General features: G+C 41.8%; 20 protein-coding genes across 53 annotated transcripts; 8 read left to right on the top strand and 12 right to left on the bottom strand.

Annotated features, from left to right (window-relative positions):
* The first annotated feature begins 8,901 nt into the window (after nucleotides 1–8,901).
* On the top strand, nucleotides 8,902–10,899 carry LOC117778090 (C-C motif chemokine 20-like). The gene is made up of 5 exons (XM_034613343.1): nucleotides 8,902–9,031; nucleotides 9,163–9,262; nucleotides 10,166–10,243; nucleotides 10,361–10,543; nucleotides 10,578–10,899. The coding sequence occupies exons 1-4, from the start codon at nucleotides 8,950–8,952 to the stop codon at nucleotides 10,512–10,514; spliced, it is 414 nt and encodes a 137-aa protein (XP_034469234.1). The 5' UTR covers nucleotides 8,902–8,949; the 3' UTR covers nucleotides 10,515–10,543; nucleotides 10,578–10,899.
* Nucleotides 10,900–17,585: 6,686 nt separating this feature from the next.
* LOC117778091 (C-C motif chemokine 2-like) lies at nucleotides 17,586–18,531 on the top strand. The gene is made up of 3 exons (XM_034613344.1): nucleotides 17,586–17,755; nucleotides 17,874–17,982; nucleotides 18,187–18,531. Exons 1-3 carry the CDS (start codon nucleotides 17,689–17,691, stop codon nucleotides 18,320–18,322), a joined length of 312 nt encoding a protein of 103 aa, XP_034469235.1. The 5' UTR covers nucleotides 17,586–17,688; the 3' UTR covers nucleotides 18,323–18,531.
* Nucleotides 18,532–22,112: 3,581 nt separating this feature from the next.
* LOC117778089 (lymphotactin-like) lies at nucleotides 22,113–23,587 on the bottom strand. Its single transcript, XM_034613342.1, has 4 exons — nucleotides 23,409–23,587; nucleotides 23,195–23,309; nucleotides 22,477–22,809; nucleotides 22,113–22,427 (listed from the first exon to the last, which is right to left on the bottom strand). Exons 1-4 carry the CDS (start codon nucleotides 23,470–23,472, stop codon nucleotides 22,337–22,339), a joined length of 603 nt encoding a protein of 200 aa, XP_034469233.1. The 5' UTR covers nucleotides 23,473–23,587; the 3' UTR covers nucleotides 22,113–22,336.
* Nucleotides 23,588–37,008: 13,421 nt separating this feature from the next.
* Nucleotides 37,009–123,615, top strand: LOC117778088 (ephrin type-A receptor 3-like). The gene is given in 20 exon segments (XM_034613341.1): nucleotides 37,009–37,221; nucleotides 53,243–53,307; nucleotides 59,807–60,007; nucleotides 61,600–61,707; nucleotides 62,149–62,500; nucleotides 80,086–80,241; nucleotides 83,688–84,023; nucleotides 85,068–85,180; nucleotides 86,302–86,464; nucleotides 88,414–88,522; nucleotides 101,972–102,002; nucleotides 102,004–102,040; nucleotides 103,107–103,232; nucleotides 103,499–103,684; nucleotides 111,948–112,009; nucleotides 115,320–115,529; nucleotides 117,528–117,677; nucleotides 117,945–118,138; nucleotides 119,123–119,263; nucleotides 119,482–123,615. Coding segments are annotated over 20 exon segments (2,952 nt in total). The 5' UTR covers nucleotides 37,009–37,109; the 3' UTR covers nucleotides 119,582–123,615.
* A 79,383-nt stretch (nucleotides 123,616–202,998) lies between these two features.
* On the top strand, nucleotides 202,999–273,499 carry dnah9l (dynein, axonemal, heavy polypeptide 9 like). 6 transcript variants are annotated; one of them, XM_034612791.1, is made up of 93 exons: nucleotides 202,999–203,122; nucleotides 204,659–204,854; nucleotides 205,066–205,165; nucleotides 205,507–205,718; nucleotides 205,824–206,057; nucleotides 206,337–206,504; nucleotides 207,019–207,135; nucleotides 207,380–207,517; nucleotides 207,707–207,831; nucleotides 208,247–208,442; nucleotides 209,000–209,104; nucleotides 209,221–209,412; nucleotides 209,630–209,830; nucleotides 209,932–210,267; nucleotides 210,373–210,450; nucleotides 210,529–210,584; nucleotides 210,689–210,809; nucleotides 210,897–211,066; nucleotides 211,244–211,466; nucleotides 211,563–211,679; nucleotides 211,876–211,962; nucleotides 212,099–212,257; nucleotides 212,488–212,571; nucleotides 212,679–212,837; nucleotides 213,086–213,208; nucleotides 213,534–213,656; nucleotides 213,891–214,115; nucleotides 214,212–214,430; nucleotides 214,713–214,880; nucleotides 215,090–215,215; nucleotides 215,300–215,407; nucleotides 215,501–215,632; nucleotides 215,719–215,879; nucleotides 216,614–216,770; nucleotides 216,877–217,022; nucleotides 217,150–217,266; nucleotides 217,367–217,505; nucleotides 217,819–217,911; nucleotides 218,218–218,412; nucleotides 218,962–219,039; nucleotides 219,330–219,462; nucleotides 219,749–219,876; nucleotides 220,021–220,169; nucleotides 220,346–220,496; nucleotides 220,647–220,778; nucleotides 220,866–221,039; nucleotides 221,125–221,329; nucleotides 221,927–222,092; nucleotides 222,227–222,329; nucleotides 222,671–222,808; nucleotides 223,214–223,315; nucleotides 223,402–223,563; nucleotides 223,788–223,871; nucleotides 224,289–224,398; nucleotides 224,530–224,692; nucleotides 224,853–224,976; nucleotides 225,474–225,616; nucleotides 226,071–226,232; nucleotides 226,464–226,523; nucleotides 226,613–226,786; nucleotides 226,878–227,024; nucleotides 227,832–227,945; nucleotides 228,142–228,285; nucleotides 229,524–229,529; nucleotides 229,667–229,768; nucleotides 230,448–230,582; nucleotides 230,741–230,914; nucleotides 231,511–231,643; nucleotides 231,788–231,890; nucleotides 232,062–232,184; nucleotides 232,297–232,501; nucleotides 232,909–233,073; nucleotides 233,232–233,372; nucleotides 233,984–234,154; nucleotides 234,232–234,354; nucleotides 234,441–234,634; nucleotides 234,775–234,923; nucleotides 235,241–235,368; nucleotides 235,615–235,752; nucleotides 235,902–235,991; nucleotides 236,082–236,273; nucleotides 236,422–236,541; nucleotides 237,112–237,171; nucleotides 237,571–237,753; nucleotides 237,917–238,099; nucleotides 238,444–238,559; nucleotides 238,771–238,883; nucleotides 239,121–239,261; nucleotides 239,347–239,617; nucleotides 245,944–245,953; nucleotides 246,941–246,950; nucleotides 261,668–261,682; nucleotides 273,487–273,499. In XM_034612791.1, the coding sequence occupies exons 2-89, from the start codon at nucleotides 204,762–204,764 to the stop codon at nucleotides 239,592–239,594; spliced, it is 12,585 nt and encodes a 4,194-aa protein (XP_034468682.1). In that variant the 5' UTR covers nucleotides 202,999–203,122; nucleotides 204,659–204,761; the 3' UTR covers nucleotides 239,595–239,617; nucleotides 245,944–245,953; nucleotides 246,941–246,950; nucleotides 261,668–261,682; nucleotides 273,487–273,499. The 6 variants fall into 6 exon arrangements, with proteins under 6 accessions (XP_034468682.1, XP_034468681.1, XP_034468683.1 ...); XM_034612790.1 differs by lacking the exon at nucleotides 229,524–229,529 and adding an exon at nucleotides 228,865–229,047; XM_034612792.1 differs by lacking the exon at nucleotides 229,524–229,529.
* Nucleotides 238,699–252,121, bottom strand: LOC117777824 (mitogen-activated protein kinase kinase kinase 21-like). Of its 2 annotated transcripts, XR_004616677.1 has the most exons (12): nucleotides 251,659–251,817; nucleotides 249,505–249,592; nucleotides 247,422–247,523; nucleotides 246,829–246,894; nucleotides 246,678–246,706; nucleotides 245,453–245,590; nucleotides 245,206–245,292; nucleotides 243,588–243,662; nucleotides 243,356–243,462; nucleotides 241,370–241,550; nucleotides 240,186–241,274; nucleotides 238,699–238,765 (listed from the first exon to the last, which is right to left on the bottom strand). XR_004616677.1 is itself a non-coding variant. In XM_034612809.1 (11 exons), the coding sequence occupies exons 1-11, from the start codon at nucleotides 251,815–251,817 to the stop codon at nucleotides 240,237–240,239; spliced, it is 2,070 nt and encodes a 689-aa protein (XP_034468700.1). In that variant the 5' UTR covers nucleotides 251,818–252,121; the 3' UTR covers nucleotides 239,679–240,236. The 2 variants fall into 2 exon arrangements, 1 of the variants encoding a protein (XP_034468700.1); XM_034612809.1 differs by lacking the exon at nucleotides 238,699–238,765 and having other exon boundaries at nucleotides 239,679–241,274; nucleotides 251,659–252,121.
* On the bottom strand, nucleotides 254,725–278,430 carry LOC117777823 (rap guanine nucleotide exchange factor 4-like). Of its 2 annotated transcripts, XM_034612807.1 has the most exons (30): nucleotides 277,989–278,430; nucleotides 273,784–273,926; nucleotides 273,101–273,189; nucleotides 271,963–272,109; nucleotides 267,165–267,237; nucleotides 266,467–266,522; nucleotides 264,987–265,093; nucleotides 264,756–264,877; nucleotides 264,131–264,314; nucleotides 263,473–263,557; nucleotides 262,659–262,719; nucleotides 262,048–262,124; nucleotides 261,399–261,545; nucleotides 260,616–260,710; nucleotides 260,378–260,463; nucleotides 259,891–259,969; nucleotides 258,925–259,075; nucleotides 258,748–258,836; nucleotides 258,612–258,639; nucleotides 258,454–258,529; nucleotides 258,007–258,153; nucleotides 257,777–257,874; nucleotides 257,414–257,539; nucleotides 257,017–257,195; nucleotides 256,799–256,889; nucleotides 256,661–256,711; nucleotides 256,087–256,174; nucleotides 255,912–255,976; nucleotides 255,701–255,755; nucleotides 254,725–255,597 (listed from the first exon to the last, which is right to left on the bottom strand). In XM_034612807.1, exons 1-30 carry the CDS (start codon nucleotides 278,054–278,056, stop codon nucleotides 255,470–255,472), a joined length of 2,991 nt encoding a protein of 996 aa, XP_034468698.1. In that variant the 5' UTR covers nucleotides 278,057–278,430; the 3' UTR covers nucleotides 254,725–255,469. The 2 variants fall into 2 exon arrangements, with proteins under 2 accessions (XP_034468698.1, XP_034468699.1); XM_034612808.1 differs by lacking the exons at nucleotides 271,963–272,109; nucleotides 273,101–273,189; nucleotides 273,784–273,926; nucleotides 277,989–278,430 and adding an exon at nucleotides 268,051–268,718 and having other exon boundaries at nucleotides 255,470–255,597.
* Nucleotides 278,431–282,908: 4,478 nt separating this feature from the next.
* On the top strand, nucleotides 282,909–294,703 carry LOC117777819 (neurabin-2-like). 8 transcript variants are annotated; one of them, XM_034612801.1, is made up of 20 exons: nucleotides 284,100–284,207; nucleotides 284,891–286,623; nucleotides 286,723–286,893; nucleotides 287,524–287,656; nucleotides 288,096–288,216; nucleotides 288,304–288,408; nucleotides 289,291–289,381; nucleotides 289,468–289,632; nucleotides 289,880–289,933; nucleotides 290,391–290,491; nucleotides 290,699–290,827; nucleotides 290,996–291,083; nucleotides 291,174–291,243; nucleotides 291,403–291,539; nucleotides 291,627–291,856; nucleotides 292,063–292,128; nucleotides 292,478–292,679; nucleotides 292,859–292,957; nucleotides 293,107–293,295; nucleotides 294,153–294,703. In XM_034612801.1, the coding sequence occupies exons 2-20, from the start codon at nucleotides 285,151–285,153 to the stop codon at nucleotides 294,384–294,386; spliced, it is 3,858 nt and encodes a 1,285-aa protein (XP_034468692.1). In that variant the 5' UTR covers nucleotides 284,100–284,207; nucleotides 284,891–285,150; the 3' UTR covers nucleotides 294,387–294,703. The 8 variants fall into 8 exon arrangements, with proteins under 8 accessions (XP_034468689.1, XP_034468692.1, XP_034468690.1 ...); XM_034612798.1 differs by lacking the exon at nucleotides 284,100–284,207 and adding an exon at nucleotides 282,909–283,037 and having other exon boundaries at nucleotides 284,891–286,893; XM_034612799.1 differs by having other exon boundaries at nucleotides 284,891–286,893; nucleotides 291,436–291,539.
* A 314-nt stretch (nucleotides 294,704–295,017) lies between these two features.
* itga6b (integrin, alpha 6b) lies at nucleotides 295,018–311,043 on the bottom strand. Of its 3 annotated transcripts, XM_034612804.1 has the most exons (26): nucleotides 310,793–311,043; nucleotides 304,610–304,737; nucleotides 304,438–304,517; nucleotides 303,241–303,502; nucleotides 302,886–303,017; nucleotides 302,564–302,777; nucleotides 302,281–302,474; nucleotides 302,060–302,154; nucleotides 301,604–301,731; nucleotides 301,433–301,522; nucleotides 300,843–300,904; nucleotides 300,526–300,695; nucleotides 300,286–300,426; nucleotides 300,054–300,172; nucleotides 299,413–299,563; nucleotides 299,206–299,289; nucleotides 299,040–299,119; nucleotides 298,788–298,862; nucleotides 298,601–298,703; nucleotides 298,311–298,481; nucleotides 297,920–298,018; nucleotides 297,694–297,804; nucleotides 297,322–297,420; nucleotides 296,531–296,656; nucleotides 296,236–296,319; nucleotides 295,018–295,793 (listed from the first exon to the last, which is right to left on the bottom strand). In XM_034612804.1, exons 1-25 carry the CDS (start codon nucleotides 310,966–310,968, stop codon nucleotides 296,251–296,253), a joined length of 3,159 nt encoding a protein of 1,052 aa, XP_034468695.1. In that variant the 5' UTR covers nucleotides 310,969–311,043; the 3' UTR covers nucleotides 295,018–295,793; nucleotides 296,236–296,250. The 3 variants fall into 3 exon arrangements, with proteins under 3 accessions (XP_034468695.1, XP_034468697.1, XP_034468696.1); XM_034612806.1 differs by lacking the exons at nucleotides 295,018–295,793; nucleotides 296,236–296,319 and adding an exon at nucleotides 296,989–297,001 and having other exon boundaries at nucleotides 296,541–296,656; nucleotides 297,338–297,420; XM_034612805.1 differs by lacking the exons at nucleotides 295,018–295,793; nucleotides 296,236–296,319 and adding an exon at nucleotides 296,989–297,001 and having other exon boundaries at nucleotides 296,548–296,656; nucleotides 297,335–297,420.
* Nucleotides 311,044–321,594: 10,551 nt separating this feature from the next.
* metap1d (methionyl aminopeptidase type 1D (mitochondrial)) lies at nucleotides 321,595–326,536 on the bottom strand. Of its 2 annotated transcripts, none has more exons than XM_034613932.1 (10): nucleotides 326,389–326,517; nucleotides 325,024–325,172; nucleotides 324,275–324,424; nucleotides 324,047–324,195; nucleotides 323,622–323,664; nucleotides 323,349–323,512; nucleotides 323,130–323,227; nucleotides 322,854–322,901; nucleotides 322,689–322,767; nucleotides 321,595–322,294 (listed from the first exon to the last, which is right to left on the bottom strand). In XM_034613932.1, the coding sequence occupies exons 1-10, from the start codon at nucleotides 326,426–326,428 to the stop codon at nucleotides 322,210–322,212; spliced, it is 1,005 nt and encodes a 334-aa protein (XP_034469823.1). In that variant the 5' UTR covers nucleotides 326,429–326,517; the 3' UTR covers nucleotides 321,595–322,209. The 2 variants fall into 2 exon arrangements, with proteins under 2 accessions (XP_034469823.1, XP_034469822.1); XM_034613931.1 differs by having other exon boundaries at nucleotides 321,986–322,294; nucleotides 325,024–325,187; nucleotides 326,389–326,536.
* Nucleotides 326,537–327,989: 1,453 nt separating this feature from the next.
* Nucleotides 327,990–338,235, top strand: LOC117778401 (calcium-binding mitochondrial carrier protein Aralar1-like). The gene is made up of 18 exons (XM_034613917.1): nucleotides 327,990–328,066; nucleotides 328,827–328,880; nucleotides 330,111–330,256; nucleotides 330,794–330,909; nucleotides 331,271–331,410; nucleotides 331,630–331,776; nucleotides 332,564–332,702; nucleotides 332,833–332,926; nucleotides 333,035–333,119; nucleotides 333,305–333,386; nucleotides 333,503–333,661; nucleotides 334,428–334,480; nucleotides 334,786–334,866; nucleotides 335,329–335,469; nucleotides 335,584–335,722; nucleotides 335,928–336,086; nucleotides 336,194–336,284; nucleotides 336,432–338,235. Exons 1-18 carry the CDS (start codon nucleotides 328,055–328,057, stop codon nucleotides 336,643–336,645), a joined length of 2,052 nt encoding a protein of 683 aa, XP_034469808.1. The 5' UTR covers nucleotides 327,990–328,054; the 3' UTR covers nucleotides 336,646–338,235.
* Nucleotides 337,370–347,042, bottom strand: LOC117778402 (cytoplasmic dynein 1 intermediate chain 2-like). Of its 8 annotated transcripts, none has more exons than XM_034613919.1 (17): nucleotides 346,890–347,042; nucleotides 345,022–345,130; nucleotides 344,779–344,905; nucleotides 344,206–344,341; nucleotides 343,771–343,833; nucleotides 343,425–343,552; nucleotides 343,249–343,335; nucleotides 342,875–343,037; nucleotides 342,671–342,770; nucleotides 342,400–342,525; nucleotides 341,765–341,911; nucleotides 341,547–341,660; nucleotides 341,323–341,456; nucleotides 341,008–341,152; nucleotides 340,779–340,919; nucleotides 340,253–340,378; nucleotides 337,370–339,795 (listed from the first exon to the last, which is right to left on the bottom strand). In XM_034613919.1, the coding sequence occupies exons 2-17, from the start codon at nucleotides 345,127–345,129 to the stop codon at nucleotides 339,694–339,696; spliced, it is 1,947 nt and encodes a 648-aa protein (XP_034469810.1). In that variant the 5' UTR covers nucleotide 345,130; nucleotides 346,890–347,042; the 3' UTR covers nucleotides 337,370–339,693. The 8 variants fall into 8 exon arrangements, with proteins under 8 accessions (XP_034469810.1, XP_034469809.1, XP_034469812.1 ...); XM_034613918.1 differs by having other exon boundaries at nucleotides 345,022–345,136; nucleotides 346,889–347,030; XM_034613921.1 differs by having other exon boundaries at nucleotides 344,206–344,290; nucleotides 345,022–345,136; nucleotides 346,889–347,030.
* A 629-nt stretch (nucleotides 347,043–347,671) lies between these two features.
* On the bottom strand, nucleotides 347,672–350,335 carry and3 (actinodin3). Its single transcript, XM_034613933.1, has 5 exons — nucleotides 350,103–350,335; nucleotides 349,539–349,602; nucleotides 349,290–349,334; nucleotides 348,693–348,832; nucleotides 347,672–348,591 (listed from the first exon to the last, which is right to left on the bottom strand). Exons 1-5 carry the CDS (start codon nucleotides 350,112–350,114, stop codon nucleotides 347,917–347,919), a joined length of 936 nt encoding a protein of 311 aa, XP_034469824.1. The 5' UTR covers nucleotides 350,115–350,335; the 3' UTR covers nucleotides 347,672–347,916.
* Nucleotides 350,336–353,768: 3,433 nt separating this feature from the next.
* Nucleotides 353,769–366,881, top strand: pcyt1aa (phosphate cytidylyltransferase 1, choline, alpha a). The gene is made up of 9 exons (XM_034613930.1): nucleotides 353,769–354,140; nucleotides 360,475–360,588; nucleotides 361,381–361,477; nucleotides 361,689–361,805; nucleotides 362,263–362,414; nucleotides 362,571–362,649; nucleotides 363,460–363,602; nucleotides 363,722–363,910; nucleotides 364,349–366,881. Exons 2-9 carry the CDS (start codon nucleotides 360,475–360,477, stop codon nucleotides 364,565–364,567), a joined length of 1,110 nt encoding a protein of 369 aa, XP_034469821.1. The 5' UTR covers nucleotides 353,769–354,140; the 3' UTR covers nucleotides 364,568–366,881.
* A 271-nt stretch (nucleotides 366,882–367,152) lies between these two features.
* On the bottom strand, nucleotides 367,153–379,629 carry LOC117778404 (AP-2 complex subunit mu-A). Of its 2 annotated transcripts, XM_034613928.1 has the most exons (13): nucleotides 379,331–379,629; nucleotides 377,830–377,952; nucleotides 372,489–372,754; nucleotides 371,894–371,976; nucleotides 371,357–371,362; nucleotides 371,084–371,219; nucleotides 370,506–370,650; nucleotides 370,211–370,228; nucleotides 369,603–369,725; nucleotides 369,274–369,409; nucleotides 368,990–369,087; nucleotides 368,669–368,780; nucleotides 367,153–368,295 (listed from the first exon to the last, which is right to left on the bottom strand). In XM_034613928.1, the coding sequence occupies exons 2-13, from the start codon at nucleotides 377,901–377,903 to the stop codon at nucleotides 368,161–368,163; spliced, it is 1,332 nt and encodes a 443-aa protein (XP_034469819.1). In that variant the 5' UTR covers nucleotides 377,904–377,952; nucleotides 379,331–379,629; the 3' UTR covers nucleotides 367,153–368,160. The 2 variants fall into 2 exon arrangements, with proteins under 2 accessions (XP_034469819.1, XP_034469820.1); XM_034613929.1 differs by lacking the exon at nucleotides 370,211–370,228 and having other exon boundaries at nucleotides 379,331–379,622.
* A 550-nt stretch (nucleotides 379,630–380,179) lies between these two features.
* LOC117778400 (segment polarity protein dishevelled homolog DVL-3-like) lies at nucleotides 380,180–395,191 on the bottom strand. The gene is made up of 15 exons (XM_034613916.1): nucleotides 394,571–395,191; nucleotides 392,557–392,626; nucleotides 389,832–389,947; nucleotides 389,030–389,142; nucleotides 388,203–388,338; nucleotides 387,180–387,270; nucleotides 387,005–387,074; nucleotides 386,634–386,773; nucleotides 385,816–385,892; nucleotides 385,608–385,675; nucleotides 385,368–385,517; nucleotides 383,758–383,889; nucleotides 383,178–383,345; nucleotides 382,777–382,980; nucleotides 380,180–381,498 (listed from the first exon to the last, which is right to left on the bottom strand). Exons 1-15 carry the CDS (start codon nucleotides 394,729–394,731, stop codon nucleotides 381,140–381,142), a joined length of 2,055 nt encoding a protein of 684 aa, XP_034469807.1. The 5' UTR covers nucleotides 394,732–395,191; the 3' UTR covers nucleotides 380,180–381,139.
* A 1,191-nt stretch (nucleotides 395,192–396,382) lies between these two features.
* copb2 (COPI coat complex subunit beta 2) lies at nucleotides 396,383–403,166 on the bottom strand. 7 transcript variants are annotated; one of them, XM_034613910.1, is made up of 23 exons: nucleotides 403,026–403,152; nucleotides 402,444–402,581; nucleotides 402,235–402,321; nucleotides 401,855–401,981; nucleotides 401,584–401,732; nucleotides 401,326–401,472; nucleotides 401,081–401,180; nucleotides 400,826–400,968; nucleotides 400,414–400,613; nucleotides 400,176–400,286; nucleotides 399,995–400,083; nucleotides 399,802–399,908; nucleotides 399,541–399,684; nucleotides 399,217–399,347; nucleotides 398,867–399,074; nucleotides 398,592–398,702; nucleotides 398,244–398,458; nucleotides 397,998–398,136; nucleotides 397,692–397,829; nucleotides 397,523–397,594; nucleotides 397,346–397,372; nucleotides 397,145–397,315; nucleotides 396,383–396,850 (listed from the first exon to the last, which is right to left on the bottom strand). In XM_034613910.1, the coding sequence occupies exons 1-23, from the start codon at nucleotides 403,026–403,028 to the stop codon at nucleotides 396,755–396,757; spliced, it is 2,853 nt and encodes a 950-aa protein (XP_034469801.1). In that variant the 5' UTR covers nucleotides 403,029–403,152; the 3' UTR covers nucleotides 396,383–396,754. The 7 variants fall into 7 exon arrangements, with proteins under 7 accessions (XP_034469801.1, XP_034469804.1, XP_034469803.1 ...); XM_034613913.1 differs by having other exon boundaries at nucleotides 397,145–397,308; nucleotides 397,354–397,372; XM_034613912.1 differs by having other exon boundaries at nucleotides 397,346–397,366.
* Nucleotides 403,167–404,524: 1,358 nt separating this feature from the next.
* On the bottom strand, nucleotides 404,525–421,099 carry LOC117778344. The gene is made up of 12 exons (XM_034613846.1): nucleotides 420,984–421,099; nucleotides 419,215–419,360; nucleotides 417,860–418,043; nucleotides 415,099–415,178; nucleotides 413,874–414,280; nucleotides 411,978–412,092; nucleotides 411,280–411,458; nucleotides 410,442–410,543; nucleotides 406,286–406,532; nucleotides 405,718–405,896; nucleotides 404,888–404,989; nucleotides 404,525–404,697 (listed from the first exon to the last, which is right to left on the bottom strand). The coding sequence occupies exons 2-12, from the start codon at nucleotides 419,324–419,326 to the stop codon at nucleotides 404,644–404,646; spliced, it is 1,761 nt and encodes a 586-aa protein (XP_034469737.1). The 5' UTR covers nucleotides 419,327–419,360; nucleotides 420,984–421,099; the 3' UTR covers nucleotides 404,525–404,643.
* rbp1.1 (retinol binding protein 1, cellular, tandem duplicate 1) lies at nucleotides 408,440–412,200 on the bottom strand. Its single transcript, XM_034614348.1, has 4 exons — nucleotides 411,978–412,200; nucleotides 411,280–411,458; nucleotides 410,442–410,543; nucleotides 408,440–408,975 (listed from the first exon to the last, which is right to left on the bottom strand). Exons 1-4 carry the CDS (start codon nucleotides 412,048–412,050, stop codon nucleotides 408,925–408,927), a joined length of 405 nt encoding a protein of 134 aa, XP_034470239.1. The 5' UTR covers nucleotides 412,051–412,200; the 3' UTR covers nucleotides 408,440–408,924.
* Nucleotides 421,100–424,482: 3,383 nt separating the features above from the next.
* Nucleotides 424,483–556,706, top strand: clstn2 (calsyntenin 2). Of its 3 annotated transcripts, none has more exons than XM_034613396.1 (19): nucleotides 424,483–424,714; nucleotides 489,435–489,557; nucleotides 518,540–518,735; nucleotides 520,877–520,988; nucleotides 521,279–521,375; nucleotides 526,814–526,963; nucleotides 530,253–530,438; nucleotides 531,225–531,482; nucleotides 532,375–532,496; nucleotides 543,603–543,765; nucleotides 549,309–549,475; nucleotides 549,760–549,908; nucleotides 553,685–553,890; nucleotides 554,065–554,232; nucleotides 554,363–554,508; nucleotides 554,687–554,807; nucleotides 555,272–555,462; nucleotides 555,642–555,874; nucleotides 555,956–556,706. In XM_034613396.1, exons 1-18 carry the CDS (start codon nucleotides 424,639–424,641, stop codon nucleotides 555,849–555,851), a joined length of 2,841 nt encoding a protein of 946 aa, XP_034469287.1. In that variant the 5' UTR covers nucleotides 424,483–424,638; the 3' UTR covers nucleotides 555,852–555,874; nucleotides 555,956–556,706. The 3 variants fall into 3 exon arrangements, with proteins under 3 accessions (XP_034469287.1, XP_034469286.1, XP_034469285.1); XM_034613395.1 differs by having other exon boundaries at nucleotides 424,530–424,714; nucleotides 555,642–555,852; nucleotides 555,941–556,706; XM_034613394.1 differs by having other exon boundaries at nucleotides 424,530–424,714; nucleotides 555,642–555,852; nucleotides 555,933–556,706.
* The last annotated feature ends 7,471 nt before the right edge of the window (nucleotides 556,707–564,177 follow it).

Raw genomic sequence — 564,177 nt, 5'->3', positions numbered from 1 at the left:
CAAACTTTGAACCCAATGATCCCAGTTAAATAATAGAGGATACACTAATCATTTAACAGTGATGACCAATCGGACGCCACAGCAGGCATGAGGTCATAAACGTCATCACCCTTTTTTCGAATCGCATGGCTGTTGCATGAATTTAAAATCCTGAATGTGTCACAATTTCCTGATAAGATTGTTTGAATTGGGGAGGAAGCCTGTAGGAGGCCCTTTGTCCTGAGGAGCATTTACACTGAGGCGTGTGACTGCAGCGCCATCTGTTGGTGGTTGTGGGGGGAGGAGAAACCCTTAGGAATGATCAGGGATGTATATTCCATTACAGGCTGTTGGATATCTTAAGGATGAGGAGCTTCAATATCCCTCCACCATCTGTCAAGAAGAGTTTTGAATATTTTTATCTCTAAACCCTGGAAGGACACAGGGAGACGCAGGAGTGCGTCCTTGTGTGGAAGCGTGTTGAAGCAAACAAAGAGGAGGCTCATGACCCGTCCTCCTACACGCTCCCTCTCTCTCAAAGACGCTGGTGAACAATCACTCTCGATGGAGCCACAGCTTGAAAAAGCAAATACTTTCATTTCCATTGATCCAGTGGGGTTCTCCCTCTCTAACTATAAAAGTTGAAGCAGAGACGTGCTCCACTTTCAGTTTTTTTTTAGGTTCTGGTAAACCTTTGTTGAAAAAGACCAACAAGGAGCACTAAATATTAAGTGTTTGGCTTGTTGGTTGCTGTATGTGTGTGCGCCTGCATTTGCATGTATGTGCTTGTGTGATTCTCCACCCAGGGCCTGTCTCCATCTCGCTTTGTGTCTTCGCAGTTGCTATGCCGAAACCATCTCGATCCCCTCTAAGGCGCCATAATGGACCCAGGAAGAGCATCTGGCGCTTTGAGACGCCAAAGCGATCTCCCTTGCTTCGACCTGCCACTCTTCCCCCATCCACCATAATACGGTTTTCACGTTTCATTCTCCCCCAGCGCCACGACAGACTGCGCAATCACAAAGACCCAATTAGCCGAGAGGGGATCACGATTTCGCTCGGGGACCGACAGGCCAATCGCGTTGGGTTTCCTGCGGCGAGGACCTATGGGCCAGTAGCACAGGTGGGTGGGACATGGCTGCGGGGCGGAGGTTACGTGGTGACATGGATGAAGAGCGGTCCGTTGTTTCTGGTCATTTGTGTCAGTGAAGTTTTGATTGATGATCTTCGGGATGTTTTTCCCACTCTCCCCTGAGATTCCCAGCTCTCTAGAGGGGGTTTCCACAACGGGCCCCAGGCGTTAAACCCCTACTTTGAGTTTGGCCCTTAGCCCTACGCCACACACACACACTCACTTTTTGTTCGGTTTGGGGCCCCAGATGGCTGCTGCCCACACATCTGTATTGTAAAGCAGGAAAATATCCGGCCTTGCGTGTGTTTTTGTTAACATATGCCCAAACGTGAACCTGTATTCATATAGGAACTGTACCTCCAAGATTCTAATAGTGAGGAGGAAAATAGAAAGTACATACAAAGTAGCCAAATATAAATTCTTGCATGTGTGCGAGAGTGTAAAGATAAACCCCGAGGGACGGTAGGTGTGTGGGCGGCTGAGAGAGATGAACAAAAGAAGCAGAGAAGAGAGATGAGGAGCAGCGCATTGCCAGGGAGGATTGGATTGGGTGGGTGGGTGGTGGTCGTGTAGGGTGGGGGGAGTGTTGGGTGGGGGGAGTGTTGGGTGTTGAAAAAGGATATTCCCTTAAAGCCTCGCTAAGATATTCCTGGAGCGAGTTAGGCTTTCATTTGGCTCGCAGTCCTTGCTTACATCGCAGCAGCAGCTCAAATCTCTTAATATTCATACGACTGGATCGATATTCTTCAGGTTGTGTGACAGATAATAGTCTTATTTGCTAAATCTGTACCGTGTGAGTGTGTGTGGTCGAACTCCTCGGGTCGACAAAGCGTCATTAGCATGTCAGAGGCGTTCGGTTTGGACCCGACTCTCCTCATAACAGCTGCTCGTCTGGCGACTTATTCAATTCGTGTGTGCGTATGCATGTGGACGTGCGTCTGTGTTGATGCACGCATGTGCCCGGTATAAACAAAGGAAGAAGCGAACAGAAGGTTTCATCAATGACACCAAAACACCAAAAGTGTGTGTGTACGTGTGTGTCCTATGTGTGTCACTGATGACTGAAGAAATCTCCATCAACATCTTGCCTGTGTGTGAGTGTGTTTGGTCCAGGTATTTATTATGTTGTGGGGACCTAAGTCTGTTTACACAGACAAAAAACAGGTCCCCATAACGTAAATCAATCAGGTTTTAAGGTGACAACATGTTTGCAGGTTAAGTTTAGGTTTAGTATAAGGTTAGGGTTAGACAAGTTGTAACTGTGGTTAGGTTAGAGTAAGTCTCCAGGGAATCAGTGTTAGTCAATATAATGTCCCCTGAAGCCATGGAAACGTGACTGTGTGTGTGTGTGTGTGTGTGTGTGTGTGTGTGTGTGTGTGTGCCATGTGTGTCACTTTGATGACTGAAGAAATCTCCATCAACATCTTGCCTCGGAGTGTGTATGTGTGTATATATGTGTGTTTGTGTGGTGTGCAACTGCATAAACATGGTGTCGGAGTGTTGAGATGCTCCCTCCATCCATCTGTTCTGCTGGCATTTACACCTTCGCAGGGCTACAATAGAGGAGAGAGGGACGGAGAGAGAGAGAGAGAGAGAGAGGACGAGGAAGACAGAGATAAACAGCCGAGTGATATCGTCGGTTTTGTCCGTCAGACACTTGGAGAAATAAAAACTCTCTCAGGTCACCTGTTGAGCTCCGATGCTCTGTTCTCATGTGATCTTTTAATATTTCCGAGGGTGTCTAAGTATCTGTGAGAGGGTGTGAGCGTGAAGCTGCTGTGTGTCTTCCTGTGGATGTGGTTACGAGTTTCTGAGTCGATGTTTGTGTCTTGGTGGACATACGAGTGTGTGTGTGTGTGTGTGTGTGTGTGTGTGTGTGTGTGTGTGTTAGTGTGTGTGTGTGTGTGTGTTTCAGAGGGCTGTCAGAGAGAGAACTCATTGTTCTCTTCCTCCTTATCTAGCGTCTCGGCAGACAGCCCGTGCTGTTTCCCCCTCAGCGATGTGACCTGGCTGTGATACCGCCCTCGTCTCTGCAGATAACAGACCACCCTAAAAATACTCCTCTTTCTACCACTTTACTATCTTCCCCTCTGTTCTCCTCACCTCTCCTGGCTCACTGTATCCTCCGGAGTCTCCCTGGGCCAGGAGTTAGCTCTGCCAGACTAAAATACCTCTGGGCGCCTTCGAATGTCACAGGGGTCTTTCAATTCTCCATTTCCCCCCTCTCTCTTTTTTTTGTCTTTCAGTTCTCATTGTGTTGGCAGCCGTGGATGTTACTGCGTCGGCTTGAACAGCAGAAGTGCAACTTGGACTGTTACATCACAAGTTTTCTTATGATTTTCCACAATCATTCCTCATCCCCCCCGCAGCTACTTCAGTCACCCACACTCTGGACACACAGGGCAGATGGGATGTAGGAGGATACGGTGAGGACAGAATCTGCCGGGCTCACATAATTGTACATCAAGTAATTCGCCCAAGCTCCTCAATAAAATATTAAAGAGTGCATTGTTTTCTGTGCCTCGTGGGCCTGACAGTCTGGAACGATGCTAATTATGATAAACTAGGTATTATTTTGTAGATCATGCTACAGCCAAGTGCTCTGAGAGCTTTTCCCGTCTCCCTCGCGGCCTGAACCCTCCTCTGCGGTGAAGTGCTCACTGACAAAACCCCTTTCTGAAGTTTGGAGGAAGTTTCTTGCAATTTTAAACCACTTTTATTCCAAGCTTCTCTGCCACGTTTGACATCTGGGGGTCAGAAAGCTGTCGTTTTTATTCTTTTCTTGATGTGCGCGCTTGCATCCTTGCCTATGTCCTAACCCCAAACCCACGCAGATGACCGGAGGGGGCCGCGTGTGTGGGTGGACAACTCAATGGTGACCCCCTCTCTTTACCCTCACCCTCCCTCCCCTCCCCTTCCCTCTTTTCTTGCTCTCTGTCCACCAGTGTGAGTCCAAAAAGGAGTGAAGGGGGGGCACAGGAAGAGAAAAACACCCACTCTTAGCCAAACACACTGACTGAGATTTTGCAGCTGCCAGTACACAAACTCAGTGAGACAATAGAATAGATGAAGAAATAGCTTCTAAAAAGATAATTACATGGATTATCAGTAGAGAGAGAGAGTGCTACGCTGTAAGGGATTGGCCGTTTAACCTGCTCTAATCAAAATGTTATATTAACAATAGCTCAGATGACGCATAATGATGATGCATAATTTTAAACTAGTCATTAGAAGAGAAATAAATTCCCCTCAGCTAGATGGAGCACTTAAGTCTCTTTCAGCTTGTTGTTTTGGTTTAACAAAAGTGAAGCCAAAGCACCTCAATCGCCCCCTGGTGGCTTGCTGCAGTGCATGTCATAAACCCAGCCTCCTCCATGTTATTGGAAGGCACGTGGACCAAATTAATCAGTCAAAGTACATGTCGAACAAACATTTCTCGAACATGGTTTCTGTCTTGTTAGATAGTTCTTATCACACTGATGTTTGTTTATGAGTGTTAATAAGTGATGAGTGTCCAGCGCGAAGCAGCATGACTGACAGCTGAGACTGACTCACGATTGGTTGAGTCTGTCTATCAGCAGGACCTTGATACCGCAGCTCCGCCCCCTGATCGCTACTGCGCACACCTGGCTCCACATGACGTATCGGCACAAGCATCCAGGATGTTTTGTCTTCATTTCAGGGTAATGGGAGAAAAAGGAGACAAATGATTCATCATTACAAACAATCTGTGGTTCAGTGTCTCCACTCTCATCAACTCTGTTTTGGAAGCAGCAGCAGCAGGCAGCTGTTTCCAGTTTTAAAAACTCTGATAAACACATTGTATTCTAGCAGCCCGACACTAAACAGCAATTTAACAAGCGAGGTAGGGAAGTGAATACTGGACTTAAGTTTAATGAGGCTCCATGTTTTCTGGATGTGTAACATGTGAATATGCTGTCCAATCATGATGGATTCATAGAGATGATCTGTCAATGTTGGGTAAACAGTAAAGTAAGCAGTGGTCTAGAGCCAACAAGTATGTTCTCTATTTAAAATCATTGTACACGGACATTGTTTAGACTGAACATTCAGTCGGTTGCAACTGATAATTATATTCATTGCTGATTAATCAGCTTTTTTTCCCCTCAGTAAATCAGTTGATTGATTTATAATGATTTTAAAGCCATTTACCAAAGTTACTAGTGATATGACACAGAGAATATCTGTGAGGCTTCGTATTTGTGAAGCTGAAACAGTTCAAAACAAATAATTGATAGATTATCAAAATAATTTCAGATTTTTTTTATGTTGATATACTATAATAATGATAGTAAAAAAAACATGAATAAAGCAGTATAAGACTGTAACCTCACATGAAGGTGGGAGTCTGTCTCTGTGTCTCTGTGCATCTTTGAAAACTGGACAAGGCTAAGATGGTGTTTTAGATGATGTCTTCAAACCAGATCATTACCTTTGTCTTTATCAGTACAAGCAGTCAGTTACACAAACATGAGCACAAACACACGCAGAGAGGATGAAGCAGAAGCCACCAGTCATCTTATGAAGACATGATCCTTCACTGTGTTTCTGTTTGCTGTGTGGGAGAAGGTTTAGGTGACTGCTACACGGTCGCTGTCAAATCCAAAGGTTCTCTCTCACTGAATGACATTGTGCGTCAGTGTGGAAAACTTATTTCACACGTTGTGATATAAATAGTCTGGTTTGCATTTTACATATGACCGTAGCTGTCCCTATTGTTGAGGCGTCAAAGAATCAGGTTGACGCGGGACATTTGCTTGACGTCCACATCCATACCAACACTGCCCCCCTGAGGGGGAAGGCGGCAACGGCTGCTGTTGGACATCATCAAACGAGGCATGAGTTTGTGTGATGTGCTAAATTGAGTTGTGTGGGCCTGACTGACACGTGGGAGGACAGAGGATCTCTCAAGGACGGGACAAGCTGGGCAAGTCATAACGAGAACATAATGAGTGATGATCTCACACTCTCACAAAATGACAAAGCACCAAAGCGTCAAAACTCATTTAGGCGTGTGGATGAGACAAGGTGATGTTTAGGCTGTGACAGACAGAAACAACACTGACGTGTAACTGTATCAGCTCAATCTCTTGTAGACACAATAGAAATGCTCTACTTTATCAGCACAGAAACGATTTTAACAATTATTACAGGGTTTGTTCCCTTACGACTGTTATTGCCATAGTGAGGCATACAATGACAAAAATAAACAAACTAGCAGCAGTAAGTTGTTATTATTATTTTATTTTATTTTGATTTATTGCATTATTTATTTCCTTCCTAGTTAGTTCTATTTGATTGTAATATAAATAAAGATGCATTAATTTAAAGTTGATTGAGCGTTAAAAGCAAAGACTTTTAATCTGTTTATCTTTCCAGGTTCTTCATTTTCCCTTTTTTAAAATATTTTATCACTTTTAATTCCACTTGCATCCTCACACACTTAATGCATATAATATAATATTTGATCTGATTTATATTGAGCTCTATTTTATTTAACTTCTTTTTCTTTTTCTTTTTCTTTTTCTTTATTTTGTATTTTCTATGACCTTGCTCTTATTGCCCAGCTGACTTGTTCTTGGTCCAACAAAAAAATCTAAAGTGACAACAGAGAGGATGACAGAGAACTCCCATATCAAATACAGACATGGGAAGAGAATAATCAATGGAAACAGATGAGAAAACAACTCACCAGGTGATACACGGTACCGGTTTGGGCCCCTGACAGGAGACACTGTGATCTGCTCATGTATCAATGGACTGACATCAGCTCCAATTCTGTTTAGAGAGACAGTAGTTTCTCCTCCTTCAGTACATAACATAGTAATATCAAATTAACTTACAGACATGATTTATCCATCATCCAAACCATTTTATCATTGTATTTGATATTTCTATTGTGGAAAAACAACTGAAATATTAATAGAGAAGAAATTTATTCAAACTACATATTCTCCCAACACCATAAAAACCTCCCCACAATGAGAAACTTGGCACATTAACCCACGAGCTTTACCCTAAAATGTGTCAAATTAGGTCAAATGATTTCAATTAAATGTCGGGTTGCAGGAAATAAAAAAACACATTTCTGGCAGGTACACACCTGTTGATCATAGCGTCAGTTTATGTGGTGAGACTTTAGAGATTTTCTATAAAGCAGGTTCCAGCAGGACTTCTCACATCTCACCCCTCATAGGACTCAGTTTAAGCTGCTTGACTTCATATATAGAGCCTGCATGTTCAGTCACCTGCACATATCTCTGACCCACTGACCACCTGCACATATCTCTGACCCACTGACAGCACCAGTCGGTCACATGGGTCTTCTGAACAGGGCTCACTGGTTGTCCACTCGTGCCTGACTTAAAAACCCTAGGTGATCTTTCCTATGAAGTTGTGGCTCCACCTCGATGAAACACTCATCCTCCACTTACCATTGTAATGTGAAATATTTGTGATTCTGCTTGTTTTTCATGTCTTTCTGTTGCATTTATCATTATTGTGTTCATGGTTTTATTTAATAATTGTACTTTTGTGAAGCAATTTGAGATTTTGCCATATGAAAGGTTCTGTACTAAACAAACTGTACCTACTGATTTACTCATCAGCCCTGTCCCCAGTCGTCTCCACACTTTGACGACAAGCATCTGTGTCCCTGAGTATCCTTGAGCAAGACACTAAATCCCTATCAGTGGCCCTCATCTGTTGCTGCCCTTCACACTTTCAATTTTCCTCTGAAAAGGGCAAACCGAAAAATAGATTTCTCCTTTGGGGTTTATTTGAGTATCGCTCAGAATGGTGTGTGAAGAAGAGGCACAAGCGGATTCCTCTCCTCTATAACAGAATAATCTGCAACCGTTTAACGTGCTCCATCGCCACTTTGCAAAAATATCAAGCTGCAATCACGCGCCGTATGTAGTGGGCCTGCGGTACCAGGAATCCAACGGTGGCCGTGCAAGCACCATGAATGAGGCAGAAGCTTTCAAAGTACTTCACTCTGCAAGAGGTGTTGATGTTTAAAACTAGCCACTTACATCTTGTGTAGTTTTTGGATATATACATATATCAAATGCTTTACATTTACAATTTAAGCTCATGTGCCTATCTGGGTCAGCTGAGCAACATTTGGAGTTGTCAGCTTTCTGCAGCCTAAGTAGGTCACGCTAACACGGAAGGGGGTTTTGACAAGCCTCTCATACTCCATCAGTTCACACCACAAAACAATCTCAAGACTGCTTATAATGTAGAACACCATGACTACAGCTTTAAGCTACATGACAATGGACATCACAGTGACGTTTGGTCACCGCTGGAAGATATAAAACACCAGATAAATGCAATATTTCGTGTCATTAATTTAATATAAGCATTGTTTTGCAGGAAAATTGCTTTGAGAGCTAAACACACCACAACTCATTGTAGCTCATTGCAGCTGCGGAGAAATCTAAATTACGAATGTGTGACGATTACAATCTGTTGTGCATGTGTAAAGAACTAAACAGTGAGTTTATTAACCAGAAAAGCATAAATATAGCTGAGGGCCCAATGAGATTCTATTAACCAACCGCATCGGTGCACCAGTTTCACAGACGTACTCTCGCTGGCCCACAAAAACAAATCTTCATGTCGAGCCTGGATTTGTAATCACAGTGCAACTTCTGCACCTTTGGTTGCAGTGATGTAACAGTGGGCTTCCTGTCCTCGATTTAGGGGCCACATCTTACAAAACATGGGTAGTGCCATATTGGTGTGTGTGTATATATAAATGTGGGGCTCTGTATTCAATAAGTTCTCTGCTGTGACTCTGCACTGTCAACATGGCTCCCAGAGGAACGATCACCATGACAACTGCTCTGCTCTGCTTCATACTGGGTCTACTCAGTCCAGCTCCAGCTACCTGTGAGTCCATTTCATTACATTTGACCGCAACCAATCAGATTAGAATACAGTATATGTATTTCTGTAGGATGTTTCAGTTGTTAATGATGTGTTGTGTGTTTGTGTGCGGCGGCGATCCCAAATGAACAAAGCCTGTTGTACGAGATACAACAGGAAGCCGGTGCCGTTCCAGCGTATTAAGGGCTACAGAGAACAGACCATCAGGGAAAACTGCAACATGGAGGCAATCATGTAAGACTCGAAACCTTTTCATCTCCAGCCCTGCAAACACCGGAATCTGAGCTAAAGCACTGCACTAAGCTAAAGCCGTCTTCGATGAATTTTGCACCGTAAAAATAAAATAGTTAGACATGATAATCACAAAATTCTACCATCAGAATTGCATAACTCTGAACAGGCAGCCTATAGCTAAATGTTGCCGATCTAAGATTAATAAAATCCAATCACACAATTATTCAATAGGTCTAAGCATCAACCCCTTTTGGGATACTAATCAAAATGTGTCAATATTACCAGCCATTGTCATAATAACACTACACGACATGAATTATTTCTCTCGTGCATTTGAGAAATTTGGCTCACTTAGGTGAACAGAAAATATGATTTTGTAATGACATTTTTTAAAATTCTTCCAAGTAAGTTGATAAAAATTGTTTCTGTGTCTGTATTTTTAACCATTAAAAAAAAGAATTTAGTCGTGTTAATAATAATCTACATAAATTCATAACTTTAAATAGGCAGTTGTTTCAATAAATCCTGTTTACAAATCATTTGTTCCTAATCTGTCTAGTCTCTATCCAACATCGGCAAAATCCAATCACACAATTATTCAATAAGTCGGAGCATCAAACCTGAATACTGAATGTGTCAATATTATCGTCATAATAAGATGTTATTTTTCAAAATGTTATTTTTAGTCATTTTATCGAAATTTTCTTTAAGGCTGCAACCACAAAGTAAATCACTGACTCATTTGAGAAAGTTGGTTTCCTTAGATCGACAGGAAAACACATTTTTTTGTGGTGAAACCTTTGTGGTTTAACTTAAAACGTCTTCTGTGTCTGGATTGAAAGTACAATATAAAGTTCAAAGTACAGCTGTGACGTATAAAAAATCTCTGTCTCTCGGTTGCAGTTTCTACACCATAAAGAAGAATGAGATTTGTGTGACTCGGAGAGACGCGTGGGTGAAGAAAACTCTGGAGTTACTCAGGTATGAGATTCTTATCCACGTCTTCATAACAGCTGCTACAAAGCTTAGACGTCAACCTGAAAACGATGACAAGCTTCTCTGAAGGGTGAGGAGTTTTCTGTTGTTTCTATGTTGCAGCTCCAAACTGAAGAAGATGTCCAAGCCCAACTCAGCTGCAGGTGGAACTCTGAGGAAGAAGAAGAAAAGTGGAAATCCTTCATATAATGACAGAAGTGGCTCTTTCTTCAGTACCACAGAAACATTCCTGAACAACACTGAAAGTTTCTATTAGGACCAACAAAAAAAAAAGATTGTGGCCTCGGAGAATTACAGTAATTAAAGTTATAAAAGGGAGGGGGGTGTTTGAGAGAAATTGAAGCCACTGTAATCAAATCCTGTCGACGATATAATCTCTGAAAAAGAGATGTTAATTACTTTTACTTGGCTGAACATATGCAGGATCAGACATAAAACTTCATTATCGTGACTTGAGAACCTGAGAGGAACATCTTTGAGACGGCTGGTGTAGATTAAGTTCTTCTGCCATTTAATCATGTTGAAGTGAGCCTTTCTTATTGTTTTTTAATTATGCTTTTTCTGAATATTAATTTCCTTCCCCTGATGTGAATCTGCTTAATACTTGTATTCTTATAAACAAATAAACGTTTGTGATAGTTCTCCATTGTCGTCCACATTTGTTTATTCAAACAATGTCTCACTGAAATGTGCCCTGTAACTCTGAATGTCGCCAAAACAGTCTTTTAAAATAGAAACAATTAGATGTTTCAAGCCATCGTATGACATCTTGGCAGAAGACAACTCTTGACATTAGGCCCATGACCGAGTCGACTGCTGCTCTGCATCGTGCGTGTTTCGGTGGCGTGACATGTGCGCCTGGATGCTGCCGGCACGTGTGCTAGAAGGTGTGTGAGAAGTTTTTCCGATGAGCTGTCCTGCCCTCGGAGCCCAACACATGCTAATGCACGACATGACTGACAGGGAGGCAGCATCTTGTGCTATTTCAGATCAGCACCCCTAGGGGTTTGGTGCTCCAGACAAGGTGACCCCCCCCCCCCCCCCCCCCCCTCCCAATGACACTCTCCTTTCAAAGGAGCTGCACTGCAGTACCTCAAAGTCTCCACCAGATGGGAGTGCTGATCTGTGCCTTTCCGAAGGCTACATTATGATGATGAGCACAGTTACTTCTGATTTCCACAATTATCCAAAAATGACACCGTGTGTAGATGGTGAAAAGAAACATTTATTGTGTTTGCAGCAAACAGAAGAAAAGTCTCAGAACTTTTTAGTGTAAAACACAGACTTGATTTGTATCTTTGATTTCTACTAATCCTCGTGCTAACTGAACAGAAAGCACACAAAGATTATAATGAAGAGACATATAAATAATGCTAATTATAAATATTAAATACCATTTGCAGAGTGACACTAGCAAACATTTTTAATATGTTAAATAAATTGTAAATAAATTGTCTATATATAATTCAAATGGTCAGTAGTGCTTTTCTTTGGGCTGGAGGTTGGCGTGGCAGCAGTGGTCTTCTTTGCTCTGCGGGCCTGACTGTAAAACACACAATTAAGAGATAACAGTTAAAAAGCTGTTTGACGTGTTCCACAAACATCAAGATGTGGTTAACATGACTGAGGAGCATTAAGAGTTGATATTGTAGGTGGACTGAGATGTTCGACTCACTCTAGCTCCCTGATCTTCTCAGCCACCCAGTCCTGTTTCCAGTGGCTGCAGATTTCTCCCTCTGTCGTCTCAAATCTGGGAGATGGAACAAGAAATGATTAGTTTCGCTGCTTTAATTCAAGACATTGCATCAACTGTATTAGGTTTTAATAATCACTCTCTGTATGATAAACTGAAGAGGTGGTTCTTACATGACAGCGCGGACGCAGGGCGGGTTCCTCCGCTGGATCCTGAAGCCGATGATGGGAACGGAGACGTTCACAGTACTGACCCTAGTGCAGCACTTGCCAAACTTGATTTGTGCTTTTCAGGAAAAAAAACAAGAACATGTTGAGTCTATACAGTTTGATTTTCATCAGAATAGAAACATTTCATATGTGCATGTAAAAGCATTTTTTTTAAAGTATGATGACCAACAGGGTAGATACGGTGCAGGATCTCTAAAAGTCAACTCACCAGAAACTGTAGTAGCCATGGCCAGAATCCCAACGAGGACGGCCAGGCACGCAAGTCTGTTGTTGCAAAGCTGCATGGTCAATGTGAGACGTTCCTGAGGTTCTTTGCAGGAGCTGCTGTACGATGGATTTAGCAGAAAGAGATTGATCTTCTCAAACTCGTCCTCCAGGTTTTATACCATAAAAAGAGGAACCAAGGCCTGCTAACAGGATGCATTTTCTCTCTGGGCTTTGTGTGTGTGTGTGTGTGTGTGTGTGTGTGTGTGTGTGTGTGTGTGAGTGTGCGTGTGTGTGTGTGTGTGTGCGTGTGTGTGTGTGTGTGTGCGTGTGCGTGTGTGTGTGTGTGTGCGTGTGCGTGTGTGTGTGTGTGCGCGTATCAGGGTGGGGGCATGGAACTCAGTTGGTGGAAAATCTAGTTGTTCATTTCCTTTTTTGCAATTTTATCATGAAATGGATATGAATGGAAAAGAAATGTAACTTAAATTGTGGCTCCAGGACAGACATTTATTTTACTTATTCATTTGGAAAACCTATAAAGCTGTTCAAATAAACAGATTCACATACAAATAACAGCCTGTTGTAAACCCCTAATACAGGTAATAGATTACAGCAGGTATAGACTACTTGCATATGTTTACTGGGATTGTGTTCATATTATCATACTTTACTGGTGACTTGTGAAAGTAGGTTGCCTGTACGGGATAACGTGAGATGATATAATTTAAATCTATCTTATTTTATGTGTTTGACCTGTGAAAGAATACACTGGAGGAATGGGTATATTCTATGCAGTTATGTTAATGTCTTGTTTATTATTACTATTAATGACTTTTTAAACAACTATAATATAATCTATAATCTCAATAGTGGTAAATCATTACATTTAGGTATGAATCCTGCTGATCTCAGCAATAATATAAAGGCCCTAATCATGTGCTAGTCACTCTACCCAGTGTGTCATCGTTCTCCCCTGACATCCCTGATCTTTCTCTGGTGTTGACCTTGATGGTCAGCACAGAAACAAGAAAAGGGGAAGGAAGGAGATCCCAAAGCTTTCCGCCGCAAACCACAAGTTTCTGAGCATCCTCCTCCCAGATTTGGTCATTTGGTCATTTGTCATTTGTCGGAATCACAGAGGAACAAGTCTCAACTTGTTCCTCTGTGATTCAACCAAATCACAAAGATTAAAACGCCTAAAATGATATTGCAAGAAGAACCTTTTCCTTCACACAGCAAATATATGACACATTTCGAATTCGGAGAGGGTGTTTTTTTCACTTACAGCCGAGCTTCAGGTTCATTGCAGTGGTGCATTAGTAAGCAGCCGCCTTCACCCCCCCCCCCCCAAACTGGGATTGAAACACAAGACAGCTTTGCATTTTTCCACATTTTCAATCAATTGTATTACATACAAATACTGTGGTGATGGTTCCCATCTAATTTTTCTGTCACTGTCGTCAAGTGTAGTTAGTTCAAAAAGTTGAGGAGCTAATGCCAAGACTCTGGGGATTGTGTCGCTGAGTCTTTTGCAACCAGGTTGTTAAAAAAACGGAACTTATGATCTCAGTCTCTGTGACCTCTTATGCTCTTGGGAAGATACCAAAGCATGTTTGCTTCATGTCGAGCAGGAGTTAAAGAAGTGGAGAGGGGAAAGAGGAGATGGACATCCCTGCATAGTTTACGTTGTTTTAGTTTTCTCACATATATGTTGACTGCTGCTTATGTTTCTTGATAATAAAGCAGACCTTAATATTAGTTTTACGGGAATAATCCTGTACATTTTACCCATGCTACTAGAGAGACTAGTAACATACTTGAATAGATTCAGTGTAACACAAAAACTGGTTAACACACTAAATATTACGATAAAAAATAGATTTAACATACATGAATATCCTTGAAAGGAAATCGCCGTCATTATCAATGGGAAATCCTTAAATATACAGAATTATGCTATTTAAACAAGAAGGTCTCAGAAACGTGTTCACCTTCATCTTTGTAGTTTATATTGTACTAGATTTTTGTTCCAACATACTGTCAATTTTCATGCAGTAAATACATTTGATGATAATCTAACATTAGATGGAATACAACTTGCATTAAAACAACACATGCCTCCACTAATCAAAAATCCTCAATGACATTATATTCATCTGTTTTCAAATAATATGGAAGACTACATTGTAATATAATCTGTATTAATGCACTTCCAAACAAACAGCTGTTAAACTACCAGCCTCTGTTGCCAGACATGTCGGCTTAGTGAATAGATAGTGGTAGAACACATAGTGAATTACACAGACATGACTTTACTGGTTTTGCTTATTCCTTTCTTTTCTTAATGGAACAAAAAAAATTCCTTGTGAGTAAAAAGCAGAAATGAAAACTTCAAATGAGGAAGGAAGCGCGACCAGTGTGATCAGCTTCACTATGATAATGAAGAATATGACGAGGACATTGCGAAACCTGGTTTACTGTTACGGGATTTGGTCTCTTTGGATGTGTGCTGCTGTCTGGGCGTCACCTCCGGCTCCTTCTCCCCTCGGCAGCCTGACTCCCATCATGGTGCTCACACTTCGGCCAAACTTTGCTTGACTCTATTTGATATTTGAAAGTCTTTATTTTTGTGTCCGTCCGCCTGAACTCTAATCACTGCTTCTGCTCATCCACCTTCGGATCATGTGCACTCCTCAGCCTCCCTTCGCTCTGTGTGGAAACACCGACCTGATCCCTGGACTCTGATTCCCCAACAGCTCGTTTTGAGTTTTCATTGTTATCCGTCAGCCTCCCCCTTTACATTACTTTGTCAAGCACAACAATGTCTGTGCTTTTAATTACTTGTTTAAAGCTTCACTCAGTAGAAACCAATATTCTGATATAAAGACCATAGTCTGAATAAGACACTGCCATCTAAACAGCATTTTCTGATAAATTGAACCTGAATACAGTCATACTCAGAACAAGCAAATTAAGACATGTGTAGTATTTTGACCTTTGTCGCATCATGTAGAAATGTTTAAGTCTCAATCGCATCATAACGTCCTATTGTTGGAGTTTTCACATCGTTTTGCGATATTGACATTCATCAGGTTCCAGTAATAGGACGTGATTTTGATGTGAGACATAAATCAGACAACGCTCTGTATGTAAATGGAATATGAATGGAGTACTCGATAAGCAACTCATGTAAACATCATAATCAGAATAATTGTCTTATTCAAACAGTCAGGATATGACTGTCCATGTCTCTGTCTCTGCAAATCTTCAGTTTACACTTTCTGATCTGTGACATTTTTGATTTTATTTGTTAGTGAGTCAAGTCAGGTTGCTCCCCTGCATCATCATCATCTCTTACAGCATCATCCTGACTTGCTGCAAACTGATGGAACAATAATCCACTAGACTTGGAAGAACAATCCTACCTCAGCACTCTGCGGCACAACTAAGGGATATCAGTGATTTAATCCTGACTCATAATAATGGGCTGTCATTGACATGGGACAGGTTAGAGTCAATTAAACATAATGGACCATCTAAAGAATTCCACTTACACTGTCAGTTTAAAAGCCTCAGAACAACTGTTTTATCAGTGATGGCTATAAGATAACTTCCACAGAGACATGGTGGCTACAGGAGAGTCAATTCCTGCTTGAATTCCACCTTTTACTTAACTTTTCTCTATGTTATGTCATTTCAACATTCAGCTTTGCTAAAGGATTGGTTCTTGTATGTGATGATCCACCCTGTGAACTTCAAATTGCCCCTGATGGCCAATGTGTGAATGGGATTCATAAGTGATAGACAAAGTGTTAGATATAGCATCGCTGTATGTACGTTGTAAATGTCAACTGTACTACACGCACTTTGAGAGTTCATGAAGAGGAGGAGAGTGCTGAATAATTACAGCCCATTTACCACTCATCTGAATAAGAGAGACTCATTCTCACAACCAGCCACCCACTCTTTGTTGGCTCTGTTGGACGCTGATGGAACTACATGACTAGAGCTTCTATAAGGAACAAACAGAGTACAGCTGAAAATAACACAATATCACACGGCTCACTTTTAAACTAATGAAACATTTCAATAATTAGCACATTGTTTGCCATTAAAAAACCCCAGTCTGCATACGAGTCTCTTCTGATCTGCTGCTCCTTACATCACAATAACATCAGTCAATGTGTATTTGCCCTCAAAGAAAGTTACTCATGCAAACTAGTGGCACACAGTAGAGTGCATATCTCCGCCAAGGCAGAGCAGTCACCTCAAGCTCAATCAAGCCGATCAAACCAAATTTCACACACTAATATACAGGGCCGGAGGATTTTGTCAGAATAAACAGGAGATCGCCTCTGAAGACATTCATCGTCCTGCTTCTTCAATCAAATCACAACATGGACATTGCTGAACTCCACAGGTTGCATCTGTTAATATAACTTCTATCTAAGTGTCAAGAAGGTTGACTGCACAACTAGGAAGCCACAAACAAACTTTCTACACGTGGAAATGTCTCTGCTGTCAGCCTCTTCCTCTAAGCAGGTGACCACAAACAATGTGGTTAGTGCAGCAGTTTATGTAGTGCATTTTTTTTGTGTGTGTAACCTTGCATGTGCATGCCTGCAAATGCCATGAGGCCAAAAATGTGGTATGTTTGCGCTGCCTGTATGCTCTGTGTACACAAGTATACACAAGCGTCGGTAGCTCAACCTCAGAAGCACCAGAGAAAGCTTCCATGTTAGAAAGCGAGATTTATTTCATATATTTCTCGAGTGTAAGAAAGCTTAACCTTTGCACAAAAGGTCTTTGAAGATTCATTTGAGATGTTCAAATTGTCAGTGGACAGAACAGTTTCTACTTTAATGAGATCATTGGCTATTTTACTGACAAAACTGGTATGTGGGGGAAAGTGTCACTAAATATAAACTGATCCCTTTAAAATACCGTAAATCTAGTGAGACAGTAATATCAGCATTTCACTGACCATACAGATTAATCATCAAGTCACAGGTTATCGGAAATTACCACATTATTATTTGACTTGTAAATACTAGAGTAGGTGCAAAGCATATTCCCCCATAGTGGAAAATGCAATGACACATACAGACCACCACTTTCGAGTAGAGGGGTTAGGACCACTCCGCTGCAGGAGGAAATATGTTGTCTTCTTTCCAGGCGTGTGCACATCTGTGGGTGCAGCACACTTGAATGATATAAACTGGTGTGTGTACTGCGTCTGTGGGTTTATAAAGGGCTTGCAGAGCAAACTACACACCATATCTTTTCTTAGCCCGACAAACGCAATGACTCTTCTCAACTTTGTCTCACTTGTACTTGTAGCTACCATGGTGTCAACAGCCTCAGCTCAAGGTAAGGCCAATTTGCATGCTTTTATCAATGTGAATCTTTGTGCATTTTTTTCTAATATGGTTCAATGTTCTTTTTAATGTCCGATTATGATGAATTATTTTTTGTGTCATGTCCAAAGGTGGGATCGCAAGTTGTTATCGCAACGTTTCAAGCACTCAAATCCAACGAGACCTTCTGAAGAATTACTATGTACAAGAAAAGCCGGCGTGTGCTCGACAAATAGTTGTGTAAGTCAGCAAATCTATCCAGTGTTGGATTTGTGAGCATAGCTTGTCTTCACACAGTCCAAAAATGTTAAATGTAGAATATTTACATGCAGTTGTCTTTATTTCAGGGTTAGGGTTGAAAACGTTTTGAAACAATCACCTCCTCTCAAGAAATGTTACAACTTGTCACTGACTGGATGTTTTCTGTGATGTGATTTTCAATAGCTTCACCACGCTGAAAGGCAAAAGGATCTGCTCTGACCCCACCAATCTGTGGACACAGATGAGCATGGCCTACCTGGATGGAAAGAATTGGCACAGGCAGAATTTGACCTCACACGGCCGCCGCCGACGCCACTGAACCAGCGTCCACCCTCATGCTGAGGAAAAAGACCACTGAGTTATTGCAAAAAAGTAGTTGAATTAATTTGAATATAATACTATATTTGCTTTTCTATCTAATTTTAAATTCTATGATGTTAATCTGATCTTGATGTAAATATGTAAATAATTTGTGACATTGTTCATTGTACAATGATACTGACAATCATTAAAATAGTCAAAGTGCAATGGCTGTTTCTGTGGTTATGTGATGAAGAATAGATTACTGTGTAAGTGCGTATATGAAATAAATTGCAAAAAAAAAAATATCTCAGCATCTCAAAGCTCATTCTGGTCATCTCTTTATCTCATCTATGTACGTGCTTCATCCCCTTAAAAATAACAAAAACAAAGATAATCACCATGGCTACTCAGAAAAGAGAGAGAGATCCTTTCGTCGGAGAGGATCCAAATAGACTTAAAGGTCCAGTGTGTAAGATTTAGGTGAAAGGGATCTATTGGCAGAAATTGAATATAAAATAATCTTAGTGATGTTTTTTAGTAGTGGGTAATTACCCAAATTGTTGTAATCTTTACCCTAGAATCAGCCCTTTATATTTAAATACTTTATATTTACATCAGGAGCGGGTCGTCTCTACGAAGGCCGCCATGTTTTTTTGACAATAGTCCAAACTGGACAAACTAAACACCATTTTTGGAAAGGGCGGGTGAGGTGAGGGGTATTCAGCTGCAACATGAAACTTCACCACTAGATTTCACTAAATTCTACACACTGAACCTTTAAGTGGGGTTGTATGAAAAGGAGACAAGAGCCAGTGGAAGAAGTATTATGAGGCCTTAGCTAAGTGGGGATACCACACTGAGAAATAATCCTACACTGAAAGGCATCAGTAAAATGAACTTCAATTATTAAAAGTAAAAGTGACCACCAGAGTGTTGCACCATTCTATAATGTGTAATTAGGATTTCACTATGACAAGGAAAAGGTTATTTTAAATGAATTTAAAAGTATTTTGGTGAAGTTTAATGTATAAAAATGCATTGTATCGTATAAGTTCAAGGGGGTTTCTGACAATGGTATTGAATATAAGGGGGTTCTCACAAAATTGCTGTTGCCGCGGACTAAAGTAATCAGCCAGTCCCCATTATATCCCCTATATTCTAAACTTGGTATTGCGACTTTATCAGAGTGTTCTCATCTTAATCTATCTTTGTTCATTATTTCGCAGAATTATGCAAAAACTACTGAATAGAGTACCACAAAACTTGGTGGAAGGATGTGGTATGGGTCAGGGAAGAACCCATTAAATATGTGGCTATGGATCTGTGGGCGGATCCGGGGTTTTTCTTTAACATGGAGAAAGGGCATTTTAAACATTTTCATTGTTTTGTCAGAGAATAATTCATTGAGCTTGATGATAAAATCTGGCATGTTTAGTGTTATATAATTATATTATATTTGTATAATGTGTTGTATAATAGTCTCACCGGATGTGAGGTCACTCACTGCAGAGCTTGTTCTCTAACCGCACACACAACCTTTTAATTCCACCCTCATTAAAGCCACTAAATAGAAACGAAAGGTACACTCTCTAGACCACGGCTGAGTCATTCATAGTGTAGTCAGTTACATGTGTTTCACCTCTGCTAATGGCCTCCATGTTCCACCTCCCCTCACTGCGATGGCGTGAGGGGAGGCATGGTGGGCTCCAGGCTAGAGAGTGGAAGTTTTTGGGGCTTTCAGGTCACATGTTTCCATCATTTGTTGGCGCTAAAAAAAGGTGCTAACATTTTGTGGTTTGACAGTACAGCTTGGTCTCAGTGAGCTACAGCTGGAGAAGGCGTGACGGTGGAGTGTTTGAGGTTGATGCAACGTTTGCTTGAACCACAGTGTAATGGGTTTTCCCCACTGCTTGCCTAGACCTTGGAGGCACACCATTGCTTCTTGTGTGACTGAACTGTACTTTAAGTACTCATGGAATATTTAACAAAAGGTGATTAATATATTAATAGATATTTGTAATTATATAAGAAAAAGATCATTTTATTTTATGTCAGGTTGCCTTGTAAGAACTGGCTAATGACAATAGATACAAATGAGTTTATACAGCCAACTCTGGCTTATTTACAATATTTTGTCTCTTGAATAATGAGCACTGTCTCTCAAATAACTGAGTAAATTGTGTCAAATAAAAGTGTCAAATATTCTGTCAAATAAAGTGTCATGATAGTGACATTGTTTTACCACTATTTTAAAGTACACAATGATGAGTATAGTACATGAACCTACATGAACATGAATAATTCATACAATCCATGGGAAACTTGTGGTGTGGGAGTATGAGGAGTAATCATTACTTTCATTTTGTGTGTGTGTGTGTGTGTGTGTGTGTGTGTGTGTGTGTGTGTGTGTGTGTGCGTATGTGTGTCCCAGTGATATGTTCAGTCAGATGTGTGGAGTTGAGAGAGGGGGGCGTGAGATTTATTGTCCTGAAGCTAAGAGCAGATCTCCAGTGCACACATACATACATCTCCCTACGTGCCACTTCCTGTCTGTAAACATGCAGGTGTATGTCGGACCCTGACGTTGGTTTATTTGTAAGTCACAGTGGCTCCTCTAATTCATTTAATGTTGTAAAATCTTCCTTTAAAAAAGAGTATTTTGACTGTCAATTTCCTCCATTATCATTAGATTCTATTTAGATGAAACGATGCTGCGGAGATTGTTTGCTCATTTGAAAGGGTCAGTTTCATTTCTTTAAGAGCAACAACCTCCATTAATCTTAAAGGTGAGTCTAAAGCAGCACTAATTAATTTCTTGGCAGCATGAGAGCATCCCAACAGGCTGTAAACACAACATTAACATATTATCTCCCAGTTAATATGCCAAAGAGGTGAGCAAAGGGCTTATGATTTAAACATCCACCAGACATGGAGCAACATTAGCATTCATTTGGAGTCATGTTTATGGCCACTTGATGAATGTACGCCTAATGTTAACTCTATTATGGTTCTGTTCTGGTTTCACCCGACTCCTGAGGGAATATGTGGTTCTTTAGCAAATAAAAGCTCCACTATGTTGGAGATACAGACATGAGAGCAGTGAGAGTGATGCAAACTAAAACATTGAGCTAAAAGAAGATAAAACGGTCACTTTATGTTGAAGGGAACTACATAACTACCTTTCGCCAACACATGATATTTTTTTCTGTTCTTTAAATAAATCTATTGATTGTTATGTCAGTAGTCTTATATTGTGCATCACTTGGTTCCCCCACACTCGTATTTGACAGTCCTGTAATGTTACATGGTCAGTGACGCATAACTGAGCGATTTTCTCAGAAGAGAGGACACAGTTCTACTAACTCTCTTCTGCCGAATTAGCCACAAACACACACATGCTGATGCTCGATCAAACACCACAGGATGTGCTGGTGGTACGGCAGATGCTCTGTTTCAGAGAGAACCACACACTGAAACACAGGGGCATTAATATAACACGCACAAAATATCCCACGCATCCCTCAATACATCACTACTCAACTTTGAAAGTGTAATAGATATTTTTTTTGTTTTGGCTGAAAATGTTATCTTCATCTTCCACCAGTAAAAAGTAGATTGATTGATCGAGACGGACAGACGGACGGACGGACGGACAGACGGACGGATAGATAGCAGGGATAGCAGGCCTTTGTGTTAGTTTCTGTTTAGCTGGACATCTTTATGAGTTTCCTTCCTGTACACTAAAAACAATTTGTTCCATATTGACGCCAATTTAGAGTCAGATTATGTTCCATTAACACAACAAACCATTTGCTCAGAAAGACTTTATTGGTAAGTGACAGTGGAAAATACTTTGACGAACATACGCACACGTTTACATAAGGTACGGTCAATACAAACTTAAGATAGGATAAGATAAAACATTATTAATCCACACACCTGGGAAATACAGTGAAATTGGTGTGGGGTTGGCCTCTGGAATCGAACTAGAGACCAGAGTCTTGACATCATAGCTACATATTCTGGATGTTTAATCATGATAACAATACATTTCAGTTCTCTTTGCTGTTAATGTTACAAAGCAGGTTTGAAAGACGCCATCAGACACCTTTCCTCTGCCACCTCCTCACTCTTCTGAACTTTTTCCTCAGCCGCTGCCTCCTCACTCTTCTGAACGTTTTCCTCAGCCGCCGCCTCCTTCCTTTCCTGCCTTTCTTCACAGGTACTTTTTTTGTTGTAGTGGGGACTGTTGATGTGGAGTCACTTGTGGATGCCTGTGTATTCTGTTCCATCTCAAGCAACCCTTTTGCCTCCTCATCCACCTTCACCTTGGCTTTTTTTGTTGTAGTGGGGACTGTTGATGTGGAGTCACTTGTGGATGCCTGTGCATTCTGTTCCATCTCAAGCAACCCTTTTGCCTCCTCATCCACCTTCACCTTGGCTTTTTTTGCCCAATCGCTCTCGGGGTCGGAGCAAATTCTAGTTCCAAGCATCGTCTCGAACCTGCAAATGATTGTGTGAGATGTTAATGCAGTTGTATGGCTTTATTCATGTTGATTTTAATTAAATACTAACTTATAATTTATTTGAAAGTTCAACAAAAAAATATGTTTTCTGTACGCACTCACAGTCCGTGTTGTTCTGGATAATGCACAGTAAGCTGTTTTCGAAGGGACTATTTTCCATTAGAAAGTAGATACAATGAACTGCGGACCATTTTGAGATTATCCAGAAAAACAGGGACACTTTCTAGCAAGTGATGTTGCTATTGCAATTTATAAATATAATCTATCAAATCTGAAAACCTGGAAACTTGGTATGAAAACCAAAACTGACTGCCCACATGTGTGTGTGTGTGTGTGTGTGTGTGTGTGTGTGAGACACTTACACTATAGCTGTGACAGGACAGACACCTTCAGACTGAATTGTGTAATTCTTAATTCTTTTTATATGGACTCTGGTGTTGGACACAAGAGGACAACAGCCGGACACGGGTACATGCACTGAGTGAGACACACATAGAGAAAGAAAGATTAGTTTCCCCCTGACAAACTTTCAGACCATTCACTCAATTACAGTTTAGAACCTTATTCTGTACTCACTTGCATGGACCGAGCTCATCCATGTGATGAAGCTGAGAATCGCCAACACCACGATGAGTCTCATCTTCGAAATGGCCCTGTGGCTTTGTCCTTCAGTGGCTGAGTGTATCGCTCAGCGTAAATATTCACAACCTGAATCACTCACAGAAAACGATGTCTTTGCTCTTATACACCACCAGCCCATCCGCCTCTCTCCCCCACCTCACTTCTAACCCGTCACCACTGAGGAAACTTCACGGTGGCCACACAGTGGGGATGAGTTTCAACTTTCACTATAGCTGAAGGTGAGTAACAGACCATTCAACCACAGTTCTGCCCACAATGCTCACTCAAACGTACAAACCCTCGAGGTGTTAGTAAGCCTATAGACAAACACACAGTAACTTGTCAGTTTCCTCCACACTCACTCTGAAAGCCACAAGCTGCCTCCAAACCTCTGTCTCTGACAGCATACAAGGTTTGGTACCTGAGAGATGAACTGAATTTTAGTAAATGTACATTTGTTCTGGGGAAATGTTTGTGGTTCATGAAGAATGATACATAACATATTCTTATAGACATATTCTTATCAAACATGTTTGTAGGTTTAACGCAAGATAATTCGGTAGCTAGCATATTCCTGATTATCTCACCAGCCACAGGAAACTGTGTTTGACAGTCCTACAAATAAGTTGTTTATTGTTATTTTAATTGAAATTTGCAGATATATATTGTGATGTCAACACTGGGGCGATCCATCTTGGTATTGGTGCTTTCAGAAATGCACTGTACTGCGGACATTTTCCTGAAATTATGTCCAAGTCAGTTGCTCTGGACATTCTATGGCACCTATTCTGCCAGCCCCCCAGGTAAAGTGTCCAGAAAATGTCTGAGTGAGCCCATGTGAGAATACAGCTGGAAAATGTCCAGAGAATTCATAGCGAGTGAGTGGGTGTGATGAAGTTTCTAACATGGGACGGATGCCAAAATGGAAGAATACAAATAGCTAAGGATAAAAAAGAGTTGCCATACACGTAGAAGACACAGACGCAGATCTCAATTTGGAAAAAAGGGATTCAAGGCTCTACCCTCCTCTGAATCGTCAGAACATTTTCCTGTTGTTGTGAACATGTCTGACCAGTGCAATCTCCTACTGCGTTCTTCATTTGTGAAAGGCAAATTCCGCAGAATCTCCGATCCAATTTTCCGGACATTCCCTGTCCCTCCCAAAACATACTATGGGATGTTTTTCTTTCACTGTGTGAACACGACATTAGCAGAGGTGTAATCAGCCAGAATAAGTGAAACCACCCCATGAGGGTGTGTATGACCTTTACTGAAAGAGATGGCAGATTTTGATGGTGATAAGACAGTTTCCGTTTTACACCACACTAGAATTTCCAAGTAAAAAGGATGAAAAAATGTATAATTAGAGTATGTTTACATTAGATTTATACAGTTGGTTAGGGGCACATGCCGAGGAAAGAGGAGCCAAGCATAGGGAATTCAGAAGGTTTAACACTGGACACACAAAGAAGCAGAGAGATAAGCAGAAGCACGATTGAAATGAAATAATTGAGAAAAGACAGACTCAACAGGTGTCGGGCAGTGCGGTGGTTAGCACTGTCAACTAACAGCAAGAGGATTCTCTCTGTAAAGAGTTAGCATTTTCAAGACAAGAGAGAAAGATGCAGGCGAAGGCTCATAATTATGCCAGCTCTACAATGACAGCAAGAAAATAGCACCTGATTGGCAATCCACCTGCTGTCAGTGTGGAAAATAAATGGTATCTTTATGCCCTTGACTCCCTCATTCAACAACAACAAATCCCAGATGTCCAGTCATTAACATCAGTGAAAGCCTGGCTGGTGTATTCCTTCACCAAGTACAAAAAACACACAGATACACAAACTGAAGAACATACACAAACCCTCAAAGGTATGCAGGCACACATATGCAAGCAAGCACACACATGACCTATGCCTGGACTAATGTGCTCGGCACGAACGCACCCACATTTGTCCACACCCAACATCCCAGTCTCATCATTTTCATCCCTGTGGCTTGTCGGAGGAGAAAATACCTCGGTGGATTATTCGTTCCTCTCTTATGCATTAGTTGTTGTCCTGGGCAGCAGCCAGGGCCGCTGGTCCGCTGACAGCGTGGCTGATTGGAATTAGTCTCCTGATAAAGCAAGAGAGTGGAACGTAGCGTCGCAGGAAATTACAATCAATACTGACTCTCATATCCTCATCCGACATTGACTGCAACTGGGAATGAGAAGCACATTGTCCAGCCTCTGCACGTGGACATGAGGACGTGCATAGGGACAGTTTTACGGCACACAGACTTTTACAGAACCCGTCCTCATTATTGCGCACAGAGAAAAGAAATGAGGAGAACCACGGCTGTGCCCCAAACCGCAGCTTTATAACCACGCTGTGTGCATTTACACCCACTCGTGCACAGGCCCTACATCATGCTTGTGCCCTCTGTGTCGTCTGTTACTTTAGAAATGGGGACAGACTGTGGCAGAGACGAGAGCTTCCTAAAACGAAACCCATTGGTGGTTGGTACACGACTCAAAGCAATCACACACACACACATATACACACACGCGCAAGCAAGCAGCCACGCGCGCCGCAATGTGATTGGCATATCACAAATGAGACCAGTAATTAAAGGAATGTCTCATCAGATGAATATATTTGGCCGTCTCTGTTTAATAAAGAATCAGATACAGACAGATCAAGGTTTAATTTAATCCTTTATCCAACACTGAGGAACTGTATTGATTCATTTGGGAAGATAAGGATATGTGATTCTGTCTTCTTCAGTTTTTTTTTGTAGAATTATAACCATCAGACAGTCTGATTAACTTTCTCCCTCTCCTTTCTTTCTGTGTACACATTCTGATAAGTTCATCTCCAATAAGGAAAAACAACTTCTATAAAGGCCAGGTATGCTGTTCAGAGAGCTATGTGTCTGGGCTTTGAGTCTGAAAGACGCTGGTGCCTGAGCGTGACGGGCCGAGCGTCTGTCTGGTGGACGGACTTTTGTAAAGAGCACTGCACTCCGGGGGGTCATTTTTAGAACTGGAGAGGTGTTGGGAAGAGCAGATGTTTTTGATATGTAACAGTGGAGCCATACAGGCCGATCAATACACCGACCTTTCTCAGATAGATTGCATGATGTTCTGCCAGGCCCCCAGCACCATGCACCCACCAGAGGTCCATCCAACATCAACACAGCCGTGTGGGCTGTATGGCCAGCTCTCTTTTACGTTACCTGGGGGCTTTCATTGTGCTGTGCTCGTTTTATCTCTCTCTTTGTGTCACACACGCAGAGACACACTGCTTATGCAAACCTGTGAAAACAGATACGCTTAAATGAATCCAGTGAGAGGTGATCCTCAACAAATGAGGGTCTCTGACCTGTTCCCCAGGGCCTCTATAGATAGATCTTGTATATTTCTGTTCAATACCAGGAGATGAACAGAAATCCCTCTTGGAGTTGAGAAATGTCATTTGCTTTCCAATTAATACTTCAATTAACTAAGTCATTTCCAATTCATTTCCTGAAACCGGTGGAGTTGAAATGAAGCTGACCTCCTGGCCCTGTATCAACCGCTTTGCTATTGACCCCTTCGTAAAAATCCTCAATTGTGGATCAACCGTCCATTTAGGAGAGGCGTCAATAATCGACTTTAAAACGTGGGCCGTATTACCATAGACATTAGCATAGACATTGCTCTCATGGCTCTGGGGTGATTTGAATGTCTGTGAGAGGGAGTGACCCGCCCCGTGCCTCCGGCTCACGGTCCACAGGCCGCAGAAGCGCGTGAAGTCTAATCAATAAGCGCTTTAATTATAGCGGCTCTCCGCCTGCAGTTCTTCACGGTTGGGAGACGCACAGTGCCACAGCTGATCCAGCACGATCATTTCAGATGGAGTTGGTTTTCACCGCCTCAGTAATCTGTCTCTTTTGGCCAATGCTATTATAGACAGCAAATTGTCCACCCCTCTCCTTAGATTTGGTAAAATGGGCTGATTAGTTGGGAGGCGGGGGTCATTTTTTTTCTATTCCGTTACTGCTTTGTGTTGCTCGTGTGGACTGGACTTACTTTCTCAAGCAAAAAGTCCCACAGTCGTAATTGTGAAATCAAGTTCGTCACAGTTCATTTACCTTAAAGTGTATTTCAAAAGCTGAAAATATGAAAAACTGCATATTAAAACCATAGAATTGTGAAGCCTACAATGGCCTGTATCAGAAATGTTAGGCCCCCATCACAAAAATGAGAATGAAAACAGAAACAAAAGAGTCTTTATTGGAGCTGCTCCACTGAAAAGTCTTGAGACAGTCAGACTCCACAATGGTTATGTTCTTTTTTTTATTCCACCAAAGCGTCACTTCTTTTCAATAAATGATTTACACACACTCAAAATCTGCTGCTCCGGACTTTGCGAGCCCTTATGCTGCTCGTGCACTAGATGGCGTACTTCCCCTGTAGTGAGTGAAGGGGGAAGCCTGCGCTTGACAAGCTCTGAGAGAGTCATCCAAATTTAGCCCAGTAGTCTGGAGTGGCAAAAATACAACCACTGCATCCCCCAGGCTATAGCTGACATTATTCTGCTCTTCATGGTAATATAGTAAGTTGTGAGGCTAAAGAGATAAAATGTCAGCTGTCCTTGAATAATTTAGGTTTCCCATTCTAGACACTACATCGCTTGAACGTGGGCTGCTAGTTTGATCTTGTGGGTCTTTTTGAGAGCAAGTGACAGTTTTTTGTCTTTCACTGGCGGTGGAATCTCACACGAGGATGGGCCAGAAGGACATTTTTACGAAGACGTTCAAAGAGGATGTTTCCCTTTTACTCCTCATCTCTCCATCTCTCTTATAATTTGTCTGCTTTGATCATGCAGTCCGTTCAGTCCATCTCACCCTGTTGCTTCTTGTCACATGTCCCATGATTGCCCTTTTCATCCGCACCACTACCCCCACCTCTTTGTCATTAGGCCCACGTAGACCCCCCACTCTTTGAAACTTTCTTCCTTCTCCCCCCTGTGACACCCTGCTTTTCGTTTCTCTACTGGGTTAAGCAGGGTCATATCAAAGCCCTAATCCCTAAATGTGTGTGTTTGAGTGTGTGTGTGTGTGTGTGTGCATGAGAAAAGAATGGCCTCCCCTGCTTGAGCTAGATTATTCAAAGTTCCTGACCTCTGGGTGGTGAGAGGGGCCCGTGTTTGGAAACACAGGCACTTGTCTTTGTCTCCCGAGCCCAGCGGGGGAGCTCGACGAGGGGCCTCTCTTGTCAGGCGAGTCCACGGCTGCACTCGGCCTGCTCTGGGCTTGCGCGTCCGTCCTCTGATCCTCGCCACCACCATCTTAATATTAATATGTCGTGAATAAGCAGACAGCTGGTTGGGCAGGCAAGTGCTCCCTGGATGCACACACTCAAACGCACACATCTACACACACACACACACAAACAAACACACTAGCACAGGATGAGTTTGGCCTGCGAGAAAAAACATTGATTCTGAGCCCCCTCACTGTGAGTCAATCTGCCCCCAATAGACATTCAAGTGTATCTGCTTGATCTGATGTTTCCCGATAAGAGAGATTCCTCCCAGGGTGTGTATATGTGTGTGTGTGAGAGTGTGTGTAAGAGATATTGATTCTAGTCTGACATGGCACGATAGATCCCGGGCAGCTGCTAAGAGTTTAAATGAGGCCTATAACATATCATTAAAGCTCATGATAATGTCAAAGGAGACTTCGGAGAAGCGTCTTTCGACCTAAAGAGTGTGTGTTGCATTGCTGGTTGTTTTCTCTCCTGGCTGCTTGCCCTCTAACTGTAAAAACATCCATATAAAGGTCAGAGGTCGCAGGGCCAGAGGTAAGGAAGCCCTGCTATAATTGAAGACTACCTGATCGATCACCCTCCATTTGATCGGGGTACAGTGGAGTCGACCTTATGGCTGCAGAGGTCCAGCTCTCTCTGAACTCGCCTACATTTAACTACACATCAGCACATGTAAACAGGAGAAACCTGCTGACAAATGAATGGACAGGGGTGAAAACATAACCTCTTTGGCGGACGTAATAAGTGAGACAGAGAGAGGGAGAGAGGATGACACACATACAGATGACCAGTAACCTCAGAAGTTCCATTTGAAAAAAACAACAAGAGAGTCGGTGATTATTATAGCACAGGAAATCTTCTATAACCTTCAGATGCTAGATGATATTTCTCTATTGATGCAGCATGTCAGCACTGAAGAGAATCAACTTAACCTCTCACACACAACTCTATGTGACCATTGGAAATCCAGAGAAAAGATTCAAGGCCACGAAAGTACCGCCACCACTGAGCTGAAAGTCCCATACGGGGCATGATTTTACACACACACACACACGCACACTCACGTACGCACGCACGCACACACACACACAGGTTTGCGCAGCTATCCTTATTAAGATTGCATTGATTGCCTTCATTGAGGGCAGCCTAACCAAAACCTAATCACTAAGCTTAACTTTAACCATGACCAACTTATGCCTAACCCTAACCACAATTCAGACCATACCACTAACCTTAAAGCTGGGGTTGGTAATCCTGGACACGTGAACAAAAGCAAGCTACGCTTCGGAAAAAATGATACAGATGCATTCCACTCCCTCCAATCGTCCCTCTCGTCAAAGCTTCGGCCCCAAAACACATGAACGTGCACTATACCTGACAACTGCTAGAAGCAGACTTTTCCATGACTTGCTCGCTTACTTCTGGCTATCGTTGCTGCTTCAGCAGTGCATGTCTTCTCTGCTGAAGACTTGCCAAGTCATGCACAGTGAGAGCAGGGGCAGCCAATCATTTAATTCTGTCCATATGTGTATTATATTCCTGATGGCTATCGGGATGATTTCAACATATAAATTAAAAAGTGTTTCAGAGACGGCTTACCTACCCTGCCTTTAGTCAGGACCTAAGTAGTGACGTTTTGCCTCATAAGGACCGGGCTTTGGTCCTGACAAGGTTTGGGTTAGGCTGGAAAAAGTCCCAAAGAGGGAACAAAAATGAGTTCACACACACACACGCACACACGCTTCCAGATGGCGGAGGTGTGTGGTTCTGAGCGGCGTTACCACAGGTAATGTGATCACAGCGCAGACGGAATGATGTGTTTATATCATCCAGACTGAGACAGGATGGAGGGAGAGTGGAGAGGAGGAGAAGGAGGTGAAGGCAAACAGGACGTTGGAGGGAGAAGCAGACGAGACGAGGTGAGAGGGTGTAAAAGGATCAGAGAAATGCATACAACAAGGTGGGGGGGACGAGAAAGAGTGAAAATGGATGACAAATGATGGGAAAGAAAGGAGAAGACAGAAGAGGAGGGAGAATGCCTGTCAATCAGATTATGAACCAATCATTTGACAGAGAATTGCTTTGACCTGAAACCTGGCGGATCACATTCGCTGCTGCACACATACACACACACTCGCAGATGCACTCAGCATCGTTTCACAGTTGCATGGAGATAAATGTGTCTCACTGGCATCCAGTCTGGTGTTAAGTGCACGTATTAGGGCCTATCAGCATGTATGTGCTCCTTGTGTGTATGTGTGTGTGTGTGTGTCTGAGAGAGTAAGTAAGTGAATGAGTAATGAGTGAGTGATGGATGGATGATAATGCACATTTACTCTTTCTCACAAGGGCTCGAAGCGCTTAGATGTCTCGCCTGGCTCACATAGACACACTGGCACATACACTCGCACAAAATGATGTTCCATACAACAACTCTTCTCTTATTCACCGTATGAATGAATCTCTTCCTTGCTCCTCTCTCTCTCTTTATGTTTGCATTTCTATATCCCTTATCTACAACCTTTGCTTCTCTCTCCCTCTATCTGTCTCTCTCACCCCCGCTGTGTGTCTCATAGTAATGGAGCTAATTTGTTTAGCACACAAAGAGTGTCCGTCCATTAGCGCGGGCCTGTCCGTGCCGGGAGAGATGGTGACAAATCACACCGACATGCGGATCTGCTCTGTGCAAGTCATTTTGTCTGTGTGCGCGGAGGAAAGGTGGAAGAAGAATACACACTGAGGCTTTTTAAAAATGTTAACTTTGAATCCAATTATGTCATGTGAAAGGGTCTGTGCAGCCTTCAGCCACTTTGAGAGCAGTGTTTTCTCCTCCGCCAGACGCTGACAGACATTCACCGAGTCCACACCTGCCTTTCCCTCCAGTGAATGAAGCTGCCTTTGTGCTACCTGTAAATGGAGTCATTCTGTTTAGCCAACTGCTTTTGCTATTTGAAGCCCTGAAATAGAAAAAAAAATGTGGTTTGGTTTTCTTTTGTCATAGTTTAATTTATTTTACTTTAGAAAATGATTCATTTTGACTGAGCTATAATGTGGGATGAAAGACTTTCTCTCAGCGACAATCTTACTCCTCGACCCACGATGCAAAGTTCTGACCACTATTACACAAAGGATCAACGGTCTGTGAGGCAACAGCGACTGCAGGTCAGGATAAGACTCTCGGATGACAGCAGTAGTGTGCGATCCATATGACAGTGACGCCTAAATCCTTATTCAAATTCTCCTTGATCTGAGCCAGCCCATATAAAGCACTGAACAAGCAGGAAATGATTGAGCTCTGAGCTGGGCATCTCTCCGTCCTCGCTCTGCCAGCAGACTGTCACTGTTTGGGCAAACTCCAGTTACTCATGATGACTCCATTCTTCCCTTCATCCATCTACCCTTCTTTCTTTTAGCACTTTTTGATATGATGTGACATCGGCTGAATAAAATGACATAAATTCCCTGACTTTGCTCCCATTTGTCTCTACTTGCCTCAAGATGATTCATAAAGATATTTTCTTATTGTTGTTCACCTTGCCGCCGGTGAATCTGCATGCCTTCTCGTCATTGGCTATTGGGGAAGCTCCAGCAGGAATGTGATACAGGAAGACAAGGTCAGTTTTCATTGATTGTTAAATCACTCCTCTGTTTGAGAAGGACAGGACAGAGATGGTAAGACACTGACTGCTCTCCCCCAGCAGACTTACAGTAAATATCCTTCCGCTGGGCCCAGCTGTGCCAGACAACATTCACTTTGCCTACGAGTCAGCAGTTTGTCCAAATACATATATATATAGTATATGTGTGTGTGTGTGTGTGTGTTTGTGAGTGTGTTTATATTTTGGTTCCTACAAACCAGATGAGCAGACATTTTGGAACAGTGTGAGCATCTTCCTCTCTCAGCTTTTCTTTCTGTCAGTCTCTCTGTTTGTTTGTTTGTCTGCCTCTCTGTCTGCGTAGCTGGCGTCAGTCTCAAGGAGATCGCCCTTCACTTTCACACTCTTTTCTTTGTAGGTAGTGCTGGCAGACTTTCTTCTTTGAATAGCTGTGTTTATCCTCCCTTCTTCCTCCCTCCCTCCATCCCTCCATCTCCCCGGCTGAATGGTTGTCTGGACTGAGTTAAAGGGTTTTCGGGGGGCTCCAGAGACCTGATGTTGAGATATCTTTGCGAACGCTATCTATGAACTCATTGCATTTTAAGATTGGTGGCCACAGTAGAAAATCGTAGCCTCACTCTTCTTGGCTGCGTTGGCGCCCTGAGCTACACCACAAAATTAACAAGTACACGTGGGAAATCGAAGTATATGTATATGTGTAGAGAGGTCGGTTGTGTTTTTGCAGATGGTGGCCTTGGAGACTACGGGGTGGGGGGATGCTGAAGGGGCTCTCGGCCCGCGTATGCAACCGAGACAGGGAGACAGACGGGGGCAGGGAGGGCTTTGTGCACCAGCCCTTTCCCACACTCCCTTTCACCTTTTTTGTATGGCAGCACCGGGGCTCTCTGACATGACGAATCGCTCTGCCTGCTTAACTGAGACGATGGCAGTAAGGAAAGTGAGAGTGGAGGGGAATGATGTTTGAGTGTGTGTGTGTGTGTGTGTGTGCGTGTGTGCGTGTGCGTGTGCGTGTGTGTGTGTGTGTGTGTGTGTGTGTGTGTGTGTGTGTGTGCGTGCGTGTTTATCTTTTAATCTTCGGGCCTGAAACTGCCTCCGCTCCCGTCCTCTATCCTGCAACTCTGCTCGCCTGTCACCAGTCTGGAGCAGAGCAGTCGAGGCTTCAACACTTCCAGCGCTGGAAGGGCAGATTCCACAGCGGATGAGCCAAACGCAGGCACACACACTAACACACAATCACGCACATGCTCATATACACACTAATGCCTCTGCCCAAATGCCAGCACCAAGCTGTTGCCCATAAAGCCTTCAGCCTGTCACAATAGAGACATTACTACATGAGTGAGTGGCTTTGAATGGGGCTAAGGGTGTGTGTGTGTATTTAGAGTGTGGTGGCTTCGGGGGGTGTTCCTGGCAAGGCAGACGACCCTGTCATCACCTCTGCCCCTCGTCAAACAAGCAAACGGTGCATGTGCGCGACACAAAACACTTGCACACACTCCTGCTGCTCCGCCTGTTGCACTTATCCAAGTTTGTAACTGTCCTCTGTTTTCTCATAGGGAGGAGCTCCGAGTATATATATTCACTGTGGTTGTGTGTTTGTGAGGAAATAAGACAGAGAAGTATACTGTGGCTGGTTAGCAGACCGACACAGAGACTCGCTGACCTAGCCATAGGCCAAGCAGGGTGAGGGTTGGGAATGTAGAGGTCGAAAAGAGGAGGGGGAAGGAATGAAAGGGAGAGTCTTCTTAAAATGAGTGAAAGGCTATAGGAGGAGATCACTTCCAAGTGGAAATACATTTGTAAAGTAAAGTGAAGAGGGTGAACGGCGCAAAAATACAGCGGTAGATGCAGACAAAGTTATGCACACGAGGGCACCAGGAAACACATTTAAAATATTTGTTGTGGGCGACTGTAACTCAGCTCAGTCTTGTCGAGCCTTGAAATGTCTCTATGCAAAAGCAGTGTTTTACACCGACGAAATCACTCCTCCACAAGGCGTGCAGGATGTGTGTGTATGTGGGTTTGTGTGCTGGAGGGAGTGACAAGGGCTTAGGGGGCCATGTCATGCTGTCACTGCTGGAATGCATGACAGCAATGTTTTGTCGCCCGTACGGATGAATGCAGCGTCATGGCAGCAGAAGAAGGAGAGGAAGGGCTGAGGAGGAGGAGAGGAAAACAGACTAGTACTTTTACCCACCCCCCCAACACACACACACTGACACACACTCAATGAGGAAATTAGGTCATCCAAGTAAAGCCATTGCAGGGAACAAATCATCATCATAATTGGACCCTTAACAAATCTGTGGAGGTGGCTGCTTCACACAAATGCAAGAAGGAACACAAAAGCCGATACACACTTCTATCGCTGCACACATGGCCGGGAGGGGGCTAAAACAGAATTTCAGCATAAATCAGAGTCTTTTTGACAGTTTTATGGCTCTTTCAGGAGCTTCATTTGGGACAGAAGTGTGATAGAAGAGCGTTACCCGTGGTAAATATAATTGTGGTCACGATCTTTCCATAAATCATGGCGCGCGTTGCATCACAGTTGCCTGCTGCCTGCGGGGAAATAAAACCCCAGTGCTTCAGGTGACCTCTGGGATCTCTTTATCCCATTCTCTCAGGTGTGCTGGGCATCCACAGCAAGAAAAATACTGATTTAGATCCGAAAATGGGCTCTAATTTTACCCAATTTATATCCGGAACCAGTCAGCAGAATGTATAAGTAGGTGTTAGGATTAAATGAAAGGTTTAACATTATGGGAACGATGCTCATTTGCTTTTTTTCGCTGAAGTTTCCATGAGAAGAATGATACCCCTCTAATGCCTGTACTGCAGGGGATTGGCCACAGGAGCACTGTCCTGTGTGGCTGTGTTTAAGAAGTGAACGATTGAAAGGTTGACCTTGCACACTCACAGCTTTTCCTCACACATTTCACATGACAGGCTGTGCACATTATTTATTCATGTTTAAAGACAAGTCTGCGCGAGACATACCAACAGCCACATTCACATTCCTGACGTCCAAACTGCATTCAAATACATGTAATATAGGCTGAATAAATCTCCATAAAGGGTTTGATTGGGAGCCGTTGTGCATGTCAGCGTTGCCTACTGCCGGTCACATCTGCAGGAACCATATCAACAACTGGGCGAAGACAGAGCGAGGCGAGCTGGAGCTGACACTAATGCTGTAATTGGCTTGTGCCCATGTCGCTTATCAAAATAATTGACAGTCTTTTCTACAGTGAGATGGAAGTGTTTATCCTGGCGCTACCCACTGTTGACTGTGGATCCAAACAGCACGAGAGGCCTGGTTTTGTTGTGGTTTCCAGAGAATGTGGTTCTGAGTTAAACTAAATACAACACAGTGGAATGACTATCTTAACTGCATAGTCTATTGTAAAGGAATTTAATACAGGCCACAGTGAATACAGGTTAAGTGCTGCAGGTGGATGCCATGGTTAGATTTTCAGTGATTACAGTCATGTCAAACAGTGTGTCTGTTCCTTATGGGTTGATGAAAACACAACTACTTCATGCCATTGTTATAAATCCATCTAATGATTCCAGAGATCACTGTTTGTCTGACTGTAGCTCTTGTGCCTTGAGAACTGTTTTAATGGCTTCACACTTGGTTTGTGTATTGTTAAGGAAGTGCAGTGTCACATTTGCTGCGATTTGAACATGTGATACTTTCAATATCAATAGAATTTGAAGAATAGGCAACTAGCACTTTATTGACCATACTTTCCGCATTCTATGTCCACTGAGAGTTGCCTACTCGTTCCAGTCCCACGTACATGCCCACAGTTCCAGTTATACTAAAATGAGGGTCCACGCTGGTCTGGCGTCCCAGGCATGCGTACTTGATCCAACATTCCATTCTGGTCGGTGCATATATTGTACCTGGAACATGCGCAGTCGATACATACAGTTAGCGCAGTTGCAAATTTTGGGCTGCACACGGACGACCGTATAGGAGTTCATGAGAACCTTAGTGGACATGGGTGGATGAGACAGTTACGTCATGAGGACCATAGCGGACCGGCGGACACGGAAACTGTGATTTTACCTTTAGTGATGTTGTGGATAATGATATGCGTTTACAATGACAACCGATTCTCTAGTTCGGGGCAGGTTGAGAACGGCCATGCACTATAACAGATTTTAAAAAGTGAAACTCTTTTTTGCTATATCCGTATTTCTTTTTAAATGAATGGGCTTTACAGAATTACAGAATTAGAATCCTATAATCCCATAAGAGGTTTGATTTTGCTGTGACATATATACTTTATAAATTTGAGGCTCCACTGTGCTTTTAGGATGGCTTTGAAAGAGATTACAGAATTTTCATTGTGTCCTTGAAGCACTGACAATTGAAATTCGCTGTTGTTTTCTAAGTTGTAGGGCAAATTATACTTTCAAACTTAAAATCACTTGTTCAGATGTTTTTTTCTCCCTCTTGTTTTGCAGTGTAACCCGGTGCAAGGAGTCTCCAAAGACCGCTGCTGTACCACCCCACAGCCAGGCGGCTGAATGACAGGACTTGGCTGACTGTGGACCCTCCTTCCCAGCGTCTCCTCCTCCACCTCCTCCTCTCTCTCTCTCTACTTTCCTCACTCTCCCCCTCTCTCTTTCTCTCTCTCCCCACTCTCTCTCCTCAATCGCAGAGCTGCGCTCACCGACTCGACACCGCCGACAGGGATGCAGCGAGGGCGCAGCGCAGCCTGAAAAATGGCACCACCACCACGCGTCCTGTGGATCTATCCATCCCCTCTCCTCCTGTACTCCCTGCTCCTCTTTCTGTCGCCGTGCCGAGCCTTACGGAATTACCCGGAGAATGAAGGTGGGTGTCCTGGACCTGGAAGGTTGTGTGAGTGTGCGTGTGAGCGTGTATACATAGATGACTTTGGGGCTGTTGTGCGCTGCGTTGGCGGACGAGGAGCCCCGGTCCCCGCGGTTCCACTGGCCGGGGAGAGCGCGGAGCGGAGCGGCGCAGAAAGTGCTCGGCTCGGTTATGAATGATGCATAAAGAAAAGCGGAGATGGAGGGAAGCAGAGGAGGGGGGGAGAAACTGTTCGTCACGTTTTTTCTTTCCCGGGAATATTGGAATTAAATTTGCATGACGTATATACACACATGCATCCCTGACATGCTGAGGATGGAGATGGCTGATGTGGACAATTTTACTTTCTGACATCTGGAAAAAGCTCCACATCTGTCTTACTCTTTTTGTTTTTCTTGCATTAAAGCAGCCTAACTTATAATGATTATGCCAAGGCAATATTGACCTCTGTGTCACAATGCTTCTAAATTATAGATATCTTCATTATAACCCACTGATAGATGCTCTTCCCCTCTGCTGCAGTCTACAAATGAGGAGCAGCAATTACATTAAATTTATCACACGCTGCTGCTGAGCTTCTCCTGGTTATTGTATTAACATCGATGCTGGGCCTGAAATTAGCCAATGCATTTACTCACTAACTACTCCTGACTGCCTGCTGGACTGAAACATGGGAGCTGGCTCCAGATGGGAACTTCTAAGTGGAGAAAGGAGCACAGCAGTGCACATTCAAAATAACTGGTTTGAGGAGCACACGGTGGGTCTTTTGTGAGTGTTTGTTTGTTGCTTCTCGTGCTGTCAGGCAGTCTGACTGGAGGTGATACCAGCTGTGACTTGACTGTCATCCTGTGAAGCGTTTTCATTCACAGCTCCGGTCGTGTCCTTTTGTGCGGCTCAACAAGGCTGCATCCCTGTCATGAGCTGCATGGTTGCTACCTTTCTCCTACTTTCACAGTAGATTAAACAGTCAAATGATTTCACATCAACCCCCCGCGCACACGGGACAGCACAGGCCAGGCCACACTCAGGTTTGAGGGGACCTCCTGCGTGTCTCTGGCTGACTCAACTGTGTGTGAGCTGAGTGTATGTCACAGCCCAGAGGAGCTCATAGAGAACAAAAGCTCTGGAGGTTAGGTAGGCAGCGAGCGGAGAAGGAAGAGCAGTGCGCTAACAGCAGGAGACAATGCATGTGAGGGAGACACTAACACACCGATGAAATATTCATTCAAACGAGCATGAATGATGTAACCCCCCCTGGAAGCCAAAGGAAACTCCTGTTGATAGGGATAAACGCACAGGGGGCATCTGTGAGCTGCTGTGCACGTGTGTGTCTGATGTTCAACTGGAGAATTTTTGAGGTGACTGACAGGTCAACAGAGTTTTCAATGTACACTTTTTATATTGGGTGTCTAGTGTCTTTGTCCTTCCCCCTCTGATCATTTCTCTGTCCTGCTGCTTCAGCCCATTGGACTAATTGGCACTTTTTAGCCAAGCCCCTGACTTGTGTATGTGTGTGTATTAGTGTTGTGTGTGTGTGTTTGTGTGGGTGCCCCAGTGGGACAGTAATCCAATGAAGCCATTTTTGTCCGCCGCTCTATGCTCTGCTTTTACCTCTCAGCCTGCCAGTTTTCCTGCTGTGACTGCACGCTTAGCTGAGGGACTGCTTTTCTTTTGTGCCAGTTTGGGTGTGTGTGTGTGTGTGTGTGTGTGTGTGTGTGTGTGTGTGTGTGTGTGCATCTGTACCTTGTGTTAGTCTATGAGTGTGCATATTCTCCACCCACGCATCTCGGCAGTCATGTTATTCCAGGAAATCCTCCCTCTGAGTCTGTCTCGTAGCGAAAAGCACGGCTGTCATAAAACTCTCAAAGCTCAATTAAAAGCACAGTCCCTTTGATACAGCTGATAGTGTTAGCAGCAAAATAGTGTTAAGCTGTCAACAAGCTTAGTTTACTACAAGGGCTTATTGATCTGCTCCGAAATTGTTGGCATTTACAAGAAACCCAGTTATGAGGGTGGGCTGGAACACTGTGCCTTGGCACAACTGAGAGAATTGCTCCAAATTGCTGCTAACTGTGGACTTGGGGAACATGATCTGTGGATGAAATGGGCTCATTCATAAGTTGTTGTGATGAAGAGCATCCTCTGAAGGTCTTTGTTACCAGCAGAACAGGGAGGAGGAGGAGTGGGGTGAGTTTCTGTGAGCCAGCAGAGGGAGCCCAACACACAACGAGTCCCGGCCCTGGGGGCATACTGATGTAACAGCTGGGTGGGTTTCACAGGTTTCTGCTCGGTTCCTTTTTGTCCCGCTGTCTTCATCCCTACTTTACCCTCCTGATAACCCAGTGGAACGACAATTGTCTTCTCTTTCTCTGGGCCTACTTTTTTCCTGCTCCCCCTCTAGTGCAGAATCATGCTGGGGAATAGAGCAGATTACTTCCTTCTATTTATCTGTCTCTAAATATACCTCCTCAAGCCTAGAAAAAACACAGAAGCATGATTGGAGCTCTATGCTTCCTTCAGCTGCAACGGGATGTTGACTATAAGGGATGCAAATTAATGTTTTAATTCCTTCCTCTGCCCAGGGTGAGGGAGGGGGTGAAACAACAGAACAGGGAATATATTTAGGGTTGGGTTTCGTTGGGGTTTTTTCCGATAAGGGTGCTGAAACGGTGACAGATGCAATACTTTTTTCTTTCAAACGCTCTATATAATAAGAACGGCTTTTTTGTTGCTAAGACAAATTGGAAGTTGGGACGTCCACCCAGCCAGCTGAGGGGTCATACAAGCAAACAGACATAAAATCCCTCTGCTTTTGAAAGTATCCCATGTGTCGCCAGGTGCTTCATTCAGTTTGTCGTGTTCCTCCCATTTTTAAACTTTTGCCGCACGTCCCGGTGTCTGTATCTTTTTGGGTGAAATACACCCACACTTTACGTTTAGCTTTAGGATTTTTGTTGTTGTGTCGTCTGTCGTCTTGGGGTAGCTACTAGGTAACTATAGGTTAATGTTACGTGCTTCCAGAGCCGTGTTGCCACCAGTTAAGTGTAATGTTAACTAGGCACATGTGGGGATGTTAATGTTGCCTGTATGGGTTGCAGTACATAGCTCAGGCACCGAAATAAGGCACCGAAATCTGTGTTGTGATTCTGTCTGATAGGTACCGGCAGTGTGGGATTGCGGTACTCTGGCCTATTCAGTTTTATTACAGTTTTGAGATTTAATGTAATCTTGCAACCAGACATGTATTTTTATTGGACTGGCCTCGGGATGCTGGGTGGGAAAAGGCTGCATTGCTTCGTAATGTGAACATGAGGGTGAGCAGTGAGGCAAGCATATGTAAAGCATGCCCTCTACTTACACACACACATACACACACACACACACACTCTCATCACACACGCACATCTTATGATTCACACAAGATCCTGACTGTGGCATAATGTTCGGTTAAAGGTCGCCTCCAGTTTAATTGCTTTAATCTATAATGGTAGCTTGTAGTTATCGGCAGAGCCATATCTCACATAGTGTGTGTGTGTGTGTGTGGGTCCGAGATATTGCTTTGCTCCCATGTAACAACCGTGACCTTGGACAGAAGAGGATATAGATCTCCGCTCTCATCAGAGAGCAGCAGAGAAGACAGCAAGCGCAAGCACCCTCCTGTTTTCTTTACTACCTCCACTACTCCATCTCCAATCCTGCTTTTTTTCCCATTTCTGCCCTTCTCTATTTTCCATCTGCCTCCCTCCCGCCCTCCGTCACTCTCTCCTTGGTTGTTTTCCCTCTTGTCGTCTTCTTTTCTTTCCCTCTCTCTCGCTGGTTCTTCCGCTGATCGCCAACAGTTGGACAGGAGTTGTGAGCTGCTGTGTGTTTTCTGTAATGAGGTTGAGCTCTGATATCTGCTTAACACAGGCCCATGCACAAGCACAAATGGGCATATGAGCACATGCACACGCACAAACGCCCACATACACTGATCCTACTCTAATGCACGGCTGGGGGGCAGTTTGGTGGTCTTGGTCCAGAGAATAGTGTCACGTATTCCCGGGGCTGGCTGATAGATGGGGTTATAAATACAGCTCAGCGACAGAGAATGATTCTGCTGCGAGGGCTTCACCTCACGGATTGATTGCGTGTGTGTGTGAGAGAGAGAGAGACAGAGAGAGAGCGACAGAGACTCAAATGATAAATAAAAGACAAAAAGACAGATCCACCAGAGAGAATCTGTGAGACAAAGTGAGAAAGGAAAATGAGAACAAAGACAGAGAAGCAGATCAAGACAAACTGAATAACCCAACCATCTCTCTGTGCCCTGCTGAACAGGGCACCGATAACAGTGCCCACAGAGCCATTGTGTTGTAGTTGACGGTAGTCAGTGGTTGCTAAATATGGCTTCGTATTTTCTCGTATTTTTGCTTACTTCTTTCTCGCAGAGAGAGATTTTATAAAACTCTCATGTCTGTCTTTTAGGTTGTTCTTATCAAGTGGTCTGTTCAAGTGTTTTCCAGGGTTTGGTTTTAATTAGTCATTTGATGCTATAGAAACGGGCGAACACGTCATAATTGACGCTGTTGCTTTGACTGACTCTCGATTGGTCGAGCACGTGTATTGATGCGACCTCGCTGCTGTGGCTCCTTCCCCCGATCACTACTGAACAGACTCTGGATCCAAATGCGCAAGACGGCGGTGTTCATATCCGAGATATTTTGGCTTTAATTCTGGATAGTGGGAGGAAGTGGAGACATGTTGCCCATCTTCAGATACAGTCTACAGCCACAGGGTGAAGACTTATTCTTACTTATTATCTGTGTTACTTGGTTTTTGTAGTTTACTTAGATTAATGTACAGACCTTTTTTATATTATGTAGTCAGTGTGTACTGTAATTCAATTATCGTCTTTCCACAAGCTGACATGACAGAAAGTATCTAAACACAATATTTTCTGTTCCTTTTGTCAGAGTGAATGTACGTGTGTGTGTGTGTGTGAGTGTGTGTGTGTGTGTGTGTGTGTGTGTGTGTGTGTGTGTGTGTTAACTAGCTTGAATAGAACTTGGAACAGTTTTTAGGCTCGGATGATTCCCGTCAGATGCAGAGCTCATTAATGTCAGAGGAAGTCTTCTCTCAGTGTGTGCTGTCTGAAGTGAAGTTTGGATGTAAGTGGGTTTTCCCCCCACCCACCGCCATGTCTGCTGACCCCTTCCCCCTCTGAACAAGCCCTTAACTGCTGGTCCAGTCACTGATCACTGGGCCTTGGCCACTGTTAAACACACACACACACACGCGCACACACACACACACAAATTCCTCTTTTCCTGGTTTCCTCTCACCCCTGCACCTCCTGACCTTTAATTTGGCTAAATTGAATTTGGTTGTTTCCTTACCTCCCTCCCCTCTCTCCTCCTCTTTCTCTCCCTCGCTTTCTGTTATCCTTTTGTTGTTTGCTCTGCTGGTTTGGCTCGTGTCATGATTGTGAAAGGCTGCATTAGGCAGCTTCACAAACAAACAGCCGAGGATTTGGGTCAGCTGTAGATGTGTTTGCTGACCAGCGCTCCAATAGTTTCTCCACTGTTCATAAAAGGCATTGAAGGTATTACGAGAAAAAAATACCTAAGAATTTTAAGGCTTGGATTTAACTGGAATATTCATGCAGTTAGGCTATCCATTGATTTTAATTTCCAGAATGCTTCAAAGGTTCTCCTGACAAAAGAGCAGAGGTACCTTAATGTTGTAGCACTGCTGCAGTGGGTGGATGGTTGTACAAAGTTTCTGACAGCAGAGACCTCTGTTCACATCTTTTAAACACGACCAAGATCTTTTCCCAAACCTTACTAAAGCAATTGCATAAACTTAACCACTATAGAGTTGGTGGATTAGCATAAAATCATTCTTAAAGATGTAATATGTAACAATTCGTCCTCTTATTCCTTCAAGACCTTTGTTTATAAATGTTTTGGACTTGTGCAATTACATTATCTAAAATGTTTCCATCAATGTTCAAACCCAGAAAAATCCCAGAGTTTATTCAAAGTAACAGGACGTTTCATTTCAGTCGCCTTTTAGCTGCGTCACATCTGCTTTACCTGTGGCTCTGCCCGTCTCACACAGAGACAGCCATTTGGCAGCTTTGTCCTTCCACTGTTTGTATTGATCCCAAATATTCATTGCTGTTCGCTGCGTAACGTGAGTAAAACTTAAATACATTACCTCATTCGTGAACATGATTTGCGTCTGGGTTGTGTGAGGTCGATTTGCATCGACACGCTCCTGGTGTTGAAAACAACTCCCATTATTGTCGTTATTGTTTTTGACTGGGGGACCCCTAGTGGCTGAAGTTACATATTGTATGTTTAACAGTCTAAAGCATTCTGAGTGAGGGTCTTCTTTTTATGGAAAAACAAGAAAATACAGGGATTTTAACTCAAGCCTCTAGAGTTCTAACAGACAAAACTGAAGAGCAGCAAACAAGGCCAAGCTATCAAACATGTGTGTGTTGTTTTGGTGTGTTAGCATAACCCCCCCTGAATTCTCCTGCAGTACATCCTAACCCCCCCCCCCCCCCCCCATCCTTTTACGCTCCCATGTTTTACCAGTTTAACTCGTCTATTTACTACTTGATGCCGTCCACATCAGTGCAAATTGGTTTAAGTTTGATTTTATGGAGGCAGCAGGGCAGTCAGACAAAGTTGATGGACGGGCAATTACTGTAGGTGTGGTATCGACAGGCACTGAGGTGTGTGTGTGTGACTGCCCATATATTATGTGTGTGTATCGACAGTAGCAACCTGCACACCTTTATCTGACATGTGATTTCCTATCTGTCTCCATTGCCATGGCACACTCCAGAGATTCCAGGCCAATTTACCCTCATGTGACCAACCACTGTGTGACAGCCATACGTCTGTGTGTGTGTGTGTGTGTGTGTGTGTGTGTGTGTTCTTGTCCCATCAGAAAGATTGTCTTAAGAACTAACGGAGCACAAAGAAATGGAGAAAAGCCCCAGGACAGAAAAACATACACTTGAGGGGGAAGAATGTAGCTGTTCCTTGTCTTACTGAGAAAAACAAAATCTTTATCTGTCATTGCTCATTAACTCTAATCAGTCCTCACCTTCTATTTTAAGTCAGTTCTTTGGAGCGATGCGTCGCAGTTTAGAGAGTATGTACAGACTGGTAGCAGTGGTTTCATTTCTATCAGGTCATTTCTGAATTCTAATGTGTGTGTACTCGTTTTTTGTTCCTTCTTTAGGACATTTTCCAGTGTAAACACTGACCTTGTCAGGATCAGTAGACCTTGTGGGGACCAATGTGTGTGTGTGTTTTTTGCTTTTTGCCCTTCATGAGTTGTTGGTGTACTGGCGGAAGGAGCTTATTAAAAAAAAAAGTGTCTGGATCTGACTGGATGTCACAGTTCAACACTGTAAGCGTTCAACCAGCATGCACAGACAAACCTACACACACACACATACACACATACATGCATACACGCGCGCATGCACACAAACACTCCGGAGCCTCTTCAAGCGACAAACTAGGGCAGCCCTCCTGTCATAGTCTTCTGTCAGAATGGCATCTTTACTCCTCTGCACGTGTTATATGAAATAGCAGAGTTGGCTTGTACCCTCTGCCACAGTGGAAGGGGGAGGGGGCTGGGGGTCTCATCGAGGTACAGTTCGTCACATATATGAATATTTTCATAAACATTTTCAGGTTCGCGCTCAGTCTGCCTTTTGGGTCGCCACAACTTTTTTTTCAAGGCTGTAGAGAATAAAATTCTCAATAAACCATGGCACATTCTTTAAAAATCCTCTAAAGCAGCAGCATTGCAAAAGTGCGTCTTCACATTTTTATTCCCTCTTGGACAGCAGCAGAGAAGACTGACTTTTTTTTTTTACCTGAAATTGGGTTAGATTTGTCATTTGCCTTATTCATGAAAATCCAGCCTCACATCTCAGACATGTAAATGCAGGAAGAGCATTTGATAAGTAAAAAATGTCTTGGTTAATATGAGTAGTCTCCCTCTAAATAAGTCTATGACTGTAGGTGTGTAAGAGTGTGTTACACAGAAAAAGTAGATACAAACAAGAGTGAACTGATGACAGCTGGTTCTTCTGATACTCGACTTGATCTCGTAAATGTCCATGTCGTAAGTTATCTAGATGATTGATGAACATTATCCAGGTTTTCTGATTGGGTGTTTTTTTTGACTTTCCAGTATTCCCACCACTCTTTGTTATTTCACCAGTTGATGATTTACTCTCTCTGGTTTCTGGTTTCCTGGAGGCTGCTGCATTTATTTCTTTGATCTATTTAAATTTTTCCATCATTATCATACGTAATGAAAGGAAAGCAGCAAATAATAACCAATTTATCTTCTGCATTCATCAAACTCAGCTTGTTGTTGTTTATGAAATTATTCATTCATATTTCAGAGTACATTAATCAATTAAAATGTAATTTTATGAACTTTGGTTTTCAGTCTAAAGACAAATGATTTTGTTTTTTTATATCTTTATTTATTGTTTTATAATTTATTCTGTGTACGTCAGACAACTGATGGTCCAGAGACCTAACTACCACATCACCATGCTTTCTTCATGTGTTTCACAAAACACAACTCATTTAAATCTGTGTAATTTATTCTGGCCTGATGTGTAATTTATGTCGTCTTTGTCAAAGTGTAGAGGATCAATATAATATTTTTCTGTTCAGAATACTTAGTTAAAAACAGGAGCAGTAGAACAGAATCAAAGAATAATTTATATTAAAATTAAATAATCATAGACACATTCAATTTGCAGACAGCGGTCACACTTGAAGAAGAATATTATTTTCACTGTTAAATCCTGCACCTCATCCCACCCAAAAAAACTCACTGTGAGAGGAAATTAAAAACATTGCATATTGAGATTTGCCAACGGCAGGAGAAATACACCCGTCATTCACATACAGAGGAAATAAGTGAATATTTTACATCAACAGTTCCATTAATTAAATTATGACAAAGGATGTATCTCATATTTATGAGGTAAAACAGGCGATGAGGTAGGACAGGAAGGATATACAGCAGCACACAACTTCAATGAAATGAACAGCGGATGAGAGCGCAGATGGAGAGAGAAAACTGGAGGAAAAAAGATGGACTGAGAGCCTCTGGTGGTTTGTGGATGAGTGGAGAGAGGACTGATGGAAAGACAGCATGAGAGAAAATGTAGTGAGTCTTCGTTCGACACCAGTTTGCTTCCAAAGTTCAGAGCTCAACTCTTCTCACTTCTTCATCCTGCTCTCCATCGGCCTGTTTTGTTGCCCTGACAACACTCTCACTCGTTGAACTGCAATCTCAGTGAAGTGGAGGCAGAAGAGGCTGTGTGTGTGTGTGTGTGTGTGTGTGTGTGTGTGTGTGTGTGTGTGTGAGCAGAGTAAGTTATCTTTACTGAAGCCGGCTATTGTTTCTGAAGAGGTGATTTCAGTCTCCGTAGTAATGTCCCTCTGATGAACGTCATACAGTTCAGCCTTTTGGGAAATACACTCATCTTTCTTTCAGCAAATTAGATGAGAAGATCGATACCACTCTTGTGTCTGCGCACTAAATATGAAGCTTTTAACAGGGTACGGTTAGCCGAGCTTAGCATATAGGCAGCAGGGGAGACAGCTAGCCTGGCTCCATCCCAAGGACATAACATTTTTTAACTGCAACTTTAAAGTTTACTAATCCATTACCTAGTTTGTTTAATCCATACAAAAACAGACTAGCTACCCACACTCTCCAGTCTGGAGCTATGTCCCAATTCAGGGACCTCCTCCTTCAGAGGACCCGGTCTACGCAGCTCACGAAGGAGGCGGCCTTTGACCGACGATGTGGTCTACGGCGGATTTCCTATTTGCTTCACCATCTTTGGCATTACATCATTAGCTACTTTAAGCGACTGTTCTTACTGCAGCTCAGCTTCATCGCCATTCATTGCGCAATGAAACCTGGGACAGGTTGAACTAAGAAAGGTCCAACCATTGGAGCCTTGGTTGCTTGGGAATGGAAGGATGTATTTGTCGGCCACAATTGAACGACCCTTCGAAATCTCTATTCCAAAGCGACGCTTCGACACTGCTTTATGCTAAGCTAACTAGCAGTTGGCTGAAGTTTAACTCAGCATACAGATGTGAGAGTAGTATTAACTGTGACGTCCAGCTTTTTAACCCCAGAGTTGAGGTAAAATTTCTCTTATGATGCAAGAAATATTGTGCTAATAGTTTATGGATATTGTTGCACTTTGTATATACGTCCACTTTATAAAAGTGAAGTCCTATTGAATGTGTAGAATTTAAGTCAATCACTGGTTTTACGTTTGAATAGTTATTACAAAAAAGATGAAAATAACAATCTTTACAAACTCACAAATACAAAAATCTGGCTAATCTGAAACATCATCTATAAGATAGTATGATCATCATCTCATCTGCATTTCCCCAATTTTCTCTTCACGGTCTATTACTGGATTACTTTCTGTCACAAGAGGATCACTCAGCTGAATTACTGTAAAGTGCAGTTGTCTGCATTTTTTAAAGCAGGAACACACAGCAAACCTCTTGGTGTGAGGAACATAAAACCTGGGTGAAAATTGGTTTAAGCCGATCTGCACCTATAAGAAAAACCCAGGGCTTGTATTTAAAATCAGTAAGAAAGAAAAACAGTGAGGCTTTTTCATGCAAGATCAGCAAGCCCCACCAAATCTACTGATTTAAATTTAATATTTTCTGCTCTGAGCAGAAAAGATCTTACGAACTCATTATGTAGTCTCATATTGTACTCTATATTGAGTCTGCGTGGTGGTCTTATTGTGCAGCCTTTTCTCTTCGTGGCACTGGCACCATCCTAAATTGTGTGTTTGTCAGTTTTGTGTGCGAGTGCGAGTGTGTGTAAGCATCCCGGTCTCTTTGTGCGCCAGTCTGGTTGTTGGCAGCGGCGTTTGATTCTTGGCAGGTGGATCACAGCTTCTTGCAGCCCAGCTGAAGCAGTGAGAGAGAGAGAGAGAGAGAGAGGGAGCGAGAGAGAGGGGAGAGAGAGAGAGAGACATAAACAGACAGAGAAGGAGAAAGAAAAAAGAGAGGAAGACAGGGAGAGACAGACACCCCAGGGGGAGGAAACAGGAGTGAGAAGAAAAACAGACAGACACAGAGAGGAGATGGAGAGACAAAGAGATTGAGAAAATGTTTTGGGTTTCTTGTATTTGGCTCTGGGCGTAGTAGAAGGTGCCGTTTCAGCATATTGCTGCTTCCGTACAGGAATTTCTTTCATTCTCCGAATGTAAACCTCACAGTTTGGTGCTGAAGATCGATACAACAGCGTGTCCATCAGTAACCAAACATCTCTCGCAGTAATCAGGCCACATGTGCACGTGTATGGATCAGTGCATTGATGTCCCTTGATAGAAGCTTAGGAAATATTATGAGCACGAGGGCCCATGTGTGAATTGCTTTGTGTGAAAGTGTTATTTAAAGATAGAGTGCTGGGGAAAGCTGTGTGTGTCGATAGATTGTCTTTTTGGTTTCCATTGTTGTCCCTAAGTGTTCAATTTTGGAATGTGCTCCACTGTGAGTATGATATATCATTTTTAGCTGCTCATCATTTATGTGTGTGTGTGTGTAAGAGAGAGAGACTTGTCATTACATCGAACATGAGCCAGGCTTGAGTGACTGAATGATGAGCTTGGTGTTTTTGTTCCGGGCCAAAGCAGGCCTGGCCCCGGCTTAGATCTCTCTCTCTCTCTCTCTCTCTCTCTCTCTCTCTCTCTCTCTCTCTCACACATTTCCCCCGAGAAAGCGAAGATAGAGGGTAAGAGCTTTAGATTTAGATGGATGGATGGAAAGATACAACTTTAGCACTAAATAGATAGAAAGACATTCATGTCTGTTTAGGTAAGAAAGCTTTGTATTTTCTTAATGTCAGACACAAACAAACAAACAAACACACACACATGTTTATATATAGCCTATATGCATTCTCGCTGTGTCAGCAGACAGGAAGCTATAGCTAATACATAATGGATGAGTCCAGTCATTGATTAGTGATAGTCAAGTGATAAGTGGTATTGACAGGAGGTGTGAGGAGAAGAGAAAAAGTGTCAACGTGTAGTTTTATGTATGTGTGTGTGTGTTTTCCCAGTGGACTGCAAAATGGTTTGAGAACATGTAATGGCCTCTGTAACACTTTGGCTTACAAGGCAGTTCTGTTAGGCCCGTACATTTCTACACAATGAGAAACTACACAAGCAAAAAAGTCACTGTAGACGTGTCCGGTCCTGCAGACAGGTTTATTTTTATCTGAGAAATCCTTCCCTTGAGATGTTTGCATGACGACAGACTCAACAAGGTGGAAATGTGGTGCTCCGTCCGTTGAGTCCATGAGATATTAAAGAAGATGCAGACACACACACATGGTCAGTGAGTACAAAGGTAACCAAGGTCCAATTAAAAATAACCACAGTGAGGCCTGTGTGTTACCTTGAATCATAATTTCTGTGAAGACAAACAAAATAAAGCTCCAGAAATAATATTTACCTCATTTGTATTCAAATATCCTAAAATCTTCATGGATACAATCAAAACTATCTGGAAGCCTAGATACTAGTGTCATTTGTGTAAACAATAAAATGAAAAAAACGATCAAGCTTGTACTTATCTATTGGCTACTCTGTGAAAAACATGAACATTTATAACAGTAATTGACTCACACAGAAAATAACTGGTATAATTGAGTGTATGTGAAACTGACGATTTGACCTAATACCTGTTGATAAGAAGCTTTTACCGACAAAAATAGGAGTGTGTGTGTGTGTGTGCGCACCTGTCTGTCAGGCCCTGAAATCACATATTATTATACTATTATGCCCAATTTCCGTACGCCACTCCAAATGCACATGAGCTGTGAAAAAAGTGTAAATGGTCTTTAGTTTCTCTGAATACACGCGCGGACTGGAGGCTGCCGCTGACCTTTCCCTGCTCAGCATCTCTCCTCCGCTGTTTCTGTCTCATCCCTCTCATTTAATCTATCGCTCTCTCACCTCGGCTCCGCTACGCAGCCTCTCTCCCTGCTTCATTACACCAAGTGCACTATTTTCTGGCTGTTTTCTCACACAGACGCTGCTGTGTGCGAGCGCGCCAGGACACGAGCAGTTATGTGGGCTGTTACACGCGCATACGCACGTATACACTAATGCAGTATGACATGCCTCCCTGCTGTCATGGTGTGCTGAGCTGAGGAGAATGGCTGGGATTCAGTTAGGGCTGATGAACAGCGTGAGTGCGAGAGGGAAAAGAGGGATAGATAGGAAAAGAGGAGGTTGGACCAATTTTACAGTTCTTTGTTATACCTACAGGCAGTATGGATACACAGAGGGGCTTGTAAACAGCCACTCTCTACCTCTCTCAATTGAGTGATTAGTCTCATTTATATGCAGGAGGGCAAACTGTTTTCTTTTTACTTTGGAGTAGTTTTTTCTAGGGCACTGCTGCATGGTCCCTTATGAAATTGGAGGGAATATGCATGTGTCTAAGTTTAAAACTGATGCCGTCACTTTGCATTGTGTCAGGTCAGTGACTCAGGTGTCTGATCTGTGATCTGTGGATTGAAACCATAGGTTCAAAGATTTCAATGGCGAGAGGATAACCTGGGAGAGCTAGAGTGAGAGAGAGAAGAAAGAGATAAGCAGCAGTCTCTGCAGATGGATACTGATTAAATATTGATGGTCAGCGGTGTTGAAGACTTGATTAGGACCTGACTGAGCCAAGCCTCAACAAGCGCGCAAGCACACACACACACACACACACACACACACACACACTGTGTTGTGTCTCCATAGCTGCTTTTAGACATGAACTGGACTCCGCAGATCCTGTTTTCTCTGGAGGAGGTGCATGTGTGAACGCAAATGTCAGAGTGTGACGCTCCGTAGTGTCTACGGACTTGATCCACCTGACCTCCTAGTATAAAGTCTGTAGAAATCCAGGAGAAGTCGATGTGTGAACACAGCCCGCGAGCGAGTCGGGGGGGTTGATGATGCTTCTAACACGCGACAGACGCAAAAATGAAAAAAACTAAAAGAAAACAAATATCTCCCGGTGAAAAAGCGGTGACACACACGTTGAAGACACAGACGAGGATGTCAAAAGAGTTTGTGGTGATAAGAGCAGACGATGGTCTCAGGGTGCTGGAAACTTGATCACATGAGCTCAGCAGCCGAGTTAATACGTCACTTCCTGCCTCTGTCTGCTGCACCCGGCTGCTCCACCTCTCGTCTGAATAATGCGGAGGATTTTATGCTGTTGTGAACGTATCTGTGCAGAAAACCTCCCGCTGTGTGAAAGGCAAACTGCGAAAAAAAAACTCTGTAGCCAGTTCTCTGGATTTTACCAATAGGTAAAAATTGCTTATGTCTAATAAAGAAAGAGCAGAAAAAAGGTATATAGTTAAATAAGAATGTTACAAGATCATTGTGACGTCAGTAACCCGTGTATCAAAGTTTCACTGACTGTCCCGAGTTGATATTCCAACTTGAGATGGCGTTCATGTGAAATGTCCTGGTTGGGAACTCATTTTTCTGATTATTCCGACACCACACAATTCTACTGCTAACTTTTACCAACCTAAAACTAACCGGAAAATATGTCCTGATGTTATGGGGACATGCTTTTTGTTCCCATAAGGAGACTTTATAAAGTTTAGGTCCCCACAGCGTGTCATACCTAGACCACACACACACACGCAGGCAGGCACGCACATACAAACACACACACTGGTCCTCACAAAGACAGCTGTACAAGATCACACACACGCAGGTGGAGAACCGCACACCAGCATCTGAGCAGGTTTTCATTATGCCTCCCGCTGTTCAACCTGCCACCTTCTTTCTCACTTTTCATTCTCACCTTCCTGCATCCTTCTTCCACTTCCACCTCCTGTCACTCAGGAGATCACACACAGGAAACTGGTGTAATTTGAATCATATGTGCACATACACCCCCACCTCTGCACTTGGTGCTGGATGACAATCTCCCATTTAAGTGAGATTTCAACAAAACCTTTTTCGTAGTTGTAGTAATCCATTTGTAGGTTTGTACATTGTTGTAAAATGTGTGTCGAGAGGGTTACTGTGTGTTTTCTTAGTAACACGCATTGTTACTCACCGATTACGACATGTGGCCTTGGTGATAGTTTTTGTTTTGTGTGCCCAGGTTTTGAGTTTTCAATCAGTGTCTGGATAATCCACACAGTTGGGAGAAGTGTTCACAAAAAGCTCAGTAGATTTTCTGTTTTATAGCCAATGATTGATTAATAAAATGGATCTGACCATTGTAACAGCTTGAAGCGTTCAGTCCAACTCATGTGCCTGCTCATTGGCTCGAAAGGGTGATGAGATTGAGACAAAAGCACTGTTTTAAGCCTTATTGGGGAAAGGAAAGTGATTGTTTTGAAGATATTGAATATATGTGGATGTGGTTTAATAAGTCTCTGATATATTTGATTCATTCTGAGGACATGTCAGCACTGAAATCCATTGTTTTAATATACGTTTTGCCCACAGCCTTCTTTCTCCTTCATGAAAACAATGATTTTTCAGGCTTGTGGAGGACGAGAGGTTGATAGTGAAAAGAGAGAGCGAGGTTTTGGGCGGGTGTCACTTTATGTAAATGTGTGTGAATGCACCTTTAAAATAAACTCTGGCCTTGGTGCCTTGATGCTGCTTCAGCGACTGACTTTGTGTCCCCTTGAACCACAGCAGCTGCAGCACAACCGCAGTAATCTGAAAGCTGCAATTATAGGTTTACCAGTGTTTGTGATTCTGCTGCTGTTGTGCCTCAATGCAACAAAACACACCCTTGTATGAAAGATGGAAACATCTTGGAGTTTTACATGGGAGGTTTACAACCTAATGTTTTATGATGCATTGGAGACAGAAAAGTATTATTGTAATGTATGAGTTTCTTTTCAGTATGTTAACATGCTTGCTCTCTTTCTTCTGTGTGTTTTGCAGTTACGTTGCTGGACTCCATGTCAGCTCTGGCCGACCTGGGCTGGGAGGCTTACCCTAATGAGGGGGTGAGTGTATACTGCACAACACAAACACAAACACACACACACACACAAAAAAAACATCCTCTCTTTATGTTGGAGCTGGCATCAGAAGCATAAATCTGATCACAGCTTGCAGGTTGTGTTGACTCGTTGTATTTTCAGGGAACAGGCAGCGACTCAGAGCTACGGCAGCAGCACTGGAGTGTGTGTTTTAGAGAGCACTGGGTTCTTGAGCGCGCCTTGCTAAATCGGGAGTCTGCAGGGGGAATTTACAAATTATTTCTGCTGCGCTGAGAACGCCGTGGCACCGGAGCCTCCATTTATTACGGGTTGTGATTTTCGGGGATGGAGTGAAGGGACGGGGTGGAAGGGTAGATATTCTTACACAAGAGGACATGACGTGTACATGTTGTGTCGCTTGCATGTGTGTATGCATGTGTGTGTGTGTGTGCGTGAGGGGGGGTGGTTATGTAACTAGCCTTTTGCAGGTATGGGGACCAAGGGAGTGCAGCCAGCATGAATCGGAAAATAAAAACAGAGAAGTGAGAGGAGAGGAAGAGTGGAGAGTGGAGAGTGGAGAGAGGAAGACCGACAAAGTTTATTCAATAAAGAAATAAGAGCGGGATCTGTATGTCACTCTAGCACTAGAGCTGTTGAATGGCACTGAATTAATTCTATTTCCCCTTGAGTCACACTTCCTTCTCCACTATTCAGCGTCAGTGTGTTAAATTGCAGGATGCCACACGCAGTTTCATGGTTGTGCGCAGCAGAGAAGAGGCAGCTGAAGCTAAGCAAGGTTTTGTTTTCTCAAGCAATCAAGGGTATCAAGTTCACCCAATTGAAATGCGCTGATTGTGGAGCCATATTGTGGATGTTTGTGTATGTGCTTCTTTTTCTTCCTCACTGAGGCCCTTATAGACGGCAGAATGTGTTCCATCTGTGGCTAAGCCAAAAGGTTCACTCTAAATTTTGACAAGTGGATTACACAAGTTAGTTTTATAGAAAATATGGTTCAGGTCGGGGTGGATTAATCATGGCTCGGAAAAGGCACATGTGTTGTTAGTTTACCCCTCAAAGATGTGTGTTGGCTAGAAAAGTAAAATATATGAAATGAAGCCCATCCTGTTATATCTTTATTCATGAACTGTTAGCATGGAGGGGATCTGGCGTCTCCTTCCTGAGTGTGTACAGAACCTGAGAAGAGACGCACACGCACACGCACACACACACACACACACACACACACACACCTCGTCTGTTAAATAAACTACACCCGCATCGACTGAGACATAAGAAAAGTGTTTAGTTTTAGTGTCTTTACTTTGGGTTAAGGCTCTATCAGCTGTTTTATCGCACAGAGGAAATTATTTAATTGGTTAAAGCTGTTTTTTTTCTCTATCATGGTTGGTCTCAATTTGTGTGTGCATTATGGAACCCGGAGCTGATGTTATCTTCCGCCAATAAAAATGATCCTACAGCTTTGTTTTTGTCCGTTCACTGCCAGTTTAAAGGAGACAAATGCAGAAGGCTAAATTGTCTGAGATAACCAGCTGCTCCTGTCTCTTCGCTTCACTATGACTTTTCCTGAAAATAAAAAGTTGTGTCACTCAGAAACAGCCAGAAGGCAGACAGGCTTAAAGCAACACCGCCAAATAGGAAAAGATGAACTGAAAGCAATGCAAGAAGATGGTTTTATATGTACCCGAGTTTTATCATCACTAAAACATTTTATCAAAATTAATCGTGTCGTCCTGATACAATTTCTCCAAAATCGGAAGGGGTCGGAAGCCTTCTGGTTTCTGTTTGTAGTTTGAGCAGGCTTTGGTTGCCCACATTTAAACGGTGTAGAGCAAAAGAGGCGGAACACATTGATCGAAATGCATCAGTTAAGCTTTTTAATTTATGTGCATTCAGATGCAGATAGCTGCTAATAGAGATTAGCCAAAATGTCGTCTGGACCCAAAACAACCCATCACAGTTTTTGTTTTGTGTGGAGAAGTTTTCTCTGTGATTAAGAAACTAGTCGGACTGTAAACAGTGAACGTCAAAAAGAAGATGGAGTCTTGGCCAGAATATCTGCCGTCTCCACCAGAAGCCCCCAGATATTGGATTTAGTCGCTATTCATTTAAAAACAGGTCTGTGCAACAAGATCCTATTTGGTCAGAAGTTCAGTTCAGTTTTAAATATTGCAGCGAGAAACAGGAGAAACTATGAGATCATGTTGGCTGAGGATGGCAAGCTCTTACCATTAACTACCTGTATCGGGAAAAAAAGCATTAGAGGATCATTGTAACAAGATGTAGAGTGGATTTGTGAAACTAAAGATGATCCCTCCACTCGTGATTTCTGAACAGACATCCCATCTGTTATCAGCATATAAAACCCTTGTACTTGCTCCTGAAAGGCAAAAAACTAATCAAAATGAAGAATTACAGACTAATTGAGGCCAAACCTGTTGCACGACTTTTTAAGACTGTGATAAATTAAATGGAAGACCGATGTCAAGTGAGACAGATGTAAAGGAATATCAGAATCCCAGAATTACTTACACTCCCCATAGTTGAAGATGAGGTGAAGTAACATAGGTATCCACCGTCTCAGCCAAGCCTAGTGTACGGAGGTTTACATATTCAGTTTATCAAATTTGGCTCTTTTTAGATTTTAAACAACCCCATGGATGCTGTATTGGCACTCGTATTGTTTATTTATCATAAATATATTGATACTGCAAGTCAGGAAATGAACGTGGGAGTGTTCAAATGCTCCTTGGATCAAATGTAAAGTAGAAGAAAAGCGATAAGAAAGTGATGACTGAGAGTTGGAAGGTGCAGAGGCTGTGAGAAGGTCTTATGTTTCATATCAAGGGGATTATCTAGTTGACCTTTGGCTCCTAAACCTGTGGATTGGACCCATTGAGAGGCAATTCCCACCAATCTGAGACCACTGTCTACGTGAATTAGTCGCAAACCCCACTTGACCCTCGAAGGTCACGTTTAATCCACACTGTGCAGGGTCGGATGTGCCTGAGAGTGGAGCGACCCACTTCTGTCACCCGGCAGGGTTTTCCTCATGGGGGACACAAAACAGAACATCTTAATGATCTTTGAAAATGGGAGGCCCCCACAGCATCTCGACTCCCCCAGTGACCGCCCCCACCCCTCTTCCCCTTCTGGTTCTTCACCTTCCATCTCTGTTTACCCCCATCCCCTCGTTCTGTCCACCAGCCTCACCAGGCCAGAGATCGGAGGCCAATTATGTCCTCGTAGGTGTGCCCATCAGATGATTGCAGGAGGAGGGATATTATGTTAAGCTGGTGAATGGTTGAACCTAACCCCAATCTGACGTCTCTGCTTCACTTCAAAGCACTCAAGCCGGCTCCGTGCTGATTGGCTGAGGTGATTGAGGGTTCTGGGAGGAGGGTTTTCATTCTGAATGTTAATTAGCGTTCAGCCTGAACCAACACAGGCAACAGTTTTTTTTGTGTATTTGTGCGTATAAGGAGGAGAGCTTAAACTCCTCAGCCTATCTAAACATCTTCCCACTCCTGTTTTTGGTGGACTTGCTCTCAAGCGGCCGGTGTATCATTTGCAAACAGCGAGGCCAGCAGGTTGTTTTCATGATCATAAACACACCTGTGCTTTATACCAGGCAGAAGTGACAGTGAACAGACCCGCCGACAAGGGAAATAAGTCACTCGCCAGGAAGTGGCAGTAATCCAGCCACTCCAAACTCTGCCTACAAAGAAATAAACAAAGACATCATAAAGCCCTCTTTATCCCTCAATGACTATTCCCATAAATGCTTTAATCACCACTCCCCGGGGACTCAGCTTTGTGTGTCTCTGTGTGTGTGTGCAACGGTCCTGTGATGTCCGACTGGTCCCAGCTCTGCACAGATGGGTCTATTTAGCTGCCAGGCGCGCCTGTAATTTACCAACATTCATTCATCTCTCCCCCCTTCTCTCTCTCTCTTTCTCCCTCCGTCTGGTGTTTTGTTCTTTTAATTGAATCGAGTGTGGTTGATCTAAATGACTCACAGTCGCTGTGTGTGCACAATGTCAAGCAAGACTCTAGTGATATGCCGCGTATATGTAATCTTCAAACTCTGAACTGGCTGTCAGGGACATTTGTGTCAGCTGAGTGCAGCAGCTTAAACAATTTCCCCCTCCGCCTCCTTTTCCTTGTTCTTCTTCGTCTTCCCCTGTTTTTTTTTCCTCTTTCTTGTCTGTGTTTCTGTTTTTGAGGGGCTTTTGGGTCAGAGCTGGCTTTGTTCAAGCTCCAGTTCATACACAGTAGACGTTTCGTCGAAGGTGGTAGAGTTTAAAAGCATCTCAGAGTGCGAGCGAGCTGGAGAAAGCGTGATTCTATGTGAGAAGGTGTGTTTTTTTTATGCGGATCTGTTTTAGTGCTCAGGACTTGGAGTTGAAATGCATCAAGCTTTTGCTGGGTTGTGGAGCCGTCACATCAGATTAACCTTGAGAATCCAACCTTAGCTTGGACTTGTCTGAAAGTTTCTCTTTGCCCTTTTTTCGCTGCTTTCTTTGCATTTTATTAGCCTGTCTTCTCCCTTTTCAGTCTTTTCTTTATTTCTTTCTCTTTGTCTGGTTTCATTTGAATTTTAGGACGCATTAGGGAGGACAGGTAGATTCCTCTGTGGGTCCTTTGCGTGTATCTGGTTTGCGTGTGTGCATGCTTCAATGCATGCAGCTGTGTATGCAGAATGTGTTCATACTATTGGGTAGTATGAACGGGTATTATGTATTTACATGATTTGACTCCTGTCAGATCACATGTGCTCATCACTGGGGAGATTAAAGTTTCAGTATTAAGACGATGACAGGAGCTCAGAACAAAGATGGTGGTCCTCCCGACCCTCACCACAACTTCAACTAGTTTGTTTCTGTGGGTTGTGCATGTGTATGTGTGCGTGTGTGTGTGTGTGTGTGTGTGTGTGTGTGTGTGTGTGTGTGTGTGTGTGAATCCAGTTAGCTTAGATCAGATATCTTGAGACACTGAAACCACATTGGTTTATTTTCCGTTTCTTTAAGGAATAGAAATGTTCTCTTTTTTGTGTGTGTTGATATATGTGTGTGTGGTTTCATATGTGTGTGTATATGTATGTGTGTGTGTGTGTGTGTGTGTGTGTGTGTGTGTGTGTGTGTGTGTGTGTGTGTGTGTGTGTGTGTGTGTGTGTGTGTGAGTGTGGTGTGTGCAGATAGAAATGTTTTCCTGCTCATGCGAGAAGTGTTCTCAATTACTGCCTTAGCCAGAAGTGGAAACAGATGGTAGCAGATGACGGGAGACAAAGTAGCTCTGTCCTACCTACTCCCTTTTTCTGTGTGTGTGTGTGTGTGTGTGTCTGATACACACATATATACACACACACACACACACACACACACACACACACACACACACACACACACACACACACTTAAGCACTAAATCACCCATTCACTTTAGGAAAACATGCTCACTCTATGCACACGTGCAACATAGACAAAGACGGTCCTTCAGTCATCTTGACACAGATCATCACTCATATTCACCCAGACATGAAAACAGAACATGCTGGCTCAGTGTTGGTTTCCACTAAACCACAGTTCAGTGAACTTGGGCCCAGTTTCTCATAAGCAGTACTTGGACTGAGATATCCTTTGTCTATTGACTACCTATGAAGTGAGATGACCTTGCTGCTGAGTGCTGCTGTTGTCAACTTGAATGTCTCTAAAGCTGGAGTTAGACGACAGGAATTTCAGACCAAAAACCAGAAGACAAATCAGGTCTAGAACCATAGTCTGTACCGATGTTTGGTGCAGATTATCTGGTAGCGTGAAGGATTACAGAGCTGAATCATCAGGGCCACCCCGATAATTATCAAAGAAGGAGGTTATGTTTTGTTCTGTGTTTGTTTGTTGTTTAGCAAGATTAGGCAGAAAAACTACTTCACGGATTTCCTTGTACTTTGTGGAGGGGTGGGGCATGACCCATGGGGAGGATCAAGGACTTCCTCTTTCTTTAACATTGCAGATCTCCCAAAAAATTGAATCTAGTGAATATATTTGAGATCAGAGAGAAGAATATCTACAAATATTCTCCTATAGTGTGTGATGCAGCCCGATTTCAAATCTGGTCAGGATTCTTATCCTCCTGGAGGCTGAGCACAGATTTAGTTATTTACTCATATTTTTATCTCTCTCTCTCTTTCTCTCTCCCAGCATTCTCCATTTATATTTATTTTAGAATTACCCTCTGGGGACAAATAAATTCTTTTTGAATTTTGTTTTTATCCTCTTCGTCTTCCACTTTTCTTTCCACCTCCTCCCTTCCTCCTTTTTCTTCATCCCACTCTTCCTCTTTGCACTCCCTCAAAATATAGCATCTGCTCAAAGTGGAGGACTCAGAATCATCATGTTAACAACAGTAAAACAACCATATTAGACCAAACATACTACAAACCTCTGTCTCATCTAATCGACCTGCTTTGCTTGTCTCCCTCTCTCCCTCCACCCGTCACCCTCAGTGGGAGGAGATCAGCGTGATGGACGAGAGGAACACCCCGATGAGGACGTATCAGGTGTGTAACGTCATGGAGGCCAACCAGAACAACTGGCTGAGGACGCGCCACATCAGCCGGGAAGGAGCGCAGCGCGTCTACATCGAGATCAAGTTCACCCTGAGGGACTGTAATAGCCTGCCCGGGGTCCCTGGTACCTGCAAAGAGGTCTGCATCACACACATTGACTTTTCCCTTTACCTCCATGGGTGCTGTTGTGTGGCTGTCTGCTCTCTGAATTCATTCTGAGGGGCAGTAGGTAGCAGTTTTTTCCTATTTATTTCACATCTATAGTAGAGTCGAGTGGAATAAATTCAATATGGAGGAAGACAGTGAAAGTAGAAAGACGACTGAATTCGTCTCATAAAAATCACTTCTCTGACTGTGCAGTTCTCTAAGCCTTTAGAATCAAATTGAGTTGAATAATGCAATCAGTCTTTTCTTCACTTCTCAAATATATAATTTAGGAGATACATATTGTAATTATCATGAAAATTAGAAACTAATTAGATCACAAATTTACAAATTATAACAAATTCATCCTGCAGAACCTGCAATGTCTAAATTTGTTTAGGGTGCTTAGCTAATCAGCTAAACCAGCAAATTATCTTTAATGACAAATCTCTGCTTTTTCAATTAAACCTGCACCATTTTCAATCTGATACAATTACCCTGTATTGTTTGCTTTTGCTGCACCAGAAAATTTCGACACTCAAGAGACAAAAAACAAGAGAAGAAAGCAAATCAACGTTAAATTACTGATGATAAGGGAAAGACAGCATTTTGCAGTTTTTGGTAACATATACTGGAAGGCCCAACATTCCAATATGAAACCACATTTAAATTCAATATAGATGCAGATTTTCATTTGAATTAGAAACAAATTGCAGACACTCATCCATGAATTAGTATTTGAGGAATCAATGAAAATTTGATATACATATATTTATATATATTGTATATAAATGCTTAACATTTTACAATGTCAACGAAAGTGAAAAGAAATCCTGGATTTGCTATTTGATCCAAATCTACACTGACATTTAAATGGTTCTTCCCTGAGCCATAATTTTCATGATAATTCATCCTGTAGTTTGTGTGTAATCCTGATAACAATCAAACAAGCAGGCATAACCTGCTTGGTGGAGTTAATAGGACATAAGGTGGTTGTTGTAATTATTGCTTTATACGATATAAATGCTTGTTAATCCACATTACGACACTGCAAAGCAGCACAACTGCATTTCATATATCTTTTTTACTATTTTATCTATGTCTTTTTCGTACAATCCAGACACTTTGATGGCTGATCAATAGATACGTAAACAAGACGAAAAGAGGGAAAGAACGTCACAAGAGAATAACTGCAGAATGAAACAGACGACACCCCAGAGGCCTCTTTTCTGGCTCCTCACACATTTTAACCGGCGCTATATATTTTTTACAGTTCCCCCATTGTCTCATATCAGCCCACTATCACTGCTCCTCTGTATTCATTTCTCTCTCCTTGCACCCTTTTCACTCTCATTACATCTCCAGAATGAGCAGTGGAGATAATAGGAGACAGTATAGAGCTGCGCTTTCATGAAGCTGCAGACAGTCAGTGTTGCTGACCGGCCATCGAGACACAGAGGGGACTGACATTTCAGATTGGAAGAAAACCTTGTTTGAAGTTTCTCGCCTTTATGTGTCTGTGTTACAGTGTGTTATTGACATTTGTAGATTTCTAAAAGGTGATGGACGTTGTGTTTGTCTTGCAGACATTCAACATGTACTACTATGAGTCCAACAATGCCAACCTGTGGTTCATCAAGGAAAGCCAGTATGTCAAGATTGATACCATTGCTGCAGATGAGAGCTTTACACAGGTATGACCCCACACACACGTACATGTAATGTGTATATGATATGCAAACATACACTCTTACATGCTAACACGTGTACGTTTAATATAGGGCATCACAAAATACATAATAATGAAACTGTGAATTGAGATTGTGGTGTATGTGGTGATATGATCCTAATAACAGAGCTACATTCCAAAAATTAGATATTCATCATTTGCCACAAACCCTTAGAAAATTAATCAGGGTTTGAATGTGGGTTGTATTAAAATTTTGTTATCTTATTCTATTTGCCCGTAAAATTGTCAGGATTTTGAGGACATCATGTGAATACGATCTCTGAGTTTCTAGCAACATTTATCCAACAGCAACTTTTTGGACTGACAATAAATCCAAAAGTAAAAGTGCTAAGGTTGAGTGCTCACATTTACCTAAGGCCTAAGATGTGTACAATTTTGCCTGCAGGTGGATGTTGGTGACCGCGTCATGAAGCTGAACACGGAGGTGCGCGACATCAGCAACCTGAGCAAAAAGGGGTTTTACCTGGCCTTCCAGGACCTGGGCGCCTGCATCGCTCTGGTCTCTGTCAGGGTCTTCTACAAGAAGTGTCCCCTCACTGTGCTCAACTTGGCCCAGTTCCCTGACACAATAACGGGCGGAGACACGGCGCTGGTAGAGGTCCACGGTGTGTGCGTGAATGCCTCTGAGGAGTTCGAGGCTCCTAAGATGTACTGCAGCGCCGACGGAGGCTGGCTGGTTCCCATCGGGAGATGTGTGTGCAAACCGGGCTTTGAGGAGAACAAGGACGTCTGCCAACGTGAGTGGGGTGGGGGTCCCGCGGACATGTGTGGGATGTATTTGGAAGTGTGGGAATGTTTTTGTGTTTGAAGGAGAGGAAGAGAGAAGGACAACATTAGAGGCAAATGTGCACAGTGCTTGTGTGTGTGTTATGTGAGACTCAGTGTGTGTCATCATGGGTGTCATAACTCCAAGTGACTTTTGCACAGCTCCCAACACTGCCAGGACAGTTCTCACAGAGGAAAGGGTAGGAGTTGCTTTGAGGCATCTCCTCTTCTTTTTCCCGTGTGTGTGTGTGTGTGTGTGTGTGTGTGTGTCAGAACAGAATATTTCATTTTCCCTGCTGAGTGGGGGAAAGCGGTGAGTGTGTGTGTGTGTGTGTGTGAGAAAGTGCTCATTGACGTGTGTTAGTGTTGTAGCAGGAGAGGAAAAGGTATGCCTTAGGAAGCAGATTATTGAGTCGTAAAACTCCACAGATGGTGTGCGCTGTGTCTGTGTGTGTGTGTATGCATTTGAGTGAGCAAGCTGTATTAGAATCCCAGTGTCACCTGCCCCTACGGGCTCCCTTCCTTCCCGAAAAGAAAATGGAATCATAGATATTCATCACTGCAAACTTGGAATCGGAGCACATAATGCAATTTCAGTTGTTTTGGAGGAGCAGCAGCCAAGACACCCAGAAAACTTGGCAGTTGGGCCTTGGAGACAAGTGAATAAGAACAAGCTGTACTCTGCAGTTTGCAGACTGGTAATGTGCACAGATTGTGGCAGAACTCCGGCTGCATCTCAATCATGGAGCACAGACTGTGGAGCTACACGTCTGTCTTGTAAAACGACACGCTGCCTTTATATGAGCGGTGATCTCACATGATTCCACGAGTGTGTAGGTCAATGTCACGTTCCCTCTACTGAAACTTTATTTAAAGGGGGTCTGACGCAGCAAAAGCGGTTGACCTCAGTGATCTCCATGACCTCATCAGTCTGCTCCCCGAGTCTTATCACTCCGCGGAGAATGAATACAGCAATGTAAGCGTGTTTCACAAGCCCGCTTTAACTCAATAACACCGTGCTTGTGTGTGTGTGCATGTGTGCCATAGCCGTGTGGAGAAGTAACGATGAAGTCTTATTGTCAGGCTGAGGTCAGGGGTCAGGGAATATATGTGTCCCTTGTCTAACGAGTTATGGCCACTACAGATGTGTGTGTGTGTGTGTGTGTGTGTGTGTGTAAAACTGGTGTCTTCAACACGGGGAGGAAAAGCCAGGATTTGGAATTCACTTCATTTCAAGGCAGATTTTCTGGTGTGGCAATTTACTCTGGAAACAATCAAAAAGCATTTTAATTCCTTTGTGGGGAACTGAAGCTTCTCCGCCGCAGGGTTGTATGCGCCACCTCCTCAATATTAGGAAAAAAACATTTCTGAGGGGTCTTGGGAGGGATTTGCATAGCAATGAGATGGAGAATGTGAAAACATATCTGATATTTGGTTGTTGCGTGTGAAATAATGCCGAACTAACGCCTTTGGAAACCAGCTGTCTTCTGATACCTCCACCAGGGAGGTTGTTTTCGCCCCTGTCCATTTGTTTGTTGGTTGGTTTGTTTAATTGTGAGCAAGATTACGGATTACCACGGAACTTGGTGGAGGGATGTGGTTTGGGTCAGGGAAGAACCCATTCAATTTTGGTGTGGATCGAGGAATTTTCTATCACTTTCTCAGACACTGCGACATTTTCCAACATTTCCACAGATTTTCAGGGGAATCATTTATTCATCTTGATGAAAAAACTATTAAGGGGACAAATTTATATACATGTGTGCTATTTGGTACACCTTGATTGGATTTAAGGGGACTGTTGGGCTCTGCTAGTTAAAACAAACTCCTGCACGTGCCTCTGCTCCCATACTGCTCCCTTCCCTTGTCAAAATTTCACTCAGCCAACTTGAGAAACTGCATCTGTAATCAGCCTGCTGTTAACAAAGACATGAGAGGACACGGAGACGTGCAGCAACCCGGTGCGTTGCGCTTTAATGTGTCCCAGAGAGAACAAGGGCTGGGCTTTTAAAGAGTCTTCTCAGCGCTCTGCGTCGGCTCCAAACAAAAGGTTCCTGCCCTGACACAGGCTGTGGGTCTTCCATAGGGAAAACACACACCGCTAATGCATTTAAATCACCTTCTCCTCTCCTGTTTGCTGTCACACAAAGAGATGAAGGGGTGAGGTGGGGGAGAGAGCTGGAGCAAGGACTGTGGAGGGCATTTGTAATTATTACCATTGTGCAGGTGAACAAGCCTTTCAAGGGATGCCTTGAATTCTCTCTTGTCTCTTGTTCCTTTTGTGCGCGCCTGTTTCCTTCTTTCGTACCGTTTAGCTGCTCTGGCGCTCATTGTTTTCCACGTATAATGTTCTGTGTGAATCTTTTCACTGTGTTTTGGCCTCTCTAGCCTTTTTTTTGTCTCCATGTCGCTCTCCCTCTTTCGTTCCCTCTCTCTCCTCATCTCTCTGTCTCTCTCTCTCTCTCTCTCTCTCTCGGTGTGAGGCGCTAATGGAATCATTACTAGCTCTCTGTGTTAGACAAACACCAGACACCTCCAATTACAGCCTTTTTTCCTCGATCTCTGGCTCGCTCTCCCCTCCTCGCTGCTATTTTCTAACCTTGCTCTTGTGTCTGTTTCTATAATGGGACTGTTCTCCACCTCTCTCCCTCCGCGGGCCCCCCTATTTTGCTCCTCACCCATCTCTTCTGATATTGTCTTCCTTTTTCACCTCACCATTTTTCCTTCTGTCCCCCCCCCCCCCTCCTTCCCGCCGGCACAGCACTCATCTCCTCTGTCCGCTCTCGTTAAACATTTATGGATCACGGGTTCATCTTTCTCTTTTTCTATTTTCCCAATCCCGTGCTTTATTCTTGTCCCCTAAAGTGACGGGCACATTGTGTTTATATATGTGTTGATGTACACAGAGAAAGCAGCAGCAGATGATGTGATGGGAAAAAGTGAACAGGAAACGTGGTTTGATTTTGTGAAAAACGATCAACAACAAACCACTGGTTGTGGTAGAAGCTACCGATTGTTTTGACAGTGATGGCAAGTTGATGTTTTGTTCTTCATTCGAGATAAGGTTGAAGTTACTGTATGTTTCTCTTATTGTCATCATATTACAATTGAGTTCCTGTAAAATTATCCTCAAAGAACTACGTAGATCTGACTGCGTAAATGACACATCCATGTAAATCCTTAAAGGTTCACAAATGAAATTATACAAATATAAAAAAATGCGCAACTATACAATGAAAAAATTAAAATATGCAAAAGTAGTATAAAATAGAGCTCTTCATTAAATTATAAGTTAATGCAAGTCGAGGTAAGAGGAGGTGAAGTGCATACAGTAGCAGTAGAGTGAAGTGACTGATATAGATAAGTATGATAAATAATATCACTAATATGAATAAATAATATGAATTATATGAATATTGCACAGTGTTTTTTAGTGACTCGACAAATACGATAATAATTAAACAGTGTTTTAACATGACATGATGAACATGATTAATAAATATTGCACAAGATACATGTGATAATATTGCACAGTGGACACTTGTCAGTCTTGGCAAACTAAATGGATGTTTATTTCTTTTTATTTAGCATTATTTATAATAAAGTTTATAGTTAAACCCAAAAATTCATATCCATTATAACATGGACACTTGGACTATGTGGCAAAGGACACATACTTGCTTTTTGAATCAACACATTGGCTTTGGTCTTTTCATGGACTTTCTTGAGGTGAGCTCTAAACACACTGCCGCTCCGATGACTGTGACTCTGCTGCTCAATCAAACAAAATCATACTCTGCTTTGTCACTGCTGGAGTTGCGTAATCTCTCCCTCTCCCTCATGGCTATTCAAACACATACTCTCTCTCTCTCTCTGTCACATACATTTGCACACCCTTGTCACTTCTCCTCCATCTCTCTCTTCCCTCCAAGCGGAGGCCTCTGTCTGCGCAGCCAAAGCCCTCCCGCATCGTAAGCTCTTTTGCTTGCTTCCCTCTCTGTGTCTCGGTCTCTTGTGCATTCTGTTTCTGTTCTCCCTCTCTGTCTCCGTCCGCCACCGTTCCTTCTGCCCCCTCCATTTCCACACTGCACTCCCTTGCCCTCTCCCGCTGTCTCTCTGTCTCACAGCTGGTAGAGGATGTAGTGAATTCTTCTCTCAAACCTCTCCTGCTTTAAGCCCCAGAGGTACATGTTGAAGGGCAGGAGTGTGTGTCGGGTGTATGTGAGTGTGTGTGTGTGTATGGCTGTGACTAAGTATGTGGTTGTGTGTGTGTGTGCGTTCTGTCCTTCTCTGTGTGTCTGACAGCACCAATTACTGCCTCAGATGCCGGAGAGATGGAGGAGACGGAGTGGAGAAGGACAGACACCTGTCACCTTAACACAAGTTCTCTTGCTCTCATCTCCTCTCTCTCTCCTTCTCAAGTATATAGGTCAGCATGACATATCTGTCCGTCCGTCCGTCCGCCGGCTCTACCTGTCTAATGGTCTCCTTCTTTCCTTTTCTTCTTATTCATTTGTCTGTTTGATGCTGCCAGTATGAAGCAAGAACTTGTTTTACGAGAGGAACTTTTCAAAGTCAGGCCACACGTTGCTCGAACTGATTCACTTACTCTCCTGCTGCTCTTTTCACTTATCAAATTGAAGTAAAACCAAAGTGTCAATCATTGAGTAGGAAAAACTCCAATGTGCCTCCAATCCGTTGTGAATTGCCTTGTCAGATATGTGTTTATTTACAGACACTACTGGTTACAACTTATAAATACAGTTGTTGAGCATTTGGGGAGCACACATTTGGAGAATCCACTTGGCATTCATCCATTCTCTATACTGATTATCCTTTGAGGGTCGTGAGAGGTTACCAGAAGCCAGCTGTCATTAAGCGAGAGGCAGGATTCACCCTGGACAGGGAGCCAGCAGTCACAGGGCCAACTTTGTTTACTCTCAGACATGAACTGAAGTCTGGATATTCTCCTGAATTTATCCAGACTGTTTGTGAGAGCCCAAATGTCCAAATCTGTTGCTCCCGACAATCTGAGGAGTTTATCCTGCCAACCCCGGGTTAATACTCACAAGAATGTCCAAATGAGCCCATGTGAGAACACAGCAGGAGATTCTCTGGAGGATCGCAAAGTGGGTGCATTCACTGCTTTGATGACATTTCTAGTGGTAAAAAAGGGGAGCCGTACACGTCTACTCAGATAAAGATAGGAAGGATCGACTTGGAAAGACAATGAGATTCGAGAGAGAAAAACTAGTGATTTTTACAGTGGAATTTATACATTATGTTCTGCCTCCTGCAAGCTCTGCCAAGATTACCCCTCACCAGAGTTTTTCCTGTTGTTGTGAACGTGTCTGACCTGGGCCTTCTCCTTCTGCGTTGTTCATATGTGAAAGGAAAACTCCGGGGAAAGTCCAGACCCATTATCCAAATCTGTTCATGTCTGAAAGCGACTGTACAGAGACAAACAACCATTCACACCTTCAGACAATTTACAGTTTCAGAAATATTCTTGCTGTGAAGCGACAGTGCTTATCACTGGATGACTGCCCTCCACTTGAACAGTATTTTTCTCTTTCTGGGAAAGCTTGCCCATTAACCAACTATTCTTGATATTATTAAATCAAGTTATATTATAAAGTAAAACAGATTGCACTTTAAGGGGGGGTTGTGTCAGACTACTTGGCTGGGCACAGTAATGTTTTGGTCTGGTTGCCAGGTTTGGGATCGTTGTGCCTTTGCAGAGATCAAAACCAAATCTGTGCTCATTCTCAAAGCAAGAAGACCTGCCGTCTGCCACAGAATAGCTCCAGTGATGAACTATTTCTTTGAAGCAAAGCCAAGTAACCTTTAAGCCAGGCAAACATCACTTCACACCACTTCACAGAATCGTACCCTCTCCAAACCTTTTGACTACGACTATGAGATCATAACTTTTGGGAGGGATAGATAAAGCCTGTGCGATCTCATTTTAAGAGAGAAAAAAAACTGTAGCTTGATATTAACATAACATTGCTCAACCTGTAAAGGGTTCAGTTCAGCTTTCTGTCTGCCCAGAGACAAACAGCGATCTGAGGCCTCCTGCTCGACCATTCAGCCGATCCAACCTGGCTCTGACCACAGCGCTACGATAAAAACCTTACTTTGCTTTCACTTGTACAGATATGTGCCAGTTAAATGATACATGTACTATAAGGGCTCAAGATCGTAGATATGCACTGATGAATATAATGAAACAAAGAATATGACCACACAAAAGACTGCGTATACACACACACACACCCACCTAGAAACAATACACTTTATATCTCATAAGAGGATTGCAGTCTCTGTTCATAATGAAAGGCTTGAGCTGGAAACAGATGTAGAAAAGGCTAATCTTTGCACCTGTGAAAGAGCTTTACTCATTTACAGTGTGTGTGTGTGTGTGTGTGTGTGTGTGTGTGTGTGTGTGTGTGTGCGATGCTGAAAGCTCAGTAGGGAAGCTGCCTTTCTTTATTGCCTCTCCAACACAGAGCTTGATCTCTGCCTCTATCCTTTCAACAAAGGTGTGTGTGTGTGTGTGTCAGAGTGTGTGTGTTCAGTGGAGGCAGCAGGTAAAGTGAGCATTTTTATGTTGATCACATACAGACTTCTGAAGGTCAAGGGCTCCCTCCTGCATTTAGTATGTTCACTCTCTCTCTCTCGCACACACACACACTTCTCTCATTTCTTTGCTCTTCTCTTGGTGGCAGCTCGGGGAGCTTGAGAGCACAAAGGTGTGGGTAAGAAGGAGTGGGCGGTGAACAGAAGGGTTTAGACAGCAAGTTAAGAGACTTTTGTGTGTATACGGTCCTCACAACATGTGCGTGTATGTGTGTGTGAGTTGGTCGGTCCAATGCTGCAGGCATTAGGGCAGTAAGCTGTGGAAGTGTTAGGCAGCGGGGTGTTATTACTAGACAGATGTTCTTAAAGGACAAACGGATAAATGGGCCAAGTAAAGGCCAGTCATCTGTCCCTCTACCTGTCTGTGTGTGTCTGTCGTTCTGCTGCTCTGCTTGTCTGGCTTCCCTCTTTATTCATTTGGATAATGACAGCCACCTTTGCCTTCATTTCTCCTTTATTCGCCTTTATCTCCACTCTCTCATACTCCATCCATTTCCCTCTCCCTCTTTCTCATCTCCTCTCTTTTGTGTTTGAATAAAGGACACACAAAATCACAAAGGCTTAGGCGCTCTGGCTATATCCTCAGCACACCATAGTCCCCGTCTACATACCCACACAGCGCTGACCCAGATAATGTCTATTCACGCAAAGCCTCCCAGCAGCTCCCCTCTCACTGTGGCCGATCACTCGCCAGACATAACCTGAGTTGCCAAAAGCCACCTTTGGCGTTTGCACCACTGAAGCATTGGCCACCGTGAAACCCACGGACATCAAGACGGTTTGGGAAGACGGGACCTCATGTAGCTCGGTGGAGTCTGGTGCAGTGGGTTGTGCTGTGTGAACAAACCCGCAGAGAAAACGAGGAAAAAGCAGGCCAAGGACTGAGTAACTGTTAACGCATGTTTCAACTCTTCAACATCTTTATTTAGCACTATTCCCCACAGACAGACGCAGGAGAGAGCTAGGAGAGAGGTGGAGAGGGCAGAGTGTGTCTCCTCTGGGTACAGTTGTCATTAATTGGCTGCGTTTCAGATGCTGTTGTGTTCCAGTTAGTGATAAACACGTGTGCACTCCTGGGAAAGTCGGTATAATCTCAACATTTAGTGTTGGATTCGTGTTGAGTTTTTGCTCCATTCAGGATCAGGAGAGGTGAGTGCGTGAGCCGGAGGAGCGGAGGAGGCGTGCAGGCACAGGAACAGGAAAGCAGCCATTGACCCCTTCCCCTCCGGCCCCTCCCTCTCTTTCTTTCTAGTTTATGGATGGCTTCCAGATGTACGATTGGCCTGTCAGACTGATTGGGCCGCTGTTGCATAGTTATTATGTTACTGCTCAGCTACAAACACGATGCACGGATATAGTCACAGTCAAAGTCCACTTTGTTGCTGCTTTCATTTGCCGACCCGCTGCACTATTATTCTAAAGCCAAGGGGAACGTTTCAGAAAATGTGAATAAACGAGGTTACACGGAGCCTGATGAGTGATGCAACAGATTGTTTTTTTTATAAGAATATGTTGATTTAGACCAGTTGCTGCAGTAATTCAGGTATAAATTGAATATTTGTATGAAAGCTGCAGAGACATGAGGCAAAGATGAGATGAAAGAGACAGGAGCAGGTTGGTGCTCTGCACATTACAGGAATTTAGATATTGTATTTTAGCGTGTTTAGTTAGTAAACCACATGATCAACATGGTCAGCAGGTGAAGCTGACTGCAGAAGCAATTACAGCACTTTAGTACCCTTAGCATCCAACTGATTCAATATGTGTAGGAAAAAAAGAAATCCTCCGTCTCACAATCATAAATATTACATTCTGCACACAAACATCCAGCACAGATCTTCACATCCTGTTTGACTTTCAAAAGATATAATTATCTGCAAATTCCTTTAAGAAGAAACACAAATGTCGGTATATAGTGAAATAAATTTAAAATAAATCAGCTTAGAACTCGCGGAAAAAAGATGCTGCTTATAACTCCTGAACTAGCCTGGGATTATTCAAATGTCAAATGAGGACAAAGATAACATGTCGCAGACGACTAACATCATCACTGAGGTCCGTGAGTGTCACTGCCTCTTAAAGCTGCTTCATGAGAACATCTGCCCATAGATCAAATTGTTTGGTCGATATTTATTTGATGAAAAGCTTGTGTGGTCCCAAGCATTTTTATGGAGAGCACTAAAGGAAAACAAAAGGAACGTGCAGTGGCAATTTTCCCAAGAGGGGACTCCTGTATGTGACAACCTTGATTTCCTACGTTGCGCTGAATGGGCGCTGTATCTGTCAGGTGGGAGATGGCACTTGAGGACACCTATTGAGGAATGCGTGCAGATCTGTTTTGACATGACTCTGAGCGGGGCAGCGATCTCCAGCATTCTCTTTCTTAGCGTTTCCTTTGTGCGTTGTGTGTTTGTTCTTTATAAAACTGACTACGACGCGGCTGTGAGCTTCTCCTGCGAACTCACAACACAATGATGAAGTTGATCACTGTACGCTGAGATTAATGACAACGCAAATAGACAAAATCTCTGTGTGTGAGTGTGTGTGTGTGCGTGAGTGACATAGAGAAAAAAGGCATGGGGCTCTCCTATCCAACTCCGCCTGTGAGAATGAATTATTGAGAGTGATGAACTGAAAATAACGTGGCTGAGGAAAGGCGGTGCAGCGCTCCTCCTACACACACTTTGTTGGTCACGGGGCCGGCCGATGCGGGCACGTTTACTGGTGTGTGTGGCACAAAGTGTGTATACGTGTGTGTGTGTGCTGGAGTGTATCTGGGGACAGACACGGATCTGAAGGGAGGGTGATTATAGTGTGTTAAAACTCTGCAGATTGGGTTTTAAGGAAGCTGTTTAAGATATATGTGTCTAGAGAGAGCGACAGTGTGTGTGCACTTATAAAGAAAGATAAAAGCTGTGTGTGTGTGTGTGTATGCTTTTGCTTTGTATTTTGGTGTGGCTGGTTATATTCAAAAGTAGATGGTGGATCTTTGTATTCTTTTGGCCTTTTGTCTTGATGGCAAAATAGACAGAAGAATTAGTCATTCAGTCTGTGCAGCTAACTCCCAACAGACTCCTTCTATAGGCCTGTCATGGTATTTCTCTCTCTCCCTGTCTGTCTTTCTGTCCCTCGCCCATGACCCCGTTCACACAGAACACACACATGCACCTGGTATCTATTTAATCTGTTTTTAGACTGCAGTATAACAACACTGGCTCAAAATTAGTGAGCCATCAACTTGAATTACCACTATAGAGAAGTGTGTGTCTGTGTAGATGTGTATTTGCTTTAATTCCACTGAAATTGAGAAATCTATCCCTGTGACTTTTTTTTTTTTTTTTGGAGGGGTTTGTGTATGTGTGTGTGTGCCTGTCAGCGAGAGAGTAAATATTTGTGCAGGGGCTCTGCAGAAGGTCAGGGTCAATGTATGACAGACAGCCTACTGGGAAATAAGACACACATACAAAGAGAGACTCTCTCTCTCTCTCTCACACACACACACACACACACACACACACACACACACACACACACACACACACACACATAAAGTAGGGATGGTCAGAGAGAGAATGAGAGAGATACACACAGAAAGAGGACAGAGTCAGAAAAATAGAACTAGACAGATGGGGGGGACGGAGACAGACAGCGAGAAAAACAGCAAGACAGAGAAAGACAGAGAAAAGACAGATATGGACAGAATGAGGGGGAGGGGGGGCGTGTCGTCCCATAGTTCTCCTTGGCTGCTCTCAGTAATTGGCTGGTATCCCGAGAACAGAGAGTAGATCAGAGAGCAGCCAGAGTGTACTCATGTGCTTCATGTACTGGACATCACAAACCAATTCATATCCGGTCTGACCGTGTGTGTGTTTGTGTGCGTGCCGGTCAGAGAAGTCATAAGATACCATAAACACAGTGAGGTTCTGTCCTGAGATGTCAATCACGGAGGCCTACGTCTTCCGTGTGGACACAGCTTGTATCTCTCATCCACTCTGCAGCCAAGTGATCCTGCTTCTCACTCTCTACAATAAGGCTCTTTCAGGCAGAAGTCTTTACAGGGTCTGTTTTTACAGAATACATCACAGTTTTTGACACTGTCGAAAATCACTTTTGATTTGAAAGATTGCAAATTTATGGGCTTATCTGAAAAGCTGGTGTTGTAAACTCAACTCTGAAATAACAAGACAGGAGTTCAGCTGTGCAACCGCAAAGTTTTAAAATAAATATCCACTCTTTCAATGCTCTAGTTTCAACATTTCAGAACTTTTTTCCAACTTACGTGCTCCAGTTTTCAAATGACAATTTACAAGGTTTCAAACCTGGGAAACAAACTGAGGCACAGCGGAAGAACAGTGAGAAATTTGAAACGTGTTGGAGAAACATTGCAAAAGCAATGCTGCAGTTTTGAAGAAGAAAAACTCAAGTACAAAATATTGTTTGCAGAGATTTAAAATTATTTTCTTCCTATTAAAACATTAGTTTCAATAATACAAAACCTTGTTTATTATTTCAAGCTTCCAAACGCAGAGTTTCAACCTTTCAAAGCCATTTTTTCAGTTTCAGAATATGATTTGATATTTATCCCATAGATATCACTGTTTCTTGCTTTATCTCGAATATGATGACTAGCAGTCGATGAACTAGGGTAAAATAACCACCAGGCCATGATTCAATCATTTGATAATGTGCAGACACAAACACAAAACAATGTAATTTTAAAAAGCTAGTAATTAAAATTCTTTCAGCTAAATAATAACCACCTTTCATTTGACAATACATGTCATCACTGATAATCATTTCTGGCAGGCTATGTCAACACATGGAACAAATCTGCACAAATATTAATGAAATATTCTGAGCATGTGATATTAACTGTAATAATACAGTTAAATACCTATACATGCCTTTAATTGTTCAGGAGGCAGTGTGGTCCATAGCTTCCTTACCTGGTATAAACTATACTTCACTGCCCTTAAATGACAGAAATGCAATTCTAGTGGAAATAGGGAATCTTTAATTATTTCATCTTTACAGACATTGGAATCAGTTGTTAAATTTAAGTAAGTTGACATTTGGTTGTATTCCACTGAATCTCTTTGGAAGGCAGACGCCCAAAGTGCTGACGTTCTGTACCAGTGAGCACCAACTCAATTGCAGCACTGAAAATCATGAATACTGTTTGTTCCCAGTAAATTGGTGTCTATTATAATCAAATTGCATTTGCAAACTTGCATTTACAACACACAATATGGCAAGAAGCCCTTCAGTGCAATTTAAATGGTTGTTTTAGCAATAATTTTAACATTCACATTTTCTATTTAATTCTAAATACTTTCATTTACATGACTTTGTCATTTGTCTTTGAGTGAAACATCAGTTCAATCCTCTGGGCTATAAGCATTGGGAAATAATTATGTAACAGATATGGTTGGTTGACTTTTATGTCAAGTGTCCCCTAAAAATGTGCTAAAACAAAAGATTGACATGATTTATTTCAGAGTTTTGTTGATGGTTCCAGTTTGTTGTGTATTGGTCGGATGGTTGCAGCATCCTTGCAAACTCGAGAGTTACACACTATTTTTACAGGATAGAAGGTGTGCGTGTGCGTGTGTGTGTGTGTGTGCACGCGCGTCACAGGATTAGTAGTTATGGTGAATATTATGGTGTTAAAGGTTGTTATGAACTCGGATTAGAGGATCTCAGCAGGGGGCTGGAGCCCGGTGCTGACATCTCTATTCCTCACAAACATACGCACGCACACATGCACACACACACACACACACACACACACACACACACACACACACACACACACACACACAAATGCATTTCATACTTTGCTCTCTACAAAAAGATCCTCACCACACACACACACCACCACATTACTTCCACTTATTAAGAAGGGATATTGTTGGCGACACAAACACTCTCAGTTGATAAAGTCTCATGTCCTGTTCACACACCAATATTCAGTAAAGCACCATATAACACACAATGACTTGTTCGTACCTAGATGTGTGTTTTCTTTTTACTTGGCACATACGTTTGTTCAGCATGAAAACATGTCAATTCGACCAAAAGCATGTTTCACGGGCATGTACACACAAGTACAAACACACAACTAAAAACACACACACACATACGTTGTGCGTATGCGACCCCGGTGGCCGTAAAGGACGTCACATTCAATCTCGTCAGATTTCTCCAGTGACGCTTGATGTATCAATTTTTAAGTAGTTGGCCTCAACTAACACTAACACACACACACGCACACACACACACACACACACACGCACGCACGCACGCACGCACGCACGCACGCACGCACACATACTCACACTCAAACAAGCCGCTCTGTGCTCCTGGAGCTGTGGCACTCGAGGGGTACTAGAAGGGTTCCATCTTGAAAGCCTGTTGCCATGGTGACCATTATGGAGCTCATCTCCCCTGGGCCAGCAAGCTTTACACAACTTCCCTCTAAGAAGGACACACGTGCATACACACACAAACTTTCACCCTAACGGTATACCACCCGCACCCATCCACAAACATAAACACAAACACACACACACACACACACACACACACACACACACGAGTTGTCTCCTCTTTCTGCCCTTTATGGTAAAGCCGAAGGGGAGCCAATGTTTGACCTGGACCAAGTGTGGCAGAAAGCAAGAGAACAAAACAATTAGTAGAAGAACCAGAAAGAATGTTTTAAAGACATGTGGAGCAGAAGACAAAGTTCACAGCAAAAGTCCAAGGAAATGTTGGTTTCAGAGAAGTGCAGCTGTTGCAGATGTTGTGTAAGCATGCAGCTGTCTGGCTGAATATATTTAAAACTTCAACTGAGAATGTGATGTTTGTGTTTCTATGTGCGTGCACCCGTGTGAGAATCTGCACAGGCCTTTTCTCATGCAAAGGGAAAATGCATTCCCTGAGCTGAACCCTGTACAGTCAGCAGCTTCTGTCATTTATACAAGCAGCTCCAAAATGTTATTTAGGGGGATGTAACCTTTCAGTCACACGTACACGCAGCTCATCACAGGACATGCTACAGATTTCACAACAGCGTGATTTCGTAGTGTACGCCAATATGAAACATCACACTCTTTTCGTACCATACCTATAGATGACCCCTTATTTGAATTAGCGTAAAGGCTGCATTTGTAAGTAGGTGCCTGCTCGTGTGTGTGTGTGTGTGTGTGTCCATGTGTGTAGGAGACATTGTGTTCCTCCCATTGCAGTTAATTTTGGCCCACTTCTCTGGAGAGGTTTGTTCTAACACATCACATTCATTTCATGCTATGTAATTAATCCTAGCTGATGAAAGAAAGTGAGAAAGAGAAGTGCGTATAACAATCTGTCAGTCATTTCAGAACGTTGGAGGAGTCGACCATAATTTTGATCATCGTCAAACTAATGAAATATGGAAAAAAATTCGGAGTTTCAGAAATGTGACAATATGCGGCTCTTGCTTGTTTTTTGTCCCAGAAATCCTCAGCTTTGCAGTGTTGGTGTATATAATATAACCAGAAGCAGCACTGAGAATAGCAGATGCATATAAACCCAAAAATCTGGTGAAAATTCCTTCTGTGTTCATCAGTACGACGTACCCCTTACATAACATTTGACCCACTGTTAATGTACATATAGGGATTAGTAGTGCTTTAAGCAGATATCCTTGTAGTTTGGGAAATGATTATGGGCTTATTTCATTATTGTGAGTCATTTTATAAATGGTTAAAGAATATAATCAGTTGTTTTGCGACACTGAAAACAACAGAAAAGACTAGAAATAGAGCAGCAGTCAGTCATCTCCGAGTGTACAGCGTTTCCCCATAGGAGACAGTTGGGCTGTTCCCTTCTCAATCAGTGCGTGGTGACTGAGGGTGTGTCTTGAGTAGCAGTACTATATCATATCTAAGAGCTATCGATTGGCATAAATACACTGAGTCTCTCTGGTGACCGGATGAATATTTAATAAGACACTGGATCTGAGGCCACTCTTTGTCTTTAGAAGAAACACATGCACTCACATCTCACACATTCACACACACACCCTACACAGTCAACTGTTACACTGAAGATGATGCAAATTTAGAGTTAGCTCACAATTTTACAACGTACAGGAGCTTTTGCGACTAAACTTTTCCTCTCCTCTGTGAGTGTATGTTTATGTGAGCACTGTCTCACTTCCTCAGCCTTCTTGTCCCTTTTTCATATCTACGGTAAATCATTAATCATAAGGGAACCAAGTCAAGTAACACATTTCCCATGGGGCAGACACTGGGAGTAGCTCGAGAGAGAAAAAAGGGCTAGAAAAGTGGGAGAGAGAGCGAAGGAGAGAAGGGGGAAAGGGGGGACTTTGAGAGAGAAAGAAAAACTGGAGTGAGAACGAGGTGGAAAAGCAGAGTGGAAAACAGAAGAACAAGAGAAGGAAGCTCCACTCGGGGAGGCCAAGCTCCCATTCTTGAACAAAGTTTTTTGATTGGGCAGTTGTTCGGACGCCAGGCCTGGCATGGGGCGTCCTGTCTGTCCTCTCAGCACCGGGGTCCTTTGTGCCTCTGTGGCAGGCCTGCACCCAGAGCCAGGACTCTCCGGATGAAATGTCTCCGGAGAAAAGCTGCTTTTTTTCCACCCTGCTCGCACAAACCCAGCCAAGAGAAACACACACACACACACACACACACACACACACACACACACACACACACACACACACACACACACACACAGGCACCCATTACCTTGGAAGTTGACAGCAAGGAGAAAAGAGAGCACAAACCCTTTGAGAATTACCACTCCCTTTTCTTTCTTTCTTTCTTTCTTTCCTTCCTTTCTTTCTTTCTCTCTATTTCACACCTACACACACACACACACTCATTCCTTTTCCAGTGTTCTCTCAAGTCTTTTGGGGATTGTGCTAGTGGACTTTGCTCCCCGATGATGAATGATTTTCCTAAAAATACTGTCTGTATGCAAGCGAGTGAGCACAGCGTCCAGGTGGAGCAACTTACCTCCACAGTGAGAAATCACACTACTTTTAGGCCACTTTTAAAATTCCTCTACCTGCAGGTTAACCACAGCGTTGAGAAGGCGTGTGTAAGTGTGTGTGTGTGTGTGTGCGAGTGTAATAATTTACAGCCTTTCTGGGACGAGTGACATGTAGCTTGATTAAATCCGTGACCTTCACCACCCGCGCAAGCAATCAGCAAGCAAACACACACACGTTCACTCAAAAACACCCGTTCACTCCGTCACGCACACACACACGCCGCATACTTAACACCTTCTCACACACGGGCGCTCAGCATACCAACATGCAATCAGCACCTGGTGGGTTGTATCGCATCATTGATCCAATCGATTCACAAAATACAGGCGCACACACACACACAAAGCTATCGGATTGTATTTGAGACACCCTCATTTCCCTTACATGGGGTTTGTACACTGGAATACTATTTACCACTGTGGCAGAGAAGGCTTGCGAGGATGGGAATACCAGGCAGCCTATGAATGTAAAAATAAATACTCGCGTAATCTATATTCAGATTACTAAAGGGAAAGTCAGGAATTCCATTTTACTGCCTTGGATTCAAAAGGGAAATCATTCAAGTCCCCAGTCTATTTCCACATGCTGCTGCTTTTGAGCACTTGCACGGTTTTCCCTCCCCAGTTTTATGACTCCACATAATGACTAATATTCAGCCTGTGAAACAGCCATAGCAATACTCATATTATGCTACTGTGACTATTGGTGTGAGTGCAGCTGTGTATTGTTTTGTTCCCCTGGTTGCCCGAAGATCTAAGTCTTATATAACAGAACTGGCAGTTGATCTGCAGTTGCACTTTGTTATTACACGGTACGACCCTGTGGTTATACGGGCCTTCAGCCTGATGTATCTCTAATGTCACGATATATCAAATCAGACTATTTTTTTTCTTCTTCTTTGCCATGGGTGCTGCACGGCACATCTTATGACCTATCAGTATCTGTTGTGTCCTTGTTGTGTCATAACTCCTCGTGTCGTTGTGGTATTTTTGGACATTTTGTACCTTTTTCAAGTTTCTGTTTTCCCTTGTACTCTTCTGAATCCTTTACACTTTTTTTTTTTTTAGCCTTTATCCTTTCTATCAGTTATGACAACATGAAAACATGAAGACAATACTCAAACAGTCAGCTGGGACAAAAAAAACAGACCAGTGAGATGATCAAACTATTATTGAGGACGGTAAACGATAATTAAACCACCTGAGATGTCTGTATGACACAACTACAGGGGTTACGATGTGTAGAAGTTGAAGAAGGAACTCTGTCTGTAACCTGTGATGGCTGTTTTTAACGGGCAGTCTGGGTAATAATTTCCCCGTTTGCCCTCTTTTAGTGAAGTCTGGAAAACCCTGAGCATTTGTTTAAATCCTCTCAGATTATGTGATTTCCTGTGTTTCTTGTCTCCTGACATTGTTTTTGGCAATGTTGCCGGGTTCCAAACACTCAATGATTACTTTGGCAAGTGTAATGTCATGGGAACCAACGTAAATGATGGCCCAAACTACAAAAACAAGAGCCGACTTGTAATAAACTGGAATTATCCCTAAAAGCATTTGTGACCATGTGGGGATTTCTGGCACAACTTCACTTCTCCTCTTATAAGGTGTATAGAGAGGGGGGAAGTATTAAAGAAAACTTTTGCTTTTAGCTTCTGGCCTTCATCATCATCATGAAATATATTACAAAGAACATTTAGATGGTATTTTACATGTGTAACCCTTTAGAGCATTTAGCAGCAGTTTACTCTGTCTGGAACACTTTAAAAACTTTCAAAAGTCTCGTTGATGATTATGACCTGGCACGTGCGGCTGCATTATCGCATCGTCTAACCTCTCGATTGTCTGTCTCCTTGTTCAGCATGCAGACCTGGTACCTACAAAGCATCAGCCACGGACGCCTACTGCACCAAATGCCCTCCTCACAGCTCGTCCCCGCAGGAACAAGCAGTGGAGTGTGTTTGTGAGAAAAGCTTCTACCGCGCTGAGACCGACCCACGCTCGATGGCCTGCACACGTGAGTTGGATGGAATGAGACACACGGGCAATAACTCAAACACATGTAAATCATATTGGACACAAACGCAGTCATTAAAAAAGATGGAGACAGATTTCCGGCCTACATGCTGCATACATAGTTAAATATTTGCATTTGGATGTTTACATTTCATGTTGTACAATGGCTTACAGTTACAATGATTGGATTACATTTCATTTTGATTAGTCTGCGGTGTGTTCCTCGAAGAATTTACATTGCGTGGCTGTTTTTCATTTATTTATTTATAATCCTTCCATGTGCTCCTTCGTCTGCTATTGGATTACTAAGCACTAGATATACAGACATATATATGACACACACACACATCCATGTCTGCCAGTTGTGTGGTTACGGCACACAGATATGTCAGATGAGAAAACTGATATGGGTGATTCTCATTCTCTGTCTTCCTCTCGTGCACACACACACACACACACACACACACACACACACACACACACACACACACACACACACACACACACACACACACACAACACCAATGACTGTATATAAGACTGACATAACATAACAAAACATCTCAATCACCGCTTGTTTGGCTGGCTGCAGTAAATGCCATATAACCTGCTCCCTCCCTGTTCAAATTACATCCCCAGCGCAAAAACAGCAGCGGTTGTACCAAGGATATTTCGCCTGGAGGAAGTAGAGACACATTGCACAACACAAACTTACACAAACAAAGAGCCAGGGGGATCAGAGCACATCCTCACGAACGTAGACGAAGGAGAATAGAAAAGGAGTAGGAGGAAAGATGGAGCGAAAAGGCAGAGGCAGAAAGAGATGGATCTAGGTAGACTGAGAGGGATGTGGGGGGGAAAGGACAGTGACAGGTGGGAGAGAGAGAGAGAGAGAGAGAGAGAGACTGAACTGAAAAAATACAGAAGACCTCTCACACGCACACACACATGCACACACATACCCAAACCCATTATCAGGTTATGGTAGATTACACGCATTAATCAGTGCAGCAGGTGAGATGTGACAGGTATTATCAGCTGGAAATGAGTAAGGGTTTGTTCAAATATGTATGGGCGCACACGCACACACATGCTCTCTTGACTGGTGAAGAGCACTGAGCGGGATGGAGGGGAGAAAATGAGGAGAGCGGGTGAAAGACATGGAGAATGACACTCCAAGACCCCAGTCAGTGAATAGAACAGTGGGGGTAAATAGTGGACTATCGGAGGGATATAATTTAAATGTCATAAAAGGGCCGATCAGTAGAAACGATGATGATGGACAGTTAGGTGTGGCCCAGGGCAGTGGGAGGGTATGGTTAAGAAAAAGACAGAATTAGCAGGCTCAGTCAGCACATCCTTTCAGCTGATTTATGACCGACAGCCTCAATTATCCCCAGCATGGCCTCGATCCCCGATGCCCACGCTCAGCCATCCCCCATCACTACCCGCTCTTCAGAGGCGTTTTGCCGCTGGGAGGGCTAATCAGAAAGGTCTCAGGCCCTGCTGGCAGGCCCCCTGGGGCTCACTGCTTAGCCGAGGCCTGATGAGATGTCAGGCTGAATGGGCAACTATAAGGCCAAATTTCCATATGGTTGAGATGTCTGCACCCTTACTGCCCTGTGAGCAACCACAATCAGCGATTTCCTTGCCTCATACAATAAGAAGGACGTGGTAAACACTTACCTCGATGGTGTGTTGGAGGTTTGTGGTTTGCTCAAGCTGACAATCTTGGTAATATGTAAAACTGATCTGCCAATGAAAAAGCACAGAGAAGACCCAGATGTAGACTTACCAGTGGTTGCACAATCTGTTAAATCTGTGAAACTACAGCACTGTGTAAATTAAAACAGAATAAACACACGCACAGGCCACTAATTCATTTGAACAGGATCTTTGTTGTTGCCAGCGTAGAGGACCCACGGCAAGAAAAACTCAGGGTGATCCTCTTTGATTCATGTTAACACACGCACGCTACCCTGTGATCTGTCCCATTTCATTTTGTCTCGAGTCTTTTATTTGAAATACGCACAATAAAATAACACATACATACATTCACATCCACGAGGGTGAGCACAGGGCTTAGAATTAAGTGTTCACATAAAAGAGTGGTATTCTCAGGTTTATTTGGAGACTAAATACTTCTTCAGTCCTATTTTAAACACTCTAGACTTTTTAAATTTATGTATCAATGTTAACAGACTTCATTTGAATGTCTAATATATGTAAAATAAAAGAACATTTGAGAACTTGCCTGAAAATGATTACTGACACACTTTTTGGTCTCCGACTCTACGCTACACTAATCATTCCAGCGGAGGTTGAGAGCAATATTAACTACTCTAAATCATAAAATGTACCTGACTCATGAGAAAACGACTCAGAGCACTTTCAATAGATCATTGTCCACTCGCTATTTATTGTCTGCAGTGCAGCGCCCAAAGAGTATCAGTTACATTCACATGGTGAAAAAACCCCTGCAGTCTGGAGTCTGCTATTTAACATCACATGAAGTCTCTCTGAAGATGAATTCAAAGTTTGGAATTGTAATATATCGTCATAGTGTCACGTTTACAATCAGCCAGACTCTTCTAATCACTGTCTGTTCCATTAATCGAGCGCTAAGTGTCCACCCTCTGGCTGGAGTCTGTTCATTTATTTCTAATTCAATCAATGTGAATTCTGTTTTAAATAGAAACTGCTATTAAATCGCTAATGAACATGAAGACAATGCACGTTTAGAGAATGTACATTTGGGGGGAAAAAAATAATATCCATCAGTAATTAATTAATGAGTTGGCACTGGTAAGGAGTGGTGCAGTAGCTAAGGTTGTTCCAGATGCATACTGGGACAGCTTTGTTTTAGTGGGCACAGCTCGCCATATGTTCATATCACTTTTCAAAGCACCTGATTTAATTTGCAGCATTAAAGGTACCATGTGGAGTTTTTGACCAGTAGTAGTACTGTTGAGCAATTTAAGGGTGGAAAAAAAATTGTATTAAGTCTTTTATGGCTCCAGGGAAAGCTGCATGGAATCTGACAAATGGCCTGAAGCAATATCGCTTGAGTCAGCATAGATTGGCCTGAAACTGACCTCTTACCAGACCTCTGTGGCCTGCTCTTCATCTCTGCCTCAGGCGAGTGGCTCAAGGCTACAAAACACACCTGACTGTGAGCAAACTGTCAGCACTCGAGCTGCAGGATGTCAAATCAAAAAAAAAAATCGCTGGTTCTCTGATTCTCAGCTTTTATCCTTTTTTAATATCTTTCTTTCTAACGTGAGTCTGAACGTGTTATAGGGCTGAACTGCCAAATCAGTGGAGTACACTTTTTAAATATGTTTATTACAAATATGCACAACAGCTTATTTAGTTAAATAGTTTTATGTAAAAATAACAAAATTACAACTTCAGAGAAATAAACCTTTGTCCTGTTTCTTACCTCAGGTCCCCCGTCTGCTCCAGAGAACCCAATCTCCACGGTGAACGAGACCTGCGTGACTCTGGAGTGGTCGCCGCCCAGAGACACAGGAGGCCGAGGGGACATCACCTACAGCCTGCACTGCAGGAAGTGCTCTGGCGATGGCAAAAAGTGTGCTCCGTGTGGTAGTAGCGTCCATTTTGTCCCCAGGCAGTTTGGTCTCTCCTCAGCCATGGTGCTGGTCACTGACCTGCAGCCGGACTCCAACTACACCTTCACTGTTGAGAGCCAGAATGGAGTGTCAGATTTAAGTCCAACTCCAAGAGGAACAGTCGTCATCAATGTCACCACGTCACAAACAGGTGAGAACATACACACATGTACTGGGGTAATGGCTCTCCCCAAAAAATTACTAAATGTGCAAAAAGACGGAATTCACACAGACTGATGGTTCCTTCATAATATTATTTTCATGTGTTGCAGGGTATTTTCAGATTAGATCGCAGGAATAATATTTTCCTTCAGGACTTCAGTGATATCTGTCTTTAAAGGGCGATAAGAAAATAAAATCCTCTGGGGAAGAACATACTCATCAGCTTGGACTGGGAATTTGGGGGAAAAGGGAATGGTGTATTTTTAAAAAATCGCTTCCTGATTGCAGTGTCCTGACAGATCAGGCTTTTACATGGCAACTGTAAAATTACTGCTGTGCTGCATCACTCTGATAGCACAAAATGACACCTCTGCACCTCTGGCTGCACATATATAATCATATGTGCATCCCTCACAGTATGGAAGTGAGGGAAATTGGTGCAAGAGAAGTGCATATGACAGGGTGGTGGTAGCTAATAGGCCTCTCACTACGAAAGTGTGTGTGTAATAACTAGAAGGGGGGAGGTGAAAGGGGTGTAGGAGGTTGTTAACCTCATTAAGATCCCCAAATGTCAAAAGTGCTGCTCTCCACCACAGCACAACACACACATACATGTACATTTACACAAACACATGAAAGACACACAATTTCATCCCACTCGAGCATGTGCTCTGATGTGGGAGGCTTGGGTAGGAAGTCACAGGGCTTTGGATTTGCGCATTAATAACACGAGCAGATCACACACAAGGCACACGCATGTCACACATACACACATCGTAGAAATACTGTAATCACACATGTATAAAACACCTCGTGAGCGCTCTCATTAGCGGAATGACGCATTTCAAATATGAGCCGTTTGACTCATTATAGCACAGAGGGTATCCATCGCTCCCCTCGCCCTCACAGCCTGTGCTCTCTCGCTCTCTTTCTCTCCCTCTATTCATGCTTTTTCTTTCACATCTCGTTGAACTTTCCGTTCGCTCTTTGTCGCTCATGTTTTCACCCTCTTTTACCTTTTGTTTCCCTTCAGTGAGCGTTGTGCTGAAGGAGAGGCGGAGCAAGGACAGCGTGACTTTGGCCTGGCAGGGGCCAGAGAGGCCCAACGGGGCAATAGTAGAGTATGAGGTCATCTATTACGAGAAAGTGAGAAAGACCCACGCACAGTCACACACACACACACACACACACACACACACACACACACACACACACACACACACACACACACACACACACACACACACACACACACACACACACGTTTAAAGAGGCACTCCAATAATTTCAAGCATGATACGATCAAAGTGAACAGAAAGCCTGCATTACAGACCTGAGGTGAGGAGTGTATGGGTGTTTACCAGGCACGAAGCTGTTACCCTTCGTGACTGGTCGGAAAGATGTTATCAGTTTGGGTTATGGGAATTGTAGGATCCATCATTTCTGCAGCTTGAACTACACATTAAATAAAGGTAATTTGAAGGTTATTTAAAATGCTTTCCTTCTCCTCACCTAGATGTCATATTGGATATTGGTTTAGTCTGAGGGTGTGTCTCTCTCTCTCTCTCTTTTCTCCAATCTCTTTATCTCTCTATCTCCATCACCTTCTCCCTCACATGTCCCCTACTGCTCACACCAAGCCAATTAACCACACATCTGTCGAACCAGCCTCGTAAAACACGGCCAAGGTGATGAAATTAAGCGTGTGTGTGCGTGTGTGTTAGCAGGCATTAGCCGTAAAATAGTGTTAATCCGTGTTGTAGAGTGTCTTCCATTAGGTAGAGTATCAGCCTCTCTGCAGGGGATCAGCTTACTGACAGACACACTTATTCTTTATTCATCCTCCTACCGACACACACATATTTTGTAAGTGCATGCGCACGCACCTACAAGGTAATCGAGGAATGAAGCATAGTGGGACTTGAGTAACTGCATATTGGCCCCAAGTGCAGAGAGGATAAGATTTGGGACTTGGCAGATGCTCATGTGTAAATGCGACCAAATGGTCCAGTGATGAACAAATGAAAACTTGTGAGGTGTATTTGGCCCCGGGAGACATTTAGATTCAACAGTTTGAAGTTTCTATTATTTTCAGACAGCACTGTCTCTGGATACCACAGTCCATTCCTCGTTTTATAACCCTTCAGAGTATATCTATAATCTCAGCCCTTTTTCACCCACGGTCGTTTTATTTCTCAGACACTAAATATTATCTATGAAACTAAGTATTTAATTATCTCCTCCTTTCGCTCTTTTCTCTGCTTCAGAATCAGCGGGAGCAGAACTATACGGTTTTGAAGACTCGCTCCAACATGATGACAGTGGATGGGCTGAAGCCAGGGACCACCTACGTGTTCAGGGTCAGGGCTCGAACCGACGGAGGCTACGGGAGCTACGGTGGAGAGATCGAATTGGAAACCAGCCACGAAGGTAAAGGGATGAACAAAAACATATTTCTCTTTTGTTTGATATATATCTTATTGTTTTGGCGAAGAGTATTACCATGTTACATCAACTGCAGTCAGAGCCTGATTCATCGTCCTGCAATTTAAATCAATCCTCTGCTTGGTTGTGAAATAGCAATAGTATCTGAATGCTGAAAATCCTCCCTGAATACATATCAGGTAAAAGGAGACAACCCAATTTCATAACAAAGGAAAAATAATCTGTCTGCACCCGTCACAAATCATGGTCACAGACATCTGATATATTCTGCTGCCATTTGGTGGATTGGTTTTAACTTGACTGGTTTTCCCGGGCGACTTACATTTTAAGACTATTGCCTACGCTTGCAACTACAATGTAACGCCATGATCTGTGGAGAGCAACATTAGTTTTATTGATGAAGGACACTGGACACCTACATAAAGGAATTTGAGTTTGGATACCCGACCCAAGCCAGGTTGTCAGGACCCGATGAGTCGGGTCAGGTTTGGGCAAATCTTCTTGTTTTTGTTAAACTGCACATGCCTGAAAACCTTGTGCTTGGCTTGGGCTCGGATACAATAAGCAAAATGTCTGTTTTGTATATGGCTCGATCGAGTTTGGACAAAAACAAATTGCGACCTGAGAATGTATTCTGTAATTACTCTTTGGGAAAAGGGGGAAGCAGAGAACAAAAAGAGAAATCCATGCTGAGTTTGATTCAGCCCAGTGGGGACAGACAGCTCCAGGCATGCTGCGTTGTACCGCCGTCATGTTTTCAAGTTCTCTGTCACTCCTCCTTTTACTCCTTTGTTTGCTGTCATCCACTTTCATTATCGCTTCATTATCTGCTCCAGGACTTTCTGCTTTACAGGCCTCATAACGTGCTCTTCAATGTAAGCATTGATTCCCGCACAGGCAGGCGGAGGGGGATAAATCAGTTAATGTATAGCACTGCACTATAGATTGTCTGTGTAGCATACAGCAGGCACACATTAACCTACTAATCATTCAATAATCAATAAAAGTTGGGCTGCGTTTCTATTCCCATCTGGCTACAAGAACGAGGAATGTGACTATGAAACTGAATGGGACTTTGCCCACAACCTGCTGCTTGGAGCTCAGGATCCATGTCGAGTATCATTGTATACAGAGCTGTTGCTGAACCTTCATACAAGAGGGTCACAGTCAAGTTCAGTGCTGTAAAATACAGGATCTGACAGATTCAGCCGACCCCCTGGCAATCATCTCAAGGTTATCTAATCAGATCGATTCCATTGATTGTTATGGAAGGCTTGTGTATGAGTGCACCAGTAAATGTAATAGGAGATCAATGCTTATCTGTGGCTGCCTTGAGGCATTCGTTTACCTCCAACACACACATATTCATATATACAGTGCACTCACACAGACACACACGTACCCACTCATGCTTAGCTAAGCCAGATAAATGGGGTATTTGTTTTGAGTAATGGCTCGATAGGTGTGGCGTAAAAATCGATGCGTCTTTGCAGAAAGTTCTCGGCGGTAGCCTTGTTACATGCAGTGTTAACATATCCATTTGGACAGCGCGGCCGAACGGGAATGGTTTTCACGTCCACTCTCATACCCTCATAGGCAATGCGGCGAGGGAGAGCGCTTTTCATCAAGGACCTTACTTACTATTCCACCCACCCACCTCCCTTGCTCTCTTTTACCCATTTGCCGCTCTCTCTTTTTCCCCCCTCTCCTTCAACCTCCGTCTTTTATCTCCTTTTCTATTGCTATCATATTTCATTTCATTCTCTTTGCCACCGCCACACTCAGCGTCTCCCTTGGTGTCTTTTTTAACTCTCAGCCTCTCTTAGTCTTTTCATCCCTCACTTTACTACTGCACAAAAAACATCCCCAGCTTTTTTTCATGCTCCTTTATGCTGGTTTTAGTAAAACACTATATGCTCTTTGTCCCTGTCTAGATGTTCTGGCTATCGGGGACCCCAACCAGTCCACCATCCTGGCCGTGTCCATCGCTGGAGGAATCATTCTCCTCATCTTCCTGGTGACTTGCTTCATTGTCAGCGGCAGGTAGGGTCAACACTGAAGAGACACTGAGGCCCTCTACACATGATTGAGCTGCACCACAGGATCAGGCAGAGAGCACAGGGTGGAGTGTAGGTTTATATCACCAACATGTCGCAGGCAGCTGTTAAGTCCTGAGAAATTAGAATTTAAAAGAGGCTATTTCAAATTATGTATTTGAAGAAGGTAAAAGTAGAAGGTAAAAAGTATCCTAAATGCGTCTCCTGTGACCACTTGTGATCAGATCTCTCTTCCCGTGCTACATGCAAATAAACATGTCTGTCATTTGTGTTCACAAAGACCAAATTATGATGTTTTTACCCAGTTTGAGTTTACAGATGTGGCCGTTGTGTTTGTGTGTGTGTTGGCTGACAGTGACGGCTGCTGAGTAGATGGTCCTTCTTGTGTGGCTCAGGACGCATTTGAACACACACAGTGAAAATAATGTGGCCACATGCATCCCAGATCATCTCCTAATGTGGTCTGAGTGATCAGATCACAGGACACATGTGGACACATTTGGTTGCATCCAGACCTGTACTTAGCGCTGTCTACTTGTGATTGGATCAACCAGGTCTGAACAGGGTCGTACATTCACAGTCAATCTCTAAAGATTTGTGTTTAAAGTAGGAAACACTGGGATTGGGGCTGACAGTTACAGACAAGCCGGTGAAGCGGAAAGTATTGAGAGACATATTAACGCTTTGTCAGGTTTGGTCTTTTCGTGGGATTTGCTGAAAATAACAAGGCAGCAGAATACTCACAGCTCTGAGCTGGTGTTGGACGGCTTATATACACACTGTGAGCTTTCTTGTCTATTACAGCCAATGCTACTGACAGCTGTAATCAGATAGGGTCACCAAGAAAAATTGTACTTTCTTATTAGTGCTGATAGGTTTGCATCCACACTCTCCCATTAGGAAAACAATAGTTCATGAAGGTGCAAAGCTAATCTGCCACTTATCATATGTAAAAAGGTTTTGTGGGTAATGTTCATTTAGACACAATGGTTAACACACACACACATCCATACACAGGCTGGAGATCCCCCACATGGTCTAGTCCTCCGCCTCCTGCTGAGGGATGTGGGTGTACCAAAGCAGGGCCTTCAACTTTGACATTTATACTGCTGCTGAAGCCCAAGTAAAGGCTACGTTTTTCCGTATAAGAGCAGAGACTCTCTATGATCACTCTCTTTGAAGGTCAGGCTGCTGTTAATGCTCTGTTTCAAAGAAGGCCAAAAAGGAGAGGAAGATGAGAGGGAGAAAGGAAAATCAAAGAATGCCGGTTGGTAAAAGGTGAGGGGATGAAAGAATTGGAGTGAAAAAGCTCTTTGGATCAGTAAAAGAGGAACAATGGAAGAGGAGAGGAGAGGAGAGGAGAGGAGAGGAGAGGAGAGGAGAGGAAGGGATGACAGGCATCTGTGATTTACCGTGACCATAACTAAATGTTTATCCTCTATGAGCTCCGACTAGATTAGCGACATGTTAGGGACGGCACACAAACAAACACACACACACACACACACCATGCACACACTAATGCACACATGCTAAAAACATTAGTATTGATTCAGGTGATTGCTTATCAGGCTGAGTGCTCTATTCACTATTGACTAAGAGGGATGTAATTAGTAGAGACTGTCCTGTGTGGTGTGTGCACGTATGCACAAACACACACACACACACACACACACACACACACACACACACACACACAAGTATGGCAGGTGAACAGGAGCACATCAACATCTTTTTAATCAGAGGGGAATTGTGAGACTAAAAAAAAAACGGTACACTGTGTTATGCACTCACATGATGACAAACACACACTCACACTCGACTTATCAGGTTTCACAGGCTGAAGGGGCGTTAACTAGGTATTACAGAGGGGTCGATGCACCGCCATCAATTTCAGGTCCTCCTCTTCCTCTCTCGCCATCTGTTTCTGTCTTTTTTGAGTTTAGAGGTGGGAACGCTTGGGAGGAAATACTGTTGATTACTGCTTTCTATTAAACAACATATGCACATCAGTCAAACTGTGTGTGTGAGTGTAGCGGCGGAGTGCGTACAGTGTTTGTAACTGAGGGATGAAGCGAGGATGAAAGCCGCATCACTAGAGACACAGGAGAGATGGCAAAAGTGAGAGGGAGAGAACTCTGGGGGGTAAAACATAGGGACAGAAGTGGAGTAAAGGAGAGACACAAGTGGAGGATGAAATAAGAACGTATTAGAAAGGCACTGGGAATGACAGACTTCAGTGAGGAGAGCCGAGGAAGTGCATCTGAAGCATGTTTGCGCCGCTAGAGAGCTACATTTTGAGATGGTGTGAAAGATAGAGAGGGAGAAGAGGACAGCTTGAGAGGGATGGAGAGAGAACAGGGCAGATTGATGGAGGGAGAAGCAGAGCCAGCGGGGGTAAAGAGAGCGGGGCAAGGAGCGAAAGATGAAAAGGTAGATTAGAAGTGCGTTTGAAAGAGGTGGAGTGGGGGGGGGGTGGCAGAAGGGTAGGAGAGATGATGGGTGGGTGATTGCACTGTTGGGTGCAATAGGAGTTTCATGCTTCAGGTCTGAAAATAATGATTGGTCGGCCTCTTCTTGTGTTGTCCATACCTCATGCTTTTTCATCTCTTCCATCTTATCTGTCAATCAGTCCATTTTTCTCTCTCTCTCTCTCTCTCTCTCTCTCTCTCTCTCTCTCTGCTTCTGCTTTTCTCTTCATTTTGCGCGTCTTTTGGCGCAGCAGCTTTCATTTCCTGTCCCGTTCCCCAAATTTACATTCGGATGAAAAAAGCCCCGTCTAATGTATCAAAAATCTGATGTATTTGCTGAGACCAGTTCAATGTGGACAATGATTAAATTGGGATTGAAATTGACACCGGGAGGCAGCCAGGTTGAAATGATTTCCGCCAGACATTTCGTAAGGGCCCTTTTCCCCCCTAAATGCCAGCTGTTTAAATCATTCCCCCAATGTTCACTAGACTGGATAGAAGTGCTGGAGCCTTTTACACCTGGTAGAGCATATTTCGAACAGCCTGATTGAAGGTGTTTTTGAATCACTGAACTATAATATAACAATGTACAGTGCGCCCACACAGTCTCTCTGTCTTCCTCTCTCTAATATACACACACATACACGTTCCCCGCACTTCCTGCAGCCTTCGTTGGCAGCGTACTGAACAGCCATGCCTCATAAACGGGCTGATTTGCAGGCCATTCTGTTCTGTCCTGTTCTCGTTTAATAAAGTGCTGTTATGCTATTGTTACCGCAGGAGGGAAAACATGGGGGGGAAAAAAGCTGAAAGCTCCTCAGACGCGGCACGGCGCTGACAAATCACATCAGTTATTGCTGTGTGCGTGCGATTATTGCTCCGCTGCGCGTATATGCCTGCGTGCGTGTTTGTGTGTGAAGTTGGTGCTTTTTGTCCTCCTGAGGGTGCTTTGGCAGGCTGGCGAGCGATGGGAAGCTATAGCTGTCGACTGGCATGGCCATGGATTCAGCAGATGGCCTTTCACTCAAAAAGCGCTTTCTCCTTTGGTCCTCACTTTTTCTCGCTCCTTGTTAAACATGTTACAGCTTCTGGCTGCCAGCATATACGTATGTAGGCAGGTGTGTGTGTGTGTGTGTGTGTGTGTGTGTGTGTGTGTGTGTGTGTGTGTGTGTGTGTGTGTGTGTCTAATGATTCTCCACACTTATGCCCATGATCTCCTCCTCTGAATTGCTGCAGGCTTTGGTTGATCACCAGATTCCTGTGTGTTTTTCTTGATTTTAATGTGGGAGTTTTGGTGAGCCGTCAACATGAAGTTGTTCCATTTAGGTTTTTTTTTTTCTACCATCATCTGCTGTGTGTGTCTTAAAAAGCTGCGTTCACATAACCAACCCTGAACTCTTTTAGACACTAATCGAGGGAGCTGTAAATGTGAAGGCAAGCGTCTGATTCACTTGAACCAGACACTGGGCAGACTTTACCCTGCCAGCTCGATAGCATAAAGTTTGTACAATGTCCAATTGAGCCCATGTGTGAATAGAGCAGGTTATTGTCTGAATTTGCAGCGAGCGAGGGGGCGAGTGTTGATGACTTTTTTCTATCCTGCCTCATGGACGACACTCTGCGCTGAAACCAAACTGATTATTTCCAGTACGTGGGAACGTGTCTCACATGGACAATCTCTGGTTATGCTCTTCATGTGTTACAAAGTTCATGAGTGAGAACAGCTATAGTCTGCCTTCATGCATTACATCTGCCGCCAGAGCTGGAGATATTCAGCAGGGATTCATCGGCTGCAATCTGTTACAGAAGATGCCTGAAATTTTCCAAATTAGGAGTAATTCATTAGATACTTAGTATAAAATCAGATGTATAATTGACTAAATCCGGCTTTAAATCTTCATTGATTACTCTCCTGCAGGTTTAGTTTTTTATCAGAGATGGAAAAAAGGAGAAAAGAAAAAAACAGAGTTCCCTCAAGTTTGAGAAAAAACAACAATTTCTGAGCGAGTGAAAGGTCGTATGAGAAAGGCACAAAGGAAAGTGAGATGTCATTACGGGGCTGATTCTTACCGAAAGACTCCTTGGTCTCACTAATAGAGAGCGGCAACAGCTCTACCTTCCTAACACAATAGCACGTCCTGTTGTGCATGTTTGTGCGCGTAAGCTCTTTCACCTCCGCAGCATCTGCTGTGCAGCCCAGGGTTATTCTTAAAAACTTAATGACAGAAAAGGGGGGAGAGGAAGCCTGATTGAAAATAAATTAAAAGGGACGGGAAAGCACGCGCTGATGAAAACATTCTGTTGAGAGAGCAGAAAGCGGAGTAAAGAGGTTGTGAGAGAAAGAGGCCGAGGAACACTAATTGAGTGTGAAACAGCTCGAAATGTTCCGAGCGTGCCTGGCTGTTTGGATTTCAAAGAAGACGTGAGAAAACGAAATGAAAAAAACAGCAAAGACTGAAAGTAAGAGGAATTAGAGAGGGTTTTCTTTTTAGTTTGGATGTGAGAAAGAATTAAAAAAATGTTTTGTTTTGAACCACAAAATAACAAAAACAGGATATAGAAAAAAAAAAGGATCAGGAACAAAAGCACAATAATAAAGTCGTGATTCCCAAATATGGTGAATTTGGTGGGGGCAGTAATCAGCTAATGCGATCTCATCCCTGTGGGTGGTGTTGGTCTGTTTGCTTGATAATGGCGCTAATAATGATTTGGCAGCCAAAAGGATTTTGTGTATACCAACCGGATACAGAGCAGGCCAGTGAGCGGAGGTGTGTGTGGGCATATATGCAATGATGATGGTGGTGATTATGTGCGTAATGTCATTAGACAGATTTCTATGTGATGCTTGGATGCCGGTGCTTTCAATTACTGCTGCTATGCTTTCTAACATGTCGCCAAATACAGCTTCGTGTGCAGAACGTCTAGAAAGTGGCTCACAAACAGTGCAGCGATCGCAGCAGGTGCAAAAACTATTTCACAGAGGCTTCATGCAAATGAGCAGAGGTTGCAGCGGAAATTTATCAAATGTCCCACAAATATAAGACAAGGCTGTTTTAGGCTGGAGTTTTCAACTTTATAGAGCATTTAAATCCATTTATAGGATCCACACACACACACAACACTATATGAACATATGTGGAAATGTAATATGATCATGACCTAATCAAGTTGTGTCAGTGTAGTAATATCATTAGGGGAATTAGTTTCACGCTGATCTACACACGGATCTGGATATGCAAATATAAATACACACTTCTCTTAATGATGCAGATGACGTGCACCTCTGCCCCCCCCCTCAACCCCAATTCATCCTCTCTCATTTGACCTTCTCACCAGGTTGTTAAAAAGTCTGCTACATTACATCAATTACTGCAGCCCAGCTCCAGAGCCCCCCCCCCCCCCCCCCCCCCCCCCCCCCCCCCCCCCCCCCCCCCCCCCCCCCCCCCCCCCCCCCCCCCCCCCCCCCCCCCCCCCCCCCACCCTTCTCCTTTCCTTTCCTCTGCTCTGCTCTCCTTACCTTTCCTCTCCTCTCCTTTCCTTTCATTACCACTCTCTTTAATGAGCGGCAGCCGAATGAAATGCTTCCAAACAGGGTGTTAATGAAACATAGACAGATTTATTAGTCATAACTCTTCAGCTAATCATTTCCCCTTCCTAATAATTAGCCCGGGCTGAGTAAATCTTTTTACACTGTGGTCAGAAAGTGCTGAGCCAGAGCCAGACACGGCCGAGATGAGAGAGGGAAAGAGAGCGAGACAGATGGAGAAATCTTACTCACTTGTTTTTTCCTGAACACTCCGTTACATCACACGCACAGTTTGTTTGTTTTTTCATGCCGTTTTGACTCTTAATTAATTATCCGCAATCAGCTTTCATAAACCTCATTGTTATTAGCAACCGCAGCAGCGACTGCATTTGTTTTTTTTTCCACGTTGGAGACCGAGGCTTCATTTTGCTGTGAAATAATGAGTGAAATTAATCTATTGATTTCATTCCCAGTAATTATTTTTTATTTAATAGCTTGATATTAAATGGAATCAGCCATTATCATGAGTAATGATTAGAGCAAGATACCCACAGCAGGGTGCGTGAGGTGGGGAGGACGGGGGGGTGGAGGGGATAGATGTGTCATTTATTGTGTCATGCCGAAGGGGGTGACTAATGATTTACTGATTTCATTTTTCTAGTCATTCTGATTAGCAATGGGGAATATAATGCGGGGAGACGGGAAATGAAAGAGAAGAGGAAAGAAAGGAGTGAAGAGGAAAGGAAATGAGAGGAAAGGAAAGGAAGAGAAAACAGCATACGATTCCCTCTGACTCTTTCTTGTCTCTGAGTGTATCAATTTCCACTTTCGTCTTCAGCCGGCAGCCGGCCTCTAATCCTATAAAAGGCAGCCGCTCATATAAAGCAAACTGGGCGATACCAGCAGCTCAGAACGGCCCACACTTTATTAGCTCCTCCGTGTCTCAGGTCAGCATTAGTCCAAGGTATTCACTTACATGGAGATAAACCATGTCTCTCTCTTTAGCTGCTTTCAGAAATGCCGTAACATTTTTCTAGAGCAGTTGTACTTGAGAACGCAAATGTCTCAGTCAGTTGCTCAGGACATTTTTCAGAACTTTTCCTACCAGCCCCCCAAGTAAAATGTCTGGAATCCGAGTGAGCCCAAGTGAGAATACAGCAGAAAGATGTGAGATCAAAATTCACAGTGAGCAAGCGGACGCGTGGACGAGGTTCTAGCATGCGACTAATGCAAAACTACAAAATAAAGACAACAAGATTCAAGGGCTTTTGAGGACAAGGGCAGACGCCGGTTGTTGATGTGCTGTAAAAAATCAACATGCGATGTCGGTACAAAATTCTGTGTCATGTCCTGCCTCCTGCATGCTCTACCAAGCCCCCCCCCCCCCCTCTCCTGAAAGGCATTTTCCTGTTGGAGTGAACACATCTGACCTGGACGATCTCCTGCTGCCTTCTTCATATGTCAAAGTCAAACTCTGGAAATGATCCAGACTTTTTTTTTGAAAATGGCTGTGTGTCTGTGCCACTTTGTCACCAATACATTAACATCCACTGTGTTTGTCTCTTACCCGATTTAAAGTCTGGGTTCTGTCCCACTTAGTTCCAAGGTTATCCCACCACTCATATTTACCCTACAGCTCTCTCCTCTCCCACCTCCCTCTTCTTTCAGTGCATGATCAAGGTTTTTATTCTGTCCTGCCAAAGCTTCCCTTTGTTTGATCTCCTCTGTAGTCACTGTCGTCTCCCTGCTTTCCTTTTCTCTACTCTTTCACCTTGTCTCTTCCTCTCCGGCTCAGATATAGGGACTCCAGTGGCTCACCTGACATTTCTGATGAGATAACCCTTTTTGTAAGCTTCGGGCTGTTAACAGCTTTTACAACCCTCTGTCTGACAGAGGTCGTTCTCTTAATTACACACCACGCTGTCGAGCTGCAGACACCCCGGCAAACTAAAATAACAGAGGGAACGCTGGTTTTAATTATCAGAGGAAGTACAAATCAGCTCAACTCAGTGCAGTCAATGTTGTCTCCCTCTCTGTAGCCCAGAGTCAGGCTGAAGGGGGAATGGAAGCAGCAATCTTGCCTGAGGCTAATAAGCCAATACATGAAGACTTGGCATAACACTGACAATATCAGGAAAAGTGGAAGGCCTGCTTACTCACACATTTTGTAAAACTTTAAGAAGATTACACAATCAGGATGGATCACAGTGTGTTGTCATACAGGACGCAGACCACCTGCATCACCACCGGGTTGAAGACTTTATTTGTCATGTGCTCATACAGTGTTTGCAGTGAAATGCAGGGTGGCAAATCAAAAAGTGCAGAGTAACAAGATGAATAATAAAATAATAAAGGATAGAAATTAAAGAAGATTTATTTGAAAAATATATGTGAAGTAGGTTTTATAATGAAACAGTGCATATTGAGTAGGTTTGCAGGCAGGTTATTTCTACCTCTGCCAAAAAGGTAATAAACTCCATCAATGACTTTTGTTTTCATCAGCATTTGTTTGATAGTTGTTAGTTAGCAGGGTTACACAAAAACCACTGAACTGATTTACATGAAATGTTGTGGAAGGGTTGGGCACAACCCATGAAAGAACCCATTCAATTTTGGAGTGGATGAATTCTTTTCACTTTCTTTAATGTGGTGAGATAGGGGGTTAGCCTTGGGGGAGGTATATGCTGTCTGACTACCCTTCTAGTGTTTTCTTTGCTGTTTGTCTGACTGTTAGCAGGATTATGCCAAAACTACCTAACCAATTTTATTGGAACTTAGTGGAAGGATGGGGTATGGGCCCAGAAAGGGGGCAGATCTATCTATCAGGGTCAAGTATATAACAATTGATATTCTCGTAGTTGTAAAGCAAGTGCAATTATAAATGCACAGAATTCACAATATTCTAGATAAGGTGGTGGATCTACAGAGGATCGAAAGACAAAGTTCCTCATCAGGAGATATGTTCAGTAAGTTTGTACTGTCCGCCTAAAATGTAGTCAGTAAAGAGGTTGTAGAAGTGATTACATTCCTTCTGAATTGAATATTTTGGCAGCTGTGTCTGTAATGTTTGTGGTCGGAGCTATCACCTGACAGGAAGACAGACTGTAGTTCAGTGTTCAGTATCGAGTGGACTGAATATTCCAAATTGTCTGTTTGGCTGAATTTGAGCGTATTGATCTGTCGTGGGTTAGCTTTGTGATGGACCGCCGACCTGTTGAAGGTGTTTCCTTGGTTTATGGGAATGCAAACTGGGAAAGAATCCAACCTGTGGATACCTTGAGCAGGGATAGAGTAAAAAATAACTATGAATGAATATGCCGTTATTAAGCGATGGAGTAAATGAAGGTGTAAATGCTACTCTTCCTCACCGACTGCCTCTCATCCTCTCAGATTTACTGTTGCCTTGTGGTTTAGTCAAGACCGTGTACACACCATTCTTTTTCTCTGCCACAGCAACACTGTTGACTGACTCTTCTCTTTGTCTATCGAGTCTTCCTTTTCTTACTCTCCTTCAGTTTGAGCTATGTGCTGATCCATGGAGCCAGTATTCAACATTTCCATCCTTCCTTCTTTTACACAGATTTTTTACGTAGAGCTCCTTCTTATTCCATCACTGCTTTATCTTTAGCTTCTGTTGTCGCAGCACAAACACACTCTGACCCCTTTTCTGTCAACCATTCTGTACATCAACCTTCGAGTTTCCATCCCTATACTTCCCTTCTCTCCCCCCACTCCCCCTCCATCTGATTGCTTGTTAGTTGGTATGCAGGCTTGGACCCCCATTGTGTGTTCTTGCCTGTCAGCACTCTCTTTTTCCATCTCCCTCTCCCTCTCCCGCTCTCCGTTTCTTTACTTCTCTCTCCAGTGCCTGATGTCCATTCCCTCTTTCAAAAAAAGAAGAGCTAAGACAAAGAGTGGAAGACGGGGCCTGTTGGGGGATGGATAAATGGATGGAAACAGCAGGAAGAAAAAAAAGAAAAGAGGATATGTGGGTTATTTGATAAGGGAATGTTTTCACTAAAAGGAAGAATTAAGAAAAGAATAAACCACCCCCGAGATAAAGGGCAGCGAGGGAGAGGAAGAGAGGGGGAAACTGGGGGAGGGGCTACGGCGATAATAATATATGGATGGAGTTCTGTGAAGGTGGAAGCTTGCTAGCAGAATGACAAATGGGTCTCGAGTGACAGAGCATTATATTAAAAAGTAAATTGATATGCAAATGTAGAGTGTGTGGCTTTGGAGGACAGGGATAGCCTGTTGTCCTCAGTGAGGTGGAACAGAGAGAGAAGTGTGAGGCCGGGTGTGATACTGATACCGCACTCCATTAACGTGTGTGTTTTTGCATGATTGGTGCATGTGTGTGTGCTTTAAATCTGCATGAGCGTGAATCTGTGTGGGTGGGATGTGTATATTCACTGTATGAACCAGCAGCAGTGCATAGTGCAGCTGGATGGCTGCTAAATGGAACAATGGTTTCCCCCTGCAGTGACGGAGAGAGTGCTAACTCCACACTGAAGTCGAGCAGGATAAAGAAGCAGCGAGTGGCGAATGTCTCTTTACAAAACCTGTTCCGGCTCAAGGACCTATGAATGTTCATACCGTAAAGTAAATACCTGTGGAATACAAATCCATATCAGAGAGCTAAACACTCACCAAGACTGTTTTACAGAACCATCTTATCTGCAGCTGCCCTAAAGCCTGAAAGGGAAAAGCTTTACGGAACATGCCATGGCTGCAACCTTGTCACCAGCAAAAGACATTTACCATTTTTCCATGACAAACAAAGGACACAACCAGGGGTTCTCACTCTGCGACTCATTTGATGTTATAGGTTAAAGCTACTTTGGCGTTTTTAATTAAAGTAAAAAAATGTCGATCCAACCCATGTTGCTCTTCCAATCATTGACTTTGCGAATACTTAACCACAACTGTTAACAAGAAAATCTCCCCATAACCTTCAGCTTTCAATCATATCACACAATCGTCCTCGTCAGATGGAGTTTTAGAACTTGTCATAGAATCCTTTCATTTTTCTGACCTCTCCCAACTCTCACCCATTCTGAATAAAAAATTCCTTTTTGTTTCATGAACCTGTGAAACCGTCAGCACAATCTTTTCATTAACCTTTGAAACCCTTTAACGTTGCCTCAACATAAACACAAAAACATAATTCACATTTTAGATGCCAAGAGTAAAGAGGATTTTGCATGGCATTGACAAGTTTGCAGATTAATTCAATGATAATAATAATTTGGTCAACGTAACTTTTCCTAAGCACTATTTTCTGTTTCAAATATATTGAACATTAATGTAATTTCCATTTACATCATGGGAACACTGAAGATCTTATTGTGGGATGGGACAAATATGGGATTGGCCCCCCCGCAGTCCTGAATTATTGAAAAGTTTTTGAAATATACATTTCATACACACACACACACACACACACACACACACACACACACACACACACACATACACACATACACACACACACAGCCGACGCAGCTGGCGAGGGGAAACAAAAGCCACAGCCATGTCAGGTTTTGCACCATGCTTAAGACTGCAGCGCTAATGATTCATGACACTTCTAACTGGAGAGGAGAAATGAGTCGCTCTGTAATTACTATGGAAATGTGTTCATCTCCCATCAGACACACACACACACAAACACACACACACACACACACAGCAGTGACGGGGAAGTGTTTCAAACATCGGTCTTGATGTTTCGCAGAGGTGCAAGTGTGTGTGCATGTGCATGTGTGTGATTGTGTGTGTCCATCCCCACAGGATTATCACACATGGAGCAGAGGTGTGACCCATGTCCCCATTCCCCATATGCTCTAAACACATGCCCCAAAGCATTGTGTGTCAAGGGGGTTATGATGGTCCCTTGGTGTTTGACTGGCTTCAGCCCAGCTGATAACCAGGTGGGGCCCAGCTCCCCTTTCATTAGAATATTATGCCCCCTCCTCTTTATCCCCAAACACCAGCAATGAGTCTACCCCATGTGTGTATTCCCAAAACAGCCTATTGATGTCTGGGTTATACCATGCATTCAGCTGTGTAAAATCAACAGAAGGATTAAACACCAAACTACTGAGATTTACTGAGCCTGCCGAGGCCCCCACCTTTTCTCCTTTTCTGTCCCTCTCTTATTCTTGGCCATAAGATGTTTTTCTGTATCTGGTCTCACTATTCTTCTCTTCTACTATTTTTTTGTCTTTGTTTCATGTCTCCTCGCCCTTTTCTTTATCTTTCTTTCAGTCTCCTTTTCTATCCTTTCCTGCTCTGTGGTGCTTCCCCAAATCAGATTCCCAGTTACTCCTGGCTCTTAGCCCAAATCAATTTGTCTTCATAATGGACAGACATACTGACTGGTTAGTGCTTTACCTGTGCAGCAGTCAAGAAGGAGAGGAGAGGAGGCCATAGTATTAATGTCATGTTTAGTACCTTATAATATAAAACACACGTTACATTTTATGTTTTTTGGCCTAAAATTTTTCTTCCAAATTTAAGAGAGCTGTAAATCTCAGAGACAGAGTTAGCCGCGGGTGATTAGAGCTGTTAAACACTGTTTAAGGCTGGAGCACAACAAAGTGGAGAGAAAATACACTGACACAAACATAGGGCACCACAGCATCCAGCAAGACACACACATACACACAAACACACACACTGGCAGCAACCCCCCTGTGAGGTCTGTAAAACAGAATAAGTCTAACACTTCCTCGCGGCTGGACGCCAGGATTGAATTGATCAATTCGTCAATATTCTGCTGTGGCTGTTGAACTGACCCGCGCTGCAGGGTGTGTGCACAAGGGGGTTGGGAGAGGGCATAAAAGGCTGTGTTTGTGACCCATGATAATGTTAGAGGCATTGGTTAAAGGCCAGAGGGGAGATTAAAAAAAAGAGAGGGGGGTTTTAATGCAGAGGTCTGCCTCTATGGGGACATCTGTGACGCGCGCACACACACACACACACACACACACACACACACACACACACACACACACACACACACACACACACACACACACACACACACACACACACACACACACACACCACACACATTTATTCACTCAATAACTCACTCACTCATCCTCAGGCATAACAGCTCAGAGGGAAGTGTGGAATCGACAGAGGAAAAAGAGGAATAGTTTGTTTTTGTTTTTGTCTCCTCCAGGCTTGTCTTAGATAGAGGAGTGGGGGCGTGCGGAGAAGAGGGAACTATCTAGTTGTTCATACAAACCACTGTCGGCTGTGCACGGAGTAGTTTGGGACTTTCCTGGAAATGTTACACAGTAGCTTTTTAATATAGAAAACACATGCAACCAAGATTATGTGATCCTTCATACGGGAGGGAAATATTGTTGTGCAGTATGTGTGCTTGAAGAATAGGATAATCTTCCACCTTTGCATTTCTTTTCAGGCACTGTGGATATATCAAAGCCAAGCAGGACCCCCGATGAGGAGAAGATGCAGTTCCAGCACGGCCGAGGTGAAGACACATGCATTTATACAAATGGAAACACAAGCATTCACGCCTACACACACATGGTCCAATACAAGGTTCTTGTCTTTGTATCAGTTTTCACATTTAATCCCATTGGTTTTGGTTTCCCATAGCAATTAGGGGAGAGCACTAAAGACTTTTCATGACATACGTGGTTTGTAGAGAGACGTGCATCGGACGTGGCTCAACTTCCTGCAATTGGGCCGAAGGTCTGATCAAACAAACAAAACCATGGTTCAATTTGATACAGACCAGACCACCTCTTTTAGTCAGACTGTAGGTGTGAAAGCATCATTAAATACTGTCATTTCCTTCAGCAAATTGAAGTTGTATTTTCAGTGTTTCAAACTTTTTCTTATTTTTAAATTTAAGTTTATGCTTAAGCAAGCACCCCCCCCCACACTCACATAACATGTCTTTAGCCAAACCTCACACTGCACTGAATCACAGCACTGACTGTATTTATGGCCGTAAACAACAGACACAAGGATGAATATTTTATCATTTTGAACTCAGCTGAACCATTCAGGAGCAAAAGCACTCTGAAATGGCAGCACTCTTAAAAATGACTGTTCACATACAACACCTATACTTCGTTTACACACCTTCATATGTATCATAGGTAATTACACAGTTGCGGCGTATATAACATAGCACGGTTCTCTATCTCTGTATCACTGTGGTTAAACCACATTGTTTCACACTTTCATGCACAAATGTTTGCTGGCAGAGTGAAGCTCCTTATGGGCTCCTGTTAAAATTATGAGTCATTTTAACACCATTGCTAACATAGTAGTTATGTGTTTTATTATGTAATAATTTGTAATGTCACTCAAACACAGCGCCCACACTCAAGCTCACATTTCAACAGGCGCAAACATAAAGGAGGAATTAGTGTCAGCTCCTGGAGAATACTAACTATTTATCTTTATTCTTTAGTATTATGTATTCACTTTTTTATTCTTTAATTATTAAATACTGAGTCAAAGCTGAATATGATATAATTCATTTAGCATTAACCTGTCATCTCCTGATTTCTCCACTCCTGAAGTTAAGCTTCCAGGCAGCAGGACCTACATCCATCCTCACACCTACGAAGACCCCAACCAGGCTGTAAGAGACTTTGCCAAAGAGATCGATGCTTCCAATATCCGCATAGAGAGAGTCATTGGAGCTGGTGAGTTGGCAGTGAAACAGCAGTGGGCTGTATTAATAACTCAAAAGAGTATTAAAAATTGAACTTGTGAATTCAAAGAACTTAAACTGTGGTTCATTTCAGGGATTCCTTTCAGTCGTATTTACATGCTCGGACAGTCTACCTTATTTCTGGAAACTGATAAATAAATATCTAAGAAGCACCTTTAAAATTAAACTATTTTGGTCATGTAAAATAATTTCTCATAAATACAAGCTTGTATCTTCTCCCTGTGTGTGTGTGTGTAGGAGAGTTTGGGGAGGTGTGCAGTGGTCGGCTGCGTGTGCAGGGAAAGAGGGAGATCTACGTGGCCATCAAGAGTCTGAAGGCGGGCTACTCTGACAAACAGAGGAGGGACTTCCTGTCCGAGGCGTCCATCATGGGACAGTTTGACCATCCGAACATCATCAGGCTGGAGGGCGTCGTGACGAGATGTGAGTCTTATAAAACCACATCGTCCTGCATGGGTGGGTGGGTGATTGAAGGAGGTGTGTGGTCTGTGTACTTTCCCTTTTCTCTTCTCTGTATGTGTGGTGTAATAATGGTGTGCGAGTGTGTGTGTGTTTCACACATGCATGTGTGAGACACAGCAGAGCTGATGGCGATGTTGGCGGTGATCCTTGATCAGATAAAAGAGCCATTACCATGGTAACAAACTGATGACGCATGGCAGTGTACATGTGAATGGCGTCCATCCGCAACCCAAACAGCCACTTGTGTACTTCACATGATTGTGTAAGGCAATTAGAGCGGGTTTTTGTTCATGTAGGTGAGATAGACATCCTGGTTCAACAAAAGAGCTGATTTGTTATCGTTGGGTCTCGCTCTCTCGATCTCTCAGACACACGCACACTCACACGCACGCACACGCACGCACACACACACACACACACACACACACACACACTATCCTGCTCTCCTCTAATGTCCCTATCTCACTCTCCTCTCTCTCTCTCAGTCAGTGTCCATCTAATCTCCTTGTTCTTCTCTTCTCTACCTCTATTGCTTTCACTAAATCTCAGAGTACATCAACACTAAGCCACATAAACACGTCCTTTTCACCTTTTGGATTTCATCTCACATCCGCACTAACAAAGCACACACAGCTCGCTCTGCTTGTTTTGACCACTTTTGTTGATCCAATCTCCAAGAACACCGGAGCTTTTACAAAATTGAACAAAGAAATACGGAGGAAAGCTGAATCCTTGCTCTATCTAGACATCCCTACGTTCAGGACCAAACAATAGACAGTCACTATGAAACCAAAATGCAAAGCTTGGTTTGTTATTAGTTGACATATAGCAGCAGAGATAGATTTTGGAGGGAACAGATTGAAAAAAAAACATGTTGCATTATAATCATCATCATCAACCTTGATTTAAGTTTTCACTATGAAAAACAATTGGCATCACCCACTTCTTAGGTAATCCACACTGAAAGAATCTACTTCCATGTGATTTAGTTCCATAACAGTTGGATGGTTGGTGATCTTTTGCTTTTACCGCTAGAAATCGAGTTGTGACTGATAATAACCAAACGTGTCAGCATCCTCATTTCCAAATGTCTCAGTTTTTACTCAGGCATATTATCGCGCAGCCCTGGACATTTCAAACCAAAACTGGCCCAGCAGTGCTTCCAAACTTCTCAATTTTTGCCTTTGTGTCTAGACAATGTGGTTTGATTCAGCCTCCATTGGAATAAATTACTTTTTGTCACTGTTGATCTAACAATGCCTGGTATTTAGCATGTGGCGCAAGTCTGGATTATTCCCTTTTTGAAAATAGTATATCCATTAAGAGTCACGGGCTGTGTGGCGATTCATTTAAGTAATTCATTCTTCCATCCCTAATTTTAAGTGTCAAAACAAGGGATCGCTTAGAACAGGTGTTGTCACCACAGCTGTATGTTCAGCGCAGTAGCACCTCGTTAACACGTGTTTAACATTTAATACCTGCGATCAAAGCCCTGCTTCCTGCTCATTCTGACACCAGAGACGCCTGTGTGGACATGTAACCTTTTCACGCATAAAATGTGTTTTCACATCAGCTGGCCTCCCTCTTCCCTCGTATTCAGCTTCCTCACTGCCACTGGTCTGACACCTTGTTATGCACTTGTTTGTCAGGAGATCTACAGGTGAGCAAAAAGCACAGAGAGAGTTTGTACAAAGAAATAGAAATGTAAACATGCAGGTAGACCAATAAACCTCTGCCTCCCTGCTTTCTCCCTCTGTCACACGTGCACGCACACACACGCGCACGCACACACATACACGCAAAGATTTTTAGTCCATCACACAGTGGTTCTCAGTGGCACTTAGGCCAACAACAAAAGAGCAAATGCATATGCATGGGCTTTTATCATGAATATTAATAATTCATAAAGTTAATTGGATGTGTTTTTTAGCCTCATGAATATTCAGCAGCAGGCATATTAACAATGAGACCCCTCTGCATTTCTTATTCATTTCCTTTCCTCCGTCATCCTCTCTCTCTCACTCTCACTCTCTCTCTCATTGTCGAAAGGATGCTTGATGCTTAATGACTGTGACCTTTGGTTCGCAGGATTCAGGCAGTTTGCAAAAGTAATGCAGCAACAAACAAATGGGTTTCTTTTATTCTGACAGGCCAACACGTAATTATGGCACTTTCTTTTCTCCTTTTTTTGGCACACTCTATTCTGATTCAAAATACCCCAATACATTTACAAATTGCTGCCTAATACTGTACATTTTCTGACAAGGGACAATAGCACAGCTAAACTGCAGAACCCTGGCTTGACAAGCAAATTTCTTCCATAAAACAAGGAGCTCTTAACTTCTCTGTTTTCTGTGATTAAAAAAGATGTGTGTCCATGTTGTGTTTATGGCGTATGCATGCAATGAGTGTCTGTGTCTACTTCTACATGCGTTTCTTTCTGTGCCTCTCCTCTCACCTGTCTTCACGGCACATTGAGAAGCTGATAGAGCTCCTCAGAAACAAATCTCACTAGCGGAGCAGTAATTTCACAGGTCACAGCCCAGGGTGTGTATGTGCGAGCGAGGGGGTGAGAGTTGAGATGGGTCAATAATTCCTTCAGGCTTTTTTTTTTTCTCCTCTCTAGCACCAGCTGGTCCCTTCACACCGCCCTCAGTCTAATCAGGCAGACTGACCCTGACTGCTCTGGGCTCAGGTGTTGGACTGGTTTGTGCGAGTGGGAGCAGCAGTAAGATCAGCAATGGCAGAAATAACTCTTGTAGTAAAATCAGCCCTAGTAGTAGTAGTAGTAGTGTTTTGTGTGATGATTAATCCAAAACCTAAAGATGATTAGTTGAGTAACACTTAAGTAGAGATGTTCTCATACAGATACTGTAAAATGCCGGGTCGGACAGAGAGAGCTAAGTGATTCTATTGATCTAAAACCACATCTTTAAAGTATATTAGTTTCACCCAGATAAAACTGCAATTTTCTTTTCCCGGAAATCACTATTGCTCTGCTGCTACAAAAAAGCTGTTGCAGCAGTGGTTGGTCGTGTCGCCTTAGCCAGAGATAGATAAAATATTTTATGCTGGAAAGTCCTACACTTGAAACTGTGTTGTGTACCGTATGCAAGACTTCACCAGGGGTGGCAGTAGTGTGGCCAATTACAACACTAGCAATAAGCATTTGAAGAAACATCACATGAGAGATCACTAGGAGTTCACCTGAGCCAGGACAACGATGATAGAAATCATCACTTCCATACAGGGTTAGTACAGGAAAACACAAAACACTACCAAAACAGTGACCACTCCTGAGTACAGTTCTGAATGCCAAGTTGCAAACTGAATCCGTGTAAGAACTCGTTCATCCCATCTTCCATCAGTACCACTGTCTCATAGCTTTTAGTTGTCCGCAACTGTATGATGTATTTATATGATGTGCACTATTTTGCTGTATGTTGTATAATGCAGCAGCTTGGAGCCCAAGACAAGTTTATCTTTGGGACAATAAAATTTACCTTAAGTAAAATAAAGTAAGATAAAAGATTAAAGGAGCAAGAAATGACATACAACAACAGTACAACAACATAACAGCAGTTCAAAAAGATTGCCTTATCTTGCAAGGACATATTCGGATTAGTAAAAACTAAAGTCTGTGGCATGAAAAGGTCCAAATGGTCTGTGGGGTTTCCTGCAGATTCCCCAGTGAGATCTGACTGTTTTCAAGCTGTGCAATTATCCAAACAGTCAATTAATTAGAATAATCACTTAAGCTCTGAAGCAGAACAGTGCAGGAAGCAGTAATGCTAGTTGATAGTTGTAGTTCTTGTTCTTGTTGATGTGAGAGAAAAAGTAGTAAAAGTAACACTGTCAGCATTGTAGTATTTATAGTAGCAATAAAAGTACAAATGGTTGTATTGGCATGAATTACTTTTGGATGGGCTTCAATGTTAATACAAACTTACCCATCAGGACTCATGACACTGTGGGGACAGAAATTGAGGTCCCAACAAGTCTAGACAGTTTTTTAGGGGAAAGACTCGGCTTCTGGTGTTAGGGTTTAATTGTGATAGTTAAGGTTAGTAAGTAGTTAGTGAGTGAGTGAGTGAGTGAGTGAGCGAGCGAGCGAGCGAGCAAGCGTTCTAAACCTCATAAGCCTCAAGCACCCGCCATGTGCCACTCTAATAACCTACTCCGTTGTCTGTCACCTGATTGTTGCTATTGTCATGCTAATTAGAGTGCCACATGCAGAAAAGGAGGGGAGAAAAAATAGATCTCTTTTCTTTATCTGTCTCTCTACACATCAGGAGAGTGCAGCAATCTGCCCCTTTTTTCCTCCCACCCTCCCCTTTCCCCTCCTCCATCCCCTTATCTTCCCTTCATCTCCCCCTTCCCTCATTTTATCCATCCGTCCTTTATGTGTTTTACAATCACTGCAACAATCGGCTCGTTTGGAAAACCCTCAATTACCAAGCTCCATCTCATCTGCCCACACTGCACACACACGCGCACACGCACACACACACACAGAGTCACACATATACCCAACGATTCCGATTTTGAATATGTATGCAGATCTTGAGACAAATGAGGAAGAGGAGTAACAGGAGGGGAAAGTGGAGAAAAGGTGACGATGGTAGCGGGATGTAGGGGGGCCAGGGGGGAGATGGATGGATGAGATAGGATACAAGAGTGAGGAAATGATAGAAGATGAGGCTTGAGAACAAATGAGGGCGAGAGGGGGGAAAGATGTGTGCGAAGATTTGAGGAAAAGAGGGGCGGATGGATGAGGGGAGAGACGGCGAAGAGACAAACGTGAGGAAATGAGCGGAGAAGAAGAAGCGAGGGGGGTGGAGTGTGCGGTGGTGCCCAGGATAAGGTTATTGAGTTTCTGTCTTCCTGTTTCTACGCACCCCTGCATCCTTACATGGCACTTCCCAGAACAGAGATCTGTACTGTGTTAAAAGCATTGTATCATTTAGTTCAGACCCTTAACATTAATCAATACAGCAGTTATTTCATTTTCTCGTTTGTACCTTGGGTTGCCTCATTCAATAATGTGGTAATGTGGCCCACCGGTGCGCTCGCACACACACACACACGCACGCACGCACGCACGCACCCACGCAGTGATAGCCACTAGATGTAATTGTCAAGATGTATATACAGAATCTACGACTTTTGTATACATCCACACCAACACACAACCAAACAGCCTCTCATAATGAAATGTCCCAGATATACTAGAAGTGTTTGATATCACTTTCATGCACATACACAGTAATTGACACACACGTTTGTACTTCTATCTTAGGGAGGACACTCATTGACATAATACAATCCGTAGCCCCTTACCCTAACCATCCACATTAAATGCCTAGCCCAAACCTAAACCTAATTCTAACCCTAAAACCAAGTCTTAACCCACAAACAGCTCATAGAAAAAGTGAGGACCAGTCAAAATGTCCTCACTCTCCAAAAAGGTCTTCAGGGTCTATGCTTGAAATGGTCCTCACAAAGACATAAGTACAGGAACACACACCCACAGGAGGCCGAAATGATCTGAGCTTTATCCTGGATAAAGCAGAGGCATCACTTTCTACCTTCACTTAATGAAGAGCTGTAAAAGGGAGCAAACTCCTCTCTGATCCATTCCATAACACACTCCACCTGGCAGAACATCAATACCCAATCTGCGGGCACACACACACAGAGTTGGTGGTGGTTTTAGCGGCTGTGTGTTATTCCTGAAGGCGATGAGAGGCAATACATTGCAATGAATGTGAATGTGATTAGTTAATTATGTGCTTTCAGGAGGAAATTGAGGAGCGCTCTTCTGAATGTTTGAGCTCCACGATGAGCCAGAGAGGCTTCGTCTTGCCAGTGAGTGTGTGTCTGGAGTGTGGGTAACGTGTGAAGAAGTCCTAACAAGGAGTAAAAGGGGTTCATTGTATTGTTGAGTGTGTGTTTGTGTTTGCACTGGCACCTGACATCGAGACAGAATGGGCTAATATACAGCATGAGTGCATGTGGTCTGGTATATTGGTAACTTCTGTTATCTTTCACAGTTGCAGGGATAATCTTGTATGGCAGGTGTCTAGATGGTGGCTGGTGATAGTCTGTGTGTGTGTGTGTGTGTGTGTGTGTGTGTGTGTGTGTGTGTGTGTGTGTGTGTGTGTGTGTGTGTGTGTGTGTGTGTGTGTGTGACTACATGCCAGGCTCACATGCTCCTCTAAGCCAAGACAACAGGATGAATGTGTTTCATCATTGTGTTTCTCTCTCGACTGCATGCAACACTGAAGGTAATATTCTTTGTCCTTGATAACATACATAGGCATACATACACATGTAGCACACACACATACACACTCACACACATAATTGGTTTTCTGAGGTATTTTTTTTTATACCTCTTTTCCATATCATGGTTGTCTACTTTGTAAAATATGACATTTATGCCTGGCTGTTCTGTATAGATACACACAGACACACATAGAACCACATACATGTATACAACGTTCATGGGGTCTACAAGCTGAGACACATATACACAGACACACACACTCTCTCTCTCTCTCTTTCCTATAGGTGGAAAGAGGCTGTGAAGACTCAGCCCTCCTTTCACTCAGGCCTGACAGCTGTTAAATCTGCTGTGACAAACACACACACACACAAAGCATACATGTGTTCTCCATCTCTGATCAGAGCTGAAATCAGGCAGTTATCATTCCCTCTCCACTTGCAATGCCCTGAAACCAGCCGTCTCTCTATCACACACAAGCACACACACAGACACACAACACAGGCCCCTTGTGGAGATAAATGTGACCGGCAGTCTTCACCCCTAGCAGAGGAAAATCTAATTCTCTTTCACTTTTATCCCTGAGACTAATGTTACTGTCATAGAAGACACCGCCACCAGAGACCAGCCGACTCTGTTTGTGTGTGTGTGTGTGTGTGTGTGTGTGTGTGTGTATGCGTGCGTGCTGCAGTGAGATAGTGAATTCATTTAAGGTGATGTATTGCTGTCTTTACCTACAATTTCACTGTAGGCCTTGGTGGTGTTGTTCCTGCCTTTCCGTGACAAGCTTTTGACCTTTCCTCCTGTTCTCTGATCAGAATTTCTTTGTCCACCCTCATCTCACAACCCCTCGGCTTATCTTATGTAAATACACATGTACACTATTTATTTATATTTATGTTCCTATCACTTCTTTATGTATATATAACTTTGCCTTCATGTGTCCCTTTCTTTTTCTGTCTTAACTAAATAAAGCTGAATGGTGTTTTATATAATACATATTAAATACAAAGGGTACTCCACAAAGAAAGAAAGAAAGAAAGACAGAAAGAAAGAATGAAAGCGTCTTATTTTATAGAAAGCTGCTGAATAAGGAGACTTTGAATTAAAGTACGATTTCCAGTCTCTCTTCCCCTCTTGTGTGCGCTGCCTTTATCTCTCCCCCAAGTTTTTTCCCAGGATCTCTGAGGTCTGATTGGGGAAATGTGACCTATTCATCACAGCTGACATAGACTGTGTGTTTACAAGCCACAGCCACAGCCACACACGTACACACACACACACACACACACACACACACATAACATGTAGCCTGTTGGTTTGTTATTGGTAAAGCTCAGCTGTAGGGGGTGGTACTTATAAGAAGCCTGTAAACTAGGGATAACTGCTGTTTTGTGTGTGTGTGTGTGTGTGTGTGTGTGTATGTGTGTGTGTGTGTGTGTGTTTGTATGTTTGATTGCAGGTACTTTGTTAATCATTTGTAAGCCCCACCAGATGCCATGCAGGGGACCATAGTGCACAGGGCCCGTCAGTCAAACACCCCTTCATCGCACACGTGCACACACACACACACACACTCATGCAGGTGCACTGCGATCTGACCACAACCCCCTTCCCCTTGAGGCTGATTAGTATTCATGAGATCTCAGGAGGCCCCCTCATACACACGCACACACCAACTCACCCACACACATATTCCAGTGGATTGGTCCATTCTAATTATCTCCTGGCATTTATGGAGAGGGCTGATTAGAAGCTGTCAGTGTGACTGATGACGACATGCCATGTAATCCCCCAGAGAGACGCAGGGAGACAGAGAGGAAGGCTGGTCACAGCTGTGGACTCCACTTCTTCTCTTGTCCTCTTCTCTTAGTTTTGTGTCTCTTTTCCTTGTAATTACGCTCCAACTAACAGCCGCCCTGCTCTGTGTCTCTGTAGGTAAACCAGTGATGATCATAACAGAGTTCATGGAAAACGGATCTCTGGACACTTTCCTCAAGGTGAGTCACCGCTCAGATGGAAGGAAAACAGCGCTCTGATCTGCCCCCAAGTTCAGGGCCGCGAGTCTTCACTCAAGCCCTGTGGAAAATTATGCCACAGCTGTAAAGTGTTTAAAATAGTTGAGTTAATTCCCCCAAATTGCTGTACTCACTGACACATTCTTTTGAGAATATATAAAAACACCTGATGAAAAATCTCTTTCATCCCTCAGATCTGGAGAATTTAATCTATAAAGTCCACCAAGGCCTTAAGTTCAGTCTTTCAAGGACTTAATTTAACAAGTATTATTTCAAATAAACCACACTATTACAGCTGATGGGGGATTTTGAGCTGGTTAAATAAAATTTTTATAAGTATTCATCACATAAAGAGAGTAAAAGATTTCATTGCTGACGCGTGATTATTGCTTAAAAGATAAAATGTGTGCAGCTGGGAACAACAGGTCAGACTGTTTTCGTATTATAAAAAAAAATACAGCACATCTTCATTAGATGGAACAACAAAAGTAGTAGACTAAAGATGCATTTCCATCAAGGAACTAGGAACCTTTGGTTAAATTAAGCTCCTGGTAAATTATTTACACCCCGTAAAGTCCCTGCATGCAGCCCTGAGGATTCCTGATTTGTTGAGTGTTCCAGCGTTTTATTTCAGATGGTCAATCTCCGCAATAGCCCATAATATTTATTTAAGTCAAGCATTTCACGTGTTTTGAATACGCTTAGTTTTTTGTACTTATCTCTTTTCCTATTGACAGCAGCGCTATTAGAATCTCCTTCATGTTTATTGTTGCTGCAGTGGAAACAGAGCTTCCAGGTACTTTTGAAGCTTGAATCAGGAATATGGACCTAGTTTCTGGAACCATGCCAATATTATCCACTACAAGGAGTCATTCACAATCGCACACACTACACTTTTCCTTTTGTTAGTTTGGACTGAGGGGAGGTGAGAAACATTCAGTCAGATGCATATCCTCCAAACACTCGGACCACATGCTGTTTGATACCAGGTAACCCAGAGCACAAAACAGCAGCAGCAGACTGCTGTCAAACAGGCTATTAAACAAAGAAAGTGTATTGCTTTGTGTGCGATATATGCACCGTCAGGGGACCTTGAAATTAACAGTTCAATTCAAATGAAATTTAATACCTCTGCAGTCATATTGTTAAGTGTCAAGGTAGAAAATGAAATAAATGAGATTCAAAATATATCAACACTATCTTGAATGAACAGAGAAATATAGTCAGCAGGGATATTCCTGTAGTGACACTTTCATACAGTCTGAATACAGAGAGACTGGTTGACATAAATGTTTTGAAGAGCAGGTTATGGAACATAGTTTAAATTCTGTAAAGAGTTTTACAAAATTAAGTCAGAAAAAGTAGCTTTTGCTCAAGGTTATTGCTGAAACTCGTGTCAGTGAATAGATTTAAGAAAGTCTGTAGAGGTTCTGCTTTGTTATTGTAGACAACATCATAGAAGAGGCTGTCACTTCATGCGTCATTATCATGAGTTGATGTTTTTAAAGAATTACTTCATCTTAAAAATATTCTCTCAAATTTGACAGAAGGTTTTCAAGCATCTCTTAAAATGTGAATTTTGTACACACAAGAATGACTCATTCATTTAATGAGAGCTGCATCAAAACAAGGATACGACACTGTGGAATGTGACAAAAGTGTGATTTATGATGCTCGAACACAACACGTAGCACAAGTGACAATAACTCTGTGAATTGAGATCTGCACACACCTGGATGAGTAGATGGTTACAGCCCTTGCGTGCATCATGTTTAAAGTTCCCCTGATTCATATTCACAGTTGTTATCAGCCACTAAAAATCACTGCAGCGCTCCAAAGCTGTTAAACCTGCGATGATAGGCCCATCGCTAAATAGACGCGAATCCCATCAGCAACACCGAAGCAAAATTAAATTAAACCTGACAAATGAAAAATGGCTAAAGCGTGTCTTGAAACACACACACACACACACACACACACACACACACACACACACACACACACACACACACACACACACACACACACACACACACACACAAACAACCCTCGTATACAGACACATGCATGTTATGTATTACAGTATGCATTATAATAAGGGTCATAGAGAGCGTCCGTAGTGGCTCAATACAATTATAGACTCACTTTTATGGGTTTTACAGCTCATCCGTGCTTCTGGCATCCATATGTCTTTAATTAGGCCGTCCATTTATCAAGCAGCTCTCCCTTAGAAATAACAAAACCACTGCTCCGTCAGGGAGAATCTTCTCTTAGTCTCCCTGTCACTGTCTTTATCTAACCTTTCTATCTTTTCCACCTCAGTTTTGAGGGAATAAGTTTGCTAATATGCCAAAAATTTGCCAAAAAAAATCCTAATTTTCTCATTTGTCTATATCAAACCTCTCTGCCCCACATTTGTCTCTTCCCCTGGCCTGCCCACCCTCTCTCCTTCTTCCTGGCAAGGCGGTGTGGTGGGCAGATTGATAGAGGAAGTCTGTAGGTTTGTTAGACAGTCCAATCAATCAGCATCTCACAAAACCACCGGCTAATTAACTTACTCCACAGCTGCCGAGGGAGAGACAGCAAAAGAACGATAGAGGAAGGGGAGTGCAGGGGCCGAAGATGCATCCACAGATGCAGAAAGATGAAGGGAGATAGATAGATAGATGGAGAGTGAATCAAAGTAATACAGAGTTCTCTCTGTCTGAGACAGAGATTGAGGAGAGAGATGGAGAGAACAAAGAGACAGAGAGAAGGAGAGATGATATAAAGAAGAGAAGGTGAGTGATAACATTTCAATGGGGACCATTGGCCCAGGGCAGAAATAATTGGCAGGAGAAGGTGAGTTGGACTACCATCGATCAACAGGCCCTGCTCTTTGCCAAAGACAGCTCAAATCTGAAATCCAGTGAGCGCTGCTTGGGCACATGGTCAGAGTTAGAGAGGAGAGTTCTGTCTCTGTCACATACAATCCTCTGCTAGCAGGATTTTTTTGTGATCCGCGATTGATCCCTAGAAGGACAAATTCATCTTTTGCTCGCCACCCTCCAGAGAGAGGTCAAAGTGCAGAGTTAGCAGGGGCTGGAAGGGATTCAGACTCCTGCTCAGGGAGTCTTAAGAGGCATGGACTCCTGCCATCGCAGGCACTTGAGTCCTGGCTTGAACTTTCCCCTCCAGCTGCGGTTGCTGAAGGACCTGGCACTAATCACCGTGCCACCCATACTGCAGCTTCATGTCAGCATTTACACTGTGCACTCTGTATTAATTCATCTTTCTCCTTGTCTCTCTACAGAAACATGACGGCCAGTTCACGGTGATCCAGCTGGTCGGCATGCTGCGCGGTATCGCCTCCGGTATGAAGTACCTGTCAGACATGAGCTACGTTCACAGAGACCTGGCAGCTCGGAACATCCTGGTCAACAGCAACCTGGTGTGTAAGGTGTCGGACTTTGGCCTGAGTCGGGTTCTGGAGGACGACCCAGAGGCTGCCTACACTACAAGGGTAAGACACTTTGTCACAGGCTGCTTCTGTCGCATTGTCTCTGATTACAGATACCAAATTGACCTCTACATTACTGTGCCTGAACCCGAATGAAAACCATATGTGCATAAATTAAGTTCTTTAAATTAAGAGACCCAGTCCAATGGGGGCTCGAAAACAGCCAGTAGCAGTAAAAGAAATATACCTATGAAAATTGGTGTCATATTAGTCATGCAGTGTTTCCTGCAGAATAGATTCCATCTGTGGAGGTAAAGCAGGTGCACAAGCACGCAGTTGCAGTTTGACCTGTACACAGTCTAGAGAGCGAAATAGGTTCTCGTTTGTTGGAGTTTATTCAGGTGAAAAACTAACCATCTAGATATTTAAATATATTGTTGATTTACTACTATAATGCTTATGGAGGATCCACTTGCCACTCGGTTATACCAACCTGTCATGTTGGCCCGACCCCTGAGATGACAGCTGATCATCATCCATGCTCATTTCGACATTAAATCGAACAATTCATGTTGTACTACAACACTGTCTCTGTTATGACAGTCCATTTCAATAAAAAAATAATATATACACATGGATAAATAATGGTAATAGTGTATGGTAATAAATGACGGAATAAAAACTCTGCATATTGTAAATACCTACAATAGCAGTAAGGATGTCATCGGCGTATAGAACAAAGTTAGTTAGTTAAGTCAGTTAAGTGGATCACTGAGTTAAGGTCATTTAAAGATACAGTATGTCAAAGTGCAACTACCAGAGGAAGCCTGACATTCATTCAACTTGTCAAGTTTCAACTACAACAGATATGAACCCAAGATATGAACGCCCTATTTGTATAAGTAGAAAATGTTTCATTAATGACTCGACAAAGGTATAAGGTAGTTTTTTACAGTTGTGTGTCTGTGCAGTATAGTCGTACCGAAGAAGTCTTTGATAGCATCACCATCCTCTCACAGAGTTCCGAGAGAATGAACAAATTCAAACGTCAGTGACTTAAACCACTGCGGAGTAACTCATCTAAAATGCCCACAAGGAGATGGCATTATTCATATTCATAGGAAGTGTCGGGATGTTATTTTTAATATGGCATTAGCATTGCCCTGGGAGGAGTGTATCAGCCGCTGACTGCTCTATTGCAATCGCACACAGCCTCCGACTGATGTCAGGAGACCTAGATGGAGAGCTGCAGGCAAGGAGGAGGAGGGGGGAGAGAAAAGGGAGAGGCCGAGGTGGAGATGAGGAAGAGACGAGGAGAAAGGAGTGGATATCAAATAAGACTGAGATCTAGGGAGGCTGAGAGCGAGAGAGAGAATAAGGGAGGGTAGGGTAAGGATCCAGAGAGAGCAGTTAAGAGAAAAGAGAAGATGGTGTAGGGGTGGACAGGGGGCGGCGGAAACAAAAGTACAGTGCTGAGTGACTTGGCAGCTTTGTCTTTTATTTGACTTTGACCGAGCAGAGATGGGGAATGCTAGGTGGTGCAGAGGCAGCTGCCGCATGTTAAAAAGCTGAAGCGGGCCCTATAGAGGTACAGCCTGTGAGTAGACAAGAGAGAGAGAGAGAGAGAGAGAGAGAGAGAGCGGCGGTACTGCACTGCCCATTGTGTCTATACAGTGGGCTTTATGGAATCCTTTTGATCTGTGCATCAACAACAAAGGCAGAAGCTGCGTGGAAGAAAAAAAAGGAGATTGACGTCAAAAGAAATTCAAGTGTGCGAAAATAAACACAGGAGGCAAAAGTCACCTTATGTTGTGGGTACATCAGAGAGGAGTGCTGTTGTCAAGGTGGTGTATAATCTCACCTTCTCGGTTATGGCACCAGGCGTCCTGGTGGGCACAATCTTGTAATCTGCTTTGTCAGATCTAACTAACTAACACTTGGCGAGAAAAATAGCAATATAAAACAACCTTTAAATATTTACACTATTACCAACAGGGTAAAACATCAAGTTCGTAATCAGCATGCCAACAATGTGCCAACTGTGATGTGAACCATTTACAGGGAGGGAAGATCCCCATCAGATGGACGGCTCCAGAGGCTATAGCGTACAGGAAGTTCACCTCGGCCAGCGATGTGTGGAGTTACGGTATCGTCATGTGGGAGGTGATCTCATATGGAGAGAGACCCTACTGGGAGATGTCCAACCAGGATGTGAGTCACAAACACATGCCTCATGTCTCAGCTTCAGCATTAACAACGTATTTTCCCTCATACCTCAACTGTTGGCTTTCTCTCTGTATATTATTGTTAGATCTCGATCATACTACGTGAACGGCCTTGAGACCATACATGTTATAATCTGACGTTACAAATACAACTAAATTCAATTAAAATATGATAATCAATTTTCCTGGACATTTTTATTTCTCATTCATTTATTGTTTACAGACCTTAATATCCGCCTCTATCTCCCAATAGGTTATCAAAGCAATAGATGAGGGCTACCGTCTTCCCGCTCCAATGGATTGTCCTGTGGTGCTGCACCAGCTCATGTTGGACTGCTGGGAGAAGGGACGGAGCGACAGGCCAAAGTTTGGACAGATTGTCACAATCCTCGACAAGCTCATCAGAAACCCTGCCAGCCTCAGGGAGCTGGCCAACAGCTCAGAATGGTCAGTGGGAGAAAGCTATAAATCTGAAAGCTGACACATGCATATAGGCTTGAGATGGACTGGTTAGACTGTAGGATGAGACATGCATTGAAGACGAGATCACTGCCTTACATCTACACTGTAAATCTTCTTTGTCGGTTGCAATTTTTTAGGTAAAATCACATTGTTATCTTTTTTTTGTCAGTGAAAAGATATAAATATAGGTTTGTGGCTTGGCATATCCAAAGTCTAACATTCAGTTTCGACACCGTGCCTCCCAAGCTGTATTACTGTTTTACATCCAGACTATCATTATTTTCACATTTACATTTTACATTCCAGGCCGAGGTCCTAAAACAGACCAGAAAACAGAAGATATTTCTGTCAGCTTAAGAGGCGACTGAAGACACTTTAAACAGGAAACCTATCAGCAGAATTAATAATGTGATAAGGAAGAAGATTCTCATACACAAGACTTGTAGACATATAGGGCTCTAAATAAAGCACAAACAACACTGTATGTAAGAGCATATTTCATATAATGCAGATGTACTTAGTTCTGTGTATGCACAGAACTAAGTTTCAGCGTGAAAATGAATAAACACAGAGATCATTTATAACAATTTCTAACAAAAGGAAGCAAGCAAAAGGGGGGACGTGGGAGAGGTCATTAATCATACTTACCCACTAATGGGTAGGTTTAAAGTTTAGGGTTTATTCTTTTTTTTTTTTTGGTGGTTTTGAGTCTGTCATGCTGCGGCTGTAGGAGAATTCAAACCATTCTGTCCAAATCCACAACCAGCAGCATGAATAAGTATTAACCGTCTACTCAAGTTTTTTCCTGACAATTCATGTTTTTTTATTATTGTGAAAACTCGAACAACACTCAGATTTAATAACAGTTCCAAGGACAAATGACTGACATCAGCACAAGTCGGAAGCTGTTATTCAGCCTCTCAACAGGCTGAAACGTGATTGAGACGTGAGTGTGGCTTTGTATTCCAGCAGGGAGGACCTGTCCACCCCCGAGTTCAGCGTAAACACAGTGGATGAGTGGTTGGAGGCCATCAAGATGGGCCAGTATAAGGAGAACTTTTCCAGTGCTGGATACGTCAGCTTGGACTCAATCCTCTACATCAGTGTCAGGTACAGGCGGCTTGAGTCTCATCCTTGTTAAATCAAACACTGAAAAGGTCAAGATTGCCAGTAAAAGATGTTATTATATTCCACTTGAGTGTCATTTAGAATTGAAGGATTTGCACAAGTATCTTAGACAAAAAAATTGTACTGCCTTTGAAGGACATTGTAGAGGAATTTCGCTAAGAATATATAAAGAAACTCTTTTTTTTGTGTCTTCCTCGTAGTGAATTGGCTAAGATGGGCGTGACTCTGGCTGGCCACCAGAAGAAGATTTTATCCACTGTCCAGAGTCTGCAGACCCAGGGGGCGCACGTCCAAGTATAACAGTGTCCACATAAACACAATGAGACAGAGCCAAAATGGATGCTCCTGTGACGAGTTTCACACCCCCTGAAATGGAGTTGCAATGGATACTCTGTGCTTGGGCCTCCATTGATTTTGAGACACACCAAGATGGAGACAACATGGACGCTTGACTCCATCACCTTCTCGCAGTTTTCACCATTCTTCCCATCCTCGATGGGCACTACCAGCTTTAGCACTCAAGAGTCCCAGCAACACAGCCACCATTATGGAGCAACTGAGAGACACGACAACATGTAGAGCATCCCAGATCATTTCACATCATAAAAGCTCAAGAAAAGTTAAAAAAACAAGATTTTTAACAAAAGAAATGACAAAAACAAATTAGAATATAATTATCACTGTCTGTGAGGTGTACAGTTGTTTTTTACTGTCATTTTGTTTGTTTTGAGTTTTCACCATGAAGAGTTTAAACTGGGTCAGAAGATATGTATATGTGTAGATATATGTTTATATGGGCTGTGTGTCCCACAACCGTAGAGATGGACCTAACGTTTGTATTGGTGGTGAGGTTTATATCACTCAACCTTAATAGGAGTTATTACCTGGTATATGTATGGCCCCTTCCAATGCTCTCTGTACATAGAACGCCAGTGAATGAACCGAGATTCTGAATGGCATGAATGTGTGAGGGGGTGAGGGGGACGAAAAAAGGACCTTTAGAGATAGAGAGAGATGTAGATTTTGCTAGTTCATGTAGGATGGAAGTATTAAAGTATTTGACCAGGACAAGGGCTTCCCTGGCGACTGCTCTCAGACTCACTTCCATAGCAAGTAGACCCAGAGCACGTTTGCTTGTCTCCTTGCACTTATGATGTAACTCAGTGCAAAGTCAGAGCAGGAACCGCTTAAGGTGAAGATAGCACAGAGAACATTTTTTTCCCACTCTTCCATAACTGTCTATTCCAAACAACATTGTCTGTTCAGTCCGCACAGTATGATGTTGCTCGGGATATTTCAGCCTAAGAGTTTGCCTTCCCATGTTTCAGGTGTGTGAAGGAATATATGGTGTTTTGTGGAGAGCAAAGGTGACACAAAGGTCATGATAGAGTTGACACTGTTAAGAACGTGTAACTTGTTTTTCCAGTGTTGTGCCATGTACAGTAAAGTAACATTGAGATGTCCATCTGGGCAACATACCAACATTCTCCCTATTCTCTTTCCTTTACAACAGCTCCAATGGCTCGATGGTTGCACCAATCACAAGACCAATCACGATTTACAGTATTTTGTCCCAAGTAGTTTGACAGATAAAAAAGAGCACTGAAACATTTTAAGCAAGATGGAATATATACAGTAATAATTTTCAGTGGAGCCACTATAGAGGGTAAAACTTACTTTTAAAAAATCTCGATTTGTGTGTCTTGTATCATCTCAAATTCTTGTTATCAGTCAGGTCAACCTATTTAAAGCATCCCTTGTTTCAAACCAACACCCTTAAGTCAATTTTACAAATCACAATGTTTACAGCAAAAAAGGAAATAAATTGGTTTGATGTTTTTTCCCTTGCAGAAGGAAGCAGCTACTTATCACGTTAATTACAAGGTTAGATATGATGGGACCCGTTTTGTCTTCACTGCATTAATGGCACTGAACCTGCTTTGAGTGTAATCCCAAACCCATTTTTAATATATGTGGTACTCTATAGGACCAACAGTGACATAAAAGTACAGTATATATGATTGTATCATAGTGTAAAATATGTACAGTGTTGATTTCCAATGTTAGAATGTTTGTAATGATAACGATGATGATGATGATGATGATGAACTATGATGTACTTTTATTGTGAAAAAGAGATTTCTGAAGTACTTGTTCAGCGGCAGGTTGTACGGGAGAAAAGCGAAGGGAGGTTATTTGTTGGTCTGAACAAAGGAATGTAGCATGGTGCGAAGCTTCAGCTTTGATTGACAGGTGACAGTGACTGCAGTTTATTCCATAGCGTTAGAATGAGTAGAATGTACTCTTTTTATTGATACACTGGCATACCCCACCTCAAACAGTAATAACATGTACATTTCCTTCGCATACAGCATAATGTTTGAAAATGCTTGGTTGGGTGAGGAGGAAAGGGGCGGAGTGAGGTTGAGATAAATCCTCAGATGAGATTTCGACACAAATTGAATATTCATGAAACCCCCTCCCCCAAAACAGTGATTTGATTAACTTTAGTTTAAGAACTGTACCCAACCTAGGCATAGCAGACCTGTCAAGCTTTGCATTACTTTACAAGCGGAAGTGGTGTGAATGGAGTTGTGGTCAGAGTACAAGCATTTTAAAAGACTTCATTTTTAGCCTTTCCCAAAATATATAGGAAATCAATTTAACTGTATGTTTTTCTTACATAACCTACAATTGTCGGCTGTTTGGCTAACTGGCTGACTATCTACAGTAGTACCCAAGCAATACTCCCAAGGTCAAGAAGCAGCAACCTTGTAGGTCTACAATAGTTTATGGGGTTATACATTATGTAAAAAAGAAGAACGTAGCACGTCTACTATGTTCTATTTCTGCACTTGGTTGGATCCAGTTCTGGATGAGAGAGGGTTAGCAGGAGAGAAACCCATTATTAGAATAAGTAATTACACCGTACTTCAAGTACAATGCAGTTTTTATTTCCATTTTCTCTATGTGGATTGTCAGTTGGTGAGGATATTAACATATTTCCAAGGACATGCAGCTTTAGTCTCAATCTTTCAGTAAAATATCCTGTATAAAACCAACCATCAAGTGCATATTTAAGTTGGAAATATGAATGAAAGGATAGCTGAGCTTAAGTAGTTAGGTCAAATGTGCTAGCAACAGTCATTTCAGTTGAAAATGAGCTGTTATCGTCTAAAATTGTTATGGTAAATCTGTCACCATAATCAGTGTTTATTTCATGTGTTGTGTGAGAATGGAAAGCTTGACAGGCCAAGCAAATGCAACTAAGGGCAGAGGCCTATCAAGAGAGAGAAAAATGGACAAAACTTTCACCTCTACTAGCATGGAAAATGTGTTTGAATATAAAAAGCGATACATTTACAGCTAAAATCACCTAATTCAAAGATCAAAATCTTCCTGCCAAACCTCTTTGCTGTTTTGTATCATAAATCACAGACAAATGTACAATCCAGACCGTCTGAAACTGTTCATTCTACTCTTGCTAACTCTATGATTCCACTCTAGCGGGCTACCCTTGACCGCTGGCCTTTTAGATGCCTTATTTACTGAGCTATTCTTCTTTTCAGTTGCCCTATAGAGGCGATATTAAGAGTAAAGTGTATGTCCAGGTAGTATTTATCTGTGTTCTTAAGATGACCTCACATCAACACCCTGGTTTCGTAACATCCCATAACCCCCCATTGAGACACCCTCCAACTGCACCTTCACTCTCTACGCAGATGAAAGTCATTTTGTACTGAAATATAATAAATCTAAAAGCTGTTCACCAGTCAAGTTGAAAGAGAAAATGGCAATATTGTCCTTATTTATTTGAATAACAATATAATCAGTGATAATTGTGATTGGCTTACATTTCTTTAATTTGCTTAATTGTGTTGATGTACAAAATTCCTCATACAAAGTCAAGGTTAGAAAGAGATAAAGTATCCGCAAAGAAAATCAGTTAATCGTGTTTTCTTTTTTTCAAGCTTGTTCAACACTTCCCATTCAGAAAAATTGAGAATACAAAAGTCAGACCCACACACTCAAAATCCCAGGTTTGTGCCACTGTTCACCCTATAAATATGTGGGTTGTTTTGCTTGATCTGCAATACGACATGTGTCCTCCATTTGCCCACCAGGCCTGTAGTGTCAATGTTCATGAGTGATTCTCATTTGGGACTCTCGGCTCTCTGTCTCTTTCTCTACTGCCCTCTCTCTTTCTTTGGCCACCGTACAGTGCTTACTTGTCCCCATGCCAGTCTCCTCTGCGTTGCTTGTTGTAAAGGGTGTAGGCATTCTAATGTCTTTCATGTCGCTGTAATAAATATGCTAATATTTCTAATTTCTCACCTGACGCCTGCAGTGTCCTTTTCTCCTCACACATTCTCTGCGCCTCTTTCTTTCGATCTCTCTCACACACATACACATAAGAAGTAAATGTATTTCCCTGCATAATTCCAAAGTAGAATTACGCTGGGACTTGGGTTAGAATATTATGTTTTAAAATTAAAAGCGCACTTTTTTTAATGCCGCCTGTAACAAAGCCTGAAGTCAGCTATTTTTGTTTTGGTGAGCATCTGACCAGTGTTGCAGAAAACCAGTGACTGATTGGAAAATTCAAGCATAGTCTCATTTGTCCTCAGCTCGGCCTCGATGCTGGCTGGTGGTGGGGAAATTCCTATCATGACATTCTTGAATGGCAAAATATGGCCAGCCTGAAACCACATTTTCATCATTAGTGTGTGTGTATGTGTGTGTGTGTGTGTGTGTGTGTGTGTGTGTGTGTGTGTGTGTATATGTTCCTTACCAAGAGATAATTCTGTCTCTGGGGAGAGGGAAGGTCAATGACTCCTGGCCTTGGTTAACCCCTTAATGCACTGGCCCAGTTGCTGTCACTCTATGTTACTGCCATTACACCTCATTTAGCCCATCATATTAGGTTCCATATTCCCCTATCGCTCTCTACCGCTCCCTCCGTTTCTTTCTTTCTCACACACAAACACACACACAACTCAGGGCTGTTCTCCATTTCCACAGTATCTATCTCCTCCCACCGGCTTCCTCTTTATCTTTCTGCTGGCCTTGTGCACCCCCATTTTTTTTTTTCTTCTCCCCTTTTCTATCAATCCTGTGCAGACAGACGTTGTGGCTAGTCCTCTGACCTCGAATACCCCATTATCTCCCTCTTTCTAATTTCCCCTACCTCCATCCATCCATCCATCCATCCATCCATCCATCCGAAGATTTTCTCCACATGCAGCACTCATTTTGAGGTCCATTGCCTCTTTCTGTCCCACTGCTACCACCACTGGGTCTCGCTTCACTATTAAAGGCCAATCCATAACTTTGGGCTTTTGTCTCCAGGTGTCTCAACAGGGAGAATGTCATCTCACGTATTTCCTCTTGATAACATGGAGGCGACAGAGAGCCAAAGGCTTAGGCGATTGATTCATCATGCAGCTGCTATTGGCATCACGTGAAAAGGTCAGGAGTCCCTATGGAGAACACTTTAAAAGGCCATTGGTGACTGATGAGCCTGTCATGTTTGTATCACATACATGCACAAGCACTCTCTCACTCTTTCTCCGACGTTCCCTCTGTTCCTCTGCTCTCCGCTCTCTCTCTGTCACACACACACATTCACACTCCCGTGGGATTGGTAATTGGGCCCCTCCGTCATGCTGTCAGGTGTGGGTTTGAGTGTCCCCTCATGTGCAACAGCAGACATTAAAATAACACAAGAGAGCAAACTGCCACCGTGACCTCTGCAGGGGTTAGCCATGTGTGTACATGTGTGTGTGTGTTTAAGTGTGTTTGCTCACAGATGTGTGACTGTTACTTCCGTGTGTATGTAATGCTTGTGGGAGCCAAACTGATGCTCATGGGTAAGTGAGTGAGCAGTGCGAGTATTAAATAGGAGACAAACGGAGAGAAGTCGATAAAATCTCAACCAGAGGTAAAATTTCATCAGTCATTGGTTAAATTTGCTGGAGTTCCTGCTTTGTCGCTCTTGATTGCATTGCGTGTCCTTGCTAATCAAATATGGCCAAGTCCAGACAGGCTCAGTGTTTCCGAGTCCGCACACACTTACACATGCACATCAGTCCTCTTCTGTCTCATGAGGTTTTAGTTTGCTATCAAAGCGATTTCCTGTCTCAAATTTTCATCAGTAATCAAAGTTCCTGATTGAATTTGAAAAGTGAGCCAGTCTCTATAAATCACATTACATGCCTCACTCCCATCATGCCTGCTCTCATCAGCCACAGGAATGAGACGCCACCCTTGGTGTACGGCTGGGTCTATCTGTGTGTGTGTTTGTGTGTGTGTGTGTGTGTGTGTGTGTGTATGTTGTGTTTGCTGTGGATCTGGAAAATGGATGTTTGCAGAGGTGTGATTTGATCCATGCAGCTTTTTTATAGGGGCAGATGATAGATAAATGGTAGAGGAATGGTAAAATAACAGTAGAGATAAAACATCTGGGTCAGATTGTGGGTGGAAAGAGTTTGTAATTTATTTTACTATCAAGCGGATATAAATATTTTGGAGTTTTTATTTGATCTGTACGACTCAAGTCAGGGTGAATTTCTTGAAATAAACTGTTGGATGCCTTTTGTTGTATAGATGAAATAATAAATTGACCTAACGGTTGCAGGTCCGATGTACAAAAGGATCAGGGACCAGATCCAATCCAACATTTCCTTTTTCCAATTTTTTTGCTTTACTGTTGCAAATGTGAAATAAACTGGCACTTTATATCCCAATTTATATCCCATATTGTTTGTTTGAAACAGTGTTGATCACACTGCATCGTGATAAGGTGGAATCATATTGTGTAGTATTAGCAGTCGCTTCATCTGTATATTTAATGTATGAGATCATTGGAAATGCATTTAGACGTTTATCACATTGGCTTCAGTGGTGGAGATGCACATCCCTACTCTCATTATAATACATTAGTGCACTCTGCGCTGTACTTATTCCAAAAATCAAGTTGGAACGAATTTGACAAGCGACGCAATTTGTTCAAATGTATTCTTACTTTACTGATCGGTCAAGAAGACATGCAATAGATCAAGCTGATAGTGAGCGCCCTCTGTTGGATTGTGAGGCAAACTATGGAGATAGAGACTAAGAATTAAGTCTAAGAATTAAGAATTAATTAATTAAAAATTAAGAATTCAAACAGTCCCCCCCCCCCTCCCAAGTTTGAATTTGAAATAAAAGTGACACTGCAGTTACTGAAGGAATGAGAAATAAATCTAACAAGATAATGACTGATAACCGGCTGTGTCCAGGGGCCCATTGTCTCATAATCCATTCATAATTTTGGGCACCAGTGGAGCTAAAAAAAGTAATATTTCTAAATGTTGTCGTCCTAAGTCAAATATGTAACCAGGCAAAGTGAAAAAGCACAGACACTGCCTGTAATGGACAGCAGTCACCAGCTAGAATCAGTAATACATTTGAAAATGGAGCAGAGAGTGACGAGAGTATGAACAGACAGAGAGAGAGAGAGAGGAGAACAAATAGTGTTTTGGGACTGGGGGGAAAAAAAGGTGAAGAAAAAGTTTAGGAGGGACTGAGATAATATTGACCACATAATCCCTTACAGATGTGGAAATCACAGTTTAATGCTTGGCAGACATGACATGCTGAACTGCTATTGCATGACTCAAGAGGGACTCTGACCAAAGACAAACTCACTCTCAGTCAAGTCTGCTATTGATGGAGAAAAATTTTGAGCAATCGTAGGATAGCCACATCTGCTGGACTATAAATTACACACAGAGAAACACACTGGCTGAACAGCTTCACAAGGCTCAGTGAGTCATATGAAGAGATAGTTTGAATAGAAGCCTTTTCTTTACTGTGTTAAAGAGTAATAATTTAGCTAATGTCTTCCTATGCAATTATATACAGGACCCATTTTGAACCCGGTGTGACAGCTGATTGCAGAAGATTGCATGATTTGCCGTCGCCTGTAGCCTGTGTGTGTACATGTGTACATGCTGTAAGATGGAGAGACATGAGTGTTCCTTTGTACGTGCTATGTGTTTATGTGTGTCTTCTTTCCTGTGTAATCAAACCCAGCTCTTCAAGTGCCATCAATCAAGCTTTGATGTTTCAGGGGAGAGTCAAGGAACCACAGCAGCCCCCTCCATGCGCCGAGGCCAGGCGGCTCTAGTGCCGCTGGAAACATGGGAAATGCTTTCTAAACCAAGAGTAGGTGCCTGCGACTAACCATGTACATTATGTAGCTCATCAGAAATGTGCTCTGTAATGTCTCGGGTTGGGGAAAATAGATGTTTCTGTGGTTCTCATCTGCACAGTTTTCTGCAACATCAAAGCATCTAAACAATATGGTTGTATTCTACGCATCGCTTTCCATACTCACACTCCTTTCATCATCCTGTTCTTTCTCTTCTTCATTTGCCACAGTACTTAACTATTGCTTTATTTCTCCTCTAAGGAGGACACAAAGCCACAGGGTTGCATTCACAACACCAACGTACGTGTGGGAGTGTTGGGTATATAAATACATACGCAGTCTATAAAATACAATATGCTTTTGTTAGACAGTAGAATAACTGTTTTATTATAATAACTAAGACAGATATTTTTGTATTTATATAGTTTTTAGAAATATGCCTCCCACTACCAGCCACACACACACACACACATACCGATCTTGGTGAGAACACTCATTGGCATAATGCATTCCCTAACCCCCCAGCCTAACCCTAACCATGAGTCCATAACAACTTAATGCACATGCACCAGCACTTATGTTTATAGTACTTATATATAAAAATGCACTTGTGTTGTTTGTGTTCTTTAATAATTTGTGTGTTCTTTAATATTCACAAGCACTTCATCCCTAAGATCTTTACTCACCCATAGTGTGAGCGATTGTGATTGTGTGCGTGTGTGATTAACACTTATCTTAAATATACCTCTCCTGTTAGGAAATTTGTGTTACTATTATTATTGCTGTTATTTATTATAAATATTCATATTAACATGCCTCAACATTTTTAATTTAACAGCTGGGGAGAGTCCTTGGAGGTATGGAGAGTATTTATAAGAAGTGAAGCTCCCGTTGTCTCACCTGTGGCTGTGGTCTTTTGAACCTTCTCTTATTTAATTATCTTATTTAGCTTTTTATTGATTCCTTCCTTCTATGGTGGGATTTTAACCAAAAAGGGACGTTCAGTGTTTAACATTCACATTCCCTGCATACCTGTGCCCCTTAAAACACTCATTCAGACCTTCTAAAAATGTCCTCCCTCCATAAAGTCTATTCTCAAAATGTCCTCATATAAGCACAAGTACACACTCAAACACTACGACAACAGTGTTAAAATCTGTTCCTGAGACAGAGCCAAAAAACTAAAGTGTGTGATTGGCGATGTAAAAATATCAGTGGGAATTATTTGTTTTTTAATTAACTTACAACATCATAAAAATGTATCCGTAGCAAAAAAAATCTAAAAACTTCACCACCTATTTGTACTCCATGTTTAAAACAAAATAAAAGGATACCCATTAGAATTTCTTCGCCAAAAACCATATGAACCATTATTATCTTTGAGAGAAAGCCCCATTTCTTTATCAAAGCTATGAAACCTCAGGAGAAAAGGTTTGGCAGGACACTATCACACCATATTCCAAAGATAATGGCTGATGTTTTTTCCAGGGTTTTGAATGGAAAGCACAGAACATTTTAGTGGTGGGTTGGAGTGACATGAAAAAGGACGGTCTCACTAGAGCATCATTATACTGAGAGAAACTCAGTATAACTGTGGGTTAAAAACTTGAAGATCATCCATATTGTGGTTTTATTCTGGCTATGTCTGGAACTTAGATTGTTGAAAGAAATGAGGGACTGAGATGATCCTCGAATTGCATAACAGGCACATGCTGGATTTCTTCGAACGATTAAAAGACCACCTTTACTCTACTCTAATGCCCTTCGGGGAGCCACGCCTCCGCTTCCTCCAGGCAGTTTGTCATTTACGCAATGGCTGCCATTGACAGGTGGGCATGTCTGCAGTAAAAAACCCTCACATAAGAACAAGTAGCCATCACTGACTTTCCTGTGACTAACAAAAGATTTACGAGGACGACAAAAAAAGGAGAATCGACAGACTGGTCAATGAGTTGAGGTTGATGACACTTTCTTTTCTATTTCTATTTTGTGGTCAAGGGTCAAGATCCTATCGAAGACATAAGGTTCTTCACATGCATTTCTAGAAAAGACCATCTGAGGCACTTGTCAATATTTATTCTTTGATTTATGACTAAACACCTGCAAAACTAATGTTTTATGTATTTAGCACTAAGAATTTATAAAAACCCAAACATTATGCAGAGCAAAAATATGCACAAACACAGTATTTAAGACCTCTCGGGGAGAACTCAATAAAATAAACACTGAGAGGAGACTGGGAAAACCGGCAGGACGAACAGATTATAAGTTAAAGTGAAAAAACAGTTGGTTGGTTTTAGTAGTGTAAAACCACAATAACGTGGTTTGTAAGATTTCATGGAAAAGTAACAGCAACTTTGAAGGCACACCAACACAAGCACACATGTGCATGCACACACAGACACACACTATCCATAACCACATGTGAGCACCCACACACACTGATGGCTGTTGTTTGACCACACAAGATGTTACTAAAACCGTGTGTGCCAGTGCTGATTTAAACTCTACTTGTGGTTTAATCACATAAAAATGGAAGAAAAACAAAAATTGGATTATATCTTTACGTCACCTCTTAACGTCATATGTGTGATATGAATGAGTGTTAATTGAGCATTTTGTTTGTGCACGTGTATGGCTATGTGCCCACGTACAGTGTAAAGTACAGACACAGAGCTGAGGGGAGGCAGTAGAGGCTCTACATCAGAGACACATGCTTACTAACAGAGGTTTGACCCAAATAACAGTGTAATTTATGAAGGCTTTTAGGCTCCCAGGCAGCCATGGAAGTAGAACAGAGAATAATGTGAGTCTGACCGTGCCCATTCACTTCAGTTTATGTCCCAGTCTTTTACTAGGACACATGTCTGGAGTTTTTAATGATACAGAGACAGTAAACACAACGTTAATGGACACTGAGTTTACAGAGATATGCTCAGCTGCAAATACACGGCCGTGGGCACAATTACGGGCGTGCGCACAATCAAGAATACTAAACCAGTGCAGGTACTGACGGGCGTGGTTAAAAAAGAGTTCCAATAAAAAAACGGAGAGGGTTGTGCAATAACTGAGGTAGATATAGGGATTGGGGACGGAACGATAAGGAGAGACAGACTGAAGCACAGAGATCATTAGTACTCTGCTGTAAGGCGCTGGCCCCAGGCAGGGTTAGAGGCTGAAATGGACAGTTAGCGGCTTCTGGAGGAGATGACATCCCAGGCCAACCCAAAGGACGAGTTAAGACATCCCAAGCACAGATATAACTGTGTGTGTGTGTGTGTGTGTGTGTGTGTGTGTGTGTGTGTGTGTGTGTGTGTGTGTGTGTGTGTGTGTGTGCGTGTGTGTGTAAGTGGGTGTCTGTCTGCAAGCATCTAATCCCGTGTGCTACCCTCCCGTACTGTAGCGGGTCATTTGCCTCAGTGTTTGAAGTGGAGATGCGGCTCTGAGGATCAGCCTTGTGTAATGGCTCCACAGATCAGAGCACAGAGCGATGGGATGCCATGAGAGAGGAGGAGAGGGCAGAGACAGACAAATGAGATGACAGAGGACTTTCTCCACACAAGGTTCTTTTCCTCGCCATCTCGTTTTCCGGATTATGTCCACAAATTCAAACTGGAAAACAAAACATCCACATAAGCACTTTCAAGTCCTTTTTGCCAATGATCTCATGTCCTCTCTAAATGACAAGACAACAGCTGAGCCCCTACTACAGTTGGCAAACTACACTGTGCATCACAGCCAACATCTGGTGAGGACCAGGACAAACACAGTCTTGAGTCTGGGCTGTTACTTATATTCAATGTTTTAACACAACCAATCCTCGCAAATAATCATCATTAGTGATTGATGCAAACAGTGAAAGGAAAAAACAGCCGACTTTATAACTGTTTCCTTCATCATACATCCTTCGCCCCAGAAGTTATTGCAGAAACGGGCAACGCTACAGCTAAAGTGCATATGATGTAATTATAAAAGGCAACCAAAATTACCATTACCTTGGATAAAATTGTGGATTTCCCTCGGTTTCAATATTCTCTGAAACATTTTGTCTTTAAGAGTTAGTTGGAGGTAAACAGCCACTGACTCTGTCTGAGCAGACTCACATCATTTCTCTCTCAAAGCTCTGTTTGTCTCCACACTTAAATGCAAGGTCATTTATCTCTCTAAGAAAATGTACCCAGTACCGTCTGTGGGCCAAAATGGAGGGGAAAAAATGTGTATTTTTATCATACACTGACAGAGGCAAACCAGTGCAAATCAGTACAAGAGTCATTCCTCTCCTTTTCTCACACAGCCAGAAAACTAAGAGTCCATTGAGGGTGAGCCATGAGAATCCCAGAAATGAGCAGTGCATCAGACATGGCATTACGCTTTTCTTCATCTGATACACAGTCAGATGATTTGCTTAATGCCGTCCGTAGACTCATGACCGACAGATACTGAGAGGGGGAAGAGAGGACGGGAAAAGAGGGGAAAAAACACATGAGGGATGAAAAGACAGAGAGACAATTTGTGCGTTCACGTTTTTATCAGACTTATCATCGCGCAAATTAGGTCCTGCTTTCTGCTGATAAGGTCAGCTGTCAGTCTAGTCGTGTTTTAAAAAATGGATATGCACAAACAGACACATGCGATGCTGTATGCACAAACTGATTATTAAGCTGATTGAGCATCATCACAGCACATAAAAACAAACTAAAACCCATTTTTGTGTCTTAAACATTTGCATTTTGTTTAATGTGATGACAGCATAGCTACTCATACTTTCAGGAAAGCACTGTGTTAAAAGAGATTCACCTCTTTTCTCTCGTTCTGCTTTGGATTGACATCATAGTCGACGTGTATTCTAAAAATCCGCCTCTTGTAATCTACCAGTCATAAGCTCATGAGTCATAAACTGTTTATTCAATTGCACGTTGCAATTCAGCCCTATTGGGATCAGCCGTCTGAATTGTTGCAGTGCAACAATAACGCTAACAGTGGGGGGGCTTTCAGTGGAGAAATGTTCCTGTATGCAGGTGCCAGGCGCTGTCATTCTGACATATTCATTCTGACTATGGCAAAGAGGGTGCATAAAAGGCATTGCCAAAAGCTGAGTGTTTGTTAAATGAAGATGAATGTGATGGTTTGGAATGAAGGTGATATTTTATTTAGGATCAGACGCTCTCTGTTTGGTAATGCAACAGCCACTCTCACAACAACATGACAGCTGCGGGAAATGGATATTGATTAGAAAAGGTTGATGCTTTTTTTTCCTCCCCCTCACTTCTTTTTTTTTTCTTCTTCCCCCCCCTCCCCCATGCTGTTTTTAATACTCTGCCTCCCTCCTGGGCTCCCTCAGAATATCCCTCCTTCTCTCCGTCTCTCTCTGTTCGTTGTAAGGGGCATTATGTGTGATGCACGATAAAGTATGATGGATGGCGAGGGCCGATTTTAGAGCCCCGCACCTGATCAGGTATCAGTCATGTTTGTGTAATTTTTTGTGTATGTGTGCGAGGCAGAGAGGGATTTGTCTGGCTGTATGAGAACAAAGAGCCTTGCAGGAGCAAAGCCTTAAGATGAAATGGTTCTCACCCAAGATATTCCAATACAGGAACAGAAGCCTATTAATATCAGCTGGAGACCATGTGAATTAGATAAAACTGATAAAACTACAAGAATACCAGCTATGTTATTTTACACTAAGGAATTAAATCATTTTTCAGCCTATAAGATTAATTCCTTTTAAGACAGCAAGAGACCGTTTCGTTGTTTTTGTTGCCTCAATCAATAACTAATGGTAAAATGACTGAGAAATCAATGTGTGTACACGTTTTGCTCTGCGTATACTGTTTTGTACTTGAATGCAGTCAATATGTCTCTCGTCGAAAGGGTAAAACTCCAGCTGTTCAGCAGATGTGGGATACTATCATACTGTATGGTCCTAGACACTCATATAGGTGTATATGTTTATTCCCATAAATCTTCACTGACATTAACCATAGCCGTTCCAGACAGAATCCCTACTCTTGTGCGAACCTTGAACTAATTCTAACCGAAAAAATTATGCTTTACTAAGCAGCTAGTAACCAAATTTGTCTGTGTACCCTTGGTGGCGTGTGGGTGGCGTCCTGTAGCCAGCGACTGTGTACAAAAGGGTGACGCGGCCCCATTTCCACCCATTATCCAGCAATGAAGCAAAAATATCCTGGATACCAGTCAGTTTCATCAGTCATTCATGACATCCTGTTTTATAGTATCAAATAAATAACTAAATAAAAAAATAAGCACTTGGTCAGTGTGGCAAGAAATACTGTGAGAGACACTTTTTTGGGAGCTATTGTGTCATCCATCCATATATACAATCCATGTTTTTTGCCGAAGCAGCTACTGCTGCAGGAAACAACAGTGAAGAGACTGATGAAAATGTATCAAACTGTGAAGTCACATTTTAAAGAATGAACTTAAAGAAGCCAAACCACTCAGTAGAGCTGGGGGTGGCTGCAGAGTTTGGATTTCTTCAGTGCAAGCGATGCCTTTCATATACAAGTTCTCATGTGGTGCACACTATATAAAAGTATTGATTATACAGTCACAAGTAAAGACCTAATGATAAGTTATGTAATGGTTTATCTCATGGAGACCATTTGATCCGATTTGTGCAACCACATTGTGATTAATACACATGAGTACACACGTGCTCAGAAAATAGAAAAATGAAAAATGAGAAAGGAAATGTATTTAGAAGACGTATTGTGTTTGTGAACAATAGTGTACTCTGCAGTAGGTGGTGACATCATTAACATTCCAAACACACACACACACAAAACCACATGACCCTCTTCCTCACACACACACACACACACACACACACACACACACACACACACACACACACACACACACACACACACACACACACACACAGGTATTATCTTTTGTGACCATACACCCTCATTAACATTCAGCTCTGATCCCTGATGATAACCTCTCCTGGGCAGACACAGCACCACAGTGACTGGGATTATGGCTTTTGACAAGTCTAATTAATACAGACCTAACAAGAGCAATCAATATCATTGATTAAACATGCTATAGGGAAATTAATAATTGCCTGGAGGTGAAAGGTTAATAGACTTATACAAAACCCTGATAGACCATTAAATTCATTTGAAGTTCGTAAAGCTCTCTCTTTTGTCTCTTCAAGGGACATTTGACCCTGAACACAGCACCTGCAATCAGAGCCGGGCTCGTGGTTTGAGGCAGCGTTAGTGGTCACCTAGAATGCAGATTATCAGGGGACGCCGCTAGAATGCCGCCAACATATTTTTTTTGCTTGACATTTTATTAAGCATGGTTACTCCAACAACAGTATCGACAAAAAAATATATTTTTAATTTACCCTGCAAACCCTACGAGACTCACACGTATGGGTTGAGATCACGCTTGGTGTCAGTGCAATTCTACATAACGACAATTTCATGCTTGGGACACACAACACAGCTGGCTTTCATGTTAACGTGCCATGCTAGCTATCTATACAATGCTAAAAGTGAATGGGGGAAAGAAATCCACAACCAGACCAGCTGCTTCTGCCTCCTCTTTCACATTAATGCGATTTGACTGGCTAGCGCCTGCACTTGAGTTCTGAACTTTAATCTTCTGCTGACAAAATAGATGCACAATGCAGTTCTACAACACATGACATTACCCCATTCAAAGTAAATGAGCAGCGATTCGGTTAAAGCCTCCAATGGATACGTGTGAGTCCTGTGTTAACCAGTGAATGAGAACCTGACTGAAATTCAATACTTTTTCTCTAGTTGAGGTTAACAGGTACATTCATGAAGTAAGAACTATGTCCTGAAATAATTCTTTACATTTTTGTGAACGCATTTTTATATATAGGACAACCTACAGTTTTTTAATCTTAGCTTAAGAAATAAATAATGTTATATATTATAAACATTATAAATATTATGATATATTAGTGCCATTAAGTTTATGCTTTCATTGTCTTACGATGGTTGTTAAAACCCTGAAGAAGCTTGATTCATTTCTACGCGCGCTTGCTACTTCAACACAGGAATTCATCTTTTGTTCATAGTTTCAGACTCCGAGGAAAAATACAGAAAATTTAAACAGTTGTTTCTTTACAACCCTCTGGTAAGTTTTTTCTCCGACGTCTAAATCTTTAGTTAAACCACAGTCTGCCGCAAGTTCGCTCTCAGCAAAATTTTCCCTCCACAGCTGTCTTGTCTTCTGTACTCTGCTCTGGGCATCCGCTTCACCGCAGAGATGAACAAGATGGAAGGTAAGAAGCAGACTACAGTAAGGGCATGGTGCCCAGCAGCCAGGCTTTGATCAACTCTCTGAGTCAAATACACTTAACTCCCCTGAGTAACCAGGGGGTGTCAGCTCAGGTGTACAGCGCCTTCTCTCAACTTACTCCTATCAGGAAAAAAGACGGCTGCAATGTGAACAATGCTGAAAGGAAAATAAAATGGTGAAAATAATAATAAAATCTTGTTTATCTGAGATTTTATCTTTAGATCTGCTCTACTCTCTACTTCAGGGCCACTATCTGACTCGCGCAAAAACAATATCTTCCATTTATGCATTTCATTAATTTTGAAAAGAAATGTTGGTGTAATTAGTTTGCATAAATTGAACAAATTGAGATGTGGATTTATCCTTTTAAGTGCTTATTAAATACACAAATTCTTTTATATATTCACCACCTTATTAAAGCGATTCCCCTGCACCTTTATTAACATATCAAAACCTGTAACCAGAACGTTAAAAAAACAAATGTGTTTTTTATCTACTGCTAATATTTCACAGCCTCACAGTAAGAGCCGCTCTCTTCTTCTTCTTCCCCCGCTCCACATGAGGATCAGAGAACAGGACCTGTTATTTCCTGCTGAGGCTGTGGGAGGTTTTTTTCTGCGTTGTCGCTGCCAGTCTAACATCACAGTAGTGCCATTTTCATTTACTGTTATCAGACCGTGGGCATTGTTGTAAAGCTCTCTGAGTGGTTGGAGTATAGTGAGGAAAAGTTACTGTATATTGAACTTTCCTGACTGTCCATCATTCCTTCCTTTTGTCCTTAAGTTGGGAATTTTGTGGTGGTTTTGAATTCAGTCCAAACATGTAAGGTATGTGTGGAAATGGCAACACCCACATTACAATGTGTGAGCTTGTTAAACTGAAAGAGCAATTACCTATTCATATCCATACAGCACCCATCCTGCTAAAAAGCCTCTAACTTATTACCTCATCCCCATGCAGTATGTAAATGTGCTCTATGTTGTTCAAGAGATGGCAATCAAAGTGGAATGGAGTGCATCTAAATCACGCTGCACATCTATGCGTCGCAACTAATGGAGGTACAATAGCTACTGCTCCGATCTTAAATGCATCTGTGAGGCTATGATACAACATTTGTGTGAATAGCTGCAGTGTTTCATAGTGAATCATGTGCTTGTTTGGATCATAACATTGTCACATGTGCCGTAATGCAGAGCTTCTAACTGATTGGTAGGATTCAAAAGAGTGAGAGAGCGTGTTCTGCATACCCTTTTTAAATATTAGTAAATGCACAGTATATACAGTGCAGAACCAGGAGCACAATCTTATCAGGTGTCATCTCATATAATGTGTGATGTTTTTGACAACATTTTTGTGTGTGTGTTTGTGTGCATCGGTGTGCACATTGTGTAGTGCAGTGTGCATGTGTGAGTGTGTCTGTGTGACTGTAATCACCAGGGTTCCTTGTCAGAGAAAGGGCATAGAGGGTCCCAGAGGTGTTACAGGGGACAGCAGGAAGCAGACAGAGGTGATGCAGGGAGAGGACTCTGGTGACATTTGCACAGTGGGAACCGGCCATCACAGCATAACAATGAACAAGGTCTGCTTTTACTAAAACAAGCCGGATGTGAGCAGAGAGCCACTCTGACATCTGCATGCTCACACTCAATCGATACGTGCTTAAATTCAAGGGTACACACTTTTTTGTCCATGACATACAGTCCCATTGACTGTCTAATTCAAATTTGACGGATAATGGATTCATTCATTGTTTATGATATATCAACAATACACACACCTTTTTTTTTGGCAACAAAAACACAACAACACACAATTAAACCTTAACCAATTCAAAAGCCCTCTGGTCAAACAAAGCTCTAATTCTCTGTGTGTCGACACACACTTGACCAATGGCTGCTGTGAAGCAGTGGAGCATAGTCCTGGTTCAGGCAGTCTCTCTGCATCTCAATAACAGATGTCCCAGGGCTGTCGATGACTCACACTTGCTGATCAGGAATTAATGAAAAGTGTGTGCGTCTGTGTGTGTGTGTGTGCGTGTGCGTGCGTGTGTGTGTGTGTGTCTGTCTGTTTATATAAATTCATCAGTGTGAGGGTCATCTTTCTGCATCTTTGTAGTAGAGTGAAAGACAAGTCCTTGTGCCTGGTTTGTTGTTTCTCTTTGCTGGTTTGCTGAACAGTTTGTGTTCACAACAAGCTGCTTTCACAAGACAATGATGAGGCTAGTTTTGCAGTGAACAAGCTAATAGCCAAGAGGCTGAAACCTCATTCAGAAAGATATTGAAATAAATCCGAGAGACTTAGGAGATTTCTAGTTGTTATAGCCTGAGATGACACAACAGACAAATATCAGCCATTTTTGTGTCTGCAATTACTGTCGGGTTTGATTTAAGGTAAGAGTTGATTTGGCTAAAACTAGCAGTGAGTAGCATCGTCGCGATCACTGCCATCTGACATCAGACGCAATAGAAACAGTTCCAGTCATACATCAAGAGGTTGACGATATATACGACATGTGCTCAGTAATTAAAGATACTATAAAAATTGAAACGGCTCTTGATGGATACAAGTTTCCCCATATCTACCATGCCAATAACTCATAGGCAGCAACAACCTTGACAACAACACATTGATTGATTGACAAACATACAGCTAATCAGTGTTGAATTCAGACGTTGGTCATGCTTTGATATGTAGTTTGGTGATAAGGAGTGGGAGAGAACATGCTGTAGGTCTAAATAAAAACTGAAAACTCTGAGTAAATTATAATGGGCATATTCTTAACTGAGGGCAACTTAGTGTTTTACAGATATCTGTCATGACATCCAACTGGGACGGGGCTCGCTCGCAATTCACAACCAAGGCTCATCCCACATCATCAGATTGAGCTAATGTGAGCTTGAATAAATCTAACCTCAGCAGAGGGCAGTTGTGGGATAATTGTTTTTTCACATGTTCACCTTGCCTTGGACTTACGGGGACAATTTCACACCCAGTTTGCCCACTCAGAGAGAGGGGGGTGATCTGGTGGCAGGAGCAGAGGATGAGGGAGAGCAGCAGCATCAATAGCTGAGCTTAAGAAAAGACTGCAGGAATATCGGAGACAGAGGATGACTTTAACACAGGTTTATAGCCAACCTAAGTCGAACACTTCTTCATCCTCTCATATTGAACTAAGGGCACACTGACTCACTATCTCCTCTTGAGGTATAAAGTTGTATTACAAGATGAGACAGGCCAGGGCTAGCGAGTCAGCATGCTAAGTCCGCTGATGCAAAATACATAGTCGTCTTTAAAATAATGTCAAGACTGTTATTTCTTCACATTGTTTCATTAATTTTAGTTATTTTTAATGTTTTAAACGAGAATATTTACATATTGCTCCTTAAAAAAGTCCATTGAGTTAACTGAGTTTCAGTAGTGTATCAGGCCAGGAAAAAAAACAACGGACAAAGAAATTCTTCGAGGAAAAACCTTAACCAGTACCAGATGTTCAGCAAAGCAAATATAAAAGGTTTCTTAATTTGGGTATAGATGAAATCCCTATGTGTTTTGCTATTGTTATATCAAATTGCAATAGAAAGTAGCAGAACTGGTATTTTTTTGTAATGGAAATGGAAACATGGCAGATTGCTCTGATTTGGCAGATGTCTACTTTGTTGGAAAAATTTATCAAAAAAAGCAAAGGTGGTGTAGATGTTGAGGGAGTCTGGGACAGCAAAGACTGTTGGATAGGCTTTTTGAGTGGGTTTCAAGTGCAGGGAAAAGCAACAGACAGGCAGACAGACAGCAGTGTAGGGCTGCATGAGGAGCCAGTGGCTACAGGCTGTACAGGACTCAGGCCAGAGAGGAGAGCTGGGTATTGATCTATATAGTTTTAGTTTCTATGTGAAACAGGATCTGAGAACACCAGTGAGAGCCTTATTTAAAAGTCTCCCTATTCACATCCATATCTATTGATTCATGCACACTTTCATCCTGCTTTAAGTAACTCTCTGGTTGCTTACTTTCTTTTTTCTGCATCTCCTCGTCTCATCCTTTATTTTCTCCTCAGTCTGTTGCGCCTTTCCAGGCCTAAAGTGTCCCTTATTTTCCCTCTCTCAGTCTCGTATTTCTTTTCATCCATCTCCCTTGGCACCCTTTTAGGAATTAGGTGAACTTTTAAGAGCATACAGTATTTCCTGATCACGTTTCCATGCACTTCATCTCTGAGTGATTGAAACCGGTACTTTTATGGGTGTTTATTTTTCTTATGTGTTTCCCATAAAAGTCTCTCTCCTTATCCTCAGAATCCCTTATCTCTGACAGCAATAAATTGAGTGGATCACCTCAATGTAGCACAATCGCATTTTCAGTGACAAGCAGTTTTCAACGCCCAATCGCACGGGGCAGACTCGTGCGCGCATACACACACACACACACACACAGAGTAGAAGATAGCAACTTTTGTTCTGTGGTGGATTTGATTGGCTGCGGATGCTGTTGTCAGGCCACAGGAGTAAAAATATGGCTGTCGTTATTGTGCGCTGTCATAACTGGGCCTGTAAATCTCTCCCTGAGAGGAGAGGAGGGACAAGAGAATTGATTCTCTTGTTGTACTTCATCTTTAACCTCTCCGCTCTTGGTGCCGAGCCAGGGGGCCTCAGAAGCCATCTTCATTATGTGTCAATCTACAGGATGAGCCGATGTTAGTGGCCCCTTCATCTGATCTCCTTTTAATTACCCTGCACTCATATCTAGCATGCCTCTCCTTCGTTTTCCGTTTAATTCCTCACTTTACTTCCCTGTCTTCATGTTTCAAACCTTTCACAGAATCCATTTTCCCTTCTTTCTTTTTTTTACTTCTATCAGCTTGCTCCTTGCCTCCATCTCCTCAGTCCCCTCCCTTCCATCTGACTCCTACCCAGCAGCAGTTCTGAGCAGACCTCCACTGTAAAGCGGGATACAACTGATAACGTCAACCATGCTGTCTGTGACTGACAGCTGGGTAAAATGGCTGTGGCAGCACACAGAGGCATAGCGAATCCGTTTTCAGGCTGCACCAGACTGTCCTCGCGCCCATCTGTCAGATGAAAAACAGGAGCGCAGGCTATCAGTCACAGCTGACCCCAAGTCAGCCTCGTAAGGGACTAGTTGGGAGGGGAAAGGCTCAAAGCAACACAAACACGCATGAAGATCAACAGATGGCTCTCTGTCAATCATCATCTTAATTTTTTCTGTTTCTTCTCTCAATTCCACACCTTCATTTACTCGTTCTCTTCTTACCCAGACAATCCAATATATTGTTATAAATCTTGTATCGCTCCGACCAAATCGTTATCTTCTCCTCTATCTCTCCATTTGTCCCCGGGTGGTAGAGCAGCAAATGTGACACGAGCTCAGTCAGGTGTTCCACTGCTCTCCCCCACGCGGCTTAGATTGCGGTCATTAGACTCACTCTGGGCTATTTCACTCCCAACATAATTGGAGGTGCTGTGAATGAAAGTAGGGTCCTTGATTTCATACTTTGAAGACAGTGATAGCTGTGTGCTTGCCAAGGGGAGGTGTGTGTGTGTGCGTGTGTGTGTGTGGGGGTGTGTGTGTGTGTGTGCGGTGGTGGGGGTTATGTTGAATCTGTAATAATAAAAAGAAAAGAGTGAAGACAGGTGGACTCGCGAAGTAAAGTGACTCGCGAAGTAAAGTGCTGCAAATATTTGGATAATTACTTCCAAGACAATTTTCATTTATACCGAGACTCTCTGGCTTGTTTCAGAGAGTGATAGTGAGGCTGTGACACTGCATGGCCTCTCTTCTCTCAGCCCCTTATTACACAGGACAGGGTACAATGTCTAACAACTTGTTAATGAGCTCCAAGCTGAACCCCAGAGACATGAGTGGATACAAGTGCTGCAGGACACAGAAAGACCATCTTCTCCTTTATGCTCGCGGATAAATTCATCTACATGTAAAACCATAATTCTGCTGAAAAAGGACATAAATGTACTTTTAGTGAGGAGAGAAAAAATCACTGTGGTAGTATAATTTAGTGTAGAGTGAACACTTCTACATATTACTGTACAAGATGCAAATGAGATTTCTCCCCTTGAATAATCATCTGTCTAAAAGGCTGAACCTCGCTGGGAGGTAATTACACTGCTCTGATCATTAAATAACCCCTGTTCTCTCTCTCAGACACTTTCTCTCTCCTGCTTCCATCTCTCTTTGAAAACGCCCAACACTTTCCCACTGTGCACGCTGAAATTACACCACCGGTTCGCACACGCGCTGCAGCCCACACAGACCCCAATGTACGATGGCACGTGATTCACACACCTCCACAACTTCTGAAATTTTAACAGACTCGGTGTCAGCCACACTTCTTTTTATACACTACTTTTTACACATACTCCCCCCCGTTGATAATCCTTCCATTGCTAATAGCGAGGCCCAGTGAACCAACAAGGCTTTAGTTTCTCTTTTATAGACCACAACCACCCGGTGTATCAGGGGAATACTCCATGTATACATGACAGTTCATTTTTTATTTTTCATTAATTGTGTGCATATTACAAAGTACGTTCACTGCATATGTAAAAATAAGTGTTCATTTAATCAGTGGAGGTCTAGCATGAATAGGCGATGGGAAAAAAACGACTTCTTCTTCACCAGCATCTTTTCCCTACTTGTTGTTCAGATATGGATTTAGCTTGTGAATCTGTGGCACTAATAAGCATCAACTTGGAGGGACACACCAATGTAAATCCTACATTTAAGCCATTTTCAGACATCTGAGAATTGGGTCCCGGACATTTTCCAGAGGTTTCCTTTCACTCATGAAGCGCTCCAGGAGGTTTTCCACATCAGCCATGTTTACAACAGAAAAATGTTGGGAACATTCATGTGGGCTGTAGGTAAAGAATGATGGAGGCAGGACAAAACAAATCAATTTTGCAGCGGAAATCAATAATGGCTTTGGTCCTTATCAGCAAAAGCTCTCGAATATCTTTGTCTTTCCAGCATCTTCATCTGCTGTATGGTACCTCTTTTTCATCCTAGGATAGTTGTGTTCTTTTTTTCTCTTCCAATTTTATATCCGTCACTTGTTAGAAACGTCGTCGACAGACCCACTTAAACACTATTATTGGATATTTTCCAGACATTTTACTAGGAGGCTTACAGGAAAAGCTCTGGAAAATGTCCAGAGAAAAAGACTTTTGCATTATAACATAAACAGGAACATTTCTGGAGTCTCTATAATAAAGCAGGTTTACACACAACACATATTTAGACAAAATATTTTATCCTTTTTTCCTGGAGAGCTGAAGGTATATTATTACTTAATTCATTGCAATATTCCAACAGGCTGTGGCAGGCTTCACCTGTCGTAACACTAACAAACATCTCAGTCTGTCAGAGCTCAGATTAAAAGAATCCCCACAATGCAGTGACAAGTGTTGTGTTTTGTCAAAGCACAGCTGTTTAGTATGAGTACAGATGGATTCAGAGTGAGAGTCAGGAAAACATAAGTAATCGCTCCCTTTACAACTTGACAGACAGATTGGCACCGTTTCTGATTCAATAAATATAGGTCAGAAGGAAGTGGTACACATTATGTTGTTCACCTGCCTGCTGCTGCTTTTTTTGTTTGTAAGTCATGAGTGGTACTTAGCACCTACACAAAAAATACCCCACTGTAAAAAAAAAAAAGAATAAAGAAAAGGGAGCAGGGACTTGATTTGAAGCAAGGTGTGAAGTTTCTGATTCAAGACTGTCTTAGAATGGTGGCACAGTGGTTTGGTGGTTAGCACTGTCTTTCTGTGTGGAGTTTGCATGTTCTCTCCGTGTCTAGGTGGGTTTCCTTCTGCTTCCTCCCTCAGTCCAAAGACATGCAGACTGAGGTTAGGTGGAGTGTAGATATTACATTTATTGCAGGTGTGAATGTGAGAGTGAATGGTTGTTTGTCTCTGTATGTTGGCTCTGCGATACGCTTGGATTGATGGATGATGGATGGATGGACGGACAGACAGATGGCCTGTTACAGATGAATTTGGTTGTATAGTTGACCTCTGGACCACATACAGCTGCACAATAGAATGTTTTCCTGGACTGTCTCTGCTTGAAACCCAAAATACAGCGTCTTCAATGTATAGAAATCAAAGTAGAGCCTAAATAGCAACCTTGCTCATTCATGGAAGACGCTGCTATTCCAAAACTCATTATGCTAGTTGTCAGGAGAAGGTCAGCGGTTTGACACAGACCTCCAAGCTGCCTGGAGGAATTTAGTATGGATCACCTTCTGCAACACGCAGAGCTCAATTTCAGCTGTCATCAGGCTGGAGGAGGCAGAAATGCATTACCAGCCACGATAATATGCTTTATTATATAGCTTATATGCCAGCTCACGCTGCCTCCAGGCAATGAGAGGAGCAATTACAAGGACAGGGATGTGCAGTGTGTGTGTGTGTGAGCACACGCACGCAAACATACCTGCCAGCATTTACCTCTCAAAGCCAATAAACTCCTAATGGGTTATTTTCAAAGTCGCATCAATGTTTAAAATGTTATCAGCCGTCGGACATGCACCACTGCTTACCGATGATCTCCAGTACCAGGACATAATCCTCATCCATCCAGTGTAATCCAAACACTCGAACACACACATAGAACAATGCTTTCCTCCACACACAGTAAAGTAGTTGTCATTTCTTTAATGTGTTTTTTGGATTACTTAAAATGTTTTACTCATTTACTGTGAAATTCAAACAAGAATGTGGTTGTTTGGAGGATTCAGCGTTAAGTGAGTCAAACAGACAAAAAGGCTTTCTTCCATTCAAAAGGGAACAAAAGCACCAACTTAAATCTTTGTCAGATGAAAATAAATTTCACCCTGATACCACCAGACTCTCCTGTGGCACAGTAACATTAAGAATTGCTTGCTGTTATGTTCAATCTCGTAATAATCCTTTGCACCTGCGTTGAACCCCAGCTCTGCGTGTTCTTTACGCACCAATATAACGGCATTATGTGTTTTCAGATAAAAAAAACATCACAATAGGCTGAATCAAATATTCATCCGGTGTTACCGGCTGATCAGTAATCTCCTGTTTTCATTTTAGCGGCATCGCTTTCTCTAACCCCTATTCCCCTGCTCTCTTGCTCCCCAGTTTCATCTGCACGCTCTTTCCGATGTAATCTTTTTGTGGATATGGAATGAGAAAGAGAAATGATGATACCTTAACAACGACACAAAGCTATTTGCTATACTGATCATGTTCATCTCCCAATGTTTGCTGGTGAATATGAGCTTGTGTGTGTACTTGTGTATGTATGAGCATGTGAATGCAGGACTATATGTGCCTGAAATGAGCATCATCACTTTGCAAGAAACATTAAATCAATTCTTTCCTTTATCTATTTCATTTGAATCAGTTCAGATTTGGATGCTGTGCTTCAGGATGAAAAGGACGTGTTCAGGCAGACAAAAGAAATAACAATGACCATAAATGATTTTCTAAAGGCTGCTGGGAGATCACCACAGCCTTGTACTTGTTAGTGCCATCTGAAGCATGTGTGTTTGTGTCTGGCCTCTGCTCTTGGCGAGCATGTCTCCTGTTTATTGGATCACCACACACACAGACACACACAAACACACACAAGCAGATAATGGCTGAGCTGCTCTGCTGCTAACAGCTTAACAACTTATGGGACAGACTGCAGATCTTTAAATTGACTCAGGCTGAATATGGCACAAAAATAATGATAAGCAGCATCTAACATAGAACCATAGACCTTTGGTATATTTATGCCCTGTCCATACTAAATATTTTGCAAACAAAACGTTTCTCCCTGCGTTTGAGACTCTTTTCCCAACACAAACAGCGTTCTTTCACCGCAACGTCAAAGAAGAATAGACCGACTGAGAATGCTCACAATGTTCTTCCCTGGTGATGGATGGATGGTTGATGTAAACTTTATCGCGACCAAATTGAGCATTGTTTGTTGTAGTTTTTGTGTACTCGTTTGGATGGAGACATTTTATAAAATGAAGATCCTTTTAAAATGGATGGGAAAATATCCATTCCAAAAAGATCCGCAGTAGTATAGACAAGGCCCTTTGACATGGCTATGAATTATTATTTTTCTTTTTTTACGCAATGTCCTGGGTGAAGGTATCATTTTACAGATTTCATATTAGGTAAATGTCAAAGGTGTATTTGCTCACATATTATTGCTTTCTCTTTGTCGGTTTTTCTGACAGTTTCCTCTCTTTCTCTCCCATCGTCACTGTCAGTGTTCCCTGAGGTAATTACAAGCAGTTTCAGACAATGCTTCAGGAGACCTGGGATTCTCCACCAACCATTATTCTCCAGATCAATTGCTGTGGACTAAACTGAACACACACACTCTCAGAAGCACAGAACAATTAAAAGTCAACACAGGGGAAAACCCTGCACACACTCACATGGACACATAGGCACGTGCATGCACAAACACACACAAATAAACTTGGAATAGCACACTAACATGCATATGCTCGTGCACAGAAATGAACATGTGCTTACACACGTGTCAGATTACACGGATGGAAATATTCAGCAGACATGCATGACCAAACACACACACATTCAAGGGCAGATTCAAGGTGAAACCATACAAACATCATGGACTGGAAGAGGATTCAACTGAGCTTAAAGCCAGTGTGGCGCTAAAGGAAGTTAGCACACGAGAAATCTTTTTCGATAACGGCTTCAAAACAGCTTACGACTGCGAGGGCCCCATGGAGCCGAGTCGAGCGACAGCACCAAACAAACCTCTGCTCCAAGCATAACAAACGTTTTCATGTTTTCTCTTCAAAAGGATCACACGCTAATACACTCCCCAGTCTGCCTGATCAAAGCTCTCAGACTGTGCGTGTACACAGAAGTCAGTACTGTATGTGTGTAGCATGTGAATATAGCATGTACACATGCTATATTTATATCTAGGCTTCCTGAGCCTCACGTACAGTATATACATTAATCAAACACACGTTCTTGAACATAAGAAGGGAAGCAGCCAAGTAGAGAGGCAAACAAAAAAAAATCATGTTCATAAAGCATAAAGGAGAGATACTTTCAGTCTGTCTTTCCTCTATTGAGTTATTTAGCTTTCTTCGTGTATGTAATAGATCTGCCGCAGTAAAGGGGGGTGAAAGTCAGCGGTGAAGGGAGCTCCTCTTCCCCACAGAAAACACTGCTCCGGAAGCTTCTGAAACGTCTCATCAGTAGTACAGCCAATACTTCCGGGGCATTGTGATGGTCTGTGACATCACAAGCAGCTACTGTGGCTCGCCCTCTGACAAAGTCAGGTAAAGCAAGAGAGAAGTCTGACATTTCCTTCAAGCACCGGAAGTAGATGACCAATCGCAACAGAGTGGCCCAACTGACCAATCACAGCAGACTGGGCTTTAGTGGGAGGGTTGCCTGAAAGAGACAGGAGCTAAAACAAAGTGTTTCAGACAGAAGCTGAAGAAAGGAGCTGCAGCAATGGACAGAACATTAGAGCATGTGAACATGTTCAAGTATAGACTTTAATTAAAATGATCAAACCTGAATCTCAGCATTATGTGTCTCCTTTAATGAAGGACGTTTTGTGAACCACACTAAACACCGATCTCATGTGGAAAAAGAAGCTGAAGAGATTCAACAGTAAAAACACAGAAAACGGTTGTTTAAAAGCTGATGTTACTTCAAAACATGTATGTAAACACAGGCCCATATAAAAAGTGCTACAGGGCTATATAGTCGACTACTAGCAATTGAATGCCTGAGAGACTGTTATGCCTTGCTGAGCCCTGTGGATGCACAGTTGGATGCTGGGAACAGTCTCTTATATGGATCTAAATATAGGAACTCGCTATGTGAGGACGCTCACTTAGTCTCTCTTTTTCTGTCTCACCGACTTGAACACACACTAACAAACACACACACACACACACACCTCAATAAGGACTATCACAACTTTTGTCTCACACAAACTTGTGCATCTAGAGTGTGTGCAAGTGTCTCGTGAGGACTCTGGTGAAGTAGGGCAGGCTGTATGAAAGTGGGGCGACCGGGGCGGGAAGCGAGCCCAGTCAGAATATCAATAATGGATAAACATGTTGCCATCAGGAGGGACTGAGGGAGATGTGGAGAGAGAGGGAGAGATGACCTGAGTGAAAGGGTAAAGAGTGAGAATAAAGGACAAGAGAAGAGAAAGACAGAGGATTGAAAGTAGATGCATCAAGAGCTTCGGCTTTTAAAGGATCAGTTTACCAAAATCAGGAAAACATATTTTTTTACTAATCTCACGTGATGGCTGACCATGAAAAAAGTTGATCTGCCCAGGAGCTGTTTTCTGGTCCAGGAATCCAGATTTTCAGGACTCGTGATGCAGACTTGAGCACTGATGACTCCAACTTGGTCTCGGACTTTGGCAATGCATTTGCGGCATTTGGACTCAGAATTTGGAGACAATGACTTCTTGTTTTATTCTAATAGGCCATTCTAATTTGGTATAAAATATCAACATCTATTTTTATACTTGAAATTAATAGGGACAGACACGTGTTCTCTGCCTATGTGCAGATTTTGCACCAAATAATCTGATTTGCATTCCTGGATTTTACATCAAATACAATTTAGATGAATGATTTGAACTCTTAATCCAGAAGATCTCTCTCTCTCTCTTAGATTTCTCAAGCCACTCTAACAGTGCTTTCAAACCTGCATTTTTTTCCCCCACAGGAATCTGACTGTGGTTTCCCCCTTTGGTATGATTCATTTGGGCAGATCTGAAAACAGTAATTAACTAGGTGCAGAACAAAAAAAATACCACTAGAAGTGAACTGAAACCAGTCACAAGCTAATTCTTGAGCTATTTCTTTTTGAAGGCAATGTGATTCACTTTTGATCAACCTCAACAACAAGGGGAACTCTGCACAGCTACGATACAGCTGCAGAATTAATCTACTGCTCAAACTGGATTTTGAGGATCATATTTCAAACCTGAAGCACCCCACCAAACACTGTTATTGCTCGGAATTGTTGCTAATACAAAAGAGGTAAAAAGTTTTTAGTTTGTGATGTTCACAGATTTAAAAATCAACAGTAACTTGTTTTTATTCCCCCAAAACAATGTTCCTTTCCATTTAGATGTAATCCACAGACCTCACTTCTAACAACTTCCATATGGATTTCAACAGGGAAGAAACTCAGACTGAAAGTGATCGCAGTGAAGTCCAACAGGAGGAATCCAGTCACTGACTCTCAAAGGCCCAACACCATAGAGTTTGTTTTTCTTTTCAGTCATTTTTAGAAAGCTGTGGCCAAAATAAATGAAATTAAACTCACATCCAGTGTATTGTGGTGAAGGCATCAATCTCAGAAGCACATATTTCAACATTTGGGAAAATAAAACACTAGAAAGCACAATAGGACCAAGTGAGACCAACACTCTAACATTGTGTGACCATGAAACAAATACTTTTTTTTCGTAACCATTTTTAGAAAAAGTAAACACTTGCATGACAACCACCGGCATCAGAGTGAAAGCATACTATTGTAGTGATAGTAACTATGCAGTTTTCAGTCATAGAGTCTCTAGTAGTGAGTAGATGCTAGTGAGAGAATGGGGAAAAAATAGGTAAGAGAAGGTAAGGTCGGATTTGGAACTGTACCATTTTTCACATTTAAGTAGGAAAACCAGTGTGAAAGGTGAGCCATCCTACAGTGTTCCAAATCCATTTAGCCTTAGGTAAATGATGAAAATAGGATGCACAGGGCTCCACTCTGCACGCCATTGTCACCCTTGATTCATATTTATGCAGCCTCTAGCATAAAATCAGGTGTATGTACGTGCATGAGTGTGTGTGTGATGTTCCGTTTTTCTGTACCATGTGTGTCTGAGAGGGATTACGAGAAAAAGAGGAGAAAAAAAAAAAGAGAGGATGGTGTTCAGAGGTTTTTTGCTACCGGGCATTCAACCACTTACTTTCTTATAAATTTTGGCTCTTGCAATCGCAGCTCATGTGTGTGTGTATTCATGTGTATTTTTGTGCAAGCGTGAATGTGTGTGTTACAACAAATTACTGATTGGCTTCTTGGTTCCTTGGTTCCCAACAATCCACTCAAGGCATTTTTTTTGCCATTTGAGTAATTCCGGGTTACCTTGAGGAGCTTGTTGCTCATGGCAACTCAGCTGTGTCCACTTTTGTCTTCTCCTTTCCTCGTTTAAAAGACGAGATCACAGACAAAGAGCAAAAAGGAAGCGTTGTTGTGCTCCAGGTAATATGTTCAGCGGTGAAATATTGATTTACACCATTAAAACCTCAACAAATTCACATACTATTGTTTCATGAGGACATCAATGACCGAAAAGTTTGTGTTTTAGTTCCTAAAGGAGGCGTACGTGTGTATGTGTGTGTGTGTGTGTGTGTGTGTGTGTGTAAACACATTGACAGCTTTCCTCAGTTATTGTCCCTATGTACAAGCCTTTCTATTATTCCTTCCTTAATGACGCTAATTAGACTGTTCCCTTTAATTAATCTGTCCTTGATTGAGCGTGTGTTTTTCCTTGTGTGTGCTTTGTGTGTGTGTGTCCGCGCCAATGAGGCATGATAATCAAACTGCTAATCCCACTGATCCTGATGCACTCTGAGTAAGTGATAGAAAACAAAACGTCAGGCTGAGTTTCACGCAGCATGAGGAGCTCCTTGAATTCTACATCTTCACTGACCTCAAAAACAGGGCAAACCTATGCATCTACAATTATCAAGGAGATGAGAGTGCAAGTGGAATTCATTACACTCTCCTAATTACTTGCAAAGGTTGCAATTAGTGAAATAGTGCACTGGGCTTGCAAAAGGAAATATGAGAGGGGGGAAAAGAAAATCACAGGAGAATTTGGAGTTGCACCAGCGCTTCTCTTTCTCTAATAAATATGATCAGGCCTTTTCTGTTTCCTCTCAACTGTTTCTTGTTTTGGGTTGCCTCAAGCCTCATGCAAAACGCAGTCCACCAAAGCAGAGAAAATTAGACTGTTTCTGCCAATTTACGTTATGTTTCATTCCATAATTGTTGCCATGAAGCATAATTAAACTTCATTGTTCATTCCTTCACCCTTTGTCTGTCTTTTTGCCGCTCTCTCTCTCTCACGCCGCTCTTCGTGTGTAAGAAAGTAATTATATCTCAGTGTGCCTGCGAGACGCCACACTCCTGATCTACTGATGAGAGGAGGCTGCGAGGTTGAATGTAATGAAATAGAATACATAACAGGATGCCGGAGCACCATAGGCCTGGCCTTCCAGAGCCCCGCGACATCACATGTCGAGAGCTTTGTGCCAAATTCTGCTGCCATTACAGGATAGATTTAATTTTTTTATTAAAATCTATTCTTTTAGGGCAGAGTTACTACCTCACATGAGTCTGTGATGTGACTGTTGATGTTGTGCTGCTCCCAGAATAAATACTGAGGAAAAAAATTCCACTCTTGCAGGTTTGTTTCATCTTCTGCCAGATACAGAAAATGATCCAGAACCTAAGGTAATTAAAAGCAACGCATGTGAACAGAGCACATACAGAGTGACATTCTTCTCTAAATTTGCATTTAGCTCCTTGGAATTTTACTTTCATGTACAGAGAGATGGGAGATCCTGGAAACCTCAACAACACTGAAACAATGTCACCCCACAACTGCAGAAATCCCCAGAGAGGGTGAACTGTGAGTTGTTTGTTTTGTTCATCTGACTAACACATGGAATTCCCTGCTTATTTGTAGCAGTCATATTAATGAAAACAGTAATACTACACACGGTACATGGCTACCTCCGAAAGCCCAACTAAAGCGAGATTCTTGCAGCTGTTACTCATATTTGAGATCTACAAAATATAATAATGATATTTTGTCTGATTTGTTCAAACATTGGCACCAAGCATGAGCAAACAAGAGGTTGAAGGGTATATGCACAGTATCTATGTGATACGATGATTTAGTCACTGTGGGAAATGGTCAATATTTTAGGGCTTCCGATGTCGACAGCAGTTATACAGGCCAAGAATCTGTCCTATTGGTACACTGTTTACAGTTTCTTTTATCACGCAAGTCAAATTCTCAGTGATACTTTGTGTAGGTGTCTTACATTTTGACTAATCTCTGTAAACAGATATCTGCATATGAAGGCAGATAAATTAAAAAGCTAATAGCCAATGCATTTCGATCATTGTGTTCCGCCTCTTTTGCTCTCTCTCTCTCGCGTCGACAGATTCTGCTTATTAACAATCTTGTATAGATTACCCCATAAGTGAAGCCAGAGCATCTCGGGTGCCCCTCGGTGGCTGGCTGCAGAAAAGGTCATAAATCAGGCCTCCTCCACGTTAGCTAATTGGATACGATCCAAACTAAAAAGTCCCAGAACGCATTGAGTACATTTTTCTCAAAGATGGGAAAAATGCAATCATTGCAATACAATAGAATGAAAATGTGGTAAAATATCACTGCTGCTTCATTCGCTGATTGCTACTGCGCAGACTTCGACTCCAAAATAACGTCAACGGCATCATTCTTATCTGGGATATATTGGCTTCATGTCTGGATAGTGGGAGTGGGCTATCACTGTAGCAAGGTGGAGATTAGCACAACTCAGTTATTGGTCATGCCAATGATGCAGAGTTTGTTTTTTTAGCAAGAATAAGGATTCTGTATAATATTTTAAATTGATTCATTTTGTAGAGAATACAATCAACCAAAATAAAGTAAATAAATAAAGGACGCTCCGAGATAAGCATTACCAATCATCTGTTATCAGGGTCCTACATAACAAATAAGACAACCATAATGGGTAGAGGTCTGCATTAACAGGACACTTGTATGATGGACAGGGTAGGTGCAGCATGGGTCAAAGGTCAAGTGCAAAAGTTGTCTCTCATGTAAACCAGCTCTGTGAGCAGCCAGCTATAACTGTGGATGTGTGTGTGCGCTGCTTCCAAGAAGAGGGAGGCTGAAATACCATCTGCCTGTGCTTGGCTATCGTAACCATAAGGGAGATGAGTCAGACACACACACATACACAGATAGACATTGGGAAAGGGTGTGTTGGGGGGTTTCAAGCGTTAAAATTTACAGAGGGAGAGTGAGGGAGAAAGAGCCCAAAAAAGAAAATGAATGAGAAAAATATTAGATAGCTTAGGGAGGTGGGACCTCTGCAGCCACTTCTCTGTCACAGAGCAAAGGAGCCGGCATCATAGCATCAGCATACAAACACCTCGGTAATGAAGCTCCAGCAGTCCTGGGCTCTAACCACACGGACCTATCCATCTCCCCCATGCATTATTCACCGCGCACAGCCATTTTACCGCCCAGCGCACGCGGCAAAGATTGGTTCCACTTCTTATTTATCTGTTTTCCATCCCCTCCCTCCTTTCCCTCCTCCTTCCTTTCCACAGCTTTTCAATTAAATTAAGGCAAGCACGACACTAAATCCATGCGGCAAAGGCTGCCCACATGACAATTAGACTGTCAACCAGATAGAGAAAAAGGGGAAGACGAGATAGTGAACACAGCCCAGGTAAGTTGGCAGTGCTGAAATTCGCATTTCGGGCAGTAAACCAAATCCCGCACAATATGCCAGAGCCAGTGCTTTGTAGTTCTTTGAGACCACATCCTGCTCCGATTACCAGCAAACTCTCATTTAAGGCCAAAATTTTAATAATCACATCTCAGTCTAACCAGGGTTTTCCCAACCACTATAATATTGGGGTGCAGCTCCCAAGGATAACCTGCTCATATTCACGTTAATCATTTTAATTTGAGCTATTACATGAAAAAGGTTTACATGCTCTAATCACTTTTCTAATACGGTCCATTGCTGAAGCTCCTCTTTCCAGCCTATGTCTGAAACGCTTGGTTTAAGCTCCTGTCTGTCTAAGGCCCCACCCCCCGCCCTATAAAGCCCAGTCTGCTTTCAGAGTGTGTAGAAAACATCCACTCTCCACGTGGCTTTGTTAGGAGGCATGCCAGACTAGCCGCTATATGCATTATACAAATGTGAGCCATTGTGAGCATCACAGACGTATCAGTCGAAGTAGTGACGAGGTATTTGAGGAGATTCAGTAGCAGTTTTCTGAGAGAGGAGCTCCCTTTACTGAGGACTTTGGGCTTTTTAACTTTGCAGAACTTTTACATGCACACAAAACCTATATAACACACCAGGGGGAAGAGAAATCTTTTAAAAGCACAATACAGCTCTTTAAAGGAGACAGTGTAACCATGGTCTTTTAGGAGTTTCTGAAGGCTGCTGTAACATGTTCAGCTGCCACAGAGGAAATAAATTCATGATGAGTGCAAAAGAGTTCGTAACGTCTCTACTGAAGAATTAATCAGGGAGAAAATCTGTCTAAGAGCCCAGAATTATGGCTTTCACAGACGACGACCTCAAAAACACTGAAGTATGAAAAATGTTGACAGTCAGAGAAAATATTTAGAGTGAGACTCGCTGCAGTAATTTAGTCGGCTGATGAATGACCGCTGGGAAAGTCTACAGTCTGCAGATGTCCAAACAAAGGAAGATTTTGGAAAGCAGACCAATGCTGTTACGATGTCAGATGGCTATGTGAGGATGAGGAAATTGCAGTTCAAATCCAGAGTCTTTTCTTGTTTTACCAGTGTTATTTTGTAGTGTGCACAGTGCGAATGTGCACACAAATATGAAGGATTACTCTAAAGCGCTCACATCAGTGATCATATTTGTTCTGCTTCATTTCTTGCTAATGCCGGAATGTGCTGTGGCAAACAACCGTTGTTGTGTTTTTATCAATTTTGTAACAATAATGGTCCAAAGTGATGTTCATAATTTCAGGATGCAGTGACCAGACCCTCACCCCTAAGTCAACACAGCAGCTAATGCTGGCCCCACACTAGTGAATAACCGGGCCAATTTCAGGAACTATTCAGCCCTCCCAATAATTGTGGAGGCATTGCCGATCCGAAGCTGATTAAACAGATTATCTATTTTAATGTCATCAACTGGATCAGAGTCTCCCCAACTTTGAATCCTAACAGTTGTGTCATATAAAAAGAACAACGATTGGGTAAGTGAGCAGAAACTTGCAATAGGCAAATAGAGCATGGTGATCGGGAAGCGACCCCAACCAGATGTTGCGCAGTTGTGTTTAGAAGCCAAACATGGCTGCCTACTGTGTAAATATGACTTTTGTCTCCTGTGCCAGTTGGACAGTAGAAAAAGAGGACAAACTTGTGGAATTGCGACAAAAGTTCTGTCTGCGATGCTGGTAGTCCACCTGATGTTTGCTTTTATTCTGCTGTTATGATTGAATATGCGAGTTTCTGAGAGTTCCCAAGTCTCTGGAATTGCCACTCAGAAATAGTTAATCAATCTTTAAAGTGTGTGTTCCAACATGTCACCACCTGATTGTGCGGCAGGCATAAGCCGTCCAGACACCGCGGGTATAGACCCTGCAACAACTAAGCAAGACATCTCACAATGTCTCAATAGAGTAAGACATTTCCTGCATGAGAGAATAATAAAGACATAAAATAATGTTGGTTAAAACTAGGTTACATTTTTCCATGTGTAATTAATGCTCATAATCTCAGATGACGCTCATGATCAGCTGGAAACATTATACCGCCTCTCAGTGGGTGTGCTGCTGCTTAAACATTGGTGCAGAGCCAATGATCAGGAGGCAGCATGCTACAGGTGCAGCTAACAGGGTTAATAAAGGGCCAGCTGATTAGTGACCGTCTGCTGTGTGGGCTCAGACAGAGGAGTGATACTTTTAGGCTCACTTTATAAAAAGACAACAGGAACAAGGGGGCAGTTACCTATTGAAGCTGAAGCCAACAGGCCATACACAATTGAGCAGAGATAAGGTTGGGCAGGATTCAGACATTACAAAATAATGAATGAAGGAGCACAGAAGATATTTTAGAATGAATTAAACTAAATCTGATTGAACTGACAATTTGACTTGCTCCCCATCAGCAGTCTCTCTGTCATTCTTGCAATATCTCATGGCCTTGATCTTCCTAGTTTCTTTCTTGATGCATCACAGCAGCTGTCGAGGAGATTACTTCTTTTCCTCTGAGCATTAGTTGGATTATGTGTCCCCTCATTTCCTTCCACCAAAAGGGCAAGATTCAGCAGAACACCAACCCAAATATTTCAAGCCATGTTAATATTTCAATGGTTTAATTGACAAATTAGGCTGTACATGTGGGTTTCCAAAGTCCTTTACACACTGACCAAACAGGAAAGAGCTCCAAATATGCAGCTGTTAAACGATGGCTGTATTTTTTATTTAATTCGTGCAGCCAAAATTTGTTGAACTTGAATTTGTGCATGTATGTTTACATCCAGAATTTCTATTAAGAACCTTTCATGTTGTATCATGAAAAGAGCATAGACGGGGTGACAATGACTGTTATCAGGTTAAGTTTATTCATGGCTACATGTATGCATCTGAATAAGTAATTGAATATTCAAATCCAATTCTGTGATTTCCTTTTCATTCATTGACTGCACTACATTTCAGAGGAAAGTTAACTTTTTCCTCTATTACTTTTATTTGAAAGGTGCTGTTCATATTTTAAGGTTTAGTTTTTTTTAAAGACAACATATTGCCACAGTTTAAATTAATAAATTCAATTTCTATATCCACTTATGTAGTTTGTTTCTGTTTTGTTGTTTAGTTAAATGACTCATTTAAATGAACTTATAGCTAAATTTTAGTATTATACTTGCTGGCTGAGGAGCATAAGTGATTAAATGACACAAATTGGCCATTTGTTCAGCCCCGCCCTCCATAGACAATGTTGCTGTTGTCCGTTAACATTAGCGTTCCGGCACTGCACGTACACTACTTCAAACCCCCACAAATTTTGTAAACATTGGTTCTTGATTTCATTGACATTTCCATCCAGCTTCACTGAGGCTGGTTGATGGTAGGCGAGCCATTTCCTCATGTTTCCACTTCTTATGCTAAGCTATCTGGCGGCAGGCAGTAGTTACATAAATTGCGTACAGCCATGTGAGAAATATTCATCTTCCCTCTGCAATAAGTGGTATTTCCCAGATTGTAAAATTGCACCTGTGGTTCTCATGAGAGGTCCTCAGGAAATGAACCACCACTGTTCAATTCCTCTGATTGGGATCAGTTTATCTTCTCATAGCTGTTTCTTATCAAAGATCTAACTGACCATGTATGAGAAGTCCATGTTTAAGTGAGGTGACTCAGAGACAAGCGGCGTATGACGTATCAAAGCACGAAGGTTTCATAAACATGTTACTGCACTGAGAATGTCTCTGACCAAAAGGACAGAGAGGCGACATTAGTCCCTGCAGACGCACCACTGTTCTGTGCGGCGTTTACTTCCACCTGACCTTGAGTGACATTTAAGGACAAATTGCATGACTTTCCAGTCTCCTTGGCAATGGCTGATACACATGTATGTGTCTTGGCACCTATGCTTAAATGTGTGCATTTTCAAAATGTGGGTCTGTAGGTTGTCAGCGGCGACAGGTAAAGCGAGGTTTTGCCAGAGACAATTGGGAGTCAGCAGTTATTTCAGGGAGACTGCTGTTCCTGAAATGAGCACAGACAGAACCCAAACCAAGCAATTAAGGAGAAGGTCAGGCTGGATAGATGGTCTCCCATTTCATGGAGGAGAAGCGCGCACACACACACACACACACACACACACACACACACACACACACACACACACACACACACACACACACACACACACACACACACACACACACACACACACACACGGAGTAAGTGATATTACTTGCATTATATTTTTGTGAGCTTGGTCCTCATAACAAAGACACACACATATGTAGATGCAGAACAACAGATAGTGTGGCAGCGTAGATTCAGCGACACACTCACACACACACTTACTTGCACAAAGATGCACATCACATTTCTACATTTGAAAGCCAGTGCCCCTTGTCGAAGGGTAGTTAAGAGGGTGACATTTCACCAGAAGGTCTTTTAATGAGACGTGAATGGTGTAACTGAAGCAGAGAGGGGGATCCTGCTGCATGCTGTGGCATCAGTTAACAACAGAGAAAGGGGCTTGGGGGGGGTTGGCAGGCTGCACAAGGTGAAACATGCTACAAGAATTCAGGCTCTGCACTACGGGGATCTACCAGCATGCATTGCACCCTTAGTTTAAAATGTTGCATGCTTTTCATTTAATTGTGAGTGGAGAGTGGAAACGACTGAACCTGTGCAGGTCTGCCACATTTTGTCAGCCTGTGCAGCCGCACCTTTGGTCACAGCTGGATAACTTCAATCTACTTGGTTTTGGTGACTGTCCAAATATCGTTTCATGGATATTCAGAAATGGTTGGGGAGGCCATAGCCAGACTCCAGCAGCAAAGATGAGAACATGAAAGCAATCAATCAGTATTGTGTAAGGAGAGATGTATGAGAGATGTGAATAGGATGGAGATTTCCACTCTTCAATCATTGCAGAACACCTTATGAAAAAACTCATAATTGTCAGCTGCTGTCATCTCTACTGAATTTATTTGTTAAACCAGCTGCCTCTCTGAGGATCGGTTGATTTGTTGGGTTCAGAACAGACAAACAATACTATCGAACTGTCAATAATCAATCAGAAATTTCAAGTCATTCTTTAATTTGGATTATTTGGTTCAAAGAATTATTAAAAAGACATTATTTTGCCATTACCAGAGATCAACATAATGTTATTTGTGTTTGCACGTTATGAATGTTTCTCCCAGATGAGAGCAGCTGTAGATGAATATAAAGTGGGTGATAATCGTTTTTTAGAGAACGATAACAGTTTTGGGTAGAGAGGTTCTTTTTCTGACACTGATTCCTATACATGGACTATGCATAACACAAATAAATACATCTAGGACTACACAACAATTACTTCCTTTACATAGCTGTTTATAAAAAATAAAATAAACTTTTACGTTTAAACAGTACAGTACTAGTATAAAAATGCAACAGCAACTTCAAAAAAATAGCAATTCCTTAAAAAAAACTATTAAAGTATAGCCACATATTAGAAACAATTAAATACTTTTTCCTGTATCTTTCACAGTAATAGGAGAAAACAATTGTGCAACATCTACTTCAAGATTTGGCAAACTGTACTGTGGCTCAACATGTTCTAGTAAGCAGCCAAGTCCCAGAATTTCAACACTCAACAGATGTTGATCATCCAGAACAACTCAAACTCGATAAGTATGTAAGTTATCTTTCTTTCTTTGGAGCTGTCTTTGGTGAAATGTATCACCTCATTTTAATGTTGCTTCTAAAATGTGCTGCTGCACTGGCCAACACTACACTACAGGAAATCACTTCTTAGCCGCTCAAAACACGGTACTTGCCAGTGGCAGTAAAGCACAACAGCTGTTTTAGAGTGGCGAGGAAGAAGTGATTTCCAGAAAAGGAAAATTGCCGTTTTATCTGGTGGAAACTAATATACTTTAAAGATGTGGTATCGGATCAGTACATACCTTCTTGAACTTGCTGATGCCAAACTCTGCATTTTAGACAGCATCAGAGGCATTTTCAACATCTCAACTTTTAGGTGTCTGCACTAGAGGATCTCCACAAATTTCAGATGCACCCAAAGTCATAATTTTTTTCTGGGAGTGGGCCTGCACAAATTATGATAAATACACGAGAGAGATCCAGACACTATAAAGAATAAAGTGGTGTAGTCAGTCATATAGGAGGAATAAGAAAATGAGAGTCATTGAGAGAAAAAAGAAGGGGAGGGAGGGTGAAAGACAGCGGGAAAGCTGGAGAGACACTCAGCTGAGCAAGAACATCGAAAAGTCATAACCCAGATTCAATTAACGTCTGATTGCTGTTCTATTGCTGTAATATTACACATCTGAGAGCAGTTTCATATTTCAAACAAAGGCCAAGCGTCAGCCTCATTTATGGTCTTGCTCACACATACACTTGCTCTCACACTTACACACACTTACAGACATTCAGAGACAGAAAACTGTCTGCTCTTGCTCTATCCGGAGGAAGGACAGACAAAATAGAAAAAAAAAGAAGTGATGACATCAACAAAATGTGCGCGTCGGTAAGAGATGGCACTGAACAGGAGTTTGGAGGGCTGAGTGACAGCCCATTTGTTCGGGATGATGAAGATATTTCCATCCAGGCAGCCATTTGTAGCGTTAGTGCCTGGGACAGCCTGTCAAATCTGCTTTAGTTCTCCGTCCTCTCTGCACACCGCTGCCGTCACGCACACATCAACACACAACGCTGACTTCTCTCAGACCACAACAGGTGTGTGTTTTTCTGAAGGAAAGAGAAAAGCAGCTTGCTCTCGGGGGCACCATTACCAGCACATCACACCCTCGCTGAATTATTTAAGGCTCAACACACACATATGTGCACATGTAGTAAATGCATTGTCCTCACTTCTTCTGTGTGTCTGTACCACCCCACCCTCAGAACTACCCAGTGGCAAAACATTAAATGAACACTAGAAGAGAAAGTGTGAGATTTCTATGTAGTTAGCAGTTTGAATGCTGTTTTAGTAGCACGGGTAATGTGGTTTGTCACCACATATCCCTCACCTGTGTAATAGCGGGAAATAGAGCTGAAATCATAATGTCACAGCGGGCTATAAAACAGATGCTCAGGGGCAACAACATCACAGAACCCCCAGTCATCAGAGACCGGACATCTGTCATAAATGCACACGAGCACATTTGGGCGAGGCATAAAAACATGTGAACACGCATACACACACTAATTGTCTCTCTCTTTCTACACAGTCATAACTTTCTGAGCACATAAGTGGCTTTTGGGGAGACTCAAGGCGCAGAACTGAAGACACACACACACACACACACACACACACACACACACAGTATCTCTCTCTCTCTCTTTTCCCCAACACACATTAAGTGGCATAGGGGAGACTGTGAACTCTGGTTGAACTCGGGGTAAAAGCGAGGTGAGAGGCAGTGCTACTCACATGCACAGATGGATACATACATACACACAAACTAGTATCATAACAGTGGGACCTGCAGCAAAGGTATATAGTTTGCTCAAAAACAATTTACAGATGGTGTTTGACAATTTATCCTTAAAGAATATGATCCTGACTTTAACATCTAACAAGACCGGAAAATACACTTGATTCGATCCTGTGTGCGTGTGCGTGTGTGTACACATGTGATGTCAGTGCTCACAGTCAGGATCTCTTTTAGAACTGCCTCCTTAGATACAGTTTGACTGACAGTAGTGTTTCTGAAATCTTCTTTAAATTATTGAGCAAACCAGGGCACCACAAATGTATCCTTATACATCAGAAACATAAGGGTTGGTCAACTCCCAAATGTAATAGTAAAAAATTTTAATAAAATATAATTTTATGTATTTATTACTTGAACAATTATATTATTTTGTATTCCTATATGTGATTAAGATGAATGATGCTGTGGGCAGTTGTTATATTGGGATACTTTGGTCATGGTGGTGGTGGTGGTGGTGGTAGTGGTAATGGCGGCGGGTTTCCCTCTAAAAGATTAATGTGTAACTTTGTGTGACCCTGGCTCACTGCCTCACCACGTCTCTTTGGCAACCTTGGCCTGAAGTGTTCACCAAGAGCCGTTAGCCATGGCTCATCACACACAAGCATGCATGCGCACACACAGACACACACACAGACACACACACACACACACACACACACAGAAGTGGACTCACAAAAGATGCACATCTTCAAGCACACATACCACAGACAAGTGCACACACACACAAGAAGGCATCTGCACTCACACGTGCACAGAGGCACACATTCACAGATGCCTATACACATGCACTAACACACACACGCACATGCACGCTCACATATATTGGCTAACTGGTGGTTGATCAAGCCAATCTAAATGCTAAACAAGAATCTGTCTCAGGAGTAAACTACTGGCTGGCTGCAGACTGTCTCTTCTCTAGAGGCACTCAACAAGGGGACATAAAATGAATGTGCATGTTTGTGTGTGTGTGTGTGTGTGTGTGTGTGTGTGTGTGTGTGTGTGAATACATGTTTTTGTTGCCTCTTTGGGACCTTATCAGATATAAACACTAACCTCATCAGAACACGTAGTCCTAATGGGTTCAAATCCCTGTTCTAATAGAACAAAATGTAATTTCTGAGGTCCTAGTTAAGATTGGGGAAAGGGGAAACGAGCTGAGCAAAATCTCTTCTCATTTTCATGACCCCAACCCCTCAGTCAGACTGAAAAAGGGACTAGTCAGAATTATTTTTTTTTTCTCCATCGGTAATTGCTAGGTAGAGAAGAGAAAAATAATGCTCGTTTCAAACAAGCACACAAAGGGCTGGGGTGGGAAGGATGTTTTGCTGCAGCTAACACAGCCACAACACGATGCATGTATAATCATACAGGCATTAAAATCAGCGCCCTGATTCAACAATAAGCCTATGCAATGGTGGTTTTTGTAGGCAGATAACAGGGGTGAATAAGTGTAAACATGCATATGCCCTTACTTGATATTCTGCATGGCAGCTTTACCTTCCCACAGGCCCAATGCAGATAAGTAAGCCTGCAACCACAACTTAACAATGGGTTTCAGGGACAAGACAGCAAGCTCTACATTAGCATATTATCTATTATATTATCTAGTGTAACTGCATAAGCCTCCACAGTTGGTTCCTTTTTTTTTCTCACAGCATTCAGACCGTAATAGTGGCCATTTTCTCATCTATTTCCATATCTACTGTTCCCTCTGGATCTAATCAAAAGGTAAAGCAAAGTCATTAACAGACAGTGAGTAAAGATTTGCCTTGAAGACTCTGTTGAAATACAGGCAGGATGCAGGCGGCATACACCTGTTTAAGTGTGTGTTTGCGTGTGTGCACAAGACACAATGCATGTTTGAGTCAATGAGAGCACACAGAGGACACCATGATGAAGATTGACTTGTTGAGTAATGAAAACCCACTGCAACCCCGCCCCGGAGAGACAGAGCAAAGAAGGGGGACGAGAGAGTGAAGTAATGAAGGAGCAAACGGCTACGAGGCTCGCACTTTGGCGAGAGGGGCGTCTCTCGGGGGTAGAGTTCCCTCTGTGAAGGGGTTGAGACAGGGAGGTAAAGAAAGAGAGGAGGAACTACAGAAAGAGGGGAGATTTTGGCTTAGAGAGCAGTGGGGGCTGGGTGGAAACTGTGGTAAGACAGAAGCCATGATGGATAGAAAGACATTTGCATGCATTACACATTCATGACGAAGCAGGAGGGCAGGGTACCTGAAGATTCGCAGGAAAGCAATATCTTGTTTGGACGGCGAGGGAGGTCTCCATTTGAGCAGTTTGTTGTGGAACAGGTTTTTTCAAAGTTGTTTTCTGCTTGTTTCAAAATTGAGAAGTGGGCTCAGGTGTGTGACTGGGAGACTCTTCGGCCTTTATCATAAATCCCAAGGCAACCCTGATCTATAATTCATACCGACAAATGGAGGTGACACACGAGAAGGAACACAAAAATCACGTCTACACACACACACACACACACACACACTTTGATAAAGCTTTGAAAATCCACTGCCACACACACAATCTCATTCTTTCAGGCAATCTGTGGAATGACTGTGTCTCTTGGGGTGTAGGCTAAACACCCATTGCTATGGTGATGGAGCTTGGGCTCTATCCAAAGAGACAGATGATCTATACAGAGGTTCATCCTTCACGGATGGCCATGAGGAGAAAACAGCAGCCAAATAACACCCATGCCTGAAGGGCCTCTGGGCCTTTCAATTTGGGGGAAATTGTTGCTCACGGCAGCCTACGAGGATATTTTTCACGTCACCAGACGATCCAGAGCAACAGATCACTATCGATTGGACGGTTTGGGTTTTATGTGACACGGCTCGAGGTGTTGCTGTGAGAATGTCAGCTCAAATATGTGTGTGAGGAGAAACTGAAGTAAATTAACCTACATGCTGATGATGCTCTTTCATAACTGTCAACATTGTCTGCTTCCATTCCCTGATACAGATATGCAAAGTCAGAAGGGGCGCTGATCCAGCTTGTGCAATTTGTGTGTGTATGTGGATGTGTAACTCGTATGTGTGCAATTGTTTGTGTGTATGCATGTGTTAAGCAGGTTGGACTGTGCAATTAGAGTCCTATCTTGAATCAGAGTAGCAAAAGTGTCAGTAGGTATTAGGTTCTCTGAAGTCTCAGAGATGCTGGATTACCATCCAGCATCTTTTATTCCATCCTTCTCTTCGGGGTGAGAGAAAAGCCAAGGATGGGTGAGGAGGGGTAAAGGAGGAGGAGGGGCGGAATATGATTTATCCCTCACGCGACTTGATGAATCTGCTCTGGGTGGCTAAACTATTTATGAGCCTCATAGCTAAATTCCTCCATGCGTCTCTTCCCTTTCTCGCCTCGGAACCCAAATCTAATTCAGCCTGGTGAAATACACACATACATGTGCATATCCGTACGCATACACATACTTAACACAAAGTCACCGGAATTTACACACACAAGACACACTTACAGAGTTGCACGATGATTAGCATTTGTTCCCGCCTGTACACAAATCCATATTTCATGAGGGGGAAAATGCAGACGTGTTTAATGCAGCAGGTTTGGCTCTCGTGGAAACCAAAGACCAGCACAGAGATGAGCAGAGATCCTATTATCTTATCCTTACAGGGCCTCTCATCTGGGTGATTTCCATCTCTCCTTACGAGATAGTGGCTGACTTGGAACGGCTTTGTTTACTGAAGAAAGCGAGTTTGGAAAACATTGGAAAGTGTGCTCTTTCATGTGTGCGAAAACCTTAAACGGCACTTCGTACTGTGTGAAATTAAAATCATTGACAGTGCGGAATAGTTATGAGCCTCCTGCACCAAAATGTGGGTATATTCACTGCCATAAAGCTTGTATATGAAAGTTTTTTGGTAGGTAGCTAAGCAAGAATCTTGGCACCAAGAAATAGAAACGTAAAACAAGAATTAGAATTGTGTTTGTCGATATGACTTATGAACGACTTTAAAAAGTTGAGCAGCTGCTTCTTGAATGGTTTTTCTTGGCAACACTGGAAATCAGAATATATAGAAGGTAGATTAAAGTGAACAGTGTGCATACTTGACCTGTCGGCACCTGTCAAGCTGGGTTTGGGCAAACATTTTAAATGATATTCGGGTTTGGTCATGTTGACTGCGCTGTACTTGATTTTTTATAGTGAATATGTCTGTAATTGGGCTTGGGTCAAGTTCTGACACTTAAAACAGAATTCCCCTCATGTTCACGTCAGGCTTGATTAGTTTTATCTCTGAACTGTGGCGGGCTTCAAAAAAAAAAAATGTGGCCCAAGCTGCTTTGTCATGCACATGCAGTTGCACATATAAATACATCAAGGTGATTACAAATTATACAAGGAGAAGCTTTGAGTAAGTGTTACGACATTACTTAAATGTATACTGTGCACCACTCGGAGAAGCAATGGTACTGTGAGACCACTCCATTCTAACTGTAAGTCAGCTGGAGGTTCCCACGCCCTTAGCTTTGTAGATAAGCGCAGGCTCTAATGCAGCATGCAGCCAGCATCACAGATCAATGTGTAACAATAATACATACCAAAGAGCTTCAACATCCATTTCATAATCTCCTAATCAGCTCAAAATCAAAAGCATGCTGTGAAAATCCAGTGGGAGTATGGAATATGCTTGTGATCAGGATTATTTTGCTTATCGTGTAGAAATAAATTGACAAAGCTGTTTTATTCCTAAAAGAGATCTGGGAGCTGAGGTTCAGTCACAGTTGTGCAACCCAGAATTGTAATTGTTTCAACAATGGGGGCTGAGCTGTTGGTTCCTGGCTGAGCACTGGTAGAACACTGTTGCATTGTCCAAGAATCCTTATGAATGAGTCCAAATAAATACTAGGTTTTCTTGATTTTATGTATCTGGGTTGGTGTGCTGTGGGATAATAGAAAACCTGAGTAAATCCGATAGTTAACAATGGTCACTCTCTCTGCTCTCTTTCCTACAAAGCAGTGGCTTTTTGTTTGCCATGACTGTATGTGTACACATGTGCACATTCATACAAAAGTCGTATGAAAGTCTATTCCTGCCACTGTCAGATAGTCGTTATAATGTAATACAGTCTACGCACAAAAGTGCTGCAATAAACAAATAAACAACCCACACCTTAAAGGAATATTTTGAATTTTGTGATACAAGTAAATCAAACAATTTCTTTCAGGGTTATAGGTAAGATATCCATTGCCACTATGTTGCATGTTTAGCAGCATCTAGGACCAAAACAAATGCTCCGTCAATGCATTCAGTTGCTCTCATCTTCACTCCATCAGTGTCTTGAGTAACGTCCATAGTTGAGGGCTGCTTTGAGTTAACTAGCTAATAGCTGCTCTTTTCCCAGCTACTACCTGGTTGGTTTGGAGCAGTCGTGTGATTCTACATTTCTGCAAATGTAATTTTTGTATGTGGATTAAATGTAGTTCTACATAAAGAGGGTCCAGCTCCACCCCCAAGACTAAGACATCTGAATCAGTTTGTTGAGTCTGTTGATGCCGGCCCAGCATAACCTCACAAACATCCACAGCATGGGGCTATACAGAGGTTGAACGGCCATCATCCCGGATTTCTGACCTTCCCCTTTACTGCAGCCAGGCACTAGGAGGCGATGAAGATGCTTTGGCTTCACTTTTCAAGAGCCATCATACATACAGTCTATGGTGTAGACCAAACCAGGCATCTAATAGTTCAATTTCCTTCCCATTGCTGACAAACAAAGATTTGATGTGGCCCACTGAGAAAAAGAAGAGGCAGGAGGCTCGCAGAAGTTAAGAAAATGATAAAGGGAAATGGAAAGGGAGAAAGAGACATAGAGTGGTTGCACAGTGACTAGATTTAGAGAAAATGGGAGTGACTTAGAAGTTGCAGACACAGAGAAAGAGAGGGCAAGGAGAAGGGCAATGGCTATTCTAGGAGGTGCATTGATCATGTGGAGAAGTCATTATGGCCAAAGGAGACAAACATAAAGGCTGGAGACGTACAGGGGAACAGACAAGCAGACAAAATGGCCGGTATCTCTCCTCATTTTCTCTGTTTCCTTTATCACTCTCTCTGTGTGTCTTCATCTGCACTCCACTCTGAACAAGGTTTTCAGGAACACTTGACAGGTTGTGAAACATGGTGCTGCATTTCAATCAGCGCTGCCTCGGTTAATACACAAGAACTGTCGGTAAAGACGGAATAAATCATTCAAACAGAATTCAATTTCTGCGGCTCATGCCTAGTTTGTACATAATCACAGCTCTGAAGGTTAAAAAAAAGCTTTAAAAAAAAAAAACAGATGAGTGTGTAGAAGAAAGTGAAGACGGTCACAGCAGAGACAGAGAATGGATTTAGACGGGGGGAGAGGGAGACAGAGAGGAGAAAATTATGGAAGATTGATAGAAGAATAATTTGTCAAAGTAGTGGGTTTGAGAAGATGAACGAGCAGTAAAAGGAAAAGAGCAGGAGCCGTTGAAGGGTGAGGAGGGGATGAAATGCAGAGAGAGAAGAGTAAAGCATCACACACTGGCATTCCCTGCCATCAAACAACCATTTGATACTAAGGGAAGCTTTCAACTCTTTCCTCCTCTCACTATTTCTCTGATCCTGTCTTCCTCATCATCACCATCACACTGTCTTTATGTCTGTTTGTTTCTCATCTCGTCTTATCATGTTTCTGTTTTACCCTTGCTGTCTTTTGCTCTCACCCTCTCTCTCTGTCTCTCTGTCTCTCTCTCTCTCTCAATCTCTCCCTCTATCTCCCACCGGAGTATTTGTTTGTTTGCATCTTGAATATTCTAAACGAAAGGGTGTTGTTTTATTCGACAGGTCGGAATTGCTTGCAGGCATACTGTGTGCATAAACTGTGTGTGTGTGTGTGTGTGTGCGTGTGTGTGCTAGCATTCATGTGGGACACAGTGGTGCATGGCAAAGAGGTAATGAATTCCTTTGCGAACCAGCGACACACAACAGCTTGCAGATCAATTTTTAATAAGAGCTCTGCAGTTCACAAGCAGCACAAAGTGTGTGCGCATGTGTGCGTGTTTGATAAGAGCGCTGCAGTTGGCTCCCAGAGTAATAAACATATTGTAATCAGTGGTTTCTGACCGAAAAAAACTAATCCCAGTGTTTGAATGTGTACTAGTGCACCTACTGGGAGAGAGGGATCAGCTAGCCGCTTGAGCCCTTCATGCAACATGACCAGTTTTTTTTTAAAAACAGAACCAGTTGATTGCCCAAAAGCCGATAGTGAGAATGCGGTATAGTGAGAATGATCTGTAAACCAAGAGCACAGAAGAAGTTTCAATTAGTCAGAACCTTGGGGTCATTTTGGTTCCTAACACAATCTTACTTGTTGCTTGTGAGTTGTGATACTTTTGTAGACCTCTTTCTCTCCATCTGTCTCAACTGATCTGATCACAAGCAAACAGATCTAAGTACAGGTGTAAAGGGATTCAAGATGCACTGATTATGTGTATGGGATGTAATCGCTCAGACCGCAGGTGAACGCTGATGACACTATTAACGCCCGACAGACGCAAAAATGAAAAAAAAAAAATGTCCCGGTGAAAAAGCGGTGTCACACAGATAAGAACTGATAACGGTGTCAGGGTGCTGTAAACAAAATCACGTGACCTCGGCAGCGGAGTCACTTCCTGTCTCTGTCTGCTTCACCCGGCTGCTTCACCTCCCGTCTGAATAATGCGTGATGCTGTTGTGAGGTTTGCAGAGAACCTCCCGCTGTGTTGTGCCTGCGTGAAAGGCAGACTGCGGGGAAACTCCGTAGCCAATTCCCCTGATTTTACCCGGAGGTCATGTCTGAAAACGGCTTTACTCTGGCTTGCTACAGTTTACAATAATTTCCCATGAAATATCTATTTGTGGAAACCTGGCACATTTATCAACACAGACGACAATAATGATTATTTTGTCATTATTTCAAATGAGTAAAATCTTATTTCATTGTAGAGCTGTGCACAACATATTGATTCACTCAGCCCCTCCCTGCCCTTTGTGTTTTCTCTCTGCACAGGTTTGTGCTTCTTCTCTCTGTTCTCTGTCCCTCTGTCCTCATTCTGCAGGGATCTGTGACTCCAGAGCTGCAGGATCCAGATCTTACATTACTAACACTAGTCATCATCAATACTGATTATTATTTCTATAATTATTGGTGCTGCTTCCAGTGCTGTCGTTGTTACTAATAACATTATTACACCTATGACTGTTGTTATTAACATTAAAACAACCAGTCTGAATACAACAATATATAGAGTTGCTCATGGCTGCTCCCTTTCCTCCTTCCCTACTTTTCTTTCCTCATATTCCTTCCAATCTGATGCCTGCCCACTCTGAGTCTGGTCCTGTTTAAGGTTTATTCCTTACAGTTGGGTTTCTCTCTATTATATTATAAGATTACTTTAATCTGTAAAGTGCCTTGCGATAATACGTTATGGATTGGTTCTATATAGATAAAAGGGAATTTAAAATATAATAAAAAATATGTCACAGGGGCCACTTTTCTGTAGAACAACTAACAGCACCTGGCAGTAGTCATCCTCAGCAAGTGACCTATAATAACTTATCAGGGTCCATGTAATGGGCTCCTACTAGAAAAAGGGAGTTAACATTCAGAGCACATCTCTGAGGTGTAAGTATGAGCCTGTGATCAAGCCAGGTGACTGCAGGGGAGGCCATTCATATTCAAGCATAACACGGCCTCTCTGTTCTTATCCATTATTCATGAGAGTCTTCCTCTGGCCTGCCTCATAGCCTGGCCTCCTGGTCTAGCCTTCTCCGCCTCCTTCACTGTATCACACCTGAACTTCCCGTTGAAGCTGTTATTCACTGGACATTAGAGGGATTGGATGTGGGCTAATGCGACAGGCGAAGGAGAAAAGGAGAGTTGTTCAAGGTTATTAAATGTGGAACCCCCGATTTGAGGTGTTTGACTCATGAATCACCCCGAGCAAATGGAGTAAATGAGGGATGACCCTGATTCGTTTGTCTATTTTTCTACAATTCCTCCTCCTGTTACTCTGTCTTTGAATAACAGCAGCAATTCTTACACACTAGCTTTTTTCACACATCCATACATAAACTTTTAAACGCCCTTCTGCATAAAAAAAACTACATTTGTGATTACAAAGATAAAGCACTACTGGCATCCCATTACATTTAGGTACAATGACAACCAGGTTATTGTGCGAAACCACAATAAGACTTTGCTGCAAATTCTCTATCATCTATTCCACTAGGTATAATATCAGGGATCCATTCATTTTTACTTTAAAATGTACAGTATGTAGAATCGTTCATGATCTATTACCTGAAATGTAATATGGTTTCCATAATATGTTTTCATTAGTGTATATTCACCTGTAACTATGGACCAGTTTGTATGTAAGAATGAGCCAATAAGAGCCAATAGGAGTACTGTTTGATTACCCTAATGATCAGCATTGATAAGCAGTATGAGTTCAATTGGAGATAACGTCTCATATTGAGCCTACAGTATTTCCAAAGGTCACTGGAAAACTCTCGAGTAGTATGGACGACAGGCGTATACGTAGCAAAAGCGGTGCGTTTTAGAACTAAATTGCATTAGTGTGGATGTAACCTCTGAATAAGGCATCAGAGATTACTCTTATCAGCATTCAGGCATTAACACCAAAACCACAGACACTTCATCAAGCAGGCAGAAAAACACAGTAAAGCTCCTTCATCATGTCCCAGAGGAACATGAGAAACACTGATGATCATTTTATGCCGACACAGTTCAGTATAAAACAGAAAAGCACATTGCATAAAGAAACACAGAGGAGGCATGCAGATACGCAGCTAATCACTTAGAGCAGCAACAATAATTGGTCGACATTGATTGTGCTTATCTGGCCCTCCATAAACCCAGCTACAAAGTGTATTGTGTATATGTGTGTGTGTTGGTGTGTGCGTGCATGTGTGCATGTGTGTGTGTGTTATGAGTTTTCAGTCTGTTTGCAAGATTAATCTGTTCAATGGTAAGGCAAAAGGTCAAAACAATAGGAAGGCATTTTCAATTTAATTCTCAATTTGCTTCTCTCAATCCCATACTTAATATAGTACGAAATTAAACTTTATGGAAAATTCCAAATCTTTTCAACAAAAGTCATTTTTTCAGAGTTTAGACCATCATTTTTATCAGTAATAATAACCCCCTACTCACCAAATTAACTGCTGGGAACTGAAGAAATAAGAATACAGCATCCAGGGTGAGATACATGAGCAGTCAGATGATCAAAGTAATGTAATAAATCTTAATAGTCTTTTCTTGAAATATTTAATCAGTGAGATATTATTTAAATCAAATCAAGTTTTGGACGAATTTTGGTTGGAATTTTCCAGAATTGTGTATTTACATTCACTAAAAAGATTGGCCCTCAGTAGAGCACAACCCTTTGTCAAGGCACAACAGTTCACTTATTTTCAATCAAGCTGCACCACATCACACACACTGGATATCAGTCCCCTTAATATGCCTGATTTCTTTCATCAAGATTGTTTCCAGGGAAACTGGTGAAAATGTCGTAACAGAATTCAGATGTTTAAGAGAGCAAGTGCACATAAGTTATTGGATGAGTCCTGTAATTATTATAATTCAATGGGCTCCTCCCTGATTCATACCACATTCTTGCGTTGTTTTGTTTTGTGGAAATCAGTCCAGTAGTTTTCGTGTATTACTGCAAACCAAGAGACAAACAAACAAAACAAACGCAGATGAAAAATTAACCTTTGCGAAGGTAATTATTTTACTATATAGTCATTTTATGTGTTAGTGGCAGGGTCTGTCATTCCTGTACTGGTTTCAATTTGCCTTCACATGCATCAAGGATTTTTAGTAAACCAGCTAGTCATGTAATCCAGCTTGAGTGATCAATCTGTTTACTGTTTACTGTTGTATCAGTGCTGCAGTGTGACTCACCAAAACACATGGTTTTAATCCTATAGGTCTACCCAACATGTCGAATGCATTTTCTTTTCTTGAAAAAAATTTGTAAAGCAGATTTGTTTCAGTATTCATATCCACGTTTACTAGCTTGCACTCATGTTCTTCCCTGCCATCGCAAGATTATATTGCAGCAAGTCTTTGCATAAAATCACCACCTGTTGATAAGTGGAATAGTGTGACACAGTGTGATTAGGAGGACTTGTCTATTGTGTATTTTTTTTAAACAGCTCCATAGCGCTACCAGAGATCTAAAAGGAACCTTTGAGTTACTGTAAATACAAACTGAACATTTTCTATTCCTGTTAATTCAGATTAGAAGAATTAAACAAGTAAAAAACAAGGCGACTTGTGCAGTAGTCATAGACATAATGGATTTTGTATTCAAGTTAGTGAGAACAGCAGTCATCAAATTTGATACTAAATGTGAAAAACCTGCCTGTTGTAGGTCTTTAATACAAGCAGGTAAACTTTGGAGAATGAATAATGGCTGCAGACTGCCTGCAGGCATGCGTACACACCTTACAGTTTGATATTATCTGACAGTCAAGTAAACTGAAAACACAAAATACCAAAATGCAAATCTCGAGGATTTTGTGGCTTGTGTTTACTCCCAAAAAAATGACATGGGACATTTTTAGAAGCAGTGTAGTGGGGGGGGGGGGGGGGGGGTGAAGTGGGTTTGGCAGAAGTGGGTTTGTGGAGTTGGCAAAAGAGCAGCGGAGCCTCATGACTTAAACATGAAGTAAGTGTGTGTGCATTTCGGTGTGCATGTGTGTAAGTCTAATGCGGCACTTGTCATTATGAGCTGAGAAAGGAACCATGTTAAACCCATAACAACAAACAGTGTACCCGTAAGAGTTTTCTCTCTCTCTCGCTCTCTCTCTCTCTATATATATATATATATATAACTGGGTCAGTAGTAGACAACACTTTTCTCAATTTCCGGGTCCAAGTGAAAACACAGAGACAACAAACACAGACCTCCATGGAAGTTCTGTTCACAAGCTAACAACCACCTGGGTAATTCTCTGCCTCAGTATAGTGGTTATAGAGGGGGGATGCTCCAGGGCTGCCCCTATCGCTGGCTCAACTCTGTGCCAGTCCAACAGAGCCCCTGCTGAGGCTGAGTTCGACTAAAATACCACTGACTTACAAAACAAATCAAGAGGCTGCGTTGGCGGCCGCAGGTTGCCACTGATCCAGGAGTTCCTGTTTGAGTAAATGTTAATAATACATTGAAGCAGCATTTGTAAAAACAAGCAGGAGGTCCAAAACTATCTACAATAAATCTGTTCCAGAAAAAATACTGCAGTCCCCATTCAAAATGTGCTTGTCAGTAGGGGCTGATTGCTTTGCCTGTGTTGTGCCAGCATGCAAAAATACCCCTTGCAGAAATATACAAAATGTACATAAGTACAGGGCTCTGCTGGGTATGTCTGGGTTCTGAGATCGTCTGGGTTCTGAGAATTACCTGGTAAACCTCCCATCGAACATTAAATAAATGATCATCTGCATGGTGTCTTCTTTACCCATGCAATATTAGTGCTGTAAATGACCATTCACATGTAATCACAGGTAATCACTTAATATTTATATTTTAATAGTGATATTGACAATGTGTGTTATATAAAATAAAATACGAAATCACTATGAAGATAATACATGTACAGCTGACTTCAGACCAGGTTAAGTTGGTCAAAAGCAAAAAAAATGCTTTCCACTGCTTCAAGAGAGCAATGTGCCAACAATGCGCCATGACCATTCTGATAATTGGCATTTGGATGTGCAATAAAAACTTTTCCTTTTGAAACAATGTGTGCGCTACATGGGAAAAAAAGAGAACTGCATCAGTCTGAAACTCGCAGAGACACTTGTAAGCCAGTAGTATTTCAATTTTAGCAGCAGGCAATTTTTTATGCATCTTAAAATAGCAACATAACATGAAAGAGTTGAAAGTATAACTGGAAAATACTACAAACTAAGAAAAACCTAGAACTGAAAGTTTTCTGACATCAAAAAGCCTGATTCATTTCAAATCTAGACAGGAAACAAACCATGTGCTGTGCAAGAAAGCATCATGAATCATAAGCACCTGCTCTAACCTCTGCTGCTCTCCTGTGCCCTCAGCATGTAGAAGCTTGACAACAACAAGGTGAGGGTTATAATTACACCAGCATGTCCTGTCCAAGATATTTAATGCAACATACAGTAAGTGCCTAGAGACAGCAGGTCAAGAGCCCTCAGTGGGACCACTTAATGTAGATGAGGTTACGTGGGTTAGTCGCTGTACGCAATCCACATGCATTTGGATATGTGGATATATGTGATAATGTACATGTGCAGAGACCCAAACTCAGCATTTCCAATAGACATGTGCACACACATAAACCCTGAGGTAATTAGCCAGAGGTTAGCATGTTGATTTAGCTGTAACCAGCTATAAATAAATAACAGCTGCAAGCCCAGTCTTGAACCGCTGATCTAAACTTTGCACGTGTCTTGATTTTATAAAAACAGGAAGGTCTGGGAGCAAGGACATACACTCACACACTCAGACATGCATGCATATCTAACAAGACATATTTCATTTCGCAATATGTGTTGCAACAGCTAGAATTAACCAAAAATATGCATGAATACTGTAGACACGCTTCAGATTTATTTGTCATCGGAAGTCAGTGACCGTGCGTTGACCCTGAGCACCATGGGAATCTTTGGCTCCATGCAGAAAGGGCAACATGGATCTGTTTGTTAAACACACAGACAGACACAAATACTGCTCTGTGCACATTGCCATCGTTCTCTCCTCTCTCTTTCAGGCGCCTCCCAACCGAGAGCACAAATTGCAAAATCCTTCATCCTACATGTGCATTTCTAATACGGCCTCATTGAAGATAAGAGCAGAATAGCTTAATAGGGCCTCTGCCTCCACTCCCTTCATCTTGGTACAATTATCATCTAATGTGACAGGTGACATTTTCTACCATGCTGGGCCAGCCTCTTGTTGAGAACTCAAAAGCATGATAATGGAGTGTAACTGAAAAAGACCACTTCTGTGCTGCTGCACACAAAGACACTTCACATGTGGGCATCTTTTCAGGGCCTTGGAGAATGTCATGTCGTGTTTGTGTGTTAACAAAAAGAGGGGATGATGGAGAGCAGGGTTATGATGCAAAATGGTTTCACATGGGTTAGAATGAGGAAGTCGACTCGGAGGAAAATATGTCGCTGTAATGGTCCTTGTGTTGGAAATGAGACCAGAGCCCTCACGGAGAACATCTTTTGCTACTTTTCTCTCGGTTTGAGGATTATTTGAAGCAAAGAAATTCTCTCAGTCACTCTCCTGCGTGTTTTTACATCAAGTACAGCAACTTCTCATCTCCAGAAATGTCAGTGCTATAAGCAAAAACAGCCCATTAAAATCTGGATTTACAAATGTATGTAAGTTCATTACAGCAAACTAGGTTTCTTTCCAACTTTTTCAAGTTGTAACTGGACTCTCTTCTGTTTGTCTGCGTGTGTGTTTTCAGAAATTGTGTAACCATGTCCTGACAAAGCCGGAGGAGACACCAAGTTGAAACACACAGGTTTCGTTATCCCAATGCTTACACTAACACACGCGTCACCTCTGGCCCAAACACAAACACAAACACACACACACACACACACACACACAAAACTGCATCCACTCCTATTAATGAAACAGGAGGTATAAAGAGGGAGGGGACAGCATGAGAGAGTGACGATGTGTGAGAGCAAAGAAGAGAGAAAAGCAAATGCGAGAGCAAAAGAAAGCGAGGTTAGGAAGGTCCGCCTGTACAAGCAAGACACCCTCATTACCACATAATCTCTGAAAGGAGGTGAAAAGAGAAAGACGGCCAAGAAATGAGAGGGACGGGGAGTTTGAGGAGATTCAATTTGCATTGACGAGGTGACAGGCAGCGCTGGCGGCTAGTTGTTTAAACCTGCATTTGGGGGCTGGTGGGCGAAGGGGGGGGGGGGGGAGGAGTTAGGGGAAGGGCAGGAGGCTGAGGAAAAGATTAGAGGTGAGAGGGACAGAAAAGGGGAGAGACAAACAAGAATGAAGAGAAAGAGGGCAAGAGGTCTCGAAAACAGTGGTCATTAGCAGGCAGAACACACACACACACACACACACACACACACACACACACACACACACACACACACACACACACACACACACACACACACACACAGCTTCTCAGTAAGCTAAGCACATACCCTTGATAGTGCATTGTAATTAATATTTCATAGGCTGTCTCTTGCAGGTAAAGGGAAATGAGGACGAGACGAAGAGACTCGTAGAGAAAAAGATTGAAGTAGAGCAAAAGAAACAATTCTTAGCATGTGCTTATTCGTTTGTGCTCACTACGTGCAACTATAGTCTTTACATACAGAATGTGCATCTCTGTCTCCATGCATGGGTGTATATGAAGATATGAATAATCTGCAGGTTAAACTAGAAATCAATATTAAAACATCTTGTATATTCATTATAGAAAGGACTTGTGCAAAAACTATCGTTGAGAATTAGGGCCATAGTGAAGTCAAAATATTATGAGTATAAAAGTTGTTATTTAGAGAGAAAAGTCATAATATTACGAGCATACAGAAAAGAATGTTGGAAATAAACAGCAAAGAAAACCCCTGCTTGCCCCTAGTTCCACCCCTTCTTTCTTCTAGATTCTAAATCTCGATGACTAATCTCATAGTTTCTGAGGAAACTATGAAACCCCTCTGAATATCTTACAGTTAACCACTACCAAACATTATTTCCTCCATAAAAAAGAGGAAACTTCCTCCATGTATGGTTCTTTCTTCTAAATAGACAGTTCCTTGCACAATCAAAGTCCAGTGAAATTTCCCCTTTCAGTGGCCCTCATATTCCGACATACAAAACCATTAAGATAAAGCAAATAACATTACTCTGTTTGTAGCTTGTTTGAAGCTTCTTCACAGTAACGCTTGAAAAATGTCCAGAAATCGATTGATATTTGCAAATCATTTCATGATGAGGACAACAACAGAACCACAGCATTTTTTCCACCTATCATATTCAGCAACATGTTTAGCCGCGGGTGTTTTGTGTCAATCAGCCATCCATGTGAGGAACAGGAGTGTAAATAAGCGTATAATGAGAAACAAGTTGGCAATGCAGCCACACCAGGGCCTGGCCATTGCACCGGTGGCTCCACCATGTTTCCAGCCCTTTGTTTTAAGCATATTGTCTGTAACAGTTCCCAAACGGCCACTTTCCTTCAGCAGCATTCATGAAAGATTGACACGGTAGAAACTGGCTGAGTGGCATGAGGTCTCTGGAGCCGCTTAGATCAATGGACGTCCTCTGAGCTTTCCCCCATTTCGAGAGGCACAGGGACCACAGAGGGAGGGGAAGCCAGATTACCGTAGCATTAATAAAACAAAGTGTAATCTGAAACAAGAGCAAAAACAAAAGGCTGCATCCGTGTTTTCCCCCCAGGCACAGTCTGTGAGACTGTGCACGCACAGTCTCTGTGTGTGACATACACACAAGCACACAACGATAGACAAACACACATGCACATGCATGGTGGGATGCATCCATGCTTGTAATGGCATTGTTCCTCAGAAAGGTTAATTCATCCCAGTTCAGCATGCTGTCATGGAGGGAGCGGGAGAGGAGGAGAAGAAAAATAAGACGTTTTCCGACGTGACCTGCGGGTAAAATCCGGAGAATTGGCTATGGAGTTTACCCGCAGTCTGCCTTTCACACATGCACAACACAGCAGGAGGTTCTCTGCACAGACCGTTCACAACAGTAACAAATCCTCTGCATTATTCAGGAGAGAGGTGGAGCAGCAGACAGAGGCAGGAAGTGACGTATTAACTTCCCTGCAGAGATCACGCGATTTTCTTGACAACACACGAACAGTGGTGTCAGCTCTTAACACCACAAACTGTCTTGACATCTTCATTGGTACGTGTATAGCAACGATTTTCACCAGGAGATATTTGGCTTCTTTTTGTTTTTTAAATTTTTGCGTCTGTCGCATGTTAGCAGCGTCATCAACCCCCCTACTAGCTTGGGGTGAATCCAGCAGGGGGAGCCCTGCTGGATTCACAAATCAACTTCTCCTGGATTTGTATGGACATTATACCAGGATATGTATATTCTATACAAGTCAGAAGAAACTGGGGAGCGTCCCATTCAGACATTTACATTCACACATGCACCTCCTCTGGAGAAAATACAGAGGAACTGCGAGTTCAATGCATGTCTGAAAAGAAACCAGAAGAAGGCAGTACAGTAATACACGAGGTGGGAAGGACGTGAAGGCAAGGAGAGATTGAGAGATAAGGGAGGCACATAGTCAATGAGTCAATAGAGGGATGGCAATAAAAATACAGAATGGACGGATGGATGGATGGATGGATGGATGGATGGATGGATAGTACTTTATTGATCCCAAATTGGGAAATTATTGAAGAGGGAATACATTATCAGAGAGTGTATTGTCAGTTATAGGCAATCAAATCAGTGTTCAATCAATGATTCTCTAGATTTAAAGCAATTTTATCTTGTGTTGCACTGATTCTAGAAACTGATATATTGATAAGAGATACTTGACAAACTTCATAGAATCTCAAAGATTTTTTTTTCCATTCTAAGATCTCAGCAGGCCTCCACGTTATCCCAAAAAATAGGCTACAAGAGTTTTGTTCCAATGCATCCGCCTTCATCACAATATATTTCTAACTGCTATTTGAGAGGGTGGTAGACATGTGATCGTGAAAAGATTTATCTCGCTCTACTTTTTGATCACATTTTCTTTCTTTCTTGTGTGTATTTCCGTCTCTATAGTGCAGAAAATGTGTAATTTGAACATGATCAAAGAAAGTCTTGATAAAGTGTTTAGCTGTAATGCTCCTTCCAAAGAAAGGTTTACCTACCAACTTTTAAGAATAAACCTGTGATTTAGTTAGCAGCATTTACTCTGGCATGCTAGCCTACACACAAATTATCTATCTGCACATGCAGTACTCTTTCAGGGGATGGTAGGCAGGTTGTCAAGGGGAATGGAATTTTGGTTATTTTGATTTCAAGGGGATGGCATATTCCCTCACCAACCTACAAACGGCCCACTGGTTGTAATTAATTTGGTTTTACAAAGACATTCTTCTCACATTCCAAGATCCCACTCCATGACAGTAGAATACGATTGCATTAATAAAACAAAGTATAATAGCATTAGAAACAAATCTGGATCAACCCTGAGGAAGAAATTGCAGTGAGTACAACTCGTAGTCTTTTTTTCTTCGTCTTCTTCCAATTTGGTCCACAACAGTCGAGTCACCAAAATTTGAAAATAACACAGATAAAGAAAAGTGTTGCTCCGCCTCAGGAAAATGTTACTTTGTCAGCACAAAGCTGCGTCTTGCACGAGACGCTGGAAGAAAAATAGAGCCTGCAAGACAGAAAGAGGAAGAGACAGACCCCTCGTGTGGTCCAGTGGATCGAGTGCAGATAGCTAATTATTCTGGGCTGTGGTTGTTTTTTGGTGTTTTTTGGGGTCCTCTGCTGTGACAAGAGCATATGGCCCGCCTTAATCAAGCAAATGATTCCCTCCACCCTTCTTGTTAAACCATAACTAATGGAGTCTTCCTTCACATAAATATACTAGCAAATACAAGCATATTAATATTCAGCCGATCAATCCAAACACAAAACCAGTGACTCGGTGCCATTTACTTAACTAACCTAGCTGGTATTTACACCCATCACACAGGGGACTGGTGGAAGATGAGGCAGATGGTGCATCTAATTGTCTGAGCTGGATTCCTTTTCTAAGCCGTCTCTGATTTAATTCTTATTTAAGAATCACGTGTAACAGTTAGAAGTGAGACTTCCACGAGAATAAGCATATGACAGAGATGAAAAGCTATTCCATAGAAACTCTAAAAAACAAGAAAATTATAGAAGCTCGAGCCACTGTGGTTGTACTGGCTTTTGCAGAAGTCCATTTGCAGGTGATTCCCATTATAAAGAAGTAGACAAAGACATAATTGGTTGCTACAAACAACCACTACCTCCCCCTTTCAATCTTTCTCTCCAATTTCAGGTTTTTTCTTACTCCGTTACTCTCTGAGGATGAGAAGAGTGTCTAGCAGCTTCTACTAGACTCGGAATGAAAACACATCTAAGTCAGGCATAGCTACCTCTTAGGAGATATAAACAAGGGGAAAAAAATGTGTACAGTATTGGCTTTTCCTTGCATTGTAAGACACGAAGGGGGAAAAGGAACATAAAAAGATGCGGCCCTACGACAGAGAAATGCTTTGGCCAGGGTGGTGAAGGCAGGAGGCAGAGATCTGAAGGAGGGAGCGAGGTCGACCATTTGGAACGAGGGGAAAATTAATTTAGCCAGGAGTGGGCTGTCAAAGGTGGTGATAATAGCAGGAGGTGAGATGATGATAGCCTTGATGTGGGAATGCTTACTGTGGGCTGCTATGGCATGCTCCTGTGCACACATTATACACACACACACACGGGTGCACACACTCATGCAAACGCGGGCACAAGTTATCTTTGGATTGGTGTACATGAATATGATAAAGTACTTTCAAAGTCACTCACACAAGCACGTGAACACGCACACTTGAATGTCTTTGCTGTATCAGTTCTCACAGATAAGTGAGCCCTTGCTGGGATGTCTTTTTGAAAATGGGATTTTTCCCAATTTCCCCAATTTCACAGATGTTGCATCTACTGACAGGGAAGAGCAACTTTAAAGACAGGCCTAACTGATAGCAAGCTAACTCTTCCTACTCCCTTGTAGCTCACAAAGCCTTTCTGGGAGACACCTGTGTGAGACATACTGTATCTATCTACCAATTCTAGAGATCTCTGTCTGTGGCTCGCATGTCTCAAGAACTTTTCATTTTATCGGGTTCACACTTGTGTATTGTATTGTTAAGGGCCCAAGGAAGTGCAGTGTCGAATTTGGTGCAATTTGGCAAATATGACACATTCAATATAAATACAGGTGACCAGTGCTCTGTAAAGGGCGGCGGTTGGGACTCATCACAGTGGGTGCATTATCGATCAGTCGGTGACGTTCAGCGTGCGGAGTCAAGCTTCACCAAACCTTGAATTAACAGGTGAACGGCTCTTTGTGCATGAGCCAGGACGCAGCTTCAGGGTTCTGCAGACTGACTACAGCAGCTGGTCTTTACTTGGCACGGCACAATTACTGTGTGTCACTTTCCAAAGACCATTACAAACAGCCAGGTTTAGAACACAGCATGAACTCTGCCCTTCAGCAAACATATGGCAGGAGGAAATCCTTTAAGACTGAATGTATGGATCACTTAAATACTAAAATATTAGTTGGTTTTCTGCCTTTCATTCTCTTCTTGTGTGTGTGAGTGCTTGGAACACACACAAGAAGAGAATGAAAGACCCCAGAACATCTAAACAAAACACTTCTCGCTTCTTCCGTCTTTTCCTGCCAGGATTCGGTGAGTGAAAGATGGCAAGTGAAGAGATGGTATCTAGTTTTCCAGGTCATTAGTACCCGGCATGGTGTGGTGTAATGTTGCGTCTCTAATGCCCACAGCCAGTCATGTTCACTAATGATGTTGAATCACCACCACGGGGTGCCTGCTCCTCACTCTGATGATGGTGGTGTCAGTGGTGATGATGTTTGTCATGGGCACATTTAAGGAGCAACACTTAGTTGATAATTATTGCACTGGAACACCAACGCCATCGAGGAGCTACAGCGGCTCTGGAGACTGCACTGTCAACCAGCACTCTGTAACCAGCACTCTGTAACCACCAAATTTCTCTCATATTCTACCGTCTCTCATCTTCATGAGTGTCCCTCTCTCAGTTTTTCAACCTCTCAGTTATTTTTTGTTGTATCTGCTCCTGCTCAGTGAGGATTAACAAGTCAACTACCCTGTCTTCTCTCCATGAATTCTCTCGCTACATCTTCTCTGTGTGTACGTTCTTAGCTCTTTTTTCCAGTTTGTCCACTCTCTCCAGGACTAAGGTCTTCTACAGTTCAGGTGCCCTGGAGTCCTCGAATCCTATCATTAATTTCTCTGTGTATCTTTTACCCCCCAATCCATCTGGAGTTTTTTTCTCCTTGTCTCCTGGTTTCAGGGCCTTTATCGTCCCAGGTTCCAATCTCATATCATTCCATATTTATTCCTCTCTTACAAGGAACCACTTCTAAGGCTGGAGAGACAAAAGTGGGTCTCGGATGGCTTTGAAGTGACAATGGTCTAGATGGTGAAAGCGCTATTCCTAAAGGATATTCCAAAATACCGCTGTTCACAGTGGGATTTTCATTCTAGCTGAGTAGAGGGCACCTTTTAACTTACAGCCAGTGAAGCTCTCATAATTTTGTGTCTCTCAAATCCCCCATTTCCTCTTTTAGCAGACAGAAAAAAAGTTGGAAATGAGGCTTTGAAGGATTCTATAAGTCAGTGGATAGCATTTCAAGGGTTAACTTTTACAAAATGCATCAGCTTCCACTCTTAATAGGAACAGTGCACATTACAGCATACAGGAGATTGACTATATGTGATTGAAATATTTAAGAGCTAAAAGTGAATGGACACAGAGAGGGATACAAAAACCTGCAGTTTACACTTTGATTCCTTTTAAAAGCCATTTCCAAATAACTTGCTCTGTGTTTTTGATGGGGAAACATGCTTTTATTGTTTGGGGTTATTGTTTTCAATAAAAGGGGTCTGTCTTCCTTTCAGAATCTCTGAGTCTTTATTAGTTTTTAAAAGTGGCAATTACCCTTTAAAGGTCAAACAGCCAATCAGGCCACTTCCCTAGACTGGCAGTTTTTAATGACCTTACTGTGGCATGCATTAATGACCTGGGTATGCAAGATGTTTAATGCTGCATTTACATTCAACCTTTGTTTCCACACTCGCTGTATGCCCTATACATTTTTCTGTTATAAGTCATGTCTACACAGGTTCAGGTATTTACCTATAGGTATTACATAAGGTAATTTCCTTAAGCCTATGCTGTAGTTTGCTGCAATGCATTTCTGCAGTACAAGTGACAAATAAAACCATTATGGCAATCACTTGGTAATCTGTCAAAATCAAGATTTTTCATGCTGCATGAGCAACACATGTACAGTCATTAAACAGCAAAACAATCCATTTATAATTCATGGCGTAATACTGGTGTGAAAGACTTGTTTAAACAGAAAACCAGACATCACAGTGCAAGTGTTGTCGATCTGCTATTCCCAGAGGTTGCTTTCATAAGAACGAAAGCTTTACTCCACTCCTCTTTCCTCTCGTCTTGCAGAGTGCCAGCATTCATTCACACTGCAATCAGAGTAGGGGATGGGTGCACCGATACCTAAGTGCCCAGATGGCTAAACACACAAGCATTAGACCCAAGGGAAGCATCCACGCAAGGAAGGGAATCACATGAGGGCACACACCCACCCACCCACATTCATGCCAATACGCAAGCTTGTCGGATGCAAGGAATGACAGCTCTGTAATCAGCAGGTACTGATCGGACCCCCATAGAGAGGAGAGGAGAGAGGGAGAAGGAGAGGAGAGAGGGAGAAGGAGAGGTGAGGAGAGGGAGAGGAGGACGAGAGGAGAGAAGGACAAGAGTAGAGGAGAGGAAATGAGCTGTCACAAGGCCCTTCAAAGAAGCATAGGGGGTCTGAATCGGAATTGGATCGCAGTTTTAATGAGAGCCTGTCAGCACCAGGTGCCTGCTGAATGCTGCCCCCACCCCACCTCATGAGTGTGCACACACACACCCCCAACCACACACACATCCTCACTTTGCACTCACTCACACAACCTGGCCCGTGCCATCCACGCTCAGTGGGGTCTCTCCATTTCCCTCCTCATGAGGAAGAGGCAGATTTACAGTTCATCAGGCTGTTTTTCACTCACATGTGATGAAGATCCATCTACACTGAAATCCCCAAGTGATTGGAGCGAGGGCCCACGCTGAGTGCACTCACAGACCAATATAGATATGCATAGGCATCATCTACAATTATCTACAATTGACTACAGGAAACATGAAATGTGGTAATCATAAAATCAGAGGCGAGATGCTGCAGCTGCCTTGCCACATATACTCGCACACTCACAGAAACAAACACTGAATTTAAATGTTAACTCAAGATTGATCAGTGTGTGCTGAAGCCTGAACACATTTGCACAAATTTTTATTGTCAATATAATGCACAAAGAAGGAATTAGTTTGATAAAACTGGATTTAATGTTCATCAAAAAAAGAGATTAAATACACTGATAAAATACATGTGCGCAATAATGATCACATGGAGGATTCATTTGAAATGTGTTAGTATCACAAACAGCCACCAATGGGCAAATTTACACTGGTTGAAAATACAGTACTTCCAGTAACATTAACTGGCCACATTGATCCAATGCGTCAGAATAGATCTCCTCTCCCCCCAACTGGTGGAGGCCACCAGTTTCTAGAGGTTTCTTCCAGTCAATGAGGGAGTTTTAGTCTCTCCACAGTCGCCAAAGTGTTTGCTCATTGTGGGAACTGTTGGGTTTCTCTATAATTTTGAAGGTGTCGTCCTTTTATGTAAAGTGCCTTGAGATGATGTATATTATGATTTGGCGCTATACAAATAAAATGTAATTGAATGTGTTATATACTGCTTTTATTGGTTATAACCATTAAAATGAAATAGATGTGTTATGGTTATGAACAACAAATTTATACTGTTCTATGTTCGTAGAACCAGATTTCCCTTCAACTGTGTGTGTATCTGTGTATGAGTATATGTGTGTGTGTGTGTCTCTACTGCAGGTGAAGTATTGCTCACTCAGCACTGTCCTGCCCCTTGGGCACCACCACACGCCTGCCTGCCTGCCTCCTGTCCAGCCACAATCAATTGCACAGTCCCGCAGAGTCCCCCCCCCCCCCCCACACACACACACACACACACACACCTAAACTTTGTCACACACACCCTGACCATTAAGATTTTCTCTCGTCATCCAGCCCATTGATCTGAGGCAGGAGCAGAGAGAGAGAGAAGAGAGGAAGAGGTGAGAGAGAGAGTCTGAGAGAAATATTGAAAGAAAGAGACAGAGAGGTGTTGGCATGACGATTAACCTTGAAGGAACAGTGTCAATGTTAGATTAAGAGGGTGAAGTCACCTCAGGCTTGGTCGGATATATCTGTTTGTATGCCCTGCTTAAGAACTAATTATGTGAAAATTACATATGCAGGAATACCCTTAATGTGTTGAAACCACCACTCATCAAATTCAACGCATAAATTATTGAATTACAAAACACAATGTACAGGTATTCCCCTTTGAATGCTTGTGATATGATGTAATGGAATTCTTATATCTCATACGACATGAAGCCTTTAGCTGGGACAAAGACCTTCACATTTTAACATCATGTCTACATTGTTAGACATGCTGAAAACCTCTCAGACTGTGCACAGACTGCTTTGTGTATGACTCTCCGTGTGTGTGTGTGTGTGTGTGTGTGTGTGTGTGTGTGTGTGTGTGTGTGTGTGTGTGTGTGTGTGTGTGTGTGTGTGTGTGTGTGTGTAGAAGCGCTTGGAGAGCTGATTCTTTTAACTAACTCAATTCTTTTCAGACTGTCCAGCAGTATTGAATCAATTCAGGTACTTTTGATTCACCTTTCCAAAAATGTCAATTTAGTTTCCAAGAAAATAAGAAATGAAAAGCAGCAGCATCACAAAACAAGAGAAACGCTGCAGACTCCACAAGATCTTATTTGAAAAGGGCACAGGTCCAGCCGCTATTAATCTAATCCAAGTGAAGCTGGTTTAACTTTCTCAAGTTCCAAGTTACATACTGTTCATGTGCAGTATTTTAAATAATGGTGAATGTGAATTCATTCTGCAGCTAACCTGTTCTCACTGGTTGTCAAGGCATTTCAACAAGCACTTTGTCCATAAAGACATATTTCACCGGGTTTTGATTAGAGCCCAATCAATTAGGATTTTTGGAGGCACATGCCCATATTAGGGAGTAATGTTGAGGCTTGATATGTCACAGTTTAATCATATAAGTTTTTATAAATAACTTTAAATTGAAATGTCTACAACCATACATTTGTTGGACTGATCAATAGGGACAACAGAGAATCAAAACCCGGTGCAGCTGAAATTTTGGTTTGCATTTAAAATAAAACTGAGGTGGGGCGCCCGCTCTATCAGTGGAGCTAGCAGGCGGAGGCAAATGCGGAGGCTGGAGCCCTCTTGCAGTGGCTGCAGGTTTGTTTCCTTCCCGGCCCTTTGCTGCATGTCTTCTCCACTATTTCTGCCTATATCACACTTGTGCTGTCCTATCAAAAATGCCAGAAAATAGCTTAGAAATAAATAAAATAAATAAAACTGGAGTTGCAAAAGTTGAAGGCAAATGTTTCTAACCATCCACTGTTCCACAATCACAACACAAACTTCCCCTGTCATTGTTTCAATGTCAAACTGTAGCCTGTTTATAGTCGCGTCACCTTCCTGTAATACTTTCAAGGAGGAGGGAAAAAGTATTTCTCTCACTTTTTTTGTATGAAGTACATATTTGCATTTTAGGACATTGTGCTCGTTTCACAAAATCTCAGGAGGCTCAGCCGTAAAGTGGAGTGACAGATTGTCCTTTTCTGTCTCGCGGATCACTTTGGCAAAGGTAGCGTGCTGACAAGAAACACTCTCAGCAATAATAATTACAATGAAAGAAGTATTGATAGTTATTTATGGGACAGGACTCACATTAAACAGTCTCATAGATTAGGCGTAAATGCATCAAGTCTAAATGGCGTAATATAGCGTTCCTGGAATATTGCTTTTTCACAGACTTGCTTCAACCCATAAGGGCTAATAATTCATGGGGAGTGAAAGAGAGGGAGGAAGTCTGGCTATTGCTGCTTTGTTAAGTAGTTGAGCTTTTTTTTAAATAAACGTCACATGCATCTTCCTTTAATGAACAACAGGGGTTAAATCCAGAGCGCGCGCGCACACACACACACACACACACACACACACACACACACACACACACACACACACACACACACACACACACACACAAGCAAACAAACACCAACGCATTCACACAGAAATTCTTTCAGAAAAACACAGACTGATGCACTCCATCAATATACAAAGAAAACACAAGAGAAGAAATGTGCAGGAAAAGAAAATCGCAAGAACTGTTGTAAGAATGTAAGTCTGTGCTCGAGCTTTGAGGGAAGAAAAAGAGTCAACAAGTGCTCTATTGTTGCTTTTGTTTGTTCCCACGAAGGTTTAACAAGAGAGTCTAATACTCTTATTGTTCTCTCCCAACGCCACACAGCACGATGAACTTCACAGTATTTAACTCCTGACAGTAAGGCACCCAGTCAAACTACAGCGTGCACGTCTACACACACAGACCCACACACCCGCAGAATAAACTACCTCCATGTTATGATACATTATAAAAGAAAAGCAACAGACTTTGGGTGTAAAGATTTAACTAATGAATCAATATGCTAAGTGAGCACCGGTTTCGCAATAAAGCCCGGGGAAAGCGTTTTAATGTGACACTGCTGACGCATATCAAGAAAATTACTAGTTCCTCGCAAACACGCATTATGGGCAAGAATGAGGCACCAAGTTAATTAAGTAGATTAAAACTCTCCAGGCCTGGGCCACGCCTTGCGAATATTGAGGGATCTGCAATAACAATCTCGGAAAAACAAGAGCAAACACGGAAAGAAGAGGGAGGAGCGCGACAGGAGATATGATGAAATGGGGTAATAAAGAAGAAAATCCAAGGACGCAGGATGCCTGCAAACCTGAGAGTGGAGTCAAAGGAGACAAATGGGACACAAATGGATGCAGATGAGATGCAAAGAAGAATGACATCAGAGAAAGCAATGAGGCCGAGATGGAGAGACAAAGGCATCAAAGGCTGAGTAATGCTAAATTTATTCCTGTCCGCGTCTACTCCATCTAACTCCTCTCCATTTCCTCAGAGTGCAAACAGCTCTCCATCAACGTGAATCATCTTTCTCTGTTGGACACACACACACGGTCTGTTTTACAGGGTCATTCACACATCCCTCTTTCTCACTCTCATAATCCCAGAGTATCTGTCTGTGTTCAGATGTGGGCTCGTTGACATTGATAGGAATTCTTTACTTAACGGTACTCCTCTCCTCCCTTCAGCGGAAACAGGATTACTAGACATCCACTCCGGAGCCCTGCCGACCAGATATGAGGACAGAAAGCAGCGACAAGAAAAGAAGACATAACTTTCATTCTCCTTATTCCTCACACAGAAAAATGTCTTCGCATGGTTGATTTTCTTCAACTCAACCTGATGCCTAATCATCGCATTTAAAAATCACATCTGACAGAGAGCATTGTAAAGATTTGTGCGTGAACAAGCTTTGCACTCGTTTGAGCTCAAGTGTTATTTTTCTTATTAACGACAGAATGACGTGTCAATTGTGTCTTTTTGTCAGAGGCATTCATCAAACCAGCTTACACTTGACAAACACAACTATTACCATTATAAAAGCGCTTGGTTTGAAATCATTGCCTCTTTCTGCCTCCGCTCTTTATTGTGAGCAGCACCGTACCTATCACTCTATCTGTCAAACAGGGTTTCAACAAAAAAAAATTCAAGAGAATACACTGTCATCTTCTCCTTCGAAAAACAAGATCTGCACTTGACAGAGAGAAAAGGTGAGAGATGAAAGAAAGGGGGAAAATAGCAGAAAAGACAAATCACGAGAAGAAAAGACATGTGGCAATTAGAAGGAAGGGAGAGAGAGAGGAAGGCAGGATGTCAGCACAGAATCTGTAACATAGTTCATTTATCTGGTATATCGTTTATGTCCATTCACAAATCATAGGATCATTAGAATGTTCATGTCATTTTTACCAAAAGACAACCAAGATGAATTCACACCGGAGAGTTGTGAAATTTCAGTGTTCAACAAATTTACAACCATGTTTATAAAAGCAGTGTATGTACTTGCAGAGTTTTAGATTAAAATCTGACCTTTATAACCTCAGCATAGCCTTTAAAACTTTCTGACAGTCCCCTTCTGAAGCCATGTTTAAATTCAGAGTATTTTTCATCAAGAGCCATGAATTATACACAAATGAAAATGTTGAAAAACGCTAAATGTCAACAGAAGTGAAATAAAAAAAATCCTAAGTGCACCCCCTGATATGGATCCACAGTTTAATGGGTGCGTCTCTGACTCGTACCACATCCTTCGACCAAGTTTCATGGTAATCAAGCAAGTAGTTTTCACAAAATCCTGTTTCCTGACATACAGACAAACACACGCAGACAAAAACATGACTATCTAAAAACTCACTTCCTAATCTGTCACTTTAGGTAAAAAAAACATGGGGCCCGATCTTACACCCGACACAAAACAATGCGAAGCAGGAAGCGGCAAGTGCAATGTGTCTTCCAGATAGACAGTTATCATATTTCCGTCCAGTGCCCATTTGATTTAAATAGCAAATGTACTTGCACAAATGAGGTGTGGTCCGGCACATTGTTGATACATTGTTAAATTTAGGTAGTGGAAAGTAATTCTGCTTTCCACTATATGTTCTTGCACAGACAGTTGGATATTGCACCTGCACTCTGCTTGTTACACACAGAGATGATCTGCTGCTGCACAAAAGGAAACCGTTTCATGTGCAGAAAAATGTTCTTTCTTACCTTTTTCTGCAAATCCACCATTATAATAGCAATCTGCCAAGGTGCTAGCACTCCTGGCTCTTAGAGTGAATGCGAGACGGCACGGTGATTGGTGTATTGCATGTTATGTTCAAAACATCCATGATCAATCAAGAGATAACCTCTTTGAACCATGCACCTGGCGCAGTGACCCTATTTCCCACCGCTGAACTCACACAAGTGGATTTGGACACACACCATAATATCATTAAAATCAAGTCTCCAACCATCTGAGCCATGTGATGAATATTGTGTATTTTGGACAAATAGTGACATAAATGAAAAAACAATTCTCAGGGTCCTTTGTAAAGTTGACACCAGCATATTAAATTGATAGAGCTTTCATGAATGACTGTACATACAGTGTGTGTCTGAAAGAGGTTTAAGATAGAGGGACAGGTTGATGTAGGAGAGAGAGTGAGAGCACCATGCTCCATCAGTAAATCAGGCCTGACGGAATGACCTTTGATAACCCCAGACAGAAAAGGTTACATGAACGGCAGAGAAAATGGGTGTATCTGTCACTTACTAGCTAGCTATAAATGATGAGTGGTATGTGTGTGTGTGTGTGTGTGTGTGTGTGTGTGTGTGTGTGTGTGTGTGTGTGTGTCTGATCGAACAAAGAAAATCTTTCATTCACCCACAAAACATTAACAATATACTGTAAAAATCACTTCATATATTTTCTCCTTCTCTGTTAACTGAAGGATACAGAGAATATTTTCTGTGGTGCTGCACATTAACACAGGTAGATCTGTTATATGGACTGTAACACACTGTTCACCACATTTAAAAACAAACGATTCTCTTTTCAATGGAGAATAAAATAAACACACTGTATATAACATGGTGGTTGAAATGCCAACATACATCAATTCCAAATAAGTATTTTACTATACGTCTGTGTGCCTCTAAATAATACAACACCATCGCAGTGCAACCTTTAGCCAATTCATCAATGTCTTTGTTGCATTTGCTGCTTTAACCATCCAGTGTCCTGTAGGTCTGTTGCACTTTTGTCTAGGAAAGATCACTTTGCAAAGTATTTTGTTCAGAATTAAATGGTAGCACCTACAAAGTGCTCCATTGATAAGATATGCAATGAAAAGACATTCCACTGTTGGTGAGCCTGTTTGTTTGCTCTCTGAGAGCTGCAGCATGACTGCAGTGACCACAGCCAAGAATAAAGAGAACAGCTTCAAAGCTGCAGCTTAAAAATTTAGTTTTCAGGTGGTTCAAATCCCGGTTACACATAATTATATTCGCAGTCATCAGCACCTCTAAGGCACTTTAATAATAAATGCTTTGGTGAAGCGCATGATGGCTGTGCTCAACAGCTTCCTTATTATAGCTCGCAACACTAATTTATATCCCAAGCTAACACCAGTTGTCCAAGCCCCTGATACCCGCTGAAGTCCCCTATGCCCCCGTGGAGCCAAATGTGCTAAATTAAGCTTACGGTATTTTACAAACCTCAGCGACCTGTGCTATCTAATAAACTACTAATGGAGGGAAACACAGGCATCTCATTAGAGGGTTGCCAAAAGACACACACACACACACACACACACACACACACACACACACACACACACACACACACACACACACACACACACACACACACACACACACACACACACACACACACACACACACACACACACACACACACACGAGTTGAAGCAACTTTCTTCTGGCTCTGAGCCGGACATTAATGATGTTCCAACTGGTTTTAACAACTATTTATTTATGGAGGGAGTAATTTTGCAGCGTAGTGAACCTGATAAAGGTGTTTAGGGAATTCTTATGTATTAATCAACCTGCAGTGTCTGTCTTTTTCTGGAGGAGAGGAAAGGAGAGGAGAGGATGTACACACACACGCACACACACGCACACATTTCATTTGTAAACAGAGGGGAGACAGCTATTTAAATAGCAACTTGGTGACAATGGGCTGTGATTGACAGCAGAAGGAGGGGTTTGATGGGAGGATTCTGTCAGCGACTGATAACAGCTGTCGGCTTCACTCACCAGAGAGACAGAGACAGAAAGCCAAAGAGAGAGAGGGGGAGAGAGAGAGAACGAGAGAGAAAGAGACGCGCACACACACCTAAAAAGATGCACAGTAATGCACCCCTGCATATATTTCCAATTTAAGTTCTTGCTTGCGTCATTCCTAAGTTACATAATGCATATGGAAATCGGTAGATTACAGAGTCCATCATGTAAATTTCTGTCCTCACAAACAATCCATCGCAGCCTCACACTGCTCTGTAGCCCAGATGACAAACAGAGATGCAAAGTCTCTCTCACTCACACACACACACACACACACACACACACACACACACACACACACACACACACACACACACACACAGACTTATTTAACATTCATCGGAGTGAGGATGGGGTAATGAACGGGAGTCAACAATGAATTATGGATCATATTCTAATGGTTGACTTACCCTTCTCATTACTGGCATGCTAATGTGATTGGGAAACAAATGATTATCAGCTTTATTAGAATGGGAAAAAAGCTAAAGTGAGGGCATAGGGCTCATGATCCTCAGGACTCAATGACTGTTTCACCTGAAGAGAGGAGACTTGACACAGACGGTAAAAGGGAATCATTATACACTATCCAAAGTCTTAAAATTGTTACTTTATCTTTTCTTTGTATTAATAACATTATTCGGACACATCTTTGAATCTAACAAGACACACGTTTAACCTGTATGCAGTTATGGTTTGTCTTAAAAGTTTTTTCTTCCAGCAAATGTGTTCAAAGTTTGGAGTATCACATGATTAATTCCTCCCTGCAACAAAATACATTCACTAACACTGGTTTCTGCACCAATCTGCACAAAACCTACAGCTCCAAACTGATGTAATACATTGGAGTGCATGCATACGCTCCCTCGGGCATTTATCACAGCACTGGTCAAAGTGGAGACATCTCCAACAATCCATCTTTCAGCTTATTGGCACCAAAAGACTTGCTTTTATGCTTTGCGCAGAGATTTATGAGCAACTACAGCCGAGTGTGGCTGCGTGTGTGTACGTGCATGAATGCATACATTAGCAGCATGCGCACACCTCGCAGTCTGGGAGGGATCGGGTTGATGTGCTTATTGACACCTCACTTCCCTGTGTCCCATCTCCCCTCCCTCCATCCATCTACCCCTCAATCCATCACCTTCCTTTAAAAGCCTGTTAGGAAACCCAATACCTTTCATTAGCACAAAAAGATTAGCCTTTTAGCATAAATGAAGTGTGTGTGTGTGTGTGTGTGTGTGTGTGTGTGTGTGTGTGTGTGTGTGTGTGTGTGTGTGTGTGTGTGTGTGTGTGTGTGTGTGTGCATGCATGTGAGAGAGAGAGAGAGAAAGAGAAGGTGCAGGAGGGATAAATAAAGATAATCAAAGATGGCTGTGCCAGACAACCACTTAGCTTAACCCACAATAATCTGAGCGCGTACAAACACAATCACACAGTTACACACATAGTTACAGGATATTACACAGCTCACAGCGCTGATATTGACGGGTTTGGAACAATTTTAAGAGTTTCATCCCATAATAAGACACCCACCATTAGAGAAATCTGACAGATGACTTGATGTCTGGCAGGAAAGTAAAGCCGATTATGGATTATTAAAGTCATTGAGTCATCTTAATATCTTTGCTTGCAAAATAGTTGGGGCTTTGATGATACAATGAAATGTTGAAACGTTAACTGACAGATTTCAGATGGAATGGAAAATGGATAAAATAACATAAAAGATGTCAAGAAGGATTTTGCACTAAATATCCTCACAGCAATAATTTTGGTGAATTTACTATGAGAAAAGACATCTGATCATCAATATACCTTCACATACATAAGCTCCTATTGACCTCCAGCCTCACTTAAGAAACAGCTATACCATATTCTGCTGATAAAGGCAAGTGGATTACAGAAAAAAAACCCTTATATGTTTCAATGAGATTTGTGTTGATTTTTTAAGTGTGTGATTGTTTCACACCAGGGAACATGGCTGTGTTAGGTCATTGAACTGTAAACTGAAAAAAAATCACACAAGGTAGGTGTGAAAGCACCCATTGGCTGCAAAGGATTTGCCATAAAATATTAAATATGATGACTTGTTTGACTTCATTAATATCTGTCCTTTTACTTTAAAACTATGGGCACAGTATGTAACTGCTCCACAGAGTCCTTTATATATTCATGTATATGTATATCATGTATATAATCAAATTAAAGTTGAGAATTGGCCTTTAAATGTGCTGAAGCTTGAAGATCAAAATATGTGACCTTCCAAATGCCGGACTGTATGTGACTTGGCTTATTAGACAATATATAATGTAGGTGACTAACTGCTTTTCCTGCACTTGACCATAAATATTAGCAGTTATGGACTGATCATTTGCATTTCTGTTATAAGGTGCTTTTAATAAGTTTAATGGTTTAATCAACACTGGGTTTTTACAATTGCAAATTTAGGTCAGAGTATGTCTGCTCCAGTATGTGTTTGCAATGTTTTAACGGCCGACTGTGCGCAGCCATTACTCCTGGGAGCAATAAATATTTGTATTCATTCATAACAAAGTATGATGTACGTACACACACACACACACACACACACACACACACACACAAATTTACACACAAAAACTCATAGGCATCAGAATATGAATCCTGTCCTGTTTATCACACAGACACACACTCATTAGGCCCATCTTTAGTAAGCTTGATGGACATTCCATCAGTAAAAACAATACCAATGCATTTCCCTTGGGATAAGACGCCCGCCTGTTAATCTATCAGCCAAACACACCTCACAGCACATACACACAAACAGAAAACACAGTTATTTAACCCACTATTTCCCTGGAGAGAGGGTCTTTAACATTAACAAAGCAGCGTCCAATCACTTACATGCTTTTCCCTGGTGCCACACAAAACAATCTGGAGACGAGATTACACCCATACACACACACAAACATAAAAGTACACAATCAGTCAAATACACACACATGCCTTCACCTAATACCCATCAGCTTTTGGGACAGAGGAAAATCTATATTTCATCTGAGAAGCTGAGGTGTTTGTGCGCACGCTGAGTCTGTTTGTCATTAGGCCTAACCCCTGTGGCTCACCTAATCAGGTTGCTGTGTATGTGTGTGTGTGTGTTTAATTCTGTCTGTGAAGGTTTGAGAAAGGAGAGAATATGACTCTGTGTGTCTGTGTGTGTGTGGTTGACAGTGGAGAGTGTAGAGGAGTGGGAGTTGGGGGACATGGAATCGTGCAAGCACACACTTGAGGCACAATTAAAGTTATCGATCACAGCATGCTCTCACACAGAGATCAAGGCTTAACCCTGATCAATGGCTAATCTGTTTGTCTGTGTGTGTGCACTGGTTTTATGCATCATTTCAATTTTCATTTTTCCAGCCGTATTAATATTCTTAGACTTAATATATCTTTTACAACCAGGTTCTAACTTCATCATCAAACTTTGATGCTGTGCTAGCAAGCCTATGAGACTCTACTCAGGCACCACAGTGTTTGAGGCTATTTCTAGAATTAGCATGATGTAATGGCCTCACATGCCCACAATGCTGACACCACGATAGGCATTTATAATGTTGACCATGTTTCCTAAGATTTGCTCATTTGTGGTCAAAAACTTGAATTTTGACTTGAGGACACCTCCTCTCATGATAAAAAATCTAAATCACCAAATCTTTCTTTTGCAATTTTCATGGCAATCCATTAAATATCAGTCAGGATATTTAATTCAAAAACAGGAATATGAACCTCGTTTCCACTTGAGAAAAACTCAAGGGATCACCAACTCATCTTCTGTCTACCCAAAATTATTAAGAATATTTAGTCTGCACCAAACTAGTGGCCCAACTGATCAAGACTAAGTGTGATGGGCGGTGAACAAAAAGAGCAACTTAAAACCGGAGGGGATCGTGGCTTTTATTATGACAAGCCTTCTTCCTATACTGAAGTGTCCATGAGCAAGATTCTGTTGGCTGTGAGAATTAATTTTCCGGTTCGCAAACATCTCAAAAAAGATTGAGATTAAAAGAAATTCTAAATAAACAAGCTAATACATTTAATATGATGCATATTTGTCAGTCAATAAAAATAATGAAATGACTAATAAACTCATTATATAGTTCAATAGTACATGAAGTTGGTTACATTAAAACTGTGCTGAGATGTGGAGGATCTCACAGGCAATGCTGAGCTTTCTTATCAGGTCAGCATATTACGCCATTCCAAGTCCTGGAAATGTACATCTCTGTTATCACTCAGAAGAGAACTGTTACCTCTGTGATGCCCCGAACCCCAGCTTGCAGCACAATCTGTCATGCTGCAAGGCAACGTTGATATTGTTGCAGACAGACATTGTTCTGTGGTCCTCTGATCACAGTGTGGAAGAAATCCTCGAGAGGAAGAAGAACAGTGAGCTGCCTGTGGCAGGAACTGAAGCAGGTTGGAAGGCATCTACCTGCCCAGTAGAAGTTGGCTGCAGATGCTTGGATGGGAATTCCACTGAGTGATTCCTAAAGGCACTCCTGGGTCCAGGCAGAAGAAGGCACTCCAAGAAGAGCCTGAGGAAGCTGTGTGAAGAGTTTCTGGCTGTGGCTCAGATGGAAAGTAGCAAAGTTGGACAGACGAGAATCTTGGGGTCAGCTGCAGGGACCAGCAGGGAGACATCCCTACTGACAACTCTGCAGCTGACCTGGTGGCACCATCAGAGGTGTGAGAGGCAGCACTGCACAGCGGGGAGAGACTACCTGCACTTCCAACTGTAAATACGAATGGATGGAAATCTTACATGATACATTCATCTTATATATTATGCCAATTTTTTTTTTAAGCATCTGGAAGCCCAGCTTGATACTCTGCCATCATGACCAGCCAACCTTGACTGAAGCCTCAACTCTGCACTCAGCAAACAATTACTCAGTCTCCCACAGCATTTCAGTGGAAATCTGTCCACTCTCCTTAAAGTAACATTGGAAGAACAAGTGCCTTTTTGTTAATAAGGACATCAGACAGCACCAGAGTTAACCTATATGCAACATTAAACAAATTGCTGGTCACTGCAATAATTGCCAATGAATGCCCCCAAAATGACGGACAATCAGTCTCTGTGCCCTGCCATTTTATTCATCAGAGAGAAACCTCAGTCTATCATTTCCCCTCTGTCTACCTTCATTAGCACATCTTTGCCGTGTAATGGCCAAGCACTGGCAGCCAATCAGAGTAGTGTAGTCATTTAAAAGGGGGATGGTGGTACAGTTGGTGTGTCAGTGTAATTCCCCGCTTTGTTCTCAGACATATTTTAATGGAACCATGGAAAAGCTTGGTTGCTTTCACCTCATTTGGTTAAACCACTGAGCATGAAAAACATATGGGGTACAGTGTGGTATTACTCTTTAGATAATCACATGATAGTGGAGGTTAAAAGGGAAGGCCCCCGAGGTGAGACAACTCTGCTTAAGAGCTTTACTTTTGTCACTTCTCATGAAAGTGAGAAATGTTCATTTTGATCCTCTTTTTTTACAATAACCTCTAAAACGCTGAACTCACTTACAATGCTATCCACTGCTGGAGATGGTGGGGTTTGTATAATTTGTATTTGTTCAGAGGCTACCCAGGTGGATTTCACTCCTCTTTTATTGTTTTATCGTCTTAATATCTCTGAGGTGAGCAGATGATGATAAATCAATAGAAACAATACTTTTTCTCTGTGTCAAAGACCAAGGGAACACTCAGTGTGAGTCTGTGCAAACATTCTTCTATTGTTTTGTGTGTGCTAGTATCTATGTGAATACCTATAGTAAGATGTTTACCATAGGCTTGCAGTGAAGTTTGCAAGATCCAATTCAACTATTGACAAGACGCACATAAAATAACCCATCTCTCCAGAGCATATATGGAATTTATAAGCAACAAGAGGATGGAAGAGGCATGGGTAAAAAAATTGAATTAGACGATCCAGGGGAGCCTGATAGAGAAACAGCCCCATCTACAGGACCACAGCATGGGTGTAAACAAATTCACAACCCCTCCTTAAACAGGGTGGGTTGTGTACCATACTTTAAATTCCTGTATGTCTCTTTGTCTCAGCAAAGCTTAATGAGCCTCCTGAGAACACGCCCAGGTGAACTTGCTGTAAGAGGAAACTACCTGTGTCGACCACAGCACAGAACAATGCAGAAACAGAAAATACTGTATCTGCAGATTTTAGAGGAGACACTGCAGCACTTTGCCAGTGAAATGAGGGTGTTCTCTTACGCAGAGTGTTACCTTAGTGAACAATATCCTGGAAGTGGTCAGCATGGACTCAGCATTTCTCGACTCAAGTTGCTGGGGTCTCATCAACGAGTAGGCACAAACAGACACATTTGCACAAACACACACACACAATATACTCAGAAGAGAGCAAGCTCAGGACTTAAATGCACAAACACACACTTCCTGGGAGATCGGCCATGCTCTCTAACCCCTTCCTGTGCGCAGAGACCTGCCTCTCAAATATCACTGAGTCCAGACAGAGGAGAAAGACCTTTGCAGAACAAAGGGAAGGTCTGATAAGGAAGAGCTTGCTTGTGACTCCCTGCCTTTTCTCTTAACTACAAAGAGACTGTCTGCCCCTGGTGGGTCGTCCGAACTGTCCCCCTCTCTTGACTCATCTCTGGTGGGAGACAAAAAAAACCAAAGACATAGCAAAAGAAAAAATGGAAGGACAGGAGTGGGTTAGATTGGTGTGATGATTGAGAGATGAAGTCAGAGGTGTGTCTCTTTTTGTAGGTACCAAAGGTGTCAACCGGCTGCTTTAATTTTACATATTTACTTCCCCCAATAAAATAAAATAAAATACAAAGCTGTGCGACATATTGGCATCAGATAAAACGCACATTAAAGTGTGGTTTGCTTGTTCTCACCAACTCCACAGATCTCGGCCAACTGTGCTTTTCCATGTGTGTGTACGTGTGTTTTTTTGTGTGTGAGCACGTTTCCAAATGAGCTGGCAGCCATGCAGAGGTATGAGACAGATGTGTGTGTCGGTCATTACTGTAATCGCTCCATTTACTTCATCTGCCCTGGGAGGTTCGGCTGGTCAGCACCATCTGGACACACACACACACACACACACACACACACACACACACACACACACACACACACACACACACACACACACACACACACACACACACACACACACACACACACACACACACACACACACACACACACACACACACACACACACACACACACCCAATCGCCAGCCATGGCAGGGTTTCATGGGTAGTCGGCCAGCAACAAGAGGGAAGCTTTGAACTGATCATTACGGGTGTGTGTGTGTTTGTGACAGTGTGTATGCATTTCCCATCTTTATCACTGTCTCAATTTCTCCCTTCCCCTGGTGACATTTTTTCTCCCTGCTTTTCTCTTCTTGCTTTTTTTCTCCCCATGTCTCTATCCTCCTTTTTCATCCATTTTTGTGCTTCCCCTGAGTCCAGCTGCTGCAGAAATACATGAATCTGTCGTTTTTCCCTGGAGACTACAAGACAAAATGAAAAAGGCCATGGTGAGTGATACAAAAGTGCAGTTCGAAACACCCAGTGCCTGTGGAGATGATGGTCACCATGGTGTGTGTGTGTGCGTGCGTGCGTGCGTGCGTGCGTGCGTGCGTCTGCAGTTGAAAGATAGAGACCTCGAGCTCATCTACATGTAATTCCCTCCCCTGACTGAGGACGAGGAAAGGGTGATGAGGAAAGAAGTAGACGAGTGCTTTCGGAGAGAGACAGACAGAGTCAGGCTGAGACGCCGGACTCAAGAGCGGTAGCCTCATCGTCAAGTAACACGTAGTCATGGCAACAGCAAATGGAGAGAGTGAGGTAGAGAAGAAGAGGAAAAAAGAGGAAGAAAAGAAAAGAAAAGAGAGGGAGATGCTTTAGGTTGAACTACATTGCTGAGTTTAACAAAAGAGTTTTGCTACAATGGAGCAGAGTATTACATCAACCTACAGGTGATATTTCTGTTACAGTCAAGTGCTGAGAGTTTAAATATTTCCCGGGGATATTTTTTTCCATTTGGCCTCTTACTCATGTTTACATTACTCAGCAATGACTGTTGAGAACAACACTTGAATATTTATCACCAGTAGCCAGCCAAGAATATATCTCTATTCTGCTGTTGCTCCTCTGCTCCTTCATCACACTATTCTCCGTCTCATTTGTATTCTGTATGCTCGCCGCCCTTCCTCATTCTTCACCCTAGCATACACCCTCTCTTTTCTCCCCCCTTTGTCTCTCCATTGGCTCCCTCTCCCGTTCCTCTTGTTCCCCCATTGTCCTAAGATCTCTTTTTCTGGCCTCCATCCCGACACCCGACATCCCTGCAGAGTAGAGCTGACATTGGGCATGAGGTCAGAGAGATGGGCAGTCATGCTCCTGCTGTCAGCGGGCTCAAATAGGCTTAGATGCAGCGCATGTGAAGACACCCAAGGGATACCCTCCGCCAGCCTTAGGCTCCAGACAGCCATACGCACATAAATCCCACACATCCAATCTCAAACTTTTGTTGGCATATAATAACACACACATTCGCAAGTTAACACCAACAAAAACGGCACCCTTACATTTGATATAAAGGGCAATCATTGGAGCTGCCCGACACACATACACAAAATGATTATGTGTGTGTAGCAAACATACACATACACACATACAGGCATTCACTTATTCAGAGTGAGGCATGGAATTACAGATTTCTGAAAGGACAAATTCCCTTGGAGAGCTGCCATGGATTATTGGCTGGTATAGCCAGTGTTGTGAACAATGGAAATATTCACTGTCGATAAATGCTGAGCACTTGCTTAAAAGAAAATTAAGAAATAAACCTCTATAGGTCATTTACATCCATTAAGCACCTATATGTCATGTGAAGCGAAAAAACACTTCCATCCATTGTGCCCACAGGATTGAAGTGATTTCAAAAGTGAACTTTGGGTCAAAGGGAAGTGATTACAGAAAATACAGTGGCTGTTTGAACAAGGAAATCTTCTATAATGTAATGGGGAACAGTTAAACTACATTTATACACTATGTGGGATGTTTTACACGTGTTAAATTGTATTGTTTTGACAAGCCTTCTACTGGTTTATGGATCAAATAAATGACCACTACACTCAAATGTTAGAAATCTACTCTCTCCAGTCAGCCCATTTCAAATTGGGATATCATTACATCCATTTATTAAGGTTTAAGTCAGTAAGTTCAGGATCTTTGAAAAGGGTAATCATTGCTGCTGTATTATAAGTAACACAGTTACAGAAATGTCCCATTTCTTCATGTTTTTACATAAATGGCATAACATGTGTAATAGGATGTCACGGCTAAGGTCACTTTGGATTACATTTGCAGGATGATGTCAGAAGCATTGTGCCACACTGCCTCCATGTGGTGGTTAAATACACTGCATATATTAGTCAGAGAGGATCCGTTTATCTGGGTGACTTTGACTTGAAATAACTTCTCTCTGATTAGTATTAAACATTTTAAAACCTTTTAAAACCTTTTAAAAGCTGAACCTACTGGTCTTACCATCTGACACACTCTTAGAATCAGAAATTACTCAAATTGTTTAAAGTTACAAACCAAATAATAAATCTTTTCCTTATGCCACATGTTTGAAAACCTTATATGTATATTAAAAGTTTTAATATTTTTACCTTTCCTGGAGGTGTCACTGTAGTGAAAAGATCTCCCCTAAAGACTCAGGTTACAGGATAGAGTTACAGGCCCCACAGACCGTAGCCTGCACCAGCGCTGGATAGTGAGGTTACGTTGTGCTGTCACAGTGACAAGTTAAACTGTCCATCAAGGAGTGTATCAGTTCTCCCAGGTGATCGCCCTGAGAGCTGTAGAAGAGAGAGGGACGGAGAAGAAACATGAGGTTGGGATGATAGAAGGAGTTCATCAGTGTTACGTTTGGCCCAGTTTATAGCTTCTGATCTTGACAAGAAAGATTGAGGTGGGTTTGTACCTTTTATCACACACTGCGAGGTTCTCTTTTCTGGCTTCACAATCCCCATCACCAGCTGAGTCTCCATGGCCGAGTCCCCCAGGAGCAGCAGCAGTACCAGGAGTGGTTTAGGCAGCGGAAGTGCCAGAGGAGTGCGTGTTCCCCAGGAGCACTCTCTCAAAGCCGGGGTGGTGTTGTCAGATGAGAGGGTGGACTTCCTTCGCGAGCAGGCCTTTTGTATCCTGCGAGTGAAGACGGATAAGTGGAACCGTTTCATTGGAGCGGAAGAGAACCAGAAGATTATATTGGATTTCCTGGACCACATTTGGACCAACAGGCTGCTGCTCTTCACCGGACCTGGAGGGACACTGCATGCAGGGGATGCTCAGGTAAGAAAAACATACACAGAGGCATAAATACACAGATATGCGAGTAAATTTAATTAGGGTTAAAGCATTGAAGTATTTAATTATGTACTCCATCTGTTGTTTCTTCTATGAATTTGCATATCAGAAATTCTAATTCCAAAAATCCCTGAAGTAAAGATACTATGGAATTGTGTCATGCACATACACGCGTGCAAAGTGGAAGAATTTATTTGCCTCGGTGGCATGAAGTTCACACCCCATTTAACATACACACCTTTTGAAATAAGTCACTACTTATTTCTGGTGCTTTCAATGCGGTTGAAAGCGTTCCTACTGTTTTTGCCCCTGTGAAGACGGCCCCGCCATGGAAGACCAAAGTGCTGTGTGTGCTGAAGAAGGGCGTAAAGAGGATCAGCCGGCAGGATTTCAGACACCAACTCCAGCTGGGAGAGGTGCCTGGATATCCCATGGAGCACCTTCCTGTTGTTATCTCAGAGGTGGGCCAGTGTGTGTGTGTGTGTGTGTGTGAGAGAGAGAGAGTATCCATCTCACACAATGATGCAGGTGGCATCAAAAAAAGTCTGAGGAAGGAGGATTGAAATGCGGTGAGATTTCATATTGTGCAGAATTAAACACATCCGATCATTATTACTCATACCAAAGTTGTTATGTACTGTTTATTAGTGACAAGCCGAACAAACACTACAGAGTAATTTGTACAGTTGACTCTATTACTTGTAGAAAAATAAATGATGAAAGGGACATCATGACTCGAGAGGGGACGGGGGCCACAGAGGCTCCTCTTGTGCTTGTAACCACTGTGTCCACACTACCGCCTGTGTGACCTCTGCGCGCTCAGGTGCTGGTGTCGGTGCTGTCCAGCGGCCTGAACCACGAGGCCTGGCCTCAGGTGGTGTGCGAGGACATCCACCGGCACCTGGAGAGGCTGAGGAGCCGGGTGGTGACCCTGAGAGGCCGCGCCGAGGGACACACGCTGCTGCCGCTGCCTCTGAGCGTGGAGCGGGCTCGACCCCACGACATTGCCCTCAGGTGCGTGTGTGTATTGTGCGTGTGTCGGTGTGTGACTGGACGTGTCGGGAACAGAAGTGGAATGAAACAAGTCTTGGCTAACAGCTGAGTAACTGCTAGCTTAACTTCTCTCTTTATGGCGCATTTCTGACGGTGAAAACCAGAAACATTTTGTTCTCTTCGTTATTTTTCCGTCAACTTTTACAAAAAAATATATTATTCTCTTTGTTTATTTCCTGATAAAACGTTACTTACCACATGTCCATGGTAAAATACTCGTTTTAACCGGTGCGAAGTGAACACCTGTCGCCGCTGCTGTTGTCATGTGCTCCGTAGTTAGTTTGTGGATACTCGGTCACACCAGCCGCACTTTAAAAATTGATTGGCGTCTATACGTGTTCTTACGGTAAATGTCCTTGGAGCGGAAACAAGGGCGAAGACAAACGTTAAAAATGTAATGACACTTATTACGGAAGACATAACAAGTCTAATGAAATTTAATATTATATAAATATATATATTTTTTAACAAAACTTAAAGGGAAAGTTGGCTACTTTTTCATTATAGCACTCACAACTAGCTCATATTAAATATAAAAAGAAAGATCCTTGAGAGGTGACACAGGTGTTTCACCTCCCTCTTCTTCATGGTGACCCCCACTGTCTGTATGTCATGGTTCAGAAGATTCTACTGTAGAATGTCTGAGAAAATTAAAGGCAATGTTGCTCACGTTTTCATTATGGAACTCATAACTTTCTCATATTAAAAAATATTATTTTTTAAATCCTTGAGAGGTGACACAGGTATTTCACCTCACTCTAGTTCATGGTGACCCCCACTGTCTGTATGTCAAGTTGAACAAGAGTTCAGAAGAGTGAGGTGAAAGTTGTTCTTTGTCTCCTCAAGGAATTTTTTTAATAATATTTCTAAGAGCAAGTTATGATTGCCATAATGAAAATGAATCCAACATTCCCTTTAATTTCCTCAAATATTCTTCAGTAAAATCTTCTGAAGCTTGACATGCAGACAGTGGAGGTCATCATGAACAAGGGTGAGGTGTAAATTCTTTAATTTTAATAATATTTAATAGTGGCACATCATGAGTGCTATAATGACAATTGAGCTGACTTTCCCTTTTTCTTAAAAGCCTATATATCATATTCCATTTCATAATACTTGTTAATTCCGTGTGTGGAAAAGCAAATCAAATGTCCATAATAAGTGACATTATACTTTCAACTCTTATTTTCTGCCTTTGTTCCGCTCCAAGCACCTGTAACACAACACCCGAAATAGACGCACATCAATTTTCAAGCTGCGGCTTGTTTGCCCGGGGCCCCAAGCTGAGAGCCCCCCTTGAGAATGGCTGATTTACAGCTCCAATAATTTCGTGAGAACACCCTTAAATGTCTCTAATGTCTTGTTACAGTCAATGTCGATTGTGTCTAACTGTTTTACAACTGATTTAAAAGTAAAATAATACTTTTGTCCTATTCCTCATTTGCTGACTACACATGCCACTGCCCATATTGTCATATCTATCTCTGTCTCTCACAGCCCCACTGGTTGGCCACTGGACCATGGATTGTTATACTCTATAGAAACAATAATAGTTCAGTGGTCTGGGCAGATATGGAACGTCCTGAAGAAAGACTCTGGTATGATGCTGCTTCGTGGAGACCACCCGGGCCCCAACGTCGAGCTCCAGTTTTGGGCCACTCAGAGAGAAAACCTGCTGGGCATCCAATCGCAAGTAAGAGATTGGTTCTGTGGAAGTTGTGCAATCAGTTCAAAATGTGAACTGGTGTGGCAGTTCCCATAGTGGTGTTTTAGTTTACAGAATGTATTAATGCAATGTCAGATATTGATATTAAGAGATGTTTGGTCCACAGTTTGCCTTAGGGCACTCTGAACATGTTGCATGACAGGTTATCTACATCCTACTATCATTTCTTTCTTCTCAGATCCAGAGCCCCAAAGTGGAGCGGATCATGGAGATCCTGAGGAGAGTCAAAAGTAGTTATTACTCCTCCTTTAATGATGTCTGCCTCGAAGTCAATGAAGGTAGATCAGCATTACTAATCTTTTATTAGGGATAATTCATTTTCTCCTTTAGTTTTCCTTAATGTAATTCTTCAAATATATAAGCAGCTTCTGTTTTTGTACAAAATTGATTCATATCTAATCAGATAACTTCTTCTGGATTTTATATTTATACTCGAGTGCTGCTTTCCTTGTCTTTTTGTGTCATCATGCTCATTCAGTAATGATGGGCAACAAGCAATCACATTTGCTTAAAATCTAAAAACACAGCTATTAGTCCCCTGATTGATTTTATTTCAGTTAAATTGCCACCGCATTACGGACATGTTATATATTAGTATATCTGTATATGATCATTATAGCTGTGCTGGAAGCAGAGGACATAGATCTGTATTTACGCCCTCTGAGGAGATTGATCAGCAGCTTAGAGGAGAGGACCTTCCCTCAAGTCGACGTTCTGCTGCCTCCTCTCTTCCACACTCTCTGTCTCATCTGGAGCCATTCCCAGTACTACTGCATTCCAAAACGTATGGTGGTTCTCCTGCAGGAATTCTGTAACCTGGTCATTGAAAAGGTACACTCATTGATCTTTACATTTATGTGAAAGAAATTGAAAGAAAGGCTGAAAAACTAGGTGACTTGAATAACTGTTCAACCAACTTATTGTGTTTTTCCTCAGGCCGTTGCCTACCTCATCCCAGAGGAACTGTTTAAGATGGAGCTTGAAGAGGGGCTGGAGAGGGTCCAGATAACCATCTCAGTTCTACGCACCTTCAGGCAATTGTTTCACACTCACCGCCAACGGATCCCTGAGTACTACAGACACAGCCACAATGTAAAACTGTGGGACTTTCCTGCTACACTTGTGTTCCAGCGCTCAGACCGCATCATTGAAAGGCTGCTCATGATTGAGGTACATAGGTTGACAAGCATAACTCTTGTCAATTGTACAGTATGTTTGTGTGTGTGTGTGTTTTTTGGTTGGTTTTATTGTTATTAAAAAAATAAGATGCTTAAACAATTAATCTTGTGATTATTTTAAACACATTTTGCATCAATTAAACTGCTGAATATTCATTTTAAACACATATTTTAATTTATTGTAGTAGAAAAACTGCCACCACACAAAAAGTGTTTTTAACTATCTTTCCCCCACCCTTACCCATCAGTAGCTTTTTTCTCTCTCATACAGGAACTTTTTACATCAGCGCTGGACTTTCTGAAGCTGGAGAAGGTTGAGCTGGGTGGATCCAGAGGGAAAGTCTTCAGTGAGATGGTCTTTAGCATGAGCGAGGAGTTTCATGAGCGCTGGCGGGCTCTCAGAGAGGGCAAATACGACCCCCTGGACTACACCAGCGATGTGAGACCTAAATGGAGATTGTAGAGTTGTCTTTGATATCACACTGCTATTTAATTAATAAGCCCCAGAGGGGTGTGATTCACAGCCATTTAAGTGGAATTGACAGGCACAACCAAATAATAAAAAAAATAATTAGATGTTATTTTTTGCCCAGCAGTAGAGTAATTGAAAAGTAAGAAACCAAAGTGGTTGCTGAGCAACACACAAGAACCAGTGACAGCGGTCATAATTTGTCAGTGCATCAATATTTAATTTACTAGATATTTTACAGCTATTTTACAACATCTGCGACTGTGACTCAGCTAATCTGAACTGGAACTCAATCAGAAATTGATCTGTGATATCATATAATTTTTTGTAAGTGTGTTATTCCAGCAAATTTGGATCAACTGCTGATATTTTTGCTCTAAAAATTATATAATAAAAATTGCCTTACAATAAAAGAGGACTGAAAGTTTTATATTTCAGAAAGAGGCTGAAAATATCAATCTGTCTAATCCCATTTTGTGTCCAGGATTTTGTGCGACACTACAGGTACTTCATGGAGCAGAACAGAGATTTTGACCAGAGGCTTGGGACTGTCCTCAATCTGGCTTTCCACCACTCCAAAAATCTAAAGTCAACCTTTAAGGTATGTCTGTTACACCTGAAGTTCCCAAACGATTCCATACTTTACAAATGCACGTTCAGACCATCAAGGCACATCACGTGAAGAGCACTGAACATGGTAACAAACTACACTCACATGCAGCATTCTGTTCTTATTGGGAATTTCAACTTGTTGGTGTTTAATATGAAAAGTCAGGAAATCTCATATTCATTCCCATGTATGGTCTAAAATGTGCTCTTAAAATGATGTTTTTTGTCCCATCTAGTTGTTAAAGATTTTTGGCACCCTTCTCGAGAGACCCGGGATCCACCAGCTGTTCTCTCCGAACTACAACATGTTGTTGACCATGTTCAACCAGGAAATAGACCAATGTCAGTTTATACTTGATCAACACAGAGAAGCGGTAAGAGGGGTAGAACAGGAATAATTATTCTAAATGGCCAATAACCTCATTAAATTATGTTATAATTGGAAAGTCTCCATAAGCTCATTATGAGACACATGGCTCACATACTTGGCGAAACATGTGTGGTTAGAGATTAATTAATATGTCTCAGTCATGAACCAAATATATGAGGCCTTTGTTTTTCAGCTGCGCTCAGGCTGTGCCGTCCTGGGAAAAAATATGCCGCCAGTGGCTGGAAACCTCAAATTGTCACAGGAGCTTCGGAGTCGCATCCTCACCAACAGGAGTAACCTCTGCCAGCTGGCCTATATGTGAGCACTCTCCCTACTCACACACACACACAGTTACTCCACTCCAGTGTGATTTGAGATCCAGCAGATCTGTTGTCCTGATAACCATAAAATGATTGATAGAAACACAAGTAGAACTCATCAAAACTCTCAGACAGTCACTTTAAAACGTATAAATTTAACTCTTGTCTATATTCCAATGCAAAAACATTCGGAAATCTTCGTCTCACTTGCAATGTTTACTGTAATTATCTATTTTTTTCTTTAAAAAATGTAATTCTTCATATCAGCTTAATATCAGTATTTATTCGAGGAGGTATCAGTTTTTTTTTAAACAATGTTAATCAAATCCTGGAATAAAATTGCCAAAATGTGATTTTCTGGTCAAAACACACAAGCTATGTACAAGAGGCCTCTTTCCCTCTCTCCCCTCCAGGCCTCTGGGTTGTGCTGAAGCAGACGCTGTCCTCAAGAAGTGTGAGCGTGTTCTGGAGGTTCTGGACCAGCATGATGAGGAGATGTTCTCAAAGTGGACAGAGGGTCTGGAGGAAATCTGTCAAACCCACCTTAAGGAGCCGCTCCTCACCCTGGACACCGACACAGGCCTGTTCCAGGTCAACTTCAGTCCCGCTGTAAGCACAAAGACGATGCACCACCAAGAAACACATTAAACATTTTTAATGGAGCTAAAATAAAATGTACGTGTTTTTATTTGATGTGGAATTGGTGCATAAGTGTGCCAACAGTCATACCTGCTCACAGATAAGATAAGGGATACACACATAGAACTACTATATATCATTTATTGTCCAAAACATTCTATTTGGTAAGTTGAAGTAATACCATAAATAAAATGCAGAATCATCTAGATATAGTACCAAATGTGGTTTGCTTTGAATAAACAGTCAGAAAAACAAGATGATGTTTTCTGTATGTGTCAAGGTGTCAACCTAATCTGATGTATTGTACACAGTTCTTCTTATGTACCGTTTAATGTCAATTTTAACTAAGTTTCAAAGATGACTTACCTACATATATATCTACCTCACAACTATTCATTAGCCTTAACAAGCACCTCCATTTTATGATGCTAATCCTATCAAATCAGATGTATTCCCACAGAGGTAAAAGGAAAAAGAAACAACATTAACTTTAGTTTAACTTCATTTTCCCCTCCGCTCTCTCCTAGTTGACATCAGTGCTGAGAGAGGTGAAGTATCTGAGTATGTTGAAGAACCAAAACATTCCTGAAGCCGCTCTCCATCTCTACTCCAAACGGGAGAGACTCTACATGGTGCGTCCACTGGACATTGGGTCGGGGAGCTGGCTGTATATATGTTGAGCTGGGTTTGTCGACCTGTAAAATATGTCAGAACCCATCATGTGAAACACTCATTTTGTATGATGCAGCACACACAGACGCTGACCTTGGTGACCCAGTGGTACAACCGGCTCCAGAGCACCATCCTGGCTGTGGAGGTGGGATTGGTGAAAGATGCGATGGACGAGGCAAAACTTCAGCTAGAACCGACCCTCCATGAGCTTACGTGGGCTCAGGATGACCTGTGGGACTACATTCAGAGCACACGGGACATGGTCAAGGTACTGAACATTCAATGCCTACACATGTTAATGCTCATTAAAGCTCATCTCAGATGCATGTTGAGAATATATTAAACAAACTCGTGGTTCATCTTAGAGTTTGTTTAATAGTATGTGTTGCGTACAAATGTAGCATGAAACCTGTTATTCTCCTTATGTGGTACCTCATTTGTAGAAAACTGGTTGTTACGGTTGTTCTCTTTTTTGCCATCGCTAGAGCATCTCCAGCCGTGTCCAGAGGAGCAAAGCTAATGTGGAAGCTATCCAGGCTCTTATGGGTAAATTCAGCCACCGGGCCTTCATCACCAGAAAGAGCTGTGGTTCTACCCTCCTCCTCTTCTCTGACATTGAAGAGAGTGTTTCCAAACAGCATGCTCTCATCACCAGTACAGGGGAGCAGATACACAAACTATTGCAGGTGCAGTATATTCACACGCCTCATTTGTGATTCCAAAGAAAAGGACACTTCCCGACAGTGTAGAGGTTAACATCTTCCTTATCTCCCTCACTGCACTCCAGGAGAACCAGTCTCTGCTGGGCGTGACAGACCTGGACAGCAGTGAGTGGAGGGGCTACACAGACTATGTGGATCGTATGATCCTGACAGGCTTCTCCACTGCAGTACGCTGCTCCCTGCAGTACCTCATGGACAACACAGATGCAGCCCAGCGTATCACACCACTGTTTGAAGTGCAGCTGGTACTCAACAGCAATGAGATGACCTTTGACCCCTCACTGGACTTAAACCACAGTCGTAACTTCTATGAGATTGTGGATAAGACGGTGACTAACATCACAAACGTGGCGTCCTTCATTCCCAGAGTGGCAAATCATAAAGGGCTGGATAACTATCAGGTGTTGTGCAGATTAAATTATTGGCTTGTACCCTGTGCAGCCATTCGTCAATATAAACGGCTTTAACACTGCCACATCACGCTGTCTTGTTTCCTCATCTTGTAGGGCGACATAAACGAGATGGAGGATTTGACGGAAATGTGCCATGTAATCCGCTCTCGGGCACGTGCCGCTATCACTAAGGTAAATGTTGGTTTCTGTCCACACACTCATTTACTGTACTTACATGCTTCTAATTGGACAGACCGCTTTGATTTTCAGGCCAGGGAATACCAGGGATCGTTTGCTAGCTACCGTTACCTCTGGACTGATGATAGGTCAGATGTGGCTTTCTGTTGTTCTGTGTAATTACATGAAAGAATATAAATATCATTTGGAGAAAAAAAAAGCAAGGCCAAAGTCTTTTTCTTACATTTCACAGGTCTGAATTCATGAGGCAGTTTCTGCTCTATGGCCATGTGTTAAGTACAGAAGAAGCTGAGCTGTACGCCGACTATGAACTAAAGAAGAACCCACCCACCCTGGATAACTTCAAAGAGCAGGTGGGCTTCACCAACCTTCAATATGCCTGTATTTAACCACAATTTATTATTTGTATAGACCTTTTATTATATCTGTCTTCATTCCAGATCAACCTATTTGAGTCTCTGTATGTCCGAGTGAGCAAGATGGAGGACAGGAGGGTGTTCTGTGGCTGGTTGCAGCTCGACATCAGACCCTTCAAGCTCACGCTGATGAACGTCATCAAGAGGTGGAGCTGGATGTTCAAGGAGCACCTGCTGAACCATGTGAACCAGAGGTGAGACACAAGCACACACAAATAACAAGAACTAAAAGTATTATGCTGTAAAAGAATTAGTCAATTGTAAAATTAACAGTCTCTTTTTAATTTCGACTATCGTTCAGGACACTTCTTCCTTTTCCTCTCCCTTGACTCTGAAACCTAATATCATCCTTTGTCCTCTCCATCTCGCAGCGTGAGGGAATTATCCTCTTTTGTCCAGAACACAGCCCACGGTCTCTCTAATGAGGTGTCAGATGGCGACTATGCAGGTCTTGTGGACATCATGGGACACCTCATGGCCATACGAGACAGACAGATCAGCAATGAACAGCACTTCAAACCTCTCAAGTCTACTGCTGAACTCCTCAAGACCTACGGACAGCAGCTGCCTGAGAGCGTCTACTCGCAACTAGAAGTGTGTCCCATTGCAAAGATGCATACAATGGATGGTAGCAGAATATGTTTATTTATTGGTACATTACATTCCTTTCTATATCACTACAAAACACAGGATCTGCCAGAGAAGTGGAAGAGTCTGAGGAAAATTGCCTTCGCAGTCAAACATGAAGTGGCACCTCTACAGTCAAATGAAGTTTCAGTGATTCGCAGGAAATGTGTGCGGTTTGAGGTGAGGCTGTGTGTGAGTGGGATAGGATGTCAATGAGGCGGCCCCTAACAAAGAGCTCAATATCTGACATATAAACCTGCTGATCACTTTCTGTCCTGCATTATACATGACTGACACCCCACACAAGGTGAAAGCAGACATAAAACCTGGAGCATCTATAAATCCTGAATGTCCTGGTTTTCCCCCCATATTTTAGGTGAAACAACAGCAGTTCAGAGAAGAGTTTCGTACTGAATCCATCTTCAAGATCGCTGTGGAGGAGCCGTATAAACTGATTGATAAAGTGAGATAAGAAGTTTATTCAAAACTAATACTCATTGCTGGTCACACCCTGTAGTATACAGTTAAAAAGAATATAATAATTCCATTGTTTAAATAAAAAAACAATTCACAGCATTTCAAAATGTCCTTGTCTCCAGTCTAATCGAGCAGTAGCATTGATGGAGGCAGAGATGAAGAAGCTGCAGGACACAGCTGATCTATTTGAGGTCAGTTTCCCAGACTACAAGCAGCTGCGCCGGTGCCGCTCCGACATCATACTGGTCAAAGCAGTCTGGGACATGGTCATCTTCGTCAAGGTACAAAATAACAATAGTTTGGCATTTGATTTTTTTTGTGACCTCCATAGATTAACCATTTAAATAATGCGGACATTGCAACATAGTGAGGATAGTCAGGATTTGACAGCGTGTTTTTGTAGTTGACACTGCTTAGACTTCCTTTTAGGCTATAGGAGAAACTACATTTTCATCTGTAAATATCACCAGAGAATCTCAGATTGAATATTTCATTCTCCTCTCCATGGCAGACCAGTATAGAGGATTGGACCAAGACTCCATGGAAAGAGATCAACGTTGAGCAGATGGACATGGAGCTCAGACGATTCGCCAAAGTACGACAAGCTCCCATTGACAGACGGACATAATCTTAAATTCTTTGCGAGGGTTGAAGCCAACTGTAAAACTGTCTGTCTGACTATCTGTCTGTTGCACACTAAAGGAGATGAAGATGTTGGATAAGGAGGTGCGTGTGTGGGACGTCTACATGGGTCTGGAGTCGACTGTGAAGAACCTGTTGACGTCTCTGAGAGCCATCAACGAGCTGCAAAACTCTGCAGTCAGAGAGAGACACTGGCAACAGCTCATGAACACCACAGGGGTATGAGACTCTGATGCTTCTCAATGCCTCATACCACTTCATTCAATATTATTTCATTACGGATCACATTCTGCACTGTACATGTGTCACTATTGATCTAAGTTCTGGTCCTCTTTAATAGCCCTCATGTACTGTACCATCATTGAACTATCCCCTCCAGGCCTGAAATGACCAGCACAGTTGAGGGAACCCAATTATCCTGCTCTGAAACATGATCCCACTCATGGCTGCCATGTCTTGTTTGTCAGGTCCGGTTTGTCATGGGGGAGGGCACCACCCTGGGGGACCTTTTGGAATTACAGCTTCACCGGGTGGAGGACGAGGTCAAAAACATAGTGGATAAGGCCGTGAAAGAAATGGCCATAGAGAAGGTAAGAAGACAGTGACTAGTAACAGTATACTGGCTTGTATATTAATGTAGTAGTCAGCTGACAACAATGCAATTTTGAAATATTTGCAAAAACTAAAACAGACTACACTACCATCCACACATTTGACCATTAATAAACTCCAATTATATTCTTGAATCAGGAGAATATGATATATGATAGGATTCCTTCACCTGTGGTAGACTAATAAATAACAAGGTGAAACCTGAGATCAGGATGTGTATGTGTGATGAACAATAAACTTTATCCTTATCCTACAGCTCATTTTTTAAGATAGTTCAAATGAAAATGTTCTGCTTATGCTTAGGTTTTGGCAGAGATAACCCAGACATGGAGTGTGATGTCATTGTCCTATGAGACTCATACCAGCACAGGAACCCCTCTTCTCAAAGCTGATGAGAATCTGATTGAGACACTGGAGGACAACCAGGTGAGTGTGTGTTACTGTGCTGCTTCTCTCAAGTGTGTGATATGCACCTTCTTGTAGTAGTTCAATGGGTATGTCGTGACCTGATATTTCCTAATATACATCATCACACTGGCAGGTAGCTGAGCAAAAACCGGAACGGTATAAATTCATAGTGAATGGTTAATGCAGAATATTTTTCATTTGTGGCTGCGATCTTACAGATAACTGTAACACTGCGGTTGTATTACTCTTCAGGTGCAGCTGCAGAACATCCTGATGAGTAAGTATGTTGAGTATTTCCAGGCAGAGGTGAGTGGATGGCAGAAGAAGCTGATGGTGGCCGACCTGGTCATCTCCTCCTGGATGTCTGTCCAGAGGACCTGGGCCCACCTTAACGCCATCTTCACCAACAGCCACGACATCCGCTGCCAGCTGGCCAGCGACGCGGAGCGCTTTCAGGGAATCCATACTGACTTCCAGGTACCATATACGGACCACCAAGGACCAACAACCATATAATCACACTGTATTTCCTCTCCATTTTTATTCGTTTTAATTTTCTCTTCCCTAACCCAGGGCTTGATGACTGGGGTGGTGCAGAACAGTAATGTAGTGGAGGTGACCAACCACACCGGCTTCCTGGAGAACCTGGAGACTCTGCAGCGGAGGCTGTCCGTGTGTGAGAAGGCCCTGGCCGAGTACCTGGAGACCAAGAGGCTCACGTTCCCCAGGTTTTATTTTGTGTCGGCCTCAGATCTTCTGGAGATTGTATCTAAGGGAACACAGCCCAAACAGGTAATAGATTACAATTTAATGATGGGTTCCAAGGGAAAATGGGAAAGGAAAACATAAAGAGACCCATTTGTAGTTATCAGTTCAATATATTCTGCAGACTGTGTCTCAGTATTACAGAGCGGAGAATGTTATTAAAGATAAACAATGAAAGACAAAGTGGAAATTTGACATGATCTCATTTGTTTCATATTTTTTTCATTTCCTTACATTTCAGTCAAGAGATTACGGTTTGTAAACCAAATAAATAGTGTTTGTGTGGTTGTGTTTTTTTGTTTTTTCAAGGTGACCAGGCATTTGCTGAAGCTGTTTGACAACATCGCAGATCTTCGCTTCAAGGACTCTGACAGAAATGCAGGGGAGGAGGAGGATGAGGAGGCAGTTGCTATCGGGATGTACAGCCGAGAGGGAGAATATGTTCCCTTCTCTGAGCCGTGCCTCTGTCAAGGACAGGTACTGAAAAACAAAATTTGAGTTCCGTGCGTGCAGGTACAAGGACACTGTCCACCAACCAGTTTTGTTTATAATAAGAACTGTACAGCACAGCATACATGTGTATGTACATCCATTTTCCATTTGTAAAAATCTTCATGCCTTTTCAAACTTTACACAGCCTGATTTTATATTTATTCATATATTATACATTGTGTGTCTTTCTGCAGGCAGAGTGTTGGTTAGGTGCCTTGGAGAGCACCATGCGCTGCACGGTTCGGAGGGAGATCCAGGAGGCCGTAGCTGCCTATGAAGACAAACCACGAGACCAGTGGATCTTCGACTACCCCGCACAGGTATGATGATGTATAATCAGCAGAATTAACACTTTGACTTAAAAAACAGGGAAACAAGCTGTTGTCTGCTGCGTCTGTTCGCAGGTAGGGTTGACTGGTAGTCAGGTGTGGTGGGCCACAGATGTGGGCATTGCCTTTGAGAGGGTGGAGGAGGGATTTGAGACGGCCCTCAAGGACTACAACAGAAAACAGGTAGAGCGAACACACTAGAGAAAGACATTTTTACCATGAAGGTTGAACGTGTTTGTTTGTCCATTGATGATAAATACATTTCTGGTTTTCTAGATTATACAGCTGAACTCACTGATCCACATGCTGCTCGGGGATCTAACTCCTGGAGACAGACAGAAAATTATGACAGTCTGTACCATTGATGTCCACGCTCGAGATGTGGTCGCCAATCTCATAGCTCAGAAGGTAAAGTTAATGTTGCATCGAAAAAAAAGAATTTGGCTGAATGAGTTTTATCCGAACAATTAGACCTTTCTTTTGGTGTCTCTTAGGTGACAACAGGACAGGCGTTTGCATGGCTGTCCCAGCTTCGTCATCGCTGGAATGATGAAACCAGACACTGTTGCGTTAACATCTGTGACGCCCAGTTCCAGTTCAGCTATGAGTACCTGGGGAACACTAACAGACTGGTCATCACTCCACTCACTGACAGGTACACATACATACAGAACATTATGTTAATACACATGCCGACAGAGTGTTTTATTTAAGATGTGTTCTTTAAGGAGAGAGCTGGCATGTCACCTCTGTTTGTACAGGGTGAAGCAACAAGGTCAATCAAGGTCACTATGAGCACTTAACATTTAAGCAACACTATTTAACTTTTACTGAGCAGTAGCGCCCTCGACAGCCACAGGTTTTTCCAAGTCAATTTACCATCCATCCATTTATCTATACACTCAGTCTTTGAGGTTCACAGGGTAAGGTGGGGTAGACCCTGGACAGGTCGCCAGCGTATCTGAAATACAGACACCACACTCACATTCATACTTAACCTAAAACTAATCTTTGGACTAGTTAGAGTACAGAGGGAGAACATGCAAACTCCACACAAAAGGGCCCTGGTCTATCTTGGATTCGAACCTAGGACCTTCTTGCTGTGAGTTGAGCTAAACAATGTTGCTTTAAGTTCTCCAGTGAAGCTCTGCAGTGGTTGAAAGCCGGTAGCTCCCATGCAAATAAGTATAAATGTGAGTCTAATAATGGAAACAAGTGTATTTTGTTACACAAACACTGAAGTTTAGTATAAAACCACATTCAACATCATTAACCAGTAAATACATACATATTTTTTATTAATAGCCAGGTCAACTGAACCCAAAGTTATTTAATTGATTCCTCATGTCTTAGCTTAAATGTTTTGTGTCTCAACCTCTCTTCTGTTAGGTGTTACATAACCCTGACCCAGTCTCTCCATCTGACTATGAGTGGCGCCCCCTCAGGCCCAGCTGGCACTGGTAAGACTGAGACTACTAAAGATCTTGGACGCTCCCTGGGCATCATGGTGTATGTGTTCAACTGCTCAGAACAGATGGACTACAAGGTAGCGTGGACTGTGCAGATGCTTTCTGTAGTTTCATGTGTGTCACGTTTACTTAATTTATAGTGATTTCAACTTTACTCTTTGTGTCTCCGTCACATGTCCTCAGTCCATAGGTAACATTTATAAAGGTCTGGCTCAGACAGGAGTGTGGGGATGCTTTGATGAGTTCAACAGGATCTCAGTGGAAGTGCTGTCTGTGGTAGCTGTTCAGGTTAAAACTATACAGGATGCAGTACGGAACAAGAAGCAAAGGTATGTGTGGAAATAAAGACTTGTATTGTAAACTATATGTATATTTATTCACCATTGTGTCGGCTAATCTATTCTATGATCTATATGTATCCATTTTAGTAAGCAGTAGTTGTTCCTGTGTGTATAGGTTCCATTTCCTGGGAGAGGAGATCGAGCTGCGGCCATCAGTGGGAATCTTCATCACTCTGAATCCTGGTTACGCCGGCAGGGCTGAACTCCCGGAGAACCTCAAGGCTTTGTTCAGGTCTAATATAAACAGAGAGACTGAGAAGATGTTAAATGGAATAGTTAACTAATAGTAAAAGTGACTAATTAAAACCAACGATGCTTTGATAACTGTTCAGGCCCTGTGCCATGGTGATCCCAGACTTTGCGCTGATCTGTGAGATCATGTTGGTGGCAGAAGGATTCATAGACGCCCGTCTGCTGGCGCGTAAATTCATCAGCCTCTACACTCTCTGTAAAGAGCTGCTGTCCAAACAGGTATGTCCATCAAACCAATGTGTCAAGACACAGAAGGAAACTCATCTTTAGGATTAGAACACACATTTTAAAATGAAAAAATCTCATTTAGATTATCATGCGGAGGAAGATCTTTGATTGAATTAGGTTCAGAACGATCTCACAGGGATCAGCAGTGACTTGTGCATCTAACTTCAAAATATGCAGCAACATTATTCCTACATTTCAGTTCAACTTTTAGCTCTCTGTTTGGAAAGCATAAAAATTATAGTTGGCATCATATATTATTTCGCTTGTTTGACAGCTTGCATAACTTTATTCCTTCATCTGTCAGGATCATTATGATTGGGGTTTAAGAGCGATCAAATCGGTGCTGGTTGTGGCAGGATCTCTAAAACGAGAGGATCGCATCAGACCTGAAGAGCAGGTATGCATGGATCTCTGCCTGATGTGCGGTGTCATTCACACTGAATCTTCTCATATCTAGTTGCTGACTTTTGGAAATGATGACAAAGTTTACCACTTCCTCTTTGTTATTGGTCCCAACTCGACTACAAGTGGTGATTGCAAAGCATCGCTAACACTCCTTCTCGTCGGTCCAAGCAAAGAAATCCTTGATCTTATTTTTTGCCATTGCTCTTTCTTGTTCCCAGTATTTTCTTCAACAGAACATTGAACTGAAGTTTATTAGTAAATTTGCATTACAACATAAATCCTATGCTTTTCTCTCCAGGTGCTGATGCGTGCGCTGAGGGACTTCAACCTGCCTAAGATAGTGACCAGTGACGTGCCCATATTCCTGGGGCTGATCAGTGACCTGTTTCCTCAGCTGGACGTTCCCAGGAAGAGAGACCCTGAGCTGGAGAACGCTGTTCGCCAGTCAGTCAGTGAACTGCACCTACAGCCTGAGGAGAACTTCATACTTAAGGTGTCTCATTTCAACATTATATTCAAATAAAGCTCATCCTCTGTTCTGTGAAAATTTTAAATGAAATCTAAAATAGATGTTTTTATGGTACCAAGGGGAGTTTGTATGTTTAAATGCAGCAAAAAAAAAAATAGGAAGAAAAAAAAGCTGTATGTGCTTCACAGGTCGACGTGCAGGAAGTTTCACAGAACTTAATTCCCTTGCGGACTTGTTGAAGACGATATTGGGTCTGTGTGTGTTTGTGTAGTTATTAGTAATTATATGATCAGAAAGGTATGTTGCTGACCTTCTGGTTAGAGTGTTCGTCCTCTAACCAGAAGGTCGGTTTGATCCCTGTCTCCTGCAGGATCTTGCCCAAGGACACTTGGGCAAGATCCTGAACCCCCGAATTGCTGCTTCTCATAGGGAAAGTGCTGCACATAGATGCACTGTATGAATCTGTGTGTGAATGGGTTAATGGCAAAAATTGTACTGTAGAGTGCTGTGAGTGGTCATCAGGACAAGAAAAGCTATTTAAATACAGACAATTTATCATTTTTGTGTGTGCAGGTCACCCAGCTGGAGGAGCTGCTGGCGGTCAGGCACTCTGTGTTTGTAGTAGGTGGACCAGGATCTGGAAAGAGCCAGGTTAACTTTGTTGTAACTATTGTATCATGAAACCACATACATAATAAAATTTGTCCATTCATTTTCAAATCCACCTCATAGATTATTGTCCTCACACCCTATATACATACATTTTTAGCTTGAAACTGCTTTAAAATCTGTGATCATTCAAACATAGAGGAGGTATCTCTACAGTCTTGCTTTGAGGCTGCGTTGCTGCTGAGTATTGCTACAATAATAGACCACAGCTAAAGTCAAGGAAGAGTTACATTTCACTGTTCACTATTGTGTTTATTTTTTTTTATCATCAGATCTTGAAGACTCTCCATAGAACCTACGCAAACATGAAGATGAAGACTGTATGGAACGATATAAACCCTAAAGCTGTCACCACAGATGAGCTGTTTGGATACCTGCACCCTGCAACCAGAGAGTGGAAAGATGGTGAGGATTGACCATTATCAGTGATCAAAGATGATCAGGGGAACCATTGTTTCTTTCAAATGTCTGTTTTATTCAAAGTAAGACCATAAAAAGTCTATTCTCAGAATTAATTATAATAAATTTAAAAAGTCTCTTTTTAGTTCAGAGTTAGCTCTCGTTTGAATAGTTTCGAGTAATTTTGCAGTGAGGGTCTGATACCAGAGGAATCTAAAGATGATTAAATTGATGAAGAGTTGGCACTTTGTTGAAAATACAGCACATCCTGTATGATTTATTTTTACTCTAGGTCTGTTCTCCTCCACCATGAGAGAGTTGACCTCAGTGACTCATGATGGACCCAAATGGATTGTTCTGGATGGAGACATTGACCCCATGTGGATTGAGTCACTCAACACAGTTATGGACGACAACAAGGTGAAAGAACATTATTAGTCTCTGACATTTTTTCCATTCATTCTAATGCTGGAATTTCTTCTTTATGTTTCGTTGCGACTGTTTATGTTTGACCACATGCTGCTGTAACTCCACCTGTTTTAATTTTCCCTCTCCTCTGTTCAGGTCCTGACTCTTGCGAGTAACGAGAGGATCAGTTTATCTTCCTCCATGCGTCTCCTGTTTGAGATCTCTCATCTGAAAGCTGCTACTCCAGCTACTGTGTCCAGAGCAGGGATACTCTACGTCAACCCACAGGACCTCGGCTGGAGCTCGTAAGATGCACACACACAAACACACACACACACACACACACACACACACACACACACACACACACACACACACACACACACACACACACACACACACACACACACACTCCTAGACTTATATTTCTTAACTTTTCTGAAATCGTATCTTAGTAAAGCAGCCTTAATTGTTTCCTCAGTTATGTGACGAGCTGGATAGACACCCGAAAGGCCCAATCAGAGCGAGCCAACCTCACCATACTCTTTGATAAGTATGTGCCATACTGCCTGGAGCAAGTGCGGTGCAACCTGAAAACCATCACCCCCATACCAGAAAGCAGCATGGTGCAGGTGATAACACACAATATGAGTCTTAATCACTGTGTCACAAACGTTTACAGTCTTTCATCTCATTGTTATTCAACCAGTTGTTGCATATTATCAAACTGTGTTACTGTTTATTGTTTAATCAGGTGTTGTGTTTCTGTTTGGCTCAATCAGACACTGTGCTCCTTGTTGGATTGCCTGCTGACTGAGGACAACACTCCAGCGGACTCTCCCCGAGAACTCTATGAAATCTACTTTGTCTTCGCCTCTGTCTGGGCCTTTGGCGGGGCTCTCTTCCAGGATCATGTGTGTTTACTTGAAGAACTTCCTTGTGTCACCATCATCTCCCTATAATTAGATAATCCATGTTTTTATGTATATTACTTGTTTCAGCTGAATGACCACCGTGCTGAATTCAGCCGTTGGTGGTCTAAAGAGATGCGAGCAGTGAAGTTTCCGTCCCAGGGCACCGTCTTTGACTATTTCATAGACTCTGAGACGAAGAAGTTTACGCCCTGGAGCGAGAAGATGCTGCAGTTTGAGCTGGAACCTGATGTACCTTTACAGGTGGGTACTTATGAGCTGTGTATTTGTGTGCAATAACCAGATTCTAGAGCAGCCCTATAGTCAGGTCATGTGATGTCTGTTTCAGACGGTGCTCGTCCACACCCCAGAGACAATTTGTCTGACCTACTTTATGGACCTGCTCCTCCAGAGAGGTAAACCCATCATGTTAGTGGGGAACGCAGGAGTGGGTAAGACCATTCTGGTTTCGGATAAAGTCGCCAAGCTGAAGGAGGACTACATGGTGGCTAAAGTCCCCTTCAACTACTACACCACATCAGCAATGCTGCAACGTAAGGATCACAGGAATGAGAACAAATATTCATGGGATGTCAGTTCAATGTGTAGAATTTAGTGATATCTAGTGGTGGAGTTGCATGTTGCAGCTGAATACCCTGCAACTCACCCTCCCCTTCCAAACATTAAAGAAAACCTGTAGTAGCCTTCAGTTGTTATAAAAACTGAAAAGGTGTTTAGTTTGTCCAGTTTGGACGACTGTAAAAAACATGGCGGCCTCGTAGAGAGGACCTGCTCCCAATGTAAATATAAAGTATTAAGATATAAAGGGCCCATTCTAGGGTCACGTAAACAACGATTCGTATAATTTAAATGAAACACACTAGTGAAAACATCACTAGGATTATTTTGTTTTCAATTTCTGCCAATAGATCCCTTTTACCTAAATCTTACACACTGAACATTTAAATAAATACTCATTCTCGAAATGTTGTGATAGTTATGAATTATATTATAAGTTAATTATATTATTTTCTTGATGTCCAAATTGTCATGGAGGTTGTTCTACAGTCGCTGTTGTTTCTTCTACATTATTAGATATGTTTCATTTATTCATTTTCTATTTTCTCTGTTGTTCATTGTATGGACCTCAGGTATCCTAGAGAAGCCCCTGGAAAAGAAAGCAGGACGTAAATTTGCTCCTCCCACTGCGAAGAGACTTATCTACTTCATAGACGACCTCAACATGCCCGAGGTGGATGTTTATGGGACCGTCCAGCCGCACACACTCATACGCCAGCACCTCGACTACAACCACTGGTAAGACTGTGACACGCTTTATAATCTACAACAATACAGCTCCATTCTGTGTGTTAAATCATCAGTGTACACAAAATACAGGTTTTACAGAATTTGCTTCTTCAGTGGAATTTTAACAATGTGAAACTTTTCAGGTATGACAGACAACGGCTGATACTGAAGGAAATACATAACTGCCAGTATATCACCTGTATGAACCCAACAGCTGGAAGCTTCTCCATCAACCCCAGACTACAGGTACTTACCTGAATGCACACAGGTACATACATTGTACCTGTGACACAATATGATCACCAGTAAAATAACTTTCCATCGTCATGACTTTCATTCTAATGGTAACTTGATTAGATTTCTGAACAAACTCAGTTCCAAAATAAAAAGTTCAGAAATGGAAAAAGGGGAGGGAAACACTGAAGTGAAACCAAATTTTTATTATCCTTAGAAAAAACACATTAAATTCATGAAATCACCTCATTAAAAGTCCGATTTCAGAGGCAGTTCTTTTATTAATGAAGTGAGTCTCAGCCGCAGACTCCAGATGGTTAATAATTATTAAAATCTCTGTGTTTTCCTTCCAGAGACATTTCTCAGTGTTTGCTGTTCATTTCCCTGGTGCTGATGCATTAGCAACCATCTTCTCCAGCATCCTGTCAGCTCACTTCCTTCAAGGAGGATTCAGCTACGGCGTCTCTCGCTCAGTTGGAACTCTCATACAGGTCCATCTACACTATACACTGTCACATTAAATTAGGCTTTTTCCTTTTTTTTGTTTCCTCTAGTGTGTGTTATGTAGGTTTTTTGTGTACGTTAAAGTTTTGAAAAGTTAAAAAGACCAAAATCTACAGTAAAGGGACAGAGTGTTTCAGATGATGGACACTTTCAGGGAAGTGATGTCTTTTCTGAACATGTGAATCTTTTCAAGCAATAACCCAAATTATAAACCTGAATATGACCATAATACATCTTCTTTGAAACCTGATTACACTTATTGAGCCTATGCATGCAACACTGGTCTCTCAATTTATCAACCACACATCCATGACATTGCACATCTGCTTGTCTGTGCCAGTATCTTTCCAACCTTTTCTGCACCTCTCCCTCTTTGGTCTTTGCTCATCCAGGCAGCTATTTGCCTGCACCAGAAAATCAGTCAGAACTTCATGCCTACAGCCATACGCTTCCACTACATTTTTAACCTGCGAGACCTCTCCAACATCTTCCAGGTAAAACATGCATGGTCATTATATATCAATATGGGTTGTCTATAACCTCATCACATGATATTTACTGTATGTGACCCGGTGTGTAGGGCATCCTGTTTGCCCTGCCGGAGAGCATCCGTTACCCCATGGACCTGGTTCACCTGTGGCTCCATGAGAGCTCCAGGGTCTACTCTGACAAACTGATGGAGGAAAAGGACGTGGAGCTCTTCAATAAAATCCTGCTGGACACCGGCAAGAGATATTTTGAGGTAAAGTACACTCACATCGTAATCCTTTAAATGTTTAACAGTTGGTTGGCAATGTCCTTTTATGTCCAAATAAATCATAGGTCCTTTTTAGTTTTGTGGCAGATCCTAGGATATAAAAAATATGAATGATATTTCTAGGTCATGTCGAGAGCTTGTCATAGATCAGCTCAGAATAGATGATCTTAACTGTGGCATGTTCAAGATTTCCTGGCTTTTATTTCCAGGGAATCGATGAGTCCTTCTTTATCCACCAGCCTTTGGTTTACTGTCACTTTGCCCAGGGAGTGGGAGAACCTCGCTATCACCAGGTACACACATTCATTCACACACAAGCCAGTCAAGGCCTTTTCAGTTTGTACTTCATGTTGATTCTTTTCAAGCATCAGTTTATTCCTTAATAACTGTGCTAATAAGAAAATGGGTGAGTTTAATTGTTTTTGACTTTAATCAATTTATCATGTGGATTATCTGTAGCTCACGCATTCAAATACTGTATGGCACAAATTCAGCTGTCATATCTAATCTGCCGGGAAATAAATGAGGATGAATGCGCCGTCATTGGCAAACTAATTACCTTTCGTTTCTTTACAGGGTTTGAATTAAAAGTTAATTGACTCAAGTCTTGATAAGAAACTAATTGTATTATGTATCTGGAAGTAACTGCATAGTGACTTGGACCCTGCTGCTGAAAGTCGAGTTCATTTGTTTATTTCTCATCCTGTCAGGCTTCAGACTGGGAGAAACTCCAGAAGACACTGGCTGATGCTCTGGAGCATTACAATGAGCTGCACGCTGTCATGGACCTGGTTCTGTTTGAAGAAGCTATCCAGCATGTGTAAGACACATAAAGACACATGTATGCAGTTAAACATGCTGAAATGCACAAGGGTGGATTTACACTGATGAGGGCATATATAAAAAACCACAGGCCACACGCACGCTGTTAACTCTGGTGAATGTGTCCAGGTGTCGTATCAGTCGTATCCTGGAGGCCCCCTATGGTAACGCCCTGCTGGTGGGGGTGGGGGGCAGCGGGAAGCAGAGTCTGTGTCGGCTGGCCGCCTTCCTCAGCATGCTGGAAGTTTTCCAGATCACTCTGCGTAAAGGCTACGGCATCAATGACCTTAAGGTAAATTTACATTTTCACACACATGTACGACAGATACAAAATGTCATTCCACTCTTCAGTATAGCTGTAGCATTGTTCTACTTTGTAATTTCACTTTTGCTTCATTTATTTGGTGGCATATTTATGTCTTTGTCTCTTTTCTGCAACCCCTCACATCCAGAGTGATATCGCAGCGTTGTATATGAAGGTGGGGGTGAAGAATATAGGGACAGTGTTCCTTCACACAGATGCCCAGATTCCAGATGAACGCTTCCTGGTGCTCATCAACGACATGCTGGCCTCAGGTTTGGCTGCACTGACCTAGAATTAGTCTCTTATCTCTCTATAAATAAAGGATTTCTGCTTTTGTGTGAAAAAGAAGCAGAACACTTTGTTCTAGGAAAAAATCCAAGACCCTTTGTGTGTGAATTTATGTCAAAGCCTCTCTGAACATGAATTCAGCAACAGTTCAAAGAGTGAAAATTTCATCAGCCAAGTTTAATTTCTGTTATCTATTTGAATGGAGAGCAGGGAAGATCTGTTTCTTACAGACTGATGACATGGACGAGGAGCTGGTGAAACATCAGACTCAGGCTCTTGCAATGAATAATATTATAGTTCATCGATAAGATGGAGTTGGAAACTGATTTTAATACAAGTGTGTTGTGTATGATCATTTTTAGTATTAGCAGCAACAGTAATGGATTTAAATGCCATTAACAAGGGAAAGGAGGGATTATTACTGCATTATATAAATAGGAAGTAACACATATCTGAGTCTGCATTGTTTGTGTTATTTCAGGAGATATTCCAGACCTGTTTAGTGATGAAGATGTTGATGTTATTGTAACATCCATCCGTATGGAGCTCAGAGGACTGGGACTCATAGACTCAAGAGATAACTGCTGGAGCTTCTTTATTGAGAGGATACGAAGACAGCTCAAGGTCTAAAACATAATTTTGTTTATTTGTTATATCATAACTGTACTATTAGGTATATATGTGCAGTGGTTGGCACCTTCACAGACAGAAGGTTCTTGGTTCGAATCCTGGTTCAGCCGGGGTCTTTATTTGTGGAGTTTGCATGTTCTCCCTGTGTCTGCGTGGGTTTTCACTGTGTACTCCGGTACACTCCAAAGACATGCAGGTTGGGGTTAAATTATTGGAGATGCTAAATTGACTGTAGCTCTGAATGTGAGCGTAAGGGTTGGTTGTCTTTGTATGTTGGGATTCGGTGATGACCTGTCCAGGTTATATTCTGCTTCTTACCCAATGTCTGATGGAATTGCTTTAGTCCACAGCGACCATTAAGTATCAAATTATAATATACTGGATTTATTTTAACATATTTTACCACATCATCAGTTATGAATCTGCCGTCAATGTCTCTGTCCTCCAGGTCGTCCTGTGTTTCTCTCCGGTCGGATTCACGTTGCGAACACGTGCACGAAAGTTTCCAGCTCTGGTGAATTGTACAGCGATAGACTGGTTCCACCCATGGCCTCAACACGCTCTGCAGTCTGTCAGCTCTACTTTCATAGAGAAGATACCTGGACTAGAGGTAACAACACATTTACACACACACTTTCTATTCAACTGCTTCCTCTCCTCTTATACAAAGTTGTATTTCAAATAGTGGAAACATAATGTGGAAAATGATGCCAGGTACATCCATAAATATGAGCAAATATTTATATGGCACAGGTAATATAACAAGATGTGTCAATGTGACTTTAGCCAGTGGCTGCCAGCATTATAAACCCATGAATCTTTGTGTGTTCATCCAACGCAGCCAAATGTGAGGGCCTCTATCGGTGAGTTCATCTCTTATGCCCACACCAGTGTCAATGAGGTGAGTTATTGCGAAGCGCCCGAGGTGATAACCACGTGATGACCTCTCTGACATCATCTCTCAGTGTCTTGTTTAACTGCGCCATCCAGGTGAGTGTCAAATACCAGCAGAACGAGAAGCACTTCAACTACACCACCCCGAAGAGTTTCCTGGAGTTTATGAAGCTGTACGGCAATCTGCTGGGGAAGAAACGCACAGAGCTGACGCAGAAGATGGAGAGATTAGAGAACGGCCTACAGAAACTGCAGTCTACTGCCTCACAGGTCAGAGTATATATACTGTGGTGCCTGAAAGCATCCAGAGTTAGTGTTAGTTAGCCCACCCTACAAAGGCTTTTTCTCATCCTTGTTGCAGGTGGAGGATTTGAAAGCCAAGTTAGCGGTGCAGGAGGTGGAGCTGTGGCAGAGGAACGCGGATATCGAAGCTCTCATTGCTAAGATAGGACAACAGACAGATAAGCTGAACCAAGAGAGGGCTGTGGCTGATGCTGAGGAGCAAAGGGTGAGGATGAGTGTTTTTTAGGCATCTAGAGCAGCAAATGAATAGACAAAAGGGATGTTATTTTCAAAATTACAGCACAATTTGGGGTTAATTTCTTATGATTTCCTCCAGGAGAGGCATGACGGGCTATGTTGAAGAAATAAATTCAGAGGATATATTAGGAGAATGAAGTCTTAAAACTATGAGAAATATGGTTTATTATATTTTATGAGAACATCGACAAAGACATTTATTAGAAATAAGCAGCAAGGAGAACCTGTTCCACTCCTGGATCCAAAACCTTAAACCAAATTTATCGTGAAACTATGAAATCTTTTTAAATATCACACAGATATAACCAATGATAACCTCGCAGCCGACCATGACCTAACGTTTCCTCCTCCACTAAAGAGGCAATTTCCTCCGAGTGTTTGGTTCTTCCTTTGGAATAGAGTGTTTCTTACAGAATCTTTTCAAAGTCCTTATACTGAAGCTGTGATACTGATGTGCCAAAAGATTAAATATATTTATTTTATTTATGAGACCTATGCTAAAGTATAACCTAACAAGATGTTCCACATTCCTCATTTTAACTCAGGCGGTTAGGTGATCTTCTTATATTCCCCCTCTAACACGCAGCCCAAAATTATGACTGAGTAATATTACGACTTTTTTCTTAAAATCTCAGAATTTGAGTTCTTATTCAACATAGCCCTAGTTCTCCATCTTACCGAGGACATATGGTTGAAGGGTAATAACCAAAAAATATGAAACCAAACTTGTGACAATTCATTCAAAGTACATATATGAGTTTTTGTGATTGTTCAGGTGGCAGCGATTCAAGCTAAAGTGACCAAACAGCAGCAGGAGACGGAGGAGGACCTGATCAAGGCAGAACCTGCCCTACAGGCAGCTAATGCTGCCCTTAATACACTAAACAGGGTAAAGCACTTTAACAAAACATAATCACATGGACCCCAATCCTTTCAACACAATTGATTTGTTTTATTAGATTCAATCCATTTTGTATGAGCCCATTGCAAACAGTGCAAATAAACAGAGAAAATCATGTTACATGGTCCATTCTAGTCCCCCAAATTAAATTGTGTGTGTGTACTTGTGTATGTGTGTCTTTCAGTTAAATCTGACAGAGCTGAGGACGTTCCCCAACCCTCCAGGTATTGTCACCAATGTCTCGGCAGCTGTTCTGGTGCTCATGTCTCCCCAGGGCAAAATCCCCAAAGATCGCAGCTGGAAGGCGTCCAAGGTGGTTATGAGCAAGGTGATATTTTACTGCGACGTCTCGGAGTGTTTCTCAGATTAATGGCCCACTACCGCGAAGCCAAAAAGTCCATCACAAATAAATTCCCTGAACTGCAGGTTGCACATTTAAAATAATTTATTGGCTATTCCTCATCTCTTGTCTGCGCTAAAAATTCAATATCTATGTTTATTGTGTTTTCATAGATATATTGTAGTGGTGCTTCTCTTTTCATAATTTACCTATTTTACAATCAGTCTGAGTTATAGGTTTTATGTTTTTTATGTTTTGAGTGCTGCTGCTTTCTGGGCCCAGACAAATTAAAAAGGATCTCTAATGCCTGTGAAGCACTTTCCTGGTTAAAGAGGGTTCATATAAAGTTTAGAGTTTTCATTTGCACAGCTGCATACCGTATTGGCAACTGTCATATATTTTTATGTATATATGACAGTTGCATTATGGTGTGCAGCTGTATATTCTTATTTCTTCTTAATTCCCACTTTTGATTTTTAATCCAAAAACCTTGTACAAACATTATACACAGAAACTGTGATATGACACTTGTAATCCACACGCACACCTCTGCACACAAATATCCAGGTGGACGACTTCCTGCAGGCTCTGGTGAACTTTGACAAAGAGCACATCCCCGAGGCCACGGTGAAGTGTGTCAGAGACGACTACCTCAGTGACCCGGAGTTCAACCCCGAGTTTGTCCGACAGAAATCCTCAGCTGCCGCGGGCCTCTGTGCCTGGGTGATCAACATCGCACGCTTCCATGAGGTACTCACATTTACACCAGCTGTCACACACATTCAGTGTCACCCAGTGTTTCCCACAGAATTAGATTCAACTTGTGGTGGTAGCTGACCCAGGGTATATATCCCCCGCATCTTCTAACATAATAGCAGAGAACGTCTCTCCCTCTCTCTCTCTTGCTCTTTCTCTCTCACCCTCTCACTCTCTCTCTGTCTTGTTAGTCCACCCTTCTCCCAGGAGGGGTAGAGCAAATTGTGCACCAGGTAATCAATCGCAGATTGCGTTGTTCTCTTGGATGAAAATATCAACAGAATCAATAAAAAATAATAAAAGGATACATATTATATATATTTTGGCGGTCGATAATATACTTGGGCAAACTATCCAAGTAAAGTCTATGTGTGGGAAACACAATCACCCAAGTGCTGTGGGATTTTACTGCTTTATGTTGTTTCATTTGTTATTTTCTGTTTCCCAAACTATCATGCTCCCCTGGATAGATTTTTGTAAGTACAACTTTTCTCTGCTGTCTTTGTTGTAGAATTTCCCAGAAAAAGTGTTTTTATTATATCATATATTATTATATTTTACAAATGTGTCTTACAGAGGCGTGTGTGTGTGTGTATGTGTGTTGTGTCTTCAGGTCTTCTGTGAGGTAGAGATGAAGAGGATGTGTTTGTCTCAGGCCAACACTGATCTGGCAGAGGCTGCTGAGAAATTACAGGCCATCAGAAAGAAACTGGCTGTAAGTCTCCTCACATCATTCTTCTTTTCTTTGTCTTTAAATCGTTCTTTTCTTTCTTCATTTCCGTCTTTGCATTCTTGATCGTCTTGTTGTAGTGGGCCCATTGATTACCTACACACAGCCACCATCTACACAGCACTTTCTCGACAACTCCAATTCCACCTGTGAGTTTTAATAGCATCCTGAACAACCAGTAGTTTGATTGGTTGATTCCCTTCCCATGTTGATTCAAAGCAAATAGTGATTTCACATATGAATTCTGGAAAATGTCAGCATATTCATGTCAAGTCGCCCTTTGAGACTTGCACACAGGCACAGAAAGCGTGAGACACGTTCTTGCCTACTGGAAATTCAGTTGTTTGGTTAAGGCGAGGAGTGGCGTGCAGGAGACTAGCGCCATTCAGTGGTGCTGCAGGGGAGAGGATAGAAATGTCAACATGAATCCGTGAAATGACTTGTTCTATTCCCACATCGCCTCAGACATCACACAGACCTTTAGACATCTGTTTAATGTCCAATTCAACTGATTCTGACACGCGCATTCATTCAAACAGCTCCTCCTGCTAATCTCTTGACATTTTCAGGTCTGCAGTGCACGTGTGAAAGCATCTAAAGGTTGTAATAAGTAGAGCATCAAATGCCTCAAGTCTTCATATGTTGATGTTCCTCCGTCTCTCAGGAGCTGGACAGCAGCCTGGAAATTCTGACAACAGCATTTGAGAAAGCCACGTCAGAGAAACTGCGCTTTCAGGAGGAGGTCAACCACACCAACAAGACAATAGAGCTCGCCAATCGTCTGGTCAAAGGGCTGGAGGTGAGAGCAGCAGTGACCATTAGGAGATCACATTTGATTTCTGATATTTAGGTTATATTGTGCACTGTTTTTTACTATATTTCTTTTTCTTATGCTTTACAATATTGAAGTATATTGGCAATAAACGGGTGCTCCCTGTGTGTGTCTGTGTGTTTCAGAGTGAGAATGTGCGCTGGGCCCACTCAGTGGCTCAGTACCATGAACAGGAAGAAACACTGTGTGGGGACGTCCTCCTCACTGCAGCTTTCATCTCTTATGCCGGCTCTTTCTCCAAGAAGTACAGACTAGAGCTGCTGGACAACCTGTGGATGCCGTTTCTGCGCTGCCAGAAGGTCACGATCGACGAAACACTTATAAAAAATATATATAAATAAGATTTATGATAATAATCTTACATTTGGTTACTAATTTGTTTTCCCACCACTTTTCCCTCTATCCGTTTACCCTCAGTTGACTGTCCCTAAAATCATAAACCCTGTTCAGACATGGTATTAACATCCATCCTAAGTGATATGATCACAAGTGGTCAGTTTTAAGTTCAGGTCTGAATCCACCCAAATGTGTCCTGAATGCGTCCTGAGATCCGATCAAAAGAACAACATTGGGAGGTGGTCTGGGACACATGTAGCCCCATTCTTTTTGCTCTGTGAAAGCAAATCCATTCTGGGCCTTGGACACATCTGTAATCTCAGACTTGTTAAAAACAACATAATTTAGTTGTTAAAAACACAAATAACGTGCATGTTTATTTGCATATAGAGCGGGGAAGTGAAATTTGATCACAAGTCGTCACCGGAGACAAAATTCAGGACACATTTTAATATAGGTTGTGTAGAACAGACGGATCTCTCAGGACTCATGATAATTCCAGGTGTGAATAGGGCCATAGATTCTTATTTTGCTCATGTCTCTGTCCTCTCTCCATCAGATGCCCATCCCCATGACAGATGGATTAGATCCAGTGTCAATGCTGACTGATGATGCAACAGTGGCCCAGTGGAACAATGAAGGCTTACCAGGAGACAAGATGTCCACTCAGAACGCGACCATCCTCACCAACTGTGAGAAGTGGCACTCAACACACTACTGTATTTGGCATCACTATGGTCCCCCCCAGTCCCCCACAGGCAATACAAACAGTGCAGAGCTGCGTTTTCTTTAATACACGTGTAAATCTTGTTTGGCTCGTGTGTGTGTTGCCTCAGGCGAGCGCTGGCCTCTCCTCATCGACCCTCAGCTGCAGGGCATCAAGTGGATCAAGAGTCGCTATGGCAGCAGCCTCAAGGTCGTCAGCCTCGGGCAGAGAGGGTGAGTGTTTTCTCTTTGTGTGACCAGGCTCAGGTGGTCATCAGGGCTTTCAACATGGACCTCCTCAATATCTGAAGTGCTGCTGTACTCTACTCAAAACCCATTTGGTTTTCTTAGTGCTGTGTGTGAGAGCTGACATTAATATTCATATGTTCATTTTGAATGATGCAGTTACGTAGATGTGATAGAACAGGCCGTCGTGGCAGGTGACACCGTCCTCATCGAGAACCTAGAGGAGACAGTTGACCCTGTTATTGACCCTCTGCTGGGACGACACACAATCAAGAAGGGCAGGTAAAACACTGACACGTGAGCATCTATAACACAACCATGCGTTCCTCTTACATCTCTGTATTTTTCTTCCCTGCTCTATCTCCACTTCCTTTCCTTTCCCTCTCCCTCACAGTTGTATAAAGGTCGGGGACAAGGAGTGCTTCTTCCACCCAGGCTTCAGACTGATCCTGCACACTAAACTGGCCAATCCTCACTACAAGCCAGAGATCCAAGCCCAAACTACCCTTATTAATTTTACTGTGACCAGGGATGGACTGGAAGACCAGCTCCTGGCCCAGGTTGTGAATCAAGAGAGACCTGACCTCGAGCACCTCAAGGTGGGATAAAGTGGGCTCCTCTTTCCCTTCATTTTATGGAACACCTGGTTTACTTTTTCGGGTGGCAGTTCAGTCAAGGCCCTTTCTGTGTGAAGTTTGCATGTTCTCTCTGTGTTTCCAGGAGTTCCGGCTTCCTCCTGGCATTAGATTGATTAGAGACTCTAAATTGATCTTTGGTGTGAATGTGAGAATGAATGTTTGAATTGTTGAATTGTTTGTCTACATATGCTGGTGACCTGTTCATGGTGTTCACCTTTCTTAAAACCTAATGCCCTTTAACTTGCATACTAGTGATTATCATTGTTTTCTTATTGAACTGTATAATAAGGGCAGTGATAAATAGATTAAGATAGATAGATACATTTAAGTTGTTTTTGTAATGATATGATTGTACAATCTTTCTGTAGAGTGAACTGACCAAGCAGCAGAACATGTTTAAGATTGAGCTGAAGCTTCTGGAGGATGAGCTGCTGACAAGGTTATCTGCTGCAGAGAGTCACTTCCTGGGCGACAACGTCCTGGTGGAGAAGCTCGAGACGACCAAGCACACTGCTGCTGAGATTGAGATGAAGGTAACAGAGGGTGGAGGTATCAATATGTGTGTTACAGTTAATACGGCATGGATTGAATATCAGAGTAACTTTTTTTATACTCCAACATGTTCCTTCCTCACTTTTGTTTAATCTCTTCTCATTCATTCCTTTATTTCCTGTTCATCCCTTGTTCTCAGGTCCTGGAGGCTAAAGTGAATGAGGTGAAGATAAATGAAGCTCGAGAGCACTACCGTCCTGTTGCTGTCAGAGCGTCTCTTCTCTACTTTATCATGAACGATCTCAACAAGATAAACCCCATGTACCAGTTCAGCCTCAAGGTAATCAGAAGAGAAAGTTCAGAGCTGGCAGGTTGGATTAGAAAGATTATTCAATCTCTGCAGTTTAACACTGCAAAGATATCACGGCTGTGTTAATGCCTCTGTGCAGATGACAGTCAGTGCCCTGAGGCATCATGTTGTCAGATTGTTCATCCGTCTCATTCTTCTGAACACGATATCTCAAGAATGGCTTGAGGAAATTTCTTCAAATTTAGCACAGATGCTCAGTCTGACTGAAGCATGAACTGATTAGATTTTGCTTATCAAATTCCAAAAGTCAAGCTTGCTGTGACCTCACAAAGCACATGTTTGCCTTGTGAACAAGATATCTCAGGAAGGCCTTGAAGGAATCAAACATTCACCTGGACTCACAAATTAACTGATTTGATGGTCAAATGTTCGAAAGTCACGGTGAACTCAGTAAAGTATGTCAGAGGCATAAAACCACAGGGCGGTAATTCCAGTTCACTTGTTATGTCACTTAATACATCATTAGGATCACATAATGATGAGAAACGTTTAACTTGGCATGAAATCTGTGATGTGGTATTCTTGCAGGGATCATAATCATCTACTTCATGAACAGACTTCATCATTTGTTTTCTTCTCAGGCCTTTAACGTGGTTTTCCACAAAGCGGTTGAGATGGCGGAGGCCTGTGTGGATGTGAAGAGCAGAGTCCACACACTCATCGACTGTGTAACCTACTCCACCTTCAATTACATCAGCAGGGGACTGTTTGAGAGAGACAAGCTGACATTCAGCGCACAGCTAGCCTTCCAGGTGAGAGTGTGTGTTTGAATGTGTCAGTTTTGGAGAGAGTGTGTGTTTTGTCCTTGACAGTGTACTCCCTCTTTCAGTTGCTCCTGATGAGCAAGGAGATAGACGTGCGAGAGCTCGACTTCCTGCTACGTTTTAACATCGACCACAATTACAACAGCCCACTGGACTTTCTGTCCAACACTGCATGGAGCGCCATCAAGGTGCAAGCGCACACAGGTTATTTTAATTGGCTCACAGAAATAAATTACACCATAAATCACTGTTTGCTTTTGTTGCCGTTGCCCAGGTGATGAGTTTCTCTGATGAGTTCCGTGGTCTGGACCGGGACATCGAAGGCTCTCCCAAGCGCTGGAAGAAAATGGTGGAGTCGGAGTGTCCAGAGAAAGAGAAGTTCCCTCAGGAGTGGAAGGGGAAAAGCTCCCTGCAGAAACTCATCATGATGAGAGCTCTGAGACCTGACCGTATGACCTATGCTCTCAGGTGCAGAGGATTGATTTCTTTCCCCACCCACAACGGATACAATTTGTATTAGTAGTCTGTTTATTGTCTTTTACTTCCACTTTTCTATCACCCTTCTGTAACCCCAGGCTGTTTCTACTCTTTTTGTCGTCAAACTCTAGGAACTTTGTGGAGGAGAAGCTCAGTGTTAAATACACAGAGGGCAGAAAGACAGAGTTCGCAAAGTCCTTCAGAGAAAGTGGTCCAGCGTCACCTGTGTTCTTCATCCTCTCTCCTGGAGTAGACCCACTGAAAGATGTGGAATCACTGGGTACAAAACATGCACAGACTGCATGCACCAAATACTCCACATACACTCACTAATCATTGCTATACAATGCAGGGACAGTAGCAGTGTAAATTGTCACTAAATAAATGCTTATATCATAAAATGTTGAAAAATGCATAAAAAAGAAAATTAAGATTTAAAGCGATAGAGCATATTGTAAAAAGTGAGTATTATTTGGAAAGATAAAAGATATTTTTCACAGGAAATATTATCACAACAGAGCAAGTACTTGTTTCTCGAGGTTAGTGTGTTTTTTGTCCGTGTCATGATTTAAAAAAATCAGTTTTGTGTGTTGTCAGGAAGGAAGCTGGGTTTCACTATCGACCTTGGGAAACTTCACAACGTGTCCTTGGGTCAGGGCCAGGAAGCTGTGGCAGAGGTTGCCATGGAGAAGGCTGCCAAAGAGGGCCATTGGGTTATACTGCAGGTTGGGATGCAAGAAAGATGGATTTACTTGTAATATCTTGATACAAATTATATTTTATCAAAGGACAGAAATGCCAATACTTTCAGTAATGAATAAACAATTAAAAATTATAATAAAATAGTTCATAAATTAAATATAAACATGTTTAGATGACATTGGCTGTTTCACCCACTCTGTCTCTTTCCATGCATGTTGTAGATACTATAATGAATTTTTATCTTGGGTTTCCACCCCATTCGCTTGCAGAACATCCACCTGGTCGGTCGCTGGCTGGGTTCACTTGAGAAGCTCCTGGAGCGCTGCTGTGCGGACAGTCATCCTGACTACAGAGTGTTTATGAGCGCAGAGCCAGCACCAATACCTCAGGAACACATTATCCCGCAGGTAGAGATACAGTGCACATGCACTCTAACCCTAATAATGTTATCACATAATGAAGGTGCGCCCCCTGGTGTCGTTCCTGCTACAATGATGATTACAGGTCTGCACCTTTACAGTGGCACTAAATACAGATCTTTCATGCTTTTTCTCAGGGCATTCTGGAAAACGCAATCAAGATCACCAATGAACCTCCGACGGGCATGCATGCCAATTTGCATTCTGCTCTGGATAACTTTGACCAGGTCAGCTGTTAGTGTCTGCTCCTAGTCAACAGTTTAAAAAATATATATTTATGCATTTATTCTCTGATTAATTTATTGGCCCCTCTCTAGGACATCCTGGACCAGTGCAGCCGTGAGCAGGAGTTTAAGACCATCCTCTTCTCTCTGTGCTACTTTCATGCCTGTGTGGCAGAGAGGAGGAAGTTTGGCCCTCAGGGCTGGAACAGAAAGTATCCGTTCAACACTGGAGACCTGACGATATCAGTAAACGTCCTCTACAACTACCTGGAGGCAAATGCTCAGGTAGGCAACTTGTTGGGTTGAGATGGTGCTTAAGTAGGTGACGGAGAGAGGAACATGTCAGTGTAAGTTTAGGGTGTGCAGTGAATAGTGTGCCACAACAAGATTAGATGATTCTACTGACAGTGATTCATACTGACTGTTGATGCAGGTGCCATGGGAGGACCTGAGGTATCTGTTTGGGGAGATCATGTACGGAGGACACATCACTGATGACTGGGACAGACGTCTGTGCAGAACATACCTGGAAGAATACATGCAGCCCAACCAGGTCTGTACAAAGGTTCGAGTTTGTGTTCTAGCACAAGGGCGGCTGTGGCTGAGGGGCAGAGTGGTCGTCCGCAGTTCGATCCCAGTCTTCCCCATCTGCATGCTGAAGTGTCCTTGGGCAAGATGCTGAGCCCCTCATAGAAATTGCCCCTCATAGAAAAAAAAAGTGCTGCTAATAGATGCACTGTATGAATGTGTGTGTAAACGGGTGAATGGCAAACTGTACTGTAAAGAGCTTTGAGTGGTAATCAAGACTAGAAAAGCGCTTTATAAATATAAACCATTTACAAGACAACCGACTTGGCTCTGCTGCAAATATGGCCACTTGCCCTAACAGTGTGGACAATTTGAGTTGAGAATCCGCTCCAGTTAACAGCAGTTCTGCCAGTTTCTGAGCCAGAGACTGCACATACAAGCTGAGGAGGGTCTGGCAACCAGACGTGCCAGATTTAGACCACTGTTGGACCAAGCAATTTTGGCTGCCCGGGTTTGGAGTATTTCATGTTTCGTACTGTGTTAGAGATCTGATGCTAAGAATTCTTCTTTATGATTTTTTTCTTCCCTCTTCCAGTTTGATCGGAAGCTTGCTTTGGGTCCTGGGTTTGTCGTCCCCTCCAACCTGGACTATCAGGTAAAGCCTCAGGAAACAGACAGAGAAAACACATAACTGGTGTGAAGTGAGCTCAGTCACTGTCCCTGGATAGATAAAGGTTAAAAGTTGAGTTTCCACAAGGGCAGCGCATACACCACATATCTCTGGCACTTCAGATGGAATTCTGGTGTTTTTCAACCTGGAACCTATGTTTATACATGTGGGCGTGTAAATTAATGGTACGTACACAACCTTTGGATTGTGACTTCGCGTTGAGCGAGACGCGTGTAATGTTGTGTTGATAAAAGTGTGTCAGTGTCTTTAAATAAATGTACCACCTGACTTACATCATCCTTTATTATCAATACATTCCAAAAATGAATCAGTGGAATTCACCACCCCCCCCCCCCCCCCCCCACCACCCCATCTCATTTCCAGGGCTACCATAATTTCATAGATGAGATGCTGCCCCACGAGAGCCCGGTGCATTATGGGTTGCACCCCAACGCGGAAATTGAGTTCCTGACAGTGACATCAGATAGTCTCTTTCACACTCTGCTGGAGCTGCAGTCTCCTGATGCTGTGATGGGGGAGGGAGCCTCCCAGACCCTGGAGGAGAAGGTTGGATTAGATTAGTTTTTTTCTTAACTGTAATTATGTTTTATCAGATGACTCTGCCTCTTATTAAGCCCAGTAAACACATACAGACACTGGTATATGTTTATTACTTCGCAGTAGATTTCAATTTTATACCAGCAAATCTAACAACTTCACCCGCCTTTAGGTGAAAACTATTTTAGACGAGGTTCTGGAAAAGTTGCCAGAAGAGTACAACATGTCCGACATCACCTCTAAGACTGCTGAGCGCTCCCCGTACATCCTGGTCTGCTTCCAGGAGTGTGAGCGCATGAACATGCTCATCTCTGAGATACGACGCTCACTCAAGGAGCTCGACCTCGGACTCAAGGTTTGTCTACACAGTATTTATATGTATCTCCCATAACTCCCGTTATCCGATCCACAGGGATTTCAAGAATTCCTAAAACCAAAAGCTTTGTGTGCACTTTTATATCATCATTTTCCCTCATATGATTACATGCAGCCACACAAAAGCAGCAGGACATTTACTGTGTTTTTTATTCTTGGAATTCCATTCAATGCGGATACAGTCACATCACATAGTGTCACAAATTGTATGTGGTTAACTGATTAATGATGATTAATAGATGTTTCGATTCATTGCTGCAGTACATGTAGCACTTGCTGGGTGTGTTTTCATGATGATAGAACAGTGACATGTGTCTGTCAAAGGGTGAACTGGCGATCTCCTCTGAGATGGAGAAGCTGCAGGCGGCCTTGTTCTTTGACGATGTCCCCGATACCTGGACCAAGCTTGCTTACCCATCCATCTACAGCCTTGCTATATGGTGTGTCTACGTGTGTGTGTAAATATTGTTTTGAGTTATATATTGGTAATACTGCTGAGGATGTAATTTATTGTTGTAATGTTTTGTGCCTAAGGAATTCATTCCATGGTGTCCAGCCATGCATACTAATGCATCTAAGTGTGTGTGTGTGTGTGTGTGTGTGTGTGTGTGTGTGTGTGTGTGTGTGTGTGTGTGTGTGTGTGTGTGTCAGGTACAATGACGTGTTGCAGCGTTGTAAAGAGCTGGACACTTGGACTCAGGATCTGTCTCTGCCCAGTGTCGTCTGGTTGTCTGGACTTTTCAACCCTCAGTCTTTTCTCACAGGTAAACACATATTTGTGCACACAGACACAGATCAGAAAGAAAAAGAAAGCATGTACTAATACTGAACTTGTATGCAGATGCACCTGAGTAAATGTACCTGCATTGTTCAGTTCTTCTATATTTCAACAAACAAACAATCTCAAGGTTTTTTCCTTCATATCACAGTTTTAGATCTTTTATTTCTTGAAGATGGAGCTCAGTAATCCTCTGTCCTCTCGTCCTTTTCGTGCTCTTCAGCGGTGATGCAGTCTCTGGCGCGTAAGAACGAGTGGCCCCTGGATAAAGTGAACCTAACAGTGGACGTGACCAAGAAGTTTAAGGAGGAGTTTAACCAGCCAGCCAGAGAGGGTGCATACGTGTACGGACTTTACATGGAAGGTAGAACACTGTCTTTCATTTCCCTTTATTTTGAAGGAGCGTGGAGCGGCCCTGTCCTCTCCTCTTAACCCACGTGTTTCCACAGGTGCAAGATGGGACATTCAGTCTGGGGTGATCACTGAGGCGCGTCTGAAGGAACTGACCCCTTCCATGCCTGTCATCTCAGTGCGAGCTGTGCCCAATGACCGCCACGAGACCAGGAACATCTACGCATGTCCCCTCTACAAGACCAAGATCAGAGGGCCCACGTATGTGTGGACTTTCAGCCTCAAAACCAAGGAGCGACCCGCCAAGTGGGTCCTGGCCGGAGTGGCTCTGCTACTCAGTGTGTGAGACGTCAGGAGGCAGAACTGACAATATAAACTTTTTACTAGAGGAGGCAAACTCTATCAGAGCAAAAATCACAGGAACCGAATCTCTTTCTTTTCTTTTTATTGAAAAATGATAAAATATACAGAGAAATGCCAACAAAAATCACGCGCTAGATCACAGTTAGAACTGATAAAAGTCAAAGCATGTTTTGAACAAATCAAATCTACAAACTACAAGATTCTCTACAAGCAGAAGGGAAAAACATATCTGACAGTGCTGCCTCATTAGAGCGGCGTTCAAGTGTGTTATTCAGTAACACTTGTACCTCTTACAGTATGTTATGCATCAGTTCTAATAGCACATTCAATTACACAGGTGAAATCATTCCGTCAACTTTACAAGACAACGTTGAATTGTCTTTTTGCTCCTTCACACTTCACAGTACACATGGGTGTAGTATTCATCCATTCAATAAAAAAATCTAACAATAGAAATGTGTGTGTACCAGCTCGTTTTCAACTGGAGATTCTAGTGCACATACTGTAGCTCAGATACTGTATGTGCTGACAAGTCAAAATCATTCTAGTTTGGCCTCCGTGTGTGTTTGTGTATGTGTGTGTGTGTGTGTGTGTGTGTGTGTGTGTGCGTGTGTGTGTGTGTTTCCTAGTCACTGTCAGACCAGTCGAGCTCCATCATGTCCATGGCAGCAGTAGCCATGTTAATCTTGGTTCCGTGCCGCACGCTGCAGCTCTTCACAGAGTTCTGATTGGACGAAGCCCGCATGCTCACCTGCACCCCCGAGTGGCCGAGGACACCCACCTCGCCCCTGATCTTTTGGCTGATGGACTCGCTGAGGTCCCCCCTCCTGACGCCCTGGACTACGACTCCCATGTCACTCCTGCGACCCCTGACCCCCAGCTCACTCCTGACTCCTTGACCCACCACCTTCACCCCCAGGTCACCCATGTTCATGTTCATGTCCATGTCCCCCAGTCTCTCCATGTCCCCCATGTCATCCATGTCTAAGGTGAGCATGTCCCCCAAGCCCCCCAGACTCCCGTGGAGACCCTTGAACATAGTTGGGAGCCGTCCTCCTTCAATCTTCAACTCTCCCTCCATCCCTCTCTCATTGAGTTGTTCTATCTCCCACACTCCCTCCTTCTCCTTCTCTGTCTCCTTCTCCCTCTCCCTCTCCCTCTCCCCTTCTGCCTCTCCAAACCCACCAGAGTATCCTCGGACTATGGTCGTCACCCTGCTCCTCTGCATGCCCCCTCTCTCCCTGTCCCCCTCCTCCCATGTCCTCTCCTCCCTCTCCACCAGGCCACCGGGGAAGCTGCGGAGCGTCACCTGCACTCTTCCTCCTTCCAAACTCTCACTATCGTGTCTCTCCCTCTGCCCCCAGCCTTTCTCCTCCAGAGTCCCTTCCTCTTCCTCGTCCACCTCCTCTCCGAACCTCCCCTGTAACCCCCTGAGCATGGCGTGTAGCCTCCCACTGTCAATTGAGCCCATCCCCCTCTCCAGCCCCGTGCTGCTCCCCCTCTCTGTGTCTCCGTTGCTGAGGGTTCGGAGGAGGCTGCTGACCCCGGCACTGCTGACCCCGGCACTGCTGACGCCGGCACTGCTGACCCCTGTATTGTTGGAGTCCTGAGAGTGCGAGCGGAAGAAAGAACCAGAGGAGCCGATGGACATGGGGGTGAAGAACTGTTAGTCAGGTGAAGAAGGAGAAGGAGAGGACGGTCAAGATCATAAAAAGCTATTGGATGACTCTACATATGCTTCATTCCCGATTTACTCACTGGTGAGATGTTGGAGCGCTCCATGAGTAAGGAGTTGGGACTGGGCGTCATGTTGGACCTCTCCATCAGCCGCTCCTCCCACAGTCGGAGCCTCCTCTCCCGCTCCTCCAGCTCCTTCTCTTTGGAGTAAAGTTCCCTCTCCAGCTTGCGAAGGCGCTCCAAGGTCGACTCAATTTCACACCTGTGGTATTTGCAGGTAGAGCACAGACAGAACGTCAAAGAGCTGCTGGGTGCATGTTCTGCCTAACCGCAACTTCACTGCAGCCACAAAATGACAAACAACAGATTCAGTTTCAAAAAGCTACTTGTACCAAAGAAACTTAAGCTAAAATATATTATTTATTTATGTTATTATCGAAATGCTTACACTGGCTGCCCAATTTCAAATTCATTTTAAGATAATTGTTTTCGCATATAGAGCACTGCATGGTTAGGTCCCTGCTTACATCGCTGACCTGCTCCATCAGTACAGAGACAGCAGGTCACTCAGGTCTGACCAGAGCTCACGTCCCTGATTAAAAACTAAAAGTGACCGTGCTTTCATTCTTGTGACTTCAAAACAATGGAATATTCTCCCTACAGATTCACTTACTTACTTACTTACTTACTTACTTACTTACTTACTTACTTACTTACTTACTTACTTACTTACTTACTTCCTTCCTTCCTTCCTTCCTTCCTTCCTTCCTTCCTTACTTCATTCCTTTCTTACTTCCTCACTTAGTTCCTTAGCTCCTTACTTCATTCCTTCCTTACTTCCTATTCATTCTGTCCTTACTTCCTAACTTCCTTACTTACTTCCTTGCTTCATTCCCTCTTACCTTAAGTTCTTCCTTATTAATTATTTAATTTCTTCATTTACTGTATCCAGATAAACCTCTTTTTCAAACCCACTCTAATGATAACTGAATCCACTATGGGGCGACATTTATTATTATTTAACAACAAAACTGCATAAGAAATTTGTGACCTTTGAAAATCCAACACATGCTGTGTCCAGTGAGATAAGTGTGACATAATTACTTTACTTTTCCTGCAGAATACAGTATTATGTGTTCAAAAAGTTATGCATGGCACCAGGTGATTAATATTTGACTGCAGTGCTGTCTATTGCCACAGGAGGTCAGTGGTGGAGTCAGTGCGCTTGTGTAAGCGCTTGCATTCACAAACACAATCAGCTCTCACACGGCAACTAAATATAGATGAGAGATCGGACACAGCCATACCTCCTCCTATGTTCCAGCCATCCCTCCCTCCCTCTTCATTCATCCCGCCCCTTCACCTCCCTCACTGTCCCACACCCCCCCCCCCCCCCCCTCCTCCTCATCAGCTCCTCCTCCCCCTCTCCTTGTCCAAGCTTTTCCACCCGTACCCAAAACTTCACTGAGAATTGATTGCCTCGCTGTACTCATGCTAAATATGCACAGAATCTCGCACCTCCTCTCCTCTGCTCCATCCACCGCCCCTCTCTCTCTCTCTCTCTCTCTCTCTCTCTCTCTCTCTCTCTCTCTCTCTCTCTCTCTCTCTCTCTCCCCTGTCATTTGTCCACTCTTGTTTCCCCCCCTCTATTCTCCGTGTTTTAGATTTCACACAGACCCAATACATTTCTGTTCCTCCCTGAACCCTCTCTCCTCTTTTTGGGTTCACACTCCGTTTGTCCTCTGCCTCTCTCTCTCTCCCCCCCCACCCCCCCTCTGTCGCCTGTCGTTCTCCCTGTGGCGGAGCGAGGGCAGAGTGGAGTAGAGGAATCTCTTTCATGGACACTTTCCAGAGAGCTTATTATAGACTGAAGTAGAGCACAGGGTCACACATTCAGCTTCTCCCCTGAGCTTTAGAGTCCACGGAGCTGTCTATAAGTGTGTGTATGCATGCAGGGATTCTATTGAACTTGGAAATTAGAGATGATGCCTCATTCTCATACACAATCACTGCTTCATTTTGTATGTCTGCAAACCTGTGTGTGTGTGTGTGTTTGTTTTTGTGTACCTCCACTGGTCCTTGTTATGTAAAAAGGAATTACACTGGTCCGGTAATCTGCTGTCGTTGGCCATGGCCTCCAGGGTTACCAGCAACTGCTTAAACTGCGGACGGTCCTGCAGGTATAAGCATGCACACAGGTCAAAATAACTTCACATTATCCTAGTTTTTAATATCTTTATACAAGCGAGCTATACTTTAATTTTCTGTAAGATAATCTTTGTATCCTCCTTTATCTCACCTTTGGATCTGCTTGCCAACATTTCCTCATCAGCTCAGCAAAACTTGCAGGACAGCAGGTGGGGATGGTCAGTCTCTGGATATGCAGACACACAAACACAAGAAGCAGGAAACTTCCCTCTTTATACATATCTGACCAACTTCTTTTATATCAAAATAAACAGACTTTTAAAGCCTGTGTTTACTTAAAGTATTTATTTAAACTAAAACAAATAAATAAGTCCTGACACTTTGTGCTAAATCAGCAGGCTGCATGAGGATCTGCACCAGATTTCATGGTAACTTAAAATAGTGCTGAAGGCTGCTAGTGTGGTTAAAACGAAAAAATCAAGCTGCACCACATTTCACACACTCATACTGTAGATTTAAGTTCCCTAAATGTGCCAGAGTTTAGATCCATGAATCACGGTGGAAAAACTGTGGACCCCTTATCCTGCAATGTTAAAGATGTTGCTAAATTTGGTGCTGAGAGGAAACTCAATGTGCCCCACACACTTCAAACCAATGATAAGAGCATAGTTTTAAAAGAGTACATGTACAGAAACGTCTAATATAGAATAATCTTGACTTTTCTAAGCTTGTCAGGAAAAGATTTTTTCATGTAGAAACAAATGTTTTCACTATTCCGGGGACAACAACAACGACAACAACAACAACAACAACAAAACATAAGACTTGGAGACTGTTACAAACATGTTAAATGCGTTTTTATCATTAAATTGTGTTTTACGTTGATCAGTTTTTGAATTTAAAATGTGTACTCTTCTCAGTTTGACATAAAATAGGAGACTATAAAAGTTTCTCATCTTTCTGTAAAATTGTAAACTTCAGCAACAGGCCACTGAGATCCTGTCCCTGCACTGAGATCCCATGACTATCGCTACAGGTCTGAATGAGGCCAGACAGCCCCGCAGTGCAAATGGAAACAGTTTTCTGTGGGGATTAATCCTAAAATATCACAGGCTGCGAGTGGAGAGAGGGCAAGTCGGAGGGTCAGGAAGAGGTATCGCAGCGAAGGGGAAAATCAGAGGGAGACTGGGAGAGGGAAAGAGAGGGTGGGAGACAGTGAGTTATTTAGGGAGAGTATTTTGGAGATTAGCCAGCAGCTACGCAGGATTCATGTTCTCAGAGTTGTTTGTTGGACCCGCGATGTGAGGGTGTGTGTGGCTGTCGGAGGGGATTCGGGCGCGTCAATAACTGAAACACAGGCAATGTATAAACCATCATCCCCCAACAGCCATAACCCTTGTGAATCAAGCCTCCTATGGCTGCAGCCTTTCTTCTTCCACCACTCTCTCCCTCGCTCTCTCTCTCTCTCGTAAAGGCTTTAGCCGGGGGGGGGGGGGGGTCTGGCCGAGCTCCACTGCTGTGTATCCAGGCCTTACAAGAGCAGAGAACTGACATCAGGCCTAAAAATATCCAGCCTCAGCCTCACCAGCCTCACAGTGGAAACCATGAGAGCATCGCATTGTTCCCCCGGCCTTCACCAGCTCTGGTGGGTCTACACGCTCGCAGGGTTTTCAGAAAGGTGTGCTCCCTTTGTGTGTTTGTGTTCGTCTGTCTGCCTTGTCTGTGAGACTCTGTGTGTGTGTGAGAGAGACTGTGTGTGTGTGTGTTACCTCTTGTTTTTCCACCACCAGCCATGCAACCTGCAGCCCTTCAAAGCCTTTGAAAGGAACCTCCCGAGTCAGCATCTCCCACAGCACCTGATCACAGAGCAGACTGTGTTGGTTCATTCAAACACACACGAGCACTTTGAGCCACATTTAGGGTTTGTTTGTTTGTTTCCTTTAATCGTTTTGATGACGTGTGAGTAGAGAAGTTTGATTTCCGGCCTTACAAAACAAACATTTAAGGAGCACTCACCACGCCGTAGGAGTAGGTGTCGCAGGTCTCGGACACAGGCAGGCTCTGAATGACTTCAGGAGCCATCCAGGGGAACGTGCCCACCACGGTCATATGGGTGGTGTGGGAGAGGAACTTAGAGGCCCCGAAATCACAAATCTGAAATTCCAACAGAGAGGACGAGACACTTAGGACAAATAAGAATGAGAGCTGAAACTGAATGAATCACATTCAGAACCAGATTTACTGCCAAGTAGATTTTCAACATCCAAGGAATTTGCTTTGTTGTTTCTATTCTTAATAGACTAGAATTACCACGCTGCAGTTGTATGCCTCTGCCAAACAGTGCAGTTTCCGTGTACATATTTCTACATACTTTTTCCCCCAGATTCATATAAGGGTACTGTGACCTTTGACCTTTAACCACTGAAACGTTGTCACTTTATCTTTGAGTCCAAGTGAGAACCGATTAAACGTCGAAGAAATTCCGTCATGCAGTCTTGAGATATCACATTCAAGAGGCCAAAAACATCAACGAAACCAACAAAATCAAATCAGTTAATCAGTGAGTCCAAGTGAATTGTACCAGATGCAATGAAACTCCCTACAGGCACTCCTGATATATTGTGTTCAAAACAACGCAAGGTCACATGACCAAAATCGAAACAGTTAATCTTTGAGTCCAAGTGAACGTTTGTACCATATTTGAAGAGCTTCCCTCAAGCTGATCGTAAGATATGTTCAAGAAAAACATAAAGGTACATCGTGAGGCCACTGTGACCTTTGGCTAACAAAAGACTTTCCTCAAGGCGCTCCAGAGATATAACAAAACATGCTTTGTGAGGTCACAGTAAACTTTGACCACCAAAATCTTATCAGTTCCTCCTTCAGTCCAAGTGAATTTTTGTACCAAATTTGAAGGAAATCCCTCAAGGCATTCTTGAGATATCGTGTTCACGGGAATGGGACGGACGGACAACCCAAAAAACATAATGCCTCCGGCCGCTGGCTTTCACCGGCACTGATGCATAAAACCAGAGGGAAAGATATGGACAGAAACCTTAAGTATACGAGCAATAAGTGAAAAGGCAATATACAAATATACAATAAAATGTAATATATAAAAGTAAATAAATTATTAAATGATGCTCAATATTAAAATCTGTGCAATAAGTTAAAGGTTGTGCAGAACATTACTGATATGTGGTGATAAGTGTCCATAAATAAAAGAATCATTGTTACAAACCTTCAGCACCTTGTCTGCTGTCATCACCACTGTAAAGAGAGAATCCAGTCAAATCCACGGGACATTAAATATTATTGTGCTACAACAGACAGATGACACAATGATCTCATGTTTAGAGGTTCAAAAGAAAAGGAAGTGTCGTAAATGTTACCGTTCCGTGACTTGAGGTCTCTGTGAATGACTTTGACTGGAGCTTCTGCGTGGAGGTAATGTATCCCTGAAGGAAAGACAGAGTTTACTTGGTTAGGGGGTTCATATTGTAACATTTATTTTGTGGTGATAAGATTTGGCAGTAGTTTGATTGTAAAATGTCAAACTTGCATATTTTGGGCTCAGCTTTCAAGTTGCTTTTTGTCAATCAAATCCAACTGTTAAAGTTACAGATGCTGTTTGTGACTTTCATCTGTTCAATGACCTTAAAACTCATCACAGAGAACAACTGAAAATATCTATCTGCTAACTTAATCGGCACAGGTGTCATTTGCAAACTTATCTATTTATATATTTTACTTAAGTGTGAAAATCTTATTTCTAAGAGGCCAAAGCACATACACTTGCTGAAATACTTTGGGTTTGTCATTTATTTATTATTTAGCTTGTTGCAGTGAATGACAAAATGTAGAGACACTTATTATAAATAAAGTTAAAAGCTGAGTAATAACCTCTAAGCCGCTGGACTTTTGACACCAGGAGATAAAAGCCTGACATAAGGACATTTTCTTTGTCTTATTCCCTCAGCTGTACCTTTGGCTATCTGTATGGCCCATGTCATGATCTGCTCCATGTCCATCTCCTCGCTCTGCTCACTGGAGAGGTACTCGTACAGAGACCCCCCGCTGGCATATTCTGTAAGCACACACAGAAACACAGGTTTTTATCAGAGAACAGTTATTGAAAGTGTTTCCATTCACAAACACACTTTCATGGGCGGCTGTGGTTTAGGAGGAAGAGCGGGTCGTCCACTCACAAGGTGGGATCCTCTGGTCCTTGTGCACGACACTGAACCCTAAACTGTTCTGTCAGTGTAAATGATGTGTGATGGAAAAGTGCATTTAGATAAGTATGAATGTGTGTGAATAAGTTAATCTGATGTATAATGTAAAGTGCTTTGAGTCATACAGTCACTTTGCCTTTTCTATACAATCAGTAGATTACATAGTGGACTTTATTTCACCTGCGACACTTGTTTACAGTCTTGAAACACTGACTATTGAAAGAATAAATGAATTAACAATGATGCAGCACCAGCAGATATCACAGCTTCGGTGCTTCTCTTTTACGTGTTGGGCCATTTTTCTGCAGTGCAGAATATATTATACTCAGGATATTATAATGCATGAGAAACCATAAATATAAAGATACATTTTTAATTTTGTTGAATTATTTGCTTTGTTAGTTAATGTGAAAGAGGAGCATATTATAGAAGATTAATGTTCTTTCTGTTTCTTTTTCATTCAAGATTTGAGATTTTGTGTTTGCATTTTAATTGTTTTGTCTGGTCGATAAATGTAATAAACATATAAATAAATAAATGGACGACATGACGGCCCCCCCAAAAGTGAAGCTACTGCAGTATATTGTAAATCCTGCCGCCTCCACGTTAGCGGATGGGACATGGAGGAAACTAAAAAGTCAAAGTACACATCGAATACGTTTTTTTTTACGTTTTCAGTCATTTCAGGTCGTTCATATCCAACTGATGTTTCACCAACTGTTCAGTTTCCAGAAAGTTTGGTTTTAATTGGTTATTAGATGCTATAAAAACAGAGTGAAACGTCACGATTGACAGGTGAGAACTGACTCGAGATTGGTGGAGCACATTTATCTGTGGGATCTCGCTACGACTGATTGCTACTGCACAGACTCTGGTGCCCAATGTGTAAGATGGCAGCGTTTGTATCTGGGATATTTGGTTTCATTTTGGGATCGTGGGAGGAAGTGGAGAAGCATCGTCATACTTTATAAACAGTTTATGCTGTATACGTAGATTATTTTGGAGAGGAAACAGTCCAATCCCACAGGATACAGTCCAGTGAAAGGCCTGTGTCGTCCAGTGAGTAGAAAAGGAAAAATCTTACTTTTAAATGACTTAATGTCACAATTTACAATTTCACTGGGACCAAAATCCACCTCCTGTCATTTATATTGACTGTACTTTTGTATATTTAGCTAGCTTTGTATTTTCTAAGCTTTGTACTTCACGTTCAACTGCATCAACACCTAGACGGGTCTGCAGCTGTGTGTCGGTCCTGTGTCGTGACCATATGACTCTGTCCAGGCTTACTACCACATCCAAACATGCTGGTCTCAGTTACAAATGTCCTGCCAGGAGACACAGCACCAACCAGCCATTAGAGTATACACCCATACTTCAAAACACACACATAAACACTGCTCGGCCATCTGAGCATGTGCTAACGTGTGTGTGTAAGTGGCACGTCAAGGATCAAATACAAACTAATATAGTTATACACACACACACACACACACACACACACACACACACACACACACACACACACACACACACAAACCCCTAACCCCAACCCTAGTTTTATAGGAAAGAACAATCTGGCCTAAACCTAACCCGACCTAATGTTGCTTATTTACGTTAGCCCTCCTTAACAGATAATAATTTGAGAAGATAACCTCTGTCCTGAATGAAGACAGAGATTTAACAACCATATGTTCAGATTGTACGTCCTTGTGAGAACATTTGAAAGGATGTATGGGACACACACACACACACACACACACACACACACACACACACACACACACACACACACACACACACACACACACACACACACACGCGGGTTCTGACCTGTGACAATGCCATAGTTGGGAGATTCCAGCACAGCTCCATAAAACTGAATGATGTTCTTATGACTCAGGACACTGAGAATCTCGGCCTGGACGAGGAGACAGGAGAAAGAGAAGCAGAGGCATATTCACAACTTTATTAGCAGACAACTTCAGTTTCCTAATATCTGACACTGGCAATGAAACACGACCTTGACGAGAATAATCACCCCTGATTGGCTGGGAACCTAAACGTGTAAACTAGATTCTGAAAGCGTCTGTGGGACGTCTAGCTGTTGTCTGAGCCTCTGTCATACAACAGGTCGAGTCTCCAAACAAAGAGCTTTCACGCTGCCGCGTCAAACATCTGAGCGACAAATACTCCGGGTCATAACCTTCGGATATGTGGAATATGCAAAGTGCTGCTTAACATAACATCAATTCTATGTCACATTGAGACAACGATAATAGTTTCTGAATAAATTGTTTTTCTTCCAAAGAGCAATTTTGTTTAATTACCATTTCTTCCACGTGTATTTTATCAGTGTGTACAAACATCAGTTTTATATGTGTTAATGCAGTAGTGGAAAGTAACCTTGAAGCACAAATACTATTTTAAGGTATTTTAAACCTATATACATTTCATATATATATAGTAAACTATACCTGTCAATATATTTTTATCAGTCCATGGATATATACATACGTACATACATATCAGTTAAATCAGTGCACTTATAAATATACTGAGTCATACAAAGCTCATTGTGCAACCATCCTGTGCCACTGCACTTTTATTTGGTCCATAATATTCTGACTGTAGTGGAGGGTCTACTTTATGTACTTACTGTATCTCTATGTTTTATTGCCTGTTTTTATTCTATTTTATACTTTCACTTGTTCTTTTAACTATCTGCTGCTTTAACTAGTGAATATCCTCAGCATGGAATCATCCTGATCTTATCTTACATTTAAAGCTACTTTATTCTTCTGCTCCACAACATTTCAGAGTTCAGAATTTACACTTTATATCTGGCTACATACTTTTCAGATTAAGAGTTAAAAACATGATCATTTATAAACTGATTATGTTTTTGTGTTATTGTTTAAAATACTGTACCTCAAATGAGATGAATAAGATATTTCTTATTATAATAGATCCTTATTAATAATCCAATAATATAACACAGATGTCATTCTGCATAATGTGCACTTTTACATTTTGATACTTCTGCACTGAAGTAAACATTTAACTTACATTTTAATAGAGTAAATATTGTGCTGTGTATCTATTCTAACTTAAATAAATACATGAATACTTCTTCCACTGCTGTTTGTGTCAATAAATCAGACGAAACATGTAATGTGAGTGTTTTTAAAACCAGTGTGGCATCGAACAGACATTTTCTCCCCTGATCCATCAGTCTGTATTTACATTAAAAGTGCACACACACAGTTTAACACGCCTGCCCCCCCCCCTGCATGTGTTTGTGTGAGAATGTGAGTGAGAGAGAAATAAATCAGACGAGAAACAAAACGTTATGTCGTCCCTCAATGTGCGACACACAGATATATATATACAAGTGCATGTATTCAATAATTAGCATTAGTTTGTGTGTTTTCTGAATCCTTTCTGAAACCTGCTGCCACAAGAGTAACTGTAACATGATCGATTCACCCACAGGTCGCCCTTAATCCTCCTGACACCGGCCTGTGAACTTGCTCCACCACTCCACCAGCACCTCAGTATTAATAACATGGAAGGAAATTATGTTTGGATCACCATCGAGGGGCTCGCACTCCACAGAGAATCACCCCGCCCGGCCCGGCCCGGCCCGGCCCGGCCTGCAGGGTATTCAAGCCCCCCCAGGTGACCACACACCTCGCCCTCGCATAAATAAAAGTGCTCCATCCACAAAAGAGCAGGAGGAGGTGGGGTGAGACAAAGAGTGGTATGTTTAAGATAAACACATGTTCAATGGCAGACAGGCAGGGGAGGAGGAAGAGGAGGAGGAGGCCTGTGGGTGTACGAGTTCAAAGAGAACCTGGGAAATTGTGGAAACTGATTCATGTTAAGAGCAGTGATGTGGATATTCATATTGTGTGTGTGTGTGTGTGTGTGTGTGTGTGTGTGTGTGTGTGTGTGTGTGTGTGTGTGTGTGTGTGTGTCCCTCACCTCTTTGTCAATCTTCAGGAGCTTCTTCACGGCCACCTCCTTGTCCTGGGAAATCCACAGGGCTCTGTAAACGCTCCCAAAGCTGCCTCCTCCACAGTTCTCATAGAAAAGCAGGTCCTCATGCTTTATCTGCACAAACGACGAGCCAGGGGACGACATGGCATACTGACTCACACACACATGCACACACACATACACACGCACACACACACAGAGAGAGCCCAGAAACTCAAGCCCTCAGCCGCTGCTGCTCCAAAAGTATATAAATATATATACAATTCACGGATCAGTATGGAGAGAGTGGAAGGTTGATGAATAAAGAGAAGTGGAGTAGTTTCCTCGGCAGGGTCGGAGTGGATGTTGTCAGTCAGCACAAGAGATTGTCAGAGGGAAGAAAGCAGAAAGTGCTGGAAAAGAGAGAGAGAGAAGTTTGCTCCCCGTGAGTCAGGAAAAGTCGAAGCCCCTCTGTCACTACTAGACAAGGTATTACATTGCCTGGTAGTGGTGGTCCAGTGGAACTACAGTACAGAGCAGGAACACACACACACACACACACACACACACACACACACACACACACACACACACACACACACACACACACACACACACACACACACACACACACACACACACACACACACACACACACACACACACACACACACACACAGCGTGAGGATGAAGGGGAGGTGAGTGTGTGTAAGTTACGGTTTGCAGTCAGTGCAGTCGGCCTGGAGCAGACACTGTTCAAATATGGTCACTGGCATGCAGGGCATTCCTCCTTCCTGGATAACTGTGGCTATATTAAGATCCCCCATACACTACATACACACACACACACACAGAGAAAGATACAGATATACTGCTCTAACCTGTGGCCTCAGACATAGTAAATCATTCAGAAACAAGGACTGCCACATAAACCTAAATCCATCCCTCTCTCTCTCACACACACACCAGTGCAGCCAGACTGGGACAGTGTGTGTTACTCAACCCAACAGGAATGACCCTGTGACCTCATCACGCAGGACGGCCACGGTGACATCACTGCGTGGGGGGACAGGTGAGATCAGCTCCGGGAAGTTATGACGACTTTCTGTTTGTTGACAGTAATCAAATACAAAAGTAGACTCCATCATGATTCACTGAGTAAATACATGAAGCGTGACTAAAAGGCTGAAGGCTTGCTAGTAGCTAGTAGCTAGTAGAAGTGTTGCACCTCAGAGGATAGAAGCGTTTGATGGAGTAGAAAAACATGAATCGATCAATTTAAGAGTCTTGCTGCTTGGAATGCAAACAAAAGGATGACACCACGCCACTACAGACGGTTGTAGTGATCCCACATTTGAGTTTTTTTGCTCTGGGAGGCATAAATGTGCACGGTAAGTGTGTAAAGTTTGGCCAAAAGCAGAAAGGTGGAGAGATAAATCCTTAACAGACAAATTTACCAGGGCTACGTCCTCTGAGAACCATGGGTTTCCACAGCACCTCCAACTATTAGATACTGTACCTCTGCCAAGGAGGTTGTGTTTTCACCCCTGTCCGTTTGTTTGTTTGTTTGTTTGTTTGTTTGTTTGTCAGCAGGATTACACAAGCACTACTAAACAGATTTCAGTGAAACCTTGTGGAAGGTTCATTACTTTCTCTTTGTTGTGAACATTGTGTAGTGGTGTTTTTTTTTGACATTTTCACTGGTTTTCCAGGTAATAAGTCATGGATCTTGATTTAAAAAAATCTGCAAATGGAAATTAGGATTTAATGATCTGCATTGTTTTGTTGGCTTAACTATAAGGTGTGATTGAATTTAAGTGGACTGTTGGGCCTATTCATTCTACTGAGAGCCATTCTAGTTCTCTAGTGCTCTAAGAGAATGACTTGAGCCGTGTATGGTGCAGCAGCGAAGATCATGTCGTGACCTCAAGAGACCCACAGAGATCATGTGACAGTCAGTGTTATAGTGCAGCGTTATTCACTCAGATCTAATGGACCATAGAGGAATTACTTTCCCATCTCTAATCCTCATATTGCAAAACAAAAGGTATAAGTTTGTGGCAAAGTCTCTTGCTACCCAAGCCACAAAGTTCCATTTACAGAAAAATATTTCCCCATATTTTACATCAAGTTAGTCATGAATAGCTTGACTATTTAAGAGAGAAATTCCAGTGGTATACAAAAGATGCATCAGAGGCTAAGATATCCAAACTTTTAGACCATAGTTTGAATCAAGCTCATAGGTCGAGCCGCAAAACCCCTAGCTCCTCCTACATTTCCCATGATTTACCTGGATTTAGACCCTCACTGTGTGGTAAATGCCGATGTCCTTCAAACTCTACAACAACTCTTTTAAACACAGGTCTTCCATTAAAAAAAGAGAAATAGTGTCCTCTAAGTGATGCCACTTGACGATGACTTGACTCATTACCTCCAGAGCAACAGAATATATTATAAACGTATCTCACAGACTGTGCGGCATGTAAAATAGATGATGAAGTAGCTGTGTGTGTATTAAAGATTATTGTTAGACAGGTTGGACGTGTTGGTGCAACCTTAACTCTGCGCCTTCCGTTCAGGAAGTGATGAAAACATAATTTAGCTCCGCAGCAGATGTCTCCAGTAGCTGAGATCTATTCTCGCTGGATCCAAGTGTTGAACAGACGACTGGCATCACCAAACTTCGGCACCACTTTGGGCAGGACACACTTTTTGAAGAAGGTGATCGGAGCATTTTCACTGTTAAATTAGCTATTTTTTTTTATTTACAAGGCAGACCACACAAACAGTACAGTTACAGGCTGCTCTGGGGGAGGGGGGAGAGGGGGGGGGGGGGGGGGGGGGGGGGCAGTTCTCGACTGACACACCATCACATCAAAAGCTCCTGAGTTCAAAGGAAAACTAATGACACGTCGATGTCAAGAACACACTCAAATTCTACACCCACGGATACAAAAATAAAATTACTGAACACGGACTGAACACAAACCGGGAGATGACGAGATTTCCCCTCAGAGTGCGGGAGGCTCTCTACCGTTTATATTCGTCACAGTCGCATGGTGACAAATTTGAACACTTTTTGCGATATCATTGGGGCTTTAATCTGACTAATACTCTGTTAAGTAGCTTTGGAATTCTATATGACTAGTTAAGGGACATCGATATTCACCTAAAGGACATTAAATCCTAAAGAAACGCTTGTGTAGGTTATGGAGTAAATAAGTGTGATGTTCATCTGTATATTCCACAGGGGAAGTCTTCACTACAGTCTGTGGGGTCCTCTGTGTTTTCTGTCTCTGAGTCGGGCCGTCACGAGAATGGTTTTGCTTGACAGGCAGCTACAGTAATATATTGTAAACAAGGCTCATCCGGGGGGGGGGGGGGGGGGGGTTGTAGCACAACATCACAGGACACTCCGATAGAAATCCACTGTATAGAACGCAAAGCCTATGAAGTTCAGTCATGCAGGATATTGATTCAAGTTCTATACATTACAGTTCTATCTAACAGGTCCCAAACAGCGACAGCTAATAAACCATCAGTCTGGGGGGGGGGGGGGGGGGGGGCTGAGACACGGCGACGGGAGAGCAGCTGAACAGTTTGTCTGTCCAGGAAGAAGAGGCGTTTAATGGCACAGTATAAGTCCTGGATCCACAAGAGTCCATGACAGTGCTTAAGTCATTTACTGTTGTGATTTGCTACTGATAATTCAAGTTGTATTATTTCTATCCAGGTAACACGTGTGTTTTGTCTTTGTTGTTGTTGTTTTCGAATGCTAACGTCACAGAGAAGGCGATGGCGGTGGGAGGTCTGGAGCTCATGTCCGCCGAGGCTCCAGCCTGTAGGAGAGCTGCGTCAGCGCCCTCTGGTTGTCAATCACGCAGAACTTCCTGACGTAACCCCGCACCTCTGCTTGGTTTTTGTTTGGTTGGCAAATGTCGGGATCTGACACAGCGACAGGAAGAAGTGGAGAGGAAGAAGAAAACGTGTATTGAAGGATCTACTATCAAACGCAGTAGACAAATGGGATAAATAATGTAGCACTCACTGAAAGGTTGACTTCTACAATGCTTCACTTGCCGAATCGTGTTAGCTATAATACGCTGAGGAAATAAAGAGATACAAATATTGGTTGAGTGCAAGTGAGGAAAAATATGACACTGTTAAGATACTGATTATAATTAGTACAAATTATTAATGTCGTTGTTATTATCCTAAAGAAAACTCATTTTTCCTTTTCTTTGCGCACAGAAACTCACCATTTTCTCAAAATTGACCATGTTGTCAATAAATGTCTTGTTGCCCTCGTGTGTGAATGTCATATCTGAAAAGAAATACTGAGAATGAATGGCGGCCATGTTTGTCCCACAATGTTTCTCAGGAGACACAGATACAGATGTACTCGGACGCGTCGACATTCACAGTGACTGATACCTTTGAGAAGGAGGGGCATGAAGGGGATGATTGGCGGCTCCAGTTTGGTGACAGTGAGTCGGTAGGACCGGTGGTTTCTGGATGGGTCCTGTTAACAAACAAAGTGACAGAGTTAATACCTAATACATGTAGAGGTTGGTTCACCATGATGATGAAAAACACTACTTGCTTTTCTTTCTCAGCACTGATGATATCGGGTCAGGCAGTAAGATTTTACCTCTGAGATAATGTTTAAAACAACTTTACAGATTTCCATGAAACTTGGTGTAATGATGGGACATGGGCCAAGAAAGAACCCATTAAATTCTGGTGCAGATCCAGGAATTTTTTATCACTAGCTTCAACATTGCGAGATAAGGTTGTCAAGACATTTTTACTAATCTTAATGAATAAATCAGACAGATTTTTATAAGTGTGTGCAATTTGGTGCACATCCAAATGATTATCTGGATCTAGCGGATTTGAAAGTGGTTGCAAATAGGGATTCAAACCCTGTAACTACCACCAGTGTGTAGTGAAGCTGAACTGACCCATTACAGACATAATCAAAAGCCACTTTTGTTTGGGAGCTTACCATCATGCTCTCAAACTCGGCATAGAACTTCTTAAACTTGGAGGGGAGTTTCTGCCAATAAACAGAGAAGTGAGTTTAGCAACAAGAGAATGTAAAGGAGGTTTGAGATCGATGCGTTTCTGGAGGAAGACGTTTTACCTCCCACGTCTGGGTCAGTCGGCTGACAGCTGGGTTGCTCATCCCCATAATAATGGCAAAGAACGAATTCAGGTTTTTGAACTCTCGACAGCTGCAGACAAATAAACAATCAAGCGAGAAATGAAGCGAAGAAATAAAGGAACTCCTCCTCTAAGTGCATGTGTGCTACAACGACGTGCATGTGAAGCACGTGACAGTCGGCAGCAGGTCCAACTCACTGCGCAGCTATCTTGATGAACTTCTTCAGGAGCTGGACTCTCTTGCTGAGCTGTCCGCAGAGGCACACCTCAGTGACCACCCACAGTTGAACCTGGTTGAACCTCCGCAGGAACAAGTCCAAATTCGCCGTGGTTCTCCTGAAGCTCTGCCGGCCGAACGTGTGGTAGAGCAGCTCGTGCTGAGGGGAGACGGGAGGAGACGGGAGGAGACGGGAGGAGGAGGAGGAGGTTTAGAGTTCATCTAGTGGACAGGTCCTGTAAAAGCCAACTTTGAGTGCAAGGTTACATATGTATGATCCAAACTGTTATCCGACTATAAGACTGTGCTTGTAACATATTGTAATCTGGTCACCACTGGCCTGAGGTTGTTCTCAGTGTGTATGTGCACGTGTGATACCTCATGTACACAGCTGAACAGCTCCCAGTCATACATGGTCATCTGGTAAGCCAGGTCCTTAGAGCTCATCAGCTCAAAGGTTGACATGGATCCTGCAGTGGGGCCCTCCTGCTCCGGATGAGGAGTCTGAGACACACACAAAGAACAAGAGCACATATAAATTCACAAGCAAAACAAATATATAAATAGTGAGCCCAGGTTCACACACACATCGGGACACATTTACACATGTGGTTTTGTCCAAGTTTACAGTTATCACATTTCCAACTCCACTTGTTTTTGATATGTTGTTTCTTTGACCAGTATGCTTTCAAATATTTGTCTTTAGTGCTATAAACCAGTTCAATCAAAATGTCTTCTTACCAGACTGCTGAGCTGTCCACGAGAACAGGCAAATAATCGTCCGTTGAGGCTCACAGTCGAAAACACTGACACGTCACTTGGCTTCAACATTAGTTTTTCTGTAACACGAAAGGGAAATCGCTCAGCTGCAGGACCCAGATATATCCCAACATTTACACACAGACACCTCGAACATCCTGGATCAGTTTTTAAGGTACATTCATGTACAATAAGCAGCTGAGTGTTCTTACCACCGGCAGAGCTCAGGTGGACCAACACCAGCTCATCTGTGATGCAGAGTTTGTCGGCCACAGCAGCAATCACTTCTCTTCCCGTTGCTGCCACGGCAACCCGGATGGTTGTGTATGTGTGATCGCTGCAGTAGACCTTTAGTAGGACTACACACGCACACAGACACACACACACACACACACACACACACACACACACACACACACACACACACACACACACACACACACACACACACACACACACACACACACACACACACACACACACACACACAAAAACAAAAAATATCCTGAAATACAATTACATGGTATGTGATCACATCTGGTGAATTGATCAAATGTCCAAGATGAAGATTCATTCACACGGAACAAACGAAACAGGAATACAAGTCCTACATTAGATACAATGAGATCATACTGAAGATTTGAATTTTCTGTACTTACTGTCGTCCTGATTCCTAATGGGTTGTTTCTTTTGCAGCCTTTCCTCTCCGTCGCTGAATTGTCGTAATAGGGTTTTCTGTCAAAGTTACAAAGAGCAACATGTGAGTATCTCCATCACTGTGATGCAGCATTTTCTAAAAACACTGGTCTGAACGTACCTTTTTTGTTGCTTTGGCTTCTTCTGAACTACAAAGTAAAAGAAGTGTAGACATAAAGATGCAATGAACACATTTAACTGGGGTTGGAACATAAAACACGGAGAGAAAGTTGAATGCGTGGGAGCTGAAAACCTACTGTAATTTGATGATTTTCTCCAGGTCAGGCACTAAGTCTTTCAGAGCTCTCAGCATCCGAGAGTCATTTGATAGACTTCCGTACAGCTCCTGCACAAAGAGACGGAGAGAAGGAAGCACAGTCATCACATGTGCAAGTGGTGTGATTTACTACTTTTGAAACTTTGCTTGGGTTTACCTCCAGGAAAGCGAGTGCGGCCGGTTCCTCCTGCAGCAGGTATGAGTGTGTGTTGGCCCAGCGCAGGGTGATAACCAGGGCCCTCCTCTTACTGTTCAGTGCATACTCCAACCTCTCCTGCTCAGAGCCGGGTGGAGATACCGCATGGTAGGTGCACACGAGGTTAAAGATGAATACAAAGATAGATAGATTGTGGATGGGGCTTTGACCAATAGTCAAAGTGGAAATCATTTAATTTTTTCTCAAAGATGGTTTCTCTCATTTAAGGTAGTTCTTCACCTAAAGAAATTTCTGGCAAGATTGGTTTTAATTAGTTATTTGATGCTATTAGAATGGAGTGAAACGTCATGATTGACAGGTGAGACTGACTTGATCAAGCACGTGTGTCGGTGAGACCTTGCTACTGCGACTCCATCCCAGATACTACTGTGAAGACTCTGCCTCCTAAGATGGCAGCGTTTGTATTCTGGTATATTTTGGCTTCATTTCCAGAGAGTGGGAAGAAGTGGAGACATGTCGTCCATCATTAGAAACAGCCTGTGGCTGTAATAAATTCACTTCACTGCATCCCTCAATAAAAATGAAGGCAGTGTTTATTGTTTATATTGTGTAATCATGGTTGCAGCCGCTGTAAAACACAAGTAGCTGAGCACTTGCACTTCAATGACTAAGACAACAAGAAAAGACCTTCTCGTCTGGGATTACAACTTGTTACTATGGTGTGAGGAGGTGAGGACTCAGTCAGCAGCTCATTAGTGCTGGATGGCAAACTGCTGCTTCAGCGCTTCCACAAGCAGAGCTGCAACTGGCACCGCTGACATGCTGTCAACATAACATGTTGGCTACTGTTCTGATATGTCAGTGCACTTGATAAGTGGGTATCACAGATATAATATGAGTTTTAAAAGGAAAATGCCGAAGTACCAGGGCAGAAAGAGCAAGAGAGCGTGAAGGCAGAAAGGATATTGTGCCATGAGCAGAGGACAGAGCTGGCTGTTGGCCATGAAGACACACTGCATGAGGACAAAATCGTCCACTGCTGGGTCTGACAGGAGAGGAAGAGAGGGAAGAGAGTCAGAGGGGAAACAAAGGAAATGAAGTGCAAGAGAATTAGGAGGCTAAAAAAAGATTGTGAAAAAGCCATTCCTCTTATTTATCTAATCTTCCATCTTTAACTGTAATGCATTTGATTTCGGGCCTGCACAACCTCTGATATGTATAACAACATCAGTGTTTTGGGGATTAAGTAAAGGATTAATTGGATGGTAAACAAAAACATAACTCACAGTGTGCAAATTTCATTAAATAAATCCATGGCCTACAACATCATATCACAATAAACTACCTGGGCTCAACAGAAATTTGATGTTTCAGAGGAAAAATATTATAGTTGAACAATATGAGGAGCTCTCAATATACAATTATATGCAATCCGTCCTTTTCTTCTGGCTACCTGGATCATTGTGATGTATGTCCATCCTCATGGTCTCCAGGAAGTGCTCAAGAATCTTCTCTGGCATTCCTGATATCACAGTGTACCTTCAACAGTGTTGCAATAAAAACAAATCAACACTTTAAAGCAAAACTGAAAGAGGGATTGGCACATATGTTTTTTTGTTTACTTCTAGCTAAGTCAGTATGTGCATTTGTTGGTTCTACATGCGGACATGTGCTTCTAAACACACACATACTTGATGCTTCCCTGGGTGGAGGCTCGGGGACTCTTCTCTAACACCAGCACGGCTTGTTCGTGTTCTTTCAAACGCACCGTGTTGGCCTCCACATCCTGCAGGAACAACAACACACAACACACAACACAGGGTCACTGCACGTCAAATAGGAAGCTAACCCTGTCTGCGATCACGCCGGTGTGATCAAATCATGTGATGTGTGTTGTGTGTTCTGTGCCAAGTAGAAAAACTTGTTTGTCATATAGGCAATGTTGTGCTGAAAGACAGATGTCAAACCTTGGCAAAGGGAAACATTGTTTTGATGTGGTGTATGAAGGCTTAATCGAAATCTTATATTTAACATGTGATTTGTATTTAGGGTTATTCTGCATTATATTTTAACCCTATGTTATGTGTCTTTGAGCATTGTTAAAAGCACCATAGAAATTAAATGTATTATTCTTCTTATCCTTCTTATTATTATTATTATTAAAGCATGCAAAAACAGCCAGATTAGCCCGGGATTCTAAAAGGTTAAATGTAATACACCTTATATACCAGTGGGGGGAGACAACCATTGTACAGCAGTACCAGACAGTGCAGCATAAAGCTTTGACAGACTGAATAATATAAATTATGGGATTTCCTTTCATTTACAAGGAGTACAGTGGATTACATCTACATTTTGACTTGCAGGTTGACACAGTTGATTCAGTACTGACTCTGTGAACACTTTGGAGTAATTGGATGCTTGTGTAACTCAGTGTGTGTCCCATCAGAGTCAGGACAGAGTCCAGCTCTCACCCTGAGTATCCTGTTGAAGTCCTCCTTGTCCACACGCAGGAAGTGGCAGTTGTCCTCTCTCAGGACAATGGAGGCAGCTCGAGGTGAATCTGTGACCAGGGCCAACTTCCCAAAGTCGTCGCCCTCGTGGAGTGTGCACACAACACCCTGAGGCACACACACACACACAGACAGACACATAACAAGATATAAACAGAGCTCAAACACAAACAGGTCACTAGTTATCTTAAGGCCTGAGGAAAAATCAGAAAGGAGCAGGAGCACTTTAGACTGGGATGAATCATGTGTGTGTCTACCTATGTGTATATGTATGTGTGCAGAATACCTTTGTGTATGTACTTTTAAAGTGTGATCAACGTGCGCACACATGAACACGAACAGTGCATGTGCCTGTCTAGTGGTTGTGTGGTGTGAATTTGTGTATGCGGACAATCCCTGAAGCCATTTAATCACAGTGATGAGTCACGAGCAGATTCTACTGGTGGTTCCCGGCCTCACAGGGAAACACCAGCAAACTGCTGCTCGGATCCAAACAGACACAATGAGCAGCAAATCTTAAACATGTAGGTGGGTGAATGCATTCAAGCACATGCACACATGCGCACACGCACACACACACACACACACACACACACACACACACACACACCTTGCCATAGATCACCACATTGACTGAGCCCTTCTGGATGATGTACCATGATGTGCCCTCCTCTCCTTGGTTAAACACTGGAAGATAAAGAGGGCATGTACACACGTGACTAAACCTCTTATTCATCCTGAACACCAGAGCATTTCAAACCGCAGGCGCTCTCTCCCCCGGGGGGAGGAGAGGAATATCTAAACACACAGACATGATACACATATTTTTAGATATTTTGGAATCTGACTAAAAGTTCCTCAGGACATCATTATCTCCAATGTCCATCGCAAGCAAGTGTCTATAAATAAGTTGTGACATCAAAGGATAGAGATGCTCATCATACCTCATGTGTGTAACAGTATAACAGTAAATAATAAAAACAGGAAATGCTTATTGCTAATTCAGCATGCTTTAATCCCAAAGTGTAGAAATATCAACATATCTTGGGAGTGTTTATTTAGCAGGTCGGCGTTCTTTATTCTTAAAATTCATTTAGCTTCTCAGCCCACGGATCTGAAATCATGTTGTTGTGTGTACACAGAGAAAAGAAAAATAGCTCAAATTGGAGCCTACAGCAAAACTGCTACACAAACAAAAATGCATTCAAAGTGAAAACTCACACACGGTTCCAGCTTTTGCATGCGACTCGAAAATCACAACGCTTGCCAGTTCCCTCTTCACCTGCAAAGCACAAAACACAGTTTCCAAATGAAGGTTATATATTGTTTTTTAGCAGATCACAATATTTTTCAATGACAAGATCATAATGAAAGTACAATGACAAAGTTCCTTGTACATTTTTTTTATCGTGCTGTAATTTCTATATATAAGCACTGTATTCAGAAAATGAATGGTGGTCAGTGGGACTAAAAACTAGTAAACCCTGGAATAGAAAGGGTCTGCATTGGTTTTTACTGGGATGTCATTTCTTAAATGTTAAATATTTGACATCACTTAACTCTGTACAACCTAAGCTAAAAGGTTATGCAAGTCAATTAACTGTAATAAATGATAAAAGTACTACAAATGTTTTAGGACAGGATTTCTCACCATACTTTGCTAAATTAACACATAAAATATACTGATCCAAAGGATTTATTTATAAAAACGTTGCTGACTTATTATGTCCTAATTGGTTAAATGTAAGCCCTGTGGTTATGAATGTGCTTCCTGTGATTTGCAATGCTGTAAGAACATCGCGTCGCTGCTCATGTTCATAATCTAGCAGGAAAATCACTTCTTGAGCCTGTGAAGATTCAAGACCTCCTCCACGTGGCGAATGCTTTACCCTTTACACTGGTAAGAGGATCGCCTGTGACACCAACTTCTCCCTCAACTCTTAAACTCACAAAAAAAACCTGTGCCATGTGGTTCTGGTGAGTTGAACCAGTGCGGTGCCTTTAAAAAGAGAAGTGGAGCCTCTGGCTGACTCACAGTGTTGGAGAGGTGAGCTAAGGCCTTGATGTGAAGCAGCTCATCGTAGATGATCTCAAGGTCATCTCCTGTCCTCTGACCAGGCCTAGGGAGAGACACACACACACACACACACACACACACACACACACACACACACACACACACACACACACACACACACACACACACACACACACACACACACACACACACACACACACACACACACACACACACACACACACACGCAGGGGTTAGTCAGAATGAACTCACCAACATCTCATGCATGCACTCCACCACTCATCATGCTGAGGATATTGCAGATGACACATCTTAATGCTAAAGTGGTTTGAAGAATACTCACTATGATAATACTGTATATAACATTCAGTTTATCATAAATGTAGCATACGGTATTATCATCATGTGAAATGATGAAGCTATATAATGGTTTTACATTTGATTTGGTTCTCTACAGTTTAAATGAAAAACAGATAATATTGCCATAGAGGAGTAAATTACATATAAAAAGCAGCAGGAAGTAGGGTTGGTGAAATGAGCTTCCTTAATTTACATGAATATATGATATGTATATACATATCATATATATAATGATATCAACTCGTAATGTGTTGCTAGTGTAATGTAAATGCTGCACTATAATCGGCTGACTAACGATTTCTTGAGGATCATGCGCAGCAGGGCATCGGGGCCAATCTGAGCGACGAAGAGGATGGTCTCCGGCAGCTCCTCCTCACTCTCCCTCTTCTCATCCTCACTAGGCAACGGCGTGTCCTCCTCGTCATCATCAAGAAAACGGTAGAACAGGTACTTGTCCTGGAAGCCAAGCTCCTGGTCCACTGAAGTGCGAGACGACAAGAACACACGTGTCAAAGGACACATGTAAACATTCAAAGAGAGTTCTGTCTTGATTGTTTTTTATCATCTCAAAACATCATTTCAGAAATCATCTTTGAAGTGTGTGAATCTAATCAAGACTAAATCTTTATATTATATCAATGCTTTAAAACTTGTAGTTAATTTTCCCTCTGGAATTCATTCTAACATTCACTGTGAATGATGTTCAGATTCAAAACCCTCAAATTTAGCCTCCATTTTTTACTCTGAAAAGCACTAAAATCGAATTTATGCATTAAACGATATGCATAGTAATAACCAGCTGTTTTGTGGCAGAGGTTTGGGAAGTCCCTGCAGTACATCATGACAACTATGTGATGTAAGTAACTTAGCAGCATGCACCATGATGAGAAAGTCATAAAAACACCCAAAGTGTTAGCTACCGTGGTTTAGCACCCCTTCCTCCAGCAGTGCCTGCCACATCCCGACAGCATGGGACCGTGTGAGCACACATGCACTCTGCAGCACCAGCCAGTCAACCAGCTCCGTGCCAACACAGCACTGTCTGCAATACACAGGAAAACACACAGTTACACAAATAGTAAACTGCAGAGACATTAATAGTAAAATTCTGTAAAAATACACACAGTCTGTTTGGTTGTAGACAATCCTACCTGTAAGTCTTGAGGTGATACTTCCTGTCTCGAATCATGTGCGGGGCTCTGGACAGGATGGCGTTACGTAGAACCTTCCCGGCTCTCTGCAGTTTCTCTGAGGGAATCTGCCGAACACCAGGGAGGCAGAGTGAAGGGGTGTTAATTGGAATCCAAGAGGCAACACTTACAATCCTTTATTCTTCCTCTGTGCTGCAACATTTATGTAAAACCAATCTTAATCCACATCTAAAAGACTGGAATTACCGCCACGCTCTTTTATACAGCCGCCAACCAGTGCAGTTTCAATCCAGAGACATTTTTTTCCAGATTCATATGACCTTTAACCGCTGAAATAGGATGAATTAATCTTTGAGTCCAAGTGACGAGGCAGACTTTAGACATCATGTTCAAGAGGCCGAAAACCTTTAGTGATGCTGCTGTGACTTTGACCTTTGAAAATCCAAATCTAATCAGTTCATCTGCGAGTCCATATTTGAAAGGATTCTCTTGAGGCGTTTGCAAGGACGTGTGGACGCAGCGGCCCCGGGCTGTCCCACCAACACTGTGTGTTTTAATGTTTGTACGTATATGTCTACATGTCCGTCCCATGTATAGTCGCCAGGTGGTGCTTGACTTTGACCTTTGACCTCCAACTTCTAATCAGGTCATCCAACGTTTGTGCCAGATAAAGCAATTTACCAAGTTAAATATCTTCATCTGACAGACTATGTTTTGGAGAAAGTGTCAGTAATAACATAAAATTGACCTTGATTTTGATCGCTGCAAGTGATATATATGGAGCACTCATAACAGGAAACACTGCACACATAGCAAACACCCTGCAGATCACACCTGCATCTCAGACAGAGGAAACCAGCAGATGTGTACACACACACATACACACACACACACACGCACACAACTGCTATTGAAAACAACAAAGAAAGGCATGCTAATTGAGCAGATGGGATCTTTCTTCTATGTGCATGCATTAGTTAGCATTAGCATAAGTACAGAGGATCACAGCTGTGAGTCCTCACTTGTCTCTTCACAGAGAAAACACACACACCTTTCAAAAATCCATTCTGACATTCTGATTGGTTCACAAACATGTGCGTACGCAGCGGTGCTCGCTTTTATGACACTGTGCTCCCGTTACACTAGGTTCATTATCATGCTCTTCGTAACATACATACAACATACAACATACAACATACGTACTAATCAAGTTTCTTCACACATCACTAATCTACTGGGCTATATAATTACATATTTTCGTGCAGAGCTGTCAACACAGATATTCTGACACAAGTAGAGAGGCCTCGAGGAATCAAAGACAAACTGAGGCTGCCCAGCCACGGTGGTTTGGTTCATTCATGCTTTGTGTTTGCCGAGAGGAAAGACCCAGTTCTCAAAAACCAGAGCTTATTTCAAGGATACGGTTATCTTTACTTCCTACACAAGCCCAAGACAACTGTGAGGCAGAGTGGGTGGTTACCTTGTTGTGAGCTTTGTTTGCCGAGTCGGAGTTAATGTTTTCTCTGTCTGTGAGTCCTGAGGAGCAAAAACGAGCATGAGCATGGTGCATTTGAAGTCTTCTGCAGAATACACAAACCATTTATTAAATCGCTTATTTGCTAAATGCTAAAGCATGCAGGGAAACAACCTGCACGAGGATTCCTGATTAGGTGGGAAACAGGTATAGAGGATCGTAAAAAAAAGACGACGGAGCACTTGACACACTCTATTCATTAAATAAAACATGAAGAACTCCTTTTTCCTTTTCCAGTAATAAGAGTCATTAAAGCACATTATGCTTTTTTCCGTATCAGCCACATTTACAGTGTTTCTTTTATTTCAGTGTTTGTGTTCATGTTAAATGGACTGAATATATTTAGTGCTTTTACACTCTTACAACCACTCAAAGGATGTTAAAGTAAAAGCCGCGATTCACCCATTCACAGACACATTTATACAGCTGTTTTATACGCAGCGTTTTCTCTATCACAACCATTCACCCACTGTCGGTGCAGCCGTCAGGGGCAATGTGGGGTTCAGTATCTTGCCCAAGGACAGCTGATGCAAAGTGGAAGAGCAGGGGATCAATTCACCAACCTTCTGGTTAGTGAACGACCCTCTCGACCTCCTGAGTCGCAATGTGTGAGTATGTGTGTGTGTGTGTGTGTGCGTGCTCACTGTCATTGTTAGATCCACTCTCCATCGCTCCATAAGGAGGGGCCAACAGTCCAGCCAGGCTCTGACGATGCTTCTAAAAGACAAAAAGACACACGGGCACTTTCAGCCAGTGTCAGATTTTAAAACATTTTACACCTCAACTGTTGCGATGGGTCAACTCTACCACATCGTCTTCTATAAATGTCAAAGTCATTACATATCGACACACACACACAGACACACACACCCACAGCAAATACCCCTCAAAACAAAGCCCTTTGTACAACCAAGATCATTTACATGCAGAACAACTAACATTATATAACACACAAACACACACACACACACACACACACACACACACACACACACACACACACACACACACACACACACACACACACACACACACACACACACACACAGAGCAGCATTTAAACCGGGGTTAATGAGAACTACCAATGCTGCTGTGTGTGCAGATGTTTCTCTTACAGCTGTTATAATTAATAAACTGTGTTTTCATTTCTACAGCAGAGACATTAAATCCACACAGCAGGTAATTATGAGCCTGAATGTGCCACTGGTCATCTGCAAGGTCATTACCAAGCAACCCATGCCCTCTGAGGACAGACAGACACACACACACACACACAGAGAGAGAGAGGGAGACAGAGTGGACGTCTGTTTGACACAAACACCACTTCTCTGTAACCAAGAGGACAATCAGATGATTGACCAGAGCCCAATATTACAGTCAAATCTATCTCAGGAGGTTTCAATAACAAATATATATAAAAAAAAACAACAACAATGTAAATTTACATAAAGTATGACAACTGAGAGTGAAGGACTATGTTCCCCACATGCACAGTCCATACGACACAGACAGTGGAGGAGCAGGACTCACCTGAGGGAACACACTCAGCTGCCTAGAACCCCAGAGAGCTGCCCTCTGCTCCGCTCCAACTCACACACATGCCACAGGACAGCATCCTGCTCAAAACAAGCTACTCTCTCTATTTCTCTCTCCTCCTGTCACACAGTCGCCTCAGTGTCTCTCTCCGTCTCCCGCTCTCCCTCTCTCGCCAAGAACCAAACCACTCTACCCCTGGCAGGTTACCACGGTGATCTCAGTCGCCGTATGACTGGGCTGCTCCGGCGGTGGAAGAGAAAGAGGGAGGGAGAGACGGAGAAAGCAACCAGAGGAAGTGAATGAAAGGAGTAGTGAGGAGGGAGGGAGCGATGAAAAAGGAAGGAAGCTGGGGAAAAATACATTGTTATGGAAATGTTATTCTCTTTTACTTCGTATACCTCTCTAGACCAGGATGACAGTAGAAAGGAGGTCTGAGGAAGACTATCTTTAAAGTCACCACAAATTTGTGTTATAATAACAATAGCACAGATGTCCTGTACAACAAGGGCCAAGTCTTCTCCTTCATACTGAACACGGCTTGACTTTTTACAACACTGTGGGATTTGCAGTCGTGGTCGGCTGGGGGTGTGGAAGCAGGACCAGACCAGACAAATGGGTTGAGAGGGCCAGGTTAGTCTTGACCTGCCCTCTGGACTTCATTATATATACACAGTATATCCTACTATACTATAATATACTATATAGTATACTACTGGGAAATGATATATGCATAAATAGACTTAGTCTGCGTCTGTCTGTCTGTTTGTTCACTAGCAGGATTACGCACAAACTACAGGGTGGATTACCACTAAACAGTAATGGTCAGGAAACAGCCCAATTCACTGATGGTATTATTGTAAAATCAGTTGGACACATGTATCTGCAAGATTAATTTATTATGGCCATTTCTAGATTTTGCAGTAATTACATTCAAAATATAGAGGACGATGTAACTTTACAGTTGAATTAAATTGCAAGGTACTTCTCATACAATCAAATGTTTCAGCTGTAATATTTATATTAATTAAACCCTCAAGTAATACAAAATAGTGTTTGTTTATTTGTGTAGCCTGTGCCATCATAAACTTTATTGTAATGTAGTCATCATCAGCTCAATATTTATTGCCCAAAACTACCAGAATTAATTACGTGTGCATTTTAAAATTACTTCCCCAGCGCATTTAGAAACCTAAAGGTAAATCTTGATCTTACTTTTTGAATGATTTACCACAGACAGTTTGTGTTCTCATCACTTTACAACCGTATACAACTCTCCAGGATGACTAGGATCTCCAGCTTGACCTGGGACACGTCCAAGAGGGATGAGTGTGTGCGTAAACCAGCCAGGCGACACATCAGCAGACTGACACACTGTTTATTTGCACATATCCATCAGAAAGAACAAGCTGTTGTACATCTACACCCTGTTTATTCACCTCACTGCCACTTAGTGTTAGAATTATGGAGCAGCGCTTTTTTCTTTCATCCTTTCATCAAACACATGACTACATTCATCCTGAGGCTTTATAGCACTCGCCACACACACGCACACAAATTAACCCAAGCACTTACACACACACACACACATGCACACAAACATCCTTTTACTATGAGCTGAATGAAATCCAAAGCAGGACAACCCTGGGCTATGTTTTCTGCTTCATGTCTACTGTCCTAAAATAGAAAACACAGTGAGAGACCGAGTGCACTTAGGCGACAAACAAAACACTACAAGATGGCTGGCGCCCACGCTTTAATGATCACTTGTTGTCTTATCTTGCTTCTAACATTTCCTGTGGAATTAAATGAAATTTTTTTCCCCTGTTAATTCATCTAGTAATAATAATATTGAAGAGGTCATTATTTTTATCATAAATTATACAAATAAATTGAATGTGTTTAATACTAAATATGTAGGATGTTTAACAGTTTGTTGCTTTTTGTATTTTTTATTTATTCTCTGTTTTAAATTTATAAATATTTGTTCAATTTTATATTTTTTAGCATGTTCTGCACTTTTGTCAATGGTGTTTTTTTTTTATTTTAATTAATTTAATTAAAATATACCATAGATTATCAGAGCAGTAACTCAAGCCACATATACATCATTTCGTGCTTTTTTTTTTTTTTAAACTTAGGGAATAAGAATAAAGTTGTCCAACTGCTTTAAAGTCAATGATGTGCTTAGTAAAAGTATCCGGGTAGATTTGGAGTCTGATTTTGAGGTGCAGATGTGTCAGAGGAGGACACAAAAAATCAATGTTTTGCCTATAATAAGAAATAAAATGTCCTCTTGCAACTGTATTATATTATGTTGTCACACTAAGTTTAAAGGAATGATGTGTAGGTGGAAAAACTAAATTAGGTTTCAATCTAAAAGAAAATAGAACCTTTCAGATCTGACAATGTAAAATAACAGATTGAATAAAGCGCAGAGCAGAGGGTCTGGGTGCTGAGTGGGAAGCAACAGTGGACTGACCCACCGCTCTGCCAGGACTTCCTCTCCAAGTGAGACCCTGTGAATGAGATGGTGACCTCAACCAGGAGGCCCACAGAGAGGCAGGGACCACACTGCCAACTCCTAAAGATGACGCCAGAGTCCATGTTACTGAGTACTTTTTATTCTACCAGGAGAGGGTATGATAGTATCTGTTTGCAATACCTGAACTGCTCATCATGAATTAATTTATCTAATATACAAATGCATTTAAAAGTGTTTTAATGATTTAAGTTATATCTGTAATATACCAATAGGACTATCAATAGTACAGATTTTAATGTCTCTCTTTGAGCGCAAAATGAAAGATCATTGTTTTTGCATTTTTACATCTATTTCTTACCCTTTAAATAAAAAAGTATCGAGTGGGCATCAGTTGGGTCATGTCCTCTTAAAAAGCATTTTGGTCATGAATGTGTCATTAGTTTCTGAAGAATTGGATCCTATTGACTTTTGTAGCAGTAAAAGTACATATGTAGGAACTAATGTTAATTACTAGAATGGAAGAAGCCCAGAGAGGTTACATTTTACATTTGTTTGTCAGCAGGATTATAGAAAAACTGCTGAACAGATTTCCACAACATCTAAAGATGGAAGTGCGTTCAGATAAAGGTGCGGATGCAGGAGTTCTTTATCCCTTTGAGCATTGTGAGAGCATTTTTGGACATTTTTATCAATTTCCCAGGGAATAGTTCATGGATCTTGATGAAAGAAATCTGACATATCTGGGGGGACTATAATTATTACTGATATTTATGAGCGTGTGCAATTAGGTGCAGATCCAAATAAAACATTTGGATCCAGTGAATTTAAATGTGGTTTCATAAGGGGACTGTTGGGAGCTGGTGGAGGTTTGTGCTCTTTTGAGAAACATTCTTGTTACACTGGATTTTTGTGCAGTGACCTCACAATATCTGCCATGAGAAAAGCCAGGATTTGACATTTTAACTGCGACCACTCAGGATACTCAGCAGATTATGAACAAATAAACAGTCTATTTATTGAAATAGTCATCTACGCTGGCTCAACGACATTTCAAAAGATCACCTCAGGCTCCTGTGTAACTGCTTCTCATTCCAACACAGTAAAATAGGCTCATATCAGTTCATAGATACCTGAGCCACACATCATTATTAGTTTGGTGCATAATGATGCCATAACAATCCAGAGCCACACACACAATGTATTTACACCATCCCTTCTCTCTCTGTACCTTACACAACTCAATGCTGCATGTCACCTGAGGTGTGTATCCAATAAGGGGAACAAAAAGCAAAGTTGTGGTGGGCAGCCCTCTTGTGGTTAAAAGCACAATTGCAATGCGTGTTTGTCTCGAAAGGAGAGTTAATGTTGAATCATGAAGTTCCAAACTCTTTTTAACACACTCTCTCTCTCCCTCTCCCTCTCACCTCCCAGAGGCTCTTGAACTCCCTCTGCTCGATGCGCAGCAGCTCGCTGGTCTCTCTGCTGACAATGGTAGCGTGGCGTGGTGTGTTGTCCAGGATCGACTCCCCGAACGCCGTCCCAATCCCCAGTGAACAAATAGTGACTGCATCCTGCACGCAAACAAAACATATTTGTTCATCTGTCAGTGATATGGTCCTGTTTTATACCAGTATAAACTCACTGAGACACTAGAGCAGTAATAATCATCAATACGTCTAAGGTTTGCTTAACGATCATGGACAGACACGGTGAACAGACGGATTAATATGTGGAAATGAATGCAAATGAATTCAAATATGAGGGATTGGTAAACAGAGGCTACTGTAAAGAAAATATCTCTAGGTGCTGGAACTAATTGGACAGGCTAGAGAAATGTAAACACACACACACACACGACACAACACACATAGTATATCCACGCTGTACATTGATTTAGACAAATACTCTGCATGCTATGGAAACCTTTTTTCAGCTGTCCAAACTGTCATTTCATATATAGCCACAGGAACTAGGCCAGTGGTGGCACTTTAGGGCGACATACAGTGCATGAAAGGGACATTTCACAATGGGGAGGCTCCTTATCTCTGTCTTTCCCTAAGAAACAAATCCTCTCTCGCTCTCTCCCTTCGCCCACATGTCCTTCTCCTCCTCTATATATACATTATAACCCTATTTCCAGACTCTCACATTCGGGGTATAAAGCCAGGCCCAGAGCACGATTCTCAACGGACTTGTTTTCTGCGCCATGGCAGATTTGCTGCGGCGTATTTAAGCAGCTGAGAAACATAAACTACTGTAGTAAAACAAAGTCGGCAATGAAGGGAGTCGTGCAGGACCAGCTCTCTAACATCACGTAGAGCAGCCTGGCGCTTGACAGGGAGGGTTATGGTAGAATATAGTACAAGGGGGAATAGGTAAATGGCAGCCGTGAGGAATGTATTTTCGAAACAAATGCGTCCATTAGTGTCCATGAACCAAGATTCATTTGAAATGAATCACAGGATAAACGCAGAACTGACACACAACAGGAACAGAAAGTGAGCAGGTTATTGTGTCTGTAGCTCCAGTCTGAGCAGTAGGAATTGAATTTGATGATGTTACCTGGTGGTTGGCTGTTTCTGACACTTTAACATCCAGGGAACCCGAGAGCACGGCGTACCAGCTGGTGCCGATGTCTCCCTGTCGGAACACTGCAAACAGTGGAGTAACAGCATGTCAGAATACATTCAATACAGTAAACCAGGTAAAACATGTGTGTTTGCATTATACAGAAAAAACAATGCAGAAAAGATATCAATTCATGTTTACATTTTCCAAAATATATTTATTTTCTGTATTATTCTTCAAATTCTACATATTTTATTGTATTTGTGTTTTGTTTTTATTGAGATATTTGTCATTAAACTGTTTCAAATGGTTTCATGACGACATCTGGAGTCATTGCCATTTCTTTATGACACACAGATCAGCTGATATACTGGTATCAGAAATGTTTTACTACCTAATATCAGTAGCGGATCCACATTGGCCTGGCTCTACAATACAGAAACCCACAGAGTTCACATCCTCTCACATTTGCATGGTTCATGTGCACACGTGAATCAGCCTGAACACAGTGCTTTGCATTCCAAAGCATCCCACTAAAAGCTCTTAGAAGAAGACATCAAAGATCTCCTGCAGCCTGACTTTCATTCATTTCAACAGAAGAGTATAATTCTCTGTAGCGTAGCAATATCTCCTAATCCAACTGTAGCGTGTTTTTGTGTGTGTGACTGTGTACGTACACGTGATGCCTTTCTCCAGGCATTCATAGAAGGCAGAAGCGCAGATCTGCACCAAAAGGGGCGACGGGAACCTCCGAAACGCTTTGACCTCTCTCAGTCTGGTCAGGATAATGTCCACGTCCTCTCCTGAGCGCTCCGAGGGCCTGGGCACAAACACCATTAGCTCTTATATTAAGGGGTGAAATAGATACATCAGTGGTGTTTAACTGCATGATGGAACTTGCTCACTGTGAAGGAGGATAGGAAATCAATCAAAAACCTGTAGTGTGCTGCGGAATGGGCTTTGTATTAATGTTAAATATTTGCAATTACCAGTAAATATGTTAAAACATGAAAAATCAGTGGTGTACTATTGCTATCTATGCATTTGTGTGAGTGTGTGTGTGTGTGTGTGTGTGTGTGTGTGTGTGTGTGTGTGTGTGTGTGTGTGTGTGTGTACGTGTGGTTCATTGTTCAGTCTGGTGCCTCAGCGATAACAGTAGAGAGCTGCAGGCGTTACTTCGCTTGGCTCAGACCCCCCACAGGGGTGTTGATGCAAGATCTCATTTGTACGGCAGCTATTTCTAATACGCTTAAATCTGAGCACACACGAGCGCGTCACTGCTGGAAATCTGGGCGAGCGCACACAGACACGAGAGAGCACACGGAAGTTTCATCTGAGAGCTTAAACGTTCGGCTCTGCAATGTGGTGGAGGAGAACTACAGAGCGGGGGGGGGGGAACTAAATCGTATGAGAGTAACACACGCTGCAGTTAGCCCCATTCATTCACTTATTTTCCCTCTGCTCGTGACTCAGCCTTGCATGTGTGTGTGTGTGTGTGTGTTCATACAGAATAACTAATGCAGCGTGGGCTCTTTCCTTCACAGACAGGAGGCAGTCTATCCCCAATCCTCCCTCAGCTCCTTCCTTTCCCCGTCGCTCCCAGCTTTCTTCTTCTTCCTCTTTTTCTTCTGCCTCCACTAAATATTTCTCTGATCTCCATCTCCATCCAGACTTGCAAGTTTTTCTCAGGATGAAGGAAACGAACAAATGTCTCCCTATTTTCTCCTCTCCATTACTGGCACAAACTGCGTGTGCCCCCTCCCATCCATATCCTCAGATATATATCATGCAATTACTATCCCAGTATTTATGTTTTGCAAGCTCACAGGCAGCGGCGACTCCCTCTTTACCCACATGCACATGTGCATACAGAGATAGACACACATATATTTGTGTTCCAAAGCAGCAGATTGTCCTCAGTAGCTGGGACGGTACTCCCAGATAAACAGACTGTGCTTAAAGGGCTGCACTGCCAAACATGTCTCCCAGTCCCACAACATCTGCCATTACAAACAGGTCTTTTTCTTTCTCTTCCTGTGTTTCTCTCCCTTTTTTCTTGTCTCTGACTCATCCTCCCATCACCCACCTACTGCCTCGGTAACTCCAACAGAGCGTCGTATCCCACAGTGCGCTGGGTTAATGGTTTCGACAGGGGGATTCCCACTCTGTAATAGGGACAAACACGGAGGTTGACTCTGCAGGGTTAAAAGGACAGCACCAGCACCACCCCTTCACCTCTCCGTCTACAGTGAAACGGCTAAGATCTGTCAGTTCCAATTTTCTGCTCAAAGCCTCGTTGTTTTGTTCTTTCTCTTTTCGTTTGTCATGCATGCGCTCGCTCGCTTCCTGCCTGTCTGGTGGAATCTGCCTCGCCCGTTGGTGTACAACGAATGTGACCTGAGAGCTGTTCACCTTATCTCCCTCTCCCTCCCTCCATCGCCCTTCTCTCTCCTCCTTGACTTCTCCTCTACTCCACCGCCCTCCCCCAGTGCCCATGTCAGCAAAGATCTCAGCTTTCAACCACAAATTATGGCTAAACACACACACACACACACACACACACACACACACACACACACACACACACACACACACACACACACACACACTCAAAGGATTCACGAATAGACCACACACTGCACAGGAAAACGGAGAGACACCAGAAGGTTCTCCAGAATATTTTAGGAAACCTCCATCTGGGGAAGTAAAACAAAAATAAATCAGTGTTTCCAGACAAATAAATCATTGGCTGACCAAAATGTCAACACAAACATGTTTCCTGTTGTGGCAGATTAAAATGTTACTGTAGCAGAGTTCTTTCAGCACCAATCTGCATCACCACTAACAACCTGGGATCCTGTTAAAACACTGAATATTCATCACTATATACACTCTTCAATTTACTCTTTTAAAAACAAGTCATCAAATTACTCATCCAGCCCTTGACATCTTTGCAAATTAACCTACATGTTCCATGGAGGAAACATTAGTTTTAACTTAGAAGCCCAATGGGTTTATCCTGGTATGTCGTCAGAAAGTGTGAGAACTGCCAACAGTGTGTGTGTGTGTGTGTGTGTGTGTGTGTGTGTGTGTGTGTGTGTGTGTGTGTGTGTGTGTGTGTGTGTGTGTGTGTGTGTGTGTGTGTGTGAGTGTGTGTGGGGCTGTGAATGTGTTGACTGGGCTGTCTTTTACCTTGCTGGGGCGGCACTGAACAAAACAAATCAGATCTTATCTCACATACTTCACACTCACTTGCAATAAATGTCTTCGGACAGATATATCAGTATCTTAACCTCGTGTCTCCCACCTTACTCTCCCCCCCTCCCTGCCTCTAATTCCTCACTCGCTCACATCAACAGATACTGTAGATGAAAGCTCCCAAACACACACACACAAACACACACACATAGACCGCTGGATATTGATTGAATAAGAGGCGCATATAGCTGAGGAGCAGCCGGTGCTCGATAATAACATCCTGTCCGGGCTCCTCTTCTGACTTAACCTGCTCTTACTGACACCCACTGCTTATGGGCTGCATTTGATTTAAGATATATTTATATATTGTTCAGTGTTTGGCGGATGCTGTCATCTAAAACTCCAGATTTGTCGACATAGCATAATAAGACACACCCATCACACAATAATATTGTGTTCATTATATTTTACAGAAATCTAAAGCTGAAAAAGATTATTTCGACTGATCATTTACTCAATCGACAGAAAACTTATTGGTTTTAATGTTTATTTTAAGTCTTTACAGACATCAAAACTGCCCACGGTTTTAGAGGGTTCAGCTTCTCAAATGTGAATATTCAGTGATTTTATAATACTAAAGTGAACTGAGAGGTGTTTGGAGATGCCACCTTCTCCTTGTGCTTTTTCAAACTTGCGGATTAATCAAAAATAATGTGAATCTTTAGCTGCAACTACTTTTTATGAATGACAAAATAGAAGTGCATGCACCCACTCTTATTCCAGGTGAGGATGAGCAGACAAGATGGTAGCTTCTGGTTGCCAGGGGTAACACGAGGATGTGTCACAGTGAGGTGTGTTCAGAATGTGTGGGTGTGTGAGCAGTGGGGTGTATGTCTTAGATCATTGATTTGTCTTTAGGTGTGAGATGTATCACCTGCCCACTTGGTGCACAGTTGCCTTTTCATTTAGTCATTGAAAGCCAGGCATCTCTCCTGGATACGAGGCATAAACCCTTTGTGTCAACAGAGGCTCAAATCCTACAGCAACCATTAGAGGTTGATCATCATCCTGTAAAATGATTGGTTCAGGTACTGCTACCTGTTCTGTTCAGTCGGAGCAGACAAACTGGGAAATGTGGGGTTAACTGTGCTTCCCTGATCCTTATTTCCATGTGATGACTAACGCACACGCCCCAGTGGTGTATTCTTTTCAGTGAAGCTGTTTGATTTAAGCACACAGACATAAACCATGTGCGCCTCATCAGCCATCTTCCACAGCACAGACGTGTCAGTGAACCTCGAAGCCACCAACGCCTTTTTGACCGAGGAGATCGAAAAGCAGGGATTTCATACAAAGGTGTAAGATGATGTTGCTCTGCAGCTTTTGCCATTAGTCGATGAGGAGTGTGCATCCGCTGAGAACCACAGGAGGGTTCGACATGACACGATATTACGCTATTACTGCGCGCACACACACACACACACACACACACACACACACACACACACACACACACACACACACACACACACACACACACACACACACACACACACACACACACACACACACACACACACGCACGCAGCAATCGCCGGTTCCCGATGAATCACGTTGACGCGGATGAATGAAGGAGAAAACAGTGTGATCGTGTGTGTGGAGCTGCACCGCGGAGCCGACTCACCTTTTGTCCAGGCAGCAGATCCACTCCGCCGCAGGAGCCGAGGTGGGGGACGTCTGCACCGCGACCATCTTCCCTGGTTGGTGTGTGCTGATGCTACCGGAGGAGGCTCTCCCGGTTTGTCGGTGGTCGTTACTGGATGTGAGCTCCCCGCCCCTCCGCTGCTGCTGCTGCTGCTGATGATGCTGATGATGCTGGCGATGATGATGATGATGATGATGATGCCTTTACCCAGGCATGCAGATGACTTGTGTCAGTCTGCCTGAGTGGGCTTTGTGAGGGCAACTGGAGGGCTCACACACACACACACACAGCAGCACAACACACTGACACACACACACACTGTGGTGCATGCATCAGGGAGCTACTAGACATGTTACTGTCTATACGGCCAAGAGAATGCAACATGTCAGCAGTTGCAGGAAAGTCTTTGTTACTATCTGTGCACAAGAACAATTTGGTCTATTGTGTGTGAGCAATGACAACTGGAGAAAATCTAATACAGAAAACATGTTTTCCGACACTTATCGCATTTATAAACATTTATCGCAGTATGTTCATCTTGCCTTCTGAGTCACACAGGTGTTGTTAGTAACACCAACATGTCATTGGTCTTGTTATGACCATGAGTCTGGATCTACAGGTTTCTTCCAGTTAATGAGGGAGTTTTTCTCTTTTTTCGTGCCTTGAGATCATCGATATTGTGATTTGGCGCTATACAAATAAAATTGAAAATTTTATTCAAATCAATAGAGAACATTTTGAGATGACACATTCACCGGTATGCGCTACAAACTAGAATGGCACTCAGTAGAGCACGTACCACTGCCAAGAACCAACAGTTCTCTTTATGGAACCAAGCTGCACCAAATTGCACAGAATCAAAGATATCTCTGCTCTTAATATACCAGATTATTTTTAAAAATTAAGATCAATTCATTATTTCATGGGAAATTTGTTTAAATGTCAAAAGAACACCAATGTCGCAATGTTGAAGAAAGTGAAAATACATTTTTTTGTCCAGATCTGCTCCAAGGTTTAATGGGTTCTTTCTTGACCCATCCTTCCACCAGGTTTCACGGAACTATGTGCAGTAATCCTGCTGATAAACAAAGGGGCAGGGGTGACAGCATAGCCTCCTTGGCGGAGGTAATATTTATAAATCAGTAATGAATTCCTTGGCTCACTCTCAGACGCTTGAGTGCAACAGAGCCTATTCTCAGTGTTATTAGTAACACCAGTGCTTTTTCTTGCAGCGACAGTGAAAATGTCTACACTTAAAAAGGCCTATTGGATGGACATTGTTGTTCATAAGTCATTTGGGGATAATAAAAAAACTATTTAGAAAGGAAGCTGTGATATCCATCTCGTTCACTCCCTGAACCTTATGGTAAAAACCCATCCAGTGAGATCCACCCCAACAAGATGCCATTCCTATTCAGTTTACTCTCAGTGGTGGTCAAGTTGTAGAGAACTGGCCTACGATGGGAGAGAAGTGTACCCTTTATATTATTTTTATTTGAGGGCTATGATGTGCAACCAGTACACCAGCAAATCAGAAAACACAACAACAAACTATAAAACACAATTTATCTCTTGTCATTGTGTTTTGTGATTTGTTGCTGTGTTTTACACCTCAAGGCCACTGTAAACAGTCCCCCAGCAAGGAATCAGACTGTGGGCATTACGGTTAAATGCTATTCACCAAAGCTGTATAGGAACAGTAACATACTTAAATAAGAAACTTGTGTCAGTTAATGTTTGCAGACTTAAATAATAAAGACAATTATTTATTGAAATATCATATTATTACAATGATCATGATTCCAGATGTGATGATACTCCTTTGATACATACTGGTACATAACCCACCATATTTTTAGACTCTTGACCAGTGAATCATAATGATAAATGGGATTTGGTTGGACTCATGTCTCCTGACGAAAAGGAGAAAAGCAGCCAAACATGTGCATTGTCCGTATTAAGCTGACCATATAAGGCAGCTGTATATGAGCACTGGTTCTGTAGAGGCGCTGACGTAAATAAGCATCAGTGCAAGATGCTGCTGCCGCGGCCTTGAAGGATTCCATACATGAGATGTTGTGTGAACAGCAACAAAGCAGCGGTATAGTTTCACTTGTTATGTTTCAACACGAGAGACGGCAGCAGCAGAGACGCAGCCTGTCACCAGGGTGTCCGCAGCCAACGCAGCAAATGGAGGAAGGAAGGGAGGAGGGGAAGGAGACGGAGAGGGAGCAGCTGATGAGAGGCAGGGATGTTTGAAGCATTGATCCCTGCATAAAACAACCGGCTAACTTATGTCCCATGCATTTGAAAAATAGTGGGAGGGAACAACAGAGAGAACAACAGTTGTAAAGAGGAATTTGGGGATGTGTTCATATCCTGTTCAGGGGAAAGCACAGCAGGCCAGACAGTAAGAAGAAGACAAGAGGTGTCTGTAACATGATGAATGAGACACAATGGAGGCTGGAGGAATACTATTGAAATTCAGGCTCTTTTTCCTTCTCCTCCCGCTGCACATTGATGTTGTTAAAGCAGTTAGTTCTGCTGCATCAGGTGAATTGTCATGTGAGAATGAACCTGTTGAGATGATGTGCATGTGGACGTTCACACCTGCCTTAGTGGCACTTCTGCACGCATGCATGTCTGTAATACTGACGGGTGATTGAGCAGGTTTTCGCCATACTGTTAAAAATGAGGTGTAGTTGTGTGTCACAATAAGAAAAGAACATAAGAGCATAGAATGAAATAATGGTTTTAAACAAATAAGTATTCATGTACATCTGAGGTTTATACAGGTCAGAAATGTCTTGGCTGAGCCTCTTTCTTAAGCACATACATGGATTTCAGTTTTGGATTTCATTAGGGTTGAACCCTGGAAGGGATTGAATCCATAACTCTGTGATGCCACGCTCTACATATTTATCTTGACAGGATTACCTCACTATCACTGGTGGTGTTAAATAGTAAATGTGCAGTTCACACATCCAGACACAAAGAGGCAGTATCAATGTTTATGGATTTATAGATGCAACAATAAAAACTCGCATTTAAAAAGGGACACAGTCTAGTTCACAGCACTGTAGAAACTAACTGTGCAGAGCTCATTTAAACTGCTGACTTTGTGTGTGTGTGTGTGTATATATTTAAATGTTCAGAGGATTGTTTCACAATTCCCTCGTGAAGCTGGGGAACTCTAGATATGGTTGACTGAACAGATAACCATATGGGGCATGACTGTCTGCATGACTGACACACACTGACACACACACACACACACACACACACACACACACACACACACACACACACACACACACACACACACACACACACACACACACACACACACACACACACACACACACACACACACACACACACACGATATCAGCTGTCAGACAGTATCTCTGTTTAAAGATGGCATCAGTCCTTTCCCCCCTATTTGACTATTTAAAATCAACAGAGTAAATGAAGCTGCTCATTAAAGTTAGAATTACAAATCACAATGATGCTTTTGAGGCAAATATAAAAAAAGATCACTTAATGCTATAGCAGTTATTTGTTCATATAAGCTCAATACATTGCATTAACATTTTTTACAATGATCCATTGAATCCTTGTCTGATATAATAGCGACACAGATAAGTACTGAGTAGTATGGTATTATAGTTCAAAGACAGATGAAGATATAGTTGTCAGTGCTCCCTGGTGGACAGACTCTGTAATGTCGACATTAATCTATACTATCTGTAAGGCATTCTTGTTGCACCTGACATGTACCCAATACAGATATAAAGTGTTTATGATAAGCTCAGATCAGAAAATACATCTGTCCGTTTAACAGAATAAATGGAGACAGAAAGCAAATGTGCTCATGAACCTGTGTCTTCTATTCTTTGTGTAACATAGATTATTTAGCTCTCAATACAATATGTGCTTAGCCAAACATGATACACGTTCATCCATCCACCTGCAACTGACACATGCAGCTCAACACTACAACTGTGCACAGACTCAACCGTGACTTTGTGTGTCTCTGTGTACGTGTGCATGTGAAGACACGACTGTCATATGGACGAAATTGAACTAAAAATCCCTACGTGAGCCTGAGGAGGGAGCAAAACAAACTTCTGCAGAAGTCAAGGTGACCTGCTTCTGGAGAGAGAAATGGGAGTTGAGGATTATGACGGCACACACACAGATCTTTGGATTTCTCATCCTGCTCGCCTAAACAACACCACTGCGGCTGTAAACAGAATTGATTTGCCTTTATTCCACAGCACTTATCATACCTGTAATGTGCTGTTTTCTCCACCTGCACCTCTCAATTCATACGACTACCACGCCCCGAATATTTCTCTCTTTAACAAATCCAGGTTAGATTTCTCTCTTTCCTCTTTGTCTCCATCTACTCCCCTCCCTCACTCACTATCTTACAATCACTCTATACTTTGCCAACCACCCTGACATCACTCCCTCATTTACCGTCTCTGCTTCAAATTCACTCTCCCCTCCCTCCCCATCCTCTCATGGTTAGCCTCATTCAGGAGCGGGCTTTTGTGATTGGCCAGTATTTATATCAACTAGGTCCCAGTGCCACCTGGGACAATGGTCTCCAGTCAGATCCAGGTCACAGCAAGCAGAACCATTCTTTGGCACCGCACGGATCGGTCCAGTCCAGTGAAGTCTGGTCCAGTCCATCTGCCACGCGAGCCAGCTTCACAGACAGAGACAGGTACTGCACCGACTCACCCACTGGTATCACACACACACACACACACACACACACACACACACACAGGTAGGCACACACATACACACACATCAGCAGGTGCTGCATCACTGCTCTCGTCTGCCTCACAGTAGATGGATAGTGGGTTATCTCGCTGACTGTACTAACCTGCATCATGCTCACAGGTGAATAGTCGCACAGAGCTTACCTCTGAGCCCAGGGGAGCCTCTGTCACTGTGGTATCGGCTCTCACAGCAGATGGCGGCGCTGGCACTGATGCTGAAAGACAGGTAAAGGTAAGTGAATGCAACCTGCATGTTGTTATAGTGTTAGGTGCAGCTAGAGTATATGTATACGTCGAGCTGGGTGATAAAGCTATATCAATAATCATCATGATCACTGGCAATAGAGAAAAAGCTCAATATATATGGATGTAAGGATAATGCATTGTGTAAGCAGTGATGAGGTATAACACATAATAGAACTACCTCAGAATTGCTGTCACGGCAATTATAATCAAATTTATAAAGCACATGTTAAAACCAACTGCAGTTGACCAAAGTGCTCTAGAATAAAGGAAAACAATGCAAAATGCAAGAAAGGGTAAAATAAAATTAACTACTTTACATTAAAAACTACTATGATGTGGATAAAAACAACTTAAAGTAATTTAAAAGTCTGATAACATGGAGGTCTTCAGTGTTGTATTAAATGTGTCAAGAGAAGGGGATTTTAAAGTGCTTGTCATTCTCTGAAATTAAAAGAGTTCAAACCCACAACCTTCACTCTGGAGGGAAAATCAGTAATAATAATAATAATAATAATAATAATAATAATAATAATAATAATAATCCATTAGTCGTGATAATTATAAATATCGACTGATATGGAGAGAAAAGGATCTTGGTATCATTACTGTTCAGATCACCCAGAATCTAATGTAGAGTTTATGATGCCAAAATATCTATTAAAGAAAATGCACAGGACTTAAACACTATATATTTCCATTCTTACTCAAATTATTAAAATTACTTTACAATAGAAGAGGCTGACGTAAGTAGTATATTGTTAAGATTCATGATGTAACTAAACCCTCCACATGTAGACTAACTTGCCCCGGGGCTGGTGCCTATACTCACCCGCCGGCCTCCCTCTGATAGTGGGGTAGTTTACACAGGATTACCGGCGGATCATCCACTTAGAGTATTTAGAGACATGAGTCGCCATCTGTCTGTATTTATCGCAGCGACGGAGGGAGCCGCCGGCTGCCTGCAAACAAACAACACCTACGGTAGGAGAGGCAGTCGGGAGAGGAGCAGGGAAACACTGCGATTCTGATACTACAGTTAACTAGTCAAATATCCGGGGGGTTTCACGCCTAAACCTGCTTTTTACCGAAGGTCCGTGAACGAGGCAGCGACCTGACGACTGTAGCGACCTTTAAACTGCGCGCGCTCTCCACACAGGTTAGTGAGACGTGTTGCCTTTCAAGCCGTCGTAAACTCCAGCTTCCACTCTTATGCGTTCCTTTTTTATTTATATATTCATTTTAGCTACAAAGCTAATGCACCACAAATATTGCTGTTATACTTTAAGGGTGCACAAAGCTAACATTGAGGTGTTCTGCATGTGTATTGCAATGATTCAGACAAACGTAATAAGCTTAGCGCCTAGAACGACTGCTCCAAACGCCACATTTAGCTCTTTACATGACAAACAGCGGCAACACTTTAAGAGCTAAACTAGCTAAACACTAATGACTATCCTAAAATTTGTATAGTAGTGGGTAGTAGTGTGCACATGCATTGCTACGTACCTGCACACTCCATTCTCTTCCATTTCCGACTGCACTTTAAAGCAGCGCGCAGAGGATTCATTACAGGTAAATCATAAATACCTGTGTCGATTATCTCACTGAACTGAACGTATTCACGCTAGTTTTACTGTTGTGGTGGAGCTGCTCTTCCAATAGATCTGTGAGTATGAGTACACGGGGACAGAACATGTTGGTTTTTAATCACTTCATGAGAAAGCCACTTAGATAGTTTGTAGTTTGATTTCATTTATAATATACCCCCCACTGTGTTGTGCTGTTTCACCTGTTCAGAGAGTCAAAACTTTACCTTCCCTCAAACTTTTGCATTTCCAGGAGACGTTTGCAGTGGAGAAACCGAACCTGAAGACCATGAAGTTTCCAGAGCCTGCCATTGTCACCTGCTGCCATCCAACAAAGGCAGTAACCTCTTAAATCACCAGCAGCCCCATTATCCTGCACATTTCTGGCCTCATTGCTGCCATTCTGCTGTACCAGCACATCTTCAAATATAAAAATATCTACCTGCTCAACATTTGCCCCGTTGAAAAGCCTCCTCTTCAGCTCCTTCACAAAAACAAAGCCTCCATTGTCAAATGATGCGGACGGACAACAAAGGCCGAAGTGCCTCCCCTCATAGGATAACCTACAAGTCTGACTTCCATGCCATCAAGTGTTCATTTGACGCCGGGTCCAGCCTACAGCAAGGGACCAAAACCGCTGCCGCTCGGTGCTCGTCTGTGCATACAAACAGGCTGCCCTCCAGCCTGTCAGACCCCATCATGTCCCACGCCACCAGCAGCAGCCCGGGCAGCAGAGGGAGGGTCAACAGCAACAGGGGGACCAAGATCAGAGAAAACATCTTCCTCCAAATGGACAGCCATCAGCTGAGACAAGATGGTGGTGCTGTGGTTCTGAGTTCTGGCTCCACGCCCCTCGTCTCTCCTAGCCCGCAGCCCCAAACCTCGCCTTTTCCATCCGGACGTTCACTCATGAGTTCCTCATGTGTCCTGAGCACCGTGGCCAACATTTCCACCCCAGAATCCTCTCTGCAGGACAGACCTTCCCTGTCAGATGAGATAAGGGATATCGACAGAGCCGCCCTGGCTCAGAAGTTCTCTGTTACCCGGAGGTTGTTTGAGACCAAGGTGATGGAGATCGGAGGACCGTCGAAACATGTGACTGTTAGGGGAAGCAAGGGGGTGGCAGATGGGAAGGTAGAAGGAGAGGATGGGGGAGGAGGAGGAGGCAAACAGGTGGAAAAAGAAGAAGATGCGAGTAGGAAGAGGGAGGATGGCTCTGATGAAGACGAATCCATAAACCTAGCTGTCATAAATATCTCCTCGCAGAAGCCCCCTGCTCCCACGTCACCGACAGGGCACCGTAACTCTCCTGGCCCTGTGGAAGCATCCAACAAATCTCCCTCCTATCATCTCAAACACGGTGAAACCACAGGAACATGGGCAGAGGAAGAACGACCAGCAAGCACTGATCTTGACCTCTGCTTGACCCCTGAGGAGCCAGTGAGGGCAGAACTTGTCGATGTAAATGCAGATTCGTCAGAAAGCGACGGGAGCGAAGAGGAGAAGGAGCGAAAAAAGATCAGAGTATGGTTTAAAGTGGAGGAGGAAATGTATGTGAACGCAATCGCCAGGAGTAGTGTGGAGGCCTTGGAGGATGATGTGTTTGAGGAGTCAGGAGGAGGAGCAGCAGGAGGAGGAAGGCCAGTTGTTCCTTCAGAAGAACACCATAGGCAGGAAAGTGTAAGAAACAAGTATCAGCAGGTGGATGAACCACGGGAGGGTGAAAGGGAGGAGCAGAACGGAGAGTTCACTGCACGAGAAGAGGAGAAGTCAACAGAAAAGGGGGACAACACAGAGAAAATGACAGATACAGGAGTGGGAGAAGGGGCTGGAAGGAAAGAGAGGGAAGTTGACGAGGAAGTTGAGAGGAAGGGGAATGATGAACGTGTGCAAAGTCAACAGGAGGAGACGTCTGAAAATGAGGAGAAAAGGCAGAGAGGAGAAGGTACAATGTCTGAGCACGCCGAAGAGGAGGTGAAACATGTGGTGTGTGGAGGAGGCAGTGATGGAAACGATGACAAAGAGGACAGGACAGGATCTGCGGTAATCTGTGGGATTGAGAACAAGGCTTTTGTGTGTGATCGTGAATCCAAATGTCCTCCAGAACATTTAACATCACCGGGACGGGACTTTGGAAACGCTGAGGATCAGCGTATATCACAATATGAGGAAATTCCTGGTGTTCCTGATCAGGTTGATGAGGATTCATCAGACGCGGTGAAGAGAAAGGTCAGGTTCTCCTCAGCACCAATCAAGGTAAGGAAATCTTTAAGAAAACCACACAAATGAAGGCTTTCAGCATCTGATATTTAGTGAATTGACGGCTGCAGGGTCACTTGTCTCTAAAGCAATGCATTTATGGAGCCTCTTCGTTGCAGATTTGTGCGACTGTCAGTTCCAGCTGCTGCTTAAGTCCATATAAGACAGGTTTTAGCCCAGAGCCATGTTTCTGATCCATTAAGGGAGGGGGAGTAGGCAAGATCCCACATGCTTCATTCTGTCAGCACTTAGCTCAGAGCTGCCTTGATACAAAAACACACTGCAGCCTGGCCCTGTTCATTGCAAACTATTGCAGCAGCAGTGGTTAGTGTGTAGTATCAGCAACTCGCACATGGGAGTTATGTTTGCACACTGTGATTTTTTTTTATTTTTTTTTTCACTCATATCTTTGCACTTTGTGAATTTCTCACTCTGATTCTCTCGCACTCGCTGACAGATTTGCCAACATAAACAGTGTCTTGTTGTGTCAATAGCTGCAGATGGTTCTCTTTACAGTCTGCTCCACGTGTATTTGCTATCAATGCATAAAACAGTATTTGCACTAGGCCGGAGTTTTGCATCAGTGTTGATGTATTTTTTAAGTGTATATTGACTGCTGTGTTCCAGGTGTACAGCACCTACTCTAACGCAGACTACGACAGACACAATGAGGATATTGACCCAGTGTCCGCCTCGGCCGAGTATGAGCTGGAGAAGAGAGTGGACAGGATGGACGTCTTTCCAGTGGAGATAGAGAAAGGTTTTGTATCCCTCTGTTTTTCTTCTGTGTGTTATGTTGTCCATTTGCATGTCAGGGCTCACATGTGAAGCCAGAAAGAAAAATAAATCATGTAACAGGTCACATTTAGTGACATATTTATGATACAGCAGTATTTTTTTCCAACTTTTTAATGCGTAATCCGTTATGTCACTACAGTCATTTGCTGCAACTGTTGAAGGTAGAGCCTTTATACTCAAACCAAACAACCTAGTTGGGCTGTATGTCAAAAATAATACAAGACTGATGTAATGAAATAGGTGAAACATAGAGATATTCCCACCTTATTTTAAGCACCAAGTTTCTCTTGATGTGTTCCCCCTCTTTTCATTTCAGATCCTATGCCTCTTTATTACGTAGCAGACTCTACCATGACTAATGTTGATATGAGGATAAATTCCTAATCTCTGTTCCTTTTCAGGAGATGATGGTCTGGGTATCAGTATCATAGGAATGGGTGTAGGTGCCGACCAGGGACTGGAAAAACTTGGAATCTTTGTCAAGACAGTAACTGAAAGAGGAGCAACGCAGAAGGACGGAAGGTGCATTTCAGCATCAGTCTCTAGTTAACTGGGGATTCAGTCTGGCTCTTCTGATGTGACTCTATCCCGTGTGTGTGTGTGTGTTAGGATTCAAGTGAATGACCAGATCGTGCAGGTGGATGGGGTGAGTTTGGTCGGAGTCTCCCAGCTGTTTGCAGCCACAGTCCTCAAAAACACATCAGGCCTCGTCAAGTGAGTTACCATGTCACAGTGTGGTGTTCCTGTGCATTGTTTGTATTCTTATGCTTTGTCTGAACACGTGTAGCAGACCGTCTCTTGTACTGCCCTGCCTTACTTCCATAAATTCCTTCCACTGGGGAGAAAGACTGAGAATATGCTCACTGCTGATTTAGATGCTATGTATCAGAACAAATTTTGGTCTGGTGTTTGATATGTCCCTTTTTAAAACAGGAAGTGAAGTTATTTAAAGATGAAACAAGGAAAGTGAGATAAATATAACTTTTCTTTTTTTACTGGCCACTGGATCAGCTACACACAGTATAATGTGTACTTTATGTTAATGCCATCCATTTTCCAAACCATACCATAGTGTTGATGTTAAGTTAAAACACTGGTGGCAATTTCCAGAATGCTTTACACCTGATATCTGAGGATTAAATCCCAGTCAGTAAAACTTTGTAATACCAGTGTTGGGGTTGGTGACCTCATCACGATTTTAATGCCATTTTCATGAGGTTTTTTCGTCTGATGAAGATTTTCTTCAAACTTATTACAACAAAATGTTAAATATTGGAGTGTCTTTAAACGCATCACCACTGTTGTGTTCAACACAGTCTACGCTTTCGTCTGTATTAATGTGATGTGGAAATATATTGCAACAACCTATTTTGATATTTTCACAGTAGAAAAAGCACAGGTGTAAATAAAATATAAATAAAATTGCTGCTGGCTGAATTATTTTGCTTCTTCACTTCCATGTTGTCAATGTTGTAGGTGAAGTCTGTGCTTCAGCTACTAGGACGAGCTAAAATGTCCCAGAATGCAATCTACAAGTGCATTATGGGAAGTGTCGAGTGCTTGCAGCTGTAACTTATTCGCCTTTTCCGGCTGCAGGTTTGTGATTGGTCGTGAGAGAGAAGGCGTGCAGAGTGAGGTCGCACGACTCATCAATGAAAGCCTGGAAATGGATAAAACGTCCAGAAAGGTGTGTTTTCTAAATGAAGAGTTTCTGGGTTGTGAAGAATTCCATATGTTTCCTTGCACTGTTTACTGTGTGTTTTATATATGAAGCGGGAACGGGCAGGCGGAGACGAGGATGATGATGATGATGCCAGCGTGTCAGAGAAGGACTGGGTGGCTGAAGAAGAAGAAGAAGAGGAGGAAGATGATGAAGAGGAGGATGTGTCTTTTCTTTCCAGTCTGGACAACTACCAGCTCTGCCTCAAATATCAGCAGGTATTCAACCACGACTCACTGACATGCATTTAAACCCACTAAGGGAGGCCTTTAGAATTGAAGACAAAGCAATTATATTTGCATTAATTTCATTGAAGTTGTATAATGTTGAGCAATAGATATTAGTCTGTATTATCCCTTCCTTATAATGTGAAATGGGTAATAGTTTCTCTTTCCATATGAAAATATCCTAAAGGATCCATTATAATTCAAAGCCCTCTTCTTTTCTTTTTTTTTATCTCTGTAGCTACAGTCAAATCTACGAAGCAAAACGACCAAACTTCACCACGCTAGAGAAAAGGTAGGTCACTCATTTGAGATTGAAGTCTCTCTCACTCACACACACACACACACACACACACACACACACACACACACACACACACACACACACACAATAAGTGTACTCACTTTAATACACGTTTGCATCCACTCTTAGAACAGTCTGACCCATTTAACTGTGCGCGAGGTGGCTCGGCGTTATTAGGACACGGGCCACGTTCCAACAATGTTCCTCTTCAGCCTCGCTCTTCTGCCTTTTTCTTGAAGTAATCACCACTGTGACATAACTGGGTTGCCTTTCAGTCCGAAATCTGGCTTTCCTCCATCCAACTGATCAGTGAATACCTAATTTGTTGTGTCGAAACTGGCAAAGAGGATCGAAGACGTATACTGAATATTCTCTTGGGCCTTTCTTGAAACCCTATTAATTGTAGACGTGCATCAAGACATGCGTAATATGTTGCTGTGTTTTGCAGTTAAAGGCATGGGAGGAGCGGCAGGCGTGTTGGGAGAGTCAGAAGGCTGAGCTGGAGCAGAGGGCAGAGGATGGAGAGGAGAAGGCTGAAAAGCTAGAGAAGTACGATGCTGTAGAGGCGATGCTTTATTTTTATTTGTGTAAAGTATTGTGTATGTGTATAGTGTTTTGCCATGGTAGATGTGATTTCAGGTTTAAAAGTACACAGAGTGGGGGCTTGGAGCTTGAAGCCTGCAAAATGTGGAGTAACATTATGCAGATAATTTTTGTTTTTAAGAGCGTATTAATGGACTGTCCCTCTGTTATCAGGTATTGGCAGGAGGCCCAGACACTGTGCAGGGTTGTGAGCCAGCGACTGGCCGATGCCCAGAGCCAATCAGAAAGCCTGGAGATCAAATACAGCAAAGCCAAGAGACTGGTCAGAGAATACCAGCACAGGTATTTATAAAAATCTGTCAGTGTGTCATCCATAACATTTTACAACATTACTCCAAAACTACTGAAGTGTATTTGGTAAGATAATAAAATTGTGTGACGCTTTTATTTAATTGATTTTTTCTTTTTTCCATAGATTAGGAATTTAACTTTTCAAACAATGTGTTTCAGAGAGAAGGAGAGTGAGGAGGATTTGAGGGGAGAAATGGAGGCGAGAGAAGAGCAACACAGAGACACTGTTGAAAGGCTGCAAATCCAGGTGAGAGGGGACTTCTCAATCCTGAATGGATTTACTTCACTGAGGCTGCCATTCCTGCTTTCACACCGTCTGTCACTCTGTTTGTCACAGATAGCGCAGCTAGAGAAGAAAGAGCCTGGAGCTGAAAGAAAGAACAACTCTGAGGACTCTTCACTCTTAGGTACGTGGCTGTGTTACTGAGTATACCGTTTATTTCATTTTTTTTTTTTTTTTAAATGACGTAATGCCAATGAAGAGGGAAAAATGAAACTTGTTTTTTTTTTAGAAACCTAGCAACAAAATGTGCTTCTAACCAAACAAAAGGAACCGTTTGTCTCAGGTCCACACTGGTATATTCCTGTCCCCGATACAGTGCGTCTAGACTCCAGTGCTCAGATAGCCAGAGCTCAGCTGGCCCAGAAATCCAAGCGCCACCCGCCCTCACGAGACAAACTACGAGAGAGCTTTAGAAAACCGGTAAGTGGACAGACGTGGCATTAAATTTGCTGTTTCAAAAACTGTCAAACCTAAACTCGTCCCGACGCCCGTCTCGTTGCTTTTTAGGAGGATGAAGTCCAGAAACGACTCAAGAGACAGTCATTGTCTGCTCCCACAGTGGGACAAAGGAGCAGCAGAAGTGACATGTCCAGTACGTCCTCGTTCTCGACCCTCAGTCCTCTTCCTCCCACCAGCTCCGTCTTCACCCCTCCCATCTACATCACAGACCCTGTCACTCCTTCGCCATGCAAGTCCTCCGCTTCGAGAAAGTCGAAAAGGAAATTTCCAGACTTCAGGTGTGGGGTCTCTGTCTCTCTCTCTCCTGTCGTAGATTTAAAATTTGAACATTTTGTCCCATATGAGTTTAAAGCCACATTAGTTCATAGATTCCCCTTCAGCCACAACAAAGTTCTGACACCCAACAGCTCAGTCGCTTGTTGTCCAAAATCCTTGATAAATTTGAGAGATTTTTTTCAATGACTGTAATCTGTTTTGTTTTCAGCGGCCTTCGCAAGTCTCTCAGCAAAAGGAGGAGTGAAAAACGCAGCAGGAGGTCCATGATCAACAGGTGTGATAACGTCACACATGCACAAAATGAAACTTGTCTATCTCGTACAAAAATAAGCGCATTGATGTTGAATATCCTGACTTGTCATTTGACATGGGTATAAATAAAAGCCATTTAAAACTGATGATCCAAAATATCTATTTCAGTTTCCCACTGCTTTTCCATTTTAATTTATGCACAACACCCCTCAGAAAAAGATGTGGAGCTATATTAAAGCTTGATGGGAACTGACAGTTTCTTCTATATCCATGACCTGTCTTGCATCCTTCCACTCAAAATAAAAAATGTTCCTAATATTTTTAGAATTTGCTTAAAATATGTGAATTTAAACGTAGTCATTGCCTTCTAGGGGGTCACGTGGTGACCTGGTGGATGAGCCCCCTGAAGTGTCTCCGTCTGGTTCAATCACCTCCATGCCCTCCTGCTTGCCCTTTCCCTGGTTTGGTGAGAGAGGGAGGGAGAAGGGGGAGGAGGGGAGAGGCAGGGAGAGGCTTCGGTCTGTGTCCAGCAGCAGTTTGCCGTACCTGACCACCACAGGACGAAGAGATCAGGTAAAGCAGTGTTTAGTACTCCCACGCTCCTCTGCATGACATCCTCTCCCCTCTCTTTCCACTTCCTGATGTAGATTCTTCTTTAGATCGATCTTTTTAAAATAAACACCACGTGCATGGGTAAGAATGCTGTAGATGGGACATGTGCTAGCAGCCCAGGTTTGTTTTCTCGGTTCCAGAGTATTGGCTCTCCAGTGGGCAGCTCCAGCTTGGTGGGTCATGCTTCTGATCACTCCCTCTCTGGACACTCTTACACTTTCACCTTTTCCTCCACCGAGGTGAGACTATCCCTCCCTTCCTTTCCCTTTTGCTTACTTCCTTCCCTACAGCGCACTCCTTGTCCTTTTTATATTCTCCCAAGCTACTCTCCTCTTTAGCTACAGTTTCCTCTCATTTGACTCTGTCCTCGTCTCTGGTGTCCTGTCAGACGTTGGACGATGACCCAGTTCCCACCAACAACAACAATCAGTGGCAAAGTCAACCCCTCTTGGAGTGGAACAACCAGCAGGTCTGTCTGTGGTTAATCGCCATGAACATGGATCAGCACGTGTCCGAGTTCGCCACCAGAGGAGTGAACGGCTCACAGCTGCTCAATATGGACGCTGAGAAACTCAAGGTGAGCCGTAAATGACCATGTTGAATATATATAGATATATCTAGATATATCTATATATATCTCTCTCTGATTATTATTTTCCTTCTTTATTTCCTTCCACATTTTATTCTGTTTTTATATCTTTTTGAATTTATGCTCAAAATGCAGCTAATTATTTGTCTGGAAATGTAATTAAGTTTGAAAATAGCTGCTAGTAAAAAAAGTGACTGGATCCACTGTATTTGAGGCCACGTCAATATATAAAGAGTTTAAAAGTCTGATTTAAATAGGAGTTGGCTGAATTAACAAATAAGGATCCTTTTTAAACCTTAAAATTGTTACTAAGATATGTACTGAGCTTTGCTCTCTGGACAAAATACAGGAAACTGAAGCAGCAGTTGCAGCAGCAAGTCCTCTTCGAAACACTCGATGTAGAAAACGCATCGCTCCAGTCCCAGCTGAACTACACCGATCTCCCCTCATTCACTGAAGAATTTCAGATTCTGTTGATCACTTTTTAAATCACCACCTGGTCTGGCTCCACTTTGTATTTCAGAACTTTTAACTGCTTACTTTGCTCCGACACCAATGCGATCAGACAACCAAATGTTGTTTAAAGTCCCACGATCCAGGTTTAAAACAAAGGGGATCGTGCATTCACTTTGTACCTATCAGTCGGGACACAGTACTCTGTGTAGCAATGCTGAAGGGCATCCTTGTACATCAGCATGTCTTAACTGGTAGTAAATAGTCTACTTAAGTGGGCTTGAACCATGTTTGTTGCCAAATGTGATCATACGAATCAGTTGCAGTGGAAAATTTTAATCTGAACCCGCTAACGTCTACTTACACGTCCACTCTCTTCTCACTGTCGTCAGGCTCTGGGCGTGTGCAGTCGAAGTGACCGGTCCGCAATGTTGAAAAAGCTCAAGGAGATGAAGAAAAGGGAGGAGAAGGAACAGAGGAAAGAAGATAAGAGGCTGAAGGAAAAAAGGGAGAAGGAGAAGAATGCAGTTTTGGAAAAGGAGAGCGTGAGCACAACAATGGAGGAGAAGTGTGTAAAGGACGTCGGGCGCAGTGGTAAAACTGTACGAACTGAGTCCCTCTTATAAAGAAGGTGACGTTGGATACACCACCAGCATGAGGGAGCGTTCGCAGTCTGACTCACAGAAATGCAATTTTCTGTTAGGTTTTCATTTAGGGAACAAAGATCTTCAGACTTTGACTCCGGCACCAAAGTTTCCTCTCACAGCAGTTATTGATCTTTTTAATGTCACTTGTAAAGTGTGTGTGTTTGTGATAATTTTAGTGTTTTTTTTTTTCATGAACTTTAAGTTATCGTGTCTTTTAATATTTAACAATGTGCTTATTTAAAACACTCGGGTATTTGCTGTAAATGCTTTTTTATGTTCTAATAAATAATTCTTTTAACATCCTGCACTTGTGTTAAACTCACAGGTAACATCTACATTCATTTTAGTTCTAAAACTTGTCTTTTTTGGAGTTTTCAAGCCCCTAAAACAGACTTTTGAAAACACCGCCGGCCTGATGCTTTGTTTTCATTGTGTCTGTCCATAGAATTACTCAATCTACCAAACCACATTTTGTGGATGGATGGGGCATGACCCGAGGAAGAGTTAATTAAATCCTCTTTCTTTAAAATGGCATGATGGGGTGTTACCCTTGGTGGAGGTATGCGCTCTCTCTCGTTCAATTTGACCTTGAACAATAACACAGAACAAATGGATATGAAAAAAGGTTTTATTTTGCTCTCACCTCCTTCCTGTTATAGAGCCAGTAAGTTCTGCAGAGGGTTGGATGCAACTTTACAAACCGAGTATTTGACAACTGTGGATGAATTGTAGTTTTATAATGAACAACCTGAGGCAGCTTAAGCACAACATACAAAAAACTGATCCGACACCAAGAGGCTCTGTAGAGATGAGTTAAAAATTGCGTGAGGGGGATGCAATGTAGTTGACAGTCACCAGTGTAAGCATCGAATGACTCTTTGGCCAGAAGAGCACGTAACAAAGTACTCACAAAGAATAAATACACACAATTCTGCAAAACATTTTAAAAAAATGTACAAAAACTGTAGAAACGCTCCCACTGCAGGACCATCTCAAAAACTGCCACACTCCGTCCAGTGACTCATACAAACTATCTAAAGCAGAATGTTTGATCAAATATTTAGTTTTTAAAGTTTTTTTGTTTTTGTTTAAAAAAAAAAAGGATCTTTCTTTATTTACAGTCCGAGCTGTACAAAGACAGGGGAAAAAATCAGTGGAATCTGTATTTCAACTGTAAGCATCGGAGGATCCGCGTGATCTGAGTCAAAATGTCATTGGCTGTTAAGAATAATGTTTGCTGTCATGCCAGGTCGTCATCCATGGCTTCTTCTCCAGGTTCTCCCATTTACCATTTCCAGCATTTATGGCTCTCTCCTCCCGTTTGATCCGAACCGCGTTGTAACTGGGGACCTTGTCTTCATATTTGGCACGATTAAAAAAGCCGCACTGCAGGCAAGAGGGGAAAAAGTCAATGTTTTGTTTGAGAAAAGGCTATTTAAAAAAAAAAGAAAGCACAGAAGGCAAAAGAGGTTGGTGAGATATTTAAGATGCTGCAAAGGTTTAAGAGGTGCAGAACGCCGCCTGCACTCCTCTTAAAGAAGACATATTTTGTGATGCCCCTGGTTTTAAATGGAGAGAGAAAGAAACCTTCAGGAAGAGAGAAAATCAAATAGATGCAGAGCAGCCCCCAATTCCTCAGAACATCAGATCAGCCATCACCTCCCCTGGCCATGCAGGTAAACTGTAACGATCCACACATACAATACATAGCATTCCTGCCACAGTTAGGGTTGCCCACTTCCCAATACCAGAGTAGAAGTGCTTTTGTAGCAAAAAAAGGAGCAAGAAAAGACGTTTCACTCATTCATGGCAGGCCATGTTATTTTACCCTCTCTCTCTGTTTTTATGCATTTGACGTCAGTGTCTCTTTTTCTGGTGGCTCCTCTTTATTCTTTTTTCCAAAGACTCCACACTGAGGAGAGGAACATTGTTAGAAGTTGTGTGAAATTGCTGTGATGTATACTTATTGTTTTGTAAATTTTGCTTTACAGACTTGACTATTAGTAAAAAATCGTATACACATTGGACGTGAAGTTAAAATAATGAGAAAGTAGGTGTACTGTCAGTGTGTTCAGTAGCTTGAGGCAGTGGGTGTGTCCTGGTGCTGTATCCTTGAGTCTTACCTTCCAGAGGAGGAAAGCCAAGAGGCCCAGCAGCAGCAGGCCGAGGAGGATGGACAGCAATATGATCCACCATGGCACTGATCCATGTTGAGCTGCACGCATCTCTGGGAACACCGTCAGTTTCACCTGGGAAACAGTGTAGTGGCAGAGCGTCGCTGATTAAGATCACATTCTCATCAACGTTTCAAAACGTCTCTTTATTCTCTATACATCATCCACCAGCTGAAGTCTTTGTGTCCATGCACAACAATGACACCTGCACTTAAGACCTGTTGTATAAACCTGCATCTGATGCAGTAAATAATCACGTCCCCTTCTTGGTCCAGGACAGTCACATATTATAAAGCTAGAATTACTACCCTGCAGGTTGGATGCATCCGCCAACCAGTGCAGTTTCAGTCTACATACATTTTTAGTAGGTTAGGACCTTTGACCACTGAAATCACATCAGATAATCTTTGAGTCTAAGTGACCATTTGAACCAAATTTGAAAGGATTCTCTCAACGCGTTCTTGAGATAACACGTTCACAATGCAAAAAATACATTTGTGAGGTCATAGTGACCTTGATCTTTTGACGTCCTAATTCTAATCAGGTCTGGTGCCTGAGTGTTATATTCAGTTCATATGTAAGTTCAAGTGAATGTTTGTATAAATTCCCTCAAGGCGTTCTTGAGATATGGTCACAAGAATGGGATGGACGGATGGATGGACAAAAGTAAAACCTAAAGCCTTTGGCCACTGGCTGTCACCCACACAGAGGCACAATAACCTGTGTTTGTGTTTATTTACCTCAGCATTAGCATTTTGCAGAAATGTGTTCTTCTTTGTGCTGTCAATGTCCAGAGAGGCCGTCACTGTCACCTCCACATGATGTAACTTGGAATAATGCTGTACACAGAAAATAGGATCAAATTTAGATGGGAAGAATAAAAGAACAGAGTGAACTGAACATTGATCATCGCGTGTGTCTGTTGCAAACTTCATTCTGCTCTACTATGAACTGGTTATATTCACATTCAATTATTAAGATTCCTTTAACACAAATACTTCTATAATTATTAGAATTATATAAATATATATTCCCCACAGGACAGTGAACCTGATTGTCACAGTTTCATAGAGTTGTAACATAATAGGATATTTGAGTAAAAACACAGTTACCTTGATGAAGGTGCTGTTCCAAAGGCGAGAGTGGATAGTGATGAGTGCATTACTGTCCAGGCCCTGCAGGGGGCACCTTATGTTCACACAATCAGCCCCGCTGTCACAGGACTATCAACAAAGAAGGGAAGACAGTGTCACCACTGGACTCCTCTACTAGTGGCTGCAAATGCACATAAAATATATTATAAAACAAAAGAATAGAACTTTGTTGTGTGTGTGTTACCAGAGATATTGATTTCTTTTGTTCCAAACGGGAAATAACGCCTTCATCACTTCCCTGGGAGTTTTCTGCTGATCTTCTTCTCCTGTTGCTACTTGATTCCTTAAAGCAAATGTACATTCAACTGTTACTAACAAAAACACGTGATCCCTGCGTTGGAATTCAACGTCATGTCCTGCCTCCTGCATGCTTTACTCAGATGCCCCCCCTCGCCTGAATGTTTCAATGGCGTTTTCCTTTTGTTATGAACAAACCATCTCCTGCTGTGTTCTTCATATATGAAAGGCAAACTTTCATGTCAGGAAACAGTCTACTTCTTCCACCACATGCCAAGAAACATCACATATTCTCTCTCCGAGTGACCAACAAATAAGAATGTGATGCTCTCACTGACCAGTCTCAGACTGTTGATCTCCTCTTTAGGAGTGCACTCTAAATTCTCCACTCCTGTGGAGCTGATCCTCATCAGGTAGAGCAGCCTCTTGCCCGGCTCCACCTGCTTTGGCCACCTGATGTTGAGGGTGGCGCTGTCAATACCTGTCAAGCGTTTTCCCAAGTTGATTATCTGTAAAACAAGTCAAGAGCAAGTGTCCTGCCTCAGTAGATGAAAGATCAATTATCAACGTAAAGCACATGTCGAGTGCTTTAGAGGACAATTCTGATCAGGTGGATATCTTTGCTCACTCTGAACTGATGTTTGATGGCAGGGCCTGCGTCACTTTCAGTCTTCATGGCCGTCTCATCTTTGACCTTTCCTGTATAGTAGACCTGAGACGGCTGGATTTGTCTGGGAGGACAGAAATGCAATTAGGCATGAGACTGTGCATACTTGTGTGTTTTTTGTGTGTGTGCATGCGTGTGTCTGTTTTACCCTGAAAGCGACAGCTGCAACATGATGGCCACCTTTGCCTTTGCTTTGACAGATTCTATTTGCTGTTTGCTTGTGCTATTGGATCAAAGGTTACACACAGGTTACACACAGGCAACGCAAATGTCAACACATAATTAAATAAAGTGCATTAGTGCCTGAGTGTCTGGGGATAAATCACCTAACTACCCAAGAAGTGTAATCCATGTTATTCTGCCGTTTGTGCCGCAGGATTACAAGCTTACATATACTTACGTATTTAACTGAAGATCAATCTCCAGTTCAGTATTGTTGGTAGAGATGCGGGATGTACCCAAAGTAATGTAGATGGTCGTCTATATGCACAACAAAAACATATGCGATTTTGTGTTAACAATGTGTTAACAATGACAATTGTGCAAAGGAGGAAAACAGGACTCACCTGTGAGTCACGTTTGAAAGGGTTTCCAAGGTCACAATCCAAATTGGAACCCTCGTTATTGGCTCTGCAGGTGATTTGCGGATCCTGAAAGTGAGAACAGGTCCTAGTCAGTGTGTGTGTGTGTGTGTGTGTGTGTGTGTGTGTGTGTGTGTGTGTGTGTGTGTGTGTGTGTGTGTTTGTGAGATTGTCAGAGAAAGAGAGGCTCACCTTAACACGGTAAGCTGAGTAGGTCAGGGAGCGCGGGAAGGAGGCCACCAAACGTGCTTCATGTGCGTCATCTCCTTTGAGATTGGTCACGTTGACCTCCAAGGTGATGTCCTTCTGGTTGCTGAGCAAGATTAGGGGCACGCCGTTCTCCCTTTCAACACACATATACAACATACATGTATGAATCTTCACATAGTATGTATATGTATGTATTTCGATACCGCTGCCAGAAAAAAATACTTTTATCTTAACAAGAAGCAAAAAACAACGGCCGATTAAAGAAAAGCATTTTTATCTTTTAACTTGAAATTTAATAAAATATCTGTTGAAAGTTAACAGTTTAAAGTATATTTTACTTAAATATACAAATACAATTGGACAACAATTTCTGTCGGGGGAAAAGTACTTTAGCACGACACCTGCTGATGTGGTTTCGCAAACAGTTCGAGTTAAGTGTCTTGATAACTAGGCACATGCGGTAATGTTCATGTTGCCTGTAAGCAGGGCAACTACCAAAAGTACAAAACACAAAAATGAGGCACCAAAATCGGCGTTGTGATTCGGTCTGGTAGTTGTGATTTGGTCCGGTAGTTACTAGGAACCGGTGCCTATCGGTACCCAACCCAGGTGTGTGTGCCTACCCCTTTTTTAATGGAATGAAGGGGTCCTTGTCACTCGCCATGTTGCCGTATTGACATTGCACCTGCAGCTTGCTCTCGCAAACATTGTTACTGCCACAACCCTCCTTCAGAAAATTCACCTATAAACACATTAAAGGTAACACAGGGTCAGAGGGAACATCTGCCACAATAAAATGTCAACGATATCTATCAATAATTCAGTTCATACACACAGTGTCATGCGTACACCCACCTCTGATCGAGTTACCATCTCCTCTAGAGCGTCTAGAATGGGGGGCGGAAGATCTGAGCTCTGCCTGCGTTTACGTTTGGCGTTCTGGATGTCCACAGTCACTTCGATGGGGATCCCGTGCAGCTTGTCTCGAATTTTGTCCTGTGGGATGGCAGACAACACCACATGCAGCATTACTACCCACAATGCCACAGTACTCAGGAGTGAATGGATACTTTGGTGATTGGAGAGAGTGAGTACCTGAATGGCAAGCTGACGTTTAAAGCACTGTTTTGCTCCTTTGCTGTTCATGGTGATGGTCCCCTTGGATTCATACGGTTTGACAGAGTCGGAGATCTCGGCGAAGGTCGCCCTAGAACTGAGACCTCTGTTCCTGTGGTCAACGTCCGCCTGCAGAGTGTACACCACCGCTAGATGGAACAGAATAAGTGAGTTAGCTTGAGAGAGGAGTTCGAGCAATGAGCGATGGAAAAAGACAATTTTAAGTATTGTTTTTTCACTGAAACACTATAAAGATAAAATTGTGCTTTAATGAAGAAGAATGTGGCTCAGCTTACTCAGTTTGGGAGTGTAGCTCTCGGGCTTGGCAGTGTAAGTGAAGCAGACCTCAACTTCCAAGCTGGAAACACAGTGATTATCAATCAGGCACATCAGTACTAAAATACAGTTTCCACATTATTTTGTCCATAAATTTGCAGGGTCAGTCTACATACATTTTTATTCCAGACTCAAATGAGGTCATTGTGACTTTTGACCAATGAAATCCAATCCGTTTATCTTTGAGTCCAAGAGACAACTGGCCAAAAAAAGGTCATGTGAGCCCATCGTAACCTTTGACCACCCAAATCGAATCTGTTCATCCATGAGTGTATGTCAACATTTGTGCCAAATTGAAATGGATTCCCTGTAGGTGTTCTTGAGATATTGCATTCACAAGGCAAAACCTCACAGTGACCTTTGACCACCAAAATCTGATCAGTTCATCTTTGAGACACACTAAATGCTTGTCACATATTTAATGAAATTCCCTCTAGGTGTCTGGGAAAAAAAGATTGAGTTAAACAAATAATGGTTCCACTTTTTCACGATTAGACATTAAACATCACATTTAAAAGAATGAATATGTTAAAAAACAGCGTACACTTACCAAAAGCCACTGGCACAGTTCTTCTTGGTGAGGTCGATTTCCTTCGGTGTGAACTTGATTACTTTGTCGATGTTAATAACTGGCCGTGATCTGGGAGGACCAAAACTCAGTGAGCATCTCAGTGAACACTTTGAGCAACACACGACCAGATTAACACATCAGTTGACTCACTTGAACACAAAGACAGAGTCGGAGAGGGTTCCGACAGCCAGGTCGGGGTAGGAGTTCTCATCCAGGTCCATGTTGCCTGCCAAAGAGTAGCCAAACAGCCTTACACTTACAGCCTTGCCCGACAGCACCTACAGCAAGAGAAACACATATTCGTGTGTGAGAACAAAAGTACAAACCAATATTACCCTGGAAAGATTTTTTACCATAACTATTGTTGTATGAGGCTTTTAAGGTTTGATACAACGAGTACGATCATTAAGGCCACTCAAGAAAAAAAGTGAGATTTTGAGAATAAAGGCACAGGTTTTCCTTGCTGCTCATTTCGAAAAAAAATGTATTTATTCTCCTAATATTACAATTTTCTTCTCTGTTACAACTTAACTCTTGTAATACTACATTATTCTCAAAATCTAGAATTTCTTGGATACAAAAAAAGAGCGAAAATGCCTTACATACCTGAGCTTTTTTAGAGCTGAGTCCTGTAGCGGATCCAATGTAGATGTAAACGTTCCCTGACCCTTCATTGTCATAAGGAGCTCCCACTGCAAAATCTGTCACAAAGACACAACAGTACTTTTCAGTGTTGTTCTAAAGGTACAAGTATTTCACTCACACAGAAACGTCATGAAAGGCCTGCAGGCCAGTAGGATGCATATGTACAGGTGCTGCAGCCTCACCCTGGTAACCATCCTTATTGATGTCTCCCAGGTTTTCCACAGCGATGCCAAACATGGAGTCTTTAGGTCCGTCTATTCTGGTCGGTTTGACTCCGTTCCATCTTCCTGCTTCGTTGACGTAGACGTAAACGGCTCCACCAATTTCTCGATCCTTCTCGAAGTACTGAGGTGCTCCCACCACTATGTCCTGCCAGCTAATTCACAACAGCAATACATGTCTGTGAGGATACAGTGAAAATGGCAATTTCAAAGCCGCGTACACGTATCGCCCTCCGTCTCTCACCCGTCCCCGTTGAGATCCAGCACAGCCAGATCATAGCCGAAAGACGACGCAAGCCCCTCCCCTTTCAGGGTGTACTCTTCCAGCAAGATGTTGCTCGCGGCCGGGCCTGCCTTCAGCAGCACCACCGCCCCGCTGTGGTTCGCCCGAGGAGCTCCCGCCACCACTGTCAGCTGACGTTTCTTGGTCAAACTCATGCCCGAGTCCAGAGAAAATCCTTAAAGACAAAGGAACGCTTGCTTAAATAAAAGGAAAAACAGGTGCTTGAATATGCTTCTTTGTGAAAATACAACAACTGGAGCCTTGTGAGAATTGAGCGTTTTACCCAGGTAGCTGTTGACCGGGGCAGGGACCAGGTCGGGGTTCTTTTCTCTCTCGTCGCCCGCCTCAAATGGACCATCGTCATAGATGCCCTGTTCTACTAGGGTGTCATTTTTTTGTTCCAAGCGTACCACGCCTTAAAGAGAAGAGCAGAGACAACACAAAATAAGATAGGATGGATTTGATTTGGGATGGATTTTGACACACACACACACACACACACACACACACACACACACACACACACACACACACACACACACACACACACACACACACACACACACACACACACACACACACACACACACACACACACACACACACACACACACACACACACACACACACTGGACTACCTTTCCAGTTGTATGCTCCTGGAGCCCCAAAGATGAGGTAGTGGTACTCCTTGTCGAACGTGGCAGAGAGGCCCTGCTGGCAGGATCCAAAACTCTCGTGGCCTCTGGGCCGGCCCTCACAAAAGTGCCAGACACCTCCATCTTCCCTCGCTTGAGGATCGATTTCCAAGTTCTGACTCAGGACGTAGCAGCGACCAATAATGTCACGTGATTCGATGGCTGTATTCACATTGGTCCGGCGCTGGTAGCGATGGGCACAGGTCTACCAGGGAAACAGAGACACATAGTTTATATGATGTGATAAGATTAAGTTGTGGTGTTCAGTGGAACAAAAAAAGTTTGAGGTCTTAGAACAGATAGTGTCACTGAAAGAAGTAGAACTAACATATTTAAGGATAGGATAAATTAGTTTATGAGTTATTACAAAATGTAACAAACTTTTGCTGCCACTAGCATGTCAGACATTAGGAGTCTCTGCGTCTCTCTATTTTATATCATTGTAAATTGATCATTTTTGGTCAAAACAAGACATAAGGAGACATTTTCATGTCATGTTCTTTGTCCAAACAGATATAGAAATATTCCTATTCCTATAGGATTAAATATAAATGGCTATAGCTGATGTTCCTGATGTTCTTGGATATTGTTATGTACCTATTCAGACATTTCACAGGCTAATAAACAATCAACCAGTCCACAGCTGAGGCTTTAATGGTCGGTATCCGTTATCACATCCATTATTCAACAGATCTGTTTAAATCCAAGATAAACTTTAATGGCTGCAGCTTTTCATTAAATCAAACAATGTAAATGTTTATGCAACATTTTGTTGTAGAGTCAATTTAACTCTTAAATAACTTTTAAATAATAAAACTTTTGAATCAAGGGAACTCAATAATGATGTCCATAATATAACAGATGTGTGTTCATGAGTATTTTAGATAGATTTTTTGGAATAGTGTAAAAACCACAGTCACGTAAAACTACTAAACTACTTAGTAGACCTTTATCTGTATTTTTTTTTATTTTTATGTTTAATCCATATTTTACTTTTTAATCTCACTTTCTTATTTAATCTTGTGTCAACGGAGGACGAGCAAAGTTAAAAAAATTAATTTGTGGTGCCACGCCCATTTCTTGAATCTGTTGTTGTTGTTGTTGTTGTTCATGGTGCGATACAAAGACAAACAGCCATACCACAATCTTCCCTCCTGGCCCCTGACTGTTGACTGTCACTCCCATCCACTGGTTCTCTTTGCTCTCTTTGGTTAGATCCTCTTCAAATACAAAGAAGACACAGAGAAGATACTGTGAGTCAAATCATGGCAAGAAATAAACCGTCTCAAATCACCAAAACAGATCAACTCACCGTCATTATCAAAGTTAATTCTGATGCAGCCAGTTGAGCTGGAGCTCATGTCACAGCTGTACAGTCCTCCTGTCACTTTGGATTTTTGACCTTTTATGGCTTTCGCTCTCGGGGCGCCAACCAGCAGACTGCGAGACACACACACACACACACGAATCCATTAAGCCACACGCCATATGCAGCTCAATCGAATGCACATTGTAACACTCTTCTGTCATCTGGGATTCAGAACGAGGAGCGCTCTGGCATTTCTTCCTCTCGAACATTAGTATTATAATAAATTCCAGTCTACTGTGTGACACAGCACCATATTCACACACTCACAAACACACACATCCGCCGCCAAACTGATGTTCCGTGTCCTCATGGTCCAGCTGAGTCAAAGACCCCATTCAGACGCCTGCTGGGCCTGATTGAAGCAGGCTTTCTATCTCTTTCTATGTGCACACACACACACACACACACACACACACACACACACACACACACACACACACACACACACACACACACACACACACACACACACACACACACACACAGGCTGCCTTTGTGGACCAAGGACAAGGGCAAATGCCACACCCAAGCCTTGGTGATGGGCATTCAGTTCCCAGTGTTTCCTACAGAGTAAATCAAACAAGTCGAGGATATCATCCTTTAAAATTATGCTTTGTGGAGGTATACAGTGGAGAGTTGGCCTCTCACACACACACACACACACACACACACACACACACACACACACACACACACACACACACACACACACACACACACACACACACACACACCATCTGTGGGGGACTCCACATACACATACTGACTGTACAGTCACAGAAAAGAGCCGTGGCCACAATGCGATCAGCATGTTTTCACTGCAGACCTCCACAGTCAACACCGCAAAACACTGAGTGCACATGGGAGGAGGTTTCAAACTATAGAGATGACTTTTTGCGACAGCGTAAATCAACATGAACACTGACTTCAGCAGGCAGGATGGGGATTAGCAGAGGACAATAAATCTGTTCATGTGACATACAAAAAATATGACTTTAACGGAGTTATCCGCAGAATTCTGCTGAGATGAGATGAATTTATTTGTGTTTTGCAGGAAACAGAGAGAAAATGTGATGTAACTTTCTTTACTTTTTCTACAATACACTGCAGTAAAAGAAGTCATCACAATAGAAGCACATTCCTGCTGCGTGATGGACAAATATACACTGTTTATCCTGCTTTAACCACTGGACTGGTTTTGGCCTGGTTTCAAAAACCAGAACACCATCATTCTCCTGTTTTTTTTACAAGGGGAGGGAAAGACACTTGACACTTATAATCTGAACTCTACGTGCACGCACAACATGTTTTCACACCAGGAGAAACTGTTAGGGCATGTGCTTGTCTGTCAATCAGATGAGTCCGTTTCTAATAAGTCAACACCTCGAACAAAGGATTTCTGACAAACAGTGAATGCCGGAGGGGCACATCTCCACTTCAGGGACACATGAAGTTTGGGGAATAGAAGGAAAGAGCTCTGACAAAAGGGATCACTCAAGCCCCAGGGGGTCCGTGAAATATCGATCCATTAGAATCATCATGATCTATGGGTGTTCTGTGTTGACATGGGGACAATATAGTTGAATACATGTCAAATACCTTTGTAAGACTTTACACTTGTTTTGCTCCTACATAACTAAGTAAAAGTGTCAAAAAAGAAGTAGGCTGTGTCAAATTATAAGGGATTTACATGAGGGGGTCCCTGGAACATTCTATCTTGTAGCTTGGATGAGAAATAAATAGAGAGCGTCCGTCCGAGTGTGTCTGCTGCATTAACAGAGGATGATAATGCATGGGGCCTACTTGTACTGGTCATCAAGGCCAAACAGCCCCCTTGTGAAACCACATTTCAATTCACCACATCTGGATTTCTAGTTGGATCTGGACCAAATTGCACACACTCTGATTATTACCCATGAATATTTCCTTTTTATCAACAAAAATGAAAACACCCTATCTTGAAAGACCCTGATCTGGACACACCAACATTTGATGGGTTCTTTCCTGACCTAAACCGTATCCTTCCACCAAGTTTCATGGTAATCTGTGCACTAGTTTTTGCATAATCCTGCTAGTTAACAAAAAAATACATAACCTCCTTGGGGAAGGTGATAATGTGACGGTGAAATAATGCATTATATTAAAATTGTATTTATCATTGAAACAGCAGAAACTTACAGAAGCTGCTTACGTATTATTACATATCACATTTAATAATTTATTATTATTTAACTCGTAATAAGACCTATTTAAGAATCTTATTTGGCAGCTTAGCCCGGTGGACAAGCTTCTTCTTTAATACTGTACTCACCATTGCTATTATTGTTTCTGACACCACAGACATGATGTGTCAGTGTCCCTGTGATAAGGTTGACCTGTTGCTCCACTGACAGTGACTCAGCTGTTCATCTAATTATTCACCACCAGGGGAGGAAGCCCCGACACACAGGCTTAGTCTACAGGAAGGACTAAGACAAACAGGGAGAGAGTGTGTGTTTGTATGTTTGGGTGTGTGTGCAATGACACACACATAGTGGCGGTGGCACTCGCTCACACTGGCAGGCTCCCCCAGCTCCCAGGGACCATAACAGAGGAATCCCACTGAGAGAGGTGTGTTTTTTTAGCCCATTGCTTAGCTCCAGCCGGTAGCACCCTATCAACTTCCAACTCCAAATGGGTTGCAGATCCCGAGGTTCATGCCATGTGTTACCTCTCTCTCCATCAGTCTGCCAGGCTGATTGAATAATTTTGAGTGCCCAGATGTAAAACTGATTTATGTGCCTCTCAGCATTCTTTCAGCCTTCACCTGTTTTTTCATCTTCAGCTCCTTCTCACTCTTTCTCTCTTTGATGCTGGATAACCTCAACTAACCTGAAGCTCTACACAGAGTCTGTACGGACCATATTTAATCACACAGATGGAGCATTTCTTCTGCATTCTATCATTTCTGTAATCTAGATACAGCATGACATTGGCATTAGTTTTCTAACATGCAGACATGTCTTTGTATTCTTTACTGTTCTTACCACACACACACACACACACACACACACACACACACACACACACACACACACACACACACACACACACACACACACTGTCTCCCAATCGGTCCAAGCTCTTTAACTTCTCTGAACTCTCACCCGGTTACCTCACATTTTGCACTTTTTGATTTTATTATAGACAGCTCCATCTGGCAACTATGACAGACTGTGGAATGCTACACACACACACACACACACACACACACACACACACACACACACACACACACACACACACACACACACACACACACACACACACACACACACACACACACACACACACACACACACACACACACACACACATGCATATACATGATCCCATCAGCTCCTGCCCTCTCCTGCAGGTACATGTACCCCTCCTACCTGTAGGGCAAAGAAGACGGCTGAAGATTTTTTTCAATACTTTTGAATAAAAGTTGGCATACATGGCTGGAGAGGGATAGTGACTCACGCACACCCAGCAGAGCAAAGACACACAAACACTAGCACTTACATCAATACAGAATTTTATCTATCTATCTATCTATCTATCTATCTATCTATCTATCTATCTATCTATCTATCTATCTATCTATCTATCTATATTTCTATTTCTGCCTCAGGTTGGGAATATATTAAGCAGCACAGTGAGCTCTCTGACACTCTTCCAAATAACTGACAACCGGGCAACGCCTCACTGCTCAGCCACAGCATGCATCAGCACCATTAAAACACACAAAATGGGCACACACACACACACACACACACACACACACACACACACACACACACACACACACACACACACACACACACACACACACACACACACACACACACACACAAATACGGGCAGCACATGAACGCATGTGCATACACACCAATGCGTACTCCACAGTGAGAGCACATTCCTCTTGTTATGGCAGTAACTTGCAAAACCAACATGGCTCCCTGCTAAGACATGCACACACACATTCAAATAATAATGTTTATATTATAATATAATATATAAATATAATAATGTAACGCACACATTATCCATTTCTATACTGATTAAATATAATATTGCCAAAACTCGTTTAAATATGTGGAATTGCAATCTGGAATATTTTTGTATTTGATAAACAGCTCTGTGTGATCATACAACTCACAATAAAAACAATTAGAGCAGCAAATTTCATTAGCAATTAAACTATTGATTAGTTTCTCCATTAACAGATTAACTAAATAGTTTGATCAATAAAACGCTATGAAATAGTGGCAAATGCCCATCACAATACCTCAATGCCACAGCTGCAATAATAAAATACCTATATTTCTTTGTTGATCACACAACACCTGGAAAACAGCATAAATTAACATTTGAAAAGCTGGGACTGGCAAATGAGTCAATGAGCAAATGAGTCAATGTTTCACATCCAAATAGCAAAAGCGTTTCTGTTGATCTACAAATCGAAGTCAATCTACTTTATCTGTACTGGCATTTGTCATCACAACATCCAGGAGTGTTGTGTTTTCTCAGATTTAACTTTACAACCTGAAGAAGGGCGACTTCATGGTTGCCACGTGCTGATCACCATGTGTCTTTCATTTAGTCTAAAACCAGGACACAAACTGCCACTGTGTGTGTAAATGTGTTGTAGCAGGAGAACAAAGTGTGAATAAACGTTAAAAACAGTGTGACGAAATACTGGGGGATGGTTAATGACTCTGAGCCGTCATAGTCCAGAATATCTTGCTGTGGGCAAACACACCGTCTGTGACCTCTAGCTGCTAGTTAGACAAATACTGTTCAAACAGCTACTTGGTTTCACCTCATCCACTTGACTAATTACGAGACAGAAAACCTGTGTCTCGATATATTTTGAGTAAAAATGTTGGTTAATAGCAGCACAACTAACTGATCATTACCAGGAGGAAGCCATTTGTCCTGTTGGTACTGTAAGATCATTTAAATTACATAATCTAAGAAATAACATTCTGCGCTTTTCTATGGACAGTGGTGAAATATAGTACATTTACTCAAGTACTGCACTTAATTACATATTTGAGGTGTTTGTACGTGACCTGAGTCTTTGATTTCCTACTACCACTACTAAAGATAGATATTTTACCTTTTACTCTGATACGTACTGTACTTAATTCAATCATGATTTTACATATGGAATATATGAAGAACTTGTAGCACATATCAAATTGTCCAACCCAGCTTTAGGACACAGAAAGCAGTTGAACTCCTTCTCTACCATCTATAAGATTTAAAATCCAGATTACACACTAAGGCATCTGCGTTTGCTTTGTCAACCTTTGATATCCTTAGTGCATTTGATAGTGTTGTATTTACATTGGTAATATTTGTAAATGTATGACTTTTTACAGGGTACTTTTAAAGTACCGGCATACTTCCTCCACCAGTGATTATGGAGTCACAGAACTATCTGTACATGCAAACACACACCTATTTCTGGCTGGTTGATTTGGCAGCTTCCCAGTTGAAAGAATGTGGGTCCTTTGATCTCAGGTCAGTTAATATTGATGCTTTTTCAAACCAGTGACCACTTGATGGCACCGGGCCTTTATGCAGCAGGACAAGTCCCTGTGAATCAGTGCCCATAAAAATGCCAACAATGATTCAGGGAGGTGTTTTGGACACAAATGCCACGACTGGATCTCACTTATAAACACTTCGGAGAAAAAGGAGACATTGTGCTCCTGTGGGAAAAAAAACGCTATTGTGATGGTCCAATAAAAATCACAAATAAGTAACCTGGGAGGAAAGAGTTGAAATATATTAACAAGGTTAAGTCCTATGACTGAACTCAAAGCTGGTTTTGTGAGAATAACAGTTTCTGCTTTCACCTGTGACACACCTGGACCCTTTTTTCTTGCGCTCTTGCTTCTAAAAAGTGTTTAAGTTGATTATTCTCCTCATGTTGCAGCTCTAACAGCCCATAACAAACTTTTACAGTCATCTACCCGCTGTGACATTTTAATTACACGCTCACTGAAGTTATTTTAAAGACATTAGAGGCGTGTCTCCCAGGCTTGGGAAGACGCACAAGCAGACAAATGGTCTGAATTCCTGGTGTCTTACAATCTCTTATCCTGCGGTTTGAGCTGCTGGTGCAGGGCCATGGAGAAGCCGAACAGGCTGCCCCGATCCCCGTTCTTCCGCTGGACGTTGTCGGTGTCCAGGTTGAAAGCCCACAGTCGCCCGCATCCCACGAGGAGGACGGGCAGCCACAGTCCACAGGTGATCCTGCCCACCATGACGCACAGGTAAAAGAAATATAAACTCCGCTGGAAGTGGTGAAAGGTGAGTCCTTACAGGAGGAGGTGCAGAGTGCGACTGAGCTTTCCACAGAGTTCAGTGTGGTCCACTCCACTTATACCCGCCCCTTCCACACACACACACACACACACACGCACGCGCACACACACACACACACACACACACACACACACACACACACACACACACACACACACACATCTCTAGCTCATTTTCCCAACATGTATTTACATTGAAAACAATTACAGTTTATTCCAATTACTAAAAAGCTTTGGTCAGCACTGAGGTCTGCATTACACGCACAAAAAACAGTGAGTATATGTATTTCAATGACATATTCAATTTCCATGTCACTTTATTACGTAAGTTCAATGGAGAGGGTCATATTTAAAGAGAATTCTATCACGTTGAGTTGGTGTGCATTAACCATATCACTTGAGAGTGATTTTATTAAATAAAGTCAAATGTATGCATAAATATACACATTAATCACAAGTTGTATGTGTAAGTTTAACTATAATGTTTAACTTATACATAAATATATAAATGAACACAACTTCCATGTATAAGTTTAAGGTTACTTAAACAAAAGTATACATAAATATATGCATTCAACACAAGTTTTCTGTACAAGTTTAACTATAAAGTTAAACTTAACATGTATACTTCATCTTAAGTTATACATAAATATGCATCTCTAAAATGAAGTGAAATTTAATAATAGTCCCAGCCTCCCTGCCAGTAAGGGAGCTGCAGGCCCTTATCCCAGCGTCCTCGTTCAGCCGTAACACAGGCAGCAATTCTCACTGAGAAAGCCTCCATTGTCCAACACACTGACTTCAAACACGATAACAACATAGGTAGCATCAAATAAATCATGAACGTTTATCTTTTTACGATTTTTCACATAAATCAGGGTTAAATTACGGAATAAGATGAACACATTTTTACTTTATTGACTCTGCTTGAGTTTATTTAACAAGAATGAATCAGAAATTGCTTTAGCATACCTTCATCTTTTTACATCCTTGCATATGCCTGTGAATAAAACAGTAAAAGGTTGAAAGGTCTTCCTCTCCTTTGTCCTCCATGCATTCTTACTCTCTCTCTCCCTGCCTCTCTTCTTTACCCACCATCCTGTCTTCAACAAGATCCTTCTGAAGCCATCAGATTGTGTTGGTTTGGTAATGAGAGTAAAAACACCTGAAGCTGCAATCAGCTGTGTGCGGAATGATTATTATCGATTCATATTTTATTGTGAATATTCTGCTACAGTTATCTATATCTAGAAATGTATGTAATTTGTCATCATTTTGATTTGAATCTGTTTTGATAACAGTGATATGAATGAGAAAAGAGCTCGTGGATTTTTGTATGTGAAAGCAATGAAAAGATGTTTCTGTTGGGTCCACATAGAATTCTGTTTCACTTGCTGTGTGACTTCACTTTTTACCGATGCATGTTAGCAATCGAAATAAATACTGTAATACCTCCTTAGTCTGTTGTTAGTTTGCAGCAGATCAATGTCTGCAGATCAATGCAAGGTCAATGAGGCCTGAGGTTGCGTCAAAACAGATTTGCAGAACTAAAAAAATTGGTGCTTGAGGCTACACTGGCATGTAAATCTGTGATAAAGCCTTCAGTTGAACTCCTCTGAGTACACAAAACATATCCCAAGTCCCACAAGAGGGGGAATATTTGCACAAGTGACATCCACGCTCTTACAGTAAACTGTGTTTGCTGACATTAAACATCCTTGTAGTTAGTTAAAAGGGAGACGTAGGGGGAAGGAGGAGATGCTGGAACAGCTCGTCAATACAGTGTTTTTGTCAGAAACACCAGTATTCCCTCTCGGCACATGGCTTTTTAATCCAGACAACAATAGCAACGCAATGATCGTGACAGATGGGAAGACAATGAGATAACGATTTAAATTTGTACCAAAGGAATAGAAGGAACGGAAAAATAGCAACTGCTGTGTTTGTTGTACATCAGCTGGCGGATGTACTGAGAAATTAGAAAGACAATCCATCATGCGTTCTCGCTCTGATCGCAACATGCCATCACCACAGGGCCTGTTGTCCTGTAACGACTCATTAGATGAGTCACAAGAGCCATACGGGGAGTCAGAGAGCGGCCTGGGCACAGCAGACTCACACAATTAACACACTCTCTCACTAGATGGGTTTCAAGGCATTCCATGAGACACTGACCCAAAGCTTGTCCCCTGCAACACAGCATTTCAGCAGACAATGCAGGCTTTGTCTGCACGCAGAGAAAGAGGGCAGACGAGAGAGGGAGAGGGGAACTGCCCACATACAGAAGGGAAGGCGCAAATAATGGCTGCAAGAGAGGGGAGTGCAAAAAAGGAAAAGGGCACAGGGAAGAATGTGATGCGTTATCTACTTAGAGTCTTCATGAGCAGGCTCTGGAAATATATTTTGCTTTTGTCCTGGTCAGTCACATGTTTGGCCTTTATACTGATAATATTACTCTATCTGATAAAAATCTCTTTCTAGAAAAGTAGCGGCATCCCTAAATCATGTGACCGCCCGCCTGCCGAATCTATTTTTGCATGTGTGTTTCTTTCCCCTGTCCAGTTTGGCTTGTTCCTGATGTTGTTCCGGTTCCAGGTACGAGCAGCAGTCAGCTGAAGGCACAGCAGTGATTTATGGCTCTGTCGCAGTCGGTCAGAAACAGGAATCAGCTCTATCGCTGATAAGAACAGCAGCGTGAGGTGTGTTAGCTTAGCTTGCCCTTGGCTTGTGCATTGCTTTATGTGTGTGTGTGGGTGTGTGTGTGTGATGACACATGGCACTTGCTCTCTCTGACTTCCAGTCACAGGTCTCCCTCTGTTTCTGGTGTTTGCTCTGTCAGCCTTATCAGCTCTCATTCATCCCTCCATGGCAGTTGATCATTTTTATGAAAACCATATTCTGATGGTGTTAATCATCACAACTAACATCAACCAACATCATATATACATATTTATCAATATCCATTTGTCCCTTTTTAAGCGTGACTACACAAAATCTACAAGACAGATTTCCATGAAACTTGGTGGAAGGATGCTGAATGGGTCAGGGAAGATCCCAGGAAATTATTTAGAAAATATTTCATGTATTTCGATGAGAAAAATCAGGCAGAAATGTCTGTTTATCAAGTGAAATTAAACGTGCTTTCATAAGAGGACTATTGTCGGAGGTATACACTCTACTGAGTGTCATTCTATTGTTTTTATGCTACTATTTATCTGTCCCATTTTCTTCGCCTCCTCCACTATCAACATGGGAAATAAAAGTCCCATCTGGTTCAGACTGAAACCCCCTGCAGCCATTAAGCATCAATCTATGGACTTTCAGTCACGATTTTAGGGTGACACTAAACTCCCGTAATTACTACAGAACAAAATCTAGAACTAACTGCAAATCAACAAAAAGTAAACAAGCAGCTTCTGAATCTTAAAAAGTTACGATATAATTGGCTTATAAAATACTCCGTTTATTAAATGAACCAGATTAGTCAGAGTATTATCACTGCCTGAAGATTGCCTCAGTATTAATCATATTACGGTAAAATATACTTTATTTTCCCATTGGGAAATTGTCCTCAATATAAAAACACAATCAAAAAACATTTACATACTTCCAACACATGTTCATATGGTTAGATAAAATGTACATGTAGCACAATATAAAACAATGGTCAACGAATAAAACAATACATACATATATTCCAGTTAAAGCAGGGCTTTGATGGACGGTGGGAGTGTCTGAGACAGTGGTGCCTGCTGAGAGGAGCTGGTACGTGAGTGGGGTCTGACATGATTTTCTTGGGCCTGTCTGATTATGATTAAGCTACGTCTAAGTCATTGATAAATCATTAATGAAATTTTACTGAATCTTTAACAAAATATGAGTAAAATGTCCCAATAAAATATCAAACAGGCATGTTTACACTGTAACTGATATAAATGAGCTCTATACATAATTAAGAAATGAGTTGTCTATCTGCTCTATGTACAACATGTACAGTGTTACAACATTAGGGGAGAAAAAAACAGTGTAAGCAATTTTCTCTGACACACATGCATGACGAAAAATGCAGTGCCCGGACTCGCCCGAGCCACAGCCCTGTGTTTGTTCTCAAAGCCAAATCTGCAGGTACACACAGGGAAAGAAACACACACTCACCTGAGGGTGTGGCACAGCTGACGGGCAGGGAGTGTCTTTATGACTCTGTAGAATCATGTAGCCTTAGGATACTCATAGACAAACACTCAGTTGCACAATCAGTTTCACAATCGTATTGAACTCCACACCCAAGAGGATCCACAACACATCAGTGCGTCGCACTTTCCCTGAGCGCTATAGATTCCATCAGCCTGCAAATATGTTGACAGCAGCTCAGCTCAGAATTAATTCACGGCTGATTGTGATTCAGATCAGACAAACTGATTCAAGATTCAAGATGTCACACCGTTTAACCTTTAGAAGTGCAATAGTGTGGAAGCTCCATTTAATAAATAAGTTAAGTAATAAATACTGAACAATAACAGTAACAAGACAAAATGTATGGTGATAGAATAAAATGTGTATTTAAAGCGTGATCAGCTGAAAACCTAGAATAGCTTGAACAACTCGAATGGCACTCAGAGACTGCAAACCTCCATCGAGGCCCAATAGTCTCCACATTTAAATTCACCAGATCCAGATTTTTACATGGATCTGCACCAATTTTCACTCATAAATATCAGTCCCCTCAACATGCCTGTTTTTTTCACCAAGATACATGAATTATTGTCTGGGAATTTAGAGAAAATGTCAACAAACACTGATGAAAACATAACCTCCTTGGTGGTAGTTAATTAAGTAGCTAGGTTGAAAAAAAGACACGAGAGAGACTAAATGAACAGTAATAGACTGAAATGTGTATTCAAAGAGGGACCGGCTGAAACCTATAGGGTATGTTGAACAACAGCACAGTGCAGGAGGAGGATTAATGAGAGCTGCTGGGCGAGCTCCTCTCAGGTTACAGTCGGCCTTCTCAGTTTGAATACAAAGGAGCAGGCTGACATTTTGGAAAGTAGTGCTTTCCCATAGCTGAGATCAAAGTGATAATGGCAAAACATTTGAATGCATTCTTAACAGCGGGTGAAAGTGTAATCATGATTTTAATGCTGTTGTTCCGGAGGTGCTGGGATTCATGAGATATCCCTGACGTGAATATGAAGAATAAACTGAACGAGGCTGGTGAGGCTGTTGTGTTTATCATGTACTGTAAAACAGAGAGTTAGCATCAGATGACATTGTGGGGACAAACGTCTAATTTACATTCCCTTATGTAGTATCTCCCATTCACTGTATTGTGTGTGTGTGTGTGTGTCTCCCAGCCCTGGCCAGAGGATGTAATATGAGATGGCAGCAGTAAAGGGAGGGGCCGCAGTGTTATGTGTGGGTCCAGGTGTGCTTCAGAAAGATGTGAACTAACCTCAAGTTCACTTTCAGTTCTGCTCAGTTTCTTTTTCTTCCTGACAGATTCAGGTCGGAGACAAATGTTTGTCTCGGCGTATAAAAGAGCAAAAGCTGCAAAGTTGACCAGAATAACAACATCAGTTGAGGAAACAGTCTCTGGACGGGCTGAGAAAACACGTGCAGGGAAGTATATATAACTTTCCCAATTCTTTGTGAAAGGTAACAATGTCCAAATTGCCCCAGTAAAGCAACTAAAAGAAAAGTAAGTAAAAGTAAAAGAACACTGTGACTTTTCTGTTCAGCTCCCACATGTGAAGGTGCAGCAGCCGGACGACAAAACAAGGACATGATGAAACAACATGTAAATTATCATCTCGTATCTCCATTACGTAAATAATTTTTCCCTTTAGGATGAATTGAAATCACTTAGGGGATCCCTTAACTTTCCATCTTGAACCATCACCAGTTCACATTTTGAATATGTCCAGTATTGTGGATTATTAACAAAGATCGAATGACACAGCCTCAGCTGTACTTGGTGTTTAATGCTAATGAAATATGCTGCTATAAATATGCGTACTAGCTAAACTAATATGGTGAACATGGTAAACAACATAAATGCTGAACCCCTGTATGTAAAAATTCTCTGTTGCATGTCAGACATTTAGTTGCCTGCGTGCCTGAGTTCACAGAGCTGCCAATTTAGTGCTAATTTAAAGGGTAACACATATATAGTCTTTTTATCAAAACCTTATTGTTACTAATGTTTTTTTGTTTTTTTTTAAGGAGGGGATTTACACATCTAAAGTAAGAATATCATATCTTAATCCCTGAAGTCTTCAAGTATATATAGTCAAATATATATATAGTATATATATAGTCAACAGCAAAAATAGTTTGTTATTTTGAGACCATTGATGGAATCTAAAGCAAAATATCCAAAATTTGACCATTAAATTATAGCAGAATAATCATTTTCTGTTCAATGATGCATAGTGTGACATGGTAAGAAAGTGCCTCCAAAACATTAACAAGTTTTAATGGCATTCTGAGGGGAACCTTTCGAACTTGAAAGGGTCGTTAGTGAAATTCCTCCACTCTTCCTCTAATGAACCACAGTGACTCTAATCATACATTAGTTTTGTATAGCATGGGAACAATGATGTCAGTATTTGTCAGTCCTTTGTTTTGGTGAAACCTTTTTTGAAATCGATAAAAAAAAACAGGAAACATAATGAAAAGGAAACATGATCATTCCTCTTTCAAGCTCCTAGTGAGGCCTGCACACACACACACGCACACACGCACACACACACACACACACACACACACACACACACACACACACACACACACACACACACACACACACACACACAGAGCTAAATGGGTTTTGCTTCTGTATAACCAGTTTTTCTCAGGTCCAAACACACTGCGAGAGCTCAGCGTGCAGGGCTGTGAACTCCACTGTGTGTTTATGTGAATGTGTGACAGTGTGAGTCTGAATCTCAGACAACAGACACAGACAAACACCATTTATCTGAGACCTTTTATAGCTGCCTCCGGCGATACATACCTCCCACACACACAAAGTGCACCCTCGCTCTTATTGTGGCAATCTGCTTTGTTTGTTTAGACGCAGGAAGGGTGAGAGAGAGAGATGCACCCAGGAATCGGTGGATGCATGGAGAGCTTTGCTTATCTGTGACTTGACGGTGGCAGATCGCCCCACCAAAATATTTCCACTGTTGTAAAAACAGCAAAAGGAATGAAAGAGTCAAGAGGTTAGCGGAGAGAAAGGTTTTCCATCTTGTAAGTGTCAATCAAGAGGGAACCCTCCCTTGCGCCAGTCTGGTGACTCCAGTTTACAGATGCTCCACTCGCGCACGCACACACACACACACACACACACACACACATTCAATGCATTCTTGCCAATTAACTGTAACTTGTGACACACATATAAGCCGTGACCTAATTATACTGCAAAACATGCCTCGCGTAAATGTGCTTAGACTCATTAAGGATTGATTCCAGTAATCAGTGTCATCTGTTCTGCAAATTTCATGGTATGAAAAAATGATCTGTTTGTCAAAAGATGAATCGAATCTCTCTCTCGACACGATCACATTTTCATGCTCTCTCTCTCTCAAGCTGCTGAGAGAGATGACGACGCCGTTCCTTAGCTTGGTCAGTTGATGTCCGTCCACCACTTGGGTCCAGACCAAAATATCTCAACAGCTACTGAATATATTGCCGCAAGGTTTCATACAGATATTCATGGTGCCCAGAGGATAAATCCTGTGGACTTTCGTGGTCTGGTGACTTCTCCCATAGCACTACAAGCAGTTAACCTGTAAAATATTTCAATATCTATTAGATTTAAGTATTTTTTACACACATTGATGGTTCCCTGAGGGGTTAATCTTAGTAACATTGGACATCCCATTTCCCTTCTGTGCACCATGATGATGGATGGTTTGCCAAGTGTCTGGTACAGATGTTCATGCCTCTCTCTCCCTATCCACACAATGTAGAATGGAGAAACTCCATCCGCCAAGGAGGTTAAGTTTTCATCTGCGTTTCTTTGTTTATTACTTAACAGGATTACAAAAAAAAACTACCAGGAGTATTACCATGAAACTTGGTGGAAGGATGAGGTATGGGCCAGGAAAGAACCCATTACATTTTGGAATCAGGGTGCAGATACAAGAATTAGTTTTCAACATTTTTGTAAATTTCTCAAGCCTTTCTCAAGAGATGCCTGTGTGTTTACTCTCTCTCCATCGGCCTGTAGCCACACGTCCTGTTAAAGTGAACGCTCCGTTTCAGGTAACAAGATTTTTCTGTGTTGGCCTTCAGGGGTTTGGACACAGAGGGTTACTCTGGTTCAGAACATGCCATCTGTGCTTGTGTGTGTGTGAGAGACAGATCTGCTTCCACAAGTCTGTAAAGGATGCATCACTTTGTTCGAGTCATAACTCCTCAGGTAGCCTAGGAACCGGGAATTCCTGTGGTGCTCCTCAGTCAAGTCCCAGGTATGTGTGATATATCACAGTTTCCTTAGCACACACACACTCACACACACACACGCACGCACACAGATCTACACACCTGGAACGCAAAAATGTTGGAGAAACATAACGTATTAATCTGCGAGTTATGTTTTTGTCTGCACTTGTTGCGTTTGTTGGTGAGCAGAATTATGCGAAAACTAGAGGACGGATTACCACGTTGGTTGAGGGATGTGGGAGAAGGGAACTATGAGAGGAGCGGAGCAGCGAATGAGTCCCAACATGCAGGAAAAAAATGACATGCATAGAGAGGGAATTCAACAATTCAACAATTCAGCACCTCACCCCGCCACTCCCAGCTCCTCCCTGCTCCTCCCTAAAATCCTACCCTCTAACCCACCTCCACTCCCCCCCCAAATATCTGCCCTCTGCTCTACACCTTCACTTTCTCTCCGCCCTCTTCATAAACCTCATATATCTTTCCTTCCAATTTTTGGGGTCGTGTTTGAATTTGAATTGCTCGTGTGCAGGCCCGTTAGGACTGGGTTACATCTATAGTCAGATTTCCAACACAAATTGCAAGAGCAGTAATGCTTTTACAAAAAAAATCTACAAGTGCTGTTCAGTTCAATATCTTTGTGCCTGCTCATTATTTGTCATGCATCAAACAACCTTTATGACTTGTGAATCATTTCCTGGCTGGTCATTATCAGATTGTAGATTAGCTGGCTCACCTTTATTCGTCAAATCCTTCCTGCCTCACCCACAAACTAGCACTGACACGAAACACACATGCGCGCACACACACACACACACACACACACAAGCTTAGACTCATGCTTACACTCAAGAGTACATTGGCAGGAAGTGAAAACACACCCTGTAGCAGGCTGGAATCCAATTTTTCTCTGAAGCATCTTCACTTCCTTAGTCTTTGTAAAAATATAAAAAATATCAAACATTACAGTGTCCTCACACCACTGTAGCCAGACTGACAGTTTGAGAACTTGATGAAGTTCTGTAGCAGAAGTGTTTAAATCAATCACATGCATATTCTGCACTCTGCAAACCAACTTCTATATAAATCCAAAGACCTGTAATTAGCACTTAAATGAAATGTGAGTTAAGCGCCTTGTTGATGTGGTCTCTTGTGCTAATTATAAGTTTTCTTTATTAAATCCTCCTGCAGACTAAAGACGGTAGAGAGGAATTGGAGAAACATCTGATGTTAGGCCTGGAATTTATAACCCTACGCAGCACTGTTGGTCTCGAGCTTCTACAGATTTTATTATAAACGTGTTCGTTTTTAAAAAATTGTTTTAATGGTATTGAACCAATATTTCAAAGTAAGATGTCACATGGTCCTGTTAGTGGATTTTCAACAGCCATTACTTACTCTCAGTTTAGATTAATCTAACAAGGGGCCTTGACATCAAGTGACAGACTTGAACATGCTAAGATTTACAGTTCCCCTCCTCTCTCCTCATGATTGTGGAGCACAAACTAATTGTTTATGGTCAGATGCAGCTTCCTCCTATTCGTTCCACCAGAGGGAATGAATGTGACAGTATGGAGGTTCAATTTTATAAAGCATGTGCTGCCATCTACTGGTTTATATATGACTTACAGTGTGTAATTTGACTGAGAGACATGGTTCCACTATCCTAATCAAAATGTGTATTAGATATCAATTAGAGTTTGCATCACATTGTTTTGAAGGCTGCACAAAATGTCTTAAAACCCCATGAACCTAATCTCTGCTGACTTTGTTTTCAGGGCAGCAGCTACCAATGAGGAATCTGAAGTCACGCCTTCTGTAATATTCTTGGGTATTTTAAGGGATTCATGGTGTACAGTAGAAGTATTATTACACAGAGTATACTAATATAAAGAATTGGCATCTTAAGTTACACAACTATTACACCTGAGCCTTTTTCGGTATGAACCAAGAATTATATACGCGAGGCTAAATGTGATCAAATCTGATTGTGATGAGGCAAAAACGTAAATCATATAAAATTGTATTCTGTAAGAAAAATAAGTTGCAGTGTAGAAAGAGCATTTTAATTTGTACAGACAATTTAATTGAATGGTAACATGAACAAATGACAAGTGGTCTTATTTTAGTGATTTTATTTTAAAACCAGTGTTATTTCTATAGTTTTGCTTGATAGCAAGCTAAATACTCATGGCCTCCATGTTTCCTGGGCAATACCCTGCTGATGTGAATTTCACCCTTTAACAGTTACAGTACAAGTGCTCCTTGATTGTCAAAGGTCACATTAAACTATCATGGGATCTACTGAACTGTCACAAAGGATTGAACACATCCCAGTGCTGGTCTAAAACAGAAAGACCTCGACCAAGTCCTGAAGGGCCAAAAAAAGAGAGGATGGGGATCTCTTATACTGAACATGTAAACACTCAGACATGCAGAGATGTCAACTTGAGTCATTGAATGTAGCAACAGACAATTGATTTCTGTTTGTGCTCCAATCAAGATTGAAGTTTTACATTTTAGTCTAAATGAATACATAAATACTGTGTGTACTGTGATACTGTATGTAATCCCCAGTTAATAATAACTTAATTTTAACTTAAACACCATAGAGAAGGTGTGGGAGTGGTTTTAAATATGTCCAGGTGAAGCACCGTTCAGGTTCTTGTAACTGTGATTCTACCAAATGTTTCTAGCAGCCAATCTCAAGGTCAGCAGTTCGATTCCTTTATGTCATAGGTTGCTTTCTTCTGGCAGTTTGGTGAGAATATCCACCCCGTCAGATGTGATGACCACCGTGTGTTCGAACTGAGCCGACCTGCATGAACGTCAACGTGAAAAGACACACATCATTCAAAAGGAAACATTTGGCAAATGCTACTACAGTTATTGTCGTTTTTAGACATTTTGAAAATGAGAAGATTAATGCTACTCTCCTGCCTGTGTATGTTACTATGGATCTGGAGATTAAAAGCAAAAAGATTAGCTTAGCATAAAGACTAGAATCAGCTCGCCTGGCTCTCCCACAGTCGAAAAACAAGTTAACAAGCACCTCTAAAGTTCACTAATTCATGAACTGTATCTCATTTGGTTAAAATCCAAACACATAGACAATGACAAAAAAACAGTAATGTAAAAGTTCAGCTGGGATATTTTTTAGAAGGGCTCTGCTACATGATGACTACAGGCACACAGCCGAGACGTCTTTTTACCTTTTATCATCTGCAGACACTGCAGTCCACTTGTCCTTCAGGATTCTGAACTCTGAAGACCCCTCCATCAGTATGGGCTCTATAAATTAACATATGATATCAGCTCCACACTCGCACACAGCAGCACCTGTATGTGCATATAAAGATGATAAAATTGTATCTCACCTATCGTGAAAGCCATCCCTTCATCCAGGGTCATGTCATTGTCATTAGCTAAAAATAAAGAATGAAAAAGAGCTTTAGGCAACATGTCCTTTATTTTAATATTAATTTCAGTTTTCAATATCACTGTCTCACAAATTAAAGATGTCTTGAGAGTCTCTTCTAAAAGTCATCTGGCTCACAAGTCAAACTATATCCTGGAATTAATTAGAGATTTACAGTTCAATAACAATTGACAAAAGAGTTTGTCTCATCATCGGACCACAGACCCAAACTTACCGTGGTGCCAGATTTCAGGATGACAGTGAAAGTAGGAGCCTATTCCATGTCCAATGAAGTAAGGACACACTTGGAAGCCGTTGGTGCGAGCTATTTCACTGCCAGCAGTGCAAAAAATATCAGTTGTCAAAAAGAGAAAAATCAGTGTGATTATATTGTAAATATACATTTTAATGTGTGTATTCGTTTTTTGTATATTTTCTGTGTGCGTGTTTGTACCTAATAGTGTTTCCTATAACACAGAGCTGTGCACCCGGCTTGCAGGTAGCGATGGCCTCGTCTCGGCAAAGCCTGGCAGTTTCCACCAACCGCTGCCCAGCCTCATCCACCTGGCCAATTAAGAAGGTTTCTGACGTGTCACCATGGTAACCATCACAATACACCTGGCAGGAACAGGAAGAAGTCAGGGACAGGAACGGTGATTCTCTGACTGATCGTGTGTGTCTATGAGTTTGTTGGATTGTTTGTGTGTCTGTTAAGGCTTCCACTTACCGTCACATCAATGTTGATGATATCTCCATCTAGAAGTTGCCGGCTGCAGGACACATCCATTTAAAAAGATAACTGATGAATACAGAGAATCTTGCAGTTTTCATTATTTACCACAGTTGCTTTATAATAATCAATACTGGATCAAATACCGTCATCAAATATATACACGGTCAGAAATGTATAGACTGTATCTATATTTATCTGGGGGGGTTTTCCCCCAATAATGCACTCTGTTCCAAAATGATACAGATATGTTGTGGTAATAAGAAAAAATATATATATATTCATGATGATACACAACCCAAATTTCTACATAAAATCCAACTTAAAACATAATTTCAATGTAGTAGGCAGAATCTTATATTGCAAGGAAATAAATTAAATCGATAAAAGTATGCAACTGCTGTGAGCATATGACCAGTTACCTGTCAGGTATCCCATGACAGACCACGTTGTTCACAGACGTACAGACAGACTTGGGGAAACCGCCGTATCTGAGAGGGGATGGGTAGGCGTTGTGTTTGATTGTCTCCTGGTGCACGATGAAGTCTATTTCATCTGTTGTCATGCCAACCTAGAAGCCACAGGTCATAATTGATTTTTTAATGGTACTTTTTAAGTACTAATACTCAGTGTGGTAGTTCGGTACTGACCTTCAAACTGCCTGCAGCGAGTAACAGTACATGTCTGGCGAGCTGACACGCTCGGGCCAGGCCACTGATTTGCTCTTGGTCTTTGATCTCTATGTAATCCGGCCACTCCGGGACCAGTCCAGTCCCGACATAGTCAGGTCGCACGATGTGCTGCAGTCCGGAAAGACAGGATATGAAGGGTCATACAGTTGTCCCAAGGTTCCATATAAAAATAGAGACCATAGAGACCAAACCATGTTAGAAAATGAGACATAGCAGAGTTTCTGTACGAAAGTGTTAATCAATTCAACTGCCTCTGTTTTGTTTAGTGAGGAGAATTTAGTTGATTCAGCTTCCACTGAGTAAATTAGTAAAGAAATGAAGAAATGAGTCACTCTGCAACAATTTAAAGTTTTCCTTCAACATTATAAGTATTGTTCTAATGGGAGAGATTTAACGTGAAGAGGGCCATTAATTGAAATCGAAATATCGATCCTGATGATGGTTTGTAATCACATCAGAATTTGATATGTGGTCATTTTAACCTCACTGCAAATCCTCTGAAAATGCTTCAGCCAAGTGATTTCAGATCTTAATGTACTGCTCCTTCCAAACCTTCTGCATCTCTACTGATGCTATTAATGGAGACGATGGACCCCTTCAAATGAAGAACATTTGAATGTAATCTGAGCATCGTTTCAAGCAGGGTTCCATCATAAGCAAGCTCCTCAATTAGTTCTGTGGCAAAAAGGGAACATTGGGCCCTGTACCTTGGGCACTGCATATGCAGGCCTGACAGCAGCTGGGCGAACTACATTGTGAGAGTTTTTCCACTTCCTCCAGAAGAAGCGGCGGTGTTGCTGACACAGTGGGGCTGAGGGAAGACCGCAACAAACTCTCTGCAGGAAACTGCCCAATCCTGGAGAAAAGGAAAGCAGCACAATAAAGAGTGCTCTCTCTGACAATACTCATCTGCTTAGAATAAATGGCAGAAAGAACTATTGACAACAATGTGTGTTTTCTAAAATATTGTGTGAACTGTGTCACAAACCACAGATTTTTTTTAAACAATTGCCTAAACATACAAGCTATGCTGCCACCAAGAACAGTTTAGATGAGAGGTTTAGCTGTCAGTAGCAGTATCATCACAGCCGTAGGTCTGTGTTACATTAACACACATTACATTGCACATTCTCATTGCACTCCTGTTTTGCATTTTGCATTTTACTTTATTTTTTTTCTATATATATCTTTTATATCTTTTTATTTTATATTAGTTTTTTTCATGTGTGTAGTACTTATTGTGTTTTTATGTTTTATGTTCCTTGTATGCACCTATATACCAAGGCAAATTCCAGGTAGGTGTAAACCTACTTGGCAATAAATACTTCTGATTCTGATTCTGATTCATTGTGGTCACTGTATGATTAATATGGTAAAGGCTGGGTTTTCATCTGTGTGGAACTGACACTTGACACTTGATTTATGATAATTGGATAAATGATAAATGATTTCTTGTGATATTGGGTTTGGCTTCACTTGTGCAGTAAAGTTATGTACAGTCATGTGCATCTATAGATATTGAATCGGACTGTGTAATATGTGTAAGAGTGTTGTGTGTGATGTGGGTAGGTAATATAAGCTCAGCTTTTTGTAAATATGGTATGCACAAACCTACTTTGCCAAATATCTATCTATCACATATATCCAGTGATCACTTCGTTAGACACATACATGTACAATCTAATAGAACAGTTCTAAGTCTGCTTGTATTGTGCCTATAATGTCCCACAGTATTGACACTGTCATAGAAACGTTGCCTGACCTATGTTTCAGTATAGAGGTCATAGTTAGTGAGAGTTGTGAACTGAACTGCATCACATTCATTATTATGTGTTTTTAATCACTCTGCGTCCTCGTGTATGTAAACGATGACACCTCAGTGTAACTTCTAGTATCTATCAGTACCGGAGTTAGCAAGAAACACCGCCGTCTGATGTGGAGATATCGGAGCTGCTGTCTTTTGTTTCAATGTGTTTGTTGATCGAGCACATTGCTTTGACTTGGGCGGGGAGAGAAGCCACTAAACTTAGCTGCTGACTCGGGTATAAAAAGGATTTTAGCTCGGTTTCTACCTGATCTTGTGAACAGCGCTGTGGAGCAGTGCGCCGCCATGGGTTGTTATTGGAGGTCACATGGTACGGAAGTCACCACCTCCGGAAGTCACGTGACGCACGACTCAATGACTGAAGATCATAGACCGTCTATAAATAGGTGAAGATGCAGAGTTTAATCGGGTTTAATTCATATATATATATGAGTTTAAACTTTGTTTTATAATGTGACATGTTTTATTTTGTCAAAACCACTGCAAGACAACATTAATGTATTTGTTTTAATCATAAACCTATTGATCCCTTTGGCATTTTCTGGCCATAAATGTAACTTTATGTTTATCAAACCTAATTTTGTAATTTTCTTTAAAGACGTTGATGAACAATATACATCTGATTTCTAAATGTTACAACAAAAAGGATTATTAAAACCCACAACATTTGTATGTGTATGAAGTAAAACATTAAATACAAAATATATATATCAAGGTAAGAACAGTATTATTGTGTTTACTATGGGTGTGCACACACATCTTACCAGTAGTCATGTGCAACACACCCATATTTGAAGTCTACTTCTGTTTTAATGTTTTAATGTTGTATTTTATGTTTTTATGTTTTTATTTTGTATGATTTGTTGCATTCTTTTTGCACTTTGGTCGAAACGTCATCTCACTCAGTCATATACTTTGTATGAGGATGAATGACAATAAAAGTTAACATAAACTTGTATTCTTGACTCTACAGTTATGAAATAATGTGAAAAAATATACAGAGTGAGTGTTGATTACACAAAGCAAGGTGGTCATCCATCATGTTGTCAACTGTAGGGAGAAATGTATGGGCAGCCTATTGGAGGTCTCCAACACCTATTTATAGAACATTATCTCTTACGGATGATTGTTAAACAATTACGTAACCGCAGTGCAATAGGGGGAGATACTGTAGTAGGTCACTGCTTTATCACTAAAAACAAATACCATCGAACATGTCAACCTCACCAAGGTCACTGAGATAAGTGCTCATCGTAAATAAAGCAGAAAAAAGTGAAAACATTCCTGAGCACAGTCTGTTGCTACATCTCCTGGATGCTGAAAGTAGTTACAATGAAAAGATGCTATAAATCCCATAGAGAACAATAGGCCTTTTTCACATAGGACATTTTACCATAGTGGCAAAACTACACTATTACTGATGGCTTTGTTCATTCTCATTAATGATTAATAAGTCGTAATAAATATTAGTGAATATCATATAGTTTTAAATATGATGATATGGTCCAGGTCAGAAATGATCAATGAAAGTCAGAATGGGATTTAAACCGCCACACTCTCTGTATGCCTTTCCTTCCTGCTTTGTTTTTTATCTCTATCGTTTTTACAGCCTTCTCCAAATCATCCCCACTGACTTCTGCTTCAGGCAACATTTTAGGCCCCCACTCATCTTTCATTCATATTTGAAATTCATATTATTAGTAGTAGTAGTTGTAGTAGTAGTGGTAGTAGTATTATAGAAGCTGCTTCCATACGAAAGCGTGTGAATCTAAGTCACATCATTGCATTCTCGTACATCCTCTACAGTGTGTGTATGTGTGTGTGTATGTGTGTGCGTGCTTGCGTGCGTGTGGACCTGCTGCAGCTGCTGTGAACGCGCTCTGCGCCTGCACTGTGCGTGACGTCAAACCAGCATGGCGGTCAAGGTGACTTCGGCATCGCTCCCTCAGCGGTGTTTCAACCTCTGCTTTTTCATACTTTCATGTCTTGTGTCGCTTTTTCCTCCGTCGGAACGATGGACGCTGCTGTGTGAACCGGGGGCCGGGGGCGGGGGCCGTGTCGGCAGCGGTGAACCCAGAGAGGCTCTAGCATCCCCGGTGCTAGCCGCCGCCGCCCCGCGGTAGCTCACTGGCCTTGAGACATCCACAACCTCGGGAGTTAGCGGCGTGATGCTAGGCGGCTACCGCACCTAGACCCACCGCGATAAGGACGCTCACCTCAACTGAACTCGCGTCTTTTCACCGCCGCCGCCGCTTCCTCGGTCGTCGTCTCGCAAGTTTCCATTTTAAAGCGTTGACGTGTCCTGACAGCAGCGGTGTGTGTGTGTGTCCTCGTCCTGTGACAGCGGCTCTTGCTAGCTGGCTACACAGTTGCCAGTGGGAGCTTGTGGACACTCGTTCACTAACATTACGGGTCAGTTCTTTAAGGAACTGAATCGTGATGTTTGTGCACCAGGGCGCAGTCGTTTGTCCTTCGTGTGCGTGTATTTCATGTCGGGTTGCTTCCCCTTCCCCGCAGTGGACGTGTCAAGGAGACATTCACCCAACCTCTGCCTCTTGTTTTGCTCCAGTTCGCCGCAGAAAACGAGCTTTAACCGGCAGCTTCTTTCGTCTCAATACAAAAACATTCGCTTTCACTTTGTCCCACAGTGTCCTGATTTTTTGTTGTTGTATTGTGTTGTTTTAGGTGCAATCTACTAAACGTGGGGACCCGAGTGAGCTGAAATCAATCTTCCAGAGGGTAAGATGGGACACAAATCTGTGTTTAATCCCTCTCTCCGTGTCGGGCTATGTTTACCTCGCATATATGTATTCACGTCTGTACATGTCCCGTATTTGTGGAACAGCCACATCTGTACAAAACATCTGGTCCCAAGACTTCACTCGGAGAAGGATCTTGTGGGATTGTGTCATGGGGTTTAAATTAAAGCATTAGCCACAGTTAGAGGTCCAGCACAGACTGATGGGGTTACATTAACCTCACAGTCAACCGGAGGTGAAGAGGTTTTTCAGTTGTTACATTTTTCTTTCTAATACAAGTTGAAGTTTATACACAATTGTGGGTCCGACGTGTCAAGTCAGCTGTTTTGAACGCAGTGGTTGTTTTGTCATGACTCGCTGAGGTTGAAATGGGGCTGTCAGAGAATGTCAGTGCAGCTTAGACCTCTAATCTGAAGGCCCAGTGCTCAGGGACAGTGTGTCAGGTTTCGCTCCAGCACAGCACCAGCAAGGACGTGCTTGCTCTTGCACCTGAAGGATCAGGGATCACCCTGTCACTCTGGTGTGTAGACAACTGTGCGGTCGCAGTGAAGCTTACTGCATGACCGTGAAGTGTCATGTGTAACTGCCATAAGAGGAGTGTTGTTTAATCTTCACCTTTCTCCGAATGTCCTCTGCGTTGCGAGGGAGTGACCAGCCTTCATGGTGTAGTGTGGGCCAGCAGTTGTCGGTCAGCTGCTAAACACACACAGGTTAAATTGCTTTTACCAAAACATTGGCACACGTGTGCCTGCTCGTGCACGTAACGCCACAACTGTGAGATCGATGACCTTGATTTTTCCGGTTGCAGCATGAATCACCAGCCCAGTGAGGGAAAAGACCAATGACAGTCCCAAACCTCGAAATAATGATGTTTATAGCCAAGACATTTTGACACAAAAGCTAATAACTTGACAGTAATTATCAAGTGTATGAATTGAAACTTGCACATTAATGTTTGTGTAATGTTCACAGCCTGTCACACCAGCTTTAAACAAGTAACAAAGAGCCTTCAGTATACAGAGAACTGCTGACCTCACTCAAACCCATGTTCTCTACACAGGCCTCTGAACCAGCTCGGACGCTGTGAGGGTTAACTAAGCTATCGTCAAATCATGCTTTTGAGATGGATTAACTCTTGGTCATGTTAGCGTTAGCATCAGTGAAGTGTCATGTATCCATGTTAATGTTCTTTTTCTGTCTCTCCCCTCAGTATGCCAGTGTCGCGGACAATGAGGGGGAGAGGTTCATGACCCCGGGAGACTTTGTCCAGAGATATCTAGGACTACACACACAGATCCACCACAACCCCAAAACTGTGCAGCTCATCGCTGCAGTGGCTGACACCACAAAGGACGGGTGCGTACACACACACACACACACACACACACACACACACACACACACACACACACACACACACACACACACACACACACACACACACACACACACACACACACACACACACACACACGGCTCATCAACACCAATTTACACTTTATTGAGCCATATCTGATTAGTATTTACCATTATCAGCCCTTGGAGATAAGATAAAACTCCCATTGAGTCCTATTCTCCTGACTGTTATTTTATTCATGCACAGAACCCTCAGTGAAAAGTAGACGTTTTATTCAGAAATTACACAGTTTTTATAAATCAGATGTAGGTAATCTTATTTGCTGTCTGGCCTTTCAGTTCACACACAAACGTTTAATAACGGTTTGCATTTTGTACTGTTGTAAATGTTTCAGTCTTTTGTGAGTTCAGTGAACTGGTTTCTCAACCAACCCTGTTTTACCTGATCTTGGCTTCTTTCCAGGTTCTGTGGTGTGTTTGTGTTAAACCATGTTTCTTTTTCTTCCTCCCGTCTCGTGCACCGCCCCCTACCGGCAGGCTGATCTCATTCCAGGAGTTTCTTGCTTTTGAGTCGGTGTTGTGTGCGCCTGACGCTCTCTTCATCGTAGCCTACCAGCTGTTTGACAAGAATGGATCTGGATCTGTTTCCTTCGGTATGAGCCGTGGCTTTTTATGGGTTTTTGCACGACCTTTAATTTGCTGTTGATGTCAGTGAGCACATGAAAAGGACAGTTTAATTATAGCACTGTATTTTGGGTTAAATATGTTTGCAGCGCCCTTTTTCTATTTCCTGCAGTGCAGTGTGAGGAATGAATTTCCTAATGTGACATTGTGAACCAGATTACTCCTCAGTCTAAGTCATAGACTTATATAATCACTCTCATGCACTGGGTCTACTTACTTTCTTATGTCACTCACAAAGCCTCAGGGCATTAAAATGATTTAACACAATTATTGTATAAGAAATTTGTCTTGAAAATTAATTATTCTTTTGAACGTGTATTTTTGCTGCAGAAAATGTACGTGACATTTTCAGCCAGACCACCGTGCACCACCATATTCCCTTCAACTGGGAATGTGAGTTTATCCGTCTGCACTTTGGGCACGACCGCAAGAAATTCCTCAGCTACCTTGAGTTCACCCAGTTCCTGCAGGTACACACACACACACACACACACACACACACACACACACACACACACACACACACACACACACACACACACACACACACACACACACACACACCCCAATCAGTATTGCTGCACTCTCTTCCTCTTTCACTTGGTCTCTCTTTCTCACACACTGAATGTTACTTTGACTACACCCAAGTTACTTTACACCCAAGTCCTGTGGTGTCATATTTTGTTTAGGAGCTACAGTTGGAGCATGCACGCCAGGCATTTGCCCAGAAGGACAAAGGGAAGAATGGCGTCATCTCTTCCATGGACTTCAGTGACATTATGGCCACCATCAGACACCACGTGCTCACACCCTTTGTGGAGGAGAACCTTGTCTCAGTGAGTGTTTGTGTCAGTGAGCGGCTTACTGACAGTTTTTGTAATGTCACACTATGGCCACAGTGAATATCCATCTTTGATTGACAGGAGTGTTTTCAGTGGGCTACAGTATCTCCCATATTTTTGAGCAGCAAATTTATGTTTTTAATCAAAGGTTAACGGTGACAAAAATTATTTCCCTCTAATATGAAAAACAATCCTTGTGTTTTGATCACTGACAAGTAGAAGAATAATCCACTCTGATATGTTGGGTTATAAAAATGTTCACACTCAGTTAAGGTAAATCCTCCGACACTTCCTATTTGGGGTTCTAAGCCCTAAAGGACAATACTATATATTTTTAAAGTGATGCATTTATAATTTCAGTGTTTCTTTAAGCTTTGCTCAGGGCTCAGTGTCCAGTGCTCTTCTGTGTTTCCATTATTCCGTGACAGTATTATCTCTTATCTTATCTAGGATTATTGTCATATTAAGGTAAAGATCCTGCAGAGATTTGCTCAGTAGGAATAAGCTTGTGTCGTTGATTTATTCAATTCAATCTTTAGTGTCAAGAGATAAATTATGAAGGACCAAGATCAGGCAACAATCAAAAATATCTCAGTAAAATAGGGGAGTTAAAATTATGGAGTGAAGTTTCTCCTTAGCCATTGCAATACAGGAAAGAAATTAAAGTAATTTTTGAATTGATGATATTTGCAACTGCACATCTTTGCTTTCTCGTTTGGGGATTAAATAATAAAACCTTTTGTGTAAAGTACCTGATGTTTTACTTTCCTTCTCCTACCAGGCCGCAGGTGGAAGCACCTCTCACATGGTCAGCTTTTCATACTTCAATGCCTTCAACTCCCTCCTGAACAACATGGAGCTGATCCGTAAAATTTACAGCACTCTGGCTGGCACGCGGAAGGACACGCTCGCGACCAAAGGTGCACACATCGTTATGTTACAGGGATTTTGTGTCTTTGCTTTTCAGCTGATATGTTCTCATGGGTGTCAGGAATATTCATGTTATTCATGTGGAGGGTAATTTCCTCTCATCTCCCTTTCTCCCTGCAGAAGAGTTTGTTCATGCTGCCAACAAGTTTGGCCAAGTCACTCCCATGGAAATTGACATTCTGTACCAGTTGTCAGGCCTGCACTCCCCCTCTGGGTAAATGTTTACTGATCAGTTTTAACAGATATTTACTGTTCACTACATGCAAACATGTCAGTAATGTCAGTAATGTTAATAACAGGGGAATAAATAACTGTGTCTCAGGCGCCTGAACCTCGCTGACATTGAGAGGATAACTCCATTAGAGGAAGGATGTCTGCCACACCACCTGGTTGAAAGTCAGAAACAGGTAGGATGCTTGTAACTCCTGATTCATAATTATGTTACTGTCTCTTAAATGTCCTTAAAAAGCTGATCTATTGGCTCTTTATGACACGTTCTTTTATTCACATCCCAAATGCAGGATTCCGTCTTGTCTTACCATCGTCTGAATTATGTATAATTGTGTTCTCTTGTTCTTTTGTATTTCATCAGACCCATGGGGACGGCTCCAGGCCTGTATATCTTCAGGTTGCAGAGTCAGCCTACAGGTTCACTCTGGGCGCCATCGCTGGAGGTGAGTTGCACCATGAGCCTGAGACAAGCCACTGTCTGATGAGCACACAGCAGCATCCAGTAAGTGAATTTTGATGAATTAAATTCAGTCTGAGTTGTGTGTGTGTGTCTGCATAGCCACGGGAGCGACGGCGGTGTACCCCATCGACTTGGTGAAGACTCGTATGCAGAACCAGAGGTCCACAGGATCCTTTGTCGGGGAGCTGATGTACAAGAACAGCTTTGACTGCGCTAAGAAGGTGCTCCGCTACGAGGGTTTCTTTGGCTTCTACAGAGGTAGGACATGTTAGGAGACTGCACTTGTGTTATTCACACCACCAGTTATTGGGGTTCGAGGCTCCTGTCTTTTATTTATTCATTCAGCTCAGCTGTGTATCATTTTTCTAAACATTTGAGTTAATATTCCTCGCCATTTCATTCAATTCTTAAACACATATCAGCTGAAAAAGCCTTTATCATTATATTTTAAAATGTATGGTGTGTCCCTGTTGTAAACTATACATTTTCTCAGCTAAAGCATTTTTTCAGGTGCTTGGCTCCTTTTTACCACCGATGCACACTTCAAATATGAGCCAAATATATATATGTGTATTTTAACATTAATATTTGTTTTGTTTGTTGTGGAAGTGATGCAGTGCCTTTCTTTGTCTAATAATTGCAGCGTTTTGTTTCTGCATTACGCAAAAATATTATTCTATCACAATAGCTTTTCTATAGCCGCAAATGTTCAGAGGAAATGAGGGACACAAATCTCTTAAAAATAGAGAACAGAAGAGCTCTGCTAGTGACAGAAATCATCTCTAAAGATGATTCTATCAGTGAATTGGGTCGAGTAACTAGAGGACTGTGAGACAGCAAATGAGTCTCTTGGCTCCCAGGTCATGGTGTCAAACTCTCCTCCTCGCACACACTCCTGTTTTTGACATCGTCTGACATTCCATGTTATCATTTCCTTTCGATTGCGCATTTCTTGTTCCTGTCTGTTCAGTATTACCATTGAAATGAGATTCTCATGTCACCTGTTCCCCTCGATGCCCCACAGGTCTGGTCCCTCAGCTTATAGGTGTGGCACCTGAGAAGGCCATCAAACTCACTGTGAGTACAACCCTGCACAATAATGATCCCCCTCCACTCACTTTGCATACACACTTGCTATGTTACGTCAGTTTTAATTATAGCACTTTTTACAAAAATGTTTTCTGTTCGTCTCATCTGTACATTTATGCTTCTTTTATTTCTGTAAAGCACATTGAATGACCTGTGTATGATAATGCTGTATACAAATTGATTTGCCTTGAATCATTAGAATTGTATTATTATGAAAGTCATTGCAAATTTACAGAAGCCAAAGTGAACCTCAAGTCTTTGGTCTGATGCTTGTTTTGGTTTGTGTCTCACAGGTGAATGACTTTGTAAGAGACAAGTTCACTGACAAAAGCAACGGCATTGCTTTCGTGGCTGAGGTCCTGGCAGGTGGCTGTGTAAGTACCAGGCTCCACACTGTTTTTGTTTGTAAATGCATAAATTAACCGTAGATGAGATAAAAATGTAACTTTGTGTGTCGTAACTCGTGCATGAAACCTCCACGTGTTTTATTAACTTGCTTGCAGAGTTCCAAATAATGTCACTAACATCGGACTGAAATATTAAACTGTTCCCAGAGTGATGGTCTCACTGTCAATGCAAAATGTTTTTTGTTTCTTGTTTTTGTTTTCGATAGCGTTGTTCATCCTTACACACATTGGCCCAGCACTGCTTACCATCCGAGGAAATGGAAAAGTAAATGAGTGATCAGGATTTTAATTTTGTACTTTTGATACTTGTCTTGAGCAAGACTTGACTCCCATACCTCAGCTGCGTATATGTGACATGCAGGAGAAGTGATGTGCGTCGTTTTTTTAATGAAGTCGGTGAATAAGCTGCTCTTCTCCTCGTGTTTTCAGGCTGGAGGCTCTCAGGTGATCTTTACCAACCCTCTGGAGATCGTGAAGATTCGCCTGCAGGTGGCAGGTGAGATCACCACCGGACCTCGAGTCAGTGCACTCAGCGTGGTCCGTGACCTTGGGTTCTTCGGCCTTTACAAGGTACTGGACCCTGCTTTAATTCACTGTGTGTTGATGTACACTCTTCTCTTCGCCTCAGTCTTTCAGTCTTACACAGTCCACTACATATGTCTTTTATTTTGTTTGTGTGTCCAGGGTGCTAAAGCGTGTTTCCTGAGAGACATCCCGTTCTCAGCCATCTACTTCCCCGCGTACGCACACCTCAAGTCCATGTTCGCCGATGACCAGGGCAGGCTGGGGGCTCTGCAGCTTCTCACAGCCGGAGCGATTGCAGGTAATTTTAGATTGTGACCCAGAACAGAAGCCATCACTGAGAACGTGATCCAGTGAATCATCGGCATGTAATCTTGTCAAATACTGCATGAAAAAGTCAGTTGAAACCCCAGCTGCTAGCAGAAACAAGAAATGCTAATCAACAAGCTATCAAAGGTTTGAAGACGTAGCATCTCATCCTTTTCCTTTTTAACTTCATTTCCCAGGTATCCCTGCTGCCTCCCTTGTGACGCCCGCTGATGTTGTCAAGACCCGTCTGCAAGTGGCAGCCAGGGCAGGACAGACGTCTTACTCCGGAGTCATCGACTGCTTCACGAAGATCATGAAAGAGGAGGGTTTCAGGGCATTGTGGAAGGGAGCTGGAGGTGTGTGTCTGTTTGTGTGTTCTCCTGCAGGCAGTAACACAATGTATCTCAGAATATTGTTGCATTGAAACCACGCTGACTTGTGTGTCTGCTTTCCTCTTGTCCAGCTCGTATGTGCCGGTCCTCTCCTCAGTTTGGTGTGACTCTGGTGACTTATGAGCTTTTGCAGCGGTGGTTCTATGTCGACTTCGGAGGACAGTAAGTTGATACACAGACAGGAAATATTACTCTCAAATTTTAACTGCCGTTTTGTTTCTTTTTAAATTTGCTGAAAAAAAACTTAAATTTTTATATCATTTATTTATAAATGCTTAAAGTCATATTGTCCTCCTCTCCTCCCCGCAGTCGTCCGGCAGGATCTGAGCCCACACCCAAGTCTCGCATCTCCGAGCTTCCTCCCATCAACGCAGACCACGTGGGAGGCTACCGCCTGGCTGCAGCCACCTTCGCAGGGGTGGAGAACAAATTTGGCCTCCACCTCCCCAAGTTCAAGTCCTCCGGCGTGGTGTCCATACATCACCCAGAGCCCGTCGCTGCCACGCCAGCTCAGGCCCCATAGAGGCCCCAGCATCTCCATATCATTCTGCTATTTCTCACCTCCTCTACCAGGAGCCAGAAACTTAGATACACAAACAAAACAAACAACAGTTAACAGGCACTCCCCAAATAGGGGCCATAAAGTTAGGAAAAAACAACAGCAGCCCGTCTACTCTCTCCAGGGTGAAGGTGTGATCCACTGGTCCCACAGTCGCCAGTTATAGAGGCAGACAGACGGGACCAGAGCGCTGACTGTGTTGTATCTTGAGTGCCTGCTCGCTCCTGGCCTCTTCATCCTTTGTGTTCCTTCTCTCCAGCATTTGTATAAAATTGACTCTTGCACTCCTCTCTCTCTCATGAGTAGCTGATATGATTTATATTTTGTTTTCTGTCTCATACTCAGTTTGAGTAGCGCTTCTCATTTTGGACAGCGGGCATAGAAGTGATTAGATTGGTCGGCACGGTGTTTGGGCGTCGCTCTCGATCCAGTCCTCACACAGGAGGTTACGTACTGTACATATTGTATAACTGCAACAAAGATAATGTTACGAGACAGAGCTCCAGTCGTAACATTCAGTTGGAATCATTATACAGTAACTGTAATGTTAATGGCAACGTGGGGCCTTTGGTCCTGGTCTCTTGAGAATCGCTCTTACTGATGTACAAAGGTTTTCCGATTGTGTTTTCTTGGCGAAACAAGAATGGCGAGCAGAGAAATAGGAATTAATAAATTAAATGTATCTCAATTCAGTCATTGTATTTTATTGAAATAAATCATCCATATGGGTTTAATTTTACCGCTAAGTCTCGAGTTTTATTCCAATGGAAAAGTGAATCATCTGTAACAGGGAAGAACACGGTACAATTATTCTCTGCAGAATACTGACAATTCTGTCTTGTTGTAACAAACATGGTGGCTACGGTGCAATTTTCTCATTTTATATATTGAAGCAAAATTAGTTTTTCCAGCCTGGTGACGTTGGACTTCTGCATCATGAAGAAAAATTGGATGGAGAAAAAGTATGAATTATTTTCCAGCCTCATCTTTCCAACTTAATGCAGATCTTAATTTAGTTTATTTAAACCCTCTCAATGAGTACATGTCAGGAAACACTTTTTACTACTTGGACAGGTACAGAGTAGAAAACAACCTTTGGTACAGGAAAAAACACTTTAACTGTACTAGTGTCAATAAATTCAAGGCAAGTATAGTTATGGACCTTAATTGGTAAAAGCTTGTGCCGATTTTAGGAATGTACTACTCAAGCCTTTAGTACAAAGCAGCATTTTTAAACAAAACACAATTTAAATAAGTGCCACCATTGGAATAAATAATAAATATTGTAGTGGTTAAAATGTAAGAGTGACACACTTCCGCACAGGCCACAAAAGTGTCTGTTTAAGCACATGATCCGGTTTTAGTCATCAAATTAAAGTGCTGCTGAGGATACAGAGGAAATGATACTGATATGTCAGCGGTTTCTTTTTCTTTTGCTCCCCTGAAAACACTCCCAACGCCGACCGTGTGCACAAGTGTGTCCAGAAAATATTAAAACATGTCAAAACACTACAATGGTACTAAAAAGGTGCAAGTACAAAGGTTTGCATATTTTAAAAAAAGGACTGAGTTGGTTGAGGCTTCAGGACAGGAGCAGATTCTGGAGCACCGAGGATGAAATCAAAGCTAGAAGTGTAGAGAGTGGACAGCCACGTCCATCCTGGTTCTCACTTCCCTGTGTTCTTCTCAATCACCTGACTTACTGTACTACCACTGCTACATGTGACATTCATCGTATCTACAAATGTTCTCTTAAAGACATTTAAAAACATGTTTAAAACTGTCTTTTCTATCCGTTCTAGCTCTGCACCTCTCCTCAGGCCAGTTCATGTAGTAGTGGGTGGAAAAGGTGAAAGCCACAGAGGAGAGAGCAGCTCCTCTTGGCAGTGTGTGCCAGAAGTTGATAATGTACCGGGGCGGTCGCACCAGCTGGTGTGAAGCTAAGTCGCCGTTCAGAGTTTAACCTCATAGTTACACCAGTTGCACTATCTAGATTTTAAATCTTCTCCTCATCAGGACCTGTTGCAAATATTATGCCTGGTCAGGAGCAGTCAAAATCTAAACCAGCAGACGATGAAGAAGCAGTAGTGAAGTAGTCGGCTTCTCAGTGAGCTGAGCCAGACTCATTCTCCTGCTCTCCCACAGAGCTGGTGGGTGGTGTGTAAAAACATCTGTTTACAGTTTACAGCGCCCTCTCTCTCTCTCTCTCTCTCTCATTGACTGTCCCCTTGTTTCCCTGAGTGACTGAAACAAGGTTTACGATTGTGTATTTTTTAAAGTTAACCGTCTCAGAAACCAACATGTTCTGTGAAGAGGTCTATGATCTCTGCTCCATTCCATTACATTTGCTCCATTAAAAGGTTCAGTGTGTAAGATTTAGGTGAAAGGGATCTATTGGCAGAAATTTTATATAAAATAATTCTAGTGATATTTTCATTAGTGTGTTTCATTAAATTGTACAAGTTGTCATTTACTTTACCCTAGAATGGGCCTTTTATATTTAAATACTTTATATTTACATCGGGCGCGGGTCTTCTCTACGGAGGCCGCCTTTTTTTTTTTTTTTTACAGTCGTCCAAACTGGACAAACTAAACACCTTTGAGTTTTTATGACAATTGAAGGTTACCACAGGTTCTCCTTTATGTTTGGAAGGGGAATGTGAGACTTCACCACTAGATGTCACTAGATTCTACACACTGAACCTTTGAATTCATTTTATATTAGTAAGCTACTGCTAATAATGATAGCAACAACTGTTTGATATCTAAATGTGAAACAAGCCAGTTGGGCTGTCAGCGTTAATGGTCTGTAAAAGTGCGCTTTTACATGACTGTGCATTGCTAAGACCGGGCGTAGTTAAGACTAAGTCTTATGTTCAGTTGGTGCAACTGAACTTAAGTCCATTACAAAGACTGGTCTTAAAAAAGACTGACTTAACAAAGAACCAATTGGTGCAACAGGCCCCTGAAGAGGAATTATGAGCAGTTGTTAGTGAGGTGGGGTGTACATTATCAGACATTGGCCAGTTCCTCAGCTTCATCTCGGTTCTCATTGATCTCAGCCAGCGTCCTGACGAAGCGTGTCCACTCGTCAGCCTTTGGCACGCAGATTTGCTGCAGAAACACAAGGACAAGGCACCAGCAGTGTGTCAAAGAGAGAACGTGGAAACAAAAGGTGATTTCACTGGATTTAGTTTGAGCACGGAGGATAAATACAGAGATGAAAACTTTTATTTACCAGAACAAACAGTGAAGATGTGCATTTATGTTCACATTTTACGTTAAAAAAAAATATGATGGCATATTTGGCTGTATTTGGATTTTCTTTTTATTTACAGTTATTTCTAAGTTATAATTTGATAAGTTAATGCTTAAACTGTAAAATATCAAGCCTCAATTACAGCCATGTTTTTCAAAATATACTTATTATCTCAATAGGGCATCAGAATTGTTTACACCACTATCAGTATCTGCATTGGCCTCCAAAACTCCATATTGTTCGAGCTTTAGCTTGTGTAGCAATGGCTGAAATTACAAAAAAACTAATAGTAAAAAAGCCACGACGTCTCACCTCTCCTACGTCGTAGACCTGCACCTGTCCGTCTGAGTCCCCAGTGGCGATCTCTTTTCCAGTGTGAGCCCATCTCACACGGTTCAGTGCTGGAGACCCCTCCACACACACACTGGCGGTGGGAACCTAGAAAACACACATCAACTTATAAGAAAGAAGATTCATGGAAGGTCCCGAGTGATTCCATTCTACGATAAAACTGTGCTTTCAAAAAGCTTATGAAACAATCTTAGCAGAAAATTGTATGATTCCTAAAAGACATTTTGGAAGTACGGTAATTCACTTTCTTGCCCAGTTAGTTGAAAAAACTGAAATTACTCTAATATGGTGCCAGAAAATAAATATATCATACTTTTACAGTCTATTTTTTAAAGATAAGACTAAATTTAATTTAAATTTCTCTCTCTCTCTCGCTTCAGTAGTGCTAGTCCAGGTATTATATTGCCAGGGTGACTGTTTATACATGCCTCCAGTCTTTAAGGGGGAAATTAAGGTCTTGAGTTTCAGTGTGTGTGTGTTTGCATACTTCAGTGTCATTGTTGAGGTTCCACAGGTCCAGACGTCCGGCGAGGTCCACGCACGCAAACAGAGCAGGGTGTGTCGGAGACCACATCGCATCATAGACGTAGTCACAGCTGTCCTCGAATGAGTACAGTGGACGGGTACTCTGTAAGGAGGAGGAGAGGGAGAAATGGATTCAAGTAAAGGAGCGTAGCTAATGGGGCCTCTAATAGAAGTGTGTGAGTGTGTCTCACCTTGGTGCTCCAGAGTTTGACGGTCCAATCAAAAGAGGAGGAGATGAAGAGATGAGAGAAGTCAACTGGTCCACCAGCGCTGTGACAGCTCAGCCCAGTCACTGGACCATGGTGGCCTTCAAACACCTCAGTGATACCTGCCTTACTGTTACACACATATAAGACACAGAAGATTACTGTAACACACATTTCAGATGTCTGTGACGAACACTACTAATTACTGTCTTTCCCAAAAAGGCTTTCCCGTTACTTTTAGGAGGTCTAAGTGTTTATTCAACATGCTAACAGGAATCTGATATTAGAAAGAACTCTCACCTCCCGTGTCGACAGGCGGTGTAGACGGAGCCGTCCTCGCTACCCACCACAAAGTTGTTGACGTCTCCCAGAGGGAAGGCCATGGAGGTAACAGCCACTGCCTTGCTCTGTTTGAACACCAGCTCCAGACTGTCCTGCAGGGAGAGAAAAGAAAATCACACAACCTCAGACTCCCTGTCATTTAACAACAGTGTCTGTACATCATCCACGCACAGTCATCATACCTGCGGCTGTGAGAGCATGTCAAGGCTCCAAGAGCACATCTTTCCATCAGTGGAAATGCTGATCAGGTTGTTGGCGTTCTGGGTTCCCACCACGTTCACACAGTAGACTGGGTGCTGAACACAGGACAGAGCACAGCAACATAAACATCATCCAGAAAGAACAACTGACAAAATACTGGCTGAAAAACCAAAAAGGTGCGTGAGCTCCGATGCTTTACTGTATGAGCAGCTGCAGACAGGGGGGTTCTCTGGACAGGGGTGCGCTTGTTGCTCCTGTTGTCCCACAGGACAATCTGTCCCGAATACGTCCCACCCACCACCAGGTTGGGGTGAAACTTTGCAAATCCAGCTGACATCACCTCTGACTGCAGAATGGAAAAAATATAATTAAAATATTTTGCTTCTGTCTTAATGTTTGGTTTTCTAAAGCATAAAATAAACTATTCAAAGATCCACTGTGTAGGATTTATGGGAATCTATTGGCAGAAATTTAATATAATAGTCATAATTATGTTTTTATTACCTTAGAATGAGCTCTCTATATCTACATCAGAAGCGGGTCCTCTACCAGAGTCCGTCATGTTGCATGTTTCTACAGTAGCCCTAAGTGGACAAACCAAATACTGGCTCCCCAGATGGCCTTTACTGTTTTTACATTACCCGAAGGCTGCCCTAGCCTCTCCAACATGACTGGGAGTAGAGGGTCAGGTGAGGGGATTGTTGTAATATTCAGCTTCACTACTAGATATCACTAAGTCCTACATACTCACACTCTCATACTAAGGAATAAATAAAAAACCTTCAAAGAAAATGAGTTGCTTGCAGAGCAACAGCATGTGAGTTCTGCCCTCACCTGGCAGTGGAAGATGTACTCAGGTGTACCCTTCTTGTACTTCATGTTCCAGACCAGTGCCACTCCGTCAGGCTCATGAGGAGCATCCTCATTGTTGTTGTATGAGGCCAGGAGCAGTTCTGGGTACTGGGAGGAATATAGCAGCCAATATTAGAAGCAGTGGAGCAAAGTAAAAATCTTTAAAGGGATTTAAAAATCTAAAATGAATTAATACAGACTTTTCTTAAAAGCTAGAATTTCTCTGTGGGCATCAATGACAAACACCTCATACCTGAGGGGACCAGTCAAGACAGGTGACCACTCTGTTTTTAGTCCAGCGCTCATCTGCAAACTGTCTGTTCAGAACCAGCTTTGCACCTGCCTGCAGGTCACTGAAAAAGACGGAGAAAAATGAGTACTTACACCACCTATCCATCTGTCCATCACCTTTTCTCTAGTTACAGCATTTACACTAAGGTTTGTTAATTTGCCTCACCCCTCCTTATCCTCCAGATCTCTGCCGCTGTAGTCGAAGCAGACGTCCACGTGCTCAGCCAGAGCTCTCTCAACAATTCTGCTGCCTCGCTCGAAAAACGACAAGAACTCCTCGGAGTGCATGACCTGAAGCTTCTCTTCTTCAGTCAGCTCCTTGGGAGTATCTATACAAAGATTATTCAGTATTCAAGAGGAAAAAATGTTAAAAAAAGATCTTCACTTTTCTTATGATACTGAACTGAATTTAGTGGATAGAAATTAACTCAAAAGTTGGATAATGTAAGCTGAAACTACTCTTTCCAGTAATCAGCATTATTAAAAAGTATTTCCTGTCACTGTTATTGTTATTTACATGTTACAAACTTAGGTCCTTACCCTCATCCTGCTGTTCACCCTGTTCATCTTTTTCTTCGTTGTCTTCTACTGGAGGAGCAGCAGTTATCTCCTCATCCTCTTCCTCATCTGGAACACACACAACCACACATTCAATTTCGTTTTCACAAAACAGGTTGGAGAAGAGGTAAAGTTGGTATGTGTCTGTGTTTTTTTACCTGCTTTTTGATCAGCGTGTGACAATGCATCGGTGGGTGTCTGCGTTTCTTTGCAGTAAGACACCATTTCCTTCGGGACAAAGTCCACCTGGGTCAATTTGGACATGCCCAGCCTCACAGCTCCACGTCTGCACATACACACACACACACACATAAAACCACAGTGGACATAAGCTAACACATACACAGGATTGAGATACAGTGGAACTGAATGCAACGTTTACATGAAGTAACAGAAATAGTGATGCACAGAGATAATATTAACACATTTGGACAAATCTAAGATGAAACCACAAAAACTGATTAAGGCTGGAAGACAAGCTAAAGGAGAGAGGAGGAGCAGTACCCCATCAGCTCAGAGTCGGAGTGCAGTTGCAGAGTAGAGGGGTCAGGATCCCAATGCAATGTCCTTATACAGCCAAACCACCACATGGTATTAATAAGAAGAAAGACGGGACAGAGAAAAAGAAAGAGGAAAACAAGAGGATGAAACCAAATGCAGAAAACGGGCAAAAGGTGAGCCACATCAGAAATGTTAGAGATTGGAAAGACAGAAAAGAGGAAGAGAAAGGAGGACAGGGAGAGAAGAAGTAGAACGGAGTGCATGTTAATAAAGACACATCAGCGTGCTGGTGAAAAGGCAAAGAGGAGACACGTCAGAATTCATCAAGTGTATTTACAATGTTAACACACACACTTAGCATGCAAGTACGACTCTAAATCACAGAAAAATGAGCTAAAACGACCCATCCCCAGCTCTCTCTGTCACAAACACACAAACCTTGGTCCTGCGTTTCCGTCCCCAGAATCTTGGCTTCCTGCGTCACTGCCCACTGATTTGTTGGAGGGAGACATGGGGGCAGGGACTAGGTAGTGAAACAGACATGTATCTTCTGTTACTACCCTCAGGGGCTGAGCTGTGAGTGCGTGTGTGTTTGTGAGTGCGTGAGTCGATGAATGGGTGGGTGGGTGAGTGAGTGAGTGAGTGAGGGAGGGAGTGAGGTATGAAAAGAGTGTGTGGACGAGTGAGTGAGTGAATGAGGTTGCATGCAGTAAGGAGGACAAAACACAAAAGGACAGAAAAAGGGGAGAGAAGAGAGAATGAAAATAAATGGCGAGCAGGTTTTAGGTGTCATGCCGAAAAACAGTTGTGAAGAATGTTGAGATATGTTGGGAAGACAGGGGGGAAAAAGCAGAGTGGATGTAATCAAGCCAGACCACAAAGTTAGAGGTGACATTTATAAACGCTGCAACTCCATCAAGCACATAACCAGAAAATGATGGGAGATAAGTGGGGTGAGGGACAAAAATAGAGGCAGGCTGGCAGTGTGTGTGTGTGTGTGTGTGTGTTTACCATGGGGTATGTCAGGAGTGATGCCAACACTCTGCAGGAGCGCCTCCGCCTCCCTCCTCTTCCTCTCCAGGTCAGAGTCTTCGTGGCTGCCCGAGGAACCACCTTCCGCTCCGCGCTTTGCATCTCCCTACAGGGTACAGAACGTGGTCAACCTCACCTCAGCTTGAAAACACATCAGACATTTCACAGTAACTGAACACTGTCAAGCTGAACCAAATTAAAAGGAGTTGAAAGGAAACATACATCCTTCTTTTTCTTCTCCTCTTCTTTTCTCTTTTTCTCCTCTCGAATCTGGGCGATCCGTTGTTTCTTCCTCTCCAGCTCAGCCTTCAGCTCACTCTTGTCGGACATACTGCGGGAGAATTCAAACGGGCCGGTGAAAAAAACCTAAAAGCTAGCTAACCTAAAAGCTACCCTCGGCAAAAATTAATTTTAAGTAAAAAATACTAAACAGTCTGTTCTCAGCTTCTCCAATGTGAGGATTTGAATCTTGCTACTTCCCCTTGTCTTATACATTAGTGAACTAACTCTCTTTGGGTTTTGGACTGTTGCTTTTTAGATTTCGTTATAGTTTTATTTATTTCCAAAATAAATAAAAAAGACGTGATACATAAATTCTGAGGGAACGTGAAGGAGAATTGCCTAAAAACCCTCCAGGGGCTTGAAAAGTGACATTCTCCAAGCTGAAAACTACAGGAAATAGGTAAACAACTTTTATTATGCCAGTTATCTGTCTCAATAGCTACATTTAACACAAAGTAAAAGCATAAACACAGTTTTACACATTAGCTACAGTTAATCCCATAAAACCCGATCCATTAAATAATTATACTAACTCCCACGCACATGAAAAACACATCACTAATTCATGCAAGTGTACACAGACTCATTAGCAGAATAGGAACACACACTCACGATTTGGACAAGGACAACACACTATACACACACTATATATAAATATATATATATATATATATATATTTATTTATTTATAGGACAAAGTAAAAAATTGATTGGACCAATCTTTTATAGACAGTCCACATGGAAATTATTGGTTGGACAGAGGGAGGAATATTAAAAAGTAATGTTGGAATAGGGGGAAATTATAATATGGAATTCTTCCCTATTTATTTATAGTTTATAGTCTTAATCTATTTGTTGCTGTTTTATATGAAACATCTAGAAACTAGAGTAAAAACTAAATGCACTGTTAACCAATGGCATGAGATTTGTTCATTCATTTCGACCTGCTTTATTTCAGAGCATCTGCAAGATGCATCACTAAACATTAACAAACAGCCCCAGAAAAGGTCCTTTGGACAGGAAAGTTGTGCTCCTATTAAAAACAAAATCATCTTTTCCAGTGTGCAGACTTCACATGAGAGAGATAAGAGCAACCCACACTGCAGCAGCAGCCCTGGGCCGGTCACACTGGAAACATGTGAACTACAAATCAGCTGTTCACAACAATGATCTCTTTATCTGCTCTCTCCATAGTGTCAGGGCCTTGAACCACTGAGCTGGTGTGTTAGGTAAAAACATCCAAACTAAACAAAGATGAATGCCTCAATGATGCTTTTATCCTAAATGATATAAACTTTAGATTGTTGTATGGACTCTTCATGCCTTTATATTAGAAGTCAGAGCTCACAGTGTCATTAAGGATAGTGCAGACATGACAACAGATACACCCTGGTTATATTCATGTGCTAATCCTATCTGGGTGGCGAGTGTCCACAACACTGAGACAACTGAGACACTCAACATCTCCACCCACTGTCAGAACTGTAGGGAAACACAGAAAGGAGCCTTAGCGTCTGTCGCGCCTCACATCTCCTCTGTTGGCTCTACCTCGGCTTCATGTTGTCAATTGTTTACACCCAGTCTGGGATCTGTCAAACGTTGGTTATAATCTAATTACTCCACTGTCGGCTAAATGCTAAACTGGCTAGCTGTGTTAGCATGCTAATCTCCATGGCAGGAGGAGGCCCGTCTCCTACAATGAGCGGACATAACGGAAACATCGCGGAGCAACGCCCGAGTTTTTTCTGTCCCGCCGTCCCCGGGTATGTGTGAAGGCCACGCGGCTGTGGAGGTGAAGAGGTAAATACCTGGTGCCGGGTGTCTGACGGAAGAGGACGAGAGGACGACAGCTTATAGAGCGAGACAGGGATGATGGAGGGGAACAGTGATGATGCTGGAAGAGAGGGAGCCGCTGCAGTGCTCTTCTTCAGCGCTCAGCCCGAACACCAGCAGGAGTATTACCGAGTATTACCGACCTCTGCCGGCACAAACTGGAAACTACATAGATCCATTATTATTATTAGTAGTAGTAGTAGTGTTATTAGTATTATTAGTATTATTTGTACTGCACTGTGCTCATTATTCATATTTTTATTATAAAAATTACATATCCTCCTATAGTCTGAATCATATCGCTGCACTGTTTAGCATATAACATTATATCACAGCGTTTTCCCTACTGTATACACGATCATACCTGATTCATTGTTACTACGTTGATCATTATCATTATCATGTACTGACTGTGTTAATGTTTGTGTACTGCTATAATAGTGTTTTGTGTCGAATTGTTCTAATATGGAACAAATATTTTATTTTATTCTTTTCTTTTTACCTGTATATATTCTGTACTTCAGTTGTACTTATTATGATTATTATGATTATTATTATTATGATTATTATCATTATCTTATTATTATTAGTAGTAGTAGTAGGAGTGGATAGCATATTGGCCCATAGTTAAGTCAAAACTATCTATCCCCTCTAGCTGTCAAATAAAAAAAAATGGTAGCAGGGAAAGAGACACATTTCCTATTTCAAACCCATGCAATGACAAATGAAATATAAAATCACACACTTGTTTTTTGTCGATACATTTTTTATTGTTTTTTTCTTTTTATCCCACACAACATTTTATTGTGTATCACAATATGAGCACTCATACATACATACTGTACAGGTATAGTGTGGAAAACCATGAGGAAAAAAAGCTTTGTTTACATGTCTGCCTTGTTAGACATGATGACCTGCATGAGTTTTACTTTTAGTTTGTGGATTTGCTCACAGTCCTGTCATGATTTAGTTACTTATGATTTCTTAAGCACTGTGTTTTTTTTACTCTTCTGGAGCTGGATTGGCATATTTAAAGGGGTCATAAAGGTCACGTTTGAAATCATAAGGGTCAAAGTGAGGGTAGGGGTTTCCCTCTATGTCTGGTTCTGCAGGGGCACTCTCCTCAGCTTTTGCTTCTTCCTCTATTACCACTTTCTCCTCAGCTGGTGCCTCTGGTGCAGATGTTTCCTGGATAGGGCGGGGAGGGTGGTCAATGAGGCAGTCAGGATCCCAGTAAGGGTCGCAGTCATACTCCATACCTTTGGCAGCGATAACAGGAGGTGGAGGAAGAGAGGGAGGAGGGGCAGACTTTTGGGGAGGAGGGGGAGGTGGAGGAGGAGCTGCAGCCTTAATCTCCTCCTCTGTTTTGGGCCTGCAGGCCGGGTTGCGTCGTGGGTCACACAGCACTGGAACAGCCCCCGTAGGCAGGTAGACGATCTGAGGTTTGCACAGCGGGTCTCTGGGGTTGCACAGGTAGATCCTCTGAGCGTTCTCCAGGGGGTCTGGTGTTGGAGCAGGGGTGGTGGGAGGTGGAGGAGGCAGGGTAGTTGTAGCTGGTGCAGCGGTAGTCGTCTGAACACCTAACATGTTTTGGTAACTGGAGGCGTCTGGGCCGTAGGTCAACTCCAAGTGACGCATCTGCTGGTAGAGTATCCTGATCCTGTCAATCTCATAGATCTGACAGAGAAAAAGAATGTGCTCAGAGAGGACACAGAACATTTTGAGCTGAATAGATCCACATTTGTTCACGTAAATATTTCCACTCATTCTCATCTTACGCCCTCCATGTGTCCAATGCTGTTGTAGTAGCGGTAGTAGGACTGAAAGTCAGGAGTCCCTCTGTGCCACTTTGGGTCGACATTCCTCGTTGGTCGAGAATTAGTCAAGAAATCATGAGCCTGAGCTGAGTCAATGTTCACTGGGTTCAATGTGGAAGAACATGGAAACAGGAATTATAAGAATACACATTCTCATATCATTTGAAACACAATTTGAGAAGCAATCTGTTTTAAACTACTGACAAATTTGGAAAATAGAGTAATTACATCCTAAAATGTGCCATAAGCTATTATATATAAATATAACAGGTATAATATATATTTTATTAAATATAATGATATATATAGAAGTTGTAAAGTAACATATTAAATGTGCTTATGGCAAGTAACTTTAAAATAGTTAGTTCCAGCTGTAAATGTACCTTAAAACCAGCAGGTCAAAAAATGGCTGCACTTTAATTTACTATGACATTTTACATGAAATACAGACTTTTAAGAAAATCTCAGCCTTTAAACGATAATCTAAATCGTTTTTAATCTGTTTATACTTTGAATCTAACCAGATTACAATCTGCAATAACATGAAAGATCAATTACCTCCAGGATTCTTTACTTTCATAAGAGATGTTGCTTCTAGCAAACCTGGAGAGAAGCACAGAAAATCTTAGACACACATACATACAAAATAATAGTGCTTAACATTATATATAAAGCATGAAAGTATATGGCCAAGATTGTAAAGACTTTCCGCTCATGACCTTGAATCCAGATTTAAGTTATTGTCCCACAGCTGTAACTCTTAAATTAAACTAAAATGACAAAAACAATTTAATGCATTTTACAAACCTGACATAAACAGCAGACAGCATAGCGCCCTCCACAGGAACTCGTCAAACATCATCCTTGATGTCTGAAATTACAATATTAAGCAATACACCAGTTATTGCAATTTGCCTTTTATGGCCACTGTTATTCACAAAACAATATTAGATTAATGCACACATGACACAGCACATAACAAAAGGGTACAAAAATATGCAGGGACACTCAAACGTGTCACATCACATGATAATTACAACCAGATGTAATTCATCTGCCTTCAAGAAAAAAGATACCAGGATAACAAAAAATTACCCAACATGAAAAATCCTCTAAAATCCCAGTGGGTACTTAAAGTGTATCTGTGCCACTTCATAGTGATGTATTTCCCTGTGAAGCTACTACTGCACTTTGCAATTTGGTCAGTTACAGAACTCTCTGATATTTATTTGCACAATGGCAGACAATCATGGTGCAGAAAATGGTCCAAACATGGTGCAAATATGAAATGTAAATATTTGAAAGGCTCTGCTTTAAACCTGACACGGCTACTGCAGAAAAAAAATACATGGTTTAACTGAACGTGCTCACCTGGTGTTGCATCTCCCCCGTCCTGGACTAATGTGCTGCACAACATATGTGTTCATAAATACTGCTGATAATCCCGAGGCGTTTCCATTGGCCACTGACCTGCTGGCAGGCCTGACTCCACCCCTCGTGCATTTTCTGTATAGACGTGGAAGAGCTCATTAGCACGTTGAGCATGAACCAGCAGTAAAAGGTGAACTTCAAACAAAATGTGAAACCTTGTAAAGTCACAGGAAACAACCAGGTGACTGCAGGGCACCCACTGGGTGCGCAGGCAGTCCAGTTACTTACATGTACCAAAGGGATTATAATCCTGGGTGAAGCCATGAGTGGAGGCAGAATTCATGCATGCATTTTTCCAAAATCTATATCTGCAAAACACTGATTCCTCAATCTGTTTTATGCTCCACATTTGCAAAATATGGTGACATGCACCATGTTACTGTAGAGTAATTCTTGACAAAACATGCCTGGCAGGTAAAAATTAACCCTCTGTGCCCAAAACAGCTGGATGTGTCCTTTTAACTTTGGTCCTGGCCAATCAAGAAATAGAGGGGGAGATGAGTCAACTGCTGTTTAAGTCCCCAAGAAATATGCAGGAGTTATGGGCCTGCTTGTCGCAACACCAAGAATCTGTAACACAGACCTGGGAATTGTTGTTCAGACACTTCAATACATATTTCTCAATCTTTGGATAGCACAAGTAGACACATATGTTCGTTTAAAATAAAATCTGGTTAAAAGTTAAGTACAAATTTTTTTTTAAATCACCAGAACCTCATTTACTTGTATAAGACACTCTGTGTCTTCCTGTTTCAATTGGAGACAAAAACATTGGGAAACAGATAAATGAAATGAAATAAGTTTCAAGTGACAAACTATTGAGTGATTCAGAAAATGTTGTTTCAAATGAACCACCACATGTTATGGACATGCTGCAATATGTATTAGTGATAAAAAGCTTTTTGTCATTGGCTGGACTGTATAACTGGGATCCTTCAAGTATCTGTGAAATAGCAGTGTAACCCATACGATTCTAAAGGGGGATGTGCATGTGTTGTAGTGTTGGTTGCCCCACTCACTGACACATATTTCATTATCAGCAGTTGCCCCATGTGCAGAGGTTTGAGTTCTCTGCAGCGGCTGCCAGTTTGGTTTTGATCTGGCGCCTTTGCTGCATGTCTTCCCTGCTGTCTTCAAAAGATCTTAAATCCAAAAAAGAAATATGAAATAAGAACAAGCAATTCCTATGCTCTGGCTAAACTCTGGACAAATGTCAACCATGGCTCAGTCAGGTAATATATCAGTTTTTTTATCTGATTTGTACGTACTTCATTACATTCTCAGGTCTTCTTTTGACCCATTTTGACTTTCTTGCTTTCCATCTTGCTCAGTGACTGTCCACCCATCCGCTGTTTGACATTTCAACAGTGAAGCAAATTCTATCCTTCAAACCAGGAGGTGAGGCTGCGATCAAAGAGCACAAGAAGGAGACAGGCAGTCTGAAGGAGTCCTGCCAGGTGGCTAATGGTGAACATCGTACTGTAATTGCTCTGTGCACATGACAAAAATGGAAGGGTACGGGCACCTATTACTCTTAAATGATATACATTTATTCCACCTGTATACTGGGACAAACAGCTGCAGTACAAACTCAACTATTTTCAGAGAGTGTAAGTGGGAGAAGAAAAACATTATTTTCCATTTTTTTCCATGTGGCAGTTTGACAGTGAACTGAAGAGATAAACTTTCTGAATGGATGAAAGATCATGCTACTATATCTTTAGAAAATAAAAAACAACATCGATAAAAAAGGGTTTATCATGTTAAACGAGATTGTAAATTATATCTCCATTGTTTTGTGATGGAAAAAGTAAAATATGACCTCTTGTACCCAGCTATTGGTTAAACTATGGCACAACACTTTTTAAGTAGATGCTTACTTGTGGTGTGAAATCTCTCCTGGGCGACATTACACACCTCATAATCATTTTAATGCTCTTTTTATGTATGTATGTTGGAGACCATGTCGTGGTTGCATTACTGTGGCGTATGGCTCTCGTTGCACAACTTTAACACTTCACCTTCAGGGTATCAATTATCATAACATGTGCCCCTCTGATCCTCAAGTCAAATTACACCTTGTCATGGAGCTCTCTGCAGGAAACGAGAGGATCAGCTCCAGAGAAATGTCTTCAGGTCATTCCAAAGCGACGCTTCCTCTGTGCTCTTTGCTCAGCCACTACAGCCTCTATATACACTGAAAGCAAGTCGGTTCTGACTCTGATCACCATGCTGGAAATGTGGGCCTGGATAGTTGGCTGGAGCAGACTTTTGTTTTGTTTGTAGGTCCAGACAAGGTTCAGCACTGACTAGATGTTTAAGCCTCAACTAAACCTAAGCCAAACCACACTTTTCAAACTTAGTCCAGGCTTAAGTTGCCTCAAAAAAGTGGTTTAAGGCTATAAGAATTGATAACTTCCTGATTTAACACCCTCTTCATCATGCAGTAAGATAGAAGCCCCCTCTCCCAGTGCTGATTGGTAATCTGTAAACAGAAATACCACTTTAGACGATTAAGTTTGAAACTGATACACCGTCATGACTCCATGGGCTACATTCATGTCATGGAGCCATTGTTAACATCATTAGTGTAATTAGTAACACAAGTAGGTTTGTGACAAGTCAAGAAGTCTGGGGTGAAAAAAGACAGTGGTCAAATGTAAAAAATAAATAAATAATGGTCTACATTTACTCAAGAACTAGATGTAAGAAATATCGTATGCATATTTTTATTTCATACATCTACTCCAATCGATTTACTAACAATGCTTCTGTCATTTACTAAATTAAGATTTTGACTCCACAACAAGAACACTGTTTGTAATATAATACTTTTTTGTATTTTAAATTATGATTTTGCTACTTTTACTTAAGTATGAGTTCTTTTTACTTCTCCCACCTCTGGAAAATGTCCATTCAGTGAATGACACAAATAGAGGTGGAATTTGTGAGCTCAAGAAAAGATAAGATAAGATACGATAAGATGAGATAAAACTGTATTGATCCACACACAGGGGGAATACAGTTGTTACAGCAGCAGGCAGGTCAGAATGTAAAAAAAGCCGTAGAGGCCATAGAATAAAAAATAAAAAATATAAATAAAAAATGTTGAGTATGTACATAATATACACCATTCACTGTAGTGGTTTGTATAGAAATAGTATAAGTAATGTGTAAGTAAAGTACAGGGGCAGAGGATGATTGCACGAGCAAGTAGAAAACCAGTTTGTACATAAATTGTGATGTGCAGATGACCCAAAGTGCAAAAGGTTATTTTCTGTTAGAAATAGTGCAAGTAGAGTAGAATAGTATGAGTAGAGGTGACATGAGAAAAATAACAGTGCAGGATTATATTTTTCATTTTGGGTGGTTTGGGAGTCTGACAGCAGAGGAAATAACTGTGATTAAAAAAAATTATGCATAGTATTGGATAAGTGAGGAATGAATGGACGCACAAAGTAGGTCAATGTACTAAATGCAACATAAACACCTCCGTAAGAATAGTGTTACAAAACGCAGGCCATCTTGTGGAGGCTTCCCTGCTGCCACGTGCATTACCTCCACTAGGTGGCAGCACAATAAAACAGCGGAAGTGCTGTTGTGGCTGTCGTGTCGTCATTTCCCTTAAGGAAGTCGAAGTTTTGTAGTTCCTGTGCAGTTGACCTGTCAGCGTTGTAGTACAAGCTGTCACTGCCGCTAATTTATTTGTCCTTCTGGAGGTTACAGTCTCCCAGCGGCAGCGACACCAGGGCTTCTCACGCTCAGGACTGTTTGTTCTCACTGTCGCTGCTGCTGTCAGCTAATCGGCGAGCTAACGGCTAAAGTTAGCTAACGAGCCCACCAACTTGACAGCTAGCTTGCTGGCTAGCTAGCGCTCGACGGTAGCTAACGTTAGCTATCCAGGCTGCTGCTCGTAGGAGGGGAGGAAACCGCCCACTCCTGCTAAACTACCAGCCATTCCGGACAAAAGAGTGAACGGTAAGTGAATACAAGCCGAAAGCAACGAGCTACCGTTACCTGGCTTTACTTTACGGGATAGTTAGCACCATGGTTCCAGGGGTTCAGTGTGTAGTCCTCGGGGGTTTGACAGTGGAGCTGCGGTGTAACCAGTTCAACTCCTCGGTCATCTGCTTCACTCTCTGGGTTAACTTCACTGCCATGAGTCCAGCTGGGGGGCAGTGTGCGGACTCAAGCTAACCTTTGGCGTATTTATTTCTGTTTGTGACGCCATATGTTAAAATAAGCGATAAAACCGATGTAGGGAACATTGTGTGACATGCAGATGAAGCCTGTGGTGCTCAAAGTTGGGTTCAGGGACCAATAGGAGGCCGGGACAGGATCCCAGTAAACTAAACTGACCTACTGATTTCTCTACATGAACTTTTCTGTAAGATCAATCACAGGAGACCACACTGACTTATTTAGGGACCTCCATAGTTGTAACCCAAACCACAGTATTCAACACTAATAATAAGTATGGTGAATAAAAGTATGTTAGCATTGTGCTATGCACATCAAGCACACATAAATACTGTAGACAGTGGTGGACTGCACATAGGGAACACTGGAACATTTCCTGGTGGCCTGATGGTAGTTCTGGTCTGTCCAGGGGTGGACTGGGACAATAATTCAGGCTGGGAATTTGCTAAGAACCAGGCACAGCCAGAGCGCATGGAGCTGGGGCAGACACCCGGGGACCCTGGACTGCTCCACTGGCCCAGCCACAGAGCGCACAGCCCGGGCACAGTGCCACCAAGCCTGGGGGTCACCCCCCAGGTCAAGCCAGAGAGCACGGAGCCACAGGCAGAGTCGTTGCTAAGCTTCTTCTTCTTCTTTGTTCGGTTTATTGGCAGGTGGCACCAACATCAAGGTGCAATACCGCCATCTATTGTCTTCATCTTCATCTTCTTGTTCAAACTTCTCCAGAATGCTCCGCCTAACAGTTGCTAAGCAACATCCAATCAACATTCTAAATTATTACATATTGCTTTAATCTTCATCATTAATAAATGTTTTTAAATAATTCTAGAATTCCAAGTGCCTGCCTTCTCATGAACAGTATCTCTGAGGCTTCTCAATCACTCCCTCACCCAACTACTCACACACACCACAGTAAAGTAACCTAGGAAGCCATGCACAGCTCTACTGGCTCAGCCAGAGTGTGCACAGCCCGGCCACAGCAGCACCAAGCCAAACTGGTAATTGTCTCATTAAATGGGTTCACACGTTCTGTCATGAATCTCTGTTGCAACACATCTGGTTAAACAGGACCTGGCACTGTCCTTTTGTTGTTTTCTTATTATAGCAGCCAATCCAGCTATGATGACATGTAGTCCATCTGTAAATCTCCTGTCAGTGTTTAGTGGGAGCCCTGGACGGCTTCTCACGCAGCTGCTGCAGAGAGAAGAAAGCGGCCAGGTGCTTTTGCAAGCGTTTGGATTTGTGGGATCAAATAGCTGGCACCACCAGCAATATGTAGTGCCACGTCAGTCACTCATTATACTTAGTCACGCATGCATAACTGACACAGCAGCAGTGGTCCGGACTGGCATTTTTCAGAATTAAATGCATGTTCAATTTAAATAAGGAGGTAATGACCCCTCCCTTTAATGACCTGTGGCTTTATTTTTGGTGGCTTGATGGAATGTGTGGAATGGGGCAGAGTCTTAACCCATAACACAGAAGCCCTCTGTTATGGGACCTCAGCACTACTTTCTATTGTCTCTGTAATCCGACAGATATGTCTGGAGTCACATTGTCCTTGTAGATGGGATCTTAAAAGGTGTTTCAAACTCTGTTTAGGGAATGTGGTGTTAAATTCCAGTCCTGTTCTGAAAGGATACACAGGACAATTTCAGGCTCGCACTAATCACTGAACTTAGACTTCTTGGTTTATTTCGATTTGTGTAGTCATTTAATTGACAAAAAAAATCAATATGCAACTATTTTGATTATTGATTAATCATTTAAGCAATTTTAAGTGAATACTTGATGGTGCCCATCGTGGCAGATGTCTCTCTCCTGAAAGCTGTGTGTTTTTGTTTATTTTCATTGTTTTGCCACTGCTGGCCGTGAACAAGGTTGACACACTGATAACCTACGACTGGCAGACATTACTGGACATTGGCAGGTAACATTTCGAACAGTATGAACCTGCTTTAATCCCAAATTGTATTGTCCGACCGGAACGCTGGCCTACACCGCAGAGACGCGCACCGCCACCCCCCGAGAGGAGCAGCAGCCAGGGGAGACAGGGGGACAAGCGTCGCCAGGGGAAGCAAGGGGGCCTCCACCTTAGGCTAAAAGCCCGGGCTAACCGACCACCACTGCCCAGCCTGCTGCTCACTAACATGCGCTCACTGGAGAACAAGATGGACGAACTGGCTCGATCACGCTGTGTTCCAGCCAGGCTACGAACACATCGTGAAACCAGGGACTGCTGCGCTTTGATATTCAAGGAGACTTAGCTGTCATCCAACTGCCCCGACTCCGCGTTACAGCTGCAGACCCACTCCATCTACAGAGGTGGTCGCACAGCTGACTCCGGTAAGAACAAGGGAGGAGGAATGTGTGTTTTTGTCAACAACTCGTGGTGTGTGGATGTACAGACTGTGTCCAAACACTGCTCAGCAGACGTGGAAATGCTGATGCTGAAGTGCCGGCCCTTCTATTTACCACGTGAATTCAGCGCTGTTTTCCTGGTGTGTGTTCACGCCAACTCAGCAGCAGCTCTGACACTGCTCCATGACGCCATCAGCATGCAGGACACTGCACACCCTGACGCAGCATTCGTAATAGCGGGAGATTTTAACCACTGCAACCTACTGTTCTGCCTAAATACTACCAGCATGTCAAGATACCGACAAGGGGGAAAAACACACTGGATCACGTGTATAGCAATATACGTGATGCCTACAAAGCCTCACCCAGACCCCATTTTGGATTATCAGATCACATCTCTTTATTCCTGTATCCAGCCTACAGACAGCGCCTCAAACAAGACAATCAAGGTATGGTCCCCTGAAACTGAGCTCATATTACATGACTGTTTTGCTAGTACTGATTGGGACATTTTTAAAGCTGCATCCACATATGAGGACTCAGACACAAACATAGAGTATGCGTAACATGTGTAACAGACAGTACCTGCATTGAACGTGTCGTGCTTACTGTACAGATCTGTGCATATCAAAAGCCTAGGATAAATAACCAGGTAAGACACATGCTGCATGCTCGCTCCACCGCTTTTAAATCAGGCAATGAAGAGGAATACAGGCTGGCAAAATACAGACTCCGGAAGAGCATCATCAGGCCAAAAGACTGTACCAACAAAAGCTGGAAGGTTTCTACTCGGCAGCTGATGCCAGGCAGATGTGACAGAGCCTGAAACCCATCACAGACTATGGTGGCACTAACTCAGGAATAACAAACTATAACACCTCCTTACCGGATGAGCTGAACACATTCTACGCTCGCTTCGAACAAGCCCATCAGCCACAGAAGTCCTTAGAATATGGAACACACAACCTACTGCTCACTGTGTCAGCAGCTGACATATGCAGAACCCTGAGGAAAATCAATGACCGCAAGGCCATGGGCTCAGACAACATCCCGGAATGGGCCCTCAAGGTATGTGCTGCAGAGCTCACTGATGTCTTCACCACCATTTTTAACCTGTCCCTCACACAGGCCACAGTTCCGTCCTGCTTTAAAAAAATACCATTATCCCTATCCCCAAGAAAAACCCAGTAACCTGCTTGAATGATTACAGACCAGTTGCACTTACACCCATTATTATGAAGTGCTTCAAGCGGGTCATACTGGGTCACATCAAATCCACCATTCCCTCCACACTGGACCTCCTGCAGTTTGCATACCGGTCCAACAGATCTACTGAGGATGCAGTTTGTACTGCCCTGCACACTGCCTTCTCCCATCTAGAAAACAATCAGTATGCTTTTCATTGACTACAGCTCAGCATTCAACACAGTCATCCCTGCCAAACTAACAAAGAAAGTGTTCAGCCTAGGACTGAACCCCTAACTCTGTGACTGGGTCTCAGACTTCCGGTCGATCACAATCTGTCAGGATTGGAAACATCACTTCCGGGACATTATTCATGAACACTGGCACTCCTCAAGGATGTGTACTCAGTCCCATACTGTACACACTCTACACACACAACTGTGCAGCCTCACATCAAAACACCACAATCCTGAAATTTAGTGATGACACAACAGTCCTGGGTCTCATCAGTTACAACAATGAATCAGCCTATCGCAGGGAGGTGGAGGACCTGGTGCTGTGGTGTCAAGACAATAACCTGTCGCTCAATTCCAGCAAAACAAAGGAGGTGATAGCTGACCTGAGGAAAGGGAGGAGTCAACACACACCATTACACATTGGTGAGACTGAGGTGGAAAGGGTCGACACCTTCAAGTTCCTCGGCGTCCACATCAGTGAGGACTTCACCTTGACCCACCACATCACTCAGCTGATCAGGAAGGCTGTACTTCCTGTGGAGGCTCAGGAAATTCAAGTTGCCATCAGGACTCCTCTGCAACTTCTACTGGTGCACCATTGAGTCCATTCTGACAGGCAGCATTACAGTGGTCGAATCAGCCCAGTACATCACTGGAACGACCCTCCCATCTCTGCAGGACATCAATCAGCAGAGGGTCCTCAGAAAAGCCCGGAACACCATCAGAGATCCCACACACCCCCAGCACCACCTCTTCACTACCCCCAAGCCATAAGACTGACTAACATCTCCAAGCCACTGCCCTTATTTCTGCATATGACAATAAAGCCTTTGAACCTCTGAACCTTTCTTCTTCTTTGTTCGGTTTATTGGCAACCAATGCCAAGGTCCATTATCGCCATCTATTGTGTCTTCTTCTTTGGTCTGCCCACCTGGAATCTCCCTATTCCAAAAATCAATTTAAATGCGACTCAATGAAGTTACAATGCGCTTATGCTATGAATACTTGATGGCTACAGCTTCTTCATATTCTTTGCTTGGTTTATTGGCGAGTGGCAACCAAAACCAATGTGCATTACCGCCATCTAATGTGTCTTCTTCTTTGGTCTGCCCACCGTCCCTGGAGATACTGCAATACCAGGTCTATGCGTGAAGTGGACAGAGCAAGCGCCTATTCCATCTCCCTGTTCCAAAAATCTATTTAAATGCAACGTAGTCTCAATGACGTTACAATGCACTTATGCTATGAATAATTGATGGCTACAGCTTCTTCTTCTTTCTTTGTTCAGTTTATTGGCAAGTGGCAACCAACATCAAGGTGCATCACCACTCCCCCCTGGCTGGAGTGTGAATCAGTGCAATCCAGGTCATATTCAATACTTTTGTCCAATCCTGTCTCTTTCAGATAATGGAGCATACTCCCTATTCCAATGGTAAATTTTATTTACAGGCTCAGTTCTTCCACTCCATGCTTTCCAATTTCTAACAAGGTTTAGAGAACGAGAAACTTGAAAGGTTGGGTACCGTTCACATTTGCACCGATACCGGCTACTATCAAATAATTTCGTATATCTTAGTTTAGTTTCCAATAGTCTGCTAGTAAAGTATTTTGGAATTTCCTTCTACCCTTTAATTTACACCTTCACGGCCAGGCGCAAAACTAAGGGGTTAGGGCCAAGTGGTAGGGGTGAATTTGGAGAGGCCATTAAAGTATTGTGTAGGTCGCATTCAAAGAAGAAGTAAGTGGAGTAAGGGAGTGATTTTGGGGGTGCCAGTTTGCGGCAATGTCTGATGAAAAGAAGGCACAGATGATAGCAAAATTAGTTCTTCCACTTCAAAGCATGAAGTGGAAGAACTAAACTTGGAAATTGTATTTACCATTGGAATAGGGAGTATGCTCTATTATCTGAAAGAGACAGGATTGGACAAAAGAATTGAATATGACCTCGATAACTGATTCACACTCCAACACAGTAGGTGGCAATGCACCTTGACGTTGGTTGCCACCCGCCAATAAACCCCCAAATTTGTTTTAAGTTGAAACAGATTGCATTAGCTTACTTCACTTCATTTCTTTTATGTTTTTTTAAATCCAATGCGTCCTGGTGGTTCACTGAGCTGAGGCACATACTGTCATCTTTCTATTACTGACTCAATGCCGACTCAGGATATGTCATATCCCATAACCTCAGACCTTTCTAGATTTACAGTCTGTCTGTACAGTATACTATGTAATGCATACTGTTATGTATCGTAGAGGTCATATCCAGAGGTCATATATGTTATATTGGAGACAGTATTTTTATTGTTTTTCTTTGGCTTTTGACCCAGATGGAAGCCGAAAGCTCCAGTGAGATGCTGCTGACCAGGAAGAGAAGAAGAGAGAGCTCCAATGGGGACAAAGATGAGGGCGAGAGGCATGTGAAATTCCCCAGATGCACTGTGGTGAGCCAGCTGTCACTAAGCAGCATATTTGTCCAACACTTTTCATAGGTTTTGTGTGTGTGCGCCACACAGACATGTATAATATGTGGATGCATACCTACAATTTAAGCATAGATTTATGGTGAATGTTAAAAGGATACAAATTTTAAACTTCAAGTCCCACAGCATACATAATTAACATATTACGTTTTTTACCTTCTCTTTCGAGGTCTGAATCTATTTTTTATCTTTTGTATGTATTGCCATTTATACAAGTCAAATTGTTTCATATTCTGTGTATATTGCACATGATTGCAAGGACAGCTAAGCCCAAGTTTAACACAAAGAACACTGAGCAATAGAGATTTTAAATATTTCACATGTTGGTTAATGTCATTTGTTTATACAATTGTAAAGGGACTACATTTATATCAGGCTGGACACCACAGGTCTCATTCACCCTTTCACACACATTCAAACAGCATTTTTAACAAGCTTCTCTATCACACATCCCATTCGAACAGTGTTGGCACAGTCGCCAGTTGGAAATTGGACACTTTGAACTGCAGACTGGAGGAGCAGGGGATCGAACCACTGACCTTCTCATTAGTGGTCCTCCTGAGCCACAGCTGCCTAAAATGTCACCACCTGTTTTAAACCAACAGCGACCTGCTAGTTATTAACATCAGCCTTGTTTTGTCCAGGAGATAATGTTATATAAACCGCGGGAATCAGTACAGTGTAAAGCAATGATTTCTGTGTGACACAGTAAAAAACTCATAGCCTTTCATTCTGTTGGTTCGGGTCTTTTAGGGACTGAAGCACCCTGCACCTTTCGCAGATGAGCTGGAGCCAGCTGATAAACCCTATCAGAGGGTCAACATGGAGACGGCCAAGAGGGGAACACCACGTGAGTCTGATTCTCTCTTTAAGCTCATGGCTCTCGACCTCATTGCACTTTTCTTATTCCCGTTTTTCCTCGTATTTCTTATACACATTCTCCTTTTGTTTTTCTACCAATATTAGGACATTTCCTCTGTCTTCAGTACAGCTATACGAATACAATCTTGGCTTCACTTTTAATCTTTGGTCTCTCTTTTGTCTTGTCTCTCTCCGTCCAGCTGACAGACCAGTGCGGGTGTATGCAGATGGCATCTTTGATGTTTTCCACTCGGGTCACGCCAGAGCTCTCATGCAGGCTAAATGCCTCTTCCCAAATACACACCTCATCGTTGGAGGTAACTATGACTCTTCTGTGTGTCTGTGTGTGTGTGTGTGTCCATATTTCACAGCAGCTGACTTCTATCAGCTGCTTCTTTCATAACTGTGAAACTGTACACACTGAAACACTATCGAGATAACATTACCAGTCTGATGAATTTAGACTGAAATGAATCTGGTCAAAGTTAGAATACTGAGAGTGAAACGTGCAAGATAAGGAAAGATAACTGTGGTATTTGCTAGATGTTCTTAGGTTTATCATCTTCAGCTTATGAGTGTCCACCACATTTCACATTTTGATGCTTCTGATCAGTGCTTTTTATCAAGTTGTATTTTTCAGTGCCCATTGCTTCTCTTTCCTTTTTCATCAGTTAATGACTTTGTTTCCGTGGGAACCAGATCGTGCTTTAATGTTTTTCTTTTCGTAATGTTCTGTAAATATTAACTTCTGTAAATATCTCTAACTGTCCACAGTGTGCAGTGATGACCTGACCCACACATACAAGGGCTTCACAGTGATGAATGAGGATGAGCGCTATGATGCCATCAGACACTGCCGCTACGTGGACGAAGTGGTACGAAACGCCCCCTGGACGTTAACGCCAGAATTCCTCGCAAAACATCGCGTGAGTGGATTCAAACATTTTAAACACACAGTTTAAGAATGATGTGTTCAGACAGTTAAGAATCTTTAGGTGAGAAACCAGAAAGAAAAAATGTTTGTACTCAAAGAACTACTTTTGAATCCACTGTGTTGATGTCTGTTGTATTGACCTCTCCAGATTGACTTTGTGGCCCATGACGACATCCCATACTCCTCAGCGGGCAGTGATGACGTGTACAAGCACATTAAAGAAGCTGGTGAGTGTCATAGTAACCATAAGGTTGTGTGATGACAAATAATTACACAATACAGTTCAGTGTTTACAACTCTTGCACATTTGAGACTTGATACCATGTTGGATTTAAATATGGACATGTGTTTTCTTCAGAAATGTTTTCAACTGAACTGCTAGGAAAGTTAGAGAATATATAACTCATTTTAAATATCATATTTTTCTATTCATACACCATAGACACCCTTGGGATAAAAGCAGTTTGGTTAAACATAGTATTCAAAGTCTACAGTGACACTGACCTGAGCTGCATTTGATACCAGGAAATAGATACTAGATAACATGTTCCTCCTTTATCGGTCTGTTCACATTCTTTCTCTGTGAGAACCTCTGTGGCTGCAGTCGGAGCGATGCGGGTCTGATATTCATCTTAAGGGATTTCTCTTGACTCAACATTTGTTGGGGATGACGACTACAAATTAAAAACTGTCCATTGTGATACTAATCCCAAAGTATTTTAGATAAATGGAGATTTTTTTTTCAGACTAAACAATGTCAGCTCACTAATGACACTGAGACTCTTGAATATACATATAATAGTAATGATAATAACTTTATTTGTATAGCACTTATCTAAACGAGGTTACAAAGTGCTTATAATATGCTAAAATAATTACACTTCTGACCACCCAAACATTGAACCTCTATTTACAAATGGGGAGAAGGAAAAAAAGGTCCACCTTCACTAAATTAATTTGAGTAATAAAACCCTGATTATATTTGTAAATATGTGACATCTGGAGTCTACTCTGACCTTTGACCCCGTGTTTCTCAGGTATGTTTGCTCCGACCCTGCGGACAGAGGGCATCTCCACCTCTGACATCATCACACGCATCGTCCGTGACTACGATTTGTACGTGAGACGTAACCTACAGAGAGGATACACAGCCAAGGAGCTCAACGTCAGCTTTATCAACGTAGGAGACTCTCTGCTTTGGTTTAGTCACGGGAACAAAAAGAGTTTTGTTGGCACAATGTGTATTTATATATGTGTTTTGAAGTGATTCATGGCCTTTGCTGTCCTCACTCTCGACAGGAGAAGAAATACCACCTGCAGGAGCGCGTAGATAAGGTGAAGAAGAAGGTGCGTGACGTGGAGGAGAAGAGCAAGGAGTTTGTGCAGAAGGTGGAGGAGAAGAGCATCGACCTCATTCAGAAATGGGAGGAGAAATCCAGGGAGTTCATCGGCAACTTCCTGCAGATGTTTGGACCTGAGGGAGCTCTGGTGAGGATGTCACATCCGTAGTCCCACTGTTGGTTGCCCAGGGAGCTTCTAAGTGTTAAGCTCAGTGACGCATGGTATAATATACCAACATGCCTTGATTTATTTAATAGTAATTATTAAATGTTTTGGTTACATTCAAGTAGTCTCAGTCTTCTCTGACTCTTAGCAAGAAAGTGAATGAATATTTGTCTGAAAGTGTAGCATGTTGTTACATTGTTATATGAAGTTAAGATTGTAATATTAAGCACATTGCAGTGTTTCCTCTGGGATGTTTTTTTACCAGGGGGAGACTCTGCTGATCTGCTCTTCACGAATCATTCACACGTAGAACTGATCTTTATAGTAACCTGATTTACCAGGGTTTATTCCGCCACTCGCCCAACGTCTTCTAACATTTCACTGATTGTTATTTAACTCTACATGGCTCTGCCTCCACAGAAACACATGCTGAAGGAAGGAAAAGGCCGCATGCTGCAGGCCATCAGCCCCAGGCAAAGCCCCAACAGCAGCCCCACCCGCGAGGAGCGCTCGCCGTCTCCCACTTTCCGTCTCCCCTTCTTCACCAAGACCTCCCCTCCACCCTCACCTCCGCCCCACCACAGCGGCGCCCGCGGATACCTCATCAGCGAGGACGACGACGAAGACGACGAAAACTGAATCGTCAGCTTTGTCGATCCACGGCCAGAGTGCTACCAGTTAGCTGAGCTGTCGAGTAGCGTGGTTCCTGCTTCCTGCTTCCATCTTACGTTCTTTTCATTTTATTTTGATGTTTAGCACCTTAGTGTCACGTTAACTTTAACAACCAGTTTCTCCACAGCTCTTGTTTTTAAACAGCCAATTATGTCCCTGTGTAACGGTCAGTAAAAGTTACCACTAGTCACTTGAGTTCTTTGAAAATTCGTCTCATTAATCTCAGTCACTTTTGATGTTGATTTTTATTAGACAATGCCACTTAGGAATATCTGCACGTGTCACACTCTGTGTCGCACTGTGTCACACTCCGTGCACACTTCCATCTCTAACGGTGTTCTTCAGCTTTGCATTGTAGGAGTTTGTGGTTTTGTTCTTGTCATGACTTTAGCGGGAGGGGCTCGCAGGGGTTTCGGTCACTTGTTGGAACAGCACATGTTGCCTTGGTGTGCGAGAGGTGACGCTGTTGAATTTATCCTGGAGTAGGTCAGAAAACTGAAGGTTTTAATGATCTGCTCATTTAATGGGGCAGTTTGCTAACATGAAATCAACCCGGCTTTTTATTAACTACCAGGGGAAACAATCAAACCAGAGCTGAATCTGAGAGTAACGGTGTTAATCGTCCACTGAACAGCAGGTTTTTTCTGAAGTTTGTCGCCTGCTTTGGGGCTGCGTGCGGCTGTGTGTATGTGCATGTGGTGTTTTTTGCGTACAAGCTCTAAAATAACATTGGCATGTTTGAATTGTCTCCTGTCAACATTCTCCATCTGTTGACAGTTCTGGGTTCAGCTTGACTTTACTGCATTTAGTAACAAATTTGCTCACACGTTTGTTTTTGTTTTTGTCTGCGGAAGGAAATAGGTCTTTGAAAGAGACGTATCAAACTGGACGCCTTTTTAAATGTGGCAGAAGATAATTCTCGTAAGGATGGCAGGGAGAACCCCTTGAAATGTTGATGCAGAAACTTATTTTTGTAGATTTCGTCTTTCCTTTCTTTATCCTCTGTACAGATGTGATCTTAATCATCCCCCTTGTAGAAGCACTTTTTCATGCTGAGCCAAGAATCAACGTGAGAAAGGCTGGACTTCTTTCCTTTTTTGTGATGCAGATCTGGGCCATTGGGGAGTCAGCATTTTCCCTCTGATACACATGTGATGCTAAGGGAGAGTTTGAGGTTTTAGAGAACAGTCTCTATTTGTAAGAAATCCCGTCTTTTGTTTAGTTGGAATTATGAGCACAGCAGGTTTCTTTAATGTGTTCCCCTCATTGGTCACACACAAATACACACAGAAATACACACATGGATCTGGGGTTTTAGAAACCAGGCACTAATCAGGACTTTAATTGAAAAGAGTCTGTGCTGCAGTCTGTGCTGCAGTCTGTGTCTGCGTAGAGCTGCGTGTTTGTGGCCTGGACTGAGTTTCACATGTGGGTTTGGGTTTATGTATCGGTGAAAGTCCAGTTTTTTTTTTTGTAGCTACCTCCTTCTTCCCTAAACTGATTCTCTTTTCTTTAGATGAGCACAAGGTGTGAGCGTTATAATTTTTCCTTTCTGAACAGAGCCATTGTTACAGCACTGAACCAATGTGACTGGTTAAATATTTGATTTTCAGGCCTCGGTGTGTGTTTGTGTGTGCGCGCGAGTGTGTATTCATCCTGCATCTCCAGTGACAATAAAGCATGTGTTGTCTCCTATATAACCGATAATGAACCATCACAGGTGACCTGAAGATGTAATGCAATACTGTTAAGACGACTCCAATATAAATGTTGACGGATCAATCTGTTCTAGGCTTGGTTTCTCAAAAGCACCTGTGGTTTAAAATCTGTCTTTGCTGCAGCGATAGAAACTGGCTCGAATCTCGTGTGTTGTATGTCCGATTTTAAGATTTGCGGAGGAGGGGGTAACGGTAAAGAATTCCCAGTTATAAATGTTCTACTTTTGATCTTTAAAAGTACAAAACTCGACTAATCTGCTGAGGAAATCCAGCCTAGATTTTGGTGCTAAGCTACTTTTGGGAAGCCTTGCCTTGATTCTTGTGGAATCTGTTCTTTTTAAAAATCAGTGTGAAACTTCTCAGAGCATGTTGTCCATGTCGGTAAAAGACTTGAGGGGCGAGTCAGTGACAGCCACTGCTGCAAAGATTAACTAAATGTAAATGTTTTAACAGCAAGTGTTTTAATCAAGTGTTATTTTACTGTTTGGGGTTCATTTTGTTTTACGTCCTGGATGTAGAGGAAGAAGACAGGAAAAATGTATTAAACAATGTCGGCCAAAGCATTTCCTGTCGAGTCGTTTTCCTTCTGCTGGGTTTTATATTTCAATAATCACAATCAGGGACTTTATTCCTTGACTTTCTATTTGAACTTCTGTTGGTCAGTTTTCAGGCCAAAGCCACATCACAACCAATATTACCCAAGATTCATCTACAGCTCCCCCCCACCCTCATTTCAAACAATGTCAAGAGGAAACAGTGAGACAATGGAATTTAAACAAGCTAAAATGACATCAGTCAAATGAAAATAAGGAATGAGAGTGGGGGGGGGGGGTATTTGGTTACATAGTCAGATTTTATTGGATAGAACGGTCACCAGGGCTACACACACAAAGAAGCAGATAGCGACGAGGCAAACACCAGGGGGAGACCTCACCTCACTGCAAACACACACACACACACACACACACATACTTCCAGGGCCTGATTTTTGAATCAAGATAGTGTGACGAAAGTTGATTTTAGTGCTTAAGAAACATGGAGGAAATGGAGACCTAACAAGGATGATGGTCGAACTTCTAAACTGTCTGGAATGTTCTTTTATGTTCTGACTTTACTTGCTGGTAAAAAAAAAAAAAAGAAATAGTGGAAACGGGAAAGAAATGACATAACAAAAAAAAACCTAAAGAGCTCAGTCATTTTAAATCCTCCTCTTTCCACCGACAAGAGATCCAGAGTGACAGTTCCCAATAAACACAGATCAAACATCAGTCAGTGTGCAACACAAGGATCAGACGACGCAGCTCGATTTGACTCTACTGAGACAGAAGCTCATGTACAGGGACTAGATCGGGATTCATTGTAAACCACAACAGCTACACATCATCATAGCGGGGATTACTCTACGACACGTGGGACTTCTAAAGGAAGTGGATCGTCGGACAATAACACTGAATTAACACAACAGAGCAACCCTGACGGACACCACGCGGTGCCCCCAGACCTCTCCCCCTGGTCCCCCCCTGCATCACTTGTCTTCTCCTTTCGGACACCAGTTGGTTTACAGGTTTACTCATCACTACAAGATATATACGATACAATGGTTCACATTTTGCATATATCTGTGCATTATACCATATTTTTTTTTTTTTTTTTTATGATGTAAATTCAATCTCCGACACCTAATTAGAAGGGGCGAGGGAGGTGGGGGGGATGAGAAGCTATAAGGAGTTTGAGGGGGAAGGAAGAGAAGAGACAAAGTAGGAAGAGGAAGAAGAAAAAAATCTTTAACAGGACAGGATGGGAGGGGGAAGTGGTCAGCTCGCTGCACGGCAGGGGTCGACTTCAGCAGCGCGTTTCGTAGATGCCGGAGCGGCCGATGTACCGCACCCATTTGATGACGTCGTGGTCACTGTAGTTGAGCTTGGACTCAAACACCTTCAAGTAGCGCACCTTCAGACCAGACGGCGCGAAAGGAACCTGCGGAGACGAGAGGGGGGTCAGGGCGTGTCGGGGCTTGCTGGGAAATGTAGGCCACACGGGCTACTGGATGTTGTGGTGGGCGAGACAAATAATGAAGGCAGCTCTGAGCAGGATGTGTGCGTATGAGGAAACATATGATATGATTTGCATGATTGATAGTGAGGAACACATTCTGTTTGTCTGGCTGCCAACTCTGTGCATACGGTTAGTTCAAGCTATATTTAATCAGACAACTTTCTTTGTCTAAATTACAATAATTCAAAAAAAACTTTCCACATTAGTGTGATGGGTTTAAAACTATTCAACGACACTGAATCGGAAATCTTGGAAAGTGAGTGAGAGAGACTGTAGTCTATTAATGTATTCTGACCTCAAAGTTCATAGAGATGGGAGGCCTGGCCCATTTCTTCTTATCGTTGGTGGGCAGCAGCTCGATCTCTGCGCTGATCTGAGACTCTTTCATCCCGGCCATGCGTTTGATCCTACACACAGACAGAGACACAAACAACCTTTTAAAATGTGTCGCAAAAAAAAACAAGGACCAAGGACAAAAAGGTGGGCTACAAAAAGAGGACGGTTTGTGTAACAGGGAGGTTAAACAACCAGGTTAAAGAGAAGAGGATGTTAATGATTACTTTTACGCAGCAAAACAGTTTGCATACATCTTGTGAGCAGAGCTCCAACAACTCACTTCCACACGATGGCGTTCTCACTGGCCTTGTACTTGGCTTTTCCCTTCATACAGATCACCTGCACTCCGCTGGTGTTGAGGGGTGTTGGGATACGCACCTGTGACATTGACAATAAGCCTTTTAATGTTAAAGCCGCTAAGATTCAGACACATATTTGCATCAAGGGTTTACAATTGTCATGTTGTCATGTGTGGAAAATAGTTCTAAAAACCAGGATGTGTGCGCGTGTGCCGCTTTGTGGTCGTTTGCATTTATCACCAGCTTAACTGGGATGAGACCTCACCTCGATCTTCTGAGCCAGCAGCGAGGGTTTGAAGTTGGACTTGATGACCACCTTAACCTCCAGTTTAGTGCGGCCCACCTCCCGCACCAGAGGGATGACCCTGAACGGCAGGATGATGTCCTTAGTGGTGCGATACCTGCAAGAAAAATGTTGATTTAACACAAGACTTCCTTCGTGTTCACCCAAACCCTTCGCTGTCATATCTCACAACATTTATTTTATGAGAAATTGGTCCTGGCAAAAACAAAGTACTGTTAATAACATTCTTCTGCCTCATGTCCCGCAACCTCCCGCCCTTTTCTGTCATATTCAAACATCCATCTACTGACCTCATGAGCTCATATTCTCCATCGGGGGGGATGAAGCTGATGCTACGCTCCGAGTCAAACTTACTGAGGCGCACACACTGGTGGAAAGTGCAGTCGTCGATGGCGATGGACTGCTTCCCACTGCTGGGAGAGGAAACACATGAGAGACACAGGACAAAAAAAGTATTAGTCCTCTTCTATATTACTAATCAAATATTGAAAATTATGATTCTCACATCTCCAAAAGACAAAACTACTACTACTATCCCTCGACTATTGTCCATGATCAAAAAAGGAACATCAAACACATGAGGACAGAACTGTTAGTAGCAAGACATGAGCCCTTTTGAGGTTAATGTTTAAAAAGAAAAGAAAGACTATCTGTTAGGTGAGTTGGTAAAGGGTTAAAGTCAAGCAGGGAGATGTGGGGAAATGAAACAAACGAACCATTCTACTAAAAACAGGAAACAACCACCGGGATGATTTGTATAGAGTGTGGGAGACAGTGCATGACATGTTCATTTGCTCAAGGGCTTGGACAAGACAAGTGTGTTGGTAGAATGTGCATGAGTGTGTGTGTGTATGTTTGTGTTGAGTTGACAAAGGGTGGACACTTGTCAGTACAGTACCTTCCTCCCCCTAAATCACTGAGGTACAGCACATAGAAAAGAAAGAGAGGGAAAGAAAGGAGAGATGCATCCAAAGAAAAGGAAAAAATATAAATAAATTGTAAAGCCAGTGTTTTAAAGTAGACAACACTCAAACAGACAGGGGGCTAACACACAATCAATTCTCTTATATAAAGCCAGGATATAAAGCAGCAGGTTAAATACAAAAACTTAAAATGCAGATTATATACATGACAGATATATCACAGTTTAAATATAATTGACTTTCTACTGAAGCTGATTTGTGGTCTCTCACCTCTTCCCTGCGTCATCCGATGCTCCTCCCTTGCCCTGTTTGTCAATAACAATCTTGTCGTTCATGCCAAATTTACACTCAGGCATTCCACTCAGGTAGCTCTTCATCACCACTCGGCCCGACACGTGAGCGCTGAGGACCTGGCCTGAGGGGAAACAAAATACAGTCAAATAATAATAACCATTAGATTTTTCCCTTTTCTTTGTGTTGTGCAGCTTTTTCCTCTCAACACTCTCAGCTCTGTTTAAAAATTAAATCCAAAGTCTACATGTAAACTTAAGTACGAGTAATGGGGCCATACAAAAAAATATCTGATGTGTATAATGGCGTAATAGAATAATGGCCAGCATAAAAATGTATAATCTAATAAGAAAAGAATCATACTATTAGGAGAATAAAGTTGTAATTAAATGAGGAATTTACGACTTACGAGGCCCTAGTACTCCTTTGTACTTAACAGTATTGTTGCAATTTTTTGAAATCGCAACGATACAGATTTTGTTGTAAGACTAGCTACAAAAAAATCAGTTTTCGGTAGTAATCTTTTAAAATAACATTCTGAATGATTGATCTTGGACCTTGTGGCGACATCAGCAGGTTGACGCTCTCCAGTACGTCCAGGAAGAGTTCATTGCGGCGATACTTGATGCCCTCGCGACGCCAGCCGATCTGCCCCGTCACCTGGCTGGTGATCTGAGACTGCTCCTCCTTTGTCTGGGAGACAGGGGGAGAAACTGTGTCACTAATGCAAAAGGGGAGGGCTGACGAGACTGACAAAAGAAAGGCGACGATGAAAGGGGATCATTAGCGCTACAGGGACATGAAGGAGAAACTTGAGTGTGTTGTCTCACCTGGTGCTGAAATATGACGTGTCCAAGATGAAGAGCACAGTTTGGGGAGAGAATAAGAGGAAAACAGCTAAATGTTAATTCAAAGCTAATTTTGGTTCATCACACAATAACATGTTTCATACATACTTATGAGGTATTGTTTGCTCCCAGTCTGTCATATTTTATATTTGTTATTCTTGTATATAGATTGTTTTCCTGCATGATGAATGATGCACACTCAGGCTACACGAAATACTTTGTGTTTACTGTTATATATCATATCCATACAGAGAGAGCCATTACCTGGGTATCGCTAATAGTATATAATACAAAAAAGCAATCACCAACTAGTGCCTCCAAAGTGGTTGAATTAAAAGGTTTCAACTAAACATTCTATTCTTTATAAAAGTAAGATTTATTGCAGGAATTGTTCATTAGACTGTTATTTTTAGTAAGTTGTACCCAATGAACTGGCAGCTGGAGTGTACAGTCTATCCTCATTCTATCAGCCTAACTTGTCATTATCATCTGATGGGAGTCTACATCGGTCTCACTGACCTGTCCCTTAATGCCCTGCTGGGTTATGAAGGTCTTCAGAGCTCCAGTCTCTGAGTTCTGGGGGTAGCCAAAGTCCAGGATCTCTGTGTGAACAAACAGATAACAGTTGGTATGAGATAAGATGGTAAGAGGAGGCACAATAGTCATGTAGCGACGGAGAGAACCAACTCGCACGTAGGGAGACATTATATTTGTACTAATTTCAAACATCAACCTGCATGTGACCAATTCATATGTGACTGCTGTTGCAGGTTATGACCTGGTCCCTGCCATTCACTCTACACCTGTGACTTTTTGGAAAAAGATTGGCCAAAATTAGATTTTCAGACACATGAGTATCTGCATTTGGTTGCAGATATGTGTCGGAATAAAAACTTTCATTTTTCAGAATTAACAATACACAAAAGCTGTGCATTCGAGTAAAAAATTGTATTTCTTAATTTAAGTTCTTGGTTGTATTTGTGTTTCCATCGTATTTATAGTATTTTTTTCAACTTTGAGGTTTGTTAAGGTATTATTTAGGCTCTCAATGTATCTACTACACAAATATACAATTCTCTTGATTCCTTCTACCCGAGAGGCCGTTGTCTCGTACCATCCAGCAGCTCGTAGATGAGCACAAAGTTGTTCTTGATGTTCTCCTCGCTGATCTTGCCAAAATAGGCCGTCATGACGTCGCACATCTTGTAGAGGAACTCGAACACCATGGCAGCGTTGACATTCTGCTTGGTGACCGCCGCCAACCAGATGTTGGAGCGCTTGACATGGAAGAAGCTGGTGCGGGCGATGTTGGTCACCGGGGATCGGACCTGCTGCCGGGCGTGAATCACGTTCACACGGAATGCGTCTACAGCGTTACGCCTGGGATGCGAGGAAGGTGGAGAGGGACAGAGATGGGGGCGAAAAAGAAAATGGAGGATTTGAGATAATTGTTTCAGGTTTTTAATCAAACAATTAGAGTGTTGTCTCACACTAACCCACCCTGTGAGATCATGTGAGATCCAGGGCTCAAAATAAATAATCTCTTCAAACCTCAATGACATTTCCACCCATTTCAAGTAATAAGCAATCATCAAAACATTATCTAACGACTGGAAGAGGACACATTGAGCTGCTGCTTTTAGAGGAAGAAAAGGAGGACTGTTGTGTAAATGGTGATAATTACCAGGAGGGAGAGAGAGACGCTCAGAGAGCTTACCTTGACACCCAGAAATAAAGAATCATAACTGACTCTGGACTCACCAGGAACTAAAGATGTTCAACCATGTTTTTAATCCTGATATTTATTTGGTTTTATTTAATTTTTCAATGGCAAAGGCCATTTGAATTAGATTTAAATTCAGTTCTACTGAAGACAGGCAGGCCACCGTAGCTTATTGCAACAATGCTTTGGGAAATCTCAGCCCTGATTACTGTGGATATAGAAATAACAGGGCTTAGTGCAGAGGATGCAGCACGTTCTGACAAGTAAACCAAATCCTACTGAGAGACGCCTGAGAACATCTTTTGGTCTAATTCCAGTTACAAACTGCAAAGTTACCAAAAATCGAAGCAACTCCATCTACTTCTTAAGATAAATAACTCTGGTTAACGACTCAGTGTAAGGAAAATGTACCAAGACCTATTATATTTTATCTTCAAAACTCCATGTAAACTTTTCAAATCACTGATATTGAAATTGTACTTTTCCCTTTTTTGAATGGCACCATGAGGAAAAAACGAAGCAGACACAAACAGCCTCCTTTGTTGAGGTTACATGTTGAAAGATGCAAGTTTAGAAATTCAAGATGGTGATAACGCAAAGCCTATTAGCACAAGGGTAAAGCACATCAGTCTAGGAGGCTGTCGTGATGTCTGCCTCACCCATAAAGCTAAGCTGTTGGGTATGAGCATGATCTATACCAAGAAATCCTAAAACATTTAATATGCCTAAACATTACATAATAAATTAAACATGAAATGGTATTAAACTGAATTGAGCAAAATCCCTGTTGACTGAAAGCTCATACAATTAACCTTGAATAATCTAAAACATTTCTGAATTTCTATGTGAAAAATCACAGTAGAAACAAAACATGAGGACTTAATCAGTCATATTCATGCTCAGACTACATGCTTAGGCATTGGGTGGAGTTGGTAGAGAGCAACAGTATTAACTAAGGACTGTAGAAGTGGCTGGTTTCTTTGGCTTTGATTGATTGATTTTTGTATTTCAGTAGCTTGGGGCTTTATTTATCATGACAGGTGACTCATGCTTAGAGGAAGATTCAGCACGTTGACTGTGGCGTCAGTGGGCATGCAGTTTAGGGTTTCGGGGAAGGGGAGAGGGGGGGTCATTGATCGGTGGCCACGAGAGGGAGGGGTCATGCTCGATACACTGGAGCGATTCTTACCTATTCCTACAGGGGGCCAAGATGGACAGATGGAGGAAAATGGTGATACAGAGGGTAGAGAGGAAACACGGATGAAGTAACGGAGGGAGGACAGAGACAAAAATGCACAAGAGACATTTTCGTGCATCATGTACAAAGACAGAGTGAGTAACATGGTGTTTGTGATGATGCTATCGTTGTAATCGAATGTGCTGAGGGAAGGTTTGCAACATTATATTGCTCCCTGTTGTGTGTTATATTCACAACAGCTCATCAGGTGCATATTAATTGATCTATACCGCTCAATAACAACATAATTTACATCTCTATTTAACTTGTGATGAAAAGCCCCCACTGTGTGTACCACAGCTGTCCACCCAACATAATAGCACATACACTGCAGACGTTAGAGCAACATAATGTGCCTGTTTGACTCTGCAATGCTGCAGCACCGGGGAGGATATCCAAAAGCAACCGATACTGGTGATGTGAACGGAAATTATCACCATTAAAATGTGTCGAGAACATAAAATGCATGGATTTCTGTTTTCTGCTGAATATTTCTAAGGGTTAAGGGTTTAACAGACCAGATTGATCCGTTTGGCCACAGTTTGGAACGCATGTGAATGTGGAATAATTGCGCGTCGATTAAGTCACATGCATGGGGGCATTTCGGCTTCCTGGTAAAATAGAACTAATGACCGTAGAAGGGTGGCGGACAACACCATTGCATTTGTAGGCATTGTGCCATGAGAAACCCATATGAATATGGCAATACATTTAGCATGACCACAAATATGAAGCGACATCACCCTAATTTGTCTGAAGCAGGACCTGAACATAAGATTTGTGTTTTTCCGCAGAACTGATTCAGTCTGTGGCGGTAGCGTGTGTGCACCTGCTTGAGCACACAGTTAGCTCTGATGCCAGCAGGGCCCAAGTATGAGAGAACGGGACTGAATGTCAATCGCGGGCACCCACACAGCTTTAGCTGATACTGAGGTCTGGCTGTCTCCACTGATGGTTAAAACTTTATGGACGATAGCAAGACCAAGCAAGCATGAGGCAAATAGTGCTCTACAAGGAATCAATGGAGCAAAACACCAACTTATTGATATCCTGTTATTATTAGAATACATATTTTTGGGTGCCTTATAAAACTGCTGATCCGAAAGATTATTTCTAAACCATGATCTGATCCAAACCATGAGATTACTGATCTGTTGCACCCTAATAAGAGTCTTAAAGAATGGTAGTGGGAATGCAAAGCACAACACTATCCTAATGTTGCACCTTTCAATGAGAAATGAAAAAATCCGCTGTAGTGATAAAGGTCATCACTAAATTCTAGCCTTCTCTTAGTACTTTAAGTCTGTGCTGCTCTTAGTACTTATTGTACTGTCTGAGGAGACAGGGGCAAGCACATGAACTGTGTTTGTGCTCCTGTTAGACAAGGGCGGAGCAATAATTAAAAATTTGGCGACCACAATTACATCTTGCTGCCTAGAAACAATACAAAGTGGGAGGGAAGTTTTCATGTCATTTAGATATTAAAACAAACATGCAGACCCTATATAAATCTAATTGAAATAGACTTTTTAATGGGGTCTCTGCAGACACAACCTGTCACATTAAGCAGTTCTGACATTACTCCGACAAGCAACACAAATCTTTGTGGGTCTGCACAAGAAATTATCTGCAGACCCTGTATTGGTTCTGTGTTAGGACATCCATTTCTACCCCTGTGCCCTCTCTGTACCTTGCCGGCCCTCACTGTGTAACTCTAAAGACAACATGAAAGAAACGTCCTACTCTGACCTCAATCCAAACACTGGATGTCACAGAGTTTACACAAAAAAGAGGCGGGTCGTTGGGTCTACACATGGAGACCTGGTAATTCCACATCACAGCTACAGTGTGTCACAAAGAAGTTAGTATAAGAGAAGGAACACAGACCCCATTAAAGTCAGATTTTCAGAATATACATTAAATTCTAAAGGAAAGAGGTGACATGAGTGCTACTGGTGCCCCTCAAACCACTGGTGCTCATGGAAGGGAATACATGGCATGAAGAATCCAGGTCCAGGCACTCAAAGTGGTTTGAAAAATTGTAAGAAGCCTTTATTTAAATGGAATTTGAGCTTTAAAATACACCAACGCATATCTGCTAGTGCCTTCATAAGGGGTCTACTGACAGATAGAGACAAAGAGTAATTAATTGTGATCACTACATGTGTGCAGGGTGAAAACATGCCGCTTCTAGCCGATACGCGTTGGTGTAGTTTTGTTTGTCTGCAACATACCAATGATTCAGTGTGGATTATCCTTTAACCAGACACATGTCATCTTTTACAACATGGCTACCACACAGTCGACACTGGATATGACTCAGCCGTGGTTTTAATCCTCCATTTTACGCAAAAGGGACATTTTCCTTCACACAGGATCTTCAGGAGCTTTGCATAGACTCCTACCTCAGCTGTTTAGTTGCTTAAAGTCTCTTCAAGCAACAGCCACATTTAAAACAGGGGATCATTACAACCTACTGATATTTTAACACATTATTTCCTACCTACCTACTAAGTTATAGATTCCACACCCCCCCATGTCAAAGCTAGAAAATATATATATTTGACATTATTTATGTATTTCTATTTATTTATTTTTTCAAATACCCTACCCATTAACCCATTAATGATATTTTCAAGCTCCAATTGTGTATTAGAGGTTGTAATGATGGAGGACGTGTGTTCATGGTCTATGATTTATTTTTAAAGAAGCTGCAATATCTATTTCTTACGTGCCTTTATATCTTTATATCCCGCCTCACTATAAACGTTAGGTGAAGACACTGTTTGGAATTATACTGAATATCAACCTGCTCAGGCACTGCTGATGTTCAGATTTGACAAACAATTTAAATGTGTGTTTTGAAATGATGAGGCAGGTTATACCAAACATACACCGTTTGACTGAAGGTAATTATGATCAAGTATTTCAAAGTACAGCCAAGCCACTGCACTATCCAGAACTGAAAAGATGTTGCTGCCAGTGATGAGAACAACAAGGTTTCAGTGCCTCTTCTGCATGTATCGGCAATAGTTAATGTCTTATATCAACACTGATGTCAGCTCTGAGGAACTTTCCAAACAGCTGCACTTAGTCTTTTAAATGGAAGGTGTGGTTTGATAAGCACCAATGAACTGAATACATTACATCAAACAACATGGGAAACAGTAGATGAGCAATAACTGCATGTTAATTACATTCAATTGTATTTTGTTGTTCATTTACTGACAGAATATCTGAAAAAAATGGTTTAGACCAAATTATGTTTTGTCTAAGAATAAGTAATATTGTATTATATTGTTCTTTTTTTCTAAACATATTTTAGAGAAGATAACGCAACAAGACAAATGTGAAGTTCCTTGCAAGTAAGGAGGACATAATCCTTTCTCATCCCTTCAGGATCAATACCCAACCTGTCGACCCACACCGGATCAGGGCGTCCTCGCCGACCTATGTCACCCACCAAAATGTAACTTCACCACTTGAGATACGTACCCTATGTCATCTCGGTAGACCCGGGAGATGAGGACCTCCCCCTTGTGGTTGTATATGAACAATCCTCCAATCATTGTGGCTGCTTCTCAGTCCCAACAGGCCATGGTGAAACCAAAACCCCGCCTGGGAAGAGATAGAAATGGAGCAAGAGATTGCAGGAAGGAAATTGGGGGAGAAAAGGGAAAAAAGTGGGTGACAGAAGTGAAAGCAGTGAAAAGTGAGGGAGTGACCAACAGTACACAGGGTGTCGTTTGTCCTTCACATCCTCTTACACACATCACTCTCTATGGCCAGTTGAAGATGCCCTGCAGCTGGCCTACTGTGGTGACTCATTTGTGTTCATATGCACATACACACATGAAGGATCATATAGGCTAGAAAGACTCAAATAGCTCTACTCTCACCACAGCCAATTCCACGTTTTCAACTAAAGGCAGATTAACAGCAGATTAGCAGCCACCAGTTTGAAGCAGGATGCCACCAGGTAGCCTGCTGGAAAATATGCTGCTTTTACTGGGTTAGATTTGACATCAATTGCTGCCTGGATCTAAATAGACTAAGCAGGGGGATCAACACATACAGACAATAATTTCAATCCACATGCAGTGCAGTTATCACACAGCAGATTTTTCTAAATGGTTTGGATCCACACATCTTAGGAATTTGCCTCCATTCAAGAAGGACGCTTCTGGAAACCAGGAGATGAAGGACAAGCTCGAAATTCCTCGCAGACCGAGGGCTGACATGTTGAACACACAGATCTCCGTGGGATTACACAAAACAAATGTGAGCCCTGGATTAGACAAATGTTTCCCCAATAAGACATCGTCGAGTCGTGACCGAGTTTAAAACGCAATCGCCCTTTTATTTGGTCGATGTCAAGATGTCTGCTCTCTCGGTCCATTTCCCCAACGTTCATACATTTTTCATGGTTTCTCGTTTGAGACTCGATTGACGTGGGAAATGTTTGCTTTGAATGACTCCAGCACAGATGGATGCCTGACCTTCAGCTATGTTCAAAGTGATGGGAAATAGACCGAGTGAGAGATCGCTAGCTAATTTAGCTCACGCTAGCAGGCTAGCTGGCAGATATGTGCAGCGAACCAGCGACTAGCTGTGCGCAAATTTAACTTGACTTCCGGTAGAAAGAAATTCAGTCCGTTCACAACCCTTTCCCAGATTCCATTATTATTTATACATGTTGGTATAATCAACTTAAAAATCCACAATATCGAATAGAAGCAATACTTGTCCACAATGGGGTAAACTCGATTTGAAAACGAACAAGATGACACGCTATGCGCTTTTATTATGAAAGAACTAAGCCACCTCGTTTCCGGTTTCTTGCTAGCTTTACGTTAGCTAGCGGAGGCTAACTATGCTACCGTTAGCAACTCCCGCGAATGAAACCGTTCCACCGGCTTTTCCGCAGCGGTCACCGCGCTACATTTACACCGGTTTAACCACAAACTCTCGACCATCTCGACCGAGGTGAACTTACCCGACTTCACACGCTAGCGCCACCGGTTTTCACCCCCCCTTGTCGGCCTCGGAGACAGCCTCAGTGACGGGCTCTGGCAGTGCAGCTCCCAGTTCGCACACCCGCTAATTCCGCTCCTTCCTCCCGGTCCTCTGATGGCTGTCAGCTGACCCGCCGTCCTTACGCACAGGCGTTCCGCTGAGACAGGAAAAGGCGCGGCTGGAGCGATGTGTAAACCGCACCCAGGCCCTGTTGTGATAAGCTACAAAGGCTGCAGCTCAATTACTATTAGTTTCATGGCGGTTCATTAACGATTTATGGATGTAATAGCTGCACGGAGGAGTTACACGACGAGCTGGCACCGCCCTCCCCCTCTTTAAGACGGACCCTGGAGCCCGGCAGCCTGTGTCCAGCTTGTTTCAAATGTTCTTGAGTAACGGGAATTCACGAAAAGCTCCAGAGGTGGATCTGGACCACTGACTTCAGTGGATGGGATGGAAGCCAGAAAAAAAAAACACTTGTCATCTTACTTTATCTTATGGTTGTGTGGGTGCTCTCTGTCCCGCAGAGTCCATCTGATTCAACTTTAAACTGTTTTTTATTTATTTAACTGAATCACTTTTCTACAGAAGGTATTCCCCCCTAGAAACACACAACTTTCTGCATAAGGTCATTCACTTCTGAGGCAAATGCACCCACACAAACATCTGTGCACCAGATTGCCTGACCTTCACATTCCAGCTCGTGGACAGTCTGGAATCTGCTGCTTTTAAACGCAAATATGACCTGATGTAACATATAGGGACAAATTTTAAAAAAGACTAGGTTTAAAAAAACACACACACACAAAAACAACGCAGAGCAGCACAGTTAAGTCATAAAACTATATTTATAAATAAAAAGACATTTTTTTTCCTTAATAAAAGAGTAGTGTGAAAGACATGGTAGGATTTTTTTTCCACTATACATTATCACAAGACAGAGTCAGAAAATGCTCTGGTTAACAGATGAAAATGCAGCAGTGTAGTGTAAAAATGACTCTGGAAGCTGGATGCTCATGTTAAGCATTAGAGAATGAAACTAGTTGTGACCAACTACGTATATATAATTAAACAAATGCATTCTTACAGTAAGAAGGACTGCGATTCTCTTGCACTACATACAATTATTTCCATTTCTTTCTCTCTTTTTAAGTCAAGCAAACATTTAAAAAGTCTGAATAAGGTCAACAGTTAGTGTTCGTTTCAGCTTTGTTACAGTTTTTTTTTCTCTCTCATCTTGTTAGGGGTCAGCAAGTGGGAATTGTAAGATTGGAAGGGGTGAAGAGGCTTCTTTTTTTTTTTTCTCTCTTTCAGTTTTGACGTGGACAGGGGTGGGGGAGGACAGAGAATGCAAGATAAGGAAGGCAAAGAGGAGGGAAGAGTGAAGAGAAGAACAAATGAAAAACATCCATGTAGAAAACCGCTGACTCATCCTCCCCTGCCGTCCGTTTCCACCGCCTCCCTCCCTCTTTCTCTCTCTTGCTTTTTGTCCTCACACAAACTCTTCCCCACCAAGGAGCGTAAAAAGGAAAAAGGCTGCTTTGGTTCAATCTTGACTGAGGGGGCTTCTTCACTGAAGAAAGTATGGCCACTACTATAAGGAAAAAAGCAAAAGAGAGGGGGAGCGTTTTCTCTTCGCACACACAGCAGGATTGGTTCCATTCAGGAAAGTGGAATCACAGCGTTGGGGTTACAGGACCTCCCGTCCTGTCACGCTGTCCTTCTCAGTCTCACAACGTCATGAGAAAGCCCAATCTGCTACTTTAATCGGCCTAAAACCTGCATTACATCACATCACATCAACGAAGAATTCTCCGGCGTTGCCCACCGCCATGCGCAGAGACTGGCGTGATCCAGTGAGCTCGGGGGGTGCAGAGGCGAGCTCTCGGCCCGGTGGGGCGCCAGGCGCAGCTGTAGACAAGTGTGGGGGCTGGGGGGGCAGGCCAGGGGGGCCGTAAACGAGGCCAGGCCCGTAGGCTATGGAGTGAGAGTTGGCGCTGCGGTGGCTGACAGAGCTGCGGACGCTCCGCTCACTGGGGGGAGCGACCGAGCGCTCGCTAGGAGCTCGGTGGCTCCTGATCTCAGGCTCGCTGCCACTGCCGCCGGACTTCCGACCCTCGTTTTTGCTGCAGTTTGAACCACTGCTTCCTGTGGACAGAGGAGAAGACGAGGTACTTATTATCCAAGTGTGACATTAAAATTTTAAAAACATTACCCTTTTTTTTATTAAATCTGTATGACCTACATGAGCCTCTCCCTCCCACCTGGGTGCCAGTGAAGTGATGCAGTCAGTGCTGACCCAGTTAGTGGGAGACACTCAGGAGAGCTTCATGACTAACTCAGACATGGTCACAGAGAATTCTCTGCCTTCACCGGCCAAACATCTCAGCCATTACCAGAGGCAATTACATTCATTTCATTTTGAGCCTGTTTGCTTTTCCAGCAAGTTCTTCAGAATGATGAATGAAACCCTAACAGTGGATATGAATAAAAATGACTATAGTGCTAGAGATGCATGTTCCATGATATGATATTAAATCCACAGAGATTAAAATAATTTGTATGAGTTCACTTGAGAGACAGAGGTGTGGTATGTTAGTTTAACTCAGCACAAACATTTCAAGCAGGCAAAACCTGAAAAGTAATGAAACAAACTGTTATTTTCATGTTGTATCTTGTTAGCTAAGATATTCACCAGCAAATTCAAATTGCAGTAGTGTGCATGCATTAAATCAGGACAGAACACATGAGATGTTGTGTGCAGTCAGTGGGTCCAGCTGTTGTTGGTCAGTAAACATTTCAATTGCGTAAGCAGACTGCTCCTAAAACCACAATGTCTGGTTTTCTATTTCTACACACTTTCAATACACAAAATGCATCATGAAAATAAGGCAGCTTTGGAGCAGCTGGAAGAAATATTTTTCACTCTCAACAGAGCCAGACTGTGTCCTGTAAGTCTTTGAAGTATTATAACTCAAACAAGCACTGGACAAGTCACTGTATGGAGACATTTGTGTTGATATTCTCATCTGGGTCTATGTTGAATTCCTCTCCCTCCTGAGGCACAAGTCCCTCTGTCCCTCATAAGAAATGAGAGAATGCCATTCTAATTTAAATATGTTTTGGAAAAACCTTGAGTGTTTGCAGACAGACAGATTGATTAATATAAAAAAAAAAGTAAAATCCAACTATTTGAAAGGTTTCAATAAACATTTTGATAAATATTTATTTGTGAAGACACATAACTCTTCACAGGTCAAGTAAATACCCAAAAGATTGATTTTGGATGGCCTATTGCTTTTCCAGTATTGAACATTGTATCAAAATAGTTTCAAACAAACACAATACTTCCCCCTTCTCTTGAGATTGTTTTGAATATAACTATACTGTTGATGTGATGAAATTTCCTGTTCGCACTGCACTCACCACTGTGCTGGCTTCCTGCACTGCCAGCGCCTGGTCCACCGTGGAAGGGCTGTGGCAGGTCGTAAGGATGAGGGATGGGGAACTGGTAGGGCAGGGGCATCGGCCAGGGAGCTGCCCCGGGGTGGGGGAGAGGGGGCAGGGTGTCCTGATCTGAGGCACCCCCGCTGGAACCATCGTGATCATGGAGAGACAGGTGGGTCATATCTAAGAGGAAGAGGAAGAAACAAGGATGTAGACTACCGCAGTAACCACCCACTTCTATTATGTATTTGTCCTACTTTACAACAGTGCATTCAAAAGAGGTGGCAGGAAATACAACCTAACAACAAACGGTATAGATAATTTTACTGCTCACACTCCAGGCAGATCTTAGCAAAATGAAGGCTGCAATTTGCACTTACTGCCACAAAGGTCTCCAAAGACGTAGTAGCACTGCTCAGAGAAAGTAATCTTGTTCACAGTGTGTCGGATGTAGCCGGCCTTCAGCAGGTTGCTGGCATATTTGCGGGCTTCGCGGCGATCCGAGAAGCCTTCCACGTGATGGAAGAGCCAGTCAACCACATCAGAACCTGAAGACACAGAGACACATGTTCATAAAATGTGAATTCTGCAGTTTAGCTTATTTTTTTGCCCGTTTTGGCCAGCAACAACACACAATTATCCTTGACAAGTACATATACATCTTCTGTGTAACTGAGCAATGAACCAGGAGATCTGCCAACTTCTCAACAGGCAAAATAAATTCATGGCTTATTAGCATAACTGTCATTAAACGGTTGTTGCCATGAAAACTGGTGATGGTGCTGCTTCATTAAGACAAAGAATAATTCTAAACTGAAGTAAGAAGCTTTATGTCGTCACTTTAGAATTCACAGAGCCAGTCTACAAACTGAATGGAGAGAATAAAAGAAAAGATGTGAATGCATACTGATGAAGGAAATTACAAATGCGAGTCCATGCCCTCTGCTCTGACAGACGTACCGATAAAGGCATTAGCGATGGTGATCTTGAGCCACATCCTGTCCCGCACCTCCAGGCCTGACTCTGGGCAGGCCATGGCCTTAGCAACTGTTGCCATGTCGCTGTGGATGGAGAGGTGGAAGTCATCGAATCCTGGGAAATATCACAGAACACGCGTTCAAGTAAACACAGCAGCTGAACCACATTCTCCTCACAGAGCTGAAATACTCTGGTTCTCCGTCTCATATCAAACATATTTACCACTGAACCTGTTTGGAAAAAATATATTATTTTCCTACATGTATAAAAACAGTTGAGCCGCTTTCTGTTTTCACCCCCTAAAACTTAAAATGAAAAAACTGCTGAGTGCTGTTATCAGGACAACTACAAAAATGTAAGTCTGTTTAGGAATAGGATTTGGTTTCCTGTGGTCTGGAGTGTAGTTTGTGTCCCTTTCTGCCTTGACGCAAATCAGACGAGATCAGGTTTGATCTTTGTTTGAACTGGACCACGACCGAGCAGGTCTTGACAAAACTCCAACAAAAGCCTGTTCATAGTGAATTAAAAGTCCTCCCTAGAACATTATTATATCTTACGTTTCATCTAACTGGGGATTATTGCAGTCAAATATTGTGCTGTAATTCACTTTTAAAAGTTCTGACTTCCTCTCTCACTGCCTCATTTACCTCCCGTTCAACCATGATTTTGTAATCTTTTCCAGAATTCCTTGTTACTGTAATAAAACAATAAAAAGGTTGCAAACATTTTCTGAGTGTTGCACACGTTTTTCAGCATTCTATAAGTCAAGGAAAGTAGATGTTTTCATTGAAGATTAACAATGCTAGGTTTCATTGCTTTTTTGTAGCGCTTTTTTCCATAAAAAAGGAACCCACACCAAAGCCTAACTCTCTTTTTAAACTTTACTGTAGCTACACTTTTTACCCTCCTAGCCAATTATCTACAGCACACGAAAAATGTGCCATTAAATTTGAAAAATGGTGACAGAACCAGCCAAGCCTCTCTTTTTAAGTGTTGGAAGATCGCAGATATTTACCCAAAGCATGTGATCAAGTGAAATTAATGTTCTTTCTGAGAGGGAAAATCCCTAAAACTTGATCAGAAAGTGTGTTACAAGTGGAGGTATTTCTTCAGAAAGAAAGGAGAAAAAAAACATCACTGTCCTTCCAAAGATTACAGGGAGGATGAAAGTTGTGAGTTATGAGCTTAGTTTTGACAAGAGTTACTGAGCAGATGGAAGCTGTGGGGCTGAGCAGAGTAAAAAGCTGGAACGGAGAGAGGTTGCAGGAATGCAGTGAAAGGGCAGGGCCACAGTTAACAGAGATTTACTAACACGCCAGAGGAAGATAGTGATATTAGCGCAGTTTTGGAGGTTGGAGGGTTTGTGTTTGTTTAAAAAAATGTATATCCTGGAATATCAACAATCCTGTAGGACTTCTATACCTCAGAAGAACAGAAAATATAAAAGATCTTGTTCAGGATAGATACTGACTAAATAAAAGTGAATGGAAAACCACGACTAAGAGCTAAAATACAATATGTTATGTTGCTTTGAACAAAAGGTCCTTTATTAAGGGCCACAACATGCAGCCTCAGTGGGCGAAAGGACTCACGTTCAGTCTCAGGGATAGAGCTGCTGATGGAGGAGCTGGTGGAGGTGACCGTGCTCATGGAAGGGCTCATGCCATACGGAGGGTACACCCCAGTCATGGCCGCTGTGTGGGACACCCATGCAGCTGGGTCAATGGGCCGGATTGGCTCGCCTGTTGAAATGAAAGGCGGGGAAGTCATTTGGGAGTTGGTGACCTTATTCGAGCCAGAGTAACACGACGGAAGAAGAAACAAATACTCACTCCTTGGCAGAGCAAAGCAGCCCCGTGGATTTGGGTCCCAGCACTTGGCCACGGTGAGAGTAATGGGGCTGGTAAAAAAACACGAGAGAGTTTACACTCACACTGATCTAAAAACAAACTGAAGTGTCTCAGCTGCACCTTTACAAGAATTAATTTATGTTCTGTTTAACAACTGTGGTTGGAGTTTGTGCTAATTTGTGCTGCTCACCCTGGCTTGTGCACGATGTCCCTCAGCACTCGGACTGCATCGTCATTGCTCATGTTCTCAAAGTTGATGTCATTCACCTACAGGGATAAAAATAAAACAAAAAAAATCTCTCAGGCTGTACACATAAGCTGGAAAAAACAGATCAAATCTGATTCTCAAATGACGACAAACCTCACACTTCATTGTTCCCTGTTTAAGGGAGGTATAACATTTTCACAGCCAGTCCATTAAATCCAGCTGCACAGAGCAATTAGCAAGACTGGCATTGTTTCAACATGAGGTGCCACATTAGAATAATAATGGAAAGTGAGGCACAAACTGGGTTTCTTTACCATGCAATACAGCACTTTTACTAATATTATGTGAGTGAGCGTTGAAATGTAAACAAGCATGAGATAGAGGAATAGATAAAAAGAAAAAGGTTTGTAGAAATCTTTAATCACATGTGGTGTAGTGACATAATGCTAAAAGCATTTGTGGCATTGATTAGAAAAAATGTTTATTGCTCACACATTACTAAGTCTTTCCACTTCAGTGCAGATGCTGGCACTTAACAAAAACACAACATGCAGCCACCTACACTAGAGACGCTCGGATCAGCTCTGACGACATCTGAATCCGCAAATATGCTTGACTCACAACAACCGTTTAATGAAGGTTGTTTTGCCTGTTGAGAAGTTTTACCCAGGTAACTACCTACACACATTATTCATTCTCTATGTGTGTCTACTCTCTCTCTGTCTCAACCCCCCCCCCCCCCCCCGACACACGCACGCACGCACACACACACACACACACACAAAGACAAAGACACACACCTGCAACAGCATGTCCCCAGGCTCTATGCGTCCATCTGCAGCCACAGCTCCTCCCTTCATGATGGAGCCAATGTAGATTCCTCCATCTCCTCTCTCATTACTCTGACCCACAATGCTGATGCCCAGGAAGTTGTACTTCTCTGTGAGGTGGAGGGGAACAAGCGAAGCAGCAGGGATGTAATTAAGAATTAAAGTAGAACAAATTGTTAACATTTGTGTATCTTCCGATCTAGTGACAGGACTTTTTGAAATCTGGCTCAATGGATGACAACACAAGGAAGCTTTATTAAGGAAAAAAGACAGACTACATATTTATTCATTCAAATGCAACCATGTTCTGTGTACATCTTCCGAATAGTTAAGTCACTTACCCATGTTGAGGGTGACGGTGATGATGTTCAGAGACATGGTGGAGTCTGTGATGCTGCTGAATGACGACGACTGGAGGGAAGAATGAAATGGGAGGAAAGCAAAGAAATACATTTTCTTAAAGAAATTTAGGTATGATTTGCAGTCCTGTACTTCCAAGTGTGTGCGTGGTCTCACCCTGTCAATATTGGAGGCCTTTGGTTTCCGTCGGCGACGGCGGTGTCGTCGCATTAGACGAGAGGAGCTCTGTTCGGTGGAGCTGCTAAACCTGAATACGAGAAGATATTTAGCATTTGGAATATACTACACACATGGAAATGCTGTAACACAACACACTCTAATGTTTGATCTAATCATGACTAACTATGTGATGATGTGATTATGCTAACTTTAGTACAAAGCAAAGACGAGATAGATATAGAAGCAAAAGAAGAGTTAATGCTGGTGTTGCTCTTCACTGCTGGAGAAAGCTCTTGGCAAGTAAAGAAATCACGTTTGATATAGAACTTGTAATGTTTCTGCTAAATTGCTAAGTAAACAGCTGTTAATTATAATGTTGGCTATGCAGCAACAGCAAAACTTAAATATAGCTCCTTTAAATAAGAAATTATACCATATAATTTCAGTTATCTTTTCTACCTAAATCAAGTTTACAATCCAGGACATAATCTAAATGAAAATACTTGTGCCGAACCATAATCAAATTGTCTTCATGTAACTTGTGTAAATATTGTATGTAAACCTCCCTGTTCCGCACATAATAACTTTTATTATATTTCCATAATAAAAGTTATGCTGGCCAGGAGTCAGGATAGCTTTAACCGTTTCTGCGACAGCATCCAGTTAACTTAATTTAGAAGTTATGTCCTGACAAAGCCTGAGTTGGCACCAGTATCAAGACATTTTGTTGAGGCGAAAAAATCCATTTCATTCTGCAGCGGAAAGAAACGGTAAATCAGGTCTATTAGAGCTGCCACAACAGGAAAAGTCATCCTGGGAGATGCCTAAAGGCTGAGAACAGCAGAGGCTTTAACGTGGGTTGCAGATATTTCTACGAGCCCTGGAGGAGAACCAGGGGGTGACCCCAAAACCGCTAGACAATTAGTCTGTGCTAATCTCTGCCAAAAGCCATCATCTGTAAATGTAGATGCTTTCCTCCAGCCAGATAGCTTTTCTGAGTGAACAAGCTAAACGTCTGACCTGCTGGTTGCGTCGTCATCCTCCGAATCAAAGCAGGAAGTGGACTCTAACTCGCTGCTCATGAAGGACGAGCAGCTGTCGTACTCTGCTCCTCCGCGACCCATTGCCCGCGATGAGAGGCCATTCTGCCTCCCACCTGCAGCAAGACGACATCATGATCAGAATGCATGTGACACATGGAAATGAAGAAGTTGTGTTAAAAAACCAAGGATGTAACTAACATTTCTCAGCAAAGACAGCGAGACAGGTTTTAATTTGTGCCAATTTGGGAGAATCATTCTGAAAAGGTAATCAAGTCCTTAAACACAATTCCTAAAACATTAAGTAAAACGAGAAACATAAAAACACAAAAGCTGTTTTCAGACATGCACTGAACAAAACTTTTCTGGAGATTTTCTGGAGCTGAATGTGAGGAACCAATAGTCCCAATCAGATAATCTCGACATTTCTCTGAACTTTCAGTGCCATGTCTGGAAAATGTCTGAGTGAGCCCACTTGAGAATACAGCAGAAAAATGTCTGGAAAATGGAAACTGGAAAAGTGAGCAAGTTGACAACATTTCTAACATGCGCCAGAAGCAAAGCAGAAAAAACAAAAAAATACATAAGTCTCAGGATGGGGAAAAGTCGTCAGATACTGTACGTAGAAGAAAACACAGACAAAGATGTCAACTTGTTTACTGATGCAAACTAAAACATTTTCCTGTTGTGACCGGGCATGACCCTAACAATCTCCCACTGCGTTCTTCCCATATGAAAGTCCAGAGAATGCCCAGACCCAATGGAGGAGTTCATGTCTGAAAACAGCTTAAGTTACAGTTTTCTGACCGTGGTCGTTAGTGTGTTTCCGTCTTGGCCGCTCCTTCTCTCTCCTTTGCGACACAATGGAGCCGGTCTCTGTGTCGTTGTCCAAACTGTCTCGAGCGCTCGCTGCTTTCCCACTTTAGACAGAGCGAGAGAACAGGGGAGAGGGTGGGCATTAAAAAAGAGAAATACAATCGATCAACATCAGTGTAGCAGTTAAGTTCATTTCAAGTTTATATAAAGTACTACTTTTTAAAATCACATCATAAACTGTATCAAATGTAAAAGCTCTGGCTCAGTGTGGTTGAGGATTCACTCTGGGGCTAAAAGAAATTGAAGTTGTTGTGTTGGTTGACTTTTTTAAGTCAGTTGAAGATTTCTGTTCTATTACGATCATGTGTCTTTTACACACTTTACACAGATTTACTTGAAGATAAACGTAAAAGCTTTTAACAAATACATTAAAGAACTAAAAGACTCGTAAGAGGGAAGCATGACTGAGAGAAATCCGTGATCTACTTTACCAAATCAAAAGTTTCAAAAGATTTATTTCCAGCATGAAGATAACTTGTTTGATAAGTGGGTGGAAGAAAAATTATTTTTCCTCCTCAGCAGTCACACTTTTTCTATTCAATTAGCTGTTTCCTGTGTAACTGAGGTTATTACAAAACACAGATGTGTTCATTCAAGACACATACGCAGAGCCCAACAAAGTACACGTGGCATCTCTCGCTCTTTCACACACCCACAGAATCAAGCGTTACACAAACTCGCTCTTTTGCACATTAGACAAATATGCAACAAGTCTTCTCTTGAGTGTACTGACTGATAGGAAGGTGGTCTAGAATCTCCGATGCCCCCGGTCCTCTCCAAAGGGGGTGTCGGTTCTATACTATCTGCAACTGAGCCGGTGTCTGTGTGGGCCCCGTCTCCCGAGACCAACTGTTAACAAAGAGAACAGAGAATCAGGTCAGTCTGAGGGGTGAGACAAAGACAGAGAGGGAAGAGAACACATGAAGACATAGAATAAGTGGGCGGCAGGCACACGTCAGGGCACTACTATATTTACACTACACCATATTCAGGATATCTTGTTGTACTATCACAGCCTACAGCCTGAACAGCATTTATAGGCGGTACGTAAACTATTACTACAAAATAAAACAGCTAATAGCTACAAATGTGCTCTTACTTTGGGGAATAAAAAAGCTTCCACAAATACTAAAAACTTATTTGCCTTCTCCTAATTTCCCGCTGACAGAGCAAAGCTGTCCAGAGGCAGCTATGGATTAAAGAAAGAAAGAGAAAGAAAACACAGAGTCAAGAGTTGTGGTTTGTCTACCTGACAGCGTTGCCTGAGTTACCACAGTGTGGGAAAAAGTGGGCTCCAATGGGCCGTGAGCGCTCAGAGGAAATTATTTCACCAGCACATTTTAATATTAGCACATTCAGCTGTTTACATTTCCATCTCTTTTTAACTTCCAACACATTTCAGGGAACATTTTTTAAACCCTGTCTAATGTGGTTCTTAAGTTCTGTAGCATCTTGGCTGTTGTCCATTGCTGCATTTGCTTTTGCATGCAAAAACTAACTTAAAATCTAACAGGAGATCTGTGTGAAGCTATCTGCTCTATTAGCAGCTTGAAGGGGGTTAAAAGATCAAATTTGGTAGGAGCTGATGTAATAGCTGAGCTATATACATTTCAGTATAAACTGTATGTTGTGTAAAATAATAAATACAAAATAAAGAACCGCAGCTGTTTACTAGATTCCAGGGCAAAGAATCATGTTCTGTTTTTTCAGAACACCAGGTTCATTTTCACGTCACGTGTCTAGAGTCATATCTCATGTTATCATCACCACACCCATCAAGTCTATCTCACATTATCTCCATAGTGCTTAGTTGTACCATTCCTGAAACCAAACTAAATTAAATTAACTTTCTTTACCCATCACAATTTCCCCACAACCCCAGGTGATCAACAAGATGTGTTATTTCTGTCGACCCAAAAGTCCAAAACACAAAGATGTTCAGATTATGAGACTGAATGTCAAGAAGAAGCATTAAATTTCCACCATTGAGAAACCAGACACTTAAAATATTTGGCTTTTGTGCACCTTAATTGATTTTTACTATGAAAGCTTTGCAAGGGAAGAAAATGGGGGCTGTCCAATAACAAATGAAAAAAATAGCAGATTAATTGTATCATACTGCAACTGGGCAACTTGTCTTAAATGAGATAGATTACGGCAAGGATTTTAAAATGAATGACCAGTTCAGAAATAATACAGCAAACCATTGTTTCATTAAAGACAGTAATTAAATAAGAGTAATTATTGTTGTAATGATGTGCCGTACAACTAATCATGTTAACCCTTTCTCAGTTATATCTATATATAGTGTGTATGTGTACTATCACATTTGGAGTCTACTTCAGTACATTTCATTTTTACAGCAGGACAGTTGTAGCGCACTAAGGTGTAAAGATTTAAATAGGCAATATACCTTTGTGAGCTGACAATAAAATAAACATGGCAGACCCAGGGTGCTGGCCCATTGTGATGATGTGGTGTGATGCTAGCGAGCCAGGCCCCTGGACCCCAGAGAGCAATCAATCAAGCCAACAGATGAACGGTGGAGACAAACAAATGGACACAACGTAACAGGAATAACAGCTCATTGTACACGGAACATTTCAACAACCCCCAAGAGATAAACATGTTCACTCACTCACACACACGAAGAGGGGAACTGGCTTTGAATTACAGCAAACCAAACCTCTGCGCACAGTCTAATGAAAATGACCGCAAGAGAGGGTAACACTGGAATGAGCACACTGGATAACGCACACCAACATGAAGCGATAACACTGTTTTGATGTCCCTCAAATAGGATCTAATATAAGCACACTGTACGAAATTAACCAAATGCATAACCCTTTCACAACACGACATTCTTTCTCTCAACTTTGTTCTCTCCTTTCGCTAAGATTCAATCTTCTTGTTAGATTGAAATGCAGTGAAGCTCTTTGTTATGGGTGTTTTCCTCCTATCCTGTGATTTCACTTGTTCTTAATCCAATTTCAACGTCGACAAGAGAGGAAGGCCGACTGTGCACCAACACCAGATGTCTCTAATTTTGTGGAGATGGGAGGATTATTGCTTAGAGCCTCTAAATCAAACACTACATAACGTAAGCACGTGTATGTATGTGGTGCAAGTGGTGACTAGCATATCAAATTAATAATAAAAAAACAAACAAACTTTGAAACACAGAAAAAAGGTGCTTAAAAACACAATAGGAAAAAAAGATCACGCTGTTCATGTGTGTGTTGCTCCTCGGGTCATTATGTGATAATGATATTATCACGCAGATGCATGGAGCCCCTCCCTAGAGATGGAGTATGGTTGTCACTGGCCGACAGATGGGAATCTCTGATATACATGAACGCACGCAGTTGCCACACAGACATGGTGAACACAGACAGAAGCACACCAACGAACAAATAAACAAACCAGAAAAATGGCTCCCGGATGTACGTTAAACCTACCCATGACACCACACGTCCATTAAAACAGGGCAGCTTAGCGTTGTCATCGGATATCTCCTCCTTTACCACCCTGTAAAGAGAACAAAGCTTTGTTTCAGTGAACCTTTACCAACACAAAAGCTCTCGGGGCAATAAAACATGTGGCTGCATTTAGATGCAATGGAGATGGGCGAAACTTCAGCAAGGGCAGACACTGACAACTGGGACAACCAATGCTGATTTAATAGTGCACTTACTACACTACTATTACACTGCCAGAAAAACAAGATATACTGCTTACACAAAGTGCCTATAGAAAATGTCAGAGCGAAGTATTGTGTAGTGACAGAGGGAAAACAATTGAAATGTCCTCAATGCAGAGATAAAACTGTTCCCTGATACTTTGTAGATGGTAACATGAAACTATGGTGAAGAAAAGAAACAATTAAGTTAGGAGAAACTATTCAGCATGCTGCCCTGTATTACAAGTGGATGTGGAAAATGAACCAGAGAAAATTGGCTTACTTAACATGCATGATCTGTCAATTAAGATTTGAAAGGCTTACAAATTAACACAATTTAGCACTGTTCAAAAGAGAATATCAACAGAATATCAAGGTGAAACCGGACATCATTATGTTTTAGAAGCTACAAGCACAGACTTGGAAAACCAGTCAAAAGAAGCCATCTTGGTCAGGCATAATATAAACGCAATGCCTGTGGTCAAATGGTACTAAAAAGGGAAATGCTTGGGTCTGAAATTACAAACAGTCTGAGGAACATAAAGATTTCCAGGATAAACATGATTCCTCTCACATGTTTCAACCAAATAATAAAAACAAATAAATGTTTTGATTGATCAATCTACAACGGGCTAAGGATCACCCTGTTTGAGTGCTAAGAACAGACGATGTTGCACCTTGTACAGATTGTTAAACCATATGAGGCAGATTGTGATTACGGGCTGTAAAGATAACATTTGATTGAGGTGTCAAATGGTTCCTATCCACCACCTTGTCACTTCAAGCAAACAAACCAGGCACAAATGTAGCAGTTGCCTCAAGGCTACAGGTCGGGACAGGAATGGTTGTGCATCTTGGTCAGTGGGAGTTTCTGTCAGGATCTCCAATCTCTGTTCCAGTCAGACGGGTTGCTCGATCTAAACCAACACAGGTTGGAGTAAAGGTTTCACTATCTAATTTACAGGATATCCAGACCACTCTTCCCAACATGGACAAGGTGGGCCCCTCTCAAAACATTTCTTCCCCACTTGCCAACGTCCAGGAGTTGTTGCCCCACCCTGGAGTTTGGAATTAGCCAAAAACAACTTGGGAAACCTGGCTGAGCTGTTTAAAAATAGTACATTTGCCCGTTTCTCTGCTGAGCAGAAGTCCCTGTCTGGAGGCACATAAAACGTCTACTTCTCCAGCCTTGTTTAAACACAAAGGGACGTGCTCATAAAGCTGCCACGGTGATGAACAGGGCATTCCTGTGTTCAACTCCGCATTCCTCGGGCTAACAGACAACAACAGCGGGGGCCTGCTGGACTCACTGAAACTGGCCGTGTACATTCTGACATTAGCATGTTAGCACATTAGCCTGGTGGTGACTGTAGTAACTGGTTATTATCAGTTCAGTCAAATACTACCATGTTCCCCACTTTACCTAAAATGGGTCACAATGCCAGCCAGGGTTTTCTCTGGGGTCCGTTAACCTGACAAACACCAGGCTCGGTGTGACAAAGTCAAGGCACCCGAGTCGCGTAAGCTAGCCGCACCAGCAATGTAAACAAACGGGGTCAGGACGCTGAGCAGAGCTGCTAACGCTGCGAGCCCCGTCGCTAGCAGCTAACAAAGGAACTGCAAGGCATTGAGCTAGCTAATGATCGGCAGCCAGGTAACGTTAACACTGATGACAGGCCGGCTGAATGAGGTAGTAACCAAGTTAGTGTTAATCTAGCTGCTGTAGCGTGAGGAAAACCCCGGAGCCCAATGCCGACTCCATGTTAAACACGATAAACCCATTGGACAGTTACCCGAAGTCATCATCCATAGATTTGAAGAAGAATTTGTAGTTCGGCTTCTTCAGGACGTTTTTGAAGTCTGCAAGGGTGCATTTGTCCGCCGGCACGGACACTTTCACCAGATACGGTGTCTCCTGGTCGTCGAGGTGGTAGATAATCTTGGTCTCCCCCATCTCGGACTGCGGCTGAGGCGAGGCAGGCAGGGTGCATCAAGCCGAGGGCCCGGCAGGCTCCCTCTGGGGCCCCGACTCCCCGTGGCGCTGGCGGCGGCTGTGCCGTGGTCTTCCCGGCTCTCCCCGGCTGACCGACTCGCTGCGTAGCCCTGGTTCTCTTCTTCTCTACGCCAGCTCGCCGACGCTACGCCAGCCTTTTAAATTCGAAGAAGCACCTTGCTCCGCCGCAAAGCGTCCGAGCCCCGTCCGACGATTTAACTGCGTCAGTTCCCGTTTGTATCAAACTCCCGACAGCGCAGTGGAGGCTGAGAAACGAGTGGAAAACAGAGAGAAAAGCCAGGAACGAGAATCGGTATCTGGAGGTTCTGGTTTCTCCGCTCGCCAGCTGCAGGCTCCTACTTTGTTGCACACGAAACTGCACACAACCGTCCGAGCCTCTCTCAGAAGTGCGCCACCTACAGGAGAGGAGGAGAGTGGCAGCTGCGCGAGGCCTGCTGCAGTGCATACAATCAACAGAGGCGGTCCTACAGAGCGGGGCATTGGGGGGGGGGGGGGGGGGGGGGGACCCACGCTGCAGGTATAAGGTTATATGAGCAACATACCGTGGACCGGAAGTGCAAATTACAACAGCAAAACACAACGACGAATCCCCCAAAAAAAAAACCTTTACATAACACAACGACAAATCTCAAAACACAACAGGAGAAAACACAAATCCCACAGCAAATCACAAAATATAATAAATCACCAAAAAAATCAAAAATATTCCTGTTAAAACATGGACAGTATTTCCATCCAATCAGTGACTAGCCGTGTCAAAAGCAGTTACCGTTCTTTTCTTTTAGATGTTAATGCCTTTGTGTTTTGCTGTTGCGATTACAGATTAGTTGTTGTTTTATTATGTACCATTCCCCTCTTGTCATTTTGTTTTCTTATTTGCTGTTGTGTCTTGCACCTCAGGACCACCATGGTGTACAGATCAAAATGGAAATAAGTGCTCTTGATAAGGAAAACCTTTAGGATGATCTGGGGTAATGTTTGAACACCCGTTAAATCTGCACCCACTCATTATCATAACACACTTTAGCATTTCATGTGCAGGAGGTGGAAAAAAGGTTCATCTCATAGGACTTGTATTGTCAAGTCCCAGAATGTTTCAAAAAACAACAACAAATGTTTTCCAAAGTGCTTTACAAAGACATGACATTCAGATAGGTACAGTAGATGGATAGAAAGATAGAATGAAACAGCCTTCAGGTTTTTACATTGTCCAGTGTTAACTTATATCTCATCACTCATCTCCTCGAACATTAAGACTGTGTTGTCACAAAGACAAACACAAGACATTCCATTACAATGGTTGTGTTGCATTTAGTGTATGTATGACTATGAAAGACACTGGCAGACCTGAATAGGACAGTCGTCCACAGCTTCATCAGCTGGCCTTGTATTATTTTGTGGCGTGGAATAGATGTAACCTGTATCTGTTATCCTTCACATTCAGAAACTGGCAATTTTTTAAACATTTACAATTTATCGTCCTGACGTAGAATGTTTTGAAGTTTTCGGGAGATAATTGTGAAACCTTGATATGAAACTGGAGCATCACTTCTTGTTCAACCCCAAGTATGAAATACTACAAAGTCAAATGTCAATATTTACAGAATTTGCAGTTTATTGGACTGAATGGAGTTTGATTTGTCATTACAGACAACACAAAGGCGAAGAGTAAATATAACATATCACTCAATGAATAGTCAGTGAAAGTGTCTGGAACAATCAATGAATGGGGTAGAAAATGGTGTTCCAGAAATAGACATTAGGATCTGTCTACTTTTCATCCGAGAATAAAATATGACTGATATCTTCATCATCATCATTGTTGTCATCATCTACTGAAATCCTGTCAATTCAGTATAATAATATTACATACAAATACAAAAAAGTGGGGAGAGGGGGTTTGGTCTCTTTCTTTTTTTAAATAAACTCTCAAGTGTGCTGAGGAGCAGAGTGGTAGCCGGTCTTAATCATCTAGGAAGTCATCATCAAGGTTAACGTCTGTGGTGTCGATGTCATCCAGCTCCATGTTGTCAAGGTCCACGTCCAGCTCGTCCAGAGTCTTTGTTGAAAAAGGTGCACAAAAGGACAATTATTACCATCTTAAGTGTCCCAATTATCAAATTTTATGTGAAAATATAACTTCAAGAATAACTTCACTCCACAACCACCAATTCATTAACTTCAACATAAAGGGAAAAAACATAAGATAAAAAAAAAATGTCAGGTCCTTTACACAATTGTAATAACCATTTAGCTCCAAAATAAAATTTAAAGTACAATTTAAAAAAAACAGGTGAGCAAGTGGCACTGAGCACCCAGCAGACAAATGTCTTAAGAAAAGATAAAAACCAACCTTATCTTTGAGTGAAAATTCTGGTATTTCCTCCTCCTGTTCCTCCACTGCTGTGGGATCAGCAGGTTCAGGTTGTAAAGTGGCCTCAGGTGCTGCTGCTGCTGCAGCAACAGAAAATTCTGCCATTGAGGATAATAATTTCTCCTCTTCCTCTTCCTCCTCCTCATCCTCCTCCTTCTTCTTCTCCTCTTTCTCCTCCTCCTTCTTCTTCTTCTCAGGATCCTGTGTTTGACAGAATCAGGCAGCTAATGAATGTATGAATTTCTTCCTATAAATTCTATTCCACCATATGACCTATACACCATGTTAAGCTTGTGAGAAGCCACTGGCGGAAACTGAAATGTGAGTCAACAGAAATGTTGAATACAGTCAACAAACCTTTGTAGGAATGAAGGTTCCTTTGGGCTCGTATCCTACAGCCTCCTCAAGAATGTTCCTGTCTTCATTGGGCTGAAAAACATATGGAAGAGACGATTGACAAACTATAGAAATATTGTTTGCATACAACACAACACCTTTTTGTCACTTTTTAAGTCATACAACTCACTGTGACAAGAGGATAGTCCGTTGCAGGCCTGGAGGTGCCCAAGCAGGTCTCTCTCAGATAATACTCGGCTGCAAAGGCTTCTTTCAATCCGGGGAACAGATTCTCATACTCTGTAGGGTCTGCTAAGGATTCAGCCGCCTGCAACGAAGATTTAGTACAATGTGTCATGGTCAAGAATAATATGCACAAATAACTCTCCAGCATCTACACTGATGCAAATAGTTTTCCTTGATTTTTCTTCAGGAAACAACTCCTGCTGCAGCAATATTGTTTCTGGTAAACTATGACCGCAACAACAGGACTGACCTTCTGGTTGACCTTCGCCAGGTTCTCCCTCCACAATTTCACCACACGGGACACCTGGCTGGGCAGGTAGGTGCGAGCCAGGAAGGCAGCCTCAGGTAGTCGGTTGGTCCTGATCAGAAGCTCCAAACACTGATCCAGTCTGAGAAAAGAAGATAGAGAAAAGTTAACAGTCATCATGACTGATCCCTTTCCCTAATTTTGTTCGCTAGTGTCACCACCTTTAAGTCTCCCACATTCTATACTCACTTCCCCTGCAAGAAGTAGGTCATGAAGGCCACATTGTTTTTCCCGTCCCTCTCTGCCCCCTCAGCCAGCTTGCCAACCATTGTGGCGTTACCAGAGGCTGTGGCAAGGAGGAGCAGGCCACCGTAATCCTGGGCGTGGTGCAGACATTCCTGGGCCAGGCTGAATTGACACTTGCTGATAGCAAGCTCTGCTAGCTGCTTCCATTTCTGCTCCGACTGCAGAAGAAAGGACAAATATGAGAATTGTGTGTAACACAGAAAATCTTTGAGAGCTTTTGTGAATTTTATGGCAATGTTTCTAAATGATGAAACATGTGATTTGAAAAAAACCCAGCTAGTATGCTCTTACCTCCGCCTCCACAGCCAGCTGATAAGCAATCTTCAACTCTCCCAGCTGCAAGGCCAGCTCAAACCTGTGCTCTGGGTCTGTGGACACAGCCAGTGCCTGCTGCTTGAAACCCTGCAAAGACACAGATTATAGTCATTATCATAATGTATTATCAGATAAAATATAAAAAATATTCAATCTTTTTGCTGAGTTGATTACAAAAAATACTGCATCTTTGCTGAATTAAACTTATAGAAAAATTCAATGACAAAGAAAAGCGCTACTGTTTTCCTAACCTGTTTCTCCAGGAAATGGGCCACCCTGGTCCGCTGCTCTTTTGGAATTGTGGGCAACACCTTGTCAGCCATCCCAAAGTCCCTCCTCATTACAGCAGTCTGGTACTCCAGGACGGAGACCAGCAGGGAGTAACTGACAATATTGAGCTCCTTGTCTCCGAGGTACAGACGATCATCTTTGGGTATGTAACCCAGTAAGTACATGGTTCTGCAGGGAGAGAGGGCAGCAGGTTTAATAGATACACAGCAATCAAGATGACATTTAGAAGATAGCAGGATTTTTTCAGGCTTTGCGAGAAACAATCAAGAGCTTAAATTCAAATTCAAGATAAATCTCTCTGTTTAATTACCTGTCCAGATGAGCAATTGTGACAATCTCTCCTCCAACATAGTAGTTTAGTCTGTTCACAGAGCTGGTGTAGATGAAGCAGTCTCCGACCCAGAGACCAGTCTTCACAATCTCCTGGATCTCTCCCTGGACCTGGAAAGAGACAACAGGGACAAAAAGATTAAAAATCAATTAAAAAGGTAAGTATGGAAAGTAAAGTGAAGAAAACATTCCATCTTTCTAAATAAATAGCACCTAACTGACTATGCTAGATAACTGAATATTTTAGCACACAAATACAGAAACATACTCCTAATAAGGGATGTGCACACATCCAAACACCCACCTCAAAGGCATCTTCAATACCATCCTCAGTCACTCCTTCATTGTTCTCATGAGAGGAAGCTACTTTATCAGCCAAATAACGCAGGATGAAGAAGGACTCCTCTGTAGCAATGCAAACCAGCTCCCCAGAGTCTGACCAGAAGATCTGAATGAATTATGAAAAAGACGAAAGGTTAGTAGAGAAGATGTGAATCAGACAAAGTAAAAAAGCCAGTAAAGAAAAACAATGATGGACATTTATCATTTGGTAAGCCTATCTTACGTGTTTAGGCTGGATCTCAATGCGGCGGACCAGCTCCGTGTTCTCCCAGTCGTAAAACGCCAGGCCATTCACTGACCTCACCCCAAGCAAGAAGCCTCCATAGATCCCTGAAGTAAACATATGAACACATCTGGTGAGGAAAACCGTCGACTTCCAAAACCCCAATCCCACCACTCATCAGTGTTCTCATTACCTTCCGCTCCAAAGTCAGGCTTAAAAGATTTTTTGTCCTTGAAATTTTTGAAGAGTTTGACGACACTGTTGCTTTCTCTGATGGCATACCTGTAATTAAAAAAGATGTTGCAGTTAGCTCTCAACTCTCTGGCACAAAGATAAAGAGCAGGTAGGTATCTCTTTTCAAACTGCGTACTTACTCAGAGGAGTCATGAGCCCAGGCAAACTCCTGAGCTGAACCGAAGCTCTTGTTCCTCAAAGCCATGGCAGTGTAAATGATGTACTCTCCATCTCCGCAAACCACAACGAACCTGGTTTACACAAAAGTTGATAAATGAGTGACCTCTGATAGAAATCTTATTGTATATCCATCGTTTATCTGGCTGCCGAGGACAAACATTTGGAGGCTTGTGTCTGTGTATTTCTGTGTCTGTGTACCTTCCATTAGGGTTATGCTGGATGGTTTGAGGGTAAATCTCACAACTGCCCATGTCTTTGACAGCTAGTGGCAGCCTTTCTCCATCCTTGATTTCAGCCTCACCCATGGCCTTCAGATTTGCCTGCTGTATTTCACTGTGTTTGGCCCAGATGATTTTGCCATTTGTGTCCATAGACATGGCTGGTTCCTCACGACCCACCTGCAAAGCAGAAGAATAACATTGTATGTATTTGATTATACTATATATAGTTGAATTGTGTACAAAACCTAAATGTATTTTTCCTCCATATTTAGGATTTTGAATGTAAAAAGTTTAAGTAGAGCTCCTTTATTTTGATTACACACTTCTCAGTGCGTTTAATAATTGAAAATCAAATGGGCTTCTTAAAAATGACTCCTTCCTCTGCTCACCTTAATAATGATGCTGCCTTCGTCGTAGCCCAGCGCCACATTGTTGGAGCCCCTGAGGCCACTTACACACCACACTCTCTCCATGCCGTAGTTCAGTGTACTCTCCAGACGGTAAGTGCTCGAGTGCCAGATACGCACCGTACCTACAGAGTGAAGAGGTAACGTTACATACAGCAAATATCAGTAAGATCAAGAAAGAGATGAAGTGGGGTGATGTTTGTGTGCAGAGTAAGAACAAGTGGAATTCCTCCTCACCATCCTCTGATCCAGTGATGATGATGGGCAGCTCTGGGTGGAAGCTGACACAGGAGACGTTCTGGGCGTGGCCCTCCAGAGTTTGAACACAGGTCTTGTTCTACCACACACAGAGGAAGACAGTTGAAACTTTAATATGAGGGCACAATGCTAAGGCTCTATGATCAGTGTTCTGTAGGCTACTGACCTTTCCAGAGAAAGAAGTAAATAAAAAACACTAGGGGGGAATCATAACGTTTTCTAACCTGGTAGTCCCAGATCTTGACTTGGCGATCATCAGCCCCTGAGATGAGGTAGGGCTTGTCTCCTCCACTGTAGTAATCAATACAATTGACTCCTTTCTCATGGCCCTCCAAAGTGAAATTAGGAGATGAAGAACCAAGCTGCCACACCTGAAATAATCCAGTGGACATGACAGAGAATCACTGAATGTGTTTCAGAGACTGTTTCTGAAGAAGTTGCAGCACTGTACATTAAAATTAACAAAAGCAAGTGGTTGCTACCTTAATCGTCCTGTCCAGGGAGGCACTGGCAAACTGATTATTATCCTTGGGGTTAATAACAATCTGCATGACATAGTGAGTGTGACCCTCAAACACCTGACTGCAGGACCACTTCTTCTCCCAGTCCCACAGCTTGATCAACATGTCATCTGTGCAAACACAGAAAGGCATTCATGCATTAGTGATTAACTCTATGTACATTTGACAAACAAGGTAAAAGAGGAAAGTTCAGTGCGCCACCAATTATGTCATCACAAATTCACTTGCTTACCACTGCTGGTAAGGATGTATGGCTGGGTCGGATGGACAGCGATGCAACGGATGTAGTCAGAGTGGGCCTCAAACATGTGGACCCGCTCCAAGGTGTTGTAGTTGAACACACGGATCTGCATGTCATCCTGTGTGAGGAAGAAAAAAAATTCAATACCAACTGAAAATGAAATGTAAATTATCTTGATAAACACAAAGATATACAAAAGATTTAAAAAAGAAACTTGATCAGATGTCAAGTTGAAGCATAAACGATGTGATGGGAAACCATAGCTCAATATTTTACTACCACACCAAATCAAACAAGTTCAAAATCGTACTCTCTCAGTTTATTCAAGTAGACTACTGTCATGAACCCACAGATTCATGGACATAACTCACCGCTCCTGTGATGACCCAGTTCTTCCTTGCCACAAACTTAGAAGCTCTGACAGGAAGGTCACACACTTCGAAAGTCTTCACGAGAGTCTGGTGGGGGAAAAAAATGTCAGACTTCATCTCTGACTGTATCAAATATTCAATCAATGACTTTTAAACATCATTCTCCCCATATTACCCAGAATAAGAGGGCCAGTGACTGGTGATCATACCTGTGTTTCGTGGTTCCACACACAGACGCTGCCGTTGTAGAGGCTGGCCAGCATCCATGGCTCAGTGGGGTGGAGGTCCACACTCTTCACCCGGTCTGACCTGGCTGTCAGCCGCCGCTTAATGTCCAGCCTCAGAGGCTGAAAACACGGAGGACGTCAGTGTCTCTTCGTACATTGTTCGTATTCTCGACAAAAGTGTAGCTAAGTATTTGATGATTTGTTGGAATAAAGACACCCTGACGTCCACGTAAATACCAGGAATAAAGCAATGGTAGCTGCTAGCGACCGATTACAGGGCCGGATACATTTAATCTCTCTAACAATTCCATAATTGTAACTCGTACAATTGAAACATTAGACAGCGGACTCAAAACAAATGTCAAGGCAGGAATTCAAGTCTGCAAACAGCAAAGTTTAGACATGTTAATACCCGTTAGCCACAAGCTAACTAGCCGATAAGCTATTAACGACAGTGTATTATTATTTGACAATGTTTCACAGTCATTTTAGAATAAACCAGGAGACTCACAAGACTCTTACGGAAACAATAGAAGATATGAAGTGATTTTAAAGGTGTCCTACCATATTTTATCCCCGCGTTGTCGCTATAAAATCAGATAAATGTAGCGGTCGGTCTCTTAATGTTGCGATTTCAGTGAACAGGGACACTGACGTGGAACTTCCTGAAACGTAATCTCGCGTGAGTTGCTCCGAGGAAGTGGTGACGTGACATGAAGCTGTTGTTTGTCTTTGAGCTGCTGCATCGACGAATCAAAAGTCTGATCAGTTTGTGTCTGTCATTGATGGACAACCGAACAGGCCTGTTGGAGTCAGGCTCAGGGGCCCATAGAGTCAGGGGCCCATAGAGTCAGGGGCCCAAAGAGTCAGGGGCCCAAAGAGTCAGGGCCCCCCCTCAGCTCCACCTGAAAGAGACACATGGCTGCTGACTGCAAGTCAAACACAAAGATACACACAGAGAAACTTGACGCAACAACAAACCCAAACTGGGAAAGCAGCTTAATGTTGCTGTGCATCAAAGGTTTGGAACAAACTCCCACCACACATCAGACAAGCTACCTCTTCTTTCTTTTTTTAACACAATTGTCTTTATTTCTTATTTCTTTTTATACCTTTTGCTAGTTTTATGCTTTTATCCAAAGTCTTTATTTTATTGCCAACATGTTCTTACTGATCTATCTTATTTCATTTCTTTGATTTTATTGTAAAGCATTTTGAGCTGCATTTTATGTTATAAAGGTGCTGTATAAATCACATTTATTATACTATTATTATCATTGTAAAATAAAGACACCAAAAGATGCAAAATTAGAAGAAATATAACAACAGGGACACAAAACAACTGCACAGAGTAGACTGCGGACCCCCATCATGAAGATGACACCATCAAAACAGAACTGGTTTGAATACAACATCTCTCATTCCTTACGTTGTACACATTCAGGAGTGCAGTCAGTTTTCCAAACACACAGTATCACCTCAGAGTTTCCCACATCTTCATGGAATTAAGAAAAGACAAACTATCACTTTGCACTTAGTATTAAGCACATGTTATATATCAACATAGGATTGTTCTATTTTAAATCCTTCAGTTTGTTTATTAGTGACAATGTAGGAGGAGTAGCGTCAATCAATCATGTCAACTTTTGCAGACATAACACATAACTTCATTCGCTATTGAGTCTGGTCTATTTTCAACTAACATTTAGTATCAGGCCAGATGTTTCATTTTCAAGGTTAAGATCCATTGGTGTCATTGTTTTTTTTTTTTTTTTTTAAATCAGAGCTCAACACAACTCACCTCACTTCCAGGATAGTACCATTTTTTGTCCAGCAGATGGCGAATATGATCCTCTCATGAAGAAGAAGGGTAAACCATGTAAATGACAAGTGATTTCAAATATAGTGGTGTGATCTTTGACTTCCTTGCAGCCTCATTGTGCCTGGATACACTAGTCAAAAAGTCCCTTTGCTTTTCCTGATGGTGAACACCTGAAGTTAAAGTGGATTCACAGTAGTAACAGGTGTTTCCCCCCCCCCCCCCATTCACACACAACACAGCATGTTGTCTAAAAACTGCCTTTATTCATTTTGTTCAAATGTGGGAAACATGTCACTGAGGAGCAAGCAAAGACATAGTTAACCAAGCAAATCAAAACAAAAACAGATATTTGCACATATTTTATTCTTTTCTCTTGAACACCTGAAGACAAAGTACATCTTCACACGTCAGCTCCTGTCAGCAGAGAGGGAAATGAATCTGTTAATGGGATGCAGCAGAGGGATTCGTAGAATAAATTGCATTGAAAGTGTTAAAAAATCATATTCTGCTGTACAACACACACTAGTAATCCAATACATTATTATTGTTCTTTATCAATTCCATGTTCTGGTTGTAATTACCAGGACCGACACTGTCAACCCACCAGGTAAAGTTTGTCTCCCTCTATCCAGTGCTTCCAGCCTCGATTTGCTTTCTCTCCTTTCTGGCTGCACACCAGCTTGTCACCGTCCCAGTTTACCAGACACTACAAGACAACATGAATCTGTATGAATGGGTTTTTGATTTAACATGTTCATAAGTACACCTGTGACTAAAACCGCCTGATTCACCGTCACTGATAACGTTGATCCACTCACAATATACTAAACGTGTCAGTGTGGAGTCTCACAGGTCTGTAGTAGTTGAATTTACACCTTCAGTGAATAACAATGTCATACATTGAATTGAATTTTTTAAGGAATGTAAAAACACAGCGCTTACATTTTCCCCACTACCTCCAATGTCATTAATCCATTTCTTTACCCAGCAATGGGTGACTCAGGAGCTAGAGCGGGTCGTCAGCAAACCAGAAGGTTGGTGGTTCGAGCCTCAGGTGTCGTAGTGTCCTTGGGCAAGACACTGTACCCCAAATTGTCCCTAACGGCAAGTGTATGAGTGAAGTGTAATAGAGAAAGTGCTGCACATAGATGTATGAGTGCGTGGATGCCAAAACTTTAGTGTAAAGATCCAGTGTCACCTCACCTCCTTGTTAATCACTGTTCATTTATCATTACACATTGACGTTTTTTATCTCGGATGTCACACATACGCCACAGAAACATCGCTCCCTGGACACACTTAGATAGCACTGCTGTTGTTAACACATAAACAACAAGGGTGCGAATTCTGAATAATAGATACACTATCACCGTCTCTTGACACGTCAAGGTCTCCTGACACGTCAAGGTCTCCTGACATGCAGGGTCTGCCCACCTTGATGTTCCTGTTGTCGAGTCCCTTGGTGCACTCGTCAAACTCCACCCCCACAGTGAAGGCCAGCTCATAATTCCTGAAGGTGCTCAGTGTTTTGAAGTCAAACTTGTCTCCGTCCTGGGCGACCACTTTGGTCTGAGACAGGGAGATGGCGATTTTCCTTGTGGCAAAGTCGATGTCTGGGGTCAGAGGGGAGAGACGTGGTTATTCAGAACAGACACATCACTCCGCATGAAATTCAATTCTGAGCTTTTCACTGACGTCTGTGTTCAGTGTTAAGTAGAGGACACTTTTTCTTGGTTTATGTCCATGATGAAATAGTTGAATAGTTGAATAATACAACAGTTGAACTCGACACAAATCTGTAGTGAAAGTGCATTAACTCCAGGGTAGATTGGAACAGGAGAACAGAAACACTGCAGAAAGATTGAGAGAGCATGAAATTGGATGACTTTGTTACTCGTGCAGCTTGTTCAACCTCTCTCATCACCCTGGAACTTCCCGTCACCGCATAACACAGACGACAGAATCTCAAATGAAACCTGTTACAATTAAAAAAGTTTCTTACTTAGTGCTTTCAAATACTCCTCAAATTTCTCACTGGTTTCCAGTATCCATTTCCCATTGAAGTCTGCTGGCATGGTGGCAGCTGGTGACACCGCTGTGTGTGTGTGTGTAGACTTTAGACAGTGCAAAGAGAGGGAAGGTGCACGTTGTCCTGCTTTTATGCAAGATAGACTCGGGGGGGGGGGGGGGGAGGTCAGAGGACTATTGATAAGTGAGTTTATAGCTTGAAGAAGATTGGCGGGGGTTATTATTTATTATTAGGTGAGGGAGGGGGTAGGAGTCACCATTTTTCTTTGGGTCATTGGGGAGGTTACTAGGCTCATATGTCTGGGTGCCCACACACCCACAGACCCACATGCGCCCACCAGCGCTCTGTCTCTCACATGTACCCGTGCAGATGTAACTGTGGTGGTCCGTGTGCAATGTACAGATGCTGTGTTGTAACGTCTGCCAACAGTGAGTGCTCTCTATTTGATCACTTTCTGAGGCAAACTCAACCGCTAAACAAGAGGAGCTGAACTTTGAGCGTGGGGGGTTAATAAAGTTCAGTCTTGCAGTGAAGACAAAATTAATTTCAGACAACATTTGAATACATATTTAAATCTGAAATAAATATCTGAGTAAGTTTGTACCCAGGATAGCTCCCAGGCAAATAAAATATATGTTTTTGAACGATAATTTAATTAAATTTGGTTTGAGAACAGTTTCTACCATCAGGTCATCAGGTTCATAAACTTGCAGTCAACACATGACTAACAACCCTCTGCGCATCTGTTTTCCTGCCTATTTGCACTTAATTTGGAAAAATGTGAAATAACTATTCACACACACTCCATACAGTTAAAGTTGTTACTTCATTTGCAACGAATGTCGCACTGCACCTTTAAATGTATATAGTTTTAGTTTTGTATTGTATTGTATTTGACTTTTTAATAGTAGGCTCTTTCTACCTTGCTTTTATTTCAATTTAACTATTGCACCGCTTAGCTGACTGGTTTCTTCTTGTCCGACACCTTTCATTGTACTGCCGACCCTGTGTTAACTTATATGACAAATAAAACTTGAAGCTTTATCACAAAAAGTTAAACCAACTAGTTTCGTATTTTGAGATTGTCTATATATACTCTTTCTCCCCTATTGAAAAATCCACGTTTTAGTTTCAGTAGTTAAATAATAATTCTTAACAAATTAATTATATCAAATCCCATTTTTAATACTGCTCATGGCTGCTATTTATTCTGCTATACCCGGTTAAATCTGGTAAGGCTCCACCATTTGCACTCTGGATCATATGGAATCCAGAAAACATTCACATGAATCTACAAATGCTGCTGCTTCACACATCTTTCCATCGTCCAGTGATTGATAACAACTTGAACTTCAGGACACAAAATGGCTCCTGCTTCACCCAAACCCACAAAATCCATTAGAAATGTTTTATTGAGAATAAATGTAAATGTAGTTTTTTTTTACTCTCCTGGCATCAGACTTTGTTTGGACTCCTCCCTGACAGCATAATCTTTTGAACCAGCCAAAGCAAGAGCTGGGGAGAGATCAATAACCCCCCCTGGGAACCATAAATAAACAGAGCCTGCAGGTAAAGAGGCCCGGGTAGCGGCGGGGTGTGAATGCACAAGAAGCAGCAGGAAGCAGGAGCAGAAGAAGTAAAGAATGAGTTGGACAGCTTATATAAACTGCCCGGTTGGTAATGGCAAGAGTGAGCTGACAGATTAGCTGATTCAGAGCACAGTTGTGTGGCTGAAGCTCCGAAGGCTGCACTTCAGCTCACTTCTGAAATCTTCAAGTTGAGGCCCTCGGATTCTTCACGCACATCCCGAAAAGGCTTTTCGGATAGAAGAGGCTCCAAGCTCCAAACTTAGGTGAATAAGAACATTTCATTTAAACGGTTTGTGTGGTTGTATAACAGGAAGTGGATCTGCCAACCAAAACAATTGATTCCATCCATCCATCATCTATACTGCTTATTCTCTAAGGGTTGCGAAGAGAAAATGTAAACTCAAGAAAAGCACAACCTGGAACGAAACAGGATTCGAACCAAGAACCTCTTTTGCTGTGAGGCAACAGTGAAAACCACTTCAACACCAAATAAAGATCTCACAAAAGGTACTCAGAAAAAGGACAAATTAAATTGTTGAGAACTGAATAATTTATTGATTGATTCATTTATACTATCAATTGCACAGTCCTACAGGATCATGGAGGGATATATACACACACATCGGATCTGATATCCATTCTGCAGAGACTAAGCTTCAGTCACCAAGAAACTTTAACCTCAACCAAACTCAGATCATTGTATTCCAGTCCAACTAAAAAGAGTTCAACCCTCTTATTATTAACCTGTTATTTCACTGCTCTCCACCTTGAGACCGATATGGACAGATAATGTTACATGATACACACACTGACATGCACTGTATAAGAAACTGGCTATTGCAGAGTAAGGCAACAGGTTTGATGTGATCTAACTCTGTCGCCAGCAGAAATAGCATTTACAGCAAACTAATACACATGACATGGGTAGATGGATCTATGGAGAGATGCTGAAATGGCCCAAATGGAAGTTGGGGGTGTGTGTTCGAGGCCTGGGACGTGTCTGGTGTGTTTGTCGGAGGCAGCTTAGGTCTTCTTGAACACCTGCTTGCTAACAACTCCCCCGGCTCTCAGCTCCTGTAGAAAACAAAGGAGATAAAAAATAGGTAAGAAATGGAAAAATTGGATGAATCACTTAAAGTTTTGACCAATCAAGATGTCCTCTTTTCCATTCAACCTGAAAACTGCTTTTGAGTGAAAGTTAACATACTAAAAGTAATTATAGGCTGGGATAAGGATGGGTTAATGTTAATACAGGATTTGTCACAGACATTAAGACATTGTTTTTAATTATTTCCTCCATCTGTGTTAGAGTTTTTCCTTGTTTGCTAGTTGGTTGTGGAGGGAAGGGACATGACCTAAGGAGGAACCCATCACACTTTGGTGCAGTTCCGGATCATACAGGAATGTTCCCTCCTGCATCTTGCGTTTTTCAACATTATCATTGATTTCTCAGAGAATAATTCTTGGATCTTGGTGAATAAATCAGCCATGTCCAATGAACTGATATTTACGCATGTGTAATTTGGTGCAGATCCAAATAAAAGGGGACTTTTGAGGTATTTGCCCTTATCTGTATCTACATTTTGACAGAGATGATGACATGTGTTTCACAGTGAAAAGAAGCAGTTAAAAGCCACAAAGTTACAGTAGATTTACAAGAAATATCACTAATTCATGGTTTCCCTTGACAGTGACAATGATCTAATCGAAACTGTCACGCTTCCACCCGGTAATGTCATTTCTGCCACCAGAGGTCACTGTTGCTCCACATTCAAACCCTCCTCCAGCTCTTGGGAACTTTTCACTAACAACTAATTTCATGGCAGCTGATTGAAAACATTAGTTGGCACCACTTTAACCAAATAATTTGGCTGGTAATTTTTTTTCTTAGCCTTGATAGCAGTAATCATACAGAGGTAAATCTGATAATGCAGAGCTAATGAAAATGGTAATGCACCAGTCATTACATTAAATTCTTTTCAGATGCAAATGCTTTTCATTACGCGGCCACACTGGGGCCACACTATGAATAATTTCACAGAGGAGTTGTTTGGGAAAAAAATGCTACTCAAGTCCTTCTAACAGAAATTAGTTTTGCAGAGTCAAGATAATAATACGACAGAAGTTGGTGTTGGCGCATGCTGGATCACTGGAGCTCATGAAGAAACAAGACATTTTAATCTTATATTATTCAGCATCAATCTTTTTGTTTGACCAGGAGGGAAAAGTTTGAGTTGAGAATGTGTGAAACTATATTTTTTCCCTTGAAACAATATCCTCAGATGTGATTTCCTACGCAGAAATGTGATTTATATGGCAGTAAATGAGCCGCACACTTGTAACCTTGATAATCTTCATCTCCTGTGTTTATGCACCTCACACAGTATAATGTTGCTGGAGCTGGTGGGCAAATTCATACTGGAGTCACACAGAAAAAAAATATGCACCGCACATACAGCGCTGAGAGGCATTTTAGATTTGAATTTAAGTGACCAAACTGCAAACATTAATATTCATGGAAGGAACCGATGTTTTCTCACCAAATGAAGCTCATCTCCTTCCACCCAGTGGCTCCAGCCTCTTCCCTCGATCTCCCCCTTCTGCACACAGACCAGCTTGTCTCCATCCCAAGTGATGGTGGTCTGGGGGGGGGTCAAAGGTCAGGGTGAGACACGAGGTGCGTCAGTGGGGGATTTATTTAAACTTGACAGTGAAGATTCATGGTTTAAACATATGTTATATGCAGAGCGAGAGGCCCAGTCCCCTCCTCCACACACACACACACGCATGCACGCACAAACACACACACACACACGCACACGCGCGCACACACACACACACACACACACACACACACACACACACACACACACACACACACACACGTGACCCCTCTCTCTCTTTGGCACCCAGCCTAACAGCTTATAGCTTGTCTATAATCAGCCTATCAGAATAAAAAAAAGGTTTTTCAAGGGGGACCTCAGATAATCTTTACGCCCGTTCAGTATTCACTGACTCTGATCAAATAAGAGTGAATCTTGACTTATTTCTCGGCCTCTTCCACTTCTTGCCCTGCAGTGTCTGACATCGCTCTCCATTACGTCAATCCGCTGACAAGCGTCTGAGGAGTTTGCGAAGTTTTAAAAATGCAGGTGGAAAAGTTGCGTGCGGCTCATTACAGTCCAGCCATGTGCCACCGAGAAGAGTCAGTGTATCCATCTGCAGGGTTTGCACCACATGTGTCAGAGCCACAGGTCGCCACACCTGCAGCAGTGTGAGTTAACTTGTGATGTCAAAGTGGCGGCTGAGCAGCTTTGCCCAAATGCACCGTGTGTACCTTCATTAAAATGTATTGAGTGCCCCTTGGAGCACACTCACCATGCATTTCCTGTCATCCACTCCAGACAGATCCTCCTCAAACTCTTTGCCCACGTGAAAGTCCATGTTGTAGTTTTTGAAGGTGCTGAGGGTCTTGATGACGATGTGGTCGCCATCCTGGCTGATTTCCTTGTCAGGCTTCAGCAAGGTTGCGATTTTCCTGATGGCGACATTCACATCTGTGGAAGTGGAAAAGGAATAAGAAACAAGAGGAGGGAGGTGAGCAGCAGGGTATTTCAGTGCAGTTATACAACTTCAGGAATAAGATGATTAGTTTTGAAAAGTGAGAGTGAGAGGATATTATATTTTGCAATCTAGCTAAAGTAGAACACTTCCGTTAAAAAGAACATTATCTATTAGCTGTTAATAATTATAGTTTCTCCATAAAAGTAACTGGAGGACATTACATATCAGAGCAAATTTGCATTTCCTTTATTCTGGTAATAATATGAGATTTGAGAGAAAAAAAACTTATCTCATATACTCAAATCTTATTCTCCTTATGAACACTGCAGGATTGTTGGAAAACTTATATATATATTTATATACCTAATATACTAAATACCTGCTGACCGACATTTAAATTTGAGTCTGTTCTGATATTAATATTCTATCCCAGAGGATGAGGGGAGGCAGGTTCCTCTACAACCAACAGGACGGCCTTTCACCTACTTCCACAAAAGTTTCAACAAACTCACCGAGAGCCTTCAGGTACTCCTCGAAGTTATCATTGGAAATCATTTTCCAATATCCATTCAGATCAAAAGGCATGTTGGCTGTGTTTCTGCGGGCGAGGAGGTCTGCTGTGGTCGACTGTTTGTGATGGAATGCAGAACGCTGCTGTCAAAAGCCTCAATTTGAACCAAATTCACTTTAATCCGATTAACCTGTTCCTCACACCTCCCACCACCGGCACCACATAACCCCACAATCCCTAACACGCTTCCCCTGCATGTATAACAGGAACATGGGGCATGCATACATAATGTAGAGTACACTTGTGTGCTTTATGTTGGGAGAGTGCTTACTCTGCCTGGGTGGGATTAGGATGAACACACTTCCTTTATTAATTGACCCAGGCGCACTTGTGTGTGTGTGTGTGTTTGTGTGTGTAATTCCGCGTGTGGTAGATTTGCCTTCTGTTGTATAAGATGAGGCCTGTTTCAATTGTGTTAAGATTACTGAGCCATCAACAATCAGTCTAATGGAATCAAATCACACAAAAATCAATTTAAACATTGATCGTCCTGTGCTTCGGCTGAATGGAGCGCACGTTGTGGATGAAATGCACAGCACAAAAGCGGAATCACCTGAGCTTAAAATGATCCAACTGCAACAATTAAATTGAGCACAAAAGGCCTGTCACATCTTTTGTCTCGCCTAAATAACTCAATTAATTTGATAATCTCTCTTTTGGGCCCGCTGCAGCCAAACCACTGTCTAAATCCTTTAGTGACTACAACACAAAGACACACACACACTTCTTTCAAAGGATGCCAGTGTGTATCAGTGGCACAGTGCTGCTTTCAGCCATTGGCCTCAGTGAGATATCACCTCCTGTAGCTGAGCAACTGTCAGGATTACTTTAAATCCTGTGGTGGAAGAAAGAAACTACAGGCCTGCAGACACACAGTGTGTGGACGATAATGGGAAAAACTGCACGGATACACAATGAATGAAAAATCCTCAAATGAGAAGAAATTCTGAATGGGGCAACAACTGAAATGTTAACATGGTGGCTGGTAGCATGGTGATTTAAAACTATGAACCACAGCAAAACAAACTATCTTATAGTCAACAACTTCCTGAGCACATAGAGGATTGAGAAATTCCAACAGAACAAGGATTTTAGTTTTGTGGACTGGACGAGTTAGGAGGTTTTCAATAAACTATATCTAATCTATGTGATTAGATCTTGCTTTGTGTCTACTTTGATAAAGCTTAGTGGTCTTTGTAAACACCAGTGATCTATGTAAATGTAAAGACTTAATTGTTCTATGCCTGAAAAAGTCTGTCATGTTGTATTTGTATAAAAACCTAAGAATGATCTCAATTAACAAAACCAAACCTGTGTGATTTAGATATTTCAAAAACTTTCATAAGTGATATTTGGGTTGGGTTGTTAAGGGGCTTTATGATCTTTTTATATTTTTACTGCCTAGCTAAAGATTTTATACCTTTAAATAGATATGATTAATAATAAAAAAAACACCAGTCAGACAAGAAATACTTCACATAGATGAGTTTATATCGGTTTAATGAACTGCAATGATGTGCGATGTGAAAAACTACAAAAGATAGAAAACTGTGAGCAGACAAATGTTCTTTTAGACAATGGAACAAGGATTCGTGACACTTCATGAGAGTGAATCAGCAGACGTCACAGGACTGTGCACGAACACAAGTGATGCCTGGAAAACAAATTTAGACCAAACATGATGTTTTTTTGTGCAGACATTTGCAAACCTCTTCCACTGTGCAGTCCAGTGGAAACAAAGAGAGCTTCCAGTCCCTGAAGTGAAGCACTGATCTGTGAGTAAATCCACTCTTCAAGGACTCTCATGCTCAGCCATGACGCATGGGTCCGTCTCTCAGTCATCCAGACTGTTCACTGGCTCTTGTACGTGCTTGGTGAGTGGCCTCAGCACCGTGCCCTTATTCCTCCTCTCGCTGTCCTCTGTGTAAAGCTTGTGCTGGTGAATATATTCTATCACTGAGTCTGGGATCAGGTACTTCACGCTCTGACCCCGCCTCAGAGCCCGCCGCACCTCCGTGGCGCTCGTCTCATTCCTCATCCACTCCCTCACCAGGAAAACGTTTTGCTGGTGGCGGGAGAGCATGTCCGACTCGTGCACAGTCTGCTCGGGCTGCAGCCTGCCACGGCTGACAGAGACGAGGCCGAAACGCCCGACCACCTCCGCCACGTCCTCGTCCTGCCACAAGCCGGGGATCTTGAAGGTGTCGAGGAAATCGGCTCCACAGAGGAGCTTCAGCTGGGGTCCTGAGGAGGAAGACAACTCAAACAATACAGGCTACATGTATGGAAGTTGTGAGGCAGTGAAAAGGCTAGAGCTACTACCTGATATGATTCTATTTATTCTGAATATAAAACATAACATCTATGATAATAAAAAGATTAAGGTCTAAGGTTTTTGTAATCGCTATGTCTATTCTGTATGTGATTACGCAGAATCTGTAGAGGAGGGAAACGATTTTGGGGCCAAAAGTCGTTTCTCTACAATCAGGTAAAAAAACTGGAAACCAATAAAGTGTCTCCAAAACAAGCACTGATATGAGGAGCAAAGCTGAAAACCAGGAGGGGTTGGTTTGGACCAGACAAAGAAAAAGTACAACATGACTAAAACTAATAGGTCGAAAAATTACACAACTTGCTGGAGGCTAAAGTTAATCACAAAAACTCAAAGTGAACTGTGTGAACTTATGTTTACTTAACTCTCCGTAAAATATACTAAAAGACGAACACAATAGCAAATAATCATCGCCATCACGAACAAAATACATATTTTATCTGCTTTCTCTCTGATGAGCTTTCAGGGCTTTTCCTGTACATGATATTATTTGTATTAAGTGCAGCAAACACACACACACAAACACACACTTAAAAAGTATCACTAATACTCTTTAAACACTATTGTTCAGAAGCACACTGCACAGGCACATTGTGTGGGATTAACAGTCCTCTGTTACAGGGAATGTTAAAGATGTGATGAAGTAATGTGCTGGAAATAAGCTTTCAAGTTTTCAGTGTTTTAATACTTTTACTGAACTAATGCCATGTTTCAAACGAGCAGTTCTCACCTGCGAGTGTAGTGGTGTTACTGTTATTGTGCTTTCCTGCTCTTCCCTCATACTCCTTCAGAATACGTCCATAATGATACCTGCACATAAACCAACAGAAAAGGTATGAGAGAGAATTTGGTATGGTAATGACATAGACTGTAAATAGAGATGGATGACATGACAGTTACCAGAAAATGAAGCCAGAGCGTCTCGATCGCCACCTGGTGGCTGGCTGCGGTATCTGTCTTAAACCCGCCTCCTCCATGTTAGTGGATAGGACATGGACCAAACTAACTGTGCATCACTAGTGTGCAGACTTGCACTCGCTTCAAATGCGCAAAATGGCAGTGTTCGTATCCAGGATATTTTCACGTCATTTCTGGATAGTGGGAGGAAGTGGAGACGCGTCGTCCATTTTTAGATGCAGTCTATGGGTAATACACAGAATCCTCTGTCTTTGTTTTTTCCAATATGCAGAGTTGTAATTTACATCCATGTGCAGCTTATTATTACTTTAATGTGTATTCAATTATTATTTCACTTTCTCTGTTTATGCGTTTGTTTAAACATGACTTTTCCAGTATAATTCTGCCAATAAAGCTTTATGAAAACTCAAGTGTATGAGAAAGACAGAGTGACAGAGGAACCTTTCAAAAAGATGAATGAAAAACTTCACTGTTTTCAAGTAAAGCTTCTTAAAGAGGTCATCACACATTTGCGCTTGTGTGTGTTCGGGAGAGATGACGTGTGACGTGGCCTCGGACAACAGGCCCCTTATGCCTTGATCTGCACCTGTGTTGCGAAAACCCAGCTTATGGAGGAATAAGTGCGGGCAGGGGGGGGGTCACTAATAAGGGGATTTGTAAGAAGCAGGAAACAGGGAAAAGTGAGAAAAACTTCTAAAATTAGCCCAAATATGCACCTATAAGCAAATGCAACTTACTAAATTTCCATTTTTATCATTAGATGCTGATTCATTCCCTCGGGCGACACACTTGATAAGGCCCAGTTACACAAATAGCATATTTCTGCCTCTGTAATACAAAGTGGGACAACACCCAGACTTTCCTTATTCACATCTTCTCATTACGAATGCAGCAGCTCTGTCTGACTCTCTTCACCCATATTCATATCGCAGGCAGCTTTTCTTTTTTTCCTTACAACTGCACCAGTCCCACTTGTCCCATGAATTTAACAGCCCGCGCCTCTGATTTCACCCCGTGAAAACCCAGACCTGCCACAGCTCCAGTCTCGTCTGGCGTTCCTCAAGAGACTACCACCTATAATTTAGGCTCGAATATCGGGCGACACTCTCGTCACATATTCGGCTGAAGCTGGCTTTAAGAAGGGCTGACAGAGGGGCAGAGAAGGAGAGTACGTCCCTGAGAACTCTGCCGGTGCTACGGTTAAACTAGGACGTGTCAGAAAGGAGGAAATATTTGTCTTGTGTCCCAAAGAAGGTCTAACAGGAGACAGTAAAAGCTAATGGAAACATAAAGCAGGGAGTGAGTAACATGCTGGTGGTGGAGTCGAATGTCCTTGACCCTGTCGTGAAATAGGTTTATCCTCTAGTGCGTTAAAAACCCTTCAATGACTCGACATGCCATTAAAGAAAAGGGCTTTTGATACAGTAATTCAACTCAATATAAACCTTAGTAGGTAGCTAGAGGTGAAACGGTGTGAAAATTCCACATCAAGATTATAGAGACCAAAGTTTGAATGGTTATCGGTATTATCGCAGCATTGTTCAAATATCCTGAAAATGTTCAAAAAGAACTGATGCACAAACCTAAGTAAATTCAAGTATTGCATTTTAATAACATATTCATTATTAGTGACAATAATATAGCCAACATCATGTCAAATGTGCAACATTAACATTAAAGGAAGAAGGCTTTAGTTTGAACACTTCTCGTAATGCAGGTTTAAATGAACACAACCTTAAGTCAGTAAATCCAATTCGCAAAAGTCTTGGTATTAATATCAGCTAATTTGTAAGTCATTTCAGAATTTCATGATAATGCTGAATGTTTCATTTCAGCTCAGTGTGAGACTCTCAACTGCATTTAAGTCATTCACAGTTGAGTTTCTTTGCGAAGGAGACAGGTTAACAAGTTGTTATGTTAAGTGCAGACGTCGACCACCAACGTGTCAGCGTCAGGACCAAATATACATGTTTGCTCAACACACACAATTTCCGCAGCAGTGGATGCTAGCAGAGCTCTAGCAGCTCTCCTGCTGTCACTGCCTAGCGCTCCCTCCAGCATGTTTTTACTACACATAACAAATCCACGTCACTTGCTGCGCCTGAGAGCTTTCGAACTTGAAATGGTGCCACTTATTGAACTCTACCAAAACACACCATGATACCAGGAACTGTTTCATCCTTTCGTCTAGTACACTGTTACTTTAATTGGAGTAATCAGGGTCCATATAGGTTGATTCAGAAAAAAGAGATTAGAGTATGAGAGTGCTGGTACTTACACTTAATATAATCTCATAATATCTGTTCAGCCAAAGTAATGGAATTTGGTCTGTACTCAACACAAAGGACATTTTTCTAGAGTGATTAACCACTGAAGCGCTCTGAATTGAACAGTGAATGGCAATAAACTGACAGAATTTACTGACTGCTGTTATTAGAAGCAACTTTAGATAGAATAATCAAAGGCTGGCATTACCCGAGAAACTCTTGTCCTCCGACTTCGACTCCCTGGAAACCTTCCCTTGTTAAATGAAGCAGTTTCAACTGCGATGTCGCAGTAAACTTGTTTTATACCTCATAGTTACCACCGTCTCCGTCCAGTCTGGCTGCTGGCTCTCCCATTCATCAACCGTGACCCAGTTGGAGCTCTGCAGCGCCAGCTTCGCCATCGCAATGCGGTGCTTAGCCAGTACCAGGCCTTGCTTTCCATAGCTGTCGCTCACTGGAGACACGATGCCACCCACCACCTGGTACTGGCCTGAGGGGAGAGATGATTAATACAGTTTTTCTGGGTCAGGACAGCAGATACAGAAATGGAATGTAAATCAGCAGATCAAGTCGTCTCTATAAGATAGTGATGTTAAAAGTATGAGCGTTTTGTCAGATCTCACATTTGAGGACAAAGGCTTGATCTTTTTTAAATGAAATGAAGATACACATAATCAATTTAATTGGCTACTCTATAAGGTCTGAAAGTCTGAACTTGTGCTTATTTTTGTGTTAAACAACACTTCATGTGTTTGCATCACTCAGCAAAAGAATAACAGCAGCTCCTGTATGCAGCTTACACTCATTCTGATTGTTACCCGCACACCAGTCAGCTGATGTCCTTTAGGTTTAGGGTCAAAGGGAACCTGTAAGAGCATTATTTATGTCCCTGCCCACAGAAACGCTGCACAGATTCATAAAGCATCTTAGACTGAGAGAGAGAGCTGACTCAGGACCAGCGTAACTCTAACAATGATGTCGTTACGACCATGTGATCAGGCCAGTGCATGCATTCAGAGCTGCTTCTAAAATATTCATGGTGAAAGGTTTACAATAGGGGACTGGGTCTGCTGACACGGGTGCAGCAGGGGACTGATCTTTTTATTCATGCATGAAGAGAGCATCAGAGAGTTTGCACATGGTTATCATTGTGTGTGGGTTTGTCAACAATCAATGAAACAAAAGTTTCCTTTGATTTGATGCTTTTTTGGAACAATAATTATAATATAATATAACTTGAATGATATATTTAAGGCTGGATTTAAGAATATTTTGGCCACGGGGGGGGGGGTTGAACAACTCTAAAACAAGCATAAAACAAAGCCCTGTTACCATCTTATAAAGTTTTCATATTAGCAATTACCCAACTTTCACGTTAAGGAGAAATAAAGCAATGTTTAGCCTTTATCGGGTTTTGTCTTTCTCACAAACAAAATCCAATATTCACTCTCCTTTATTGCTTTCTGAAAATTCCTGAGACACACATATGAGAGGTTTTACAGGGACCGCTCTGACCCCGAGGGTTATCCAGGAAATAAGATGAAACAAACAAACAGCCAGCACAGCAAAAAATGATGATGTATGTTCTGTAGGATATCAACTTCTGGTTGACATGCAGCTCTAGTCCTTATTTCACAGTGTCTGGGATGATCAGATCTGACCTGTGCTGTGCATATGGTCCCTGGCCAGCTCAAACAGCCTCATGTGCTGGTTAGTGATGGGATTAAAGGAGCCGCAGGCTAACAGGACTAGTGGAACACGCCGGTTAGCCATGTTGGTTAATCCCCTCACACCATGGCCAAAGAACCTTGGAGGAAAGCAGAAGGAAAGAGTTATAAACATTGTGTGGGAGACGGACGATGGGACACAAAGGTGACGGAGCTGAAGGAATCAAACAACTAGAGAGTGGGTCGTCCGCTAGAATGTTCCACAGGTCGTGATAAGTCATTCTGCACTTCTAATAATCATGATGTAGCTTTTTGAAGAGCTTAGCCTGAGTTGCATTAACCTTAAAAACTAATTTGTCATTTGGTGGGAGTTTTTATCCCATGAGGACAGAATTAGAGTAGGCGGCGTCTGTGGAAGACAACCCCAAGCTGCTCCCATTCTCTGAGCATTTATCATCAGGACACCCAATGTACTTAGAAAAAAAAGTGGAAGTAATTTACCCGAGTAAGACACCGGAGGAGGGGACCGGCTGTACTGGCATTTTGTTTTAACGTCTACATTGGTGTAATTAAGGAGCCGAGGGGGAAATAAACACCGGCCACTGTTCAGCAGATGGTAAACTTTAAGTGAAGAGCCTGTTTATTCAAACAGTCAATCTAGCAGGTATCCAGCCAAGTATCTATATTTATTACGGAGGCGGCTGTGGCTCAGGAGGTAGAGAGGGTTATCAAATAACCAAAAGGTTGTGGTTCGATCCCCAGCAACTTCAGTCTGCATTCCGAAGTGACCTCGGGGAAGATACTGAACCTCTAATTGCATCTGACGGCTGTGCTGCTCAGACAGTGTATGAACGGTTTGTGACAAAATAAAAAAGCATATAGTAGCGCTGAATGAATATGTGCATGAATGGGTGAATGCGACTGGAAAAGCACAATATAAATACAGTTTACCATGACTTGAAACATGTCATTTTGGTTGGGGCTGATTCTTGGTTAACTTTCTGTACCCTGTATGATGCTTGTCAGCTTTGTAAGAGTCCTCCAGCTTTACATTTTCCCTATTAACACATTTTTATTGCATTACCTTCCCGTCTAACCTCTACAAGTCAAGTCAAAGGTTACAAGAATATAGCACATTTAAAACAAACGCATTTGAAGGTGCTGAACAGGCTTACAATACAAAAATAAAAGCATATTTATATATATATATAACCAGAGAATAAATAGAAAATACAGAAAGAAATAAAACATTAAACATCAGAATTATTTGAGAATCAAAACATTGCACGATAGCTGACACTACATATATTGCTACATGAATGTGGCCTATAAATGTATTTGCAATTCTTGTTGATCTGAATTTGCTTGGTTGCATGTTGTTTGGTCTGATTTTGATCTTTTAGTACATAACAGATCCTGGATGATGTGTTGGTGCAGGGTTGTGTTAATCAGGTGCACACTCCACACTGTGTACAACCGAACAGACACACACGTTGTCTTTCCCACATTTTTAAAGAAATCAAACACAAACTGTTACTGTGGTTTATATAGTTGCCACAGTATAATGTAAATCAGAGGACAACCTCCCAACAACACTGAAAAACTCAGCCTTGACATTGAACGAGCGGCTAACTATGGTTAGCTCAGACATGCTACATCAACCCTTTTGAATGTACGTAGAGCTGAAGCTGTTAAACACATTAAACCCGTCACAGTACAAACACACGAGGTGTCACAGGAGCAATGAGGATTACTTCCATTACCTTCTCTACACGGGTCGGTCAGTGTGTCACACTCTCTGTGTTCCCTGGATCTGAGGAGCTGCCTGTCGATGGTTCCGCAGAGAATCCCTGACTGAAGTGCGACCCCTGCTGGCAGAGGCTGAGTCTGAGCGGACGGAGCTCTCCGTGGTGCTGGAATACACAGCACAGCCCAATCAGTGAGGGGCTCCACATTCTTCCCATGCATCACACTAGTTTAAGAACTGTGTCATAATATTACTGCGAGTTTTAGCTGAATGTGTTCTTGTGTGGGTGAGGACACCATCTTCCTTCATAGGAATCTGACCTTTACAGCGATGCAGCATCAAACACCTACATGCTGCAGGTAACCTTTCGCTCCATTGTTGTTAGCTGCTTGTCAGATGGAAGGCGGAAACTTTGTCGAACACTAAATGACTGTCTGTACTGCGGCCGGAAACTGATTTCTAGATGATCGTACAGCAAATGGTTTTTCCAATGACTTTGGAATTTGGCATTTCATAGACTTGATAGAGACGAAATAGAGTCAAGTCCTCCCAGTGAGGACAGTTACAGTCATAGGGATGCACATACAAGCTGGAACTGCATGCATAAACAAGCTTACTTAATTCAAAATGTCCTCTTTTTTTTAGTATAGTAAATATTGTAAAGGTCAGAGTTAAATTGTGAATTACTGAGGCCTCATGCATGCATCATATTTCTGCCATTAATACTAAGTGTGGAGGAGATTGTCTCAGGGGTGAGCTGAACACCAGTGTCTTAGTCATCACCGGTATGGTAGTGTGCCATGACATGGATTGTGCAATACAGTCATCACTGTGATAAATCAACAGCCTAATTTTATGAAAACTAAAACATAATCACTCTGGCAGCGACTGCCTTCATGCAAGGTGCATGCTAACAAGGGCGCAAACCAGCCGATCGGTTGGAGCGTCAAAACATCTTAGCACAAATTGATTTGAATTAGATAAAGTAATACCGTAATATAATATCATCACCTTCCAAAAACAGAAAAATAGAGTGATACTAATTTTCATATCGCCTACCCCTAGTTTGTTTCAGCCAATAATCCATGAAGCCACATCAGAGTCGGTCGAGATAAGTGGAAAAAGAGCTCCTAGATCCATTTTCTGAGTATGGATGAACATATTGTTTGGAACTTTTGGAATAAATAACCCACTATGGTGCCTAGAAGTTAATCTGGCGAACCCTAACCCAGGTGGACATGACAATAGGTCTAGATAGTGCGTCCTTATGGCATCGCTGGCTCAAAGGTTTATTTGTATGGAAACGATAACAAGAATCATTCTCATTTGTAAGTTGTGTGCTGTTTAAGACAAAATAAAATACCTTATCACAAGGAGGGTCCAGTAACTTAATGAATTAATTTATTAACAAGATGAATAATTTAGCAGTCATAAACTTTTTGGGCTGTGTCAATACCTTAACGATCCGAGAGTAAATGACTCTTTCCCCCGTCTTAAACGGTTGTTTACCTCAGAGCTTGAGCTGAAGGAAGAGGGACAAACAGCTCATCACACTTTGCTCCGTCGCTGCGCCGCTGTAACTTAGGTGCTGCCCATGGAAACAGCCAATTGGGAATAGATGTGACTGCGTGTGCATATAAATGTGGTGGTGCATGTGTGTCTCCATATGCATGTGTGTGTGAGTGTGTGCACGCTCTATCTTTGTTATCCTCTTAACTCACTTGAGGTCTGCCCCCTCTCTCTAATCCCCTGCACGCACACCCACACCCAAAAGAAGAAGGAACATGGGGGAATAATTGAAGAACACACGGCCTTTAGAGGAAAAAAACAGTGATTCCGCCACAGGGTGAAAACTGAAAGACTCAAAATCTGTGAGGGGGAGTATGGCTGTGCTGCTCGGGCTCTGGTTAGGAGGATACAGATGGAAACACAGCGTAACAGCTGCCTCATTCAATTATGAACAGTGAGGACATTCAAAAATCCACAGCTCGTGTCATTCCTTAATTTAGTTTTTACATTTCCCAAAGTAGTCTGACTTACACAGACAGTTAACAGCTAAATAAACCACCTCAAGGACGCACATAAGCTGCAAATGAATCTTAAATGACAAGGAGGTGGAGATCACCAAAGCGAGGCAACTGATCTAATATGATATCAGCAAGTGTCAAGAAAATGTTAGTATGAAGCTTTTTAGAGCAGTGGTTCCCAACCTGGGGTGGTGGGGGGTCTCAGGTGGGACCACGAGATAAATACAAGGGTTCTAAGGATCATTGATTTAGAAGCAGTTTCATGTGTCGAGCTTGAATCCTTCTGCGCTCGTAGCACTGTGCTCCCACAGCTCCCATAATAAATGTCATTGCCTCATTTCGGTGGATGTGGTAAACTCGTGGTGCCCTATCGCACCACAGCTTGGGGATTTTTGATTTAATAGTTCTTCTGGTGGGAATGCAGCCCGTCCTGGGGGTGTCGACCCCCCCCCCCCCCTTATAATAACACCACACCACCAACACATTTCACTCTCATCTCCCACAGATCCCCCTCTATCTCCCCTGCTGTCCATCAATCGCTGCTTCTCTCTTTTTTACATGAAGCTCACCAAAACCATTGCCTCAAAAGCAAACTGTGATTCTTCAAAGCGTACAATTTGTCTGACTTGTTGTACAATAGTTCTGGAGGGCCTATAATTACTACAGTGTCATAACATACACGTTGAAGTATAAAAAGTCACATAAAGTCATAAGAGTATACATGCAATTTTGGTTTTCTACTTTTACACAATTAAACAATAGTGTTAAATTCTGTTTTATTTTGAAAAGAAACAAGCGGCTATGTGGTTTTATTGATGCTGTTTGAACGTCTCTCTCTCTCTCTGCTCATATTACTCAGTGAATCTCTCTCCTCACAATACTTAGTGACTATCTCTCTCTCCTCACAATAATTAGTGACTCTCTCTCTCCCCTCACAATACTCAGTGACTAGCTCTCTCTCTCTCTCTCTCTCACTCCTCACAATACTCAGTGACTCTCTCTCTCTCTCACCTCACAATACTCAAAGACTAGCTCTCTCTCTCTCTCCTCACAATACTCAGAGACTCACTATCTCTCACTCCTCACAATACTCAGACTAGCTTTCTCTCTCTCTCACTCCTCACAATACTCAGAGACTCTATCTCTCACTCCTCACAATACTCAGAGACTCTATCTCTCTCTCCTCACAATACTCAGAGACTCACTATCTCTCACTCCTCACAATACTCAGACTAGCTTTCTCTCTCTCTCACTCCTCACAATACTCAGAGACTATCTCTCTCTCCTCAAAATACTCAAGGACTCTTTCTCTCTCTCACAACAGTAGGTGATTCTCTCTCTCCTAACGATAGTCAGTGGGTCCCTCTCTCTCTCTCTCTCTCTCCTCACAATAGTCAGTGAGTTCCTCACTCTCTCTCTCCTAATGATAGTCGGTGAGTCTCTCTCTCTCTCTCTCTCTAGATTCTCTCTCTCTGTCGTCAGTGAGTGTCTCTCGACCCACGCCGTCTCTCCTCCCTCCTCGCTCTAGCAGCAGCAGAGGAAGCTCTTCTCGCTCAGGAGGAGCAGATCCAGGATCAGAGGAGAGGAGGAGGAGGACGGAGCAGACATCACCCACACACACACAGCAGCAGCGGCTCCACCACCATGCACACACCCGGGCTCTCCTCCGTTTGGCTCTTCTTCTTTATCTGGGGCTCCTCCCGGACTCTCGGCGGAAAAGGTAGGCACGTGAGAAAAGAAAAGAAAGAGGGAAATCAACTTAGCTTCGACATGTTTGTTGCTTTTTCCGCATTTGAGTTGCAACGGTTTGTACGACAACTTCGTAGCCATTTGTGTTGTACTTTTCTTAGGCTGTTTGACGCTAAGTTCTTGCGGAATAGTCCGTAAATTACCGTGTTTTCTACTTGTGAATTGTTCGCTAACCGGAGGTTCACGTGATGGCGGACAGGTGTGACTATCAGGACAGGTGTTCAGGGGCAGTGGGAAGTTCCAGCTTTGTTGTTGTTTACTGTGGTGGGGTAAATAAAAAGCTGGGTGATATGTGACTGTTGTATAGACATCAGGGCTGCTTTCATCATTCATTTGACCTATGATCAAAAATAAGGAAAAACACCCATTTCAATGTCCTAAAACCCTGTATTGTGTTGAAATAAACCAAAAATATATTCAATTCATATATAAAATTAGTCAACTAAAGCAGCAAAACCAGACAAATTAGGAACTAAAACCAAGATTTTTTTGTTTACTGAGCTGTAAAAATGACAAAATGATTATTTGATTACCAAATTTGTTTTCTCAATTCTCTAAGTGAGTAACTGACCATTGATTGATTGATAATTTATCATTTCTGCTCTGATGGTAGAAATAATTTAACCCTTTTACTTATTTAACACACTAAGAATCCATATACAAGTATTTATGTCTCTAAAGGGTAGAGACCCCATAATATTATAGAGAAACCCAACAATTCCCACAAATGGCAAGCAGCGGCGACTGTGGAGAGAGAACCTATCTTTCAAACAGTGTTTCTGGGAAACTCTTCTCAGATGAATCCTTACATGGCCCCAGTTGCTTTTGAAATGATTAACACCATTAACTCAACATTAATCGAGGGCGTCAGCGGTTAGTTGCTGGTCATGATTGGCCGGTTGGCCAGCGATCTGAAGATGATTTCTAGTTATGATAATCGATTAGTGCTCAGGGAGGGCAGCCATTGTCAGGGTGTTGTATTCAATCATGTCCTCACCCCGTGATATCTTCACATATCTCTCTCTCTCTCACCCTCTCGAAGATATTTCTGTCACTTTAGGTAGTTCTTATCACACTGATGTTTGTTCAAGTGTTTATTTTACTGATAAGTTTGGTTTTAATTACGTGATGCCATTAAAAAAACGGGGTGAACTGTCATGATTGATGTCTGACTCACAGTTGGATTGGCGCGACCTTCCTACCGCTGCCTCATTCCCCGATTACTACTGCGCAGAATGGCTTCGAGTGCCCAAAATGGCGGCATTCGTATCCTGGATATTTTGGCTTTATGAAGAATCGGAGACGTGTCGTCCATTTTCATATACGATCTATGGTGGTTTCCTGTGATATTCATTGGGTTTTTGCAGTCAAAGTGCTGAACCGACCTACTGTCTAGATTCAACCGAATATAATTATCTGTCTGTTGATAAAAGACCTCCATGTGGCCAGGAGCCAGAAGCAAGGCCACTGTAGCTGGGTTTGGATTAACTGTATAGAAGAGTCTTTTCTATAGGCTTCAATAACTCACTCAGTTTTCAAAGGTGAATGTAAAGCGTGGACTCAGCTTTGATTGACATATACAATATATGTACAGAATGTCTACATCTGTTATTGGCTACGCAGTGCAGAGGACCACAATCTGGTCATATTATGAAATGGCTAGATTGGCTTCAACCCAGTCAAAAGAAAAAAATCAATATCGCTTCTTTAGAACCGAGATGACCTGGTATTGTTATGTAAAAGCCATTTCCTCTTAATGTTAGAGAACGATACGATCAAGGCCTCGGTGCTGACTGGATGTCAGATAGACCCAGAGAGCGATTTATTTGTGTGTGTGGAGGTTTTCCATTTTGTGCGCTCCACAAGCTCAGCAGAATACAGTATATACATGAGACAAAGGCTTTACCGCTGAATACCTTTACATAAGAAGTCGGGGAAATGGACCAGAGCAGATGATTGCCAGAGAACACAGACTGAGAGGATATGAGGGGCGTTGAAAGAGAAAGAACAGGAGAAGGAAAAAAAAAATCGAAAACAAGATCAGATTTATGGTTGTCTTTTCAACAGAGCCGTCTAGCTGCATTATCCTCGCCGGAACATAAATCGTGAAAGCAATGTGGAACTCTGAAGCATAACTCAGGCTTTCCTCTTCTGTGCAATGACTGGTGAAACAATGTCTGCCGGGAACTGCTCTCCCCCGTCCTCTTGTGCTTTTTCCTTTTTCCCCCCCGTCTTTACTGTCATTCATGCCGTCCTATTCTCTTTCTTTCCTCTGCTTTCTCACTTGTGTTTTTTCTGTCTTTCTTGCTTCGACTCAGCATCACTCTCTGCTGCTCCGCTCTGGTGAGCTGATGCCATTCAGAGGCCAAATGTCACAGGGAGAGAAGTGTTTCGTCACTCTCCCTCTTTTCACTCCGTTTTTCTTCGAGCCTGAACACATCTCAGTCTGATTTCCAGAGCTCTCTCCTTCTCTCTTCATAGCTGTCGATTCAATTCCAGAGTTTTATGGGCTTAAGTGAGACGTATAAACGGTGAGACAGTCTTCGTCTGTCTTACTTTGCCTTTTCTCATCTGGAGTGTCACATTCTTACTCTATCCTGGATTCCTCTAGTACCGACTCTATTCTTCATCCCAGTTATGTTCCCTCCCTCCCAGTTTTTGTCTGCCTCTTACCCCTGCTCTCACAGAAGCCCATTGATGAAAATAACAACCACAAAAGCCACGACACAACAGCAAAAGCTACAACACAACGGCAAAAGCGCCATGACGGAAACACAACCACAACGGAAGGGAGCGTCAGCAGATGTTGACAATGAACCAGGAGTTACTTGCTGCGGTCAAGTGAGCCGTGTTGTGAAAACCCAGAAATCCAGTTGCCTTGTCTGTTTGAGGTGTTTCAGTAAAAGTAAAAACGTAGGTGTTTTTCACAAATGTTTCAGTAAACATCCGTTGATGCTCGGTTCTGTTGTGATTATGTTTCCATTGTGTCACTGTTTTAGTTGTGTTGTCCCTTTTGCATTTGTTTCATGGCTTTTGCGTTTGTGTTTTCTGTTAATGCACTCGTGTGAGATGTCTCTGCCATTGGACATGATGGTTTGCAAAGGAGAAGATATGCAGCATGTTCACTGTTTGTGAAACCCATGTGTGCATGAGCTGTGTATCGAGGAAGACTGATTGTTACCCTTGTGCTTGGCATTTAGTCGTCTGTGGAGGAATGTCAGGTCCGTGTGCTGCGAGAAGTGTATGCAAATGAGGGCAGATATGCAAATGAATGTCCTAATTTGGATGTTAATTACTCAGCACAGCTAATTATAATATGTCTGATGAGGCGTAAGGTGGAGGAGAGGACTGAAAATGGAAGGACTGCCATCGGATGATGTATGTGTGGTGAGGAGAGAATTAGCGTGTGTGTGTGTGTTGTGAGTGTGAGTGTGAGAGAGAGAGGTGTTTATGTTTAGAGCTGTGTCTGTGCCACTATCACACCAGCTGGTCCAATGGGCCCGATGGGGCTCTCTGGTCAGCGCTGCTCAATATGTGGTGGATAAACATTGCATGCAGTGCTCACCTCTGAGAGACACTATTCTCTCACTAAAGCGTGCACCCACATTCACAGACACTTGAACACTCCCATGCTGTAAAACTACCCCTTTAAACACTTATTTCTTTATAAAGACACACACATCTTCCCCTTGAAGCTCTGCCAGGTGGCGGCTCATCGGTAAATGAGCAGGGTGGTGCTGTAGAGGAGATGGAGACAGAGAGAGAGGAGACAAGGTAATGCGAGAGGTAGAGAGGCATGAAAGGAGACGTACACTTTTTTTTTTTAATAAAGTGCATGTGGATTCGGTATAGTAAGTACACCATCACCCTTTTACTTTCCTTTTCTTTTATTGTCTGGTTTTTTCTCATCATGAGATTTACAAACACAGAGAGTTGGACAGGAGGAAATGGATGTAGACACGCTTTCCCCAAACCCTGTCTGTCCCTGCAGCATCACAACACTGGTGCATGGGTTAGTCAGTTACACTTAAGAATACATCTGGATCCCACTATAATTCAGTTAAGTGTCAACTGCAACAACAGATGTGTTGCAGTTCAGTTCTGTCAAAGCTTTACTATGTGGGGACTCTGCATTAGTCTAGAGTCTAATGAGCATTGTGATTGACCAGTAAGCCCAGTCCTGGAATAAGGACTGCACACACTCTCATAATGCGGACAAATTTCAGTGAGGTGCCGCAGTACACCACTGCATTGTCTATTTGTCGTTACAATGAATTCACAAAGAACCAAGATCTTAATATAGATAGAAAACCGTTGAAAACATTCACCATAGTGTCAGTGACCTACTGGCTAAGTAGGGCGCGCTAGGGGAAAATCCAGGACAATTAATAGCTGATTTACTGTTACATTTCCTTTTTAACATCATTGGACAAACTTCAACCATAAAACTACAGTTATAGACTTCAGTGTATGTTTCAGAAAGGTAATATATCATTATTATAGTTGTTGTAAAATGCAGTCTGTGAACAAAGTGGGTTGGTTCTTTTCGGCTCTGTATCCATTCAATTGTATTCCATTGTATTCCATCCAATTCACAGCAAATTACTGCCATGTACTAAAATATCAAAGGGATAACATGACATGAGATGAACAACCTTAGCAGCAACCTATTAGTTCATCCATGCTTGCTAACCTGACAGTAGAAACACAGCTGCTCAAAACAGAAAGAATTGATTCCCCCACACTCATGATGCTACATGAATTATGTGCAAACTCACATAAAAAGACTACAAAGAAACGACAGGCAGCAACAACTTCTAACAAATCAGATATATTTCACATATCTGAGGTAGATCAATTATGTGTTATAGCTGCTCACTGTGCTTTTCTCTTAAACTGCTTAAAGAACACTGAAGTGATATGATGGTAGGTTAGTGATTTAAAAAGTTAATAATTGAATTCGCTGCATTGAGACGCTATCTTTCAAGAGAGACTTGACAGGAGGAGGAGGATCAATGCCTTCTCTTCGGAGGTTTTGTTTAAAATTTTCTCTTGAAATGGGATATCATTTTCTTTAGTCTTCATAAAAGTATGGTCCCAGTTTTTAACATGGTTCGAGTTTGGCTGAATAGCTGTTCAACAGCGTCTTACAGACTGAGCTGAGGCGCTGTGCTTCAGCTGTGTCCCATGAGCTGGTGTCATTGAAGTGTTATCTTTTGTCTCTATGCACACAGGCCTGGCAATCCTTTATTAAACAATAGGGCGCATTCTGTTGTGACTCATGATAAAGCCTCCAGTTATGAAGTCATGCACCACTGAGCGCTATTTTAATTATAAGTCCAATACAAACTTATTAGCTTGCTGTGTATTTGTGCACCTAATAAAATGTGTTAACATTGAAGTGTGTGTTCAACTTCGACCAAATGTAATATAGGACACACACACACACACACACACACACACACACACACACACACACACGCACACAAAGCTCTTTCCATGTTAGCCCGAACTGGATTGAGTCATCTCCTTCATCTTCCTTTCAAGTTGTCCTGTGTGGGTCTCTTGCATAATCAGTCGAAAGCCTCACTTTAAGCTTTGAAGTGGCTTTATATTAGATTTTTTCATTGCTTCTGATTCTCCCCCGTAGAAACTATGAAAGAGCCATGTATTTCCCATCGTGAAATATGATTCCGGAGATGTTTTACAACCACATGTTTAGGTAAATATTGGAGAGGTGGGCTACAAAGTGAAACTACATAGTGTAACATCACAGGTGCTGCGGCAAGTCATGCCAAAGGAAATTCTTTCAACCCTTTAATACTTTGCCTACAAGGCGACTCGAACAGTGACTGAAAAATAAATTATTTTGAAGACAACAAAAGAAAACCTTGACAGGAGACTGAGCTGTGTGTGTGTGGAGCAAATGATAAAGTCAGTTTGTGTGGTTTGCAGTCATATCTGTGTGGTATATAGAACATCTCTGTTTATTTACCCACTCACTTGTAGCTACACATATGTTATTTTGTCTATAGTATATGTTCTTTATTTAGTAGCGTGACAGAAACCCAGATGTGGGTGTACAAGCCATCCACGCCCTACAGTCTTCAGTTTGCAGTTACACCCAGAGAATAAGCCACTGAAGCAAAATCACTGTTCATTATCTTTTATTCACCTTCGTTTTTTATTAGCTCTCTCCACTTAGTTGGCTATGTTTTCACCTTTGTTTGTTTGTTAGTTAGCAGGATTACCCCCAAACTACTGAACCGATTTCCATAAAAGTTTTGTGGAGCAATGGGACATGACCCAATTTAGGTTTTGATCCAGGAATTATTTTCCCTTTCTGTAACATTAGGCGAGAGGACGTTTTGCATCATTTTCATTGATTTCTCAGAGAATAATTCATGGATCTTGATGATAATCAGACATGTTTAGGGGACTGATATTTATGATTATGTGCAATTTGGTGCAGATCCAAATAAAAATCTGTATCTAGTGAATTTTAATGTGGATTCAGAAGGAGACTGTTGGGCCTTGGCGGAGGTTTGGGCTCTAATGATTTTGTTAGTTTAATTGTTAGCAGCAAGTTTGGCTTTAGGGGTGGAGTCTTGGCCAGTAAAGAATGTAAATCTTTATACGGATTAAGGAATTGATCCATGAACTATAAAATTAATCATTTAGGTTATCAGGCATTTCCTTTTTTATTTTATATATTTATTTTATAAGAACTGGAATGTTTGGCCTTGGTAAAGGTATGGGCTCCCCTGAGTGCCAGTCTAGTTGTAGATGTAACTGTTATGATTGATGACGTAGCTGAATTGTATTGTACTTTGGAAGATTAAGCTAAACTAGCACATATACAGTTAATGTCAGTTGTTGCCATAGTAATGGTAAATATTCACATATTGGTTAGTGAAAATTAAAATGCAGGATCAAGTTACATTGTAAAGATGTGCATTTTATTCAGCATGAGTTTATTAGTTAAACCTTTTAAAATATGTTTAATTTGTAACACATACCTTTAAATTTGTTTGTAATGGATTTATTGTTACGTACAAAATATACACAAAAATGCAGATTAGAGAGTGAGTTTTAATACCTTTCTGTTTGGTTAGAATTAACAATGCCTATTACTTTATTATATAAGCCAATTTTATAGCTTATGTAATTCTGATGAATGGTTTTAATGTGATTATTTAGAGGCTGTGTTTTGGGGATACTGTGATTTTGATACAATACTATTGTTGTTGGCAGCTACACGCAGAGAATAACAGTGCAGCCAAATCACTGTTCATTTTCCTTTATTCCCTCACAGTAATACCTGCCCTCCTTTTTCTTAAAATATCTTCATCCTGATGTGATTCATGGGTGCAACATCTGCATGCATGTAGAGACTCGTGCACCTGCTGTACCTGAAATTGCATTGGCTGCTCGGGAAGAAAGACGTCTCAGCGGGGAGGGAAAAAGCAAGAAGAAAGGTTTTAATTTTCATGAGTCATCAGTCGGTGGAGTTATCGCTGTTTCTCTCCGTCAGTCTTTCTGTTTCTTCTTATGAGTCTTTCTTTATCACCCTACCTGTCTCTGTCTGCGCCTTTTGACTCGGTCTTTCTATTCTTCGCCCCTCGTGGCAGCAGCACTTTAGATTTGTGTGTGTGTGTGTGTGTGTGTGTGTGTGTGTGTGTGTGTGTGTGTGTGTGTGTGTGTGTGTGTGTGTGTGTGTGTGTGTGTGTGTGTGTGTGTGTGTGTGTGTGTGTGTGTCTGTTTCACCTCTCAGATCACTTCTATATTTTCGTCTTCTACTTCCTTTGTAAAGCTGCCAGTTTTGAGCCTCACCTCACTACAGAGAGCATGTCTTCATCTCTGTCATTGCCCCCTTCATCTCTCCCCTCCCCCCCTTCTTCTGCTCTCTATCCCTTTGCCTTCCTTACTCTGTCTCCTCTTCTGGTGCATTAATAAATCATTTAAATTATGTAGTTACAAAGTACAACTGTGTTGTGAAGCTACTTTGCTCCATCCAACTGTTGTGTTTGTCTGTTTCACATTTGTATGTTGTTTTGTGAGCAAAATCCATCTTGGCAGTTTATGTACCAACACATTCACCTGCTAATTAGTTTCAGCTTCATGCTTCTCAGGCTTAGATTACATTTATAATGTGATGTTGAAAAGTAATTTTTTTATTGGTAGCAAATGAACAGTAGATTAGATTTTCTTTGCCGAAGAAGAAAGCAGATCTGTCTCCAAAAAATCTTCCCGATAAACAAACCTTGATGGCGTAGTAAAAAAAATACACATTAAATCTCTTAAAGCACAAAAACATGGGTCTGATATGCTTAATGAATCCACACTGAAATGGGCTAATAATTAAAGTTATTAAATAAATGCTGTAACGAGAAAAGTGCAGTTATCTGTAACACATGGGATTTTCATGTGAAAACATCTGCTGTGAAAAAGGCCTCTACTCCAAGACTCAATCTCATTTATCTTCTCTGTACTGAGCAAATCAAAACCTGCTGTGGTTTTACACCAGCGCAAATATTGACTTCTCCGAGTTACCAGTTACTTTAACAGGAAGTGTGATGGGCACTTAACTGGACTGAAGAAAGTCAATGAATCACCTTATTTTTTTCATACATTCAAAGTATAATTTCTTGTGTGTTTCAACAGAAGCTGACCCGGTGCCATCAGGCTTATGAGGCCATTTACATTTTTGTTCCATGTGAAGCAAATTCACGTGATTGTGAGTCGTCTAGTCCACTGCCTGATTCCCTGATCCATAAATTTAAATGCGTCTAAGCGGAAGCTCTATTTCCGTTTTGTAATTTACTCTCCTGCTTCCCCATCGGCACTGTTTTTGATGAATGGTTTGTTGCCCTCTAAGTCCTTTGCTCCTCCTCCTCTATACATTCTTACTATATGCTCATACGATCTTTCACTCAAAACTCTTTTCTCCACAAAGAGCTGTTTAACTCGCTCTCTCTTCTCCTTCTCCTTCTCTTTATTTTCTGGCCCTAAGGAACGAGCAGTATTTTACCACCCACCACTCTCGTGTCAGCACAACAACCTTTCCCATCAAGTCCAAGTCACAACAGATGATTTTTAATTTTTACTTACTCGGGCGTAATGAATTTTCTTTTTGTTTATTTTATTCTCAGTCCGCAGCTTTTTTGCTATTATTGCTCGGTTCTTTGTCAGCAAAAAGAAAAATCCTATTCCTCTTTCTGCAGGTTCAGCATTGTGTTTGTGGTCTGATAATGGTGCTTACCCAGGTTTTTTTTTTTCCTCAGGTCATTATCATTAATCGATTGACATCCATCATTACAAACGCAAAATGGAAAATCCCTTTGTATCCTCGGCAGCTCCTCCGGGCCTTTGTGCATTGTGATGTATAAAATCTCACAATAGTTTTTTTACACTTGTGTGACAATGGCTTTGTTGACTGAGGTGATATTTCCTCTTAGAAGGTGGCTGGAAAAGTGAGAAGATTGTGTTATGTGCAGATAACAGCAGATACTGTTCACATGTTTTTGTATAGTATTTGGGCATAGAGTATGTGTTTGTGCGGTTTTGTAGTAACTGATCTAAGTAAAACTTTATTCATGAAAAGATACTTGGTCTTTAGCCATTTCTTACATTTGGCTCAAGTAAGACTGTCTCTGCCTTGTTATTGATTATGTGAGATACTGGTGTGCTGTGTTAGATGGTACGTTGTCACAGGCTCTCCTAATTACTCTTTTTATGTATATATATATATATACACACACACACTGATGTTCACATAGACTCATAGATTACCTGATTAGATTTGGGTGGTCAAAGGTCAAGGTCATGATAGTCTCATAAAACATGTTGTTAACCTCTTGAACATGATATCTCAAGTCTACCTTTTAGGGAATTTCTTCATTCGTCACCTGGACTCAAAGATTTACTGATTTAGATTTTGGTGGTCAAAGTCTGAGTGAGTCCGGAAAACTAATGTACGTAGACTGACACTGCCCTGGTTGGGGGAGGCATACAACGGCAGGGTAGATATTCTATCTTGTAGAGGCTAGATGTAGAGAAATGACCATTATTTACTGAATCTCTCTGTTTTGCTCGACAGGGGGAGAGGACAAATATATTTTGTACATGTTTTTGTGTGAGACAGTAAAATGACTCCCCCTCTGAGTTAAATACACTTTGCTGCATTGTTTTTAAAGTGATGACGGCAGTCGCATGAAAGAAATTGCAAACAAAAAGCCTGGTAAGTATCTAAAGTAAAGACGTGCTCTTCACTTTATACCGTCACAATTAACCCACCATTGAACTGCTTAATTTCTATTGAAAAGCCAAGGATTTGTGTGTAGATTTCTCACTCCTCACATCTCTGTGGCACCTTTCCTTTGTAATTACATTCACAAGCAGACAATACATTTAGTGTGTGGAGTTGAAAAGACAGCGACACCACACAAGGCACATCAAGAGAGGTGTGTAAAATTTAATTTGGATAGTTGAAACCGTCAGCCTCCTTGTTCCTGCAACATACTTCACATCCGCCTTTACTAAAACCAGAATACTATCGTCAGGAATGTGTTTTTCCACTCCAGATTATTGTAAGAGTAAATTCTACCATGCCGTCAATAAAAGGTTTCATTTTACCGTTTATGCGATCCACTGGCAACATCGTCTGAAATATGTCAGACATTTACAAAGCAATGGGTCGAACAGCAGCACATTACAATGATACATGTGTGTCATTTATACACCTGTTACACTTTGCCGAATATCAGTTATTACTCACCATGATATGTTTGGATTATAGTGGGTTTGAACCGAGAATTTCACTTCATTTCCTGTCACGGGAAACAGGTGTTTTGTCTGAGGAAACCAAAACGTTTTTATTTGAAAAACTTCACATCCCTAGAGGCAGTTGAGAGAGAGAGAGAGAGAGAGAGAGAGAAAAGAGGGTAAGAGGATCACAGATGAAATAACATGAATGGAAGTGTGTGGAAGTGACTAAGACAGCTCTGATAACCCTGCTGATGTATTGGTTTGGGATGTATTAGCATTAAAAGACACCATCAGTCCTCTCCCCTCCGCTCCTTCCTCCGTGTGACCACTCTCCCATTATATGTTATTAGTAGTTGGCCGGAAAATGTTTCTCAGCCGTCATCAGAAAGAAGAGTGCTCCTGTTAGCAGCCATGACGGCCCCCGAGCTATGCAAGTTAAGCATGTAGTGACTGTTTTGGAAAACGAGCCTGTTGTTTCTCTGCCTCCTTCATACCTCGTCTCCCACAGCTGCCCTTTCCCCCATGGCCCTTGCACTTACCTCCCTCTTTCCTTCCCTCATGCACAATTAAACAGACACACGCGTACACTTTCACTTAGCGTCTCCTCAGCCTCTGTAACAAGGCAGCTGTCCTCCTCAGTAATGGGGATCAGCTGTGAGCGGAGTGGTCCAAGATGGCAGCTCCACGAGCGAGCAGACAGACGCTTGCAGATGAGACAAATCAGGGGGAGGATGTCCAGCTTATTCGTCTTGTTAACCCCTGACCTTTGTCTCTCCTCCCTCTGTCTTCCCACATGGACGACTGTTACCATACGACTGCTCACATCGGCAGCAACTAGGCCGAGACACCATCAAATATTAAAGAGCTACACTGTTTACCTCACAAGGTGCTGTTAGCCTCTCAAGCATCATTTCTTTATAAAGACAGTAGCCTGCAGGGGCAAAGTGAAGGGGAACTCCGGTAATTGCTTGGGAATCGGTGACAGCGGATCACCGTCTCGGACTTTACCAGCTTTTATAGCTTTTATACTCTCCTCCTTTTAGTTCGGCATTACTTTGAGGAATGAGGTGATTTAAAAAAATATGAGGCGCTGATGCTACCCTCTTTGTTATTGCAGAATATGTAATTCATCCCTGTTGTCAGGTATTGATTTTCTGAGAAAAGTGATGATAAACAATGTTTTCTTTGCCACCCCGATCCCCGTGGTAGATTAAAACAAAGTGCCGAGAGTAATATGGCTTGGCTTTAGTATTAAATTCTGAAAATGCCCTCCACAGTCTTCTAACTTATGATACTGTGGAAGTACTATATATCTATAATACCCCACATATATCAATCCCCCCCGCCCCTGTGGTGACCTTGACCCCCACATTCTTTATGTGGTGAGATGATGTAGAAAAGAAAATGTTTTGAAGAAAACATTAACAACTCTATGAAATTCCACATAAATGTTTTCTCTGAATTATAGTTTTTCTGTAGTGTAGTGTTTCCTACACAACAGAATGAATATGGTTTAACAAACTTTGTCATGGCTTTCGCATTGCAGCCGGCATTATCTGCCATCTAACTGATATCCTATCCACATACAGTCTATTTGGTGAAATCATCAATTGCGGAGTGGTGGTTAGTACGGTTACCTCACAGCAAGATGGTTCCCGGTTATTGGCCGCAGTCTTTTTGTGTGGAGTTTCCTCCAGGTACTCTGGCTCCCTACCACAGTCCAAAATCATGTACATTGGGTTTAGGTAGGTTCGACACTTTAAATTGATTGTAGGTGTAGATGGTTGTTTGTCTCTGTATGTTGGGCCTGTGATGGAGTAGCGTCCAGTCCAGGGTGTACGCCGCTCCTCGTCCAATGTCAGCTGGGTTTGGCTCCAGTCCCCACCGCGACCCTCAATGGATAAGCTTTATAGATAATGGATGGATTGATCGATCGTCACGATTCCTTCTCTAAAAACGTTTCATAGCTCCTGCCTGGAAGAGCGTGAATAAACCAAGTATTGGGCAATGGATTAGGGAGATGTCCGTGTCTAACAATGGAAAAGATACTGTAACATATAGGCTAAAAGGGTAAACAAGACAAATTAAAAAAAGTTTGGGGACCATTTTGAATAGTGATGTGGGTGACTCGCTGGCTAATGACACTGTATCTTATCTGAAACATGTGTGAAACTTGTCCTTTTCAATTGAATCAAACTACTGTGAAATATTTCTATTTGTTTTTGGCCAATGTAGCTATTTTTTTGTCTTTTATTTTTGGTTTGTTTGTTGTGCATTTCTATGAATTGGTTAAGTGGTTATTGCCATTGGTTTGTAGTATGCACTTGTTATATTTACATACATATTTTCTACAGTTTTTGTTAAAGGGATTTTTATTTTAAATATCATCAGGTTAAGTGTTATTATACTCTCTGTCCTATGCATGCACAAGTCACCTCTAGTGTCCTTCGATGTATTGAACCTTCAGCTGTCTTTCTTTCTCTCTCTGGTGCTGGCCCCACTTGAAGTTGAAAGAAGGCATAGAGGACAGAGATGCATTGGAAATTACAAAAGAGAGAGAAAAGAATCAGGCTAGGCAACAGGAGGAGGGCTAGAAAAGAGGGCGGTGTGGAGAGCCAGAGCAGAAGGAAAAAGAACGAGAGCACGGTGACAGAAAGCGAAGGAAGATAAAGGGGACGAGAGAGGCTGCGTGGTGTGGTGATGTTTGCCGTTGCCACTCATTGTTTGGCGGTGTGAGCGGTCGGCGGTCGGCGGCAAGCCCCGGAGCGATTCATCATGATTATGTGGTGGTAGGCAGGTAATGTCACAGCAGGCAGGGGCGGGCGTACCTGAGGCTGAGGCTGCTGCTGATTCTGGGTATCTGTCTCTGCCAGCCAGGATCTAGTCGGTGACATCAGCTTACATTGTGTCTCTGCTGTTCCCTCAGGATGTCGCTCTGCGCCCCCCCCCCCCCCCCCTCATTTTGTAGTTTCTTTGTTTTCTGTTGATATGACTACCATGTGGATAGAGCTGCAGGGCCGCATGATGCGTTACTTGTCAATTTACATGTGTGATTTAGCCTCTCTATGTTGATGTTGTTATCTATACTCCCCCGCTCTCATCTGCTGTGACACACGAAGCTTCTGTGACTAATTACACATGTTTTAAATGTCAAATGTCAATTTCTATCTCCATCTGTTCTGCTCTCACCTCCTTCTCTCCCTCTCTCACCTTCTCCTCCCTCTCACCCTTTTCCTGTTTTCTTATTCTTACCCTTCTGGTGTCTCTGACTTCTGTGGCATTTGCTGTCATCTCTAACCTTAATCATTTACATCTGTTTTGTGTCTCTTCGTTCGGAGTCAGCCACCTTTCGCTCCTTCTAGAACGACTCACACTCGGCTGTGATCAACCCCTGCGCTTGTTTGTCCAAATGTCAACTGCTAACTATATAAACCTGATGTTGTCTTGTATGTGTGTGGGTGTGTGCTTTTGTGTAAAAAGTCCCTTGTGTGTAAAAGTTTTTGTGTTGGTGTATACGTGCATCACACAGTTGTGGGTGGATGCTTTTTTTGAGTACACACACACACACACACACACACACACACACACACACACACACACACACACACACACACACAGTTTAATGCCATGTGCACTTCCTGTACACCACGTCTCTAATGCACAGTGTGGTAGTAGAGAAGTCTAAATAATTAATGAACGCCTCTGTGGTGTGTCTGCCAAGACTGCAGCTAAAACCAGTGTCGTTCTCTCCTACTGCTGTCACTCCATGAATATTGTATAGATTATGGACCTGCTTGCCTCAAAAAGTAAGTTCACTTTTGTCCTTCCCCCACCAGTTGGTCATGTTTTAATCCAGCTAATTGTCTTCGACAGTCCCTACTGCCAATTTATGTACTGAAGTACTATCCCCAGCTTCACCCCTGTAATTGAAGCTGTTTAAACTCACTGGCCATAAAGTTCTTTATTTGTAGTGGACAGATTAGTGGAGTCTTTCATTTTTCACTTCCAGCAGCTTCAAGAACAAGTATTTGGAAAATACTTGGATGAATGGCAATAAACATTGTGGACCAGTGAAAGGATAAGGCTGCAGATATTTAGCATTTTTCTTATTGTCAACAGATTCAGTGAACAGACCTAAACCAACAATGATTTCATCCTACGTCTACTAAGTATTACCGGTGTGGTCACAGCCTGAAACAACTTAATTTATGAATCTTCCTTAGTGTCCCAGAATATTAAAAACACTAGTGAGGGACACAATTACACTGTGACACATTTATTCATACTGTCTAATACTGTTAATACACATTAACCAACCAAATTTCTATTCTAATTTCTGCAGCTGAAAAAAAAATGCCTCACAGAAAATATTTAAACAACATACATAACATTTACACTTAGGTTACTTGTTCTAAAATTCTAGTTTCTTTTAATTTTATTAAAAAAATTAAAAGTACTATACATATTTTACAAAATGTCCTTGGGGCATAGTGTATACATTATATGGGACTAGCTGCAACAACATCAGATTCTTCCAAGTCTTGGGGCTCATGTGAGACAGATAAAAATAAATAAATAATGGTTTCAATCTAGAGGACAGATAGGATTGGGTCAGGCTGCAGAAACCCTGACTTCTACACTTCTCACAATGCAACTTCATGGCATCTTTCATTATTTCACGGAGCTTCTCTGCCTCCTTGAATGCCCACTTTTGCCAAACTTTGTTAAAAACTGGAGTCTCAGAAAATTAAACTCACATAATCCTCAATGACATCATGAGTCATTTACTTAGACTCTCTCATGGAACTGCCCACAGAGCTTTAGAAGGCATAATGCAACAGTCTTCCATCTGTGACTGGTTAACTGAACCTAAAATCTGTGGAATGGCCCTTTAGAGACCATTCACACTTAAAGATGTCACAGTACTCGATATGTTGTTAGATGATAAATACTTTTAAAATGCACTGTACGTACTTCACAGCAATGAGCATTTAGCAGTGAAAAGGGGAAAGGTGAGAGAGATGCAAGAGATAACCACTTCATGTTGACGACATCTATTAAAGCATGTGCTTAACTGCAGAGGTAGTGTCAGAGTAATCATCTGGTATAATCACTACGTCGACAGTCGATATTATTGAAAAGGATTAGGGCGTTAGTCTGCTGCTGTGTGCCCTTAGGTGCTCTGGAATATGATTACCTGTCTGCAGTTTTGCTCTGTCAGCGCAATCTCCAAGGCAAACAGAGCAGAACATAATTTAGATTTCTTTTCTATCCTGACAGACTGTCGGGATCCAGCTGTTTAGGAACCTGTTTATACTGTATGTTATGCAGAAATATTGCTTTGTGTATGTATGGGAGTTTTGTATGGGCCTTTGCGTTCTCTGTGTTGCAAAATCCCCTCTAATATCCTTCTCTTTCAAACTAATGGTGTTCACTGTAAGCTGCTTCTGTTTTTAATTGCATTGCTCGTACAGATACCAAATGCAATCAACACCTCCTCACCCAGCACTGTACTTTCATTATCACCTAGAGCGCTCTATAGGATATCTCTGGATAACACTCGAGATAATGAATAAGTCTGGATCCCATCCAACCCTAACATACATCACACGGCTCAACTGGAGGTGAGAGTGCTGCGTGGCAAGTTCTTCTCATGAACCCTCATGTCGCCGTCGAGGTTTGGGTTCCGCTTCTGAAAATGATTAAGTGTCCTAGTTAGAGCCTATGTTATATGTAACTCGTGAAAAGTTTTGTTTATTTCTGTAACTAGGTTGTCTGTGATGTTATTTATAGCATCTTATTTTCTACAGAGATGGTTTCCTACAATATTTTTCTGTCTCCCGGTTTAGGTAAACAGGACTTTTCCTTGAGGTTGTGTCGCACAGTATTTTTGGATAGTTTGTTTGATTAGAATTGCTTAAATTAGCTAATTACCTCCACCAAGGAGGTTTGTTTAATTGCCGTTTGTCTGTTTGTAAACAGGATTGCGGAAAAACTACTGAACCCATTTTCTTGAAACTACAGTAGTTGGAAGGGGCCAAGGAACGACCTATAAAACTCTGTAGAAGATTTAATTAAGGGGGCAGATCCTCCATTTTTTCTTTCACTTTCTTCTACATTGCGAAATAGGGCATTTGCCTCGGTGAAGGTATGATCTCTCTTAGTGCCCTTCTAGTTAAAGAGCTGTGACCAGAATTATATATTTGACAAATACAGTTTCTATTAGACAAACTATATATTGTCAGCATTTTACATTGTTGTTCTTGTATATTTAGCTAATTATGATCAGGAACTACACTGAAAAAAGAAAATTGTTAATAATAATAATAACTCATTCCATGTAGCACCTTCCAAAAGCTGTTACAAAGTGCTTCACAAAGAGGAACAATTAAAACAAGAAGCAAATGAATACAATATCCTTTGAAATCAAAGACAGTCAATGATATAATCCACAATCTAAAATCAAAGACAGCAGATACAAATTATGCATCATTTAAAAGTAATGGAAAAAGAAAAGGATAAAAGAAACAAACGGGAAAAAAGCAAGGAATCCGGGAAAAAACAGTTTTGAGAGAAAACATTTGGACCAACTTAAGGTTTTTTAAATTCAAGTTTTTATGTCATATTATCACTGTTGCTAACTTTAATTTGAAAAAGCTTGATACATTTCTGTGTTACCATTTGAAGTAATGTTCTTAAAATTGGTAAACAATTTACCTTTTTCAGTTGAACATCCTGTGCCATTATCAGAGCTCTGCTTTATAAAATGTCATAAAAAACAGCCATCATGACTTAATGATGGGCTCTGCAATGAAACCAGGGATGGTGTTTAAACTAAATTATGACTAATATAATTTAAATGCTTTGTGAAATCCTCCCTTGACTTCCAATTCACCACCTCTCAGAGTGTTTGGAAGTCAGCCACAGCTTTCTCTTGGAGCTGTGACCATGAAAAGGTCTACGCTTATCAGAGTTTTTAATAGATGAAGCACATTTGCCTTAAGTGTCTAAATACTGATTAGCTATTCATCGTGCTTCACCCCTGTTTAGGCTTCAAACGCCGAGCTGCGTTCCACCGATGCAAAGCAGCGTGAGAGAGAGAGAGAGAGCTGGTGAAGCTGTGCTAAAAACTGCGACAACTTTGAAGTCATAATTTGAGCAGATGCTGACTTAAAAAACAATGTCGCACCACTGCTATAATTTCCATAAACACAGTAAATGCCGTGAACACCAATGCCATCATTTCATTTCAGGTGGTTAATCAGATGTGATTACCTTCATCACAGTCAATTCACTGAACACCATCAGATTTTTCCCCGAGAGTGTCCGCTCAACAAGAAGCATTAATAAAGCCTGTTTCCTCTAATGCCCAGGTGAAGGGGGGCGACAGCTTCCAAATAAATGGCTCATAATAAATAAATAATGTTCCCTCCTCAAATGCTGCTGCTCAAGTTATGACCGGGGAGGTACACACAGTGTCTGTAAGTTACAATTGATTCAGTTTGACGCTCAACATTTACTACTGACCTCCAGAGGCTGTGCTGTTCTTCTCACATAGTCGAATGATGAAAGAGAAACTGCACACACGCTTTTTTGAGCAGTAAAAAATGACGACTGTTATTTGATTGAATACATTGATGCTGGTTTTGATATCACATTTAGGCCCAAATTTATATAAGAAATCTATGTTTATGGGTTGATCATGGTTAATAACACCACCTACTGTTTCCAACCATCTTGGACCTTGCAGGACCAATGCTTATGTAAAGTCAACCTTTTGGGACGTCTCTATGTCATGACATTTATATCTATTTGAAAAGGGTAACAGCGTCTAATCAAAGGTGGGCAGCCCACCGCCGACAGTGACCTCGTGAGTGGGAATCTGGAAAGCTGGGCTCATTTTCAAATCCATGCTGAAACTAAAACCCAAAACCACCACACCATTTACCATTCAGAGACGTCACCCATCCTCTCCTGCCCCTCGGCTGTTTCTGTCACACACACACCGTTTGAACCTCTGGCTAAGACAACTGCCTGTGTCAGCAGTTCGTATGGTTCAGGACCACCAGGCTCCTCAGATAAGGTTTAGCCCCGGCTGTCTTGATACTGGCTGCCCGTGCCAGATGTTCAAACAGCTTGGTGCCAACGTGGTCTTGTTTGCCAGGAAACCCGGGAAGCGAGATGCCTTCTACTTCATACAACATTTCTGTTTCGCAAAAGTGTTTGGCTAGACAACCTAGATAACTAAACTTTAGAAAGCTAATTGGTACGTTGTGTGTTTACGATGAATTTGAATCGTAAGGAACATTAGCCAAAACCTAGGGGTGAAGTTAATTAAAAAAAAAAAAATGAAGATAGACATTATACTCAAACTGAGCAGCAATTTATGTTAATATGAATAAATGCAACTATTTTGATGACATCTCTTAGATGAAAAATCACCACCATTCTTTTCCTTTTTTCTCCCAATCTATCTCTTTTAGATTCTCATTCACTCCTTCAAGGCCATTTATATATTTCCACTCAACAGTGCACTTCTTAATACACTGAAAGTTAAAACTCTAATCTCACTTTCTTTTCACTCCTAATCTTTAGTCCTTCAATGGGCTTTTGAGGTGATATTAATTTTTTAATTAATTAAAAATCAATTATAAGTTGTCTTGCGTATCAGTTAACACTCTTCTCTGTGTTACAGACGGCATGTGACTCTGAAAAGACTGAAGCTAAAAGTCAAACTCTGAAATGAAAATCACCTTCCTAATAACACGATCAATGTTAGTTTCAAATTAAAAAACCATTAACTCAACCGAAAGAAGAAAATCTTTTCTTTTTGACAGACAAAATTAAACATTCCTCTTTTATATTAGAATTGGTGATTTGTAAAGTAATTACTGACAACAAAGACATTATTAGCTGCTTTAATTGTTGTGTTGTCCAGTGCTCGTTCTTAATGTTAGATTTAATATCTGGACAATTTCCTGCACAGATTGTTGACCTTATAATTGTGTTGTTGCAGCATTTTTCCTCTCCCTCCTTCCTGTTAGATTACAGTGCCGTCCTGCTGTATTAAATCAAACATCGATAGGTAGCGGCAGAGGAAATTGACATTGAGCTTTCAGAAATCCTCCCTGGAGCGATTCTGTTTGGTGACAATAACTGATGGGTTTGAGGGTGTCTGTGCTATTACTGCAAACATTGCAAAGTTTCACAGTCGCCTCATCACGGAAACTGTGCAAACTGTGCACATATATGCATGCACATGCACAAACTAGGCTACAAAGAAACATGCAGGACAGCAGGTGGTAGGAAGAACGACAGCAGCAAACTGCAAAAGAAGGGAAGAGGGCAGCCAGTGTTTCATTTTCTAACTGTTAGAAGGACGCAGAAACGTGCAGATGAAAAGTTGCTCACGACAACAAAATACACAGAAACACAAGATCAACATACTTAAAGGAAAATGATTCCCTTTAGAGAGATTTGGGGGCAGTAACAGCTTTCAGCAGACAAGGATAATGAAAAATATAATTAATTGCTGCAGTCTGTTTGTGGGAGACGGGCATTAATCTTGATTTTCTTTTTGATCCAGTAACAAAAAAAAAAAGGTGGCAATCCTTTTTTTTTTTCTGCCAGAAAAATGAAACAGCTCTTGAGCAAATAAAGTCATAAAGAACATTCTTCTTTCAAAATCTCTGTGGTCTTTCTTTTATTTTTTATACCCACCGAAACATTATAGCAATATTCAATAACCTTGAATATTACTTTCGTTTACTTATTACTATATTAAATTGCCTTAATAAACCATTTTCCAGTCAAAGTGAATCCCACCCAGGAGTGTGGTGTGTCAGCCTCCCCCTCTGGTTTGAGGTTGCCCTTGTCACCTGCAGTCGCCTCCATGATGGATGGGGCTGCTGGTTCTTCTGAGGCCATAGTGTTGCTGAAAAGAAAATAAGAGCCCGGCTTGCCTTGTTCTCATTGATTGTCGATCAATGACTATGAATTAAAGGCACAATATATAAATTTTGGGTCTCTCAATGTTAATAATAAAAAAAAAAAACTAATCCAAAGATGTTGTGAAGCAGCATGGGTTCATGGGCGTTGTTGACTTCACCCCCATTGTCCCATAATCTTCTTGGGTCGCTTAGTTCCCTTATGCGATTGCACTTTAATGAAAGAGCTTCTGCAACTTAATGTGCAGCAAATTGCAATGAGCTATTGTGATCTATTACGAGTGACAAATACAAACAGTGGAAGGAAAAAACAGCTGAGTAGCTGACTGGCTAGCAGTTTGTTTTTCTTTCGTTACAACACTATAGATTCTAGTCATTTTAGACAGTTCCATGGAGAATTATTGCAAAACCTATCTTTAAAGACGTAAAAAGATACAAATACAGATAGTGAATTTGATGCAGTATTATGAAGGAGAACGCTACCCACAGCCTGGATATTTGTAAAATGCTGAGATTAATATAAGTTGTCTGAACAGGCAGCCCTCAGGCTTTCTAACTTATCTCTGCCCCTTTCGTCTTTTCCTGCCATGTGTTCTTCCTGTGCTCGGACACAAGATAAGGGTAAAATACATTATTGGATAACTGAGTGATTTCTGATTTGATTTCACTTCCTGGAAGAATGAGTTAGGCCGCTCAAAACAGCTCGGGAGAGAAAAAAAAAGGAATATCCTTCTCTCCTCCTCTTATTTCTCTCCCTTCTTCCTAAACTCCTGTCTTCTTCCCTTTGTCTCCCTTTGTTCCTTCACCCTGAACAACTTTTGTAGCTGAGCAGTGGGGGCGGGCTGTCACATTTTGTTTTTTCTGTGATGAATGTCTTTCTTTTGTGGAATCCACAGATGCTCTGTTTTTCTCTGCTCATCATTCAAGTTAAATATTCTGAAAAGTGAAACAGAAATCGTATTTTTTTTCTCTCTCAGCAGGCTGCCACTGTCTCTACGCTATGCAAACTTAGCCCTTAAATATTGTATTATTACTGCCGATCGCTCTCTCCACCATCCGCAACAGGTCCCGAGTTTCGTGCGCTCGGGCCCGTTCAGTGCTACAACGTACCCCTAGTTACTCCTTTTAAAATCTATTGTTATTGCATCTGGTGAGAAACTCTAAAGAAAGTGTTTTTAAGTGACACTATGAAGTATAAACAAGGTGAATTGTTAGTTTAGGTCTGAGCTATAAGTATAGATAATGATCTTGAAGAAAGTTTCTTGATTCTTGTTGTTCTGGGTTTGTACCCTCATGGTTGAATGCACTTATTGTAAGTCGCTTTGGATAAAAGCGTCAGCTAAATGAAATGTAATGTAATGTAATAATGGAAAGGGTAGAGGATTTTTTTCAAACCACGATATATGCTCATCCCAGCTGCATGAAAACTTTACCCAATACCCTGCCTGACAACTTGAAATGTAGTTGGCAATGGCAAGTTTTTACTGTCTATGAGGTGTTAGCAAATGTCTCCATTGTGGGACTATAGGATTATCCTATGTTTCCATTCTTGGTTAAGAGGGGATGGGGAACAATTGTATTTTTAACTTGCTGTCATGTTTTACTTGATGGTTGTATTTCGGCCTTCATACGTTATGTTCTATAGTCAGATGTGAAGTGGAGGGAGGTCCACACTCAACCTTAACTCAGGAGTAAATGGTTGGACTTCTAAACCACCATAGTGGTAGACATTTCTGTTGCAAAGTCGATGCACTCTTTTTTTGCACAGTGTGATCATTGCCTTTGGTCATCATGTTTGACAAAGAACAGGCAGATACTTCTCTCTGTCTTGCATCCGGCATCTGTTCAGTTTCTCTTCTCTCGTAAATGAATCTCCACTCTTACTGATGCTCCACCTCTCTCACTTAAAACTTCGATTTGTGCCACATTTATCATCTGCTTTGTATCTCCAATACATACTCTACATTCTTTTCATTAGTCTGCAAATTGTTTTGCAATTCCCCCGGCAGTGGGAGATCATTTCAGAACTCATGCTGGGAGACGGAGTATGCCCCACTTGCCTTGCAGCGGCAGTACTTGTAAACATGGCGGTGAAGCGTGTGCGTTTATGCATGAACATCTGTGACTGACACTGCGCAGTGCGTGCCCTTGTTGAAATGGGTGGTTGAAATTTTGAATAGGTGAAATTGGAAAAATCTGCATATGTTATGTGAGAAAATGCATGTCGTGATGGAAATGAACAAGAGTCACTCTCAGCTAACGTTGCACTGAGACACAGTTCTGTTGCAGTCTGCTTCACACAGACAGATTTCAATGTGACAAAACGTGGGCACTGGAAGAGAAATTCATCCAAATTCTCCTGTGGACACTTTTTTAATCTCGGTTTTTCATTTAATTTGTATTTAATTCTAGCCAAGTTAAATATGCACCACTTTCTCTGCATTTTACTTTTTATAGTGTTTAAATATGAATCTCATAATTTAACTATAATTCAGTTTTAGGGTATCTGCTGAGATTGCAGTACATTATTCTTTACTGCCTGAAATATCACACTGTTTCCCATTTCAGATAATGCAATGTTTCAATTTGGCCGTATAATTTTACCAAAGTCTCTTTTGGGCAGTAAAACACAAAATATGATATCTACACAGTAGATATTACACTGATAGATAGATAGATATATAATTGACCATGTTAATACAGTTTTGAGATGAAGTAATAAAGTTCCAAACCATTTTATCCACATAGCTCTAGGGTGACAGATATGACTATACTAACTACAGATTTTTCTTTCTATCCATCCAGTCCATCCATTATCTATCCAGCTTATCCTTTAACACCGGGCAAGAGAAGGGGGGGGGGGGGGGCACCCTGGTCCTAAAGAGAACAACCATTTACACATTATCAATTTAAAGTCTCCAATTATCCCAACATCAGTCTGCATGTCTTTGGGGTGTGGGAGGAGTATACCTGGAGAAAACCTATGCAGACACAGGAGGGACAGACAAGGTACATGTCTTTAAATAAAGAAATAATATTCAAATTACTTTTTTGTAAAGGCCAGAGTCTCCAGATTGAGATTTGGTCAGCGTGCTGCAAAGCTATTTCTGTGGGTACATACCCTTTACTCTGGTTCAGTATGTCCGATATAACACTGGGATACATTTTTTTCATTTTAGAAAAGGTTCAAATACATAAATTGATTCTACAAATATTCTTGAAAGAAAAAGATCACATTCTTTGTTCAGTTGATTCAAATTGGTTAAAAGATAAAAGAAAAAAGGTGAATTCAGATTGAAAATGGTTATGGCAATTTTATCCCTAATTTTCCATTATTATGATATTCTATCAAATCAGATCACCACTCTCAAAACACACATAATAGTAATTTATTTACTCACTAATTTGCATGCTGTAATAACTATATTCTGTGTTGTTAGTTCCAGTTATTTATATAAATCCTCTGTGGCCTAGTTTAACGTGTTCCGAGTTGTCAGACATTCTGTTCTGGGAAAGTTAATTTGACCCTTTGATTGAATCTATTTAACATTCTGCTTCCACCCAGGTGTATGAGTCACCCTGATAAAGCCCCCTCTCGTCCTCTCTCTCCAGGATAAGTTTAGTTTAAAATGCCAGGTTCGTCTAATTGGGACCCTTCCAAAATCAGAGGTAGTGAAAGGTTGAGGGGAGAGCAGGAAAATGAATAACACAAACCGCAGCAGTGTAAAGCAGGGCCATTGATCATTTCAGACATTTTACTGGATAAAAAAAAACACTCTTTCCTTTACATGAATAAATGATCAACAATGGAAATACAACATTTACAGAGTTGATGTAATTACTTGTCTTGAGATATAAGACGTTCTCCTGTTGTGAGTGATTTCAGACTAAATCTGTTTATTTTTACTTTATTTCCTCTTTCACCTCTCTCTCTCTCTCTCACACACACACACACACACACACACACACACACACACACACACACACACACACACACACACACACTCTTTGAATATAAGGATATTACCTTCACAAAACAATAGTTGCAAGGAAAGAAATCCTTGTAGAATCCTGCCTGTTATACCTACAGGTACTCGATTGTACGTCATCAAAAACAAAGTTTTGCCAGATTAATACAACCTCTCAAGGCCAATAGGATTAATGTTGGGTGACAAACTCAATGGTTTGTGACTATACCCTTCGATATCTCCAAGGTCATTGCTGGAGCAGAATGCAGCAGCGTTAGAGAGGTGTAGGATATATAACCGTGTTTATGACACCTTTCATCTAAATGATTCAATTCCTTCTGCCCCCCACTGAGTATTTTGAGTGGCCAAGGATCAGCTTTCATGTTCAACCCAGAATTCTGCCTGCCTTCTGTAGGATGGTAAAAACTTTATGGACTATTTAAAAGTCCATCAGGTCACTGATTTCTCCCAGTGCTCCTGATGGCCCGTCCAATCATTATAGGCAGTTCTTTTGGCAGCGTGTTTATATGAGAGAGAAAACAACAGCAGGACATAGAGTGCAGCACACACTCTATACTGTTGCAAAACACCACGATGTATTTCTTGTATGGGGTGACACTTCAACTCTATAAAGTTACTGCAGCCAGAACTATTTTTCTCTTGAGGCTGCATTCCTCGGTCACATGGCCCTGATCCCATGAATGTCGGAGAATCTTGGCTGGACTTGAGTGGTATTAAGGACTTAGTAAAACAGTGTCCCTGGATGCCCTGGAAGACTATCTGACAATCTGTCCACTTTACCTCCTCTCCTCTCTTTTTCTGTAGTGATAATACCATCAGCCAGATTAGTGTTCTCATACCTTTTGCCAATCACATGGTGAGAATAATTAATCAAAGAAACAGGGTGCAGTCCCCTATGAAAGTACTATTGCTCTCAAGAACATTCTTAAGCTATGTCCGAGTAGGACACTCGTGATGGTAAGAGCCCGATGTAAAGTCCAGGTTTTACACGGAGGTCATGTCTGAAAAAGGCTAACACAGGCATTTGGCATCACATTTATGCCCCGTCCAGCCATATTACATTATATTGCAGCAGCACAGACAGAATTATCAATCTTGAATGCAGCAAGACCTCCGATTAGCAGTGCCACCTGTGCATGAGACATCCATCTTTTTGTGCCTTTACTTCAACCTTCGCACCATGTGAAGGTCAGAGTTTCACATCGTAGCACAGGCAGCAACGTTTACACTGTAGAATGATTTTTTTTTATGGCTGTGGTATCCTGATAAACAGACAGACTTGGCGTTTAGTTTTACATAATTTGTTCAGCTGTTTAGCAAATGAAATAGCCCTCTTGCCAATCTTTTTTATTTTTTTACTCATAAAGAATGAGTATACAGACTTTGGAGCTGTTTTTTGTATTGGGTTGATGTCATCCATGCTGGGTACGTTTTTTTCCTTGACGCAGGCTTTCTTAGTCACTCCAATGGGAGAACAGTCTTCCAATAGGCTCAACACTATCTACATCTATTTTTAATGATTGAATGCATCACTGAACCACAAGAGTCCAAGCCTCTGACTCTGACACATGTTGTGTTGTTTTTCTTTATTCTCCAAGACATTTGAAATGGAAACTATAGTCCTCATTATACATCATCCTCCAGTTTCACCAAACCAAGCATTAAGTATATGAATAGTGGAACTGCTGCGTCAAGGTCCTGTGACACATGCTCGACCAATTATGAGTCAGTCTCAGCTGTCAATCAAAGGGTTTTATTTGTCATATACAGTCCTGTACATGAAATTCTTACTTTGCCTTCCGCTACAGGTATCGTGCTTTAAGAGTTTTAAAATATATATATATTTTTAAAAAAGGTACAAAAAGTACAAAATATATATATCAACGTAAGAAAAGTATAAACATGTGCAGCCCAGCTGGGTGGTGTTTAGTGTCCAGGTGAGGTCATCACTGATATAGATGCCCAGGAATTTGAAGCTGAGATTGTTCTCTTCACACCATGTCACCAGACCTCACTTCTATAAGCTGTTTCGACGCCGCCAGTAATAAGTCCAATGACTGTGGTGTCGTCAGCAAATTTCAGGATGGTGTTGTCCTTGTGAGAGGCAACGCTGTCGTGCGTGAACAGTGTGGAGAGCACGGGGCTGAGGACACATTCTTGCGGGGTATCAGTGTTTATCACAAGGCTGTTTGATGTTGTGTTTCCAATTCTGACAGACACATGCCAGTGAGGAAATCTGACAGTCTATCACTTTTTTTGTAGCATTAAATAACTAATTTAAGCGAAACCTTCCAGACACATGAACATTTGAACAGTGAAATAAGAAAGACAGAAAATGACAAAAAACATCTTTGATAAAAAGAGATTGGTGTCTACTTTGACTTTTTAATTTGCTTCATGGCCAATCTGTTAGCTCGGAGGAGGTGGGGTTAATAACCCTACACTGCCACCCACCAGGGGGCGTTTGTGCTGTTAATGCTTGACCTTTGGGCAGCCGTCATGTCATGTTGTCCATCTTTGTATACAGTCTGTGAACAGTGCCAACAAAAAGATTAGAGGAAACAAGCTTAAGAGAGATATCAAACTCAGCCAGACTCAAAGAACGAGGGATGTGCTGTTTCAGGATTAGGATCTTAACGTCTAAGCCTTAGGACTGCCGTACTTATCCTGATTTCTGAACATTCTGATTTTTCATCTGTACTGGCATCGACATGTATGGACTGTAATATCAACTTTTATTTGCATTCCTTCATGCTTATACTCTCCAGGCTGCCTTCGTGCTGGTCTACTGACAACAAATGATATAGATGAATGTTTATTTGAACTTTCCCATCAAAATCAAATCTCCCCAACATAAACATGCCCAAAACATAATTTCTGTCTGATTTTCATTTAAAAAAACATGTATCCACTGTAGTACTATTGGGCTCATGTTGTTTTTCAAAGGATTTTTGTATTCATCTGAGTATTTTTCTAATAGCAAGGCAAGCTTTTACAAGATATAGGCAATGGCTTCAAACCTTCAGTTTAACTGGAGAACAAAGAAAATAAACATTAAATAATTACATTGTCTTTACTATTTCTATTTTAACTTGCCTCTGTAAATCCACTGAAAATCTGTGACCGGGCCGAGTACTGAAGAGGTGGGTTAAACATGTTTTGCAGCTACACAGAGTCATTGCTCATTAGAGTGTAAAGTTTCTGTCTTCATTAAAATTTAAACAATTTTCCCCCAGAAACCAGTGTTCCATTTTTACTTTTCACTGAGCTATGCATCTTAGACTGCGCACACCTTCACTATCTAGGCCAATGCACCCCCCGGCCATGGAGTCACTGTATCTGCCATATAACAAGAAAACAACAGCTCAAATACATGCACACAGACCCATATACATGCATACGCATACACACATTTGTTCTATATTCGTGAGGCCCCTCCCTGACTTGATGTCCTTCCTAGCTCCTAATCCTTACACTTAGCAAAACCTGCATCTAACCTTAATCGTAAAACCAAGTCTTCCAATTAATCCTCTGAGAACCTTTTGAAGACGTGAGGAGTCCTAATTTCCAAAGATGCCCACGCTCTCGAGGCTTAAAACACACACGCACACACAACCTGCAGTGTCAGCTGTGCTGCTGGTAGTGCTAGCCAGACATGGCCAACTGCTCTGTCTGGCTGAATGTCCAGGAATAGATGTGTGTGTGTGTGTGTGTATGTGTGTGTGTGTGTGTGTGTGTGTGTGTGTGTATACGCACGTGTGCCTGTGTATTTGTGTTTTTGCAAATGTATGAGTGTGTTGTCCAAGTAGAAACAGAATGTGTTCCTATCCAGGAATAGATCACTGCTGGATGCAGAAGCTTTATCATCTGCAGGATGTTTACTCAGAGTCGCCCATACACTCCATTAGTCTACCAGAACCCCCAATACATCACAGCGGACTATAACAACACACAATAAAAATGAATGCAGTGCAGCATGTGTGACACACCAATATTTTAATAACCACCTGGGTTTGGCTTTGTGATATATTCCTGCATATACATTAGTCTATATAGTATTTTTTCCTCTAAGGGTATTAACTGTTTTGACCGATTCATATTATAACCTGTGCATATATTCCTTCATATGCACAAGTTCACTGGAGTTTCTTTATCAAAATTGTGAGACTTGGAAACAAACTTTACTCTTTGCTGGAGTGGTAATCAGTAGGGAAAGGAAACATCCTGTTGGGCAGGTATAATTTTGTAGTTGATTACTGCACTGATAAAACTGTGGACAATGACAGGGCACACTGCACTTGCAGGCTCTACAATTGTATGCAGGCAGTACTTAATGTTCTCTACAGTTTCTACATTCAGGTTGGTTATGTACTGTGCATTGAAATAGGCTCAAGAGTTTAAGCTTAAGATGGACATCGTAAAAATGTTTTATTAAGCTCAGAACTGAACAATCCTTGGATGAACCAAGGAGCGGGACATAAAGTGCAGTCAAATGCACACTGTGCAGAGGAAGTGGTGGTGCACTTTAGGTATATTTGTGGATGCAGGGAAGCGGTGCACATAGACTCCAGATAGAGACGAGGTGGAATGAGAAATAATATTATCTTTTATGGTCAGCAAGTATGTAAGGGACAATGCAAAAGATATCTATCTTGACATCAGAAGCAGAGGGTGTAATTTAAGTATCGCTTCCTCTAAACTGAGCTTTTCTTCCCACATGAAGAGCCACTCAAATACAGGTGCAGGCTGGTGATGCATGTTGTAAGTTACAAATTGCAGTGCATCTACACTTGGACCATTTTGGTCTGATGTTGGGGAAATCAAAATGTTGTGTCATTGTGATTCTCGGATTCCATTTCACATTATACTTGGTCTACTGACTGGTTGAGGACTTAGTTATTGCTATTAGTTATTACTTTTTATATATATATATATAGAGATGGTTTTTAATGAATTCATCCTGTTCAACTGCAACCATATCAGGAAAGATTTTCGTTTAGTATCCACCTTCCACACAAAACTTCATAAGTGTGCAGTTGAGATGAAAATGAGGGCTGAATTCAATGAAGGGTGTGGTTCGAACCACCAAGTACTCATGTAATATTGTAGTAATGACAACCGAGTACCCATGGCTCAGAATGTCAAGACGGTAACAGCTGGTGCGATCCCGTCGCAACATGGTCTCCAGTTGAACGTGATTCCCTCAGTTCAAAGATGAGCATGGAGGCACTGCTAAAGTATGGGATAGAAACTGAACAGGAAATAGAAATATGTCAAAGCAGCTGAACAGCAGTCTGTACTTGTATTTCAATGAAAATAAACAACTTCATGCAATGTTAATTGACTTTTTCTTTCTCCTACCCAACCTTTTAAATTAATGCAGTTGGTTTTCCGGAGTGAGATGTAGTCAGGGAGATTAAGTTTTTCTTTTTCATGCCCCCAGCTGTTAGATTGCAGTTTCTGAGCTGTATATCACTGCTCATATACATGTAAGAATGTTTTTTAAAGTGGACAGAAATGATGCCCATTAATTAGCCTGTGTCATATTTCAGTGTTAACTCTGTTTTGTGCATGAAAACACCTGCAGGTGGCAACTATAATATTATTGTTTACACATGCCTTTATTTAAGCTTAATAGCTGGATGCAATAAAGATTGTGTGTCAACTATGATTAGTAATTATATAAACTTGAGTTATTAAATGTTCTATATTGTATTAACACAAGCAGTTTTATTGCTTTCCCTATTAACTGATCTAAAAACTGCCACAAATTGAATTTGAGGATGTTTAAAAACGGATCAACCAAATTAACCGCACAACGATTGTTACTAACTAAAACTTGTCCTCTCACACACACACACACACACACACACACACACACACACACACACACACACACACACAAAGTTACCCGCTCAGACAGCCAAAGAGCAGAATTTGATATGGCAGCTTTTAAGATAATGTCCTGGAACATTAGCCTTTACAAGAAACATCACTGCCTGACAGAGGGGCCACAAAGGCAGGTAGAGAGAAACTCTTGTAAAAAATCATCATGCTCCATGAAAACTGCTGCTGGAGTTTTCTTTTCCACTGTTTTTATCCCAACAATAAATCTGAAAAACTCACTCTACTGCTCCGGCTCTGCAGTATATAGTCTAAAATAAGTTTAATATCGATAATGGTGATGATGATGATAGTATTAAACATTAAGGGCTAGAAAGAAGAAGCTTTTCTTTATAAAATGGGCTTTCTGTTCATTAAAAATATTTAACTGATATATATATCGGTGCAGATTAATTTGCATCCAAATGGTGATTATCAAACTTACTTTATTTAGCTGTCAGATTGCAGTCCATTAAGCTTTTTCTGTCACTCGTTAGCACCTGGTTGTGACTGATGGGGCTGTTAGTTTGTACCTTGTAGAAACTCATATAGTTTTCTTTTTCACCCTACACTGTGACTCATTAATTGCTGCTAATGATCAATTATTTAATCGCCTGCTGAGCTGAATGAGACAGATCCTTATTCCTCTAATTTCATCATAACTCTGTATAAACACTCAATAAACACCTGGTCTTTGTGATGTGATGTAGAATTTCTGCTTGTTTTTCTCGAAGCTCAATCAGTAAAATTGATAAAAATGTACTTTTTTCTTCTGGCAGTCTCTGAATTGCTCTTCACTTAAAAGTGAAGGTGAAGCGATGCCTCCACTCTAAATTGCTGCTGCAACCCTTGATCCATCAAACCGTTTGCTAACGCTTATCTGGGTCCAAGTAAGTGTGGCAGTATGCTTAGTAAGGCAGCCATTTCCCCCTGCACTTATTTGGAGATCCCTGTGAGATCCACCTCGTGGTGAGAAGGATTTGATGCCCCCGTGACCCTGGGAGCTGTTGTTGTCAGGAGCAACAACTCTTGTCAGGATCGTCTGAGGTAAATTGGTCCCAGGAGGGAGCGATTTCAAGACCCCTAAATAACCGCAACCTGCGAAAAAGATTAACCTCACCTGGAGGGGCCCTCTGCCGGAGTGACTCACCAATGGCAATGAAACTTTAAAGCTACTTTGAACCTTTGATGAGATGCAAGGAAGCGTGAGTGCAATAATCTTTTGACAAATATCATATGTGAAATACTGTGATTAGATGCAGTATTAAATTTGACTGTGATCCTGCTCAAATTTGGATTACTTTAACAATTTTAATTAACTTATGAACACTTAAAATAAAAAATATCTGCTCTGATGTTTTAGCTTCCTAATTAAACCTGGACGAGCCTCAACATCTGTTTGCAGCTTAAATATAGAAGATACAAATTATACACACACATATCTACTTTTTCATATTTGCTCTTTGAAATGTCACTGAGATGAAAAGACTGGATTTAACAAACTAAAATATTGTGAGACTAAGAAGAATGTTTTTTGTTTTATGCTAGATGAATCACATTGGCACAGCAAATTTAGACAGATATCATCCAGTAACTGTCCTTTTAACTGAGGAGTGTCCCACAGTGTTTTTCGAATTTAATCTATTTCCTATTTTTCTAATGACCTTAGGTCAAAAAAAGTATAGGAAAATATTTTTTGTACTTTTAATAATAATAATAAGGAAACAAGTATTTCTCATTTTCTTTCTTGTTTGTATGTAAACGTCTGCTCAATAGCGTTATTTGTACGTACATGGCCATTAAAAAATTTACGTCCTCAAAAGCCGAGTAAGAAATAGACAGAATTGAGGTCATTAGCTAGCAAGTTATGTTGAATGTGGATATCAAAGAGTCTATTGTTTACTTAGACTCATTGTTGCATTTCTCTTTTCTCTAGTGTTCACTGAGAACCCCTTTACTCAGCTTGTATGGTCTATATGTGACTGAGGGTGGGACAATAATTCATCACACAAGGGAAAATTTCCTCGCACACAATGAGATCCTCTTTCTCTCACACTCTGCGTCGGAAAGGTCAGAGGATGAGAGCCTTTTTTTCAGAGCAATGGGCTTTGCAGCACTCTGCCTCTTGCTATTTCCATCCAGACTTATGAATCCATTCTTTATCATCTCTAATAAAATTTGCCGGCTCTTCCTATTGCATTACTTTCCGTTCCCCTGCCCGCTTCTGTAAGACGACTCGAGGCGGATAGGGCATTATCAGACCACAGCTAAGCCTGGGACAATTATTCAGCCATTAGAGCGAGCAGGAAGTCTGATTAACTCCATGGTCAGACATCTGACATACCACCTGCAACCTGAGGTCTAAATAACCTCCGCTATAGAAATGTTATGTCTAAGAGAGGAACCCTCTGTGTATTATTGCAAAAATTCTCTGTATTTATGAAAGTATTCAAAATATATATAATAATTTTTCAGTTTGCTTAGGTTGATTTAAAGGTATTTATGATATCATGTATTTTCTGGAAATGAATGGGATTTTTGGCATTGGGTGTAAATTAAGGATTATAATTCAATAAATTCATTGTTGTTTCATATATTTCTTAAAGAAAGAAAACAAAGATTAACTCCTGGACATACTCTTGGTAATTATCTGTCATATTTATATAACTTAAACAAACGTATCCCTTTCATGAATGCAGTTAGAGTTGCATAAAGCGAGGCTGCTGGATATCCTCATTTGATTAATTCAGAAACTTGCGTCACACTTTCCACTATTCATGGAGCTGCTGCTGTCTGCCTGTCAGGCCCAATATTGCAGCTTGTCTTTGTAAAGATGAAGTCAGTCATTGACTTCATTTTAGTATGTATTTATTTTTCTTTTATGAAAAATATTCAAGAAAATCACAAAATGATAGTCTAAAGGTCTTATTGGGTGTACTTTGACTGATAAGGCATTTCAGTTAAAATAAATTGAAGCACTTTGTCCTTGTTGGCTGATGCAGATATGTAGGATATGATTTAACGTTCAGCTTCAGAGAGAATACTTCGCAAAAGGGTAAAATGCAGTGCACACATTCTATCATTTAATAAAGACTATTTGTTTGTAGGACAGATGAGCTAACTAGCGTCACAACACCAATTAGGAATTCAGCTGCCTGAGCAGTTTTACAGAAGCTACTCATCTTCCCTGGAAATGGCCTGCTTGGTTGACAGCAATGTATCTGCACCACATGTGCTTGGGAATGTGCTCACAGTCTCATCTATTCCCATGACTATCAAGCTGACTGACTGGCTCACAGGCCAAATGTTTGATCAGTTCATTAGAGTCAGCTTTTCCAACAGACGATAAACACAACCTGTTATGATGAGACCATACTGAGACCCTGCATTTCTATAATTAACCAGCAAATTTGCAGGCAGCAAACAGGGAAGGAGGGTAAAGAGGACAGATGGTTGCCATCCATGCTGATGCTGTACGAGTGCGAGGGACTGAAAATAGACAGATCAATATACAGACTGAAGGATGAAGAGGACAAAAAGGGGATAATGAGGAGAACGAACGCTAAGTAAGGCCATGGACACAGTAGACATGCAGCTATGTAAGATCTAAATGGTAACAGACACTGTAGTGAAGTCCTGTTAAGTATGGTATGCACAGTGTATAGACGCCCTTATCCAAACCTCAACTTAACCCTGACCACTGACCCGAAAATCTGTTTTTGTCCATTGCTGCAACACAGCTTGGGTTCTAAGTTGGACAAGCTGTCGCCAATTAACTGTTTTTAGTCTGAAATTTGTCCCCAAAGATAGCCCCATGACACACACACACACACACACACACACACACACACACACACACACACACACACACACACACACACACACACACACACACACACACACACACACTGGCATTAGCATTGTGGCTGTGACCTTTCCTGATAACAGTGTGATGGCTATCTTCTAACCTTGCTGTGTGAACAGTTTGTCCGCTACCTTCTTTCTGTTCTTTCTTTTAGCCCTCATTTAATTGATCTGCTAATGTGATGGTTTTTAAAGTGGAAATAGAAAAGAGAGATATAACACCAGAGTGATAATACAGTACATGGGTGAGAAGAAAAGAAAAAGAAAAACATGCACAGAATGAGATGCGCTCTGACTGAGAGATGACACTTTTAACTGCATCTTGAAAGTTAATACTATTTTTAAGTTCACTCTCAGAAAAAACCCCCTAAAAATAAAGCATGGAGCTGTCGGCAATTCTCTGGGTAATTTAACATCACAAGTACTGCAATTGACAGAAGCCCTGCACTCACCAGTAAGGTGGGGTCATTACTCAACTCTTTTCCCAATCCAAAGGCACAGGAGCGTTTTTAACTATAGGTTTCCAGAGTTGAGGTTTTATGTCCCATAACGTATTTAAAGTGCCTAATATGAAGGTATTAGTATTCAAGGCTTGCCCATCGGCGTACAGCCTCTGTTTTGTAAGGCCTGCACATACACACACTTGAACATGTCCACGCACCCACGCTCAAATACAAGGCCTATATGATTAGGTCACAACCTTGCAGCACTCTTTAAAAAAAACTCATGACCTCACTGACCTCTTATCACTTCGCAGGAAGCGCACAGATTAATATCAGGTAAGATCCTCAGCCCTGATTGGATGAGACTTGATTAATGTCGGGACCTATTGATGGTGAATCTAACAATGTCAGGCAGCTGATTTTGTTTTTAAAATGTTGTAGTTGTAGAGGCTTCTTTGTCATCGGTATATAGTTGTTACTGAAACCTGAAAAGCAACTGGAAACATCACAGACAAAAAGGATATTAGCCTGCCCGGTCACACAGTGTGTGGCGGTTTTACAAATTGTTCCTATTGTTCAGGCATTTCACTGGATGAGGATGTTTCAGGCCTTGTCTACGCGTCTGCAAATATTTTTCTGAACAGATATTCATCCTCTGTTTTTAAAATATATCTCCGTCCACACAACCTTTGTTTTGTAAAATATCTTTGTCCAGACAAGAACACAAAAAGACAAACATTCAAACAAGCATGCTGGGCCAGCAGGCAGCGATAAAATCTTCATCAGCGATCTGTTAAATGCCATAGAAGAACTATGTGGTCCAAGAAATATTGGGCGATACATATGCCTGTGATTGCCATTAATGTTGAGCAGTGATGCTTAATTTAGCTGCAAACTTGTAGTGAGACTTAGCAGTTCAAACAAAACGTAGAGAAACCAGTATTAGCCACTATTGTTGTTGTTGTCTCTGGTGCGTGCTCAGTACACAAAGCAACAGTGGGGTGAGCTGTGACGCCATTGTTTCCCAAACTTTAGTTTCCACTTTGGAAGGCGTTTGTGAAAAGAGTTTGTGTGTGAACGAGAGGCCAAAACATAGGGATGCAAACAAATATCTGCCAGTGTGGACAGGGTGTTAAATGTGTTACATGTGTTGTTTTCACGTAAAAGGCAATGTAAGATTTCCAGCTTTGTGTAGATAGCACATGTTTTCAACGCTACCCCCCCCCCGAATAGTTCTCAGGTGTTAAAAGATTTGCTCCTTCAATTGAACTCCGTTAATGTATGTTTTCATTTTCACAAAGCAGCTACTTTGTATTGACCTGCCAAATTGTTGTTTGGCGTTCACAGCACTTCACATATATAAAACACACTCTCCATGTTTAGAATTAAAATATTTAAATTACAAATAATCACCACACAACTCAAAACCAGTTTCTCAGTATCAAGCCTACTCCAAATATTCCACTCCTGTTTTTGGATTTTGTTAGGGGGCAACAAGGAGAGGATGATGTAAACACAAGAAAGATTGGAAGTATGTAAAACGGCAACCGCAATAAGTAGGAGCATTTTTACACAGCCCACCTCAGGGGAAATATTTCATTTCAGTTCTCTGCCTTGGGAAATTACCTACAGATGAGTAGTGTCTATTGTATTTATGAAGGCTGTAGATGCAAAAAAGATTTGAAACCACCCATATGAAAATGAAAATGTCAGATGACACACAGCATCAGGGTGCTCAGTTTGGGGTTGATGGAAGCCACAGACAGCCCCGACTGATATCCTGTAATAACAGAGCAAACATGGAAATGGAGGGAGCTTTGTGTACAAGTGGATGCAGGAGAAAGGCAACTTGGGAGACGAGGAGTAGGAAATTCAATTTGATTGTAATCTGATGAACAAATTCTACTGTTTGTGAGTTAAATTAGATTTTAGATTTGTTTTCTCTGTCCCTCCCCTCTACCCCTTACAGTATTAGAGAGGGAGACCTATCTGGAAAGATCTATGGTTCTGTCTGATTGAAGAATCATGCTGTGGGAATAGTGGGCAGATGATAATCTATCAAACAGACAATACAATGTCTTATTTCTTGTTCTGTTGCCAAGGCACTTAAGAACAAACATCTTGTTTCAAATACAATTATCGAAAGCTTTGCTTTATTCTCCGTGTAAGTAACGAAACAACTGTTACTTACAAGTTCTTAGTTTTTAAAATGCAGAACAGTTCAATATGCATTATTTCTGCCTCTCTGAATATGTCTGTATTTCTGCATTTTTCAGCATCATGAGATTAACCAAAACATTATTGAAAATACTAATAGCCCCAGTGTCATATTTACCGCTTCAAAATATATTTCTCTAGTAATCTTGGCTAAAGTTTCTTATTCAGTGCATTCCAGCCAGAAGTGTTGTGCTAGTTGCAGGACTACTGACGAGGCATTTCAGGAAACTCTGTAGAGTAGAGAGAGGAGCTCCCTTTGCCCCTGTATTAACTTTGCAGACCTTTTACATAAACAAAAAACCTATATACACTAGTTGATAGTGTAGATAGGCGACTAGTTGATAACGTAGCTTTCCAACAGAAAATTCAAGCTTATGGATAGATGCAGAGTTAGGGTATCGTTTGTAGCCCAGTGACCCCTCTGTATAACCCACCTATACACACACACACAAAAATGCAATTTCCAGAGACAACATTGATATTGGACAACTCTCTAAAGCTTGGATCATTTTCATTACATTTTCAATGTTCATTTAATGCTGACTTTTTTCTTATAATAGCACATGGCAGCCAAAACCTCCATCACTCTGATGGACACTATAAAGGACGAACCGACCAAGGCTTTGCTACATTAGTGGCAGCATTTTTCATGCATTACCACTGAATGTTAGCTGTCATATCTGCTGTACAGATCTCTGCAAAATTAGCTGTATTAAATATTGAAGGTCATTTTTTTTCACTTTGTAAACAGAAGACATAGAGAGCTGACTGGAAATGGGGTCGGAGAAGGGGGTTGACATACAATCAGAGGTGCTTTTCAGACCAGAGATGTTGTGATCCTAGTCAGCAGCTCAAACCCTTAGCTCACCTGGACGCACAAACCACACCTCCATTTGACTCTCTTTCTTTTCCGCCTGCTGCTTGGTCTGTCTGCAAAAGTCCCCTTGGCTGCTGACTCCAAGGGTAGCGAGGACAAATCACCTGCTGTAAACCTCAGCCGTGCCGTGCACTTGACTCACTGTTCCCTGTCTAAATTCAAATCAAGAGCCAAAAGCCGGGGAAAATGCGATGGGCCGGTGTGCAGGTGGGGTAAGAATGAGTAGGGGGTGGGGGTGGGGGGGTGGGGGGTGGCAAGAGGAAATTCATGTGGAAAAATTAAAATGACCTGTTTTATCTTTTCACACTCCAGCGTTTTCTCCTCCTTCTCACTGCTTATGCATTCCAATTGTAATTTTTTTCTGTTCCCCCCCCTCTTCGTTCTCTCTATTTGGCACACACGTTTCACCACCTAAATTGTTTGCCTTTTAAGCACACTGTTGGATTCATTTTCACCCACCATGGTTGAAGGCTTCATTTCAAATGAATTTCTTGCGTGGTATTTGGCCCGGAGTCACTCGTTCAGCTTCCTCGACATGGCAATCGTTTTTTAATCATTCAAACTGCTTTTCCTTTTAACCAAAAGGGTGCTGCCATCTTGTTAATAGGCACAAATTGGATGTTTCTGACACATACAGCTTAAGGGGAATAACCTTATTTTTTCATTATTCTTTTATCGTCCAAAGATATTATATTCAAACAAAAACCTGTTTACCTGCAAAAGATGGGCAGGGAATGATGTAATGTCACGCAATGAGTGGTCTTACCTCATCTCGCCCCTGAAATTCTCTTTCAACATAAATTCAGCGTCTTATCTGGCTCTAGCCTTTACACAGCAGCTCAGTTAGCATAAATTGTAGCCAGACAGAGATAGATTTAAAGAGCTCTGTGCTGTGAGACGAAAACATACATAGATGTCAGACTTGAAAACTTGATTCACAGGCAGTATTGGAATAAGTGAGCGGGTGTTGAATAACTGCACCTCCGCACTTATTTTTAGGATGCAGTTCCCCATTGAGGGAATCGTCTTATAGAAGACCTGAACTGACCTCATATCTCTGCACCATACACAGTTATACTCAACAAATTCCAAATCCTATCTGTAACCATGCTAACAGTGGCTGGTCGTGACATAACACGACATTAGGATAGAAATGTGAGGCATCTGTTTTTATATTTAGCTTCAGCAGACTACAAGGACAGATAGCATCAATGTCCAGCAGCACCACAACATCTGGTCGATGGAAAAACTCCAGCTTCATTTGTTCTATTTTGCATTCAGGCCCTGATGCCTTTATCAGGTGGCTGTGAAGCAGTTGCCGCGCAGTGATGCTGTGTAGTATCTACCAGCACAAAGGCCTAATGACTACCTTACAACCAATGTGCTGCGGTGTCAGGAGCGCAGAATGGAGCAGCAGGCCAAGCACAATAATAAAAAGTTCCAAAGGTAGTAGCAGCATGAACGGCAGCTAAATGATCTTTTTTGAGTCACGTCATTGTTCCATTTTCAGTTCCCGTGTAGTTGTAGCCAATTAAATCGCCCAGAATGTGTAGAGCAGAGAAATCTTTGACAGTTATGTTTTCCTCTGCTCTGCTGCATATTGTGCACACACAACTACCTCATCTCACTACAGTTTAAATGGCCAAATACATTATGTATGCTAGGAAAGTATTTGGCTGCAGCTTCATAGATTTTAGTAAGTGGTTTTTGGACAAGAAAGTTGTGTGAAGGTGAATGACTGTTAATTAAAATCACTCAGTTGTTGTTGTTGAGGTCATTGGTCTTTCAAGATATTTTTGAGCATTTTGCCTTTATTGATAGGGTAGTAAACAGGAAATGGGGAGAGAGAGCAGGAAAAGCATGCTGCAAAGGGCTTGGTCGAGACCGAACCTACGGCTGTTACATGAGACCTCAAGCCTCCGCATGCAGGCACATGCGCTACCAAGTGATCTTCCAGGCATAAAACTTCAACTTAACTTCCCTAGTTTCCTGCAAAAAGATTGACCAATTCAGTCCCCATTTGGTCCTTAGATTAGTGGTATGATTAACATTATTAAATGATGTATGAATTGTTTTATTCTATCACCTTAGCAGTTTAATGTAAATAATAAAAAAATATGGCTAGCTGTCATATTATCATGACAGTCTATATTGGTATAGAAAAATTTGTTGGCTACATATTGTAGTTGGACAGGTATACAGTAACAGTGATGCTAAGTAACTAGCTGCTTAAGCCTATGTTGCTTTAATGGGAGATTCAGAGATTTGTCTCTCTGTCTGGAGCTGACATGAACCGATAATGGAGAATGTCTATGTAGACAGACTTGACTCCTTTGGCCCATTATGAACTTGTAGTGGTTTGTCTTCTGCAAAACCAAATGTGGCCAAGTGATGATGAACCAACGCTGGCATGGAGACGGTGCTTAACAGCCAAGATTTCTCTTTTGTTCTTTTGCCAACCCACAAAGATTAATTATCTAAAACTCAATACGGGATAACAATTGCCATAACTGCTGAAATCAGGGACCATCGGAAATGCTACCCTCTGCTAGCTTAGCCACTTCCTGTGGACCTTTATGAATTTAACATTTGTACATGTTAAATTCATTTCCCGCTTTTCCAATGTACTGTATATGGTAATAAATATGACCCAAACTACACCTGATGAAGTGTTAGTCTGTTGGGGCATTTGTTTGTGCAGTGATCAGTACTCAGATTAGCAAAAGTTTTACCTTGGACAAGAGACTTTCCTGTTCATTGACCACTGAATAGCTGAGTACGCTCTCACCGACCTCTTTGCTCCTACATCTCTATATAAGCTTTATTCCCTCTCAGGGTCTGTCAGAGCATGCAGGGAAGTGAATAGAATTTGATGGGAAAGATCGGAGGGAGAGTCAGTGACCAGTAGCTGCAAGCTGAGAGCTGGCTAATGCCACAATGTGAACTGAGAATCCGCTGTGCCAAAGAGAATAGAAATGACCTCAGAACACTTGTTCCCCACAGTGCAGTAACATCTCCGGAAGAAGCACTCTCTGGTGATGAACCCCACGCCAGTGGGACCAGCTCAGTCGTCACTGACTTCTCTTGCCTGCCTACTGCTTATCGAATTATTGACTGGTCTTCATACTGGGCTGTGGCTCCTTATTGCTCACACATACTGTACCAAAGCTGTAACTACCACTGAGGACACCAAGGACACGTCCACTGACTTTTCACGCACATCCATTTTCATTTTTCAATCAATAATGAATTTATTTCAAACGAAATACTTTTTCCCAGCTTAAACCTAATGTATTTTTCTACACTGTTGTAAAAGGTAACTGCCACCTCACAGCTGCAGGACAACTCATTTTCTAAAATGGAAGACACACAGTCAGATGGAAATTATGGATGTTTTTTTCTTCTTTGGTAGGTTTTATTGAGATGGAATAAGAGGGAAAAAGGAGACCCTAGTGTTAAGATGTGAGAGGAGGTGTGGGCCAAATTGGACCTGGACTGGGCCAGTTGTAAATTCAAACAACTATTATCAAAGTATCAGCAAAATATGCAGCAACCAGCAGCTCTATTTGTTCTTTTATAGATTTCACTATTTTAAGTTTCATTAAGTTTCAATAACTCCAACTCCAACATGATCAGTCATCATAAAAGGATTAGATTACTTTTTTTTTGTTATTCTAGCAGTGACAGTGGCCTTAACAGTATCCTTAGAGAGAATGTAATCAGACATGTTGCATTTTTATTACAGGAGGCTATACTCACTTTCTCCACCATCACATAACAAATGCAGGATCCATGAGGTTGTTCAAAGTCTTGGAAATGTAATAATTACAGTTAAGTTGGAGTAGACAGGCCATTATGGGTAAACAAATTAACTTGCAACACTACACTGAAAACGTTATTTCAAAATGTCCACAAAAGCAATCATTACAGACTCACAGTTTACTATAACTGTATGTGGATGGATTATTCCGTGTGTCTCCAGCCACACTTGTGTTGGAGTAGGGAAAGGAGTGGGAGCGTATGTGTGATCCAAGGGTTTCACAAGCTGTTGTAATGTTTGCTAAGTAGGGCTGAGAAGCAATCAATGGTCCCATCAGCCCAACTTTAAGCTTGTTAACACGCAATTGTCAAAATCTCCTTCTATTACTGCTGCTGATTAAATGTTAAAATGGTGGTGGGTTTGGAGTTGGAGAAGAGTCGGTGGGAGGAGTAGAATAGAAGAGTTGGTTAAGAGGAGGAAGAGAGGGGCAACATAAAAAATAAGCCCTCTAGCTTTACTGTAGTGTCATGTCATACCCGTGAATTTTTGAAACTATTTTTGAAACTATGGTAAAACAAACAGAAAGAATGTGTGTTTGTGTGTCCAGTGACGTTATTTTGAATCAAATATTTCACGTTTATGAGTAAACAAATGCCAACACTTCCTACATTTTCTGTGGTGGAAGTTGCAGCAACACTATCAAATATGTATCAGCGGACTTTGAATTCTTCACATGAGATTTTGGTGATGTAAATTGAACTGTGTTGTTTGCGAAGTATGATAGGTTTGCTAGTGCTTACACTGGGATATCTCTTTAAATTTCAGTTATTGAAATAAAAATAAATCACACTTATGTATGTTATGTTATTTTTGTATTTACTCAATTTTTCTTACTACATGAAACCTAAAATGTTTATCAGCGGGAGTATTGTCAGGAAGTATCTAATAGACGTTTTAAGTTGACATAATCAATATTTTTGAAATTGACCAATGCAGCTTTAACTGCAGCGATCAAGTTTCATCAAGTTAGTGTCAGTAACAAGTTGTTAACCAATAGAAATCCCCATGATTTCAACCGTGTTTAAAGTCAAATATGTCATTTGACATTTCAGTGTCCGTCTCTTATCTTATCAAGGAAAACATGAGCTTCTTTGTGGTAAAAGGGGAAGTCTTGCTGCTGAGGAATCAGTGTGCTTTATCTGGCTGTAATGTAATTGGCTGGCTGGAACACAGCTACAGGTGCACCCAGGTCAGTGGGCTTTGTGCCAGGTCAGCATATTTTTTTTTTTTTTTGTCTTTCAGGAAAACATCATGTCCTCACCTCTGAGAACACGTTGTGGTGGGAAAGCAAGCCTGAGGGGCGGAGTTTGAAAAAACACAGCTCTTACTTCAAGTTTTATACCAGGATGGATATGCACTGGAGGGTGTGTGTGTGTTTGTGTTTGTGTGCATGGGAGTGAGACAAAGTCAGACCTTTTACAAACAATAACAGAGCTGGATCTGCGTGTGTTTACGATTGTATAAGCTTGCAAATATTTCACTTTGTTTGAGTGAGTTGGAATTGCCAATTAGAAGCAACTAATTTAACTGTTAGGACTTTGTATCTGCTTGATTTAAGGGTTGTTTTACCTTATATCATAATAGAGCAGACAAACACAGTAAACAGATAAGTCTTAGTTGTGTGAATGTAGTGTACACACATATAAATAAGTTGGCTCATTAGAGAATTGATCCAAAGTAAATGTGAAACATTTCCTTTGGATGTATTTTAATTTTTAATTAAAACATTTTGTTCACAAATGTGTTTGTTTGTATATCGACAATATGGACAAACTAACAAATGCAGAAAAAAAAATGTATGTTGTGAAAAGCTAACAGGGGAACACAAAAAACAAACTCATAAGTGAAGAGAAGTTAAATCATTACAATAGAAAATAAAGCAGAGAGTGTGATCTGTTTGGGTGCAGTTCACCTCATATTAACATAAATGCATCCACGAGCCTCAGAAAGTCAATTTAAACATCCTGCAATGTCATCAAATTGACATGAATACATATACACCTTACACCACTTTGACTAATGGTTAGTGAAGACAAAAATAAAGTGTTTTTTCCCTTTCTGGAAAAAAAACAAATTCCATCAAAAGATTGCATCAGCGTGACGATTGTGCTTCACTAACAAACAGTTTTATGGTACAATTATTTTTAGACCTGCTCGCCTGCATATAGCCACATTTAAGCCTGTCTTTAAGCCAGTAAAGCCCATTCATACGACATGAGAATTTTCAGGTAGCAATCTTTTGAGCTTTGAAGCAACCAAAAGAATTTCCCGGACTGAGTTTAATTTGCAGCCCTGACCCAGGCATTTCTGTGGCACAATAGAAACCTTTGTGTTGAGCCTAGAGGGAAACATGATGTAAGACTGCATAAATGTTTCTCACTGTTACTGCAGGCTGTTTTCATGTGCTGTTTGACATTAGTTCAGCTGAGATTATTCAGCCTCTCAATACTTATTATGTGAACCTCGTGTTTCACATAATAGAAACCCCCTAATTAACTCTGCTTATTTCTGCTCCTTCCGCTCTTTGTCTGTGTTTTCTTTTCACTTTTTTTTTTTTTCGGCATTTCATTTCTTGAAGTTTTCTTTCTGTTGGCAATTTCGTCCTCTCTCCCTCGCTCCCAACGCAGCTAAACAACTTCTGAAAAATGAGAGTGAAATCACAGTGGAAGGTGTGGGGATGTGGCGTGTGCCCATGATAAGAAAAGACTGTAGACGATGTCAGCCATTGCTAATATTAATTCTTGTTTTGGCACCGTAAGCTCAGGTCTTTAGATTTTGAGTCCTTAGAATTAGAGTTGGGTACCGAAAAACATAATTACTTCAATACAACTGAGCACCGATTCATGTTAAATTAAGGAAAACAAGGCTGACTGAGAGAAATTAAAAATGGATCATAAAGATTTTTTAAATCATGCCAACCACAGTAAATATGTCCATTATGTCCTGTGCATGTCACAAGTCATGGTCTTTCGGGTCCAGAACCCTTCCTTTGTTTTGTAACAGGCTGAATAAAAATGCTGCGTACAACTCACAATGTCTTGTACTATTTACTGTTGTTGTTTTTGCAAGAGTGTTTGAACAGAAGGACCTGACATATTTTGACAGCGCTGTCAGATTATACGTTTTTTCAGTCTCTGATATCATATTTTTTTTACAATATGTAACTTTCTGTGGGGAGAGGAAGCCTTGAGGCAGTGAAGTGTATTGTTATACAGCAGGTCAGCTTCCTCCAGCACGTTGCCTATCACGATGTGCTGCCTGGCCTCAGATACACGTGTAGCCTAAGGGAGAGATAACATGGCAACTGTAAAGCCACTGCAGTTGTCGAAGAAAGAGGGCCGGCTTTTGTCTGCTGCAAGTTCAGCCTCTTCATTTTTTTGTTGTCATTGCATTGCCTGTATTGGGGCTTCATCTCTCCCTCTGTGAAGACGTGCAGCAAATGGCACAGCCTTGAAAGGCTACTGTCAGACGCACAAATGAGTAAATAATGTGAAGTAAACTTGACTTTGGTTTATAGAGGCACAGCACGCAGTGGGTTTATCTCACACTGCTTTTAGGACACGTGTTTTCAGTGTGAGCTCCCAATGTGTGACAATTCAATGGAACAATGTTAGGATGGTAAGCAAGGGGAAGGCTTTTCTCCTCCTTTCCGCCCAACTGAATCCAGTATTAGAGGGCTGCCATTGGATTGAAGTCATTTATCTTTCCCATGTGTATATGGCATTATGAGTAATGGTACTTTCACGCTTTTCAGCTCCCTTGATTACTTTGGCCCCGGCTCCTCCTCCCTCATGCCTTTTTATTCCAATGACATATTCTTTCAAATGTAATGCAGACAACTTTGACAAAGTCAGATTGGACCTGCAGAGGATTGAAAGTGAACGGGAGGCTGGCAGAGGTTTTGAAACAGCAGAGCAACAATGAAAAGGGTTCAGATGCTATTAGCGTGGCATTGCTGAGGCACTGATGGCTGCATTTTCTCGAATTCTTTACCCTTAAACTCCGTCAGTGTACATATTTCATACCGCTCACATGGTATTCCTTTGTGGTTTTCTTACAATGTTGTCTCATTCTCCATTCATCATGTTGTTGTTGAAAATGTATGGTACACCTTCACACAGTCTTAGCGATGCCTGTCTGCTCATATTTCTGGGTTTGTCTTTTTAATAGATGCTTCTTCACCAGTCGGCATTGGTGAAGACCACAATGCAAACAGCGTTTTCAAGCCGACAGTTTTACAAACGTGAAAAGCATAGCTAAGATGACAACAAAAGTTGGAATCTGTTGATGCTCAATGTGACAGGTCATTCCTTTTAAAAGTATCTGCCTTGCCCCATTGTTATCACTAAGCAGCTGAAGCGGTGCTGTAGCCATGGCAGCCTGTGGTTAGTAGGCTGGCTGGCTGCTGGTCAGTGCCCAGTTCTTGGTGCTGCTCCAGAGATGAATACTGCTGGGCAAAGCCTGATTAGTGTTAGTGACTGCACATAGATCTTAGCTGGCTCACCCTCGGCTCTGCCTCCTTGCCTCTTCTTTGTATATCAGACTGTCTCACACACACGCACATGTGAGGCCAATGCATTCAGGTTCATTAAAATTAAAATTAAAATCCATAAATATTAGGTCACAAAAGTTAGTTAGCTATTCAGTGGCTTACATTGAAGTCTACGAGGTGCTTCAATAAAATAAATCTTCTGGAGCTTTTTGCCTCATCTCACTCGTCTTCTTCATCACATTTGAAGAAAGTCATGGTGTGTAAGTGAAGAGTGACATGCAATCTTTTCGTCTCGGTTGTTGTTTCTGAGGTCAAAATGAACTTTCACACACCGTCATAAAGTATTATTTTGAATGTTTCACACCTAAGCTGTTGGGTGACGTTAATTCCAAGGCTGCTGGCTCTGAAGAGGATCTATGTCGTCGCTCTTCTTGTGGTAGTTAGACTGGATATTTTGAACTATAAACCAAACAAATTATCCTTGATCATTGAAAACGGGGCTTAAGGAGTTGTGTGTCAGTTATTCAAAGAAAACCTCTTCTATTAGCCAGAAACACTTGTATATGAGTCACAGTCGATGTCCTAGAGCAATACTGCTGAGCTGTGCAAGAGCCAGCCTCTCCAGATAACTGGACAAGGCTCTACAGGAAAAGTGTGTAGTTACTTTAGTTTCTTCTTCTTCATCATCTTCTTTGTCTACTTCAAAGTCTTCTTCACTGTCTTTGTCTTCTTCATCATCTTCTTCTGCTTCTCTTTCTCAGATGCACTCTCAGCTCAATTTAATGTAAATGCTGTGGTTACATTTTATCCTTTTAGTATTTCTCAATGCCTCATTTACACATTTTCATTTAAAAAGTTTGGTATTACACATGTACAACAACATGAATCATTAAATGTGCTGTAGATTCGCTGCAATCACCTCGAGAGGTGATTGCAGCCTTCAGTACACAAGATTATTCAGATGTCAATGACCAAACATGCTAAGAAAGGGGACAGAAATTACATCTGGTATAAAGACATTTCAGTCATTTAGCTGACACTTTTCTCCAAAGCGACTCACAATTCATTCAACATCTCTGAGGGGCTTAAGCATCTTGCCCAAGGACATTTCGGCATGAGCTGGGATTCGAGCCGCCAGCCTTCTGGTTGGAGGCTACCACTCTACCCCCTCAGCCACAGCCGCCTACATACAGCACAGCACAGCACTGCACTCCAACAAAGCAGGATGCATTTATCTGTCGGTAAAGATTTTCTCCTGTCTCCTGTTTCCTGTTTGTGTATGTGTGTATGTGTGTTTGTCAGGGTAGCAACAATATCAGTGTTTCATGGTATGATAACTGCCTCAGAAAATGTCATTGTTTCATGGCATCACAATATTTCATGGTTCATTATTTGGCTTGTTTGGACGTGGGATCTAACTTGAATGTGTGACACTTGGTTGAGATGGATCAGGAAGTGTCTTTGCAGCAAGACCATGAATTAACGGGATCAAAATAACAAATAACATGATGAAATAAAATGGCAACATTGTAACTGAAACATAAATCATGTTAATGTTTGCACCATTTTGGGAGGAAGTAGTCACAATAATCCAACACTGTAAAACAACTGATATTGTGACAATGATGCAAAAGGAACAAAGAGCCCAAATGCAGTCACCCAGGCAGAACATCAGAGATTTGCTAAACAAAAATATGAACAAAGTCGTACAGAGCGGTCAGACAGGTAAGACTCCAACCTGGTAGAGCAGTCCCAACAGGAAAAGAAAGAGGAAGGGAGCAGGCGGAAATCCAAAATCCAAAAAGAAACGGTGAAATTGTCCAAACACAGGCAAGTCGTGGAGAATAAAACATGGAGAACGAAGACAAGAAGTACATAGTAAACAAACATTATGTTCCGGCAACTAAAAAGAGGGGAACACAAGGTTATAGAGACACTGGGAACTAATTAACTAAAGTCCTGCATTCAAATAAATGCTGAGTAAAACTAAGTAGGCTTAATCTGTAAATATAACTCAAAGTAGTTCAAGTTTTTAAAGTAAAAGTAGTCAATGCAGAAACACTGTTATATATTATATCATTTTATAAACAAATTGGGATTTTACTGTTGTAGTTGGTGGAAGTGAATCACTTTGGAACTATTTTGTGTAGGAGAGCAGCTAATGATTATTTTCATTATCATTTAATCTGCTTATTATTTTTGCCATTAATTCATTGATTGATAGGTTTGATTGGAAATGCTGTCACAAGTGCACTAAACCATTATGACGATATTTTATTTTATATGTTTAGGTGTGCAACAGTGCAGCCAGACTCACACACAGACACACTTTTTTATTTCAGACCCCTGAGCTGGGAAAGTGTGTGTGTGTGTTTCTGTATCTGTTTGTAAGTCAGAGGTTACAGAGCGGCCAGACAGTGCCAGGAGCTGGGATTTGTAAAATAATTTTTGTGCATCTGCTCTACTTGGTTTCCTTGCCTTAAACTGTGAAGGAGGACCCCCTGATGCTTGACAATGTAATATACCTGGATCAGTTGCAGTTTCAGGCCATAGGGGCAGTGGTGCTTCCCATGTTCATTTTTTGTACTGGAAATATAGTTTTAATCACCTCTTTTGAATTAATTCCAAAAACATGAGGGACACTCCCATCCTCCTCGGGTGACCTGCTGCCCCGTGTTTGTGTTCTTTTATCTACTGCTGTACCTCTTGGTCCATAACCTATCCCTGATATTTACCCCCCCCCCCCATCTTTCTGTCTCATTTTGATTTTTCTGTCCCTTTCTTTCTTTGTCTCTCTCGCACTTACTCGCTGAGCTCCCATCTAGTCACATTATCACTGAAACACACATGCATGCGCACTTTGGTAACTTGTACACACCTCTACCCCCTTAGTGTCTTGGTGGGCGTAACACACACACACACACACACACACACACACACACACACACACACACACACACACACACACACACACACACACACACACACATCACCTTATCCCCCTAAAACCCACACCTAGTCAACTTTTATGCAGAGTGGACCATGTGTTCTATCTGCCACGTTGTGCTTATGACGCAATGGTGGCTGTTGGTCCAGTTTTATCTTCACCTGTCAGACATCCTCCCAGTCAGGCTCAAAGGCTTCTGGGGATTCTATCAGTCAGCAGCAAAGACACAAAACACACAATCCCTGACACACAAGAACACAAACATACACAGTGAGCAGGAGCAGGTTGCCCAAGGCCGTTGCTGGAACGACTGGCTAACCACCAGGAGTTACATGGACTGCTTAAAGTCGATCAGTCAATAGTCCATCACCCCTGGTCCTCTCTACCATGGTGGTTTGGATATAGCCTCAGGCTGTGTGTGAGTGCGTGTGTGTGTTTGTGATTCTGGAAGAATAAAATGAATAGGTATTAAAAAGAAAGACAGACACAAGGATATGGAGTGACTGAAACACTATTAACAGTTGAAGAATGAATAGTTTGCCAATAGTCTAAAATAACATTCCAGTCCTGATGGATCCACGCAGTCCTGACGTCACAAGTCGTCTTCAACCCGTTGTGAAATGGGCTATTTAGAAAACAAGCAGAGTCAAAGTGAACATTAAGCATTTGCAGTGTTGAAACATAACAAGTTCTCTCTTGGTCACTGATTATTGAACAAAAAAGACAACGTCATGGAATATGATTGATGTCTTTAGCTCTACAGGTGATTTGATGGCTAAACACAGATTCTGATGTTTGATCAACTTCTCATACTTCTATCCTCCGTGAGTAATCCCAGGGAAGATGGGGAAATGTGAGGGTATCCACTTGTTTTTACTTCTTATTATGAAGAAAATGAAATTTAATCAGTGACATGGCATTGGTTAGAAATACATCTGTCATTTAATGATCCTGTATGGCGCTGAGCAATTAATTGAGAATGTCTGTGATATTTCTGGATTATCAGAGAGGATTTTAGTGTGTGATACTACTTTAAGTACTTTCCTGTTCTATTTTAGTGATCCAGATTTAATCGTCTCGAATGCCAAGTCAACCCAGACTGTGACTGTTTACTTCTTTTTTTATTTTGCCCCAAATAGTCAATAAACATTGAAATGTACCCATTGAAAATGCTATATAACCTCAGAATAAGCAGAAATGTTTAACTCAGGTTCATCCATTTTAAACCCTTATGGATGCATCTTTGCCCATTTGTCACTGCCAAGGCAAATTTTCATCCACCCACATCTTTGCAATCCCTTTCTCTCTGCAATCACACAGCCTCAAAAAGGCTTTTCATATTTTGGTCAGAACACACCTTTAGGCTATCACGAAATGAGGAGCATGTGTCGGAAGACTTTGATCGTAAACAAAGCAGAATGAGTCAATCTCCAGACAACATAATATAGAGGAATTTAAATTGAGTTAATGTTTTTTGTAGGCCGTGCAAAATATCAGACTTTTCCAGCCGATCTGTTCTCTTTAATGTGCTGACGTTTTGTTTTAGCCATTTATTCTGAGCATTGCTTAAACTTTGTGTTTTATTCACTGTAGTGATTATACAAGTAAAAAGGGAAAGACATGCTCATGATGATTTTAATTATGGATATGAATTCCAGACACAAGCATTATGCTAAATGACATAATGTGTTTTGTTAATCAATCTTTCCAGTGAAGTATAGTCTAAAGGTATTGTTATTGTGCCCAGTTTTATTCAAGGTAATGGAACGTTTCATTTTGGTCTCATTTTAATTGCATCATAGCCACTTTATCCGGGGCTTTGCTGCGTGAAGTGAATAAAACACGATTAGTGCCTGGTAGTGTCACGTCAGGTAGATTTTCCTCTGCAATGGTGGTGAAGACAACAATTCCCATGATCCCGCTCTGCCTCATAAGTCAAACTTGGTGTTTTGTTGTTGTTTTGATTAAGAGACTGTGATGGAAATTCATCTTGAGATTTGAAATAATGAAATTCTCAGACTGAAGTTGCCTTTGAGTCTTTATAATAGTAAGCTCTGCAGAGGTTACACAACAAGCACGGGTGCTCAAAATGGAACTGGCCGCAAGTTCACAAAAGCCAGAACTTATACAAAGAGGCGTTTCATAAAACATAATATGAAAAAAGACATGAGACATGAGATCATCATCTGTGCCTGTCTGTCCGCTGTAGCAGTTGGAAGAAAAACATCACCAAATAAGGGCATGCACCCTGTTTATCAAGGTTATAGCAGTGAGACACCACCAAATAAGGGTTCCATCCTGTCAGGTAGACAGTATCACAGCAGTTAGACACCTGGTCAGGGGGATTTCCAATACCTTAGACACTGGTCAGTTGAATTTTCAACTACAAGACCTAGTTGCATACTGTACTTTTAAGACCCTAATTCCATAAATGTTGAATACACATACTCTTAAAAAATGGTGCAGTCTTATACTACATCATCTAACTTTGCTCTTTACTGGTTTCATGACTGCTATAGGTCGCCTAACACTAAAATGTAACTACGGGTGGCAATAAGCTGTTGTTGTTGTAATTTGACATTTTACACATCAGTTTAGTTTGAGCCTTGGTGTTCATGTAAGCCACACACTGGTTGTGACCAGTAGCCTTCTAAGAAAAAGTACTAAAACGGTTCTTAAAAGCTCCAAATCCTCATTCCCAGTGGTGCAGTGCTTAGTAATTCTGTCTGTGTTGTTGGATGACTGTATATTGGTGTGTTTGCATACACATTTGTGTGTACTAAATGACTCCGCTGTGGAATGTAACAGTTTTTTATGCTTTTATGTTTTTTATTATACTTTCTAGAGGGGCTTATAGGCCCCTTCAGCCATGACTAAAGCTTTTCCCCCACTTTAAAAATGCCTCTGCCAGCAACTCTAACCTCCCCTGGGTGATTTCTCTCTCTTTATCCACAGTGCCATGCATGGATTTGCAACTACTTTCCAGCCATATGCTATACCTTTATATTTAAAGTTCTTAAAGCCTGCACTTTCCATTTGAAAATATTCCTTTACACTTTTATAGCCAACAAACAGCCTGGAATAAATGCTTCTTGGAATGGAGTACAACAGCCATGCTAATAATTGAAACTGCAAAAGAGCACCAATTTCTGAGCGCTGGTTTCTCAAGCTCAGCTGAAGAGCGCGTTTATCTGTTGTTAAGGTGCTTTGTGTGTTGTTCTTTTCATACAGCACAAATACCACACGCACAACATTTGACAGCATGTTCAATTGTGTATTTGTCAAAATCATGTTTGAGCACAGTCAGCAGCTCAATAGAAAATCTGTATTTCCACAGCAGTTTTTTAAAAAGAGCATTTAACAATCCGTGTACATCACAGGGTTTTCCATTAATTATTAATATCTCATTTGTCACTCCACAATTTCATACTGAACCTAAATATTTTTTCACTTTTCATAATAACACAAGATCTCTCTAACTTGCTATTTGCAGCGCTACAAGAGTGACCTTTGTGGGTGTGCACGCGCACCCCTGTTACGCCATAGATTGAACTAATTCTGTGTGAAACACTGCATCATTTACATAAAAAATTCTATCTGTATTCTCTTTCCACAAAGAGAAGAAGAGGCAACTCAGGATGTATTTTATGACATCTTCACAAGGGAACAGCGTCGTCATTTTTAGGCCTTCTGATGTAGTCACTGTGCTCGGCTGTGAGCTCTGCTGTGGACACCACAGTGGAAGTAATTTCCTGCTCCCTTGAACAGATATAACAGACTTCCTTCTCTTTTCAATCCATTATTCCTCTTGTGGGCTTATACTTGTTCGACATTGTTCAGAGAACACTGAACTGGAGGTGTCGATGTACAGTTTGTAGTGAAAGTTACAAACTGGTCGTCTCAGCCAGAAGACGGATAGCTTTCATTTGAACTTGTCCGTATCAAATTGCCATTAGCTTAACAAGTGCCCAGTGGCTTTGTAAAACAACAGCTAATTTTTCTGCTTTTTCTTTATTCTGAGTTGTCATCAACTTGAGACTTTACCTTAACTACATCTAGTTCATTGTCTGAGAGGAGGACAGAGAACCCTAACCCTTTTTGTATTCATTTGGCTAAGGTGCTGTAAATTCTTGGGGAAACCCTGCATTACATAAGAGTAGAACACCGAACGTCTCTCCAGATACGTCTCTGTGGGCACCCTAATAGCTAATGTTGACATAAAGATCATCATAAAGATAGATGACCTGACAGCTCCCCAAAAGTGGGGCCAAATAATTTAAAATCGCCCCCTGGTGGCTGGCTGCAGTATAGTCATAAACCCTGCCTCCTACATGTTAGCAGTTGGAACAAACGAAAACAACAAAGTACACATCCTAAATATGGTTTCTGTCATTTTGATCAGTTCTTATTTCACTGATGTTTGTTCATATTGATGAGTTTGTTTTTAATTAGTTAGTTGATGCTATAAAAACTGGGTGAATCGTCATGATTGACAGCTGAGATTGACTTGTGATTGGTGAGGTGGGTGTATCGGGGGGGGGGGGTATCTTGATACTGCGGCTTCACTCCCTGACATCATCAGCGTAAGATGGCTGCACCCGTTGGATATTTTGGCTTAATTTTAATACACTTTGCATTGTCCATGTTTATCTATCTATCTCTCTCTCTATCCCTTGTTCAGGTAGAAAATAATTGATTAAATCCTTTACGTGCTTTTCCAACATTCCAACTTGGGGAACTCAGGCTTCAAGCTAAAAAATGCATGTTTTATATTTCTCCCTCTGTCTTCACTAGGAGCCCAGACCTGTGACTGTCAGACTGACAGTTATCACCTGTTACCTGATACCACTGACAGCTACAGACACCAAGTTTAAGAGAGACACAGTTAAGTAGGTTTAGATGACAGATTTACCATGACAGACAGTAGTGACAGACAGAGGATCAGTTTGAAAAGTTAGAGAGAGTCAGACTCGGCTGATACAACTGAGACGCGAGTCAGCAACAAAGGGGATAAGAGAATCAGCAGCACGACAGATGTCTGCCCGAGTACAACTATCATGAGTGGAGTGGATCCAGAGATGTGTCTCTCACCTTGTCTGGTGTCGTCACTGTCAAACAAGGGAGACTTGTGTATATATATAAAATGCAGTATTTGTATACTGTAATACAGCCCAACAGATATGGATGAAAGACTCATATCAGCTGCTTATATGTCAACTGATAATCGACAGGGCTCTATACTGCAGGCAGGCACATTTTTGCCAACCCACTCCTGCAAAGTGCTGTACGGGACCCGATCCATTACCCGTAACTTTATCTTCAGGTCCATTCTGGACCCGCCCAGAATCATTAACATATGACTTGTTCCCCAACAACTTTTTACAAGCTGCAAAGCCGCTGAGAACCTATTCATCACTGGCCATGTCTGTCTTTGTATGATCCATTTTGATGTAATAGCTAGTTTGCTATTGGTAGCGACAGTGATTTGAGCAGAAGTCAAGTGTTCAAAGGAGGTGTAATAAGCTTTCACAATAAAAAAAACCCTTTTCATTTAATTTAGATATTAAATACTGCATTAGGATTTTAGTTTGACATCTCCAGAAAAAAAACATACTTTAGTTCACACCCTCAGCCTGCCTGTGTTTGTTGAATTTTTACCTGTGCCTGTAAATGTGAATATATATATATATATATATATATATATATATATATATATATATATATATATATATATATATATATATATATATATATATATATATATATATATAAATATATTTTTTACCCCCTAAGATTTTTTGCCAAAAGTCAAGGTCAAGTCAATGTAAACTTTATTATCCCACTAGGGGAAATTCATGTGGTCATACACATCTCAGTGAAAACACAGAGGCACACAATACATGCACACACAATCATTTAAAACATTTTTTTGAATGTTTATGAGATTGTTGTATTCGATGTTGCAGCTGAAATAAGTGCAAATGGTCGACTTTTTTTTGTATTTCAGTTGATTGTTGCACGGAGCGCAAATCTGTGGAGTGAAACAGTTTCTAATTCCAGTCAGTCACACTGCCATCCATTTCCACTCACCACGGCTCCTCTCGTCGCCTGCTGCTTTCTGTTAATGGAGATATCACCTCCTCCCTCCTCCTCCTCCCCCCTCACCATCCTCTTCTCTTTTTTGTACTTTTCCCTCCTCTCCACTTTCACTTCCCTCCTTTCGAATCCTTCTGTTGTGCCTCTTCACTGGCCCACTCAGTGAAACTAATCGACAGTAAGCCATCACTCAGAGCACTCTGCATTTCATTGTTGGTTATCCAAGACATTCTCACTCTCTCACTCCCACGCTCCCTCCCTCATTGCACTGTAAATCAACAAATGAATCATAACAAGTAGAAGAGGCAGACAACGAAGAAAAAAACAAATGGGGTTTATTATTGAGTGCAATTCTGGAAGGCAGGCAGATTGACTTTCTCTCAGCGCGATTCGGTACTTCCTTTATAGTGAATGCCAGGAGCTCTAGTAGCAAACAATTTACTTTTTGTGACTCCGCAGGTATCACTTTAGCTTTTGCATCAGAAATTGCCACAGCCAAAAACATAATCAGGGGCTGAAATGATGATTATTGTTTCTGTGAATCTGCAATACAACGCAAATATGTATTTCTGATCCGGTCATCTGCCTTAAATGGCATCAAAGCTCTCATAACTCTGCCAGATGAATGCTTTGATAAGTTGAAGGTTCGTGTGTGGGATGTTTGAATGATTATACTCTTCAATCTGATATGTTTTTTATCTTTGACAGTTATTTTACGCTTTGCGTCTTGGGCTTTCAATCTCTGATGCACTGTAGAGTTTCTGTCTCTTGAGTTTAAATCCAGTTTATCGTATACTGAAGGTAGGGTTGTTAATTTGTTGAAATACTCTTCATGTCATGGTAACCGTCCATAGATAGCCGTCTTGAAGAAAAAAAAAAAAGCATAAAAAGCTGGTGTCTGTGGCACTCACAGGACTGTAATAAACACAACCAACAATTTCATTCAAACTTAATGAAATTATACACGTAATAGAATCATATACTGGTGCACTTGTCCGTCAATAACTAACCTGTGCATGACTGAAGTGTAAAGTCGGCTTTGAGCAGTTTTCAGGCAGTGTGCGTTCATGTGTTTTGACGAGAGGGACGACGGGAGGCGGTGGAATGTGTCCCCTGCAGTTTAGCCTGCTTTTGCTAGCTTTGCAAGGATTACCAGCTAGCTGTAACAGACAGAAGAGCAGGGAATGGTGCTCAGTTTGGGTCATCCATAACTTTTATGATTTGTTGTCACTCTCTGTAACAACCCTAGCCGCCCACCCTCCATAGTCTCAACAGGATTCTCCCGCTCATCAGATTCACACAAATTAGATACCTGCAGAGTTTTATCTCACGCTCACGAGGTAATAAAATACCATCACAGATCATTGACTTCCTACCGCACTGTACCTTCCTCTCAGGCGTCTTTCTTTCTCTTTGATTAGATGTTTTTCTTCTTTCAGCAGCAGATGAAGTTTTTTTTTCATCTCTACATGTGATTATTTGTTCAGTAGTTTTTGTCCATAACCATCTATTCTACAAACAGACTCAAGTAACCCAAATAACACATTTCTCATATGCCTATAGACTCTGCCCTGCCACTTGCAAAATGTTTGATGCCAATTAAACGCAGTGGCTTTGTTTCCCTCCTCGGTTTGTTTTGATGCAGTCAGCACCAGGCAGGGAATATGAGGGAGTTGTATGTCGCAGAGCAATTATGGTCTGTCTGTATTTCACCTACTGTTGTTCCAAAAGAAAGGCAACCTCAGAATTGTCTTGATGGGATTGTGGGTAAAGACAAATTAAATCAAAATCTCTGTAAACTAATAGTCTTCACAACTGGGGGGAATTGTATTGCTCGTGGTTGGGGGAGATCAGAGTTTATGGCCCCTTTAATGAGTTGTTAAGAAGAAAAAAGGCACGACAACAGCGGCAATAAAAAAACAACCGCACTGGCTGCAAATCTTACGGTACATTTTGGGAGGGTCCGGGGAGAGAGTGAGTGGGAAGAATTTATGTTCTGGAAATGACCCAGTGGTCAGCTCCAACCTATTTTTGCTTAAAGTGCAGGACTTGTGCGGCAGTCAATATGCCTAATTGCTCTGGTATTGCTAACTGCATCTTACACTTAAGCACTGGGACTGTAAAAGTCAGAGCTGATGCTCATAGTACTTATGGACCTGATGTAATGATTTTGTCCCTCTCCTCTCATGGGCGTTGGAGTTTCTTATGCTTAATGTGCTGCTGATGCAGTTGGAGGAAGGAAATACATATTTACACTCAAATTGTTTGTAAATGTATATATTATGTTTTTCTTATAAACCTTATCATACTGTGACCTTAACCATAAACTTAATTACTGATCAAATGGTTAATGGGAGCAGGGAGGGTAAAACTAAGTTTTGGTTGTGAAACCAAAACAATGAGCTGATATTTGGTTAAATGCTCTGTGGAGATTAGAGGAACTGCCTATTTTGGAGAGAAGGGTGATAATTTGGGTCGGATTGCTGCTACAAATAACCTTTTTAAACGTGTTAACATAACATAAATAATATGTTTATGGCTTTGGCTAGTTGTGCTTGTTCCCCGCAGGCCTTGCAGTTCTCAGAAGGCAGGAAGTGTCATCTGTCAATTTGGATCTGTTGTGCATGGAAGCAAACTGCATGCTCTCATCTGTGCACCCATGATATTATTCTGTGGGAAACAATGTAAAATGAAAAATTGATCTTGTAAATGTCTTGTCATCTGTGTAGAGGTGTTGCAGTCCCTCTCTGACTGCAAACTGTGACCTATAAAAGTTTTGTTGGGGATATTTTCAGGCACACCAATTACTTGGCTTGAACTTGTCCATAACATTTGCTCATGCCATGCTAGAACCGCTACACATAATGAACTCCTCCAAGGCTTGGGCATTGCGATGCCATCAATTAATGTTAGAAGTGTGATATAATGCGATTCACTGTTCACCACTGAAGCAATTATCCCCTCCTAACCGAGCTGAATGGCTCTGAATCTTCACTTTTAATCCTCAGACCGCTTTTACTGTTAAACTAACAGCATCATAAACACTCTCCCACACGGACACATCACTGTAAGAGACAAATCGAGAATGAGATGATTTGTTTTAACTGCCTCATTAGAGGAACCAACAATACGAGTTTAATCGTTTTAATATTGTGATACCCGCCATGGTGTTGGGGGAGACTGGATTTTCTTATTTGTGTGGTGTGTAATCTTTCTGTGAGATAATGAAAAACATTTGAACTTCTATCTCAAGCCCTGAATTTCTGAAAATGAACATGCAGTTAATTAACAATAGTTGATCGCAAACCAGTAGTACTGCTTCTTGCTCTGGTAACGAAGCTGGAAATGGAGTGGGAAAGATCCTATGGGCATTATCCCTGGGCTCCATTTTTAGACACCAGTACTCTGAAGATTATATCGTGAGAAGACAACAGTAAAGGAGATAAACCTGGTGTTAAACAAGGATCTTGCAGTTTCCCAGCACAAGTGTTGGAAACTCTCTAATCAGAAAACAAGTTTGCTTTTCTCATTCTAAGTATTTGTTTCAGTGTCACTCAAGCTTGTCAGTGATCTATTGGGATCTGAGTACTCTTTACGTATTATCATTCTTATCATTATTTAAATGTGTTTTTTAGGTTTTTTAGGTTTTTTAGGACATGCAGCACAGGGGCGGGTTAGTAAAACCAAACCTGTGGTCGCTGTTGGAGGGCTTTAGCCTCCCTACATGCTTTATCATTATTATTATTATTACTATTATTACATATTTCTTTTATTTGATAGTTGATAGCAAAGAGTGACAGCAGCAACAAACGGGCTGTATTTAGCCTTGTTTTTTTTTTTTTTCTACGACCGTTTTATCATGTGCAATGCTCTTGACAAACAGTCAGGAAACACAAGGTTAATAAAAAACAAAGGTCACCAGCCAGACTCCATTCAGGGGCTCTGCGACTACATTGTACACATCAGCACAATACGCAATTCTCATGTTCTTACCCCAAATATGTTCTCTACCGGTATCTTTCTTCCTTTGTTGTTCCCTGTCTTTTATTTTTGCCACTAATGAGGAGGGGCTTCACTTTGAGGTGTGTAACAAAAGCACATTTTTTGGGATGCAAGAATAGAGGCTCCTCAGATCAGCACTATTATTTGAACATTTCTGATCTGTGGCATGTATTGTATCTAATGGAAATTCAATTTAATACTTTTAATAGGAAAATAAATTGAAGGGCTTTGTTAGGTCCTATGGGCAGCAGTGTACTCTTCATAAAAGGAAGTGATAGTAATTACCTCCCTTTTTCCTACCCCTTGATTGCCCAATCTTCCTTCTGTCTCCCACTATTATCTCTCCCCCTCTCACCCCACTCACCCTTCTGCCTCCAGTACAGCTTCCTCTCATCTTCTCTTCCCCCTTTCAACTCTTATCTCTTGGTTAACCCTTCATTTTCCCCTCGGTTCATTCATAGTGTTGGCTCCCATTTCGCGTTGCGTCCTCGCCTCCTCTGTTTCCACATTCCGCTGATACAGTACATCCATCTTTATGATCCACTTTTGTCTCTGGTGTTGAGCAACAGCGGCACAGGGTGCACAGTCGCACAAACTGTGCCAACAAGCCACCCATTGATGTAGAGCTCTAGTTTTCTGAGGATGATGTACAATTTCCTCATGTGTTTGCATTGGTGCACATGCTGGTACATTGTCAGAAAGGTTTCCTTTATTGTTACTTGTTGGTGTTATGATCCTTGTCATGGTCTAAGCATAGTCTATGGAAGGATCATTCCATTCCACCGCGACATCACTGTAATCAAAGAAAATTCTACTAGGCAGTTAATATGACATGACTTCTAGCAATCGATGCATAACACAGTAATGCAGCGTCTCAGAATACGAGTTGTCAATGTCCCCACAGTTAAAAGGTTTCACGAGCCTCTGTCACAAGGGACCACACTCAATGTTTTGATCTCACTTCCGAGGTGGACAAGCTGACAATCCCCAGCAGTAATTCTGTTTACCGGAAATCTTGTTTCTGGATTTCTCTGTTCATATTACTGTCATATCAGATTCTTATCCAGTGCTTTACTAGATCCCCTTTTAGACTCTTTCTCCAGCTAAATAAATTAGTCCTCCCTAATGTACAGTCTAATGTTGTAATGGCTGCACAAGTTCCTCAGGAAATAGCCAGAGACGCTATGCATATTGTAGCCAGTGACACTTGTAACCTTATTAAAGGAGGAGCTGCTCCAAAAATGGTTTATCATGAACAATGCTGGTGGTGCTGACTACAATGATGGCAATGTCTCTCTGAATTTCACTCAGGCTACATCCATACTAATACGTTTTAGTTTTCAAATGGTTTTTCAAAACTAAAACATCAAAAACGACCTCTGTCCACAAAAGCAATTTAGCTCCGCATTAGTAATGTTCTTTGTCTATAGTTACACACCTGAAAATGTGTATCATGTGACCATTCATGTACACTGAGCATGAGCGTATCAGTATTAACAGGAAACAGATAGTCTACTTGGTTGCATTCTTACAGCAAATGCTACTTGATAATGGTGAAATGAAAGATGAAGGATTTATTTTCTTGGACCGATGAGGTGGAAGATTTTGCCTTCACCACTGGAAGAAGAGTCGGGACCGATAAGAACCAATCAGGAAGCAAGTCCATGTGTTTTCAAATGTTTGAGTATTTTGCCCTTCAAGACTACAGCGCTCCCCTAGGGTCAGCGGTGTTTCCAAACTTCTCCTTTTCAGCCGCTCAACAACTCCGGAAGAAATCCTAATGACTTTGTGCTGATCCCTTTAGTCTCCATCCAGCACCACCATATTAGCAGATGTTATCATGCTGACTGTGAACACTGTAAACATTACACCTACTAAACTTCAGCCTGTTAGTCATTGCGGGGATGTTTTTATGCTGACATAAGCATTTAGCTTTGCCTAACAATAGCCTCACAGAGTGGTTAGCGTGGCTGCAGACTCTGTTGTCCTTCAGTTTCAGAGGTGATCTTATGGACAGTTGCTGCATAGTATATTTTTTTAACAGGGCCGGCTTTGCGTAGTCAACCGCTGCAGCCTTTTTTTTCCCTCTCTTTTATTACAAACTTGTCTCGATTTTTGTTTCATTCCCGGGGTTCAGTACCAGCATGTCATGGATGAATACCTTAAATGCATCACTAATGGCTTTATGCTACATGTCATGAAAGCCATTTTGGAAATAGCCCATTTCCATGCTTTGATGTGTGCTCTTTCCGCAGAACGGCTCTTATATTAGACTCCCTTTAAAAAAAAGTCACAGCTCTGCTGCGTCTACCACCACCCAATTTGTTTGGGATAAATGTAAGACCTTGAGCCAGAAATTGAACCTGCTATCCATGAGTAAACTGCGTTAGCTGTTGGCCGCTGTTTGACTTACTGAAGACATCTTTGAATGTAAATGAAATGCTACGTGAGCCTCATGGATTAATATGTATTTACACTGCCGAGTGCAAGCACACGAGAATGAGGAATGACTTCAGTTATGCTCATTTTTATAGTCTGTTTTATAGTCACCTCAGCACCTCAGTCTAATATGCTCTTGCTTTTGAAGAGTCTATTTATGAGATTGTTTCAGTTCATTTCATGTCTGCTTCTGGGTGGAAATTAAATCCAAGGAGAGCTGCAGGTATTAAGAGGAAGCTGTGCTGGGTCTACGACGAGTGTGTGTGTGCTAGTGGGCTTCAATTTCCACTATTACAGTTAAAATATTCCAGGTGTAAAGACACCTAAACACAAGTCGAGGACGGAGCTCCGCTCTCGTCTCTCCACTTTCCAGCAGAGCAGAGTCACGCTGTGTGCTGCAGTGCTCTCCGTCTCCTGCATGAGCATGAGATGAGGCTCCATGTATGAATAATTGCTTCCCTTGTGATTCCATTGCTCCCTATATTTCACTCCCTGCTCTGTCCCAGCATGGTAAGAATCCCATCTAGAGTGATCAGCACGTCTCTGTCATGGAATTGAAGGCAAATGTGAAAGAGAAATGTAGAAGTAATTACACGGTTGTTCTCTGAAATGACTTTGGGGAAGTTTTTTCCTTATTTAGCATCAGATAAACAAGAGAAGGAGAGTTGCTGACCTCCTGACAAGGTTGATCCCGTTTGTGATAGTGAATCCATTAGTCAAGTGTTAATCATGCCCTCCTCATGACAACGGCCCTGTGCTGTTAACTCTGAGCTGACTCTCATCTGACTACATCACAACTTAAAACACAGACAATCACATAGGCATCAACACATTTCCCACAGACAGTTAAGTGGCACAATATTCACTATCTTTAATTGTTTATAATCTAATACAAGCAATATTTTTCAAATTCTTGATGCTTTTTCTTTGCCAGATCTATTTTTTTTCACTCACAACTCGTTCTTTAGTGCTTAAAAGAACATGTTTCTTTGCACAGGGTTTGCACTCATTTCCTCTTTTAACTTGACCTTATTTCTTATACAAGCTGGGGAGAAAACAGAATAGTAGGACAACTACTCAAATTTGTCCAAAAAGATGAAAAAAAAACCAGTGAGAAGGTTCATAGGGACAGTTTGATGCATTTTAAATCACCGCCAGCTGGACATGTCATCTGCTCATTGGCATGAGACAAAACGTTTCCCTCCAGTGGACTGAAAGTTTAAGTTGACATCCCAGCTCCCTGCAGAGAGCGACACTTGTACACTCAGTGTGCGTGTGAGTGTGTGTGTGTGTGTGTACAGAAAAGTGCACGCACACACACACTTGCACACATATGGTTGTTCAGAGGGCGCCGCATTTGTGAGGTCCTGCTGTGAGAAGAGAGGAGGGAAGATGTTTAATTTGCAGTGTCAGTAATTATGTGTGATCTGATCTGTGTTAATCTCAATCTCATCCTCCAGACTTCTCAGTCACATTTGGTGGTCAGATTCTGTATTTTGTGGGAGCAGCAACACAGAGAGGGGTAAAGAGAGACAAGGAAACAATGCAAAGCCACTATAGCAAAGGGTGATGGTGCTAAATGGTGGAATGAGCTCCCCATTGACATCCGGACATCAGAAGGTTTACACATCTTCCGCCGCAAACTCAAAACACACCTCTTCCGACTATACCTTGAATAACATTTTTAAAACTAAGAATTTAGTAGCACTTAAAATGGCACTTACTTATAGCACTTTGTAGTTTTGGTTTTTTGAAGAAATTGTACTTTCTCTATTCTTGTTGTTCTGGGTTTGTACCCTCATGGTTGAATGCACTTATTGTAAGTTGCTTTGGATAAAAGCGTCAGCTAAATGTAATGTAATGTGCTGGAGGAAGAGTGGGGATGTAGCGGTAAACCTGGATTGAGATTACACCTCAGAACCATCTCATAAAAAAAAAGTTGTCTGGGCCACTGAGACCCTGTTGTTTCTCCAAAATAAGTCAAGGTGTCAGAGCTTTGCTGCAAAGACCTGATTCAGTGCTTCACTGTGGTGTATGTGTACACTGCCCTGTCAAACACATTTGCAGATGTAGCCACTGGTTCGGAGACACGTGAGTCTACACCCAACAGAGAGTTGGCAGAGACGAGGAGTGTCTTCTCTTCCCTTCCTGCCCTTTTTAAAAGCAAAACAATCATGAATGTAAACCTTTACAACAACAATCAATATATTTTTCCACACTCCTCAACCTCTGGCTTCCATTAGTGCTCCCGTCATCTGTAAAAACGTTTGAGATAAATCAAAATGACAACGTAATGTTTTCGAAAAGTGGAGGTTTCCTTGCCCTCTGTTTTCTCTTCGTCTGCCCTGTTGTGACTCAGCACATTTCGACAGGAGTTACAGCAAAACATGCGAATCACAGTAACAATCCTTAAAGAGGCCATTTGTTTTAAATCTTCATAAATGTGTTCAGGAAAAGTGGTACCGAGTATCTGCTGCTGATGTCCAGTCTAACTGAGGCAGAGAGAGAGGTGGCAAAGAGTGTTTCCACCTGTTCATTTCAATGCAATTCTGGTCCGTACTTACTGTGTGCCTCTGACCACGTCTCTACTCTGACCTTCTCCTATTTTGTTTTGAGTCCTGCCCATGCAAATCTCCCAGGAGCAGGTGCACATAGTTAGCATCACTAACTAAAGGATGTTCTCTTGCCCACACAAATTCTGTATTTGCACATGCAGCACACTCTCATTGGGCATGGCTGAAGTTTTGGTTATTTTGGTTTTAAGGTTGGCATCTCCCCTCTTCCCCCTACAAATGACTTCCAACTTTCTTTAATACCAACTGCTATAAACTTTACAAAAGTAAGGAGTACATTTGTTAATGGAGATCCTAACATTTATTGTATTGATTCTCTTCTTCCTTCTCCACAGTGAACAAGCACAAGCCGTGGATTGAGACATCTTACCATGGCGTGATCACGGAGAACATGGACACTGTACTGCTGGACCCCCCTCTGGTCGCTCTGGACAAGGATGCCCCAGTCCCCTATGCTGGTAGGAAACACCAGGATACTCCAAGTATCCATGCACATTTAAAAAGTAGAAGATACACACCCTCTCCCGCACATTCATTGTCTCGCACACACGTAGGGGCCAAGACGAGGATGCCTCAGTAATGTGCGCAGGCAACTGTGGCAACGTAGAAACAAATGGTTGAGCCGACAGTTCTCTGTACTCAGGATTTGTCATGGTGACTGAATTCCATTTATCAGCCCTAGTGATGTTAAAGCAAATGATAAATGATTTTCAAAGCAGTTCCAGAAGTCTCTTGATTTTCTTGACAAGCGCTCCTCTGACACACACATCTGAACGTCAAACTGTTTGAACTCTAGTGCTTTTCCTTTATATAAAGCTATTAGTCAGGATTTGAAATGGTTTAGATAGGCTCATTTTTTTAGTTGGATGGAAGACAACGGGCTTATTCAAGCATTCTGAGGTTCGTGAAAATTCATTTATATTTTTATAATCTTGTGACATTCAAGGTTTCGAGTTAAGATGCATCTTTTTCACTCCCCCCGACATGGACCTATTCACGCCGTCAGCTAATTGAAGCCATGTGTCATCCTTTTTCCTTTCCTCATAAGCTGAGCTGAAATGCCCCATTAACCTGAGCAAGAGCTTCCTCTCAAAAGCATCTTTTCTTCCCGAGTGCTGTCAGCTTCTGGTGATGTAAATATTCATTTTGTAGTTGACAAGCTTGTCCAGAATATCAAGCAGAGCACACAAGAAGCAATGTTTTGGTCTTATTTACAGTGTAGTTTATTGTGCATCTTGGCTCCAGTTGTATTTAAGTCCATATTTATTCATTTCTATTCAGATTGTGCTATTTTGCTAAATCCAGCCTGAGCGTCATGTATTATAAATTAATCTCAGAATCTTTATAGCACTAAGAAATGTGTACATTTCACAAGCGCTACCAATCGTGAGTCAGTCTTGGATGTTGATCGTAACGTTTCACTTTGACACTTGAACAAACATCACTGTGATAATAACTACCCTAAAATTACCTTCATTTACGTGGGGGAGGCAAGATTGCCACAACCAGGTGGCGATCGAAATGCTTTGGCTTAACTCTGGGGAGCGGTCATGTCATCCATCTTTATATACAGTCTATGGTTGTACATAGGAAACTGTAGGAGTGGGGGGCTTGACTTGGGAAGTCCTGTCTTGTCGTATATAACAGTAGATTTGTCGATTCTCTGCTTTCACTGAAGGTTTGGTCACTGGGAACTCACTGTAGCTGTTTGAGAGAAAGGCTTTCAGAGCCTGGTAGGACAGTAAAAACTCCACTGGCACTAAATGAAGAAAAACATCTCTTGGACAACACCTAATGGTTTCCATTAAAGTGGGTGCTGGGAGTGTAGCACAGACTGAGTCACAGAACAGGTACAGTACACATGTAATAATGCCAGTTCGACATCATTATACACCCGATCTCCAGATAATTGTTTCGGGAGCTGATTATGTTGTCTAACAAGAGCTGGAATCAGGCAGCTGTCACACAGGTACACCAGCGCTGACAGTGACAGGAAGGAGAGAGCTGTTATAATTAGAGAGAGTATTCTGAGACTCAAAGGCAAACAAAGAGGCTCTTTGGCAGCAAACGCTTAACAGCTCATTATGGCGAAATGGCTCCTATTAATCCCAACCCTGACAACCATGGAAAACTGATGCTCAGCTATTTTTCTTCCAAAGTTTTCATTTTTTTGTGTGTGTGTTTTTTCTGCTGATGCCAGAGCCACACTTTTGTCTTTTTCAATTTATGTGTGTTCAGTTGTATAAATAATGGGAAATAGAGCCGACCTTAAACCGTGTGGAACAGCATGGATTCATGTTAAAGGCTCTTTTTTTCTCCCCCTACTTTCCGCATTAGGGCCTCTAAAAGCCCTGGACTGTATACATGCTGTAAAGTGTAAAACAAGTACAATGGAATATGTTCTGTATATAAACACTTAATGGAGCTTTGGAGCTTTGTAGGGAGATTTTGTTATTTAAAATATGGAAAAGAAAGACTATATTATGCAAAAATGGCAACTTCATATTCATTCATCATTTATTCATGTCGCAAAAGTGGAGATGCAAAGATCTTTTTTACAGATATTGCCCTTCTGTAATCCAGTTTTGATGATTTACAGTAATTTACAGCACATAGCTTATCCCTAGTAACCAAAGCTGTGAAGTCTTAATAACACCACGATGAGCAGGCGGACTAAAGAGGAAATTACTTGTGATTGCTTTGCTCCAAGATTAACACATTGTTTGTTGACTTAAGAAGGGCAAGCTTCGTGGAAAACTGGCGGAGAAGGAAAGAAAAGCGGAAAGTGCGTGCACTGGCTGCAGACGGGTGATATTTCTTATTGAATGTTTCTCATTGAACGCGGTCTAACGACTGAAACCCATACAATAGCTACCAAGGAGACTGTGTGAAAAAATGGCCCAATTTGTCTCCCTTTATTTGTCTGCGTCTACAACTCTCTTACACTTTTTTCTAACCATTTCCCCCCCAGTGCCACAATCCCTTCTTTCTCAGTCCAACTATCCTTCCTCCTCTTCCCTATCTTGACACTTTGCTCCGAGCAAGCCCATATCCAGTTACATAGGCATTACCGACACACACACTCTCATCAATCGTGGTTTTGTTTTACTGCAGAGAAGTAGTGGGCTGTCCTTCTGCCTCCACATTAATTGCATTGAGGGAACACAGACCAGGACTGTTAAGTACTTGCCTGTGTTTTTTTCTCTCGCTTGTACTTTTTTCACATCGTCATTTATTCCCTTTCCCCATCTGCTGCTTGTGCTTCTTCTCTGGAAGTCTCATATGTTTTCACTTCTTACACTCACTTCACCTTTTTATCCCTATCTTCATTTCTCTTTTCCTTCCTGTCTCCTTGTTCTGTCGTTCTCCTGTGGCACCACATTTCACTTTGATGTAAACTACCCACAGTGGGCCTAACCTCAACAATACACGCTGAGACAGGCATCCCGGAGATTCATTGTTATTACTGCGTGCCATGATGGCATCGTCTATTCCTTACCTCCCCAATCCCCACCCAGCACCTCTGTCAGAGCAAAGGTGTGGGTCGAGGAGTATGTGCTGATCGGGTGTTCTCAATCAAATTAACATGAGGAATGGTGGCAGTGGACCCTTGGGTGCTGCAAGGCAGGCAGGCAGTTTCATTTGTCTATTCTTTATCTCAAGGCCACAGTCAACAAGCATGGATCCTCCCCATTCATCATGGTACCAGTATAATGCAGTGTTGTACATTGTTTCCTCTGCTGAACTCACACAGGGTAAAGGAACAAACGTACTTTGAGAAGTGGAGGCAAATGGAGATGAGATAGCTGAGGGAAAAGTATAAAAGAGACAGATGGATAATGAAAATGAGAGAGGGTCATCATAAGTGGAAAAAGGGTTTTGCTTATTTTCATATGTTAGATAAGTCTATCTGTTCTTTGAAATACCTGTGAAACAGTTGACTAGAGACTAGACTGTAACTCATTGCACTTTGTACCGTGTTAACTTCCTGGGTTCAGTATTATGGGGTAGAAAACTGCCAATTAATGTCCCTAGGTCAAAAACCTTATATTTCCAACCTTAAGTATATATAAATAGAAGCATGTTTGAGAACATTTTAAAAAGGAATGGCAGCATCAAGCCAAAGTTAAGATTTTTAACAAATATGGTTTTATTTTGAAATAATATGAAATTAGATTTACTCATATTGCTTTAAAATGCCTTCCATATCCAGATTGTATCTGGATATTATTATAACCTGATTACATTTACACTCATCTCTCCATTGCCAACATTGAGAATGTGGTGTGCAGCTTATGTCAAGTCCTTTTGTTTGGACAAAAAAACAAAAAGAGATACATAAGAGGTATCATAGAATAAGATACAAGCGATCTGTTAAGCTGTGTTATTATGTTTACTTCTCTTTGACAATGACCCCATTTTAGATGGATGGATAGATCCACTTTCTCTGTCTTAAATTGACTGAAATGTTCATTTTGACAGGGCTCAACAATACACACATAATTCACGCTTGAAGACACAGTACTTATTTACTCCATCCAAGAAAGTCAATACTATAATGTCGATAGTTGAGAACTGAGGAGAGGACTGTTGTTTACTGGCTAATGGCTGATAGCTGCATAGCTGCTGTCTGACTACTAGAACAATCACATTTCATTTAATTTCACTAATGTAGCTTCAATTAGATGTTGATAAAGTATATTATAGCCTGTCAAACGTTATGATTTAATATTCCAATTAACATATGTTTTTAACTGGAAAGTTTCTTCCATTTCATCCATAACTTTGCTGAGCAAAACAGAAAAATAATACAAATCATTTACATTTCGTCTGTGCCGTTAATCCTATTTTTAGTCAAATTCTATTTAATGCTTGCCGTGTGATTTGAAAAATCTTATTATCATAAGTTCAAAGCCAGTTGTGAGGAGGATTTCTGTAGCGAATAGCATCCTATTCCAACGAGAGCTTTGTTTACAATACCTGACTTATTAATGAACCACACTGATGGACAGTTAAGTGGTTGTGAGTGAAAAAGATTTAATGATCTTGCAGTTGTGTCAGGAGCAATCACATCATTTTCTCTGTTGTTGCAGTAAAGACACAAACAGGAAGTGATTGAAAACTTTCTAGTGCCATTATCAAAACTGCCAGCTGGATACACCCATTCTCCTCACTGCCTAATGCTCTTTTGTTTACAGATATATTGTTTTCTTATTGTGTACAGAAACAATGCCACCGCAACAATAGCAGCTTGTGATATGTCTAGTGTATCCCCCAAAATATTTTCTGTCTGCTAAGGCAAAAGCAGGATATCGTAAATTTAGGATTTAAAAGGCAGAGAAGATAATAAAACTGCTTTCAAACATGCACTGAACTCCTTATATTGTCCGGAGGGGCTGTATGTAAGACGGCAAATGTTCGAGTCAGTTGATCTGTGCGGAGTTTTCTGCCAGAACCCCAGGTAAAAACTCCAGAGCATGTCCGAGTGAGCCCATGTGAGAATACAGCAGGGAAAAGTCTTCACCGTGAGTGACATTCCTAACACATGATTGATGCCCTACTCATAGAAGACACTGACAAAGATGTCGACTTGGAAAGGCGAGATTGGAGAGCTTTTGGTCATGAGGGCTGTAAACAAAATTGATTTCCGTGCCAAATATTTTAAGTAAACCCGCAATACCCGAATGCTCACGAGATTTTCCTGTTGTTGTTGATGCTTCTGATCCAGATAATCTCCTGCTGCGTTAAGACATTGTTCTGAGTTCATGTCTGGAAACGACCTAAATGGAAAAGGGTAGTAGATAAAGAAGGGAAATTGATAACATGATTGTTTGAAAGTACATTTTTTTACCACATATTATCGTTATAGATTTGGCTGTGTCGGTGTGAAGCGTATTCACACTATACCAGCAGTCAGTTTCCCTTTGCTAAATCCCCAATCTACCAACGGTGACTACTTGAGAGGGAAACTGCACCGAAGTGACAAAAGCAGAGGTGCTAATTAAACTGCAGGACCCAACAAAGCAGAAGCTGTGACTCACTTCAAAGGTGACGAGGAAGGCGACAAGGGAAGGAGAGAGACAAAAAGATGTTAGGAAAAGGGAGAGGTGGGGAGAGAGGAAGAGATGAAGGAAAGAGACAAAGGTAGATCCAGGAAATGGGGATATGTAGAGCGTGTGTGTAAGAGAGAGGGAGAAAGAGAGAGACAGTGAGGGGGAGTATAGAAAGAGACGATGTGACGGATCATCAAAGGATAAGCATGGATATTGAAGGGACAGTCTGATCAAACCACGCAGGTGCCTGACCGTCTGCCCCGAGGGAGAAGAGGAACATATCACTTTGCCTGCCTGCCTGCCTGCCTGCCTCTTTCTTCCTCTCTCCCACTCCCTCTCTCTCTCTCCTTCACCCTGTCCTCTTTGCCTTTGTGCCGCTGTTAAATTTCTGCAGTGGGTGCTTAGTCGTGAGGTAATACTGAGGCAAGTCTGCAACATGAAACAAATGCAGAACATCAAAGATTTGGAATGCTGCTTAGAGGCCTGACACCTACCTACACACCATATTTCACTCTGCTGCCGGCAGCATTAACAGCCCAGCATGGCAATGATTGGAGCATGTTATTTGGCAGTATTGTTTTAGTTAACGATAACCCTGATATAAAGTGGTACCATCCCATTGTCATTATATTGATATTCAATAACTACTACTTGTATCAAACTATGGATCAATTGATTGTGTAATGTGAACAGTGACAAACCCATAGTGAATTATCACTGGACTTGGACTTCACAGTTTTCCCGAGGGTTTAGCATCTTGCAGCTCATTGTTTTGGTTTTATTATTCACAAGTGGACTGTTATCAGTGACAGAGCCCTGATAAGCCCTCTGAATGCTACCTGCCTAGCATCAAATGGCAATAAAAGGTACCGGCTAGCCGATGAAAATAGTGGACCATTGTAGAACTACTCATTTCAATCTGGTAGGGACCAAAACAGAGCTAAATTTGGATTTGGATTCATTGGACAGCCACAAACAAGACACCAAAATTGAAAAACTGAAATTAATTCAAGCTGCACCATATTGCACCATATTGCACATACTCAGATATCAGTCCCCTAAATAGTATCAAGATCTATGCATTGTCCCACTTGGAAATCAGTGAAAATGTAAAACAAAAAAAAAGCCCTTTCATACAGTGTTATGTAATATCCCAGAAACACCCCCCAAAATATATTGGGTTCTTTCTTGGCCTATGTCCCTTCCTTCAACTAAATATTGTGGAAATCCATTCAGTAATTTATGTGTAATCCTACTGGTAAACAAAAAAACGGACAGGGGTGAAAACATAACCTTCTTGGCAGAGGTAATAATATTTTTAATTATACTACTTGCTTGTGCTGTGTGTAGTACCTCTTGCAATGCTATGAACCCAAACAATTTAAAAAGGACACTTTACTTTAAAAAACATAGGAAGAGCCCAGAGACACAATTCCTCTGTGGTTTTGGAGTTGTAGCACAGTTTTTGTCCTTATACTGTACCTCATTCATTTTTTTGTGTCCAGGAGCAGGAGACTGGCTCTCAGTGAACTGTGTGTGTGTGTGTGTGGTGTGTGGTGTGTGTTGATATCTCCTCCTCGCCTTAGGACATTAGGTTCAATGCTACGCCTCCACACCCATCTCTCTGTGTTTGCTCCCAGAAGGACAGATATGTTCCCCTTTTTTCTCCCCCTCTGTAATCTCAATCCTTTTTTGTCTGGTTTTCCCATCCTGCTCCATCACAGTATATCCTCATTTAAACTGCACCACAAAGTCATATTTGCTGTGCCTGAGATAACGACATCCTCCTATTACAAACCAGAGCAATATCATGTTTGTCACATTTTATTGATCCTGCTATAACTTGACCTTGCATCTGACCTGTGCAATTGTCCCCGTGGTTGTTGTCTTCCCTGCCAGAGGTTCATAACCAAACAACTTTCAAAAATATATTTTGATGAAATTATTGCTGAGAAACAGATCATAAAATGTTATTATTGTATATAGAAACCAAGTATAACACCTGGGGGAAACAAATACAACTTCTCACCATTAAATCATGAAAAAATAAAAATGTCTATTTCTTTTCAAGATCTAAGCTGAAATAATATACAATCCCATCTGAATTGAATTGTATCTGCGCAAAGTTATCCTGAATTGGCCGCATATCTAGATAAGTATTGAATAATGTGTTTTACAATATGCAGCATCCAAGTGCATTACATGTTTGTCTTTCACTGTATTTTAGAGAGCAGTTATGAGTTATCAATGTTATGAAAAGTCCTCATTTAAATTTGAATTTAGCGAAAGACAAAAGAAATTGGAAAGACATTTTCTACTGAGAAAGCACATTGTGGTTTTGTCTTAACAAAATGCCACTTGTCCTGCATTTGATGTGTGTTTTTGTTTGTCTGTGTGTTAGATTGTGTTCGTGTGCATTGCCTCTGTAGATGGTGAGCTTCTCATCTGGCTTACAGCCATCAATAGTCAATAGGCTACAGTGGATAACACTTTCTCTCTCCTTCTCAGAATCCATCAACCCTGTGTTTTATTTAAGGTTGTAAATCCTCCGTTTTATTGTGTTAGACAGAAATGACTTTAATTGAACTGTGCTACCATGTCATCTTATATTCTGCATTACTGCATCAAGTTACTACTGGACTGACTGCATGACTGTCATGTTTCAGTAAAACCACTGTATAAGCAATGAGGCAATTTATCATAGAGCAAAATTATTTTCATCTAAAAAACATTTCACACCCTATATCTACCTTTTTAAAAGATACTTGTAGTCATCCAAACTATATATTATCTGCATCTACCATACAAACGTCTAATAACAAAATGAGCCGGTTTCTGAAAAGATAGATGAAAAATATGGTGTCACACTCTTTCTGCAGGAGTAAGAAGCATGAAACATTAATATGATGGGAATCACTGTGACTATCCGCTGTTGAGGAAAGCTAATTGGATCCATATAAGATGGTCTGCGTAATTACATGTCCAGTAATGCTCCACTGAAGCTCTGTCATCAGTGCATTGTCAAGTTGCTCATAGCGTCAAACAACCTCTTAGCCACAGATTGATTTGCTGGAGGACCAAGTCCCTTCCCTTATTAGCCTATTACCCCCCTTTTTTCTATTCTGCACTGGATCTGTCTCTCTTTTCTTGACACTATGTGATGATTTTCAATTTCTTGATTGCTCCTTACTATATTTTGTGTGCGTGTGTTTTTCTAGTAATGGGTTCAGGCTGTATGTGTGTATTTTTGTCCAGGAGGATATGATGAATTCCCTGAAAATGTGGTCCTATGTCTACAGCAGCTTGTTTATTAAATGAAAAGGCAGCATTTCATACACATAAAACACTTTTTCCATCTGGTTTCCATCTTTTGTATTCATGCTCTGCAGCAGGCTGGCAGTTTGCATATGACCCTCTTAATTGTGATCATGAAGACATGCCTGACCACACTCTGGCTTTTATTTGTTTGTGTTTAATTCATTGTTTGAGCGGTGCTGTGTGTGCATGAATTCATATATTCTATGCTTATATTAACTTATGTATTCCCACTTTTTAGGACTGTTTTTATTCCTGATCAATTTCATTCGTTTGACAATTGTTTTTAAATGTACTCTACAAATAAATTGACTTGCCCCCATTCATTTAACCCCAGTAAAACATAACCAACATCATGTACAAAATGATTTGTCAGTGCATGAAGATCATGGATTTTACATCTGTTTGACTAAATTGCTTTTTTTAGCTCAGTCAAGCTGCAGCTTCAATATTCGAATTAGAAAATACTGTGTAATAGCTTCACTTATTATACTGTGTTGTTAAAGCGATAATCAGCAATTAAAGGGTTTGGCGGGTGCTGTCGTTTTTCTCACCTTTCTAAGCTGCAGTTGTCAGCTATCACCTGATAGTTCACAGTAAAATGAACATCAGATCTTGTGCCCATAAACGTATATAGATATGTAAAGGAGCATATCAGTCGTAACTAGTAGTAGCAACTTTCAGGAATATTACCTGAGTTAATGTTATTTTTTTCAGTGTGTAGCTCTCATAGTAAAGCCCTTTTCTCCTGTAACATTAAAACTGAAGGCATACTGTGGAAAAATTGGGTATGTAAGTGATGCATGCAGTGAACAGTGCGATCTTGCATTTTTTCCATATCACCCTTGACATATTGGAAAATGCTGTATTAATTTAGTGTTAATAATTTCTTCTACAATACGTAACTCATCAGCTGGGTAGGATGGATGATTTTGCATGTGACTACAGCCTTTGTAGTATTTAATAATATTTAAGTGTCACATTGTACATGACACTTTTTTAGGGAACTGTGTGCTTGTCGCACTAATGTGCACAGTAAAAGCGATATCTACCGAATTCATGCTGCAGAAGATGGTAAAAACTTTATGGATACTTTAACAGGCCATCGATGTGGGTGGGGTTTCTCCCGCTGCAGGTGATGATCAGTCTTATTGTAACAGACTGCCAATCTGTTCGTGTGTGTGTGTGTGTGTGAGGGAGAGAAAGAGAAAATGAAAGTAACGGCAGTACAAAGCTCTAGGACGAAGCAATGCTTTAAAACACGAATATCTGTTATACATAGTTTATATAGTAGACAATATTCAGTGCACAAGCTGGCTATACATGACTCCTGCAATGATTTTAAGTTTGAGTAATTTCTATCACCTCATCCAGATTCAAATGTCCTTTCTTTGGGCCATCTGCAGAGGAGGAGAGCCAGCGCAAACTTGTTTTCCAAACCTCTTTTTTGCGAGACACAGACATGAGGTGGGATGTACATGGGCCTGAGAAGTGCTGCCTCTCTTTTTTTTCAAAATGATGGCTGCTCTTCAAGGATAGAGCGCTGACCCATGGTCCTGATGTGAGCTGAAATTCCTTAATGAAATGTGCAGTGAATGGCAGCTGAAACTAATCCAGTAATTCTCTCCTTCTCTCTCTCGCTCTCGCTCTCTCTCTCTCTTTCTCTCGCTCTCTCTGACAGCGGTGTGACAGTCCTTCAGTATTCTGACAGGCCAATTAGACGGCAATTTGCATATCTTCTTCACTCCATTTGCCTTGTTCATGTGAGCATAAAATAGGATAATCTGGCTCTTGGACCTGTGTATGACATCAGATTCAGTCATACTAACTTTATCCTCCATCACCCACGACCCCTCTGCCCTGCTAACTCCATCCCCTCTCTCTTTTATTGCTTTCATCATTCCATCATTCCAAATTATGAAATGAAAACAAAAGTGCAGCAGTTTCTGACTGAAAGTAATTGAAGAAATGATAAATTTGCTTATCATTGATATTAATAATATTGTATATAGCAAACTAAGCAAGATTAAGTATAGCAGCATTTTTAGGGGGTTGAATGGGCTAGACAATCTTTTCTTAACATTTTTACAAAAGGTGATAAATGTGTACTAATTTTGAAAAAGTTTAAAACCACAATTGATATTCTATCCCAGTGTTTTTAGTGCAAGGCAAAGTTTAAAGTCATTGGAATGAATATATTTGACTCAGTTCCAGTTCTCTTGTATCTTTGTGAGAAAGATCTTTATTATGATTTATATTGTGTATATGTATTTTAAAGCTAGTGTTTCATTTCATCTAACTGAACTGACTACTTCTAACTGGCTAAATAATGCTAGGAAAAGTTCACTTCGAGAAAAACTTAATTGTTTGTCATGATTAATATTTATGTCACTTCAATTCTAATGTTCCTCACCCAGCTCTAATTTACGCCTTGGGTATAATGCTTATAAAATGACTTTGAAAATGCTTGGATACATGCAGCACATTTACACTTGACTGTTACAAGTCCGCAACTCTTACACTTATGCATGCAACAAGAACGTCACCCCCGTAAATAGCCCAAGCCAATAGGTCGTCTGTGAAAGCAGCTAAACGACCTGTTTTATTGTTAGGCGACCCATGATGGGAGCAAAGAAGGAAGTCAGTTGATTCTGTATAGAGCGGGACAAAGCCCTCATCAGAAGGAGGAGGTGATTGTCGGGTCGACAAATCACAGGGCTGCTGTTCCCACTTGAAAATGTTTTTTTTACCCATGACCATTACAAAATCTTTATTGTGTGGTTATTATTCTTACCATGAAGACGACAGTCCATTATGTGTGTTGCTGTTATGCTTCTTTGGATCGTATCCAAAGGCAGAGAGCTATATTGTTGCTTAAATTGGGGGACCTGTTGGATTTAGAATAACTTGTATGATACAATCACTCAATTTAATTTGTGTTATGTCTAGTAGACACTACAGTTGTATGTCTGTATCATAGACTGTATATAAAGATGGACGACATGTCTCCACTTCTTCCCATTATCCAGAAAGCTGAAATATCCCCAATACGAGCACTGCCATCTTACGCATTTGGAGCCAAGAGTATGCGCAGTAGCAATCTCGTCGATACACGCTCTTGACCCATTAGGAGTCAGTCTCGTCTTTCAGTCATGACATTTTACCCCATTTTTATAGCATCAAATAACTAATTAAAACCAAACATACAGGGAAAAATTAGCACTACCTAAAACGACAGAAATTATATGTGAGAAATATTTATTTGTTGTGTAGTTTGATTTTGTTTTAATCTTGGTCCATATTTCATTTTCACAAGACTGAGGCGTAATTTAAGAGGAATACTGCAGCCAGCCATAGACTCTATGGTGTGGGTCGTCTTAAAAAAGCATTGTCATTATAGAGCTGTAGCCTAATTTACACACAAACACTTTATGTGACACTTGCATGTTGTGGTGAGAAGAAGAGTAAACATGGTAATAACAGTTTTTATCATCTCTGTTGTTAACAAACCAAAAATGAATTGTAATCTTTCCTATTACAATAGGCACAGCATAGATCTGACTACACAAAAATATGAATGGTTCCAGTTTAAGATATATGAATGGGGATTTGTGCAATCTGGTATAATTGAGTCACACAAAAATCAGTCAACAGGTTTTATCTCAAATCAGTAGATGTTAAAAGTTGCCGTTAGGTTTAAAGACTGCACAAACTTAAGTGTCCTTAGGGTTTCAGATGAAGTTAAATGGCACAAATGGGCTCTTTTAAACATGTAATTTTGTTCTTACTGAATAAAAGAGGCATTTGTCCTTCATTTTCAAGTGATGAACTATGTTTTGGGCACAGGCCAGATGAGTAAATAATGGTTTAATTTAGATGGATGTCTAGCAGTTTCCCATCAATGTGAAAGATATAAGCAGGCTTTTTATTTAATGATGCTTCAGCCTGGGGAACATTGAGATTAACACCTTTGTTCGAGAAAGTGACAGAGAGAGGTCACATAAGAACAAATAGGTACATAAGAACTGTGACTTAGTGTCTGTTGTTATATATTGTTGTTCACTTTGTATTTTTACAAAATGCACTTATTAGCAGAAACTAATTATGTAACTTCATCCAAATCTCAATTTACTTAAAAGTAAATTCAGTCCATTATGATTTAATGTGTCGTAACGTCAACCAACAGCAATGTAAGACTAATACATAAACATTTATTTCACATAACTTAATTTTCCAGTGTTTTTCTCAAGGTGTAGAATCTAAAGAAATAGTTGTAGATCAACGAGTGGTGCTTGTACTTGAAAGTTGAAAGTTAAGAGCTTCTTAAAGAATAAATCATCTTTGAGGGTCACAGTAAAATAGATGCTTTACATACTTATTTCTTTGTTCAATTTATGTTTTCTTTTTGCTTTCATTACCACTAATAATCTGTGTTGCAGTTTAATATGAGATTAAGAGACTAAATAACAGGGGGAAAGTTTATTTGAGCTACACTGTCAAGTGTAGTGTTTTGCATCATCACTCTTTAAGTCCTGTTTTGTGAAATGTGTGGAAAACTGCGTGTCCCTTGAAGAAACTCTACAGCTTCGAAGAGTTTTCACTGTCACAACCTCTGTTTATTTGTCGCCTTGTTCCGGCTGCTTTCAACATTCATTTGAAATGTGTTAGTGATAACGACATGAGCCTCTGAGAAGTGCCTCCACCTTATTGTTGTTGTTTTGCAGTTAAAATGACACCAACTATCCACGTAGTGTAAATGTGAATTTTTACTCAAGTAAATAAGGCAGTTTTTTACTAGCACCGGCAGCCTTGGCACCATAGAAGGTCAGCCTCAGTTCAGGGTGGGTGTTTCCACCTGCAGTCAAAGAAATGTTTTAAAGTGTTTTTACCACATTCTACAATTCAGATAAAAAAAACAATATATTAGTTAAGAAGCTTTACTCTAGGTTGTAAAATATAATGAATGGAAGTCACAATGAACATTTCAACCAAGACAGATAAAGAAAATCAAAAGGAGTTTGCCATTTTGGAAAATATTTTAGTTTTCTTGCTGAGCGTTAGATGAGAACATTGATACCTCTTTAATATATGTCTTCTCAATGTGATGCTACAGCCTGCAGCTGGTTAGTTTAGCTTAGGACAAGGCCTGTAAACAGAGGGTTACCCTGGGTCTGTCCTACCATCACCTCCTAATACCACTAATTAACACATTCCATCACATTTGTTTCATTTGGACACTAATTCTGTCTTTTATGTATGTCCATGTCTCAGACTAATTACTGGGCATGACTCCAAACCTCTGCAAGTGTTTGTTGATTGTTTAGCAAACTCATGGTGTCAACAAGGCCTCGGGACACTAATCATTCGTTATTATCACTTAATATTCAATGAGACATTTTTGGACTTTTTGGTAACTCAGTTTATGGAGCCCGCAACTACAAGCAATGCTCTTAGAAATGATAAAACCATGTCTATTTTCTTTCATCTATTTAGTCATTTTTCCTGTCTCTATTAAAAGCACTTCAGCTATTCACCTCTCCAAAACGCTCCCTGTTTACTGCCTGTCAGCTGTTGGATTGCAGCAGTTAAATAAATTAGATTTCCTCCTCATGGTCCAATCTTTTCCTAATTAAGTGCAACAAACACACACACAACCTTAAGGCAGAGTGTATACCCCTGGACATGGGTCTCCAGGGTCAATTATGGCAGTGTAATGATTGTAATTGGCTAATTTTTGGCTCATTACCCTATTTTATGTCTCCTGCAGTGGATTGTAATTTAGTGAAGGAGTGATTGCTGGCCTGGCTGTGGGTGATAGATGAGAGTCGGCGCTAGGTGAAAAAAAAAAGGGAGCTCCTTCATTAATGGTGTTTAGGAATGAGTTGCCATGTTACCAGGCCCACACCCACACAGAGACAGAGTGAGAGGCAGCAGAGGCTGTCATTGACACAAATTGACAGACAGTATACAGTACAAAACAGTAATAGACATTGTATGTATAGTGGCCACGTGGTTGGAGTCAAAGCTTCTCATAAATATAAATTTCTTGATATAAATTTCTTGTCATATTGACAACCAGACAAAAGGAGCAAGGGTAATGACACTTTGCCTTACGTCCAAATTTCTCCTCTGAGAATGTCAGTAAGTGTTTTCTCTGGTTTCGCAATATGTCTGCATTGCGCCGCCCCCCCGCCCCCCCCCTCTCCTTCCTAATTTCTTTGCTCTGTGTATTTTGCTCACATTTTGACATTCCAATCACAGCTCAGGGCTGCATCCCCATTGATGTGGACCTGCAGCATCTGACAGCTGCCCGAGTGAAATAAGATTATTGTGCATCCTCACCTGCCACTGTGCCTTCTTTCAGCTGCACCCGGACAAAAAGGACCAGTGCTCACTTTTCCAAAAGTGCCAGAACGTTTGAAAGGCAATTTCAGACGTGTGACAGTGTAATAGATGAGGGCAGCGAGGGCCATCAGTCAAGTGCTGAATAGAACTAAGTCAGACTTCCTAGCTAACATATACTTATAGCCATTCTCCTGCCTGTGCACTCGCTGGAAATGACTCAATTTCCCTCCCTGGCAGAACACTGCAGCAGGAAATTACTTTGGAAAGTTACTCACAATTTTTCGAAGATGATGTCTGTTGGGTATTTTAAAAGATGCTGGTACATTGTCGCAGCGGCACTGAACTACTTTGATAAAAGTCTCTCAATATTCTAGCACCTCATTTCAAGAGAACTGTGGCAAAATGAACTGTGAATATTGGTGCACATGTGTAACCAAATGATCCTAAACAAAAACCCTTTAGGGCCTTTTTATCTATTCTCATCCTGAGTGGACGCTGAAAGCCACAGTAATGATATTAGCTTAAAGTAAATATAGATCAAAAGCCCTTTGAGTGCTTCGTCTCCAGTTAGAAAACAAACCAGCAGGCACCGGAAGATCAAGATTTCTTTGAGCAAAAACATTTTTTTCCCTGCTTAATAATTAGAGGGGGTGGTTTGATAAAGATTTAGTATTGTGAATGTTCAAAAATAGCTTATAAATAGCTTAAAAACTAACATACCGTGCTCATGTGTACAACATCTACTGAAAAATAAGCCTTGAACAGAAGTACAGCTGTGGAACTACTGTAATGATATCCATTAGTGTTATTAGTATACTCTGTCAATCCATCATCAATCCATGTTAGATAGGGGAATTGTCCATTGTCCATTGTCCATCTCCAACCTTTCCCATACTTCCTTTTATTTGAGCTTTCTTTCTATGTTCCCCCTACCTCCCATAGCGTGTGGTAGATGAAGACGGTCTAATACCAGCCCCTCTCTGCCCTTCTCAGACCTTTTGTTGACCTTTTTGTGTCATTTAGCTCTTATCACAAGTGTGGCTGTTGCTGCGAGGCGAGGATTTTGTCAGCTCACAGACCAGATGGATGGGGTATGATGACAGATTTGCTGTGGTGCAGCAAATATCGTGAACCTCACTATGAAGAAGTGATAACGTGAAACTAACCTCGGAGGTGGTCAGTGATGCAGCCAATCTCTAACTGCAAAGACAAATAAAACCAGATTAAGTATCATCATCAATCCACCATATCACTAGACAGGCCGCACTTGAGTGAATAGAAATTTGTGTTCTTTTTTTGGGTATATATATTTACTAAACGGTAACATATAATTCGATAAATTAGGTCAGATTGTTTTTCAATTTTACTTTATATTATATGTTCATCATCTCAACCAAGGAGGTTATGTTTTCCTCACTGTTTGTTTGACTAGCAGCAGGATTACTCAAACATCAAATCACCTGAGACAGAACTCGATACATTTAGGAGTGGATCCGGTGAAACGGGCGGATCCAGGAATTTGCTTCTATAACATGGTGAGATAGGGCATTAGCCGTGGCAGAGGTATGCACTCTCCAAGCGCCCCTCTAGTTTAAACTGCATTAACCTTTTATAATACTAAAAATTATTGTCATATATATATTATCTTGCACTGCTCTAAGATAGTGTAATGACCTCTGAGCAGTCACTCTTTCTTGATTCGTTTTTCATCATCTATTATAAGAGATTTTCCGATACCATTTTTCCTTCCCAATACCTGGACTTTGTCTTATCAGCTGATATCAAAGACATTTAAAAAAATTACAACTCAATGTATTTTATTAGTAGTATGCAACTAATGATGATGGAAATGATGATTGCTATCATTGTTGTGGGGCCTGGCTCAGGTTAAACGCTTTAACAAATACTTTAGCATTTTGCGTTTCATGCGGAGACTCATTGTAGCAAATCTGTATAAATATATGGAGCCATTCTCTCTAAAAACAAAACATCTTCACATTTACTTCAGTTTGAAGGACTGATAAATGATCAAACATGACAGCGACGCATGCGTGAGCTTCTGCCTGCCGTCTGTTATGACAAACATAACTAACGCCCAGCGCTCGATGAAAGACGACAGATTAGGTTATCTTAACCTCCGCTGCATATCAAAACCACACTGCTCATTACCTCTTTTCAAGATGTTTCCCCTGAATTTACCTTCCTGATGAATGTTGCATGTGGTCTCACCCCACAGCCCACACACCTGCTGGCCCGCCTGACTGATGGTTCAGTTTTGTCATTTTAATAAGAGTGCATTAGTATGCAAACGATCGCCTGGTGTTCTCAAATGCCACCTGTCAGCTTCCATTGATGCTGTGTTTGCTTTAAGTCATGCAATAGTTAAACATCTATGTTCGATGATACGAGAGTTGTTCTGTACTCTAATACTGAAAAACAGAGGGTCGGGTGAGAGAGAGAAAGAAGAGAGAGTGACACAAAAGAGACAGATTAAATTATTTCTGCTGAGTGTGTTGTGTGTTTACAGACTTGTGTAAAACTGCAGAGACACACAACCGCTGTATACTGACGCTTGAAAGCTCATTTGAAAGCTTGATTAAACAATGTTTTAATATCAACAAAGAATGACATCCCTCCCTATAAAGTCAATGGGTTGCCACAACTGTCCACCTCACTGACAAATGACATGCCGGCCTGTTGTTCTGTGTCTGTCAGCTAATTTACCCTCATAGTTGTGAGTCCTCTGTCTCAGGAAAACCATGTCAAGTCACCGGCAGCTGCTCTGAGCAAACATGCTCAGAGAAGATGAGTGCACGCCACCTGCCTAATTCAAAAGGACACGAAGTTAATGTCAAATATCGAGCAAAACCCAAGAGGGGTGGAGGGCCAAACTGGAGCTAAAAGGCCAGTTAATACTGGCTGAATTTGTTAAAAGAAGTTGGTTGTTTTTTTAGCCATAATCTAATAAGATCATATTTAACCTAAGGCTCCTTGCTGTTTTAATTGGATTCTTATACTCCCCTTACTGCCCCTAGTGGTCGGAAATTATAATTTTTTTTAAAGAAAGCTATAATGGTGCCTTATCAGTAGATTTAATAATAGAGTGTGTGTCACAAACTATCAGTACTATTTACCTGTGGGCCAGTTATTATCTTACAAACATATTTGTATGCTCTAGAACACAATACTCAAACAATATGAATACCAGTTCATCAAAATATTGCTTAAATATTGCTACATACCTTCATTTTCGCATTTTGCATTCAAACGTGTGCTCATGACAAGTCCCACAATGCTCTGTCACATGTAGAGATATTGTAAATGGCAGGTTTATAAGTCAGCTATTCACCTAGTAAGACTTGATAACTTGATGATAACTGACATTTGACATCCTCTTGATGACGTAAAGGTGACTTAGATTTATATGTAGTGTGCATATATCTCCTGGCTCTATTTAAATCTCATCCCAGATTCCGTGGTTGTTGGTATTGGATTTGGCTTCTGTATGAGATAGTGACAGCAGAGAGAGACAGGAAACATAGGGAGAGCAGTAAATGGTCCACCAGCTGGGAGTCAAACTGGGGACCTGCTGTTTGAGGGCAGGTACGCCCATGGGGTACGCACACTAACCATCAGGTCTTTTTTTTCTTCTCCTGTTCTTAGTGTCACTAGACAGCAATAATACCAGAGAGGATTTCATTAATTGCGGATGGTTTTGGCAGACGTGTGTTGTCAAACATCCTGTTTGTATTGAAAAGTTGTCAGAGCAACAGGAAACATAGTTGCAGTACTCATCAGTTGGATACAAGGAAACTAAAATGGCACTCAGTGGAATACATACCTCCGCCAAGGCCAAACCATCTCATTAAATTTTAATTTAATTTCACACACTCGTGGATATCAGTTATCTAAATGTGCTCAATCAATGAATGATTCCCTGGGAAATGTCAGAAAAAGAAATGAAATGTTTTTCATTATTAAAGTTTTGTGGAAATCTGTTGAGTAGTTTTTGCGTAATCCTGCCGACCATAAAACTACAGCCTCACTCATTAGAGTGCATACCTCCACCAAAGCCCAACGGTCTCCATAGAGCTACATTTACATTTACTAGATCCAGGTTTTTATTTGATCTGCATCAAATTACACCAACTCATGAATATCGGTCCCCTAAACATGTCCGATTTTTTTAGATTTAAGATCAATGAATTATTCTCTGACAAATCAAAGAACATTTTGAAAAAAAAAACTATTTCACAATGTTATAAAAGTAAAATAAGGATCTGCCCCTTGATCTGGATCTGCACAGAGATTTAATGTGTTCTTATCTGACCCTGGTTTTGTGGTAATCTGTTCAGTAGTTTTTGTGCAATCTTGCTAACTAACAAACAAACCAGTAAACCAACGGACCAGGGTGAAAACATAACCTCCCTAACTGAGTTAATAGGTCAGATTGGTCTTTGTGTCTCTGTCTCAAAGACACAAGGACACATCTATGCAGGTACTTAAAATGGAGGCACAGATATGCCATTTATTCATAGAAATAAACTAAACTATGTCCTTTGTCTCATACAATCACTATTTTAGCCTGTCTGTGTTAAATAGAAAAGGTGTGAATGATTTTAATGGAGCCTCTGTTCAAGTTGAGATCTTATTATCGTGATTAGTAACACAAGTTTACCTGCTATGTCATGTCAAATGTCTGCCGTAAGAAAAGGTCTGTTGTATAAGTGAACATGCATGTGTGTGAGTGTGTATGCTCGATTGTCTGTTTGCGTGCAGTGAAGCATGTCCACAAGACAAAAATGTGTGCGTGGGTGAGTGTGTGACAGTGTGTGTTTCTTCTATAAACCAGTGGGCCATGTCCTTCTCTACTCAGTGAGCCGCTGAGCTGACAGAGGTCACAGCCGAAGCCACAGTGACATTTACAGCTCAGAGGCTTATGGAGACTCCCTGCTGTACCTGGCAGCCTGTGATTATCTCAGAGCCATGCTGGCCTGCGGTCCAACAGAAAGGGTGTTGAAAATATGGGAAATGAAAAGAAACATGATGAAATGAATGTCACCTGGGGGAGGTGTGACTCAGTCGAAATATGTGACAGCCATGAAAAGAATGACCAGAAAGCAGGTTGACTTCAGGGTGGTCAAAGTTATTTTTGTTTATTTTAATGACGGACAGAGCTATTCTTTGTTTCCTGTGGGATTTCAAGAATGATCATGCAAAACTGGAAACTATACCCAAACTAAACCATTGAGGAAAGTTGTAATGTTATGGGAGTAAAGTTGTAATTTAATGAAAAACAATAACAATAAATTACCAGGAAGAAGTCCCTGCTCATCCAAAATCTTGTTTTCTTGAGAAACTACTAAACTCCCTTGAATAACCTCACAGTCAACCACAACCGAACATTTTATCCTCCACAAACGAGGCAGTTTCTTCCAAGTCCCTGTAGTTCTTTCTAAAGAATAGACAGTTTCTTTACAAGCTCTCATACTTATTATTTTACTGATACTATATATTTTGTTATTTGTGAAACATGTGTCAAATAATAACTTAAAGAGATACTCCACATTCCTTGTTCTAATGCAGGTGACAGGCTGATCTTCTGATATTTCCCCTCAAAAAATTACATTTTCACATTATTCTCAAAATCTCAAATATCCCCCCCCCCCCCCCCCCTTCATGTGGCTCTAATACTTTGTCATAATTAGCAATGCCACAGGCAACAGTAATACTTATAATAAGACATAAAACAGACAGATTATTGATTTTATCTCGTATAAAATAAGGATAAAATTAGTTATTGCCCATAAAGACATTTTAGGAATATATATTTCCGTTATACAGCTTTTCAACTTTCTGACATTTGTTATGACTCAATAAACAACCACTATCCTGTCCTACATCCATTATAGTTTTGCTCCTGTAGATGTCAATTCAGAGATGTGACAGTGGCCAGCAGCTCTCAGTCTGCTACCAATCCTCTTTGGTGTGTGTGTATTTTTTTTATATATATTTATCTGCAAGTGCTTCAGCTGGGGATTTGTATGTATTTGAAGGGAACGCTGCCACTCACATTCATCCCAAAAAACTGTAAAATTCCCCCTTGTTCAAGGGACTGTCTAACTGTCAGCTGGTGACCCTGGGAGAGCAGTAAACTGTCAGTTCAAGCAAAGAGCGGATGACAGAGGAACAGAGGAAAGACGAGAGGAAGGTGAGAGATTGGGCAGAAACCAGAGCGGGTGAGGGGTACGGGAGGGCATGGTTGAGCGGTGCATCTGGGTGGTGATGTTAAGAGCAGAAGAATCGCTTACCGCTGTGAAATCTGCTGCAGAGAAAGGAAGGAAGGATGGAGAAGGTTAGGAGGAGGAGGAGGAGAGGAAGCACAGAGCAATACTAGAGAGTTTGATAGTGCTGTTTATATCAGCATTTGTTTTCTCACACATAATCACTCTGGATGCTTCCTCCTTTTCTTCCTTTTTTATCTCCCCTGCAGCGTCTCCTCTCCCCTCACTCCCTTTTTAATCCACTCCTTTGTATCTCTTTGACCTCCTCTCTACTTTCAGCGCTGGTTTTCTCCTCAGTGCTCATTTCTCTGATGTTCTCTTTCTTCTGTCTTAGGTTGGTTTACTCTCCCTGTTGGTGAACTCAAACCATGGTTAGGAATTCCTTTTAATACTGTGAGCTGCTGAGGAGAAAAAAAATTGTTTCCTTCGAGGTCTAACTTTTGATGCATGATGCCAGAGAAGCACACAAACACACACACACACTCAGACACACACACACATAATTTGCACAATTTCCCACTTAACTTGATAAACAACCTCGTGCCTCATTTATCTTTCCCTATTTACATATTTTCGCTGGAGAGATCTGGAGTACTTAGCTTAAGGCTTATTTCCCAGTCTGTTGTGGCACTCAAACCCATCGTCTTTCACTCACAAGTAGCCTCTCACTGTGGTGTCTGACTTCAGCTGTTAACACTCCACTCACTATTGGCTTTCAGCACTTCGGCCAAAATGCCTCTCAGAGCTCTCTTCCTCAGTATTTAAGTCACACAACCACAAGGACTTCACGCGGTTCAATTAACAGGCAACACTGACAGTCACAGTTCATCTGATGAATTCTAATCCCACAACTTCAGAAGTCGCAATTAACTCTAATTGCGTAGCAGACCACCAAAGCCCCCAGCAGAATGAACGTGTATTGTCTGTAATATTGAATTCTCCCCATCCTATATTGTGTTCTCTAAGGTGTTGACTTCCCTAAGTGAATAGATAACCTGAAAGTGTGTCTGTGTATATATGTTTGTGTGTGTGTGTGTGTGTTTGTGTGTGTGTACTTTCCGTCTGTGTGAGCTGCTGATTTGTCACCCTGAGGTCAAGTGTATGGTTTGGCAATCTCCCAAATGCAATTAGAAGGTGGCCGGCTATCTGAAAGGGGGTCCAGCAGGACTCTGATGAATTGCCCCTGCATGTCTCAACTGACTGGGAGTCCTCTGTGGCTGCACAGGTCAACACATGTATGTGCACTGCATGCAGACAGACACACTTCATGTTATCTGAATTCTATTTTATTCTTGTTTAGTGCACTTCCACGTGTCAGGCAGGGTCTAAAGAAATTGATTATATTGTTATTTCTTTTATAGCATGAGTTTTTCATTGAGTGCGGATTAGGTAAGAAAATTGATGTTGATGTTTTTGTTTTTATAAGACGGTTGTTGCTCAATTTTGAGAAACATGGTTTGGTTGCTTCCTATTTATCTGGATTTATTTTTCCCTGAACGTGTTCATGTCTTCATACAAATATTCTTTCTATAAATACCATCTATTTGTTGCAAAGAGTGTGAGAGTATGTGGGTGCACATGCTGGACTTACCAGATCAAATAGAATATTTGATATTGGAAATAATGTCAAGGTGGGACAAATATGCAGAGGCACCGCAGACATTTGAAAACTGTGTTTTCATTGAAGCAATATTTGGAGTCTTCACTTCTGAACCATGCAGCCTAATCATGCCTGTCCTGACCTGGAGCCTCAGTGTCACCAGCATATTTTGAAAATGCTTTTAACCTAATGTGCATTAACAATAACAATGCCCTGAACAGTGTTCATTTATATGACTGCATTATTTAGATTTGAAGGCTAAATAATAGACAACATGGATACAAGGCAAATAGCATCAGACTGTAGAGGTGTATCTAAAACTGGTAACTGAGTGTAGATGGAACAGCAGGAGCCTAAACATTTCATCCATAAAAGAACAGCCTGAGGCTGCCATGACAGTGGAAACATATTTAATCAGGCAAGAAGTTAGTGGGGACAGCTGGAGTGATTCAAGCTCTATAGCAGGAGAGAACTAACGACACATATCCTTGTTTGCTCAGTCATACACAGCCATGTGCTCCTTATACCAGGATGTTCAGAGTGAGGTGCTTCTTTGTGATGGCATTCTGTCTCCAATGAAATGCAAAAAAACTGGCTGCAAAAAAAACTCACCAAGAACCTGATGACATTTTTAGCCTTCAGCCATTTTCATATTTTCAGCATTGGAAAAACACAGAGCACAAATACAGAGCAAAGCAAAAGCTGAGTCAATAAAGTCTTACTAAAATCGGAGACATTGTAATGAAGCCCTTTACCCCCAGAATAATTCTCATTTTTATCCTGCGTATTTGTTGCTCGCTGTGCATATTGTGTGTGTCCACACATTGTGTATCGTATGCATGTGTATTTGTCTCAGAGACTGAGGAGTTATCTGAGGGTCAGTAGTGGGATGAAGTGTAATCCAGTCATTAATTAAACGAGAGGAAGGGCAGGAGAGTGAAGGAATCGGGGCTTAAAGCCGCCTGATAGTGTGCCTGCTTAGAAACTCACTTTAATCAAGGCCTTATATCTCCCTCTGAACAAACACACACACACACACACACACACACACACGCACACACGCACACAGAGTCAAATCTTGATACTGAAGCTTTTGTGTCTAATGCTCTAATGCTGTACACAGAGCCAGACAAACGGACACAGACACACCAGATGGAGTACCAACAGTATTTGATTAAGAAGAGGAACTAACATGACTTTTCTTTCTCTGTTCACATGAGGCTTTTTTGAAATCACTCCTCAAATTCAAGATAATACATCACATTGACAAAAACTGAAATTTAAAGACCAACGAACCCAATGCATAAAGCTTTTCTATATGTCTACACGTATATATCCTGACTTTAACTATTTGACAGGCAAATATTTAAGGTCTTGTAAATAATGGATTAACGGTAAATCCGTTGAATTGGATTTTACATGTGTATCTCATTCAGTTAGAACCCTACAGGGCCACCAGGGAATACAATGGTTGAAATGTTTTCCTCCTTTTGGGATCTATTCAGATTGATGATCAATTTCAACAGAAAGTTATTGTACCAATTCCTTGAAATGGAAACTCAGTATGGCCTGTGTGACCTACCATTTCTTTCAGCATCAGTTTCTTCAGCAGACTGCAGGCACAGGCTCTTCAGGTTTCTATCTGCTGCCATGGACACAATCCGGATTGAAAGCTTGAATCCCCCGATGACCTGTTTGTCCATATCAGTCTCGAGCAGAGCTGATGCTACTTCAAGTAGTAAGAATACTTATAAAATACTAGTATACAGTGAGCATTCAGAAGCATTTCTTAAGAGGGATAATTTAAAATCACATTTAGAACATTACAGATATAAAAGGACCCACATCTATGATTGCTTCATTCAGAGCCTATGAGTCACTGGAGATATCTACATAAAAGAAAAATCTGCACGATAATGTAAGAAGTGCTGGTATCGTCCCTACAAATATATAGGTATTCAAAAAGTGGGGCATAGTCAACAATAACATCCAGGGACCTGGCCAGCAGCAACAAATAAATACGTCCCTGAGTCAACTTGCAATTACTTAGTCCTATCAATGCCCTTTAGTTTAACCATCTCATTACACATAGTAATAAAGGACGCAGATGACAGGCTGTAAACATTAACAGAGCCTTGTCTCTGAATCATCTAAATACACAACTGTAATTGAAACAGGGGGATGATGAAAACAGACGACAGAGTGACAGTGTTTCCTGCCCTGACCACTGAGCTCCTGAGTTAATGCAAAACTCTGAAACCGTCTACTACGATTGGTCAGGTGAAATAGCTGTCACCACACTCTGTACTGCGCTGGACTTTTATAAGAAGAGACAGTCCTATGGTTTGTGGCTTACAGTAACCAGTCTCTCTTTTGCATAACATACACTAGTCTGTTAATCTCCTGTAATCTCTCTGTTTAATCTCCATTGGTTTGTTGTACTAGGAAAAAAATTCTTGGATGACAATTTTTGTAAACCTCTAAATATGTATACATCCAAATGTTTGTATCAAATATGACACAGCAGGTATATAAGGTAATTTACTTCACATTAATTTACAGAATTCTTATTCGAACCAAATGTTATTTAGTATGTAACATAAGTGAATTACAACAAAGACACTACTAGTATTTGTTTCTTTTTCTCTTTATTTATTTATTTATTCTTGAACTTAATTTGTCCTGAATAATAGAGGGCGGCGTCCTTAAAATGTTTTTCATACTCAACAACACTGTAAAACACAGTGATAGAGAACATGCGAGAAAGTTCAAAAGTTTTCAAGTACTGCCTCCGTTCAGAGCAGTATAACCGTCATCCATTAACAAAAGTTTCTGCTTTTAATTATTTCTGGTTTTCATTATTCATGCATTCATTACAACTAATAAAATAAATCTGTTTTGTTTCCCTTTTGGAATAATGGATTCATTTGTAATGGTATCAAAATGTGTTCAGTGGAACCAAATTGTGAGCACTATGCAAAACATTTATGTGGCCTGGATTACTTTTTTTTATTATAAATTACATCAAAACAAACAGGGATACAAACTGAACATTTCTAAAACTTTTAATAAGTAATTAAACCAGGAGGCATTGAAAGTTTGCGTATATTTAAGAGTAGACTTTTAAGAAATCAGACTTACTGTAGGTTAGAGATTAAATTCCTATTTTAAACCGTATATTCAATATAGATACATTTCTACCCTTTACAATTGTGTAAACCTTTTTCGCTTAAGTGTAAACACTTGTTAAAGCCAACAACTGGAGAAAAAAGCTGGTGAGAGATGCTCTGTCAACTCCTCTTACTTACAGTGGGAAAACACTAATTTGTTTTGGCTCCTCGTGACAGCACGTTCGCTCATCGAGCATCATTTTCTCATTAATTATATCCATCTTGTCCTTTTCCTTTTATATTGGCAATTAAATATCCCCTGAACTACATGTTCCCTGACAGCTTGACATTTTCTGCCTATGCAGTTTATACCGCTCAAGCTTTCTGTGGCGTACCATCTATTTTAGATGATTGTTGTTATTGATCCACTTTTTGCTGACTGCTCCACTTTCTTCTCAATCTCCCCTGGCAAAAGGCCAGCTCCCCAAAGCAGAAATCTATGCGTTTTGATATTTACTTCCAAAAGCAACTCCTTTCCCTTATGACATATAGGCCCAGAGATTAGACATTATTTCCTCCATAAACCACCACAGGGTGAAATGATAGTTTTCCCTCATTGCAGCTGGTGCGGAGCAAAAACATTTGCTGACACAGTAGGAATCTGTCGGAAATCTCTGTCATTAGCATTTACATATACATGACACATCACAGTCGTCTACCGCTCTCTCACTCACCTCCTCCATTGCTCCCTCTAGCTTTCCTCCCCTCCATTTCAATGTAATATTCTGCTGTATAATGTAATTCAGAAAAATACTTCTACCACAACAGATGGAGCGGAAAATGGATTTGCATTCAACCCCAAACTGTACCGGTGACGTACCTCTTCCTGCTCTCCACCACTAAGTCAAGGCTGCGATGTATTATAATCACTGATATTTTCTCATCAGATTACCTTCTCTTTGGCTGAGACCATATTTGCTCAGTTTGCTCGCTGTTTGAATGTGAGTATGTGGAGGCAGGATCAAGGCTGCGCTTATCACCCTTCTTCCATACCACCCGTTGTGTTTATTATTCTTTTTCCATACACCCCACTGTCATAGTGGGGACCTTTTTCATTTCGATAACTCCTCAAAGGGGCCAATGTGAGGGCGAAGCATCCTGAAAATTGGTTGGGGATCAAACCTTGAAGCCCACTGTGTTTGGCAGCATCATTATTTCACCAAGAAGGGGATTTAAAGAGTTGAAATAGGTTAAAAGGAAGTCGGAGGGAGAAAGTAAGTGGAACGACTGTGTGCATGACAGTGGGATACGAGAGACAAAAGGAACAGAAGTGAGGAGAAGCCAGTGGTGAAAACAAATTTTGTCTCTATATCTGTCAGAGGGGTTTGAGCATGCGAGCAGAATTCCCATTGATAGGCAGCTTTTTGTTTCGACTGTGCCCCACTATGTTCTGGGAGATATCAGCCGGCGCAGGGTCAGAGCGTCACAGCTCTTTGATCCCTCTGCAAGGAGATTTCCCAAATCCCTGAGATGAACACTTGTGCAGAGAATGAACCGCGCAGATGATTCAAGACTCACAAGCCGGATCCGTAGACAGAAAAATGCACACGTTGGGCAAACATAATACTCTCAGTGTGTACGGCGGAACGCTCTGTGGACAAAACAAATTTCATCTTTTGTCGAGCTGGCAAAGTTTGTCGTGTGAGAAATTATTTTTTCACTAACTACACCGGAGGAGCTGCACACTGTGTTTTTGTGAGCAGTTCATGCTGACAAATATCAATGTGTCCAGAAGTGACACTTAAATTTGAAGTGATAGTCGTGCTGTAAAGAAATTGTCAGCGGTGTGCACCGTTAGTTTTTACTTCATTACCCACACTTTGATTCATTCTCAGCTATCGGAGCCATATGGTAGCTACTGCTCAGTTTGAGAAAATGACACGAGGGACAAACGGAAGAAGCAAACAAAACAAAATGAGATTTCATAAGCTTTGTCATAAAAGAAAAATATACGTTACTGGAACTATTTCATTTTTGTTCATTTCCACTGTCAGACCTGAAATAAAATGCAGCCTCAGACTTCCTCACCGACTCTACATGTGATAGTTTGTTGTGTTGACTGTCTCCATACTAAACAAGCAGAGACCTTGATGTCTGTCGGTTCATGAGCCACCTGCTGGGAAACATTTTCACTCTCTACTGGGGAACAGACGTGTTGAAGCCCACCATGTTTCTGATGTTTCTAGTTCTGCCTCTTCTTCAAAACACATGTGGTCCATTTCTCTTTTCTCTGGGGTAAAGATTTGTGTTATTCAACATAGTTCCACTCCGTCTTACATTTGATAACTTATGCTCATCTGCTGATATGAAAAAATACATGTAGCCAAAAAATGTCTCGTAAATGTACGCCTTTTTTTCTTTCAATATTACGACTTTATTCTCGTAATATTATAACTTGATTCTCTAAATATATCTTGAAAGATTTTTTTCCACATTAAGTGGCCCTTATTCCCAGTTTTATAAATGACATTGGTGTTTTCAGTGAAGTGAAATAGCTTATTTCATTTTGGGTGTGAAAAGATATATTTTATTGTCATATTCTCATGAATTCTAACTTTGGCCCTGTGAGGAAATCCTCTGGCATGGTCTTCTTTGGAAACACATAACATTATCAATGTAGCTGTCAAGATAAAATATCACATCATTTATACCTTTCTTTCCTTTGTTTTTCAGGGGAGATTTGTGCCTTTAAGATCTACGGTCAGGATGCTCCATTTGAGGCAGTGGTGTTGAATCGCACATCAGGAGAGGGGGTCCTGAGGGCCAATAGCCCTGTGGACTGTGAGAGCCAGAAAGAGTACACCTTCATAATCCAGGCATACGATTGTGGGGCCGGACCCAGCGGGGCCGACTGGAAGAAATCACACAAGTGAGTCAAGCAATTTGTGTTTTGTGGTTTGTGTCCGTGTTTAATTTAAATGTTCTCCGGAATTTTTCGACTAAGAAACACATGTGCTCCTTGGTTAAAAAAGTAAGCCTGAAGCCCTGCTTAAATAATGGAAAAAAGTCTATTTACACTGAGGCATACAAAGAAAACAGGGAGAGCTTGCAGTGTAATATAATTTTTCTTTTTTGAAGCTGTACTGTTCAATTCATGCTGAGACAACGTTACATAAATGATTTCTAAATCTAATATTATGGAGCCTGTAGGTTGTTCTTAAGCAGATAATCTTTGTTTTTCAGTCATTTGTTCTGTTTGTGAAATTGGACGCTGTTTCTCCTTCACCATGTGGCTTCACTACGTGAAATTGCTTCTCAGAAGCTTTACACTTTTAGGAATTCACCAGCACACAGGCAGCAACCCTCTGTGTGTCTTTGTGCTTCCTAACAAACTGTGATTGTCAGACCCTGTGTTCAAACTGTCACATAGTGCAAATTATTATTTATCTCAGCATGACTCACTTGTGTAGCTGCCATAGTGACGCAGATTTACAAGAGGCGGACAAAATATGACATGGAAACAGACATTAACTTCAAAGTAAGTCGCCAAGGAAGCTGCACAATTGAGTCATATTAAAGAGTCCCAAAAGAAAACAGGGAAAGACTTCATCAGCAAAGAGTGGAAGTCATCTTAAGTTGAGCCTCACCAGTAGAGTAGTATATGCATGTAACCCTTGAAAACACAGCCTTAATTAGCAGAGTTAAAATTAGGCTTAATTGCATCACATTACAACTAAATTAACGATAGTTGTTGTCATGAATATGCACATAGCTTTAGTTGAATTCATTTGAATATTTACCTTTGCATCATTAGTCTTTACCCTGACTAAATTAATTTAGAAGCAAAAAAGCAACATGCTCCTGTGCTTCCTTCATAGTTCACACTCTTAAAAAAAATCATTATTATTCGATTTTGTCTTTGCTTGTTTCATTTTCTCTCTTTTCCTTTTCGTAATTTTCTCATCCCTCAGCACTGAAGCAGTGACAGCTGAGACCTGCAGTTGTGTTCTCATGTTCTGTCCCCCTAATGGCCCAATATAATTTTGCGTGCGTGCGTGCACTATTTGAATGAGATTGACAAACAGGCAGAGCTGCATTGACAGCAGCAAATCAAACCCTGTGGTCAGAGACGAGGAGCTGCTAAAATAAGCTTCTGCAGCTTCGGCACTAAACAGAGAAAGAGAGGGACATTTATCAGCTCAGGGATCTCTGATGAATTTCTCCGGTGGAAGATGAAGTGTGTGTGTGTGTGTGTGTGTGTGTGTGTGTGTGTGTGTGTGTGTGTGTGTGTGTGTGTGTGTGTGTGTGTGTGTGTGTGTGTGTGTGTGTGTGTGTGTGTGTGTGTGTGTGTGTGTGTGTGTGTGTGTGTCATTATCACTGTGTGACATTCTAAATAGGCCTCATTAAGCTAATGTCATTAATTAACCAGATGTGCTTCGTCAGATACACTGCGAGTTGTCAGAGAAGGTCACCGGTGAAGAAAACTTCATGACACATCTGAGTTATTGGTTAATCTATGTACTTTAGTGCACAAATGTTATCAGAGTACCTTGTTAATATCTTCAGCACTTCCTCCCAGCAGAGTAGATAGTGTGTTTTTCTGTGTGTTTGCATCAGAATAGGCTCTAAACAAAAAATTTGAGCCTAGGAAAGCAATCTATGTTTTCAAGATCTTCTCTGTGGTTAGTCTAAGTCTATGGATTAGTCTGGTAAATAATAAAAATGGAAACACATTTGGTAAAAAATGGAAACACATTTTTCAAAGAAATACCAATACACATGACCCTTCTGTGCGGAATTGTTTTCCTTTCACTCTCCCTTTAACTGACTGATGTATTTGAATTAAACAGCAAAATACGTCTTTACTTAATGTCAATCAATCTCTAATGACTTAAAGAGATTTTTCTTTCCTCCTCTCTCCATTCCTCCATCCCTTTATTCTTTCCCGGTGTCCTTACTTTTCCCTTTTTCCATAATTTATCTGCTCTTCTATCTCTTGGCATCCTTCTGTCCATTCCTTCTTGTGCTCTCTCCCTCCCTTATCTTTCTTCAATCCCTTCCTCCATTCAGGGCGGTGGTTCACATCCAGGTAGATGACGTCAACGAGTTCTGTCCTGTGTTTCGGGAGCCACTGTACAAGGCGTCAGTAACCGAAGGCAAGATATACGACAGCATTCTGCAGGTATATTAATGTTTTAATGCACAGTGAATACATATATACATACATATTTATTATCATTATTATCTACCTGAAGTCTTCTTCTTTGTTGTGTTTGTGTTTGAGTTCATTTTGATTAAAAGTTTCAATAGAGGTTACACTGATTACCTTTGTCATTTACAAATGTTGTCATTATTACAAGTGTTAATTCTTAAATAAACTAAATTAAATATGTTATTCCATGCACAGGTTGCTAGTGTTGTTGCTAGCAGAGCAGTTGTTGATGTCCCTGGTGTAAACTGACATTGTTACAGGTGGAAGCATGGGACCAGGACTGTTCACCACAATACAGCCAAATCTGCAACTATGAAATTGTCACTGCAGGGACGCCATTTGCCATAGACCGCAATGGTAAGTGGGTTTGTGTTGGAATAAAATAAATAGAATCTCTGTCTGTCTGTCTGTCTATTTTTTGTTTTTTTGATAACTGCCTCGTCATTCAACTCTTTGGATCAGGATTTGTGGAGAAATTCGGCACAAAGAGATTCCTTTGTCTATTTTAGGTGGTTGGTGTTACCAGCGTTACACAGTGTTCAGGCACACACTGATTACATAACTTACCCAGCGGCCCCACAGTCAATTTCTTTTTTTATAGCTATAAAAACCCATTTGGTTCATTTTGGCCTGTCAGCGGTATAGTGCCCACGTTCAGAGAATTAAAAACAAATTGTAAAATACTAGATATAATGCTTAGACGGACGCTTCAATTATAACCTGAAAGTGTCTGCTCTGTGCAGCAGCTGAGCAGAGTTCATTTAATTTGATTGCACTGAACGGCCATTAGTAATGTAACACCTATACACAATACCTCTTTACATAATAATAATGATACATTTTATTTATAGGTGCCTTTCACAGCACTCAAGGTCACCTTACAAGGCAGAGATCAAAACAAAACAAAAAAATAACAACGTATCAAAAAGATCAATAAAATGAACAGTGAATAAAAGATTATGTAGGTTGGCCAAAGGGAAAACAATCAAACTAAATATGCCAGTTTAACAAGATGGGTTTTGAGACGGGGTTTGAAAATGGAGAGTTCTGGACTAGTTGAAGTTTATGAAGGAATTTGTGAGGGATACCAAAAAGAACATTAACATTATTAATGTGAGCTTTGAAAGATAGTGTTCTGTCAAGGATGACACCCAGACTCCTAACCTGAGGGAAAGGAGAAACTAAGGAATTATTAATAGTTAAGGAAAAAGCGTCTCAGTTATTTAGTGGATTTGGTGTCAATAAGGAGAACCTCAGTTTTATCACTGTTGAGTTTGAGAAAGTTGGAGGAGAACCAGGATTTTATTTCCTGTAGGCAATCACAGATCGAGGTAGGTTTGGTGGACAGGTAGAGCTGGGTGTCATCCACATAGCAATGGAAATTAATGTTAGATTTACGGAAGATATAGTCAAGAGGAAGTAAATTGATGATAACAGAAGGGGCCCCGGGACAGAACCCTGGAGAACACCAGTAGTGACTGGAAATGGCTGGCTTTTGAAAGATTTGAGTTGGGTGAACTGAGTGCCGCGAGAGAGATACGATTTAAACCAGTCCAAGGGTGTGTTAGTGATGCCAATGGAGGCTAGTCTGTCAAGGAGAATGTTATGAGAAATGGTGTCAAATGTCACACTCAGATTAAGGAGGATGAGAATGGTACACATTCCAGAGTCAGCTGCGATAAGGTCATTGGTGATTTTTACCAAGGCCTTTTCTGTACTATGGAGGGGGCGGAACCCAGACTGGAAATGTTCAAAAATCTTATTTTCAACTTAACAGATTCCTCTTAAAACAAAGTTAAGCCATAAGCACAAATATCCTTAAACTTATACCAAATCTTTTTAACCAAAATATTTTAACCTGAACTAGACCCCTCGATTTACACCTTTTATATCCTTTTTATACATTTAGCACATAAAGCTTCCATTAAAACATCATTCTGGAGACATGTGGTATTGCGGAATACACTATTGGCAGTCGTGTTCTTTCCTCACTTGAACACAAACAGCATGGTTTATGTTTCGATGAAAGAAGAAAAAGCCTGATCCCTGGCTGAATTTGCATATGTTCCTTCTATGATCTCAGCTAGCTGAACTTCGTATGAACATGAACTGTTCTCCACTAAAGATAGACATGAGAGAGCCGACGACCTTATCTGGAACTAGAAACCACTGTAGGAAGCTCTGCAGCAAATCTTGTGTTTGTTAGTGCTGGAACAGTGGAGAAAAATGTATCACTGGCTGTAAATAGGGACTGTACAAATGATCTATTTATGGATGTAGACCAAACAACAGAGTCATGCATGTGTGTATACACTATAGAAATGCAGTATGAGGAGGAAAACCCGAGCAGACAACTGAGACCGATCCCTCTTCGTATTGCAGTGATGTTGTCATCTGTGAAGTAGCTTTTCATCAGCGCGTAGCTCAAAAGTTTCTTGACAAACATCCACCTTCATCTATGACAGTTTTCTCATGTTCATTTGTGGCTCTACACCGGCCCTGTAGTTGACTGGCGGAGTGTATTTTATTTCTGATTGAGAGCTATTCTGAGCATATCTGCCTATATGAAATTTCAGCTTTGGGCTTTGTGCCGACGTCTCCCTGAGCCTCCGCAGCTACACAGCGCTGATCTGAGTGCGGCGTAATCCAAACTAAATGGAGACTGGAGGGCTTTGTGTGTTGAACTCCAACCAATAGATCAGACAGAAGCACCCACACTGCTTTCTTTACTGTATTTCTGTCTCTCCTCGTCTCTCAGGGTCTTATTTATTATTTTGTCTCATTGCTTTTTGAGTTTAACCTCCTGGTCTGATCTCTCTCAGTGTATTTTACAGAGGTCTGGCTCATTTGATCTGATCTTCTCCGGGGCACAATAATATTGCTTGGGAGACGCGGCAGAACACAACATGCAGTATTGTTTAGACCTACTTTATAGAACAATGGTCAGTTTGTGCACTGAGGGAAGAGCAAAAAAAAACGTAGACGTATGCAGTGAAGTGAGCTGATATGGAGCGAAATGTGCATCATAAAAGAGACAGTAAATTAAGACTAAATGAATTTAACCCCACCTGTTGTTGTTGAGTGAGGATAATAAAGTTGCCCTGCATCAGCTCTGCAGGGTTCAGAAATCAAACATGGTCAGGAAATTGAGCTGAATGTGACAACTCTTATGCTATAATTTAATAAAACATACTGTAGTAATTAACTTGATAAAAAGAAAACACACTGACAATCACTTTTACGTTTATTATATACTCATTTTCGTTGCTTTTCTGCAAGCAGAGTCGATGGTAACCAGTTGTAAACAATACATGAAACAATACATACTCAATCCCCGCTTACTGCCTCTAATTCCTTTTATTTACCACAACAAAGATAATGTGTGCAGTGGTTTCCCTGGGCTGATCATATTTTTGGAATGTTATTTAATGAATACCTTGTCAGGACTATAGGGACAACTGCTGACCCAGATAGACTTCAATACTTCTCTCTGTTACGCTGAGTAATGTGAGGACATGTGGTTTTTATCCTTTATACATATGAGCTTTTTCAAAGCTCATTCCAGAGCCTCATGTGTAACTGTGTTCTCAGACACTATTGTGACTAGTAAACAGAACTCCATGTGTAAAACTGTGTGTCTCTGTAATCACATATATCTAAGCTGCCTTCAGACATGCACTGATTTCCGAACAACCTCTGGACATTCTTCGGAGGGGCTATATGTGAAAAGGCAAATGTCCGAGGTTCTCCAGCCTGCGCCCCAGGTGAAATGTCTACAGAATGTCCAATATGAGAACACAGCAGGAGATCCTCTGCAGGATTCGTTGTGTGCTTGTAGGCGTGTTGATGACGCTTCCAACACATGACAAAATTAAAAACACAAATTATTCAAATATTTTAAGAAGTGAAAAAGTGGTGCCATACACATTGAAGACACTGACGAAGATGTCAAGAGAGCTTTTGGTGATCAGGGCCTATGCCAGTGTCAACGTGCTGTAAACAAAAACACATGATCTCTGCAGCAGAGTGTCACCTCAACCTCAACGCTCTGGAGATTCATGTGTTGTTGTGAACGTGTCTGCTGGAGAAAATCCCCTTAGATCCCACAGAGAATCAATAATTTGAAATGTCCTGTCAATTCAAAATATCTCCTTAAACTCCAGCTGTTGATATCCAGTACCTTCTCTGTTGCTGTTGTTCTCACCAGCTGCAGATCAAATTGTCATTGTATGAGGATTTTGTAAGAACCGTCTGACTCTGATCTTCTCACCTTTCTCCCTCTGACATTTCCAGCTCAGCTCTGTTTTCCAGTACTGTTGTGGTCCGCACTGATTCCCTCAGTGCCGTCTCCTCTCCTCTTGTCTCCCCCTCTTCCTCTCTCTTCTTCCCTTTCTCCTCCTCTGGTCTCTCGTGGAAATCAGAGTGACAGCCTTTCACACAGACAAGCCTCCAGATATTAACAACAAAAATAGCTTCAGTTGTCCTCATAGACTCGGAGACGGACTGTGATGGAATTGACTGACAAATTACGAATATGGCATTGTTTTAAAGCCGTTCTGTATCTTATAGAATGCATATACTTTCGTTTTAGAGATATATGATATTCATCATTGCTTTGATGGACTTTGATGTAAATGTAGAGTATCAGCTGCAACCAGCAAGTCACTCTAGCAACTCAGTGCTGCATTGTTAACATTTTGCTCAGTCAGTAAAGAAGACCGGAGAATATGTGTTATCCCTTGTGAGCCTTAATAGTTTTTTTGCTTGTTGGCAACTCAAAAACATGTGGATCTATATAGTTTTCTCAACTGATTTAATACATTTGGTAAAATCATACTACAGTTTTACAAAACCAGTTACTTATCATAATGCTGTAGATGCTGAAGTTAGAAACGACAGAGGCCACAACAGAGCTGAGAAATATTGATAAAACAAAGAACACACATATTGATTTCAACTCTGTCAACCCGGAGAGGCTGACTGTGGCAAAAATATGCATGAAAAATTCAATCACACACATAAATACTGTCTGTTGATCCATTAATCGGACAGCGCAGGTCTCGTAGGCCCGTAGGTATATAGCGTAATTTCAACATCTCTGATTAACTTTGTAAATACATAGTTTGGGATTTATCCTCTGGGCTCAGCTGTGGTTGTATATGAGAAATATTGTGACGCAAGCTCATTTAAACAAAGTAAATGTTTTCCACTGTACAGTTATTGTATTGTACATTATTGAAAATCAATACAAAAGACTTGAGTACAAGATGAGCTATTTTAACAGTCATGTTATTCTTGAAGAGAAAAGACAGGGATTTTGATGTAAAAGTACAACGGTATTGGTTTTGGACATACATTTGGCAAATAACACCAGATACATTTACAATAAAATGTATTTTTCATTTCACAGGGCCTTCAAACATCTACTAAAGTTTGCCAGCAGATGTTTGCATTGTTTGATTACAGTAACTTCAGTATGTGAACTTGTCTAGTGTCTGTCCTTTCAGGGCTGCTGCATCTCCTCTATCTTTGTCTCACTCTTTCTTACACTGTTACCATGGCGGAATCGACTGTTTACAGTGAGGCTTTGATATAAAAATACAGCACAAGGTTGCAGGACCTTGAATTTTTTAATAAAAGTCTTCAGTGAGAGTCATTTGTAAATGTGTCACAGTTTTGAATGTAAAGTCGTTTCCAGTTATTGCTCAGTGTTTCTCACCTTATTATTACTAAATAAACATAACTGGTCCATTTTTCTAGATAATCATGATCATATTTCTACTTTGTTCTTTTAGGTAACATCAGAAACACAGAGCGTCTGAGCTATGACAAGCAGCAGAGCTACAAGATCATGGTGACGGCCTTCGACTGTGGTCAGAAGAGAGCAAAGGAGGACGTGGCTGTGCATATTGATGTCAAGCCTGTCTGCAAACCTGGATGGCAAGGTCAGAGATAAAGGAATAGAAGGGGAAATATTTGCACAATGCTTTAATCTACCTCTGGGTACTTGATGAAAATGTACTTATTTTTAAGTGCGCTGACATCATTTTTAAATGTACTAAAATGTAAAGTAACACAACCCAAATTGAAGCAGCCAATTCAGAGCAGTTTTTAAATACATCCTTTCCCTCGAGGGAATTCCATTTCATTTCAGAATGAATGTCTCTTGAGGAAATCAGAAGACCTGACAGAACCCTCCAGAGGGAAAGTTGACTGGAGTGTGTATATGTGGGTTTTTTTCCCTCTCCCTCCTGTAACATGCCAGAAGCTTGGCATTCGAGCCAGTCTCGTCTCCCCTGCTGCTCCACCTGTCAGCACTGACAGGCTCTCAAGAGTCAGGAATGAAAGCAGAAGACAGAGAAAGATAAGAGAGGAGAGGGGAAAGAGAAGGGAGGGAGAAAGAGAGATAAAGAAAGAGGCCGAATGAACAAGGGAGGACAGAGAGAAACAAAGATATAGAGAAGACGTGATGGTTATTCTTGCAGTCTTAAATTAACTGACCAAAACAAATCAGTCAGTGAAACCCTGAACAATTGCAAGACATCGTAGTGACGCTTTAAAATTCATGACCAGATCCCCCCCTAACAGTTTCATTCATTCCCATCATATTCTTGTAAAGCTCCAAGATGAATCAATCCAACGATGACACAAAACAACTCTTGGTTATTCATGAATCAAATGTTGAGTGAACATCATTTTCTGAAGTGTTATTGGACATTTGAAGCCGGTAGGTACAAGGAGGAGAGAGGTGGTGTAAGCCGAGCAAAGGCTCTTCTAAAAGAAGCAGAAAATAGAAATGTGAATGCCATTTAATTAGTTTTTGTTGTTTATCTGGCCTCTTAGGTTTGGCCTAAGTGGGATGCCATCACTCCCATGTATTTGCTGCCTGAGTTATTATTATGCTGATTCCTTGATTCTCAAGTATTGCAGGTTTCAGGCCTCCTCTATATCGGATTTAGTCCCGACTAGAATACACATAACACATTTTCTGCATATATATTATATCAATCTAGCACATTATTATGAACCTGGTAATACAACTTCCTAAATGAGAAGTGCTTTGCTTTTTGTACTAATAAACAGTACAACAATTCACTAATATTATAATGTATTCATCCTTACTACAGAGAGCACTCTCCTTTACTGCCTTCTGTTGGACTGATGCTCTGTTCACACATCTTTTTAGGAAAGTAGCCTATTAATTATAAACAAAATATACATTCGAGTAATTATTTTCTTCTCACAGGAAAAATAACATGCAAACATTAAGGGCAGCAGCCTCTTTGTAGCCTGAGAGGTGAAACAAGGGGCAATCACTCCCCGCTGTAAGCAAATCTTAATTGATGTAAGTGCAGGGATACATGAAGCTCTCCACAGCAGTCGAACACACTGTATACAAAGATGGACGACATGACAGCCCCCCCCAAAGTGAAGCCAAATCATCTTGATTGCCTTGTCATCCTTGTCCATGGTGTAAACCGATGGTTTGATTAGGTAATGGCTCAGAATCCTGCTTCGCGTCCACAATTTTGTGCCGTGATGAAGATGATAATTTAGTAGGAGAAAACATTCGCGTGACTCCGCCTCAGCAAGAGATGATGTTACAGACAATTAATCCGAAGAGACCGTGTATTGAAAATGTCACGAATGCCAGTTGTTTAGGCTTTAGGGACACTTATTGAAGGAAATGTCAGTGCACGTCACAGAGGGGTGGGGGTGCTGACAGAAATAGTCAAATGGTTTGGAGAAAACTGGTCTGAAATGGCATGCTGCTTTATGTAAATGTCATCACCATGTAGATATCCGAATTTTAGCACGCAGAGAGAAAGAGTTCAAGATTGGAGGGGACATGTGCCATTTTGATCTCAAAAAACATTGGACAGAAAACAGCTGACAACAAAATAGGAAATGCTTCTGCAAAGTTCAAGCTTTTGCTTTTGGAGATAATAATAATATTCATTTTCCAGATGGCTTCACAGGCGCTGCCAGCTCACTACACTACATTTGAACCAGAAAGAAACATGTGCTATCATGGCCTAGTAACATCCTCATCAATGCTGCATGATTCTTTGCAGTTTGACTCATAAAAGGGAGACACACTGCATAATCCACTTGTAAAACCATTAACCCATCGTAGCTTGAACCCATGAATAAAACATTGCACTGATGCACACAAATATCAAGTCCTTTGTACACATAACCTTATTTATCATGTGTGTAAAGGTCAGTGCTGCTTCTTTTGAAGAAGGCTCCCTGGCCTAAATGGAGGCTAAATATGCCTCGCTCCACCTGTCTCCTCACTCCTCCTCGCCCTCTTAATCACACTCCATTTCTCTCTTTGAATGTTTGTCACAGGAGACTTGATATTATATTCTGCGGGCTTGGCAGGAGCTGCCAGGTGTCCACCTGCACACACTCACACATACACACACACTTTCCCACAATCATGCTCAGAAATCCCCTTCACCTCCAGATTCAGGGATTCTCGCACACACTGAGGATAAATATAACACCTGGGTAATGAAAATGTAAGACCAGGCAGCAGGACTGACAGATACAAGGAGGGGCCACCCCTTTCTACCAAGTCTGTCATGTTACTGGGCCATTTCGGTCGACTTTTGACTTGTCACAGGGCAAGATATCAGACAATTCCAGGCCCAACCTGTGTGGTCGACTGTCATCGTTTGGAGACCCACATCCTTATTATGAGCCAACTTGGTGTAGAACATGAAGTTTGATTCTTTGAAAAAAAAAGTAGGATAAAAGACAACAAGGTTAGCAAGAAGAGAAGACCTACAGTGAACACATTTCACATCAAGAGGTTGGTTTGATTCACAGTTGGGTTCAGGGTCTTTCTGTGTGGAGTTTGCATATTCTCTTTGTGTCTGCATGGGTTTTCTGCAGTTACTCCAGCTTCCTCCCACATTGGCACCAGTCCCCCGTGACCCTCAATGGATAAGCAGTATAGATAATGTTAAAATTGAGGAGTGGAAGTGAATGAGAAAAGAAATGAGGAAAAAGTATTTTTTCTGTGCCGGCGACAGCCAGTGGTTGAAGGCATTACATTTTCAGGTTTGTCCGTACGTAACTCCAACGTTTTAGTTATACAATGAAATCGAAAAACAACATGTTACTGATGTTATCTTGGTGTATGGTACTCGACGAAGTTCTAGTCAGCAGAAACCTAAGAAAAAGGTCAGTTTAAGTGAACTGTTCATCTTTTGGTCCTTTAAGGTTGGAACAAGCGGGTGGACTATGAACCGGGGACTGGAAGCAAGCAGCTGTTCCCCAAGATGCGCTTGGAAACCTGCGGTGGTCCCCTGTCCGGCGTGAGGGCGATGGTGGAGCTGCAGACCAGTCACATCGGGAAGGGCTGTGACCGCGAAACGTACTCTGAAAAGTCTCTGCAAAAACTCTGCGGTAAGTAGACAGAAATAAAAACATAGAGAAAAAGGGGGCAATTAGCTTAAGTGTGGAGCTTGAAATATGTGAGAAAATAAAAGGCCTTGTTGAAATAGTGAGGTGCTGTGAGGGAGCAAAGAGAAGAAATAATAATGAGAAATGAGGAAAATTTTAATTTTAAGGAAGAAATGACCCCTTCACATCTTCACTTCTGTGGTATATTAATTTGCCAATTTTCAGTGTTTCATTTTAATCCTGGAGACTTTTGAATCACTCTTGAAATTTTTAATTAAATTCCAAAGTCATATTGAACTGTGACATACCCTCGAACACAGCAATCCACTGTAATGCATACAGTAAATGTAAGACATAAACTCTATATTCCTCTTGAGAGGCTATAATTGCATTGTTTTAGAGGAAAAATAAAAGTTTGAATAGATTTGGTTTTTTGCACAATGATTGTTTTCAACATATTTTTTAAGATCGCAAACTAATCTAAAATGGCACAATTTATAACGTGAGGTCAGATCATTTGGACCAATCAAGAATCTTTTCTTTTCTTTTTACCACAAATGTTTCATTAATACCAAAATACAGCAAACATATTAACCACTAACAAATACATATTGTTATTTTTAGAGGTATGTGCTTACACACACACACACACACACACACACACACACACACACACACACACACACAGCATTAGGGCATGAAGTGACACATGAGGAAGCAGCTTCTCTCCAGGTTTATTCTCTGTGGAGTCGTCCTGACAGTGTCCTCTCCTCTGACTGGCACATCCAGGTGCAGCATCTGGCAGCACCGACCTCCTTCCTGCCCCCAACCCTTCCACAAACTGGACAGCCTCTCTGCTGACTGACAGTGGGCGAGACAGTGACCTCATCTACAGGTTTGACGGACGCCAGGCTGCCAATGTTCCAGATCACGTGGTGCCCCAAAACCTAACAGACCAGTTCACCATAGCAACGTGGATGAAACACGGGCCCAGTCCAGGGCTCAGAGCGGAGAAGGAAACCTTACTGTGTAACTCTGACAAGACAGGTTAGAGACTATTTTTAATTATCTTGCAAAATTATCTTGCAAAATTATAGATACAAATGTAAGAGGATGGATATTTATAATCGGAACTAGAAATTCAACTTTTTTCATTTTCTCACATTTTAGCAGTAATATGCTGTTACTGTAGGATCGCTGCTAAAAACGGTTGTTTTTGCTCAGGGCTCTATCATTGAAACTTTACTTAAATTTCCTACTGTCTGTCCTCAGCAAACAGGATGTGCCATAAACACCGTTAACCATCACCTCTGTTTAAAATAACACAATAATTAAGACTTAGACTGAAGTTCACAAAAGCAAATGCTCTTTGAAACTCTCAACTTTTACCCATTCAGTGTCTGAACTGAGCAGCCTGAGCTGTGTAATTAAGTGAGACATCTGCAAATTGCATGCTGTCACAGCGCTCTCACTGATGGCTTGTTGGCTCAGGATTTTTGTATTCTGATCTTGTAATGCTAAACTGCAGAGTAGCTCTTGTGCAACATGCTTTCTGTGATACTCTCCTCTACAATATCTCAAAACATGGTTTCGTCATACTTACACCTGTGCTGATTGACAAATATATTAACACCAATAATAAGTCTACCGACACTCGCAAGAAACAACAAGAAGGCAACCAGAGGCTCATCCCACACCTCATCCCACCTCAAATGTATTTGGGTGTATTAAAGCAGAGCAAATGGCACTCACCTTTTGAGTTTCAGTATGGAGATATGAATGATTTCCATTAGTTAAGTCTTCCTGCAGCTAAATAGTGTGGTTAAAAAAAAGTCAAACTCCCAAAAAACTGAAGGGGCATCAGTTTATTCTTTTTGTTGAATAATTGTTTAATAGTGTGTTTGCATGACCATGTATGTCTGTGATGTTACTGTTTCAGAGATGAACCGCCACCATTACTCTCTGTATGTACACAACTGCCGCCTGGTGTTCCTGCTCAGGAGAGACTTCACTCAGCTTGACACTTTCAGGCCTGCCGAGTTCCACTGGAAACTGGAACAGGTGAGGTTTGTGTGTGTGTGTTTGCGCACATGCCCGTGTGTGTGTGTGCGTGTGTGTGCGTGTGTGTGCGTGTGCATGTGTGTGTGCCTGTGCGTGTGTGTGTGTGTACATGCTCGTGATCTGATCTATGTCCTATTTGAATGTGGGCATAAATTAAAGGCTGATTTTCTGCTGTAGGTGAAGGGCTATCATTATTTGTATAGTGAAGGGAGAGACTCTCCATTCTAATTACCGGAGGCCTTCCATCACTTTCCTCTGCTCACAGTAGGAGATAACAGGGTAGACGCAAAGTGGAAAGTCTGTTTAGTTCCGGGTAATAGCTCACCAAGCAGCAGACCTCGATTATCTGTCATGCTTTTGGGAAGTTGTTGAACTAATTTGCTCTGAAGCTCACTGTTTCAGTCTTGCAGGAAGCCTTTGAAAAGAAAGAGATGCACTGTATGAAGTTGCTCGGTTTCAAAAGACATGTTCCACAGTCCTTTTATGCCTTTATCTAAATATAAAAATAAAGAATTGAAGTTTCACATATAGTGTCAGTCCTTTAGAGATATAACAGAACGGGGTCAGACCAGCGACTGTGGAGCTGGCAAGATTAAAAGTCTTGCCGAAGGAGACCGCAGCAAGGTGAACGCTTGGTTCCAGCAGAGGGGCGCCTGCAGTTCACCAAGCAGTCTCTGAGCAGAGAATAATCTACTGTAAAAAAAAAAAGAAAAAGAAAAGAGAATCCCTGGAGCCCGGATGATTTCGATGATAAGCCAATGAACTCTCTTGTACGGGAATCTCCCCTTTCGACGGTTTCTCTCCAGCCTGATAATACTGCATAGAAGATGTAAATCTAATCTAATTGTTTACCCTCGGGATGCAGCTTATATCCACCTCACACTGCAGTTATTAGAAAATGCTTCATAATTACAGCAAGCTCTCCAGAGTTTATGCTCATAAGGAGATTAGAGATTTGTATTTCTGTGCGTGTGCTCAATGTATTTGTGAGCCTCTGACAACTACTTTTATTCGTAATTCTTGTCTGATGTTTGCATACAAGACTTGGGGGGAAAAATGATGATGTGTGTTCTTGCCACTATCCTTACTGGTGTGTACCTTTCAGTCAGAGAGTTGTTATTGTGAGTCACAGGTACAACAAAATGTATTTTTCTCATGTGTACCTTCTAACCTGCTAGCTGTTTGTTCTAAGTCAAAAGTAGATTATAAAGTGTTTTTCTCATTCTGGTGCCCTTTTCTACTGAGGCCCTCAGAGGTTTCTTAGCAAACAACCTCCAGACCCTGCTGGGTTTCAGTCTCATTCTCTCATTGTCTTTTTATCTCTCCCTCACTAATTCTCTCCCACACACATTTACAGTGCATAGGTAGTGGGGATCCCATTTGCTCCTTTAGTTGGATCTTGTGCAGGACCCCAGAGGAAGCATGCAGTGCAGTCAGAGAGAATTTGTTGAGTTGCTCACTAGTACAAATCACCTGTGCAGAGACTGATCAAATATAAATGGAAACTGGTCTGAATTACTGTAGGATAACAAGAGAAATGACATCATAGGAGTGTAAATGAGCAGAATAAGAGGAAAAAGCTACGCTCACTCTCATATATTGCTTAAGGTCTGATTTCGTGTTTTTTTTAATTTTTTTTACCAATGCATGACCATGCACTTATATGCAGGTTGAAAAGCTGAAAAACTGAGACTGCTCTGATGGTTTTGTGTGTGGAGTTTAATAGATGGGATGCAGCTGGATTGTATTATTGTCTGCAGGCTACACTGCTAAAGGACAATCTGGTGTCTCTACCTATTTGAGAGTTGATATAGCCTTTGTGTTTTTTAGACTCTCAAAATGGAGAATCTTAAAAGAAACCATTGTTCTCTAAAACTAAAAGAACTGACATCAAAACCTGGTGTGTGCCCTAAGGCAGCACACGGTGTTTGTGTCAAAGGGAAGTGAGCACTGTGTCTTTGAAAACAGCTGCACACTTCTATGAACTGGGAGGTGGGGAAAACTGTGGAATTTCATTTTTGAAATTATTATTTATCTTCAATAAATACAACCATCAATATGGTAATGTTTTCTTAGTTGTAATTTACAGATACATTGACATTTCTTGTAAAACTATCACCATCTTTTATTGACAAAAGGACAAAATAAGTGAATGGTTAATGAGGTCTTTGAAATAAATGACTGTCATCAGGTGTAGTGTCTTAACACTGTAATTTTATTTCTATAAAATGTGATTTAAGTCATAAAGGCCACTGAAATGGGGAGAAAATGGAGTACGTTTCACATCCATGTCATGCTAAGACACTCAAATAGGTGACCGTGTCCTGTACTGCTAACAGAGCAATACTGGTTTCAGACAGTCAAGATGTCTGCTGTGAAAAAAAGTTGATTAAGTTCTTGTAGGATTTGTGCATCTTGGCCTGAAGTTGAAAGTTGACCCCATTATTCACTTTGTTTAATCTCATTTATTCATAAAAGTAAAGTGAATTACAGAGAATGAAAAAAAAAAAGTAATTTCAAGTATAGATCCACAGATTATGAATTCATATAAATCGGATTAAAAAAAATATTGTAAGCACGGAAATGTCACATGATGCAGATGCACAGTATAGCTGCTCTTAAACAACCTGATCAACACAGAAACAGCATTGTTGTTGTTCTGCCTCTAACCTGACGGTGGAGCTGGTCACAGAGCCACATTGACATCTGTGTAAAAAGGAAGAAACAGATGAGTGTGTAACACACCACGCCTCTGATGGCAGAACGCCGCCATGCAAAGTCACACAGAGACGATAACCATGACAACATGAAAGACCACGTTTTCACATTAACTACTTTCGTGTTTTATAACCTGTCACTGCTTATGCTATACAATATATTATATATCACCAAAATGACATAATGACACTTTGTTGTGCTGTAAACACTGCACCAAACTGAAGTCAGGAAAGGAGCTGCCACATGTGGTAGTAATGAGGACAAGCTCAGTAGAGTGGTAGAGACTGTTGAGAAAAGGGGTTTGGTGGGTAGAAGGAGGAAGGTGAAGAGGTGAGTATGGGGTGTCACAGCCGCTTCTTACCGTCCTTGTTCCTCAAGCACTTAGAAAGGACACTCTGTGGCTTCCGTGGCAACTCCATTTAGCTCTATTGATTTTGCAATTCTCACCCCGAGAGGGTAGGGGCAGAGGGGAATGAAAGGAGGGTAGCAACGGGAAAGCGATGGAGAGAGAGGCTTCTTTTTTCCTTGTCGATCGAACACTCAGGAATGTCACATCTGACAGGAACCTCAGTGTATATACGTGAACACAACCACGCAATAACACACACACACACATACACACACAGCACAGCTCTTTATCAGCCTTGGTAATGGACTCGAGGATGGATCACTACTCTTAACACACATTTTTCACACTCCCTGAGTTGAGAAAGCCTATCAGTGGAATCCAGCTGTCCAAAAGATATTCACTCAAAGTCACACAAGTCCTCTACAAATCTAGATCCACGCTTTTAAAGCCCTGTGAGCCTGAGGTGGTCGGGATGTGTCCAGCATTTTCATAAAGCAGAGGGAATAGGAGGAAGAAAAAACATGCAAGGTTACAAACCAAAAAGAAGATGAAGTAATTTGTGCACTGTCTCTACGTACATTTCATGTTTCATTGGCTTTCAGTGTTTGCCCCGCTTATTTTAAAACAAGGGACAAGATGGTGAATATCCCTTGTACGTTTGAAGGTCTTCAGCACGCATGATAAATTGCCAACCACCAGCGGATGTTAGGGACATATCATCGGTTGTGTGTTCCTTTGTGCCATCGGGTGTTTCAGCCTTTTAATCACAAGACACCCTCTTCTAAGGCAGGCCCACATCACAGGCTGATCAAACCTGGGGCCCAGTCTGGGTCTTTCCTCGCAATCCATCGCCATCAGCTGCAGCGCTCTGCAGTCCATAATGGTTCTTTTATGGTCTGGAGGGCTTGTCCATGGATTTCCAGCTCTTTGAGCAACCTGATGGTGGATGTTGCAATAAAGCCCCTGCAGCCAAACTCCACTGGGCGGACCATTGCTCTCCAGTCGTGTTGTTCTGCCTCAGATGGCATCTCCGCATCCTGTCATTCGCTTCATCAACAGCATCCTCCCTGGGCGCTGTCAGTTCTATGGATTAGCACATCAGTCGGGGTAGCAGGCCAAACTGTAGCCACCAGAGCTTTAGTTTGCCAGGGAGTATGGACGGATTGATGCTCTCAAGGTGCTGCTCACATCCTGTTTCAGTTGCTGGACCTGCTCACAATCTTTAGTAAGATAAAAGAGCATGTGTGCATGTGATCTAAACCCTGAGAAATGTGTTGTTACTTTCTCACACCAACCTCCTTAAAGATAGGGTGGGAAAAAATCCGTGTTAGGAGAAGGGTGAGAGGTGAGACAAACACACATCGTTTCCTCAGCTGAGAACTTAGATTTGATAAAAAAAAAGATTGAGAGCCAGTGACTTATTTGTGTTGGAAGGTGTTTCACATCAGTCCGAGATAACTGCACAATTGACGGGGCATGGTTGGTGAATCACGTGTGTGGAATCCCTTGTACATTTTCCAATTTCACCAATAACACCGCTGGAAACAACCGCCGCAGACCCATGCTGTTTATCATTTGTGTCGAAGTTCAATTATAAGGACTCAATGTTAAGAGAGCATAAAATTCACCCTTGCTGCTTATCGTACAGCATCTACAATTATCTGCCTTATCTGCCTGCTATTACCATGCTTGTTGTGCCACTGCTTGTTCTCTGTCCTGTGTTGATTAGAAGCCTCCCTTTGTTTCTCAGGAGATTAATTGGTTGTGTGTGTGTATGTGTGTATGTGTGTGTCTGTGTGTGTGTGTGTGTGATATTGCCTCTGCTTGTTGGTTGTAGATACCAGGAGTAATTGAAGTGCCTATTCAAAGAGTGATTTAGTTCCAGCTCAAACACAAGAGACTAACTGATAAATGCTTCACTTCAATTTAAACTTATTTGCATTTCATACATCAACGCTCAATGCAGTTAGCAGCATTGCATCAAGCATATCAGAGTATGTGTTGAAAGGTAAAAGCGAGAAGTGTCTGCAGCGCGAGAGGTTTGTGTTTGTTACATGAGTGAAAAAATGTAAAAAGATCTCGTAATAGTCAGATAGGAACTTTAAAAAAAAAGTCTTCTTTATGTAATGTGTTTTTTTTTGTCGTTTGAAAGACTCACACAAATCCCTAATTTCTTTCTGTTGGCACAGTGTTCTCTGGCACTGCTGTTTGTGTTTATACACTTTTCAGTCTCAATATTATTTGCTGTGAATAATTTTGCAAGTCATCCTGTTGAACGACAGGGCGAGAATGGAACATGCCGTCGTATAAAAAGAAAACACTAGTAAACTGTTGATTTAGTTTTTGATTTCTTTCTGAGAGCAAAACAGAATAAAGACAAAGAGCAGCAGAGAAGATGCTGAGTGTCGCCTTCAGTACAAACATTTTCACTGTGTGTGTTCATTCCAATTCTAGCTTCTATTTTTCCAATGACCTCATTTGAGAGCTCAGCTGTAGCTTTCCTGCTTTAGGCGCCTCCTGTGTTACCTCCACGTAGAGCTCACTAATGTAAATGTCTTTGCTGTGTGTGTGTGTGTGTGTGTGTGTGTGTGTGTGTGTGTGTGTGTGTGTGTGTGTGTGTGTGTGTGTGTGTGTGTGTGTGTGTGTGTGTGTGTGTGTGCACGCTGATGGGGTTAGTGCTACTATCTGCCTGTCTTAGAGCACTCTGCAGACAGGCTGAGTGAACATAGGTATTCAGTCAGCATGCTAATGTATTGACAGCTTGGTTCGTTCCAGCTCTTTTTTTCCTCTTTCTATCTATTTATCTTTCCATCTTTCTCTCTCTCTCTTTGATTGTCTAGTCTCCTCCTTATCTAATTCCTGCCTTTACTTTGAGGAGAAAATAATCTTTTCATGTTGACTCTAAGGTCTGTCGATAATTTACAAATATTATATTCATTACCGACAGATGCATAGACACAAAGATTTCTAGATTCCTGCAGCAAAACAGTTTCAAAGCTGACATTTGACTTCAGATGGTGGACGGGTTTTGCATTGATCTTATTTAAGGCATTACGTCTTTTTTAGTTGAAAAAAATTGAGATTTGTATACTCTTCTTTTAAACTAGTACAAAACTGAACATTTTTTCATGCACTTTTGAGTCGGCAGTTCTCATCGCTCAAGCAGTTAAGCTGGTTTTGTATGACAATATGTGTTTTATAGTAGAGCAAGTGTTGACATGTAAGCAAAGCTCCTTCTCTTAGTGTTTTCTTATCCTCTTATATTTCTGTTCCTTTCACTATGTCCTTGTGATTCCCTACCACCACACTTGACAAATAAAAGTCTGGCATCAATAATGCAGTGGCACAACAGTGGCTGAAAAGAGAAGAGCCGCCAGAAAGGCGAATAGTAACAAAGGAGATGAGAGGAGAAAGCAGGGACGGGTGGATGTTGGGATGCTGTGGAGAGGTGGAGGTGGGATTCGCAGAAGACAGATGCGAACACGTGGTGCCCGAAGACGGCGCTTCACATTTTCTGAAAGAAATTGAGCCATCATTAGGTTTGGAGAGAAAAACGGCAAAAGAAAATTGTCAGCATAAAAAGCAAATCCATGCATCATAATTACAAATCAATAAACCCTTCACATAAGCCAAACTCCTAATACAGACGTATACCCGTCAGACGCTGATGGTTTGAATCGATCTAAAGAAATCTCCTTCCATCCTGAACCTCTAACGCATCAACATCAACATGACCCTGTTAAATGGCTTTTTTTGCAGCCAGCAGAAACTTCTGTTTATGTCAGCAGTTTTAAAATGACCCTGTGGTATCTGTGAATATGGGGTCATGTTTGAATTGGTTTTCTCCAAAGCAAGATGCACAAAATGCCTGTTTTCACTGCCTGATTCATGCTATTTTATTACAATAAAAGAACTGGGACTCCTCACTCCTAGTTAGTATTTGGTCTAATACTGAAGAGACATTGTCTAATTGTTTTTGCAAGGGTGATCTTTAAGGTGACAACTTTAATTTAGCTTTCGGACTTCATAGTAATGTCTAAGTCCAGTTGAATTTTGAAATCTCCCTACTTTCATACCCATTTATAAAATGTAATAGCCTCTCGTAAATACGCCTTTACTGATTTTCATAAGATAGATGGGCCTATTTCTGCTGCTTTACTGTCAGCAATCAAACACTGCTTTTGCATGGTGATATTTTCAATAAATACAGAAATAAGGAAATTATAACTCAAATAAAACAGGGAAGTAAAAGTATGTCCCACGTTTTCAGTGTTCACATTCAATATTTGGACTGTAAAGAGTAAACTATCTACTTGTTGTGCACAACATGTTCCCATTGTTGTCGGTGTGAACCATACACTGCTTATACAGAGGGACAAAATGGCCGATCCTCAAAAGTGAAGCCAAAGTGTCTTGATCGCCACCTGATGGCTGCCTGCAGTATAGGACGTAAATCCTGCCTCCTCCATGTCACTGAGTAGCCCTCACAGACTTTCGCTCCAAATGCTCTTGATGGTAGCCGTCGTATCCAGGATATTTTGGCTTCATTTCTGGATATTAGGAGGAAGTGAAGGTATCATACAGTCTACGATATGAACACAATTACAGTGAAAGTAACAAGTGTAAGTACGAGGGAACACAAACTGAGACTCAGTGTTGGTCTCTCTTTAGTGCAGTAGAGTCATGTCCCCCTCAGGATGACTTATAAGTACTTTGGTTATCTCTTTTAGCTAGCGCCACCAACAGGTCAACATTTTTATTAATTTTGTATTTATGACCAAATACCTGCCAGTTTATCTCTACTTTGTGTTCAGTGCCAATGTTAGCATGCTAGCACACTAAAATAAGATGATTAACATGGTAAACATTGTCATTGTGAGCATTTTAACCTGCAACTGTTATCATTTGGCTTTTTAAACTCTTGTCTTATTTTAACCTTTAGCAGTGAAAATTGTTCCCTAAAAAGTAGCAGCAAAATATCAAGCTTAATCATGACAGATGTAACAAATGTCAAAGTCCCGCTAGTTCAAAAAGATCACGTCTCTTGTAATTATGTTTTTTCGGTGTCTGTTTAAGCTCAGAGGAAACAGAAAAATACAGTTAAAAGAGATTTTCTGATAGATGTGAATGTGCAAACTCTTTTGATCTAGTCCCAAAAAGACCCTAACACTGGGGGGGACTGATATCGTGTTTTGACAGAGAGAAGTCAGGAATATTAGAATTATGAAACTATAATCAATAAATCTGCACGGTTTAATATTTTCCATTGGTGTGGATGTATGTAAGGTAAGATGAGGACAGTGAGGACGGAAGAGCATGAGAGACCTTGGCAGCTAAATTAGAAAGATGAATAGAAATGTCTCGATGCCATACGAATGTTATAATTTGTCATTAATTGTTCGATAAATTGTGTTTTATTTAATTAAAAGTTGAATGTCTTGTGCAGCTGTTGAACTATTATCTGGCCGTGCTTTTATACACTCTACACAATCAATGGGAATGTTAAGTGCAGTGTAAGAGGAGACAGCCACCAACACAAACAGTGTAAATAATTGTAGAGACACGTAACTTTTACTCCACAGGCAGTCAGCCAGCAGCTAAATGAAAGTGGCAATTCATTCTGCCTGTCTGGCCGAGTGCACATACAAATCCTGACAAAGCTGATGGGGAAAAAAAACCACTGTCATTATTAATAACACTCGCAATGCATCCTGGGATATAGTTTGTTTTGTTTTATTGTCAGGCATTGAATCGTAAAGTTCAGGTCTGCTCTTGGTCATATAAGAAAGAAAGTCTATACACTAACTATAAAGATCAGACACTGTGTGGGAGGGGGTGTCTGGGATATCCTGAGGGAGTTTCTGTCTTCTCACACTCATACAGTGAGAGTCTACGTTTTAAATCACACATCCCTGGAGATTCCTGGTTGTAGGTGTCAACCCTATTAGTTAATTTCACAGCACGAATAACCTGTGTGTGTGTGTAAGGCTACTGAAGCTTAGAAAAGAAAGAAAAGAAAGCTATGTTGAATATTTTTCCTGCTGTTTTTCAGTTTTTCTCAAATTAGCAGATCCTCATCTCTGCAAAAAGTTTGCTGTTAATTCGTCCTAATCCTTCACACCAGATTGATTACAGAAAAAACTGATGCCATGGTCATAAAAGAGAAAGAATTAGAAGAAGATTTATAAATCTTTTGAGGCTTCACCAGGCTGCTAACACTTCGAAACTGTATTTATCTTCCTGGAAATATCACTTTAAAAGTAACACATGCAGAGTTTAGGCGTTTTCAACATGTGGATATTTTAACATCTTTGTGTGATTCACATTAGGACTGTTCCTAATGTAATCACTGCCCCCTGTGCAGTCTTGTATGTCATTCATCTTTCTATTGTGTGTCCGGGACTTCTTTTGACCCTGACCACTCTAAAAATGTAGAATTATCCAATCATTTGAACACAGAACCCAATATGAGATAGAAAAGAAAAGGAAACCATTAATGCAGCAGGTGTGCATCATTCAGCACTCGGTTGCCATTTATCACTTCCTGCAGTGTAATCAGTGGATTCTGTGCTCTGATAACTTTTATCTTCCATAACATTATCTAACCTCTGTCATGCTCCTGTTGCTTATTCAAGCTCTCTCCCTCTGCCTGTATTGTATCTTTTACGTTGTTGGTTTTTCTCTCCTGTTGGTGTTAGTCTTATTTATGATACCTTTCATATTGTAGCTACAATCATATGTGAAGGTGTGCTTGGTTATATTTGTTTGAAAACATTGAGGGCTGTAGTCACTGAGATTCAGACCCAATTGTGCCTATGAACGCCTGCGTGAGAATTTTTTTCCATCTCTTCATTCCGTACATAATGTGAACGCAGCATAACACATATGGACAAACACATTTTCACTCACATTTACATCTGCAGGCAGTTTAAATTTGCCAGTTCTGCTCTGAACCAACATTTTCACTGCAGTTAACGGTTTGAGAGCAAAAGCTTTGTCGAGCTGAAACAGTAAGTCAATGAATCGATTAGTCGCACGACAGAAGATAATTTGTCAGCTAATTTGTGAATTGTTTAATAATTTCAGTCATTTCTCTGGTAAGAATGTAACATATTTCACTGGCTCCAGCTTCTTGAATGTACTTATGTCATTATATGATAATTAACTGAATATCTGAGGTCTGCACCCGTCAATATGTCATCTTGGGCTGCGGGAAATAATTTTTTGACATTTTAAAGATGAAGCAACAAATTATAATCAGCCATGTAATTAAAATGTACAAAAATTGCGAATTGAAGCCCTAAAGCCATTTAGGTGAGTAGCAAATATGTTTTGACATTATCACTGTCACTGTCTGGTAGGGGCAGTGTGTGGTTGTGTCTGTTGTGTAGTGTAGGTATGGTTAGGTTTTGGTAAAGGTTAAGAAAAGTGTTATGTTAAGGGTCAGTTATCTATAGGAAGGTATGAGGTCTGAGTAAATTTTCCCGGCAATTAATGTCAAGTTTATGTTGTCTAAAGTCTGGAGGTGGGTGTGTGTGTATCTGTAGACGTTCTCCATATAATCAGAGTGTTTTGTGATGGTTGATAAAAATTGTGTGACTCACAGGTCATCTGCAGCCGTGTTAGTGAATCATTGCGTGGCTTTAATGAACAGCTCATTAGATGGAAACCTCGTTAGTCATCTGTCGAAAGGGAGCAAATGATCCAGGGATGAGGAGAGGAATTTGTTCGCATCTATTTAATTGAAGGTGGGAAGTCGGGGAACATTGGAAAATGTGCCTTTGGTTTCGGCTGCATGAGAAAATATCACGATCTTCATTACAGCAGCTCTATAAATATAACCGTCCACAGGGAACGGCTCCTCACCTAAATATGACCCTGGAAAATGGAATGTAGTTTGAAAGTAATATATTTTTGAGGACATCCTGTGTTTGTGTAAGTGCAAACCAGGAATATTTTCTTATTTCAGGGCATAATGAGTGGTCACATAGCGGAAAGTACTGGATAATAACTTGATAACATTTCTCTCCCTTTTGCAGATTTGTGACAAGGAATGGCATTATTATGTTATCAACGTGGAGTTTCCTGCGGTGACACTATTTGTGGATGGTGTGACCTACGAACCCTACTTGGTGACGGATGACTGGCCGATCCACGCCTCAAAGATTGATACACAGCTGACTGTGGGTGCCTGCTGGCAAGGTCAGTGTGTGTATGTTTATAAATACAGCAGCTGTGGCGCAATGCAGAAATGTGTTCAAGGTATGAGAGAAGCTGAAATCAGACGAGGCCTGGATGCAAGTGCTATAACATTGTGCTGTGCGGTTGTTTACAGCTCTACTATAATCTCACAGTTTTACGTGCAGCAGCCTTTTCAGCTCCAGGTTATGGCGTTTATTTATTTGCTGCACATAAAATTAGGAATTCAGTTCCTATGGGCCTATTTTCAACAAAAGGAGCCACATCAGTACATTTTTATCACCCGAGTTAAAACCACAGTTTTTTTTCCCCTTATATAATTGGTTTATGACTGCATATTGACAGTTACAACTGCTTTAGTGTTTTTGTTTATACCATATACCAACAGATAATTTCCCCCTATGCATGAAAAGCATTCTGCTCCTGAATATCACAGGGTAACCTCGACTGGAAAATAAGGATTTGAACTCTCTGGCCCGGGGATGGCCATGTGAAGTGTCACTATAAAGTATCCGACCATGCATCCGCCCATCCATCCGTCCATTTTGTTCCACTTATCCAAGGTTGGGTTGTAGTGTCAGCAGGTTAGACAGGTTGTTCCGCAGCAACACCTTCCATCGCCTCCTGCAGGATCCCGAGGTGTTTCCAGGCCAGATGGGATATATAATCCCTCCAGCGAGTTCTGGGTCTACCCCAGGGTCTCCTCCTAGTTGGGCCTGCCTGGAAAACCTCCAAGAGAAGGCAGCCAGGAGGAATCAGGTATCTGAACTCGGTGTAAGGAAGCATGCAACTCCACTCTAAGCTTCCTCTAAATGTCCAAACTCCTCGACCCGTCTCTAAGGTTTAGCCCTACACAGAGCTCATTACCATTGGCGAGGGTCGGTATGTTGATCCACTGGCAAATCAAAAGCTTTGCCTTCTGGCTTAGCCCCCTCTTCACCACAGTGGACCGGTACAATGCCAGCATTACTGCAGACGCCGCACCGATCCACCTGTCCCCCTCCCACTCCATCCGCCTCTCACTTGCGAACAAGAGGCCAAGATTAAACTCCACCACTTGGGGCAGCAACTCATCCAAAACTTACATTCTCAAAAATGGAAAATAACTTAAAACAGACTTCCTACAGAAACACAATTAAAAGCATTTCAAGCAATTGTTGAAATGTTATGTAATCTTTTCAAAGGGATGACTACTTGAGCATCAGGAGGCAAAATTATCAGTCCACAGTTTGCTGGTATGATGGTGAAAAACCTGCTGTTTCAATATGCTAAGAGGAACAGCTCAACAAGATCGTGACACGTGGTAAACACAGAGAGTATTCATCAACGATGACACACATTTTATTTTCCAAATCACATTTGAAGCGCAAACCGAGAGGGAGAAGCCAGGAGACTCACTGTGAAGATAAATAAAGAGATTAAGATTTACACCCCAGGGCTCCTAGTGCTGCTTCCTCTTTGAAATGGAGAGCCCTGAGCTGAGTGGGTATCAAACTGGAAATTCTGTGTGTCAGCTCCAGCGGCAGCGAACGAGAGCGAGTAGTGATCACATTGGAACGAGGACGAGCCACCCTGCTGCCATGTTTATGAGTTGAATAATTACACCAAAGTGTTGTGCGGCTCGCCTAAATAACGCTTCTAACGCTCTCCAGCATCATCAAAAAGCCTCAATCCTGATGGTATTTTGGTTGCCGTTTTGAAAATTTCTTTTCTTCCGGTGTCTGATTGCAATTTTCTTTTTGGCGTCATCATTTTCCTTCTTGCTTCATCCAGCCCTCTCTTTCTGCCCCTTCTATGAATATCTGATCGAGAGAGAAAGCCCTGAAGGAAGGATTAGCCAGAGTGAATGGAGGACAACTTTGCCAGCTATTACATCCCAATGAAGCCGCTCTAAGCTCCACTAAGCCGCAACTGATAACTTTGCAGGCCATTAGCGAGCAAGATTGCCTTTCAGTCTCTCATTTCTCCATCCCCTTTTCCCTACAATCAACAACATAATGATGAGACATGTGGAACGAAAGGCATTCAGACTGTACTTTCACTGCCCCGAAAGCAAAGAGGAAGGCGCGGGTGCCTCGCCATACAAGGTTAACATGAAAATGGTTCGGTTGTTTGTTGTTGGCTTCTCTCAGCGGTTTTTCTGTAGCAGTAAGCTGCTGATGTGTTTGCACGGGGGAAATTGTGTTTGCTATCTCGTTTCATTGGAAGCAGAAAGGTGGGTGTGAAGCTTCAAAAGAAGCCGACAGTGTACACATGTTTAACCAAAGAGGAGGAGGCACGGAGGAGGCTTCAAAAAGAGCGTGGGGTGATTGTATGTGTATGAAATGAATGCATCAATCAACATCAGGAACTTTCATTTGCAGATGATGTAGATGCTTCTCAGTTCAGCAAACAGCGATACAAGAAAAGACCCATTGATTAACACTACTAAACAACCATAAGCATAAACAGTATTTGTCGGTTAAATTGATGGTGATCCATTAGAGCTTTCTCATTATAACTTGCCACGGCAGGAAAAGCACAAATGTCACTAATGCTAATTAAGTCTCTGCTTCTATTAAGTGTTAACAGTAACACCAGTGAACCAGCCATGAACAACAGGAGAGCCAAGAAACTGAAATAGCTGAAAGGCAGCCGTCATTATTGCCACAGTGTCTCAAAACATGCGTAAACAGGATCCAGTGGTGGGAGCACACACTGGAGTCTTTGGGTCTTTTTCTGAGAGATTACATATTTTATAGGGAACGTTTAAAAGAACACTGATAAATTAAAAAAAAATATATATACAGTATATCTGTGTGTGTGTGTGTAAAAAATGTATTTATACATAAGTATCTCATAAACATATGTCTCATACACACACAAATTTTCATGGAAATCGGTCGAGTAGTTTTTGCTATAAATCTAAATAAAGCAGATTAAATACAACCTCCGTAATGTGATTTTTAAAAAAGGTCTTTTTGAGTGGAAACATGATATATCTCACATTTACCCCCTGTTCTAATAATCTTACTTTAAGCCATTTTTCAGTCACTTTTATTTATTTTTTAAATCAAGCCATTTTGTTTTGTTTGTTGTTTGTCATGTGATTGGGTAAAACAACCACGTCCACAGCACCTTCTGTTTTATCTGCAATAAAAACCCGCACTACAGAAAATGTCCTTGCAACAAATGTGGACATAAAACTGTTCCTGCAGGGTTGCCGCCCCAGCTCTGTTATAGGTATGTAATGTAGTGCTATAGTGAAGTGCCACACTAAAATGCAACCTCAGCATTTTAGTATTTGATCACTGACAAAACTCAACAGTGTGGTTGATAATATCCTCTGGTTGTGATCTGGAAGTCAGATATTGTCTGTGAAGTGTAACTGTATCGGGGCTTTACGATGACCATCGAACTTGTGTAGCAGATTCAAAGCTTCTTCTCGTCACGCAGCTTTGTTGGTGGAGCAACTTTATTTGCACATACACATCCAGTAGTTTTACTTTTTGAGATTTGATGGGAGTTATGTGTTTAAATGTGTGCTTCTGCTTTCATTAATACATTAAAACATGTTACTCGCCAACACTGGAGCAGCTGTTAATATGAAGAAACGACTTGATTTACATTCACCTACCCTGCTACTCAACAGCATATTAAACATCACATCAGTATGCCAGCTTCATGTGTTTTAAAGGTTAATGCGTAACACATCACCACCATTACGCTCTCATTCACCACCAGTATCAGCCTCCACCCACTTCAAGATAAACACAATGAGAATATGGATTGATTCAAATATCTAAATCTGTTTATAATACACAGGTTATGTCTCCGGCTTTATCAGCTCTATACATCCATACATCCTTGTGTGATTCACACTCACAGAGCTGAGAGAGTATAGACGCCTTCAGGTACACTGGAATCTGCCGTTCATAATAACATCTGTCATTATCTACAGTTCCCCTGAGCCTCTCTGGGCAGAGTAGTTCCCTATACCAGGAGAGCATCACGTCTGTTAAGTGTCTGTCTGTCTCTCTATCTTCTCTTTCAGATCAAATTATTTTCAGACAACCTTTGATCAATGAAGCAAACTACTAACACTGTTCTTTGTATTCAAAAGTGGTCTTTTGAGAAACAATTAAAACCTTATTGTTAGGCTTCTTATCAAAAGCTAATACTTCAGGTAACTAATGAATCACAATAAGAAATGCCAGTTAGGTTATAAAGTACAGACATCTAAAGAACAGGTGTAATTAAAAAAACAGGTAGTTTTAAGCTAACGTTGATATATATGTGTGAATGTGCCATTTAATACAGTTTAGAATTTAAATATTGGCTGAGGTACATTCAGTTCTGATGTCATTTGCATTACTATAAGGAGATTTGAACTGAATACCACCCCTCACTAGAATTTGTCAAAATATTTAAGCCATAGCTGACCTACATTGAAAAGACTCGCACTGGAAGTAATTTGTGTTAAGGGTTCTCAGACCTTTATGATTTGATGGAAAGGACACACTTCATCAGAAGTGGTGAAATTGCACCACAGAGTAGAGCTGACCTGTCCCCGAGCAAAATCTGATATTTAGAAGTAAAATATAGACTCAGGGTCTGACTGAATTTGTGATGGAGCTGACACCATGGACTCCAGTGCTGTGAATCTTCACAGACTCAGAGACTCGGTCAATGTATTGACTTCCAGTAGAGGTTCCACTAATTTTGTATTAAAGGATCTATTTCCCTCTCGATGTGGTAGTTGCAAAGCATTTCATGTAAAGTGCACGTTACATCCATCAAAGCTCAATTGTAAACCCTGACAAGAAATGTCAGAATATCTACTGTTGAGCTAAGTGTTGGACGTGTTTGGTGTAGATTTTACTTTAGTATTGCAGATTAACGAATTAACCTACTCTTAGTTTTTTCTTTAAAAATATTATGCAGTTATTGTCCCCTGCACCTTTTGCTAGGAGTGTTCTGTTATGCTGCTGTTGTCATTGGTATTGCAGTGCTTGCACAGCGCATATACTAATATTTCCCCTTTAAATACCATGTGATTCACACACTATTTTCTTCATTTTGTTTCAGACATAAAAAAATCTCACATGCTGTTTTAGTGTAGTAAATATTGGATGCAGTTAGTGGCTGAGTGTTAGTTAAAGCTTATGTCAGGATAGAGAAAAACAGTTATCTCCACCTATAACACAATCAACCTACTTTAATAATCCAAAGACTGATAATGTTATTGATGCCTCACTTAATTATTTCCCTAACCTGTAGTAAACAGTTTTATATTCACAACCTAAAATATGTTGAAGTGAAAAAAGGACTATCTGTCTTTATATTATTTAGGTGAATAAGAATCTTTTTAACTTGATTTCAATTGGGTTCAGATTCACAGATGTTATATCCAGCAAACTGCAGTTGCAACACACATACTTCATCATATTCTCTCTAGTCTGTTTCTATCCAATTATCCTTTGCCACCCCACTTTTTAATGCTCCTCTCCTGCTCTCCACATCTTCCTGTCCTCTCTCCTCTCCTCTCCTCTCCCCCCTCCCCTTAGGTGGAGAGGTAGCCACCCCCAGGTTGACTCAGTATTTCCATGGCAGCCTGTCAGGTCTGACGATCCGACCAGGCCGGATTGAAACCCAGAAGGTTATCTCGTGTTTGCAGGCCTGTAAAGAAGGACTTGATATCAACTCCCTCGAGAGCCTGGCTAAGGACATAAAGGTTTGTTGGAAAAAAAGGAGACTGGGTTACCAAAGAACACACACACACTCCACGCACACACTCCACACTTTCAGCCTCAGACTGGTTGTATTGTAGCTTCTTACCATCCTATTGGCTCTGTTGAAGAAGACAGCAAATTCTCTTCAGGGTTCATGTGTCACCTTCTGTCCCGTTAAAGCTGTCAAGGCTGTTGTCGTTTGCTAAGAAACATTTCCTCATTAAGCCCAGATATAAATCATGTTGAGTTGTATTAACACAAAAGATTTTTGTGTTTGTGTTTCCAGTTCCATTTCAACCCTGCCCAGTCTGTGCTGGTTGTGGAAGGAGAGGATGTGGACAGCATCAACACAGCCATGACCAAGGTCTCCTACATCAACTCTCGCCAGTTCCCCACCGCAGGCCTCCGGCGGCTGCACATCACCACCACAGTGCAGTGAGTACACACACTGGAAATTAACTCAATCCCACTTTACAAACATTCACTCAGTTCCACATGTTCACATCTGCCAAGCCACTACAGTAGTTGAGTCTGTCTCTCAGTGTGTACGTGTACACACTGATTGTCTATATTGACCTTGACTCGGTGCAAGTTATGTCTCTCTGGTTTTTCATTACCAGGCTGTACAATAACTAAGGTGTATGTGCTTTAACAAACAACACATTTCAGTGTCACCTTTGCTTCATGCATTGAGTTGGCTGTTGTGAGGTACAGGGACCTGCTTGATGTGCCAAACAGATTTCATATTTAATGTGTCATGAAGGGCCATACTGTTTTATTTCTATCTCTTTGTGTTTGTGACAGACAGAGAGAACTGTTAATGCTGTGAATGTACTGGTTTCCAATTCAAACTTTTAACCCCAAACAACACACATCTTGCTGAAGGACTAAGAACACACTTTCAGCAAGAGTGAAAGTCTGAGGGAGTTGTCGGGTTGTTAAATAAAAGTGCAAGGTCTCTTAACTGTCCCTTGAACACTAGTGTGAAATGTTCTATACAAAATACATAAACCATGTTGGTGACAGAGGAGAAGTGGATGATAACATAAGTTACAAACAGCCGGAGGATTGGTGGCGCAGTAAAGTTAAAGCTCTGTCGGATGTGTTGTGTTTCTCAGAACTCCCAGTGAGGGCGGATCATTAGAGTAAAAACTATTAAACCTCTGAAGAGAGCATCTGGCCATTAAAGAGATTCAACCTGCTGCTGATTGGAACCCACCATATTGCTCCAGTCTTCTTTTGTTTTCTGTTTGCTCTCTCTCTCGCTCTGGTGTGGGTGAAATCTACATTTGCTCCATAAACAAATTAAAAATGACTGAAAGAATTTATTCAAATTGGTGTCCTGCCGTGTCCTGGTAGTTTACTATGATAATAATAACTATAATAACTATATTTATAGAGCTCTTTTTAACACAAAGTACAAAGTGCAGCACAACAAGAAAGCAAATGGTTAAATGGTTCTCTAATGCTACCATCAAGACAAAAATGTCAAGGGAAAAATGAAAATCGAATGGAAATGCAATCATAACTTATCTTACAATCCTTTTCTTGTACAGCTGGAGTGGTTATTTTCCTCTTTATGACAAGTTTTACACATACTGTTTATAATGCAATTGCATCGTAAACACAGCACCTTTAACAGTGGAGCGAGAGAGAAATTAAATGTTTCATCCCACTAAACCGTTATATTTTTTGTATACGTGTGTGTGTGTGTGCTCGTCCACGTGTCTCACAGTGTGTACGTTTAGCGTCTGCTCCCGTCCACACACCCGTCCAGTGCCTGTTCATTTTGTAGAGCAACAAACGCAGGCAGGTGAAATCAGTTTAGTTGTGCGCTGGTCGATAAAGTGAAACGAGCTGAAGGAGCAGCGGTGGAGTCTAACTCTGAACAACACTTCACAGCTCCCCTGGAGATAAAGACTGATACGTCCACCTTTACACACAGCACATACAGTCGGTTGAATCTGAGGAAAAGGAGATAATGTGTTCTCCTATTACACATTGTGGATACTTTAATCTCTGATATGTGATATCAGTCAGGTCTCGTTGGATTGTTTACAATACAAAACAAACCGAGAGGCAAATTCCAAATGAGCTGTATACATGTCCTACATCAACTTATCCCACATGGCTCGGGGGAAAACGTGTATTTGTAATATCAGATTTATATATAACAGTAACAGTACAATAACAGAATATAATGACGTTTATGAAATTGTGAATATTGTCATAGTTGCATGTTAACCTACTCATTGTCGCCTCAGAAGTTATAATCATTTACAACACTTTTTTCAGTCATAGTGATGGATCCTAAATTAATACATAGTTCTTTCAAAGTTTGGACAGTTTTCTTTATTTCTCTGTCTCTTCTTATCGGTTTAATGTAGGAGGGGCTCAGTAACAGAAGGGTGATGTCACACACCGTACCTTTTTGTACCAATCAGGATCTATCAACATTTCTTTTCTAACCTGAAAAAGAAGTCAAATGGAAAACATAGCCTTGCATATGATACACTTTGCTGTTTTACTTGTGGGCCTTTCCAAATTGCTGAGATGTCAGCGAGCTCTGGTTAACACTTCACTACCAAAAATCACTTCTTCCTCCCTCTAAAAACAGTACTTGTCAAGGCCAGTGCAGCACAACTGTTTTTTTGGAAAGGGGCACAAGAAGTGAAAATAGCTGTTTTATCTGGGTTAAACTAATATATTTTAAACAGGTGGTATTGGATCAGTAAGTAGATTTGTACCTAGTTATTTTTAAAGTACCGGAGGCATTTCCGATGCTGGTATGGGTTTTTGACCTTCTCTAAGTTTAATTACATTTTGAGGGTTGTTTGATCGCTTTCCATCAAACGCTTCATAAATAAAACCCAAAGATTTACCTCTGATCGTTGCTTGTTGGATGGTGACTACAGCAATGACACTGACAACCTATTTCCTCTGGAAGCTTGTGACTTAATGCATCTTTTATTGCTCCTGTCCAAAGTGTTGTGTCACAGGTGGCTGACCTGAGAGCTCATAAGTCCTCAGCAGAAACACTTTAGATTAGGATTGTTAAATTTAGTGCTCGATGTCTCCGTCCTGTCTCTGGCATGGATATAAGATGAACCTTGAGAGAGTCTCCACTCTCGCCAGATGAGAGATCGTGACATGAATTTCAAGACCTGGACTTATCATCTGTTCCCTCTCATATGCTTCAATACTGCGATATTTCAATTGCTGCCTGGGTGTGAGCTGTAAGGAGAATCTTCTCTGTCGACAGAAAATATATTCAAGTGAGAACTGTGAGAGAGTTTTTGACCATCCTCGTACAGTAAATGTGTTCACCATGAGAACAGCTTGACTCACTCCTCAGATACTCCCTTCACTCCGAGCAGGACCCAAGGTCAGGTTATAGATAAAGGGCCAAGTAGCAGTACATTGTAGTGTCTACACTCACGGACTTTCATATTTAATTCAGATGCCCAGACAGAGAGGCACCAACTCCAATTCTTCTGCGTATTACATCAGGTTCTAGACCTAAAGTTTAGGTATGCATGCTCTCGTGGATGTGCTGTTGGGATGGGTGACGCAAGATGAGGGACATAAATTGGGATGCTGTGGGAGACCTCTTCAGACTTGGGGGTGAAAATTGCCTCAATGTGACTGTATTTGCATTTGTATAGTGATCGTCTTCTGGTCTCCTTGATGCATCAAGCCTACATTAAAACCGTCTGCATAAGACATCAGCTGCTGCCTGAGTTCTCCTTTCACCAGCTTCCAGAAAACTTCCATCACAACAACTACTGTGGCTCATTAATTTGACTTATTTATTCACCAGTGTGAATGAAACCAAAAAGCCATTCTCATCAAACAACTAAATGAATGTTTTTGTCCTCATCAGACATCTTAATATGAGCTTTTCCAAAGTTATAAAGAGTTTTGGTTGTTTCACATGAGAGATGTTTGTTTTCATCCCTGCTCTTCTTACTGCTCTGTAGTGGCCAGTTGCAAGGAACATAATAGTAACAGGGATATTACATGATAAAACTAAGGATTCATGCAAGTTTTAAAATATTTTCAACAAACAATGTATTTTTATATTTTATGTTTGTTATTTGTGACAAAAAATAGCTCAAATACATGAGATTTAACACGACACAAGTAAAGCTAAATGAAGACATACATTAGAAGTGAAGTAGTGACCTCTCTTCTCGTCTCCCGTGTGTCAGGTGTTTCGGGGAGGACACGTGTCTCTCCGTCCCGGACGTCAAGGCAGTGGTTATGGTGCTGCCGCCCAGTGAACCGAGAATCACAATTACAGGATCTAATCGACTCGTCAGGCCTGCCGCTGACCTGCAGGGCCCGCTGGGTGTGGCACCCTTCAAGGAGCTTCACATCACCAGCACCGTAATGAAGGGAGGCAGCTTCGGTGGATGTGAGTGGAGAGGCTGCGGCACCGGCTTGTTACGATGCTCTCATGTCATAATGTTCCAGTTAATGTGTGTCGCTGTTAATGAACCAATTTACTCTTTGTGAAAAGATGTTTACAGTCTTTTCTTCAGCAAACTGCACATTCAAATCCCTGTTGCACATATTCCCATGCTCACAGTCCATAGGCCGGGTGTGATGGAGGTGATGCACAACCTGGACTACTGTGACATCCTGGTCATTGGAGAGGAGCTGAGCCCCGAGAGAGAGAGTCTGGAGATTCATCACAACGCTTTGTTGGGAAAACATCTGGACGCCACCAACTCCACCTCTGGAATTTCAATATATGGTAGAAAACTTCCATGCTCATTTTACTGTTCATGTGAACAGGAGATTCACCACATTTTCACTCTGTGTATTACACCAACATGGCAGTTTGTGTAGCAGTCAGTATAACATGTCTCCCCGTGTGTTACAAGGTGTGGACTCCATGGCTCACTATGAGCAGGCGCTGAGGCAGGTGCGCTACAGGAACTGGCGACCTGCCACTCTGACTGAGCGAAGGTTCAGACTCACCTGCTCCGAACTCAACGGGCGTTACACCAGCAACGAGTTCAACTTGGAGGTCAGATTGATGTTCTTCCTTTTTCCTCGTGCACTATTTATTCCTCCATTTGATCTTTGTTTTCTTGTTTCTCTTATTAATTAGCTTTTTTTTTTTTTTACATTTTATTTATTCATGTTTCGTGACTTACCCAGCTTCTGTTTTCCGACGTTAATGTCTCTTTGCCGTGTCGCTGCAGGTCGGTGTTCTCCACCACTCAGCGCCTGTGGAACATGTCAATCATATGGCAGCCCAGCCTCAGTACATGAGACCTGTCCATCACCCACTCATGATACACACTCCAAACTCACACATGTCAGGTAAGTAACAAAAGTGACTGCAGCAGGTCCCACAGTCTTTTCTGTGACTCGCTGCTGAGGAACAGGGCAGTTTTTATGTTTAACAAATACATACATTAATGGATGAGCTGTTTCATCACCAAATCTTAGCTGTGAAATTTAAGGGTAGAGTTGTATTGTTGAATATACCATAACAACAAAAGTAGGATTACAGCTGTAAGAGATAAAATTCTATTCAAGGCTCAAACCTTAAGCAAAAGGATTGTACAGTGAAAATAAGGCATTAAGAATGAGGTTTATTATCTAATACTTGAATGGCACTCAGTAGAGCACATACATTTCCCCTATGAAACCTGCAATAATCCCAGTGTTTTGGTATAATCCTGCTAACAAACTGACAGACAAACAAATGCAGATGAAAACATAACTTCCTTGGCAGAGGTCAAACTAAACGGAGACCTTCTACTTCTCTTCTTCTCGTCCAGGAGCCGCGCCACCAGCAGCCACAGCAGTGATCGTGGTTTGCATCGCCGCCCTGGTTGTGATTGTGGTGATTGGTGTGTACAGGATCCACACCACACATCAGGAGGGGTCCAGAGAGGACGAGGACGAGGTCAAAGACCCCGAGGTGGACTGGGACAAGTCTGCCCTCAACATCACCGTCAACCCCATGGAGGTAACTCAGAACCTGTTGACATTTTTGGCTGTTTCTTTAATTGTCTTCACAATGGACCATGTCACCAAATCTGACGTTTCTGATACTGTTTCCCTCTGATTTTTCTTAACTCTCTGGAATTTGTTGCAAGTTGCGATAACCAGATTTAGGATTTTTAACTAAATCACTCTGTTCTCTAGAACATGAGAGGAGCTCAAGCTGTGGACGAGGAGGTAAAAGAAGAGAAGCAGGTGGAGGAAGAGGAGGAGGACGAAGAACAAGGGTTGACGAGTGCTGAGTCAGACAACAGTGACGAAGATGAAGAGGAGGAAGAGGAAGAGAGAGAGGAGATGAAGAAGAGGAAGCAGAGGGGAAGACTTGAGTGGGACAGTTCCTCCATAACATACTGATCACACACACACACACACACACACACACACACACACACACACACACACACACACACACACACACACACACACACACACACACACACACACACACACACACACACAAATATATACCTACATATACACAACAGTCTCTGCAAGTGTGTCGCTCCGAAGTTGTTATTTTTAATGAAACATCACCCTCTGCTGGACAAAGTCAGAAGAACAGAATCAGCTGCTGCCTCTCAGCGTCTGTATGCACATGAATTAAGATTCACATCACAGTCAGTGAGGCAGAACAAAATACATCAGACAAGCACAGCCCTTTCATTAAGTGTGCAGAATTAGTCAGAGTTTCACTGATAACACTGAACCTCAAACTCGCAAACGATCAAGAGTGAAAACTGAAAAATGGCGACACGAGGATGATTTGAGCTTTTACGTCCACATTTAATATTTACAGTTACGTGTGTCCTCAGATTCGTTTTGTATTGGTTCCTCTCTAAAGAGATTGTCAGCAAGACGGCGAGTTATTAACAGATTTAACAGCGAGATGTATCCCCGTACATATCCATTGATAAATGTATCCATTAAACCTTTTTAATAGAATTCCTTCAGCCTATTTAGTAGAAATAAAATAGCTGTATTGTCACTAAGTGTATAACCTCTGTTCTCATCGTTAACTCGACATCTGTAACACTTTTCTGTCTCTAACATGTGTGTGATCAGTGCTTTCACCAAACACATCACAGTGCTGTGGTTCTGTGGCCTGGAGACAAGAGAGAAATCTGCATCTTTTACATTAATATTCCACATTAATCCTGATTTACACACAAGTCAAAGATCAATTATTGTCTGTTTAACATATATTTTGCATTTGTGTCCTGTACCACTCCGGTGGCCTCATGTAGGGGGAGATCGGTTCTCTTTCTCTTTCAGCAGATGAAATGTTGTGACTATTTACTATTGAAATCTACTTCATGAAAACCACTAACCCTTGTTTTTAATTCCATTCAAACAAAGCCTTCTATGCAGTTAAAGATCCAGTAAAACCAATTCACAGACACTGAAAGTCCAACCATTTAGACTTTTAGAGAATCAGTGCCTGACTGGACCTTTGTTGCCCAGTATGGGTCAATCTCAAAAATATGCCTGATCTTACACTACCCATAATGCATCTCAGTTGGACATCCCTGCAGCTTAAAACGTCAGTATAGTGCAGACCTGTAGCAGAGCTGAGACGATGTGACTTCTTGATGTGACATGGCAAAGTTCCTCTTCTTATCATGGATGGATTTTCAAACCACTACCCACATACCCAAATACTACACAGGCCCTTCAACCACGCAGCATATGTCACTTTAAAATTATATTTATTTATTTTTACATGTTAAGACAACAGTAAGTGTCAGATACAGTTTTAACACAATGAAAATGTATAATAAAATGATTTCATTTCATTTACCAAACATTCAAACTATTTCATAATCATGCAACATTTCATCCAATATTTAAAGACGTAGAAATACTTGAAACTTTAAGAATATATTGCCTAATAATAAATCTTACAGCCAAGGGACTCCATTGGCTCCAGGACTCTGAGCATGTGCCCAGATGTGGTAAACCATCATTGCATCAAGTGTCCATCAGAATCAGGACAGTTTCCTGGACAAACTGATGACATCTACAATTCTGCATATTTCCAACCAATTACTACAGTCTACATCGTGAACCCCGCAAATTCAGAGCTTTATTTTCCTCTTTTTGCCGCTGATGTGCAGATATCAGATTGTTACCATGGAAACATCTAAGGGGGGTTAATGTTTTATGTTTGAAATAGTCCGTCTTTATTTTTGTGAAACGTCTAATTTAGAATAAACGCGGATCAAAATTTAGACGGATGTGTCTGACAGAGTGTGAATCAGAGGAACTTTGCTAAATGTTGCTGGAGAAGAGAAGCAGAGTGATTGTTTGTTTTACTGGCGTCCTCGGTCCTGCACAACTTCCCCAGAACCATGAGCAGAAATTTCACTGATACTGATTCCATCTTGTACCATTCATCATAACAGATTTAATGAAAGTTCATTCCTCTCCATGCCGGTATCGTCCCTCTGAGCTCTCTCTCTCTCTCTCTAACTGGTTTGTGTCCTCCCTCCCTCTGTCAGCCTTTGAGAACCTGTGGTTGTGATGTCATCATTGTGAAACAACTGCCTTGCTCCCTTTGTCATATTGTGCTTCTGAAAGATTAAAGAGAAAAAAAAAATAAAGATTCTTTTACATATAAAAACAAACCCTGTAAAAATGTTCAAGACAGTTATTTTATATATCCGTTTCTTTTTCTTTTTGTAAACAAAACGGTTGGGATCTCTCTCTCTTTAGTGGTCGTCCCACTGCTTTCTGTATATTGACCAATAAAGACTTGTTTTAGACTCTACGGCGCCTCTCGCTCTTCTTTGTACAGTAGACGTCTTGAAATGACTCACGGTAAATTACATAATTGATAAACTGTCATCGTGGAAGCTGGCGAGCTGCCTGGGTTCCTCACATGCTGGAGCTGACGGGGGTTTTACATAATGAGCTCACACAGACAGAGAGCGGAACAATCTCCATGACATCCATGCATTTGTTCACACTGTTTGTTTTTCTGGGCCAAAAGACTGAAATATTTATACAACAGTTTATGAGAAATTCATATTTGAAGCCTCATTGTGCTTAATCCCACAGCCATAGACAAAAGATTTTCTAAACCATTCAACAAAATGTTTTCTGTCGTGTCTGCCCTGTTGTACAAGTGAACACCAGTCACTTCTGTGTACTCGCATTTGGCTTCTCTGTAAAACCTTTATTAGAGCAGTAAAAAACACTCAAAGGGAAAATCTGTGTGTGAATGAAATTAGCTGTTTAACCGTGAAGGTGGACACTTTCCAAAGGATCCCAACTAGCTCTGAGGTTAGATGCAGAAAGAAGACAAAGAATAGAAACATACATTTTAATCAGGAGAGACGTTTGACCCCTTGTGATGTCATCAAGGTTCGAAAGTGGGCGTGGCTGTGCACAGTATATGAAACCTCAGGATGGTCGATGGATCTATAGAGAGCAATGAGGATCTGAATGAGATGAGTGGAGACTGATGACTGAGGAGGAAGAGGAGGGTCGCAGAGAATCGCTGAAATAACACCTGACAGCACCAGAGAGGAGAACAGATTCAAACGTTGACAGCAGCGACACGATTGGCTGATTGAGATCATGGCCAAATCTGATTGGATTACAATAAACACCCAAGCTGATTAGAGGCAATGAGAGTGAGGGAGAAAGAATGAATGAACGGGTCATAGAGGAAGTCTTCCTCATTAAACATGTGCTAAACTTCTTCTCTGTTGTAAATTGATTAATTATTATTAGTAGCAATCCACAGGTTCACCTACACATTATAGACAATAATTAAAAGAGTAACTGAGTGCAAGTAAATTGTGTTAAACCTCCCGTCACAGATTCAAATATTTTGATTTCAGAAACCGTCACAAACTTAAGTTTTGAGGAAATAAACGGTTTTATATAAGCTCATGCAATATTGAAATATTTGCATTTAATGATGTAACACGATGTAAGAATGTGGTGAGTCCTGTCATGAGGAAAACAATTCATTCTCCATAGTGAAGTGTGTCTTCAGAATTGTCACCGGTGATGTTATGGTTGAATATTCAAAACACATGAAACTGGAACAATGAGCAGATGTGTGAGTGTGTGTGTGTGTGTGTGTGTGCATGTGTAAACACACACAGAACAATCATTTTAATTTCTAAGATCATATAATATTAGATGTGACAGTGTGCCTTCACTATCGTCTCTCCTGTATTTAATCCACACACAACAAACTGCAGTGAAGAGTATTTCTCCTTCTGGACTGTTCCGTCTGTCAAACATCCCATTACAGACATTTGATGTAAATGAATTCAGCTGTTTTTCTCTGAGTTCATCTCTTAGATTCTCTGACTTTTCACTTCTCAGACTTTGCAGCTCTGCTCGAAGCAGCACTGAGTATTCATGTCGACACTGTGCAGCTCCCCGAGGACGTGAGAAACACAATCAGCTAATTAGCAGCTTATTGGGCCTTTTTAACTGATGAGCGCCGCATGTTCAATACCACTCTAATGGACCCGATGTGACTAACTGCTAATAACTTTGTTCAGCTTTTTACTTGACTGGTTTTCTTCGGTTGTGGAATCTCGTACTTGAATCTCTTATTATTCTTTTCTTCTTCATTTTATTTAACCAATTATGATCCAATCAGGATGATTCACTGTGTATTCACAGCATCTAATAACTAATTAAAATCAAACTCTTCAGAAATATGAACGCTTGGACATACATCAGTGTGTTAAGAACTACTTTAACGGATAGAAATCATCTTTGAAAATGTTTTTATTTGACTTTTACTTTTTAGTTTGCTCCATATCCCATCTCCTAACAAGGAGGAGGGGGGATTTGTTTTACCCTAACTGTAGCCAGCCACCAGGGGGCAATGGTTACGCTTTGGCTTTGGGGGACACGTCATATTGTCCATCTTTATATACAGTCAGGACTCATGACTCATAAAAAACAGTGCAGGACATCACTGCTGTTTATTCTGCAATTTCTCCAAATCATTTGTTCATCAGAAACACTTGGAAAAATGTCCATGTGTTTTTTTTATCGTGGTCTTTATTTCCGCTCTGAAGGCAAACTGCTCCTCCCCGGAGAGAAGTGTGTTGTGTTGTGTTGTGGAACCTTTCACACCTCAGCTTCCTGTTCAAGTCCCAGAATAGAAACTAAAGTGCTGCTTTGGTGCCTTTTGGCAACTGTCAGGGTTAAATGTTTGAAATGAAGCCAATGCAACCGCAGGGTCTGTGTGTGTGTGTGTGTGTGTGTGTGTGTGTGTGTGTGTGTGTGTGTGTGTGTGTGTGTGTGTGTGTGTGTGCATCATTTGGACAGATATAGAAACAAACACTGTTTTCCTTCAATTTCACAATCAGATATTTTTCTGTGTTTATAGTATTTCACAGGTTTTAGATTTTCGTACATTACACATTATAATTACACAAATTGTGTGGGTCCTTTGCAGTGGTGGGAATGTTATTTAAAAACATGATTCAGCTCCAAATCCTTCTGCTGATAATATAAAACTTTAAAAAGTCAACTGTTAAAAAGGACTTTAAAGGTTCAGTGAGCAGAATTTAGTGACATCTAGTGGTGAAGTTGCATGTTGCAGCTGAATACCCCTCACCTCACCCTCCTCTTCCAAACATGAAAGAGAACCTGTGGTAGCCTTCAGTCGTCATAATAGCTTTAAAAAAAAAAGGTTTTTAGTTTGTCCAGTTTGGGCTACTGTAAAAAACATGGCGTCCTTTGTAGAGAGGACCTGCTCCAAATGTAAATATAAAGAGTTTCAATATAAGGGTCCGATTCTAGGGTAAAGAAAACAACAATTCGACAATTTAGGTGAAACACACTTGTGAAAACATCATTATGTTTTTTTTTAAATTAAATTTCGGCCAAAAGATCCCTTTCACCTAAATCTCACACTGAACCTTTTAATTGTTAATTATGTTGCAGAACCTTTACTATTTAAAGGATTTTCCACCTTTAAAATGTTCATGTAGCTTGACTACATTAAAGAGTTGGTCTTCTTACAGGGGTGAGACCATTTCAAAAATGTAGAATAGTTTAAAAAACGGGGATAAGGTCACACAGTTCTATAATCTCCTTTGAGACATTCATGATGTAGCACCTAGTGTTCACATGAAAAATGGCAGGAATGCTGGTGTTGGGAATTTAAAAAAGAATCCAGGATCTATAATCTCTTGGGAGGTGAAACACATTGATCTCACCAGAACTTAATTTAAACCCTGATTCCCCCGATGGAGAAATGAGTTCCTCAGACGCTTCCTGTTCCCTGGGGAGAGCTCCTGCTGTGGGAGCTCACCTCTGGAGACACGTTTTGAAACCAGCCTACTTTCTCACCTCTGACAGCTGATCAGTCACTGCAGGAAGTGGGTGGATGTGTTACTGACCTTAATCCAACGTGTGACAGATGTGAGGGGAGAAGGCTGCCTAAGATACTCACTCATCCTCTAGGCAGTTCTGATCAAGCTCATGAGTGTTTGAGTGGTGAAACATGTGCCATCATTTACTCTGAAATTTCACAACACTGTTGGTGGCCATGACACGAGAGGCGTCTCTTTCTGATCGTGATTATTATGTCAGATACATCTATAAAAACACAGTAGATTCTAATGATGTGCTTCATAAACATTAACTGTCACATGTGGAATAGTCGAGCACAGAAAGTGAACAGATGTAACAGAAACAGACAGTGTGATATCCACCGGGATTAAATGTCCAATAGAACCTCAATGATGCAGAAAGGAAGTTTCTTGTTCATCATTTCCACACAGACAGTTTGTGAGAGGGGGGGGGGGGGGGGGGGGGGGGGACTAACCTTTCACTGAGCTCACAGAGATATGGTTTGTTTTATAAACCATTATAATGAATGGTTCGATTGATATATATCATAATGAGCTACAGTAAGTATTGCCAGTGAAGTCGGCAGTGGATCAGCCTTTAGGATTAACTGTGGGACCAATACTGTTTCATTCAGCCCTGTTTTTCATTTGTTAGTTGGCAGGATCACACAAAAACTACTCAACCGATTTCCATGTAATTCTGGCAATGATCCACATTCTTTAATATTGTGAGATAAAGCGTTTTTTAAACATTTAATTCAATGATCTTGTTGAAAAAAATCAGTGATGTTTAGAGGACCGATATTTAGAAATGTGTGTAGTTTGGTGCAGATCCAAACCAAAATCTGGATTAGTGAAACGTGGTTTCATGAGGGGACTGTTGGGAGTATTATATTTCAACATTATTGGTTTTCTGGTTGACTGGAAGTATTGTTGTTTCTGTTTCCTTTGAATGCTTCCCATTAGCACCATTTCCATAAATTTGAAAGTCACTTACTATTATCGGATGTTAATTGGGATTAACATGAAACTCATATTCCCAAACACTAGTCAAACTTCTGTTTAAATTATGCACAACTATAATTATGCTTTGCAAATAAAACAGCTACGTGCTCTGTAAACCAAGCTCAGTTTGTGTTTACAGCCTCGTAAAACGTTATTTAGAATAGTTTTTTAACTTTAGACGGCACCGTCTGTGAGCTGCTGTTGGTTTATCACCGTCTGTCGTCACACAGAACTCTGTCGTAAATAACCTGGTTCTCTTGTGCGACCTTATCAAAGTTGAGCTCCTGCGTCCTGCACAGTTTTCACGTCAGTGTGCAATAAATCAAGCTGTCTGTTGATCAGTCCTGATAAATTGTGAGCGTCTGATCTACAGTACAGTGTCTGGATGGTGAGGCTGCGGAGCTTCATTACACCGGCTGTCTGCTATTGATCTCTCCAACATCAGTCCCTCGTGTGTTTCAGACGTGGCGAGCCAGACCTGATGTTGCTTTAGTGAGCGTCTGATCCCACGTTGTGCAGCAGAAACATGAAGCCTGGAAACTCACCATGCAGCTCTCACCAGCGTCCGTGTTCTCACCCTGTCTGCTCCCTGCAGTTTTTCCCTCTCAGACGTCGAGCGCATCAATACGTCCCCAGCTGAGTGTGAGAGTGGGAGCTGTATTTACAGCTGCAGGAGCTGATGGGCTGCACGTTAGCGGCTTACTTTCTCAAGTGGAAACTGCACACTTGACAATCGGGAGAACTTACGGCCAAATAGTTTACGGCCCAATTTTCCTTGTCAGTGGCTCCTTCTGTGGATAAAATACTCCCCCAGACACTCAATGCTGAGAGTGTGTCGGCCCCCGAATGAACCACCAGGCTGGTTTGCATCTTAATGCAGCTCTGTGTGTTGTTTCTAAGTGTCAGATGTATTTCTGGACAACGCTATTATCACCCACATTCCTCAAAAGCATCTGCTGTGATGTTTTAAGACACAAATGTCGAAGGGAAAGAAACACAGGGATCCTTTTTTTCAAATTCACTTGGCTTTTTATTCACATTTCATATCAGCTGACGTCTCCACGGCACCGTCTGTCCATACATTCTACAACTTCTCTGAAATGGTTCTTCTTTCCCATCCTAACTGATGGAGACAAGAGGGGGGACCACCGCCATCACAAATAATAACAATAATAATTATAATAGTCATAAAAAAATAATAATAAAAGCAGCATTGAATCAACCAGTTCTGATTTCTCTCTCCCTTCATCACTAGCATCTTTGTATTACATTTACCTGAATGTAACCATCACTGATCAGTTTTAAAACATAGAATTAGTTTGTGATAAGTAAACATCACC

The sequence above is a fragment of the Hippoglossus hippoglossus genome, chromosome 17, assembly GCF_009819705.1.
Source record: "Hippoglossus hippoglossus isolate fHipHip1 chromosome 17, fHipHip1.pri, whole genome shotgun sequence".
Taxonomy (NCBI): domain Eukaryota; kingdom Metazoa; phylum Chordata; class Actinopteri; order Pleuronectiformes; family Pleuronectidae; genus Hippoglossus; species Hippoglossus hippoglossus.
Note: the sequence above shows the minus strand (reverse complement) of the source record. Positions and strands in the feature narration are given on the sequence as shown.

Bases quoted from the DNA above. Each gene is read 5' to 3' on its own strand.
- LOC117778090 (XM_034613343.1), top strand. From the start codon at position 8,950: ATGGCTCCCAGAGGAACGATCACCATGACAACTGCTCTGCTCTGCTTC. The intron at 9,032-9,162 runs GTGAGTCCATTT...AAATGAACAAAG, and splicing joins CAGTCCAGCTCCAGCTACCT to CCTGTTGTACGAGATACAAC. The intron at 10,244-10,360 runs GTATGAGATTCT...TCTATGTTGCAG, and splicing joins AAAACTCTGGAGTTACTCAG to CTCCAAACTGAAGAAGATGT.
- pcyt1aa (XM_034613930.1), top strand. From the start codon at position 360,475: ATGGAAGCCGAAAGCTCCAGTGAGATGCTGCTGACCAGGAAGAGAAGA. The intron at 360,589-361,380 runs GTGAGCCAGCTG...CGGGTCTTTTAG, and splicing joins AATTCCCCAGATGCACTGTG to GGACTGAAGCACCCTGCACC. The intron at 361,806-362,262 runs GTAACTATGACT...AACTGTCCACAG, and splicing joins TACACACCTCATCGTTGGAG to TGTGCAGTGATGACCTGACC.
- itga6b (XM_034612804.1), bottom strand. From the start codon at position 310,968: ATGGTGGGCAGGATCACCTGTGGACTGTGGCTGCCCGTCCTCCTCGTG. The intron at 301,523-301,603 runs GTGAGTCAACTG...TGGTCCTCCCAG, and splicing joins GACTCTGTCTTTGTGTTCAA to ATCACGGCCAGTTATTAACA. The intron at 297,805-297,919 runs GTAACACACACA...CTTTGTTGATAG, and splicing joins AAAAGAAATCAATATCTCTG to TCCTGTGACAGCGGGGCTGA.
- metap1d (XM_034613931.1), bottom strand. From the start codon at position 326,428: ATGGCGGCGCACTGCTCCACAGCGCTGTTCACAAGATCAG. The intron at 324,196-324,274 runs GTCAGTACCGAA...TGTGGCTTCTAG, and splicing joins TCGCTGCAGGCAGTTTGAAG to GTTGGCATGACAACAGATGA. The intron at 323,228-323,348 runs GTACAAACACGC...CACTGCTGGCAG, and splicing joins GTTATAGGAAACACTATTAG to TGAAATAGCTCGCACCAACG.
- and3 (XM_034613933.1), bottom strand. The intron at 348,833-349,289 runs GTAATTGATCTT...CATTGAACCCAG, and splicing joins GAAAGTAAAGAATCCTGGAG to TGAACATTGACTCAGCTCAG. The intron at 348,592-348,692 runs GTAAGATGAGAA...TTTCTCTGTCAG, and splicing joins GCATTGGACACATGGAGGGC to ATCTATGAGATTGACAGGAT.
- LOC117778404 (XM_034613928.1), bottom strand. From the start codon at position 377,903: ATGATTGGAGGATTGTTCATATACAACCACAAGGGGGAGGTCCTCATC. The intron at 372,755-377,829 runs GTACGTATCTCA...CTCGCATCCCAG, and splicing joins GTCTACCGAGATGACATAGG to GCGTAACGCTGTAGACGCAT. The intron at 371,977-372,488 runs GTACGAGACAAC...TTGTTCACACAG, and splicing joins CATCTACGAGCTGCTGGATG to AGATCCTGGACTTTGGCTAC.
- rbp1.1 (XM_034614348.1), bottom strand. From the start codon at position 412,050: ATGCCTTTTGATCTGAATGGATATTGGAAAATGATTTCCAATGATAAC. The intron at 411,459-411,977 runs GTGAGTTTGTTG...CCACTTCCACAG, and splicing joins GGAGTACCTGAAGGCTCTCG to ATGTGAATGTCGCCATCAGG. The intron at 410,544-411,279 runs GTGAGTGTGCTC...ACCCCCCCCCAG, and splicing joins TGGATGACAGGAAATGCATG to ACCACCATCACTTGGGATGG.
- LOC117777823 (XM_034612807.1), bottom strand. From the start codon at position 278,056: ATGGTCGCGGTGCAGACGTCCCCCACCTCGGCTCCTGCGGCGGAGTGG. The intron at 272,110-273,100 runs GTAACATCATCA...GTTTGCGTGCAG, and splicing joins CAGAAACAGCCAACCACCAG to GATGCAGTCACTATTTGTTC. The intron at 257,540-257,776 runs GTAAGAAGACAT...TGTGTGTCTCAG, and splicing joins GTGGACAGCTCAGCAGTCTG to ACTCCTCATCCGGAGCAGGA.
- clstn2 (XM_034613396.1), top strand. From the start codon at position 424,639: ATGCACACACCCGGGCTCTCCTCCGTTTGGCTCTTCTTCTTTATCTGG. The intron at 531,483-532,374 runs GTTAGAGACTAT...TTACTGTTTCAG, and splicing joins GTGTAACTCTGACAAGACAG to AGATGAACCGCCACCATTAC. The intron at 543,766-549,308 runs GTCAGTGTGTGT...CCCTCCCCTTAG, and splicing joins TGTGGGTGCCTGCTGGCAAG to GTGGAGAGGTAGCCACCCCC.
- LOC117778402 (XM_034613919.1), bottom strand. From the start codon at position 345,129: ATGTCCGACAAGAGTGAGCTGAAGGCTGAGCTGGAGAGGAAGAAACAA. The intron at 341,912-342,399 runs GTGAGGGCAGAA...TCCATTCTGCAG, and splicing joins AGTACATCTTCCACTGCCAG to TCAGAGGTGATGTCAGCTGG. The intron at 340,379-340,778 runs GTATGCAAACAC...TGTGTTTTCTAG, and splicing joins ACCTCAACAATGACACTGAA to GTTCCCACCGCCAGTGTGTG.
- copb2 (XM_034613908.1), bottom strand. The intron at 401,181-401,325 runs GTTAGAAAACGT...TGTGTGTGGTAG, and splicing joins TCAAGATCTGGGACTACCAG to AACAAGACCTGTGTTCAAAC. The intron at 399,685-399,801 runs GTAAGATAGGCT...TAATTCATTCAG, and splicing joins TTGAGATCCAGCCTAAACAC to ATCTTCTGGTCAGACTCTGG.
- LOC117778401 (XM_034613917.1), top strand. The intron at 331,777-332,563 runs GTGAGTGTTTGT...TTCTCCTACCAG, and splicing joins TGGAGGAGAACCTTGTCTCA to GCCGCAGGTGGAAGCACCTC. The intron at 335,723-335,927 runs GTAATTTTAGAT...TTCATTTCCCAG, and splicing joins CACAGCCGGAGCGATTGCAG to GTATCCCTGCTGCCTCCCTT.
- LOC117778089 (XM_034613342.1), bottom strand. From the start codon at position 23,472: ATGAGACTCATCGTGGTGTTGGCGATTCTCAGCTTCATCACATGGATG. The intron at 23,310-23,408 runs GTGAGTACAGAA...TGTCTCACTCAG, and splicing joins GATGAGCTCGGTCCATGCAA to TGCATGTACCCGTGTCCGGC. The intron at 22,810-23,194 runs GTAAGTGTCTCA...AATCATTTGCAG, and splicing joins TGTCCTGTCACAGCTATAGT to GTTCGAGACGATGCTTGGAA.
- dnah9l (XM_034612790.1), top strand. From the start codon at position 204,762: ATGATGCTGCTTCGTGGAGACCACCCGGGCCCCAACGTCGAGCTCCAG. The intron at 205,166-205,506 runs GTAGATCAGCAT...TGATCATTATAG, and splicing joins CTGCCTCGAAGTCAATGAAG to CTGTGCTGGAAGCAGAGGAC. The intron at 215,633-215,718 runs GTAAAGTTAATG...GGTGTCTCTTAG, and splicing joins CCAATCTCATAGCTCAGAAG to GTGACAACAGGACAGGCGTT.
- LOC117777824 (XM_034612809.1), bottom strand. From the start codon at position 251,817: ATGTCGTCCCCTGGCTCGTCGTTTGTGCAGATAAAGCATGAGGACCTG. The intron at 245,293-245,452 runs GTGAGTGCTCCT...CTCTGTGATCAG, and splicing joins ACACCTACTCCTACGGCGTG to GTGCTGTGGGAGATGCTGAC. The intron at 243,663-245,205 runs GTAACACACACA...CTGCATATCCAG, and splicing joins TGGTGGTGGAAAAACAAGAG to AGACTGACCATCCCCACCTG.
- LOC117777819 (XM_034612798.1), top strand. From the start codon at position 285,151: ATGATGCGGACGGACAACAAAGGCCGAAGTGCCTCCCCTCATAGGATA. The intron at 289,633-289,879 runs GTATTCAACCAC...TTATCTCTGTAG, and splicing joins TCTGCCTCAAATATCAGCAG to CTACAGTCAAATCTACGAAG. The intron at 293,296-294,152 runs GTGAGCCGTAAA...CACTGTCGTCAG, and splicing joins TGGACGCTGAGAAACTCAAG to GCTCTGGGCGTGTGCAGTCG.
- LOC117778344 (XM_034613846.1), bottom strand. From the start codon at position 419,326: ATGGCTAACCGGCGTGTTCCACTAGTCCTGTTAGCCTGCGGCTCCTTT. The intron at 418,044-419,214 runs GTCAGATCTGAT...CTCTCCCCTCAG, and splicing joins GGACCATATGCACAGCACAG to GCCAGTACCAGGTGGTGGGT. The intron at 404,698-404,887 runs GTGGGTTGACAG...CTCTGCTGACAG, and splicing joins AGGGAGACAAACTTTACCTG to GAGCTGACGTGTGAAGATGT.
- LOC117778400 (XM_034613916.1), bottom strand. From the start codon at position 394,731: ATGGGGGAGACCAAGATTATCTACCACCTCGACGACCAGGAGACACCG. The intron at 389,948-392,556 runs GTAGGTTTAACG...CTTTGTTAACAG, and splicing joins ATGGACGTGTGGTGTCATGG to TTGGTCTCGGGAGACGGGGC. The intron at 387,075-387,179 runs GTGAGACCACGC...TCTTCCCTCCAG, and splicing joins AGGCCTCCAATATTGACAGG to TCGTCGTCATTCAGCAGCAT.
- LOC117778091 (XM_034613344.1), top strand. From the start codon at position 17,689: ATGACTCTTCTCAACTTTGTCTCACTTGTACTTGTAGCTACCATGGTG. The intron at 17,756-17,873 runs GTAAGGCCAATT...TCATGTCCAAAG, and splicing joins GTCAACAGCCTCAGCTCAAG to GTGGGATCGCAAGTTGTTAT. The intron at 17,983-18,186 runs GTAAGTCAGCAA...GATTTTCAATAG, and splicing joins TGTGCTCGACAAATAGTTGT to CTTCACCACGCTGAAAGGCA.